The sequence below is a fragment of the Bubalus kerabau genome, chromosome 20, assembly GCF_029407905.1.
Source record: "Bubalus kerabau isolate K-KA32 ecotype Philippines breed swamp buffalo chromosome 20, PCC_UOA_SB_1v2, whole genome shotgun sequence".
Lineage (NCBI taxonomy): Eukaryota > Metazoa > Chordata > Mammalia > Artiodactyla > Bovidae > Bubalus > Bubalus kerabau.
In genome coordinates this window covers 45,250,458-45,736,886 of record NC_073643.1, presented here as the reverse complement: position 1 = coordinate 45,736,886, position 486,429 = coordinate 45,250,458, and the positions used below count along the sequence as shown (strand labels likewise).

General features: G+C 39.4%; 8 protein-coding genes, 1 long non-coding RNA gene and 2 pseudogenes across 19 annotated transcripts; 4 read left to right on the top strand and 7 right to left on the bottom strand.

Moving 5' to 3' along the window:
• Positions 1–6,836: 6,836 nt before the first annotated feature.
• On the bottom strand, positions 6,837–74,978 carry IL17RD (interleukin 17 receptor D). Its single transcript, XM_055557437.1, has 13 exons — positions 74,725–74,978; positions 35,053–35,110; positions 30,192–30,317; positions 25,629–25,747; positions 24,994–25,114; positions 22,990–23,034; positions 22,529–22,680; positions 21,405–21,470; positions 20,790–20,844; positions 20,183–20,293; positions 19,177–19,361; positions 13,625–14,564; positions 6,837–12,887 (listed from the first exon to the last, which is right to left on the bottom strand). Exons 1-13 carry the CDS (start codon positions 74,848–74,850, stop codon positions 12,775–12,777), a joined length of 2,217 nt encoding a protein of 738 aa, XP_055413412.1. The 5' UTR covers positions 74,851–74,978; the 3' UTR covers positions 6,837–12,774.
• LOC129634935 (uncharacterized) lies at positions 70,648–72,366 on the bottom strand. Its single transcript, XR_008706005.1, has 2 exons — positions 71,035–72,366; positions 70,648–70,880 (listed from the first exon to the last, which is right to left on the bottom strand). It is a non-coding gene; the product is annotated as an uncharacterized LOC129634935 (long non-coding RNA).
• A 35,429-nt stretch (positions 74,979–110,407) lies between the features above and the next one.
• HESX1 (HESX homeobox 1) lies at positions 110,408–113,567 on the bottom strand. Of its 2 annotated transcripts, XM_055558260.1 has the most exons (4): positions 112,376–113,540; positions 111,667–111,866; positions 111,276–111,377; positions 110,424–111,185 (listed from the first exon to the last, which is right to left on the bottom strand). In XM_055558260.1, exons 1-4 carry the CDS (start codon positions 112,530–112,532, stop codon positions 111,087–111,089), a joined length of 558 nt encoding a protein of 185 aa, XP_055414235.1. In that variant the 5' UTR covers positions 112,533–113,540; the 3' UTR covers positions 110,424–111,086. The 2 variants fall into 2 exon arrangements, with proteins under 2 accessions (XP_055414236.1, XP_055414235.1); XM_055558261.1 differs by lacking the exon at positions 111,276–111,377 and having other exon boundaries at positions 110,408–111,185; positions 112,376–113,567.
• Positions 113,568–134,176: 20,609 nt separating this feature from the next.
• On the top strand, positions 134,177–168,698 carry APPL1 (adaptor protein, phosphotyrosine interacting with PH domain and leucine zipper 1). Its single transcript, XM_055558253.1, has 22 exons — positions 134,177–134,373; positions 142,113–142,211; positions 143,431–143,490; positions 144,007–144,078; positions 144,984–145,071; positions 146,609–146,650; positions 147,220–147,278; positions 150,378–150,524; positions 151,421–151,503; positions 152,224–152,382; positions 153,007–153,195; positions 155,999–156,041; positions 157,430–157,486; positions 158,918–159,009; positions 159,401–159,583; positions 160,933–160,985; positions 161,583–161,757; positions 161,858–161,894; positions 162,752–162,898; positions 163,473–163,523; positions 163,813–163,902; positions 164,835–168,698. The coding sequence occupies exons 1-22, from the start codon at positions 134,320–134,322 to the stop codon at positions 164,979–164,981; spliced, it is 2,127 nt and encodes a 708-aa protein (XP_055414228.1). The 5' UTR covers positions 134,177–134,319; the 3' UTR covers positions 164,982–168,698.
• On the bottom strand, positions 161,658–187,167 carry ASB14 (ankyrin repeat and SOCS box containing 14). 6 transcript variants are annotated; one of them, XM_055558254.1, is made up of 13 exons: positions 187,047–187,167; positions 186,315–186,456; positions 183,646–183,690; positions 182,832–182,965; positions 182,574–182,732; positions 179,895–180,140; positions 174,949–175,120; positions 173,943–174,486; positions 171,698–171,851; positions 170,599–170,799; positions 169,370–169,632; positions 163,069–164,912; positions 161,658–161,784 (listed from the first exon to the last, which is right to left on the bottom strand). In XM_055558254.1, the coding sequence occupies exons 2-10, from the start codon at positions 186,434–186,436 to the stop codon at positions 170,621–170,623; spliced, it is 1,755 nt and encodes a 584-aa protein (XP_055414229.1). In that variant the 5' UTR covers positions 186,437–186,456; positions 187,047–187,167; the 3' UTR covers positions 161,658–161,784; positions 163,069–164,912; positions 169,370–169,632; positions 170,599–170,620. The 6 variants fall into 6 exon arrangements, with proteins under 6 accessions (XP_055414229.1, XP_055414232.1, XP_055414234.1 ...); XM_055558257.1 differs by having other exon boundaries at positions 169,370–169,441; XM_055558259.1 differs by having other exon boundaries at positions 174,171–174,486.
• An 881-nt stretch (positions 187,168–188,048) lies between these two features.
• On the bottom strand, positions 188,049–375,771 carry DNAH12 (dynein axonemal heavy chain 12). Its single transcript, XM_055557953.1, has 75 exons — positions 374,922–375,771; positions 362,317–362,545; positions 361,467–361,667; positions 353,122–353,203; positions 352,902–352,928; positions 342,685–342,874; positions 341,783–341,855; positions 341,018–341,176; positions 340,619–340,814; positions 338,860–339,048; positions 336,821–336,977; positions 335,066–335,157; positions 331,635–331,813; positions 328,048–328,183; positions 325,912–326,037; positions 324,328–324,462; positions 323,576–323,769; positions 322,613–322,856; positions 316,317–316,502; positions 315,444–315,644; positions 313,196–313,390; positions 311,631–311,752; positions 311,254–311,536; positions 308,354–308,473; positions 307,885–308,041; positions 307,477–307,649; positions 303,321–303,473; positions 302,617–302,856; positions 302,035–302,280; positions 301,582–301,701; positions 295,048–295,157; positions 291,171–291,354; positions 290,898–291,038; positions 279,999–280,082; positions 279,180–279,368; positions 277,219–277,338; positions 275,503–275,691; positions 273,402–273,553; positions 269,891–270,029; positions 268,688–268,854; positions 265,858–266,113; positions 263,341–263,640; positions 262,687–262,865; positions 260,802–260,994; positions 259,080–259,241; positions 254,834–255,028; positions 248,595–248,728; positions 247,231–247,393; positions 246,483–246,563; positions 245,958–246,138; positions 244,632–244,759; positions 242,240–242,329; positions 241,385–241,525; positions 238,146–238,387; positions 236,864–237,011; positions 236,426–236,571; positions 227,354–227,568; positions 226,434–226,626; positions 224,177–224,369; positions 216,203–216,375; positions 214,569–214,709; positions 209,104–209,262; positions 208,791–208,935; positions 206,848–206,998; positions 206,159–206,412; positions 205,821–205,961; positions 203,191–203,328; positions 201,643–201,876; positions 201,171–201,359; positions 199,288–199,391; positions 197,724–197,928; positions 192,604–192,741; positions 192,064–192,155; positions 189,704–189,771; positions 188,049–188,550 (listed from the first exon to the last, which is right to left on the bottom strand). The coding sequence occupies exons 3-75, from the start codon at positions 361,634–361,636 to the stop codon at positions 188,360–188,362; spliced, it is 11,883 nt and encodes a 3,960-aa protein (XP_055413928.1). The 5' UTR covers positions 361,637–361,667; positions 362,317–362,545; positions 374,922–375,771; the 3' UTR covers positions 188,049–188,359.
• On the top strand, positions 259,384–259,634 carry LOC129635216 (40S ribosomal protein S27-like; annotated as a pseudogene).
• Positions 283,488–284,728, top strand: LOC129635495 (tyrosine-protein kinase CSK-like; annotated as a pseudogene).
• Positions 375,772–376,059: 288 nt separating the features above from the next.
• PDE12 (phosphodiesterase 12) lies at positions 376,060–398,970 on the top strand. Of its 3 annotated transcripts, none has more exons than XM_055557955.1 (3): positions 376,060–377,494; positions 378,436–378,514; positions 385,596–385,784. In XM_055557955.1, the coding sequence occupies exons 1-3, from the start codon at positions 376,181–376,183 to the stop codon at positions 385,709–385,711; spliced, it is 1,509 nt and encodes a 502-aa protein (XP_055413930.1). In that variant the 5' UTR covers positions 376,060–376,180; the 3' UTR covers positions 385,712–385,784. The 3 variants fall into 3 exon arrangements, with proteins under 3 accessions (XP_055413930.1, XP_055413931.1, XP_055413929.1); XM_055557956.1 differs by lacking the exon at positions 385,596–385,784 and adding an exon at positions 398,806–398,970 and having other exon boundaries at positions 376,062–377,494; XM_055557954.1 differs by lacking the exon at positions 385,596–385,784 and adding an exon at positions 379,081–381,234 and having other exon boundaries at positions 376,065–377,494.
• ARF4 (ADP ribosylation factor 4) lies at positions 389,247–408,989 on the bottom strand. Of its 2 annotated transcripts, none has more exons than XM_055557957.1 (6): positions 408,581–408,989; positions 400,052–400,132; positions 398,983–399,092; positions 393,664–393,735; positions 392,074–392,199; positions 389,247–390,210 (listed from the first exon to the last, which is right to left on the bottom strand). In XM_055557957.1, exons 1-6 carry the CDS (start codon positions 408,645–408,647, stop codon positions 390,124–390,126), a joined length of 543 nt encoding a protein of 180 aa, XP_055413932.1. In that variant the 5' UTR covers positions 408,648–408,989; the 3' UTR covers positions 389,247–390,123. The 2 variants fall into 2 exon arrangements, with proteins under 2 accessions (XP_055413932.1, XP_055413933.1); XM_055557958.1 differs by lacking the exon at positions 408,581–408,989 and adding an exon at positions 407,811–407,889.
• Positions 408,990–436,132: 27,143 nt separating this feature from the next.
• Positions 436,133–486,193, bottom strand: DENND6A (DENN domain containing 6A). Of its 2 annotated transcripts, none has more exons than XM_055558497.1 (20): positions 485,855–486,193; positions 467,039–467,077; positions 466,900–466,942; positions 459,725–459,837; positions 457,437–457,517; positions 456,258–456,363; positions 455,529–455,608; positions 454,433–454,495; positions 453,584–453,639; positions 450,866–450,988; positions 450,263–450,358; positions 448,155–448,249; positions 443,582–443,647; positions 443,430–443,494; positions 442,768–442,845; positions 440,841–440,894; positions 440,626–440,735; positions 440,321–440,423; positions 438,889–438,963; positions 436,133–438,376 (listed from the first exon to the last, which is right to left on the bottom strand). In XM_055558497.1, exons 1-20 carry the CDS (start codon positions 486,089–486,091, stop codon positions 438,245–438,247), a joined length of 1,815 nt encoding a protein of 604 aa, XP_055414472.1. In that variant the 5' UTR covers positions 486,092–486,193; the 3' UTR covers positions 436,133–438,244. The 2 variants fall into 2 exon arrangements, with proteins under 2 accessions (XP_055414472.1, XP_055414471.1); XM_055558496.1 differs by having other exon boundaries at positions 442,768–442,857; positions 485,855–486,192.
• Positions 486,194–486,429: the final 236 nt, after the last annotated feature.

Sequence of the window (486,429 nt, the reverse complement as noted above, 5' to 3'; positions counted from 1 at the left end):
CTGTGCGATGTAGGGTGACAGGGCTGGAGAGGACAGACGTGGAAGCCCAGAGGTGGGAGAACACAGGGCACACTTCTGGAAGCCCACGGAAAGGAGCCTTGATGGCCAAGGTGACACACTAGACCTTGACCATGGAAAGGTCCGGGCAGAGGTGATGGGACTCCACGGCTGCTGAGTGAGGAATGGATGCAGTGGGTCAAAGTCTCCCGGACACAGCAAAGGCAATGTGCATGTGGACTTTTACTGGGGATGCACTCCTCAATTTCCTTTGTTTTTCAATTCTGGGTGTCCAGAGATCAGAACAGATCCGCAGGAATATGTAGACCAGAAACAAATCTATGTAAACTCACAACAGTTTATATGCAGTGCCCCATCACCTCCCACCTACTCATGCTTTGGCCCTGCTAGGGGGAGGGTAAGGAGCACTTGGCTCCTGGACTCAGATTAGGAAACTGTTGGGGAAGAGGTGATACACCCAAAGGGAGTCCTGTCATGGGGTGTGTGGAGAGAATAAGCAGGAAATGTGGGTCACTATCCATGGAGTTTGAAAACTGGTGGGGAAGCCAGAAGATACTGATGATCAGCCACCTTTTCTCCTTGAAACAGGCAGTTCATGAGGGCTCATTCTTGAATTCAGCTCCATCTCCCCTAACTTTGCAAGACAAGGTAGAATAGGACCAAGGCTGTCACCTAAGTCATCAGTTGGGAAAGCTGGGGTGACTACTGCAGGTCTCCACACGAAAGAATGAGTGAAGAGCTATAACTGGTGCCAGGTAGGGAAGCAGGGGTGAGGGGCTGGGATGAGGCACCAGGCAGCACAGTTGGAGAAAGCCATCTCTTGAGAAGGCACAAGGGCAAGGGCGAGATGGAGACCACCAACCCAGCCATGGAGGACCCACCAGGTACCTTTAACACTCGTCCTGGGAGATCACACATTTAAAACCCACTGATAATACCACTCATATGACCAATGCTGAGAGAAATATTAAGAATAAGATAAAATCCACCCACAATCACCACCACCCAGTAATCAGTTCAGTTGCTCAGTCGTGTCCAACTCTTTACGATCCCATGGACTGCAGCACACCAGGGTTCCTTGTCCATAGCCAACTCCCGGAGCTTGCTCAAACACATATCCATCAAGTCGACGATGCCATCCAACCATCTCATCCTCTGTCATCCCCTTCTCCTCCTGCCTTCAATCCTTCCCAGCATCAGGGTCTTTTACAATGAGTCAGTTCTTCACATCAGGTGGCCAAAGTACTGGAACTTCGGCTTCAGCATAAGTCCTTCCAATGAATATTCAGGACTGACTTCCTTGAGGATTGACTGGTTGGATCCCCTTGCAGTCCAAGGGACTCTCAAGAGTCTTCTCCAACACCACAGTTCAAAAGCATCAATTCTTCCATGCTCAGCTTTCTTTATAGTCCAACTCTCATATCCATACATGACTACTGGAAAAACCATAGCTTTGACTAGACAGACCTTTGTTGGCAAAGTAACGTCTCTGCTTTTTAATACACCGTCTAGGTTGGTCATAGCTTTTCTTCCAAGGAGCAAGAATCTTTTAATTTCATGGCTGCAGTCACCATCTGCAGTGATTTTGGAGCCAAAAATAAAGTCTGTCACTGTTTCCATTGTTTCCCCATCTATTTGCCGTGAAGTGATGGGACCAGATGCCATGATCCTAGTTTTTTGAATGTGTTTTAAGCCAACTTTTTCACTCTCCTCTTTCACTTTCATCAAGAGGCTCTTTAGTTCCTCTTCCCTTTTTGCCATAAGGGTGGTGTCATCTGCATATCTGAGGTTACTAATACCCAGCAACATCTACTGTTATTTTGTGTGCTTTTTTGTTTTCCATTTAACATATTGTGAGCCTTTTCCTTGTGATAAAATACTCTACAACATGACTGTTAAGAGTCGCCTATTGGTCTGTGGTATGAATGTGCCTCTTCTTATCAGCAGTCCTGATTGGTACCTGGTTTGATCCTCACTTCTCAGCATCAGGGATAATGCTTAGTGATGAAAATCTTTGCATAACTAACTTTGATACACAGTTCTGGTTATTTCCTACAGAGAAAATGTTAGAAGTGGATTACTGAAAGGAATATTCAAGTCTTCTACCTTTAGCAATATTCAGATGCCCCCCCACACACACTTTCTTTTGAAAAGTGTGGAGCATCCAGTTGATGAAGCAACACTAACCTTCTCCCCCAGGAGATGGTGACACCTGTGAAGGAAGAAGGTGCTCATCTCAGTGTTCAGACCTAAGCAGTGTTCTGCAAGCAGCTAATACAGTAAAAGACTTCTTTCTCTAAAACCAAGTCCCATCTGCTCTCATAATCTAGGCTTGAGGAAGACCTGAGAAGCAAGACCGGGAGGTGGGGTGGAAAGACAGACAGGTACTTCAGGACAGGAAATGCCTGGGTTCAAATCCAACGTCGCCCTGCCCTGAAGGTGGGACGTTACCTAAGCCATAAACCCTGCTGGGAGTATGGGACGCGCCCAGGTGGTAGCAGGTGTCCAACTCACAGGGGTGACTCTAAGACACAACAGGTCATCACCAGCCCTAAGTCTACAGTCTGGAGACAGGACCCACAGGGAGTGCAAACTTGAGACAATACAAGCCACTTGGCGGGAGGGATGTGGGACACCCCAGTGGCCCTCAGCTCTGGAGATCATGGTAAGCGAATGGGGGTCTCACCCCAATTTGCAAAGCAGGAATGGATGCAGTTTACTCCTCTGGGAGGCCTTCTGAAACTCACTAGCAACTGTTACCACTGACCCTGATGCCAACTGAGACAAATGACGGCTGTGAACACTTGCTGTGCGCCAGGCGCTGGACTACCCGGACTATCCCCTCCATCCGCTTCATCCTCACCACCACACCATAGGCAGGTACGCTGTCATCCCCATCAGAGGAGGAAACTGAGGGCCACAGAGATGAGGTAACATGCCCTGCTGACTGATCAGTGGTAGGGCTGGGGTCTCAAGCTGGTTAAAGCAGCAAAGTCCAAGTCCAGCCCAGGTGGAAGGCATAAGCAAGGGGCACAGCCTGCCCTCAAGGAGCAGATGGACTAGGGAGTAAGAGGGTCTAGCACATAAACACGGGAGCAGGACCTGAATGAGGGTGGACAGTTGTCAAGGAAGGCCTGACGGCAAAGGATGGCTGCAGACTTCGAGAGGGAGAACGAAAAGTCTGGCACAGAGGGTCTGGGACAGGACCACACCAGGGAGGACCCTCAAATTCTGCTTTGGTGGCAGAGAAGAAAGAGAAACACAGAGAAAAAGAGGTTGGCTAGGAGCCAGGTAATAACTTTGGGGTTCACTTCTGGGCTATTGGCAATTTACAAGTAGCCATTTCCTATAGTTGGTCCTAGCCAACTGCCTGCAGAACTGAGTCCTCCAGGAGACAGGGACTCCACTGTGATCACTGAGGCCCTCTGCTACCCAGACCAGGGCTAACAGAGATATCTAGGGGATCACACTTTATCACTGTACATCCCTTGACCTGCCCCAGGTGACCACATCCCCAAAGGCAAGGGGGCCGTATACTGGCTTCTGTGACCATAACTCTGCTTGGGCTCACAGTCAAGCCTCACCTCAGCCCCATTTGGTACTGAGCTATTACTTATTTCCCAGATGTAGAAACAGTCGTGGAGAAGGCAATGGCACCCCACTCCAGTACTCTTGCCTGGAAAATCCCATGGACGGAGGAGCCTGGTGGGCTGCAGTCCATGGGGTCGCTGCGAGTCGGACACGACTGAGCGACTTCACTTTCACTTTTCACTTTCATGCATTGGAGAAGGAAATGGCAACCCACTCCAGTGTTCTTGCCTGGGGAATCCCAGGGACGGCAGAGCCTGGTGGGCTGCCGTCTATGGGGTCGCACAGAGTCGGACACGACTGACGTGACTTAGCAGCAGCAGCAGCAGAAACAGTCGTGATTGGCTCAAGTGACCTGCTAAAGAGTCCCCCCAAAAGTGGCAGACTGAGATCTAAGTTCCGGGTACCTGAAACCAAAGCCCCACTTTAATCATAATGATTAAAAAATTCATCAAGAATGCACAATTATATAACTGTGTGCAGGATCTTCAAGTACCTCAAACTTCAGGTACATAAACCAAAGGCTGCTGCTGCTAAGTCGCTTCAGTCATGTCCGACTCTGTGCGACCCCATAAACCAAAGACAGGTCCTGCTTATTTTTGCCTTCTGTCACCAGTCATGCTTCGGCCTTTCTCTGATGAGTCCTGCCTGGCCTGGCCTTGCCCAGCCTGGTGAGAAACGTCCATGCTTTATCTGGGAGCTGCCACCTGTCCCACTCCCTGGAATGTTTTAACCATTAAGATCAGGAAGAGCAGTCTTCAACCTGAGGACCATTACTTGGTCTCTGCGTCCCCTCCAGCTTCTAAAACTTGGGAAATTCCCCCGACCATGAATTGGCCGTCGGTTAGAGAAACAATCACTGCTTTTGTTCACAGCCAGAGCAGAGTGTGGTAATCCAGCACAGGGACCTTAAAGCAACAAATTCAGAAAAATGTCTGTATCTCTATCAGAGCTGAAAGATGATCAGGGGAAAATGAGCCTGGTAAATGGACGAAGGCAGATCTGAGAACCCAGTCAACTGTTACAGGCTATGTACAGTCAACTTTTAAGAATCCTGCCTTAGTTTGATTTTGTGAGGAGCACCGCCCCCTCCACAAGCCCCGTGCCTTCCTTCCACAACAGTCACATGTAAACCCACCCTCTTCTCTTAGGGAGAGATGATTTAACACATCACCTAACAAAGTTGCTGCGCTTGACCTCCTGGGCTGAAGCTCCTATCTTCTACCCATATCCATAGGGCCCACAAGTAGTCCAAAACCTGCTCTTCCACAGAATAAGATTCACTATTTACCACACGGCTACTGCTGCTGCTAAGTCGCTTCAGTCGTGTCCGACTGTGCGACCCCACAGATGGCAGCCCACCAGGCTCCCCTGTCCCTGGGATTCTCCAGGCAAGAGTACTGGAGTGGGGTGCATTGCCTTCTCCGACCACACGGCTAGCACTTGTCAAGTGTGGCTGTGGGTGCTTTATAAACCCCAGTTCATTTAAGTCTCACAATAACCCAATGTGGCAGGTATCAGTCCCACCTTGCAGATCAAACAACTGAGGCTCAGAACAATTAGGTAGCTTGCCCATAGTCCCATACTGAGAATGAGGTGGAAGCGAGATGGCAGGGATCATGTATATCTTATTCATTACTGCATCTCCAATACATATTTTAGGCTCTCACATAAATATTGTAAAAAGATTTTATTACCTATAAATGTGAAAGATGGTGTAAAAACCCTCTAGAAAGAGGCCAGGGAGCCAAGCCTAGTGATCTTGCATTATTTTTCCTTAATCTCAAAGACCCCATTTGAATTTCATCTCCTTGCAAAAGGCCTTACCCCTTGTTTCTGTCTGTCCTGCCCTTCATTCTATCTCCGCTATTCTTGAACCACTTCTGATTTTGTTCCTCTCAACTGAGAAGACAGGGTAGCGGGTGGGGGAGGAAAATATCTTAAGTCCTTTATTAAGGGCTCACTATGCCCAAGCTCAGTTGTGTCTGATTCTTTGCGACTCCATGGACTGTAGCCTGCCAGGCTCCTCTGTTCATGGGATTCTCCAGGCAAGAATACTGCAGTGGGTTGCCATTTCCTCCTCCAGGGGATCTTCCCAACCCAGGGATCGAACCCATCTCCTGCATTGGCAGGTGGATTTTTTACCACTGTGCCACCAGGGACACCCATGACCGAGACAGTGGAGGTATAATTTACATCTCCTTCCTCATCCACCTGTTTATTGCCTGTAGCCTCTTATTCAACTAAACCTAAATTAAGTGTTTCCTAATTAAAGCCTGCAAAGGGAAGCTGGTCTTTGCTACCTAAAGTTTGCATTTCTAAAACAAAGTAAATAAAACCAGTGGTGAGGTCCCACAGATGTTGGCAACTGTATGAACCCAAAGCAGATATAAAAATGGACTCTTGCTTTCTAATACCATGGTAAAAATTAGGGCTTCTCATGCTGTCCAAAGATTTTCTCACCACTAAAAGGAAAGAGGTATTCACTTACTGCAGCATCCTCCTAATGAAATCCTTTCAATAGAGTCCTTTTAGATCCGTCTCCTTAACCTCTGAACAAGCTGTACTCTCAATATGTGGACTAAGGAGGGAACCAACTCGCCATAACTTGCTACTCAAGGCTTTTTCTTCTTAGAAATTATGTTGAGAGACAGTACAGCCCATTGGTTAGGAATGAGGATGATTCAATCAGATGTACGAATCCCAATGTTGCTGACTTCTTGTTTGTGCCCTCAGCAAAGCTACCCCGTTTCTGGGTGTCAGAATCTCAAAAATGAGGCCCCAAAGTTGACATACACCAGGGATATAACTCAGAGCACATGGCACACAGAAGAGGAGACACCTCACGTCAGAAGAATGAACAGGCACCTTTTTCTTTCTGAATGACAGGAAATTTGTGGCTCCCAAATTTCAGCATCCATCAACTTCTTTTCCAATTTCTTCAAAGAAAGTCCATTGTTCTGAGAGTCATATTTCTCCTTGAGGTAAGTGTCCCTGCCCATTCCAGACACCGAGGAGACAACAGGCATCTGACCGACGGAGGGTGGAATAAACAATCAAGGGCAGCAGGTTCCTTTTCCTGCAAGTATAAGACAGACCAGCCATCCTGGCCTCCTCACCCTGGGTAATCTCTCTCCCTCTCAGAATGAGGGCCCACAGAAAATTGTGCTAGGAACCCCAGCTATTCAGGAAACAGAAAACATGACCTAGAATAATGAGCCACCACAATCTTAAAACAAAACATTTTATTTGATGCAGAGATGCTAGAGTACAAAAACAACATTTTGCAAATGTCACCTGTGGACTACTATCATCTATTTACAGTTATGTACAAATCAAATAAGACAGTAACATCTTCAATGTAAAAATATAGCATGCTGCTACAGTCTGCTGGTCAGTGCTCACTATTCCATCAAACCTCACAAAGGAGAAACTTAAAGATGAAACAAAGACAATGGCAATAACCACTGTTCCACAGGCTTTCCCCCCAGACAAATAGGGAGCTTCTGCAGTGAAAAACAAAACAGTGAAAATAAAAGTCATCTACTCTCTAAATGAATACATTTGGTTTTTACAAAAGCTTTTGCTCTCTCCAGACTCACTACAACTTTTTCTTGAGACAGAAAATAACCACTTATTAAAAATAACATGCTTACACATTAGCGTCATCCAACGGTAATTATCTTTTGGCTAATGACTGGAGCGGCCAACTTTGTCTTTGTCACGTACAAACAGAAGATAGCTTCTTTGAATCTTCTCCACTGAAATTTTCTTTGATAAAAACATCAGATACACAGTCATAATGGTTTGCTTTTGTCAGGCATCTGCTTGTACAAACCACAGTGCTTGGTCGACCTGGAGCCATGGCTCCAGCCCTTTAGAACACGGACATGTTCCTTGCGGAGTCTGTGATCCTCACTGAATTTTGGAGAGGAGTCGAAGAGCAGGAGGGAAGGCAACTGCCCAAAATTCCCAAGAGGGCCTCACTCGCCCTCTTAGCAAATTAGCCCTTAGCAACTGCTATCTTGTCTGTGGCTAAAGTCTGCACCATTTAATAATACTATGAGTCATGAATTAAAGGTGACATATACAGATATATAAAAATAGAATCCAAAATTGGAAGGGAGGGGTGGTTGCCACTCAGATAGTAAGAGCTGGTCTTGAAGGGTATCTTGAAGAAGCTCGGGAATGACATCAGACACATCAAGAATAAGCACCAAGTGTTTGAACACACGAGGGAAAAAAATAACAAACCCACATATGATAGAGGACTACCGCTGAGAAAAAAAATGTAGTAAGCAATCTTCAAAATGAACACAGGTGATATACCACTTTTTAAAAAGCGTCTTTATATTTCTAAACAGTAAAAGAAGCTGGGTACATAAGAATTTCTGTTAATCCCCATCCTGAGCTTGGCTTTCACAAGGCACCAATGTGAATAAGGCACCACATTCTATTTGGGCAACTAAACTGAGTGTGAAGCTGAGAAACAGAAGAGCAGTGAAAATTATTAAGCCCCTGGAAAACAAGAGCTGTGAAGAATGAGTAGGGGTGGGATTATTTATCACCGGAATAAAAATACTAGAGGGATGATTTCACTGTGGTTTTCAAATACATGGAAGGTGAGCAGCTGTTCTTTTTCCACTACACGCTGAACAAAAGGAGGCTGGTTTGAATTTCTATAAGGAAGATGTACAAAGAACTATCTGATCAGCAGGGTAGGTTACAGAAGCTCCTTCACTGAAAATCCAGAATCACATCCACAGCCAAATGACTGAAATAATTCATGCACAACCCTTTCTGTTTGACACTAGATGGGCACCTGCCAGATAATCCAAACTTTCTCTCACCCCCAAAGCTCTGCAATCGGCATGAAAGCTTTTGGCTTACAGTCTGATCGCCTTCTGTTTATTTTAACCCTGAACCTGGAAAGGAGGTGATATAGCAAGGATGACCCAACTCCATGAGGACTCCTGACTGGTATCTCCGTATTCTGTCACAAATCTCCAAAACAGATCAATTCACAAGTTATTTAAAATCGAAGATAGAGCAAATGCCTGGCTCTAGTGGATACTCAGGACTCCTTGCCCTGCTCTCCACAATGTCTGCTTTCCTCATTAGGGCTTGGCCTAAGCTCAGCATTAAAAAAGTGATTTAATTCATCTAAAAAAGTGATTAAGCCACGAGTTAAAACTATAAATAAGGACCTTTAAGGTGTGGAATTTAAATGAAACTGTTTCAAGTGTCACATTTTTTAAGTGAGGAGAAATCTGATTTTGAAATTAACAATTGCTTTGCCTTTTTCTTAAGACATATGAAGTATGAAGAAGCAATCAAAAGATTTCAAATGTATTCACAATCATAGCAAATTTCTTTAGGGAAGCAATGGGTAAAAAAAAAAAAAAAAAAAAGGCAATCTAACTTCTGGCTGCATTTAGCAAGAGTATTTTCTTGTGGCACCAGACATCTGTAATTACCATGGATGCCTTTCTTTTCAAATTTTCTAAAGCAGATGTGGCAAACTGATAGCTAGTGGGCCAAATCAGGTCCACCCATGGGTTTCCTGAATTCAATTAAGAATTTTATTGCCCATACAAAAAAAAATAATCAGATTTTTTTCATGTAAAACTCCCAGATTCTCAGTTTCTCTTGAAAAATGGGACAATCAGGAAACACTGTATGGTCACAACTGGCTGGAGTGGCTGCTCCCTGTAGTACGGCACACGGGTGTCTGCTGGCCACAGTCTCCACCAGGCCCCGCTGTCTCTCTGAGCCTGAGAAGGGTTTGTCACCACACCTTATTTATCACTACACTTGCTACAGGGGGGCCTCCTGAAGGAACAGCATTTGTTAAATAAGAACAGACTCTTTCCCAACAATATCAACTAGAAAAGGCTCATAATCTTCTCATTGCCATTGTCCACCTCTCTCCAATAAAGACAGGGTAATTCCTCTCTCCTTAAGAGAGCCCAATTAGTGTTGAGCTGGTTGCAGACTGCAGAGTTTTCTCTCTTTAGGGAGGAAAGTGTGTCATTTCTTCACCAGGAATTTAAATAAAAAAAAAAAAAAAAAGCTTTTTTCTTCCTTTGCTTCTTTTAAAGGAAAAGACAACTCAACTCTGAACTTCTGATCTGGGAGTATCTCAATTATTGTGTCAACCAAAAACTCTTTGTCTCATGACTTTTATGGCCTCTCTCACATTGGGCTCAAAATACTGTTAACTGGCTAGGTCACTCACTGAAGTCCTGGGACCTGGGCCTGGATGACTTCTGATTATCTAGAGATCAATGTCCCTCAGAGGCCCAGGCCTCAGTCCTCCAAAAGACTCCTGCCCCTGTATGACTGGGCTGGGCCCATCCAGGCAGTCCCTACTGCTTGTAGCTCACCTCAGAGAAGAACACACCTTTGCCTGGGCCTTCACCCACCTGGTCATGCTCTAAGAAAAGCCGACTGTGCCAAATGCTAAGGTGTCATGTGTGTCAGACGTGTAGGGCATCAGTGAGTCAAGATAAACAACTGGCTCCTTCATTTCAACTACCTGCTCTTCCCAGTTAGCTGAAGGAAGCCGGGACCTACCTCTGGTCTCCGGTACAGAGGATACCACCTATCTGAGCTACAGAGCCTTTTACTCTAGGAATGAAGGCCCTTCATTGAGTTTAATCCCATATTCGAATTCTTGGTTCCCCAGCATCTGAAAGCCTGTGACTTTTGAACCTTTATCTGAATTCTGTCCTATCATTTCCACCATCCAGGACCATTCGTGAGTCAAAAGCACCTCTGCATAAAACGTTTTGCATTAATATATATGGCAACCATTCCCACTTCCAGCATGAGATGGGGAGGGTTTAAAAAAAAAAAAAGTGAAAGTAATACGACAACACTAGAAACACTGGACTTCTCAACTACTCAGAGCTGGGCACTCACACTGTCCTTTTCATTACTTGGTACAAAAGTTTGATTTTGCTGAACATCACAATCTTTAGTATTTCAAAGTAAGTACCTAAACCCTAAATCCAAGCTAAAGCATCACTTGATTTTTGGCCAAGCACAGTTTTTCCTTTCCATTTTCACAGTGAGTTTACTTAGCAAGCTCTCTGCCCATGCTCATGGAGCTCAGCTGATGCTTCTTCTCTGGTCTTTCACTCTGTTACTGGGGCCAGTTTCTCAGAGATGCCTCCTTTCACATACAAAGCTGAACATCTATCCTAAGGCAGCTCCTAATGGCACCTCTGGGGCATGCACCATTTCTTGACTTCAGTAAGAAATCATTCTGAAAATGTTCCCAAGTGCATTTTCATACATTAATAAGACTGCCCCATCTCCTTCACAGAATGGATGCCGACAATGGAATGGCAGGACACTCTCGGGTGGCCAGAAACTATGTTCATCTCGGATTCCACAGTGACAGCATGGAACATCCCTCCTCCAACAAGATGCTTGGTCTTACAGGGGAGACAGTTCTGCAGCCCACTTGTCTCTCCCTCAGAGCAGCTGCAGGAAACTCGATGCCAGAGAACAGACGAGCATGTTCATCTCCCAAGAAGCTGCCAGCTGCCTTTACAGAGCAGGCAGTGTGGTATTTGCATCAAAGATACACACAAACCTCTTCTTTCCAGCAAGGGTGCAAGCCTTCGCTTCCCCACCTGCTGGGCGTGAGCCTCGAAGGAAAAGTCCTCCCCTCCCCACTTCCCCACACCCCACCTTAGGATGCTTCTCAATGTCCCCCTCCTCAATATTGGTCCTATTTTGTGAAGGAGTGAAAATCAGGGTCCCTGGTATTGGTGCCAAAATCCAACAGCATTTATGAAAAAGGTAGAAAAAGATATTCACTCCCCCTTAAGGTCATGGAGAGGGAAAAGGAACAACTATTTTCCCTTTGGAAACAAAAATTCTGTAAAAACAGAACATATTACTTCTCCCTTTTAAAGCAAATTCTTTCCTCTTAAGCTCTCAATGCCTATTTTTGGTAGAGTGAAGTATAAGAGACAAATTTTTAATTGGGTAAGTCAAACAAAAAGAAAATGAAACCTTATTCACAGGCTGGGGTTGTGAGGGAAGTACTTTAAGATTCAAGAATTTAATGATTTCAGGTCTCATGTCTTCTCTAGACAATACTTGAAGAGCACATTCATCTTTGTAACAATACCTTCCTTTTCACCTTCTTAAAAAGAGGTTTGTCATTAGGCAAAACAAGTTCAGCAGATTAACTGGCTACCACCTCCACATACTGCTGTTTTGTCAGTGGATTCTCATCCCTAATTTTCTGTTCAGGGCTTTAGACTAGAGGTCAACCAAAACACAAATTACAACTTCGGTGAATACAGCCCAGTTAGGTACCAGTTTCTTAAAAATAAACATTTAGGCACCAACATCTGAGATTCAACAAAGTAAGTATAAGCCAGGGAAACTTGGTGGGCAGACCTGGCCCCTGCATGATGCCTACTCAAGATGTGGCCCCAGTGCCCTCTGCACATTGACCAACCCATCTCAGAAAGAATGGTCTAGATGGTCATTGGCCTGGCCCTGAAGCCCCCTCCTTGGCCAGACATGTCCCCCACTAATATATAAGACTCATTTTTATGAAAAATGACTATATATTCAGTTACCTTCTTGACCTCTGACTCCAGAGCTTTTTTTTTTAAACACCCATGGCATTGTAAATGGCACTGTAAATTCCATACCAACAATGGAAAGAGGCATTATCTTTAACTACATGGATTCCATAGAGACTGGCACTTGACTTCTGCGGCTGTAGTGGCATCAAAAGTGCTTTTTCCACAAAGCATTTCAAATCAAAGCAGCCAATAGCTAACTGGCAAAGTTTGCACAGATAAATTAAGTCTGAATGATCAGTGCGGGTATTTTCCTGTTTCTTCCCTACCTCCCAGAATTGGCTCTAGTCCAAAGTCTGACCTAACATGGCAAGCTGTTGTCAGACATTATGGACATGCCTTTCACAGTTCCACATGGTTTCAGAGAACTGGAGACTCTGCCAATATATTTGGTAGAGAATAGAGAGGCAAGGAGAGCAAGTACTGGCCAGGATTTCGCTCTGAATATCCTTGTAAGAGACCTCAGCTCCAAGTGGGCCACATACCCAGAGAGATGAGCTGGGGAACCAGAGAGAGGCGGCAGCTAAAGTGGCAATGCTTAGACTCTTCCATTCTGTTACAAAGGGGCGACCGTGTGGAGTTCACCAGTGTAGCTGCAGCAACCAGGTTCTGCTTTGCACGCCCCTGAGGCAAGGAGCTTGGAAGGAAGGGCAGGAGGGTCTTCCTCACCTAAGAAAAGAAGAGAGGGCAGAGTGGCATGTTACTCCTGGGTGCTCAGGCCAGAATGAAGTCTGGATCTGGGTTTGCACCATGCACTTTGCACAAGTGAGGCAGGCATCCCCACCGGCTCAAGGCTGGGCATTCTCATCCTGCCACCAGATTCCAGTTCCCTCAGCTGAGGGGCCAGGTTTGCATGCACGGACTCCAAAGGGTTATAGGCACAGTAAAAGCAGCTCCAGACGGCATCCTGTGGGGCCTCCCTGGGGAAGCAGGCCCTTCTACCAGAGCCTGTGTTGAGCTAGAATGGAGAGAATACTATGCTGCATGAACTCCTGGGTCAATACATGTGGCTTTAAAGATATTGGCAAGGTGGGGAGTGGTGAACTCTACAAATCTACAGGTCCACAGACACTCATCCAACACACTTGGGGCCCAATGTGTTTTAGTATCTACACGTTTTCAGTTAGAAAGGCGAGCTAATGCACATACTGTATGTTACATAACATGGTACCAGGCAGCTCACCATAATTTCTTATCAGTATTTCTGTAGCTCACACACCTGACCAGTCCCATTACCTGGGAGGCTACCAATGTAGTTTTGTTACTTCCCATAACATTCGACTGACAAAACTGCAGCAAAATTAGCAAAAAGCTTCTCCTGGATTCTGGAATCCTAAAGCAAGGCTGTAGCCTGCATCAGGAACCCAACCCACCGAACCACCAGCTTCCCGCTCCCCGCGCCTCACCCAGGCCTGAGGAGGACGACACGCTCTCCGTCAGCGAAGACGTCTCCGTCTGATCCGCGGAGAGCCCTTCCATCAGGGGCAGGGACAGCTCAGACGAGGGCACGGACGAGTCATAAATGCCCGAGTCCCGCGGCATGTCCGAGGGCCCAGCAGCTTTCCCCGCATGCAGCAGGGGCCGCAGAACGGCACTGGCGCCCGCGACAACGGGTCCAGCCTCCACGTCTTCGTCAGGCCCGAACTGCAGGCCCTCAGAGTGCGAGTCGGCAGGTGTCCCAGGGCCCGCAGACTCGCCCTTGAGGCTGAATTCATTCTCGGGCCCTGGCTTGCAGAGGACTTCGTTTAAAACCAAGCCCGAGTCAAACTTCTCCAAGACCGGCTCGCGGTAGCGGAGAGGAGGCGGATGCAAGGGAGAGAATTGCTTCTCAAACCAGTCAGGCTCCTCATCGATAAACTGGTGCATGTTGCAAATGGCGACGTACAGGGAGCGGCCCGACTTGCTCCGGAAGTAGTTCCTTCGGCTAACCCGTCCCGGCTGCAACCCCGGCTCTGGCAGACTGCGGTCCTGGGAGTGCAGGTGGGAGCAGAGCTGGGGCAGATGGTCCATGAGTTTGTACTTGGTGCTCAGGTCCAGGACGCCGGGAACGTCTCCTTCACAGGAATAATCGAAGTAGACGGCGATGAACTTGCTGAGCGCCGTGGATGAGCTCTGCTTGGCCTGGCGGAGCTTCTCGGCGATGGCAGACACCGCCACCAGGAAGAGCTCCCCTTTCCCCGAGCCTCGGCCACCTCCTTTGTGCTTGTAGTTCTTCTTGTCCACGAAGTATTTCATGCCTTTGGAACACACCACGATGATGAACTGGGACTCGTGGATCTTCTGGATGACCCATTCTCTCTGCCCTTCCCTGCAGAGGCTGAAGTCTTCCCACAAGTCCAGAGCCACCTGGAAAGAGAACAGGTAACCTCATTCACCTGTACAGCTTGGAGAGTCGAGTGACAAGATGGGCAATGTTACAAGAAGGGCTCATCGTCTGCCCCAAATCTCTGCTATATGCAGGCTCCAGGTCGCCCAACTCCAAGAAACAGCTAACATTCCACGGGTGACCGACCACCAAGCACCAGGCCCTCTGCATCATGTCCTCATTTTCGCATACTGTGGGCTCATTACCACTCCCACCCTACAAGTGAAGACAGAAGTTCAGGGTATCTGACAACCTGCCTTAGTCACACATCACATGTGAGGCCTCCAGTGGACTTAGAGTGTGATGGTGAGCATGGAAAACAGAGGAAATGAGGGAGGCTCTATTTAATGAGTGAGGCCGCCTGGATGGGGGCAGATCCTGAAGAGAGAACTGGAAGGTGGTAATAGAAGGGTGTGGGTGAGGGATCTCAAAGTAGGCTTGGAAATGGAGTTTAGGTCTGGATGCCAGAGTACTGCCCACAGCCCACTCATGCTGCCAGCTGACTCAACAACAGATAGTATGAGTGACAAAGAGGGCCTCCCTGGCTACTCTCGAAGCCCTGAGGTCAGCCTGCTGTTTACCAGGTGATTGGTGCATGGAGAAAAGGGTGATGAGCTGCAGTAACACTGCCATCTGGTTCACTCACTCGTAGAGAATGCCATCTCTCACCATGACTTCTCAGCAATCAACACAGCCCTACCAGGCCTTTAACCCAAGGGGAGGTCTGGGAGGGAGTTGGGAGTGGAGCACTGACAAAGTAAGACCACAGGACATGTGTGGCCCCTCAGAGGGCTTCACTTTCTCAGACCATCTTCATCTGATTCTGCTGCAAAGTCTTTTGGCAATTTCATTTGTAGTTCAGAAATTAATTCCCAATGCCTATGCCCAACTGTGGCAGCCACAGTCTCTTATGGAGGAAAGGGTTCTGAAATGACTTTGACTTCCTTTTTTGCTCCAAGGTATTATTACCAAAGGGAAGAAAATCCCCAACATCTACCTACTTGCTGAAAATAATCCTGAATTGTCTTCAGTTCAGTTCAGTCACTCAGTCGTGTCTGACTCTTTGCAACCCCATGAATTGCAGCACGCCAGGCCTCCCTGTCCATCACCAACTCCCGGAGTTCACTCAGACTCACGTCCATCGAGTCAGTGATGCCATCCAGCCATCTCATCCTCTGTCGTCCCCTTTTCCTCCTGCCCCCAATCCCTCCCAGTAGCAAAGTCTTTTCCAATGAGTCAACTCTTCGCATGAGGTGGCCAAAGTACTGGAGTTTCAGCTTCAGCATCATTCCTTCCAAAGAAATCCCAGGGCTGATCTCCTTTAGAAATTGATCTCCTTGAAGTCCAGGGGACTCTCAAGAGTCTTCTCCAACACCATAGTTCAAAAGCATCAATTCTTCGGCGCTCAGCTTTCTTCACAGTCCAACTCTCACATCCATACATGACCACTGGAAAAACCATAGCCTTGACTAGATGGACCTTTGTTGGCAAAGTAACGTCTCTGCTTTTCAATATGCTATCTAGGTTGGTCATAACTTTCCTTCCAAGGAGTAAGCGTCTTTTAATTTCATGGCTGCAGTCACCATCTGTAGTGATTTTGGAGCCCCAAAAAATAAAGTCTGACACTGTTTTATTTCCCATGAAGTGATGGGACCAGATGCCATGATCTTCGTTATCTGAATGTTGAGCTTTAAGCCAACTTTTTCACTCTCCACTTTCACTTTCATCAAGAGGCTTTTTAGTTCCTCTTCACCTTCTGCCATAAGGGTGGTGTCATCTGCATATCTGAGGTTATTGATATTTCTCCTGGCAATCTTGATTCCAGCTTGTGCTTCTTCCAGCCCAGTGTTTCTCATGATGTACTCTGCATAGAAGTTAAATAAACAGGGTGACAGTATACAGCCTTGATGTACTCCTTTTCCTATTTGGAACCAGTCTGTTGTTCCATGTCCAGTTCTAACTGCTGCTTCCTGACCTGCATATAGGTTTCTCAAGAAGCAGGTCAGGTGGTCTGGTATTCCCATCTCTTTCAGAATTGTCCACAGTTCATTGTGATCCACACAGTCAAAGGTTTTGGCATAGTCAATAAAGCAGAAATAGATGTTTTTCTGGAACTCTCTTGCTTTCTCCATGATCCAGCGGATGTTGGCAATTTGGTCTCTGGTTCCTCTGCCTTTTCTAAAACCAGCTTGAACATCTGGAAGTTCACGGTTCATGTATTGCTGAAGCCTGGCTTGGAGAGTTTTGAGCATTACTTTACTAGCATGTGAGATGAGTGCAATTTGCAGTAGTTTGAGCATTCTTTGGCATTGCCTTTCTTTGGGATTGGAATGAAAACTGACATTTTCCAGTCCTATGGCCACTGCTGAGTTTTCCACATTTGCTGGCATGTTGAGTGCAGTACTTTCACAGCATCATCTTTCAGGAGTTGAAATACCTCACCTGGAATTCCATCACCACCACTAGCTTTGTTTGTAGTGATGCTTTCTAAGGCCCACTTGACTTCACATTCCAGGATGTCTGGCTCTAGGTGAGTGATCACACCATCTTGATTATCTTGGTCATGAAGATCTTTTTTGTACAGTTCTTCTGTGTATTCCTGCCACCTCTTCTTAATATCTTCTGCTTCTGTTAGGTCCATACCATTTCTGTCCTTTATCGAGCCCATCTTTGCATGAAATGTTCCCTTGATATCTCTAATTTTCTTGAAGAGATCTCTAGTCTTTCCCATTCTGTTGTTTTCCTCTATTTCTTTGCATTGATCGCTGAGGAAGTCTTTCTTATCTCTCCTTGCTATTCTTTGGAAATCTGCATTCAAATGCTTATATCTTTCCTTTTCTCCTTTGCTTTTCACTTCTCTTCTTTTCACAGCTATTTGTAAGGCCTCCCCAGACAGCCATTTTGCTTTTTTGCATTTCTTTTCCATGGGGATGGTCTTGATCCCTGTCTCCTGTACAATGTCATGAACCTCAGTCCATAATTCACCAGGCAATCTATCTATCAGATCTAGTCCCTGAAATCTATTTCTCACTTCCACTGTATAATCATAAGGGATTTGATTTAGGTCATACCTGAATGCTCTAGTGGTTTTCCCTAGAAAATTGTCTTACACTTTCCTTAATTCTCGCTAACATTATATGTTCCGAAAGCTAACTGACCAACCACTTAAAAAAATGTTCCTGCCTGACCCAGCAATTCCATTTCCAGTTATCTATCTTTGAAAAATCAACAGAAATAAGGCAAACTGGAACCAGAGATGTTTAACAATTTGAAAAAACTCAATTATGGTGAATCATTAATATGAACCAAGTGTCTACTTAAAACTTCAGTTTACATAGAACTACTAATAGTTTAAAAAGTCACTGAGGGAAGAGAAAGAAAAAAATAATTCCAATCCATCCAAAATGCAAAACTGCATGTATGAGTTCATCTATGCAGAAAAAGACTGGGAGGAAGTGCAGCAACTTTAACTGTGGTTCCTCTTCTCCAAGTTAAGATTACCACTCATTTTAAAATTTGTCATTCTTTTCTAGTTTCCAAATTTTCTATTACACACACCTGTATTTATGTTACACTAGCCCACCTTTCCCCAGGCTGCTCACTCACAAAGTAAAGCAAATGATGGGTTGTCTGTATTTGAAGACTGTGTGGCACTTGCTGGTCTTTCAGGCTGATCAGCCCACCTCTAGAACCTTCATACGTTAGGAAACCCCGCCAGCCTTATACATATGCTTTACTGACACTAGGGGGCAGCCTCTCCACATGGAGAGTCTAAGAAACTCACTGAGCCCTCCATTTCAAAGCACAAATAACTTCCAAGGGTGTCATTTGTTACTGTGGGGCCTCCAGAGTAAGAGAATCTGCTTGCAATGGTAGAAACACAGATTCGTAGGTTCGATCCCTAGGTCAGGAAGATCCCCTGGAAAAGGAAATGACAACACACTCTGGTATTCTTGCCTGGGAAATCCCATGGACAGAGGAGCCTGGCTGGCAGTCTATGGGGTCACAGAGTTAGACACAACTTAGCGAGTAAACAACAACAAAAAACAGAATTATTGTACAGTTCTTGCATCTGTAAGAAACAGAGCGTGTTTTCCGTGAGAGCTTCAAACTTCACTCGAAAATGAACACTATGACATTATAAAAAAGTTACATGTTAATAGCTTAACTCAAAAGAATAGGCAAGAAACCAGAGTAGACCATATGAGCACGTAACATGTTGTTTTCCCTTATTAGCAAAGCTCCCCCAAAGAATTGTCTAAACCCACTTCTTTACTTACCATTTTCTCTTTGACCCTCCAATGCCATGATGACCTCCTCCCACCACCCTCATTGCACACGGCCATCTGCTCCACCATCCATACACCCAACAAGTCTTTAAAGCTTAAAAAACTTCCTGCGAGGTGGGTGCCACTCAAGGCTTTTGAGCAGGAGCGTGTCGGGGTTAGAACTATGTGTCAGCAAACATTTAGTTTCAATGATGGCTATGACAGACTCAAAGAAGAGTGCCACGGCTAACCCCTGGGTTGGAAGCTAGGAGTTTATTAGCACACATCCCACCCAGGATAAAAGAAGAGACTTTAGATTCCTCACCTCACAGCCACAGAAATCCTGGAGGAAGTAGGCAAAGCACTGGACAACGTTCATGTGATTCTGGCCATCTTTACTGGAATAGCAGAGGAAGACCTTGGGCCGAGGCCGGAGCCTCTCCCTGGGGAGTGCTGTGGTGTACGTGGAGGACTCCGAACTCTCTTCATCTAAGTGTGAATATATATTTTCTAAAGGGGACAAGAAGATAGGGTTGGTGCCCATAAGCAACGCTCTGACTAGTTCCCTATGACTCGAGACGTAATGCTGTCTTCAAGAAACAACAGTCGCCGTGTCACCTGGAGTACTCCCAGCTCCCTAACTCTACCAGCCCCTTGGGTCACCTCGGGGAATGGGACAGCTGATTTCTCCAGTGGAGCCAAAAATGGCCAAAATTTGTTCTTCACCAGAAACTGAGCTTGGTTAAGCCAAAAACACTGCAGGGGCCATCCACCCTCCGCTCTGGTCAGCAGTATCTCGAACCAGCTCTTCCAACTGAGTGAAGCTACCTGACCAATGACGCTTCAATAAAGAGCTGACGTTCTTTAAAACTTTCATTGAGGTTTGGGGGAGTTTTTATGTACAACTTACAAAGGTAAAGTGCATAAATCTTAAGAGTACATTTCAGGAAATTTTCATCTAAGTATATACCTCTGTAACCACCGCTCAGACTAAGGATACGTTTCCAAGTGTCCCACAAGTTTCTCTCCTGTCATCAGACTTTTATAAGTGATAAAGCCCTACCTCTTCCCTTACTCACACCTTTGGACTGCTTATATGCTCATGAATTTATCATCCTGAGTTTTAGAAGGGAAGTACACCTGTCCTTTTAGTGGCTCCTGAGGTTAAAAGTCAAGTATTTTAATTCTGGGAACTACAGCAGCCAAGGAACTGACTACAGGAGTTGTGTGGCTTCCCAGTCAACTGCCTGGAGGGACCAAGTGCTCCCAATCTCCCTCTGTTGGCCCCAGTCCTGCCAACTTGGATTGTGGGGGGCACACCACACAAATACCTTGTTGCTTCTTGCGGCACATCACCGTGAAGAGCGTCGCGAATGCCGATATGACGACCAATGGCACGGTGATGGCCACGGCTCTGATGGGCCCAGCCCACGGGGAATGCACTGGGAAGTTTCAAAGGGAAGGCTTTTAGATGTCAGCAGTGTAACAGGTTCAAAGAGAAACATTTTTTTCTTTTTAAAAATAAGCCACATAACAGGTTCCAAGACTCCCTGACCACCTTTCTCTAGTAATGATTCAGTAGTTATAAAAGGATTCACTTTAAAAGGCTGTAGAACACAATTTAACAGCTAGAATCTGCTGAGATCACTGAATACCTTTGAGTGAGAATCTGCCTAAGGAAACCTCCCATCCCACCACTTTGCTTCTGAGGACAATTGACTACTTATTTAATCCCAGTGACACATGTAACACACTGGCTTTGATCTTCCAGGCATCAACATTAGGGTGGAAGCAAAGTCAGATTTGATGGAACATCATGTAAGAGTGAGGAGCTCAAGTATTTTCTTTTCCTAAACCATGAAGTAAGGAAAGTATCAAATACCTTGGTCCACTCTGTAGTCCAGAGGCAACATTTCAAACACACACACAAAATCTCACCTGGTTTTAAGGCATAATGCATCACTTTTCTTGTCGTATTACTGTCATCGACCAGCTGCAAAGCAGAGGATGCTGTGTTATTTTTTTTTCTTAAGTGATAGCATCTCAACAGATTCCATTCATTTTTCCATCTGTGGTCAGTGGGGCAAGGGGAGGGCAGAGCTACTGTTGCCTGTGACCGTTTTCAAGCCGAGATTAGACAGTAACGGTCAGATACATCTCTGCTTTTCCAAGCAAATGAGTATACAGAGGATAGATAAATAGTAAGGCCCTACTGTATAGCACAGGGAACTACATCCAATATCCTGTGACAAATCATAATGGAAAAGAACATAAAATAGGAAATGTATATGTGTGTGCATGTATAACTGAATCACTTTGCTATACAGCAGAAATTAACATAACATTGTAAATCAACTATACTTCAATAAAACTTTTTGAAAAAAACAGAATTCCCTGGTGGTCCAGTGATTAGGACTCAGTGCTTTAACTGGCAAGGCTCTGGGTTCAGTCCCTGGTTAGGGAACTAAGATCCTGCAAGCCACATGGTACAGCAAAAAAAAAAAAAAAATGTTTTTTAATAAAAATAATAGGGCTTTCTTGAGTTGTGTGTACCTCAATTATATAATCCCCAGGAGACACATTTTGAAGAAGGCAGCTGGTTATCTCTGTATTTTGCTCCTGCAAAGAAACAAATAACACTTTAAAACTTTCTTCTCAGTGACGGTCACCAGGACCCCTCTTTTGTTTTGGAACTGAATGAAGGAGACTTCCCACCAGTTTCAATTATGTTTTCAGAAGATGACAATTAGAAAGCAACTGTGCATATCTGAACTTCACTCTGATAAAAGGCCCAGGAGAACCCTCGACCCCTGTCAGAGACTATGCTTGGCTGGTAGTGCCCAGAGCAGCAGTTTTTTATTTGAAGACAAAGCAGCTAGTTAGAAAACCTTTTACTTAATAAACGGGAAAGAATTACCCTCCCCTGTTTGTGCATATTTTATGTGCCATAATTTTGACTTGAGTAGAAGGTCAATGACAGAGGTGAGAGCAGGCAGGAAAACCAAACTCGGCACACGCATCTGTAAGGGTGCTGGTTTCTGCCACCAGGACCAAAAGCCTCTCTTGGTACTCTTGTGGGGTCATCGAGCAGCCTCGTGAACTTCCATGAAATACCGTCCACTCCCTCTGACTATCTCAAATTTAAGGACTTGGTTAACTGAATTTCAAGTTAACCTTGGCCTCTGTATAAATTACGAGCCCCTGACATGCTAGTGACTTGGCTCCCAGATTAGCTGTGAGGGCTTAAGCAGCAGGCCAGGCGACCTCCACGGGCCTCAGGTTCTACATCTCTAAAAGAAGGGTAACAGCAGCTTTGGTTTCATTGAGCTGTAAAGACTCAATGACCACAGAGCTTGCTGACTGGCACACAGTGAGCACCTGATTCAGGTCTGAAATACTTAAGAACTGACAATTACGTCACTGTTTCGGTTCCTTTGGTAAAACTTCACTGGCTACATCAGCACTGGGCCAGATAGGGAAGAGATAATTAGATAATTAGAGAGTGAGGGGTGACTCAGGATGACCCTGAGATGAACTCAGTGATAACATTCTGGAATAGCTACCTACTGCTCACAGACCACAGAGCTTCATGTTCACACTGAACCATCCAAATTCCAGAGGCTCTGGGGTCACTTTAAAACACGCAGTGGTTTCTTTATGCATACCCAGCAGCTTACCTGTTTACAGGTCTTTCGCTTGAAGGGTCCTTCATGCTTGAGCTTGTAATGAAGATAGAAGAAACGGAAGCCAAAGGTGTGGGGCGCATGGTCAAAAGATACCTGCATGTCCGAACCGTGCTGAGTGATGTTGAGGTTCCGAGGCTTCCAGACTAGGGGGAGGAAGGACCAGAGTGAGTACCCTGAGGCCACCCTGACTCCACTTGGGATTGGACAAAGACAGCTCAGTCACTCTGTCACTCTGTCATGTCCAACTCTTTGCAACCAAAGGGCCTGTAGTCCGCTAGCCTCCTCTGTCCATGGGATTATCCCAGTAAGAATACTGGAGTGAGTTGGCATTTCCTCCTCAAGGGAATCTTCCCAACCCAGGGATCAAACCCACTTCTCTGACATTTCCTGCACTGGCAGGCAGATTCTCTACTACTGTGCCACCTGGGAATACCAAGGACAGCTATACTTACAGGGTTTACAAGCCAGGTTGTCCGGCTGCAATAGCAGGTCACACGCTATTAAGAAAGACACATGTTTTTAGTTTTAGGGCAGTTTGACATCTTCCTCATCTAACAATTCAATACAATATAAATATTCAGCACTGAACGTTTCTGGAAAGAATGTAAAACATAGCAACTGCATCGATTCAACAATGCTTTTCAGTATAGCCCAGTTGTATCTTGTGAAAATTTGAATTGTACAATATAAAGATATTAATGCAGCTCATTTTATGCCACTTAAGTGGAAACAATATGAAGTCACCTACTTTTTAAAAGCTTGTCAGGTATTACATAGTTTCAAGGCCATGCCCAAGGGCAGCAGGACTGTGTTCATGTTTCTGTCCTATGGAGGGGCTCTGTTTTAGCTGTAGGCAGAAATAATGCCAGCCCCTACCCAATTGCAGAGTGGTTAGGCATAAGAGAACACTGGAGTGATCCTGGCAACTTTTCTTGAGGTTACTTTAACTTCTGCTGGCTCTCCAACTTAAAATCCTTTTGATGGAGTCTAAAAATGACATCCAGCCATCTACTAAGTAGCAAGCAGTACCAGTGCTGAAAACGAGGAGCTTTGAAATCGGATTTAAATGTGATTAAAGAAAAAAACAAAACACCATGACAGAGGCCCTATATGCCATGCTGCTAACACAGGAGGACCCTCTGGAAAATATGCTTACGATGCCAAGAAAATCAAAGGCTGCATTAAGGTCACGGTGCCCTGAAATGGTGATAAATGCACCTTCTGTCCCGCCTCACCCCCAGAAAGACTCTGATTCTGATGAAGAAAATTAAAGTAGGCTAGTTTTGATTTAGGCAAGCTTTCCATAAAAACATTCTTTGAATCCTCTATCTGGTTGTTACATGTAAGGCACTGAGAGATACTGTAAAATGCACATGGTCTCTGTCCTATGGAATCTTATTTTCATTAAGACAACGAACGTCTCTGCATAGAAAACCACTACCGTGTTAAAAGAAGAAAACCATCAGGGTAAGAACTCTGCAGAGCAGAGTAAGAACTCTAAAGCAGCAATTTGGGCTGTTGAAAGACACAGAACAGGTGGAAAAGGAGAGGCAGGCAGAGAGGGGAACCCTGTACAGCCAGTGCTTGGTTGCAGGGTGAGGACTCCAGAGTCGGGCTCCGTGGCATTCAAATCCCAGCCCCCCAGCAGCCCCTTTAACCTCTCTGTGCGTGGCTCCACCTCTGCTAAGTGGAGATGGCAAGATTAAATCCTTTGTAGGGCTGTTATGGAGGTCAACTGCATTAATACTTGGGAAGTATGTAGAATGGAGTCTGGCACAGAGATGTTAAATAAATAAACTTCCTAGAATGAGGTGACCTCAGGGACACTACTTGATTTTCTTAACCTAATCTTGAAAAAATGACAGGCAGCCACCCACAGAGGCCACCCTCCTGAGGACAGGTACAGAATGGAATCATTTCATGCTTACCCTTCACCTTAAAATAAACTTATACTTTCTTTTCCTCTTCTTAAGTTAAACAATTTTACTACATGGCTGTATTGCAGCACCTTCAACAAAGGTCAACTGTCATGTCTGCTCTATAACAAGCCAGGAACGGGTGTTTCTGGTTAGATGAACAGTTGTTGCTTAGTTGCTCGATTGTATCTGACGCTTTTGTGACCCCATGGACTGAAGCCTGCCAGGTTCCTCTGTCTATGGGATTTCTCAGGCAAGAATACTAGTGTGCATTGTCATTTTCTTCTCCAGAGGATCTTCCTGGCCCAGGGGTCAAACACATGTCTCCTGCATTGGCAGGCAGATTCTTGACCACTGAGTCGCCACAGAAGCCTGGGTCAAATCTTAATTTTAAAAAATGCATTTCTGGATGCTTTTCTCTTCTCCATGCTAGTTTCATACTAGTATTTCATGTACTCTTGAACATATCTCTGTCAAAATGTCTTTAAAAGCAGGAGAAATATCTCCCCGTGGAAAGTAGGCAGGAAAGACCATACTCACTGCGGGTTCTGAAGAAGAAAGGGTGATAATTGCTTTCGTTTTTAATGGAAGGAAAAGGGACGATCTTTACAAAGTAATCTGTTTCAAATTTCATATTCAGGAAAGGTTGAGATTCCATCCCCTAAAAGGGATCAAAAAACATGTGTGATGTCACAGAGAAATCACCCACGCCTCTACCTACGTGCAAGAGTTCCAGTCCATCCTGATGGTCCCCCAGACACAGTTCTAGGGTTGGGGGGGGGTGTCCCAGGGAAGGAAGAAGTCATGTTTCTTTTCCAGACCAAGTTTAGGTTTAGACCCCTAAATGAAAAGGAATATGGACAACACTGTCTGTTTTTCCGACAGTGAAGCCGAGGCTCCAAGCTGGTGGGGTAGAGCCCACATCCTCTCCTGAGGGCACAAAGCCACCTTCCAGGACGGCTGCTCCACTCCAGCTTGTAACCTGAGAGGTGTGTCTGTCTACCACCGGGACGTGCTGGAGGGTTTCTGGGAGTGTGCAGCAGGCTTGCCCACCTGGGCAGGCGGGCTGGAGTCCACAGCCCCTCCTCCTGCAGTTTCGCAGGCTCTCAATAGACCATTCAGTCCCCAGAACAATGGCGCGTCTTCAGGGGTGCATTCCCCTGCATGCGACTTACAGCTCTTTTGAAGCTACTGTTGAGCTGCTTCGGGTCCTTTAGAATCAGTTGTTGGCACTGTCGTCCCTCTGACTTCAGCTCCTCCAGTATGACCCGAAATCCTTTTAGGAATTCGATGCCTGAGCAAAGCAGAATGCTTTTATTAATATGAAAAGAGGACCTAATTACTTTTGAACACACTTTCCTTCCTCTAAGATCACCGTCCTCTCCCCCTATACAACAGAGTAAAAGGCATTCTAAGTCAGGCAGGAATATCTGGGTTTACAGAAAGGAAAAAGGCATACCCTGTATTCCTCTTGTACAGGCCAGGTGATTTTCTGTCCCACCATTACTAATGAATAAATTTCTAATCCTGCCAGCCATTTCACCAACGTCCGTTTGCTTTATGACATTAGGGTTCAAATATTTAGACCCAAGTCACAATTGATCATAAAAATCTGCAGTGGAATATATAATTTCTATGTCATTAAACAAGGTGTATTCAGCTGACAATCATCTCCAGTGCTGACTAGGGACTTGCCCCAAACCATGTTTCAAGTACTTTCCGTTTTAGTCCTATATTTGCTGGCATGTTTCACTGAGCAACGTAGAAAATTCCCAGCAAAGTGTGTGTCTGCACCCAAGGGGGTCCTGGGCTGGAGATTAAATAGCTTAGGAGAATGCCTATGTGATTTACAAAGCCGTTCTTGCTCTAATCATGCCTGAAAGGCAGACACCCAAGAGCTGCCCAGTGTGCGCTCTTGATGCTGCCCTCAGAGGCCCCCGGGACGCCCACAGCGCCACTGAAAGGGACTGGCCCAGCCTCCTGCCACCTGAGCTTCCCCTGCTGCACGTCCAACTAGCTGCTTTCAAAAGGATTAAGCTCTGATGGCCACGGGAGCCGGTGCTAGGGCTTCGTATCCCATGGAGACTGGAGAGGTCCAACTGCAGCTGGAGCTCCCCGAAGCAGGCCTCAATTGGCAAGATATCGATTTCGCATTCTTTCGAAACACCAGACAAGGAGACATTTTCAACCCTTCCCCTTTCCAGGGCAAGAGTAATTGCACAGGATGCAATTAAGCAGGTGGCAAATTATCGATGGCAAAGGCCAAGGAAATCTTTTTCTCTTTCGAATAGGTTCTCCAATCCTGTAATTATTTGATGAAGAGCACATATTTTATGGTGGGAAGGGCAAAGGAGTTACAATTAGAGCTTCACGACTTAAGAGGTTGGAGCATAGAGGGCACAAGTCCGGACCCTGCCGTGTTGTAGTATTTTGAGTACAAAGCTTCCTGCAGGAGTGAGGGCTGGCGGATCCACAGCCAGAGATTCACACATGCTGACCAGATCCAAGGTTTCTGACCAGCAACTATTCAGATCTCACAGGAACTTGTCTTTTGAAATCCTCCCATTCCTCCCCTCCAAATATTTTTGAACAAATCCTTATTATTTATACTAAGATTTAATTCATGCATTGTTGCCAGAACTGTTTAAACAAAAGCCAGGTGATTGATATGACTGTAAGACTGTACCTCTCACAATTACAGACAAATTCATCAGTTGGAGGTGGGAGTGGGTGATTCCAGTTCTTATATTCAAAAAGACTTGCCTGGAAAACCACTATTCCAAGTCTGGGAGTAAATGTAAATCTTATAGTAACTGGTTTATCAAAATATTATAACATCTCATAGTTAGACCATGTTTATAATTTTATAGGGCAGTAAAATAAACGGACTTATTTACTCCTTGTCATTTAACTGATTGAATCCTTCTCACAACCACAAGAGGAAGGTATTGTCCCCACTTTATAGATGAGGAAACAGAGGTGTACAGACACTAGATGACTTGCCCAGAGTCACAGAGGGATGAAATGGCCCAGGTCGGATCAAACCCAGAGTACTCGTAACGCATGTGTTTTTCTATCTCCCAGTTCAGTTCAGTTCAGTCGCTCAGTCGTGTCCAACTCTTTGTCACCCCATGAATCGCAGCACGCCAGGCCTCCCTGTCCATCACCAACTCCCGGAGTTCACTCAGACTCATGTCCATTGAGTCGGTGATGCCATCCAGCCATCTCATCCTCTGTCGTCCCCTTCTCCTCCTGCCCCCAATCCCTCCCAGCATCAGAGTCTTTTCCAGTGAGTCTATCTCCCAAGGAGTCTCCTTAATAGAACCTCATAGAAATTGCTACAATCTATCCAGCCATCCCCACCCACACACTGTCATGCAGGAAAAGCTCATCTTTCTGCCCTCAGGGTTCCCCATGTCAGTTCTCCTCACATCTCTTTCTTTCATTCTAAAGAGGGAGACTGCAATGTGTCAGGCCAACCCTTTAACCATTTTTAGCCTTAGGTTGGAATGACCACTTCTCTTTTATCCACAGAGGATGTTTTTCCTTTTAAATGTTAAGATAATGTTATTTTTGGAAAACCTGTTGCATTCAGACCCAGGGGTATTTACACAGAGAAGTGAGTCAGGCCCACAGGTCTGATCCATTCTCCCTGTCTCTGTACTCACCTTTTCTGAATCTGGTTCCTTTGAGATTTACCACTTTATCTTACTTTTTCCTTGGTCAGACTTTTTTTTTAAATTCTAAGATTGGGTGGCAATATCCTAGGAAACCTGAGGACCGGGATCTGATGATGATAACAACAGATGATGATAACAACAGACACTGTTTTTAAGAGTTCTCTTTAGAAATGTACTCTGTGTGTGTGTTGTCCTTAATTCTTTTTCTACTTTTAACAGGTTTATTGAGGCATAATTGGCATACAATTAGTTTCATTTTACAGAGAACATTTTCATATACTTTGACTTATGTGTATACCCATGAAACTGTCATTAAAACCAAGAACTTACTTATCACCTCCCAATTCTTCCTCATGTCTCTTTATACTCCCCCTCACTTCTGTTCCCAGGCAATAAGGAACCTGCTTTTTGCCCCTAAAGCTTTGTTTGTATTTTATTGAATGTGTCAATGCTTTTTTTTTTTGGTCTTGCTGATTTCACTCAGAAAAACTATCTTGAAATTCATCCACATTGTTAAGTATATCACGATTTCATTCCTTCATTGCTGGGTGGTGTTCCATTGTGTGACCACACCACAGCTGGTGTATCAGTTTATGCACTGGACATTCAGGATGTTTCTAGTTTTGGACAACTGAAAATAAAGCTGCTATGAATGTGTGTGTGGATATATGGTTTCCTTTCTCTTGGGTAAATAGTAGTCAAATGGCTGGATCATGTGGTAATACACATATAACTGTTCAGGAGAAAACAAAAAGTTTTCCCAAAGTAGTTATCCCATTGTACATTTCCACTCAATAATCTTTTGTTTTTGCAATTTTTTTTGATTATGCGTGCTCAATCACTTCAGTCGTGTCCAACTCTCTGTGACCCCATGGACCATGGCCCGCCAGGCTCCTCTGTCCATGGGATTCTCCAGGCAAGAAAACTGGAGTGGGTTGCCATTTCCTTCTCCAATGAGAAAGTATGAAGTGAGTGAAGTGAATGAAGTGAAACTGTTCAGTCTAGGTTGATTTATAATGTTGTATTAGCTTCTGCTGAATAGCAAAGTGAATCAGTTATACATATACATGTATCCACTCTGTTTCTAACTCTTAAATGAGGAGAAAGTCATATGCCTCAGATGGGGAAGCTGAGGCTCAGACATGTTTAAATGTTTCTCCTAAAGGTTGTCTGTGTGTGTGTGAGCACACACTGCCGTGTCTGACTCTTGGCAACCCCGTGGACTGTAGATTGCCAGGCTCTTTTTCACATGGGATTTTTCCAGGCAAGAATACTGGAGTGGGTTGCCATTTCCTTATCCAGGGGAATCTTCCTGACCCAGGGACTGAACCTGTGTCTCTTGCATCTCCCACAGTGGCAGATGGATTCTTTACTACAAGCGCACCTGGGTAGCTCATCCTAGGTGTAAACCCAGGCCCATCTGAACAAATGAGCCCTCTTCATATCCCACACTCAACTACCTCATCCTATCCTGGGCATCATCAATTCATTAAAGAGGACAAGCAGATTCAGCCATAACCTGAATCTGGCCAGATAATGTAGGTTTGTTGTTGTTGTTTTTTCTGTTTGTTTGGCTTTTTTTTTCAGTCCATACAATTTAAGTATAAATTCAGTTCGTTTCCAACATTTAAAAATTGTTGATTCCGTGATTTCTCCTGAAAACTGGGGTTGTCCTGACAACTCACAAAATGTGCCAAGGCTAGGCTGGTGCATCTCGATGTGGCCACAGAAATGCTGGATCCTGAATCCATTACATTCTCGGCTAGGCCACTCATACCCCCACTCCTGCTGAGACACACAAGAAAGACCTCAGTGACATTTACCATTCACACACTATTATTTACAAACCTACATCTCTTTCGATAACAGCCAAGGGAACAAAAGATGAGCCATGAAGCCCAGCATGAAGCAGCAAGAGTTACAATCAAGTAGTGTCTGTGCAGAGGCACACCTAAGCTACACTTGTGTCAAGACCTACTTGGCCCCAGGAGGCCACTGCACTTAGGACCTCTGTATTGGGTACCACCCACCATCGTAGACTCCACTTGGACCACTTACCGAGGGCCCCGGGGGACCAAAGAATGGTGACAGCCACTTGGTCGTGGCAGGCGTACTGACTGATGGTGATGTTCTGGGCGTCGGCGATCATGTGCTTCCCCACCGGATTCAAGTAAGTGGTGCAGTCTAGAGGGTTGGGAGAACCAGGACAGTTAGATTTAAACATTTGTTTCTTTCTTTTTCCAAGTTCATCTTCTCAAATTATACAGAGCATGCTCGGAGTTAGCCAAATCTACTCTGTTTAAAGATGTGTGCTTCAAAGCCCACAGATGACATCAAAGGTTAGCTGTGTGGAAAACTGTTAAGATGCTGCAGCAGGGTTTATGTATAACACTACCACCCCCTCGCTTTTGAGTTAAAGTGGCTGGAGGATTATGTAAGGTCTGGAGTTTGCTGTATCAGACATTCACTTTTTTACTACTCTGACAGTTTACCTAAATCAGTAATAACTTAGGTTAGTTCAAAATTTTTTCCAATGTTACAGAGTGATCGGAAACCAAACAATGACCAAGTAATCTGGGGTTTATTCTTTTTCAGAAGAAGCCTAGAGGGCAAGGTGACTGTGGAAGAGGAACTCTTAGGAGGATGTGAACTCGAGGGGGCGTCATTCACAGCCAGGCTGTTAAAGAATCCAATTAGGACCTGCCAAAGGGACCAAGAGATTTGGTGATAAGCAGAGCACCTTGGATGTTAACTACCAAGACAAAGGTAAAACTTTTGTTCCCAACACTACCTCATCAAAGACACCCACAACACCCACTGAATCCAAACACTCCCATGGTGCTTGAAAAAAAACGAAAACCACTGATTCTTTGATTTTGTCTGAGGACATGACTCATTGCCACCTGCCAGTGCAGCAGCTGTGCCACCTGGTGTTGCTAAGTACACTTTCAAAGTCTGCACGATCCTAAAAAAGCAGCCAGAAGCATCCAGCCAGACCAGGAGGGGACCTCAGAGGATGGCTGCAGGCTGTTTCAGCCACGCGTGCAGGGAGAGCTGCCAGCCTTCACTGCAGACATCAGAATTACGTTGCTTTATCGCTATTTCTTTTCAGTGATTAAGCCTGAAGACTTTAGTATCTGATGCAAAAGGTCTTCCATCAGATTTCAAACCTACTCATTACCCTCTCAGAAGTCAGGGGGCTTTGGGGGTGAAGCATTCAGAAGTATTTTCTAAGAAGCTTGGTGAGTTTGTGGCATTCCCATCCCCCCTCCCCATAAACTACACCACACATTTCCCATTTTTTATGACGAAAAATATTCACAAGATATCTGAAAGTCTCAAAAGAACATAAGAAAAACATAAAAGTCATCCATAACCTCCCACCACACAGAAGTAACTGCTAACGTCTAACGGATACTTTTGCAAGCCTTTTAACGTGCACATGATATTCTTCTAAAGCTTCTTCTAAGGGTTCAACACACACACACTGAAAGCACGCCCCTCCTCTTTGAAACTCCATCTTCCACTCTGCCCTGTATTCTGCTTTTTTGCCTAACTCCTACAGAAGGCACACTCCCTTCTGCAAACTCCATCTGCTTCAGAAACAATCACCTCTACATTTCAGTATTACTTTTGAAAAGATGTTAATGATTAATAAAACCAAATTCTACTTCTGATGAAAACTCACTCTCAAAGTGTTCTACATGTGTTCTCTAGATAGACGAGAACTTTAAAGTAGGGGGAAGAAATGTTGAAACATCTGGTTTAACACACACATTGAACAAACAAGGAAACTGTAGCTACAGTGATCGACTAGGTGGGCTTGCAGTGTCGCTAGTGACCAGCCCAGGGCCAGGACACAACACCCCCTCTGAGGGCTCACACAAAAGGCTCTTGCCATTCTATCTCCAGCACAAAGCTGGACTGAAACATAAGTTCTGAGTCAGAGGTATTAACCTGCAGAAATCCTGGCTGAGACCAGCTTCCCAATAAAAAAAAAAAGGAAAAAAGAAGACGACAAAATCCCACCAAATGTATAAAGTTCAGACATTTTCATTTATTGAGATATATAATGAAAGAAGGGGTCTTCCAGGTGGCACTTGTAAAGAACTCGCCTGCCAATGCAGGAGACATGAGAGACACAAGTTTGATCCCTGGGTCAGGAAGATCCCCTGGAGAAGGGCAAACCACTCCAGTATTCTTGCCTGGAGAATCCCATGGACAGAGAAGTCTGCCAGGCTACAGGTCCCAAAGAGTTGGACACAACTGAAGCAACTTAGCACTGCACAGTACATAATGAAAGAAACCTTTGACTTCAAACAGCTTTAGGAAAAGATTCATGAACAAAAGTAAGTCATGTTTTTTTCTTTCCTCTTTTTTTCATTTCTAATGTCAAAATTGGCATTCTCTGGGTTTCTGCAAATACAATTATGCAAATATAAAGTCTATGAATTAAAAAAATGTATTATTATCTATTCAGGCATTACCCCCTCAGAGCCTGAAGGAGAAACAAGAAATCCAATGTGAAAGGAGGCAAGATCTGAGAGCAAGATCTTAAAGGCAAGACATTTTCTTTCTTTGTAACATTAAATGGAAAAGGAATAGAAAAGTAACATTTCTGTACTTTAATACTTTTGGTGAAAACTTGGTAATTGGTTCTTAGCTATTTCAAACAGAACTAGTAGCCAGTCAACAGAGCAGTAACAGGAATTTCCTTGTGGGAGAAATAAATTATCTTTTTCAATGGAAAACAATAACTAAGTTTTTTTTTGCACAGCCTGGATCCAATTATTAGCAACTCTAACATTTTGGATTCTGGTTACAAAATAATTATGCCCAAATGACATTTGGCCAAAATGCAACCTAGCTTCAGATGTCTCAGGAGTTGAGTTGTGAATTAAATTCTAATTAAATGCCAAAGAATCAGAAAGAATATAATGACCAAGAGACAGACACTGGCATGGGTGCCACGCATCTAGTCCCATGAAGGAAACACTAAGGCACTTTTAAGTTTTATAGGTATGGATTCTCTTTCACAAAACCCCACATTAAATTAGAGATGCAAATAGTTGTTTGCAGCTGACTGGAAAGTTTTGAACTTTGAACGTAATACAAGATCTCACAGGACCAAGAACATATTATTAGAAATTAACTTTCTAATCTAAAGAAAGATCCCTTACACGTGTCTTTACTTAGCTGAGTCAAGTCTCACGGACTTGCAAATCTTTCCTTACCATCATAACATTTACCCAGAACATGCACGCCTCATGGACGTGAAGTATCCGAGTTTCCCATGTTAAGTCCTCATCAGTGAAAGCACCCATGTCAGCAACTGTGGGCATGGACTTGACATCCGTACTTGTATTTAAAATTGTTAGGTTGCACACATAACCTCAAAAACCCTGCTTTAGCCGTGTTGATTCCAAAGGCCCAGTGTGACCTCCAGCCCTTACTCGTGATTCTCCCCAAGAGATGAATCAAACATCAGGAGTCACTAATATGAATCAATCTCCTTCCTGTCAACATTCTTACCTATAAATTATGGCTCGTAAGGCTAAAATTGCTCATAATTCTATATAATTACCTTCTAGGGCATGAAAGCAGATGCTCAGAGGGGGTTCTACATGCTTCATCAGAAAAAAAAAAAAAAACCCAACCTGCCCTCAGGAAACAATTTGGTCAGAAAAAGTCACAATTCCTTGCCAGAAGGGCCCAAAAAGGTGCTTGGGTTCCAGCTCCAGTTGGAATGACTTCTGATAGTAACAGGTATCAGTCACTGAGGGCACACTGAAGGCCACACCCTGAGATAAGCAGTTACAAGCATTACCTCACTTAAGTCTCAAAATGGTGCTGAGGAAGTTAATCATTACTTCACATGATGAGAAAACCGAGGTTTCAAACAGTGGAGTCGTTGGCCATCGTTCACGGCTGATGAGGTGCGGGATGGGGTGAGAACTCAGGCCCCCATCAGAGATGGCTGACTGGAGACGCCCGGGCCCATCTGAGACACAGATTAACTCGGCCCACTCTGTGTTTGTGAAAACTCTTAAGTAAACACCAATATATTTTTTAAATTAATTTATTTATTTTAATTGGAGGATAATTACAGTACTGTGGTGGTTTTTACCATGTATTGACATGAATCAACCCTGGGTGTACATATGTCCCCCGTATCCTGAAACCCCCCTCCCCGCTTCCTCCCCACCCTATCCCTCTGGGTTGTTTCAGAGCACCAGCTTTGAGTGCTCTGCTTCATGCATCGAACTTGCACTGGTCATCTATTTTACATATGGTAATATACAATATATATATTTTTAAATCCGTGCTGGGACCTCCCTTGGTGGTCCAGTGGTTAAGACTTTGTACTCCCAATGCAGGGGGCATAGGTTTAATCCTTGGTCGGGGAACTAAGGTCCCTGAATGCCACACAGCATGCCTCCCCCATCAGAATGCTCAAACTAAAAAAATTCAAATTCCCCACTCCTCTTGGAAACCACATCTGACTGAGCTGGAACGGAGGACCCAGTGCTCCTCTAGGACCAGACACGGGCTGTCCAGTTTACCACCGTCCCTATCACTCTCAAGCATCCTGTGCTTGGGGTGCTTTGCTCATGTGACCCCTGCTGGGCCCAAGGGCATCTGGGTTGTTCCTAAGGATACGGCTATCTCCTGAAGAAAGCAGGGGAGGTCTCCCCACACAGCTTCTCTCAGCACTCTGGAGGACAACCGACCTGTTCAAGCTCTGAAATACTTGGGTGGCTTAGATGAGTCTGAGGTGCTTTGGCTCTGTTGATAAACCTGAGCAAGTTCAGGAAACCCCCCAACTCGAGCACCTGCAGGGTCCCCGATTAAGCACAACCATGCAAGCTTTAGATCACTGAAGGGGCTCTGTTCTTCAGTGGTCAAGTCATTTACTTACTGTCATATCTGAAGGTGATATTGTGCAGCCCGCTGTTTCTGCTGGCCAGCCCCACTCCCTGCGGGAAAACAGGAGAACATGAGGAGCCAATTTGCTTTTCCAGCCCAGATCCCCTTGGAGTCACAACGCACACATGATCGCAGAGACCCAGGGTCATGCCAGTCACCGAGCAACATCCACGCTCTTCATGGCCCCCCGCCCCCAGTCCCCCCCCACCCAACTCCCTCCAGCCCAGGAGGTTCCTAACTGCCAGGCCACGGGGATCAGGGGTACTCACTTCCCCTGAAACAATAGCAGCAGGCTGCTCTGTGTTTGGGGGTTAAATAATAATTCATTAACAGTAAAATTGGGAGAGAGAGCGAGACCATGAGCTGCCAGCTGGAGCCCTTCCAGTTGGATCCACTTTGAGCACTGATTGGTTATAAAATTTGCCTACCAGACACTCTTGTCCAAAAGCCCTATTAAGCCACGACAGATAGGCAATTCCTAAAGTTCGAGGAAACAGGTTTTTCATTCCAAGAGCGGGAATGAGTGTGGGAATAAGCTGTTACTTTTAATGAGAAAATTCTTCACTGCCTCCATACCTATGCTTGGAGCATAGACGGTGGGTCATAAAAGAAAAAGAAAGGACTTTAAAAGGTCTACCTCTGACTCTCAGTGATGTGGCCGCTAGCCATCTGCACTCCTAATAGCAGGGCTAACAGCTCCGCCAGACTTCCCACTTTAATTACAGCATCCACACGGGAGCCCCCGGCATCCTCCTGGTGGCCCCGCCTTTTCCTGACCCACCACTTATCCACCATGGGAAAGATCAGCTAAGACTCTGGTTTAACTGTTTCTGTAACCATCAGCAAGTGCACCATTCAGCATGAATTGCAGGATTCTTCCCCCCACACAAAATGTTAATTCTTAGATGCTAACTGATGGGAAAATATTCTAACCACACAGCTACAATTTCCACCCGACAAGGAGGATGCTGGGGAAAACCATATGCTGGCAGTCTGGTATTTAATGGGCTGTTGTTACACCGAGATGCAATGTGCGGAAGCCTTCTGACGGAGCCTGGGGTCTCAGGCCACAGTCCCAGCACATCCATATGGTGCAGGCATGTTCACTCGGCTTATCCTGAGGCCAGGCACACCCACTGAAACTGTATCCCTGGGCTCAGATAAACACAGACCTTGGGAAAGCACAGCTGTGCAGAAAGGGATGGACACACCTCGTTCTAATTAAAGTGAGGAAGAAATGGTTAACAGAAAATCTAAATCATCATGGCACATTAGCTCCACGATCAGTTGGGGTTCCCCTCCCCTTCTTCCTGGTTCACCTTCCTTTTCCAGCTGTCCTCCTTCCATCCTCCCTTCCACGTATATACAAGATTCCAGAATTCCTCACCTGAGTTGAAACACTTTGCAAAGTGTTAATACCTTACTCAAACCTTAAATGCCTCTATTACTGCTTAGGGATAGGCCCACAGTCTGCAACTGGAGGATGCCCAAGCTACAGATGGCCACAACCAGAGCACCACAACCAGAAGGAGACCAGGAAGAAGAGGATACAGTACCTCCACGACCCCTAGGTCTTAGGACCCCCAAGACACCCAAGCCATACCCTTCGCCTCCCATACAAAACTCCAGGACCAAAATTCACTTGGATTCCCTGGTGGCTCAGATGGTAAAGAATCTGTCTGCAATGCAGGATGCCAGGATTCGATCCCTGGGTTGGGAAGATCCCCTGGAGAAGGGAATGGCAACCCACTCCAGTATTCTTGCCTGGAGAATCCCATGGACAGAGGAGCCCGGTGGGCTATAGTCCATGGGGTCGCAAAGAGTCAGACATGAATGAGCGACTGACACACATCTATTATGAGTCAAACATTAGGCGAGGTACTGTGGTGAATGAAAGTCATTATCCCTACCCTTGAGAGCAAAGTGGTTCATTCATTCAAAGAATGCAAATCACACATAGCACATACAGACAAATCTCAAATCACACCTTGACCCTCCAAGAACTCTCAGTATAGAAGGCATACAAGGTCTATGTAACTATGGTAACAGGGCCATAAATAAGCATTCAGAGTATGAAATGTCACAAACAGTACGTCAGAAAGGATAAATCCAGGGTAAGAACACTGCGTACCAGAAGTTTAAAAGAGGGAAGAATAATTGGGCTAGAATGGAGAGGAAAGGGGAGTCTCAGGAGAGGGAAAGAAAAAAATGTAATCCAGGGGCCAATGAAAGTACTGTAATCCTTCATCCTCTAGCTGGGACCAAGGGCAAACCACTTCACTCCACTGGGTCTGAGTCTCCTCAAATTGTCTTTTGATTAAAAGACAATTCTTTCCTCTGAGATGGGAGTTTGAGGAGGGCCACAAGAAGCCATGCAGAGGAAGCATTTTTCAAAAAGGAAATGCATTCCATTTAATAGCATGCCCTGAGGCGTGTAGGACTCTGATGACCAATCACATCAGCTTTTCATTTTGCTCTTGTTCTCCCTATATTTCTATTGCAATGTGTTTTTAACAGATATTCATTGGGCACTTGCCATGAATGCACTATGGAAAGGAGACCAAGACAGTGAGAGGGGCTATATTCTGCACACAGGAACCAAAATCACTGTAAATCAGGGCTCTGTGATGTAGACGAAGCTGCTCAGAGGCAGGCCTAGGGACCTGGCCTCAAAGGGCAATGAGGCTTGCCTGTAGCATCCGTTCACCACCAACTGAGCATTCCACCTTCATCCAAGCCCCAAACAGCACTCGGCCAAGAACCAGTCCTGGGTCCTGACCTGGGGCAGGTGGCAGGGGGTAGGGCATGGCCTCTGGTCACCAAGGTGACCTCCTGACGTGCAAATCTGCCCTCATTCTGCTCCAAGCCCACCGATGGCTCCCTGCCCCACTTAGACCATTCCTGACGTGGCCCCTGCCTACCCTGTCAATCACTCCCCTCCCCACCTCCCACCTTGTTCTGGGCCTACACGACTGCTCAGTATATGTTCAGGGGACACACATATTCCCTAAAGGCCCTTGCCTTCACCCGGGGCCTGCTCCTCTGTGAGCTTCTCACCTTAGCCTAGTCCCTCTCACAGTGTGTTCCTAACACATCAGCTCGCCTACACACTTTTTTTTTAAATATACTTATTTAATTACTTGTTTGTTTATTTGGCAGGTTCTGGGTCTTAGCTGCAGCATGTAGGATCTTTTAGTTGTGGCACGTGGGATATAGTTCCCTGACCAGGGATCGAACCCAGGCCTGCCGGCATTGGGAGCTTGGAGACTTGGCCACCAGACCACCAGGGAAGTCTCTACCTGTGCACTTCACTTGATGGGAGCACAGTGATCCATCCCCACAATTTGACCAGCATAGCACTTCTCTGAATGCAGAGGCAAGGTGGTCATCCTAATTCCACAGAAGATCAGAGACCAAAAGACCATGTGATCAACCAAGGCTGATCATGTGACCAAGAGACACGGGCTCCTGTGTGCGCTGTAAAGACTTTTCACGCTGGGATGTCGTCAAGTACACAGCTTCTCAGCACATGCCTCAAACAGACACTCCACCAGGCTATCCACAGCTCACACCCAAGTAATGTTCAGCTGCTCCAGAGTCCTAGGACCCACCTGAGAAGCAGTGTGTCCAGGCTGGCCCACAGAGCACTGGTTTTCTTTACAGTTGGTGGTAGACAGAAAAACCACCACCCCTGCAACACGTCCACATACAAGCTCCAGAATCCATGAATGTTACTTTACGTAACAAAGTGAAAGTGAAGTCGCTCAGTCGTGTCCGACTCTTTGCGACCCCATGAACTGTAGCCCACCAGGCTTCTCCATCCATGGAATTTTCCAAGCATGAGTACTGGAGTGGGTTGCCATTTCCTTCTCCAGGGGATCTTCCCTACCCAGGGATCGAACCCGGGTCTCCCACGTTGCAGGCAGACACTTTACCATCTGAGCAACAAAGGGGCAATACAAATAAGTTTCAGGATCTTGAAATGTAGGGGAAAGTAGTCTGAATTATCCAGGTGGGCCTAATAATAATCACAAAGGTCCTTAGGAGAGGGAAATGGGATGGTCAGTTGGAGGTGACATGACAATGGACATAGAAGGCAGAGAGGCAGAGAGATGGTTTCAAGATGATTTAAAGACCTTATACTACTGGTTTGGAAGATGGAGGAAGAAGGGGTTAATCAGCTGAGGAATGCAGTTAGTTCAGCCACTAGATGCTGGAAAAGGCAAGGAATGGATTCTCCCCCCAGAGCCTCCAGATAGAGGCCACCGACACCTTGATTTCAGCCCCAGAAGATTCGTTTTGGAGTTCTGATGTCAAGAGCTATACGATAATACGTTTGTGGTATTTTAAGTCACTAAGTTGGTGGTAACTTTTTAAAATTAATTTTTACTGGCGTATGCATGTGTGAACATACATGCGTGCTCAGGCGTGTCCGAATGCAATCCCATGGACTGTAGTCCACCAGGCTTCTCTATCTATGGAATTTTCCAGGCAAGAATGCTGGAGTGGGTTGTCATTTCCTTCTTCGTATTGGAGTATGGCTGGGTTACGCTGTTGTACAGTGGTAACTTTTTATTACAGCAGCAATTGAAAGCTAATTACTTACATAATTTCAACTGCCACGTGGATGAACTGCATCTCAAGACCACACACACACACACACACACACACACACAGAGTTGTGCTGTCATTCTCCCCTCGGGCTGACCGATCACTCTCACTGCGCCCTCTCCCACCCCCGCTTCAGGCAGATGTGGAACGCTGATCCACGAGCACTGCGACTGTAGATTTTGCCATCCTACACAGACGCTTCTGCGTGGTGACGCTGGGGCTCATCTGGAGTAGAAGAGTGGTTAAGAGAATGGGCTCTGGGACTGCCAGAGCTGTGTGCAGATCTCCTCCCTTTCCAGCTGTGTGACCTTGGGCAAGCTTCTCAACCTTTCTCAGGAATGGTTGTGTCATGATTCCTGAGAAGACTCCTGCCCTAATAAACACAGTGAGAGCTATGCTGTGAGGGGACACATGAAGGAGGCAGGGGATGCCCACAGGAAGTGGCATTTCCAGGTATGACGTTTCCAGCAGCCAGACCTTGGGGGCACAGTGGGAGAAGCGGCAGCCGTGCAGGTCAGAGCAAGGTGGAAGAAGGCACCAACCAGCAGACTGAGGACTGTGTTCTGCTGTTGCTTGCGGTGGGAACTGGGCGACCCAGAGACTCCGTTCCTGCAAATTGCTCAAATGGGGGGAAACTCAAGGCAAAGTGACTAGGTCCGCCCCCACAGTCCAGGGCCGAGGTCACGGTCAGCCCTTGCCTCTGACAATTATTAGCTTTCTGTCATAATGAATGCATGTACAATGGAGCCAGTTATATACCCAGGAACCCAGGAAGTTCTAGCTTGGTGTGACAGAGGAGCCTTAAGGGCTTACAGTCAGGGCCCGCTGTTAGAGAACACAGAGAAGGCCACTCACAAAGCTGGTCAACAGCTTCAGAAGCTATTTCTTCAGGAAACAATTCTGAGCTTTTACCTACTACACCCGTTTTGATATTTAATGAGCTGAAAATTAAGAATACTTGCTTGTTGCCTATTACTTAAAAAAGCCAGCGCTGTGACCTCAGGGTGTCACATTCTTAGTTAATTAACCACCCCCACTTGCTGCACTAACGGCAGCTTTAAATTTGTTCTGATGAGAGCTAAGGAGTAAAGCCGGGGCACCCTAGCTGGGCTGTGATCCCTCTATGCTAAGCAGAGCAAGAAGCAGCAAACGCAAAGAGAATGGAGAAAACAGCTTTTACTCTGGAAGCGGGAGGGGAAGGAACACGCTTAAGTGCTCGAAAGGAATAAAATTCAAAAGGCAAAATCCTACACCATGCTCCACCCAGATGGCAAAAAAAAGGCAAAGGCCTGGACACAAAATTCAGCCATGGGGTGGGATCCCATATAGAGCATCCAGCATTGCCACCAGGGGCCAACAGCTGGCCAGTTTCCTGGGGGGACCTGGGGGACCCTAGGCCTTTGGAAAACACCAACTTTCCAGAGCAACATTCCCATTCCAGCTCCAGAACAGCGTAAGTGCCACTTTGGAAAAACGCATTTTGAAAAGGACCATGCTGATTATAGTGCCCCCTTTCCAACGGAAGACAGGCCAAACAGTAAGGCCTACGTGAGACTGCCTTCAAATCAACTGTGGTGAAGGAACTTTCAGAAAGCCACTGAAGTTTCAGTGAACTGAGATTGGGGGAAAGTTTGAATAAGAGCATTTGTCAGGAAGAACTGAAAGAATGTTTTTTTGGGAGGGCGTGATGTATGGCATGCAGGATCTTAGTTCCCTGACCAGGGATTGAACCTGCACCACCCTGCATTGGGAGCATGAAATCTTAACCACTGGACTGCCAGGGAAGTCCCTGAAAAGATTTTTTTTTTTTTTTTTTTTTTAAGGCACACCAACCAAGTAACTACTTAAAATTATGGGCAACTCAAAACATCCTATTGTACATAACATTTCCTTCACCATGAGTTTACAAGCATGTCAATGAGATTAAAAAGATAGCAGACAGCTTTGTGAAGCTTAAAATGCACAAGGGGAGTGATGTTTTTGCCTGTGACCAGTGGACATCACTGGGGCAAGAGGCAGAACATGGGGTCAATGTAGTTCATGCAGGTTCAGAGGGTTTCATAAATGAAGACAGATCCCACTTACTTCAGTTCAAACCTTTAGTTTAAACAAAAAACAGCAAAGGCAGAGAAGCCCCAGGTGATGTAAGCTGAGGAGAATGCTGGCAAACCCCAAACACAAGGAGAATAAATCACAAAGCCAGCTTGGGCCCGGATCTATCTATCCAAGATATTCACGCCACATTCCCAGGAGCTGTTCTCTCCCACTCCCCATCTACAAGCGACCAACTCCAGACACGCGGGGTGCCAGCCAGCTGTCTGCTTTAGGGAAGTGAGGGCTCGGATGTCTAGTGGGGAACACACAAGCTCTGTGGGGGTAGTGCTGGTGGGTTCCCACCAGCAATTACCACGTCGGCCCAAAAAGACCCGGAGATCGTAAGCTAATTAGAGAGATTTGCTGGAGGAGGTAGGAAATAACTTCTCCACAGCATCGCCTGTGCACCAGACCAAAGCCGTAATCATGATTCATCTCTGACATGTTGCTAATCATTGCACACATGTTCCTAATTTCACGCTCCCCGAAGGAAAGCTGAAGGGACAATTGTTTCTGAGCTCTAACATGGAACCAACCTATGCCAAGTTACCATGTGTCCTGCTTATCAAACTGAAAGCTCTAGTTTTCATCTGAGCGTCTTTTCACTCTTTGGCCCTGCCTCCATGCCCGCCCTTGAAAAAGAAATCCATTCACTAAAGACAAAAGTGAGGGAAGGCATTTATATGCATTATTTCTCATAAATTTTTTTATCTCTCTTTTTTTTGCGATATCATTGACATATAATGCTGTGTAAGTTTAAAGTGTACAAAGTGTTGACTTCATACATTTATGTATTGCAGTATGACAGCAACTTTTCTACATGGTGGTGGCCTAAATGGGATCTAATACATTTTAATATAACCTTCCTTGCTGCAGACTTCATAATTTTCTCTTTACCTTGCCCCTGGAACATGCAAATACAGTAAAAGCCCAGATACACACACACACACGCACACACACACACACACACACACACGTGCACGCTGACTTTTTTCCTCTTGTTTAAAAACAAAACAAAACTCTGCAGCCGCCCTGGTTTTCACAAAGCAAAACCCCAAGTACTTTTTCCAATGAGTCTGTTAAGAATCTGGGCGGTGTGTTCTCTCGTGGCTGATACTCGCAAATAGACAGGATTGTTCCATTTTTCCAATTCTCCGAACGTTAAAAGCAAGCTATAAAACATGCCTCTGGACGAAGAGCCAGGCCTCTCCCCTCCACTTGCACACACCACTCCCATCCACGCAAATGAGAACCGCATGTTAAAGCGCCAGCATCCTTAAGGTAACCGTCAACATATCTGCAGTTTCAAAAGCACACATGGGCAACGCATGGACACACATAACCTGGTTTTCTGTAAATACCAGGTACGAGGGGGAAGCAAACACCAGCCACCCGAGCACACACCCGGCCAATCGGCTACAGGCTCGCTCTCACTTCGCTCGGAAAGGCGATTACAAAGACTTCACTCCAGAAACCCAAGAAAAGTTTCTTCCTGCGAGGGCAAAATAGTGATTAGACAGCAGAGGAAAAAATTAAAGCTATAAACATGATTGTTATGCCTAAGCTCAGAGGAAATGTTCGGATCAAAACAAAACTACTAATAAAAAGCCTTAGGACCACACAGAGAGCGAGGACTGAATTGTGCTGACTTCAAATACAGTTTCCAAGGCCGGGGGACAGAGCCTCCCAATGCTGTATCACATCTGGAATTCTGCTTTTACAGCACAGATGCCTGCAGAAATGGGGGACTGTGGCGTTGCCATGGGGACCCAGCCTCCTCCGGCGAGGCCGGTCCCCTGGATGCCCCACACATGTGCTTCCTTCAAGGTGGATTTCACATCTTCGGAAATTATGGAAGGCTGCCCTCTCAGGTTTTAGTGCTAATTGAAACATCACAGGCTGCTCTATAAAGCAAGGCGACCCCTTTTGTTGGCCTATTATTTCTGTCCACATGGTGGTCTTGGACAGAAAAACCTTAAAATAACAGCGGGAAGCAGCAAGTCAACATTATACCCCTTTTCATAAGTTACTTGTGGCTTTCCCTCCTTCGCAGCCATCAAGCATCCTTTTTAAACTTTCCTGTCTCTGGCTGCAAAAATCCAAGGCAGTCCCCTGTGCTCCGGGCCACCTCCCATCGCCTGCTTTCGGGAGGGACCAGGCTCAGCATCCAGGGCTGCTTGGCCGGTTGCCGGAAATGAGCCACTAAGGCCATCCCAGCAGCGCTCCTGCCATAGCAGGAGGTCTTCACTTTTAACTGCTGATGACCCCTTTGCTGTTAAGGGGAAAGAGTTTCTAGAGCCCCTAGGAGAAGCCTGTGAGAAACACTCCTCACCCCACTTCCCCCAGAAACATTCCTGGGGGAAACCTTCCCCCCCAGAAACAATTCTGGGACATTCCCAGAGCTCTGGAGAGACCACTGAGCACTTTCCAGAGTCATGTTTAGACACAAAGAATTCAGAGACTCCACTTAGAAATGAGGGGGTGCATCTTGGCTTCCTCCTCCTCTGGGAAGCAACCCCCACATACAACTGACCCCTCCGGGGGTGGGCTCAGATATACACACACCCCATAGATGCTGGAAGGTGCTTCCCATCGTCCCTCATCTGCCTCCCTAGGGCCACAACAGGCTCAGAACAGGGGTAAAGACCCTCATCTCTCTTCTCCCTGGGAGCACTCTTCCATCCGTACTGACTAGAATGTCCTGAGCCAAAACTCCAGTGACCTTCCTAATATATATCTGCCTCTTTGCAAGGTCTGGCCTTTCTCAGATTTCATGGAGGAGAGGAAGAGAGTCAGCCCACCCAGAGGTGAAACAATAGTCGCCAAGCCCCACGGGTGGGTTGAGGGGACTCAGGCTTCCTGGTTCCCAGCCCTGTGACCTCCCGATCCAATGCTTTCAACTAGTCTGTTAGATACCACTTCCCAAAGTGTCCCTGAGATGCAGCTGGAGTGTGTGTGTGCATGCCTGCGTGTGCATGTGTGTGTGCTCTCTTGTGCGTGTGCCTGAACCCAGTCACACAGAAAAAAAAGCACCAGGAAGTCAGCAGTGTGGCTCCAGGTGTTAACACTTAGCGCATCCTGCCCAGCCCCCACCAGCTTGAGGCTGGCCTCCTGGGAGCCGGACACAGCAATTAGGCCCTTCCCGGGCCGGGCGCCTTTGTCCCCTTGCTAACATCATTAGTGTCTGACTTCCTGTGCACAACGGGGGCCTCCCAGGGGGCAATCGCCGGCTGACCGGGGCAGGGCATTAGACTTCCTTTGTCAAAGACCCTCAAATGTTAACAAGCATGTGAACAAGCTTCTCCTCCGCCCCCCACCCCAGTTGCTCCTCCAGCCCACCAAACACTCCGGGGGCAATTCTCAACAGTCTTGGTTCTCCCAACTGGGGGGAATCTTAGTTTCTGAGAACAGTATGAAGTCTCCATGTCGATTTCCTAGAGTTGTTTCCCTACAGGTGGGCCACTCGCATTTGCTGAGTACCTGTTACTTGCCCTGCATTACGGAGAAGGCAATGGTACCCCACTCCAGTACTCTTGCCTGGAAAGTCCCATGGACTGGGGAGCCTGGTGGGCTGCAGTCCCGGGCTGCAGTCTATTTTGTCGCTAAGAGTCGGACACGACTGAGCGTCTTCACTTTTACTTTTCACTTTCATGCATTGAAGAAGGAAATGGCAACCCACTCCAGTGTTCTTGCCTGGAGAATCCCAGGGATGAGGAAGCCTGGTGGGCTGCCATCTATGGAGTCACACAGAGTCTGACACGATTGAAGCGACTTAGCAGCAGCCCTGCATTAAGGAGGCTGAAAACGGATAAAGATGACAGTGCTCAGACAACATGAGACAGGGACTGTCCGACCCCCAGCCTGCAGCCTGCCTAAGCACAGGTGTCCCACTCAAGCATGCTCATAGGCTGAAGTGCAAGATGCAAGGATGTGCTGAAGGTGTGAGTAACATCCTGAGGCTTTCAAATACTAATCATATCAGAAGAATGGATAGGAGGGGGGAGTCTGAGTTGTTTGATAGCTTCAAACCACTAAAAACCTCTCATTGACCCTTATCCTTCCCAACAGAGTGCTCCAGCTTTTTATTTGGGGACACAGATGTCTGAGGATTTGGGGAGAGCTGTGGTCCACGTGTATGCATGTGAGTTCTTCAGGAGGATTCCTGAAAGCCACCCAGGCTCTCACCTGCCTGCCTTATCAATAGCTTAACACCAGGTCCACAAGGGGAGCGGTTTAGGGACCCAGGGGGAAAATCTGGCAATTAAAAAAACAAAATTCAAATGAGGGAGGGAGGTGGTTAAATGTAAGATCTCAGTTTTAAGTAAAACTCCAGATTAATGCCTCAGCTGTTATCCTTTGTAGCCAGTATTTGTTCCAACTGAGTAATTGAAGACTTTGTCTAAGGCTCTGGGACTCATGAACTTAAAGTGGGAACGTAAAAGCAACCATTTCTGCTGTTAACCACCTGAACCCACGAAGAGCCTCTATCACTTTTAAGATCACAGGTGACAAGTCCCGTTTGCAGTCAAATCCTTTTTACTGAGTACAAGTTTTTTTTTTAAACATAAACTACTATGTGAATTCTTATTCCTTTCCCCGCCCTTTGGCTGAATAGGAAGGAACACACTCATAGTGTCCAGAAGAAGGAGAGAATGGCTGAGTTTCCCACTTCTGCTCAACTGCTTCTTCCTATCTTTGGTATCTGTTGTCAACACACAAAATTAGGTTAGGTTTGGGACACATTCTCAAATATTTGCCGAAGAACCACTAGGGAGGTTCTTCTCAAACCCCAGTTTCCCAAAATGAAGAATAATCTACAATTTTGACTTCTTACTCCAGACATACCAAAACTTATTCGAGATTCAAAAGTTAGATATCGGTAAAAGCAGAGAAAGGAGACTGTCACCACCAAGATGCCAAGACCCCAACAAGTTGATTCTGATGAACCCTACAAGTTTCAAAGAGTAAATCAGTTCACCTTTGGTTCTGGTTTTTAACTTTTGCCAAACCAATTTCTAAATAGTAGGTGAGCGGAAGGATATATTCAAACACTAATGATCCCTGCAACTTGAAGTCTCCCTACTTCTTGGATGGAAGCCAGTAGTCTGCCCTTAAACTATAAGCAATAAATCCAGAAGGCTCTCTTTCCTAGTTTTCCATTGATACCACATGGAATTCCCATTAAAATACTCCCATGCAAACACACACACAATGACATACCAATTAAATCATTGTGTGATTTAGGCCAGGAAACAATTGTGTTTGCCAAAAACTATTCAACTTTGTTTTAATTTCCTTGAATGGCCAGAATGTCATTCTGAGAAGGAGGGCAAAGCATAAGGTAAAAAATGAGTATCAATGTCTCAGTTGATTTCAGATTTAGATAAATATTCCTTGTCAGTGCAGGAGAGCATGCAGAGTTCCCAGGAATGAGAGTCCCCTGCCCCACCTCCCCAGGGACTCTTGGCACAGATTGGTAAAGAGGTAAATTAGCCAATACGTGTGAGGCGGACAAGGCAAATAGCACGGCACTGACGGAGTGGTGCTGGTGGTGGATCCCTACTCCCCCAAGACGGAGTGAGGCACGCAAATGGCACACACAACCTTCCTCCTTGACCCGCCAACAGAAAGAACTCAATGCACCTTAGCCCCTTCATCAGCTTTCTGTGGAGAAGTGCTTCCAGAATCAAAGCAACATGTTGGAACTAGATTAGAAGCCTGCAGTGGCTTTTTTATCATGAAGTGGGTTTTATCATTAAGTTAGGATGAAACAGACACTTACCAGAAAAAAAAAAAAAGAAGCAGTGATTAGGTATTTTTAAGAAAATAAAAAAGGGAGGTCCGAAGGTTCTGGCTAAAATGATTCAAGCTGAGCATGAGCAGCTGGGTGGACGTGAGGCCAAGCTGTCAGGCTCTGTGGGACGTGGAGCCACATCAGCCATAGGAGCACCGAGGAATCGGGGACACTGAGGAAGTCCCCTCCTCCCCAGGCCGGGTGGGACCAGGTACCAAGTCCTATCGGCTGCTTCCCCAACTGTCCACGAGGGGCGCAACACTCGGTGGTTCTCAAATAGAGAACCCTAGGCGTGGGTTTTCAAGTTTCTGGGAAAATAGTGGGCTTTTCTTTGAAAGGGGCTTTATTACTTTTGTAAATGTAACAAGTTGAAGGCAAAAGAAATTTAAGTACAGGGAAGAATGTGAACATCTTCTCTAGTCAATACTATTGTACTGTATATTGGGTTGGCCAAAAAGTTCATTTGGGTTTTCCATCTTTAGGAAAAACTCAGACAAATACTTCAAAATTGCTAAGAGACTAGATCTTAAACATTCTAATTACAAAAAAAGGATTGATAATTTATGTAATGTGATAGAGGTGTCAGCTAAAGCTATTGTAAATCATACTACAATATAGATGTATCCAATCAACCTAAATGTACACAATGTTATCCCTTAAACGTACACAAAGTTGCAGGTCAATATATGTGTATATCTCAATAAAAAGAAGTGTCCCTAAAACTCCTCCCCTCCGCGTCTCTTTGGAAACTCTTTCAAATGATCTCGGTCGCATGTGTCACAAGGACTCTAACTTAAGTAGGATCCTAATACACACACCATTTATTATGATAAATATCTACTAGCTAATGTAGCAGAGAAGGCAATGGCAACCCACTCCAGTACTCTTGCCTGGAAAATCCCATGGACGGAGGAGCCTGGTAGGCTGCAGTCCAAGGGGCCACGAAGAGTCGGACACAACTGAAGTGACTTAGCAGCAGCAGCAGCAGCTAATGTAGCTCTACTAGCTGATGTAGTTCCTATTGGGAGAGCCATGTGGGTAAAATAGCAAAAAGATCCTAATGAGGTGAGAATTAAGGCCACTGGCAAATTTCTAAGCATTCTGCTGCTAAGTTGCTTCAGTCGTGTCCAACTGTGCGACCCCAGAGACGGCAGCCCACCAGGCTCCCCTGTCCCTGGGATTCTCCAGGCAAGAACACTGGAGTGGGTTGCCATTTCTTTCTCCAATGCATGAAAGTGAAAAGTCAAAGTGAAGTCGCTCAGTCGTGCCCGACTTCTTAGGGACCCCATGGACTGCAGCCTACCAGGCTCCTCCAGCCATGGGATTCTCCAGGCAAGAGTACTGGAGTGGGGTCTAATTAGCCATCACTATTAAAAAGTAGCGGGCCCTTTCACCTGCTCTGAACGCAGCTGTGTATATGGAAAAAGCAACAAGGCAGATTCATCGAGAAGGCAACACACACAGGTTAATATTTCAGTAGGCTGCCTGTTGATGTGGGTACCCTAAATGTTGCTCTGTAGGGTAACCAAATTACTATGATTTACGCTGTATGTTTAAAAGAAAATTACACAAATTTAGGGGATTTTATGATTAGTTGGCTGGTCTCATGTGAATAACAGAACTGTGTAAAATTAAAAGGGAAATGGGCAAATCCAGGAAGCGGCTGACAACAGCTTTATCCTGCATGGTAATCACTTTACAGTGGCTCGGAAACCTCAGAGTGCCAACGCTTCAGAGCCCGGGTGGGTGGGGGAAGGCCACTGTGTGCAGATTCTCCAGGGCAAGCTGAGGAGATAAAATAATTCGCCAATAAAAACTGTATACTCCATTTTGTGATTAGAATCACAACACACATGTAGCATGAAGGAGGAAAAAGGATCTTGCCTCAAAAACTTAGCTGGCGCCCCGGAATTTATCAGCAGATGCCTTGAGGGCTAGAGATACACTTTACACTGGGAGGGTCCTTTTGAGTGATGGAGAACAATGCTCCTCCAGGAGTTTACCATCTGTCTTGGAAAACAAAGCTAAAAGACACTAAATTAGAGGCAGTAATGTTGTATTTACGGAATGAATGTGCTCAGTTATACAACTGAGCTCCAAGTAACAGAAGCCCAGAGACAGGGAAGTGAAGAGGGGAAGGCCCACCAGCCACCAGAGAAGTGTTTTCACAGAGGAGGCAGGTCTCTGGCCGGACCCTGCAGCATGTCGCAATTTCGGGGGGTGGGGAGGGATGTGACAGGGTGGGCATGGGGAGAAGACCCTTCCAAGCAGAGGCAGACAGAGGAGCATGTGGCCACGTGGTGAACACTCGGGAAATGGCCCTGAGTCCTCAGGGATGAGGAGGAGCCTCCCTCACCAGCCAGAACGAACACTGGCAAGCTGGAGTGACCAACCCAACAAACCCATCTCTTTCGAGTTAAACACCCCCAAGTAGCCTGAAAGGATTGGTGCCATAGGGCTGGGATGGAGAGGTGGGCTGGGTTCTGCATGTGGCACAGCCTGGAGTTTGGCAAGACCTAAACAGAGAGGGCCTAATAGACGTGAGCACAGCCTGACGTGGCAGGCGGGACTGCAGGAGAAGGGGCAGGGACCTCCGATCCAGGTCGACGTAGCATCGGGCTAGGCTGGGGGTGGAGAAGAGCAAAAAACAGTAAAACAGCAGCTTCAAAAGATGAACCAAAAGGACCAGAGAGCTGAATCAAAGGGAGGAGTCAGATCCTGGGGCCTGTGGACCGAAGGTGCCACTGACAGAAGAGAAAGGATTAGATCTGGGGTCTCATTCCAGAGTCCTCTTATTTTGAACATGGGCCTGATTTCCTGCCTGATACAGATGGAAGGCATTTTAGGAGGAGGAAGTGGAGTCCAGAGCACCATCAACTTCCAATTTTCACCTATCTTCCCTCCACGGCCAAAAATGTCACTAACTGTTGGAATCAGCGCCATAGACACTCAGGGTGGGAGTCAATATCTGCATTCTCTAATCTTTCCCACTCGCTGCCACCCACCCTGACCGTCCTACCTATACTTGGGATAAACCAGTGCTACGCTCCCAGCAGAGCTCACTAACGACAGAAAGAAGATGACTCAGAAACAAAGGCCCTTTTGTTCGCCTCTACCAACTCTTCAACAAAATTCCTGAAGATCAGAATGACGAAAAACAATCTTTAAAAATCTGACCTTGGCACAAATGGACAGAGACGGTCTGATTCCTCTCACACAAGGTGCCCAGCATAGTCAACTCCACAGAGACAGAAAGTGGAATAAGGGGTTTGCCAGGGGCTGGGTTTAGAGTTTCCATTCAGGAACATGAAACTCTAGACATGAATGGTGGTGATGGCTGTAAAACAATGTGAATCGACTTAATGTCACTTTAAAATGGTTAAAATGGCAAATTTTATGAAATGTATATTTTACCACAATTTTTGAAAAGGGGGGAAAAACAACAACAAAGAAAGGAACTGAAGGATGCTGAGCAGGAAAGGAATTAATAAAACGGTGCTGTAGCCATGTTTGCAGGAAGAATTAGGAAGGGGGACAACTGGAGGTGGGAGAGGCGGCCACTGCAGGCGTCCAGATGTGAGGTGAGAAGGATGGAGATGATGGGGGGACGATGAAAGGACCCGTCTGAGGCGGTTTTAAGGAAAAAAAAAATGGCAGGCCTTTGTGACAAATGTGATAGAGAGGTGATGATGGAATTCAAAGGCAACCTGAGGGCTCCTCTTTTGGGAAACCTGGAAGGTTAGTGATTTTATAGCAATATAGAGAACCCCAGGGAAGGAGTCTTTTCTTTTTATTTTTCTTAAAAAAAGTGAAGGTGAGGTGATGACAGGGAATCTTCAATGTAATACCATATTTTTTTTTTTTTGGAAATACAGGATTATAAGGCAGGAAGTCATGCATGAGTTCAAGCAACAGAATCTTAACGGCAGATGGTCTAATTAAAAGGAGGTACAAAAAAGGACCAAGGGCTAAGAACAGGGCTTTGTGGGATTGGACTCTCCACATTTAGGGCCCATAAGGAGGAAAAGAAGATAGAAAAAGTGGGGTTGGTAAAGTAGAAGAGGAGCCAGGAAAGACCATTAGGTAAAGGAGAATGGAAAAAAAAAAAAGAATGTCAAATAGGTTTCATGTAACAGAATGTCAGGATGGATATTTTCTACATGAAAACCACCTTATTGATTACAAAAATCCCTGAGCAAATAAGTATATTGATGGCTCATTTAAAATAGCTTCTCCATATAAATAAATTACTAGGTCTTTTGTTGCTATTCAGACCCATCCCCTGGTTTTCTAAAAAAGTAGGAAGCATATTATAAATACTACCTAAAGAAAATCTTTTCTTACGTTTGCAAACTTAAAAAGAAAAACAAACGACATTAACACTGGAAAAGGCATTTAAAAGAATCTGGTTCACTGTCAGGGTTTTGTGTGCAGGATCAGAGCTTTGCATTCTGCCAGGAGAGCCATCCAATCTCCCATGTTATTAAGGAGAAGAGCACAGGGGCCCTAAGTCATGACACTCCCCGATTTCTGCTCAGCACTTCACACTTTTGTTGTTGTCTAGTCGCTCAACCAAGACTGACTCTTCTACAACCCCATGGACTGTAGCCTACCAGGCTCCTCTGTCCATCACGGGATTTTCCAGGCAAGAAAACAGGAGTGGGTAGCCATTCCCTTCTCCAGGGGATCTTCCTGATCCAGGGATCAAAGCTACATCTCTGGCAGTAGAAGGTGGATTCTTTACCACTGAACCACCAAGGAAGACTAGTTTATAGTCTGAGCTACTGCTAAAATTAGTTTTAAAAACAACAACAACAACAACAAAAAAAAACACAATCTTTTGGCAGTTTTGAAATGATACTATCTTGGAAATGTAGAGGTAACCAACACTCAGGTCATTTTTTAGCCAAATACCCCTAACTAACTAACCTAATAGCTAGCATTCAGAATAAACAACAATACCCCAGAATTCAACAAGAAATTTAAAAAGTTGGAAAGAAGCTAGAACATTATTGATACAATTCAAAGTTATCAACTTAAATTTCAGTTCAGGCATATTCTTTTTGTCCAAACCTCCTGGAAATGAATTTTTGCACAAAAGCACAAATATTAATTTTCAGACCATCCTCTTTTGGACATTTTTCATCATTAATGGCCATTTGACAGGCAGATATCCATAGTACTGCCAAGCTTAAGTGGATCAGTTTTGGTTTTGTGGCTAACAAGTTTTTCCCCAAAAGTAGGGGACTAAAGCTGAAGTGCGGTCATCTCTGAAATTTGATTCATCTCTGAGAAGAGGCCTGTAGGAAAATTACATCTCTTGAGTTTATTTCCAGATACAAGAGAGGCATATTTTAAGAAAAGTAACTCCTACACTGGTTAAATGCTTATCGATAATGAACATTTATTGGGTAGTAACAGAACTATGAACCTCATAACCACACTACACTCATGTCTTCCAGAAGGTACAGCTTCAATTTGTAAACATACTTTTTAAGGGCAAAAAAAAAAAAAAGAAACTTCCAAGCTACCCAACATAGCAAATACCTATCTCAGTTTTAAAAGTTTCACGCTGTTTTGAAATTCTCCCCATACTTGAAGAACTCCAGGCCAACATCTTGTTGACTGATATTAAAGAAAGATTAGCCTCACTTTCCTCAGCAACAATCACCTTCTAGAAGATTTGCCTAAGAGGAAAACAAACACTATCTGATAAGGGAAAGGTGGATTCCATTGCCAACCTCTGGACTCTCAGACCTGGAGCATTCTACTCTGATTGCTTGTACATGGCATTCACCAAGGGGGCCTGCATGGTAGCAAGAGCAGACAGACCAGGGCTCTAAGCACCCCTGCCCCAACACTGTTATAGTCACAGAAAGCAGAAAACGTCATTTCAGACAGGACACTTGGAGCCCTTACTCCTCACTTCCCAACTCCCACCGAAAAGGGCCAAACATAGACTTTAGCACCTCTCAAAGACTTCAAGAGAGAGCAGAGGAGAGTGTGTCGGCCTGGCTAAGGACCCTCACGTCAGTGCAACTTCTTTCTTCCCAGATTTATTAACAGATGCAAGCCCGGTACTTATAAACAAAGGAGTCGTTTCAGTTTCTGCTTGGAAAGATGGGAGCCAATACGTTCCTTCTGGGAATTCAGGGTAAGAGCTTTACAAAAACAGTGTCCAGATGTGCTTAAAAATTCAGTCTGCTTCTTCCTTTGGGGTGCAGTGGAGGGAGAAACAAAAGGGTGGGAGAGTCGTCTTATGAAAAATTGTAAAGGTTATTAGTTTGGGTTTTGTTTTTTTTTTTGGCTTGCAGACTAACCTGTCCTCTGCTGACAAACCACACAGGAGCACCTGAGGCAAGACCGTTGGGGCTTCCCTCCCTTGAAGGATGCAGGGAGGTATTTCCGGCTGACCACAGCGGGAGCCTGGGGACCTTCTCTAACTTCCAGAATGTCCCGAGTGACAGACAGTTCCACCAGGTGGTGATGAAATAGGAGAAGAGACTCTTCTGAAAGCTGAAGATTCTCAAAATGAAAATCAAGCATTTTTGTATCAAAACCACCACCCTTGGGACAAACCTTCATTTAAAAAACAAAAAAAAATGTCTTCTAACTGAAATGTTTCATCGTCACATCCCAGTTCCAACCTGGACATTTGCTGAGATTTGAAGCTTCCTCAACCCAGTGATTTCATTCCCAGAGTTCTTTCTAACCACAGAGAGATTTAAATAGATAGTCTATTATATAAAGTGTTTCTTGGTTTTCAGAGGGCTTTGGGTCCTGAGAGTGAATGAGTGTTTCAAGTACAACATAAATAAGGGAGACAGAGAGCTAGGCATATATTATGAATAAAAAGATAATCCTAATAATAGTTTACATTATCACAAGCCAAAGTTTATGTGAGCAGCTAAGCTCCCTTTCAAAGCAGAGGGCAGCTGCTGGTACGGCGGAGGAAAATGGTATGTCAAAAATGTGACCTACCTTCAAGTTTGTTTAACTCCGCTGTCAGCCACCGCTTCCTTCCGCCACCTTACAATGCCATGGGGGTGGTGGTGGGATCCTTTCTGAAATGTGTTGTTTGCAAAGGCACGGAACTGTCTGAGCTAGACGGACTTCATCTCCGCTGCTCCTGGACAATCCTGACAGGGCCAAGTGACCCCAGTCAAGTGACCCCAGCAGAGAGGTGGCCCCGGGGTACTCTCCCACTGCCTCCCAGGAGTCAGGGGGACAGGTCCGGGATGAACAGCCTTAGTCCCTGCAGGCTGCCAGCAACCCTATGGAATTAGGCAGGGTGGCGCTTCCATGCAGATGAGCCAAGTCACTAAGATCCTCCTGGCATCACACACTCCAAAATGGGAGAAAAAAAACCCCAAACCCCTTTAACCCATAGCCCTAATGTGTGTAGACTGAGTATCTGTACTCAGTAAGTAATCCAGCCCTATTCACAGGGCACCCAGGATTTGCAGAGCGCACAAAGGGTCTATGGCACCCGACTCCAGTACTCATGCCTGGAAAATCCCATGGACGGAGGAGCTTGGTGGGCTGCAGTCCATGGGGTCGCGAAGAGTTGGGCACGACTGAGCGACTTCACTTTCACTTTTCACTTTCATGCATTGGAGAAGGAAATGGCAACCCACTCCAGTGTTCTTGCCTGGAGAATCCCAGGGACGGGGGAGCCTGGTGGGCTGCCGTCTCTGGGGTCGCACCGAGTCAGACACGACTGAAGCGACTTAGCAGCAGCAGCAAAGAGTCTAAGAGCGACTCAGACGGGGGCCAGGAAGTGACACTCAGGTGGAAGAGCCTGCCTGAGTGAAGACTGGGTGAGGGAGCACCTTTGGGGAGCGGCCAGCTTCACGTTTCCAAATTAGAACAGTGGTGCTTCTCAAATATGTCTGTACTTACAGGGGGCAGGAGGCACATCAGAACAGGAGAAACAGTCCCTATGATTTATCACGTTTTCAGTTTCTATAGGTATGAAGCCTATTTCAAGATGTTTTCACCAAGGACAGAGCTTTCTGCAAGGGTTGAAGCTTCAACCAGCCCAGAGCGGAACAAAGAGAACAAGTTCCCATTAAGGAGCAGATCCTGAGGAGACTGGCCCCTTCCTCCCATGCCTCCCCTCATCCTCAGTCTCACCAGCAAAGCACAGCAACTCACTCAGTGAGGAACCAGCTGGTGGCACTGGGGAGACCCTCAAGAGTGCCTGTGAACCCAAAACACTGGCCATCCTGTCCAGTGCCTTTCTGGCAGAGTACCACAAGTTACAGGCTACAAAAGGGAACCATCAAATCATGGGGTGCTGGTAAAGGTTCAGGGAAAGTGTTCACAACCAAGCTGTATTTCTTGGGGTAAGGGTATTCAGAGGCACAAGCGGCATGTATCATGCACATCTCAGTCCTTTCTGCAGGGGATTAAGACACTGCTCTATCACTGCTGCAGGTGGTTTAAAACCACCCAGCACCTTCCCAGGGCATCCTGTCATCATTCCTGGCTAAGCTCAGAGCTTCCGGAGGGCATGACCCTGGGAGATAAGGCTCTTCGTCAAGAAAGCTTTCTCACTGTCCTCAAGCAGTAGGCCATTCTGGTCTCTGCATGGGTGACCTCTTCCCCAATCTCTCCCCATCTTTTCCTCCCTCCGTCTTCGTCATAGACCCCTGTGGAGATGACCAGCTTCCTAGCAGCCTATCAAGCATTCTTGTCTCCTTGCCTGCCTGTTAGCACTGTCAAGCAGAGTTTCCTTGTCTTGTTCTTTTGAATTGGTAATTTCAGCCTAATGCAAAAAAGGTGGGGGGGGGGGCTTAATGGACATTAAATGCTACTTCTTATTTTTATCATATCCATGGGACCCTCACCAAGGACCCACTAAAGCAACACCACTTCAACCTGGGCAGGTGGCAACCACTCAGGATGACAGCACCTGGATGGAAACCAAGTGGACAGCAATCCCTTGGTGAGGGCATGCATGTGCATGTCACTATTTTCACATCTTCAGCTTTCCTAATGAGACAGCTGGGTATAAAATAAGATACAGAGATGTAATGCACAGCACGGGGAAGAGAACTATTATTTTATAATAACTTTAGACGGACTAAAATCTGTAAAAATACTGAATCACTACGTTGTAGACCTGAAACTAATATAATACTGTAAATCAACTATACTTCAAAAAGAAGGCAATTCAATGCAAATGGGGGTGAGAGGGAAATGGAAAATTAATCTCTCAGCTCTGCAATTACCCACATGCAGACTTTCTGCCAAACAAACTATTTCTTATCTCTGGTCAGTTTTTAGCTGCAGCTGCCCTCTCCCACCCCCGCCACCACTATGCACAGACCCAAATCCTCTCTTCCCCTGACAGTCGATGACAGAGCAGTCCAGGCCTCCGGGACTGTCAACACCCTGATGGAATTCAGGGCTCACGGGGAGTCTGAGGCAGTGCCCTTGTTTATGGACTCAGTGATTGATTGGACCCTAAAAGCTCCTGGTCCAGAAGACTAAGTAGGTTGAAAGCAATCATTAACAGTAGTGTAATGTTTAAAAAACCAAGAGATGCGAGGGGGTCTTTGGGCATGCGGACAAGTATACAGGAAATGTGAAGGATGGAGGCAGGTGGACATACTGAATACTTTCAGGTAAACACCAACAGACACAAATCAACAATGACAGAGGTGTTGATGGGGTGGGCACACTTTGTAGAAATAAAGCAACCTGGATACAAAAAAAAATTGTTTTAGCCCCACCACACAGCTTGTGGGATCTTAGTTCCCTGACCAGGGATCAAACCCATGTGTTTGGCAATGAAAGCACAGAGTCTTAACCACTGGACTGCTGGGGAATTCCCTGTGTATGAATCAAAAAAAAACAAAACCTTTGTGGAGGACAAATGCTACTTTTATTATAGAAAGAGCTGCAAAAATGGCCACAGGCTGGGTGTTTCTTTCTCAAAAGAGATCAAAAACAGACACCCAGGTGCAAGAGGCAAGAATCCAGATGGAAACAGAAGGGACCAACTCAATAAGGAAATGCAATGGGAAGGATAGAAAAATTACACCCTCTGAGTTAAAAGTTCAAGTTATCTCAATAAAAGCAATCCCTAAATTCTTCAGAATAATTCTAGTCTGACCGCCCCATTGTGTAAGTAAAGAAACTGTGAGTCAGAGGGTCACCCACCTTGTCGACAGTCATAGTCAGTTGGCCTGAGAGGCCCTCATCTCGCAGATCACACGGATATGAGACCCTCTAACAGAGTGACTTCTAGCCCAAGATCAGGATGCACAAAAGTTCCAGTAAAACAAGATTCATTTATATTTGATTCACAGGAAATGTGTGATCAATCCAAAATCAACCTGGGAAAAATCTACGTCTGAAGAAAGGTCTGCCAGCCAAATTACTGGGACAGATAGAATTCCCATGAAAATGCTTAGATTCAGCTGTTTTCGTAATAAGCTATTAAGCCCAAAGATTCACTCAATCAATATTCTTATTTTAAAACCCTAATTTACTCACTTCAACATTTTCCCTAATACTTTTACCGAGCAGTATTTCATCCACACAAAGCATTAAAACCTACTCCGAAGGTAAATAAGAAGGTGGAAAGACTCGGTCCCACTCTAGTAAACTCAGAATGAAACGAATACACAGTGCCATTCAAGTAACAAAGTATAAATAAAAATTATAAATGTCAACGTTTTTTAGGATGTGGAAAAACGAGCACACTTATTCACTGAAAGCCATCTGCCACCAATCATTATAAATGTATCTACTACGTGGCCAGGCACAGAGCTAAATGTTTTTAAAACAGTATCTTATTCAAGCCTCAAAACAATCCTGGGAGATAAACTATTATTAACTCATTTTACAGATGAAGAAAATTGCCCAAGGTCACAATAAATGGTAGCAAAAAGCAGAGCTGGGATTTGTGGTCCAAATCTGTCCTCTTCTCAAAACACAAGTCTGCACTGTAAACTGGCTCAGTCGTTACAAAAGGCAAACTGGTAAACGTGTAGTAAGAGCTATAAAACCTCTGCCCCGGTCATTCCACTTTGGGAAACACTATGTGCCAAGGAAACAAACCAAAATGGCAAGGGTGGGAGGGCAGGAAAGCAATCTGCATGCAGGCATGCATAGCAGCTTTATAACAGCAATAACCTGGAAACAGCCCGGGTGCTTCATCTACAGGGGGACAGGAGCAATAAAAGGGGCGGGGGCACACAACACGGAAAGATACGGCCACAAAGAGCGACAGGTCTGTGAACTCCGTGACATCGAAACACGGGAAGATCGTCAGAAAACAAACATAAGTAAAAAACAAAGTGAAATTAGCCATTAAAAAATGCAGTGATCACAACTCTGCATCAAGATGTGTTTATGTATTCAAGAATGGAAGAAGAATCATTTAATGCTCATTATGTGTTTTTTTTTTTTTGCATCAAACTGAAGTTACCAATTAATAAAAGCAACACAAGGGACCTCTGCTCAAAGACGTTATGATCCAGAATGTCCTTCTCTTCCTGATCCAAAGATGTGACATTTTCACATAAAAATAAAGAAATAGCTCTTGTAATTTTAAAGCCCTTTCTTAAAAAAAAAAAAGACCACCCCCTTAGGCTCTCGAGTAAGCCCTCTTTTATGTAAGATTAACAAAACCTCCTTATTTATAAAAACCTGTGGCTCATGAATTTTTTTGTTAGCTATTTAGCCAATTTAAGAACAAATATGTTGACAAATTGGAACATTATTTCTGTCCCCATTTGGTTTGCATTAATAAAAGGTCACACTCTCAGAATCTCACTCTTATAATGCATTTGGAAAAGTAATGCTATTTAAGACAGCATAAATACATGCGGGTGGGGAGATAGGCTTAAGAGTATCTGAACACACACTGAGACGGAAGCCGTGCACCGGGTGCCTAAGGGGGGGAGGTTTGCGCTCAGGCACCTCTTCAGAGGATCTCGTCCCCAAAGAAGAGCAGGATATGCCCATGCAGGTTCTTCACCACACCCTGTCCAGGTTGACATGGGGACCCAGCAAACCCCCCGTGAAGCTAGAAGCACCCCCTAACCCTATCCGCACATCATTCCCCTGAACTCTCCAATGGTTTCCTGTACCTCCCAGCATCTCAGGGAACAGAAAAGCTCAATTAAGGAACATGCTAACTATTGTGTCTTTTTAAGATGAACGAGGTTGGGAAGTTGGGGCAGGAAATGGCCCACAGTCGGCCCAGACTTCTGCACATAAAGGAAGAAAAGCTGATTCCTCCAGTTGGCGAGACTGTTCCCTGCCTGGGCCCACCTCACATCACTGTTCTTTCCAAAGTTCCTTTTTCCTCTGCCCTTACCAACCCCGACAGCTGGCCTGTGTGCCTGTTCTTCCCTCTACCTGGGATGACTTACTGTTGTTCCTCAAGCACGAAGGACCACAGGGCCCTGTGTGCAGCTGGCACAAAGCCAAAGCCCCCCATTATAGCAATGTCTGCCTCCGAAGCAAGCTGCCCAACGGGCAGCCCCTAGCTATGTGCAGGTATTGAAACTTGAGTACAATTCAAAATTCAGTCCCACAACTGTGCTGGCCACACTTCAGCGACCATGGTGAACAGCTGCTGAAATGGACAGTGCAGAGAAGAACGTGTCCATTGTTACACAAAGTCCTACTCGATGGATCTGCCTACCTGCCTCTGCAATTCCAGGTAGCATTCTCCCACAGCTAGAAAACTCGTCACCTGACACCTCGGTGATAGCTCAGTTTCACTGGAGCAGCACTTTTTTTTTTACATGTAAATATGGACGTTTTTGGTGTACAGTTCCAGGAGTTGACACACATATAAATGTATGCATGAGTGAATGCTAAGTTGCTTCAGTTGTGTCCTACTCTTTACGACCCTATGCCATGCTCCTCTGTCCATGGAATTCTCCAGGCAAGAATACTGGAGTGGGTTGCATGCCCTCCTCCAGGGGATCTTCCTGACCTAGGAATCGAACTTCCATCTCTTTTGTCTCTTGCACTGGCAGGCAGGTTCTTTACCGCTAGTGCTGCCCGGGAAGACGTTTCATGCGTTTACACGTGTATAAATATATAAATAGGTGTATAAATGCATACATCAGTGTATCCACCACCAGAGTCAGCACACAGAACAATTCCAACATCTCCCAAAAATCCCCTTGTTCTGCCCCTTTGTAGTCAAACCCTCTATCCACCCCTACCCCAACCCCACAAAAACCCTGGCAATCAGTGATCTGGCAGCTTTTAAAAAAAAACTCAGATTCCTGGCCTTCCCCGGGAAATCCCACTTAAGCAGATCTGGGGTGAGTCCCGGAATCTCCCACCCCCGCCTACCCCCAAGAATGTTCCTCCGTCCGGTGCTTCTGGGGTTCAGCCAGGTTTGGGAACCTCCAGGGTAAATGCCGAATCGTGGTTTAATTCTCTGCAAAGCACTCGCTGGTATCTAGTCTTGCTCTCCTCCCACCCCCATGAGCTGTTCTGCAGCACATGGCTGATGTCCATCTCAGGCTGGGTGCTGGGAAGGCAGGGCAAGTTGGCCTGCTGGGGGCAGGGGGCAGGGTAAGAACTCTATGGCTCTGGTTTCTGGTGGAGAGAGGCCTCTCTGAGTCACGTGGCCTCCCATCCTAATCCCTTCCTGGCTCTTTGTGCCTTGGAATCCTCATCTGGAAAAAAAGGAACCACATCAGAAATAATCCGTCTACCTCCCAAGGCTCAGGGGAAGCAATGATTTACATAACACGTTCAAAGGCGCTAGGCAGCAGGGACCAAAGGTACCTCTCACCCTGGATACATCATCACCACCCAGAGCTGCCTCTGAATGGAACTCTCCTTACCCTGTTTACTTGACGGTGGTAGGGGGATCAAGACTCAAGTTACAATAAAATTGCAGCCTTTGAAAAGAAAGGAAAAAAGTAATCACAAGGCTTTTTTTTTTCCTCCTAAATTCGTGATCCTGAGGGCAAAGTACTAGATTCCATTTTTAAAGAGGAATTCGGAAGAGTCAGCATCATCTCAGAAAACCCCCTCTGCTCGTAAAGTAAACAATTACAAGGAGGGTCAACACTTGACTCGAGCCTTTCTCCCCGGCTTTCTCCTGCCCTGCTGAGGATTCCTGGAAAACACTCTGCAAAGTTTACGATGATCAAAGGAGAAGAATGGCCAACCCAAGAAATGCTATCATTTAAGATCACATGTTTATTTAGCCCCACCAAGCCTAAGAGAGAAGACTGTTTGAAAGGGAGAGAATGCCTGCTTAATCAACTAAAAATGCATTCATTACTATGCTATTCACCGCGGCTTTCCTGAAATCAGACACTTTTGCCCCTAGACCATAAGATTGAAGCGATTTGAAATGAAAATATTTCCTGTCCACTGCTTGCCAGTTTCTAGCCCCAGAGTGATATAACAGATGACATCCAGTACAATAAATGCTTTTATTAACCATAAATTTGAGACTGCTTTAGGGATTTGAAGTGTTGGGTTTCATGCTGAAAAAATGTAATGTTATCCACAGACCATCAGTGAGTAACAAAAACAGAGGCACAGGTTATGCTACTTTGATCAAATTATGACAAAAAAAAAACCCCCACCGTCTTTTTGCATTTTAAATAGTAGTTGCATTCAGGGCGTATCTTCATGGAGCACCACAATAGTTTAATCATATGTCTTAGAGACTGTAATGGAAATTCATCCTGAGTGCAGATTTATAGAACCAGCAGCTTCTATTAAACAGAAAGGAAGTTAAAAAGTGTTATAAGGCTAAGTGAGCTGCGAAATTCAAATACTAAAAAGGGACTCCAAAATCAGAGTTTCCCTACCTCGGCACTGCTGACCTTTTGGGCCATTGTTGGGGAAGGCTGACTTGTGCATTTTGAGATGTTTAATGGCATCCTTGGCCCTTACCCACTAAATGCCAGCAGCAAAACCCCTCCCAGTACAATCAAAAGTGTTGCCAGAGATACCCAATCACCCTCAATTGAAAACTGTTGCTCTAAAGCCTGTTTTGCAAATGCTGCGTGATTTCTCTTTTTCTAAAGAAAACATCAGAGTCCAAAGAGCCTCCGAGCCTCAGCTCCCCGCCCCGGGGCTGCCCTCTACACAGAGATGGTTAGTGATTTCTCAACTGGAAAGCACTCTGCACTTCCTCCCCCACCAAAACCAAAGGGAGCAGAGCCATGGAAACTAGCATTCTCTCTCCCTGAGCAGAGCACACCAGACTCAGCCAGGCGGCCGGCCGCCCTGGCCCCAGGTGCACCTGGCCGCCTCGGTGCCCCGCGTGGACTCTAGCACAGCACCCCAAGCCACCCTTCTCCAGCCTTTTGCTATCAGGCCACAGAGGCGACTGTGGATTCTGTGCCAGAAAAAAAAATGAAAAGCGCGACTGAATCTCTGCAGTCCATTCTCTGGACGCTGAATGTCCCACTATTGCATCTCGGCATGACATTTCACGGCCAGCAGGGGAGGAGGCCTGGTCCTGAAAGCTGAACAAATGCCGGGCACACAGGCCTGCCTGCACTCTCGCCAGCTCCCTGTACTTATGAATAAAAGATGGAGGTTTTGTCTCTGTCGTCTCCCTGGTACCCTGGGAGAATAACAACTTGTTGCTTTTTGACATTTTAACTTACTTTGAGAAATAATCAATATTAATTTTCAGCGTCTTTGGCCCTGAAATCTAGGGTAGGGATAAAAAATAAAAGCATGCCATGAGGTAGAAGATAGTAATTCACGTTAAACAAATAAACTCTCTTAAGGGTCTCAATAAAATAATTCAGGCAATATATACTCACAGAAGGAGAAGGCTGGAAACTGACTTTAAGGACATGTTCTGAGTGGAGTGGCCTTTTCTGGAAATAAAGCTCAATGTTTTCTCAGCACAAAGGAAAGAAGTGGCTGAGTTTGGTGTGAGGGAGCACTCAGCCATGCACTCACCCAGGCCAAAGCGGAAGCTATAATAGGAACTCATTCCTGGTCAGTCGCTGAGGGTGACGACATCTACAACTCTTTGAAACAAGCCCCAGTGGATGGCAAAAACCTTAAGCACTCTTGGGAAGCGACACTCCCAATTTTGAGAGCACAGCTGATTTCAGATCGTCTTCAAGGAAAAAAGTTAAACTACAAGATAGTGCAAAAGACACCTTGACATTTCTTTGGACTCCCAGTAAAGTAAAAGAGAAGTCTTTCTGTATAGCACTGAATTAAACAAACAAACAAACAAAAAGAATGAATAATACAAGACCAAACTGGGTTAAATCATTAGAAAGGTCTCTACGTGCAATAATTTCAAGTAGAAAAACATTTTGCTCTTTGCTAGAACTGCACCTGTGTTTGTTACCTACTGATACCTAAAATTCAACAGCGTCACACTTGAACCTTTAGAGAGACCTTGCGAAATTTTAACTTGACCCTAATCATGAGGAAACAATCAGAAACTCAAATTGTGTGACCGTCTATACCACAAGTGACCCCGACTCTTCAGAATGTATATGTTACAAAAGATCAAAAAAGAGGTGTAGGGACTCCATCAGATGCAAGGAGACTAAAGAGACAGGGTATGTCTACAAGCCATGAATGGCTCTTGTCTGAATCCTGGAATGTGATTCAGAAAGAAATCATGAAGGACACTGGGGGACAACTGAGGAACAGGGGGGCAAAGCACTGGTGATTCTCAGTGGGTGAGAGAAATGGGTGTTCACCCCACTGATCTTTCAACTTTTCTACAGGTTTGAAATTTTCAGAATCCAAAATATGTGGGAGAGAGTACAGTAAAGGGAAGCCCCAGGCACGAGTGACTGCTGGTCTGCATGGGCACTGGGCGGCAACGATTTCACCTTTCAGTTTAGTTTCAGAAAATGTGTGCTCCCAAATATAAAGTCTTAATACAGAATAGGTTCAGAATTGACATAAATTGTTTAAAAACATAGTAATGTGACTTATTATTCACTTAACTGGGTGGTGGGGGGGTATATACACACAGCAGACATATAAGATAATTTAGGTTTCTGCCTTTATAAAAGGCATAAGTCCCTTTAAAATGCCTTTATGCCTTTCCCTAAAACTTGTCTGCAATTTATCATTCTCTTCCTCCTCTTATTAGAATTCCAGTTTTCAGAACTCCCCTGCCTTCCGCCCAAGCTCTCTCCCATTATCTACCCCATCTTTTTTAAATGAGATAAAGGCAATGATTATACTAATCTCCAACTTGAAAACTATGCACTTAAAAGGGGGAGAAAAAAAAGTGTGACCCTTTAAGCAAAAGAAATAAAGCTCAGTACACGGGAAATGTGCTCAACTGAAAAGATGTCAGGATAGCATTTCTGTGTCTTGAGGTTCAAAACGCAGGGAGGAGAACAAAGGGGCAGGCTACGTGTCCAGAGTGGCCCTGAGAGGCCTGGGTGGCGCGCACCTTGGCACGCCGGACACTGGGAGCCCATCGTCCCCGCCCCCCTACAGCGGTCTTCAGGCAGCACAACCAGATGTTACATTTTCCCTGCTTAATTTCGGTAAAACTCCATGACCTCTTTCTCAAATTAAAAAAGGCAATGCTATTTTTTTAAAACCACAGGAGCTATCTTTAGGGAAGCCTTCTAAGGATTTCATTAATTCATAGCCAGCCAACCAGGACTTTTCCCACAGTCTCCCACAAAAAAGCCCGGGAAGTCACTGATTGCTTGGCTGGATCTGAATATGAGCAGAGGTAAGATCAGAAATATCCAGTTCCTCCCACGGGGAGGCAAGGCATGGAAATCAAAGCTGGGCAGAAACTCATTACCACAGCTGGCCGGCAAACCCACAGCCCTGGAAAGAAGGCAAAGAGCATCTTTGATTCTGGATGGACTGGTGGGTGACTTCAGAAAATGAAAGGCATTCACAACCCAAGGGGACCGAAAGAAAATGAGGCTTGATTCTCTGTTAAAACCACCAAGTTTTCACATACCACTAGGGGCTGCTGCCAGGGAGTGAGGGTCATCTCGTTCACATTTTTTCATGAAGTCCAAAACCAGGATGCTTAGTTAGCCCTTAGTCCTTTTTCGTTCGTTTACTTTTTTTTTCCATTCACCGTGCAGCGTAACCTGGACAGTCCAAACACCCCCTCTTCAAGAATCCAACCCTTCCCTAAGTGTGACTGCCATCCAGGACCAGCCCCGGTCCCCGCCTCTCTTGTTCCCTGGGAACCTGTCCTGCAGCCCAGCGGTTGGCCAGTACTGGGGACACGGTGCCAATCATCCGCAGTGTGGATGAAGTCGGGTGTATTTTTATGCGACGTTCAGCACCTAATGCCACATGATGCACCAATGTTAAGAAAACATAAATAAAGCCAATTATACTCCAGTCAAAATAAAATTTAAAAGATAAAAGAAGATCAGAACTTCAGAGGACATTGGCATTATTAATACAATTGTGCTCGCCTTACATGACACCTGCTCAGAGAGGCCACCCAAGATTGCCCGCTCTCATCGCCCCTGGTTTCCTGCAGAGCACTTGGTCACACAGAGGGAGAATCTACTGTGTGCCACTGCTGATCTCCTGCTACAAAACAAATCAGATCAAATCAGCAAAACAGATCAAGGCCCTGCCCTCAGGGAGCAAGGGAAACGCACAGGCAGACCAGAAAATACTGTGTGTTTCATGGTAAAAAAAAAAAAAAAAAAAAATTCTATGGAGAAAACTCAAGTGAAGAAAAATGGTGAGCAACAGAGACTAGTGGTTGCTATTTTAAATACAGTGGTCAGGTTCTGGCAGTTTGTTATCCTATTTGTCTTCCTTACTACAATCTAAGCTCCAGAAACCAGGCCTCGCACATAGAAAGCACCAAATACACACTGAATGAAGGAATGAAGGTCGCTGAGGGTCACCCCATCAAGCTGTTCGACTGCTGGAGAAACCTTCCAAGCATCACCATTCCTGACAGGTGCATATGTGGGTAAAACTCAACACACCCCTTTAGTCCCAGGCTCCGTCTTCAGCCTTCTTGTCCCCACCGCCTCCAAGGAGCCGCCCTCCTCCAGCTTTACTCACATTTTTCTTTCTGCCCAAACTGTCCCTCACCTCTGGGCTCCACTTGCCAGAGGCCTTGCTCAAAAGTCCCCTAAGCGAAGTCTGTCTTCTCTAGCCATCTAATCTCTTCCTCAAAGCCTCCTCTGAACCATCCAAATTAAGTGTCTTCTTCATAAACAGATCCAGATTCCCCTTCTTGACTGAATCACTGCAGAAGGCAGGTTGCGCCCTCACTAAATCTGGAGCCCTGATGGGAGGCCGGCGGTGGAGGGGGAGTGGTCTGATTTCACTTAAAGTAGGCTTCCTGGCAAAGGTGAAAGTCACATGGGGGGAGGCTGGGGGGCCTTTGTGGAGAAGCCTCCCAGGGAAAGGCGACTCTCCTCCAAAGCAGGAGAAACTGAGGCAAAACAAGTAGCCAGAGTTCCTGGGAATCAACCGAGATATGAGCTACAAAGCCAGAGTCTGCAAGGTAGGTGCCAAGCAGCACCTCAAACACAAGCCCCTCATCACCCTGCTTGCCACAGGCAAGGCAAGGCATTTGCCAAGGCAAATGCACAGGTGGAATGTTCTGGGATGCGGAGCAGGAACCCTGGTTCATACTACTCTGGGGGGAGTGCGCCAGGCAGAGCGAGGAGGGGGAGCTCCCTGCATCTCGCTGTCTCTGAGCCCCCAGGCCTCGCAGCCCCGCCTGGGTAGGAAGCCACTGCAGCCAGGCGCCTGGTCCCACTCCTCTCTGTACTTCCCCAGAAAATGTAACCACAGTACTACACCATGGCCTGACACAGAGGAGCTGCTCTTGCCGCCTCACTCCAAATGTCTTTGTGAACTGCAGACAGGGAGCAGTCACAGCAAATCCTATAACCGTGTGGGTGCCTGGGCTCCACCTAGGGCAAATGTGCCCCCTCCAGAGGATAGAGGCGATGTGTGGTCACTCAGCTGGGATCACGCTCAGGCTGACCGCTCGCTCCTGTGTTTCGTCTGGATTGCATTGTATTTTCCTCAGATAAAAGGGAAAGAAACGCTTTTCAGAAGAGAAATCAGAAATCACCTGGACAGAATATAATTATAGAGAACCATATGGCCCGTCTCAGGGAAACGTACCTCTTCTTTCCAAGGAAACCCTCCCTCTATCCCCATCAACCTCCCACTAGCAAGCCAAACAGTCCAGCTCAGAACAGAAGTCTGGGGCCACAGCCAGCATTTTTTTAAAGGGTTACCATTCAATGGGGGGAAAAAATCTACAAAACTGACAAAACAGAACACTTGGAAAAACTCCTGGTTTTTAAGGGAGTAAAGGACTTTCAATTTTGAAAAAAAGCTATATTTAAAGCCTGATCCCTTATGATTTAAAAGGATTCATTTGAAATATTCATTTCATGTGTAAAAGGTAAATTTCCACCTGAACATTTTCATTAATGCTATCAATTTCCAAATTCTCTTTTCAAAGTCATGGCTACAATTTTATAGGCATTTCTGATAAGTTCAAGCAAGCTTCCCTACGATGTAGTAATTTTAATGAAAAGCCTCATGATTAATGTCTATTAAGATCAGCTTTAGAGTGAAGAAACGGACAGAAGAATTACAGTGTATTAAACTTTCCACAGTACCTGCCATCTACTGCCCTTACAACTTTTAATGCACAGGCTTTATGCAAATAAGACATGAGGTTTACTATAAAACAAATGCTTCTTAAAAGTGCATAGTAGAGGTAGTTTTCATTTACCCTATTAAATCAGACAATTTATAGGCCAACTTCCGTTTTAGAAGAGAATTACATGTGTGTTCACATCACATCTTTATTTTGTCATCCACCCTGTTGATTTGTTGAGGACAGCTGGTACTTATTAAGCTCCCCCCTTTAAATGTTGTAGCCTTAATTAGCTACATCCACCTTTCCCCAACATTTCCAAACAAGGAACCAAAGAAAAGGAAAGCTGTTTTTATCATGGATGCTTTGAACAATGGAGTTGCAAATGTTAAAATAATAGTCTTCATTAGAGACTCACTAGTCATTGCCTTTTTAGGCCCCTTCAAAAGAAACAGGGTACGGATGGAGTTTAAATTTCAGTCTTTGTTTACTGTAGGTAATTTTTCAATTGTTCAATTTTTAGTTTCATGCCTGGCGTTATTAATTAAACCTTCTCAAGATACTGCTCGGGAAAGCAGGAGAGACAGTCTCCCCAGATATATTCTTGGTATTAGTTAAGCTATAAACGTCTTACTTGGGTTTCTGAGCACATGAGAACAGACAGAGAGGATCTACAAGCAGAGAATAAGCCAAGTATGGTTTTCTATGAACAAACATCATGCCCTTCCCAGACACTGAAGCGTTCCCAACTCACACAATGAGAAATTCAGTGGATCAAGTCACTTTAACCTGCCTTATGTAGATGAAACACACACTAACTCATTTGGTTACAATTTAGGAGGAGTTCCTTCTAAAAAAAAAAAAAAAAGAATGCATTCATGACTTTAAGTGTGAATGATATCAACAGGCTAAATTTGAGGAAGATAAAGAGCATCTCAAGGAATCCCTCTTAGATTTGGTCTCTTCTTGCCCCAGCTTTAATCTGCAGTAAGACTATCTGTTTAAATAGGATGTGATCACTCCTGGGCTTGTGTCTTTTCAATCAGCCGGTGGCCCTGCCGGGTTAAGAGTGGCAGAGAGGAAGTGGCCTGTGGTTAAACAGACGAAATACCAAGGCATTTTAATAGAGCAAATAGTCTCTTTACTTCCCACAGGGAAGAGCTTCAAAGGCCCCAGGCCCTGGAGGAGACAATGTGTTGTGGGGCCATCAGTCACCTAATCATGTGTCAGGCCCATTCAGAACATCCCAGCAGTGAAGACAAACACTGCCCAGGAGGACACTGCCCCCCACTGCCCAGGCAAGTCAGGCTGCCTGGAGATGGGGCCTGCCGCACCAGCACAGACAGGTCCCTGGGGCCCGCTGAGGTCAGGAAAACTTCCAGATTTGCGGGGGATGTGAAACAGAAATGGTCTTGGCTGCCAGTCTGGGGTGGCTGGACAAAGGTCTGCTCCAAAGACAGACCTGTCCCCCAGCCCAGCCTGTTAAGTTCTAAGGGTACCTGAACCCCTGCTTCATCCCATTTTTTTTTTACAGATCGAGGGTGAGGGGCCCCGAGCTTCCAGAAGCCTAAGAACCCATCCATCAGGGGCAGACACAAGAGGCAGCAAGGAATGAAAGGAACAACTAACTGTTGATGGGATGGCCTCAGCAGCAGCAGACATCTGCTGGGCATGGTATGTGAAAAGTTTAGGGACTGATGAGGGAAAGAGAGTTTGAAAGCTTTAAAAAAAAAAAAACCAATACATTTTAAGCCAAATGAAGCATGAAAAATACTCAACTTAAAATAAAGACTTAAAAAAGCATTAGCAGTTCTTTCCTTCATAAGGAAGCTGTCTGAAAGGTTTGAACGGCTGAGAATATGATTTGGACCCTACTCGACTCTTTCCTGAGACTGTTTTCCAGACAGGCCCAGCTGTTCTGGGGAGGAATCCAGTGGAGGCGTCAGTCCCCTTCACCCCTGGCCCCCTCTTCAGTCCCCAGAACCAGAGGCACCCCCGGAACCACTGGCTCCCCAGGTCCCCTCAGCCAGCCTCACCCCTGCCATTTTCCAGGGCTTGGACAAAGTCTCCACTTTCCATTCTAAAGGTCCAGTGAAGTAATTTAACGTCAAGCTCTGATTTTAAACGTTTACAGTGTGGCTTCTCACCTCCTTCTTGCCATCACAGAAGTTTTCTCTCCTAGAGCAGTGATTCTCACCGCTGAGAGCATCAGAGGAACTTGCTAAAATATCAGTTCCTGGACCCCACCCACCTCATGCCCATTCTGGTCTCACTGGCCTTGAATCTGCATTTTAATGAGCTCCCAAGGCAATCCTGGGAAGGGCTCTGGACTTCACTTTGAGAAATGTCTAGAAGGAAATAGTGCCTCAGCCAGTACTTAGCTGCTGGGCTCATTCACCCAGCTGTACCCTCCCAATCTCCCCCCGCTGCAGCCCCCCCACCCACCCAGTTAATAACTAGCACAATGCCTCAGGCACTGCAGGGGTTCTGGGTCCATTGGACGGATGGGGGAGGGATGGGAAGCGAGGGCTGCTCAAGAAAGATGGACCCCAGCCAGAGGATTCCCAATCAACACAGCAAAGCAGGCTGGAAGAAAGCATCACGCTTCTTTCTTATAAAAATGTTTCTCTGAAAATGTGTCAACCAGGGCTGAGTCATTTTTAACTTAGAGACGCAATGTGTAACATGGACAACACAGGCACAGGACAGGCAGATCAGATGCAGACTTGAGAGCCACGAGCTGCAAGTGAATGAAAACACATCCAATTCAGAATTAAATAAACATGGCTGGGCTCGCGGCCAAGGAGAGTTCTTGGATTGGACTTTTATCAAGAACCTAAATTTTAATCAGCTGCAACTTCTTCTTTTCCAAGTACCACCCTATTTCTTCCTACCTTTTGAGATGAAGTATTTGCCTTAAATGGGAAACTTGCACTTCATTGTAAAGACGATGCCAGCATTCTGGCTTCCTGAATTCCTGAAGAAGCAGACTTTTGGGAGGGGAGGCAGTGGAAATTGAGTTTCAGGGATAACAGACCAGGGAAGGGGTATCCCATTTAGGTAAGAAGGCTAGAAATGTTTCTTCCTCCTCCACTGCAGGAAAAGCCACTGAATAAAAACCTGTGGGAATAGATTTCTAACTCCTTGTTCCATGTATAGGCTTCTTAAAACAATGAGCAAGGCAAGGCGGGGTGGGGGGAACCTCTGTGCAAGTGACTGATATAATTACACATCACAAACACAACCACTCCACTTTCAAGAAGCAAGCAGTTAAGACTGTCAAGGAGGATGCTGGCCCCTCTGGAAGTTTTACAACTTGTTACTTCTTTGAGAAAACTGTATTACTCAAAAAGGGCAACTTTACCTGGCAAGTGCCCTAAGAGACTCTGTTTTTAAAGCAGTTGAGGAAGTGTGCCCACAACTCATTTCTAAAACACTGAGATGGTATCAGCCCCTTAATTGCCCCACTAATAATGGGAGGTTGTGAAATCTGACCACTTAAACCAGGCTGGCTCCTGAGAGCAACCCCAAAGGGAGCGTTACAGCTGCTGAGGGTTAGCTGGCTCCAGTCACCTTGTGAGTCCTGGGAAAACACACATTCTTGCAGGGGCAAGAAGAGTTCCTGGAACACCCGCTCCGTCGAGAGCAGGGGTCAATCGCTCAGTTCCTCTCCAGCACCCAGATCCTGCACCTCCTTCAGGTCTCACTTCTCTGCCCTGCTGTGCCTCTACCCTCCAGGTTCTGTGTGACCTAGACCCACAGGAAGCCTTCACTTGTTTGCATCACACAGCATCAATCCCTACTGTTAGATGTGAGCCTGACCCCAAATAGACGGTAAGCAACCTCAGAACTGAGACCAAGGTCTACGGATTGAACACCCACTGTCAGGTAGGTCACACGGACATGAATCAGACACCCAAGTAGCTGTACATCAGTACTTACTAGGCCAGCCCTCTAACAAAGCAACTTCTGGAAAAATTTACCTAGGGAGGTAGGGGGAGAGGGGGCTTCCTGCAGGAAGTAAGCTGAAGGAAGCTGGAGCTGAGAGGGGAGGGTGAGGTGTAAAGAGAAGGAACACAGGCGGGAACAGCATGTACAAAAGCCTGCTGCGGGGAAGACACTGCAGCCCGCTGCTCTGATCTTCATCCCTCCCCCGCCCCCTTCTTAAAATCTATCACTTAATACAGGATTTAGCAGGAAGACTGCGGGGTCTAATTGGGTTCAGCCAAGATTTACAGTGCACCAGGCCTTGAGCCCACCAACAAGAGGTTAAGTGCCTGGCTAAGGAAACTAGTCTGAAGACACAGATGGGAACACATACTGACAATGCAGTCTGGTGAGAGCCAAAGGCAAGGACCTGCAAGACAACACAAAGCAAGGGGAATAGCATTCAGAGAGGGCCTCCTTGAGGAAACATCACCTGAGCTGAGTCTTGGGCCCACAGGGCTCTCAGGGGAGGAAAAGGCACCCCAGGAGCAGGGAAGAAGCGTGCCCTCGGCAGCATCATAGGCACAGGAGTTAGGGAGCAGGGTGGGAGGGGCAGGTGGAGGCTGGGAAGGTGAGTATGTGAGGCAGGTGGGTGAGCTGGGCTCCGTGCATCCAAGAACAAGTCCAGGAAAGAAGGTACCAGGTATTAGGTTGGGGAGAGCCCAGAATCCAGGAGGTGACCCTGAGACTTCCATACTTATTTACAAAGTAGGTGAAGATGACCTCAAGGGAAGGACTGTGGGACCAAGGTTAAGAGCTGTTGAGAAGGTTACCTCCAGCATGAATGCGAAGCCACTGGAGCGAGGGCCACCATTAAAACCATGTGGGTGCAGGTTAAGGGGAGAACAGATTCTCACTGAGATCACAAAGCCACCAGCTCGGCTCCTTTACGGACCTGCTATACCCACAGCATTAAAACGTCACACAGTTGGTGCATGGACACATGAAGCCACCTGGGCAACTGCAGAAAAACAGCAAATTACACTGATCCACCTATGCCATCTTATGAAAACAGAATAAAACGCCTGTGATGCTGTTTACTCAAACACCAACATACCAGTTTAGAGCTAAAAAATTTAAAGACTGGTAAGTCAATGTGGGGATAGCCTTAAGGAAAACTTTTTAAACCTAAAAACAGGAAAACTTGGTATCTTTTGGGGGGAAAAAAAAAAGAAAGAATAGTGGTATTTTACTAAAATAGGGCAAAGTAGGAAAATATGATGTTTTACTCAAATAAGGAGGTTTTGTTCACTATGGGGTTCGTGAGAAGGTGGATTATAGCTGTCTACACTGCAGCTATTGGGTTTGAAGACATTTCAGCTTACCCAGCTGGTACCTAGTCTTCCTTGCTGTGTTTCTCTGAAGGCAGGGCAAGTGAGGTGAAGGCACCAGCCTGTGCTCCTAAAGGGGTGCCAGTTCTAGGCCGTGACTGCTTGAGGCCCATTCACAGTATCCCACAAGAGGTGGATGAACACTGCTCTAAGAGATCTACCCCCTACTCTTCCCTCAGAGAAGCAGTGCTAGGTAAACTAGGAAATCCTCATTTACTCCCATTTTCCAAGTGAAGAAATCGAGGCTTAAAGCTGCCCAGGAAAAGAGGCAAGGTCATGTTCGTGGCTGTCTGAGTGCAAAGCCAGTGTCCTCTCCACAAAGCTGAAGGCGGTGAGTGCCCACACGCCAGGTTGACCCTGGCTTGGGTGGGAGGGGAGCCGGGGTCAGATGGATACAGTCTCCAAGTCCTCGCGCTCCCCAAGCCCAGGAGCACTGCTCAGGAGCTGGGACGGCAAGTTGCCGAAGCACAACCCACTCCGCATGTCCCATCGCTCAGATAGTTAGGGGCAGACGGCTCCAAACACAGGACGAACGACGGTGCCCCTCTGCTCTCAGACACCTGACCGAGGTGACAATCTCACTCCCTTTGGTCATGAAAAATATCCGCAACTCAAGCGGGGTCGGGGTGTGCGTGGGTGAGAGAGGGTCATCTGAGAGACCATCCGCTAGGCAAAGGGCTGAATGCAAAAGCAAACAGGAATCTTGAGCTGGGGTGAAAGTGGGGTAAGATGGCCTGGCCCAGAAGGAACAAAGCAGTCCCGAGAACGGGGCGCACCCCTGCCCAACATTCAGGGTCCCCTGCCTGGCGGTCCCAGACCTTTGCAGAGCTGAGGACCGGAGGTGCGGGGGAAGACCCCTCCCCAGACTCCCGCTCCAAAGCGCCCCCCATTCGGACAGCGCGGAGGATCCTATCCCGGGGAAGCGCTGCCCTGAGGTCCCGGGCCTGGAACAAAGGGTGGGGCGCCCTCCTCCCGCTCGCCGCCGGGCGCCCCTCTCGCCCGCCCGCCTGGAGCCGGACCCCAGCCAGTGGCCGCGCCTCATTAGCAACACAAAGCCGGGGGTCGGGCGGCCTCTTTCAACCCAGCCGGGGGCAGCCGGACGCGCGCCCCGGGAGGGAGGCAGGAGGGCGGGAGCAGACGGGATCCCAGCCCTGTTGAGCACGCCACGGACGGAGAGCAGGCAAGTCGGCATGGGCTCCACTGCCCGCGAGCACCTGTGCCCCCGAGCTTTGGGGGACAGCGAGAAACTAGCTGTCCTCTCCTTACCCTCCAGCCACAGGTGTCGGCGCCCCGCGCTCTGCTGGAGCCGCCTGCAGCCACGGCCAGCTGCGAACCGTTGAGGCAGGCGTTGACCGTGAAGAAGACCGAGCAGAGCTGCAGCCACGGGGCCATGGCCGTGCGCTCGCCCAGCCGGGCCCTACTCTGCTCCCGGGCCGCTTGCCGCTGGCCAGCCCGGAGTGGGCGGTGGCGCCGGCAGCCGCGGCTAAGCGGTCAGCACCACTGGGCATGCGCGCGGATCCTAGCACCGCCCCTTCCCCCCGGGGCCCGCCTCTAGGCTCGTACTTCAGGTTTTGGCCCCGCCCCGCCCCCCCCCCCCCCCCCCACCGCCCCCAAGTCTGGTTTGGTGACAGCAGACAAGAAATTAAAAGATGCTTGCCCCTTGGAAGAAAAGCTAGGACAAACCTAGACAGCATATTAAAAAGCAGAGACATTACTTTGCCCACAAAATATAGTCAAAGTTATGGGTTTTCCAGTAGTCATGTACGTATGTGAGAGTTGGATCATAAAGAAGGCTGAGCGCGGAAGAATTGATGCTTTTGAACTGTGGTGTTGAAGAAGACTCTTGAGAGTCCCTTGGACAGCAAGGAGATCAAACTAGTCAATCCTAAAGGAGATCAACCCTGAATATTCATTGGAAGGACTGATGCTGAAGCTGAAGCTCCAGTACTTTGGCCACCTGATTAGGACAGCCGACTGACTCAGGAAAAGACCCTGATGCTAGGAAAGATTGAGGGCAGGAGGAAAAGGGGGCGACAGAGGATGAGATGGTTGGATGGCATCAATGACTCAATGGACATGAGTTTGAGCAAACTCCGTGCGATAGTAAAGGGTAGGGAACCCTGGCGTGCTGCTGTCCACGGATCGCAGAGAATTGGACATGACTTAGCGACTGAACAACTCTCCTTTTCGGCCCCACCAGGATCTCTAAGCCATGCCCCTACAGCCAATCTCCAATTCACTTTTGAGGAGCCAACAGCTGCAGTTTTTTCCCCTCACCTGAAAGGTCTTTTTTTTTCTAATCGAAAGATTTTTTTTTTTCTATGTGATACCTGCTCCCTGCAAAACTCAGGAAACCCCCCAAAATATGATAATAATGTTTAAATAATAATTTACAACCACCTCTTGAATCCTCTCAAACACACCTAAAAGCGTATTACTGTTATCCCAGTTTTCAGCATGGAAAAGCTAGGGTCATGAATGTGGCAGTTAGAGAAATCCTGGCTGAGACCTCAGACAAATGACTTTTTCTCTCCCCATTATTGTTCCTTCACCCAAAAAACTGGAAATAACAGAGTAAGTGTCTTATGCCGGGGAAGATTCTACTGGTTAATACAAACAAGTATTCAACAAATGCTACAATCTACTATTAACTGACTCGGATAAAGTCACACAGCTGGTACCTGCCAGACATGAGATTCAAATCCAGATTAGCAAAAACAATATTATTTACCACTACACTTGTCAGACTTTAACTCTTGTGAAGTGGGTAGTACTTCTGCTTGGAAAAGGAAGCTGAGGCTGGGAGAAGTGGAGTAACTAAGATCACCTGACTTCGCCACAAGCCCCCTCCCCCTTTGTCTTGTTTCTGTGCCCTTGAATCCCATCTCTTCACATTTCTCCATTGCCCTGTCTCTCATATATGCCACCGCCCCCTTCTCCACAACAGCTTCCAAAGGCTTTTCTTGCTTCCACTTTTGTCCCGAATACAATGTATTTCTCCACCTTGGATCCAGAGTGAGCCCTAAAAAGGCTCAGACCACTGCCTTCTCCTGATCAAAAATCTTCTGCAGTGGTTTTTATTCAATGGCATTTGGAATAAAATCTGTCCTGACCTCTTCCTCTCCCGTGTCATCTCTTCCTACTCTGCCTTCACTACTTGGCTCCAGCTATAATGATCTCCTCGCTCAACCCCATCTTGGTTTTCCTGTCTCAGTCAACCTTAAAGACTCTCACTTCTGCCAGTCCAACAAGGCAGTCTCCTCTACATGACTCTCTCCTTCTTCCAGGGCCCAGAATCTCCCCAGTCTCCTATATGCCTGGCCTTCATGTGGTGACAGACAGCTCAGCTGCTGCTAACACTGGGTCCCTGTATTTTCCATTGTGGCTCCACCACACCCTGCCCATACCTTGAACTTAAAACTCTGCAGAGGCAGGGTGGGCCCCCCAGCTTTGTAAGCTACCCTCATGGAGACAAGTGGGCTAGCAGAACTCCTAGCAACTGACTTTGGAACCTGGGGGCTGAGCCAGCAACACCTGAACTGGAGGCTGGAAGTGGGAGACAGTGGTTGCCCAAAGAAGAACCTGGTGTTGCCACCAGAGAAAGAAAGGGAGGATGGGTACTGGGTTCCCAAATTACAACATCTACCAGAAGACTCAGGTGCTGAGATTTCCTGTTCATGTGGATCACTGGACAGGGAAATGTCTTATTTTTCATCTCATCGCCAGGATATTTAGCAATTCAGCCAAACCCAGCATCACACTTCTTTGGTCATCCAGAAGAACCAGGATCCACAGAAGGCTAACTCCAGGGTGGCCTTCTCTGAATAGACCTCATGCAGACTGCAAGGAGATCAAACTAGTCAGTCCTTAAGGAAATTAGTCCTGAGTATTCATTGGAAGCACTGATGCTGAAGGTGAAACTCCAATACTTTGGACACCTGATGTGAAGAGCTGACTCATTAGAAAAGACCCTGATGCTGGTTTGAAAGACTGAAGGCAGGAGGAGAAGGGGGAGACAGAGGATGAGATGGTTGGATAGCATCACCAACTTGATGGGCGTAAGTTTGAGCAAGCTCCAGGAGTTAGTGATGGGCAGGGAAGTCTGGTGTGCTGGAGTCCACAGGGTCACAAAGAGTCGGACACGACTGAGCGACTGGACTGAATAGAACTGAACTCCCTGGTAGTCCAGTGGCTAGGACTCTTCCCTTCCAAAGCAGGAGCCCTGCGTTCAATCCCTGGTCAGGGAATTAGATCCCACATGCTGCAAGGGAGAGTTCGCAGTTAAAGTGCTACAGCTAAAGATCCCATAGGCTGCAATGAAGATTGAAGACCCCATGTGCCAAAACTAGGACCCAGTGCACAGCCAAATACTTTTTATTAAATTGCCAAACTGCTCAACATCTCACAGTAGTCTTTAAGGCTTTTCTGGTTGCTAATGAGGTGGACCATGTTCTCAAGTACTTAGAGACCATTTCCATTTCTTTCTTTCTTCCAGAGTTGGACCCCAGAATGAGGATCAGTATTTGGAGCTTATGATAGAGGGAGTCTTATGAAGTGGGGAGTAGGGGAGAAGAGAGCAGTTCTTCCCGAGTTTCACTCACATCACCAATCACCACATGACTGAGTGACTGGGAAAGGGTCTTACATCTTTTCTTGTCTCCACACCCGCTGACTTTTGAGTTCCCTCCTGCCCACAGTTCACTGCCCAATCTGGCAACTGATGCCCTCTGAAAAGATGCTACAGAATTCAGAGAGTGCTCCAACTTTTCTAAAGGAGAACAGAGGACGCAAGAAAGAAAAGGCCTAAGTGTCTACTCTAAAATTTGGTTAGAATGACATCCCTCCAGACCAGGGCCTGAGAGGCCCTTCTGTTTGCTTTCTAGGGAGGCCATAAGCATGCATGTCGGGGGTGGGGGTGGGACAGGAGAACCACATACATCAAAGGGTCAAATTTGGTCAGGAAATAAAGGCAATAAATTGGCATTTGGCAACATCCGCCAGTACTGGTCTTCTTCAGTGATTCTTTTCCTTTCATCCCCTTTTTATTCTGACCCTTTAGAATATTTGTGCGGCTGCAGGAAATGAGTCTCTATAGTAGAAACAGATAAAATGAGGGGGGGCTGGATCCCCTCAAGGCTTCCATGGGCCATCCTTCCTCTAGGACACAGCAGAGCCCAGTTTTGTAGGTGACCAGAGGATGAAGAGCCCTCCTCCCCAACAATACAACAGACGGTCTCCTGGTATCACCCACCACGGCTAGGGCTGCTGTGGCCCAGTCACAGTTTATGCCGCCCCTCCCCCCTCACCATCCCGTCTGCTTCACCTCTCTGCCTCCAGTGCCCTGCACTCTGCCTGACACATCCGTGGGCGAGGAACTGTGGCTGCCTCCATCTCTGCTTGGAAGGAAAGCTGGGGATTAAACAGATTAAATCACCTTAAGCTGTTGATGAAATGCAAATAAATATATTTTCCCAGTATACCTAGAACCTAACCAGATAAGGAAAAAAAAAAAAAAATCCTTAACATGAGGATTGGATTTTGTTAGGAGTCAAATTACCCCTTGAAACATAAGAAAGGATAAAGTGATCATGCAAACAATTTGTATCCTGAGTCATTTTCAGCTGAGAAGGACTAGAAACCATTTTAATAAACGGTGGTTAGAAGTGGAAGGGCCAAAATTCTAACGTATTTTTGGTATTGTGATGTATATGTATGTGCACTAATCCAGGCATTAAAGTAAGGTGTGTGCTCCACCCCGGCAGGCTGCCTCCCGGCAGGCTGAGGCGCAAGTTTCCCTGGGCTTTGGGGAGAGCGGTAGGAGCAGCTCTGGTGCCCTCCTGAGAGTCCCACCAATGCCAGTCCGACTCCGGACAGTCTTGGCTAGAACTGAGTAGTTGTCATCATTTCCACTTCACAGATGGGGAAGCCGAGACTCGGCCAGGAGCTCCCAGACTCATTTGATCCCCAAACTTTGCCTGGGGCGCTGGTCCGCATTCTTCCCAAGCCGGCACTGGCGCCGCTCAGACTGCCCAGAGGCCCGGGGCTGGGACGCGCGGAGGACCCGGAGCAGACGACCCAACCCCGCGCTCCAAAGTCCCCGGACACGCATCCTAAGTGCCGTGGCCACTACAAGGAGTTCACTCCTCCACTGCCACTTCCCCGTTTCTTTTGAAGCGCGGGGAGCCCAGTCTGCACTGTAGCCGCAAGAGGGCGCGCGTGGTGCAGGTTGGAGACGCCCAAACAATCCCGGACGCGTAGCCGCGAGGACGGTATGTTTTAGGGCAAAGCCGCGGTGCAGGTGCAAATACTCGCTGGGTTACGTAAAGCTGGTGCTATGTATGGGTGCAAGTAGAGTTCAGGAGGCGGTAAGAATACAAGGTTAAATATTGGTTTTCAGTAACCATGTGGCTTTGGGCAATTCACTAAACCTCTGGTTGTCACTATTCTTAATGGTCACGTGGGAATGACAAGGATGCAGACGTCAGTTACTCAGTCCTGTCCGACTCTTTGTGACCCCCGTGGACTGCAGCACACCAGGCTTATCTGTCCATCACCAACTCCCAGAGCTTGCTCAGACTCGTGTCCATCGAGTCAGTGATGCTATCCAACCATCTCATCCTTTGTCGGCCCCTTCTCTTCCTGCCTTCAATCTTTCCCAGCATCAGGGTCTTTTACAATGAGTCAGTTCTTCGCATTAGCCGGCTAAAGTATTGGAGCTTCAGCTTCAGCGCTTCCAAAGAATATTCAGGACTGATTTCCTTTAAGATTGACTGGTTTGATCTTCTTGCAGTCCAAGGGAGTCTCAAGAGTCTTCTCCAACACCACAGTTCAAAAGCATCAATTCTTCGGCGCTCAGCTTTCTTTATGGTCCAACCCTCACATCCATACATGACTACTGGAAAAATCATAGCTTTGCCAAGACAGACCTTTGTTGGCAAAGTAATGTCTCTGCTTTTTAATACGTTGTCTAGGTTGGTCACAGCTTTTCTTCCAAGGAGCAAGTATCTTTTACTTTCATGGCTGCAGTCACCAGATGCAATGATTTTGAGCCCAAGAAAATAGAAAGTCTGTCACTGTTTCCATTGTTTCCTCACCTATTTGCCATGAAGTGATGGGACTGAATGCCATGATCTTTGTTTTTTGAATGTTGAGTTTCAAGTCAGCCTTTTCACTCTCCTCTTTCACTTTTATCAACAGGTTCTTCAGTTATTCTTCACTTTCTGCCATAAGGGTGGTGTCATCTGCATATCTGAGGTTATTGATATTTCTCCCAACAATCTTGATTCCAGCTCCAGCCCAGTGTTTCTCTTGATGTACTCTGCAGATAAGTTAAACAAACAGGGTGACAATATACAGCCTTGACGTACTCCTTTCCCAATTTGGAACCAGTCTGTTGTTCCATGTCCTGTTCTAACTGTTGCTTCTAGACCTGCACACAGATTTTTCAAGAGGCAGGTTAAGTGGTCTGGTGTTCCCATCTCTTTTAAGAATTTTCCAGTTTGTTGTGATCCACCCAGTCAAAGGCTTTGGTGTAGTCAATAAAGGAGAAGTAGATGTTTTTCTGGAACTCCCTTGCTTTTTCAATGATCCAACGATGTTGGCAATTTGATCTCTGGTTCCTCTGCCTTTTCGAAAACCAGCTTGAACATCTGGAAGTTCACGGTTCACGTATTGCTGAAACCTGGCTTGGAGAATTTTGAGCATTACTTAAGTAGCATGTGAGATGAGTGCAATTGTGTGGTAGTTTGAACATTCTTTGGCATTGCTTTTCTTTGGGACTGGAATGAAAACTGACCTTTTCCAGTCCTGCGGCCACTGCTGAGTTTCACAAATTTGCTGGGATTATTGAGTGCAGCACTTTCACAGCATCATCTTTCAGGATTTGAAATAGCTCAACTGGAATTCCATCACGTCCACTAGCTTTGTTCGTAATGATGCTTCCTAAGGCTCACTTGACTTCACATTCCAGGATTTCTGGCTCTAGGTGAGTGATCAAACCATCATGGTTATCTGGGTCATGAAGATTTTTTTTGGAATAGTTCTTCTGTGTATTCTTGCCACCTCTTCTTATTATCTTACGCTTCTGTTAGGTCCGTACCATTTCTGTCCTTTATTGTGCCCATCTTTGCATGAAATGTTCCCTTGTATCTCTAATTTTCTTGAAGAGATCTCTAGTCTTTCCCATTCTATTGTTTTCCTCTATTTCCTTGCATTGATCACTGAGGAAGGCTTTCTTATCTCTCCTTGATATTCTTTGGAACTCAGCATTCAGATGGGTATGTCTTTCCTTTTCTCCTTTGCCTTTCGCTTCTCTTTTCTTAGCTATTTGTAAGGCCTCCTCAGATAACCATTTTGCCTTTTTGCATTTCCTTTTCTTGGGGATGGTTTTGATCACTGCCCCCTGTACAATATCATGAACCTCTGCCCATAGTTCTTCAGGCACTCTATCAGATCTAAACCCTTGAATCTATTTGTCACTTCCACTGTATAATCATAAGGGATTTGATTTAGGTCATACCTGAATGGTCTAGTGGTTTTCCCTACTTTCTTCAATTTAAGTCTGAATTTGGCAATAAGGAGTTCATGATTGGAGCCACAGTCAGCTCCTGGTCTTGTTTTTTCTTAACTGTATAGAGCTTCTCCATCTTTGGCTGCAAAGAATATAATCAATCTGATTTCAATGGGTTTTTATAAATCTGGTTTTTTGAAGCAGACTTCAGTGGGTTTTTGTAAATCTGAAGTAAGCCCATGGCTATGAGGGTGCCTGAATGTGTTACTGCTGCAGCAGCTATGGCTGTAGACCAGGAGCTGATGGAGGCAGGCCCAGGGGAAGCTGCAAACCAGAAAGTAGCTAGGGCAGATGGCCACCTCTTGTCTCCTTCCAGAACTCACACCCTGGTTTGACTCTGCATTAGACTGGAAGGCTATGTACCATATCCTGTTTACTATTCATTCATTCAACAAGTGCTCATGGAGTCCCTGCCCCTTGTCAAGCATTATGCCAGAAGCTGGAGACTGGTGTGAACAACACAGACACTGTCCCCAAGACACTGCTCCAGGTGTCATAGAACTGACAAGCAAATATTCCATGGGGGACACTGGCGCTATTAAAATAGTCACATGCCCAGGGAAAATTACAAATAGGTGAGTTGTTTCTAAAGAAGTGATGCCTAAGCTGAGGTTCCAAGTATAAGAGTTACCTGGGCAAAGGTGAGGGAAGAGGAAGAGTATTCTGAGTAGAGAGAACAGCACATGCAAGGGCCCTGGGGCATCAGAGAATGTGGCATCTTCAAGGAACCAAAAGAGGCCAGTGTTGTTGGAGAGCAGGGAGGTATGGGAAGATGACCAGCAGGGATATGCAGATGGAATTTCATGCCCTGTTTTGAACCTGAGAGTACCCAGTAACTTCCAAAAGGTTTAAGGGCAATGGTGGGGCTGTATTTTGAAAAAGTCCCTGTATCCCAAGTGCTGAGTGCAGGGTACTGCCTGGCATGTTTTCACCATTTGACACATACTTGTTGAATGAATGAATAACCAGGATCACGGCTGAAATTCTGGGACTTAATATCTTGCATGCAAAAATAATTAAAACAAAAACAAACTGAAAATATATTAAAGACCTAAATGTAAGGCCAGACATCTCAGAGGAAAACATACACTTAGAAGTCTTTGACATAAATCTCAGAAAGATCTTTTTTGATCCACCTCCTAGAGTAACGAAAATAAAAACAAAAATAAACAAATGGGACCTAATTAAACTTAAAAGTTTATGCACAGCAAAGGAAACCATAAACAAGATGAAAAGACAACCCTCAAAATGGGAGAAAATACTTGCAAATGAAGCAACTGACAAGGGATTAATCTCGAAAATACGTAAATAGCTCATGCAGCTCAATACCAAAAAACAAACAACCCAATCAAAAAATGGGCAGAAGACCCAAGTAGACATTTCTCCAAAGAAGACGTACAGATGACCAAGAGGCACATGAGAAGATGCTTAGCCTCACTAATTATTAGAGAAATGCAAATCAAAATTACAATGAGGTACCACACTACACTGATCAGAATGGCCATTATCAAAAAATCTACAAACAATAAATGCTGGAGAGGATGTGGATAAAAGGGAACCCTCTTACACTGTTGATGGGAATGTAAACTGATACAATCACTCTGGAGAACAGTATGGAAATTCTTTAAAAAACTAAAAATAGAAATACCATATGACCCAGCAATCCCACTCCCGGGTATATAACCTGGAGAAAACAATAATTCCAAAAGAAACATGCACCCCAATGTTCACTGCAGCACTGTTTACAACAGCCAAGATATGGAAACAACCTAAATGTCCAATGACAAAGGAATGGATAAAGAAGATGTGACACAGATATACAGTGGAATATTACTCAGCCATAAAAAGGAAAAAATGTGTGCCATTTGCAGAGACATGGATGGACCTAGGGACTGTCATACAGAGGGAAGTAAGTCAGAAAGAGAAAAATATTATATATTAATGCATATATGTGGAATCTAGAAAAAGGGTACAGATGATCTTATTTGCAAACCAGAAACAGAGACACAGATGTAGAAAACAAACATATGGACACCAAGTGGAGGAAGGAGGTCCAGGGATGAATTAGGAGATGGGGATTGACACATATACACGACTACTATGTTCAGTGTAGATAACTAATAAGAACCTACTGCTAGCAGCAGCAGCAGCTACTTATAACATTTGTAAGACATCAGTTCAGTTCAGTTCAGTCACTCAGTCATGTCCGACTCTTTGCAACCCCATAAATAGCAGCACGTCAGGCCTCCCTGTCCATCACCAACTCCCGGAGTTCACTCAGATTCACGTCCATCGAGTCAGTGATGCCATCCAGCCATCTCATCCTGTCGTCCCCTTCTCCTCCTGCCCCCAATCCTTCCCAGCATCAGCCTTTTCCAATGAGTCAACTCTTCACATGAGGTGGCCAATGTACTCAAGTTTCAGCTTTAGCACATCATTCCTTCCAAAGAAATCCCAGGACTGATCTTCTTTCGAATGGACTGGTTGGATCTCCTTACAGTCCAAGGGACTCTCAAGAGTCTTCTCCACCACCACAGTTCAAAAGCATCAATTCTTTAGTGCTCAGCTTTCTTCACAATCCAACTCTCACATCCATACATGACCACTAGAAAAACCATAGCCTTGACTTGACGGACCTTTGTTGGCAAAGTAATGTCTCTGCTTTTCAATATGCTATCTAGGTTGGTCATAACTTTCCTTCCAAGGAGTAAGCGTCTTTTCATTTCATGGCTGCAGTCACCATCTGCAGTGATTTTGGAGCCCAAAAAAATAAAGTCTAACACTATTTCCACTGTTTCCCCATCTATTTGCCATGAAGTGATGGGACCGGATGCCATGATCTTCGTTTTCTGAATGTTGAGCTTTAAGCCAACTTTTCACTCTCCTCTTTCACTTTCATCAAGAGGCTTTTGAGTTCCTCTTCACTTTCTGCCATAAGGGTGGTGTCATCTGCATATTTGAGGTTATTGATATTTCTCGCGGCAATCTTGATTCCAGCTTGTGCTTCTTCCAGCCCAGCATTTCTCATGATGTACTCTGCATATAAGTTAAATAAGCAGGGTGACAATATACAGCCTTGACGTACTCCTTTTCCTATTTGGAACCAGTCTGTTGTTCCATGTCCAGTTCTAACTGTTGCTTCCTGACCTGCATATAGGTTTGGATTAAGTTAATCTTAAAAAGGCTATGGTTTTTCCAGCGGTCATGTATGGATGTGAGAGTTGGACTGTGAAGAAGGCTGAGCGCCAAAGAATTGATGCTTTTGAACTATGGTGTTGGAGAAGACTCTTGAGAGTCCCTTGGACTGCAAGGAGAACCAACCAGTCCATTCTGAAGGAGATCAGCCCTGGGATTTCTTTGGAGGAAATGATGCTAAAGCTGAAACTCCAGTACTTTGGCCACCTCATGCGAAGAGTTGACTCATTGGAAAAGACTCTGATGCTGGGAGGGATTGGGGGCAGGAGGAGAAGGGGACGATAGAGGATGAGATGGCTGGATGGCATCACCGACTTGATGGACGTGAGTTTGAGTGAACCCCAGGAGTTGGTGATGGACAGGGAGGCCTGGCGTGCTGCAGTTCATGGGGTCGCAAAGAGTTGGACACGACTGAGCGACTGAACTGAACTGAATCTTAAAAAAGCATTCCCCATACATATGGGGAGGGAAGTGGGAGGGGGGTTCAGGATTGGGAACACGTGTACACCTGTGGCGGATTCATGTTGAAATATGGTAAAACCAATACAATATTGTAAAGTAAAAAAAATAAATAAATAAAAATAAAAAGCATTCCAATACACATTGGGTGTTCAGTTGAGTTCAGTCGCTCAGTCGTGTCCGACTCTTTGCGACCCCATGAACTGCAGCACGCCAGGCCTCCCTGTCCATCACCAACTCCTGGAGTCCACCCAAACCCATGTCCATCGAGTCAGTGATGCCATCCAACCATCTCATCTCTGTCGTCCCCTTCTCCTCCTGCCCTCAATCTTTCCCAGCATCAGGGTCTTTTCAAATGAGGCAGCTCTTCACATCAGGTGGCCAAAGTATTGGAGTTTCAGCTTCAACATCAGTCCTTCCAAAGAAATCCCAGGGCTGATCTCCTTCAGAATGGACTGGGTGGATCTCCTTGCAGTCCAAGGGACTCTCAAGAGTCTTCTCCAATACCACAGTTCAAAAGCTTCGGTGCTTTTGAACCGTGCTTTTGAACCAATCCTTCGGTGCTCAGCTTTCTTTATAGTCCAACTCTCACATCTATACATGACCACTGGAAAAACCATAGCCTTGACTAAATGGACTTTTGTTGGCAAAGTAATGTCTCTGCTTTTTAATATGCTGTCTAGGTTGGTCATTGGAAAAGGCAATGGCATCCCACTCTGGTATTCTTGCCTGGAAAAATCCCATGGACGGAGGAGCCTTGTGGGCTGCAGTCCATAGGGTCAAGAAGAGTCAGACATGACTGAGCGACTTCCCTTTCACTTTTCACTTTCATGCATTGGAGAAGGAAATGGCAACCCACTCCAGTGTTCTTGCCTGGAGAATCCCAGGGACAGGGGAGCCTGGTGGGCTGCTGTCTATGGGGTCACACAGAGTCGGACATGACTGAAGCGACTTAGCACGAGCATCAGCAGGTTGGTCATAACTTTCCTTCCAAGGAGTAAGCGTCTTTTCATTTCATGGCTGCAATCACCATCTGCAGTGATTTTGGAGCCCAGAAAAATAAAGTCAGCCACTGTTTCCCCATCTATTTGCCATGAAGGTGATGGGACTGGATGTCATGATCTTAAGTTTTCTGAATGTTGAGTTTTAAGCCAACTTTTCACTCTCCTCTTTTACTTTCATCAAGAGGGTCTTTAGTTCTTCTTCATTTTCTGCCATAAGGGTGGTGTCATCTGCATATCTGAGGTGTAGACAAATACTATTTGATTCTATTTATACAAAATAGTGAAATCCATAGAGTCAGAAAGTTCACTGGTAGGAATTTCCCTGGTGGTACAGTGGAGAAGAATCTGCCCATCAATGCAGGGGACAGGGCCCTGAAAGATTCCACATGCCACAAATCAACTTACACCGCATGCCACAATTACTGAAGACCGTACACCTGGAGTCTATGCTCTGCAACAAGAGAAGTCACCACAATGAGAAGCCAGCGCACTACAACGGAGTAGCCCCACTTGCCACAACTAGAGAAAGCCCGAGACCAGCAATGAAGACCCAGCGTATCCAAAAATAAAGACAGAAACACTGGTAGATGCCAGGGACCAGGGGCGGGGGTGGGAAGGAGGAATGGGAAGTCAGTGCTTAATGCAGACAGTGCTTCAGTTAAGGAAAGTGAAAACCCTGGGGGGTGGATGATGGTGAGAGTTGCACAACAATGTGAATGTACTTAGTGCCCCTGAACTGTACAGTTAAAATATGGTTAAAATAATACATTTTATATTATGTGACTTTTACCACAGTAAAAAAAGAAATTATTTTCTTTTTAAAAAGCCTGGAAAAACATCCAACCCAATTAAAGCTCTAAATCATGCAAATAAAATAAAAGGTATAAATTTTTCTTACTGTCTTTTAAGATTATTTCTACGGTAGAGTCTTTTATTATTTTTAATAAGGTTATTTTGTAGAACAACTTTAGATTTACAGAAAAAATTGATAGGATAGTACAGAGACTTCCCATATATCCTGCCCCTTAGTTCAGTTCAGTTCAATCGCTCAGTCGTGTCCGACTCTTTGCGACCCCATGAATCGCAGCATGCCAGGCCTCCCTGTCCATCACCATCTCCTGGAGTTCACTCAGACTCATGTCCATCGAGTCAGTGATGCCATCCAGCCATCTCATCCTCTGTCGTCCCCTTCTCCTCCTGCCCCCAATCCCTCCCAGCATCAGAGTCTTTTCCAATGAGTCAACTCTTCACATGAGGTGGCCAAAGTACTGGAGTTTCAGCTTTAGCATTCCTTCCAAAGAAATCCCAGGGCTGATCTCCTTCAGAATGGACTGGGTGGATCTCCTTGCAGTCCAAGGGACTCTCAAGAGTCTTCTCCAACACCACAGTTCAAAAGCATCAATTCTTCGGCACTCAGCCTTCTTCACAGTCCAACTCTCACATCCATACATGACCACAGGAAAAACCATAGCCTTGACTAGACGGACCTTTGTTGGCAAAGTAATGTCTCTGCTTTTGAATATGCTATCTAGGTTGGTCGTAACTTTCCTTCCAAGGAGTAAGCGTCTTTTAATTTCATGGCTGCAGTCACCATCTGCAGTGATTTTGGAGGCCATAAAAATAAAGTCTGACACTGTTTCCACTGTTTCCCCATCTATTTCCCATGAAGTGATGGGACCAGATGCCACCTGCCCCTAGTTTCCTTTATTATTAACATATTATTGATACATTAGCATGAGACATTTGTTACAATTAGTGAACCAATACTGATAAAGTATCATTAATGAAAGTCTGTGCTTTGTTCAGATTTCCTTAGCTTTTACCTCTCATCCCTTGTCTGTTCCAGCATTCCATCCAGGATACCACACATTTAGTTGCTTTGTCTCTGGGTCCGCTTGACTGCTGACAGCTTCTCACACTTCCTTGTATTTGATGATCTTGACAATTCTGAAGAGCATCAATTAGCTATTTCGTAGAAGGCCCATCTATTGGGAATTGCCTGCTGTTTTTCTCGAGATTAGACTGAATATTATTTTTCTCTTTAATCAAAATTATACATGTACAAAGTTTAAAACGTCTTATCAGTACTAATAGATGTATAATGAAAAAGCAGTCCTCTGAACTGTCCCTTGCCAATCCCACTCCTGAGAGCATGAATGTGTGCTAAGTCATGTCGTGTCCGACTCTTTGCAGCCCTATAGACTGTAGCCTGCCAGGCTCCTCTATCCATGGGACTTCCCCAGCAAGAATACTGGAGTGGGTTCCCATTCCTATTCCAGGGCATCTTCCCAATCCAGGGACAGAACCCATGTCTCCTGTGTCTTGTGCACTGGCAGGCAGATTCTTTACCACTAGCACCACCTGGGAAGCCCCATAGCACCCTCCACTTCAACAATTTCAGCTGTTTTCTGGCATTTGCTGCCATATTTCTAAATCCTATGCTGATTTTACCTTTTATACATATTGTATATTTTTTTAACTTTTTGTGCATAGACCATTAACAATGTGTAATAGTTTCAAGTCAGCAAAGGGACTCAGCCATACATATACATGTATCCATTCTCCTTCAAAACCCCCTCCCATCCAGGCTGCCACTTAACACTGAGCAGAGCTCCCTGGGCTATAGAGTAGGTCCTTGTTGATTATCCATTTTAAATACAGCAGTGTGTACATGTCCATCCCAAACTCCCTAACTATCCCTTCCCTCCATCCTTCCCCTCCCCCTCACCACCAGCAACCATAACCATAAGTTTACTTTCTAAGTCTGTGAGTCTCTTTCTGTTTTGTAAGTATGATCTTGCCTTTCTTGACAGACCCGTTTCTTGACAGGCTCCTAACTAACTTCCTGCTCTTCATGACACCTGAGAATCCTGCTCTCTTTAAATTCCCTTCCTCTAACTGCCCATTGAGGTGTGAGCTGGATATCTTCCCCCAGCCCTGCCAGATTCACTCTGACCAGGCTCTCTTTTCCAGGGCTTCTGGGTGGGTTGGGCTACTGTGGGGCATAGGTAGGTAACTGGGGGACAGGGAGAGTGAGCAGAGGTGTGTGCGCCCCCAGTTGCCTCTGTGGGGTTGCTTCGGGGGCTGCATCCTTGGCTCCACTCTCAGCACCCTCTGCATTTAGTTCCCCCACCCCCACTCCGGTTTCTGACTACTGCTCCTCCACTCTGCCTTCTTGGGTTTGGCAGGGTAGGGGTAATGGCCCTCCCTTGGAGTCTCTTTTCACTGCTCGGGCAGTCTCTTCTCTGAAATTCTCCTCAAATTATCCCCATTTAAGAGCTGTTTCTTGTGGGGATTACTATTTTAGTTAAATCAATATTCAGTGTGTCTATTATGAAGACCATAGAGAGCATTATTCACCTTTAAGGCAAATAGTGTTTGATGATAGAATTTCCTTTCTTGATACAACTGCCTTGGGGTTTTGTATGGGTACTTACTATTTAGGCTTCCCTGGTGGCTCAGATAGAAAAGAATATGCCTGCAGTGCAGGAGACCAGGGTTCAATCTCTCGGTTGGGACCATCCCCTGAAGAAGGGAATGGCTACCCACTCCAGTATTCTTGCCTGAAGAATTCCATGGACACAGGAGCCTGGCGGGCTACAGTCCATGGGGTTGCAAAGAGTCAGACACAACTGAATGACTAACACTTTCACTTTCACTTAGTATTTACCTAAAGGCATTTGTTTTGTGTAATGCCCCCCTTACTAAATCTTCCCATACAGCTTTCCACACCGGCTGGAACATGAGCTTTTCTCCCAATTCTATTTTATTCCAGGAGTCTTACCCACGGAGTCCCCATGTTCCTGCCCCAGTCAGGCGTGGGTGTTCTCAAGGCCGGTTGCCCAGCTGTCATTTCCTTCCTTCTCTCTCATGCTGGAATCATAGATACTTTTTCTTTCTGGGTTTTCTCACTCATTTTGGTGGACATATCTTTCATTAGCTTCTTGAGAAAAGGTGTGGAGGTATTCTGTGAGACCCTGCACATCTAAAAAACATCTTTGTTAAACATTCAGTTCAGCTCAGTTCAGTCGCTCAGTTGTGTCTGACTCTTTGCGACCCCATGGACCGCAGCACGCCAGGCCTCCCTGTCCATCACCAACTCCCAGAGCTTACCCAAACTCGTGTCCATTGAGTCGGTGATATGATTCAACCATCTCATCCTCTGTCATCCTGTTCTCCTCCTGCCTTCAATCTTTCCCAGCACCAGGGTCTTTTCAAATGAGTCAGATTAATAATTTGGGTATTGAATTTTGTGTTGAAAGTGATTTTCCCCTGGACTATTGAAGGCATTACTCCTCTGTCTTTTGGCTCTTGAGGATGTGGTTTAAGAATTCGATGGCATTTTTTTATACCTGGTCCTTCGAAAGTCATTCTGTCTGTCTCTGAGCAGTAAGTGGCTCTGTTTATCCCCTTTGTCAAGAAGTACCACAGGGGTGAGTCTCTTCATTCACTGTACCCCCTGGCTTCTGGGAAATTCTTTTGAGCATTTATTTTCGTTTTATTTATTTATCTTGGCTATGCCCTGTGGCATGTGGGATCTTAGTTCCCTGACCTGAGATCAAACCTGGGATCTTGGCAGTGAAGCCAAGTCCTAACCACTGGACCTCCGGGGAAGCCCTTTCTGAGTATTTCTTTGCTATCTTCCTCCTTTCCTCTCCCTCTGCTTACTCTCTTTTTGGAAACCCTACAGTTGGAAGATAAGTATGCTAAGTTTACCTTCCAATTTTCTTTTCTCTTTCTTTAATTTAGTTCTCCAACCAGGGATTGAACCTGGGCCCTCAGCAGTGAAAGCACCGAGTCCTAACCGCTAGACTGCCAGGGAATTTCCTTTCCTCCAATCTTCTCATCATTATCAACTATTTCCTATCTCCTAGTCACTGTATTCCATGCTTTTGAACATTTCAACTACATCTTCAAACTCTCATGAATTTTTGTTTCAATTATTGCATTTTTTGATATCCCTTAGCAGTTCTTTCTTATTTAGTGATTGTCCCTTTTTCAGAACATCCTGTTCTTGCTTAAAGAAGGTAATTTCTTCTCTTATCTCACTGAGACATAGCTTTTTCTTCAGTTTCCTCCAAATGTCTTTTTAAAGTTTTTTTGAACTTTTCAAATGGAATCCGCTTTTCCTGGCTTCTCTAAAATCATTTTTAAGGAAATGGACATGTTATGTCAGCAGATTTAAACTGGGCCATCAGCATCTAGAAACAAAGATCCCCAACAGGTCACATACGTCAAGAGGAAAGAGGCCCCCATGAGCCACTCGAATGAAAGATGGTCAATACACATCCTGGAGCAACCACGCCAACTCTTAGTCATTTTACTTCTCAAATTATGGTGCCTAGAATTTTTAACTCCCCATTCACCTTCTACCACCAGATCTGCTGGGGTTTTGTTTTCTTTAGTACCATCTTGAACCTAAATGATATGACTTGTGATATGTATGAATACATTATCAAAACAAGCAGCATTTATATATTCAACTGTTTATTTAGCAAGCATTTACTGAGTGCTGTGTGCAAGGCAGTGGAAAAGAACATGCTCAAGGCTTTGAGGTCCCTGCCCTGCAGGAACTTACTGTCCAGGGCAGTGCCTCACGCTTAGCAGAGCTCACTGAGCCTGATAGCAGCCGCTGTACTCATCAGATCAAGGATGTGAGGCTCAGGGAGGTTTCCTGGTTGGCCCGTGACACGCAGCTATTTGGAGACAATGCTGCATCATGAAATTAAATCTTCCTCTCTCACAGTCTGTTTCAAAACCTGGGTATAAAGAGAAGCTGGAGAAAATAAACCACAAAAGGAGAGTTCAGAGGACAGGAAGCTGTGCTAGAGTTTTCCAGACAAACAGAACCCATACGATACATTTAGAGAGAGAGAGATTGATTTACTGTAGGAACTGGCTCACAAGGTTATGGAAACCGAGAAGTCCCACGCCCTGCCCTTTGTAAGCTGGAATACCAGGAAAACTGGTGGGGTAGTTCAGGATAAGTCTGAAGGCCAGAGAACTATGGCTAACTCCCAAACTGAATCTGAAAGGCTAGGAACCAGAAGAGCCCTTGCTAAATAAAGCACAGGAGATGTGACCTCTCAGCCTAGGCCAAGAGAGAATTCACCTTTCCCAAACTTCCAGTCCTAACTGGGCCCTGAAAAGATTAGCTGATGCCCACACCCTGAGGAGGGCCATCTCTGGTACTCAGTTCACCAATTTGAATGGTAATTTCTTCTGGAGACACCCTCACAGGCACAACCAGTGATGTTTTACCAGCCATCTGGGCCTCTCTTGGTCTAATCGAGCTGACAGAGGAAATGAGCCCTACCCTCTCCCTGCTGCCCCTGGGTTGGGGGGGACACCCCATTTACATTTTAGCAGGGACTTGCTCAGGCAAGTAGCCAGGACCTGGGGCTCGAGGCATCTGGGGAAACAGGAGGGAGGAGGAGGAAGAGACACAATGTGCTCCTTTTACAGGTGTTGGGAACATCTTCTCTGCTCCTCTGAAGTTAACCCCAGTGGAAGAAAATCCCCACGACTGAGTAACTTGCACACCTGGAAGCAGCGGTGGCCACCCAGTGTGTCGGTCTATCTGGTGAGCCCTCCATGGCGTGGGAGGCCCAATCAGCGCTCCTTGGTCGTGAAAAAACACAATGCAGCCTGACTCTCTAGTCTCTCTCCCAACCTAAGTCCCTGGAGCAGGAAATTCTACAGTTAAATGTCACTAGAGATGGAGCAAGAAAGGCATAGATTGCAAAAGCAGCAATAGAGCAAGGTGTTGAGCCAAGTTCATGGGCAAGAGAAGTCAGCCTCTCACCACCAACAAAAAAGCACATAGAGCCCTGGGAGGCCTGCTCACACCCTCCCTGCCAGGGGTCTTCCCCTCCTGTGTGAGCCCCGCCCTGAGGATGCAGGTCAGACAACTAGCCTCTGGCATCCCTGCCCCTTGGTGGAATCTCCTGCAGGTGAGCCCAGGTTGGGGCTCAGGGGAGGAGAAGCGGGAGGGAGAATGGTTCTCTGCAGTGGTCAGACGATGGCTTCCACTGGCCTTCTCCAGTGTATATGCACAGACATGGAAACCTAAGATAAATTCTTTCCTCGCTGCTGGCTGCTGTTATATAATGTTTCACAGTGTCTCCCTGGGACTCTCCAGGCAGTCTCAGTTATTGTCTTAGTGTTGTTCACGACTTTGTTCATGACTTCCAGCTTTGTTCATGACTTCCAAGCTGCTTTCCATAACACTGAGCTACATGTACATTGGCTACTCTTGACATAGCTTGTACCTTTAAAAGTATGCATATATTATCAAGGCTCATGTTGAGAATGGTGTACACTGCCAGACTGGATTCCTTTTTAAAAAAAAAAAAAAACTGGGAACATTAAAAAAAATGTTTCTGAATTAATTTTAGGCTTACAGAAAAGTTGCAGAATTAGTTTAAATAGTACCAGTATACTTGCCACCCAGCTTCCCCTGATGATAACCTCTTGTATAACTAGAGCACAATTATCAAAATCAGATACTTCACATTGATGCAACACTACCTTGTAATCTACAGATGCTAATGGAATTCCACCAATTTTCCTACTAATGTCCCCCTCTTTTAAAAAATAAATTTTTAAAAAATTTTAGATTTATAGAAAATTGAGAAGATATTAGAATTCTCTCATATACCTCACACCCAGTTCCCTTTTTTAAACGTCATATATTAGTGTGATACATTTGCAACCATAAATGAAACCAATATTGGTACACTATTATAAAATAAAGACCAGACAGACTAGAGATGCACACTCAGTGTGACTATTTGTGACCAACTATTTGTGACCCCAATGGACTGTAGCCCACCAGGCTCCTCTGTCCATGGAATTCTCCAGGCAAGGATACTAGAGTAGGTTCCATTTCCTACTCCAGGGAATCTTCTCGACCCAGGGATCAAACCCGAATCTCCTGCGCTGGCAGGTGAATTCTTTACCTCTGTGCCACCTGGGAAGCCCCTTATTATCTATAGCTCATCTGAGCGACTTCACTTTCAGTTTTCACTTTCATGCATTGGAGAAGGAAATGGCAACCCACTCCAGTATTCTTGCCTGGAGAATCCCAGGGACAGAGGAGCCTAGTGGGCTGCCATCTATGGGGTCGCACAGAGTCGGACATGACTGAAGCGACTTAGCAGCAGCAGCAGCATGCTTTATTCAGATTTCTTTTATCTAATGTCCCTTTTCTGTTCAAGGATCCCATCTAAATATCACATTACCTTATATCTAGTTTCATATCCTTCTTAGATGCCTCTTGGCTGTGATAGTTTTTTCAGACTTTCACTTTCCCATTTTTATTTTATATACAAGTTACTGAAGTTAATGTTACAGTTGTCTGTGAAGTTCCCCAGCCAGGGATGGAACCTGAATACCCTGCAGTGGAAGCATGAAATGCTAAGCACTGGATGCCAGGGAAGTTTCCAGTTCAGTCTGAATATACAGTAACTGTATATTCAGTGGAACTGTGACTGAATTTGAATTTAAAGGGTAAATAACATAGCCAGCAATGGATACAAAAACTGTTGGGATTGTGTGTGTCTTCAATTTGTAGACAGCATGAAAGCTTCTTCTATTTTTTTTTTTTTTTTTTTTTTTTGGCCATGTGGTGCAGGCATACGGGATGGGATCTCAGTTCCCCAACCAGGGATCAAACCTGTGACCCCTGCAGTGAAAGTGCAGACTCTTTAACCACTGGACTGCCAGGGAAGTCCCACTTCTTCATTTCTAAGATAAAAAGTTATTTCTTGTTAGGTGAAATTACAGAAAGGTTTTGTTGCATGAGAGTTCAAACATGTGTAAAAAGGAGCATATGAAAGGTGAGCAGACAAAGCGGTGGACTCTGCCAGTTATCAATTTGTTGCTTCTCAAATCTGAAATTCATTTTTCATGACTTGACATGCAGAAATGGAGCTGATTATTTTCTTTCATCAGCTGGCACCATGTTAAACAGTGGAGGGCTACAGAGAGACACTGCAGCAAGAAGAGGAAGGCCTGGTCTGGTGTGTTCCTTCTGGCAGGCGCCTGCGATGTGGGCTGCTTTTCCTAGCACTCAGCTACTAAGGCATAGATGGCTTTTCCAGCTCCCCACTGTGTAGACACCTTCCCCAGTACCAGATTGGAGCAGCTGGGCTCCTGCGGTGCACCGCAGTCAGAAGCTCCAGTGCCCAGCAGCCTCCCCTGGCACCCCTTTTGGGCAGTTTCATAGCAGAATGTCTCCAGTGAGACAGCTCCCTGTGAACTGTATTCCTGGAACCATAATGGATGGGTTTCTAGCAGGTTCTGACAGTGCAGCACTCACCATTCAGTGATGTATAGCTGAGCCCTTTCCTGTATTCGTTAGGGTTCTCTCTTAGGTCTACTTCTCAGCAGCCAATTCTTCATTTCTCCAACCTCTTGCTATAGTTAATAATACTTTATATTAACCTTTCCCTGTTCAAGTAACTGTGTGGTTTCTGTCTCCTAGTTGGACCCAACTGGTCTTCACATAGAATAGTTTCAGATTTGCTAACTCATTCCCTTTTAAGAATCATAGAAAGAAATACTCAGTAATTAAACCATGATCTTTATGTACAGCTCTTTTCATCTTTAGTCTTCCAGTATTCAGTCAAAATATTGTTTTTCAGAGTTACTCATGTTAGGTCTTTTCTTCCCTATTCCTCCCATGGTCATATTATTTACTTGTAATACATTTAGATTCCTTACTGCCAGTGTTTCATTTGGAATTCTCTCCTCATCCTGGTTGATGTGAATTATTCACTTATTCTTGGACTGTATGAACCATGACCCTGGTTCCATAAAAGGGTCTGGGTATACTCCTATAAGGGGTTTCCCGGGTGGCACTAGTGGTGAAGCATCTGTCCACCGATGCAGGAGACCCAAGAGATGTGAGTTCGATCCCTGGGTCGGGAAGATCCCCTGGAGGAGGGCATGGCACCCCACTCCAGTATTCTTGCCTGGAGAAACCCATGGACAGAGGGGCCTGGCGGAATACAGTCCATGGGGTCGCACAGAATCAGACACGACTAAAGTGACTTAGTATGCACCGAAGCATACTTCTGTAAGCGCTGTGGTGCCCTCTACCCGTTTCCATCTCTTCCTTTCCATCCAATTCACATCCACACACCTTCTATAAGCATCCAGTCTTTTCAGCTTCTGATTTAACCTTCTTGGAATTCTTTTACTATATGGGAGTTTACTTTATGGGAGAGAGAGAGGTAGCTCCTTGTCATTTTCCAGAATTTTAGGGGGACTATAGATGAGTCTCAGCCTCCCTAGAGGGCAAAGACTTAGTTTCGTATTCCTCCTGTCTTTGCTTTGTTTGAAGGCTAAGGGGCGCTCATCCCAAAGCTTAATAAAAAGAAGTATTTGCTGAAGCTTACCACTGAAAGTCATGTTGGAGTGCAAATTGGTCATTTTTATTAAAATATATTAATTTCTAGGGACTTCTCTGGTGGTCCTGTGGCTAAGATTCCATGTTCCCAATGCAGGGGATCTGGGGTTCAATCCCTGGTCAGGAACTAGATCCCATATGCCGCAACTAAAGATCCTGCATGCCACAACAAAGACCCAGCACAGTCAAATAAATAAATAAATAAATTTTTTTTTAATGAATTTCTCATTTCTACCACATTGCCATTCCACTTCTCAATATTTAACCTTGGAGGAAAAAATCACATTTGTGCACAGGTAGATGTGTACAGACTTATTTTCTGCAACAGTATTTTTCATGCCAAAAAACCAAATCAGAAACATCCTTAGTATCTATCAATAGAAACTTGGCTAAAAACATACAATGGGGATAGCCAACTTGGCACAGAAAACAATGCAATGGGTTTGTTTGTTTTAACAGAGCATGAGAAGCTTAGAAAAAGCTCTAAGACATACTGATGAGTGAGGGGAGGAACTAATTACAGGAAAATAAATACGGTAGAGTATCATTTATGAAAACCAACAGATAAATGAAACAATACCACATATTTTATGTGGGTACATATATATATCTATATAAATCTGTAAGGAAAAGATTTAGAAGCACGCATTTCAAACTGAAAAAGTGATTTCATTTGGCAGGGGCTGGGATAGAGGGACTGGATATTCAGGGGACAGGATTTCAAAAGGTACTTTCATCTGTACTGTGCTCACTTTTTCAATAATAATGTGTTCATGTCTTATTTGTATAATTAAAAACAAACAAAACACTGACTGCAGTAACTAAATCAGAAAACCCTTGAAAAGGGCCTACAACCTATAGTAGAAACAGACGGCACAATTAAACAGTCAGTATCTGCCCCTCTATAGAAAATTCTGGAAAATGACAAGGAGCTACCTCTCTCTCTCCCATAAAATATAAATTCTTTTCTAAAAGTTGCCTGAAACTAAGGTTTGCTGTCTGCTAATAAAAGCAAGTAAGGTGAGTAATGTAATCACTTAGAATCTACATGCACAGTGAGTACCATATACCCCCCCGACCTGTATTCTATAGTTAACATCTGACCAGACCTGCTCTCACATTACATCACAAAAGTGTAAAATCCCAGAATACCCTGCTGCTTTGATTCTTTTCTCTGCTGAGCTGTAGGATGGATATTCAACCTGAGGAAAGCAACTAATAGCTGAGGACAGAGTCCAGGTATCCCAAGGCCTATGCTTTCTATTTCAACCATTTGATGACTGAGGTGAGAAAGGAGACAGCCTTTCTGTATCAAGGTTGTTAAATGTGTAACTAAAGGTAAAGGGTACACAGGGCTTCCCTGGTGGCTCAGACGGTAAAGAATCCATCCTCCTGCAATGTGGGAGACCTGGGTTCAATCCCTGGCTTGGGAAGAGGCCCTGGAACAGGAAATAGCAACCCACTCCAGTATTCTTGCCTGGAGAATCCCCATGGACAGAGGAGCCTGGCAGGCTACAGTCTATGGGGTCCCAAAGAGTTGGACACCACTGAGCGACTAAGCATACTGCACAGACACAGCACAAAGAGTATATAAAATACCTTCAAGTTTGTATCTATTTTCCTATGGGGAAAAATAAAAATAAAACTAGAGTCTTAGCCTTATTACATTAAAGGGAAAAAAAGATTAAGATGATAATGAGCCAGAAAGCTAAGTCACTAATCAAAGACAGAGACACAAATACAATTAGTGTTTTGGGCAAGTTGCTCTGAGGATTCTTGGCTAATCCTGAGACTTCCAGAGGCTTCGCATGGGGAGCTGCATTTCAGCCGGGACACAGAAAGGCACTTCCTGCCACTGCTTTCTGGTTTTTTGTGTAGCTTGACTTAAGACCGTGCAAAATAAACAATGGAATCTTGCCCAGGCGTCACATTCCCTTCTGGGAGGAAATTACTATACTGGTGTTTCAGCTCCTCTGTTTTGGAGCATATTTTCTGGTATTTTAATTTTTAAATCCCCTAGTCCTTCTCCTGCCTTTTAGGAAAATTGTGTTTTCTAACTTTATAGACTCAAAGCTGTACCTTTTGAAAGCCTCTCTTTGACTTAGAAAATCTGCACAAACAGCACAGAAATCAGGCCAAGAGAGATTCAACTCCCCCATTGAATGTACATCATCTAAGCACCTGGAATCATGCTCTTTATGCACAGGGAAAAGCACATTATAAAGCAGCGTGCATGGTATGATTCTACTTGTGCAAAGGGCATGTTATTCATGTGGAGGATGTCTGGAAGAAGAGGAGTATCTCGGGGTGGTGGGATGGCTGGCAATTAACTTCTCTGTACTCTATGTATGGTTAACAGTTTAAATATTGAGAATATATAATTTTAATACTTAAAAAGAATTTTCATTTTGAGGCAATAAAAATGGAGGGTAGGCAATAAAATAACTGGAATAGAAGAAAACACAAGTAGGAACAACAGGATGCAGTCGGACTGAGGTTCACCCTCAGAATCCTCACAGCCTCAGTTGCTGTTCTGTTCCTTATCCATCCCCTGCCAGACCACCATGCCTTCTGGCCTGCACCCTCCTCCAGGAGCCTTCTGTCTCATCCTCCTGCCTTTTAAAAATCTGTTCTCTATAGAACAGCCATATTCTGTAGAGAACTCTGTTATTTAAGGACATAACAGAGTCATGTCCTTGAGGTGAAAATCTGATCTGTAGTTCCCCCCAGCTTAAAACCTGCAGTGGTCTCCAGTCACACTAGATTAAAAACCCAATCTTGTCACAACCTCAAGGCCCTGACTGTTCTGGCCTTTTGCCCCTTGTCCTTTTGCTCACTTTGTTGACAGTTCCTGGGAGACTCTTTCGTTCCTCAGGGCCTCTGCATTTGCTGGTCCCTAGTCAAGGCTATGGTTTTTCCAGTGGTCATGTATGGATGTGAGAGTTGGACTGTGAAGGAAGCTGAGCACCGAAGAACTGATGCTTTTGAACTGTGGTGTTGGAGAAGACTCCTGAGAGTCTCTTGGACTGCAAGGGGTCCAAACAGTCCATCCTAAAGGAGATCAGTCCTGGGTGTTCATTGGAAGGACTGATGCTAAAGCTGAAACTCCAATACCTTGGCCACCTCATGCGAAGAGTCGACTCATTGGAAAAGACCCTGATGCTGGGAGGGATTGGGGGCAGGAGAAGAAGGAGATGACAGAGGATGAGATGGCTGGATGGCATCACTGACTCGATGGATGTGAGTTTGAGTAGACTCTGGGAGTTGGTGATGGACAGGGAGGCCTGGCATGCTGTGATTCATGGGGTCACAAAGAGTTGGACACGACTGAGCGACTGAACTGAATTGAACTGAACTGAGTCAAGGTTATGGTTTTTCCAGTAGTCATGTATGGATGGGAGAGCTGGACTATAAAGAAAGCTGAGCACCGAAGAATTGATGCTTTTGAACTGTGGTGTTGGAGAAGACTCTTGAGAGTCCCTTGGACTGCAAGGAGATCCAACCAGTCCATCCTAAATGAGGTCAGTCCTGGGTGTTCATTGGAAGGACTTATGTTGAAGCTGAAACTCCAATACTTTGGCCACCTGATGCACAGAGCTGACTCATTTGAAAAGACCCTGATGCTGGGAAAGATTGAAGGCAGAAGGGGACGACAGAGGATGAGATGGTTGGAGGGCATCACTGACTCAATGGACATGAGTCTGAGCAAACTCCGGGAGTTGGTGATGGAAAGGGAAGCCTGGCATGCTGCAGGCCATGGGGTCACAAAGTGTCGGACATGACTGAGCTGAACTGAACTGAAATGATGCTGAGACAACTCTTCCCTAAGCTCCACACATGGTCAAGTCCTGCTCCTCAGGGTCTCTGGGAGTGGGGCCAGAAATTTGCATTTTAAATATGTACTTCACGGAATTGTCATGCACACTTATAGCTTCCCAGGTGGTGGTAGTGGCAAAGAGCCTGCCTGCCAATGGAGGAGACATGAGATGTGGGTTCGACTGGGTTGGGAAGATCCCCTGGAGGATGAAATGGAAACCCGCTCCAGTATCCTAGCCTCTGTATTCTCATTAATTCCACTCTGTTCTTGCCTGGAGAATCCCATGGACAAAGGAGCCTGGCAGGCTACAGGCCATGGAGTCGTAAAGAGTCTGACATGACTGAAGCAACTTTGTATGTATGCACATTCAAAAGTTCTGGCTTTTGATGAGCATTCAAGGGACAGGGAACTGAAGAACAAACTTCTGACATATACCTGGAGTACAGCTAGACTCTCTCTCCCCCTTGTGAGGCCACGAGGGTTGTCTGTGCTCAGATATTCCTCAAGAAGGACCTGGGTGTGTCTACTTGCAGAAGGATGGGACTTTAGGGTCTCGAAGTACCTCCACCTAAAGCTATTACAGCCAGAATTATAGCTAGGAAGATTCTGCAGTGGTGACTATTATTTATTCATCAATTAGTAAATTAAACATAAAGTATCTGCAATAAATTCACTTAAGGTGGGCTTGGCGATGGAGCCAGGAAGAGTTCTGAAGCAAGTCCGTTCAGACACCTGCCTCAGACACTTACTACCTGAAAACTAGAACTAGGACTCTGGAGGGCCCATGAAGGGAAAACCCTCAGAAGGTACTGGGAAAATTAAACAAATGCTTTCTGAGCTTATACTTAGGACAAGTTCCTGAGACAGGCTCAGTATGCGGTGAGGACATCACAGGAAGATGTGTCCAGGTCTGCCCAACTCACCTAAGAGGGCTTACAGCCCCTCAGAGGAGCTTATCATGGTGCAAAGTGGTTAGGGTTGTTTTGTTATTATTTTCAAGGAATTTACCTAGTCCTACCTGGCAGGCACAAACAGAAATCAGAACTTTACAAGGAGGCTGTGGCAGGAAAAGCAATGGAGAGTCATTACTTTGCTGGCCTATTCTCTCTGTGTTCCCTTTGGGGACCCTCTCCCACCCTCCCTGTGGTTCAAGGTGGTCCTGTCTCTCCCTGGGCCTTCTCACCAAAATCTTTGGGGGCAGGCACTCTTTTCACTGGGCCTGCTAACCTGGCCCAAGATGAGCCTTGTGCTGGGAATTCCCTGTTGGTCCAGAAGTTAAGACTCTGTGCTTCCACTGCAGGGGGTGCGGGTTCTATCTCTGGTCAGGGAGCCAAGAGCCCATGTGCTGTGCTAGCACAGTCAAAAATATTTTAAAAAATAATTTAAAAAAAATGAGTCCTGTACTATCTGGATTCATTATGGCACCCAGCAGAGAAAGCCTAGGTGGTGAAGAGAAAGCGTCCTAGTGATATCATACAAGCTTCTAGATCCAGACAGACCTGAAGCTGGATCCACTCCTACTCTTCTCACCATAGGTACTAATCAATCTCCTTAGTGCTTCAGTTAGTTTGAGCTCAGTCTCTTCTCTTCTAATAGAAAGAGGCCTGACTCAGGCACTCACAGGCCTTTGTTTCTTTTGTTATTGTTCCAAGTCTCCAAATAAAAAATGTGCTATTGGCAGAAAACTGTCTTTGTAATGTGATAGTGAAAGCCAATCTCAGAACAAAGATGGGCAATGTTAACAATCCTACAGAGTGAGGGTTTCTGTAAAAACCGGGCCAAGCACAGTCCTCCCATTAGTAGCTCTCCGAGGCTGGTCTCCTGTGCAGGAGTGTCGCTGGCTCTTTTGACCAAATGCTCTGCTCTCCAACTCTCTAACTCAACACCACAGAACTCATCATTTCAGCCTTCCTCCTTTCCATACCTGTAATTCCTTTCCCCAAGAGTGAGAAACCCAGCTCCCATTATCCTCAATATACTTACTTTCTTAAACCTATAACGCACAGAAAATAGCTTCAGAATTGCTAACTCACACAATTACAAAAAGCAAGTGTACTAGTTCATTATTTGCTTATAATTTGTTATCAATAGTCTGAGGGGATGTAGTCAGAACACAGTGTGCAAAAAGTCATAATGGTATACTCAGGCAAGCATAATTCCTGCTCTCATTCCTTCCACTCTGTTCTTATGCTCCCATTCCCTCCAGCCACCCCTACTCTCTGAAGGTAACCACTCTCGTTTCCTGGATTATCCTTCCTGTGTTTCTCTTTTTAAAAATAAGTAGATACATCTGTGTCTTCTTATTTCTTCTTTTCACACTATAAATACTCCCTACAACTTTTCTTTGTTCATATGTATTATTGTATAATAATTAATATTGTATATACATATAATAATATGTATAATATCACTTAATAATATATATCCTGGACATCATTCATCAGATCATAGAGATATTTGATCTTTTTTACAACTGTGTAGTATTCCACTAGGTATGTATACTACATATATTATTCAACCACTCTCCCACATGTGGGCATTTGGGTGGCTTTCAATACTTTGCAATTACAAACACTGCTTCAAAGAATAATCTTATGCATAAGGATTATTATGTTGTTGGAAATTTTTCTTGAGAGTAAATCCCTAGAAGTTGCATAGATGCCTCAAATGTTAAACAAATATGTAGTTTTCTTAGAAGCTGTTAAGAGTTCCCTTTATATGGCTTCTACTAATCTGCACATTTTCCAGCAACATATGAAAGTGCCTACTTCCTCTGGCCTTGCCACCAGAATACTGTGTCAAACTTTAAAATTTTTGCTAATCTGACAAGGAAGAAATTTTATCTCAGCACAATTTCTTAAAAAAATATATATATTTAGTAAAAAAAAAAATTCTGGTATATAATTCCATGAACTTTAATCTATGTATAGATTTGTTTAACCACAGTCAGGATATAGAACACTTCCCAAATTGCCTCATGCTGTCCCTTTTTCGTCACTCTCCTCACTCATAAATTCTAGACATCATTAACCTATTTTCCATACCTGTAGTCATGACTTGTCCACGTCATAAATACATCTTGTCATAAAGAGTCATAGAGTATGTAACCTTTTGAGATTTACTTTTCGCTCTACATGATGTCTTTGAGATTCATCCATGTCATTGTGCTCACCAACAGTTTGTTTTTTGTTGCATCCTAACATATGGATCAGAGAAGGCAATGGCACCCCACTCCAGTACTCTTGCCTGGAGAATTCCATGGATGGAGGAGCCTGGTAGGCTGCAGTCCATGGGGTCGTGAAGAGTCGGACACGACTGACTGACTTCACTTTCACTTTTCACTTTCATGCATTGGAAAAGGAAATGGCAACCCACTCCAGTGTTCTTGCCTGGAGAATCCCAGGGATGGGGGAGCCTGGTGGGCTGCTGTCTATGGGGTCTCACAGAGTCAGACACGACTGAAGCGACTTAGCAGCAGCAGCAATGTATGGATGCATCACAACTGGCTTATCTATTTATCCACTGAAAGACTTGGATTGTTTCCAATTTTTGCTGATTATGAATAAAACTTCTATAAAGAAGTATTTTGTTAGGAAAATACTTAGAAATGGGATAGCTGAACCATATGGTAAACATAATGTTTAAGAAACTGAAACTAAAAAACTCCTAGAAGAAAACAGTTGGTAAGCTCCTTTATACTGGTGTTGACGATGACATGTTGGATTTGCCACCAAAAGCAACAGCAACAAAAGCAAACCTAAGTAAGTAAGAATTCAATTAGAAAAAGCTTCAGCACAGCAAAGGAAACCCTCAACAAAATGAAGACTGCCTACTGAATAGGATAAAATATTTGCAAATCATATATCTGATAAGGGGTTAATATTCAAAATATATAAACAATTCATACAACTCAATATCAAAAAAAATAAAAATAAAATGAACAATCTGATTAAAAAATGGACAGAGGAACTGAGTAGATATTTTCCTAAGAAGATATACAGAAGGCAAAACAAGTAATCATTTAAAAATTTTTATTTTTGCAGTAATAGTGCAAAGAACCAATGTCATCTTTAAAGGTACTTACAGGGGACTTCCTTGGTAGTCCAGTGTTTAAGAATCTGTCTGCCGATTTAGGAGACATGAGTTCAATCCCTGCTCTGGGAAGATTCCACACGCCATGAAGAAATTAAGCCTGTGTACCACAGCTACTGAGCCTGCGCTCTAGAGCCTGTGAGCCACAACTACTGAGCCCACAAGCCACAACAAATGAAGCCCATCCACATGCCCTAGAGCAAGAAAGAACCCACTCCTGCAACAAGAGAAGCCACTGCAACAAGAAGCCCAAGTATGACAACAAGAGAAGGCCGGAATGAAGCAACGAAGCTCATCGCAGCCAAAAACTGACAAAATATTAAAACAAAATTTAAAAAAATAAAGGTACCTCAAAGCTTTGTTATTAAATTTCTGAACACAGTTTGAAGTTTTGAGATAATTCATCAAAAAAGTAAAATTTTCCCTAAACTTCAATTTTCAAACTTATTATAGCGAATACACACACACACACACACACACATACACACACGCAACCATTTTGGATTTCATTTAACTTTGCAGGAATTTTTTGCCTTGTTAAAACAGCTCTAAGATTTTTCTCTAGTCTTCATCTCTTAGTAAGAATCGTTTTCAAACATTTTAAAGCTTTGGTACCCTCTTGAAAAGCTAGAGCACAGTGGGAAAATGATGAAGCAATCAAAGAAGTGTAGATTATGAGAAAAACCTGTTAGCAGACTTATTGTTATTCCTCATAGGATGATTATTACTTGCAAAACTATTATTTGCAGGGATTACTTTGCAAATTGCTAAGAAAAAATGTTTTCATAACACTGGAATTAACAGTAGGTGAGTCAAGTTCCTTGCTGGAGTGCGTAAGTTGCGGGCTAAATATGATCCAGTTCTCACATATTTAGTAATCTTCAAATATTCCAAAGCATGCAGCACTTTCAATTCACTCTCCTCTGCTTTTCCCCACTCCATAATCTCCCTCTCTCTTTTCATCTCCACTTGCCCCCACTCTCACCCAGGCCCTCAATTTCAAAAGCACATACTCTACCTGTAGATAGGTTGATTCCCTCAATCCAGCTGTTTTTTTTTTTTTTAAACCTGTGTCCTGCTTCTATCATCCTAAGTCAAGCTGCAACCCTAATTCTATAGCCAAACATGGCTCACTATTTACCACCATATCAAATTGAACTTCCTTGAGCTTTTTCTGTATCTACACTCAACAGGCAGGACTGGCTACAAAATTTTAGGTGCTCAGTGCAAAATGAAAATGTGGCACCTCTTGGTCAAAGAAGAGCATTAAACCAAAGGCAGGCAGGGCCCTGTGTAACTGCATGGGGTTGCATGCCCATGAAGTTGGCCCCTTCCACCTTAATGAGGACACTGTTCATGCTGTCCAGCTTTTGAGTCTTCTTACATGTTGTTCCCTCACCTGGAACACCCTTCCACCAGCACCCAGCTCCTTCCCACATTAAGCCTTACTCTTTTCCCATTGCATCCATGTTGGGCAACAAGTTGAGGACTAATCTTTAGACATCTCTCTGGTCCTTCCCCTCCCGAAGCCTACAGTAGTCCTAACCATTTACACACATTAATTTTGTCCCTAATTATATACTTCCCTGTGTTATTTTCTATGTCGTTCATTCACCATCTATTGTGGGCCAACTATTTGCCTTGACTGGGCACTCTCTCTCTCCCTCCCTCCCTCCCCAACTGCACTAGGTACTGGGTATACTAAGTCCCCAAACAGTGGAGATCTTGTTTGACTTCTTCATCACTCCAACCCTAGAGATTCACATAGTGGCTCATGGCAGACAGATACTGAACAAATATTTGTTAAATAATCATTGAATAGTCTTTTCTTTCCACCACATGGTGAGTTCCTAGAGACCAAGAACTGTTTTCATTTGTTCTAGACTGTTGATTGAGAACCTACTATGTGCCATGCATTGTTGCAGACATGAAAACACAGTTCCAGACAACTTCATTTATTCTGTATTTCCTAGCACATTATCTCCAGCACATCATTATAACAAGAGCTGACTGTTTTATATGCGCCAGGCATTAGTCTAAGTCTTACCTATTATCTCACTTAATTCCCCCAATGACTCTATGAACTAGGTCCCATTATTATCCCCATTTTATAGATGAGGAAACTGAGGCCTAAAGAGATTGACTAACTGGCCCAAAGTCAAACAGCTGCTGTGGTTTGAAGTCAGATGACCAGACAATATTCCAATTTCTTGACTACATGGCTATGCTGCCTCCAGTGAGTATGTTTTGACTGACTGACTTGATTGAAGGAAGAGAAGGGCTGGTGGCACCACAAATCCATAAATAACCATCAAAGAGGTTGGGCTTTATGAAAAACAACAAATTGTTATACAACTCCTTGACTCCAGCTGTAATAGATGGATTCATTTTTGCAAGCTTATGATACAGTAATAGAACATAAACTATGATATCATTTATTTCATTGAAATCACTCAGTCATAAAGTGCTAACGGAGACAGCCCACTAAGCCACCCATGGAGGCCTGGAGGAAAAGAACACTAAGTTCCTAAATGTTGGTAACTCATAGAGCAATAAACATTTATTGGACTCAGTAAAGCCTGTTGACACCAACAAGCTTACCAAGGCATTAGCAGGGAGAAAGGAAAAGGGTGGGAATGAGAAAACAGGAGGGCGGAAAATGGAAAAGGTGAGTCTAATGGAATGCTGAGAGCCCCCAAGAGCTGCCTTGGCTGCTCTGCTGCTATGGGTTCTTGCCCCAAGAGAAGGCAGAACAGTCAAAATAAGGATTAAATTTAGCCAAAAACACGTGGAGGAACTTTTAGTCCTATGGGGCTCGGTGAAATGGAGTCAGCAAGTCACTATCTGTCACACTTTGATTTGGATTCCACATCGAGTAAGTGGGCTAGCATACTGCAAGTGGACTAAAAACACAAGGCCCAGGTTGATTCTGTGTGCTGTGTCCTCTTGTGTTGTGTTTGGGAGATTTATGCCACTCACATAAGTGTGTGATAAGATGCAAGGGGTGAAAGCAGCTATTAACACTGATTAACTCAAAAGTTGGCCACCAGCACACACAGCCATTGTTTCCACCAGCACTCGTTAGTGATGGGCTTTGGCTGGCTGGCTTCACAAGAGACAAATGCCATTACAGGAGACCAAATAACCTTATTTAAGCAGTCAACAGATAATAGAGACGCTCCAGGTATTAGCCTGACTGCATTAGTTTGATTTGTTACTACTGTTCACCTCGTCCTGGCATTAATGGAGACAAAGGCTTGGAATTACTAGGAGCAGAGTTAAGCTATGGATTAGAGAGAGCCTGCATGTTTTGAGGAAAAGATAATTTTATCTCGGCTTTCATTTCCATTTTCATCTTGCTTGATTATTCCTCAAAGTTAAAGCCTAGTTTTCCTCCCGAATATCATCATATTCTCTCCAATACAATGACAATTATAATTGCTAAAAAAAAATTACCAACACATTATTTCCTCTAACAAGAACAGCCTTTATCTTTTAGGTTTTTGGAAATGATTTTGGGGGAAATATACTAGTTACCGTGTATATTATCTTATCTCTTGGATATTCTCACATATTATGAACTCACTTCATAATATTTTATTATATTCTGTTATTAGATCTGAAAATATAAAAGTATGCACATATTATTTCTTCAATATGACAATTTCTGTATTTTTTTTCTGACTTCTGAATGCTACTTGTTTCAGTTAAAAGTGCATAATTTCTATTATAAATGATTTCAGTTATAAATATGTAACTTCCATTTAACATAGTTTATTTCAGTTATACACAAAATTGAATTTTAAAAGCACATAAATCTGTTATATTAAACTATCACTGAAAAATACTGTTTCTTTCCTCACCAGACTTTTTATAAGTTCATATAAGTAAAAAATAATTTAAATACATTATTAGTTGTTTATCAAGGTTTGTGATGCTGTTTCATTTTTTTCTAAAGTCTGTAGGTTTATAAAGAATCCTCATACTTCTCAGACTTGGGGGTTAGGTTTAATCTTGGATAAATTCTATGTAAACTATGATTACTCTTTGAAAACTCTCAATGTATGAAAAGCTCTAGTTCAAAAATACTTAAAATATTAACATTGTGAAATAGTTATACATAGGACTTGCTAAGCCAAGCAAACAGTAAGAACAAAACAGAACTGTATGTCTGAAACTGCAAGATGTTGGAAAGATGCATTAACTGTGATGACATTTAAAAAATAACAGCAAAGACAACAAATACATATATGAGTATATATATATATGTATACATATACACATGCTTTTATACACAAAAAGGTGTATAAAAATGTTTAATGATGGTTATCTGTGAAGGAGGAGATTTGAGAGAGGTTTAACTCCTATACTGCTTGAATTGTTTACAATATGTAAATATGACTTTAGGGATTAAATTAAATGGCTATTTGAAAAAGCTTACCCACCACATGACCCTTTCCCCTCCAACCCATTCCTGATGACTTCTAGTCCTCCACTTTCACAGGAACCTATGAAGAGCAAAGAAGTACCCGGTGGATAAACTGTGACTAACGTATTTCATAAATAGGGCTCCAAATTGTATATTACCAAATGCAGTTCTTTATGTTAAAAAAAGCGGCTCCACAGTCTGACAGCAGAGACTTCCTTGGAAAACATTTAATGCCTCTCTTCTTCCATTTACTTCTCTGTTGCCCTTCTCTTCCTCCCCGCTCTCCATCCAGCAATAGTGAAACAGGATAAGCACAGCTTACTGCTGACACAGAGTTTACTGGGACACAGAACGGTCTTTCCTCCAAACTGTTCAGTAAATGCTTTTTTAAAAGCTCTAAAATCTGAGTCATGCTACTTTTCCTCATCAGAAAATGCAAACTCCTCTTTCTCATGCAATTTAAAAATGAAAGAAAAAAAAAATATATAAAACCAGGATAGATACAGTAATTCAACAAGAACCTTCTACTCTTGTCCTTACCAGGAGAGAAAAGAAGAGCACGGGAAAGAGAAGGTAAAAGGTAGAAAAGAAAAGGGAAGCAAGAGAGAATTCAATCCAAATAGGTGAAGTTGGAATACAGCTGCCAAGAAACAACGTCAGCGTCCTCCAGCTTATACTAAACAGAACATCCACTCTGGCCTTCCATTAATTAAATGGAAAGCAAATCCCCAGATTCCCAGTAGGGAACTGACAGGAACCATGGCAAATGCAGAGAAAATACAGTTTTTGTCCCAGAAAGTGCCCTGGTTATTTCGTGACAATGTCAGAACACATACAAAAGATAAGACGGTTATCCTACCTCCTCAGTCAACACATTGTTTGTAACAAAACATACAGATGATTAACTGGAAATAGATATAAGCCAGATGATCATTCTCATTTTGATGAATCAAAGTAAAGCATGATATTGAGTGGACTAGAAAAATAACTAAAATTTGCATTTATTTGTAGCTCAATTCTTTTGCACAATCCAATACTAATGGAATGAATAAGACGATTGATGATTTTACATCTCTACTTTGGCATAATAACTTTGCTGAATAAAAAACTTGAAACTAGAGTGTTATAAGAATTTGTATTGATATATGGTAAGAAAATCTCACTGCTTTATGCCAGAAATAGAGAAACAAAAGATTCATGAATAAATCATATGCTATAATATATTAAATATAATCACATTTCAAAATGCAGTTGAAGGGAATTTATTGAAACAAATCACATCTTTGTGCCATTCTTCAGACTATTTGACTTGAATTATTTTGTAAATGGAATCCAGTTGTAGAGTCAATTAGCTATGAGTTTACTGATTTTAATAAACTAATTTATTTGATTAAATTTGCTCACCAAAAATAACTGGCTTTTTCTGCAAATGTTTATTAAAATATAGAGGAAAGGCCTTTATTGTAACTAACAGTGCCCAAGTATAGCAGGTGCCATGTTATAATAGGAATTATTTACAATATATTTTCCAATAAAAATGACAATACTCAGATTAAACACAGAAAACATAACATTTTCAATACTTGATATTTCCATTAATTCTTCATGTTCTGCAACTGGAAGATAATTCCACATGTTTAGTTTTCTATTTATTCCAGGAGGTCTGTGTTGAAATTTTTTTTTGCCATTAGAAACTGTGATTCTCTATGGGACCTTTTCAGCTTTGCACGCCGATTTTGGAACCAGATCTAAAATTAAGGGAAGATAAAAACAGACCTCAGAAATGTTATTATTAACATTTTCATTGCTACAAGTAATAACTAAGTCTGAAAATTTACCTGGATTCTGTCCTCCTCTAGGTTCAATTTTCGAGCTAAGTCTTCTCTGATATCAATGCCAGGATAACAGTTTACTCTAAAGACATTTTCTAACACTTGAATCTAAGAATAAGGAAATAGTTATTTAAAATGTTGATCTTTGGTCTCTCATCATAAAATAGACTTTAATTTGTATAGCAAAATAATTGCATTCAAATCTTGGGCAATTAATCTGTAAGCTTTTTTTTTTAATGACTATCCAGAAACTGTTAAAGGGGAGAGAGAGAGATACAGTCTATTGTTTCATTAATAAGGCTTCTAAACTGAGATCCCAAAGTGGATGGGCTTTTTGCCTAACAGGGCATCAGTTAAAGCCTTTGTATTAAGATTATTGGCTGAAAAAACTTCCCACCTGGTTTTGAGTAAAAGCAGTTCTGGGTCTTCGGCCTCTATACCAACTCAACTCTCTTTTCAAAGAAAGTCTCTCTGAGGGTGCAAAGTAATCTTCGTATTTCCAAACACTTTCTTCCAGCACTGAGTGATCCACAGTTTGAGGTAATGAGATCCCACTGGGAAGAGTTGGGACATGTAGACATAGGTTAACTTCTTTCCCTAGAAAGAGAAAAAAGAAATAACATTTTAGGTGTCCATGTCTATATTCTACAAAGTTGTATATAAGAAGTAACTTCAGAAACTTGCCTCTAACTTTCCTAGTAGAATTCTTCTGGGTTTCACAGGAGACCAAATTCCAAAAAGCAAACAAAAACGAGAGTCCTGTCTTGCTGATAGAGAACACATTCTGGCCTCTGAATGTCATTTATTCTTCAGTGAGAAGATTTAGAATATATGATATGGCAAATAAACCCAGAGCTCTTCTGAAGTAAATGAAGGCTCCTGGCATTTCTCATGGGTGCACTTCATACCTACTTGGATCTAAGGCCAATGTTCTTTTTATTTCCCATAACACTCAGATGGAGGCATTAAAAGTGCTAGATATTTCAATTATGTACTTGGAGTAAAGTTTTTCTGTAAGTCTATGTAATATGAAAAAAAGAAAAAAGGCCAAATTAAACACTGTAAACAAATTAACAAAGAAATTAAAAAATTAAGTTGTGGCGTACCTGAAGAGCCGCAGGTGTCCGCCCAGGGCCTGTGGGGTTTCGTGGATGGAACACAGTCTTTCTTCTGGTCCAGTCCTAAGATACTCTCAATTGAAAAGGGGCAGGGTGAGGGTTTGCTTTCCCCAAGCCGAGCACCTTCCTGAAGACTAGGAGACATCCTTGCGTGGGCTGCACAGAGCAACAGCTCCAAGCCTCCCTGGCTGGCTCTGCCCCACTGTCCGGGGCTGGACCTTCCTGCAGTTCACCTTATTGCTCCGCTGTCAAGGGGGCTGGATTTAGAACGTCACTAATTAAAATCCCGTTTCAGAAAGTTTTAGCATGTCAATGCACACTGGCCCAGCCAGCAGCTCCAGGAGTTAATTGTTTATTTGTTTGCAAGTAATTAGCAACTAATGGCTACACCACGGGGGCCACCTACAGGGACAAAAAGTGTTATCTCTCCTAAACAGAACACAGATTTAACTTTCTCAAAAGAAATGATGCACACAGACTAGGACTCCTCTTTTATTTGAAATCATCAATGTATAAAATCATGCTTTTTATTCTGAAGTTTATACTTTCATGGACTCCAGTTACCTAAACATACAGGCAAGACAGAAGAGCAGTCAAGTAATAAATAATCTAATTTAAGTGAATTTTCTTCCAAAGAAATTGGAAAAATAATAATCTCTTAATGCTATTACAGTAATTCTGATGAAAATGCCCGTTTTTCACATGCATATGTAATAGTGACTGTTGTCAATGAAAACACAATAGTATTTGGAGTGCAGCATACTGGAAAAGGTTGGCAATGTTATTAATACTGAGTGTAATTTTCTTCCAAGTGCCTGGATTAACTAACAAGGAACAGTTGCACCAAGTATTTTAAATAATTAATGAGTTAATTCTCTTCTTTCATCTTTTCTTTTAAATGAGAGAGATACAAGTTAATATGAAGATTCATATATTACTACCTCCAAGCAACTTAAAAGTATGCCTATTCAAACTAAAGGAAGAATTTCTCTCCCATCAGTTGTTTCAAAGAAAAATACATAATTTATCTTTTAAAGAAAAATTTCTGTTGATATTTTGAGAGACTGGATGGTTCTCATGAGGACAAGAAGACTTGTGAAAAATAACCAAGAACAAAATATTTTCATTTCATCATCCTAAGAAAATGTGAAATTAAAAGAGAAATATAGCTGCTAAATGAGAAGATTCTGAAGTGACCACTTCTCACCAAAGTTGTAACACTTTTAGTTCTTGTACTCTCTTGCTCCTCTTCTTTTAATACCTTCCTGATGATAAATTTAAGTGCTCAGTTTTATACAGCATTCAGACAACTACTGGGCTTTCCTTGTGGGAAGAAGAAAAGAAGTGTGTGCTCAAGGAGGAAACAGCCTCTGCAGAATGGAAGTGAACTTTATCAGATTTTGCCTTGTCGTGATGTCACTTCCTATCACGGTGTCATAAATACTAAGCTAAATTCCTCCTTATGTGAGCTCCAATGTGAACAAAGAATTCACACAGAAAACGAAACATGCACACAAGATGGAGTTATAAATATATAAGCAAAGCCATTCTGACAATGAATAAACTAGTAAACATATATTCTCATGGAGGTTTTGCCTACAGTGTCTTGGAAGGTAAACAGTCAATGGTGGGGGCTCCCCAACTCTGGAGCGACCTGGAGAAAGAGATTGCTTCAGGACCTTCCAGATTCTTTCCTTTCCTTTGAAACATTCATTCACTGATTCATCCCACAAATGGAAGAACATCTACTGCGTACCTAAAAAACCAAATAGAATCCTTGCCTTCATGTGCCCATGAAGCTCGTGGTGGTGGCAGAGGTGGGGGGCAGTGAGACAGCCAACAAACAATGACTGTAAATATAAAGATGAGCCAGGAAAGCTGGCTCCTCAGTAAGGGAGGTAGAAGGCGGCCTGACTGAGACCTTCGACCCCACAGACCAGGGCCCTAGAGGCAGTCCCCAATTTCGCTTTATCAACATAGACACTGCAATATTTTTATTTATCCTGAGTTGATTTTATGTGGACTTAATACCATTTTACATCTGGATGAGTATGTATGAATATAAAAGATAGCAAAGAGTTTCTTTAAAAATGTGGAGGCAATGTTTTCTCATATATCGACTCAACAGACTTTTACAGAGCACCTAACATGTGTCAGACACCATTCTAGGATTAGGAATGAACAAAAGCAAGGTAATTTCAGAGAGCGATAAACTTACTGAAAGGAATAAACAAGGTGGTGGTGATGAAACATAACAGGGGTGGAGGTGGGGTGAGAAGAGGGTCTTTAAGTATTGATGGTCAGGGAGGCCTCTCTCAGGAGGTGACATTTTAGCTGAGGATAAGAGAATGCTAGCATGCTAAGATCTTGAGAAAGAGCATTCCAGTCAGAAGGAACAGCAAGTACAAAGGTCTTGCAGCTGAAAGGTATTGGAATATTTGAGGAGGCAAAGGGCAGTTAGCCAGAGAGCGGTGAGTGGTACCAGATGCTAGTGTTTGGAGAGCCAGGCCTGGCTGGATAATGGATGCCTTTATGAAGACCTATAAAGACCGTGGTAAGGAGTTCAAGTGCAAAGCGAACCCAGGGCAGGGTTTTAAGCTGGGACTACTATGACAGTCTGAGTTGTTTTTACTCACAACATTTCTGACACCCAATGTATATGGGCTTTTCCACACCAAGCGATTCTCCAGTTCTCTGTAGACATCAACAGGGTATCTAAAATTCAATTCTGACCCTAACTACCCCACAGGTTAAGGGCTCAGTCCACCAAGACTATAGTTACCACTTGCAAGTCCCAGGTTGCCACTTGTACTTCTGACTAACCGACTGTAAATTCAGAGTTCCCCTTCACAGGTTCAATTATTTGCTAGAACTCACACAATTCAAGAAGGCATGCTGTTCACGTTTACTAGAAAAGATACAATTCAGGAACAGATGGAAGAGATGTGTAGGGCAAGGTGTGGGGGAAGGGGCATAGAGGTTCCATGCCCTCTCTGGGCACCACCCTCCCAGCACTTCAATGTGTTTGCCAACCTGGAAGCTCTCAGAATCCTGATCTTTTTGTAGTGGGTTTTTTATGGAGTTTCATTACATACACAAGATTGATTAATCATCGGCTATTGGTGACCCTCCCCTGAGGCTGGCAGGTGGGGCTGAAAGTTATAAGCCTCTAATCTAGGTTTGGTCTTTTCTGTAACCAGCCCACATCTTGAAGCTATTGAGAAGCCCACCAAGAGTCATGTCATTAGAATAAAAGATGTTCCTATCACTCTTATTACTCAGGAAATTCCAAGAAATTTAGTAGCTGTGTGCCTGGAACCAGGGACAGAGACCAGATATATTTCTATTTATAGCACAGATAGGATTTACAGTTTTAAAATCCCATCCTGGCTGCTACATAGAAAGAGACTGAAGAGTGATCAGTGCAACCAGTGAAATCGAAGATCACCTGAGAGTTGTTTATTCACTACATTCTTACTGAGCATACACTAATGCAAGGCATTGTTCTAGGTATGATGAGAAGAGAGATAACTGTCCAGGGGCAAGAGATGATGGCTAACAGTGGATCTGGGAAGTGGTACAATTCTTTAGGAGGTTGTGGGAGATGAAGTAATTGGATAATTAGTTTCAATTCTTTCATCCCCACAATATATTATATAGCTATCCCCTTGCTGTGGCCTCATCGTGGATACAGTGTACTTTGCACACCTCAGCTTTGGGCTTGTCCATGTGACTTGCTTCAGTCAACGGCAACACACTAGAAGCCTGAAATATGACTGGTTTGCCCTCCTGAGCTTCTGACATCACTGTGTGGTCATCCGTGGGGCAGTTGCTGCCTCTCAGCCTAAGCCCTAGAATGAACACACGTGAAGGAGACCCCACCCCATCCTGCAGCTTGCAGTTAAGCAGGCAAAGCCCAGGCAAACTCAGCCAAACAACCAACTGACCTGCAGTTTCATGGGTGAGAAAAATAAATATTCATTGTTTATTAAGCTACTGAGATTTCTGAGGTTATTTGACATACAGCATTGTGGAGTAAACAGCTCCTTCATGTGGGAACAGAAAAACACATCTTGCTGGTGGATTAGGAGAAATGAAGGAAAGAGAGGCATTAAGGATGACTGTTTTTTTGGCTTGAGCAAATACAGTGTCATTTATTGGGGTGTGGAAGCCTGGACTAGGGGAGGAAAGGTTTGGGGAGAAATGAAGAGTTTCAGTTTGGATTGCAAGTGGGCTACTGGATTTCTGAGTTTGAGCTCAGGGTTGAATCTCTAAGTTTGTGCATCACTAGCACAAATCATATGTATTAAAACCATTAAAAGCCAGAGGTTTGTATAAGATCACCCAGTGAATGACCCTAGACACAAGAAGGATCTTAAGACCAAGTCTGAGATATTTCAATATTTAGAAATTGGAAAAGATGTGCTGGAAAAAGAACTAGAGAAGGAAACAGGTAGTAAGCCAAGGGAAAAATGTGGAGAAATGATAATCAACCCAAGAGAGGAAAAAGGATCAAGGAGAAAGATGGCTACAGCGATATCTAAGTGGTCTCACTGCGTCCATCCTTGATCCCTTATGGTTTTCTATCAACACAGCAGCCAGCAAGAGGGATTATTTAAAAACATATCCGTAAAAAAATAAAAAAAATAAAAACATATCTGTTCATGTCACAACTCTGCTCAAAAAATGGCTTCCCATCTCAGTAAAAGTCAGTCTTTATAGTGTTATATACAGTGTCACATGATCTGCCAGCTCCCCTTCCCGATCTGATCTTATCTTTCATCACATCTCCCATGCTGACTTTGTTCTGGCTACATGAGACCTCTCCTCTTCCTGAAAACACAGGTACAGTTCTGCCTCAGGCCTGTACACTGGCTGTTTTCACTCCCTAGAATGTTCTTCCCTCACATATTCTCACAGTTTACTTACTCTGTTACCTCCTTCAAGTATTTCCTTAAATACAATTTTTTCCAATGAGGCTTACTCTTTCAGTCCCTTAAAAAATTTCAGGAGTCTTGAAGCCCTCTCTCCTCCCTTTTGTCTTACTGTATGTTCATCTTGTTTCCTGTTTATTGCCTGTTTCTTATCTTTAGAATTTTTGTTTGTTCTAGTATCCACAACAGTGCTCAGCTAAAACTAGATGAAATAATAAATCAATGATCAGCTGTGTCAATGCTGCTAAGAGGCTGGGTAAAAAGAAGACAGAAATGTATCCACAGATTTGTTAACAAGGGAGTTACTGTCAACTTTGGCAAGCTGGAAGGGTAGAGAAAAAAAGCCAAATTTGAAGTAAACTGGAGAATGAATGAGATATTTCTGTTATAGCAATACGCTGGGCCATATTCCTTGAAAGACTCTTCCACTACAAAACAATTAGATCTTGTATAAAATATATCTTCAAGTGCAATACTGAGATCTGAACAAGTAAGGGAAATTTTGTTTCCTCACCACACGAAACAGTAAAAACACAACAACCAAGAACTGAACTCAGAACTGGGAGCAGTGATCAGTAGACAAATGATAAATAAGAGGTCACCCACAAGAGCAAAAATCCTTAGCATCACTGAAACCAGGATTCTAACCCTCAGGCTAGTAGTAGGTAGGGGAGTTGAACAGAAGATTCTCACTTGAGGTCACTTTAATATTCAGTTCAGTTCAGTTCAGTCGCTCAGTCGTGTCCGACTCTTTGCAACCCCATGAATCGCAGCACGCCAGGCCTCCCTGTCCATCACCAACTCCCGGAGTTCACCCAGACTCACATCCATCGAGTCAGTGATGCCATCCAGCCATCTCATCCTCTGTCGTCCCCTTCTCCTCCTGCCCCCAATCCCTCCCAGCATCAGAGTCTTTTCCAATGAGTAAACTCTTCACATGAGGTGGCCAAAGTACTGGAGTTTCAGCTTTAGCATCATTCCTTCCAAAGAAATCCCAGGGCTGATCTCCTTCAGAATGGACTGGTTGGATCTCCTTGCAGTCCAAGGGACTCTCAAGAGTCTTCTCCAATACCACAGTTCAAAAGCATCAATTCTTCGGCGCTCAGCCTTCTTCACAGTCCAACTCTCACATCCATACATGACCACAGGAAAAACCATAGCCTTGACTAGACGAACCTTTGTTGGCAAAGTAATATCTCTGCATTTCAATATGCTATCTAGGTTGGACATAACTTTCCTTCCAAGGAGTAAGCGTCTTTTAATTTCATGGCTGCCATTTCAGTCACCATCTGCAGTGATTTTGGAGCCCCCCAAAATAAAGTCTGACACTGTTTCCACTGTTTCCCCATGTATTTCCCATGAAGTGATGGGACCAGATGCCATGATCTTCATTTTCTGAATGTTGAGCTTTAAGCCAACTTTTTCACTCCCCATTTTCACTTTAATATTGGTTCCCGGCAAAAGCAGACCAAACGCTCTCTGGGAGAAAACCTCCCTAATTTAGGTCACAAAATTCCCACAGATTAAAACTAAGCAAATATAATCTCACAATCAAAGAGAAGCAAGCACATGTGAGCAGCCACCATGATAGGTACAGAGGCCAACATGGAGAGGAATTGAAGTTTCCTGTCAACAGTCAACATCAACTTGCCAGCTATGTGAATATGCCACTTGGCAAGTGAATCTTCCAGCTCCATTCAAGCCTTCAGATGACTAAAGCCCCAAATGACATCTGACCACAATCTTAATGGAAATACAAGACAGGTCTGGGTATCCAAGTCACTCCTGAATTCCTGACATAGAGAAACAGTGAGAGGTATTAAATGAACACTACTGTTTTAAACCACCAAGTTTTGGGTGATTTACGCAGCACTAGATAATTTATCTAAAAAGCTCCATCATAAAAAACTGAGAAAGCGGAACCTGTAGGGAGACAAGAACAAAAGATAGAACACAAATTACCAATATTAGGAATAAAGAGGTAATACCACTACAGAGAATACAGACATTAAAAAAAAAAAGAATATAATGAACAACTTTATACCAGTAAATTCAGTAGCTTACATGAAATAGGCAAGAATCTTATTTTGTAAAGTTTAAAAATAAAATAAAATTTAAAAAATAATAATAAAAAATAAAAACTATATGATTACAAAAACTGAAACAACATGAAATGGAAAATATGACTAGCTACATATCTATTAAAGAAACAGAACTGGTATCAAATTCTTTCCCACAGAGAAAACTTCAGGCCAAGATAACTTCACTGGTGAAGTTTATCAAACATTTAAAGAAAATCTTACACAAATACCAATCTTAAACAAACTCTTTCAGAAAATGGAAGAGGAAGGACCCTTCTAAATCTGTTTTATGAGGTCTGAATAACCCTGATAACAAAAAAATTTGTTTTTAATTACAGACAAATCTCTCTCACGAACACTGACACAAAAACTTTAAAATATTAGCAAACTGAAGGTTGACACATATAAAAAGGATAATACACGATGGCTAATTAATGGCCACTATAACATCTTTCCCAATGATTTCAAAATATAAACATCAAAATATACCAATCAATCAAGAAAAGGGTTGTGAAACCTTCCATATAATCAATCCTCAATATCTTTCAACATTTATTTTGAAATAAGAAATAAAAGCCTGACACACTGACACTGAAGAGAAGAGATTATAGGAATTGTAAAATTGGAAGTCTGTATTTTAGACATCTGTATGTACAAGATGAAGTAAAAATGAGATGTTTATGTTTTATTTTGCTCTAGTAACTTGTGAATCAACTCAGGCTTTGCTAACATTTTCTAATTATGTATTTCAACTAAATCTCAAATCATTAACCATCAGGAAAAATGCCCAATGTCTTAGATGTTTTGGCAGAGTTTTCAAAAAACCAGTCATAGCACAATAAGAAAGAAAATCAGCCTGTGAGTATAATAAGAAAGAAAACCAGGCTGTGAGGATAACAAAGAAATGCAATAAGCAAAGCTTCATGACGTTAGCCTCTTACTTATGCGTAAGAATAACACTGTTCTATTTGAGACCCTCAGAATTTTTAAATATGTTTTCTAAAATATATAGAAGACTTTAGATTTTACTGTTAACACCTTCAGTATCTCCTATAAAAATGCCAAAGTAGACATTCAATTAATATTTCTTAAATGAATAAATAAATGGACGGATGGATAGGTGAGACTAGGAGGAGGAGACATTTGTAAATACATGTAAATGTTGTGTGTTTGCTATTGTTGCCATTGCTTCTTAATGTGTAAAAGTATTCCCAGTTTTCTATGAACTACTTATATATCACTCCAGGGTAATCCACAGATTAGACATTATGACATTCTGTAACTATAATTCAATAAAAGTGAGATGGGGGATTCCTTATTTTAAATTGGGGTATAAGAGTTGCACTATAAAGAAAGCTGAGCGCCAAAGAATTGATGCTTTTGAACTGTGGTGTTGGAGAAGACTCTTGAGAGTCCCTTGAACTGCAAGGAGATCCAACCAGTCCATCCTAAAGGAGATCAGTCCTGGGTGTTCATCGGAAGGACTGATGTTGAAGCTGAAACTCTAATACTTTGGCCACCTGATGTGAAGAGCTGACTCATTTGAAAAGACCTGATGCTGGGAAAGATTGAGGGCAGGAGGAGACGGGGATGACAGAGGATGAAATGCTTCGATGGCATCACCATCTCAATGGAGATGAGTTTGAGTAGACTCCAGGAGTTAGTGATGGACAGGGAGGCCTGGTGTGCTGCAGTTCATGGGGTCACAAAGAGTCGGACACGACTGAGCAACTGAACTGAACTAATAGAGGTGTTTTACAATGTTCTGTTAGTTTTTGTAGTACAGAGAAGTGAGTCAGCTGTATGTATGCATATATCCCCTCCCTCCTGAACCTCCTTCCCATCCCTCCCATCACAGAACACCAAGATGAGCTCCCTGTGCTATACAGTAGGCTCCCACTAGCTACCTGTGGGGGATTCATTTAAAATCTGAGCTTACAATTTTAAAATCCTGAGGCACAATTCATGTCTGTGATACTCTGTCATTCCTAAGGCCATTAGCCTTTGCTATTACTTGAAACATATGGTATAATCCTCAGTGGTTACAAGGTTGAAGAATAAGCTTTAGTTGCTTAATCGTGTCCTACTCTTTGCGACGCCATGGACTGTAGCCTGCCAGGCTCCTCTGTCCATGGGATCCTCCAGGCAAGAATACTTGAGTGTGTTGCCCTTCCCTTCTCCAGGGGATCTTCCTGACTCAGGGATCGAACTCAGGTCTCCTGCATTGCAGATGGACTCTTTACCATCTGAGCCACCAGGGAGTTGGGATTATTTCACACATACTTTTGTCTCTCCTGGCAACCATCTCAGTACTCATCAAACATAAGATATTAAATAAAGATTTGTAGAAAAGTTCACTCTATTTATATTTAGAAAACATTTTAGGCTTTTCTCAATCTCAAAAGATTATAGTTTCATATTTGTACATTTTCAAACCAGTCAAAATTGTTTTCTGTACAGTGCCTCTTGTATATATCAAGTTCTTGGTTTTAAAAATTTGATATAAAATTATCTAAAACACTGATGCCTTTTGATTTTAAAAAATTCATTTAATATTTACTATGGTACATGAGTAAAATGATAGTTTCCTTCAATTCTACCCCATTTTTACTGCCCAACCCACTGGCATCCACTATTAACAGTTTAGTGCTCCTTCCTATCTTTTTAGAATGCCTTGACATAAATAGGTAGCTGCACACACACGCTTTTATCCACAGGGAGCCAGACACACATACTGTTCTGCGATGTGGTTCCCCCACACTGACATGACATAAGCACATGCAGCTCCATCCCATGCTTCAACAGCTGCCTGATGCTACAGTAAGTGGAGTAATCACAATTTATTGAACTACTCCCTTGATAACGGCACTTGGGTGTCTCCAATTTTTTAAACTCTAACAATGAATACCTTCTTAGCACATATGCAGGAGTATTTCCATGAAAAAGTTTCTTTGAAGAATATATTATTTTTTTGTCACCCAAAAATAAACCAGAATTTATTATGAAGAAAAAAATAATATGCTTTTTGTGAATTCTGCCTTATTTCATTCCAAGAAATCTTTACCAATGAACGCTCCCACCCAGTATAGTCCCTGTCTTTATGTCCTCCCTAGACTGACATTGAGGACAAGAAAATTCAGGGCTAGGTTAAATTAGACTCAGGATTTCCCTAGACTCAGTAATCAAAAATAAAATAGTTCAGGATTTAAGGCTTCCAGGGGCTCAGGCCTACATGTTAGTGTTACTTAATCTAATCATTGTAGATTAAATTAGAGTTGTCAGTTAACTTGAGAACCTGATTGTCAGTTATAACATTGTTTCTGGAGGATAAATGCCATGGTTTTCTTATCAACTTAAAAACAAACTTTTAAGTCAGAACAAACATTTATTAAACTTCAGCATGTACAGGGATGTACTAGGTAACCAGGAGATGAAATGATTTCTGCCCTCAAGAAACTCATGATTAAGAAGGTAGTAATTAACATTAATTTTGTTAGGTGTCATGATGTGATTATGGTTACATTTACTAAAAGTCCCTCTAAAAGATTCTACTTAAATATTTATAGGTGAAATTTCAGAATGTCTGGGTTTTAGTTTAAAATACTTCAGAAGGGCTTTGCTGGTGGTCCAGGGCTTAAGAGTTTACCTTGCAATGCAGGGGACACTGGTTCGATCCTTGGTCTGGGACAATCGCACATGCTAGAGCAACTAAGCCCATGTGCCACAACTGCTGAAGCCTGCACACCTAGAGCCTGTGCTCTGTCTGCAACCAGAGAAGTGACCGCAATGAGAAACCTGACCACCACAAGGAAGAAAAGCCCCCACTCACCCCAACTGGAGAATGCCCACGCATAGCAATGAAGACCCAGCACAGCCAAAAATAACTAAATAAAATTATTAAATAAATAAAATACTTCAGGAAAACAAGAAAGAAAAGAAAGATAACTGAAGCAAGTATTGTAAAATGTTGGTAAGTGCTGAATTGGAGTGATGGGTATATGTAGATTCATTGTCTCTAATGAATAAAAATATAATATCGTGGGTTCATTATTCTCTCTACTTTTGTAAATATAAGTAGCACAATTATCTTATTCTTCTAGGAACACCAATAAATAAATACAAAATTTTAAAGATGTGTGCACAAGAAGTCGTGCATGGGAGCAAAAAGGGGCCCAAATCAGCTTGAGTGAAACTGAACAGGACTGATGAGTTGTAAGAGCCCAACCCTGGTGTCACACTGCTGCTGCTGCTGCTGCTATGCCGCTTCAGTCGTGTCCGACTCTGTGCAACCCCATAGACAGCAGCCCACCAGGCCTCCCGTCCCTGGGATTCTCCAGGCAAGAACACTGGAGTGGGTCGCCATTTCCTTCTCCAATGCATGAAAGTGAAAAGTGAAAGTGAAGTCGCTCAGTCATGTTCGACTCTAGCGACCCCATGGACTGCAGCCTACCAGGCTCCTCTGTCCATGGAATTTTCTAGGCAAAAGTCCTGGAGTGGGGTGCCATTGCCTTCTCCGGTGTCACACTACCCGGGTCCAAATTCCAGCACTGACTCTTTTCAACTCTGTGACCTTGGCTATGTAACTTAGCCTCTCTGTGCCTCAGTTTCCTCTATAATTAAATGGGGATAATTGAGGATCAAATGAGATTAATACTTGCAAAGTCCTTGAAATAATCCCTGACACATAGTAAATGTTATGTAAATTATTTGCTATCATTTATTACCATTATCAATGTTACTAGAAGGCTTTTCAGATATGTCTTCAGGTAGACATGTTTCAAGAAAACGTCAGAGAAAAGCAACATAATGAAGGCCAATTAGGTGTAGTTATAGGGGTATGTGTGTGTGTCTGTGTGTGTGTCTGTTTGTTGAGGGGAGTAAGAGGGAGAAAGTGACTGTGATTGCCACATTTCTAGTTTCTGTGACCAAATAGATGATATCAGCTGCCTGCCAATGTAGGAGACCCAAGAAATGGGGGTTTAATCTCTAGGTCAGGAAGATCCCCTGGAGAAGGGAATGGCAACTCCAGGATTCTTGCCTAGAGAATCCCATGGATAGAGGAGCCTGGTGGGCCAGAGTCCATAGGATCGCAAAAAGTTGGACACAACTGAAGTGACTTAGCATGCACTCACACATCATTAACAAAAAGAGTAGAGGTGAAAGAGAGTTTACCACTTGAAAATTGTGTTTCTAATCATATAAACAAATGACAAAGTATTTAGCAAACTGAATTACCTCAGAATGAAAATATAGTTCCCCAGACTGAGAAGGCAAAAAACTAATGAAAATTGGCAGCATGCAATTTAAATAATAAAGGTTCTAAAAATACTGTAAGAGAATTTATCTGGATTTGTAAACATTATTGTTATACAGTTCACACATATAACCTAAACAAATGAGCTCATTTTAGTACTAGAAGATAACTGGAAATAACATTTCCATCATCTAGCAACTCAGATATTAGTGGAATTGACTTAAAATAAATATATATTTCTAAATGGTTATAATTTAAAAAGGCAGCTGTCACTTCAGCAGTGTTTTCAGTAGTTCTTCAGTTAGGATTTGTTTCATGTTTCCTTGTGATCTCTGAGGGGATGACACAGAACTGATGCTGTATTCTCATTATTTCCTATCAGGTAGCATATAATTTTGATTAGTCTCATTATTGGTGATTTTAACTTTCAGCATTTGATTAAGATGGTGTCTGCCAGGTTTTCCCACCAGAAAGTTACTCTTTCCCCCTTTATAATGTAGTGGGGTTTTTTTGGTGAGGTTATTTTTAAGCCTATGCAAATACTTTGCAACAAATGTTTTTATTCATTTATTTATATCAATATGAACTCATGGTTTTCTATTTTATTTAAGGAGTTATAATCTCATTACTTACTGTGATGCTGAAATTTCCCCTGATTTGGCTAATGGAAGCCCCCTTCAAGCTGACTTGTGTTCTTTCCATACATGGTTTTTTGATGTGGACCATTTCTAAAGTCTTTGTTGAATCTGCTACAACGTTACTTCCGCTTTATGTTTTGGTTTTTTGGCTGTGAGGCATGTGGGATCTCCTTGACCAGGGATTGAATCCACATCCCCTGCATTGGAAGGGGAAGTCTTAACCACTGGACTGTCAGCGAAGTCCCTCAACACATCATTTTTGAGCACTTTCTACCTCCTAGCACAAGGTGTCTCAAGTATATCTTATTCTTTTCTTGCTCCAGACCTAGAGTCAGCCATTTCTCTGACCAGTCCTATTTCTTTTTAATGAACAATGGTGTTTGGAAGCCAAGATATAGACTCAGATGTGCATCCACTGTTATTGGGGCATCTCTCTCAAAGGCTTTCTCAATGAAAAAGGTAGGAAATAAATGCAAGTATGTGACATATACACACTTTATATCCAGTTTACCCCATACATGTATTGAAACCTGTGAGTTCACATGTGCTGTGCTTAAGTCACTCAGCTGTGTCCGACTCTTTACGACCCCATGGACTATAGCCTGCCAGGCTCCTCTGTCCATGGGGATTCTCCAGACAAGAATGCTGGAGTGGGTTGCCATGCCTTCCTCCAGGGAATCTTCCAACCCAGGGTTCAAATCCAGATCTCTCTTACTGCAGGCATATTCTTTACCATCTGAGCCACCAGGGAAGCCATGCTGCTGCTGCTGCTAAATTGCTTCAGTCATGTCCGACCCTGTGCGACCCCATAGATGGCAGCCCACCAGGCTCCCCTATCCCTGGGATTCTCTAGGCAAGAATATTGGAGTGGGTTATCATTTCCTTCTCCAATGCATGAAAGTGAAAAGTCAAAGTCCCTCAGTCGTGTCCGACTCTTAGCGACCATGGATACCTCTAATTCCAATCTAGCACTGCTGCTGCTGCTGCTAAGTTGCTTCAGTCGTGTCCAACTCTGTGTGACCCCATAGACGGCAGCCCACCAGACTCCTCTGTCCATGGGATTCTCCAGGCAAGAACACTGGGGTGGGTTGCCATTTCCTCCTCCAATGCATGAAAGTGAAAAGTCAAAGTGAAGTCACTCAGTCGTGTCCGACTCCTAGCGACCCTGTGGACTGCAGCCTACCAGGCTCCTCTGTCCATGGGATTTTCCAGGCAAGAGTGCTGGAGTGGGGTGCCATTGCTAGCACTAGAGGGCGCATTCTAACTTTCCCCCTTTCCATACAGTATTTGTAATTCCCTTCTCTGACAATGAGAATCCTGGCTTTTTTTTTTTATCCTTGATATATTTACCTATTGCATGTATCCCCCTATGTAACCCAACTGCCACTGCTACCATCCCTTCCCCACAGAGATGCAGCCAGCTCTCAACCTGCACAAAAGCCCTCACCATGCTTGAACACCAAAACAGCCCTCCCAGCTATCCTCACCCCATGTTTGCTCCAACATCCTATTGCCTGGGGGTTGTCTCTCCACCAAAATGCCATTTTTGCCCATCTTTTGCCCTGACGCACTAAACAGGCTCTGGCACTGCACACCAGGGCGCTCCTTTGTGGGGATGCCCTACCCCGCTTGCCAGACTCCAACACCTCATTCTGGGCCCCTGTGTCTCACCACCCTGCATAGACTCCTACTTTATTTGGTTCCACCTAACGGCTTTAAGGGCTTTCCTAAAGCCCCTAAAGTGGTAAAGAATCTGCCTGCCAATGCAGGACACATAGGAGACACAGGATCGATCCCCGGGTTGGGAAGATCCCCTGGAGGAGGAAATGGCAACCCCCTCCAGTATTCTTGCCTGGACAATCCCATGGACAGAGGAGCCTGGTGGGCTACAGACCATGGGGTCACAAAGAGCTGGATGTGACTGGGCAACTGGGCATGCACACAATGGCTTTAGGGCTGAATTATTTAGAAAGGGAAGAGGAAAAACCATACACTTGTTTTACATGAACTCACTGTCCTCTGTTATTAAGACATTATTTTTGCCCCCATATTATTTTGATCATGACTTAGCTAAATCACTCATATAATTTTTCCTTTAAATCAGTATATTTCATAAAGTACTGAGTTTACTTAAGACAATGTTAATTTGTGCATAATTTATGATATCTCACATCAGTAGTTTAGCTTCTCTAACATTTGTTTCAAATCATAACCTCAATTAAAAGTGTTTTTATCCAAAATCAGGGTAGAAGTCAAAATCCTCACTTAGGCCATTAGGCTGTACAGGATGTTATCTTCTCTTCCTCCTCCCCAACAGATTCCTCCACCCTGGCTCTCCCCTTTCCTGCCACTCTGATCTCTATGCAATCCTTCAAATAGAAAGGCCACTCCTGCCTTAGGGCATAGGGCCTCTACCCTGGTTGTTTCTCTTCCTGAAACACTTTTTCCTCAGATGTACTCATTGCTCACTCCAGTGACTCCTTCACATTTTTGTTCAGATGTCACCTTTTCAATGAAGTCCACTCTGACAAGCTTATTTAAAATTGCAACTGCTCTTCACCTCATTTTCCCTGTTTTCCATAGCACTCCCCACTTTCTAATATACTTTATTTCTTATACTGCATATTATGTTTATATTTCACTGTCTTTCTTCCTACCATTGCCACTAAACTGTAGCTCCACAAGGGCAGAGATTTTTAACATTTTGTTCATTACCTAATATTTATTGAGTGAAGACATCCATTTCCTGAGGCAGTTTAAAATCCCAAAACTAAATTTAGGGCACCATCTAGTGTTTTTGGAAGGACGTGCTGATTTACTGTGAGACTTAACTACATTGCTGGTGGTTTAGTCACTAAGTCGCATCTGACTCTAGTGACCCCACGGACAGTAGCCCGCCAGGCTCCTCTGTCCATGGGATTCTCCAGGCAAGAGTACTGGAGTGGGTTGCCATTTCCTTCTCCAGGGGATCTTCCCAACTCAGCAATCAAACCCAGGTCTCCTGCATTGCAGACAGATTCTTTACCAACTGATCTATGAACAGTACTGGTATACTCAATTCTCAGTAACTCTTTTTACTGCCCTCTGTAGTACTATAAAAAGTTAAAAAACAAAAAGTAAAATGATTTCAATACTTTACCAGTCATGGGACTTACTGGCTTCTCTAACAGCAATCTCTTTTCCAATGACTTGCCTATTGCTCCCGAGAACTTCTGGGGAGTAGTAATGTCATGTAAGTCTATGTCTTTTAAGCTTTGGGAATCTCCCCTCTCCCCACTGCCAAAACACAAAGACCAAAAAACAGAGTAACAGCCTTTGCTGGCTTTGTACCTACACCGTTTCTCCAGAATAACACAATATATATTATTATTTTTTTTTTTTTGGCTGCAAAAGTCTCTAAATCAAAATGATAAAACACTAGCAAGGATAATGGTAATATTTTTTAAAATACTATCCAGATTATCTACAACAATGAGGAGAGTCTTCTGATTTAGAAAATAATGGTTTCTTTAGTTACAATAAAGAAGGGAAAATGAAGAAAATGAAAGCTGCTTTAAAAGCATTAAAACATTTAAAATGAAAAGAATACTTAGCTTATTTTTACTGAAAACTTATTGTGCCCAGCACTATTCTGAAAGCTCATTAAACATCTTCCCGACTCTACCATGTAGGTTCTCTACATTCAGTTCAGTTCAGTTCAGTTCAGTTCAGTCGCTCAGTCGTGTCCGACTCTTTGAGACCCCATGAACTGCGCACTCCAGGCCTCCCTGTCCATCACCAACTCCCGGAGTTCACTCAAACTCACGTCCATCAAGTCGGTGATGCCATCCAGCCATCTCATCCTCTGTCGTTCCCTTCTCCTCCTGCCCCCAATCCCTGCCAGCATCAGAGTCTTTTCCAATGAGTCAACTCTTCGCATGAGGTGGCCAAAGTACTGGAGTTTCAGCTTTAGCATCATTCCTTCCAAAGAAATCCCAGGGCTGATCTCCTTCAGAATGGACTGGTTGGATCTCCTTGCAGCCCAAGGGATTCTCAAGAGTCTTCTCCAACACCACAGTTCAAAAGCATCAATTCTTCGGCGCTCAGCCTTCTTCACAGTCCAACTCTCACATCCATACATGACCACAGGAAAAACCATAGCCTTGACTAGACAGACTTTTGTTGGCAAAGTAATGTCTCTGCTTTTGAATATGCTATCTAGGTTGGTCATAACTCTCCTTCCAAGGAGTAAGCATCTTTTAATTTCATGGCTGCAGTCACCATCTGCAGTGATTTTGGAGCCCCCCAAAATAAAGTCTGACACTGTTTCCACTGTTTCCCCATCTATTTCCAATGAAGTGATGGGACCGGATGCCATGATCTTCATTTTCTGAATATTGAGCTTTAAGCCAACTTTTTCACTCTCCTCTTTCACTTTCATCAAGAGGCTCTTTAGTTCCTCTTCACTTTCTGCCATAAGGGTGGTGTCATCTGCATATCTGAGGTTATTGATATTTCTCCCGGCAATCTTGATTCCAGCTTGTGCTTCTTCCAATCCAACATTTCTCATGATGTACTCTGCATAGAAGTTAAATAAGCAGGGTGACGATATACAGCCTTGACGTACTCCTTTCCTATTTGGAACCAGTCTGTTGTTCTATGTCCAGTTCTAACTGTTGCTTCCTGACCTGCATATAGGTTTCTCAAGAAACAGGTCAGGTGGTCTGGTATTCCCATCTCTTTCAGAATTTTCCAGTTTATTGTGATCCACACAGTCAAAGGCTCTGGCATAGTCAATAAAGCAGAAATAGATGTTTCTCTGGAACTCTCTTGCTTTTTCCATGATCCAGCAGATGTTGGAAATTTGATCTCTGGTTCCTCTGCCTTTTCAAAAACCAGCTTGAACATCTGGAAGTTCACGGTTCACGTATTGCTGAAGCCTGGCTTGGAGAATTTTGAGCATGACTTTACTAGCGTGTGAGATGAGTGCAATTGTGCGGTAGTTTGAGCATTCTCTGGCATTGCCTTTCTTTGGGATTGGAATGAAAACTGACTTTTTCCAGTCCTGTGGCCACTGCTGAATTTTCCAAATTTGCTGGCATATTGAGTGCAGTACTTTCACAGCATCATCTTTCAGGATTTGAAATAGCTCAACTGGAATTCCATCACCTCCACTAGCTTTGTTCGTAGTGATGCTTTCTAAGGCCCACTTGACTTCACATTCCAGGATGTCTGGCTCTAGGTCAGTGATCACACCATCGTGATTATCTGAGTCGTGAAGATCTTTTTTGTACAGTTCTTCTGTGTATTCTTGCCACCTCTTCTTAATACCTTCTGCTCAATAAAGGACATTTCGCTACATTAAGCCCCACTCTTTAGATGACAAAATGGAGACACAGAGAAATTAAGAAACTTTCCTAAAGTCACAAAACTAGTAAAGACTGAAGCCAAGATTCCAAGTCAGCTAGGTTGGCTCCACAGTCCATGTCCACGAGCTCATGCTCATGTTTTTATTCACCTCCCCAAAGAAACAGGAATAATGCTGCTTGGATTCAAGGTTCTCAGATTGGTCAAAAAAATTAGTTTACAATGTCCTCATCTTCCAAAAATGAATCAAGGCGACCATAAAAGAAACAGCCATATACAATTATCCTAGAAATAAAGTTTCATTCTTTTCAGAGTCAAGAAGCAGAAGCTATAGAATTTGCCTTTTTAAGGATTTATGCTTTAGCCATATATATACAATCTAAGCATGCTGTGGCAAACAGCAAAAACAACAATAGTATTAATATTAAGATAGGCCAGAGGGTAGCTTGCATTGGCACAATGAAGAATCTGATAGTCCTGGTTGCCCACCTACCTCTTTTTGCAACACATCCTCAGAACATTTTATTCTACTCCCAACTGCCCAAAGCTTTTCCCACCTCTACCACTGGTTCAAATGTTTTAGAGTAGATGGAAGTGACTCAGGATCCCCAATTACCAATTAATATACTCTTGAATTTTGTTCAACTTAGTTGGACGTAAGAAAAAAACCTGCATTATCTGTTAAAGTGAGTCTCATTAAGGAGTGATTTATTAGGTAACATCTAGAATTATTTGAAGTATACATTATGCTCTTGAAAGGAGTATGAATTACGCCAGAATTTGAGATTGATGGAGTCTTTCAGAGGATATATTTAAGAAGTAGGATTCCCAAGCTCTCTAGATGATTCTGGAAATGGTGCCCCTCTCACCACCCTCAGCTGGAACTAAAGACTCTTTCCTAAATGTTTACTTGACTCTTTAATAGTCTAAAATACACGGTTATTTGGGTAAGGGAAATGGTTATCTTCCATTCTGGAGAGAGATTTTCAACATGTGGTTTGAGGATGAGCCGCTTTGGACTCACCTGCAAGATTCCCAGCTCTACCTCTGACCAATGGCATCAGACTCTTCCGCTGGGCTGAAGATAGTATAGTCTGTATTCTAACAACCTCCCCCAGATGACTTTTATGTGTGCATAAGTTTGGTCACCACTAACCTAGGGGGATCATTTAAAAAAATGAAACACCAGTGTCATTTTGGTTATTGGATCCTTTCCTATAATACCACAGACCAGAACTTCAAGAAGTATCATGTAAAAACCTAATTATAATAATTTTCAGAGACTAATAATTAACAAATCTACTTACCAAACTGTACACCTTTTTGTTGTAAATTATATGTGTGAAACTTCTCAGTGAATTCTTTGGTGGATGTCATTTAATCCTGCCTCACCTTCTATAAAATTAACTAGCTGGCCAAAGTTTTTTTTTACTGTGCTACCCACACGTGAGTCTCTAGGAACCCCTGAGGCATACTCTGAACAAGCCTCATTTCCTCTATAAAAGAAATCGAGTTTGATCAACTGTACAGAACTTAGGCTGATTAAACTTATACTAGCTATCAAAGGAAACTGCAATCTTGCAACTTTAGGCGTGTTTTAAAATAGGAAATACAATTATTTTTCTGGATGAGCAGACTGAACAGTAGCTTAAAGCTACAGAATCCAAGTAGAAAGCCTTTTAAGAATCTTTCTAGTTTTATAATTTGACTGAACTGCCTCTCCACACAACTGAATAGTCAACTTGTTTTTGTTTGTTTTTTAATCAGTTGAACCCAGGAAGAATTCCTTGCCCCTCTCTGATAATATAATAGCCTCTTGAGAACCCTTTACAAAAATACAGTTTAGAAGCATGGAACATACAAAAAAGGAAACCATTTAACTTGATGATAATACCCCACCCAGGTAATTCAGATACCTAAGATAATTTTTCATTGGAATTATTTAGTTTGGCCAAGTTAACAGGCCAAACTTCAGTTACACCGTATAATTACTATTCTTTCTTACACTTTGTTTTCATTTGTCACTTACTCCTGATTCTTATCAATTGTCACTAACTTTCTTTTCCTTCACTTACAATCTAATCACAGTTCAACCAAGAATGTCACTTACTGTGAAAGTCTTCTTAATTCAAAGTCAGGTTGCATGCCACTGTGCTGACAGAGTAGACAAGAAATGTCCAAGGCCAGATTTGTGTTGCTGAGATCTGTACCATGCTGATGCCGGGTACATTCAAGCAGCTGGCAACCAGTAACACTGCAGGAACTGATTCCAAACTACCTTTCAGAAACGAAAGATCTCATATACAGGGTGACTCGCTGATAAACAATTTAAGGGGAGAGCTCTTACTGAAAGTTATTGAAAGCTATGAATAATCCCGTGAAACTACATTGCAAGTCTACTTGGGAAAACTTTTAAAATTTGATTTTTCCTTTAAGAGATCTTGGGAAAATCTAGTATTTTAGTTTAAAGTAAGTAACTTCCATTCCAGTTATTGTATTTGGATTTGTTCCACCGTACCTGGATTCATTCCAATTTATCCGTGGAACTGGGCAACTAATAGTCTTTATTCGGCATTTCTTATATTTCTTGAATGAAAATGGGATGGACTAGTGGGATTAATGGCTAGGTATTTAGAAGACACTAGTAATTCTGCCATTTTCTCTGTATATTCGTCCATGAAGAATCTGGACACAAAGATGGACAAAAGAGACAGGAGTTCTAATCCAGATCAAATTCTAGAAATAGAGCTCACTTTATCTCTCTTATTAAAAAAAAGTTAGATGCTGAAGAAGCTATTTAAATATTCTTCCAAAACTTTAACAGAAATGCTAATCAGTTGCTAACATAATAAATCAGTATACCCTGACTTTAAAAAGATATTTTCACTTATGATTAATAAGAAATATGGAAGTGTGAATTGTGGCATGTCAGTCTCTCAAGGACAGCTAAGAACTGATGAATTGGCAGCAAAGTCGGGTTTTTTAAATGAATATATTGATACCTAAATGCTTAGAAAAAAATCTTTTCGAGTCTACTATCCACGAATTTACCAGAAAGCCAAGTTAACAACACAACTAATCTCGCAGACATCTGAGTTAGCCAGCACCATTTTGCTGGAGAGGGGAGACAGGACGCTGCGGGCAGTTGGGAAGGTTATGATCTGAGGAAACTAAAGGCGCCTGCAGAGAGGCCTCTTTCGTGGTCTCTGACGAAAAATGTTGAGGGAGAAGTAAAACCGCCCCTATTTCCCCAGAACGGTCCTCACTCGAAGCTCTGGTTCCAGGAGACGCACGCTTTGCCGAGGTAAGACGGTCCCCTACGATTTATAGCCAACCGCTTGCGAAGGGTAGGTGTCGAGGTGCGCAAAGAAGGCCGCCTCAGACGCCTTCGCCTCCTCCAGGTCCCTACCTCTCAGCGGAGCGAGGAGCACCGAAGGAAGCTCCGGGGCAGCCCCGCCGCGCTGACGGGCGTCGTCGTGAGCCAATGAGCGCGCAGAGAGGCGGAGCAGGCAGGCCGGCGGGGCGGGATTTCCCGCGCCATCGCGCGGCATCTCGGCGCCCGGCGAGGGCGGCGGAGCCAGCGAGAGAGGGCGGGTCGGGGTCAGCTGCTGCAGGCGGGCGGGTGCGGGGAGCTGTGGGCGGCCGCCTCCTCTCTTGCCGCCGCCCTCCGTTTGCCACGATGCCGGGGATCGACAAGCTGCCCATCGAGGAGACACTGGAGGACAGCCCACAGGTTAGGCGGCGGGAGGCGAGGGAAGAAGCGGGGCTGGCCGACTCCAGGCCTGGCGCCGCCGCGGCCGCAGGTGCCCGCCCTGGCCCAGGTGGGCGCCGCCCCCCAGTATCCCTGCCTGTCGCGGGCGGCGCCCGGAGCTGCCGAGGCCGGGCCGCCCTCCCGAGGCCCGCGTGGGCCTGCGTCGCTGGGCCGAGAGCCGCGCTCGGGGTCTGGGAGTCGGCGGGCGGCGACCGAACCGCCGCCGCCGTGGCTGATGGGCCCGGCGGTCGCTACGCGCGCGGGGCTCCCTTGTATTTGACAAAAGATGCTTTTTAATTGCCGTGATGTGAGGTGATAAATCCAGATCCTGGAATTTTCTTTTCGAAAACCTCTTCAGAGGAAATGCAGGAGGAGAAAAGACCCTGTAGACTTAATGATTTCTGATCAAGCTAGGGAAGGAAATGGACAATTTTGGGGGGGAAATACTGAAAGTCTGTCGGTTAGCCCGTGCGGAAAGCCCTCGGCGAAGCCCGTCACTGATCCTGGAGCCTCCCGGCCGAGTGTCGTGACCCTGAGTGCAGCCGCTGTCACTCGGGCCGTGCATGCCGAGAGGTGGACGGCGCCTTTGCGGCTCCACGACTGCTGCGCCCGGGTTGCAGACTTGGCTCTAGTAAACTCATCAAAATAAAAGCCCCTTGTTTTGTGCATTGGGGATGATGCTGGTGTGGTTGCTCTAGCTTAAGATAGTCTCTTCCTTAAGATAGGAAGACGTAACAGGGACTTATGTTTTCAGTGCTGAAGAATGAAATCAGCTATGTTAAAAAAAAAACATGCTGGTAGGGGCTGGAACTTGGGCTGAGAAACTTCATCCCTGGGCCTGTCTTCTTACACAATAAGGGATTCGAGACGATGTTGCTGTTGGGCTACCACTTAGAATGAAGACAGTTGTCTGAAATGTTCATTTAGAACTACAGTTGCACATATTTCATGTGTCTTAATGGTTTAATATGACTCCAGAAGAACAGGAGGGAGAGGCTAGATCCCACTTTCCTGTATGATTTGTCTGCCATGGATATGGTGCCAGTTTTGATTGCCAAGTTGGAGTTGGGCTCTGATTGTAGAATTGATTGGGCTTTTTTTCATGCTGAAAGTTATCTTCACAGGCCTGATCCCTGCTGGTAATGTACTCTTATCAGCCTATACTGACACAAAGAGAGACCAACTTCTTGGCTTATTTTGACTGCCAGAATAATAGCCAGTTCAAATATTTAATGACTTCTGTAGTATAAAGTTATAAGCTATATTTGTTTCAGTTGTTTCGCAAAAATTTTGTGGGATGTATTGGTCAGGTACAGTTAGTCATTTTACTTTTGTATAAGACTCAACAGCCTGCCTTACCTTTCTTCTCTTACCTGGCCTGTCTTTTATAGCTGCTCATAAAGACTGCTCAGAATGGGTTACACAGTGCCCTTAGCCATGACTTATGAGGAGGGTATAATCTGTTAATTTATCTAATTTCTTGAGTTTTTCACACAGTAAGTTTACAACTTGAGCATTAGTTTTTTGTATTTTCTGTTTTTTACAAGCATGTGCCATATTAGTATTAATTTTTAATGAAATAGCCACATTGATAGTCTTTCAATTTCTAGAAGTAATAAATCTGAACTAGTTAATATTTATTTGGGAAAGTTAATTGGGACAACTGGGATTTAGAAAGGGAAAACATTGGGAAGCAATTCTAGGGGAAAACTTGTGGCAAGAATGAAAGCCCTGGATTTGGGATTTAGGATATAAGGATTTTAGTCTTTACTGCCAGTTGGTACCTTCTACTTTATGGAAAGTCACTTAACTCTCTAAATTTCAGCTGTTATAGATACTGAAAGTTTTAATCTTTGTACTTTATTATAAAAATAATAGTTGTTTGCTTCAGAAAAATTAAAGGTACAGAAAGCACAGAGTTACCTGTCCAGCACTTGGGAGCAAACTCTGTTAATAGTTTGCTTTCTTTTTTGTAGGTTTTTTTCCTTTCTCTTACACCTTTTAATGTGATTGAGATTATATTGTGCATAATGATTTTTATTTGGCTTTAACTACACATGATAACTTAAGTATCTTCACACATTATTACATACTGAATAAACAACTCAAAGGTTGCGTGTTTCCTTCACTGACTTAATATGGTTGTCCTGTTGTTGGACTTTTGTAGTTTTATATAGAAAGCTGAGATTAATGCTTTGGGACATAAATTTTTGTTCTTATCTGGACTGTTTATCTAGCATCAGTTCAGGTCAGTCGCTCAGTCATGTCCCACTCTTTGCGACCCCATGAACCGCAGCACACCAGGCCTCCCTGCCCATCGCCAACTCCCAGAGTTTACTCAAATTCATGTCTATTGAGTCAGTGATGCCATCCAACTATCTCATTTTATGTCATCTTCTCCTCCCACCTTCAGTCTTTCCCAGCATCAGGATCTTTTCAAGTGAGTCAGCTCTCCACATCAGGTGGCCAAAGTATTTGAGTTTCAGCTTCAGCATCAGTCCTTCCAATGAACACCCAGGACTGATCTCCTTTAGGATGGACTGGTTGGCTCTCCTTGCAGTCCAAGGGACTCTCAAGAGCCTTCTCCAACACCACAGTTCAAAAGCGTCAGTTCTTTGGTGCTCAGTTTTCTTTATAGTCCAACTCTCACATCCATACATGACTACTGGAAAAACCATAGCCTTGACTAGATGAAACTTTGTTGGCAAAGTAATATCTCTGCTTTTTAAAATGCTGTCTAGGTTGGTCATAACCTTCCTTCCAAGGAGTAAGCGTCTTTTAATTTCATGGCTGCAGTCACCATCTGCAGTGATTTTGGAGCCCCCAAAAATAAAGTTTTCCACTGTTTCCCCATCTATTTGCCATGAAGTGATGGGACCGGATGCCATGAGCTTAGTTTCCTGAAGGTTGAGCTTTAAGCCAACTTTTTCACTCTCCTCTTTCACTTTCATCAAGAGGCTCTTTCTTGAAGTTCTTCTTCACTTTCTGCCATAAGGGTGGTGTCATCTGCATATCTGAGGTTATTGATATTTCTCCCAGCAATCTTGATTCCAGCTTGTGCTTCCTCCAGCCCAGTGTTTCTCTTGATGTACTCTGCAGATAAATTAAATAAGCGGGGTGACAATATACAGCCTTGACATACTCCTTTCCCAATTTGGAACCAGTCTGTTGTTCCATTTCCAGTTCTAACTTGCTTCCTGACCTGTATGCAGGTTTCTCAAGAGGCAGGTCCGGTGGTCTGGTATTCCCATCTCTTTCAGAATTTTCCACAGTTTATTGTGATCCACACAGTGAAAGGCTTTGGCATAGTCAGTAAAGCAGAAGCACATGTTTTTCTGGAACTCTCTTGCTTTTTCAATGATCCAATGGATGTTGGCAATTTGATCTCTGGTTCCTCTGCCTTTTCTAAATCCAGTTTGAACATCTGAAGTTCACAGTTCATGTACTGTTGAAGCCTGGCTTGGAGAATTTTGAGCATTACTTTGGTAGTGTGTGAGATGAGTGAAATTGTTCAGTAGTTTGAGCATTCTTTGGCATTGCCTTTCTTTGGGACTGGAATGAAAACTGACCTTTTCCAGGCTGAGTTTTCCAAATTTGCTGGCATATTGAGTGCAGCACTTTCACAGCATCATCTTTCAGGATTTGAAATAGCTCACCTGGAATTCCATCACCTCCACTAGCTCTGTTCATAATGATGCTTCCTAAGGCCCACTTGACTTCACATTCCAGGATGTCTGGCTCTCGGTGAGTGATCACACCATCGTGATTATCTGGGTCGTGAAGATCTTTTTTGTACAGTTTTGTGTATTCTTGCTACCTCTTCTTAATATCTTCTGCTTCTGTTAAGTCAAAGTGAAAGTGAAGTCGCTCAATCGTGTCCGACTGTTTGCGACCCCATAGACTGTAGCCTACCAGGCTCCTCTGTCCATGGGATTTTCCAGGCAATAGTACTGGAGTGGATTGCCATTTCCTTCTCCAGGGGATCTTCCCAACCCAGGGCTCGAACCCAGGTCTCCCACATTGTAGACAGACGCTTTACCATCTGAGCCACCAGGGAAGCTTCTGTTAGGTCCATCCCATTTCTGTCCTTTATTGAGCCCATCTTTGCATGAAATGTTCTCTTGGTATCTCTGATTTTCTTGAAGAAATCTTTAGTCTTTCCCATTCTATTGTTTTCCTCTATTTCTTTGCACTGATCACTGAGGAAGGCTTTCTTATCTCTCCTTGCTATTCTTTAGAACTCTGCATTCAAATGGGTATATCTTTCCTTTTCTCCTTTGCTTTTTGCTTCTCTTCTTTTCACAGCTATTTGAAAGGCCTCGTCAGAGAGCCATTTTGCTTTTTTGCATTTCTTTTTCTTGGGGATGGTCTTGACCCCTGTCTCCTGTACAATGTCATTTTACAGGATTTATCTAGAATGGAGTCTGAGAAGATGATAACAGAAAGGAGGAAAACTTTTAAAGCTCCTGATATAGATATATGTATTAGATTATTTAATCATAATCAAATGTGGCCTGCCAACTGCTATATAAAATAGAACTTGGAAGTTGTGAAAGACTACCCTGAGTTATAGTTATTATTTTTAGTTTTGTTGTGTGCGCTAAGTTGCTTCAGTCATGTCCAACTCTTTGCAACCTTATGGACTGTAGCTTGCCAGGCTTCTCTGTGCATGGATTCTCCAGGCAAGAATTCTAGAGTTGGCTGCCATGCCACCTAGGGGTTCTTACCGACCCAGGGATCAAACTTTGGTCTCTTATGTCTCCTACATTGGCAGGCGGGTTCTTTACCACTAGCGCCACCTGGGAAGCCCCTCTTTTTGGTTTTACTTTACAGTAACTAAGTATTAAAATAGAGGTATATTTGCAAATCCAGATAATTGAACAAAAACATTTTTAGGTTTATCTTGCTCAAACTGTACCATTCTGCAAAAGATATCATTTGTTGAAGTAGGAAATCTGAAGCCTATACTAGATACCTTATCCATGTTTACATATTGCTTTTAAGTCAGAAACTTTCTATTTAGTAAGAACAGATATGATCTTTAAAAAATAATTGATTTTATGTGTAGATAAATATCAATGATTCATCCAAGCTAGAACTGGGAAGACAAACTCCAGTCCCAAATGAAGGCTTTTCTCTTTGGCGTAATGTGAAATACTCATAGATTATGAGGCGTACTTTTTTTGATTCACATTTTGATATCTCTTATATTGAGATGCCTCTTATACTTGATGTTGTTTTCCTTGTAAATTGCCTGCAAATGTACACACTTGGTTATTTCTCCTAGTGACATGGCTGCACCAAGTGCAACTTTTCAATGTTCAGCCAACAAATCAATTTAACAACCACTTGAAGGATTATCAGTCTTGTTTTTTGTCTGAAAATATTTCTTTGACAGCTGGTAAAATGAAGCAAGTGTTGCCATCAAAACTTGCTGACTGGATATCAATAGTTTGGAAGAAAATACTGGAGATAAAAGTGGAGCGCTTCTAAGAAATATTTGTCACCTGCTTGTGGCACAGAATAATACTGGATGTGAAAACATGGCTAGTGATGACTCTTATGTCAAAAAAATACAAGAGTTGAAATTATAGGGACTTCCCTGGTGGTCCAGTGGTTGAGACTCTGTACTTTCAATGCAGGGAGCGCAGGTTCAGTTCCTGGTCAGGGAAAAAACATGCAGCATGGTGCAGCCAAAAAAAAAAAAAAAGAGTTGAAATTTTAGAGTTGTATTAATTTAGGCAATTTGTGTTTTCTTTTTTTGTGTTTATATGAGAGTTATATATAAAATTCTGCCAAAGATCTGTTCCCATGAATATAAAGTAAAAACTTCAAAACATAAAATCTCAATTCATAGCTTAATTGCCAACATTATTTTGTTTGTTATACACGCATGCTCAGTTGCTCAGTCATGTCCACCCCATGGCCTTGTGGCCCATCAGGCTCCTCTGTCCATGGAGTTCTCCAGGCAAGAATACTGGAGTAGGTTGCCATTTCCTACTTCAGGGGATCTTCCCGACCTCGGGATCGAACCTGGGTCTCCGGCATTGCAGGCAGGTTCTTTACTGTCTGAGCCACCATAAAACTGGTGCATCTCATAGTGGATGTCATCATAGATTCTATGAAATGGTACCATATTGATTGCGTTTGTGTAAGCTGCTAACTTTAAAGTCATTATACAATTTTGAACTTTTTATTATGAACTTAAAAACACAGGGAAGCTGTTTCAACCCTGTTTGAGGCTAAGAACATCTTTTTAAGTTTACTACATGTTTTTGCATAATGTTTTATTCCTTGAATTAGAATGATAATTTTTGAAGATAAAAAGAAAAACCTAAGTGGCAGATTTTTCTTAGGAATGGAACTACCTAAACGAGATTTCATGACGTTGTCTTTTTTACATATTAAAATAACACTTGGGGAATGGGAGTAGGGCACTAGAGCTAAAAAAAATTCTGTTAGATTTAAATCTCTGAGGCATACTTTGGTTTCTTTTCAGAGTGTATAAATTTTTTTCATTTTTAAATCTCTGGGGCATTGGGAAGTACAGGACTGAGATAAACTGGATTCATATACTGACATGATTTTGTGCTGCCTTTTTTTTTTTAATCATAGTGACTTAGCTGCTGTTTCTGAAAATAGGAAGCTAAGGAAGAAGTTGAGTTTTTAAGAACCAATTTCTAAGGCTAATGTGTAAATTAACTAATTGTACAATAAAAGTAGACCCTGATGCTGGGAAAGATTGAAGGCAGAAGGAGAAGGGGACGACAGAGGATCAGATGGTTGGATGGTATCACCAACTGCATGGACATGAGTTTGGGCAAGTTCTGGAAGTTGGTGATAGACAGGAAAGCCTGGCGTGCTGCAGTCCATTGGGTTGCAAAGAGTTGAACACGACTGAGCGACTGAACTGACTGACAATAAAAGTACAAAGTTGCTGTTTCAGATTTTAAGATGTAATTATCTCAATAATTGTTGAAATTTAATTGTTCGCCTGCCTATGGGATATAAAAAGGTGATCATAGTTTACCTTAATATGCTGTTTCCTTATCTCTCACAGTCTTAACATTTACTGACTGACAAGTTTTTACTCTGAAAGTGCAGGTAATTTTTACATGCCTATGCTCATTGTGCAAAAAAAAAAAAAAAAAAAAAAAAGCCTAACAATATAGAAATGTATAAAGAAGAAGAAAAAGTAACCCCAAAGTCTTCACTCAGAAAAAATCTTGTTAGCAGTTTATAGGCCATGTTGGGGATGGAAAGGGGCACTGTGGTGTGATTTTGGATTGCAGTGGGAAGGAGTTTGATATCAATACAACTAGAAGAGACTGGAAAAAGAGAAATAATCATACTAAATTATCCTGAGAAGAGATATTTAAAATATTTGTACATGTAGTAATGTTAATTTAGTCTTATCTGAGTCTGTAGATTTAGTCTTAGTTTAATTGCAGACTTTCTAATTTATAAAAATAAACCTTTGTTGCTCCTTCTGAGGTTTGTGTGACATAGTTGGAAAATCTCTCTGTTTTAATGAAGTGAAATTGAGAATAAGGAACTCTGACATCTTGGCATTTCTATCAAAAGAGAGAAAATAGATTAAAACTCAGAACTGTTACGAGTTCTAGTATCCTATGATTTTTCCTTCCTTTAGGGGAAAAAAAAAGATTTCCACTTGATTTATATAATGCTTAACATAAACTTATTGCTTTTATTTTATACAGACAAGGTCTTTACTGGGTGTATTTGAAGAAGATGCCACAGCTATTTCCAACTATATGAACCAGTTGTATCAGGCTATGCATCGGATTTATGATGCACAGGTAAAGAACTAAAGGCTGACTCAGTGCATTTATAAAATGAATCTTTAAGCCCATGGGGACAGAAATAGTATGTCTCTTATTTACTGGTATTTAGCCCTGTCTGTGTTGCAGAGTAATAAACATTTGTTGAATAGGTGAATGAAGATTAAGTATTTTGTATTACAGAGCTCACATTTCCATTACTGGTGTTTAGTTTGTAGCACTACAAAAGTGATGAATCATCTGCTCTTCTTCCCCAAACACAGTAAGGACTGTCTTAGTGAAACTCATTGATAGTGATCTTTGCCTAAGATTTGACTAAAAACCCCATATTGTCACCAGTATTTTCTCTAATCATGTTTTTAATCTTATGGGATACTTCCCCTTTTTGAGCAGAGGGCTTGAAAGTAGCTAGCCTCTATCTAGTTAGAAGGTAATAAAGATTAGATATAGCTCCCAGGTAACAGAAGATGAATTTTAAAAGAAGGCAACTAGATTTTGTAGTTGAACAGACAAAAGATTTGAGCTTGTGTTTAGGCACCTTAACTATAAACTTTAACAGCAACCTGGGTCCTATGATAAACTCTCTTTGGGATTAATTAAGAGCACCAGTTTCTTTTTTTTTTCTCCTTAATTTCTCTTCTTTCTGAACTCAAATGTTCATTAGGTACTTTAAAGTTACTGTGATAGTTATTTATTTTGCTTAGTGATAGGTCTCTCAAGAATTTGATTTCTGACTACATAATGTGTAAAAGAAAAACTACATTTGTCATTATACTCATCAGTGAAAAAAGTCTTTAAAAAAAAGTGTTACCTTCATATGGCTGTGTTGCTGTGTTGCTTCATATGACTAGGTCGACCACATTTTGGTTGTATGTTATTAAATGCTTCATGGCCTATTATCAGCATGTGGAGAACAGGGATAATCAGTTAACACTGTAGACTGTCTTAAGATTTTGCTAAATAACCTTATATACAGCTTACTTCTAGCTTTAACTAATTAGTTTTTATTAGCTGGAAAGAAAAAGCACACATCTGAAACAGTGCTAAATTCCTTGATGGTGTCTATTTCATGGTTTGAGGCTCCCTTTAAAGTGCTTTAGTTGTAGTTCCCTTTCCAGTGATTTAAGGGAACATGTCGTACAGTATTTAAGTGATGAATAAAAGTGGTGTAGTATCTTCAATTAAAGTTTTTCTTTATCTGTACTATTGTGTTAATTTGAATGTTCATCTTTTCCAGAATGAATTAAGTGCAGCAACACACCTGACTTCAAAACTTTTAAAAGAATATGAAAAACAGGTACCGTATATGGAAGTTTTAAAAATATGATTTAAAATGTGTAGTGATACAGTATCTATATAGATAAACAGAATTTCTTTTCAGTAATTCTAAGCATTTTAGAACTCATAGAAGGTAATTTTGATATGCCATTGAAATTCCATTATGCACTTATGTCTAATTTTAATGACTTTATGTTAGAGACAGAGGTTATCTGATTTGCCTCTTTTTTCAAATGAAGAAACTGAGGCTTGCTCAAGTTTACACAGCTGGCTAGCAGAGGAACTGGAGCTAATTTTAAATCTCTGAATTCCTAGTGTGGTGTGCATTCCTGTATATCATGTTGATTGGTTACTTAGCAGACAATTAATGTGTACTAATTCTATGAATTACACTATTTTATAAAAATGATGTTTTTAGAGCTTATTCAAAATTTTTGAAGTTTTCTGAAGTTATTTAAAAATGAAAATTATAATGCCACTCACAAAAGACATAGAGCATTGGACCTTTACTTCATCTCTGTTTCTCACTTTTCAGCGTTTTCCACTGGGGGGTGATGATGAAGTTATGAGTTCTACTTTGCAGCAATTTTCAAAAGTAATAGATGAGGTAAATGCTTACTTTATTTTGCTTGGATAAGTGATCTTATAATTAAGTTAGTCAAGTTGTTTAGCATTTATTGGGAACTTTTATTATGATTTTTATGAGTAAATCTCAACTATAAAAGATTACTATTTAAAGAAGGACCTTGTTTCCAAATCTTGGTGACTGTCTTATAAAAATAACACTTTATATGTATGATTAAAACAAATTGTTTTCAAGGAATAAGTGTATAATTGTGCTCTCTTTACTCTCATGTAACATTCAGCCTTTCATTGTGTTGTTTGATGTAGGCAGGGAGAGAAGAGTTAAGCTGTTAACTAATCACAGGACTGCCAGGGAATTCCCTGCCTGTTTTTTAATTGGGTTTTGTTTTAGTACTATATTTAGGAGTTCCTCATTCTAAAGAATACATGTTCCTTATCAGATATGTGACTGGTAAATATTTGCTGCTATTCTGTGGGTTGTTTTTTTTTGTGTTCTTGATAGTATCCTTTGATGCATAAAAGTTAATTCTGATGAAGTCCAGTTTCTATTTTCTGTGGTTGCGTGTGCTTTTGTGTCATATCTTAGTAACCATTGCTAAATCCAAGATTATCACATGTTTTCTTCTGAGAGTTTTAAATGGAATTTTTTTGACTGTCACAAAATTATGTGATGTTAGTGTTCCCTTATGTAAATGTTATCAACATCTTTTTTTTTAACTACGCTTCCACTACAGAGCAAGTGGGATCTTAGTTCCCCAACCAGGTATCAAACCTGTGACCCTTGTAGTGGAAGTGCAGACTCTAAACTGCTGGATGCCATAGAAGTCCCTGTATCAACACCTTCTTACTAGATTTTTTGTAATTTCCATAATGCTGGTTGATTGTCTCTTTTTAGTTATTTGGGTTTTTTGATTTTTCTTTTACCAGCTTAGCTCTTGTCATGCGGTACTTTCAACACAGCTTGCTGATGCCATGATGTTCCCCATTACCCAGTTTAAAGAAAGAGATCTGAAAGGTACTGAACTAAGCTTATGTTTACTTGCATTAGCTGTCAGAAGATCACTGCTTATAAAATGTTTATCACTGTATACCTTACCCATTTCTGACTGTAGCAAGTATCACCTTTACTTCAGTTGTTAAATATTTATAGGGGCTCCTGCTAGATGTTAAGCTATATACTGAGGAGTACTGATATGACTAAGATGCCACTTCCCTTGAAAAAGCTCAGAGAAGGAGATGGGTAAACATAATTATGGTACTCTGTCTCTTGTAATTTGGGATGAGCATGGTGCAGTGAAGGCTGGCTCAGAGGAAGGTATCAGGAAGGCTTCACCACAGATGTGACATGAGCATTGAACAATGAAGAATTTGCCAAGAGAAGAGAGTCATTGTTTGATGAGAGGGACCAGAAAGCACAAAGTTAGGGGTTGTAGAAATACATGGCTTGCTTTGAGAAATTCAGTGTGGCTGCAGTGTTGGATGTGTTGAGGCATGGTGGGAGATACCTCTAGAAATAGATCAGATCATGCCAAAGATGCTGGACTTGAGCTTATAAGTAAAGAGAAGACAATAGAGGTCTTTAAGAAGTGGACCTATTCTAACTGTTTTTGGAGGATGGATTTGATGCTAGGAGAATGGACCCGGAAGTTGTGAGTGTGCACTTAGGTGTGACCAAGGCCTCAGCTGGGACAGTGGCATAGGAGATGAGCTCTGTGGGTGGATTGGAGTGATGGGAGGTATGGGGGCTGGCCCGTCTAACACCTCATGTCTCAGTAGCTTTTGGTGGGTTCCCCCCCCCCATTGCATATTATCAGGTGATAAAATGAGAGCTTTATAGACTTAGCTTTGCTTTCTTACAATTTACAATCTCAGACAGTCATACAGACTTATCTACACAATACATAGATAGAATAAAAATATTGAGCTAATGTATCAGTGATGATAAAGTATTTAATGATACATGGAATAAAGACAGATGTATTTTAGAGATGGAATTAAAATGTCTTGGTAATCTTCAAGAATAATTTTTTCCAAGATCAAGAAACAAGACCTCTTTTCTCAGTCTAAGGGGACTGAATATCAAAATCTTGTCAATAAAATGTTTCTCATTCAGCATTTGAACTTATTAGAGTCACTATCAGAAGATCAGTAAGTTGAATTCTGGTACTAAATCAGGATATTTGTATATTTGAGAATTTGCAGTAGTTTTAAAATTTATTTTTCTGTCATAATTTGTGGCAAGTACAATTTCTGGTGGTGTGCTGCTAAGTCACTTCAGTCGTGTCCGACTCTGTGTGAGCCCATAGACAGCAGCCCATTTTCCAGGCAAGAGTACTGGAGTGGGGTGCCATTGCCTTCTCCATTCTGGTGGTGTAACAGTTGCTAATGAAAGTAAATGTTCCCTAGGGCTAGTTGAAACACAGTAACTTTTTCACTTTAAATGTTGAAGTTTGAAATATTACTTGGAGTTTTAATTGTAGCTTAAATTTCTAAACATAATTTAAGATAGTTCATAAATATGCTAAACTTAAATTATTCTTGAACTTTTCCAGAAATATTGACATTAAAGGAAGTGTTTCAGATTGCTAGTAACGGTAAGCTCTGATTACTTTGTACAGTTATTTCTTACAATGATGCAAATGATGCATTTATCAACACAAACCTGTAGCTAGATTTTATGTAATAATCGAAGAGAAATGAATCTAATTAAAAACTTAAGTGAATATTATTAAATCTATTGTTATTTAAGTTGCACTGTTTGTCCTAGAAGAAAAATTTTAAAGGAAGTTAAATCTTGTGGTTTGTTACCATTATGATACCTGAGAAGGTGGTATATATTTTTCCTTCCTTATTTTCCTGTATATTTCACATTTTCTTTAATGAGTATTTGCTGTTTTTGTACTAAAAATACTTTAAAAAATTTTTTAGTAGACTACTGTTTCCTTGAAATTAAATGTTTTTACCAATTTAATAAATAGAAACATACTTTAGGGTGTTTTTGTGTGGCTGTGAGGAACATAAGGGTTCATTAATCACATAGTAGAGAATTCTTATTTTGCTTCAGTATATCTGTTGAAAGATGCACATGTGAAACCCATTAGAGGACTTATAAGTTTTGCTAAATATTATTGCATTGTTGTTAATAGTCATTTCTGTTTTCCAGATCATGATGCTGCAATTAACAGATATAGCAGATTGTCCAAAAAGAGAGAAAATGACAAGGTTTGGTACATATTCCTCCTTCAGTATCACAGTTAATGGGCTTCCCTGGTGGCTCAGTGGTTAAGAACCTGTGTGCCAATGCAGGAGACGTGGGTTCCATCACTGGGTCAGAAAGATCCCCTGAAAAGGAAATGGCAACCTACTCTGTTATTCTTGCCTGGGAAATCCCATGGACAGAGGAGCCTGGTGGGCTACAGTCCATGGGGTCACAAAGAGTTAGACACAACTTAGTAACTAAACAACAACAACAAATCCTAATTAACAACTGTTTCATTAGATGGTCTACTTTTTCCAGTTTAAAAATGGTTGCCAACAGTAACTTCGTGCATTTTGCTGTATTACCCTTAGTTTATTCTTTCCTGCAGTTATTTTAGAGCCTTTCTGTTAACTGTTAGACACAACTGAAGTGACTTAGCAGTAGCAGTTAACTGTTAATTATCAGATAATTAATAGTTGTCTTTTTAAACAAAATGTTTTTCTGTTGATAGAATTTAATAAGTAAACATAACTATTCCGAAAGTGTAATTGATGCCCAGGTGAAACATCACCCCCTTTCTCTTTGTATTTTGATCACATTGCATTTGTTTTGTTATATATATGTATTCAAAAGTGTGTTCTGAGATACTGTGGTAGAAACATTGAATTGTTACATACTTAACTGAATGAAATTCTGCCATGAGGACCTCCTCCTTTACAGAGAATGTCTATGTTACGTGTGGATGGATGGATGGATGGATGGATGAGTAGGCCTCCACTAGGTATTTGTGAGTGAGGTCTCTGTGCCTGGGAATTGTATCTGCAGCCTCACCTGCATGTGCTGGGGGGGGCACAGTGACCACTCGTGGGAATCCACAGTTGTGCATGATTGACAGCGTAGCAGCCACTGTGACACAGAAAGGGGGTAGTTCTCGCACAAAATCTGTACACAGGCTTGCTTTCTTTGACTACTCGATTTTGTGCAGATATTAATAAAATATGTACATTTTAAGATCTACATTTGTTTGTTATTTTGACACAAAGAAGTAATTAAAGACTCTGAGGATGAATTTTCTTTTACATTGCCTCTGGCTTCACACAGGAAGCCTTTAATAAGTGTGGGTTATCCACTCACTGAAGACAGAAGTGGAGCCTGTTCACACTGTTTCCCCACAGTCACTAATATGTAGTAGGTGCTCAACAAATTTTTCAAGTAAATTAGTGGAAATATTTTTTTAAAATTGCCTGTAACAGCCAGAGGCAATGTAAAATAAAATTCATCCTCAGAGTCTTTAATTACTTCTTTGTGTCAAAATAACAAACAAATGTAGATCTTAAAATGTACATATTTTATTAATATCTGCACAAAATCGAGTAGTCAAAGAAAGCAAGCCTGTGTACTGATTTTGTGCGAGAACTACCCCCTTTCTGTGTCACAGTGGCTGCTACGCTGTCAATCATGCACAACTGTGGATTCCCACGAGTGGTCACTGTGCCCCCCCAGCACATGCAGGTGGCTAGAGCAGCTGCCAGAATACAGGGATCAACACGGGGTTAAGTGCAGTAAAGAAGTCTTAACAAAATGCTGGGAGAGCACAGACAGGGCAGCATATCTTTTGATTGGTAAGTTGGGAAAGGTTATACTTTTAGGAGGTGCCATTTGCACTGAAGATGAGCAGATATCAGTGGTTTGGGGTTAGGGAAGAGGGCATTTCTGGAAGAAAAACAGCCTCTGCAGAAGCACATGGTAGAGCCTGGAGAGTGTAAAAGTTAAGAGCACTGGCTCTGGAGTCACACTACTTGGGGACTAATCTCAGCTCTGTGGCTCATTTGCCCGAGGTCATACACTGGTTGGACTTCCCTGGTGGCTCAGACAGTAAAGCATCTGCCTACGATGCGGGAGACCCGGTTTCAAAATTTCCCTCTCAAAAAACTCAGTAGTGGTGAAGATGAAAGAATGCATACAGATTACCTGACTTTTAGCAATTATTATCATTTTTTGCAATAATTATGATAATGGAAAGGTAATCATTTCAGTGCATCTGGAGCACAGGCTGTACTGGGAGGAGGTATGACTAAACGGCAAGAAAGTAGTTTGGGGCCAGGTTACTATGTTAATGACTGAAATATGTGTTATTGAGAGTAGGCAGCCACCAAAGGATTTTAAATGAGTAACAGCATGCAATTGACTTAAAAAATACTAATGGAAATATGAAGGGGACAAAGCTAGAGGGAATCCAATGAAAAGGTACTGGAATAGTTTGCAAAGGTATTAGAAGAGCCTCAGATAAGGTTGCTATTGAAAGTGGAGAGGAAGGAATACTTTTCAGAGATACTTCGTAAGTAGAATTGACAAGACTTATGGTAGGAGGAGGAACAAAAAATGAGTCCTAAAATTCTTGGATGATGGGATGGATCCAGGAAAAATTAAGAGAGCTAAGTAGAGGAGCAAGTTTTATAGGGAGCGTACTGTCTTCAGTTGTATATGTTTTTAGCACACACACACATAAAGAACCCCCCTGGAGATCTGCTTCGTCTGACAACTGAGAGAATGAGGGGCAGGAGATAAAAGCTGGGGAGTCATTGGTGTATTGGAATATTCTTGGTACTTGATTTGGTATTCTAAGGAAAGCAGGAAAAGAGACAGAATGTATTATGTAACAGGTGCTCAATGAGTATTTGTCATCTGAGTACAACAAGGGACATGGTTTAAGTGTGGGTGAAGGAAAACAAATATAAGAAAAGAGGCACAGTAGGGAGAGAACCAGAGAACTAGGAGGAGAATGGTATGCTGTGAACTCAAAAAGGTCAAAGATTAATGGCTAAGCTAAACCCAGACTGTTGTTTGCTTTTCCTCCAGGCTTTAGTTCAGTCACTATACCATTCTCAGTTATTTGCAGAATTCTGCTTTTAATGTGCATTTTAAAAAGAAAATGGTTGACAGTAAAACAGGAAAACTATCTTATCCAATATTCTGCAGGATTTTTATCTCAGAAAATAAGAAAGCTATGTACGATTGCTGACAATGCACTTTTTTCCTTGGATAGTCTCTTCCCCTTGGCCACCACTAAAGCTAACTTAAAATCAAATAAATAATTGTATTTTTAATCTTTTCACTCAAAGGTGAAGTATGAAGTAACAGAAGATGTCTACACTTCCAGAAAAAAACAACATCAAACCATGATGCATTACTTTTGTGCGTTAAATACTCTTCAGTACAAAAAGAAAATAGCATTGTTGGAACCTCTACTTGGGTATATGCAAGCTCAGGTGAATAATGTACTGTGTTTTGGTTTGTAACTGTCCTAAGAACTTTCTTTTAAGTTTGATTTTTATGTTAAATGTAAAGATATTACAAACTAAGGTCAGAATACTCATTTTTGTCTGGTTTTCGAGCATTTTTTAAAATGTCGTCAGTGTGCTAGCTTAAGGCAGTTAGAAGGGTTTTCCTTGCAAATGAAGATTTCAGATATTTTAGGGTAAATTAAACACACTTACCTTGGATTTAGACCTTGTCCATCTCAGCTGAGTACAGGGAACAGAAAGCTAAAGGAACTCCGGAGCTACTCCTATTGCTCAAGCTTCCAGTCACTCTTGTTTTATAATAAATCTGAAAGAGAATGGACATGCTTGAGTTTGTGTCATGTTCCTTGCATACCTCCTGAGTTAAACTGGATAAACTCCTCAGTATTCCAAGAGTGGTACATCAGGAAGGAGGCTAGAAAATTAAGTTTGAGTAACATAAGACAAAATGGCAGTGCCCTAAAAGGAAGAGTTTATGAAATTTGAATATTCCTTTGAAAATGAGTGCTTATTATTCCTCTGATATAAAATTTACTTACCTTTGTAGTAAACATGAAATATTTATCTGTGTGACTTACTTGAAATGTTTGAAAATACCTTTTCTGATTTTAAAAACTTACTTACCATATGTATGTGTTACTGTATAAGAGGATGCATGGTGAAATTTAAGTGTAGTCTTTTCAGTGACTCTATGCTCAGTAAAAATCACTGTAAACTGCAACCTATTTTTACACAAATGGGAATAGCGCTTTTTACTTACCTGTGTATCTTGGCGATTGTGTATATGATTCACTCTAAGTATTTTGTTTGTGTGTGTATGTTTCTATTGTTAACCTTCCCACTCCCACACCCTCTTGCCCCAGATAAGTTTCTTTAAGATGGGTTCTGAAAATCTCAATGACCAACTGGAAGAATTCTTAACTAATATTGGAACAAGTGTACAGAAGTAAGTATTTTCTTCCTTAAAACTGAAAATGAAGTTATGAGAATAAGCTAACAGCTAAATACCATAATCTAAAAATATTTAGCACTTAATTTCAGATGGGCTGTTTTCCCTGCCATGGGAGTGTTTCTTGAGTGGCTTGTGGATGCTTCTTGGTTTTCTCACCATCTTTTCCACAGCATTTGAACTCTGAATTTCATAACAGTGTCAAATCGGATGGTATTCTTATTGATTTGAAACTAGATTTTGTGTCTGAATATAACAGGCACCTAATAGTAATTATCCATAAATGAATTATCTTCACAGTTATCTGAATTGTAGAGTATGGATGGGAGATTATTAAATAAATCTTGCTTTTCCAAGCCATGAAAGTTTAAAGAGAGAAAAAGCAGTTCTAATCAGCTTCAAAATCCTAGCAGTCATGTGGTTAAACTGTGATATGGAGACAGATGAAAATGATTACTGTTTAAAGGCACAGGACAGAGCAGTTTGAAAATTCCTCCAAAGTGAGTCATTCGGTGTGGATTCACTAGCTTTGGAATTTTGTATTGTTTTCAAAATATCTAAAGTTTCAAAATGTAAAGCTGCTATAAGCATGCTACTTTAATCAGCCACGCTACTGCTGTTCTTTAGGAAAACATACAGAACAAATATACAGATAATTGAGATTGGTGAGGTGTTCTTTGTTGTGGTTGGTAGTAAATAATCTGTTCTCTCTGTTAGTGTTCGCAGGGAAATGGACAGTGATGTAGAGACCATGCAGCAGACAATAGAGGACTTGGAAGTAGCCAGTGACCCTTTATACATGCCTGACCCAGATCCCACAAAATTTCCTGTTCATCGAAACTTAACCCGAAAGGCTGGGTACCTTAATGCTAGGAAGTAAGAAAACTATTGTTATTTTCATATATTGTGTATCAGTTAAGGCAATAACAAGTCAATATAATGTATAATTGATATCTCCAAATTGTTTTGATTTTACTAAATATAGAATCTTTTTACTAATACCACAATTAGTATTTATGTCAACTTTTTGACAAATTAGGTACATGAGTAATTTTCAAAAGTAAAATTCTATTTAGATTTTTATCAAATGATTTAGAATTATTTTAAACAGTAAAACCAATTAGAGTTTAAATAAATGGCATAACAAGTGAATGTTATGATAATTATCATAATTTAAAATATATGTAATCACACCATCAAGTCAAATGTTAGTTTTTACCAGAAGAAAGGATAATGCAAGTTAACCCTCGAAGTAAAATAAATTCTTTTGTTTTGAATTTATTTCCGTGAATGTTGGACTATATTTTATGGAGCATCATTATAATAGCTATAATTTGATCATTTCCGATCTTGTTTTGGAAATATATACATGCACACTCATGCAAGGGGGTCAGCATATATGAATTTATGACTGAAAAACTGATGTTTATGTTTTTTAGGCACCTTGGTGCCTTTTTACCTGGCTTGTTATTAAAGAATAAATGTACTTTCTTCATTTAGTAAAACAGGCTTGGTGTCATCTACCTGGGACAGACAGTTTTACTTCACGCAGGGTGGAAACCTAATGAGTCAGGCCCGTGGGGACGTAGCAGGAGGCCTGGCCATGGACATAGACAACTGCTCAGTAATGGCTGTGGACTGTGAAGACAGGCGGTACTGTTTTCAGATCACTTCTTTTGATGGCAAAAAGTTAGTATATTTCTCTACTATTAAAAAAAAAACTGTCATATCTTAAACTACTGAAATGTAGGATAATTCCTTTGCATTTGGACATTGTGTAGATCTTTTAGAATTATTATGTATTAGGATAATTTTCTTTTTAATTTTGTAGAAATTAGTTGAATTTTCCTTTTTGACTTGCATAAATGATGTCTTAATATTTTGAGGCTGTCAAAGCAAGTTTATGCGGTAAAGACGTGTGATTTCATGTTAAAAGATTGGTCAGCGAAAGTCCAGCATGGTGTCGGGAAGGCAGCACAAGTTAGTATAAAGAGTTTCAACATGGGGTCAGAAAGTTTGAATTCTGGATCCACCAGCTACTTTATAGTCTTAGACAAGTTACCTAACCTCTCTGAGCTTCATTTTTCTACTTGTAAAATGGGGGGAGGGAGGATCTTCATTTCTATTTTATAAATTGTTATGAAGACTAGAAATCTAACATATGTAACGTGCCCAGTGTGTAGTAGGTGCTAACAATAATATTTTAAACTGTTAATCATGTATTTCTGATCATATTAATTATTTAGGCCATTAATGTTTATATGCCATGTTAAAAACTTCTATTACCTTTGCATTAAACAGGAATTCCATATAATAGCTTTTAAAACAAATTTTTGAGAAGCACAGAAAAAATATAAAAGAGAGTATTAAAAAAAGTTATAACCTCACTAACCAGAAGCAACAATTAACTTTTTGGTTATTGCTTTACAGTTTTTATATTTTATTCTAAGTACATTTTTTAAATAGCTAAGAAAATACTGAATGTTTATTTCATGGTCCTTCTGTAAATATAATGGATGTCAATCACTGTGTGCCACTTATGACAGTAGGTGTTGGGAGTCCCTGTGTTCATTTGTCCAAATTACCAAACTGTTAATGTTACTGGATGTATTTACATTTTTATATTTTCAGTTTTCTGCTAATGCTTAACATGATTTCCCATTTCATATTCCCAGTGTGATGCAAAATTAGCAAAAACAATTTTTTTTCCTAACTCTTAAAATATTAACCTCTATAGATGAACCTAGCACCTATAATACAGAGTGAGGTAAGCCAGAAAGAGAAAGACAAATATTGTATATTAATGCATGCATGTGGAATATAGAAAGATGGTACTGGTGAACCTGCAGGGCAGCAATGGCAATGCAACATAGAGAACAGACTTGTGGACACAGTGGGGGAAGGAGAGGGTGGCATGAATTGCGAGAATAGCGTGGGAACACATTCAGCTCAGTTCAGTTCAGTCGCTCAGTCGTGTCTGACTCTTTGCGACCCCATGAACCGCAGCACGCCAGGCTTCCCTGTCCATCACCAAACTCCCAGAGTCCACCCAAACCCATGTCCATTGTGTTGGTGATGCCATCCAGCCATCTTGTCCTCTGTCGTCCCCTTCTCCTCCTGCCCTCAATCTTTCCCAGCATCAGGGTCTTTTCAAATGAGTCAGCTCTTCGCATCAGGTGGCCAAAGTATTGGAGTTTCAGCTTCAACATCAATCCTTCCAATGAACACCCAGGACTGATCTCCTTTAGGATGGACTGGTTGGATCTCCTTGCAGTCCAAGGGACTCTCAAGAGTCTTCCCCAACACCACAGTTCAAAAGCATCAATTCTGTGGCACTCAGCTTTCTTTATAGTCCAACTCTCACATCCATATGTGACTACTGGAAAAATCATAGCCTTGACTAGACGGACCTTTGCTGGCAAAGTAATGTCTCTGCCTTTTAATATGCTGTCTATGTTGGTCACAGCTTTCCTTCCATGGAGCAAGCGTCTTTTAATTTCATGGCTGCACTCACCATCCGCAGTGATTTTGGAGCCCAGAAAAATAAAAGTCAGCCACTGTTTCCCCATCTATTTGCCATGAAGTGATGGGACCGGATGCCATGAGCTTAGTTTTCTGAATGTTGAGCTTTAAGCCAACTTTTTCACTCTCCTCTTTCACTTTCGTCAAGAGGCTCTTTAGTTCTTCTTCACTTTCTGCCATAAGGGTGGTGTCATCTGCATATCTGAGGTTATTGATATTTCTCCCGGCAATCTTGATTCCAGTTTGTGCTTCATCCAGCCCAGCATTTCTCATGATGTACTCTGCATATAAGTTAAATAACATATACATTACCATATGTAAAATAGATAGCCAGTAGGAATTTGTGACACAGGGAGCTCAACCCAGTGCTCTGTGACGATCTAGAGGGATGGGATGGTGGAAGATGGGAGGGAGGTACAGGAGGGAGGGGACATATGTATATCTGAGGCTGATTTATGTTGATACATGGCGGAGGCCAACACAATATTGTACTCTCCAAAAAAAAAGAAGAAAATATAAACCTACATCTCCTTATGTTAGTGATTAATATATTGAAAAGTTTTACTTAACAATATTCAAGGAAAAATAGTAAATAATGAGGTAAAATTAGTGTTTTCTATTAAGATGACTGATTTATATTTGAAATAATATGTGGTCAGTGTCAGAAAGTTGAAATGCATTGTCTTAGTGTCAGTGTCCTTTTCTATAGTCTGCCTTCTGAAAACCAGCACATTTCTTTTTTGGTACATCTTGGCATAGATAGACAAAGTGAAGAGTTGGTAAAATCTAAGTCCTGATACCTCTGGTAGTTAGTCTTCTTGGTTACATGTTTTCTGTTGTGTTTTGTTTTTTGATACTGATTGGTTTTATGTGTATCTTTAAAGGTAAAAATTTCTCATTCATGTTAAAAGTACTTTAGAAAAAAGTTGAGTGTCAGACTTTTGTTTGTTTGTTTGTTTGTTTGTTTCAGGTCTTCAATTTTGCAAGCAGAGAGTAAAAAAGACCATGAAGAGGTAAAATTTTATCTATTCATATTTAATTTCTTTATCATCACCTTAAGCTGTTTTTCTGATGACAAGATATATTGATGTGTTCATTTTAGAAATTTGGGAAATCGTGGCTAATTTTTTCATAAAAGTCAGTTGTCCCTCAAGCAACATTCTTAAGTTTCACATGGAATTTTATAAGTGGACCTATAAGTAGAGAGCTTAGAGATCACTGCTTGCTCTCCTTTTAGAAGCTCAGATTCAGAAATAGCCTTGTGACTGCTGCTTTCTGGCAGGCTGTTAGTATCATGAGGCTAGAGTTGAGTTTATTCCCTTCTCTTACCAACCTTCTGAGACAGTATTTGCTGCATTAAGAACATAGTAGCAGCAGATGTAGCATGGCAGTAAGCAACTAAAGTTTAAAACCTTGGGGAAATGAAAGAAAGAAAAACAAAAATTTGGGAGTGTTTATTCTTCCTCACGACTCTTTTGTTTTTGGCTCCACTTTTACTTGTAGTACACCAAATATGGAAGGTAAGTTACTACTAAGAACTGACAGTTGAAAAACTGTGTCTTGAGAAATCTTCAATGAAAATATACTCTTAAGTTGATAATGAGCCATTTTATCTGGTATTATATAATTGTCTTGGTAGAAGACAATGTTGGAAATTACGTAGAGATCAACTTTTATTTACTTCTTACAGAAAAGAGTAGGTATTAAAACCTGCTTTTGGTCTCTGAGGAATACAGATATATGTCTGCTCTTTGCAGGGTTTTTACCAAACACAATAAATATTAGGTTAGTTTTGTGAGGCTCCTCTGGCACCAGAATCCTTGAGAGTGAAGCAGAGGATGTGGGGCAGCGAGTGTTTTCTGTGTTATTTATAAACCTGAAAGGGAAGTATGTAAAATACATTCACAAGGAATATATTTAGCTCTTAACTTTTTTTACATTGGTATTAATCATGATATCTGAGTTCAGACTGTTTTATTTGCTCGGGATTAGAGGAGGATGTGAGAATCCTGGGGATGGGGGAGCCTGATTGGCTGCCGTCTATGGGGGTTGCACAGAGTCGGACACGACTGAAGCGACTTAGCAGTAGCAGCAGCAGTAGAGGAGGATGTGATATTATAAAGATAAATACAGACTATTAAATTATAATTTAATATGATGGCTATATTTTTAATGAAATAAATGTGGGATTTAAAAATAACAAATCTCTTCAGTGTTCTGTTACACCTTCAAGTATTATACATATATATGCTTTTGTATATAGGAAGGTATCTTATAAGAAAGGCTATATGTTACTTCTACTAAAACTTCTATGTTAGTTAAATATTGAATACTCTCTTTTAGAAGGGAAGCACTGTAGAAAAAAATACTAATCATATTTTTCTATTTTTTTCTCTTGCAGTGGATCTGTACAATAAATAACATATCTAAACAAATATATTTAAGTGAAAACCCAGAGGTAATATTTTTATTTTATGGTATCCAGATCTGGCAAAATTTAGTATTTTGGTGGCTTATATGGCTTTTATTACATTTTCTCAAGTTCTGTAATCTTTTAACTTGCTCCTGAATGTTTTATAATGATCTTATGAATTTAAGAAAATCAGTGCTAACTGTAGAGGAGTCTTTTGCTTTCACTAACTTAATCTCCTGCCAATCTAGATTTTTCTTTCTGTTATGTCCCTTGGAAACAACAAAAAATTAAAATGCAAATTAGATGACTTGTTAATATCTAGGGAATATAAAGTGAATACAGAGTTTGGATTTGAATAATTCAGACTTATTGTACTTTTATCAGAAGTCAAAGTTTTAATATTTTTGACATTATCCAGAATTATTTATATTAATGAGAGAAGAAATATTTAATCACTTTGTGACAGTATGAAGACATGTGTCTTCACACTGTCACAAAGTGATTAAATATTTCTTCTCTCATTAATTTTTGCCTAACTATAAGACACAGAAGTGCAAAAATGTTTTGTGATTATTTTTTCTAGTGTACATACTGTTTTATTTAGCTTGAGTTTTAAATAAGTTTTAAATTATTTAATAAGTTTTAAAATATTTCTTATGGAAACTTTTTTCAAATCTGGCCTAAAAATATCCATATTAACTTTATCAGTAAATACACAGATATTTCTGAGCATAAATACATTCTGTAAAATTATGTAAACTTCAGCATCATAGTCATATACTTAATATTTTTGATTATTTCTTACTCCTTTTAAATTTCTATACTTAGCAAGTTTGAGTGCACATATGCTAGGCACTGTACCAGGTGCTAGCAATACAAACCTTAATCTAAAAAATCTGGGAGTTAAAATTTAAAGAAAAAACAATATTTCCTATTATGTATACTAGTAGAAGGAGAAGGCAATGGCACCCCACTCCAGTACTCTTGCTTGGAAAATCCCGTGGACGGAGGAGCCTGTTAGGCTGCAATCCATGGGGTCGCTAAGAGTTGGACCCAACTGAGCGACTTCACTTTCACTTTTCACTTCCATGCATTGGAGAAGGAAATGGCAACCCACTCCAGTGTTCTTGCCTGGAGAATCCCAGGGACAGGGGAGCCTGGTGGGCTGCCATCTATGGGGTCGCACAGAGTCGGACACGACTGAAGTGACTTAGCATAGCATACTAGTAGAAAAAAATCAGGCTTTTCCCTTAGATTTATAGGAAGAAAGAGGAAACTTAAGTTATAATGTTGTGAAGTTAATTATGTATCTCAATACTAAGGCTAGAAAATGTGGAACTACTTTAGTAACTTTTACAAAAGTACAATTTAAGTTTACAATTTAAGTATAACTTAAGACCACTCTGAGAATTCAGAGTTATATTTAAACTGTTGGTTTTCTTGCTTTACTAATTAGTCCTTTTAAAAAAAAAATAGGAAATTGCTGCACGAGTAAATCAGTCAGCTTTGGAAGCTGTCACTCCTTCCCCATCTTTCCAGCAGAGGCACGAGAGCCTGAGGCCGGCAGGGTGAGTTACCGGACTATGGGTTATTTAAAAAGAACTATATGGGCTATTGAAAGTGTTAGCAAACACTTGGATTTTAGCAGTGCTAGTTACATTAGTACAAAATAGTTCTAGAAAATGTACTTTCAAATTGGTGAATTCACCAGCAAGAGCACTAAATAAATAAGGATTCCAAATTTCCTTAGTGTTTATCCCTAGGTTAAAATGATTTATTTTTCTGAATTTAGTAATTGGAAAGAAATCTTTTGATCAAGTAGCTGTGATTTGGGGTTGTATTTATTAAAATTTGTTCTTCTCATCGCTTTATAAAATTATTTTTTTTTCTCATGGTTTCAGTGTTTAATTTCCAAGAAAAAACTAAATGCAATGCCTTCTTGTTTTCTTCTCTGCTTAGACAATCTCGGCCACCCACAGCTCGAACCAGCAGTTCAGGATCCTTAGGATCTGAGACCACAAATTTGGCTGCCCTCTCTCTAGATTCTCTTGTTGCCCCAGATACCCCAATACAGTTTGACATCATTTCTCCTGTGTGTGAAGATCAGTCTGGCCAGGCAAAAGCCTCTGGCCAGGGAGGCAGGTGGGTGATAGGTCTGTAAAGCTGTAAGGCTTATGAGTCCAGTTCTATAGTTGAGAGCCATCTCTCACATATCTTGTGCATCAGCTATGTTTTTCTTTCTGTAATTACCTAACAGAATTTTGATAGTTGAAAAGGAATCATGAAGGCTTTTCTGTGTTTTTGCCTCAGTTAAATGAGTTCAGATAATTTAGTTTTAGAAATATTCAATTCTGAATGGTTTATCAGATCCACTTCTAAGGTATTTACTCTTAAAATTACAGAATAAAGGTGACAGTCCTGTGACAATACAGTTGATATCATGACAATATTTTAATGTATGAGAGTAATATATATGTGCCATAGGTTTATTGGAAAATGTTATCTTGTGTTAGAATAAGAAATTTCCAGCAAGGTACTAAGACATTGTCATGCTATGAATTATTAATGAATTATCTTTATTTATATAATGATAAATCCTTATCAAAGTAGTTAAAACTTTTCTTTGATTATGGACGAGGGAAATATGGCTTAAGGCAAATCATTTATTAAGTAGGTTGGACACTTAATAAATTGATAATATAGTAACTGGGTGTACATGACTGAGGCAAAGAAAGAATAATTTACATTTGATCATAGGAATATACTTAGCATTTGATATAATAGGTCAGATACATATTTAGGGAGATAAATTTCATGTTATCTGAAAGCCAGTGTTATCTTAGAACCACTTAGCTCTCTGTTTACTTATAAATCCTACTTTGGATTGTACTTTTCTTCCTTTATTGTGGGTGTGTCATGACTCAAGCACAATTAGGGAGGAAGTTGCTTCCATCTCTGGTTAGCTGTTCTTCTTGCATTTTGTTATGGTGCCTTGAGAAATCAGGTCTAATACTAGAAAATGTTCAAATTATTGTAGTTAATTTGCGTCACTTACTTAGAGGACCTAAAAGGTTTTTTTTTCCCCCCACAATCCAAGGAAATTCCTGGCATTTTTCTCATGTAACTAAAGTTGAAGCTAAATCAGCCATTTCTCTGTCCTAGTTTATTTAAATTCAGGAACTTTTGCAACATGGTTTATTATGATGTTGATTTTTGTATGTTTGTGGCTACACATCCTATCTGTCTACATTTTCTGAAATACAGCAACCTTGAGTTCAGCCCATTAGTGTGAGGGTAGGGGCCTTTGTAACAGGTAAGTTGGTCATCAGTAGTGTTCCTTAACAGGAAGGGGTATTGTTGATCTTTTAAAAAATGTGTGTACAAGGTTTTCTGACTGTTAGTTTTTAACTCTGGGTTCAGTGATTGAGATTGCTTCCCTGTGGCTCATGGTGACTGACCACTGGATCATAATTTTTTAAAATACTTTTCAGGCGTACAAATCCATTTGGAGAATCTGGAGGAGGTACAAAGTCTGAAACTGAAGGTAAAATAAGTGTAGTATTCTTATATTTTAGAGATTCTCAGAGCAGTAAACTGCGAGAAGAATGTGTTGTTTACATTTGTTCTGCTGTATATTTTAACGGTATCTTTACTTCACAGTTTTTTCTTTTTACTCATAGTGCACTTAAAGCAACAGAACTTACTCAGACTTAAGATTTCATTATTCACACAAAATTATAGAATATCATACTTTTGACCTCATAGTCAGATTCTCATTGTATAAGATATCCTTTGACCTTCCTAACAGCTGTTTTCTTCTGGGTCTGGAGCATAATTTTTTTTTTTCTTTTTCCCATACTTATTTACTTTGATATAATTTCAAACTAACAGTAAAGCTGTCAGAATAGTAAAAGGAATTCTTTTAACTCAGAATCACCAGTTGCTGAAGCATAATCTTTTGCTGTTGGAATTTGAGATCTTACTTTTTCTGTAACATGAACACTGTAGTTAGGAGTTATTTCTGAGTGCTTCTGCTAGAGTGAATATTTCACTGGAAAACCTAAAGAAGGCATTGTATTTAATTCCCTAGGAAAAGAAATGTGGGATTTAAAATTACATAATGTACCTTGTTTTGTTGTAGAGTCTATTCTTCATCAGTTGTTTATTGTCCGATTCCTTGGTTCTATGGAGGTGAAATCAGATGACAATCCAGATGTTGTTTATGAAACAATGCGCCAAATTTTAGCTGCCCGAGCCATCCATAACATCTTTCGTATGACAGAATCACATTTATTAGTCACTTGTGATTGTTTAAAGTAAGTAGTAATCTGTCCCTCAAAAAACTGTGGGGAAAAATATTTACATAATTTTAGCATAATTAACATTTTCCCCTAAATTTTATTTATTTATTTATAGGTTAATTGATCCACAGACACAAGTTACAAGGCTCACGGTGAGTTCTGCATGTTTAAAGCTTTAAGTGTCTTTGTACATATACACATCTTACATCTGATAATCCTGATTCTGTATATTTGGATATGGAAGCATGAATTATGATTGATTTTTAGGTGGTTATAATTGAGTTTATGGCCATCTCTCCAAAAAAAGTTGTAACATTCCATGTAGTTGAAAGAATCAGTGCAGTCTGGTGTGACATTTAGTATTTATATTTATCCGTCAGTTAGGGAGCATATAGCATACACTAAAGAAGGTAGCTCAGATAGTAAAGCATCTGCCTACAGTGCGGGAGATCTGGATTTGATCCCTGGATCAGGAAGATCCCTGGGTCAGGAAGATCCCTGGGTCAGAAAGATCCCCTGAGAAGGAACTGGCAACCCTCTCCAGTATCCTTGCCTGGAAAATCCCATGGACAGAGGAGCCTAGTGGGCTACACAGTCCATGGGGTCACAAAGAGTTGGACACGACTGAGTGACTAACAAAGAAACTAACAAAGAATTAAAAGGCCAGCATGGTTGAGTTTATTTTATAATTATCTAGTTTGAAATAGCTGCAGGTGTGTGCTTGCTTAATCATTTAATAACAGAGACCATATTTATTACTGAATTTGACTTTGTAAAATGTGTAAATGACTAATGAATTCAGTATTCGACAACCTTTTAATGTTCTTGGCAATCCAAACCAAATGTGAGATTGTTTGTTCTTGGATTACCATTCTGTTAAGAAAAATGATTGACTCTAATGTTCTGTTTATGCTATTTAATAACTAAGTACGTGAGTTTGTCATATATAGAAGTGCTGTTACAATGGTCTGAAAAAATCTCACGTTTGCTTCTGATGTTTTCTGTGCAGTTTCCATTACCCAATGTAGTTCTGTATGCTACACATCAGGAAAATAAGAGGCTTTTTGGATTTGTTCTTCGGACATCAGGAGGGAGAAGTGAAAGCAATTTGTCATCAGTCTGTTACATATTTGAATCAAACAACGAGGGTGAAAAGGTACTTGGCTTTTCAAAATGTGTTTCTATTGTGAAATATGTGTCAAAGTTCTTACTAAGATTTCTGGATAAAACTCCCAAACTTTGTCTAGTCCAACTGAGTTGCTTCACCAAAGCCTATTGTTTTGAAGAGAGCTGAGCTGATGGGTTAGGCTATCTGACTCCACAGACCTGTGTCTTCCTGGCCATTGAGAGCTGTTGCAATCTTCTGGCTTCATTAACTTGTCTTGGGAATCCAAAATATTCCCATAATCAGCCATTTCCAAACATCTCCAGCTTAGAATAGCAGCAGTAGCTGCTTGCTTTGTTCTTTGCGGCTTTACCATCTTAGTGATGAATCTGAGATAATAAGAAGTGAGGGACTTGAAAAATGTGAGAGCCAATGGTAGGAGCTCACAGACTGAAGAAAATACACAGAGGCTTGGTTTTGGGGCTGGAACATTCTTAAATCAACTTTTGTTTGAAAAAGTGTATTATAATGAGTTATGAAACTAGTTATATCAGCCATTTGGATACTTGAAATTATCACTTTGATGTATGAACTGTCTGAGTTTTTCTTAATTTTCCCCCTTTAGATTTGTGATTCTGTTGGATTGGCAAAACAGATAGCATTGCATGCAGAACTGGTAAGAATCTAAGATACTTAATTATCCAAGAATATTAACTCAAGTAATATAAGAGCTTTCATATTAACAAGTAAATAAAAATGATTTTGCTATACAAAGTTAACAATAGATGCTATTGCTGATATATAGCATTTAGAATTTGGATAAATGGCTAACATTAGGATGTAAATTTTTGGTGTGCTTTCTCATATAAATGCAAATAATAATTTGAAAGGTTACAAAGGTAATATTAATTGAAAAGTTAGTTATTGCATATTTAATTCATCAGTTGTATTCATCTATTCTTCAGGATCGCAGGGCATCAGAAAAACAAAAAGAAATAGAGAGAGTAAAAGAGAAGCAACAGAAAGAACTCAGTAAACAAAAACAAATTGAGAAGGTATGCAGTCTTAATGTCTAGATCTTCTCTGACCAGGTATGATGTTTACAGAGAGTTTCCTTAATTCAGCACTGTGACTTTCATATTGGAATTTTCAAGTGAAGTTTCCATTTCCACTCGCTTAGCTACGTCATAAACATGATTCACAGCATAGCAGAAAAGGATGACATCTGTCTTCTTGGCTTCACTGCTCGGCTTGTGGGATCTTAGTTCCCCCACCATGAATGAACCCGGGCGGGCCCTCAGCTGTGAGAGCGCAGAGTCCCAACCACTGGACCACCAGGGAATTCCTGACATCTGTCTTCTGATACAATGTTTACATTATAGTTATATTGACATGTAGTGTGACTTCTTGTTGTTCAGTCGCTAAGTCATGTCCCACTCTCTGCAACCTCACAGACTACAGCATGCCTGGCTTCCCTGTCCTTCACTATCTCCCGGAGTTTGCTCAAACTCATGTCCATTAAGTCAGTGATGCCATCCAACCATCGCATCCTCTGTCACCCTCTTCTAGTGTGACTTGCTATTTAGCAAACAAATATTCCAGTGAAGGTTGGAAGGTTGTCTCCTCAAAGCTGGTTTTTTGAGAGGAGATATGTATGGCTTTCATCAAGGGTAGTTAAAGTATGTATGTCTGTATATACTTTCTCTAGTTTATAGTGAGAGATAATAATGGCCTGAATGTAAGTTGTTAACTGTAAAAATGCAGATGATAAAATGTTGACTTTGATAGGATTTCTGGAATGGTGTCAAAATATACTTCGGCGTTAACATTGGTGTGTGTAGTCTTTGTTTTCAGTAAGTTGCCAGAATTATGCATACATATTTATGACAAAAGTATGGAAGTTGTTCTCAAGTATGTATTTAACTGCTTAGTTTTCCATTTGATTGCATATAAATTAACTCAGTTTCTTTTCTGTCTTTTCCAATAGGACTTAGAAGAACAAAGTCGGTTGATAGCTGCTTCCAGTAGACCAAACCAAGCCAGTAGCGAGGGGCAGTTCGTTGTCCTTAGCAGTAGCCAGTCAGAAGAGAGTGATTTGGGAGAAGAAGGAAAGAAGAGAGAGTCAGAAGCATAAACTTATCCTTGCTTTTTGGTTGATAGTTCTCCCCCCTTGGAATTTGTTGACAATTTCTGTGGTAGAATGGCACAAGGTAACAACAATGTTGAACTATCAAGGAGACTAAAATTTGTATTTGCTTCTTTAACTTCATTTTTTAAACTAATATTGACCTTGATAACTTAGGTTTGCGTTGATTTTTTTTCCCTGAGAAGTAATATACTATGCAGTAACTTTAAATTCCACATGTCTGAAAGAAACCTGTTCATATCCCTGAAGTAGATTGCTGAGGAATTACAGTTGCTCAAGCCTTTTCTTCCTTCCAATTGTGAACTTATTACCTTGCATCGTAATTGGCTATGACCATAAGAAATCATTTATTCTTCAGCTTCAGATATTCATGGATATGCTCCCTCTCTTTCATTAGGAACATTTTGCTGGCAGTGAGGAAGCTTTTGACTGAATAGGTTTAAAATCCTTATATAGAAGATTTTTCAAGTTTGCCAATATTTTAACAATGTGCAATAGGACTTTTACAAAGTAGAGGTTTTAGACTTAAAGTTTCAAATTGTGGCAGGTGGTACTGTAGATTTCAGGGCGTTTTCTTGGATTGCTCGCATTTCTCTGATGGACTATACCTGATGCCAGTGGGAAAGAAGCTTAAGTGTTTTCATTTCAAGATTGCTACAGCCCTTGGCATTTATTATCACATTCTTAGTTCTCAGGTTGGGACTTGAATTATTGCTGCAGAGCAGTAATGGTTAAAATAAGATTTTGGAATTTACTAAAGGGAATTTTTTTTTGTTCAAATAAGTTTTAGATTAGGATTTAACATGTAAAGATTGTTACAGGATAAATACATTGTATTTTCTGCATTGTGTGAAATAATTTTTATTGAAAATCAAGGGACATTTAGAAAGAAGTTCTATAGCAATTATGTTTCCTGCTTAAAGTAAAAATTCCTAGAATTTAGTTTAAAAATGTAATCTTTTAAATTTCAGACCGATACCCACAGTATTTTCATAATTCCATGTTTTTATAAAATACTGATCACCACTTTATATCCGTGTAGGCAAATAATATGTGAGCAGAGAATAATTTGCACTAATTATTGTAAATACTTATCCTCTTTAAATGAGTATAGTAAAAGGTCTAATTCCATGAAAGCCTGAAAAGCAATTGAGTGCTTGGTCGAGGAGAGTCAACCCAGGAAGGATTTTAACCTGGTGCCAAGGTTAAAATGACACTTCTCTACTGCCTAATTCTATGACAGAACTTGATTTTTTTTTTTTAACTCAGATTTTTAACATTGCTGATAGAAATTATGTTCCTGTGTTTCACATGTAAAAGTACATATAGCCACGTTAAATATATTGAATAAAATATTTTACATAGTCATATATTTAAAATTTTCAAGAGATTAGCCACTAATTTTACAAGGAAAAAAGCCTTTTGTTATTTGACATAGTTTTTTTCTTCTTAGTTCTGATTCAGAAATGGCATATAGTTCTCAGCTGTTTCACAATGTATATACACTGTTTTCTGTAGGAATGGAATAGATAATTATATATAGGATTGTGGTGTTTTTTTTAGCCATGTACCAAATGGGAATAATGATTACTTAATAATCATTATTTTGAAGCCTTATGTTACCAAAACATACAGTAAAAAAGTAGAAATTTACGGAATACTTTTTGAAAAGAGTTTATTTTGTCCTTGCTTAAAGGGAACGCTTTCACAGTAGTTTGTGCATCATTCCTTTTTGTATAAATTGAAATATCTTCTGTGATCAGCATTTGGTTAGCCATGGCACATCCTGCTTTTAAGACGTTTTTGAGGATTAGTAAGCTTTTTGTCTCAGTAAGTCTTTTGTTTATACTATAAGGTTGCCACCTCACTTAGTTCAGGTGTAACTTGTCAGCCACCATGCAAGGAAGGTGGTCAGCATCAGGAGACAGGGTTAACCAGGCTGGTGCTTTGCATGGTAGCAAAGCGTTGCCCTTGGTGAGCGCTCTCGGGCAAAATGTAGATGAAAGGTAAAGGTACTGAGACTTAGGCATGCTGGACAAACTTGTGGCTTTTCTTAAGTCATAATCTTGTTAGGAATTTCTACAATAACACACTCATGCCCGTAGGTCAGACCAGAGCGCATTCCAATGCCAATCAGAAGTCATGTGTGGGCTTAACAATGTTAGATGATTCAACTTCTGTTTCATTGCTGTAGAACCATGTGAACTATTCCATTATGGCAGATACTTAAGCATCAACTTTAATAAATTCTATGTTCTGTTTAAAGAAGGCTCCCCATGGATTTTTGGCTTCCCTGGTAGCTTGGACAGTAAAGCGTCTGCCTACAATGCGGGAGACCCGGGTTCGATCCCTGGGTCGGGAAGGTCCTCTGGAGAAGGAAATGGCAACCCACTCCAGAATTCATGCCTGGAAAATCCCATGAACCGAGGAGCCTGGTGGGCTACAGTCCATGGGATCATAAAGAGTCGGACATGACTGAGCGACTTCATTTCATTCATTCAAGTTGATCTTTGTTCCCCTTTGAAATCCCTTCAAGCTTTTGGATGCTCTTGGTGGTAACAGCATTAGATTTTGGGATATCTTTCTCAGATTCAAACTTGCATTTAATGGTTTTTAGACATTAACAAAACGGATTCTTTAAAAGGAAAGAAATTAAGTCTACCTAATTCTGCTAGGCACTCGTGCTTCCTGTGTCAACCGTACTTTTATAACTATGGTAATGAAGTCAATAGATAGCAAACTAATTATTCCTTCCCCCTTGTAAAATTGAGAAAACTTGCCAACAAGGAACTGAAACTGTTATCTTGAACGTAGTCCCCAGTCTAGTTTTTGCCATGACTATAATGATTATAGTCATGTGTTTAATTTCAATTTCCTTGGGTTTAATTTCAAAAGAATTCTCAGATTCCACAGTATAGAGGTTGTAAATTTATGTTACTTTTATGCTTGAGAAAAGGATATTGGGGTGTTTATACCATTCTATGTCACATGTAATCATGTGTGGTAAAGGCATCTGAGTTCTTTTTGAGTTATGTATAGGAACTGCAAGTATTTGAGTTGAATCCTCTTACACATGCTGACAGACTAAGAGCCTATGTTTTGCAAAATCTGTCACCCAAATTAATAAAATTAAAATATTAACATTGACTTTGATAACAGTCTCCGAAGCATTCAAACTGTACTTTAAATATTCAAACACACTGATTGTAGCAAGCAAGTCTTTGACTTTATTTTTAGCAAGTTTGGCTTACTCTTCTTTCATGAGATTTTTTTTTCTTCCATAGTAATTAATACTACATAAAAAATTGAAACTGGAACTATATTATACTTTTTAACTAATCTCTTGTGGCTGTACTCATATGTAATTTACTTAGGTTAATATGAGAACCGGGGAGTAAGTTATAACTAATGTGCAAAACCGCTTTGTATATTTGGTGATTTTGTAATGTAAGTGAATTGGTTAATTCTTATTTCACTGATACTATTAATCGTGTATATGCAATTAAAAATTACGCTACATTTCTCTTTAGAATTAAGTTTGAAGAACCTGACTTTATGTAATGGTGGTATACATGTGGAGTGGAGAACTTATTTTTTCATTATGTCAAAATAAGTATTCCTGATAAGGCTTCAGGAAATATGCTGTTAGGAGATTTTTAATGTATAATAAAGTCCATGATTTTTTATAGTCTTTTTTGTATGAAATATGTGGTATATACTCTGAATTTTATTGCTCCGAGTAATTTCAAATGATGCTTATAAAACAAATGGACTTTTTCTTAATCTTTTATGATACTACTACACATCTAACTCTATTGCAATCCCATAACAACTAAAATGGGGGAAAAATGTCACTCATGGGGAAATAGTATCAAATCTAGTGACTTTTTTCCTGGACTTTTCAGTAATTACCCTAGACATGTTACAGTGTATACTTGCTGTGCTTGGTCCTATTCAAAGGAATTCCTGTAGTTTAAAGGACCAGGTTATTGTGTATGCCAGCTTATGTGGGCTGGGCCTGTAGTTGTAATACTAATGAAAATACATCCGCTGTGCTCTCTGTGGTTCCCTATAACATTCACCAAGTTCTGTTCTACTGGCAGTTTCTGTTTTAATTTGTTTTGAATTTTATGAAATGTATACATTCGTAGGAGGTCCAGGGAGTAGATGAAATTAACTTTAGAATTATATAATTTATCTAGATGCATGTATATCCTAAATATATTTGTATATGAACATACATATAATCTAGCACTCATTTATAAACAGACACCACACTTTGATTAAAAAAATAAAAAAACTATTCATGCCAGCTAGTTTTGCAAATTTTCTATGTGAAAACTATATTATAAAAGTAATTTTAAGTCTGTACTTACTGAAATAGTCTATATAGCCATGAATCCCTACATCAGAAGGAAATCATACTGCTTCAGTTTCCGTAAGAAGGACTGTATTATGCCAAAAAAAAAAAAAAAATGTATGCTAAGACTGAACACATAAACATCAAGCTATAACTGACTGGGCCTGTGGCCTTAATCGTGCCCCTCTGTCCTCTGTGTTGATGTGCCATATGATGTTACACAGGTGCGGCTGAATGAATGTCTTCTCAGTTTCTTTCCTCACTTCCACATCCAGAAACCTGTATTTAAATGCAACACAGAATATACAGAAACAAAATTGTAAACTAATATCTATAACTGCTTTTACCAGTGAGCCACTCCTCTCTGTCTATGGGACTGGACTCAGTGTAGAAATCATAAACCATCATCCATTTGAAAACACTTTTAGTTTTTATTCCAGTGATCACATGAACCAATAAATGGTAACGCCTAGCCAGGGTTTTGTGGAAAGAAGGAATACATGTATCCCATTAATGATGAAACTGCAATTGAAGATTCTCTTTCAGCTGAATTACCTCAGTACTGCACTCTACACATAAACAGACACTAAGCTGGTCTTGGGACTTCTGTACAGGAACAGCTAATTTCTAGGATCATGTACTTGGGTCAATACTTTATTCATTGTAGTCACTAAGGCGTTTTATATATGTATTTCTCTATAAAAAGTATTACTATTAAGAATTATCTTGAATTATTTGGCCACCTCATGCGAAGAGTTGACTCATTGGAAAAGACTCTGATGCTGGGAGGGATTGGGGGCAGGAGGAGAAGGGGACGACAGAGGATGAGATGGCTGGATGGCATCACTGACTCAATGGACGTGAGTCTGAGTGACCTCCGGGAGTTGGTGATGGACAGGGAGGCCTGGCATGCTGCGATTCATGGGGTCGCAAAGAGTCGGACACGACTGAGCGACTGATCTGATCTGATCTGATCAAAGGTAGCATTTATTATTTTGGGCATATAAAAATATGAATTCATACATTTAATGTAAGATCAATATAGCATTAGAACTGATAATCTTAGTTGAAATTTTTACTTTGGGTTTTATTTTTATAAAACTGCCTTTCAGAATGCTAGCCATCTATTGAGAGGCTATGTTCAGAGTGACTCTCTGAAGAACCTAGACTGCATTGAGATTTTAGTCGCCAGGTAAAGTGAGAAATACAAGTCAAATTTTAAGAAAGACATCTGCAGATCTGTACCTTTTCATCCAGAATAGTTTGATTACCAGGTTCCTGTGAAAATTCCTTGTTCATAAAGGTCGTATTCTTTGTAAAGTACATATGCCTTTAGACGATTGGGTAATGGAAGAAATGACATGAAGACGGGGCAGCGCAGACGTAAACGTCCCATACATTTCCGGATCTTGAGGCGGCACAAATGTTTAAGAGAGCGAGGGTTTGCTAAAATGCAAAAGAGGCACATTATCCAAAAGGAATAAGAATTGATTGATTTTTCAGTGATCTTAGCCAATGTATTTTATACTTAAGCCACCAAGATTTTCCTTTGTTGTGACCAAATTGGGAAGTAGCTTTTCACTTCTCATTGCAAATCTTGTAGCTATGGTTTCAGACCACGTCATGTTAGATTCCAAAGACTGGCATCAATTGTAGGTCTGGCCTGTGAGACCTAAAGCTCCTACATCTACATGTATTAACCCCCTGTCCTGCCCCTCGGGGTCAGGCTAAAAACTAAAGACTCTGGGGGGAAATTAGATAAAAGAAATTCTTCTTAGTTTGACTTAGGTGCTACAGTTTTGTTTGAAGGGTCATTTACTATCCTTTAGAGTCTTAGATCTTAGCATTTTCTCATCCCTGTTTTTAGTGCCATTTCATAGTTGGTTTTTTAAAAAAATATTTATTTGCTTGCATTGAGTCTTTTTTGCACCTATCAGGATCTTTATTTTGTTGTAGCACAGTAGTTGCGGTATATCGGCATGTGGGTTCTTTGTTCCCTGACCAGGGATTGAACCCATGTCCCCTGCAATGGCAAGCTGATTCTTAACCACTGGACTATCAGGGAAGCCCCATTTCATAGTTTTTAATTCCTGTCTCTATGGTGTTCCATGGGATCAAAAGAAAATTATTATCTGCCTATATAATAAATAATTATGTAACAGATTTCATCTATTGGGAAATGGTTAATAAGTACACATTAAGTATATACAATAACATTTTTTTGGTAGGAATAGTCTTTTTCTTGGTTTCTTCAGGTCAAGCTTTTAACTGAAGAGAACAATGTTCTGCAAAACAAGAGTTCAATTAGTATTTTTTGGTAAGAATGTTCAAGAAAGAAACTTACTCAAGATAAAATGGATTTCTGACCAGAGGCCCTGTTTTTGGAGCACAGCTTTCAACTTTGAACAGATCCTAACTTGGTCAACATAATCAAGCATCACTCGAACAACCTTCCCAGAGAGATGCTGCAGCCACGACAAAGTTATTACTTCACAGAACTGAGGAAGAAAATCAGAACCATGAAAGTAAATGAAAAACTTACGTATCTGTGTTTTAACATAGTCATCAAAAGAACACTGCACTCAGAGTCAGAAACCAAAGGTTTCAGGTTCTTCGTTTACAAACGAAGGTGTCGAACAAGAAAATATCTCTTGACTCTTAACATTGGGAAAAATGCATACATGCGTGCTAAGTCATTTCAGTTGTGTCCAACTCTTTGCAAACCTATGCACTATAGCCCTCCAGGCTCCTCTGTTCCTGGGTTTCTCCAGGCAAGAATACTGGATTGGGTTGCCATTTGCTCTTCTAGGGGATCATTGGGAAAAATATTTACTACTAACTCTCCTGAACTTTGTAAGATACAATGAGGATTTAAAAGAGACTGTTAGATAATATTTATTACCCCTTTGTTTGCCCACACTGCTGTCTGGAATAAAGATTACATTTCCAGCTTCACTTGCATCTAGATGTGGCCACCTGACTGTCCTAGCCAATGGGATGTCAGTGGAAGTGTGAGCAACTCCCAGAATGTTACAGAAGAGCAAAGCGTGCACTCCTTCCTGCCAGTCATCCTGCTCATTGCAGTGTGGGTGTGGGTTTCTCCTGTGAATCATGGAACTGTCCAGTTAGAACACTATTTACATTTGCCTTTATTTTATGAAAGGGGAATAAGCCATCTTATTAGAGCCACCTTTATTTGGGGTTTTCTATCATTCATAACATAGTCCCACCCTGATACTTGAAGTGTAAGATAGTTTCTACCTTTATGTGATTTACATGTCCTTAGACAAGATAAGCGGAGAAGGCAATGGCACCCCTCTCCAGTACTCTTGCCTGGAAAATCCCATGGACAGAGGAGCCTGGTAGGCTGCAGTCCGTGGGGTCGCTAAGAGTCGGACATGACTGAGCGACTTCACTTTAACTTTTCACTTTCATGCATTGGAGAAGGAAATGGCAACCCACTCCAGTGTTCTTGCCTGGAGAATCCCAGGGACGGTGGAGCCTGATGGGCTGCCGTCTCTGGGGTCGCACAGAGTCGGACATGACTGAAGCGACTTAGCAGCAGCAGACAAGATAAGATGCCCATGTAAGAAGGCAAATAATACTATATGAAAATTCAGGAAGCCATACAAGATGACATATTACCTAAATTAACCAAGTCATTCATTAATTATAACTTAAAAGTAACATACAATATTAAAATATTTGCTTTTTATTTTTCAGAATTGATCCAAAGATTTTTTTCATTATATTTTCAGATTTTAACAATATGAATTCAAGTATTTATAGTACATCTACCTGAGAATAGATCTGTAAGCTGATGAAGGTGGTGAACAAAAGCTTACATTCATGTATTTGTAGGGAAGGCAGATAATCAGTAAAATATTAAAGAATTTCAGAAACTGGTAAAAGTTTATAAAACTTTATAAACTGGTAAAAGTTTATAAAAGCATTAAAGAGAATGATTAGGAAGCAGAACTACCTTAAATAAGATCGGTAGGGAAGGGCCTCTGAAGAGGTAGCACTTGAGATGAGGCCTGAAGGGTGGCAGCTATTTGAAAAATCAGGGGAAAGGCTCAAGTTGGGGAAAACAGAAGTGACCAGTTAGGCAGGGGGAAAGTAGGAGACTGGTGTGATGAAAGCAAAGAGAAAAATGTCTCAAGAAGAGGGAAGTCAGCAACATTTACTGGGATTCTTTTTTCACCAGAAAGTAACAGAAAAGAAAATCATTAATCAAATGGTTTAGAGTCAAAAACCTAGAGTACAGGGAACCCAGAAACATTCTAGCTAGATAACTCACTTCTTCAAAGCAAAAGCATAACTGCGATCATGTAAGGCTGCAATCATTCTTCACAACCTTGTGCAGATGTTGCTTCATTTGTGAAATCCCCCGAGTAGAGTTAAATCACTTTTTCCTCCAAACTGTTTCTGTACTTTTTTCATCTTTCTGTCATCAGGTTTATCATATATTTATCATATTAAAATCTTTCCAACCAGAGCTTCTGGGAAGAATGGAATTTTATCTGTTGCTGTAGTTCAGGGCCACCAATAGTAACGACACGGGTGACAGCTGCTGTGGTGGTACTTACCATTGTATCTTTGATAACTGTAGACGTCCAGCCTTCAAAAGCATAGAAAGGATGAGCTTTGTCTCCATGAGGACAATCAAAGCATCGCTCTGTGTCATACCCGTAATTCAGCAGCATCCTGAGCATGACTTCGTCTTTCAGTGTGTATTGCAGTGCCGATGGGAAATGTAAAGGGTTGACTCTGCAGAAGTAATTAACGTTCGCCCCGTGCCGTAGCAGCAGACTTACCAGCTCGTAATTGCCCATCCTGAGGGCTATCTGGAGGCAGTTAACTGGGTCTTGATTAGGCAAAGCTCCAGCACTCAGAAGCAGCTTAACTGAAGAGACGTCACCATTTGATACAGCGAAATACAGAGCCGACTTCCTGTGGTCATCGTAGTGTTTGCGGATTCTCTGATCGAGCATGAAATTCACATCAAATCCCGCCTGGATGAGAAGTTCCAGACATTTGGGGTGTGCTCCTGCTGCTGCACAGTGAATTGGACTGATGCCACTCCGCTTAATGGCAGCAAAATCAGTAACGGGAACCAAAATCTTCAGAGCTCTGAGACAGAATTTCAAAGTGCACTAAAATTTTTTTGTTAAGATGCAGCATTGACCTGTTTGTACTTGCTTTATACTAGCACTGGGTGGTATCAGTATCAGGTAATATTTAGACACCCCAACCAAAAAAAAAAACAAAAAAAACAAGGCATAGTTCCTGCATGCAAAATCTCTGATACCAGGTAAAGTTACAGGTCTAAATAAAAAGTTCAGAATTATCCCAGTGAGACACAAGGCTCCCTGCATTGCCAAGTGACCTGATAATAAGATAGTTTTATGTCTCTTCAGTGGCTACAGAGGATATCTGAATTTACCAATTCCTAGCTGGTCAAGAGTTTCTTAATTTAAAAAGGGGTGTTGAAGTTGGAGGATCAGAGATGAAGAATATCAAGTTCCCAGAAACCACCCCCCCCAATCCCATAGCTATTACTATTTCTATTAGCAATAGTGTGGTTGAACTTACAACAAGTGACCTCTGTCAGCTGCTACATGAATGGGCAGGTGACCTGAATTCTTAGGGACGTTGGCATCAGCTCCATACTCTAGCAAGAGAGTCACAGAGTCTGGATTTCCTCCGCTAGCAGCTTCAAGTAAGATGGAAGAAGAGTCAGAGGCCTGACCAAGAGCATTAGCTCCTAAGAGGAAAAAGAATGATGGTATGCAAAGAGTCTTTTCACTGTATTGCTTAAGTATTCTCAAGTATAAATACACGTGTTGGCTTTCAGAGTAATTTTATAAGCTACATGTTTCTAACTTAAGAATCCCAGGAGAAATAATTTTATAGGTTTTATTTTCAGACCTGCATACAAATGCTTGCTTACCTCATAACACACATATAAGATGGCACTAACCATCCTGTTGAACTATGTCACCATGAATCTAATGAAGATCTTATGGTGGAAAGGGATATTTGTTCTGTTTTAATTTGTTTCTAGGAGACTGTGCATACTAAGAGACACTAGCTGTTCTTAGTTGAAGTTGGAGACTGCTGATAGTTAAAAGGGTATATAGTACAGTACCCTGTAAGTTAAGTGCTCTGTGAATGGTGTGGGGAATAAGAGTATAGACACAGGCTGTCTTCTTGAAGATCTCAGGGCTGGGGCTGTAAGTGGGACTAGGATGTGAAGGAAGGAGAGATGAATTTTGGGTCAGTTTTGGAAGGCCTCTGAGTAAAATGGGCTTTCAACAAAGAGTAGCATTCGAATGGACAAAAGAAAAGGAGGACACTCTGGTCCCCTTCACAGCTCATGTAAAAAAAAACCATGGTGACTTTAATTTAGTGTGGACTCCATAATCATTAGAATATAAAGTGGCTGCTCCAGAACCCCAGTTCTAGAATGCTTTAAGAAGTGTCTAATAAGTCCCCATGTAATGAGTACTCACTATGCACTAGTTCCTTTATGTATACAGTAATTTCTAAACTTCACAACAACCCTAGGAGGTAGATGCTAACATCTTCATTTTAAAGATGAAGACACTCAGCTTCATTGAGATTAAATTACTTCACCAGAGATGCACAACTAGTCAGCAAGATAGTCAGGATTCATGTCAGGTGGACCAGACCCGGGGCCTATATCTATGATGATGCTGTGTTACCAGTCTAGCAATGCAGGGTGGTAAGCTAATGTGATTTGGAATGAGACAGTTGTGGGGTCAAAGCCTGGCTCTGTTATTTAGTAGCCATGTGCAAATGACTGTAAAGGGGCTTACCTAAGGGAGACGCCCCCTCACTGAGGTCAACCCATACTGGTTTGTTTGTTTGTTTAAGGTTAAGGATTTAAAATCTGTTGCTTCTCTTGTTTCTTTATATTTTAATCAATGATCTACACAAAAGGTTGCAGATGAAGGATCCAGTGTTTACTTTGTTTTTCCAGCTAATGACCTGAGCCATCTCTGACAGCACTCATAACATTTTACTTGAAATGTTTTATGGCCATTGATTGGGAACTAGCCTCTCCTTATATGATAGGAAGGATTTAGGTAAGTCTAAAAAGCAGAAGCTGAAGTTGAACAGTTCTGTGAAGACCTACAAGACCTTGACTGGAATGCAAAAGTAGGAAGTCAAGAAACACCTGGAGTAACAGGCAAATTTGGCCTTGGAATACGGAATGAAGCAAGGCAAAGACTAATAGAGTTTTGCCAAGAAAATGCACTGGTCATAGCAAACACCCTCTTCCAACAACACAAGAGAAGACTCTACACATGGACATCACCAGATGGTCAACACCGAAATCAGATTGATTATATTCTTTGCAGCCAAAGATGGAGAAGCTCTATACAATCAGCAAAAACAAGACCTGACTGGCTCAGATCATGAACTCCTTATTGCCAAATTTAGACTGAAATTGAAGAAAGTAGGGAAAACCACTAGACCATTCAGGTATGACCTAAATCAAATCCCTTATGATTATACAGTGGAAGTGAGAAATAGATTTACAGGACTAGATCTGATAGATAGAGTGCCTGATGAACTATGGAATGAGGTTCGTGACATTGTACAGGAGACAGGGATCAAGACCATCCCCATGGAAAAGAAACGCAAAAAAGCAAAATGGCTGTCTGAGGAGGCCTTAGAAATAGCTGTGAAAAGAAAAGAAGCGAAAAGCAAAGGAGAAAAGGAAAGATATAAGCATCTGAATGCAGAGTTCCAAAGAATAGCAAGAAGAGATAAGAAAGCCTTCCTCAGCAATCAATGCAAAGAAATAGAGGAAAACAACAGAATGGGAAAGACTAGAGATCTCTTCAAGAAAATCAGAGATAGCAAGGGAACATTTCATGTGAAGATGGGCTCAATAAAGGACAGAAATGGTATGGACCTAACAGAAGCAGAAGATATTAAGAAGAAGTGACAAGAATACACAGAAGAACTGTACAAAAAAGATCTTCACAACTCAGATAATCACGATGGTGTGATCACTGACCTAGAGCCAGACATCCTGGAATGTGAAGTCAAGTGGGCCTTAGAAAGCATCACTGTGAATAAAGCTAGTGGAGGTGATGGAATTCCAGTTGAGCTATTTCAAATCCTGAAAGATGATGCTGTGAAAGTGCTGCACTCAATATGCCAGCAAATTTGGAAAACTCAGCAGTGGCCACAGGACTGGAAAAGGTCAGTTTTCATTCCAATCCCAAAGAAAGGCAATGCCAAAGAATGCTCAAACTACCGCACAATTGCACTCATCTCACATGCTAGTAAAGTAATGCTCAAAATTCTCCAAGCCAGGCTTCAGCTACATATGAATCATGAACTTCCTGATGTTCAAGCTGGTTTTTGAAAGGGCAGAGGAACCAGAGATCAAATTGCCAACATCCGCTGGATCATGGAAAAAGCAAGAGAGTTCCAGAGAAACATCTATTTCTGCTTTATTGACTATGCCAAAGCCTTTGACTGTGTGGATCACAATAAACTATGGAAAATTCTTCAAGAGATGGGAATACCAGACCACTTGACCTGCCTCTTGAGAAACCTATATGCAGGTCAGGAAGCAACAGTTGGGACTGGACATGGAACAACAGACTGGTTCCAAATAGGAAAAGGAGTACGTCAAGGCTGTATATTGTCACCCTGCTTATTTAAATTATATGCAGAGTACATCATGAGAAATGCTGGGCTGGAAGAAGCACAAGCTGGAATCAAGATTGCCGGGAGAAATATCAATAACCTCAGATATGCAGATGACACCACCCTTATGGCAGAAAGTGAAAAGTAACTAAAGAGCCTCTTGATGAAAGTGAAAGTGGAGACTGAAAAAGTTGTCTTAAAGCTCAACATTCAGAAAACTAAGATCATGGCATCTGGTCCCATCACTTCATGGCAAATAGATGGGGAAACAGTGTATGACTTTATTTTTTGGGCTCCAAAATCACTGCACATGGTGACTGCAGCCATGAAATTAAAAGACGCTTACTCCTTGGAAGGAAAGTTATGACCAACCTAGACAGCATATTCAAAAGCAGAGACATTACTTTGCCAACAAAGGTCCATCTAGTCAAGGCTATGGTTTTTCCAGTGGTCATGTATGGATGTGAGAGTTGGACTGTGAAGAAAGCTGAGCGCCGAAGAATTGATGCTTTTGAACTGTGGTATTGGAGAAGACTCTTGAGTGTCCCTTGGACTGCAAGGAGATCCAACCAGTCCATTCTGAAGGAGATCAGCCCTGGGATTTCTTTGGAGGGTATGATGCTGAAGCTGAAACTCCAGTACTTTGGCCACCTCATGCGAAGAGTTGACTCCTTGGAAAAGACTCTGATGCTGGCAGGGATTGGGGGCAAGAGGAGAAGGGGACAACAGAGGATGAGATGGCTGGATGGCATCACTGACTCGATGGACGTGAGTCTGAGTGAACTCCGGGAGTTGGTGATGGACAGGGAGGCCTGGCGTGCTGCGATTCATGGGATCACAAAGAGTCGGACACGACTGAGTGGCTGAACTGAACTGAAAAAGCAGAAAGTTGTTCTGTGCAGTCTAGAAAATTGGAAACCAGGACCATCTGTTGTTAGAGAAAGAAATAAGGCTTCTGGACACAAATGGGGAGGAGAATAAAGAAGATAATTCTAATATTGGAACTTAATGAAATCTTGGGAAAGATTTGCTTCTTTGAACAAAAGCTTTAGATAATAAACTGCTTCGTCTCACAGTGTCATCAATGGGGGGGTCTCCTCAAAGACAGTAAATGCCAAAGTTCTCTGAGCCAGGGTCTCTGCGAGTTAAACCAAGATCTAAGATGTCCATAGCTACAGCACCGGTGGCAGGAGACAATGTGTTGAAGGGAAGTCGTGCAACCGGTACCATTGTCGAGCCTCACTTTTCTCAAGGGTAAAATGAGAATAATGCCTGCCTCACAGGGTTTGCGGAAGATTGTCTGAGATAAAATAAGCAGCTTAATACCTGGTGTTGAGAAAGTAGTCAACATATGTAAGTTGCCTTCTTTCCCCTTCACTCAGTTTGTTTATTACTAGAGAGAACTAGGACTCAAAAAGAAAAAATCAGGAAGAATTTCCTAATAATTCATCTGGTAACAAATTGGACTGCCTCATCACTTAGCTCAAGCAGAGAAAACATATAAAGGATTTTGTGAAGTCTTTCATTCTATGAATCTAAAAAAGAACAGTCACACACAAAAATTAAACAGAAAGCAACCATCCTCTTAACATGGTCAGGGAACATTAAGTAGAAGAGTAAACTGCAGCCTAGAAATTTCAGGGAATCTACTTCAGAGCAAGTAAGAAGTATTCAATCCCTATATTAGGTTTTTTTCAGTAGCTAATGTATTAACATGTACTTTCATGAAATATTAAGCTTAAATGAAATGTTAACTTCTATTACTTTGAAGCTCTCAGTGAAGAGGAGAACACTTTGGCCATGTTACCCTTTAGTAAAAGTGTGCTGACTGTATAGAAAAATCTTGCCTTTCTGCAGTAAGAGTTCCATGATTTCAGTGTGTCCGCTTTGGGCAGCAAGAGCAAGAGGAGTGAATCCGTAGGAGCTCTGTGGGTCAGGGTATGCCCCGGAAGCCAGCAGGAGTGCCACTATGTCCCGTCTGCCCAGCTTGGCTGCTTCGTGGAGCGCTGTCCTCTTGTTGGAACACAACAGATTGACATTGGCTCCATGGCTGATCAGCAAGGAGGCCATATCATAGGAGTCCTGTAGAACAGCTGGGAAATTGGAAGTGAGGGAGGCGTCATGTTCAACAGGAAATTCAGGCCAGAGTATCTGATCAGCTAGTTTCCCTCAGGCTTCTTAAGGAGTTCTTCCTACCTGCCCTCCATGTGCCAACAATTTGTGCTTAGGAAAAAAATAAGGCACATATTAAGTAATATTAATAGTGTTTTAATCAATATGGGCTACTTGCTTTTAAGTCATGACCAATTATTCATTGTCTATTGGCTACTTATGGGCTGAAAAACAAGGTTTTCATATATCATCTTTATGTTCTCAAGAAAATAGGAACTTAAGTATCCAGTACAGCCCCAGGAATGTTTGTAGTTGCTTTACATAAAGAAAAACAAAAAAAGCTATAATTAGGAAATAATTTTTAACCTCACACTTTGTAAACCAAATTCTCTAACTGGTATTTATGCATTTATGCTGTTAATTCACATTTGGATGATAATCTTTAGTCCTTTAAGATTCTAGAATTTAATTTATCCATTCACTAATTGTTGGCACCAACTGTGTCTGAGGAATCTTGATAGGTGTCAGACACTGAATCAGGATGAATCCTGCTCACCACCATTTATAATGTGCCATATAAAGAGCTGCTGCTAAGTCGCTTCAGTCGTGTCCAACTCTGTGCGACCCCGTAGACAGCAGCCTACCAGGCTCTCCCATCCCTGGGATTCTCCAGGCAAGAGCACTGGAGTGGGTTGCCATTTCCTTCTCCGATGCATGAAAGTGAAAAGTGAAAGTGAAGTCGCTCAGTCGCATCCGACTCTTAGCAACCATGGACTGCAGCCCACCAGGTTCCTCCGTCCATGGGATTTTCCAGGCAAGAGTACTGGAGTGGGGTGCCATTGCCTTCTCCGATATATAGAGCTATAATTGCTCTAAGACTAGAAATATGGCGTACCCAAGGGTATTGAGTCTTTTTTAAATCATGGAGTTGGCACTTTGTGCCCTTTCATTCTAGAAACACATGTCCTTTGTTTTAGGAAGTCGCTCTCTTGACCTGTTTCATTGATGGCATACTGCCACCTTGTGTGCTCTTTCTACTATTTCTGTTATTCACATGTTGCCCTTCTTCAAAGGTCATCCTAGTTCTCTTAGTTATTTTTCTTTCCTATTTTTCATTTCTTTTCTTCAGTTATGTGAGATAAAGCTTACATAACTTTATCTTACAGCATTTTTTAAAATTTCTACCATATTTTTAATTTTCAAGAATGTTATTTGTTCTTTTTTTAGTAGTATCCTGATATTTTATTAACTTTCATTGATTTTTCTGAGAAAATTAATGATAACTTTCCCTTACATTTTATTTTCCCTAAATAATCTGTTTCTTCCAAGTTGTTTATCTTTGCTTGTTGGAGACCTTTCTCAGATAGTCCTTGGATATCTGCTCATGATTAAGAATTGGAAACTAAAAATCTGACTGGAAATTCTAAACACTGACTTAACTGAAGGTTGATATGCCTGGGCCATTTGTTGGGCAACCTCCAATTTCACTATTTTTAGTTCTTTCTCCTTGAGCTAATCAGAGAAGCCTTCTCTTGGAGGGTGAAGTTCTAGCTGCCAGCTTTCTAGAATTTGGTGGAGGAGAGCTGGGGGATCTCAACTGGTGTTTGCTTAATTCCTCCAGTGTTTCAAATCCAGTATTCCTGCCCTTGCCTAATAATCTCCAGTCCTGAGAACCTTTGCTTACACTATTCAGAGAATAAACCTCCAAAATTTTGCTGGGGTGGGGGATGAATCTGACCCAGCAGGGTAGATTGGGAGAAGTAATCTAGATACCTGAGTACTGGTTTCTTAGTAGTTTTCAATCAAACTTTCTATTTTAGCTGCTGTTCTTCATCCCTGTGTTCCAGGAGTTAACTATAGCCAACAGTTTTCAGGCCTTTTGATACAACTGCCCTGGTTTTTGGCTTTCCCCACTCCAATTTAAGATTTGGCTTTCTTGTCACTTATTAATCATTGATCTATCTGCTCTTCTGATTTTTAAAAATCATGTTACTCTTGTCTCCTCTTCCAGTCTTCCCATTCTTCTGTATCTTAACCCTTTAAAACATTTAATGAACTGTACTTCTCCTGAAGACTCAGGAGGCAGCAAAATTAGTCATTCATATTTAATCTGCCGACTTTACCCAAACACTGGCTGCTTCTTCCTACTCTGCTCCTCTTCTATATTTCTTATGCCAAGATTAACTTGTTCAACTGGGGTATCAGGCAAACAACCAGCTCATAACTGGGCAGACACTTTGCCTCACCTCGCAAGCCAGTCTATACAAAGCTTCTTGGGAGTCAGATACCACATGTGGTCAGCTGGGACTAGTGACAGTGCTGCAACTATGCACCCAAAGACTGCCTGTGAAGCCCCTGGGTCTAGAGGAGACACAGGCCACAGACTGTTCTCCAGAGCCAAGGTGTTACTTTACCTGTAAGAAGAGGTGAATTGCCTTCAACATTCTTGGTATTTGGATTGCAGCCATTGAGAAGGAGAAAACTCACGTTTTCTAAGAGGCAATTACTGACAGCCAAAAACAGTGGCGTCTCACCATTGTGGGTGGTTTGCTCCCACACACTGAGTTTTGAGGCTGAAATAAATCCAATTAGACCACAGAGATTAAAATATGAAAATAAATTTTAAACGTATTTCTCAGAAGCATCAAAGAAGAGTTGTAAAGGGAGTTTACCTTTCAGGGTGATTTCCAAAATGTTCTTATTTAATTGTACTGCAGCCTTATGGAGAGGAAGCCAGCCTTTCTCATCTGCTTCATCAAAAGCTGAATGGTACTTGGTCAACTGTGACAATACATCTTCCTTACCTATTAGTATGTCAAATGAGGACATATTCACATTTGGCACACGTACAAGGCAGCCCATACCGCTTCTGAATTCCATCATCAAGGTTAGTGCATGAGAGAATGAAATTCTGGCACCGCCTTTTATGAAAGACAAATGTAAATCGCATAGGGCAAATCAGGGCTTCCCTGGTGGCTCAGACAATAAAGAATTCGCCTGCAATGCAGGAAATCTGTGTTCGATCCCTGGGTACAGAAGATCCCCTGAAGAAGGAAATGCCAACCCACCCCAGTATTCTTGCCTGGAAAATTCCATGGACAGAGGAGCCTGGCAGTCTATAGTCCATGGGGTCACAAAAGGTCAGACATGACTAGGCAACTAACACACACGCAGGGAGATAAGCAGTAAGATCTTTCATCTAGCATTCCATATCACCTGGGTCTGTGAATACCTGTCATCTTATTACATACAGAAAACAGTTCTGTTCACCAAGGAGCCCAGGAGCTCTTTGCTAAGTTGTGCTGAAGTAGTTTCTCTCAGGAAAGCCCATACCAGACTCCTGACAACCAGCGGTGGACTCCACAGTGTTCGGCATTTGGGAGACCCTGTTTCTAGGCTCCTGAACTCAGAGGGAACATGCTGCTAGTTGTCACCATCACATCTTACCACAAGTTGAAGGGGATAGAATAAGAAGAGTACTTAACTGTCTCTATTGTTTCAACTATCTTCTTATAGTAAGCACTCAAAAAGCTGCAGGGGAAAAAAATACATGTGAAATTCCAAAACTGAGGAAAAAAGGATATAAAGCAAAAGGAAAGGGTAAAGGCAATAGTAGTTAACCAGGAGTAAACTTATAATGAGGCCATAACTGAGGCATAATAGAAATACGTCAAAACGTAGTATAAACCCTTTATGTGCTCCAAAGAAACTCCTCTCTCATATGTCTTCCTCATCAGTTTCTTTAGGGCAAGAACTGTGAGAACCCAGATCACAGTTGGCCCTCAATCGATACTTGCTGAACTGAATCAAAGCTGTCTAGGACAGAAATGTCATATTATCACATTAAAATTTAAATCACCACTCTATAGTGTCACTGAGTTTAGCAAAAATTATTTTTTTAAAAAAGTAAATAATCGTGGTGTAAGATTTAAAAAAAATATTCATGGTCAGAACCTGTGCTCAAAAAACACTATTAGCAGTTTTTTAAGTAATATTTTTATTAAAATATTTACAGTTTTAAAGAACAGTTTATGGATTCATTTTGATATTTGGCAAAACTAATGCAATTATGTAAAGTTTAAAAATAAAATAAAATTAAAAAATAAAGAAAGAAAGAACAGTTTATGGATCTTACATTATTTTTTAAATCTAGTAAATAACAATTATCACCTTTCCATTTTTCTTTTGATTATTCAATGAATCTAGCTTGAAGAAAATAAATTCCCTTAGACAATCTGTCCTGCTTACAATCTGGTCAACCAAATTCTCTTAAACATTTAAAACTGTACTTATTGATTTAGCATTGTATTAGTTTTCTATAACAGCTGTGTGAAATTACCACACACTGAGTGGCTTAAAACAAGACAAATTTATTATGTTCTGCAGTTCAGGAGTACAGAATGGGTCTTACTGGACCAAGGTCAATGTGTTTGTAGTGTAGTGTTCCTTCTGAAGGCTCTACGGAAGAATCCACTTCTTCGCATTTTCCAGCTTCTAGAGGCCACCCGCATTTCTTAGTTCATTGACCCCTTCTTCCATCATCAAAGCTAACAATGTTGGGCCATGTCCTTCTACCCAGATATCTCTCAGGATCTCTTTCTTCTGCTTCTCTCTTCCACATTTAAAGACCCTTGTGATTACATTGGGCCTGTCTGGATAACCTAGGATAATCTCCCTATCATCAGCAATCTTAATTCCATCTGCAAACTTAATTCTCCATTGCCATATAAGGTTACATAGTCATAAATTCTGGGGATTAGGACTGGACATCTTTCTGTTGGGGGGGAGCGCTTTATTCCTCCTGTCTCAAGTATATGCTTGTTTCCTAATTCCTTCAAGTACCTGATCAAATCAGTAAACTTTGCTAAGTATCATACAATTCTTTCAAATCTAATAACTGAAATGTATAACTATAGTCAATTTTAATTTCTTTGAAACATTTCAATACTCTTAATTAAAATCTCTTTTACCTTTCAATGTAAAATCATGACTTCAAAGTTAATCACAAGGTTAATACAACAGGTAATCCAATGAAATCCAATTTCTTTACAAAACTTTTAACTATTTAAAGATTATTTTAAAGATTGTTTCTAAATTTAACACAAAAGTGTAGGAATAGTGTGATAAAGAACAAAGACTCTGAAGCCAGGCTGTCTGGCTCTTTACTTACTAGCTCTGTGACTTTGGGTTAGTCGCTTAATTTCTCTATGCCTCAGTTTCTTCACCTCTAAGTGGGGATAATAATAGTACCTACCACATAGAGAGGTAATGAGAATTAAAATTTAAATGAGTTAATATTTATGAAATGCTCAAAAGTGTGGCACACAATCACTCCAAGTGAGTGTTACTTTAAAAAATAAAAAAACCCAACTGTAGGTTTGATAAACTTCAACATCTCTACATTTAATTTTAAAATCTCTTGGAGTTAAAACACATTTATCCCATTTTACCTCCAGCAGGCAAATAGAGGTCACCATCCCAAGCAAACGGTTTATCACCCCTGATAACTACTCGGGGGCTTGAAACTGCTGACCAGCCAGACAGCATTTGACTAGGTGTGCTTGGCTGCAGATACCCAAAGGCAATATCCAGGGCAATTCTCCAGTTGTGGCCATCACATCTTACCACAAGTTGGAAGGGATAGAATAAGAAGAGGGGTCCATGGAGTCCTTTTCTAGTGCTGTCATATCAGAACTCTGAATCTGTACCCTTCCCAAGGGGTAGTCTCTTCTGGGTTTAAGTTCACACAATTATTCCTTCTGATTTGAATCAAGACTTTACCCTATCCCACCCACCCCACTAAGACTGACAACAACTTGTGGTGTCTTGGTGGATTTATACATTTCCTTGATGCATTAGGGTTTTCTAGCCCTTCAAATTCTCCTCTGTTTCTCCTTTTTGATTTCCAGTCTGCCTCTCCTCACCCGTATTTGTAACTAACCTCCTCCAACTATTTTCTTTACTGCCTAATTAAATTCTGAATTATTTTCTAATTTCTCCTGTCTGGTCAGACATCGTCTCGTAGATACTATTTAAACGATAGCTCCTTGAGTTCTGACTCTCTCTTCTGTTTTTGTCATAACACTATCATCATGCTTATGACAAAGTCTCAACTGTTGAATACCTATAATGCATTGCCAAAGAGATACCATTACCTCTCATCCTCAGGTGACTGCTGTGCAGTTCCTGGCTTGTGACTATCCTGTAAACTCTGTTGAATGATGAGCTGCGTGTCAAAGTCATCATCGATGTCTTCATCACTGGTGTAATTATCCATGTGGAATGCAGACAGATTTACTTTAAAGTCAAAATGAATTAAAAATATTTTTCCAGTTGTGGAAACAGATTATCAACCAATAAAAATTATAAATGAAATTCAGAAAACTAAATCATAGGATTGATAAATGAAAAATTGCAAAATTTAGAACACAAAATATTCATTTACAATTTTTTCGAAAACTCCAAAGAGTTTTCTGAACTGCCACAGATTCAACATAAATTAGAAATTTTCCATGAGTAACCATCTACTTAAAAGCTTACTCAGGAAACACAAGTTTTCACATAAAACTTAAGTCAGTACCATTGTAACTATGAAAATGTTCATACTGATCTATTTTAAACTTAGCTTATGCGTTTTTCTCAGTGATTATAGCATTCACTCAAAAGAATATCATTCCTACATGCAGTGAGTATTATGCTAAAAGTATTTTAGTAAATATTAAAAATAAACATGTTATAGGAATAAATGTGCTCTCATAATATAACATTTAACTGCAATAGTGGGGGAAAGCCCCTGTATATTTTATTAGGCAATATCTCAATGGCTTTAAAAGAACACTTCAGGTTTAACATAGAATAGGTTTGATCACATACCAAAGACGTTTTACCTTTTGTGATATCCTCTAGGACAGCACTGAAGTTTTCACTGTTAAGGATTAGCACATCAGAATTTTCATTTATATTTAGGATCTCCACTCCCCAGTAGTGACTATTCCATTAATAGCTTTACTATAAATACTTGATCATAAGACAGTCTGGCACATTCCCCTTGTTTTTTACATGTGGTTTAATTCTGTTTGGAAACATGGTCTCTTTACTTCACTGCTGTATTCAAGAAATTTAAAAGATGAAACATTTCATTCCTGGAATAAAATGCTTTACCAGGAGGTTGATCGTGTGAGGTGAACTCTTCCTCTGAGGACTCATGCACATAGCCATGGCAAACCAGAACCAATTTTTCATGTAAGAGAGGCCAAACATTTTGCTCTGACTAAATTATCAAAAATGACTGTCCCTATGGTCCTGATTCACTGGGAAGCTGCACCTACATTTTCTTTGAATTACAGAGCTGCAGCCTAAAATATCCAGGGAATCCTAAAGAAGGAATTAACTCCACACAAGATAATAAAATTTTGACTATAATTTTGTTTTGTTGAAATGTTTAAAAATGGATAATGTACACTAGTATTATGAACACATACTAAATAATAAGAATAATAACTATTAAAAATAACACAGAGCCCACCTAGCATTTCCAATTAAATGTGAAGCAAATGCCAAGAAGCATGATACCACCTCCAGTGTGCAGCATCTCCCTCCAGCCGTCTTACCGCCTTTGCGCATCAGCCTCAGTGCTTTGAGTTTCCTTTCCTTGTCACAGGGGTACTGAGAAATATGGATCTGATGTTTTAAGAGTAAGACAGAAGGGGTTTAGTTCTGAACTTGTTTCAGCATTTTCCTTATTTACAATTTACGTATTTTAAATGTTTGTGTATAATCACAATAGTTGAGTAGAAAGTAAAATATTACTGAAGCTGATGAAATGACTTAACACTTGTGAAAAAGATAATTTTTGATATTAGTTAAAATTTTATTCAGCTAGTCTTCCCAAATCTGTTTTTCACATACATATCGAACTAAAAAAAGGAACTAAATAAAAGTTTCAAAGATTTTCCATATGACTCCAATACATATTTCATGTTTTTCTTCACAGTTGTCTGTGGTCTCAAGAATCCATCTGGAGGGCTGTACTCTAATCCACAGTGGTATATCACGGACGAGAACAATGTAGACTATTCACAAAGATCACCTAAAAGAATTACACCAAGATACTTGGGTTTTATAATGTATATATATTTTCAAGTAAGCAAAGGCAATATTTTTTGTAACTTCTTTCAGATGTTTTATTAAGTTGTCCAATTTAGTCATCTAATTGACAAAGCAAAGCAACCCCACGTTTGATCCAGTGTTGAGTAGGTTGGTCTGTTTTCAACAACATTGCAATTACAAAGTTAGTAGAATGTCCTGTGGTGGAAAGAGTTCCTTTACGTTCACTTGTCTTGTAAAGAGGACAGACATAGGCATTCGACTTCACGATCTTAGACTTTACAGCTTGAAAAAAAAGGAAATAGTCATTTGATAAAGGAAAAACAGTCACTGTACTAAAAGAACAACTATTTATCTTGTAATAAAATGACCAGTACTAAATCTCAGATCATGATTATGATATTTGAATATTTGAAAGTTGTTTTGGCTTTTCTTTTTTTATAGTTGGCATATAATTATGGTTATGAAACAAGGTAAGTGATTTCAATATGGTACGTGATTTTAAAGACCTGATCACTTAGTCCTCTTGATCACTCAAGAGGACTTAGGAGATAAGAAGGAGAAACAAAACACAGCATAGGTGATGGGGGAGACGCAAAAAGAGAAACACAGTTGCTTAGAGTTCTAATATAAGAAATCCATAAATTAGAAGAAATTGAAGTTACTATTAGTTTTCACCAGGTTATTACTCAGAAATATACACTAACTCACAAAAAGAATCTCTACACAATCCTTGCAAAGCCAGATATGAGATATTAGGAATCTTTCTAAACTGAGGCCACATCATAGTTATAAATGAACTACTTTAGAAATCAAAACACTTAATAGGTTGAATGGTAAATGGGTGATTTGTAAATGTTTTCATTTACAGTTATTTGAAAATTTTAAAAAAATAGAGAGGAAGGACAAAAGAATGAACCTCAATTGTTCACATTTTGTGGGAAAATGATGATGGCAAAAAGGAGGAAGCAAGTAGGTTTTACAAGGGGGCAAAGCTGGTCTCCACCCCTAGTGGCTTAGGTCACCTGGCTGATTCCTAGGCGTAGGAGTTTCTTATAGCCAGAAGACTCTAGTCAATAACTGGAGACTATGTGTCAAACCTGTTTGTGTCTCTAAGATGTGTACAAAGGCACTTCAGAATCAAAATATTGATGGGAAGCTCTAGACTTGGAAAAAGGAGAAGTGAAGGGGAGGGCCAAAGAAAATGTTATATCCCATGTGATAAGAGCAAAAAGAGGTGAAATAATAGTCATAAAATAATAAAAATGCAACACAAAAAGGGGGAATAATATATTTCCAATATAAACATTAAATCAGTATTTACTATAATTGAACAAATTCTAATAGGTCTGAGCAGAGACTTATTTGGAAAGCAGTTAAAAATATCTATCATTATGCTCCATACAACTCTACAAAGTTTTGTTAGAAATATATTTACTTGGTTTTATCCATATGATGGGCATCAGGTCAAACAGAAGTTTGGGGTACTGTTCAGCAAGCAATCCACTGTGAAGAGAAATTGATAGATGTTTATTAGAAGTAAAACGAAATCTGCATCTTAGAAATTGTGACTTAGAAATTGGCTTTTAATACAAGAGAGGACCAGAGATATGCAGGGAAAAAAATGTCAAAACAAAACCAAGTAAAAGGCAATGAAGAATTGATAAAAACAGAAGAAAATTATGGAAAGGTAATGTGTTAAATAGTGGACAAATATCAATTACTGCCACTTTAAAAGTAATGTCCATGAGGCAGACACTCTGCTGTTATATTTGACCTTCACAATAGTCTTGGCCCCATTCCAATTCCTATTTCACAAATGAAGAGTGGAGACTCAGAGAGGCTGAGTGCTTTTCTCACAGTAACAGAGTTCTTAAGTGCCAGTGTCAGGATTCAAACAGAGCTTTCTATGTAGAAAATGTAGTTTATCGTTCCTATGTTACATTGCATATTTGTTTGCTTATAAGATGGAAGGAAGAAAGAAATGAAAAGATGAATACATATATAGGAAAAAGTAAGTTAAGAGAAACATCATGAGAATGAAGAAAATGAAGAGAAATAATCACATGAGCTATGTGCAGCTAACTCTCCTCATATCCCAGTCTTAGAAGCATCTCTGTAGAACCACCTTCATGTGCCTTTTTTTTTAAATTTATTTTAATTGGAGGCTAATTACTTTAAAATATTGTAGTAGGTTTTGCCATACATTGACAGGGATCAGCCATGGGTTTACATGTGTTCCGCATCCTGAACCCCCTTCCCACCTCCGTCCCCACCCTGTCCCTCAGGGTCATCCCAGTGCACCAGCAATGACACCCTGTCTCATGCCTCAAACCTGAACTGGCGATCTGTTTCACATATGATAATACACGTGCTTCAGTGCTATTCTCTCAGATCATCCCACACTCGCCTTCTCCCACAGAGTCCAAAACACTGTCCAATACATCTGTGTCTCTTTTGCTATCTCGCAGATAGGGTTATCGTTACCATCTTTCTAAATTCCATATATATGTTAGTATACTGTATTGATGTTTTTCTTTCTGGCTTACTTCGCTCTGTATAATAGGCTCCAGTGTTATCCACCTCATTAGAACTGATTCAAATGTATTCTTTTTTATGGCTGAGTAATATTCCATTGTGTATATGTACCACAGCTTTCTTATCCATTCGCCTGCTGATGGACATCTAGGTGGCTTCCATGTCCTGGCTATTATAAACAGTGCTGCGATGAACACTGGGGTACACGTGTCTCTTTCAATTCTGGTTTTCTGGGTGTGTGTGCCCAGCAGTGGGATTGCTGGGTCATAAGGCAGTTCTATTTCCAGTTTTTTCAGGAATCTCCACACTGTTCTCCATAGTGGCTGTACTAGTTTGCATTCCCACCAACAGTGTAAGAGGGTTCCCTTTTCTCCACACCCTCTCCAGCATTTATTGTTTGTAGATTTTTGGATAGCAGCCATTCTGACTGGAGTGAGACAGTACCTCATTGTGGTTTTGATTTGCATTTCTCTGATAATGAGTGATGTTGACTTCATGCTCCTTCTTAAGCAACTTTCCCTGCCTTGACTTTTAACCCTTCCTTGATAGGAAAGTCTAACCCTGACTCTGGAAATAGAAGATTATGCTAAGTAATAGATTGTTAAAGAGCAGAGCTCCAAGGGAAATAATCTTTCTTTCTTATCTGTCTACATAGACACACACACACACACACATGCACAAATCTAAGCATTGATTAGTTTCCTATGCTGGAAATTCAGTATTTATTTATTTTGGCTGTGCTACATGTCTTGTGGGATCTTAGTTCCTCAACCAGGGATTGAACCTGGGCCACTGCAGTGAAAGTGCCAAGTTCTAACCAGTGGACAGCCAGGGCATTCCCTCAGTATTTATTCTAAATATTTATTTATTATGTCATCAAAATATAAGAAAAAGTTTTCCATTCACCATTAGAAATGGGAACTGTACTATAACTGTAAACTATTTAAAAGTGAGGTGCTCCTACACATTAAAAAACAGAAGTTAACTCATAAAACAGAAGAAGGAAAATAATTCAACTTTTCTACTGGTAAGTCCATTGAAATATTAACTCAAAATTGTTCAGAACTTAAAATTACTTACTAACTGCTGCAGCCTGCCTGAATAATGATTTATGGCAAGAATTCTAATATTATTACTTGTCATATTCTCTAGGAGAAGCCTTTTGGCTGTGGAGGATAGCAGGGGTGAATGGCAGCAGACAGCTTATCTCACCTATGATTCAGCTACAACTAAAGAGTCTTTGCAGTTGAAACTACTGACCTTGTTCTATCCCAGCGGGCTCCATCAAGATATAATCCATGGATATAAACACCATCTTCCGGTGCTTCCTTAGAGGTATCAGAAGGAATAACCTGAAGGCAGAAACAAAAGCTAGTAGAGATTTCCTCCCTAAGTAAATGTCTCATAAAGAAAGTATTACCTAAATTTTCAGAACACATTCAGAGAAACTTGTCCATATAATAGCTTCTTAAACTATACTTTTTTCTCAGTGAAATGTAATTTTAAAATAATACAGTTCTTTTTAAAGTATTTTATCTGGTTTTACTGTACATCATATTGATTTCTGCTAAAATAGAAAAGCAGTGTTGGATTATTTGAACTGAATATTGAGATGTATAAAAATTCCCTTATGGAGACAGCAAGGCAAATACTATATACTTTCTTCATAAATACAAAGAATGGAAAGAAGAAGAATTATTTGCAATGGGCAATACAAATATGAATTCTTCATGTCCTCCTTGCTTAAATACATGCCTTTGAAGTAATGATATGCTCTGGAGTTTAAGGAGTTTACTGTACCTCAAATTCATATCCCAGTAAGTCAATAGGGATGGTATATTTTCGGGCATAATTCTGCATTGCTCCAGTTAAAAAGGCTTGGGTAAAAAAGAAGCCTGAGAGCCAAAACACACAAGGTTTTCCTGAATTATACCAGTCCTATAAAGGAAAAACAAACATTATGTTCCTTTTACTTATTCGAGAATTACCTGACATACAATTACTGATTCTGGTTTCTGTGTATGCTGCCCACACTTTCCATCATGGAACTCTCTTTCCTGACACCAAACATACAACCTTTATTGGACCTCCTACCTTTCATCCCTTCTAGTTACTCTTCTTGGGAAATTCAAACTAAATTTAACACTAACCTGAATAAAACAAATGTTATTTGTTGTGAAAGATTAAAATCTTCTGTAAAAAGACAAATGTAAATTATTTGAGGGCTTACTATATTATTTAATCCCACTCAAAAGCTTTTTTTTTCTTTTTTTTTTTAATTTTATTTTTAAACTTTACATAATTGTATTAGTTTTGCCAAATATCAAAATGAATCCGCCACAGGTATACATGTGTTCCCCATCCTGAACCCTCCTCCCTCCTCCCTCCCCATTCCATCCCTCTGGGTCGTCCCAGTGCACCAGCCCCAAGCATCCAGGATCGTGCATCGAACCTGGACTGGCAACTCGTTTCATACATGATATTTTACATGTTTCAATGCCATTCTCCCAAATCTTCCCACCCTCTCCCTCTCTCTCAGAGTCCATAAGACTGTTCTATACATCAGTGTCTCTTTTGCTGTCTCGTACACAGGGTTATTGTTACCATCTTTCTAAATTCCATATATATGCGTTAGTATACTGTATTGGTGTTTTTCTTTCTGGCTTACTTCACTCTGTATAATAGGCTCCAGTTTCATCCACCTCATTAGAACTGATTCAAACGTATTCTTTTTAATGGCTGAGTAATACTCCATTGTGTATATGTACCACAGCTTTCTTATCCATTCATCTGCTGATGGACATCTAGGTTGCTTCCATGTCCTGGCTATTATAAACAGTGCTGCGATGAACATTAAAAGCAACCATCTTTAGAAATCCTATATATTGTCTAACTACAGCCCTCATGTATTGGTTCCAATTCCTTGATTCTCTTAACCTCCCTGCCTCCACACCACGATTCTGGCTCCACTTTAGGTATACTGGTCTTCTTTCCCAATCATGTGTACCTCTTTTTGTTTCTTCCCTTTCTCTGCTCAATACATCTGTAATGATGCTGCCAGAGTACACCTCTCCATGCATGGTTTGGATGGCTCAACATCTCATATAATACTTCAGTGATCTACTACTACCCTACCAAAGTAAAGCCTAAAACACCTCAAGTCTCCCATTCAAGATACTTCATAAGCTGGTCCCAAATTGTATTTATATATCTATCCCTTTTAGTTCCCCTTTAAACATCTGACATTCTGATCAAATGGTGGCCTCTTCTCTGCAGTTGGTAAACGTCTGTTATTTTTTCTGTTCATCTTAAAGTGGCATGACTCGTATATCCCTCTATGGGATGGATCCTCCTAACATTTAAACTGAAACACCACTCTGGTGGTGGAGCTCTACCTTCTGGAGTGGACATGTGATTCATGCCAAGCTGATCATACTCCAGTCATAGTGACTGATTCGGGAATGGACATGTAACCCAATCAAAGCCAGAGATGTACAGACTCTTGCTGGGACTTCTGAGGAAAAAGATTCACTCTAAACAGTTTTATGGATATGAGGCCAGAGCTTCTATTGCTATCCTGCTGCCATCAAACAAGAACATAGAGTGGAGTTAACCCACAGAGACTGAAGCCAAGCGATGAAGGGCAAGATGCCAGGATCAGGTAACTGCATTTGCACCCCAGGTAAAAAGCTGCCTGGAGTCACTTTACTCCCTGGATTTTTCAGTTACATGAGGGAATGAATTTAATTTTTGCTTTCATCAAAAATTTTACTAAATAATCAATCCTAAATGATATACTGTCTTTCATCCTACAGGTGTCTGTCTCTAAGCCCTCTTCCTTTATTTGCAGTGTTCAAAACCATTCATCCTTTAGACCAGCTCACATGCTACAAACCAACTGCTTTCTTATGTTAAAAAAACTCTCTCCCTTTTTTGAATTCCCAGAGCATTTTACATGTTGGTCTTTTATGACACATCCCTTACTATACTGAATTACACAGGTTATCATCTGAGGGCTATTGGCAAACTGAAGGCAACCTGGCAACCCTGTCTAACAACAAGATGCTTTTGACAAAGTGAGTCTCAATTCACATTTGAATGAACAGATGAATCAATAAAATGAACTTTGTCTCTGAGTGAGCAGCACACTATGGGAAGGAGTCAGCTTTGCTTCCTGGGAAGAAGAGAACAAACCACTGCTGGAGATGTTGCAACTGTACAAGCTGCCAGATCAAGAAGAGGTAAAGAAAGAGATGGAGCTCAGTAAGGGTACAAGCCAGGCAGAACGAGCACCATGCAGAGAAAGCTGTAAGAACCCAGAAAGCAAGTATACAGAACATTCCCTTGCTCACTTCAGGTCTTCATTTAGCCAAGAATGTCATGAATGTCTGGGTCAGCTACTTACATAACCATAAAATCTCTGAATTAGCTATCATTTACTGTTTAGTGTATGCCAGGAGCTAGGTGATTTACATGCATCACCTCATTTAGTTCCTAATTCAGTGAGTTAGGTATTATTCCTCCTATTTTGCCAATAAGGAAATCAGGGTGCAAAAAGATGAGTATCTTCTTCAAAGTCACATACATACTAAATGTTGGATCCTGGATTTAATCTGAGATTCCAGCCAGTGTGCAAAAAACTTTAAAAAAAAAAAAAGGCACAGGCTGGAGGAAAGGAAGATAAGCAGGGTGAACGGTGAGAGAGAAATGAGAAAAGGGGGGGGGGGGGAAACTCCAGACCACTCATTTGTTTAATTTGTTAATTCTAAGAATCATTAGGAGGTGAAAAGACAGTGTCTTCAATAATTGTTACTAGGAAAACTGGATAGCCACATGTAAAAGAATGAGATTAGAACATTCTCTAACACCATACAAAAAAAATAAACTCAATATGCATTAAAGACCTATATGTAAGACCACACAGTATAAAACTCCTAGAGGAAAACACAGGCAGAACACGCTTGCACATAAATCGCAGCATATTTTTTCGAATCTGTCTCCGAAAGTAAAAGAAATAAAAGCAAAAATAAACAAATGGGACCTAATTAAACTTAAAAGTTTTTGCATATCAAAAGAAACTATCAATAAAATGAAAAGACAACCTATTGAATGGGAGAAAATATTTGCAATTGATACGACCAATGGGAGATTAGTACCCAACATATATAAGTAGTTCATACACCTCAACATCAAACAAACAGCCCAATTAAAGCATGGGCAGAAGAACTGAACAGACATTTTTCCTAACAGCAGATGCAGATGGTCAACAGGTACATGAAAAGATGCTCAACATCACTAATCATCACAGAAATGCAAATTCAAAACCACAATGAGATACCACCCTGCACCTGTCAGAACGGCTATCACCAAAATGAACATAAATAACAAATGTTGGCGAAGATGTGAAGAAAAGGGAACCCTTGTACACAGTTGATGGGAATGTAAATTGATGCAGGCAGTATGGAAAACAGTATGGAGGTTTCTCAAATAACTAAAAAAGAGAACTAACATATGACCCAGAAACTCCACTCTAGGATATATATTGGGGGAAAAAAACACACTAATTTGAAAAGATTCATGCACCTCAATGTTCATAGCAGCATTATGTACGATTGCTAATATGTGGAAGCAGCCTAAGTGCCCAACAATAGATAAAGAAGACCGGGTATACACATACAATGGAATGCTACTTGGCCGTTAAAAAGAATAAAATTTTGCCATTTGAAGCAACAAAGATGGACTTGAAACATGTTATGCTAAGTGAAATAAGTCAGACAAAGAAAGACAAATACTGTATGATGTCACTTATATATGTAATCTAAAAAATACAACAAACTAAGTAAATATAGCAGAAAAAAAAAAGAAGCAGACTCACAAAAATAGAGAACTAGTGGTTGCCAGTTGGAGGGACAGGCAGCAGTATAGGGATGGATGACTGGGAAGCACAAACTATTGGGTGCTAAGACTGGCTCAAGGATATTGGTACAACATGGAGAATAAAGCCAACATTTGGTAATAACTGTAAATGGAAAGTAACCTTTAAAATTTTTATAAAAAGAAACAAAAATAGTCCAGTGAAAAATTGATCAAGGAGATGAATAGCAATTCACAGGAGAAGATATGAATACAAATGGCAAGTACACATACAAAAAGAAGCACAGACTCACTAAAAATCAAAGAAACTCAACTTGAAACAATAAGATATGACTGACCTATCAGATTGGCAAAAATTAAAAAGGGATGTTTATGAGAAAGCCTCTCTATCCACATCTTCACAAATATGGCTGTTTTATTATTAGCTTCTGTAGTAAAACTAATAGAGCTTTCATGTAATAAAGGGGCAACTGAAAACTGAAAGATCATATATATGAATTTCCAAAATGTATTCTGGGGGCTCTCCCCACCAACTAGCCCCATGTAAGCATCAACCATAGGGTGGGGAGAAGCAGAGGAGCTGTGGAGGAAAACACTGTGCTGCCTACATATCCTTTACCTGTGAGTTTGGGAGGTGAAGGGTTTAGAGATTTCAAAGCACTCACCTTTTCCCTGGCTTTATGAGATAAGAGATAAGATGCACTGATTTCTATATAATGGCCAATTACTGATTAATCCAAGCCTCAGGCTCTTTTTGTGATTTGCTGTCAGCATCAAAATCATAAGACCAAGTTGTGGTCACAGAAACCACAAACAGAATCTTCAGAAATATAACTGTCAAGTATTACTTGAGTTTGGGTAACATTTTAATAACTTTCAAATACGTGTACTTCTCAATATTCTAAAATTTCGGTTAGATTACCATGAAACTACTTATCCATTTCATCTAACTCAGAGACATTCAAGTGACCACGGGCAATTTCTAGTATCTCTTCAGTCAAGCAGAAAAATGAAATAGTATGTATAAATTATATATAACTTTTAACCTGTAAAAAGTTCAACCGGGCTAGAAAATCTGTGATGTAACTTCCTAGGGGTTTAAGACTTGGGTATGAGCGTTGTGCCCATATTTCCGGAACCTTTCCAACAAGCAGACTGCCAGACAGTGCCTCCAACGCAGAATCCATCACGACCACACCCCTAATAGCTTTTTCAAGGTCCCGTAGAGTGTTGCGTATAGTTTTAATTAAGCTGCAAGGAAAGCAATTGTGTCATCATCATATATATGATAATAAATATCAATATACAGTCTATCCAGAAGAAATAGCAGGATATCATTCACGGTTTTATGGGAGTATTTCCCAAAATTTGGTCACCTCCCACTTCATAATGTAAGGTAATTTTAGGTGATACTTGGATGAACATTTTTCATTTTAATTATTACATATGCATTTTAAATATAGAAAATAATATAACTTGCACATCAAAATTGCTTTCTGGGTATTATTGCTTAAGACCAGGCTAATTTAAACAGAGAATTATTTAAGGAAAAATATCAGGTAAATAATGTTACAGGTGACATGCAAATATGGGAAAAGTTATAAAGGGACAATGCAATGGTTGAAACTTTGGAAACACTGCATAAAAATCTAAAGTGTATATTCATTCATACCCTTACAAGTACTTTGCTTCTCACTTAGGCCCCAAATTCTAAGAACATTATAAATATACCTCAAGTGAGGGTTTTAGGCTATAAGCCTAAACAACTGAGAGACAATATGTTATTATGTACAAACACATATGGTCTTTGTATCGTTGTTGCTGTTTAGTTGCTCAATCGTGTCTGATTCTTTGTGATCTCACGGACTGTAGCCTACCCCAGGCTCTTCTGTCCATGGCATCTGCCAAGGAAGAATACTGGAGTGGGTTGCCATTTTCTTCTCCAGGGGGTCTTCCTGACCTAGGGTTCAAAACCCATGTCTCCTACATTGGCAGGCAGATTCTTTACAACTGAGCCACCAGGCAAGTCTAGATGTATAAGATGTATAAGTCTTTGTATAAGAGATACTAAATTCATTAAGGCATCATAGGGTTTTAATATGTCTTATTTTAAAAAGTCTGGAAAGTTAAACTTGGAAACACTACAAAATTCATAATCAAAACAATTCTCCATTCCTTAAGCCAGTATTGAGCTTTAGAAAATTCAATTTAAAAATTCAAAGCAAATAATCTGCTTGCTATTTTAGGGTACCTAACCAATCTAGATTAGACTTAGGAAGAAAGTGGGCAGAAAAATGACTAAATATGTATCTACACATAGGCTTAGATAAAGGGCATTCCAGCTTTATTTCCTGAGGAGAAGAGCAATGGATGGATGAAAAATTACGATTAATGAATATTTTTAACCAGATCTCTTTTTTCATCATCATTTTTACATTAGAAAAGGTATGCTCCCTTCTGGGGCAGCATGCAACTCTAAAAAAGGAGACAAATTCTAACAAAATGGCAAGTTTTGATAATTTTTTCTTAAAATTTTGATTCAATACTGGTGTATCTTTTTATCAACTTTGGCTGATAGCTTTCTGAATCACTGGGTGTAGAGCTCCTTACTTGTTAAATCTTTCCATTTCTTGCACTAACACAGTATTCATGCTCTCTTCATATCTCACAGGATACTTGAGCAGTGCTGATTCAATGTCAAAGTCACTTGGTAGCTAAGAGAATAAAATTTGAAGATCACATATTACTCTCAAAATGAACAGTGTCATTCGGCTATAATATCAATAATAGTTAACATTAGGCATTTACTATGTGCCAAGAATTATGTTAAGTGCTTTCCAAATATTATGTAATCCTTGCCATACAGTTTCAGGTGGCCATTATTATCTCCATTTTATAGATGAGAACATTTAAGTACAGAGAGGTGAAATAAATGCCTAAAGGTACACAATTCAGAAGCAATCTGTTTAAATCCATAGATCTCTAACACTAAGGCCCATGCTCTTTCCTATAGGATATAGCACTGAGTAGAAGATATATATTTCTAAAAAGCTGTGTAATTTTCTTTTGTAAATTGGATTTTATTTTCCATTAATAAAACTGATATATCATTTCACAACTGTTTTATATTTATTTCAACAAATTATCAACAGGCTCAAAATAGCTTTGTTTACACCACTACCAAATAATTAATGTGTAAGTGTAGCAAGGTTCCAGAGCTTAGGGAGAAAGAAAGTCACTGAGTATCTGATTTTAATGAGGCATCTCAGAGATGGTTGAGAAGAAGTGATAACAAGGACTTTGGGGGTATGAGCAAGCCCCTTGACACTGGCGTTTGCACTCTTAGAGGAATTTCCCTACGAGAAATTTCCCTATGAGGAAGGTGCCAAACTAAAATGTTGAGCACCCAGAGTGTCCCCACGTGATGGCCCTTGGTGGTGCAAAAGAATTCTAAGTCACACGAGGCAGCATCATTCAAAGTATGACGCCAGTGGTTGGTCAGCACAACCATCTACCCCAATTAAGTCCCACATGCCACGGCCAGGTAACTTCTTACCGGGGTCTTGTAAGAGCCACCATTTGGGGAGGACAAGAACCTTTCCCCAGAGACATAAATCACACAAGCAGGAGGGTCTGGGGTGAGAAGTAGCAGTCCACAGGTAGAGGCGGGAGAAGGCTAGTGTGCTTTCACACTAGGGCAGCAGGCAATGATGCTCACTACTTGTCTCCAGTGGCTACAGCCAGACTGAAGCTTCTAGGTCCGAGTCGGCTCTCCTTAAGGAGTGGTGTAAGGCAAGGACACAGACTGGGAGAGGAGACTAGGTGCCAAGGCAGATGGAGCAGGGTCAGGCTGTGCTCTGTCAGAGTGCCTGATGCTGAAACACGGGGATAATTATAGTGCTCATCCTGGAGAGGAGCTATGAAGATCTCTGCTTGGGGCTATAAAGTCCTCTTAGTAGTTCCTTATTCAATGTAAGGCAGAAAAAAGTGAGGAAAGAGAGCACCATTCCATTCTCCCAGGGCTAAGTACACTGGAATGCAGTATGGGGGGAGAAGCTGTAGCTGCTAATTTAGTGCTGCTCTTACCTCCCTGTGCCTCCTCACTTCTGAAGGTATAGATTAACCAGCATTCCATTCTTGAACCAGCAAGTTCAGACAGTTTCCCCCATTTAAAAAAAGAGTAGGTCCACCATTTTTATTTAGAAATGATAAGAAATCATATATTCAGTAGCTCCACAACTCTAGTTACTAGGAACTTTATATTTGCCAGGCATTATGCAAAGCGCTTCAAATTAATGATACCCTGAATGTTCACAAGAACCTTACACAGGTGGCACTATCATCACCACTTTTCTAGTTTGGAAACTAATGTTCAGAAAAGCAAAGTATCTCACTCAGGCATAATGTTGCTACCTGGAGTTTTCAGATTGACATTTCAGTCCCCTTTTGATTTATGTTATATTCCAAGAAACACATTTTAAGCTAAATATTACCTTGTTGAGAATATCTTTGGTAATTTCTAGTAGAATCTGGTCAGTGCTTCCTGAGGATCCTGTTTGTTTGGAGCCTCCTTGGGTGAGAAGCAATGACTCAAAGAGGACTTTCGTTTGTTGAAGATCTTTGGAGATATCAACATTTTCATGTAATCCAAATATCTCAGGGTGTTGAGTAAAAGGAAGTTTCTACCAGAAAATAAATTCAACAAGCATTACAGTTTAATTGGGTACGTTAATTCATAAGGTAGACATGTGCAGACTGAAAAGGGTTAAAAATCAACTAAACATCAAACAACAGAGGGATCAAACTTTTCCAAGTCTCAGTAACTACGAGAAACAAAAACACTGTATTGAAAGCTGATTGTACCTAAGACTTGTCTAATTCTATACATTACGGGGGACTACTTCACTATTTGCTTTTAAGAAAATCACACTTGACTCTAACCCTATTTTCAGTGACATCAGTTACCTTAATGAATTCAATGTATTCATTATAAGTGCCTTTGGGAGGGGCAAAATAGTTTCCGCTAGGAGAAAACTTATAATGAGAGTTTTCGATTATGTGTGGGTTATAAAAGTCAGCCAGCATGGTTAAGAGGAGACGTCTGTCCCAGTCATCTGTCACTCTTCCTCCGTAGTTACACTCCCCAGTCAGGTAAGAGATCGCTTCAAATGGAATTGTATCATATTCATTGATAAATAGCTGAAACAAAGCAAAAATGAAATGAGAAAAACCATAGTGTATTTCACTTCATTTCCATTTCAACATGGCTTTAAATACCTATCAATCAATCAATCAATCAATCACTGATCAATCTATACAAATGGAAGTGGGGCTGGAAGAACGATCATCAGGGTTGTTTTAAAGCCTCGCGTTGTTAAGACCTTTATCACAGCAAAGAGGCAGAATATACAGTATCCTGTGGTTCTCTAGTTGGATTGATATGGTTGGTAAAACATGACAGAAATGATGGGAAAGTACTGGAGTTGGACAGACTAGAAGTTCAAATCCTACCTCAATGGGTAAATTCACTTCTTAGCTTTGGTTTTCTTCAAAACAGGGATAATACCCACCATACAGTGTTGCAGTGAGGATTAGAATTCATGCAGATAATGTAAGTAATGTGCCTAGTTCAAAGTCTGAGTGGGCAGGAACTCATAGTGGACATTTGCTCTTCTGTTTGTTTGTTGGAGGATACTGACCATCTCACATGTCTCATGTTTCACTGCAAGTCTACAGAAACTGAAAACAACCGATCACTCACTTCCTCAGTCCCCTTTGGCTAAAGCCTAGGCCTGTGACCTGGGCTTGGAATCTCAGATGTAGCCGTGCTGGACTGAACTGGAGTTTAGTGTGCAAAGAAGCAGGGACAGCAAAGATCTTTTTTGATGACATCAGAGAATGTGCAGCAGATGAAAGTCTCAGTGGCACCTATGAGAGCTGCAGTGTCTAATATTTAACAGGGGTAGAAGGAATGCTCTCACCAGATATGGTACGATTCTAGATATGACGCTGCATGCCATGGCTGTCCAGCCATCTTGGTGATTCTGCGACCTACACAATATTCTTTCAATAGACTCCTTTTCTACTGTTCTTGTTGACTGATAGAGGTAAATTGTAGATTTGACTGAGAGGAAGCTAAGAGGAGAGTATAGCGAGGACCTATACAAAGCCAACACTGAGGAGGGCACTGCTAAAAGAAAGAACTAGGGTCTTTGATAGCAACACTTTTGTTGAAAAACCCACTCCAGAGTCTGTCGTTCCTCTGCAACTCTTTTTCACGTGAGATAAAAAGTTTCATTATGGATTAAGCCAGTTTGAATCAAGGTTCCCATTATTTGCGGCAGAAAAACTCAGATGGAAAAATATCCTTTGTAAGCTAAAATTATAATTATTACTGCCATCCCGCCAACTATTCGTGTTGTTGGGAGAAATCAATGTTATTCTAAGCAAAGGGAATTGCCTAGGGCCTGGTACACAGTAATCCCCCATCAATATTAGTCTTTCTAATTTTACCTGTAGTTGTCGAATACTGATGCGTAAGTCGGATTCATTAAATCCATATGGAATATTCCACCCAAGAGGACCAAATTTCTTTCGCTCCTGCACAAGGGCATGAAAAAAGCAAACTCCAAACAGCAACTTCTCCCAAGCCTTTAAGACAAAAATATGCAACAAGAGAAAATTCTGATCAGATTTCCATTATTAAAATGAGGGGGACTGATGACCTTTCATTGTGAGATTCTATGATCATATATCTCTACAAACTTTTATTTAGAAAGACTATCTAAAACAATGCTCACTATAAAAAATATTAATCTCACGATTTCTACATCTTGTACAAACACGTATGCATTGCCCTTAGTCTGCATTTGTACACTGACAGTTTGGAAGGCTGTGGATAGAGGCCTAAGCAGACCTCACTGCTGTGTCCACACAGCAAATGGCTCCCACACTGCCTCAGCACCCCCTACATCAGCCACAGATACAAACCCTGCTTAAACAGACTCCATGTTTTAAGAACCTACTATGGATCTCACCACAGCTGGCTGGGTTCAAGGCCTCCAAAGGCAACAGAGCGTCTGCTTGGAGCCATTCACCAGAGGGGACAGAGAAAAGAATGAACAAGGCCTCAAATTACCAGTGGCTTGTAATCTGGCAGGAAAACTAGCCAGGCGGGCAAGGATCACACAGAATCTGATCAGGACTGTGGCACTGAAAAGAATGAGTAATTGTGCCTTCAGGGAACAGTCTGAGGGGAATAAGCCAGAGGGTCAACAGTGGGCACTTTATATTAAAACAAACAAACAAAAATCTTAGATCTTATGACTTAACAAAACCCTCCAAAGCTAGAGAAACTGCAATAACATTGTACATTATTAAAATGCAATAGTGCTGGAGAGGCATGCCAAGATGGCAGAATACGAAGATCCTGAACTCATCTCCTTCCTTGACACACCAAAGTTACCACTGCTTACAGAGCAGCTATCTATGAGAACAACCTGAGGAATAGCAGAAAAGATTTTCCACAACTGAAGACATAAAGAAGCAATCGTAAGATGGGAAGGAGGACCATACCACCTTCTCCACTCTACTAAGTCCTCTTTCCAGCTAGAACCACAAATATCCTCCCTTTGTCCCAGAGTTACAAACAAAATTATTGCTCAGAACTGGGGTCACACAGAAAGCATCATCAAGCAGAAAGAAATGAGCTGGCTTCCAAAGAATTCGACCCTTTATCTGCAATATCATCCTTTTTCCGGTTCAAATAGGCAAATATGATAAATATCATAGTATGCATTGTATGTAAAGGGAGAGAATGGTTTTCTCTTAGTACTGATGCTTGCTTCCATGTAGGGAAACATCAATTAACGTAACACTCCTGGATTTTCTATGTTCTTAAACTCACTGGTAGAGAGAGGAGTACCTATCTAATGGGTAAATTTGGGAAAAGTTAAGCAAATAAGATTTGCTCAGCTTTTCCCATTTCTTTCTTAGATGTGAGCTTCCTGCTGGGAAGGAAGTTTTCCTCTGTTCCTCTAGGTAGATAAATCTGCTTCATTCTGGGTTCTGTAATATTAAGTTCATTTGTTCACAGATATAAGCCAAATCTTCCAATGTAGTCTGTATCAGTAATTAAGGTTATAATTTGGTTCCCATATATTTATACTTTTTTCCTGTTTCTTAACTGGTAAGAATTTGGGTAGAGAAGAGGAGTGCTATTTATTGGAACTGCTACTGTCCTCAATACCATGTGCAAAACTGTTCTACAAACAGATACACTGAAGAAGATAAATAAAAGAAGGCTGAGCAAGAGAGTTCCAGAAAAACATCTACTTCTGCTTTATTGACTACACCAAAGCCTGTGATTGTGTGGATCACAAAAAAAATGTGGAAAATTCTTAAAGAGATGGGAACACCAGATCACCTTATGTGCCTCCTGAGAAATCTGTATGCAGGTCAAGAAGCAACAGTTAGAACTGGACATGGAACAAGAGACTGGTTCCAAATTGGGAAAGGAGTACATCAAGGCTGTATATTGTCACCCTGCTTATTTAACTTACTTGCAGAGTACATTATGTGAAATGCTGAAATGCTGGGCTGGAAGAAGCACAAGCTGGAATCAAGATTGCTGGGAGAAATATCAATAACCTCAGATATGCAGATGACACCACATCAATATCTGAGGTTATTGATATTTCTCGTGGCAATCTTGATTCCAGCTTGTGCTTCTTCCAGCCCAGCATTTCTCATGATGTACTCTGCATATAAGTTAAATAAGCAGGGTGACAATATACAGCCTTGACGTACTCCTTTTCCTATTTGGAACCAGTCTGTTGTTCCATGTCCAGTTCTAACTGTTGCTTCCTGACCTGCATACAGGTTTCTCAAGAGGCAGGTCAGCTGGTCTGGTATTCCCATCTCTTTCAGAATTTTCCATAGTTTATTCACTCAACAAATATTTATTTGAATATCTACTACACGCAAAGCAGAACATAAACTATTGGGAATAAAATGGTGAACAAGATAGGTACAATTTCTGTCTTCTTAGGAAATGCGTAAAGTTTAGTATTAAATAAAATATTTATGTTCTCATATTTTTCACAGTAAAACACATTTTAAAAGTTCCAGAGGCTGAATATTACCAGTTCCTTTCCTTCGCATCCACTGAAAAACTCAGGATCAGAAACTGGATCAGTGAGGTAAGACTGGAGGAGATTTAGCCGAAGACCAGTAGGAGGTTCATTAGTCATTTTGACTCCATTCTGTAGAATTGTTACTGGGAACTGAGACAAAACAAACAAAGAGCATTACTCTAGATAACCAACTCAAGTCTTAAAAATGCATACAGTAGTGGATTAAATGTAGGTATAAGAGAGGACTCCAGAAATATTTTTAAAACCTCGTAATGTTAAGCATTTAAGATATACAGTGTAATAGTTAACCAAATAAATGTACTAAAATCCATAAGAAATAAACATACTTTTGGAGATGGGTAACTTGTGAGCCAAAGCCTAAAGGATGAGTTACAGACTTCAGGAGAAAAATCTTCACATATTTTTTCTAACATGGGCATCCAGGAGACAGCGAGGTGACAGTTCTGTAGGCAAACCCAAGTTCCTTCCTCTATTGCTGCTTTAATCATTTTTGTTGCAATGGGTCCTTGTCCCTGTCCCAGTGAAATAGCTTGAAATTTATTTCCAGACATAGCTTTATCATTTGCAAATTTTAGCAGGCCTAAGAGGGCATAAAAATAAATGGTTTCACTGCTTATTCTAAAATTATAAAATATGCTTTATGTTTCAGTATATACAAGTATTTGTGAAAAATTCTAGTTATTACTTTTCCTTATAAATACCAAATTTACTAAGTGATTTATAATCATCCAGGAAATAGATACTGAACAAGACGATTTATTTATAATTTCTTCAAGTTGGCAGTAGGCTTCCCTGGTGGCTCAGTTGTAAAGAGTCCACCTGCCAACACAGGAGACACAGGTTTGATCCCTGGGTCAGAAGATCCCCTGGAGAAGGAACTTGCAATCCACTCCAGTATTCTTTCCTGGAAAAATTCCATGGACATAGAAGCCTGGCAGGCTATAGTACATTGGGTCACAAAAGGTTCGAACACAACTTAGTGACGAAACAACAAAAGTTGATAGTATATGCTTACTGGCCATGGGATCTGCTCCTGGAGACAACACAAAAATTAAGGGAATGGTGCAATTTGAATCCAAATAACTCTTTGTCAAATCAAATGGTGGAGGCTCTACAAACTTTTTCCCTAGTTTGTCAGTTACATAATTAGTTATAGCTGGAGTTATCTGTTGAAGAGAGAAAAAATACAATCTTTAGAGTAATTTTTACTTCACAAAACAACTTTTTTCCTGAAAACTGACAAAGAGCAAACTCTGAGTCTAATGGACAAGAAAAACATGCAGTATATGATAGACAAAGTACTAGTTTTCCTAATATACAAAAAGTACCTATAAAGTAATGGACAAGACTAACAATCCAAGAGAAAATGGGCAAAGATAAACAGTTTATAGAAAATGAAATAGAAATGGATCTTAAACATGTGAAAGGATGTTCAATCTCATTCAGTATAGCAGAGACTGCAAACTGTCCCATTCTGTGTCTCCTATTGGTAACAGAACCCCAAGTTTTCCCAGCCTTTCATGCAGCAAGATGTGGCCAAGGGACTAAGTTTTGGTCAGAGAAATACAAATAGAAATTATATATGGAGCTTCCAGATTCTATTTTTATAAGGAAACTGTTTGCTTTCAACACTCTCTTCTCCTGTTCAACAGAAGTGGTGTTTATGAGCTAGCTTCAATCTCACTGACAAGGACCAAACTTCAGGAGACTTCTCTAGCATGAGAAAAGAAACTTGAGTCCCTGGATGATTTTAAGAATCTCTGTACCCTGCCAGCTTTCAAGCATTTGCTCAGGGCTCTTAGGAAAGATGGAGATTAACTTCTATTTCATTTAAGCTACTGTATTTTAGGTCTCTTTGTTACAGAAGCTTAGTCTATACCCTAATACTTAAGAATAAGAAAAATACAGATTATAATTAGTTGCTGAGTTGTGTCTGACTCTTTGCAACCCCACAGATTGTAACCCGTCAGGCTCCTCTGTCCATGGGATTCTTCAGGCAAGAATACTAGAGTGGGTAGCCATTCCCTTCTCCAAGAGATCTTCCTAACTCCAGGGGATCTTCCTAACCCAGCACTCCCACACTGCAGGAAAGATTCTTTACCATCTGAGCCATCCTTATCAGATGGTTAAATAAATGGGACATCAATAGCCTCTGTGTACTCATCCCTAGATTGTTTATTTTTCACAGTAGGCTAAAACCTGTTAGCTCAAAAGTCCATTGGCACTAAATTCAATACATATTCAATTGTTTTAAACATAGCCTAAATAAGCAGATTTTTAGCCATTTAGAGCCTGTCTACTTTGCGGCAGACAAAGGATGAGATGCTTGGATGGCATCACTGACTCAATGGACATGAGTTTGAGCAAACTCAGGGAGACAGTGAAGGACAGGGAAGCCTGGTGTGCTGCAGTTCACAGGGTCACGAAGGGTCGGACATGACAGCGAATGAACAACAATAGCAGATTCGACACTACAAAAGAAGAAATCATCACATTTAAAGACAACAATAGAAACTGTCCAACTGAGGCAAAGTGATACAAAAAATTTTAAAGTAATTAACAGAATATCAGACAACTGTGGTATAATATCAAGTAGTATGCATGCTAAGTTACTTCTCATGTCAGACTCTGTATGACCCTATGGACTATAGGCCCCCAGGCTCCTCTGTCCATGGGGATTCTCCAGGCAAGAAAACTGGAGTGGGTTGCCATGCCCTCCTCATCAAGCAGTGTAATGTATATTTAATTGAAATCATGGGCATAAAATATTTGAAGAAATAATAGCCAAAGTTTTTCTCGAGTTGAAGAAAACTATAAACCTACAGATCCAAGGACCTCAGTGAACCCATCTGAGCATCTGAAATGAAGGTTAAAGTACCAAATAATAGTAACTTTAAACCTAGTGTTTTATAAATGGCAGATTATCTGGGTTCCAAATAGAACCCATCTGTTTTTTACCTTATCAGGTCTTAAGCACCGAAGAATGATTATTTTCTGTAGTTCATTTAGCCTTGTATCCATTGGTGCTGGAAATTTAGCATTGTGTGGCTCCTTACTGTCATAGATCTCCCGCCATTCAGATACATTGTCATAAAAATGATCCCTAACGGAAAGAAAAGCTTAACAATTATCCTTTCACTGAGAAAAACTGAAAGAGATCATTGAATGAGGAGATGAATCAAGACAGTTTTATAACTGTTTTTTAAAGAGCACTAGATTACAGATTTACCCATCACCATTCAGTGCTAAGTCATCATGTTTAAACAAGTACCTGAGTCCTCTGAAGGCAGGAAATTCACTTGCACGACAAATTTCCTCCCAGCTTTTATCCTGCAGCCAAGTTGGATCAGGATTTTTCTCAGCACTCTTAAGACTTACTCCTCCAGTTAAAAGAAACATCAGTTCTTGGTAATCAATCTCTTTCTTTGCCCTGTGTTCCCAAAATAAGGACTGTTGTAAATTGTTTTAACATTAAATGAAGTCAATTTCTGCTTCTATAGCATGGATAAAACAATCAGAATTGACTTATACTACTGCTATTAACAACTAGAAAAACCAGAAAAAAAAATCAAAGAAACAATTATTTTTAGAAATTGTAATAGCCAATGAAGGACTGTGGTACCTGAAAAAAAAGGGAGACAAGGTGATCCCTATGATTGCCTCAGCTATCTGCCTGGAGACACTTTTCAGACTATAAAACAGGGGAGGGGGGAAATCAAAATCAGAAACTAGGAGTATTGTGGAGTTGAAGAGAAAGAGGTCAGAGTTAAGGAAGGCTGAGGTGACTGGAATTTGTGGGCAGAGTACCAGAGGTGGGAGAAGGCAATGGCACCCCACTCCAGTACTCTTGCCTGGAAAATCCCATGGGCGGAGGAGCCTGGTAGGCTGCAGTCCATGGGGTTGCTAAGAGTCGGACACGACTGAGCTACTTCACTTTCATTTTTCACTTTCATGCATTAGAGAAGGAAATGGCAACGCACTCCAGTGTTCTTGCCTGGAGAATCCCTGGGACGGGGGAGCCTGGTGAGCTACCATCTATGGGGTCGCACAGAGTCGGACACGACTGAAGTGACGTAGCGTAGCAGCAGCAGTACCAGAGGGAGGGAGATTCATGGAAAAGGAGCTCCAGAAATCTGCATACATATCCTCTTGATTCTTTTATTAAATTCCAAGTTATGTATGTGGATGGTAAAACTCTATGAACCCAGGCAAAGAATATCTGGGGAGCTGTAAACTAAGTAGCTATCAAAACTCACACAGGACTTATGATATGAGTTATTGCCAACTAGACTTGAATCTTGATTGAACACCAGGACAGTTCAGTGGTGACACTGGAGGGATTATACTTTAGTAGTAGAGCTAAACTAGCTGTAGAATAAAGTCTATTCTAAAACTGCTGTAAGAAAGTGTAAAAAGAAAAAGGCTTGTAAAGGTCAAATGATTCAGTATAATTTAAACACATGCAAAGTAAAGTCTAGAGCAGAATAAAATCTAGAGCTCTTAAAGAAATAATAATAATAATAAAACCCAGCATTTACCAAAGTAAAATTCACAGCATCCATAACCAGGAGAAAAATCAGTATGTAGATACAGACATAGGAGTGGTACAGATGATATAACAAGCTGACGAGAATGCTAAAAGAACTATTATAAATACGCTGAAGGAGTGAAAGCGAAACATGAACATAATGAAGAGAGAAGTGGGCAATACAAAGAAACTAATCAATGAAACTTCCAGAGATAAAAAATTAAAATCTGAAAGAAAAATTCACTGAATTTTTCTCAGGTTTATAAAACCTGAAAGTATCCATTACCAGATGGTGACTGCAGCCATGAAATTAAAAGACGCTTACTCCTTGGAAGGAAAGTTATGACCAACCTAGATAGCATATTCAAAAGCAGAGACATTACTTTGCCAACAAAGGTTCATCTAGTCAAGGCTATGGTTTTTCCTGTGGTCATGTATGGATGTGAGAGTTGGACTGTGAAGAAGGCTGAGCGCCAAAGAATGGATGCTTTTGAAGTGTGGTGTTGGAGAAGACTCTTGAGAGTCCCTTGGACTGCAAGGAGATCCAACCAGTCCATTCTGAAGGAGATCAGCCCTGGGATTTCTTTGGAAGGAATGATGCTAAAGCTGAAACTCCAGTACTTTGGCCACCTCATGCGAAGAGTTGACTCACTGGAAAAGACTCTGATGCTGGGAGGGATTGGGGGCAAGAGGAGAAGGGGACGACAGAGGATGAGATGGCTGGATGGTATCACTGACTCGATGGACGTGAGTCTCAGTGAACTCCGGGAGTTGGTGATGGACAGGGAGGCCTGGCGTGCTGCGATTCATGGGGTCGCAAAGAGTTGGACATGACTGAGCGACTGATCTGATCTGATCCATTACCGGAAGACTTATACTATAAGAAATGTTAAAGGAAGCTTCAAGGAGACAGAAATTTGAATCAACAAAAAAGAATAAAGAGCATCAGGAATGGTTAACTAGAAGATAAACATAAAAAGTATTTTCCTATAATTTGTCTCTTTAAAAAATAATTAACTATTTAGAGCAAAAGAGCAATGTGCTGCAGGCTTTATAACATATGTACAAGTGAAATATAAAACAATAAAAGAAAAGCTACAAGGGAGAGATGAGAGTATATTGTTTTAAGGTCTTATATATATATAATATATATATATACATACACACACACACATATATATATATATACTTTTCTCTCTCCCCTTATACCTTTTACCTTATACCTGTCATATATATATGCAAATCAAAAGATATACTATAACCCTAACAAATCACTAAAATAATAAAACATAAAATTATAGCTAATAAATGAACAAAGGAGATAAACTGGAATCACAAAAATACTCAAAGAAAAACAGAAAACGAGGAAATGCAATAAAGAACAGATTGGCAAAACAGAAAATAAAATCATAAGATGGTAGATTTAAATATAACTCTATTATCTCATTAAATATATATAGTCTAAATGATTTTATTAAAGTCAGTGATTATCAGATTGGATAAGTAAGCCCCTACTACATGCTATCTACAAATATAGTTTAAATATAAAACAAATAGGTTAAAAGTATGGAAAAATATATATGATGCTAACAGTACTCAAAAGAAAGCCGGAGGGGCTACAATAATATCATAGAAAGTAGATTTCAGAGCAATGGTATTACCAGGGATTTTAAAAGGTCAAATAGATTTATCAGATGAATATAACAGTCCTAATCATTTACACATCTAATAACAAAACGTCAAAACACAAAGTAGTATTGATGGAACTGCAGTAGAAATCTCTGCAGAGATTCCAAATCTCTCTCAATAATTGAACAAATAGAAAAGCAACAAGAATATAGAAGATATATGGACCATCTTAACCTTCTTGACTTTTTTAGAACATTCTACCCAAGAACAGCAAAATTACACAGTCTCTTCAAGAGCACATAGAACATTGACAAAGATAGATCATATTCTGGGCCATCTAATATCGCATTCATAAAAAATCTGGAATAGGAATCACTATGGAGACAGAAAGCAGATGAGTGTTACTGGGGCTGGTAGTAGGAGCAAGAATTGACTAAATTGCCACAAGGAAACTTCTGGGGATGATAGAAGTATCCTAAAACTGGATTTTGGTGATGGCTGCACAATTGTATAAGTGTACAAAAAATCATCTACCTGTATTCTTACAATGGGGAGACTGCATGATATGTCAATTATATCTAATAAAGCTGAAAAAACAAAAGGGTATCTCTATTGAGTAACTTTCATCTACATTAATAGAAAAAGGTGCAAAAGAACATTAACAGTGTATTCCCTTTGTGTAAGAAAGGAAAATAAGAAAACCATATACAAATTATATAGACAGATATTTAGATACAGATATATACATACCCTTCACAAAAATTTATTTGAAATGGATCACAGACCTAAATGTAAAATGCAAATCTATGAAATTCCTAGAACATAGGAAGAAATCTAGGAGGCTTTAGGTATGGCAATAACTTTCTAGATACAATACAAAAGGCATGATCCATGAAAGAAAGAATTAATAAGATGGACTTCATTAAACTTTACAACATTTGCTCTGCGAAAGACACTGTCAAAAGCATGAGAAAGCAAGCCACACGCTGGGAGAAAATATTTCCCAAAGATGTATCTGATAAAGGACTGTCATCCAACTCAACAATAAAAAATGAACAATCAAACTGATTAATAAATGGACAAAAGCCCTTACAGATAACTCACCAAAAAGATATAAAGATAGCAAATAAGCAAACCTCATTATCATATATCATTAGTGAAAATGATAATGATATATCATCATCATTGAATTGAAAATTAAAACAAGACAACACTCCACATCTATTAGAATGGTGAAATCCAGAACACTGACAAGACCAAATGCTAGCAAGGCTGTGAAGCAACAGGAAATCTCATTCACTGCTGACAGAATGCAATGGATTATGAGATGTACACTATATGCTTGTTGGGTCTCTTCTGGGACCTGTTATGTAAAATGGGTTTAAACTCCACTTAGGACCCATTTTCAAAGTAATTCTCACAGAGAAAATATGAATCAAGAAGGAAAATCTTTTAATAATTTAATGGTCCCATAAGTAAGAAAGTAAATTACTCCTCCAGCACTTTATTCTGCTCAATATGTGCTGGCTTCTGAGTTCCTGCTTCTTCCAGAATGTGGGTCAGTATCAACATTTAGGACCCCAAGAACCACAAGCCAAGATTCCTAAAAAGCTGAGGTGCCACATGGAATATCTTGGAAGACAGTCTCTTACAAAACTAAATATAGCAAATTCCCATCTGCTATCTATTTTACACATGGAAATGTAAGTTTCCATGTTACTCTCTCCACATTCATGGAACTCAAACAGGGGCTCTATATCAACCTAGAGGGCTAGGATGGGGAGAGAAATGGGAGGGAGGTTAAAGAAGGGGGGACATATGTATACCTATGACTGATTCATACTGATGTTTGAGAGAAAAGAACACAATTCTGTGAAATAATTACCCTTCAATTAAAAAATAATTTTAAAAAACTTAATATACTTATTCACGATCCAGCAATCACACTTAGTATTTAACTAAATAAGCTAAAACATACATATATCCAAAAACCTGCACATAAATGGTTTCAGCAGTTTTATTCACACTTTTCAAAACTTGTAAGCAACCAAGATGTCCTTCAGTAGGTGAACAGATAAACTGTAGTATATGCAGACAATGAAATGTTCCTCAGTGCTAAAAAGAAATGAATCATCAAGCCATGAAAAGACACAGAGAAGCTTAAATGCATATTAAGTGAAAGAAGCCAACCTAAAAACCCTATTTTTTTTTCTTTTGGCCGTGCCACACACCACACGGTGGTATCTTAGTTCTCTGACCAGGCCCAGCAGTGAAAGTGCCAAGTCCTAACCACTGGAATGCCAGGGAATTCCCTGAAAAAAAACTATTTCCTGATATGAATGGTAGTTACACAGATTTTTGCTTTGTAGGAATTTACTAGACTGTTGAACATTTTTTGAGTTCTTTTGTATAACCCAAATTTTAAAAGTCGAACATAAAAACACCAACACTACTAGAGAGAAATGAACAAAATTCACGACTGAAAAACAGAGTAAAAAAACATGATATCCTTCTGTGAGAAGCCACTGATTAGGTTTTCAGGGTAGGTTTTTAAAATAAAGAAAAAGCAAGTAACTTACAAAAGGAGGTTGGCACACAATAAAAAGGAAAACAATAGCTTGTCCTTCTCGAACAGTGATCGGCATATATTACAATATAAGTTGTATGTAAAGTGGTCATTTAAATATCTTAGGCGCTTTTCCAAAATTTTGGATTTGTTACTGAAAGGTTAAAAAAAAGGAAAATATATTGAGTCAAGTAAATCTAAGAAAAAATAAGTTTCACATGAATTAACATACAAGTTTTATTTTATCAAAATAACCACTGTTAAAAACATGAAACTACACACACACACACACACACACACACACTCATGAGTGCATATTAAAAAATGGTGAAATCTGAATAAGCTCTCTGGATTGTACCAATATAAATGTTCTGGTTGTGATACTGTACTCTAGTTATAGAAGAAGTTATCGTTGGAAGGGAACCCGCATGCACTATTGGTGGAAATGTAAATTGATACAGCCATTATGAAAAACAGCACAGAGGTTTCTCAAGAAAATTAAAAATAAAACTACCATACAATCCAGCAATTCCACTTCTGAGTATTTACCCCTAAAAAACTCCAAAAAACACAAACTCAAAAGATATGTGTACCCTATGTTTACTACAGCATTATTGTTTTTCTAACTGAAGTATAGTTGAAGTACAGCACAGTAATTCAGATACATACACTTCTAAAAGTGTTTCCAAAGTGGATGCACTATATTACGAGGGTTCCATTCACATCCTCGTCAACTTGCTATTGACATTTATGTCAATTCTTCAGCTTGAATATCCTCCATCATGTAGGGTGAGTTAATCCAAATTCCAAATCCCAGCTGGGAAAGCTTAGGGATTTCAATCACTCAGGAAAGACTGTTCTACCAAGAGCCCATGTAGAACACATACACTAGGCTCAAATCATATTTTTCCTACTTAACAAGTTACTTAATACCAGACATTGTTAAAAATACTTTACAAATATTATCTTCTAATTCTCAAAAGAACTCTTAAGGGCAGGTACTATTATTATCCCTATTTTACAGATAAGGAAAATTGAGGCAATTACAGAAAAGTTAACTGTCTTGCCTATATTCATGTAGCTATTTAACTGAAATTAAACTTCAGTTAAACTGAAATTTAATCCCTTGGAAGAACTGAAATTTAATCCCTTACTCCAGTCTAATTCCAAGATCTGTGTACATTCATTAATTGGTTAAAGTGAAAACATCTAGCAAATGATTAGAAATGTGGAGCTGAAACTTAGGGACCTCAAGGCTGGAGGAAGATAAACTGGAGTTGCTAGCAAAGATAGGTTATTGCCTTAGAAAATATTTAAAAGAAAGGTGGGGAAAGGACTAAAGCTAATCCCTCTATGCTTAAATCTTGAGTAGGAGTGAAATAAAACTTAGAATAGAAGAGAGGTCTGCTTGCTTGCTTTCTCCTTCTTCCTTTCCTTCCTTGCTCCCTCCCTTCCTCCCTTTCTTCCTCCCTTCCTTCCCATCCTTCCTTCCTTCACTTCTTCCTTCATTCCTTCACTTTCCCATATTTTGTAATCATCAATAATGAATATGTATTATATAAATAATAAGAAAAGTTATATATTTTAAATAGAAAGGATGGTGAAAATACAACCTAGGGAGAATGAATGATGCTAGAGAATGTTTACCTGTCATGAATAGAGTTGATATAAAGGTTCACAAACCAGATGAGAGAGTACTGGTACATGGGATCGATGTTAGCCAGGTCTGCAATGCTAAAGAATAACACTGACGAATGTTTAGCAATAGGTCTATAACCTTCTCGAGACTCTGCTATTTTGAGTTCTGTTTTTTCTGCAATCTGGAAGAAGAGAAAAATCAAGATGAAGAAATAGGAGATGTGTTTTAATTATATATATATTTCATACAATGAAATTTATATTAAAAATATCCCCTAAGTTAATGACAAAATTATAGGGGCATGGATTACATGAAAGGGCTTTATTATACAAACATCTATAAAGAAAGAAAGGGAAAGAAAGGAAGTAAAGAACTAGGGAGACAGGGAAGAGAACGAAGAGAGAGTGGAAAGAAGGAAGGTAAAAGAAAGAAAAATATCTTTACAGATCAAAGGTTTAACTACCCATCAATTATCTCTTTCTTATTTGAGGAAGACAAAGCTGTCAATCTTTGCTTATTCTTTGCCTTAATCTGACATGTATCTACTATTGTCACTCACCCTCTTTCAAACCTAGACAGCATACTAAAAAGCAGACATCACTTTGCCAACAAAGTTCCGTATAGTCAAAGCTATGATTTTTCTAGTAATCACATAAGTGTGAGAGAGGTGGACCGTAAAGAAGGCTGAGTGCGGAAGAACTGATACTTTCAAATTGTGGTGCTGGAGAAGATTCTTGAGAGTCCCTTGGACAGCGAGGAGATCAAATCTGTCAATCCTAAAGGAAATCAACCCTGAATCATTGGAAGGACTGATGCTGAAGCTGAAGCACCAGTGCTTAGGCCATCTGATGTGAAGAGCTGACTCATTAGAAAAGACCCTGATGCTGTGAAAGATTGAGGACAGGAGAAGAAGAGGGTGACAGAGGATGAGATGGTTGAATGGTATCGCCAACTCAATGGACATGAGTTTGAGCAAACTCAGGGAGATAGGGAAGGACAGGGAAGCATGGTGTGCTACAGTCTATGTGGTTGCAAAGAGTCCAACATGACTTAGTGACTGAACACCCTCTTTTAATAGGTCAGAGACAGAGGGAGAAGGAGAGAGAAAGTGTGTGTATGTGTATGGTTTAAGGCACCAACATGTTACCAGAACCCAGCACAAAGTCTAGCAAAGCAAGAATTTGGAAGTATTTGTTGGCTGTTTATTTGTTGTTCTTGTTACATTAAGAACATCTTTTTTTTTTTTCCAGTGAGATTCTCATAATTTTAACTTTTTTCTAATAGGGGTATAGATAGATATTCAACCTCCAAAAGAAAAAAAAATTTCTTAAAAAAAAACAACAGTCATTCCAATGACAACTCAGTATGCTAGGGTGATATTCTATAGGAAAAACGTATAGAGCACTTTTCCAACCCACTCTCCCTTCTTTGGACATGCTGTCCACAAACTCTGCTGAATAAGTTGCCTATGTAGCCACATTTATACTGAATGATCCTGTTTTAAGTTGATTCAAACAGGTGGTAGGGACAAAACCAGACCCAATATTAGCTAATACATTTTCCCTCCAGAGAATTAGATTTTCAGGAGCATCAAAAACTGAAATCAGGTGGTGCTCAGCCTTAGAGCTAAAAGGTAATGGTATCAGAGTTGGTTTCTATATGCAAGATAAAAGTACAAAGTAACAGTACAGAAGTTTTACAGAAAAGAACTTGGTCTCCAGATGGAGCAGAAGGAAGCATGTATGAGGACCACACAACCTTAGAGAAAAGGAGAGACAAACAGCATAGAAATTTAACTCTTTCCCTTCATTCCTGAGGCCTACATGTACTTCCTACACTGGGGAAAATAAAATATCCCCAATTTGAGTGGGTTTGTGTTCCTTACAAGCAAACTTTCCCCCAAATTACAGTATAACTACAATTAAAAGTAAGTTTTGAAGCTCCATCTTGACTATAAGTAAAACAAAGTTATCAACAATGGAAATGAATGACACCTTTACAAAAGAAAGTATGATCTTAGTATTCTCATTTAAATCTTCTGTTATTTAACCCTTAATTTTTCAGCCAAGTACTATTTACCACTTCAGTAATCAATGCAAAGAAATGATTACTTATCAGTCATCAATGCAAAAAAAATGATTACTTTTCAGTGATCAGTGCAAAAAAATAGAGGAAAACAACAGAATGGGAGAGACTAGAGATCTCTTCAAGAAAATTAGAGATACCAAAGGAACATTTCATGCAAAGATGGGCACAATAAAGGACAGAAATGGGATGGACCTAACAGAAGCAGAAGATACTAAGGAGAGGTGGCAAGAACTATACAAAAAAGAACTTCATGATCCAGATAACCACAATGGTGTGATCACTCGCCTAGAGCCAGTCATCCTGGAGTCTGATTTCAAGTGGACTTTAGAAAGCATCACTACAAACAAAGCTAGTGGAGGTCATGGAATTCCAGGTGAGCTATTTCAAGTCCTGAAAGATGATACTGTTAAAGTGTTGCACTTAATACGCCAGCAAATTTGGAAAACTCAACAGTGGCCATAGGATTGGAAGAGGTTAGTTTTCATTCCAATTCCAAAGAAAGGCAATGCCAAACAATGTTCAAACTACTGCACAATTGCACTCATCTCACACGCTAGCAAAGTAATGCTCAAAATTCTCCAAGCCAGGCTTCAACGGTATGTGAATTAAGAACTTCCAGATGCTCAAGCTGGATTTAGAAAAGACAAAGGAACCAGAGATCAAAATGCCATCTGTTGGATCATCAAAAAAGCAAGAGAGTTCCAGAAAGACATCTCCTTGACTATGCCAAAGCCTTTGATTGTGTGGATAACAACAAAATGCAGAAAATTCCTAAAGAGATGGGAATACCAGACTGCCTGACCTACCTCTTGAGAAATCTGTACACAGGTCAGGAAGTAACAGTTAGAAATGGACGTGGAACAACAGACTGGTTCCAAATAGGGAAAGGAGTACATCAAGGCCATATACTGTCACCCTGCTTATTTAACTTATATGCAGAGTACATCATGTGAAATGCGGGACTGGATGAAGCACAAGCTGGAATCAAGACTGCCAGAAGACATATCAATAACCTCAGATATGCAGATGACACCACCCTTATGGCAGAAAGTGAAGAGGAACTAAAGAGCCTCTTGATGAAAGTGGAAGAGGAGAGTGAAAAGACGGCTTAAAATTCAAATGAGCTGACTCATTTGAAAAGACCCCTGATGGGGGAAAGATTGAGGACAGGAGGAAAAGGGGACAACAGAGGATGAGATGGTTAGATGGCATCACTGACTCAATGGACATGAGTTTGGGTAGGCTCTGGGAGTTGGTGTTGGACAGGGAGGTCTGGCTTGCTGCAGCTTGTGGGGTCGCAAAGAGTCAGACACAACTGAGTGACTGAACTGAAAACTCAACATTTAAAAAACAAAGATCATGGCATTCAGTCCCATCATTTCATGGCAAATAGATGGGGAAACAGTGGAAACAGTGAGAGACTTTATTTTCTTGGGCTCCAAAATCACTGCATATGGTGACTGCAGCCATGAAATTAAAAGATGCTTGTGGAGAAAGAAATCAAAGAGGACACTAATAGATGGAGAAATATACCATGTTCATGGATTGGAAGAATCAATATAGTGAAAATGAGTATACTACCCAAAGCAATTTATAGATTCAATGCAATCCCTATCAAGCTACCAACGGTATTCTTCACAGAGCTAGAACAAATAATTTCACAATTTGTATGGAAATACAAAAAACCTCGAATAGCCAAAGCGATCTTGAGAAAGAAGAATGGAACTGGAGGAATCAACCTATCTGACTTCAGGCTCTACTACAAAGCCACAGTCATCAAGACAGTATGGTACTGGCACAAAGCCAGAAATATAGATCAATGGAACAAAATAGAAAGCCCAGAGATAAGTCCACGCACATATAGACACCTTATCTTTGACAAAGGAGGCAAGAATATACAATGGATTAAAGACAACCTCTTTAACAAGTGGTGCTGGGAAAACTGGTCAACCACTTGTAAAAGAATGAAACTAGAGCACTTTCTAACACCATACACAAAAATAAACTCAAAATGGATTAAAGATCTAAACGTAAGACCAGAAACTATAAAACTCCTAGAGGAGAACATAGGCAAAACACTCTCTGACATACATCACAGCAGGATCCTCTATGACCCACCTCCCAGAATATTGGAAATAAAAGCAAAAATAAACAAATGGGACCTAATTAAACTTAAAAGCTTCTGCACAACAAAGGAAACTATAAGCAAGGTGAAAAGACAGCCTTCAGAATGGGAGAAAATAATAGCAAATGAGGCAACTGACAAACAACTAATCTCAAAAATATACAAGCAACTCCTACAGCTCAATTCCAGAAAAATAAATGACCTAATCAAAAAATGGGCCAAAGAACTAAATAGACATTTCTCCAAAGAAGACATACAGATGGCTAACAAACACATGAAAAGATGCTCAACATCACTCATTATCAGAGAAATGCAAATCAAAACCACTATGAGGTACCATTTCACACCAGTCAGAATGGCTGCGATCCAAAAGTCTACAAGCAATAAATGCTGGAGAGGGTGTGGAGAAAAGGGAACCCTCTTACACTGTTGGTGGGAATGCAAACTAGTACAGCCACTATGGAGAACAGTGTGGAGATTCCTTAAAAAACTGGAAATAGAACTGCCTTATGATCCAGCAATCCCACTGCTGGGCATACACACTGAGGAAACCAGAAGGGAAAGAGACACGTGTACCCCAATGTTCATCGCAGCACTGTTTATAATAGCCAGGACATGGAAGCAACCTAGATGTCCATCAGCAGATGAATGGATAAGAAAGCTGTGGTACATATACACAATGGAGAATTACTCAGCCATTAAAAAGAATACATTTGAATCAGTACTAATGAGGTGGATGAAACTGGAGCCTATTATACAGAGTGAAGTAAGCCAGAAAGAAAAACACCAATACAGTATACTAACGCATATATATGGAATTTAGAAAGATGGTAACAATAACCCTGTATACGAGACAGCAAAAGAGACACTGATGTATAGAACAGTCTTATGGACTCTGTGGGAGAGGGAGAGGGTGGGATGATATGGGAGAATGGCATTGAAATACGTATAATATCATGTATGAAATGGGTCGCCAGTCCAGGTTTGATGCACGATACTGGATGCTTGGGGCTGGTGCACTGGGACGACCCAGAGGGATGGTATGGGGAGGGAGGAGGGAGGAGGGTTCAGGATGGGGAACACATGTATACCTGTGGGGGATTCATTTCGATATTTGGCAAAACCAATACAATATTGTAAAGTTTAAAATAAAATAATATTAAAAAAAATAAAAGATGCTTGCTCCTTGGAAGGGAAGTTATGACCAACCTAGACAGCATATTAAAAAATAGAGACATTACTCTGCCAACAAAGGTCTGTCTAGTCAAAGCTATGGTTTTTCCAGTACTTATGTATGGATGTGAGAGGTGGACTATAAACGAAGCTGAGCACCGAAGAATTGATGCTTTTGAACTGTGGTGTTGGAGAAGACTCTTAAGGGTCCCTTGGACTGCAAGGAGATCCAACCTGTCCATCCTAAAGGAAATCAGTCCTGAATATTTATTGGAAGGACTGATGCTGAAGCTAAAACTCCAATACTTTGGTCACCTGATGGGAAGAACTGACTCACTGGAAAAGACCCTGAGGCTGGGAAAGACTGAAGGCGGGAGGAGAAGGGTACAACAGAGGATGAGATGGCTGGATGGCATCTCCGACTCAATGGACACGAGTTTGAGTAAACTCCGGGAGTTGGCGACAGACAGGGAGGCCTGGCATGCTGCAGTCCATGAGGTGGCAAAGAGTCGGACGTGACTGAGCTACTGAACTGAACTGAACTGAACCAAACCATTTACCATTCAGTTCAGTTCAGTTCAGTTTGCTTACTGTTAATGGTAAATGTTAATTTACATTACATTTACCATTAACAGTAAGCAAAAACATTTAGCAAATATTGTTATTTTTAAAGAGTAAATAATAATTTAACTCAGGTTCCAAGGCTTGCTCTATAGTATATTTATAAATAGCATTACATTTACATATACTTGAACCCTTAGTATGAACACATTGAGATTTTTTATTAATTATTATTAATTACCTAAAATCAAAGAATTTGTTATTTTCTAACAAATAAACATTGTGAGCATATGATGTTAAAAAATTGAAGTGTGAAATTCACTAGGAGGAGAATTTATTATCTGTAAAAATTTCCTGATATTTATATATATTATATATTTATATAGTAATATTTATATATTTTATATTTATATATATTATACTTCCCTAGAATCCACTAGACTGTATTTCAGTCATGACGACTTTTGTGGGGGGAAACCTCTGGAACCTACAGAACAAATCCTTAAAGTTTCACTTGTGTTTGTTTAATCTTACGGTTTGGGATAAAAAGGAAGGTGGGTTTTAGACTATGTGCAAAGACTTGCTGTGAAGATGTGTTTTCTGACGTTGAGTGGGTGGAATAGAAGTCATGGCCAGATACAGAGCAAGTTTTGAATCAAAATATATAGAGATTTCTAAATTATGTTTGTAAAGATCAATGAGACCCAGTCAAAAAGACATGATTAAATTTCTCTCTCTTTGTAAGATAAAGTATTTGAACAAATAAATATTGATATCTACTTTCCTCTTTTCTTTTCCTCTTTCCTCTTTTGATATCTACTTTTCCTCTTTATTTTCAATAGAAAATAAGCTGATAAATGCTTCCTGTCTTTTCTTTCACTTTGAAAAAACATGTGGTGAGAGGAAAGTGAGGAATGGGTTCTATTCTAATAGACAGTAATTGGGAAGGTAGACATTATCGAATATCTCAGCCATGGACCCTAGATGAGAGGCTACTCTGAGACACTACTCCTTTTGGCTCTCTTGAAATGAAAAACACAAGCACAAAACAAAACAGTACACCCAAAGAGAGTCATTTCCATCACATTCACATAAAACTAAACCCATCCCAAAGGGAAGTCCTCTATCCCAAAACTGGGGTGTGTGAGGTAGGGTGCAAACAGAAGGATGCTGAGCAGTTAGTGAAATTTCTACTTAGGATTCTTTTTATTTTTTAATTATCCCAATACTAAAGATACGTTTAGTTCATTGGGTGGGCTAAAGAGGATAGAAGGGTCTGAAAATCATTAAAGTAAGCCTATTGAAGTCAATCTGTATTATCATTTCATTGTGTAAACTTGGGGCTTAACTATTTTTTCTGGACCCTGCTTTTCTCAACTATGAAATGCTAAAATGACTAATAGCTAAGGCCCCTTTAACCTGTAACACTAGGATTATATTTTTTTTAAGACAATATAAAAATACCATTTGAAAAAAATTTTTAAATACCATTTGGCTGCGTTAGATTAATTTGCAACAAGTATGCTGTTGTGTGAGTCTTCCTTCCTCCACCTGCTGCTCCCAACTCTCATACCTCCTCCCTCTCAGACAGATGACGAGGCAACACCAGAAGAACATCCTCATTAGCTCCTAGAACCACTTACTGCCCAAATAACCAGCAATAACCTCATGCATCTTAAGTTCCAACCAGGAACAGAGGCAAGCCAAGTTCTCAAACTGAAGTTTTAGTTGAGGAGTCAATCAAAACTTGAATGAACCTGACTCGCTTACCCTACCTATGGAACAACAAAAATTATACTAAAACTTTTTTCACTCCAAATTTATTTCTTCTATTTATAGGTACCACATAGATGACACAGGTTTTGAATGATTCAACAGTAAGAGATATTCTTATGAGTTTAAAACTAGTTTATATGCTGTGGTATTTTATGAATTATTTTCCTCTTCCCATAAGCCTACTACAGCACTTTACTTAGGAAGAGGGAGAAAACTGGACTCCAAAGAATCAAAAAAATTTCTAGGATTCTTTTTTTACCTGTTGTTTCTTGGTTATCTCATTGGACATCAATTTAGCAGAGTCTAAGATTTTAATCGCACTTTCATCTTCTAAAATGTTTCCTTCTGAAGATGATAATGTTTCTAAAATTTTTTTCTCTATATCTTTCAGCTGTTTCTTATTAGCTGCAGACTGAAGAATAAGAGCATTTCGTTCCTCTTCTAACTCTGGTCTAAAAAGATAGAAACATTTGATCTAAATTCGTAGTATTTTATCTAAATATTAGACATCACCATTTTGTAGGCATTTAAATATAACAATTTTGTAGACACGTAACACAAATTAAGATGATTAACCTCTTTAACTTAAGGAAAAAACATTTCCATGAAAATGATAATTTGAGAAATTCAAGCAAAAAAAAAAAGCATTAATTATAAATATGTAAAATGCAGCAATAATATATACTATGTTAAGTCTAAAAATATGTTAAGTTTACCCATATGGCTTAGCTCATTGTGTGAGAATAAGAACTGGAAAAGACACTCAGAATATGAAACGTCTATTCCTTGGCTTAATCATATTCAGTCTCATTTTCATCATCTCTTCTATAATAGCAGACACAGAAAAGATGACTTATCATACAACTGGCTCAAAGTAAAAGATAGAATTGGCACTTAATACCTTAACAAAGATGGTATGAAACTTCAAATAACATAATTCATGTTATAGAATATGTTATGACATAGTTCTGTCTTAGATATTATGCAAGTGGGATAAATACTGAAAATAACTAAAGTACCTCATGGTACATATTTTCACTTATAAATTGATTTCATTTAATTGACTACTTGATAATGTTATATTAAGCTTCAAGCTGAGTCAAAGATTTCCTTCAGGAAGCAATTCCTTTTTTTTTAATAGTTATTTATTTGGCTGTGCTAGGTCTTAGTTGTGGCATGTGGGATCTAGTTCCCTGACCAGGGATAAAAGATGGGCCTGCATTGGGAGCTTACAGTCTTAGCCACTTTAAAGGAAATCCCAGGAAGCAATTCTTTACTAGTAGCCCTTCCAGGGATGATAATATTTTTTCTCATTAAAAAAAAAAAATAACACACACTAGTAATGGAAAAATACATAAAGAAAATAATGAGTTATCCATAATCTTACTACTCCTAAGGATTATCACTATTAATATTCTGGTGTATTCTTTCTCAATCTTTTTTTCTTATATATGGATATCCATTCATGTGTTAACTTTGAAAAACAAATTATCCCTATCATATATAGTTTTGTATCCTACTTTTTCATTCTTGTCCTAAGTATTTTCTTATACATTAATATTCTGTATATGTCTTTGAACACATTTCTGATTTTGTCCAAAGCACATTTCAAGAAACGAAATTTTTTGTTTCAAACAATCAGATACAAGTCAAAAGTCATGGCACATCACCTAAATCCTATTACCCATACTAAAAGCCCAATATATCATGGTTGGCTTATAACTTAATTTGTTATAGAATGATTGTTTTAAAGAATTCTGTATTTATTTAATTTATAATGACAAAGGAGATCAAACCAGTCCATCCTAAAGGAAATCAATCCTGAATATTCACTGGAAGGACTGATGCTGAAGCTAAAGCTCCAGTACTTTGGCCACCAGATGTGAAGAGCCAACTCATTAGAAAAGACCCTGGTGCTGGGAAAGACTGAAGGCAAAGGAGAAGAGGGCAGCAGAGAATGAGTTAGTTAGATAGCATCACTGACTCAGTGGACATGAATCTGAGCAAACTCCAGGAGATAGTGAAGGACAGGCAAGCCTGGCGTGCTGCAGTTCACGGGATCGCGAAGAATGGGACACAACTTAGCGAATGAACAACAATAAAATTTAGACAAAGTTTCAGAATAATCACATAACAAAAGTATTCAGTTCAGTTCAGTCGCTCAGTCCTGTCCGACTCTTTGCGACCCCATGGACTGCAGCACGCCAGGCCTCCCTGTCCATCACCAACTCCTGGAGTTTACTCAAACTCATGTCCATTGAGTCAGAGACACCATCCAGCCATCTCATCCTCTGTTGTCCCCTTCTCCTCCCGCCTTCAATCTTTCCCAGCATCAGGGCTTTTCCAAGGAGTCAGTTCTTCACATCAGGTGGCCAAAGTTGCCATGATGATCATCTTTGCCATGATCAACAAAGATGCCATGATCTTAGTTTTCTGAATGTTGAGCCTCAAGCCAACTTTATGGCCTACAAATATTCTTTTCTAGACTATCTAAAAGTATCTAAGAAAATACATACCTCTCCTTTGCAACAACAATACCAAGTAATTGATCTTCAAGTCCTTCTGGAGTTATCATGAAATTGAGCAAAGATACCTTTGTAGCCAGCTCTGGCATATAATGTGGATTTCTCAACTTTGTGGTGATATAAAACTTGAAATCAAAGGAATACTCAATAATGACCTCACCGAGTCTGATGCAATCAATGCCACCTGTATTTCAGAGAAAAATGCATAATAAATAAGCCAAAGTTACATAGCCTTTCCCCTTCTGTTAAAACCCATCCTAGGTTATAAGTAAAATGTCATAAAGTAATTTCAAATAGAATACAAGTGTTGCAAAAGCCAAAGACACAGAGGCAACTAAGCAATTATATAGCATGAATCATTAATTCTGGGGTAATATAAGATGTCTTTTCTGGTTGTCATGGAGCCTTCTAAATTAAGATTCCTTTTTATCTTACTTCCTCTATTAATTTTCAATAATGGTTCCAAAATTATTTATATATGACTAAAGCTCTTAAAAGTACTAGAGTTTGACAGAGAAAAAATTTTATAAGCAGAAAGATATACAAGGTGGACAATGTTTACCTAAAGTCAACTCTGGTCCACATTAACCATTGCTATTCATAGTAATGGACTTTGTGTGGCCCTTGGTCATAAGATAAAGAAATTTCAGGCTGGATTCAACTTAAGTGTGTTCTCTAGAGAACAACAATCTAAATAACAGTGACTAAGGCAATCAAAGGAAGGCAAGGTATTTATTTTAGAATATCTGATACTTGTTCAAATTTCCTTTCATGCATAACAATGACACAGAAGTTTTGCATTATTAAGATTATTATTAAAATTATGTAGTAGTTTTCTTCCCTCAAAGATAAGCCTCAAAGATAATCCAATCATCTTTCAGTTTTAGCAACTAATATCAATTGACTTCTACCTTGTTTAAAAGTTTGTCTAAGTAGTAAAGGTTCCAATGATGGATCCAGTTCTTCACCAACATTTTCTAATAGAAGTGGAGTTCCAAATTGAATACAGTTTTCCAGTGTTCTCATATAGTCTGCATCTGATAGCTTAATAACACTAAGTTGATTTTCTTTCTCAGAGTTTTTGATCCACTTATTGGCTTGACCCTGGGGGTCAATCATTAAAGGCCTAAAATATAATAAGAAAAATTTTCAGGGGACTAAATAGATGTTGAGATTTATCTAAAATTATATAATTTAAATAATAAATATTCACATACATTATCAGGATAAATCTTCACAAAAGTTCTGTGAGGAAAAGGAAAAAGGAGTTTCATTCTCATTTATTTTTGAAATGAAGAAATTAAGTACTTTGCCCAAGGTTTTAAGGTTAAGAAACTAGTTTAATGTCAGAAGTAGGATCTTATGAATATGTAAGCTGTGCTCTTTCCAATGTAACACATGGTCTTCATAGTAATTATAACACATATCATCTGTTAACATAATATGAAAAATAATCCTATGTATCAGATAAGAATTTAAAATAAAAGATCTACTGGCCTATAATGGATTTCCTTAAGTTATGAGTAGAACCATAAACTAAGTTTCCAAGTTTAGTCTCATATACATTTGAGATCTATTTAGGAAATTTTTTCTATGTAAGTATGTTAAAAGACTTTGTGTTCAAGAACATACAATTCGTAGTTTCAGAGAATCAATATATGAGGTGCTTTCCTCTTCCTCCATGATGATACTGACTGTCCTGAGTTCCTTTTGTATTCGGTACAATGCATTAAATTATTTTTTAAAATATTAATATTAACACAGAAAGGGGAATTTTCACTTCATGTTACTTTGGCTTTCCCAGACATTCTCCTTCTATTTCAACAATTTCTAGGGATAAAAATCCCCTTTCCCTTAGTCTAAAAATAAGCTCTTTAACCAACTAATCCCAGATAACTCTGTTCTTTTATTTTCTTTCCTTTCCAAAAGACAAAACAATTTAACAACAGCTGTATGGTTGTCTTCTTTCTCCACTCAAATTGTGCTGAAATCCTATTGAAAACACAAGAAGCCCAGATACCAGTTAAAATTTACTTTGCTATCACAGCAAACAGATGAAAAGTGTTCTGGAAATGAGAAAGTTATTTTGCACACAACTGTTTAAAAGTTGGTAGTAGTTAGACTAGATGCTTTTAGTACCTTTCAAAGTCCTGTTTAAAGGAACATTTTTTCCCCTCCATTTTAAAAAAATTTTTTAGTTTTATTATTTATTTATTTTTTAAAAATTAGGCTAATTACTTTACAATACTGTAGTGATTTTTGCCATACATTGACATAACTTTATTATTGGAAAAAAATATGGTATTTGTTCATTCCCCTACAAAAAGTAATAATTTCTGTAAATTAAGTTTTTCTAACGCTTATGTTCGACTCAATGGACATGAGTTTGAGTGGACTCTGGGAGTGGTGACGGACAGGGAGGCCTGGTGTGCTGCAGTCCATGGGGTCGCAAAAAGTCAGACACGACTGAGTGACTGAACTGAGGTGACTGAATGCTTATATTGGTAATACCTAAGTCAATCAATTTTCTCAGTAATGCAATACTTAGAGATCTTATTTTTCTAAAAGAAATCCAACTCCTACTTAATACAATTTTATGTGAGTATTACAAATACAATTGGAAAGCTGAGTTGTGTCTATCCGAAAAATAAGGCCATGCAGGGTTTTGTGTTCCATGTGTACCTGACTGTAGGTATGAGAGTAATACTCATCTACGTTTGAGATCCAAAAGCAGGACAGTCTAAAGAAAAAATCATTATTGATTTGTACTTCTAACAGCGGTAGTAATTTTGGGGAAAACATAGCTTTGCTGTTAAGTAGCCAGTGTTGTATTAGTGAACAATAATTAAGCAGAAACAGTAAGTATTTTCATTGTGATTAGAAAGTAAGCAAAGTCAGGATTTGAGATATAGATACTAAAATGAGGTATTTGAAGAAAATATTTTTAAAAACTAACAGTTACTGAGCACTTATCACATGCAGTAAAATAAAAGAATAAACAATTTTTAAACTCTGCTACAGTAAGGGCTTCCCTGGTGGCTCAGACGGTAAAGCATCTGCCTGCAATGCGGGAGACCCGGGTTCAATCCCTGGGTCGGGAAGATCTCCTGGAGAAGGCAATGGCACCCCACTCCAGTACTCTTGCTTGGAAAATCCCATGGGCAGAGGAGCCTGGTAGGCTGCAGTCCATGGGGTCGCGAAGAGTCGGACACGACTAAGCGACTTCACTTTAACTTTTCACTTTCATGCATTGGAGAAAGAAATGGCAACCCACTCCAGTGTTCTTGCCTGGAGAATCCCAGGGACGGGGGAGCCTGGTGGGCTGCCATCTATGGGGTCGCACAGAGTCGGACACGACTGACGTGACTTAGCTTAGCTTAGCTTCAGTAGTTAGGACTTGGAGTTTCACTGTCATGACCTAGGTTAAATTCATGGTTGGGGAACTGAGTGACTGCAAGCCATGCAGTGCAGCCAAAAAAAAAAAAAAAAAAACTCAAAAGTCCTAAAATGGGGAAAAAAAAACGAACATAAACATAAAAGACATTTTCTTATATTTAATCAGTCTACTATAATTACTGTCTAAAGTAAAAATAGTAACAATGTGTTATGGGATTCATGGCATGAAAAATAAAATAAATAATAACAGCACAATAAATAGGGGAAAGACATTTGAACTACACTGTTGAAAGTTCTTATACTACATGTGTAGTAATATATTGTTATTTGAAAATATTACAGTTTATAACATACATCTTTAATTTCTGTGTTTGAGTGTTTCCTGCAAGGTACAGATAAGTAATGGCCTGCTGCAGGGGCAAGGGCTCTGGGTGCAGCAGACCTGGGTATGGCATAAGCCCTCTTGGAGGGGGTCACTATTGGCCCCACCATAGAGCCACCAGAACTTACACAAGACTGGGGAAACAGACTCTTGGAAGGCACAAACAAAACCTTTGTGCACCAGGACCCAGGAGAAAAGAGCAGTGACCCCACAAGAGACTGACCCAGACTCGCTCGTGAGTGTCCAGGAGTCTCCAGGTGGAGGCATGGGTCGGCAGTGGCCTGCTGCAAGCTCAGGGGCACTGAGTGCAGCAGTGCATGCATGGGACCTTTTGAAGGAGGCTGCCATTATCTTCATTACCCCTACCATAGTTTGGCCCCAGATGGGAAAACAATGGGAACAGTGAAAGACTTTAATTTTTTTTTTTTTTGATGAACTGATATATTTTTTTTTCTTTTTTTTTTAATTTTATTTTGTTTTTAAACTTTACAAAATTGTATTAGTTTTGCCAAATATCGAAATGAATCCGCCACAGGTATACATGTGTTCCCCATCCTGAACCCTCCTCCCTCCTCCCTCCCCATACCATCCCTCTGGGTCGTCCCAGTGCACCAGCCCCAAGCATCCAGTATCGTGCATCGAACCTGGACTGGTGACTCGTTTCATACATGATATTATACATGTTTCAATGCCATTCTCCCAAATCTTCCCACCCTCTCCCTCTCCCACAGAGTCCATAAGACTGTTCTATACATCAGTGTCTCTTTTGCTGTCTCGTATACAGGGTTATTGTTACCATCTTTCTAAATTCCATATATATGCATTAGTATACTGTATTGGTGTTTTTCTTTCTGGCTTACTTCACTCTGTATAATAGGCTCCAGTTTCATCCACCTCATTAGAACTGATTCAAATGTATTCTTTTTAATGGCTGAGTAATACTCCATTGTGTATATGTACCACAGCTTTCTTATCCATTCATCTGCTGATGGACATCTAGGTTGCTTCCATGTCCTGGCTATTATAAACAGTGCTGCGATGAACATTGGGGTACATGTGTCTCTTTCCCTTCTGGTTTCCTCAGTGTGTATGCCCAGCAGTGGGATTGCTGGATCATAAGGCAGTTCTATTTCCAGTTTTTTAAGGAATCTCCACACTGTTCTCCATAGTGGCTGTACTAGTTTGCATTCCCACCAACAGTGTAAGAGGGTTCCCTTTTCTCCACACCCTCTCTAGCATTTATTGCTTGTAGACTTTTGGATCGCAGCCATTCTGACTGGTGTGAAATGGTACCTCATAGACTTTATTATTTTGGGCTCCAAAATCACTGCAGATGGTGACTGCAGCCATGAAATTAAAAGATGCTTGCTCCTTGGAAAAAAAGCTATGACCAACCTAGACAGCATATTATAAAGCAGAGACATTACTTTGCCAACAAAGGTCCCCTCTAGTCAAACCTGTTTTTCCAGTAGTCATGTATGGATGTGAGAGTTGGACTATAAAGAAAGCTGAATGCCCAAGAATTGATGCTTTTGAACTATGTTGTTGGAGAAGACTCTTGAGAGTTCCTAGGACAGCAAGGAGATCCACCCAGTCCATCCTAAAGGAAATCAGTCCTGAATATTCATTGGAAGAACTGATGCTGAAGCTGAAACTCCAATATTTGGGCCACCTGATGTGAAGAACTGACTCGTTGGAAAAGACCCTGATGCTGGGAAAGATTGAAAGCAGGAGAAGGGCACAGCAGAGGATGAGATAGTTGGATGGCATCACTGACTCAATGGACATGAGTTTGAGTAAGCTCCAGGAGTTGGTGATTAACAGGGAAGCCTGGCATGCTACAGTCCATGGGGTCGCAAAGAGTCGGACACAAGTGAGCAACTGAACTGAACTGATTATAAACTCTAGAGCAAACATTAAAAGTAAGGAATGTATAACCAGTATGCAAGTAGTGGAGATAAAATGGAATCATAAAAAACTCAATTAATCCAAAGCCAGGTGAAAAAAAGAAGATAAAAGGAAAAAATAACAGATGAGACAAACAGAAAAGAACTAGCAAGATGGCAGATTTAAATCTAAATGTATCAATAATTCCATTTAAGTACAAATAATCAAAATACTTTGATTACAAGTGAGAATTATGTCAATTATAATCTCTATTTTAAAGAATAGGGTGAAAAAAGTCATGTGATCCCTCCCATTTAAAAGCTTCAAATGGGTATTCCCTAGTGGCTCAGTGGTAAAGAATCCACTTGCCAGCACTGGAGACACAGGTGAGAATCCCGAAAGATCCCACATGCCATTGAGCAACTAAGCTTGTGGGCCACAACTAGCCAGCCTGTGCTCTAGAGCTGGGAACTGCAACTACTGAAGCCCTTGAGCCCTACAGCCTGTGCTCCACAGCTACAGAGCAGCCTCCACTCGCCCCACCTAGAGAAAAAATGGTGCAGCCATGAAGACCCAGTACAACCAAAAATAAATACATAAAAGCTTCAGATGGTTGGCAGTATTCTGCATCTTGATTGTCACAGGGATCATATGACCACAGGCTTTAGTCAAACTTCATGCTGCTGCTGCTGCTGCTAAGCCACGTCAGCTGTGTCCGACTCTGTGCGACCCCATAGACGGCAGCCCATCAGGCTTCCCCGTCCCTGGGATTTTCCAGGCAAGAACACTGGAGTGGGTTGACATTTCCTTCTCCAATGCATGAAAGTGAAAAGTGAAAGTGAAGTCGCTCAGTCGTGTCGACTCTTCGCGACCCCATGGACTGCAGCCTTCCAGGCTCCTCCGTCCATGGGATTTTTCAGGCAAGAGTACTGGAGTGAGTCAAACTTCATAAAAGTGCCCTAAAAAGGTTGAATTTTATTGCATATATTATATGCAATAAGCCTCAATAAGCCCGACATAAAATTCAAGAAAAAATAGAGGAAAAAAAAGACATTTTCAGACCAGTGCACAAGAAAGACTAAAGGACAAAGACAGCATTACAAATCAGTGAGGAAAGGAAGGATAACTCAATAAACACTGCTGGGGTAAATGGTTATCATTATAAAATAATTAAAATTAGATCCTTACCTTTCATCACATCCAAAGATACAATGAATGTAATAGGGTCCTAATTGTTAAACTGCTTTCCCAGTTTATGACTCTTCAGACGGTTAAGAAACTGCTTGCAATGCAGGAGACCCAGGTTCAATCCTTGGGTCAGGAAGATCTGGAGAAGAAAATAGCCACCCACTCCAGTATTCTTGCCTGGAGAATTCAGGACAGAGGAGCCTGGTGGGCTACAGTCCATGCAGTCACAAAGAGTTGGACATAACTGAGTAACACTTTCACTTTTTCTTTGTCTCACTTTTATGCTCCTGACCTATACCCATGTGTTTAACCATAATGGCTCGGCCCCCAGCCATAGGTGATAAGACTAGGCTGGATATTTGTCCTATGCCAGACTAACCAGATTTTTCTCTCATGGGATTTGCAGTTGTACTTAATGATTTGGGTTTTTGTATATTATTCAACAGATATGTTTTGTGAACTTAGGAACTAAGGCTTCATTAAGGAATGGCCATGTGTACAGAAGAACAGAGTCAGCAAATAATTAGAGACAGATTAATGAAGCAGTGGAGAAAAACAAGGAAGGTAGGTCCTACAGCCTGAGAGAGACAGTAAGAGACGGGGAGAGAGAGAATGATTGAGAGAGATACCAATTTTCACATTACAAGAGTCTGGTAGCCCAGCTTTTCTCTGAGGTACATCTAAGATGGGCTTCCCTGGTGGCACAGACAGTAAAGAATCTGCCTGAAATGCAGCAGGCAAAGGTTCAATTCCTGGGTTGAGAAGATTCTCTGGAAGGGGAAATGGCAACCCACTCCAGTATTCTTCCCTGGATAATTCCATGGACAGAGGAACCTGGAGGGCTACAGTCCATACAGTCACAAAGAGTAAAACACGACTGAGCAAGTAACACTTTCACACACACTTTTCACACTTAAGATACTCAAAAGTGAGTAACCAAAAGAGTGAACATAAGTTACATTACTGGATTCTGCCGTCAGGAGGTAGGGGGAGGAGATTAAGCCTCTGTCATCACTCAGCCTAATGTCAAGAATGATGATGGCCATAGATGACCACTTTGGTCCCAACTGACAAGAAGTGAAGTCTGGTCTATAAGGATGGAGACTTATCCTTCAAAATTGACACAATCCATGACCTGTTGATCAGCCAGCCCAAAAATATCAGGTACAAAGTAGTGACACCACTGAAAGATTACTTTATTAGAAGAGTTATCTTTCTGCCAGAAAATGACAGATTGTTTTCTTCAATTTACATACAACTCTGAAACTTCTGGTTCCTCTGGATTTCCATTAAGCCTAATAGACATTCTGCTAACATTTTAAACTGCTATTTTCAAAATCAAAATGGCACCAAATGCATAAAAAAGAGTTCTAAAACAAAATTAATACTTAGGGTCTAATATTCTGTTAATTAGAACATTCCCTGCTCCATAAGAGAACACATTTTTGGGAATAGCTAATTATACTTCCTCAGATTATAATGCTTCTGCTGCTAAGTCACTTCAGTTGTGTCCAACTCTTTGCAACACATGGACTGTAGTCTGCCAGGCTCCTCTGTCCGTGGAATTTTCCAGGCGAGAATACTGGATTGGGTTGCCATGCCCTCCTCCAGGGGAACCCACTACCCAGGGATCGAACCCACATCTCTTATGTCTCTTGCATTGGCAGGCAGATTCTTTACCACTGAGCTACCAGGGATTTTACCAATTGCCTAGACATTTCAACCTAAGGATGTTCACTCTCAAGTAAAAAATACTATCAATATAAAGGAGACTTAGATGTCTTGAAGTATCTAGTAAGGTTTCCAAAGAATATAAACAAACAATACCTCAAACTTTCAGAATATAAGATTTCTTTGTATCTTTACCATATCTTATATTCCAAAAGAAGACTGAAACTTCCATTACAGTTTTAAAGGTAGTAAATGTGATATCCTATTTCACATTTCACTTAACATAGTAAGTAAGAATTAGGATTTGGAAGTTAAGTTGTCTGGGTTCAAATTCTGATTACACCATTTATTAGCTCAGTTATCTCACTAAATTTCAAACTACTAATTTATTCTGGGCCTCAGTTGTCTCATTTATAAAATGGAATAATAAGAAGAAGAACTCACTCATAGGAATTTGTGAGAATATAAGGTATTAAAATAGTATCTCATGAATATAAGAACTCAGTATTATCCATCATAGTTTGTTTGACATAAGGTCAAGAAAAGACTTTTATATTAGATGGCAATATGACTAGATAACTATTTACAAGAAAATATCTTTCAGATGAGAATAATTTCCCAAGTTTCCAAAAGTAATATAAATAAAAAGATAATAAAAACCATCTGCAAAGCTCATACAGTTATCACACTATGATAGCAGCTATAAAAGATTTACATGAAATTGCATAAATTACTGTTACAGTATCATGAAAATGAGTAGATACCTAGCTAAAATCAATACACTGAATAGCTAAGAACTGCAAACAGCCCAAGTGTCCAACAACAGGAAAATACATAAACAATTACAGAGTCATGTAACTGAATAATACTCAGCAACAAAAATTAGTAAGATCATGCTGTGTGGAAAAAGCCTTACACAAAAGACAGCATACAGTACGATTCCATTTATATGAATTTCTAGAATAGGCAAAACTAACCTGTGATGGAAAATAATCAGAATAATAATTTCCTATGCAGTGAACGAGGGGATTTACTGGGATGGGACAAAAAAAACTGTGTTATACCCTGACTCAAACCCTGAGGTTTGAGCTGCACAAGTGCATACTTTTGTTAGAACTCACAAGTTTGTGTATTTTTGTGTATTTGTATTAAATTGTATATATTTCATCATATGTAAATTTTACCTCAAAAGAAAAAAAATATTGAACTTTACTTAATGATATGCATGCTGAAGTATATGGGAGGAAGTACGTCCATGTCTACAACATATGTAGAAATACATAAAAAAGGATGAGTTGATGGATGGATAGAAGGATGGACAAGAATAATGAAATGTTAACTGCAGGATCTAGGAGGTAGTAGCTATATGGGTGCTTACTCTGAAATCCTTTCAATTTTTCTCTATGTTCGAAAAGTTTCAAATAAAATAATTGAAAAATAAACACTTTATCTTCCTTACCAGCGCCTGGAGTTGTTAACAATCACTCCATTGTCTACGGAGAAGGTATCGGTAGGCAATCCAGCAATATTCCAGGCTCTGATTGTTACTGGATCACCCAGGGTCTTACTCAGTGAGAACTCCTCTGAACATGGGATTTTTTTCTCCTGTTAGAAATACACAGATTTATTTTTGACATTTTCTCTTATCTTGTTGATTAAAATATTTTTAATTAATATATTATTTGTTGTTAGACAGTATTTAATAATTCTTAACAACTGAAAAAACTGAATGAAAAGTTAGACTATGGAAATATTTTACTGATCAAATAAGAAGAAAAAAAACTTGATATTTTCAGTCATTTCCTTCTCTATTTTTATCATCCTCTCCCCCCAAATACCCCAACATATATTTTAAATGTTCTAAAAATAAACTCTTAAGAAAATATAAAACCATTACCTTGCACAACATGCTCCAGTCTTCTGTACATGTTTGTCGAAAGCCAGAAGTGAAAGCACCAAGGTAGGCTATTACTCCTGCTGATATTAAGACATCACCAGTCAAATTTTCATATACTATCTGAAGGTCATCTGCAGCTTGAGACCATCTGGGAGACCAATCAAAGGCAAAATAGCCTCACCAAAGAGAATGATTTAAGGCAGTAATGAAACAGCCAGGGGTTTCTAGTCTAAATTCTATAACAAAATGCCATGAAAAGTTGGGCACTTGCTTATCTATAAAATGAGGAGGTTAGGTCCCTTCTAGCTCTAATGTGCTATAATATACATTTATGTTTTATAAACAATAATTCACTATTCATTATTAGAATATTATGCATTTCTTATAGGACTTGTTCTTTCAGGATAGGAAAACAGAAACAAACAAAAAAAATCACCAGAATTTTGTCTAATAATTTTATTCAGGATGATTTGGCCCAGTGGCCCTGCTATTTGTTTCTGAAAAACACAGGAACATTTGTAATTCATTACCAAAAATTACATTTAAGTTGTATAGCAGTTGGCATACTATAGCTAAGGTTGGTATCTTTTTCCATTTAATGAAACTTTTACCATAAAAAGTGCATTTCAAAACCATCTAATCTGCACTATGAAGTATTGTCAAAAGTATGTTACTTTATCATGCTATTCATTCAACAAATACAATTAATAGCTATGATAGTTGGCTGACTAGTATAAATAGATAGAATAAAGCTAACTGGCTTTGTTACATCAAGTCAGTTATTTAAAATAAATTTAACAAAATAAACCATATATTCACTACTCCCTTCCAAACACTTTATTACAAAACATTTGAACACAAAATTGGAAAGAACTGCACAGTGATCATCCACATACTCACCACTAAGATTAAAACTTATCTTAAGCCTTATTTGCCTCTTTCTCTCTCTCTCTTTTAACATTTGAAAGCAAGTTGCAAACACCATCCTTGACACTGAAATTCTGTTAGGAGAAGCCTAGCCAGGTGCTTTATAGAAAGTCCCATATTCTCAACCAGCCATTTAAAAATCAGTAATCAAAATAAACAACTCACTCCAGTATTCTTGCCTGGAAAAATACCATGGACAGAGAAGCCTGGCAGGCTACAGTCCATGAGGTCACAAAGAGTCAGATACGACTGAAGTGACTGAGCATGGCGTGGCATGGCAATCATAATACCCAAAGAGAGCTGCACAGTCAAGCCAGACATCTTAAAACATTGTTAAAATGAGTAGAAATCTGACCTTGATTTTTCTCCACCTAGTCCTCCAATTAGTTTTGAGGCTCTTTCAAGTTTCTTAGCACAAAGTTCCACCTGGTCTTCTAAACGAGCTTTCTCCTCAGTTTTCTCAAGAAATATTCTTTCTAAATTTTCCAAATGATGTTCTACTTCTGCTAGTTCTTCTCTCTTCTGATTCAAAAGCTCCATTGTCTCAGCTAAGGACTTCTGAGCTTCTGTTAAGCGGGCTTTCTTAGGAGCCACTACCTGTTTGGAAACAGTACACGCAGCTATAACATGTACTATATATGACACTGACAATCAACATAATCCTTTATTGATATTGTGAATTTAAATGGTTATTTATGATTATAAATACATTTATGACTTATAAAAATAAACCATGCAAATTTTAAATGCCTTAAATCTTATATTTTCATATGCAAATAAAGTAAAATATATTTTATCTTATAAAACATATAAAATCATCCTGGACCAGCAAACTTCATCTATAAATAGGCAAGTTACTCTAATAATATGTCACAATATGTAGCACAACAGCATAATATGTAGCAAAACATCTCAATACAATCAGGAGTTGCCTTTGAACTGTCCCAAAACAGAAAAACATGCAACAGAAATGACAAACGCTTAAAAATACATGAATGTGCTGCTTTTTTTTTTTTTTTGGCATTTCCAAGCTTTTGATTTCCTTCCCAGTCAGTTGAGGATTACATTTGCCTTGAGGAGATTAAGACAGTAGCAGTAATATAAAGAGAAAAAAGACTTGGTATTTAGCTTCACTATCAAAATTGAATTTTCCTCAACAAATTCTGAAAAGTGATGCTTTGTTGAGAGAAAAACGATTTCCTAAAGTTTTTATTTTATTATGCTCATAAGTATAGAAGAATGGGTATGGCCAACTTGGTTAGAGTATACTATAAGACACCAGTATAAGGAACTTACAAAATGACCAAAGAGAGTATATGTCCATTTGAAAGAAGGGAGACCTAAGTCTACTGACACATTGCCAGGAGTGAGCTGAAGGCTAAGAGGAAGACTGAAGCAAAGAATCAGACACAATTGACCTGCTTTCTCTCCTCAGGGCAGAAATCCTGAAGGGAGAATGTGTTAAACAGAAATTAGGAAGTTTTTCTTCCTACTTTGGACTTTAGAGAAGAGTTTGCTGGATATCTCCCTTCAACCTTTCCATAACAACACGAGGCAGGTACATTGGAATTAAAATAGTGTGGAGGTACAGGGCTTACTCCTTGAAAGGAAAGTTTTGACCAACCTAGATAGCATATTAAAAAGCAGAGACATTACTTTGCCAACAAAGGTTCGTCTAGTCAAGGCTATGGTTTTTCCAGTGGTCATGCATGGATGTGAGAGTTGGACTGTGAAGAAAGCTGAGAGCCGAAGAATTGATGCTTTTGAACTGTGCAGTCCCTTGGACTGTAAGGAGATCCAACCAGTCCATCCTAAAGGAGATCGGTCCTGGGTGTTCATTGGAAGGACTGATGCTGAGGCTGAAACTCCAATACTTTGGCCGCCTCATGCGAAGAGTTGACTCATTGGAAAAGACCCTGATGCTGAGAGGGATTAGGGGCAGGAGGAGAAGGGGACGACAGAGGATGAGATGGCTGGATGGCATCACCGACTCAATGGACATGAGTCTGAGTAGACTCCTGGAGTTGGTGATGGACAGGGAGGCCTGGCGTGCTGCAATTTATGCGGTCACAAAGAGTCGGACACAACTGAGTGACTGAACTGAACTGAACAGGGTGGGAAGTCAGAAAAGAACATGAATACCTTAGATTCTCTGCTTTATAGAAAGAATCCAGAATATTCCACCTGTCTTGTGGGACATGCAGAAACAGGCTGAGTTGACAGCCTGCAGACCTGTTGGGATTACTATGGGGAGGGACAAGATGTTCAAATGGAAGAACATTCAGATAGAATTAATTTTATTTATACCAGGTGTATACTGGTCTACTCCTCTGAAATGAACAAAATCCATACCTCTCTACAAGCACGTATGCCTCATTAGGAATATCTTTTCAATTGTTACAGCCTGATTACTCATTCTGTACTCTAAGGTTTTTCTAAACACATAATATCATGTATTTCCATGGGCATTTTTATTTATATTTTCTGCTCCCCTTGGTAGAATTTTGCAAGTTACAGAGGGCAAGGCCAGTGCTTCCTTGGTCCTTTGCTAGTTAAATTTGCAAAGTGCTCTTTTTTAAAATTTATTTATTTTTAATTGAAGGATAATTGTTTTATAATATTGGGTTCTGCCATATATCAATATGAATCAGCCATAGGTATACATATGTCCCCTCTCTCTTGAAGCTTTCTCCTACCCCATACAAAATGCTCTTAACTATTATCTGCTCTCCTGTAATTTGGCCCCAGGGAGTCTCCAAAAAAACTCCCTATCACTGCTTGAGTCCATCCTTCTCCTCTTAACCCAACTGGAATTTCTTACTTCTGACCTCTGCATCAAGATTTTCATCTGCCACTTGGCCTTTGATGTTTTGGATTTTTCTTTGCTTCTGCTGTCTCCCATAAAACTTAATTCTCTTTTGCCCCAGGTCCCTGTAACTATAGGTCAGTCTGGCCAGTTCTGTTGATCTCCCTGCTCTCATGTATACTGGTCCCAACAGGTTATGTCACATGTAAGCATTCTCTTCATCCACTAGACACTCAATTAACATCTGATTATGCTGTCCATGGGGTGGCAAAGAGTCGGACAAGACTGAGTGACTGAACTGAACTGATTATGCTGGAGCAGGACAAATTCTCTGTGGGGTCACTTTTAGAAACTTCTGAACTAGTAAATAAGGGCATAGATCTTTTATTATGAACAAATTTATTTCAATTTTCCTTTCTTCACCAAATATTTGTTAAAACAGTGAATTCAAAATACCACTTTTTTTTTCAGTTGAAGAAAGAACTTCAATCCTAAAATGACAGATTAAAAATCACAAACATTTTTATTAAATATGAGGGGAAATGAGTTAGGCTGAACTCAACAGAAGCTAACCTTAGAGTTTTCAAAGGCATTGGTTGGTTTAGTCCCTAAGTTGTGTCCTACTCTTATGACCCCATGGATGGTAGTCTGCTAGGCTCCTCTGCCCAAGGGATTCTCCAGGAAAGAATACTGGAGCAGGTTGCCATTTCCTTCTGCATTTCAAAGGCATAGATTTTAATTTATGGGAATATTTCTATAGAAAATGGATGTGCTGATCCTCAAAATACCTTTGCAACTCTGTCATACACTTCCATAGCCATGATCCACTTACACAGACCCTCAGCTGCAGAGGAAGCTTTAGCAACCTTAGGAGGATCAAATTCAGGGTTTGTTAAGTATTCACCACGAATCTTCTGCATAACAGTCACCTGGGAAACAAAGATTTAGATCTTAAAATTTCAACATATACCACACAATCATTAGATGAAAAATTGATCATATATAGCTTAAAAAAGAGTATATATGTATACCTGTGGTGGATTCATTTTGATATTTGGCAAAACTAATACAATTATGTAAAGTTTAAAAATAAAATTAAATTAAATTAAAAAAAAAAAGAGTATATAAAACATTTATGTTGTCTTTAAAAGCCAAAGTCAGTACTTTGAGATATTTTTAAAATAAGCATAATTGCAGCAAATTTACTACAGGTAGACAAGATATGTCTTCTAAAAAAATTAAAAGACCTTTGCAGTTTGGGAAAACATGTGTAAACAAGGAAAAAGAACAACTAAACACAAATAAATAGAAGTTTGGACGAAAAAGTATATACTTTTAATCTCAGAAATTTGTGTATCCAATTTGTTAAGAAATAAACTATTTTAAGAAGACACTTTGAGAACTCTTGCATGTCAGTAATACACTAAAACAGTTAATTTATTCAATGACTTTGGATGGTCTGAAAGAGAAGTGGTTTTATGCATTATGAGAATTCATAATATAGTCATTAATAAATATTCCTTTGCTATTTTAATTCTACTGACACTCTTTTTGCTTACATTTTATATAATATTGAAAAATGTTAAAGATTTTATATATCTTGGCAAAATTACATTTAGAGAAAAAAATCCAATGAAACTCACCGGAATATTGTCCTTGTCATATTCTCTCAAATCTCTTAAGAAATTCATATCTCCCAGAAGTTTTTTGCTGGGTCCCCAGTAATCTAATATCTATAAATAAAATTTACAGAAACATTATATGGACAGTTAAATATGTTTGATATAAAACTTTTCTTCTTGAGATTTAAGGTATACTAATCCAGAGAAACTATACACTGAACTTTCAAAATATCTACTTATATGTCCTTGGAAACGAAATAAAGAGACTCCTGTCTCTGAGAACAAGGTAAGTATACCAAATATTTAAAATATGCATATTAATTTACATATTGAGCTTATTATTAAAAATTAAATATTGAGAGTTTCCCTGGTGGTCCAGTGGTTAAGAGTCCATCTTGCAATGCAGAGAACAGGGGTTAGATCTCTGGTTCGGGAGGATCCCACATGCCACAGAACAACTAAGACCATGTACCACGTCACAAGTACTGAGCCTGCGCTCTGAAGCCCTTGTTCCACAACAAGAAAAGCCACTGCAATGAGAAGCCTGTGCACCACAACTAGAGAAAAGCTGTGCATAGCAACAAAGACCCAGCACAGTCCAAAAAATAAGTAAATTTTTTAAAAGTTTAATAAAAAAAACACACCGACAGGCAAAAAATATGATCATTTCTTTTTAGAAAACTAAGAAAAGCAGCTGGTACAAATACCATCAAAATTTCATGTAAGAAAAATACTTTTATTATTTCAACTTTTATTTTCCTTTAATCTTGACTTTCAAATCATAAAGGTAGTGCTATAAACTGAAAGTCTGTGTCCTCTCCCCAAATTCCTCTGCTAAAACCTACTTCCCAGTATAACAGTATTTGGGGGTGGGGTCTTAGGAACGTGATTAAGGAATGGATGTAATCAGTGCCCTTATACAATAGAGGGCAGGGAGCTCCCTCCCATTCCACTATGAGAGCACCACAAGCAGACAGTATTCTGTAAGCCAGGACTTGAACCCTCACCAGACACTGAACCTACTGCAGGCTTGATTTTGGACTTACCAGCCTCTAGAAGTGTGAGAAATAAATGTTTGTTGTTCATAAGCAATTTGTTAGAGTAGTCCAAATGGACTAGGACGGGTAGCAAACATTTTTCTTACAGAAAATCCCCTCACTTACCTAGATTTTCCCAAGTGGAATACAGAAAAGAAAGCGGTAAGACAAAGATTATACACTGCTCAGTCAGTTATAAGATAAAGCACATGGTGCTCACGCTCATAAAATAAAAAATGTTAAATAACTAGCTGAACATTCTTTTTCTTAATTTCAGAAGCTTGATAGGGGTGTGTGAGTGTGGTGTGTGTGAGAATAACATGATAAGGTAAGAGCCTATTTTTTATCTTTATTATCTCAAGGGAGGACAGAATGGGCCCCCCACAAAAATCCCAATTCTCCAATTCAAGGATTCAAACCTAGGTATTGTAAAAACTTGAAAAGAAAAAGAAAAAAACCCTGAAAAGATAATAAGTCTATAAATTTAGTTTAGGATAGATGTTATACCTTTCTTTTTTAGGGATATACCTTTGAATAACAATTGCAATAATAACAGCTAACGTTTACTAATAAATGTGTAGCATTTATTATCACAGACAGCTTACTGTGTGAAAGGCCTTATACGTTAAGAGCTTGGTATGTAGTAACTAACCCAATCCTCACGTTAACTTTGTGATGAAAGTACTATGACAATGCTCCTTTTACAGAGTTCCACAGAGGCTAAGCATCTTCCCCACGGTCACACTGCTGGGAGGGTCAGGATTTCTGAATACAGACATTCTGGCTCCCAAGCACATAGTTTTAATGACATCACAGTACTAGTTACCTCAGCAGAATTTCTTGAATGCTTGGAAACAACACCTGTATAACCATGTCACATTCTTGAGGCTCTTAGCAAGAAAATCACAGCTATCTCCCTGTTCATTCAACCCCACCCCAATAGAGTGGCGAATCCTGCATAGCCAGAAAAGGAGGTGGAAACCACTGGGACTACATTTCCCTGATACTATACTGCCCTCGGGCTTCTGTGGTGGCTCAGAAGGTAAAGAATCCACCAGCAATGTGGGAGACCTGGGTTCAATCCCTGGGTTGGGAAGATCCCCTGGGGGAGGGAGAAGCAACCCACTCCAGTATTCTTACCTGGAGAATCCCCACGGACAGAGGAACCTGGTGGTCTATAGTCCATGGGGTTGCAAAGAGTCGGACATGATTGAGTGACTCAACACAGCACAGCATACTGCCTTCACTTTACCCTGGAGTACATATACAATGTGTCTTCCTTGGACTGGGTACTATTGACATTTAATTTGATAATAGTTGTTGTAAAGTGTTCTGGACATTCATAAATGTGATATAAATCTGTGTCTAGTTATTACCTTGCCTCCAGTTCCTGAAGGATCCGAAATTTTTTCTGGTTTTATATCTTTCATAACACAAACAGCAGCCATAACTAGTTTAACACCAGATGGAGGATTCTTCATTGACTTCACAATCGTAATGTCAGCTGGCTAAATCAAAAGAAAACAGGATGCCTTTAGGACAGCCTATTTGTAAATAATGACAGTTATTTTATAATGTTGGAGAGTAATAACAGCACTGATTTTCATCTGAAACTACAATTGTTTTTTGCTCTGTGTGGTTATAAAAAAGGTAACAAAAAATTGAAGCACAGTAAATTAATGTTTCCCAAGTGTTTGAGAGTTCACAGATCCTTATGAGAATATGATGTCAACTAAGAACATTTCTAATAAAATATTTTTGCACACATACACAAAATTTGTATACAACGATATACCAAGCCCAAACATGGAATCCATCTTAAAAACCCTAATTTAGATAAAGGCTTAATTCCACATTTGCTTACATATTAGTTTTACCCACCAAAAATGAAAGAAGAGGTAGTTTCCAACTCCAAGTTTATTTTCTAAAAAGGCATATATTGTTATGACAGACACAATAGATCCATTTATTTACTATCCTCTCCAATATCCTCTGACTTCCCTTGCAATTGCTGGAAAGCTAACAATAGAGCTTAGCTTCCTACACAGCTGGAGCTGCAGGAGGTCATTAGGTTCTGCCATCAGATCACTTCAGTGATCCTGCAAGATGCTGAACTACTGACAGGTTGAGCTTACCATTTTGTCAGGTATTTTACATGAAAGTCAGGGCACTGATTAGGAAAAAAGGCATAGAGTGGGGACTGGATATCCTGAACTCCCATACTACACTTGGCCTCCCTAGCTAATACAAGCTCATCTCTCTGATCTGTTTGGTGAGATTATTCTGGTTTTGCCTAAAGATGCTGTAAAGAGAAATAAGCAACAGTCTAATGCAGACAGGTGCAACCCACATCTACACTGGGAATGATCTTTAGGTTTTTCTATACATGCATGACCAGAAGGCTGTAGAGAGGTGACTCCATATTCTATTTAATAAATGCCTCCTGGCTCATGTACAGAACCACTTTGGCCTCTTGGAGATTGTTCCATTCCCACTGGAATATCCTGAATGAAAATTATAAATAAATATACAAAAGCAAAAACATAAGATAACAATATATCAAAGAGGAATTGTTAAGAGTCAAATTTAATTTGACTGGATGATAACAATATAATAGCACCCAATGAAAATGATCAACATGGAATTAACCAAGTCTGTTATACAGTTACAGTCACTGATAAAACACAAGCTCATTCCAACACTTGCCTTTAGTGTATCCAGGGCAGACAGGGCTGCTTCCAAGGCTGGAATTGCCTCAGCTAGATCACTTTCACATTCATTCTTCAGAGTTTGGGCTTCCTCAGCTTTTCCACTGGCTATCTCTTCATCAAATTTCACAAACTTCCTTTTTGCTTCCACTTGTGCAGATTCTATCTCGATAAGCTAAGCAAAAGAGAGAAAAAAATAAGGACATCTTAAACATGCTTAAACATCCTATTGTTTTCTCTATCCTAGAGACAAAAGAATATTTGAAAAGTAGGACACCAAACATATAATTTTAAAGGATAAAATGAGGAGAAATGTAAATATATGTGACCTAATTTAGTGATGGGCTTCTCATCTTTCTTCAAAAACAACAGAACCCACAAGGAACCCAGTCAATCAACTGAAAAGAGTAACGTCCCAAAGATCTTGTCGCAAATGAATTAAGGCTTATTATCAAAGCTGAATTTATGTATTTCAATTGTCTTTTGTCATCAATTTTTAAAAAATTCAGGACACTTTACCTGCATCATATTTGCATTTTCAACTTTTGCTTCCTCTAATTTGGGCTGCAATTGGACAAGCTCTGTTTTCATTTCACCAACCTAAATAGACAATTTGTCATTAGTTTTCATAACTACAATAGCTATAGAAGCCAAGCAGAGAAAACTGAAACTTAAAATCAGGACCAGAAAAGCTTAACTTTTTTCCCAGTTCTTTACATGATAAACAAAGCCATGAGAGTGTGGCCAGTTTTCTTCACAAAAGACTTTATCTTTCTTGAGTATGACAGGGCAATGGAAGAATGCAGTTGTCATGGAAGAAAAGTCAGATAGAAAAATGGTAGCAGCTCTGGGTATCCCTATTATATTATGTGTATGGTGTACAATTCATTCAGACCACCCACTCTACTGCTTATGTTGAAATAATGCTAGTAAGTATTACTTGACTCATTTGAAAAAAAGTCTTATATTTAACCAGTTATTATAATAAAAAGTCAACCCTGACACTGTACTTTCTCCAAATGCCAAAAACTTAAGAATAAAACTGGATGTATTTGAGTCTGCGCAGTCTGAATGAACTTCTCTAAAATTCTAAAATTCACTTTACTCATCTGTAATATGAGGATCATAAAAGCGTCTACCTTATGGAGTTATCATGAGGAATAATTAGAGGAATGCAAATGAAGTACATAACATAGTACCTGTATTCTCAATAAATTGTATCTCTTATATTTCTTATATTTCCACTTGAGCAGCTCCTCAAATTTACCTGAGACTCAGCAAAAGCTAATTTGTCAAGTCCATTCACATAGCGCTGTTTTGCTTCCATTATAGCTTGTCGTCTCTTAGTCAACAGTTGTCGAAATGAGGCAATGAGTTCAAGGTAAGAAGTAGCAGTAACATAGTTATGTCGTCCTAACTCTTGCAAGAACCTAAAAGAGAGGCAGACAGCATTACTATAAATAATGGGTTTTACAAAGTAAGAAGTAAATTCAACATAGCATTAACAACAAATGTTTAAGAATAAAGGTTGATTTTATTCAGAAGCTGCTGAGTACTTAACTTTACACAGAACCACATCCTAATTTCTAGTCTGCAAAATATTAGTATCAAATAGCAATGATGTAGTAAAAAAGCACAAATCAACAAAGATTTGTCTCAAGAGAGAACTATAGCAAGAACAATAGAGGCCTTTTTATATGTTTCATATGCCAGGAGGGTCTAATCCTGTAGCAGACCCAAGATACTGTACACAAGGAAAGAGGACTACAGATAGGACAGCAAGAAAAAGTCGTCATTCCTTGCACGCGTGTCACATGTTGGTTAAATGGAGCTCGGCCAGAAATATAAGACTACTACTCATACACATAAAAACAATGGATGCAATGATGTTTCATGCTGAGTATGTAGACTAGAGCCCGCTTCGTGGTGTTCCTGCCCAAGCCAAACATGCTAGCTGGCTGTAAAACTCTGGATAGGCAATATACAATGAGCACATATGACATAAAGATGAATAGATGTAAAACTGGTACTTTTAAGGTATCCACAGCCTACCAACCATCTTCCTTCTTGTCTAAGAACTTCCAACTAGTGCCCCAGCAGCAATGCTTGTTCTATGAAACCTGCCACACTATACACAGCAGTTCAGGCCAGGACTGGGCACTAGACACAAAGAAAGCTAAATCACATTTTGGAATGAACTCGGACTAGAAAGCTGAAAAGAGCTAATCAGCTAGAATTGCAAGAAGAAAACTTGAGAATTGAGAAGCTGACAGTTTTCCTCCATATACACTGGAAAGCAGAAAAATTCAGCCTGAAAGAGAAAAGATTAGAAAGCAGATGCCACAGAGAAACAGGAATAAGAAATAGAGAAAAAGAATTTCTGGGTTTCTGGTGGCTTCCTAACTCCTGCTTCTAGTGATTTCTAAGATCCAGCTATATTCTTTCCCTTAAGATACCCTGCTCTTTGTTAAACCTAGATCAAGTAGCTTTCTAACTTAAAAGCCATAACTAATTAAATGATTAAAGAGAATTATAAGACTTAGAAATCCTACTAAAATTTGCAGTTTCTCCTAAAAGAGATGCTTTAACATATAAGGCATTACTGTCATTTTAAAATTTATTAATATTAACCTTTCTGAAAGTTCCATAATGGAAGTGTGAAAGTGTTTGCAGATTGGAACTATCTCTCGTCGTTCAACGTCAGTGAGCTCCAGTGTTTCTAAGAATTTCACAGCTACACGTTCAAGAGCATCTTCAGGCCATGGCTAAATATACGAAAAAGAAAAACAAGTGAAATTTAAAATGATTAGTCACACTCAAATTATATAAATTGTCTTCCTATGAGAGAAGAACTTGGGGTTGAGAAAATTAAAATCTTAGTAGGGAAAATAGAATTAGAGGGACTAAGGTCACAGGTAAATCTATGAAAGATATAAGTATTTTATACATTAAAATTAAAGATAACTCAATATAGGAAAGATCAATAATACTTTACATATCAAAGATATATCGTACCATTTTCCTATCCCTTCCACTTGGATGTCTAGTAGGCATCCCAAATTTAGTATGACAATGGTACAGGCTACTTTGTTGCCCTCTTAATACCTATCAGCCCCCTTTCCTTAAGACTCCAATTTTATTCTAGATAGCAATATCCCCAGCTATAATACTACATTTCCTGGACTCCTTTGCAATTTAGAGTGGATAATGACATGTGAGCATCTATTGGGTGGGGACATCAGAGAAAGCTCTCTAGAGAGTTACACAGAGCTGGCATGGGTCTTTGTGCCCTACTTTCTATTATTCTACTTCTTGCCTGGAACACAGATGTGAAAGTTGGAGTTCTAGCAGCTACATTACACCATATGATGACTCTGAAGATGGGAACTACATGCTGAGGATAATAAAGAAGAAAGAATTTGGATTTTGGAGCCCCAAAAAATAAAGTCTGACACTGTTTCCACTGTTTCCCCATCTATTTCCCATGAAGTGATGGGACCAGATGCCATGATCTTTTTTTCTGATTGTTGAGCTTTAAGCCAACTTTTTCACTCTCCTCTTTCACTTTCATCAAGAGGCTTTTGAGTTCCTCTTCACTTTCTGCCATAAGGGTGGTGTCATCTGCATATCTGAGGTTATTGATATTTCTCCCGGCAATCTTGATTCCAGCTTGTGTTTCTTCCAGCCCAGCGTTTCTCATGATGTACTCTGCATATAAGTTAAATAAACAGGGTGACAATATACAGCCTTGATGTACTCCTTTTCCTATTTGGAACCAGTCTGTTGTTTCATGTCCAGTTCTAATTGTTGCTTCCTGACCTGCATATAGGTTTCTCAAGAGGCAGGTCAGGTGGTCTGGTATTCCCATCTCTTTCAGAATTGTCCACAGTTTATTGTGATCCACACAGTCAAAGGCTTTGGCATAGTCAATAAAGCAGAAATAGATGCTTTTCTGGAACTCTCTTGCTTTATCCATGATCCAGCGGATGTTGCAATTTGGTCTCTGGTTCCTCTGCCTTTTCTAAAACCAGCTTGAACATCAGGAAGTTCACGATTCACATATTGCTGAAGCCTGGCTTGGAGAATTTTGAGCATTACTTCACTAGCATGTGAGATGAGTGCAATTGTGCGGTAGTTTGAGCATTCTTTGGCATTGCCTTTCTTTGGGATTGGAATGAAAACTGACCTTTTCCAGTCCTGTGGCCACTGCTGAGTTTTCCAAATTTGCTGGCATAGTGAGTGCAGCACTTTCACAGCATCATCTTTCAGGATTTGGAATAGCTCAACTGGAATTCCATCACCTCCACTAGCTTTGTTCGTAGTGATGCTTTCTAAGGCCCACTTGACTTCACATTCCAGGCTGTCTGGCTCTAGGTCAGTGATCACACCACCATGATTATCTGGGTCGTGAAGATATTTTTTGTATAGTTCTTCTGTGTATTCTTGCCACCTCTTCTTAATATCTTCTGCTTCTGTTAGGTCCATACCATTTCTATCCTTTATTGAGCCCATCTTTGCATGAAATGTTCCCTTGGTATCTCTAATTTTCTTGAAGAGATCTCTAGTCTTTCCCATTCTGTTTGGCCCTCTACTCTAGTAAAATTCAAGCTTTTTGATCAAATACTCCATTAACTATTATAAAAAAGTGTTAAGCACCCATTACCAGTATATACATATTTATTAATTATATTCATATGGTATTACTGTACTAATATATTTTTAAACCCAAAAAAGGCCTTTAAAGATTTGTTATTAACATAAACGAATTTTTGTAAAATGTCAAGATAAGCACCATTTTTTGATCATGTAACTCTTTTTATTCTGAAAAGCTTCTCCCCAAAGCTCCCTGGCAGACTTTAAATCCAGATCCACTGGTAAGAAACACGTCACGAAAAGGCTCATGTGTAAAACAGTCAACAATAAGAGGAGTGAGAGCACCAATGCTGACTTAGGCCAACCAGGAATGAATCCCTATTAGACTTTGCCTACTTGGGTAGCAATTTCTGAAACAAAATCAGAATTCTGTCAGCAAAGATGAAGTGGGTAGAAAATGGCTGTTGAGAGGTAACCATGACATCATAAACTAACACTGCAAGTCATGACACACCCTGGGAATAACCTTTATTATTTAAACAGTTGATACAAATCCATATTCCAAGTGAAAGTGAAGTCACCCAGTCATGTCCAAATCTTTGCAACCCCATGGACTATAGCCTGCCAGGCTCCTCCATCCATGGAATTTTCCAGGCAAGGATACTGAAGTGGGTTGCCATTTCTTCTCCAGGGGATGTTCCTGACACAGGGATTTAAGGCAGGTCTCCCACGCTGCAAGTAGATCTGAGCCACCAGGGTTTTAACCAATGTCTCACCAGATCTTGTTAAACTGTCATTGTTTTTGGTCTTAAAATGTAGCTGACACAGAGCTTGAGCTAGCTCTTGCTAGTTTTATGACACTTTTTTACTGTCCACTTATAACTGCATTGTCCATCTTCAATTTTCAGTTCATTGCAAGAATCCCTGAGGGTCCCTTGCATACTATCTATGACATCTGTCCATCTGACATACAAACTGAGTGGGAAAGTGAAAGTAAAAGTGCAAGCTGCTCAGTTGTGTCCAGCTCTTTGTAACTCCATGGACTATAGACCGCCAGGCTTCTCTGTCCACAGAATTCTCCAGGCAAGAACTGGAATGGGTTGCCATTCCCTTCTCCAGGGGATCTTCCCAACCCAGGGATCAAACCTGGGTGTCCTGCATTGCAGGCAGATTATTTACAACCTGAACCACCAGAGAAGCAATGTCAATTCACATGAGATATTTCATACACAAGTGAGTATTTCAGTAAATTCTACTCTTATCTTCTGAACTGTTTCAGCACCTCTGGTAAGTTTACACCCTATTTTGGAGAACAGAAATCTATCCAAAAAGTCAGTGACTTCTCGACTATGTGACACATAGTAGTTCACACTCACTTCCATCCTTAAAAGACTCAGGCCTCAAAAAATGCCATCAGTGCCCCGACACAGTTTCTGTATCCCCACTGTTTCACTGTAAAAATCTCGGTTCCTCTCGTTATCCATTTAACTTCCCTTATCTATTTGCACCTCCTAGTTCTTTCTTTCTTAAATTTCCCCCAATAAGTATGAATCACATATAATAGAACAGAAAGTCTCATGGTTGTAAAAAACATATTCAGAAATAGAATTGTACTTATAAGATCTCACAAAAGAAAAACTTTTAACTGGATAGGCTTTGTTTGTTTGGTTTTGGTTTGGGGCTACTTAATGAAAGCAATATTAAGATACAGTTTGCATAAAGGAAAACTGTTTCACATGACTTTTATTGTTGTATAAATTCTAAAACACCCACTAGCTGAAACACACTATAGTCTTCAAAAGGGAAGAATTACTGTTTTTCAAACATGCAATTGATAAAGATGAAAGAGAACAAAACGCATTAGTATTAGAAAATTAGTTTTAAAAGAAACTATCCAGGGTCAAGCTATAGTCCACAAGACATTCAGTTCAGTTCAGTTGCTCAGTCGTGTCCGACTCTTTGCGACCCCATGAATCGCAGCACGCCAGGCCTCCCTGTCCATCACCAACTCCTGGAGTTCTCTCAAACTCACATCCATCGAGTCGGTGATGCCATCCAGCCATCTCATCCTCTGTCGTCCACTTTTCCTCCTACCCCCAATCCCTCCAGCATCAGTCTTTTCCAATGAGTCAACTCTTCACATGATGTGGCCAAAGTACTGGAGTTTCAGCTTTAGCATCATTCCTTCCAAAGAACACCCAGGTCTGACTCCTTTAGAATGGACTGGTTGGATCTCCCTAAAGTCCAAGGGACTCTCAAGAGTCTTCTCCAACACCACAGTTCAAAAGCATCATTACTTTGGCACTCAGCTTTCTTCACAGTCCAACTCTTGCATCCATACATGACCACTGGAAAAACCATAGCCTTGACTAGACAGACCTTTGTTGGCAAAGTAATGTGTCTGCTTTTGAATATGTTATCTAGGTTGGTCATAACTTTACTAGGCATAAAACAAATAAATAGAAGGCACCATGAGCTACCCTTCTCAAAAACATAAATACTGAATGGTTTTACTCAGGCAGTGATGATTTACCCTGTTTAAATGAGGTGATAGCCTGTATCATTCGCTGCTGGCATTACTGAAACTGTCACCCAGCTAGTCTTCCTGTCTCTTGTTTTGCCCAATTCCAAATCATCCACCATAAAGCTTCCAAGAGTTCTGGGTTATTCCTAAAATGTAGATTAGCTATATACATGTTAATAGCCTTGAAATGTCTTTGGTATAAAACCAAATTCCTAGACACATTTACACATTCATTTATAGCCTGGCACCCACTCAAAGCTCCAACTTAACTCCTGTTGCCCTCACTGCCAGTCAGCCACACCAAACTATTTAACTATTTGCCCAAATGAGCCACACTTTCCCCACTGTTGTACCTCTGCATGTGCTATCCTCTTATGATGGTTAATTTTATGTGTGCCTATATATTTGGTCCAACATTATTCTAGTTGTTTCTGTGAGGTGCATTTTGGATGGGTTCAACATTTAAATGAATAGACTGAATAAAGCAGATTGCTCTCCCTAATGTAAGTGGGCCTCATCCAATCAGTTGAAGGCCTGAATAGAACAAAAAGGCTGAACCTCCCTCAAATAAAGGAAAATTCCTCCTGCATGATGGCCTTCAAGTGAGGACATTAGTTTTTTTCCTGACTTTGAATTCAAGCAGAACACCTTTTCCTAGGTCTCAAGCCTGCTGGCTTTCAAACTGGAATGACACCATCAGCTCTCACGGGTCTCCAGCTTGCCAACTGCAAATCTTGAAAATCATCAGCCTTCATAAAGATGTGAGCCAATTCCTTATAATAAATATATGTATAAATAGATAAAGATATATCTATCTCTAAATATATCTATACATATACTTATGGATGTGCATATATATATATATGTATACATGTACATATATATATATATATATACAGGAGAAGGTGATGGCACCCCACTCCAGTACTCTTGCCTGGAGAATCCCATGGACAGAAGAGCCTGGTAGGCTGCAGTCCATGGGGTCGCTAAGAGTCAGACATGATTGAGCAACTTCACTTTCACTTTTCACTTTCATGCATTGGAGAAGGAAATGGCAACCCACTCCAGTGTTCTTGCCTGGGACTGGGGAGCCTGGTGGGCTACCGTCTATGGGGTCACACAGAGTCGGACATGACTGAAGCGACTTAGCAGTAGCAGCATACATGTACATACATACATACATATATATATATGTATATAAAAGATACATTCTACTGGTTCCTTATAGAACCCTCCTCTATGTAATGGATTCATTATCATGCTTCAGAGAGACACTGTCTTAATAAGCACACCTTTGCACGTCGAGACTATGGCTCATTTATGTAACTGACTGCTCATTTGCTAGCTGTCTTTTTTGTCTTCCAGTCTAGTATATGAGATCATTTTGGGGATGATGGAGTCTTCCAAGTCCCTGGTGCTGCCATTAGAGTGAGTAACCAAAAAGCACTTGATACATGCATATTAATAGAAGTTGAGTAAGATTTTTGTAAGAGTCCAAAAGATTTAATTATCCCTGATGGCCCAGATGGTAAAGAATCTGCCTGCAATGCACCAACACCCAGGTTTGATTCCTGGGTTGGGAAGAGCCCCTGGAAAAGGGAATGGCAACCCACTCCAGTATTCTTGCCTGGAGAATCACATGTACAGAGGAGCCTGGTGGGATACCACCCATGGGGTTGCAAAGAGTCAGATATAACTGAGCAATTAACACACACACACACACACACACACACACACACTGCAAATTACAAACCTGAAACCAGTCAATGGTACAGCAATTGATGAGGGATGGGAACTGCCTCAAGCGATTTCGGAAGGCATCTCCAATGGGGCTAAAGGCCACTACAACATGAAGATTTTCTTTGCAGCGATTCACAAAGAAAGCAAACAGGGCTAAGGGACTGAGTTCACCATGTTTATTGCCAGCCTGAGCCACAGGACGAACACCCTAGGGAATACCAGAAAAAGCCTCGTAAATAGAAACACGTAAGCTGATAAAAAGATTAGTAGATATTAAAATATTATGAATTTGTATTACTCCTCTTATAAATATCTTAAAATTTTTGTTTTTATATCAATATAATGGCTTTGATATAGTCTGCACTTAGAAGACTACTTTCAATTCCATAATTCTATAGTTTAAAAATAAGTACCTGTCAAAGATTTAACTTATAAAAATAGTCACAAAAAGTTCACCAAGATAAACATACGGGACACTATATAATTCAACACTGGTTTTAAGAGGAAAAAATTGAAACAACTAAAGCATCCAGTTAAAAACATTATAAAACATCCATACACTGTAATTTTAAACAACTGTTAAAGATAATGAGATGCATCAACATGTGCTATGGCAAGATAGGCAAGAAAAAATAAATGCAAGGTCAAATTGTGCAAGAGTATGCATAATATGATCCTTTTTGTTAAATTAAAAAATACATAGGTGCATATGTGTAAACATACACTTTTTTTATGGAAGCAAACACAAAGAACTATTAACAGTGGTTCCTTTGGGTGAGATGGACTTAAAGGAGAATGAAAGAGGGGATTTCATGTTTATTTTGTATATTCTTCTTGGCTTATATCATTTTTTTCATTTTGGACATTCTTCCGCTGTTTGAACTATCTGACTTTATTCTTATAATGTTTGTATTTTTTGAAATGATAATAGAGTTTGGTAATGAGATTATTTCACTCAGTCATGTATGACTCTTTGTGACCCCATGGACTGTGCCTGCCAGGTTCCTCTGTCTGTGGAATTCTCCAGAGGAGAATACTGGAGTGGGTAACCTTTCCCTTCTCCAGGGGATCTTCCCAACCCAGGTATTGAACCCAATGCATATCCTTCATTGGTAGGTGGACTCTTTACCAATTCTTCAGCCACCAGTGAAGCCCAATGAGATTATACATTACTTCTAATTTTTTTCCTTATGTTGGATTGACCAAACGTTCTTTCAGGCTTTTCCATAACAGTGTACAAAAAACCCAAATGAACTTTTTGGCCAACCTATTAATATCTCTATATGAAAAAGGCTTCTTATGTGAGGTCTGGCATAATGGCTTTAGAATCAAACTTCTTGAATTCAAATTCCAGCCTGCAGCTGATTATCTATGTGACCTTGAGGCAAGTTACTGAATCTCTCTGTTACTTAGTTTCCTTATCCATAAAATGGGGGCAAGAGCACTTATCAATATATCAAGGGGTTGTTGAGTGATCAAAGAGTTATTACATGTGAACACTTAAAACAGTTCTTGTCTCATAGGTAAGTACTTTTCAGCTTTTTAATATCCTAACTTTCTCCTTCAAAGTAGAAAAGGTTTCATACTCAATAAATTATCTTATAAACAGATTTTTACAAGAAAATAAAATTGTAAAAGGTAGATTTACATTTTTTTCAATAGCAAATTTAGGAAGTGATCACAATGATCATACAATTTCCAATGTGATGATAGTGAATTTATTTCTAGATGACCTCTTTACTCTAGATATGTGACAGATATAGATCTATGGGAAACTGTAAATCAACTTTGTTTATTCATCCTGACAGTAATTCTCAGATTAAGATTATTATGATCAGTGTCAATCTGTGAAATTATGTTCAGGTTGTCTACCTCCATTAACTCTTGAGTTAACAGGGGGACATTCAGATGTAGAAAGCTACATGGTATATACAGCTACATGGTTGTAACTGTAGAAAAAGAGTTCAAGAAAGGGCCAAGATATTGATATAAATATAGGCATTATTTACACAGAAATAATAGTTAACGTGATCTTCCCTTATGGCTCACTGGTAAAGAGTCCACATGCTGATGCAGGAGATGTGGGCTCAACCTCTGGGTCAGGAAGATCTCCTGAAGGATGAAATGACAACCCACTCCAGTATTCTTGCCTGGGAAATCCCATGGACAGAGGAGCCTGGTAGGCTACAGTTTATGGGGTCACAAAGAGTTGGACACGACTCAGCAACTAAACAACAACAATAACAAAGGTCAATGCTTCTAGAGTAGAAGTAGGGAGTAACATCTACATGCATATAGAAATACTAATACATTGGGAGCACAACTGATTCTGGGAGCAAGAAAAAGAGTAGATATTGAAGGAGATAGGAAACAAACTGAGGGAACTTTCACAGCAGTCAAAGAAAAACATATTTTAAAAGAGGAATGATGAGTTATTTCAGAGATGAATGATAATTTTAAAAGAGAACTGAGAAAATATCACTAAATATGGTAAATAAGTCACTGCAAAATTGAGACAAACTTTGCAGCAATTTAATTCTGCAAGGAGTGTGAACAGAACAGTGGAAAAGTAGCCTGGAAATGGAAGGCTGAAGCTACAATTGTAATGCTGACATCAGAGACTGTGCTGAGTCTATAAGAGGTGAACAGTAGGCAGGACCAGGCCCAAGCTCTATAGATCAGTTATCAGTGATCTGTGTCAGATGGATGAAGCAAAGTCCAAGACCTGGTCTTCAAAGTGCAGGGTATGCAAAGAAATTAATATAACTTATCTTATATATCTTTTATATTTTTAAATATTGGTATAAAGCAAGCAAAAAAAATAAAATAAAAGGATGCACTTTGGTACATGTGAGTTCTGACCATGGCTATTTCCTTGTGGATAAATTGATATGGTGTTCCTAGGTTTGGATGGAATATGAAGGAAATAAGTTCTTCAGGCTATTCTTGGATCATACCATAAAATAGTAAAGCCATGAAAAAGCTTTGTAGCAAAGTGATGAGAGGAAAAAGATAAACAACCACTAAAGTGAGCGGAAAAGCCTTGCAAAGTTTAGAAAATCCCATTCCCCAAAGGGTCTCATTCCCTGGAAAGGAGTGTAGGGAATATGTTTTTCCTATGGATTAGGAGAATCACCATTCTTAGGAACTTTTAGCCACAACCTTGATGCTACCCAGATACAAATAGAGAACTTGGAATTTTTTTTTTCCTTTCTTCTTCCCCCTCCAGGCCATGAATTGGTGGTGCATCACATTTACTAAGGGCTTTCTAAGTGCCTGACATTCCATAACTACCTTATTTCATTTGATGATGCTGTACAGGAGGAACTATTTTGTGTATATAATACTTTCATTCCATAGATGAGAAAAGCAGGGTGCTTGAATTACCAAAGGGGGTCCATTTTACTCCAGATGCTATCACTGGAGGCTGGAATGAAGCATGCTGGTATGAGTGATGTATTCTGTGGGTAAAAGTAGTTATGATAACAGGAAAGGGGAAACTACTAGCTGAAATCTTCTATGGGAAGATCTGAGAAATGGTGGTTGAAGGTCAGGACATCTGAAGTAGGGGTGCATCAAAAATGTATTTCTTTCTTTGTCAGCTAAATCACAAAGCATGATTCCCAGATGTACCAGAATCAGTACAAGTAGTTTTATTAAACTGAAAATTTTACTAACTAGCGGCAAACTATAAAAGTGAATCAAGTAGTGTTTTAAAGCTATATTTTCTCATATCACTGTAACCATAAGACATTATTTTATTTTTTGACATATACACACTACTCTGTACAATGAGAACCTACTGTATAGCACAGGGAACTCTACTCCATGCTCTGAGATGACTTACATGAGAAGGAAATTCAAAAAAGAGGGAATATATGTATATGTATGGCTGATTGACTTTGCTGTACAGCAGAAACTGACACAGCAGTGTAAAGCACCTATTCTCCAGGTAAGGAAAAAAGACATGATTTTAAATCTCTAACCATTCATAAAACATGCTAAATAAGATCACAAATGGATGAAACACTGTCATCATTATGGAAAAAGCTGGGTTAAAATAATTAAAATTCTGTCTCATAACTATACTTCTACAGTTATAACTATTTAAAATTCACCAAAAAAAGTATTAAAATAAAATATACATTAAGTTTTTGATTACCAAAATTCTCTGCACAAGCCATATTTATACTGAAGAACAGAAAAGTTTCAAGGTAACATTTCTGAGTTGGGAGAAGCACTCCCTTGAAAGCATTTACCTCCATCACTTCTTGTTTTTCATCTGCTGCAAAAATATTAGGTACTTCTCCAGTATTCAGCACACTGTCGATATCCTCTAGAAAAGCTTCCTCTTTAATCTGAGTGTCCGTGATTAGAAAGACTGTCTTCTGGCCCTTCATGCCCACATTCCTTAAAAGGGCCTTAAAATAAAAATGTACTTAGAATCAGAATCTGGTGGAAATCTGTTTTGTTTTGTTTTGTTTTTTTGCTTTCCTTCCCCTTTACTTTCTTTTGATAACAACATCTTGCCCTTTCTGGTGGTGACAACCTCCTCACGAGAACATGCGTCTCGCAAAGGATCTTCTTCATCCCTCTCCAGAAAAGAAGAGGAAACACAAGAAGAAGCACCTGGTGCAGAGCCCCAATTCCTATTTCATGGATGCAAAATGCCCCGGTTGCTATAAGATCACCACCATCTTTAGCCATGCACAACAGTAGTTTTGTGTGTTTGCTGCTCTACTGTCCTCTGCCACCCTACAGGAGGAAAAGCAAGGCTTACAGAAGGATGCTCTTTCAAACGGAAGCAGCACTAAAAGTACCCTGTATCAAGATGAACGGGAAACCATCTCAAAAAATATGTTTTGGATTAAAAAAAAAACCTCAATTTTAGAGTAGTACCTCTCCCACTGGGGCTTCCCTTGTGGCTCAGCTGGTAAAGAATCCACCTGCAATGCAGGAGACCTGGGTTCGATCCCTGGGTTGGGAAGATCCCCTGGAGAAGGGAACAGCTACCCACTCCAGTATTCTGGCCTGGAGAGTACCATGGACTACAGTCCATGGGGTCACAAAGATTCAGACATGACTAAGCAACTTTCACTTTCACTTCTCCCATTCTGGTGGCACTGTCGATCTGGGCCTCCATTTTACCCATCCCTCCAGTGGGAGACTCCAACTGGCCAGTTTTCCAAGCCCCAAGGCACAGTCATTGATTCAGAGGTGGGCTTATGATTTAAGAGGGCCCATTCACAGTCTCACTTCAGGAACTAAGATGGATCTGAAAAGACAAAGAATCTGTCCATCTAAGAATGGAGATATAAAAGCCAGTTCTCCACACTCACTTTTAAGATGTAGACTTATTTAGTACATGAAGGTCAGAAAAAGTTTAAAAAGTCCAGCAAAGTCTCTCGTTTTTTTCCACTTTGGGTCATCTCTCTTCCAGGGCCAGCAGAACCACAGGCCCGTGTGTATGAAGCCCCAGGTATGCCCTCCACTATTCTATTGGTTACTGGAAGAGCAGCACATCTCTAAAGAAACTATGAAGATTTGACAACTTTGATGACATCATCATCACCACTGAGGTTTATATCTAACAGTCTACTGAAAAAACACATTTGTCTGAAATAAGGCCTTTCTGAACTAGATTAAAGATAGAATCAGCAGCAGCATGGTAAGAACGCAGTGGATAAGACTTAAGTTATAAATCCCACTCTGCTGTGCATACCTGTTCTCAACTTCAGTTTCCCTATCAGTAAAACACAGAGACAACCATACCTGCTACACTGAATTGTCATACTTGTAGAAAGAAAGCACATATGTAAAGCACTTCAAACAGTGCTCAGCACATGCAGTAACTGCCTAGGGATAGTATTATTATCACCATTGCATTCAGCACACAGCTAGCTATACAGGTTGGCTCTCTCTTTACAGATAAAAGAATGCACAGATGTTATTTTAGACACTAGATTTCCTCATGATTTTACCTTCAGGTCCTCTCTCCACTCATTCATACCATAACTCTTTGAAATTTCTGGTTGGAAAATCTGCATTTTTGCCATAGATGTAGCCAGACGAGTTAAAGATTGACGACCACTTCCTCCAAGTCCGACAAGCAAAGCATTTCCACCAGACTGCTTCAGAATCCGACATATTCGTGATAAATGTTCCAATACATACCTATGATATATAGATATTATTATACTTCAAAATATGAATATAAATGTTTATTAAGAGTTGACTCATTGGAAAAGACTCTGATGCTGGGAGGGATTGGGGGCAGGAGGAGAAGGGGACGACAGAGGATGAGATGGCTGGATGGCATCACTGACTCGATGGACGTGAGTCTGAGTGAACTCTGGGAGTTGGTGATGGACAGGGAGGTCTGGCGTGCTGCGATTCATGGGGTCACAAAGAGTTGGACACGACTGAGCGACTGATCTGATCTGATTGCTTTACTTTCCTAGAAGGATGGACTTTGCTGTCCCATATGTTACTATCTCAATTTTAAAGAGGTAATCATGAATAAGTGTGATATTTCAAATGCAGTTACAATTCGACCATTTGATGTAATGGAAGACTATTTGAAGTACAAATTCAGGAAATGTAATATATGTAAGTTACAAAAATAAAATGAAATTGTTAACTATTTGTACTGGAGTATATTATTTTTATTTAAAAGATTTCTTCAGAAATTCCCTGGTGGTCCACTAGTTAGGACTCTGGACTTTCACTGCCAAGGGCCAGGGTTCAATCCCTGGTCAGAGAGCTAAGATATCATAAGCATGATAAAAGAAAAAGAAAAAGTGTATTCAACATTTTAATACTAGGATTTCTATGTGAGAACTAGAAAGTCAGTTATATACAAAATAATACATTCAGGAAAGGTATCCACACTAGTAATCAGGGAAATTAAAACTAAAGACACAGTGTGATACTGACAAAACTAACCAAATCTGGCAATCCTAAGTGTTGGCAAGGGTGAGAAACAATGGGAGTTCTTAAAAACAATGATCATTTCTGAAGAGACTTTGGCAAAACTTTGTAAAGTAGAAGATGCTAACATATCATGATATAATAATTCCACTTCTAAGAATATAGCTTAGAGAAATCCTTACACATGTAACCAAGGAGACATGAATATTCAAACCTTTTTCATAATTACAAAAACTAGAAGTTACCTAGTTTACAGTACTTAGTATCTGAAACAGAAGTCTATCTCAGAAGAATGATTCCACTGTGTTAAAATTATACAGTGGAATGCAATACAGTAGTAAAACTTTGTTTTTTGTGAATTTCATGCTCTGGAATAAACCAACTTGCAAAGGAATATGCACAGTATGATACCACTTATATGATTTTTAAACATGCAAAATAAGACTGCCTGTATGTTTAGGAACATACATGTGGGCATGCTCAGTCACTAACTGTCCGACTCTTTGTGACTCCATGGGCTGTAGCCTACCAGGCTCCTCTGTCCATGGGATTCCCCAGGCAAGAATACTGGAGAGGGTTGCCATTTCCTCCTCCAGGGGACCTTCCCAACCCAGGGATTGAACTTGTGCTTCCTGCATTGGTAGGTGGATTCTTTACCACTGAGCAACCTGGGAAGCCTTAGGAACACACACATGTAGTAAAAATCTAAAGAAACACATGAGTTTCTTTTTACCCCTGCAAGGAACAATGGGAATGCAGTGAGGGAGGGTTGGCTACACAAGAGATTTCAAATAAATTGCTAGATATTTCAAATAAATTAATTTAAATAAATATTCAAATAAATTCAAATTTAAAAAATCTTTTTTTACGTTCTAAACATTTCACAATAAAATTTTACAAACAGGAATTTTATGCATCAACACCAAATACAGGTACCTAAAAATGACAAGATTCATTCTTGTTTTGTGAGTTTCATTATACTCATCTAAACATTGGTCCACAACATCACTAAAATGATGAATATTTGGAATTTCAATATAAACTCTGTCATCTCCTTCAAGGTCAGGATTCAAATAGTCACCAAACATGAGATTTCTTAGCTCCTCTTCAGATATCTATAAAATGGAAATCAATGAATTACAAAAGTTAAAATTTTTTATAAAATAAACAATTCTTTTAAACATCCGGGTAATAACTAATATAGTTGTATAATTAACACCCGAAACTACATTATACCCTGAGGAAATGAAAAGAGCCTTTCTTCTGTCATAGAAGTTTCCCCCTCCCCCTACCACTGGAAGCTGGAAAAGTCATTCTAAGCACCCACTTAGTGAGTAGTTACTAAGGGACAGTCACCATGCTAAGCACCTTATATCTACTATTATCATTCAATCCCTAACATATAACTTCTATGTTATATATATAACTATTCTGAAATCAAATCTTCTCAAGCTAAATATCGATCTATGAGGAAAGTTAAAAAAAATATGATCATAAAGGAGTAACAGCATTCTTTTAAAGATAAGTTGACTGTAATAATTCCCGCTATTAGACTGTTTTAACTTGTTTTTAAACACTAAATATACTCACTGGTGCATTCCCTTTCCTCAAATGGGAAAAGATACTATCAAATGATTCTTTAAAATGGTCCTTTACAACATTTTTGGTTAAAGTGAACAGCCAGAATCGGTCACTGTCGTTAATGAGGCGATCATAAAACACTCGGAGAACCTCATGCACAAACAGACGGATCATCGTGTGCTTGCCCTCCACAGCATCTCTTTCAATGAGCAAACAGCCCTGGATGACACGTGAAAAATCCCGCAAGTTGAAAGTGTAATGAGATTTTGTGGGAGTGGGCAAAAGATTTTCCATGGATTGTTTATATATCTGAATATGAAAAAATCAACAAAGCAAAAAGTCAAATGCTTATAATCAGCAAAGCCAACAACACTGTACTATAAAGTCAACAACAATATAATATGCTGTAACAAAGAGTATATTATATAAAATATTTTATTTATCCTATCAGAGTATATTGGCTTGGAAAATTGTATAGCTCTGAGTCTAGCATGGCATATATCTATTTTGCTTTACAGAACTTGACCAGGAATTATTAAGTTGAGGGAACTTAATATCATCTGATTCCATCCATGCCCAAAAAGTGACAATGGTTTTATTTCCCAGTAATTATAGTTATTCCACTTAAAGGTGAATGACCTGGGATTAAACAGTGAACAAAAACTTCAATAGAAAGTGAAATCAGACAATGTATTCTGAAGCATTTGAAATGAAGATGATGAAACAATTTTCTTTGACCACCACTGACATCAAATCAACATATTCTCTCCCTTCCCTTCTCTCTCTTGTTTTCTCTCTCCCTTCTCTTCCTTCTATCTTAATTGGCTATAATATCAAAATGAAGTATATTTTTACTACATGCTGAATCATTAAGCTTATTCTCTTGAAGAAAGATAAATTAAACCTTTGATAATATAGAAAAAGATCCAAATAAATTTTTAATTTATAAATTTATTTAATTTATATCTTCTCTAATTCATCTGCCCCTAATCTCCACACACAATAGGTATTATCAAGTGTATCAAAGACAGAAAAAAAAAAAAACCCAGAGTATCCTTTCTGTATTCTATTCTGCCTAACCAACTCCCTTTTCTTTGCAGGATATATAAATACATAATAAAAATATCATATTTTATAAATAGAAATACAAATATATTTTATAAAGAGAAGCACTTTTCTGTATCAGAATAAGTATAGTAATTACAACAGGCTATCTCTTTGCTATTTTAGTTTCTCTATTTTAACAACACACTATTCCACCAGAACAGGGGCAAAAGAACTTTAGAAAGACCCAATGCTTTTGGAACTGATGGAATGATTCTCGGGGGCTTTTTGCTTCTGGTTGCAGTGATCTCAACCTCCAGAAAGCCTAGTTCAATGAGATTATCACTGCTGCTGCTGCTGCTAAGTCACTTTAGTCGTGTCCGATTCTGTGCGACCCTATGGACAGCAGCCCACCAGGCTCCCCTGTCCCTGGGATTCTCCAGGCAAGAACACTGGAGTGGGTTGCCATTTCCTTCTCCAAAGCATGAACGTGAAAAGTGAAAGTGAAGTTGCTCAGTCGTGTCCGACTCTTACTAAACTACCTTAAATACATTTTTCCCCCCTTTTACCATCGGCTATGAGGCTGGCTCTGGTCTCTGAGCAGAGGCAGGTAACACACATTGAGTACATTAAGGGCTACTCTTTGGCCATAGGACAGTCTTGTTTTCTAGTCCCACCCTTGTGTCCCACCTTTTTTTTTCACTTCCACAGCTAAGTTATGCAGTCTGGCAAAAATAAGATAGTCATAAACTGCTTAAGTTTCTTTTTCTTTTTTTTTTTTTTTACATAAACATGAAGAAAGAGAGAGAGAGAAGGGAAATTTAACTAGAGTAGGAACCCACAGAGAAGGCAATGGCACCCCACTCCAGTACTCTTGCCTGGAAAATCCCATGGATGGAGGAGCCTGGTAGGCTGCAGTCCATGGGGTCGCTGAGGGTCGGACATGACTGAGCGACTTCACTTTCACTTTTCACTTTCATGCATTGGAGAAGGAAATGGCAACCCACTCCAGTGTTCTTGCCTGGAGAATCCCAGGGACGGGGGAGCCTGGTGGGCTGCCGTCTATGGGGTCGCACAGAGTTGGACACGACTGAAGTGACTTAGCAGTAGCAGCAGCAGAGTAGGAACCCAACAATTAAGACAACACCTACAACGTGGCAGATACTGGTTCTGGATGATTTCCTTATAACAACCTTTGTGAAATAGATATTAGCTCCCATTTTAGTGATTAAAAAACTACGGTTAAGTTGCTTGCACAAGGCTAGATAGCTAACAAATAGCAGTCAAGACTCAAATCCAGCTAGATTCCCCAATTTCAAAGCCTACAATCTTCCTGTTTTCAAACCTTCCTCACAGCTTCTCTGACAGTGAAGACAAAAAGTAGATGGCTATGGGGGGAAAAGAAGAAAAAAATACAAAAACCGAAGGATCAAATGCAGATATATGTAATATTAAAGACTTTGTTCTGCATTCTTTGCTCACCTCCATGGTCCCACTGACAATCTGGTTCCCAACTAAAAAGTATTCAGGAGGAAAGTCATGAGTCCTAAGGTAGAATGCTACAATTGATGAGAAGATTCGGACCATAGTTTCATCACTGAAAGTATTAATGGTGCAGATGTTGAAATGCCGAATAAAACGGGGAGTAACTGGATTTCTTCCACCACCTGGAGGGCCCATGGCAGCAATCAGCTGTATGTCAACCAATGCGATTTTACTTGTGTCCTTCAGGTCATACCTTGAAAGCACATAAAAATCCCAAAACAGTCAGTAATAAAGCCAACAAGATGGACTGAAAAGTAGAGCTCCTTTGAAACTTTATCTGATTTTAGCTTTTCTAAAAGGAAGAAGATTAGATATTACTTGGAGTAAAAGAGAAGTTTTTTTTTAAGGATTCTTATAATTTTTACTTCTTTTTTTTATTGAGGTATAATTTCCGTGTACTACATAATGATTTGATACTTGCATATATTGCAAGATGTTCACCACAATAAGTTCAGTTAACATCTGTCACCAGATACAGCTACAAATTTTTTTTTCTTGTGATAACTTTCAGGATTCATCCTCTGAGCTATTTTCAAATATGTGATAGTTTTATTAAACTATAGTCAACATGATGTACATTGCAGCCCCCTGACTTACTTGACCCCCTTTACCTATTTTGCTCTGCCCCACCTCAGGCAACCAATAATCTGTGGAGAAAACTTGTTTTAAAGCAGCACTCTGCTTTTCCTTTCACTGACACTGATAATGCTGTCCAGATTCTGGGTGTCTAGAATGTCCCTTACTCTTGTTCTTGCCTTTCTTTTTTCCAATTCTTCTTTCCATTTAACTCTCTGCTTTGTGTCTTACACTCCAAATCCAGAAGTATGGATGAGAGATCAATCTTGGTTATAGGCAAGATGACTATATGTCCCACTTTGTCTTAGAAAATTCTGGTTTGTGCCTGTCTTGTAGTAACTATTAACAGCTTGCCTTTTCTCTCAGAAATGTCCTTATTTAGACAAAAAGCTACTTACTTACTCTACTTAAAGCTAAGTTCTGATTTCTTTTTCTCATCTCAAATCTTACCTTCAGAGCACAGAAGGATATATAAAGATAACCTATACATTCTTGTTACATAAAAAGATACCCATTAGGGAATATAAAAAAGGGTATAAAAATGACTCAGTTTAGTTCGAACTGCTCAGAATGAAAAGGTGCCTATTTCAAATAGATCATAAAGTCCTTTAACATTGAAGTTCTTGCAACAAAGGGGGGTGATGGTGGGAGAAATCTATACAGCCAGTCTTTAGTCTAAAAGCACCATAGAAAGTATGAAAATATGACCTGGTTTTTGGCAACTCTAATAACTGTCAATAAGGGACTGGTTAAATAAATTATATAAGATTCACAAAACTAAATAATATCAAAAGCCAATAAAATAAATGAGATAGACAAATAATATGGATACTTGTGTGTGTGTGTTAGTTGCTCAGTTGTGTCTGACTCTTTGTGACCCCAAAAAGCATAGGCCCGGAGAAGGCAATGGCACCCCACTCCAGTACTCTTGCCTGGAAAATCCGATGGACGGAGGAGCCTGGTGGGCTGTAGTCCATGGGGTTGCTAAGAGTCGGACACGACTGAGTGACTTCACTTTCACGTTTCACTTTGATGCATTGGAGAAGGAAATGGCAACCCACTCCAGTGTTCTTGCCTGGAGAATCCCAGGGACGGGGGAGCCTGGTGGGCTGCCATCTATGGGGTTGCACAGAGTCGGACATGACTGAAGCAACTTAGCAGCAGTAGCAGCAGCAAAGCATAGGCCGCCAGGCTCCTCTGTCCGTGGAATTCTCCAGGCAAGAATGCTGGAGTGGGTTGCCATTTCCTTCTTCAGGGGATCTTCCCAACCCAGGGATTGAACCCGGGTCTCCTGCATTGCAGGCAGATGCTTTACCATCTGAGCTACTAGGGAAGCCCAATAATATGGATAGGTGAATGAAACATATAAATAATATAATTAAATATGTTAAGTGCAAATAAGTTATAAAACATTATGTGCAACATGGGTCTTTTTTAAAATAAAAATATATTTATATAGAAAAATAACCTTGGAAGAATAGAGAATACACTATTAACAGTGGTTATCACCTGAAAGCAAGATTCCAGGATATGCAATAACAAAAAAATATATAATCCCAAAATATGATTTAGTTTCATAAGTAATCTATCTTTGCCTTGAGATAAAAATCATAGCATATTAGGGATTAGGGAAATATTTTAATAAGAGGAAATGCAGAATTATTAATCCTAACTAAAATATACAATGTCATATGTGTTAGAAACTAATCATATTATTGTAAAATAAGGTGGAAGGAGTGGAAGAGTTATTCATGAAATTGCTGTCAAAATCAAGCCATCTCAAAGATATGGTAGTCCCAAATAATCATAGATAATATAAGGAATTTAAAATGGTGGAAACATAGGGTGCTGGTTATGGTTACTTAGGTTAGAGTCTATCCATAAATTTTCAGTGCTGGGTGATAGTAAAAGATATAATTGGTAAGTTATTTTTAATAACTGAAAGTAGTCGCTTAAAAGGGCAAAAACTAATATATTATTAAATAAAAATATTTGTGGATTATTCTTCCATGATATAAAAAAGTATAGGAAGGTATTCCAAAATTTTCCATATAAGAAAATCTGAACAACCATTTTCTCCCATTAAGTAATTTGCAAAAATGTATTATTTTGATGTGAAAAAATAAAAACAGAAAAAGAGAACAAGAAGTTACTTCAATATGGCTACTTAAGACTTCAGGTAAATACTTACCAATTCCCACAGTCAAAAAATTGTCGTAATAATTCAATAGGAGGTTGAGCTCCATATTTCTCCAGTGCAGGCATATTCATGTCATCTATAAAAATTATACACTTCTTTCCCATAGGTGGTCCAAAAACTCCTTTGCGTCTTTTATCCAGTCTAGCCATAATAATGTTCTAAAACATAAAGAAGAAAGTGTAGTATATTTAAAGCCATATTTAACACCAGAAAAAAATTAACAGTCTAATTATGTAAGGTAATAATGTCAAGCATTACCATGTTATTCATTTAAATTTATTCATTAGGGTTATACAAAACTTCATATTCAACATCATACAAAGAGCGTATATTGAAACCCTTTTATGTTCTCAGAATTGTTATGTACACACCTATTTATATATTTACATGGTACACACACACACACACACACACAACTTTTTCCGCAACAGATACCCCAACATATCTATTAACTTTAACTTAATATTTAAAAGCACTAATCTATACTTGTAGTATTTTGAAATTAGAGAATTATATAAGCTTATAACAAAGAAAATGAGCACCACAGGTCAGAAGAGAATGGATAGATATAATTCTAGGAATGGAAGATAAAAATGGCAATTAGAAAAGATCTCATGCAGTACTTCCATCTTGGCACCTCTAGGAGTAAAAGGTAGGTCACACAATAAAAAGTCCATGGTTTGAAAGCTCTTTCACTGACAGAACTTCAGTAAGCAGTAAATGCCTCTAAGGACCATCTGGGAGAGTACTGAAAGAACAAGTTAAAAACCTCTCTCTCTACCTCCCTCCCTCCCTCCCTTTTCTTATACTTTATACTTCTCCAGTTAAGAAATCAACTGTTGCTTCTTGGGCTTGCAGAGAAAAAAAGCTGACAAAGCTCAACAATTCAGTATTAATGCAAAAATGTTCTCTTGAAATCTGTCCTTAAAGTTTAATTTTTAAAAATTACTTTAAAGCCAAAAATAAAATGTTTGAAGTTTTATTTAAATTCATAGAAGATTTACTAAAATATAGTTTTATTATTCACCTTGCTGTACACCTGAAATTAACACAATACCATTAATCAACTACACACCAATAAAAAATTTTAAAACTAGCAAGCTGTTTATACAGAAAAAAATACAGTTTTAAATGCTAATCAAATAAGTAAAAAAATTAAAAATGATAGATCCATATTTCTAACTTTTAACTAACCTGAACCTGGTTGGCACTGGTCCGTGCAGAGAAATTAACATAAAAAGGAAAGTACAGGTCCTTTTCCAAATGATTCATCAGCTTATCCTTCACATACACTGATTTTCCTGTACCGGTTGGACCCACAAAAAGTAGTGGCCTTAATGAAACAATGAACATATCATCAGAAGGAGAAAAAGTCAGAATACAGTTCAACTAGAGAAGGCTGGAGTTAGTTGAAAACATAAATAATAATCAAATCATCTTCACCAAAAAACTCCCATTTTAATTTATCATTGTCATTTCATAAAAGACTGATAAAAGTAACAACTAGCACACATTTTTGCTTACTTTCAAAATGTAAATAGTAATACACTATTATTTGGACAGAAGTAACATTGTTATATGCTAAAACAAGTAGTCACATGCTTAACTTTTCAGAAAAAAAATAAAGCCAGCGTTTGTCTCCTCAGAAAGTGCTATATTTGTACTTTTTAGATAGAGATACAGGTGAGTGTGGAATATTAGGATGATGACAAAGAGAGAGGTTGAAGCTGTTGTGCGGTTATCTCAATACCACAAGGTTTCTTTCTGTAAGAAAGTAAATGGCAATGAATTCTAAAAAGTAACAGCTGTATCTACCCATCAATAGTATTTTTAAATCAAGTCACTGTTACTAACCGAAAATACCCATCTAAAAGCAACCTCTAAGGAATTCTCTAATAGCTTCAAGTAGGGTTTCTCATTTTTGAGTAGTCTGAACTAATTTAAAGGGAAAAAACTCCTGAGTTTATGTTCACAGAAACCTGGAGAATTCCAGTTTGAGAAACACTGAAGTAAAAATTAAATACTATCACTTTACGTGATAACTTGGCACCACGCACTACATAGAGACAAACACAAAGCCTGGCATTAAAACTGAACAGCAGTATTCAGTATACAAAAAGTAATCTGTATGACCCAAATTATGATAATATTAATTTTAAAAATTATCATTGAAGTATAAACATGAAATCAATACTACAAACAAAACACAGATCACTTAGAATTATAGTGATACCTGAGAATTCATCTACACTTTTCAGTCTGAGTAACACTCATCTTCTGAAAAACTACTCATTAAAATAATTTACGAAATAAAAAACCTTTCTTAACTTAGGGTCCGTGAGCCAAACTGAAGAAATTCTTACAGTATTCAGAACTTGGAGGACATAAAGGCTGTATCTTTACTTTCACTACCCTTTATGAAAATAGAGCAACTTATAATAGTACCTGTGTGCTTGTCATAAACAGACATCATAGATGTCATACGAAATATAATTGTTGCTACTGCTGCTAAGTCACTTCAGTCGTGTCCGACTCTGTGTGACCCCACAGACAGCAGCCCACCAGGCTCCTCCCTCCATGGGATTTTTCAGGCAAGAGTACTGGAGTGGGTTGCCACTGCCTTCTCTGAATATAATTGTTAGATATCTCAAAAATACCACTTATGCCTATTACTTCTTCAAAATTATGATCATCATCAGACTCACTGCTAGATCTTATTATTTAACATGTTAATAAAGAAGCACACATATTACTACTGGAGCTCAAATTTTTCAAAACGTTAATAAATGTATTTTAATATGTGGTTTCCTTTGTAATCCTATGTTTTTACTTATTCATTTGAAAGCATTATTCTGACAAATGGTTCATGGAACAAAAGAATTCCTATACTAGGAACTCCTGAGAATTGACAAATACCTAACATGCCTAAAGTGAAAGTGAAAGTCACTCAGTTGTGTCCAGCTCTTTGTGACCCCTATACAGTCCATGGAATTCTCCAGGCCAGAATACTGGAGTGGGTAGCCTATCCCTTCTCCAGCAGATCTTCCTGACCCAGGAATCAAACTGGGGTCTCCACATTATAGGTGGATTCTTTACCAGCTGAGCTACCAGGGAAGCCCAACATGTCTAAGGAAGACTTTAATCAGTTCAGTTCAGTTGCTCAGTCGTATCTGACTCTTTGTGACCCCATGGACTGCAGCACATCAGGCTTCCCTGTCCATCACCAACTCCTGGAGCTTGCTCAAACTCATGTCCATTGAGTCGGTGATGCTCTCCAACCACCTCATCCTCTGTCATCCACTTGTCCTCCTGCCTTCAATCTTTCCCAGCATAAGGGTCTTTTCAAATGAGTCAGTACTTCACATCAGGTAGCCAAAGTATTGGACGTTCAAGCTCCAGCACCAATTCTTCCAATGAATATTCAGGACTGATTTCCTTTAAGATTGACTGGTTTGATCTCCTTGCTGTCCAAGGGACTCTCACGAGTCTTCTCTAACACCACAGTTCAAAAGCATCTATTCTTTGGTGCTGTTAAGATTTTAATATTAGCCTCTAAATGCAAAAATGCAACCATGGGACAAATATGGACAAAATAATGTTCCTCCCTATTTCATTCCTAAAGTTGACAGTTGGTCCATAAAGAAGACTGAGTGCCAAAGAATCGATGCTTTCAAATTATGGTTCAAGGGACTGCAAGTTGACAGACAGGTCAACCTGAAGGAAATCAACCCTGAATAGTCATTGGAAGGACTGTTGATAAAACTGAACCTCCAATATTTTGGCCACCTGATGCGAAGAGATGACTCATTGAAAAAGACCCTGATGCTGGAAAAGATTAAAGGCAAAAGGAGGAGGAGGAAGCAGAAGATGAGATGGTTAGATAGCATCACTGATTCAATGGACATGAATTTGAGCAAACTCCGGAAGACAGTGGAAGACAGAGGACCTTGGGTGGTATAGTTCATGGGTCGCCAAGCATTGGACACAACTTAGCAACTGAACAACTATGCTCCCTAATAAACTATTTCTCTCTTTTTTTTTAATAACACAAGATAAAACTGTCACAAAATTCACTCAGAAACACGTTCTTCATCAAAAACAAACCATGACATTCATGTATATTATGTAAGCTTGTCTAACTTAAACATAATTATAAAACTAATGATAAATTGTGCTAATGTTTTAAGAGAAAAATAACTATGAAAGTGTTATTAAGAAAATTGATATGGATATGCCTATGGTATGTGCTAGGCTGTTCATCTTTTTTGATGGGCTCTTCTGAGTTAAGTCTGAGTCTTTTATGTTCATCTTAAATGATGAAGAACTGGCACAGGATGTATTTGAATAATGCCAAATGAGAGAATCATTGTTAGTCTGATTCCTAAGGAGTATGGTGAGCCTGTGAGTAAAATGTCTAGATTTTTAACAGTAACATTGTAACTAACTTTTAGTCCACTATTACAAATAAGAGAAATAAAAGATAGCTTATGAGGCAACAAAGTAGGATGGCAAAGATTTGGAGTGGGCGACAGGAAGTCTGGATTTCAGGTTTACTAAGAGTATCAGATGTCACTATGGAAATGTTAGTGGGTGGCTCAGTGGCTCGGTTATCTGAAAATGGATTCTGAAGTTCACTTTAAAAATTCTATGATCCTATAAGAAAGGTACTGCAATATTTAAAATGCATGTTATAACAGTTTCTTACTTTGCATAGGTAATACTCAAATCCATTAGAAATGTATATCTAATTGTATCCATGGTAGGGACTATGATATCTTGAATCTTGACACGTCTATTTCCTAAACTAGTACTTTTAATTAGTTCATTCCAGTGGATCCAGCGACCTCGGTTTTTCAACTATAAGAGAACATAAATTTTAAAATATTATAACCATGCACTTGCTATCTAACAGGCTGTTTTTAACATAGTTATCATATATGCTTTTTAAAACTGTATTTAGTCTTTTCCTCCTTTTTGTTGTGAAATATTAGATTCATCCAAAATAATGTATACAATGTATTTAATTCTGACTGACAAGCACCCATGAATCCACCATCCAATGTAAGAAATACTCATTTAGTTTTAGTTATCCTTTTCAACGATAACCTGATAAACTTAATGAAACCTAGTTATCACAAATTCAACATATATAAAATTTCAGATATTTTTGCCTCTATGCCCTCTTAACACTCTAATTTTTCCAAAATGCCTTGAAGATGTCCTTGTGCATATATCAAGAATTTATTTGACAGCCACTCTGATGGGGCTGAAGTTACAATTAATAGGGCTTTGGCTTGATGTTTTCATATTTTAAAGCAAATGAACAATAATCTCAAGAGAAACAAAATATAAAATAAACTCATTATATTTGTTTCTCTAAAATTATTCTGTTTGGCATATTGATCCAGGCTGATATTCAGCCAGGACATATTAGAAAGGCTGAACCATTTGACACATTATTGAACCTCTTCTGAACCATGGGCTGAATGAAGATCTGCTGTCTTAACACCCTGAGTGATCCTGATTAGGGAATCCACCCTCCCCCACTCAAATATCTTCCTCTCCAGGTTGTCCTGCACTTCCCTGGAGATCCTAAATGTCTCTCACTGACTTTTCACCTTTCATCAAGCAACAAAAGAGTTAACACCTGGCAAAGAAGGAGATCTCTTGGGCCCTGCTCCAGGGCTATGGCGAGCATCTAAGAATTTTTAAATATTTTCTAACAAATTGTATATGTATATGGTTTGTGTCTGGATTATGGTAATTTTGCAAGTTTGGGTGAATGATTCTTTAGTAATTCATGTTCTTAATTTCTGAGGTTTTATCTTTTATTTTTATCAAAGCTATATGTGTACATATTTTAGAGTCCAAGTTTACAAGGTTAAGGAAAAAGATCAGTTTCCCACTCATTTTCTCCTCTCCAACAGCAACTTACCTTTGCCTCTTTCAGCTAGATATTTTGATATTTACCTTCAACTCTATTTTTCTTTTTTTACCTTCAACTCTTAAAGAATATGCTTGGGTTATCATCTCTTGATTTTTTAGTTTTAGACGTTATTTTACTGACTTCTCAGTGTGACTATGTGAATGAAACTATCCTTCTGGTCTTATTCTTAAAATTCTGTGTTAGCAGGGTTTTCGAGAGACCTTTCTGCACTGGCAATCAGGAGAGTTGGGTTCAAGTCCTGGCTGTGCTAGCCAGTAGCCTTTCTAGGTTTGCTTTTTCATCTACAGACTTTGAGATTCAGGTAAAATTGTAATAAGGCTCTATCCAGACCTTATGGCTTTGTGAAGTAAAATCTGCATGAATCAATGATTATGTAAATGCTTGCTGTTTAAAAGAATATTTTTGTGAATTCTTTTTTAAATTAGAGAAAACAGATTTAACATAAATCTGAAATTATAAAATATTCTTCAAGCAAGTGGATCTATACTGTCCACAAGTTATCAGTTGGTGTGTTAGTTGCTCAGTCGTGTCCAACTCTTTGCAACCCCATGTACTGTAGCCCGCCACGCTCCTCTGTCCATGGGATTTTCTAGGCAAGAATACTGGAGTGGATTGCCATTTCCTTCTCCAGGGGATCTTCCCAACCCAGGAATCGAACGCAGGTCTCCTGCATTGCAGGCAGATTCTTTACTCTCTGAGCCACTGGGGAAGCCCAGAAGTTACAGGAGGAGAAACCAAAGAGAAGGGACTAAAAGCTAACCACAGGAGTCAGAGAACTCTAGGATGGGAACCCAGTTTTGACCACTGATCTAAGACTTTGTGTTCTATGGTTTATCATAACAAGCATCTTACATCATACCTCATACATGTAGTCATAGACTAGGCCTTTTTCATCAAAGTTGCATTCCCATTTACCCACAGAATCAGGTATTGGGTTGTTTTCATCTTTTCCCATTATGACTATTCGTATGTAAACATCAAAAACAATGCGACCATCTGTATCACAGCTTCCTCCAATGGACCAAATTAAAGAAAATATAAAGCAGGCCTGTTGGTTTAAAAAGGAGAAAGTTTAATTTAATTTAAACTAATTATTTAAAAGAGATTTTTAACAGATTAAAACTTAATATATTGAGTTCTAGTTAACCTTCTTGGAAAAGATCAGATTTACAAATAATGTGGAATGGAGCACATCTCAGTCACATAAAAAATCATTACTCTGGCAATATGTGTCTAAATTTAAAATGCTCATGCCAAATAACCTAGGGGTTTCTCTTTTAGTGGGTTTATCTTCAAATATATTCTTGCTGGTTAAAATGATAAATGTACAAGAATATTTACTTCAGCACTGTTTGTGGTAGCAAAATATCTGAAGCAACTCCAATAGAGATCAACTTAACTGGAATAAGCTACATACACTGGAACATGTATAGCTGTTTAGGGAAAAAAAGGTACCACAATACTAACATGGAAAGATCTCCAAAATACATAGTGAGAAAAAATGCAAATCAGTATGCATAGTATGTTAACACGTATAAAATAGTGTGTGTGTGTTAGTCGCAGTTGTGTCTGACTCTTTGTGACCCTATGGACTGTAGCCCACCAGGCTCCTCTGTTCATGGAATTCTCCAGGCAAGAATACTGGAGTGGATAGCCATTCCCTTCTCTAGGGGGTCTTCCTAACCTAGGGATCGAACCTGGGTCTCTTGCATTGCAGGCAGACTATTTACCATCTGAGCCACTGTAAAAGAGGACATGTACCGAATGTCTCTAGCAGGCTACATGAGGCACTGCTAACGGTGGCTGCTGGAGGGTGGCTGGGGGACTGGTGTGGATGGAAAACCTACTTTTGTCTTGATTTTTGCTCTAGGTACATGCCTTATCTAGATAGAAAAGTCTATCAAATACGTTTTAAGAGAAAATTTTCTGTGGCAACAAAGTAAAGGGAAAACAATGAGAGGGAACTGCTATTATCATAGGGTAGAAGAGTAGATGGATTACATAGAGGAAGTTAAGAAATCTGAGAATAGGTGGTGGACAGGAAAGTAGCATAGGCCAGGGGAGAGAATAGAACACCTCTTTCGTTTGGCTCCCTGAGAGCCTGATTCTCTGCCATTCTCTGCTCTCTAGACATTAACTAACCTGGACCACTGACTCCTTCCTACCTACATGCTCTCTGGATTCGGCCTGCAGTGCGCCACCCAGCTGGTTGGAGGCCTGCTCCTAGTCTTTTGTCGTCACTTTGTTATAGCTTACACTCTAGCTTAACATTGAGACAAGATCAATTCACCCAAAGTCCATATGGGTTTAACATTAAGTCACTCTATTGTTTATCAAATTATGATCTTTCATAAATAATAGGGCATTTTGATTTATTCTGACATATTCTACTTTCTCTAAATTGTCTTATAAATTAGAATACCAGATCAGGGCAACTTTAATGTCTTCTGGTATTCTTTTGGGGCTTATCAAAAAATAGCTCTGGGTCTTGTAATGTCTTTCTCAAGACAAGCAACATTTGCCAGAGGCACCTTTTATTCTATAACTTAAAAAACACAATAAATATAAAACCAACCATAATCCAAACACGAATATGCTTGCTGGTAGGATCGTTCTCCACCACGTTACAGAGCAGTACTTCAAAGAGGCGTGTGAGAGAGACAACCACATTGCTATCGCTTGTTGGAATCAGTTCCTTCAAAGTGAAAAGAATAAGATACTTTACTTTCATCTTATATACATAATAAAAGAAAATAAGTGTTTCACTTTAAAAAACATGCTTTTCACAGTCTCTATAAAAGTTAAAGAATTTAAATTGCAGCCATGATAAAAAAAAGCCTCTCAAATATTTTAGTCTAGCATAATACATTATACAGTTGTGTGAAACATATTCTGAATTCTCTGAGAAATGAAAATTAGTAAGAGAATAAACAGTGCTCTAGAGATAGTAGAAATGAAGTTTATAACAGTTATTTATTCATCTATTTATTCCACAAACATTTATCAAAAATACAGTCTCCCTGTATATTAAGCTAGGAGATATGAAAATAAAACAAATTATCTCTGCAAAGAAGTGATACTGAAATTAAAGACAACATACTAATGGTCCAGAGGTATATGAAAAGTCAGTTAACCTCACTAATCAATAAGGAAATGCAAATCAAAACCACAATGATATATCACCTCACACCTGTTAGGATGGATATTATAAAAAAGATAAAAGATAACTAGAGTTGGTGAGAATGTGGAGAAAAACAACCCTTGCACACTGGCTGTGGGAAGGTAAACTAGTCGAGTCATTATTAGTGCAAAGGTATGGAGGGGCCTCAAAAAACTAAAAATAGAACTACCGTATGATCCAGCAACCCCTCTTCTAGGTATACACTCAAAGGAAATAAAATAAGTACCTCAAGGAGATATCTGTGCTCCCATATTCACTGAAGCATTATTCACAACAGCCAAGATATGGAAACACCTAACTGTCCACTGGTGGATGAATGGATAAAGATATTGTGGTAGATATATAATGGAATAATATCCATTCTTAAAAAAGAAAATCCTGCCATTTGCAACAACATAGACAAAACTTGAGGACATTATGCTAAGAGAAATAAGCCAGATACAGAAAGGAAAAAACTGCATTATCTCACTTATATGCATGATCTAAAAGTTGAATACATAAAAAGAAGCAGAGTAAAACAGAGGTTACAAGTGGGGAGGAGGTGGAAGAAATGGGGAGATGGGCGAACAGTACAAAGTTACAGTTATGCAGGATGAATAAGTCTAAGAGATCTAACATACAGCATGATAACTACAGTTAGTAATACTGTACAATATGTATCAATACTGAAGATTTGCTATGAGAGCAGATTTAGCTGCTCTCATCACACACACATACACACACAAATGTGTTAACTATTTGGGGAGGTATGGTAATTATCCTGACTGTGATAATCATTTCACTCTCCAGGCAAGAATATTGGAGTGGGTAGCCATTCCTTTCTCCAGGGGATCTTCCCAATCCAGGAATCAAACCAGGGTCTCCTGCATTACAGGCGGATTCTTTACCAGCTGAGCTACCAGGGAAGCCCATTCATTTCACTACATGTATGTATATCAAATCATCTTGTACACTTTAAGCATACATATTAAAATTAAAAACACATAAATGCTGGATAAACGCATGCACATGAATACAGACACATACACACACAGAGACACATGAGTACAAGGATAACTAGGGAAATGTAAATAAGATCAGTAGATGTTATCAATGTCAATATCCTTGTTGTGATATTATAATACAGTCTTGCAAAATGTTGCCATGGGGGAAAATCAGGTGAAGTGTATGTGGGATCTCTCTGTATTATTTCTTACAACTGCATATGAATCATGGATGTTCATAATTTTTTTAAAAAGTGGATATTATATGTCTAAGTAGAAAAGATTTCTTTATCCTACCATCCTGACTTTAAACTTAGTCAAGTTGAAGGGAAAGTAAAGAAATTAGAGTAGATAAGAGAATTATAATGTTACCTTGCATTTTTTCTTACGGAGCTTTAAAGTGGGCTTTATTAACCAGTCAAAAAGTCCTCTCAGAAGAGCTTGGTGATCTGGTTCCTGTAGAGGTCCTTTCAGTGAATTCAACCATGAAGACACAAGTGGTTTCCATCCCAACTGTGAGGGCTCCAAATAAATCATGCCACAGCGGCTTACAGTGGCAGGCTAGAGGAAAACAGACAAGTTTTCATTTTCCAATCTGGAAGTTATTAAAGAATTCTTTGCATCACTTATAAGGTCCTTCATGATCTGGCTCCTGTCTTCCTCTATAGCATCACATACACTAGATGAAACTCTCTGCAGTTACAGATCCCCAGATATGTCATGGCTCCAAGTCTTTTCAAGACATCTTGTCATGATTTGGAGTGCCAAGCCCCAACCAATCTCCACAGAGAAGTCTTACCCCTCAAAACCAGATCAAATGCTCAAACATTGTCCCACGTCCTCTTCCTCTACCCATTCCCTCACTTGGGCACTTGCCCCCTCCTTATTCTTAGAGCACTAACACGTACCTCTATATCAGGATATATATATATATATATTATATATTAGCATGCTTCTCATCCTCTCTAAATGAGCATACACTGTCTTATTCATCTTTGTATTTTTTGTGCCTAACTCACTTTCTGACACATAATAAAAACAATTTATTCCTGAAACTAACACAACACTGCAAATCAACTACACTCCAATAATTTTTTAAGATTTAATAAAGAAACAAACAATACAGAACAAAAGACTTATGACTCAGTGAACAAATAAATAAACTACTATTATAATAAATTATGAACTTACTGAAGCCTGGGAAAGGTCCATTGTTTCAAAGATGAGGCTCATTTGAGGGGACATCTGAATGATTTCTCCACTCATAAGGCAAAGCTGAAGGCAATGATTTTTCAAAAGTTTATTTTAAAAAATCTAAAACTTCTCAGATAGAAGTTTATTCTACTTATTCAAGTACCTCCTAGGATATAACCCTAGGAGGAAGTCTTAGGATGGAAGTCTTAGGATGGAAGCCAGAAAAATCTTAAATCTAAATTCTAAGTCTAGCTCTGTCTTCTCTCATATAAGGAGGGGAGACGGGAACTATATGATATATTGAAAAAACTATAAAATCCTATACTAATGTCAGTTTTTGTTATTAAAAATTACATGAAATACTATAGATTTTATAGTTGTAAGACTTTTTTATTAATAAAAAGAAACAGAAAAAATAGAGAATACTATGAATATTCATATACTCATCTTGTAGAGTTAACCAATGGTAACATTTTGCCATATTTGCTTTGTCTTTTTAAAAAGTATTTTAAAGATCATTACAAATATCATGGCATTTCACATCCAAATAAGTCAATATTAATCTTTTAAAATAAGGACTTTCTTGTATAACCACAATAACATTATCACATCTAACACAATTACCAATGATTCCTTAATATCATCTAATACTTAGCCAATACTCAAATATTCTCAGTTGTGTCAGGAATGTCTTTTCAACTGATTTATTCAGACCAAAATTGAATCAAGGACCGTGCATTGGATTTGCACTCTCCTCTGGGTCTCTTTATAGAGAGACCTTGGCTTCCACGTTTATAATTGTCATTAACTTTTAATAATGTCTCCTATCTATACAGCTCTCTCACTCGTTGACTCCTACTAAATTTGCTCTTTATTTTCAGAGATTTTCATTCCCCTGTTGTTTTCACTTCTTTCATTAGGTAGCTTCTGTTCTATGGTCCAGCATTTCTAGCATCCTCCTGTCAATATATTTAAAGACTTTCTGTATTTCCAGTCTAGCAACCTGAACTACACCTATATCTGGGCCTAATCATATCAGAAGGAACTAGGGCCATAGGCCCTGAGAGAATTAAACCTATACTAAATCATCCCCTACCTATGACTTTAAGACAATTCAGAGGATTTTAGGGAATCACAGGTTACTGTTGCATTTGGATTCAGGGTTATGGGGAACTTTCCCGGCCTTTGTATAAGCTTTCTATGCAGGTCAGGAAGCAACAGTTAGAACTGGACATGGAACAACAGACTGGTTCCAAATAGGAAAAGGAGTTCGTCAAGGCTGTATATTGTCACCCTGTTTTATTTAACTTATATGCAGAGTACATCATGAGAAATGCTGGACTGGAAGAAACACAAACTGGAATCAAGATTGCTGGGAGAAATATCAATAACCTCAGATATGCAGATGACACCACCCTTATGGCAGAAAGTGAAGAGGAACTCAAAAGCCTCTTGATGAAAGTGAAAGTGGAGAGTGAAAAAGTGGGCTTAAAGCTCAACATTCAGAAAACGAAGATCATGGCATCCAGTCCCACCACTTCATGGGAAGTAGATGGGGAAACAGTTGAAACAGTGTCAGACTTTATTTTTCTGGGCTCCAAAATCACTACAGATGGTGACTGCAGCCATGAAATTAAAAGATGCTTATTCCTTGGAAGGAAAGTTATGACCAACCTAGATAGCATATTCAAAAGCAGAGATATTACTTTGCCAACAAAGGTTCATCTAGTCAAGGCTATGGTTTTTCCTGTGGTCATGTATGGATGCGAGAGTTGGACTGTGAAGAAGGCTGAGCGCCAAAGAATTGATGCTTTTGAACTGTGGTGTTGGAGAAGACTCTTGAGAGTCCCTTGGACTGCAAGGAGCTCCAACCAGTCCATTCTGAAGGAGATCAGCCCTGGAATTTCTTTGGAAGGAATGATGCTAAAGCTGAAACTCCAGTACTTTGGCCACCTCATGCGAAGAGTTGACTCGTTGGAAAAGACTCTGATGTTGGGAGGGATTGGGGGCAGGAGGAGAAGGGGACGACAGAGGATGAGATGGCTGGATGGCATCACTGACTCGATGGACGTGAGTCTGAGTGACTCCGAGAGTTGGTGATGGACAGGGAGGCCTGGCATGCTGCGATTCATGGGGTCGCAAAGAGTCGGACACGACTGAGCAACTGATCTGATCTGATCTGGTAGCTTCCCTAGTGGCTCAGATGGTAAAGCGTCTGTCTGCAATGCAGGAGACCCAGGTTTGATCCCTGGGTTGGGAAGATTCCCCTGGAGAAGAAAATGGCAGCCCACTCCAGTATTCTTGCCTGGACAATCCCATGGACTGCGGAGCCTGGTAGGCTACCGTCTATGGGGTCGCAAAGAGTCGGACACGACTGAGCGACTTCACTTCACTTCTGGGTCTCTTTTAATCTAAAACATTCCTCTTTAATCAAATATGTAAAAAACTGAATTTATCAAAACTGTGTCTTTTCTGCCAAATAACTATCTTATTCATTATTATTAAAGCTATTCTATTTTCTCAGTCTCCTTGGCTTCCACGTTTGTAATTGTCATTAACTTTTAATAATGTCTCCCATCTATACAGCTCTCTCATTCGTTGACTCCTACTAAATTTGCTCTTTATTTTCAGAGATTTTCATTCCCCTGTTGTTTTCACTTCATTCATTAGGTAGCTTCTGTTCTATGGTCAGCATTTCTAGCATTCTCCTGTCAATATATTTAAAGACTTTATGTATTTCCAGTCTAGCAACTTGAACTACACCTACATCTAAAGTGCTTAGATTGGTAGAGAAAATCTCACAGAGGCAGACCTCAGCACTAAACTTAGAATTCATGGTCTTAAGTCTATCAGGTTCTCCATAACACCCAGATATGCTTCTTCGTTTTCCTAGGCAGCTCTCTTTTCCATTTTCCTTGGTGGCTAATTTAAATCTTCCCCTTTCTCCAGTGTACAAAGAACCACGGTCTACCGCTTCACAAAGAAAAAAATAAATCGTCCAAAGGATTTGTCAAATCTTCCAAGACGTCGGCAATTCAGGTTGCCGCGGTGTCGGGGCCACACCCGGGCTTCCTGTCTATGGCCGCCGGGCCCCTTGGCCCTCATCTAGATGCCGGGGGCAGCCCTAGGCTGCCAGCGCGATGTCCCCAAGTCGAACCACTGTGGTTTGCGGCCCAACTACATTGTTTACTAACCCGAACTCCCTCCCAACCCCCGTCCCCACCCCCGCACCTCTCTTCCCTCCTCCACCGGGGCACAGAGCCATCCCCCTGCCTCTGTCTGGCTGTCTCTCCTCCCCTTTCTTTCGCACACAGACTTCTTTGTACCTCAGCCCCCAGGACCCCTGCGCCCCTCCCCACATTATGGACTGTTCTGCAGGCCACTGATGCTGCCCGCAATGAGGGGGCCGGGACGGCAGTGCTCTTATGGTACCAAGTGACAGGTCCACCTTCCTGTGACTGGGGGAACGCCAGATCTAATGAGAAGATGTCAGCAACTCAGGTTGCCTGGCCCTCCCATACAGACTATATTGCCAAGTACAACTTTCACCGCGCTACCAAGAAAGACCCTCCCTTAGGCAAAGAAGACGTGCTCACCAAGTGGCTGTCACCAAGGACCCCAATTGGTACAAAGCCAAAAACAAGGTGAGCCACAAGGGCATCGCCCCAGACAACCACGTCCAGAAGCTGGAGGGCGTGAAGGCAGAGGCATGGAACTCAGCTTCACGGCCTGGTTCCACGGCCAGACAGTGCGGAGCAGGCAGAGGAGCCACTGTGCCCACCAGACAGGCCTGTCCTGGTGCGGGAGGCCACCGGCTAGCCCCAGGCATGCCACCGCATCCTGGACCAAGCCAGCAAGCTCAGCACCCACGAGGACCTCAGGCAGCTGGAGGAGCACTGCACCTCAGATCAGAGGGACAGGCCAGACGTCACGGAGGGCACTGAGGCGCTAAACAGGAAGGGCCTGAAGCTGGTGCAGACCACTGGGAACCGAGAGTTTGGAGGCGTGATGCTGGGCAACTACCGAGGGAACGAACAAGGTCGCCGTTAAGAATGACGCTCCTGTCCGGGCCTTCCGGGCTGAAGCCTGGGTCCTGACGCAACTTCAGCGTACACCGGGTGCAGCTCCTGGGCCTGACCGGAGAGGAGGAAGGCGGGTCTACATCGTCGCCGAGAACACGGCTGAGGGGTCCTGGGGGACTACCTGTGAGGGCTCGGTCGGTACTGGGAGGAGACTATCTCCTCGAGTTCTTCGTAGACGGCAGCGAGGCCGTGGGACACCTGGAGGTGCTGGTGTCCAAGGGACCACGTGGCCCAGGTCAGCGGCTCCGGCCTCACCGAGGCGGCCTCCAGCACCCAGGACACCCGCAAGCTGCCGGTCCAGAGGGAGGCCCCTGAGGCCCTGACAGAGAGGAAGTTCTCCACCGAGTCCGACGTGTGGCGTTTAGAGATCCTTCTCTGGGAAAAATCTACTCTTCCGGCCGAGTGTCTTACCCAAGAATCCATCCCTGAAGGACGTCGCCCCGCGGCTGGAAAGGGCTACCAGACTGACAGACGCCCCCGACGGCCGCCTGCCTGTCCATACGAGGCCATGATGCACTGCGGGCACCCGGACGCCCTCGCACAGCCATCCTTCCCGCATTTCTGAGAGCAGCGGGAGCGCATCAAAGCCACGAGCTGCACCTGGGACTGCCGGCCTCTGCTGGGGCCCAGACCTGTGGGGGCTGAACCCAGACAGACCGCACAGCCAGTGCCCCCACTCGCTGGGCCCAAACCCTAACTGAACCCAGCAGCAGGCCAGTGGGCCTCTTGCCTCTGGCCCCCGGAGAACTCGCCGAGGCCCCGCACCTTCTCTCAGGGACCCACTGGTGGGGCTTTGGGAGCCAGGCCCCGGGGCCAAGAAGGGAGGAGGCTGAGGCGCAGTGGGCAGACGCCCTAGCCCTACCGTGGTGAGGCTCCCCCTGGCCTCCCATCTCTCGCCTTCTTACCGTTTTATTCCTTTTTGTTCTTTTGAGATTTTTTTCCCCCGTGTTTTTATTATTTTTCAAGATAAGGAGAAAGAAAGTACCCAGCAAATGGGCGTTTTACTTAAAGTATGAGCCTTATTTTTCCTCCTCTGCCTACGAGGGTTGGGGAGACTAGGCCCCTGTTTACGGATCCATCATCCCAGCCTCATTCCTTGCCCCACGTTCTGTGTCCAGGTCGCCTCTATAGCACCATGTCTGCCCTTGACCAGGTGCACTGTTGGCATGCACCACATGCAAACGGTTTGTTAGGGGCTTGGAGTTCCTGCCACCCACCCACTGCCTTGAGATGGAATCCTAATAAATCACTCCACGAGGACATCGAGAAAAAAATAATTTGCCTTCAAAATTTCCACTATTAAAGCCACACATTCACCTTTCTTGCTCCCCTCTCATCTGATATGAAACAATCCTTCCACCAGGCTCTGAATCCTTCAGTTCAGTTCAGTCACTCAGTCGTGTCTGACTTTGCAACCCCATGGACTGCAGCACACCAGGCCTCCCTGTCCATCACCAACTCCTGGAGTTTATGCAAACTCATGTCCATTGAGTAGGTGATGCCACCAAACCATCTCATCCTCTGTTGTCTCCTTCTCCTGCTGCCTTCAATCTTTCCCAGCATCAGGATCTTTTCAAATGAGTCAGCTCTTCGCATCAGGTGGCCAAAGTATTGGCGTTTCAGCTTCAACATCAATCTTTCTGATGAACACCCAGGACTGATCTCCTTTAGGATGGACTGCTTGAATCTCCTTGCAGTCCAAGAGACTCTCAAGAGTCTTCTCCAACACCACAATTCAAAAGCATCAATTCTTCAGCACTTAGCTTTCTTTATAGTCCAACTCTCACATCCATACATGACCACAGGAAAAACCATAGCCTTGACTAGACGGACCTTTGTTGGCAAAGTAATGTCTCTGCTTTTTAATATACCGTCTAGGTTGGTCATAACTTTCCTTCCAAGGAGTAAATGTCTTTTAATTTCATGGCTGCAGTCACCATCTGCAGTGATTCTGGAGCCCAAAAAATAAAGTCAGCCACTGTTTCCACTGTTTCTCCATCTATTTGCCATGAAGTGATGGGACTGGATGCTATGATCTTAGTCTTCTGAATGTTGAGCTTTAAGCCAACTTTTTCACTCTCTTCTTTGACTTTCATCAAGAGGCTTTTTAGTTCCTCTTCACTTTCTGCCATAAGGGTGGTGTCATCTGCATATCTGAGGTTATTGATATTTCTGCCAGCAATCTTGATTCCAGCTTGTGCTGCCTCCAGTCCAGCGTTCCTCATGATGTACTCTGCATACAAGTTAAATAAGCAAGGTGACAATATACAGCCTTGACATACTCCTTTTCCGATTTGGAACCGGTCTGTTGCTCCATGTCTAGTTCTAACTGTTGCTTCCTGACCTGTATACAATTTCTCAAGAGGCAGGTCAGGTGGTCTGCTATTCCCATCTCTTGAAGAATTTTCCACAGTTTATTGTGATCCACACAGTCAAAGGCCTTGGCATAGTCAATAAAGCAGAAATAGATGCTCTTCTGGAAGTCTCTTGCTTTTTCAATGCTCCAGCCGATGTTGGCAATTTGATCTCTGGTTCCTCTGTCTTTTTTAAAACCAGCTTGAACATCTGGAAGTTCACAGTTCACATATTGCTAAAGCCTGGCTTGGAGAATTTTGAGCATGACTTTACTAGCGTGTGAGATGAGTGCAATTGTGTGGTAGTTTGAGCATTCTTTGGCATTGCCTTTCTTTGGGATTGGAATGAAAACTGACCTTTTCCAGTCCTGTGGCCACTGCTGAGTTTTCCAAATTTGCTGGCATATTGAGTGCAGCACTTTCACAGCATCATCTTTCAGGATTTGAAATAGCTCAACTGGAATTCCATCACCTCCACTAGCTTTGTTCGTAGTGATGCTTCCTAAGGCGCACTTGACTTCACACTCCAGGATGTCTGGCTCTAGGTGAGTGATCACACCATCGTGATTATCTGGGTTGTGAAGATCTTTTTTGTACAGTTCTTCTGTGTATTCTTGCTACCTCTTCTTAATATCTTCTGCTTCTGTTAGGTCCATACCATTTCTGTCCTTTATTAAGCCCATTTTTGCATGAAATGTTCCCTTGGTATCTCTAATTTTCTTGAAGCGATCTCTAGTCTTTCCCATTTTATTGTTTTCCTCTATTTCTTTGTACTGATCTCTGAGGAAGGCTTTCTTATCTCTCCTTGCTATTCTTTGCAACTCTGCTTTCAAATGGGTATATCTTTCCTTTTCTCCTTTGCTTTTTGCTTCTCTTCTTTTCACAGCTAATTGTAAGGCCTCCTCAGACAGCCATTTTACTTTTTTGCATTTCTTTTTCTTGGGGATGGTCTTGATCCCTGTCTCCTGTACAATGTCACGAACCTCTGTCCATAGTTCATCAGGCACTCTGTCTATCAGATCTAGTCCCTTAAATCTATTTCTCACTTCCACTGTATAATCATAAGGGATTTGATTTAGGTCATACCTGAATGGTGTAGTAGTTTTCCCTACTTTCTTCAATTTAAGTCTGAATTTGGCAATAAGGAGTTCACGATCTGAGCCACAGTCAGCTCCCAGTCTTATTGTTGCTGACTGTATAGAGCTTCTCCATCTTTGACTGCAAAGAATATAATCAATCTGATTTCGATGTTGACCATCTGGTGATGTCCATGTGTAGAATCTCTTGTGTTGTTGGAAGAGTGTGTTTTCTATGACCAGTGCATTCTCTTGGCAAAACTCTATTAACCTTTGCCCTGCTTCATTCTGTACTCGAAAGCCAAATTTGCCTGTTACTCCAGGTGTTTCTTGACTTCCTACTTTTGCATTCCATTCTCCCATAATGAAAAGGACATTTTTTGGGTGTTAGTTCCAAAAGGTCTTGCAGGTCTTCATAGAACCATTCAACTTCAGCTTCTTCAGCATTACTGGTTGGGGCATAGACTTGGATTACTGTGATACTGAATGGTTTGCCTTGGAAATGAACAGAGATCATTCTGTCGTTTTTGAGATTGCATCCAAGTACTGCATTTCGGACTGTTTTGTTGACTATGATGGCTAGTCCATTTCTTCTAAGAGATTCTTGCCCACAGTAGTAGAAATAATGGTCATCTGAGTTAAATTCACCCATTTAGTTCATTGATTCCTAAAATGTCGACGTTCACTCTTGCTATCTCCTGTTTGACCACTTCCCATTTGCCTTGATTCACGGACCTAACATTCCAGGTTCCTATGCAATATTGCTCTTTACAGCATTGGACTTTACTTCTATCACCAGTCACATCCACAACCGGGTGTTGTTTTTGCTTTGGCACTGTCTCTTCATTCTTTCTGGAGTTATTTCTCCACTGATCTCCAGTAGCATATTGAGAACCTACTGACCTGGGGAGTTCATCTTTCAGTGTCCTATCTTTTTCCCTTTTCATTCTGTTCATGCGGTTCTCAAGGCAAGAATACTGAAGTGGTTTACCATTCCCTTCTCCAGTGGACCACATTTTGTCAGAACTCTCCACCATGACCCGTCCATCTTGGGTGGCCCTACATGGCATGGCTTAGTTTCATTGAGTTAGACAAGTGTGATCAGATTGGCTAGTTGTCTGTGATTATGGTTTCAGTCTGTCTGCCCTCTGACGCCCTCTCTCAGTGCCTACCGTCTTACTGGGGTTTCTCTTACCTTAGACTCGACTTAACTGATTAACCCTCTCTTCTGAATCACCACTATTTCTTGTCTGTTTGCTTTCCCCCTTAGTCCAATCAATACGACTGAATAATAAACAAATGACTAACCACCTATAATAACGTACTGGAGTATATGTTTGAATGTTAATTAAACTAGTTTGCTTACTTAGTAGTATAATTATTTCATTTAGATATAAAAATAAATTGTGGTATATTGATACAGTAGAATACTAATACAGATATTAAAAGAATAATAAAGAAAGAAAATGGAACTACAGTATTAATATCATAGGCTGTTGTATTGACCAAAAGAAAGAAAACATTATATGGTATGATTCTATTTACATGAAGTTCAAGAACTGGCAAAACTAGGTTATCACAGCACAAGTTAGAATAACGATTGTGCCTTTGGGAAGATGTACAGATTGCATAGGGACTTAAGTGAACATTGTAGGGAGCAATAAATTTAAGGTATTTTTATTTATATTATGGTCATCTGGGTGTGCGCGTATGTAAAAAAATCATAGATTCTAAACTTTGGTATTCATTTTATACATTATATATGTTATCTCTCAGTTAAAATAAATATAAGACTTCCATTTTCTTATTATTTTTAAATCTCACAGGTTCTAAGGTTATGTACCACATATAAACACTGAAGCAGTCTATGTTTTCAAAAAAGAAGGGTTTTTGTTTTCTTCTAAAATATTAAACTGACTCGATGGATGTGAGTCTGAGTGAACTCCGGGAGTTAGTGATGGACAGGGAGGCCTGGTGTGCTGCGATTCATGGGGTCACAAAGAGTCGGACACGACTGAGCGACTGAACTGAACTGAACTGAAAACATTAAAGTTCTATAAGAAGCCTTAAGACTATAGTCACATAACGTATTATCACCCATTACTTTACCATGCCTTCCTGCTAATGCAGTAGTTTTAATATACTTGTATTCTAATTAAAAAAAAAAAACTAAGCAAAGAATTTACCACAGCATAGTTTTCATTGAAAAGATGCTCAACATCACTCATTATCAGAGAAATGCAAATCAAAACCACAATGAGGTACCATTTCACACCAGTCAGAATGGCTGCGATCCAAAACTCTACAAGCAATAAATGCTGGAGAGGGCGTGGAGAAAAGGGAACCCTCTTCCACTGTTGGTGGGAATGCAAACTAGTACAGCCACTATGGAGAACAGTGTGGAGATTCCTTAAAAAACTGGAAATAGAACTGCCTTATGATCCAGCAATCCCACTGCTGGGCATACACACTGAGGAAACCAGAAGGGAAAGAGACACGTGTACCCCAATGTTCATCGCAGCACTGTTTATAATAGCCAGGACATGGAAGCAACCTAGATGTCCATCAGCAGATGAATGGATAAGAAAGCTGTGGTACATATACACAATGGAGTTATTACTCAGCCATTAAAAAGAATACATTTGAATCAGTTCTAATGAGGTGGATGAAACTGGAGCCTATTATACAGAGTGAAGTAAGCCAGAAAGAAAAACACCAATACAGTATACTAACGCATATATATGGAATTTAGAAAGATGCTAACAATAACCCTGTGTACGAGACAGCAAAAGAGACACTGATGTATAGAACAGTCTTATGGACTCTGTGGGAGAGGGAGAGGGTGGGAAGATTTGGGAGAATGGCATTGAAACATGTAAAATATCATGTATGAAATGAGTTGCCAGTCCAGGTTTGATGTACGATACTGGATGCTTGGGGCTGGTGCACTGGGACGACCCAGAGGGATGGAATGGGGAGGGAGGAGGGAGGAGGGTTCAGGATGGGGAACACATGTATACCTGTGGCGGATTCATTTGGATATTTGGCAAAACTAATACAATTATGTAAAGTTTAAAAATAAAATAAAATTTAAAAAAATATATCCAAAAAAAAAAAAGATAACTTATAAACTTTTTCAATTTGCTGCATCCTTCATTTTAAAATTTTGGGATTTAGTTGTTGAACATATAACATGCTTAACCATGTCTGTATCTGCTTTGTTTTTTCTAATTGTGGTAAAAAAAAAAAAAAAAAAAAAAAAAACACATAAATTACCATGTTAACCATTTTAGGTTTACCGCTCAGTAGCCTGACATGACTTAACAGCAGCATTAAGTATACTCACACTGTGCATCTGTTTCACTTTTAATCGTGATGGCTTACCTTTTTATTATCGTCCAGTACTGTGTTCATGCTCTCTATCCACAAAGTGTCAATGGGACCATCAAATACAACCCATTTCCGGTCAGGTGTTTCTGATAAGGCAAATTCTCTAAAAGTGTTAGCCACAATACCATCAGTCCACTGAGGAGGAAAAAAGGAAGAGTTGGAAAGCTTCCCTTAAAAACTATAAAGTGATAACATAAAAATGTTTCAAATTTCTTGGCTTAATGTGCATTGTCAGTAAGAGTAGAGAATGTTTCTACTGTGGATTACCTCATGGGACACTGAGTCAAATTGTCCAAAAAGTTGGCCCATAGTAATGGATTTGGGGTTTACAGTCCTATAAATGACTTTTTCTTCCTCTCCACAGCCACGTTCATTCATAAGAGTTAGAGTATCAGCCAGCATATGCAGAACTTTTGTTTTACCAGCAAAAGGCTCTCCTACTAACATAAAACTATGAAGGAAAAGAAGTCATTATATCAGAAATAATGTAAGTTAAATTATTTACCTATATATTTGTATATAAATTTTCACCCTATGATAATTACTACATATAATTTTTGAAATTATATTACTTTGTCTCAAATATAAGGTGGTTACATTTAACTGATCTCTAAATCAAGTTCTCAATACTAATACCTTTATCTACAAAAGAGAATAAAAATTTTCCAAATGAAAATGGAAACAACTGCATACTTATGAAAAAAAATTTAATGACTTGAGGTTTCCTAAGCAGGAAGATGGAGAGGATTCACTTTTCCTCATTTTCACTTGCTACAGTGCTCTTTGCCAAATACCTCTGAATCTCCTCTCTGCTGGCACATAGTAGGCTTCCTTGCTCTCTTTTAGGACTACTAGGTGACTAAGGTGTAATAAATGGAAATGATGAGTGTTACTTGGTAGAGAAGAGATAATTGCCCATAAGGGACCCTACAGAGCTCTCTCTTTTCCCTCTAGCAATCTGTGACCCACAATGTTGAGACGGTGGCTGCTCCAACATCCTGGGAACTGAATAATTATGATGAGCAGAACCTCCCTGTTAAATTATACTGAAAACAGTATGATAGAGAAATACACCTTTGTTCTCAAGTCACTAAGATTTGGGTACAGATTGTTTCTCTGTAGTCCATCCTTACTGATAGAAATTGGTACGTAGAAGGGAGAAAGGTATTCTTGCCATGATAAAAAAAAGAGAGAGAGAGACTAAAATAAGGGGCACTGGCTTAGAGGCTAAGTTGTGGGTGGCAAATTAACTGTTAACAGAGGCTAACGACTGGGAATTAATGCTATGCTGTGGAAAATTCTGAAAGAGATAGGCATACCAGACTACCTGACCTGCCTCTTGAGAAACCTGTATGCAGGTAAGGAAGCAACAGTTAGAACTGGACATGGAACAACAGACTGGTTCCAAATAGGAAAGGAGTACATCAAGGCTGTATATTGTCACCCTGCTTATTTAACTTGTATGCAGACCACATCATGAGAAAGGCTGGACTGGAGGCAGCACAAGCTGGAATCAAGATTGCTGGCAGAAATATCAATAACCTCAGATATGCAGATGAAACCACACTTATGGCAGAAAGTGAAGAAGAACTAAAGAGCTTCTTGATGAAAGTAAAAGAGGAGAGTGAAAAAGTTGGCTTAAAGCTCAACATTCAAAAAACTAAGATCATGGCATCCAGTCCCATCACTTCATGGCAAATAGATGGGGAAACAGTGGAAACAGTGGTTGACTTTATTTTTTGGGCTCCAGAATCACCGCAGATGGTGACTACAGCCATGAAATTAAAAGACGCTTACTCCTTGGAAGGAAAGTTATGACTAACCTAGACAGCATATTCAAAAGCAGAGACATTACTTTGTCAACAAAGGTCTGTCTAGTCAAGGCTATAGTTTTTCCAGTAGTCATGTATGGATGTGAGAGTTGGACTATAAAGAACGCTGAGCACCGAAGAATTGATGCTTTTGAACTGTGGTGTTGGAGACGACTCTTGAGAGTCCCTTGGACTTCAGGGAGATCCAACCAGTCCATCCTAAAAGAGATCAGTCCTGGGTGTTCATTGGAAGGACTGATGTTGAAGCTGAAACTCCAATACTTTGGCCACCTTATGCAAAGAGCTGACTCATTTGAAAAGACCCTGATGCTGGGAAAGATTGAGGGCAGGAGGAGAAGGGGACGACAGAGGATGAGATGGTTGGATGGCATTACCGACTCAATGGACATGAAGTTGCGTAAACTCCGGGAGTTGGTGATGGACAGGGAGGCCTGGCGTGCTGCAGTTCATGGGGTCGCAAAGAGTCGGACAAGACTGAGCGACTGAACTGAACTGAACGATCAAACATTTGGTAAATTTATCCCCTGAGATAATCTGGGAGATAGATAAATAAATCTGTTGAAATTGTGGTTTTAGGGGGAAAAGATAGTAAACAGAAAATTATTAGTATATATTGGCAGCTGAGGGATGCATTTAACAAGGAACTACAAAAGGAAATGAGCTCAGGAAAATATGGCCAGTTTGCAAGCTGGTATGAAAGTAGAGAAAAGCTGAGAAAGAGAGACTTGAGAGACTGAATGAGGTGATTTATTCTCATCTGCAACTAGTAAAAGATAAGTTGAGAAAATCTTTGAACAACAAAGATCAACTTAGCCTAGTATCAAAGACCAAATCAAGAGCAGGGCCATTGTATCACTTCATTATAAGATATGAAAGGTTAATATGGTTCCCAGCAATCATTTCCGGATGGTGAAATAATTTAGGGAAAACAGATTAAGGATGTGGGCCCACCAACTAAGTCAGATAGGTTCGAGGATACTACAAGGATGTTTAGAAAGGTATGACTTAATAAGGACCACTCTGGTGGCTCCTGGCACACCTGGAATCAAATGGAAAAAAAAGCTTATTAAGTTTCTGAGAGAGTTGACTGACAAAGAAACCATGAGTCTAGGCTAAAACACAATTTGAATGTTTAAGATGTAAAAAAGACTCTTAGTTACTGAATGCATGAGGGTTGACTGTACTAATTCCCTCTATTTTTACATATGTGAAAATTTATATAATACAAAGAGCTTTTTAAAAAAATCTGCCTTTAAAAAATCATGACCTTTGATCTTTGACCTTTCTATGGGTAGAGAGCAGGCTGAAAACATTTTTCAGCTCTCTAGGAAATTTTCTCTATTAACCACTTCACATGTGACCAGGGAAGAAAATGGAGATGGGAGACCCCTCACAAGGTTGAACCAAAGTCCACAGAAGACAGGTTCCCAGAAAACCCCTCTTGGGGAGCAAAGCCAAACAGAAGTATACCCAGGTTTTATGGGGATCTCAGTTTATACAATTGGTAGGGGAGGCTGTCTCAGGAGGAAAAAAAAAAATATATATATATATATATGTAATTATGGATACAAAATGGCCAGAGCCACTTAGTGATACTCTTTACAATAAATTATGTATAAAATGATTCTGATTCCCTGGAAGGGCCTTCAGTACAAACTACTGAAGTACTTTCACAGTCAGTCTATCTCTGGAATTAGGGTCCAACATGCCTTGCTGAATTTCAGAACTGCTACTGCCAAGTATTGGCTTTGTCTGTTCAGTTTCTGAATGTGAGTATTTGCTGTGGTAATCATGTTCTGGTAAACCCACTATTATAATACTGGATGTGTGCAGGGCAGATAACTTGTTTTTCTATTTTTAGATCTCTGGAGCAAGAGGAACAGCTTCCAAATCTGATATAGAGACTATGACACATCATCTAGAGATTCTAGACTTTGAGTCTGGTTCATTGATTGGAACTTTCAGGTTGCCTCCCTGGGAAAGTAAAAGTGTATTTAATATTCATGAAGTAGAACAAATAACATATTTGATGATCAAAGGGGAAAATTGTGGAGGGTCATTAGTGCTACATCACTGACTGAATGAGCACTCCTTTCCAATCTTTTTAAGACATGTGGCATGAGAGAGAAATACAGGGTTGTTTTTAAGTTACTGGAATGGAGATTGGCTGGGGTAGAGTGGGGGTAGAGGGTTGCTCCCTACTGCACCTAGCAAAATTTGCTGACTCTTTTGGTTTACAAATTTTAGTTGTTTTAATAGTTTAACTTAAAAAATAACAGCTAACTATGGCATCTAACTATCTATAATCTTACCCGTGTCTAACGATCATCATCTCATATGTCTGAATCATTTTTTCAAGAAAAAATTTAACAGGCTGAAGATTATGTACTTTGCAGGCTTCATGAGCACATTCCAAAAATTCCTAAAAGAAAAGAAAAATGGAATGCATTTCTACAAAATGCTATTATAAGTCATATCATTCATGTCTTATAAATATAGATTTTTCATTTAGAAATAATAAAATTGTATCTTCTTATATTTGTAAACTATTTCTTAAACCTTTTTTTTTTTTTTACTTAAGAAAGGAAAAAGTAGAATTAAAATACTTTAAAAAATTAGTGTTCCCCATTATAAGTTATCAATGATCATGGCATCATAGCATTGGGTGTATGCTTCATGAAAACAACTTGTCTTATTAGTTTTTCCAGAATTTCACTTTTGATTAGGATATAGAAGGACATGCCAAACAATCCTTCACACTATGGTAAATAGAAACACACAGAGGTTACAAAAATTATAAAACTTGTAAACACACAGGAGCATTTTAGATACACATTAAGTCTAAAGGAACTAAATTTCAGAAATGGCAAACCATTCCAATATTCCTGCCTAGAAAATTCCACTGACAGAGAAGCCTGGTGGGCTACAGTCCAAGGGGTTGCAAAGAGTTGGCCACGACTGAGCAGCTGAGCACTGAGCACAAGTCTAAAGGAACTAAATTTCAGAAAGGGATGAGCCTTTCACACAGACCAGCTGCTAGTTTTACTTCTAGAAGCAAGTACAGACAGGTAGGCATTGGACTGACCTGCTATACTGCAGAGGGAGTTTGCTGAAGTAAGGAGAAATTGACAGATATTTTAATGATCATGTAGGCTCCTGCGACGTATAAATCTGGAGGAGCTTCAAATATAAAGCTGGTTTTTCCACTGCCTATGCTTTTGCTGAGTGTGAACTGACACAAGAAATCAAGGTCTTAGCTTGATTTAGCTACAAACCCCCCACAGAAAGAGATTTTCTTAGTCTTCGGATGTTTTTATCCCAAAATGCTGCTAGAGGAAGGATCCTATCATAGACTAGGACAATTCTCACTCTAAAGACATTTGAAATCAGAGATAGACTAATGATCAATACTTGTGCAACAAGACTCTGGCTCAGGTCAACTCTTGGTTGAAAAGATCAGCAGCTCAACCTAGCTATCTTACAAAGGAAAAAAACATGGTTTTCCTACCGGAAAATACTACCAGTTCACCCTCTTACTTTCTACTCAATTTTCAACAGTCATAAGAAAAAATAGCTGTTGATGGGGGAAAAAAACATAGTAAATAAAATAACTCACAGATGACTCAGGTGTCGTAATTAGCTGACAAAAAAATAAAATGACTTTTATAAATGTATAAAAGAACATAGACAATATTACAAAAATAAATGAAAAGATGAAGAATTTAAGCAAAGAAATGAGACCTTTTAATAAAGTCAAGCTGAAAAAATAAAATTGATAAAATTAATGGTCCATTGGAGAGGCTTATTGGTAGACTGAACAAAGGCAAAGAAAGGATCATGAATCTTAAAGATAAGTCAATAAAAGTATACAAACTAAAGCACAGATAATAAAAGCAATGAAAAAACAGAAATAGATCATAAGAGACATGTGAGACAATATAAAATAGTCAAAAATATTAATTCATGTAACTAGAGCCCCAGGGGAGAGAAAATTGGGTAGAAGAAATACTTTAAAAGACAATAAGAATTTTCTGGAGAAAGAAATACACACATAGCAGAAGTGCAGCAAATACCAAGCAGGATAAGTACAAAATGAACAAAACTTGGCACAGAGTCAAGAACGGAAACAGAGAAAACATTTAAAACAACCAAAGGAGAAAGAACACAGTACATTCAGCAGACACAAATAAGAAAAAATAGTGGACGTCTAACCATAACAATTCCCCTGGGACCTGGACCAACCCTAGACCTGAGCAGAGTCCGCTCCCAAAGCAGGACTGGAGTGGGATTGAGGCTGCTCAGGAGGACGTGCCAGCAAATGAGCCCCGCTTCCATCAGAACTTGGCGGGGGGTGCCCTCTGAATGAAACCACCACCGCAGGATGCAGGTGGGGCCTTTTCACCTAAGCGGAGCCTCAAGCCCCCAAAGGACGTGGAGAGGCATGCCTGGAAGAGCTCTGAGAGGCGTAGGGCTCCAGGGCTCCCGGGGGTCTCTGGTCCCTGATTACAGCCAGCTTGCTTACAGTCGCCCCACCAACTGACACTCAGGACCCTCGGTATAACACTTTTGCAGGGCTTGGGGTTTGACTGAGGTGGTCGGGAAGAGGCGAAGGGGTAGAGGAAGAGGGTCAGAGGTAAAGAGACACAAGGCCTTGGGCACCTTCCACTCTCCTTGACAACCCAGGAAGGATGGCCCAGTGAACAAAGTGGGGCATGAAGAAGTGCTGCCGCCTTGTGGACATTTTCTGGAACTGCAATGAGACGACATGGCTGCAGAGTACTTCAGGTTCACAGGATTGGGGATGCAGATGACCTCCCCCACCAAGAAAGGTCCTAATGAGGCACCTAATGAAAACCTAACTCAAAACAGAGCTGACCCTCCACATGCATATTTCAACAGCCACATTTTATTCACACTCTTTGTCACAGAGAAAAATCACCTGAAATGAAAATGCTCAGGATCTCTAAGGAGGAGAAAGACCCCAAGACAAAGACACCCAGGCATCCTCTGGCAGCAATCATTACAAAGTCAACACTTAGAAAAAGGCTCCCCGGGTCTTGGGAGTGGAGTTGGGAAAGAATAGGGAACTCTCCAATGCTGAGGTGGGACTGTAAACTGGCAACAGTCACTCTGGAGAAAAGTGTGGATGTTTATTTAAGAAAAGAAAAACGGAGCTACCACAAGATCGTGTATCTCTTCCCGGAAGGATACCCAGAGAAAAACATCCTTGCAAAAGTCACAGGCACTGTAATGGTCGTTGTCTGCATTATTTACAATAGCCAAGGCAGAGAAACGACCCAAGTGTCTGAGGACAGATGAACAGAGAAAGAAAGCATGCCACCCATACTCAGTGGACAGTCACTCAGCCCAGAAACACAATGAAAATCATGCTGTTTTAAGCAACTCAATGGACCAGAAGAGGCTCACACCAAGTCCGGTGAGGCAGACAGAACACAAGTATGACTGATTTCACTTACAGGTGATATCTAAAACATGATCGAAACCCATTAGTGTCCCACACAAAAATCAGGCTCACAGGCTTACACATGAAACATACCATTGCCAAGGCATAGATGGGGAGGTTGGCAGGGGGAAGCAGGGAGCAGGATCAATGAGGAGGCCCCAAACTACTGGAAATGCACATAAAAATATATCATAGCCAAAGACCCACAGAAGGGCCCAGGAAATTTGACTCAACACTCTGCAATACTATCATGGGATGAGAATCTGAAAATTATAGGTACAGGCCTATGTAGAAGTGAATCAAGGAGGTGAAGGACTCAAAGAGAACGATGCATGTCAACTCCACTGCAACAGACCATTCAAACAAACAAAACAGTCATAAGAGCAAAAAATGTCGATTCTATTCTCCTGGACCTGAGTCACCCAGGCTGGTTTCTTAGACCTGAGTAGACTCGGCTCCCAAAGCAGGAGTGGTGTGAGTTTGAGGCTGCTCAGGAGGTCGTGCCAGCAAATGATCCCCACTTCTACCAAAAGTGCCGGGTCCCCTCTGAATAAAACCACTGCTTCGGCATGCAGGTGGGCCCTTTTCAGGTAAGCCAAGACTCAGGCCTCCAAAGGACAGTGGAGCAGCATGCCAGGAAGATCTCTCAGAACCTTCGACCTCCAGAGCTCCTCGTGGTGTGGTCCCAGGTAAAGCCGGTTTGTTTAGAGTCATCCTACCTACTGACCCTAGTACTCTTGGCAAAATGCTTTTTCAGGGCTTGGGCTTTGGCTGAGAGGGGTGGGAGGAGGCGAATAGGTAAGGAAGAGGGGCAGAGGTAAAGAGACACAAGCCCTTGAGTCTTTGTTCTCCACCCCACCCCCGCTCCGTTCTCATTTACCATCAGGAACATGACTTTGTCTAAAAGGCTCAGCCTATTTTCCAGATTGGGAATGGGGAAGTACTCCCATCTTGTGGCCGTTTCTCATAACAGCAACTTGATTCCCTGTTGCTATCATAGTTAACATCCACAAGATTTGCATTGCTGCAAAGAAATAATACCTGCCCCTGAAGAAATGTCCTCACGAAGTTCATGGATAAAGAATTTTTGAATGGTCTGGCTTTCAAGAAGAAAATTCAAGAGGTATATTTTATTTATACTGTTGTTATGAAAAAAGCCAATGAAAAACCAATTATTAGACAATTGCAAATTAAAATCTGCAACGAGTTATCAACTGACTCCATTTAGAACGGCCATCAGAAAGTTTCCAAACAGCAAATGCTGAAGAGGGCACGGAGAATATGCAACCTTTGTACACTGCTGGAAGGAATGCAAATTGGTAGTGCTGTGAAGTACAGTATTTTGGTTCCTTCAAGAAGGAAAAACAAAGGTATCATTTGATCTGGCAATCCCACTTCTGGGAGAATACCCTGAGAAAACCATAGTTCAAAAAGGTACACACACCCCAAAACTCACTGCAGCATTATGTAGAATAACCAAGACACCAAAGCATCTTAAATGTCTACCAAACTCTAAATGGATAAAGATGTGGTCCATATATTTAATGGAATATTATTTGGCCTTAAAAAAGAATGAAATCATGTCATTGCCCCAAGATGGAAGGATATAGAGATGGTCACACTAGGTGAAGGAGAATGGCAAATATCAGACAGAGAATGGCAAATATCATGTGATAGCTCTTTTATGTGGATCCTTCAAAAAAAATGCATGATAGAAATGAACTTCTTTGCAAAATAACAACAGAGTCACAGACTTGGAAAGTAGACTTGTGGTTTCAAGGGGCAAGTGAGAGAGACATGTGGAGGTGAAGGATCATTTAGGATTTGTGATTAACTTTAGACACTACTTTACATAAAATAGATGAGCAAGAGGGACCAACTAATATGTAGACAGGGATCTCTCCTCAATATTCTGTAATAAAGTATATGGGAAATGACTCTGAAAAAGAATGGATATACATATCCATATATAACTGAATCACTTAGCTGTACATATGCATGCTAAGTTGCTTCAGTTGCATCAGACTCCTTGCGACCCTATGGACTGTAGTCTGCCAGGCTCCTCTATCCATGGGATTCTCCAGGCAAGAACACTGGAGTGGGTTGCCATTTCCTTCTCCAGGGGACCTTCCAGACCCAGGAATCGAACCTGCATCTCCTGTGTCTCCTGCATTGGCAGGGGGGTTCTTTGCCGCTAGCAGCACGTGGAAAGCCCTAGCTGTAGACCTGAACCTAACACAACAGTGTAAATCAACTATACTCCAGTATAAAATTAAATTACGGAAGAAAAAAGTCTGAGTCAGTCTTGTTTGTGTTAAGCCTCTATTTCTGTGTTGCCCCCAAAAGATTTGGAGCTACATCTTCTCATGGACTCCCTCTTTCAAACTCCGTTTCTTCCTCTCACCATCTTCTTCAGCTTTTGTCCCCCCACCTTACCCTGTCAAAATAGAAACCCCCAAATCAGTTACCCCAGTAGGATGCCATGCCCTTCTCCAGGGAAATTTTAGTACTTTATGTTATATGATACCTGGGTTAACAAGCACCATTGCTTTCCCCAGTGGTGCTCCAATAAGGTGCAAAGTTAGCCCCCACTTTTGCCCAACCAGGCTTTTATCCTCTCCAGGAGGTAACTGATGGGAACAGAGGGAACACTGGAGTACATGCTCCCTTCTCACTGGGGGACCTAGAAACCTACAAGGAGAAATCTGGCAGTTTCTCAGAGAACCCTGAAAAACAAAGAGACACATTTTTCAGGTTGAGACTGACATTCTGTTAATCGCTCAGTCGTGTCCAATTCTTCACAAACCCATGGACTGTAACCCTATAGGTTCCTCTGTCCATAGAATTCTCCAGGCAAGAATACTGGAGTGGGGAGCCATTCCCTTCTCCAGGGAATCTTCCTGACCCAGGGATCGAACCCGGGTCTCCTGCATTGCCGGCAGATTCTTTACAATCTGAGCCACCAGGGAAGTATATTTAGTAGTAAATATCATAAATCACAAGATAAGAATACAGGAAATAAAATGTGTTTCTTTTATAGTAACATTATCTTTGACCCGAAACTTGTTAATCCTGGTATCATAATAAAGTACTAAAATTTCCCTGGAGAAGGGCATGGCATCCTACTCTAGTACTGTTGCCTGGGAAATCCCATGGACAGAGGAGCATGGCAGGCTATAGCCCATGGGGTTGCAAAGAGTCAGACATGACCGAACAACTTAGCACACACACTAAAATTTACTCTTCCTTATTACTCAGAGCAGCCAAAATAGAGGTTTATATTCCTAATAGAATAATTCACTCATTTAATAAAACTCGAAAAACTACTGAGTCACCAGATGAATTTATTTGAAGAACAAGTCACTCTCAGAGGTTTACTTACATGATAGTCAGCTTCAGGAAGTTTAACACCAGGAAATAAGTCACTAGTTATTCCATTAAATAAGGGTATATCATGTGATAAAAACTTTGGTTCATTTACATCTTTAATTGATCGAAGAAGCTAAAAATCAATCAAAAAGTGCAATACAGATTAATTGCCAGTATCGGCCCTCCTCTTGCCCCCACCTCACAAAACAAAGTCAAAGTTTGTTTTATATTATTTCATGGAATCCCTATACTAAAAAGCCAATACTACACTTATCAAACAGAAAGATCCTTGGATTCCTATAAATTATAATGAAAACCAGAACCTCAAAACTGTCATTTCAACCCCACATAAAAAGGCTCAAAGCTATAACTCTTATCTGCCTATCTATAGTTCACAATCAACCTTGCTAAAAAAAAAAATTATCTTTTAATGGAAACTTTCACAACATATATATTTAATACTTACAAGGATATCTTCATTTTCATTTGGAAATTTTAGTTTTAGGTTTCCAGCAGCTATTAAAACTGCTTTTACTGCTCGCATTCCATAGTCATAATGAAACTGTGATGAGAGCTGCTCCGAGCAGAGCCTGTAGGTCATTACTATCTTCACAGACAGAGGTTTTGCATTCAGAAATCCGTAGGAGTAGAGGGAGATTTCTGCTATGAGGGCATAGTTTGGAACCATCATAGCCACTGTTCTGAAAAGCACCTGAAGCATAAAACAAGTGAAATATTTTATTTACATAAAGGAAACAGGTTTTAAAGCTGAGCATAAGCACCCAAAGACAATGGGCTGATATTCAAGTTTACTCCCCAGCGCAGCACCTTTTCACTAACTCTTTAATTTGTTCAGCAGCATTTTAGCAGTTTTAGGTACTCTCATATTCTAATATTTTTTTAGACATTAAAAAAAGTCTTTACAGGTTTACCTTACAGCAAATGGAAAAGGTAAAAGGGAGATTACAAATACATGTGAGAAAAGTGTACCATTTTGAGTAGATTATGCTGATTACCAAATTCACACTCTTCAAAAAATATATATTACCTTAAGATTATCTGGTAATTCAGAACGTCCTGCATAGCCAGGATTCATGGTAATAGCCACGAAACAGTTTGGATTGAGCTTAAGTTCTGTCCCTTCAAAAGTAAACACTTCCAGCTTCTGTTGAATGGCTCTCTGAATGCAAAGGATCTGTTGAGCTACCACTGACAGCACTTCCAACTCAATTCGATTAAATTCATCAAAGCAAGCCCAAGCACCAGAAGAAGCCAATCCTTTAAAAAACTAAGGACAAGGAAAACGATGATTTTCGTAGGAAAGGGCATCTTTTGTTAAAACAAATATTTAACCTTTTAAGTCAAAATTGAAGTGTGTGTGTTAGTTGCTCAGTTATGCCCGACTCTTTGTGAGTCGACTATACTGTCCATGGAGTACTCCAGGCAAGAACACAGCACAGCATTGCCGTTTCCATCCCCAGGGGATCGTCCCGACCCAGGGATCGAACTCCGGTCTCCCACATTTCAGGAAGATTCTTTACCGTGTGAGAAACCTGCAAAGCTTTTAAGTCAAAATTGTAAGCTAAGCTCAATAAAAACCCCAAAGGGATAAAAACAACAGCTTTACCCATTAAAAAAAAAGAGCTCAAATAATGCATAAACCACAATCAGTGTTTTAAATATGAATTTGCTTCAGCTTATCCAGTTAGCCCTAACTATAAACTACTGGTAATATTTAATATGTAACTTTACCTTTCCCATCGCTAGATAATCGAGCCCATCTGAACAGTTGAATACCACGCACTGTACAGCAAGAGCTTTAGCCAAGTCCTTGGTGGTTTCCGTTTTTCCTGTGCCTGCTGGCCCTTCTGGAGCACCTCCAAGGTTTAAATAGAAGGCACCTATCTGAAAAGAAAAATAAATGTGAAAAGAAATCCATGCTTAACTGAAAACAAACAAAAACTCTATAATAGGACCATTGCTTATATTAATAAAATGGACTCAGTCTTATTTGTAGCTTCAGAGACAGTAATGCAATTACATACATCATTGATTTTTAGAACTCATTTCTGTAGCTGCAACAAGAAAAAGTGGTTTAAAGGATCTAAAAGAAGTTAAAATGTATGAAAATCTCCTTATCGTCTAATACTTCATATGTATTCCATTTGCCTTTTTAAAAACAAAGAGAATCCAGCCTTGAAGTGTTAACATTTGACCAGAAATGTTTAATTAAAAGTGGTTATGGAGGGCTTCCCTGGTGGCTCAACAGTAAAGAATCTGCCTGCTAATGCAGGAGGCACAGGGCTGATTCCTGATCTGGCAAAAGTCCGCATGTTTCAGGCAAGTAAGCCCACGCACCACAACTACAGCCTGTGTTCTAGAGCTCAGGAGCCTCAGCTTCCGAAGCCTGAGTGCCCTCAAGCCTCTTCTCTGCAACAAGAGAAGCCAACGCCAGTGGGAAGCTCGTGCACCGCAACTAGAGAGTAGCCCCCGCTTGCCACAACTAGAGAAAAAGCCTGTGCAGCACACCAAAAATAAAGAAATAAACATTAAAAATAACATGTCACTTAAAAAAAAAAAGTGCTTACAGAAATGTTTGTAGAGACCAGTTATGACAATCTTGATAGCTAGCTGCAAAGAGAGAACACACAAAAAACTGAGGGTAATACATGGAGGCCCGTTAGTGGGAAAATAAAGAGATGCCCTACTATATACTTTCGTCTATGATTCACCCTGGCTGTCGCATTCCACTCTTGGTATGTTCTTCATTTTCTCCATCCCCATAGCACCGCTCTGTATTCTCTTACCAGTAGTATCACCTTCATTGTGAAACCAGTTACCAGTTATTCACTGATGCATGGCAAACTGTGACCTGTGTTTGCCTACTGGACTCCACTTTTATTGTTTTTATATAAGCTGGCATATCCTCCAAGCGTAGCCTGGGCACTGGGGTGGTTGCCCAAGTTGTCTTTTACAGATTTGGAGTCTTCTGTGTCAAATCAAGCTTGAGCTGATTAAGAGGGTTAAGACCACCGATCCTCCATCTGCACAGGGGCAAGTGTCAGCTCAGTGACCTTTTGATGTCAGAGGCCAAAAACTCCACCCTCAAAGCAAGCTAACTCCACTCCTTTCTGGGCTTTGCTGAGAAGCTGCTGCTAAGTCACTTCAGTCGTGTCTGACTCTGTGCGACCCCATAGATGGCAGCCCACCAGGCTCCCCCGTCCCTGGGATTCTCCAGGCAAGAACACTGGAGTGGGTTGCCATTTCCTTCTCCAATGCATGAAAGTGAAAAGTGAAAGTGAAGTCGCTCAGTCGTGTCCAACTCTGTGCGACCCCATAGACGGCAGCCTACCAGGCTCCTCCATCCATGGGATTTTCCAGGCAAGAGTACTGGAGTGGGGTGCCATTGCCTTCTGAGAAGAAGCAAATGTAAAAAAAGCCTGTGGCCTGGCTGCATGAGAGCAGAGTGACAACAGCCTCCCCATGCTTCCCATACTTCAGCTTTATCCCATGAATACCCTGAGCCCTTCGCCTTCAAGGAGGGAGCTCTAACTTGTTTTCCTGTCTCCTTGCTTGGCTGCTCTGTTGAATAAACACTTTCTCTGCTGCAAACCTCAGCATTTCAGCGTTTGGCTTGCTGTGATGAGTTAGGCAAATGAACGTAGTTCAATAACACTTACATTACAGTTAACTAAGTACATTTTTCCCCCTCTCAATTAGTTTTTAAGTTCCTTAAGAGTAACATCAGCAGTATCTGAATTCTTTCTGAGTCTGCACAGAGACTATAACAATGGCTGGAAATTTTTAGAAGCATACAAGTTACAGTCAACTCTAACTATGAAGTTTGTTTCATGAAAAACTCTATGAGAGTTTGTGAAACTTAACTGCTTTTAGATGAAATAGGGTTAAAGGGCCAAGACTGTACATATGGCAGGCCAGGGAGTATACAGGAACTCAATAGAGAGTTCTCGATAGAAGGAATAGACCTTCTACTTAATTTTTCTGTGAACCTAAAACTACTCTAAGAAACTAAAAATTTTTAAAACATTTTTAAAAATAATGAATAAACCTATGAAAACCTTAAATATTTTCACCTTTAATAAAATCAAATAACAGAGATAGCTTATTAAATACATGCAATATCGATGATACTTTACCCATCATAAATTTGTAGTAAATGCTATATTGTTAATGTCCATTAATGTGACTACTAGAAACCTCAGTCTCTCCTTTCTTTATAAAAATTTCCAAAAAATGCTTATAAATGTGTTCTCTTTATTATGGATATTAACTACAGTAGGAGATTTTTCCAGTGTTTAGTGTTTTATACAAGTATTTAATGTGATTTTGACTTTATACCTCAAAGTTGCTAGGGTCCACCTTACAAATATTCACAGCTCACTTCAGTGAGCTCTGAGATAGCACACAGCAGCTTGAGATTCATTTACTCAACAAATCCTAGGGAGTAACTTACGTATTTGTCTATCACTAGAGTAGAGGACAAGACAGACACGGTCTGGCCTTCAGGCAGCTTCTTGAGAAAGAGGATTTGATGAAATATTTTATCATAGATGCACTACAATTTTACTCAGATTCTCTTACTGGTCATTGCTTCCATCCTTCCGATTGCTGTGGGTGTCATCTACAAATAGCTCACAACTGTCCTGTCTCCTGAGATTTGCCCTCAGTCAGGAGCTCCCTCATTCACAAACATCTGAATGCTTATTCACACCCCTAGCCTCAGGAGGGACCCATAGCCAGTGACAATGAAGGGATAGAAAAGTTAGACCTCTTTGCCTTAAAGTGAAGTATGTCTGTGATGCCATTCATGCTCCAAAGCTCCCCGTGAGATCAGGTTAGGCCGTACATCCACAGAAACCACATCCTTGCTTAGCTTCCCCCTCTGCTTTCTCCATTTTCTTACAGGCTTTTACTGAGAACATTCCCCAGACAATCAGTTGCCCAATAATCCCTGTTTTATCTCTGCTTACAGACAACTCAAAGATACTTTAACTTACTTAGTACAAGTGGATTGATGTGTTTTTTTTAATGGAAGGATAATTGCTTTATAATATTTTGTTGGTTTCTGCCATACACCAACATGAATCAGCCATAGGTTTACATATATCCCTTCCCTCCTGAGCCTCCCTCCCACCTCCCACCCCATCCTGCCCCTCTAGGTTGTTTCTTGCCAGATTTAGCAAATAAAAATACAGGATGCCCAGTTACATTTGAAAATCAGATAAACAATGGATAATTGTTAGTATAAGTATGTCCATGTAATAATTAGGACATACTTCTACTAACAAATTTTTCATTGTTGATTTGAAATTCAAATTAACCTGAAAGTCTTGTATTTTATCTGACAACACTATTCCCAGACGTGTTTTGTTTGTTTGTTTTGTAGTCATGGCTTTATCTTCCATAGCTTCCCAACAAGGGCAGCCCTCAGCATCACCTGCTTACACTTCAGCTCTCCCTCTCCCATTCAACACTAACTTGGAGTTCTAAGGCTCAAATGTACTTCCTTCATCTTGTCATCTCTCCCAGAACTCCACTGAAAAAACTGATGTCATTTTCTGAAGCTCTGGCTTTTTCTTTAAATCTCCAGTACCTTACTTTTTCTAATTATCCCCAAAGGGAGTGGCTCGTGATTTTCAAACATTAGAATTCAAACACACTCATATTCTACTAAAGCACTCAGAAGTAAATATTCATTATTATAACTTCACATAAAGGGAATTTGGGATTAGAAAAGGAAGCTATCCTTCGTTTGACTATAGCTATAGTCAACTATACAGATAAGAGAATGAAATGAGGATAGCCATGTTAAATTTGGACAAGAAAACATGACACCAAATCAAATAGTAATCTTTAATGTGTAAATTAAAATAATTTAAACACATACCAATGTTCTGTAACATCTGTCAGTTAGAGGAGTAATGACAAGTCGAGGTGAGTTACCAAGATATTCATAAGCATATTTTACATTGCAATTAATGATACGAACTCGAGCGTTGTCATATTCCCAATAATAACGAAGCTGAGCAAGCCACTGGAAATCTGTATCATGTGAGACGCCTGGAAGGAATAAAGTAAAACAAGACACATAATCCTGAAATGGAAATAATTTGAAAACTAGATATTTTATCATTGTTTACAAAAGTATTAACATTAAAATAATTCACATTTTCTAATTTATAGAAAAAATCATATAAAATAAATTCTGCTGAGACAGAAAAAGACATATAGTACAAGTTCTTGTTTCTAGAAACTATCAATATTTTATCTTCAATATTAAAAAGAAGTCACATACCCATATCAATCATGTCCATGACCACATCTCTAGCATGGACATCGATAGTAACCAAAGCCCCCAGAGTAATCCTGGTCTGCTTTGATAGTTTTCCTCTTACCAACTCCACAATATCATTTAGTTGATTCTGAAGTTCCTTATAGTACTTCTTTAATCCCTACAAAATAAAAAAGCAATTAAATTAACATTAGCCAAATTGTGCATTTTATACATTCACTCTTTAACAAAATGATTCTGAACTTCACAATGTAGTTCAGTATAAAAATGAATTCTAGAACAGAATAACTTTTGTCTATGCATAATAAAAATTAAGAACAAATTTTTAAATAATTGTGCGATTTTCATGCTACGTGTAGAAAGTGGGGGAAGATTGCCCTTGAAAATGATAAATAAGCTAACTAAAAAAAAAAAATATATATATATATATATATAGCATGCAGAAAAGAATGTTACTTAAAATATGCTTTACCTCTGTTCCACCACTTATAACTTCCTGTGTCTCAGAGGTCCAGAACATTTGAGAAACACAAAGTACCACCTGGCCAGGCCACTCTCGAACCCAGTCTCTTCTTGCAGATTCTGGATAAGCCTGAATAATTAAAGTGTATTTCTAAGTTTAAAAGGTGACAAGAGGAAAAAAGCTTAATGATTAACAATAAGTAAGTACAATATTGGTTACATTTGTAGGCTAGAATATATTCATGAAAAATTTTAGATGACTATTTAAAAGATCTGAAATTTTTTTACAAGCTATATTTTTAAAATATTTGTTTATTGATAAAAGAATAGAAAGATGAGCACCCATATTTCAATAATCAGTTATCTCTGGAAGAATATGATTGTTGATTCTTTGGAAAGCTATTTTCCATAGGATTTTTATGTTTCTTTGCTGTGGGGAGTTGTCAATTTTCTGCATAATATACACATTACTTCTATTATAATGAGATATGAGGGTTTATTAAAGTTAAAAAATAAATCAGTCTAGCAATTTACATATATTGATGCCAAGATTTAACTGAAAAGAAGACTACACCATCTTGTAGCTAGACTGACTTAGTAGCTAGAACCCTTGTATTATTTCTAAAAACTTGTATGACCAGTGTATATAATTTGAACAATTACATATTTGTCCAGTTATACACAATTGAACAATCTATGCTATGAGTTCAAAGTATACTTTCATTTCTTCTAAAATTTTTTATGTTCAAAATGCATTTAAATGGATTTATTGAAGAGGTAGCCTTTTTAAAAATAATTTGTTGCCACCTGGTGCTCTGTGATGACCTAGAGCAGTGGGATGGGAGGAGTGGAGAGAGGCTCAAGAGGAAGGAGATATAAATATAATTATGACTGATTCATGTTGTCGTACAGCACAAACCAACACATTTTAAGGCAATTTTCCACCAATTAAAAAATAAAAATAAATAAAAATTTTAAAATAACTTGTTGCTAAAGTAAATGATAATAGAACTAAATTAAAAGCTGAAAAAAAACAAATGCAAAGTATAAAGTTGATACTAATGGAATTTATATCTATATGTATACACATATTTATCTATTTATTGGCTGTGTTGCATAGCTTGTGGGATCTTAGTTCCTTGACTAAGGATTGAACCCAGGGCATGGCAGTGAAAGCACCAAGTCCTAACCTCTGGACCACCAGGGAATTCCCTGGAAACTATATTTTTAATACAATGACACCATCTTGGATACAAGAATATTAAGCACAAGGATGAAAGTGAAAGTGAAGTCGCTCAGTTGTGTCCGATTCTTTGTGACCCCATGGACTACACAGACCATGGAATTCTCCAGGCCAGAATTCTGGAGTGGGTTGCCATTTCCTCCTCCAGGGGATCTTCCCAACCAAGGGATTGAACCCAGGTCTCCTGCACTGCAGCAGATTCTTTACCAGCTGAGCCACAAAGGAAGCATAAGGATATAAATATTAATTATTAAAATTCATTTTTAGTAATATTTATGGAAAAAGTGAAAGTGTTAGTAGCTCAGTCTTGTCTGACTCTTTGTGATACCATGGACTGTAGCCCGCCAGGCTTCTCTCTCCATGGAATTCTCCAACCAAGAATATTGGAGTGGGTAGTCATGCCCTTCTTCAGGGAATCTTCCCAACCCAGAGATTGAACCAGGTCATTCTTTACTGTCTGAGCCACACTAGGACAGTCCATGACATTTTTAAAATATCAAACATTTATAATATTTATAAATATTTATGAATAAATGCAAATAACAAACTAACCTAGGTTTCAAAGAAGGCTAAGTTTCAAAGAATGGATGAGCCATTGCTAGGTACACAGAAGGTAAATTTCTATATGGATTAAGGAAATATTTTCACGGATAATGTTGATTCTTTCCTTTGTGCTTTGGAACCACAGATGGAAAATGGAGAGAAAAAGTCAAGATTTATCTGAACTTTGAAACTGAACAGAATAGACACTGCAAGATGATTCTCATAGGGCTCTTGGTGAAGGAAAAAGGAAAAAGGAGTCTTACTCAAAGTGAGTTGCTGGATATAAGGCTGCAATGCCTTTTTTTTTTTTAAACATATATTTATTTGGCTGAGCCAGGACTTAAGTTGCAGCATGTAAGACTGCATGTGGGATCTAGTTCCCTGACCAGGGATTAAACCCAGGGCCCCTGCACTAGGAGCTCAGAGTCTTAGCCATTGACCCACAAGGGAAGACTGCAATGCCTTTTAAAATGATATTTTTACTATACAACTGTTCCTTTGTGGCCCTAGAGGAAGAAATATACTGAAATTTATTATCATTCAAGATCAGGTTTATTGAATTAGCCTAAGTGAGATACATGTAGTGCCTACGTGTTATATTTCTCTCAAATATTATAGATCCTCCTTTAATGTTTATCTCATTATGAGTTTTTAAGTAATTGTTTGAGTGTAAACAGCAATAAGTAAACCATATCACACATTTAACACCCATGTCTGAGATTCTTTCTGACCCCATGGCCTTCATACAGGATACCCTAGATGGTCTTCCATTTGCTCTCTATTTGGTTAATTCCTACTTACCCTTTGGGTCTTGGTTTCAATTTTACTTTCTCTAAGAGCCTATCGCTAGCAACCTACCTTCCTCACTCCAAATTAGATACACCTTATTATTCTTTCTTACAGCACCTTTTTTTTTTTTAGGAGTACCTAATCGCACATTATTATAAATTCTTACTACCATTATTACTTTAATAATAATGTTAGGAATGGAGTAAAAAAAATAATAAATGGCTTAAAAGAGTAAGACCCTTAAGTGTTAATTTACTGGTACTCATTCAAAAACCTCCTTAAAAAAAAAGGCATTTACAGAATATAGGATATACATTAAATTCTAGGAAACATACCAGCCTGGCTGCCGCAATCACATCATGAATACTTCGAAGCATCAAATCTTCTACTTGAATGAGCCACTTTTCCACGGCACCTCGAGCTGCAGATGTGGAAATTAGTGCAATCAGCTCCACTCGCTCACCTTCAGAGCTATACATGGCCTTAATATCCAAATTGGGAAGGAACTCCAATTTGGCGATGCCTTCAAAGCATTTTTTCAAGTGAGGCTGAACTCTAAGTGGATCTTTGGTCTCTGACAGAATCTCTAGCATTTCATCATTAGATAAGAAGAAAAAACTAGGGAAAACCATACAAATACAAAAGCTTTAGTTATAATTCATTGCACCTCAGAAAATGCTTTAATGATAGCACAATTGATTATTCATCATACCGAGGGAAGAAAAGTCGTTTTTTTTCAAGATATGCGTTAAGGCCTTTCATAATTTTCTCCAAAAGTTCATTGCAGTTCTGCAGTTTTTCCAGTAAACCTGTTAAAGAAGTAGCAGCAAGAACCTAAAAGAGACCCATTCATTCAGGTCAGAACTTAAATACCAGATATAATGATAAGATCTCAACATTAACTTATACATCAAAAATGTTAAGATGTCAAAAGACTTATGAAAATTGTCAGGAGGTTTTTCGTAATGTAAAACTAAATAAATCATAAGTATTCTTACCCAAAGTTGTTAGTTGTGAGAAATTATTATTGTCATACATATTTTCATTTTTCCTGTATTCTTTTGAATGATAGGGGAAGAATATGCTAGTTTTGTTTGTGATTTAATTTTTATATTTACAACTGTCAACTATAAACAGTCTATTTTTACACTTTTAAAAGGTTCAATAAATTAAAAGAAGAAAACCATCTCATGGCACATGAAAATGTCAGTGTCCATAAACAGTTACATTATTGTATGGACACATCCATTCAGTTACATATTGTCTTTGGCCACTTTCTTGCTACAATAGAAGAATTGAGTAGTTATAAAAAACACAGTAGGTCTCATAAAGCCTAAAGTATTTACCATGCAGCCTTTTGCAGAAAAAAAAAACTTCTGATTTCAGTTCTCTAAGAAATACTGTCTTAAAAAGGTTCTAAAATCAACACATAAGGGAAGTCTTTCAAACATAAATTTTAGTACTATTGATTCTCAACAGTCCAGCACAGCTACTTTTTCATCCAGCACTGAAATAGATTGTTATTTATTAAGTTGAGTACCAGATTTTTTTTAAGTGCATATATATCTACGTGTATGAAAAATACATGGCCTGCCTTTCAACATTAAAATTACAATCAACAGGGTGCTATACTCACTAGGAGAGACACAGAGCAAGTGAGACCAGCTTCGAGAACTGCTGACTCTTTTTCCCATCACCCCAAGCATACAGAGTCGCCGAGTAGAATGTCAGGTGAGTCACCTGCATGACTCATATTCATTCATATTCATTCTCTCTCTCTCTTTCCCTCTCTCTCCCCCACCCTCTGGCTTCCTTCATTTTATTTTACTATTTATTTTTTTCTAAATATTTATTTTCATTTCTTTATTTGGCTGTACTGGGTCTTAGTTGTGGTGTGTGGGATCTAGTTCCCTGACCTGGGATCGAACTCAGGCCCCCTGCATTGGAAGTATGGAGTCCTAGCCACTGGACCACCAGGGAAGTCCCCTTCACTGTTTACTTTACAAGAGGAAGAATGGAGTATACATTCTAGAAGCCAAGTAAGTTAAATGCATATTTGAAGCAGGTCCACTATACATATTAAAGGGTTATGAATAGTGTATCTTAAGAACTGAAAAGTAAAATTATTTATGCTTCCTTTTATTTCCCTGAGCTTTCCAGTTTGTATACAATGAGTAGCTTTTATTTTTGTAGTTGGAAAAAAAGTGAAATGCTTTTTGTAATAGCCAGAAATAAAGGTTTCCCCTTTATTTGAAAGAGAGAAAACAAATGCTTCACCTTTGGATCTTTCGCACAAAACTTCATGATATCCCTCCAGTGTCTGTCTACTGTCTGAAACTGACGCCCTTCTTCTGGCATCTGTTGCATGATATCCTCAGAGCAAAAAATGGGCTCCAAGTATAGCCAGTGAGCTTGTACCTTTAACCATTCATCAATCGTTTCTTGTATTCGAATCAAACGGTCCTCCCACGCCTTAATGGAAAGCATATTATACTGAATTCCAGTTACTAAAAGGAACCCTATAAATTATTAACAAAGGCTATGGATTTTAAATTCACTGTTATTTTTGAATCAGCGCAAAACAGCTCAAAGTCACTTGTGGGTGTCTCACACTGGCTTTGAAAAACTAGGAGATCTGAGGTTTTCCTAAATCATTGAAACTCACAACTGTAAATGACTATAGTTATTTAGACCAATTTCCTAATCCCTGGGTGAAGTGTCTCAAGTTTAAAAAGCATCCAGGAATATATCCTGCCCCACACCAGTGGTTATCAACCTAGGGGCTATTTTGCCCTCACCTCAAAGACATTTCACAGTGTCTGGAGGCATTTTCATTTGTCACAGCTAGTGGGGTGAGGGTTCTACTTATATCAAGTGGACAAAGGTCATGCTATGCTATGCTATGCTAAGTCACTTCAGTCGTGTTCGACTCTGTGCGACCCCATAGACAGCAGCCCATCAGGCTCCCCCGTCCCTGGGATTCTCCAGGCAAGAACACTGGAGTGGGTTGCCATTTCCTTCTCCAATGCATGAAAGTGAAAAGTGAAACTGAAGTCGCTCAGTCGTGTCCGACCCTCAGCGACCCCATGGACTGCAGCCCTCCAGGCTCCTCCATCCATGGGATTTTCCAGGCAAGGGTACTGGAGTGGGGTGCCATTGCCTTTTCCGGGACAAAGGTCATGGATGCTGCTAAATACAGGACAACTCCCACAACAAAGAATTACTTATGCCAAAATGTCATTAGTGCCACATTGAGAAATGTCAACACAATTTGCTCTACATCAACATAATTTGGAGGGGGGAATCTTATTACCACACATCTCCAACAATCCATTAGATATTTCATTAGCCAAGGATCATGTATATAATCTCTCTTTGATTCTTAAATCTATGGCCTGAGATACTATATATCAAGAGACTGGCCTCACATTTTTGTTTGAAAACCTCTAAGAGAGCTTTCAAATTTGTCTTAGAAATTCTCCTTTGTCAAAGAGGAAGTACTTGCAAAAGACATCTTATCAGGAAAGGGTTCAGTCAGCCTGACTCAAGGCCAGATGTGCAGAGTTATGTCCTTTTAGAAGAACATAACTCTTTGTCTTCTGCAAATATTCAAAGCTGATGGACAGGGAGGCCTGGTGTGCTGCGATTCATGGGGTCGCAAAGAGTCGGACACAACTGAGCAACTGAACTGGAACTGGAACTGGAAGGTGCCCCATAACAACATTATGCCTAAATTAAAACCAGACTGCTTTATTTTTAATTTCAGCTTTGTCATTTTTAGCTGTGTGAACTTGGGTAAATTTTCTATCCTTTAGTTTCCTTATCTATGAATACTGATAATAATGTGCCTATCCTGGTTGTCTGCTCTGAGGATTAAATGAGTTAATAAACGTAAAGCTCCTAGAGTAGTATCTGGCACATATTTAGAAGTCAATAAATACTAGGGAGAAAATCCAGTTGTTGTTGACCTTTTACCACTTTATATAGTCTCCAGTTAGAATATTGATACTAAAGCTCCAGTTATTATAATTTATTTATTTACAGTAAATAATCTGTATTTACTCACATCAAGTATAAGGTCATGACATTAAATAATCTTACAGTCTCAAATATCACTTGTTTTCTTAAGTGGAAAATAATTCATTAATTATTCTAAACAGTTCTCAAGCTAGTTCTCAAATATAAAGTACAGTATATGAACTTCACTACAAGTTACAAGAATATACTATGAAACAGGGCCTAGGCTATCTAAAGTTAGATTAAATAATACCAACTGTTTTTCTTCCAAATCTATCACTGTCATTGGAGAAGATTTTTCTTAATAAAGCATCATTTGTTCTTTTCAAAATCATTAGAGTTAAAGTCTCATCTGTTCTATATATTTTCACATTAATTTTAAGGTAGATATCAGTTCCTATATTCCAACAAAGCTATCCAACAAACTTACTTATTCCCACAAGAGTAAATATGTAATAAATTTCAATCTTTATAAATGATCAGGAGTTGATTATCATATTTAACAAACCTTGATCTCCTTTTCAAATGGTTTGATGAATGGTGAGCCTCTCATTGTCTGAGTTTTTATAATTTGATCATCAAGGAGAGCCTGAATCTCATCTACTGAAGAAAGAATACAGACTCCAGTATCACGATATAAACTTATATGAAAAGCAATATCATCCCAAGTTCCCATCATCGTTTGCATGGCTTTCTCTAATGAAAATTCCTAAACAGAATAAAAAAGAAAGAATGGGATGATGAATAAGGAATCTTATTTCCTATATGTATGGACTTTCCCTACTGAATTTAGTAAGCATTTGGTGCATTTTTGTAGGATATTCTGCAACTGCCTTTAAGTTAGAAAAGGTTTTAAACAACTATACAATTCCTATGGTGAATGACAATGTAGTTTTAAAAAATTCACTTGTTTTCAAAGCTGTCAGTATCAAAACAGACAACAGTATGAAAGACCTGCTAGATTTTCCCTGGGGTGCCTTTTTGCAGTCTACAGCCTGAAGATGTTTTCAGTGTATTCAAGAAGACTACAGGGCCATACTTACTCTGCCTAGAATACATACACATCACATGCCACATACACAGGCATCATTTCCAGTCTTAATGGAAAAAAATACATCTCAAAACTAGCATATCACCCATGCATATCAGAGTGTGGCAGAATTAAGAAGAGGTCAAAGGAACCATTTCTGCTCTGGATTCAGGACAAGGGAATCATACAGAAGTACAAACTTTGTTGGGGGGGGAAATACAAGTGGCCTTCTACCACTTTTCCCCAGGTTCGCCCACTGCTATCCCGAACTATACATTCAACCACAACTAAAACTATGATTTAATTAACAAACTCATCAAATAAGGTATTTTAGTAGATCTGCATATTTACCTTGCTTGCACCTGCACTTATCACTTCAAATTTGTCCAAGTATGGTGCAAGGTTTAATTTTAAAACTTTCCTCAGTGTAGTTCCAGAGTCTGGAGTTAAGTCATAGCCTACAATTTCTGATAACTGCTTCCAATGACGTGCTCTCATTCCTGGATTACAAAGGATAGAGACAGTAGGGATGTAATCCTATGATGAAAATGGAAAAAATAATGAGTCACTCACTTGACTTTCATACTCATACACTTGAAATTATGTAATATATTTAATGAGCCCATTTAATATTTAATGACTTAGATTCAGGAGGGGAGAGAAACTAACAAAATTATTCTAAAGTTCATCTGCACAAATAAACATGTAGAAATAACCAAGAAAACTAAAAGAGTGAAAAAAGGAGGGGTGGTGGAAAATGTTCTATAAGATATTAAAGTATATGCTACAACTACAATAATTAAAACTGTCACAGTATTATAGAAATACAAAGTCATGTTTATTCTATAATTATATGGAGAAAATGGCAACCCACTCCAGTGTTCTTGCCTGGAGAATCCCAGGGACGGCAGAGCCTGGTGGGCTGCCGTCTATGGGGTCACACAGAGTCGGACATGACTGGAGCGACTTAGCAGCAGCAGCAGCAGCATATAGTATAACATAATATATAGCTATATACACACATACATAGCATAAACAGGAAGAAAGCCTGCACCAAAATACCAAAATATAACCATCTGGAAATAAAAAAATACTCAACAAGAATACTTAATTCATCGCTTTTGATACTGATATTAAAACATCTCCTTTACAATCAGGAACAACATAAGCACACCCATAATATTTCTAATCAACGCTGTATTGAGTCTCCAGCCACTGAGGTAATATAAATAAATAAAAGCTATGGAGGAGGGGTGGGATCAAGATGGCAGTGTAGGAAGACCCTGAACTCACCTCCTCTGATGGGCAAAAAAGAACAACAATGAAATAGGTGGAAGGGGTGGAGATGCAATCTAGTCAGAAACCAAACCCTGAGGTCAGTGACATACAAATGAAAAGAACGTTACAACTGCAGAGTTCCTCTCCAAGGAGCACGGGGTCTAAGACCCACTCTGGCCTCCCCTACCTAGAGGTCTTGCACTGGGAAGACAAGACTCCAGAATGTTTGGCTTTGAAAGCCAGTTGGGCTTCCATTCAGGAGAGACAGAGGGTTACAGGAAACAAAGACTACGCCCTTAAAGGGTACAGGCAGAAGCTCACATGGTCCAAGTTCCAGCAAAGAGGCAGAAGTCTGACAGGCACCCGTGTCAGACCCACTGGCTGATTTTGGAGAGCCTATCAGAGAGGCAGGAGGCCTCTGGGACGCACCCTGGGGACAGAGATGCTGGTGGCAGCCATTGTGAGGATCACCAGCAAGTACCATTTAGGAATTCTCCCTCTGGCCTGTTAGTGCTGGGGGCTTGCCCTGGCCATTGGAGGGCCCACAGTCAAACACAGAGAGAGGCTGCCCCACCCACAGTGAGCCTGAAGCAGCACTGCCCAGCCGCACGCCAGCCTCACCAGGAGACTGCCATGCCCACCAGGGCACTGACAGCAACTGCATGAGTCACAGCATTGCAGCCAGACAGGCCAAGGCCAGCCCCACTTATACCCTCAACAGTTAGCCCTTGCACAACATAAGGAAGTATGTGGTATGAATAGGGGACACCCCTGGAGCAGACAGGTCTAGTGCCAGAACTAGTGTGCTGCTGGGCCATACACGTTGTCTCCTATATAAGGTCACTTCTCCAAGATCAAGAGACCTAACAGTCCTATTCAATATACAAACGTGACCACAAGGAATTAGGCAAAATGAGGAGACAAGAGGAATATGTTTCCAACAAAGGAACAAGACAAAACCTCAGAAGAACTATATTAAATGCAAACAAGCAATCTACCCAATATAGAGTTCAAGGTAATATACAGATGCTCAGTGAACTCAGAAGAAGAATGGACAAACACAGAATTTCAACTAAGAGTTAGAAAATATAAAGAAGAACCAGTGAAGAATATATTATATTAACTGAAATGAAAAATATGCTAGAAAGTATCAATAGTAGATAGGATAATACAGAAGGACAGATCAGGGATTTGGAAGACGGAGTAGCAGACATCACCCAAGCTAAGCAGGAAAAAAGAAAAAAAAGGATTTTAAAAAACAACGATAGTTTAAGAGACTTCTGAGACATCAAGTGTACTCACTTTCATGTTATAGGGGCTCTGGAAGGAGAAAATTGAGAGAAAGACTTCTTTGAGGAAATATTAGCTGAAAACTTCCCTACCTAGAGAAGGAAATAAATACCCTCCTCTAGGAAGCATAGAGAATATCAAACAAGATGAACCCAAACAGGTCCACACCAAGACACATTATAATTAAAAGAATCTTAAAAGCAGCAAGAGAAAAAAAAAAAGCAGCAAGAGAAAAGCAACTAGTTATGTATTGTACAAGGGAACTCCCATAAGACCTTAAGCAGACTTTTCAACAGGAACTCTGCAGAAGGAAGTAGAACAATATATTCAAAATGATGAAAGGAAAAAACTACAACCAAGAAAACTTTACCTGGCAAGGTTATTTTTCAGATTTATCTTTGTCTCTGAAGAAGAGACAAAGACTTTCACAGACAAGCAAAAAGCTAAAAGAGTTTATCACCACCAAACAGATCTTACAACCAACGTTAAAAGAAATAACAAGCATAAATAAACAAAACTGTAAAAGGAAAAATCTTACTGGTAAAGGCAAACCTGGAGAAAAACTAGTTAATTAACCACTCATAAAGCTAGGAGGAAAGTTAAAAGACAAAAGCAGTAAAAATCATCTCTATCTGCAATAGCAGTTAAGGCAAAATTTAACAGATGTAAAAAAGATAAAACATTTGGGGAGGTTAGTGAAAATGTAAGGTATTCAAACTTAAGAAATCATCCATTTAAAATAGACATCTATAATAGGTTGTTATAAATGAACCTCCTGGTAACTACAAACCAAAACCATGTAACAGTTACCACAAAAAGAGAGGGTCAATGCATCACTGAAAACCCCAAACAGGAAATTTTAAAATACCATGAGACAAATGAAAATGAAAACATAATTTTCCAAAATCTATGGGACATAGTAAAAGCAGTTTTAAGAGGAAATTTTACAGCAAACAAGTCCACCTCAGGAAATAAGAAAATTCTCAGTCTAACCTTGACCTGAAGGAACTAGGAAAAGAAGAACAAACAAAACCCAAAGATAGTAGAAGGAAGGAAATAAGACCAGAGTGGAAATAAATAAAATAGAAACTAAAAATAAAAAAGAAAAAGATTAATGAAGCTAAGAGCTAGTTATTTTAAAAGATAAAATTGATAAACCTTTAACCAGACTCATTAAGAAAAAAAAAAGAGAGCCCAAATAAAGAAAATCAGAAATGAAAGAGAGGTTACAACTGACACCACAGAAATACAAAGGATCATAAGAAGCTACTGCAAACAATTACACACTATAAAATAGACAACCTAGAAAAAGTTAATAAAAATTCCTAGAAATGTAAAATCTTTCAAAACTGAATAAGGAAGAAATAGAAAATATGAACAGACTATCAGTAACGAAATTGCATTAGTAATAAAAAATGCCTAACAAAGAAAAGCCCAGGCCAGATGGCTTCACAGGTGAATTCCACCAAACAATTAAAGAAGGGTTAACACTTTTCCTGAAACTATTCCAAAAAATTGCAGAGAAAGGAATGCTTCCAAATTTATTCTACAAGACCAGTTACCACCTGGATACCAAAACCAAAGAAAACACACAAAAAGAAAATTACAGGCAAACATCACTGATGAACATAGATGCAAAAATCCTCAACAAAATACGAACAAACTAAATTCAACAATTAATTAAAAGAATCATATATCATGATCAAGTGAGATTTATCCCAAGGATACATGGATGATTCAATATCTGCAAAGTAATCAATTGTAACCACATTAAAGAATAAAAATCATATGACCATCTCAATAGATACAGAAAAAGCTTTTGACAAAATTCAATATCCATTTATAATAATAAAAAAAAACTCTCAACAAAGTGACTATAGAGGGATCATACTTCAATATATTAAAGGCCATATATGACAAGCCCACAGCTATCATCAAACTCAATGGTGAAGAGCTGAAAACATTTCCTCTAAGTTCAGGAACAAGACAAAGTTTCTTACTCTAACCATTTTTATTCAATATAGTATTAGAAGTCCTAGTGACAACAGGGAGCACGAGTTTGATTCCTGGTTGAAGAACTAAGATCACATGTGCCCCAGACAAAAATAAAGAAAGAAAACAGCAGGGAAAAAAATTATTGATACTACTAGTGGTATGGGACAGTTTATCTTCCATCTCAAGATGACTTTCAGAGATTATGTTGGTGCACTGCTATGAAGACAGGAATAATGGATGTTGCTGATAAGAAAGGAAAAGAGGGGTATCATCTGGATAAATTTAAAACATAACCAAAGGCTTAAATGCTAACAGTAAACTATAACTAAATCTCTAACTGAAGAAAAAAGAAAGAAAATAAAAATTACTAATATTTGGAATGAAAAAGGAGTTACTCCTAAAGATTCCACAAACATTAAAAGATAATAAATAAATGTTATGAGCAACTTTATGGCAATAAATTTAACAGTTTTCAAAAATGGAAGATTTCCTTGAAAATTACAATTTACTAAAACTGACATAAAATTAACACAAAACCTGAATATTCCTATATCTATTTTGAAAAAATAAAACTGCTTTCAAAATCCTTCCCATAAAGTTCCAAGTCAATGGTATCACTGGCAAATGTTTCTCTAAAATATTTTTAAAAGAGATAATAACAATTTCATTCAAATCTCTTTTGGAAAATAGAATTTCCCATTTGTTTCATAAGGTCAACATAATCCTGATAACAAAATTTGACAAAGATATTACGGGAAAATTAAGACCAACATCTATCCTGAATATAATCTCAAAAATCCTCAATAAAATATTAACATACAAAATCTAGTCTTCCTAGTCCTGTTTCCAAAACTATTTATGTCCTATAAATCAGTAAGAAAAAGACCAACCATTAAATAAAAAAATAGACAATGATAAGACCAAATAGTTCATAAGCAAAGAAATACAAAATATTCTTAAATATATTAATTTATGCTTAACACTTTATGTAATAAGAAAAATGAAATTCTACTAGTAGATTTCCAAAAACCCAAGAATGATGACACTCTGTTGTCAAGGTTGGTGTAAATATATATTGGTAAAACCCATACAGAAGGTAATTCAACTATAGATTTGAACCTGAAATTTACTCTTTGGCAATTTACCTTGCAGTTCCCACTTCATACTTAGAAATTTTTACACTAATATATAATATTTATAGGTGTAAAAAATAATGAAAAAACTCTATATACAACAAGAAAAGATTTCTAAGATAAATTAACCAAAACAATGGGGAAAATAATACATACAGTATGTTAATTTTATGTAAAAAGATAGGAGGTTTAGAAAATATATCATATTGTTATATGTGTTAAAAAAAAACTCTTAAGTATACAAAAGAAAGTAATAACATAGCAAGGAGATTGCTCAGGTGTATCTTTTTAATATTTTTAAGCCATGTATATTTATTAAATATTAAAAATATTTTTTTCAGGCAGCTCACAGAATCTCTGAGAGTGCTAGACATGGACTGGAACAGTGCTGAAAATCCCGTGACAGTTTGCACTCTGAACATGCTGACAGTGGAAACGTGGCTCTACCACTCGTATGAACCACTGCCTTGGGAAGGTGGATGCATTATCTACTGCCACAAAAACCGTTACTATCCTCTCTTTATCAATGAGGTGACTGAGACATGAGAGGTTAAATATCTTACACAAGGGGCATATTGCCATTACTAAGCACAGAATTGTGATATAAACCTAGGTAGTATGACTTCAAAGCTTTCTCAGGTAACTGGGAGTCTGTGCTGCTGCTCATAGTATAGGCTAACTTGTTTATTCAGTAATTTTTTTATCCTCTTCATATCAGTGTACCTGGTCATTATAGTCTTTTCTATTTGTCAAGCATGTTCTCGCATGTTCTGTGAAGGGACTGATTATGAGGACTTCCTCAGGACAGAATTAAGTATGTATTAAGAAATAGATCAAGTTTTCTGGAGTCGGCTTTGGTTTTGCTTTCCAGTTTTTCTGTTTCTCTCCATTAGTACTTGCTGCAAACAGTTCCAGCAGGGCTTTCTAAAATGTCATTACATGTGTGCGTACCTTAAAAACTTTTATCTGCTCCATTACTGTAGTGCACATAGTAATGGTAGGATTCTCTTTTGGTTCCTCTTCAAGTTTCTCTTCTTCCAGAGATCGTCTTTTTGCTGCTTTTCTTTTTTCTTGTAATTCCTTCTTTTGCTTTGTTTGGAAAAATTTCAGAGTCTTAAAAATTTCCCGGGAAAATTCCTCTACATCAGTTTCCATGGCTTCCCCATTAAGGTCCAAAAACCCTCCATCCATCCACCTGAAAGAAAAAATAATATTAAACTCAGAGACTTTTGGTGTGTTAAGAGGCCTTAGGCTAGGTCCTTCATTTTGTGTGTTTTTTTTTAATATAAATTTATTTATTTTAATTGGAGGCTAATTACTTTACAATATTGTATTGGTTTTGCCATACATCAACATGAATCCGCCACGGGTATACACATGTTCCCCATCCTGAACCCCCCTCCCACCTCCCTCCCTGTACCATCCCTCTGGGTCATCCCAGTGCACCAGCCCCAAGCATCCTGAGCAAGAGCAGTTAACTAACCGTTTTTCTCAGTCACACAGAGCTAATGACAGAGATAATACTAAATCCACCACTTAAGCTATGCTGCATGTGCTAAAATATGAATCAGATTGTCAATGGACAATTAATGGTACCCAAATAAAATGTTGATTTGACTCTATACTTCTAATTTTTGGTGTTAAGCATGAGTCAAATCAACTAACTGCATTAAAAATGGAATCAAATCTGGAAAACCCAAATGAGACTTAATTAGATATTATATTAATAAGGTTAGGTGGTACCCTAGAAACATTTGACACTTCTCCTATATGATATTTGGTCTTTCTATCAAATGGACTGGTAAGTCCTACTTTTAAACACTTAGCCAACAACAACAGCAATAAAAATCAATGTATGTTTTATAAATCTTTTTATATCTTTGCTGAACTGTTTATTATATTACCAGAAATTACCGTTTTTCTGTTCGTTGCCACTTCAAAACTAAATTAAAAAACTTCTGATAGGGCTCAATGTTAACTTTTAATTTATCCAGTTCAGGATATTTTGTCAGTTCCCATTTGAAAAGTTCCTCTTCTTTATTAATAAACTGAACTGCTTCTTCAGATTCCTGAATACGTTTTTGTAGTTGTCTTACATCTGTCACATACTGAAAGCAAAGCATTTTTCATTTCAAGAAGTACCCAAGCAATGTTATAAAAATAAGATTAAACAATACTTCATAGGCTATGTCCTTGCATATGTATATAGCGGCTTTATATATCAACTGGACAGCAATATTATGACAGAAAGCAAAAAATGGCTATGTCTACTTAACAAAAAGAAAACTAACCCACAAAAAAGGTTACATAATTAGCAGCAGTTCCAGGCCCCTTTTTGCCTTAGTAAGCACATGCTTTTCTATATTATACAAACATGCCTGCTAGTGTGCTAAGTTGCCTCAGTCTTGTTTCACTCTTAGCGACTCTGTGGACTGTGCCCTGCCAGGCTCCTCTGTCCATGAGATTCTCCAGACAAGTAGACTGGAGTGGGTTGCCATGCCCTCCTCCAGAGGATCTTCCTGACCCAGGGATCAAACCCACATCTCTTCTGTCTCCTGCACTGGCAGGCAGGTTCTTTGCCACTGGAGCCACCTGGGAAGCCCTATACAGACATGTCCTATACTCATCTACCAGCCTGCCACAGCTACTGTCTATGTTTTTCAGACCTGTTGCATGCGGTCCAACTCTGCAAATTCTGCAAACTCTTCCATGCGCCGTGATTCCTTTTCTACTTCCAAAATCAGTTTCTCTCTCTTTGCTATTAGTTCATTTTCTTTTCTATGTTTAGCATTCTCAATGAGCTTTAAAAGAAAACAATTAAATCATGTTAATTATTTTGCTACAAAGCAAAGAATGATCAAATGAGAAATCTGAATGCTCTGTACAGCAACAAAACACATCAGCAAAGTAAAAGTAAAATGTTGTACAAAAATAAAACATTGACTGATATGAAAGGAAAAGAATAATAAATTACACAGAAAAAATTTTCTGTATCTCCAAAGTGACCATAATAATTCTTATTTTAAGTAGATATTTTAACTGTTTAACAGATTCTGGGAAAATAATAAAACCTACCATATATCGAGCATTTCTTATGTCAAGAATTATTAAACACTTTACCTACATTACCACAAGTATTATATCCTCATTTCAGAGATGAAGAAATTTAAGCGTATAGAGAGATTCAGAGGCATGTCCAATGTCACAAGATCATGAAAGTCAAAATCTGGATTAGAACTCGGGCTTATCTGACTGAAGTCTATGCTTTCCATTACTATACTATCTCACTTCCCAGTTTAGGGAAAGCTAGCTTAAATTAGGACTTTTACAAAATTTGAACTATATTCAGTATTAATATAAAATCCTGAATCTGCAACTTCCTCCTGAGAAAGTTGCTTAACTTCTCTGAGACACATTTTTCTCAGCTATGAAATGGGGGAAATAGAAGCACCTGGGATTTTTGTCAGTATTAAATGATTTAATAAATGGAGAGTACTGAGCACAGTGCTTATGATTATTAGTCTTTTAGTAATTTCCTTTTTGTTAAATTTATTTATTTTGGCTATGTTGGGTCCTCACTGTGGCTCGAGGGATCTTCGCTGGGGCATGCAAACTTCTAAGTTGTAGCTTGAGAACTCTTAGTTATGGCCAGGGATCAAACTGCAGTCCCCTGCATTGGGAGCATGAAGCCTAGCCACTGGATGACCAGGAACCCCCCCTATTATTAATTTGATAATAGTTCTAACTTTTTAATGTCAGTCCCACTTTTTAAAACCTTGTGGATTAAGCCTGTCTTAAGCCTGCAGGGCCATAAATGTTGCTAATCCCAAACTCATACTGACACATGAAGTTACTTTTTAAAAGTAGATGGCAAGGGACTACTCCCCTGGTGGCACAGTGGATGGGAATTTACCTGCCAGGAGATGGGGGTTTGATCCCCAGTCTGGGAAGATTCTGCACACCTCAGAGCAACTAATCCTGTGCCACAACGACTGAAGCCTGTGAGCCCTACAGACTGTGCTCCACAACAAGAGAAGCCACCCAGGGAGAAGCCACCACAACTAGAAAGCAGCCCCCACTCTCTGCAACTAGAGAAAGCCCACATGTAGCCAAAAATAATTAAACAAATATAGCAGTGTGTAACGTCAAAAAAAAAAAAAAACAGTAGATGGCAAGTATGTATGAAAATTAAATGAACATTGAACTTAAAATATCAGAATACAAAAATATATAAGGAAAAATATATTTACCTCATCATTTTCATCAAAGATGGGATTAATTTTCCAGGGCCACATAAGGACAGCTGAATTTAAAGCTAAGTCTTCTGGAGGAAATAGAAATACATCTAAAAAGTAACTCATCCGGCGTTTGGATTCCTACAGAAGAAACTCCAGATATGTTAAACCATGTAGAATGGAAGTGAAAGTCACTCAGTCATGTCCAACTCATTGAGACCCCATGGACTATACAGTCCATGGAATTCTCTAGGCCAGAATACTGGAGTGGGTAGCCATTCCCTTCTCCAGGGGATCTTCCCAACCCAGGGATGGAACCCAGGTCTCCTGCACTGCAGGTCGATTCTTTACCAGCTGAGCCACAAGGGAAGCCCTAAAGCATTATGAAAAAGAGAAACAACAATTTCTAATACTTTTTCAAATTTCAATCTGACTCAGATTATTAACTGATATTTCATATCACCCAAATCACATGGGTATTTCAATAACTATAGGATTATTTATCTGGCTTCATAGCACACAATTAAAGACTTTTATAGTAAGAGCAGTTAATTTGCTCCCTGGTGGCTCAGATGGTAAAGAATCTGCCTGAAATGCAGGAGATCCAGATTTGATCCCTGGATTGGGAAGATCCCTGAAAAAGGGAATGGCAACTCACTGCAGTATTCTTGCCTAGAGAATACAATGGACAGAGGAGCTTGGCAAGCTACCATCCTTGGGGTCACAAAGAGTCGGACACGAATGGAGGACTAACACACACACAAACACATACCAAAATTCAAGCTTTTTAATAGTTTTCACTTGCAATTGACTTAAGATAAAAGTTCTTGATTATCCATGTATATGGCTGAAAATGGTGATCAAACATGCATTTTTCCAGCAACTCTGTTGTTTTTTTTAAAAGGATTTTACAGTTTTATTCTTATATATTTAATTTTTTAATCTTTGGTGGCAAAGATTTTAACATCTTTTATTTTGTTTTACATCTTCAATAACAGTACCACTTCTTTTGCCTACCATTGAAAGTGAAAGTGAAGTCGCTCAATCGTGTCCGATTCTTTGCGACCCCATGGACTGTAGGATACCAGGCTCCTCTGTCCGTAGGATTTTCCAGGCAATAGTACTGGAGTGGATTGCCATTTCCTTCTCCAGGGGATCTTCCCCACCCAGGGATTGAACCCGGGTCTCCCGCATTGTAGACAGACGCTTTACTGTCTGAGTCACCAGGGAAGTCCTACCATTAGCATATAACAATTGTCCAGAAAGAGTTTAGAAGTGACTGGCAAAAAAAAAAAAAAAATCTTTAAAATCAATAGATTTACCTGAATAAGACATTAAATATCTTTACCCCTTATAACCTGCATTGATCTGTATGCAGTGCTGTAATTTTTAAGAACTGAAATACAGATTCAAAGGCTAATTTAAGAGTTTTTGTTTGAGATACACATAGGATGTATATGTATATAATATATATAATGTTCAGAATGCATTATATATGTATTATATTGCACATAGAAATTAACCCAATAAAACCTGATTCATATAACTAGCTGTATTAATAGATTAAAGGAGAAAATGCACAAGATCATACCAATAGATGCAAAAAATAAAATTCAACATCCAATCATAATAATGTTTTTAAATTAATTTTTATTGGAGTATAGTTGATTTATAATGTGTTAGTCTCCTGTGTATAGCAAGTCTCTATACCACTGGATCACCAGGGAGGCCCCCTGCATCTCATATTTTTAAACAAAAATTAGAGTATAATATAGGTGAATAGGTATATAACCTTGTGTAGGGGAAGGCACGAGCATATGTACTACTAAATGTAGAAACTATAAAAGAAAATATCTTTTAAACCTTTGTTAAGGATGCACATATGGAGGAACTAAAGGAAAAAAATGATTACTGTAGAAACCAGGTTGACACCTCTAGGAGGTGGAGAAAGGGAAGTAATTATGGTCAGAAAGTCATATACAAAGGATTTCTAGGGTGCTGGCAATATCCTATTTCTTCACCTGGGTGGTGGCAACATAGGTGTTCACTTTATAACTGTGTTTAACCATATGTGTTATTCATTTTCAATATGTGTACCATATTTCACAATGAAAAAAAATTTTTTTAATATGTAGATTAAAAAATTCTTACCTTGATCCGTGAAACCAACTCCTGAATTCCTACAGTTCGGGCTTTTTCTACATAAGATATAAGCTCCATCATTTCCTCTGTTGTCTCAGGAACTTTTAATGCATGCTCTTTAACTGCTTCAAATTCACTGCAAATACTGACATAATACCTTGCTTTATTATAGGTACAGTAATTAATGCTATATTATGCTCAATTATGATTACTATAAAATAGGCACTGTGATCCTAAAAATAATCAGTTAGGCATCTTAAAATATTTAAGTATAACTTAACTGACACAACTCAGGATACACCATAGATTTATAAAATCTATAAAATTAAGGCAACATTTTCAGTGTAAAATAGAGCAAGCACGCTTTGGATGGATCAGGCGGCTCTATATCTAAATCCTGCCTCAGCTGCTACTAGCTTTGAATATTTGTGAATTAAATGAAGTTATTAAATTCATCTTGTGGGATTGTTGTAATACAATAATGAATAATGAATGCAAAAGAGCCCAGTGCATAGTACACTCTCAATTACTGGTAACTATGGTGTTAGTATAATCATCAGCTTAATTATTACTAGTAGTAGTAATGTCCCTTGTGAAACATGGCAACTGAAAAGATCAAATCTCTGCATACATTTTTAAAATTCATGATTCTTTCAGAAAGTCTACGTATGTATGAATCTATTAATAGATACCCTATACCTATACCCATTATTTAACTAAGATATATTTCATAGAATTTTTTCTCTATGCTTTGCAGTATCAGTATTGTCATGCCATTGCTAGAAATATCAGAAAAACTCCTTGCAAAAACAAAGTACAAAAGAGGTAAGTGATTTTTAAAATAAATTTTAGTTCATGCAGGTATTTCATTTATACTATGTAATTATACTTATTCATTCATTTAATAAATAATTGAATACCTGCAGTGTGCTAAGCAAAGTTCTAAGCATTGGAGATATAACACCAAATAGATCAAGTCCCTATCATCATAAAGCTTACATTCAAGTTGATGAGAGAGACAAAAAATACATAAATACATAACACAATGTTAGATAGTAAAAAGTTCTATGAAGAAAAAAAATCAGTAAAGGGATAAAGAATAATGGAGTATAGAAAAGGAACCAGTATTTTATTTAAAGTGACCAGGAATGATCTCTCAAGAGAGGTGATAATTCAAAATGAGAGAAAGAAAAAGAAGAGTCATACAAATATCAGGGGAAAAGCTTCCAAGGAAGAAAAATAACAAGGATAAAAGCCTGAGGTAGCAAAAAGCTTCAAATAGTTTGGGAATGGCAAGCAGAGCAGTGTGAATGCAAAAAAGAGGATAGAACATGAAGTTGTAGAGATGAACAGAAATCAGATCACGTAGGGCTTGACAGTATTTTTTTAAAGCTTTTTTGTTGTTGTTGTGAATCATTTTTTAAGTCTTTATTGACTTTGTTACAATATTACTTCTGCTTCACTTTTTGGTTTTTTGGCCATGAGGCATGTAGGATCTTAGCTCCCTCACCAAGAATCCAACCTACACCCCCTGCATGAGAAGGCAAATTCTTAACCATTGGATCGCCACGGAAGTTCAATGGTTAATTTTCGATTATCAATATTTTAAGAGTGGCTTCCCTGGTGGTCTAGTTGTTGGGAGTCCACCTGCCAATGCAGACGACACGAGTTCGATCCCTGGTCCAGGAAGATCCCACATGCCAGGTGGCAACTAAGACAATGTGCCACAACTACTGAGCCTGAGCTCTAGAGCCTGTGCTCTGCAACAAGAGAAGCTACCACAGTAAGAAGCCCGCTCCCTGCAAAGAAGAGTAGTACACACTTGCTGCAATTTAGAAAGCCTGTGCACAGCAACAAAGACTCAGCACAGCCAAAAATAAACATTAATAAATAAATCTTTAAAATTATTTAGAAAAATAGTTTTTTAGAAGGATATATTAATGTTGATAATGCAAAAAATAAGCAGATGATTCTACTGTGGGTGCTTTCTTCTTACTAGAGCAGAATCTGAGTCCCTTTGGAGCAACAATACAATTAAAATAAAAGGAGGTAGAAGTTCCATGGCAGTCCAATGGCTAGGACTGCATGCTTCCACTGCAGGAGGCACAGGCTTGATCCCTGGTCAGGGAACTAAGATCCCCCATGCTCTGTGGCACGGCCAAAAGCAAAACAAAACAGAAAAGGAAAGAGGGCAAATAAGATTAGAGAGAGCAAGTTTGCCCAAGCAGATACTAAACCAAACTGTGAAGTAAGAGAATTGCTGGAGAAGGAAATGGCAACCCACTCCAGTATTCTTGCCTGGAAGAATTCCATGGACAGAGGAGGCTGGCGGGCTGCAGTCCATGGGATTACATGACTGAGCATGTGTGCATGAGGGTGGAGGGTGACAGGTTGGTAGCAATAAACAGGTAGAACTAAAAAAAAAAAAAAAAGAAAATTGCTCTTTATTATTAATTTATTTAATAAATTATGCTTAACATAGTGGTACACATTTCCTCCTTTTAAAGAAAACTATTTATTTATTTATTTGGCTACACCAGGTCTTAGTCGTGGCACGCGGGATCTTTCATTTGTGGCACGTGGGATCTAGTACCCTGACCAGGGATCGAACCTGGGCCCCCTGCATTGGGAATAGAGAGTCTTAGCAACTGGACCACCAGGGAAGTTCCCATTTCCTTCTTTTGATGTTACCTAATTCACATAAGGAACTTAGGAAGAAACCAAAGCATGAACGAGGCAGAGGAAAATGGACAACTTTTCAACTGCTCTTCTGCCATGAGTTTATAATAAGACAGTTGCTTGTTGAAAGTAGTAGAATTTTCCAGAAAAGTGACCAATATTACAAAAGTAAACACCAAAAAGTCGTGTCAAACATAAATCATTTTTAAAATTAACTATGGTATTGTCATTGCCACTACTCAATGGGATTGTTGAAAGGAAGTGTCTAATACTTTACCATATCATTATGTAATAAAATTTTGTACAAAATATGGCTAACCAATACTTTATGACAGTCATATTTTTTTATTGACTTGAAAATATTTATTGATGTGATGTGATAGCTCCCTTTCTTGGGTACCTATTCTCTGCCAAGCATGGTGCTAAATCCTTTACAAATGTTATCTGTGATCCAAACATCAGTTCTGCAAGGCAAGGTATTATTTTTCATAACTGGCACAGCAGGAAATTGAGGCTCAGGGAAATTTAGTAACTCGCCTAGAGTCATTTCATGTCATTTTCATGGTAGAGCCAGGATTCAAATCCAAGTCTCTCTGATTTCAAAGCATATAATTTTCTCATATTGCTTCTGGGAAAATAAACAGCTAACGTTTCTTGAGTACCATGTTCTAGGCACTGTGCTAAGTGCTTTATATAAATATTAGCTTTAATCCTTATTGAAGTTGGAGAAAAAACATTGTAAGCACTTATATTTTAATCTTATATTTTTAAACAAGAATTGCTATTAGCAAACTATCTGGTTGGCCAAAAATTCATTTGGGTTTTCCTGCAAGAAGACCAGTGGAATTTTTTATTTTTTGACAACCCAATATCTCTTTTACTCTAAAATTCTGAGTTTGGCAACTGATTCTACTTACTTTTCATTCTCTTTCCTATGTTTTGAAGCTATATCATTTAGCAACATGTTTGCAAAGGTTCTTGCTTTGTTTGTTAGGCCTGTCTTCAAATCTTCACAATCCAAACGCACCATAGGGAAATGAACCCACTGAGGCAAAAGCATTATTTCTGAAGCAAGATTGAAAAATTTTCCTATAAACTTTAAAAAAGGATTTAAAACAAAAATGGTTAGAATTTTCAAAGTAATCTCTGATTTGACAGTACAGTATTATGGTGAAATTCTTAATTATATCCTATAAGTATAAATCCATTTATATTTGCTAAGGGATTAAATTTCTTTCCATTGTTGCACCAACTTTTTCCCCCCTGTCCTTTCATTAAGGAATTTACCAATTTAACAGTAAACATCCAATACAACTGAGTGACTAACACATTATTTTAAAAACAAAGATTTAATTTTAAACCACTGAAAATGGTCATAAGAGTATACAGAAAATGAACAAACATATATTGGTGAAACTTTATGAAAATTTAGAAGGAAAAGTGAGAATCTGTGGTATTTAAACATGGATTTCTCCCTCCCACCCTGCTGCCAGCTCAGAATGTGGAAACTCCACTCCAGACAAGTACAGTCAAGAACAGAGGGCTCCCTCACCACCCAGGTTTCAGTTGGCTGGCTTAACTAGTTTTGTTAAAGCTAGGTTCTTGGTTAATGTAATTGGAAGGTGGGAACTCCCTTGTACCACACAAATACCACTCATGGAAGGGAGGGTCAATCTTGGTCATGGTACCACTGAGAATACTGAGACACCAATCACACTTGCCCTCGCTGGGAAGGTGGCAGCTCCATAGCAGAAAAGAGACAAGGCTAACCTCAGGTTAGTACTCTCTACTCCACTGAGTCTGGGCTTCCCAGATGGCACTAGTGGTAAAGAACCTGCCTCCAATACAGGAGACACCGGAAATGCGAGTTTAGTTCCCTGGGTTGGGAAGATGCCCTGGAGAACATCATGGCAACCCACTCCAATATTCTTGCCTGGAAAATCCCATGGACAGAGGAGCCTGGCAGACTACAGTCCACAGGGTCTCAAAGAGTCAGACATGACTGAAGTGACTTAGAATGCACACACTCCATTAAGTGCTCGACTTCTTCAGTGGGATTGTCACTGAGAGAAGCCTATCACTATCCCCATTCCCAGCTCCAAGGCCTTGGCTCAGACATTTTGCCTGGAAGGGAAGGAGAAGCATGTCATAAAATAGATACCTCCTAATCTTTTCCCAAAGGAATTGACTTCAGTTGCAATAGAACATGGAAAAATTCAAGCCTAACTGTGCCCTCAAAAACAGTGGAGGTTGTGGCAAGGAGCAACTTTGAGGAAGGTTCAGTGATTTGGTGAAGATTCTGGCTAAATCATAGACCAGCTAGTTTGAGAGAAAGAGCCAGGGAAGGAGACTGTTGGTATGATCCCTCCTGGGATAGAATAACCATCAAACACTGACTCTGGCAACTGCTTTTTCAAGGGAGTCTGAATTTGATTACAGTAGAGCAAGTTATACCTCTATGGAATTGTTGAAAACAATACAGCAATTAACCAGCAGTATGTGAAGACTAACAGCTACGTATAGCCAGAGAAAGAGAGAATAAAGACATTTGAAACCATAGCCTTTCCAGGATGACTTTCGGCATACCCAACACTGTGGCTCCCTGAGGAGCAACACTCGGTACTTCAGAGGGTGTGGGGAGCAAAACAGACTTCACTAAAATAATCTGCCCAGTCTCTAAACAAATAAACAAGCTAATAAAAATAGCAAACTGGAAGAGAGACCAGTGCCTGGAGTTGCTACAATATATTACCTAAAATGTCCGGATTCCAACAGAAAATTATGAGACATACAAAGAAACAAGAAAGCAGGACCCATACATTGGTAAAACAAAACAAAATAAAAAAACACAGTCAGGGACTTCCCTAGCATTCCAGTGGTTAAGACCTGAGTTTCCAATGTAGAGGCCATGAAAGATTCCCACAGGATGGTTGAAGATCCCGTGTGCCACAGCTAAGACCCAAAGCAGCCAAATAAATAAATAAAAATAAATATTTTTTAAAATATTAATGGAATTTTTCACAGAACTAGAACACAATTATTCTAAAATTTGTACAGAAACACAAAATACCCTAGATATTGTATTCCTAACTACCTATTCTTCAGCTGTACCTGTGTACTTAGTCACTCAGTTGTGTCCAACTCTTTCCCAACCCATGAAATGTAGCCCCACCAGGCTCCTCTGTTCATTCTTCAGCCATTTGGGGTTTATTCAACGTTCTCTGAACACCTCTAAATACTTTTGGCCCTGTCTTATGTTACATTGGAGAGGGCAATGGCACCCCACTCCAGTACTCTTGCCTGGAAAATCCTATGGACGGAGGAGCCTGGTAGGCTTCAGTCCATGGGGTCGCTAAGAGTCAGACACGACCGAGCGACTTCACTTTCACTTTTCACTTTCATGCATTGGAGAAGGAAATGGCAACCCACTCCAGTGTTCTTACCTGGAGAATCCCAGGAACGGGGGAGCCTGGTGGGCTGCCGTCTATGTGGTCGCACAGAGTCGGACACGACTGAAGCGACTTAGCAGTAGCAGTAGCAGTAGCAGTATGTTACATTTCCCCTCTTCTTCACCTATAAACTATTTCAAAGCCCAGCCCACTTTTCACTTTTTCTAGAAATCTTCATCAATTTATTGACGCAAAAGTAGCCATTCCTTCTTCTAAGGTTCCATACCACTTTGTCCCTATCTCCATTCTAGTACTAATTTCAATATATTACAGTTGGGCTTCCCTGGTAGCGCAGTTGGTAAAGAATCCTCCTGCAATATAGGAGACCCCAGTTCAATTACTGGATCGAGAAGATCCCCTGGAGAAGGGATAGGCTACCCACTACAATATTCTTGGGCTTCCCTTGTGGCTCATCTCATAAAGAATCCACCTGCAATGAGGGGAGACCTGGGTTCAATCTCTGAATTGGGAAGATCCCCTGGAGAAGGGAAAGGCTACCCACTCTGGTATTCTGGATTGGAGAATTCCATGGACTGTATAGTCCATGGGGTGGCAGAGTCGGACACGACTAAGCAACTTTCACTTTCACAGTTGTTATTTCTATGTCTGGTTTCCATGTTCAATATAAGCTCTTGAGGATAATGTTTATATATTATTTATTTTTGCATAACCAAAATATTGCTATATGTCTGAATGTGATGAAAAGCATTTTTGTTGAATCAATGAATGAGCTAAATGAATAAGGGAATTATTAGATGAACATATGAGTTTACTAGAATGATGTTTTGAATAAGAAATCCTATTAACTCAGACCGATGCATTTATTTTTTAGAATAAAAAATCTTAACTTTAAAAATAAATTCAAAAAAGCATTAATGAAAAACAGAATTAACACATACCTTTGTGTATTCATCAAAAGTATGATCCTCTGCCTGAAAAGTCTCTATCAGCTTAACAGCAGTCCCATCAATGAGCCAACTGTACTTTTCAACTGAAAATTAATAATCTAATTTAAATCTCAATTATACTCTTTTAAAAAGATAAAGTGCTTTTTATATAGTCATAGACTAGAGCAGCCTATTTAATTAAATATTATTAATAGACTAACAACATACATTAACATGAATAGATGTAATAACATAAAATAAAACTAACAAGCCAACCAGATTAAAAGTAGACTTTTAAAATAAAAATAATAGTTTATATAAAATAACTTAGAGGTACAGATAAAACTTCCTTGGTGACTCAGACAATAAAGAATCTGCCTGTAATATGGGAGACCTGGGTTCGATCCTTGGGTTGGGAAGATCCCTTGGAGAAGGGTATGACTACCTACTCCAGTATTCTTGCCTGGAGAATTCCACAGACAAAGAAGCCTGAGCCTGGTGGGCTCAGTCCAGGGGGTCACAAAGAGTCGCACACAACTGAGTGAATAACATTTTCAACACTACTCTGAACTAATAATGCTTTTAAGGGCTTCCCAGATGGTGCAGTAGTTAAGAATCTGCCTGCCAATGCAGGAGATGCAGGTTCAATCCCTGGGTCAGGAAGATTCCCTGGAGTAAAAAATGGCAACCCACTTCATTTTTCTTGCCTGGAGCATTCCATGGACAGAGGAGCCTGGAGAGCTACAGTTCATGGGCTTGCAAAGAGTCGGATATGACTGAGTGACTAACACTTTCACAGATCAGATCAGATCAGTCGCTCAGTCGTGTCTGACTCTTTGAGACCCCATGAATCGCAGCACGCCAGGCCTCCCTGTCCATCACCAACTCCCGGAGTTCACTCAGACTCATGTCCATCGAGTCAGTGATGCCATCCAGCCATCTCATCCTCTGTCCTCCCCTTCTCCTCCTGCCCCCAATCCCTCCCAGCATCAGAGTCTTTTCCAATGAGTCAACTCTTCGCATGAGGTGGCCAAAGTACTGGAGTTTCAGCTTTAGCATCATTCCTTTCAAAGAAATCCCAGGGCTGATCTCCTTCAGAATGAACTGGTTGGATCTCCTTGCAGTCCAAGGGACTCTCAAGAGTCTTCTCCAACACCACAGTACAAAAGCATCAATTCTTCGGTGCTCAGCCTTCTTCACAGTCCAACTCTCACATCCATACATGACCACAGGAAAAACCATAGCCTTGACTAGACGAACCTTTGTTGGCAAAGTAATGTCTCTGCTTTTGAATATGCTGTCTAGGTTGGTCATAACTTTCCTTCCAAGGAGTAAGCGTCTTTTCACAGATAAGCCAGTTAATAAAAAGTTCTGGTTAACAGAATGTCAAATAACAACTATTTATCCTGACACCATAACATACTGACCCCATAACATACTTGAAGAGATGATTAAGCTGAAATTGTTAGAAATTACCTTGCTTTTGCCCTTGATTTAACTTTCTGTTTATATCAACATTCTTTCTCTCTATGTTTTGACTTTATGACCCTGCTCCAGTTAATAGTCACCCTTTGGACTGAATAACAGAATTCAAGTTTCTTGGGTTTGATCCATGACTCTGTCAGAAACCATGCCTATGCTCACTTCTTGCTCTCTCTGGTCTGTCATAACAGATCCAGACAACCAAATATCTGACAAAATTCTAGTAAAAATAAAATGGATTTTTTTATCACAAAAAAAGAGATATAATATTTGTGTCATATATACCGTATGTCTCATAATGTTTTCTTGCGCCTTCTAAGTTACGATGCACCGCCACCTTCAGCTTATCAAGAGCCCACTGTAACACATGTTCAGGAAGTTCTGTGTCAAGATTCACAGGTGTTGAAGTTCCTGATAGCCAAGAGGGTACTGTTTGGACATTCTAACAGATATAAAAATGATAATTTATGAAATAAATATCTGTACAGTTGATCTATATGTAGATCTTATATTATACTTAAATTAATTTCAGGTTTCAATGGTCCAGGAAAAGATAACTTGATGCAAAATAATGATTTAAAATATAAAACCTTAGTTGACTTAGTTTTTTATCATTCAACAAATCTCTGTAAGGAATTATAATGTTGAAGTGATTATATTAGAAAGCTCTAGAAAGAACACACATCACTTGGATCTTGTCCTTAAGAAGTTCACAACTCAATAGGGAACATGAAACACATAAAATATCAATTTGTAAATATGTATATATTCATACTACAACATAAAAATTAATATATTTATTAATTCATAACTACAATAAAAGTTCTAAAAAGAAAAATATCATCTCAAGCCAGGAAACTTTCTCAAAGAGAAAGCACTTTTAACTTACAAAAATTTGGAGGATTAAAAGAAAACAACAAGTTATGTACATATACATTTTATAGAGCTTATATTCAACTAAAAAGTTTTAAGAAGAGCCACATGACATCACCTTTATGGAAGAAAGCAAAGAAGAACTAAAAAGCCTCTTGATGAAAGTGAAAGAAGAGAGTGAAAAAGCTGGCTTAAAACTCAATATTCAAAAAACTAAGATCATGGCATCCGGTCCCATCACTTCATGGCAAATATATGGGGAAACAATGGAAACAGTGACAGACTTTACTGTTTGGGGCTCCAAAATCACTGCAGATGGTGACTACAGCCATGAAATTAAAAGACACTTGCTCCTTGGAAGAAAAGCTATGACCAACCTGTGAAGTTGCTCAGTCGTGTCTGTCTCTTTGCAACCCCATGGACTGTAGCCTACCAGGTTCCACCATCCATGGGATTTTCCAGGCAAGAATACTGGAGTGGGTTGCCATTTCCTTCTCCAGGAGATCTTCCTGACCCAGGGATTGAACCTGGGTCTCCCGCATTGTAGGCAGACACTTTACCGTCTGAGCCACCACCTAGACAGCACATTAAAAAGCAGAGACATTACTTTGCCAACAAAGGTCCATCTAGTCAAAGGTATGGTTTTTCCAGTAGTCATGTATGAATGTAAGAGTTAGACTATAAAGAAAGCTGAGCGCCGAAGAATTGATGCTTTTGAACTGAAGTGTTGAAGAAGACTCTTGAGAGTCCCTTGGACTGCAAGGAGATCCAACCAGTCACTTCTAAAGGAAATCAGTCCTGAATATTCATTGGAAGCACTGATGCTGAAGCTGAAGCTCCAATACTTTGGCCACCTGATGCGAAGAACTGACTCATTGGAAAAGACCCTGATACTGGGGAAGATTGAAGGCAGGAGGAGAAGGGGACAATAAAGGATGAGATGGTTGGATGGCATCATCGACTCGATGGACATGAGTTTGAGCAAGCTCTGGTAGTTGGTGATGGACAGGGAAGTCTGGTGTGCTGCAGTCCACCAGGTTGCAAAAAGTTGGACACGACTGAGCAACTGAACTAAACTGAAAGAAATCTGATGAGTAGAGTCACAGATGTAGGAAAAAAGCTTTTGGCTACTAGAGGGTAAGGGGGTGGAGGGATAAACTAAGAGGTTGGGATTGACATATACACACTAATACAAATATGTATGTGTATGCATACATTTATATATAATAGATAACTAATGAGGACCTCTCTATAGCACAGGGAACTCTACTCAGTACTCTGTAATGATACACATGGAGAAAGAATCTTAAAAAAAAAAAAAAGTGGATATACGTACATGTATAACTGATTCATTTTTCTGTACATTTGAAACTAACAACATTGTAAATCAACTATACTCCAATAAAATATTTTTTTAAAAAGAAACCCAATGAATAAGGATAAAGACTTACCTGCAGAGCTTCAGCTATTCGCTCAACCAAACCAAAGACAACATCTTCCAAATCTTGAAAAGTAGGATAAAATTCCATTTTATCATCATCAAAAGTCAATTCCATCTTAAATATGGGCAGCCTTTGTTGATCTTCTGGGTCAAAGAGCTTTACAAATCCTTCTACAGTTCTCTTTAAGAGATCTTTTAGCTGCATGATACCATAAGTTATTACTAGTTTAGAAAGTACAAACCTTTAACTAAAAGTTTAAATCAGTGAACTATTGCCGATAATTAATTCATTTTACCAATCCATTTAGTCCTGAAAATTATCTTCATTCAGCACAATATGTTCTTAATACAGTTTAAAATAGAACGATATATGCAAACTTTAATTTTTCTATAGAATATCAACAGTCTTAAAATGGCAACTTAGAATCTTCCACATTCTTCAGTAATTTTGTCCCTGGTACAAAAAAAGTTCCAGAAGACCCAAGAGCATGGTAAAGCCTGAGGGGTGGAGGGGCCTAAAACACAGTTTGGGGGCTGTCACGAGGTGATGGGCTTCCCTTGTGGCTCAGCTTCTAGAGAATCCGTCTGCAATGCAGGAGACCTGGGTTCCATCCCTGGGTTGGGAAGATCCCCTGCAGAAGGGAAAAGCTACCCACTCCAGTATTCTGGCCTGGAGAATTCCATGGACTATATAGTCCATGGGGTCACAAAGAATCAGACACGACTGAACAACTTTCACTTTTCACTTTTACTTTCGTGAGGTATGGATTTGGGGCAAGTGAGAGTGATGTACTAATGCTAGGTCCTACAATTACAAGATCTAATTATTAAACATTCAAGAATTCTGTGAACCAGATACTAAACTCTTGGATGCCTGAAAATCACCATGGTAGGAATATTTATACCATGGAAATTGGCAAACACTACAAATCAGGAGTTCTTCTCCTGGAGCATCAGATTTCCAGCATACCATTACTTGAGAGTGAAGCCACTGGAACTTAGAAATGTGCACTATAAGTTACTAAAGGATGAATAATACTTTCTTATATATAACCAATTATTAGAAATGTAAACAAAGTAGACAAACATAGATTTAAATAACCTTCACAACATTTTTCAACTCTTAACTTCTTATCATATAATCATTGTCCTCTTAAGAGGATAAAGGTAAAAAGGAAATCATGTATATTCATTACAGTGTTACATATCAGATTCATATATATATATGTGTACACATATATATATATGCCTTTAAAAAGGCAAAATTTATGGAATCTTTGGAGATCTTTACAAAAAGGAAAACTTTTTATTAAAAACTATTTTTCTAGGGTTATATTTTTACAATAGTAAAAATTCAAGGAGCCAATAAAATAATTGTATAAAATTCATATCCTCTGTCATTTAAAAATGATCAATAACATTTCAAATCAAGATTTTACTAAGAACAAAATGATAATAAATTAACCTAGAATTTCATAAGTTCAAAAATACATTCTCTAGGATAATCCTTTTATTAATTTACTTTAATAAAGCTATAGATAATTAGCTTATAGCCTTTAAGCATGAGTCTGGTAATCACTCATAATATTGACACATACTTCTAGAGTTACCTCTCATTTTACACTGCTTCCAGAAATGAAGTACTGTTCAGTTAAACTAGTAAAAGTCTCTCTTACTTTATTTCAAAATAATTATATAGCACTATACCTCATAAAATGCTAAATTAACTTTAATAACATTATCATTTAAAATATACAAAATCTATTTACCTGATTTGACATAAGTGTGGAAACGCAGTTATAAAATGCATCCAGTTTCTCAGGTTTAATGCCTTCTAGTGCCTCCTTCTTGGTAAAGAGATTTATAACCTTTGGATACCAAGTGTTCATTATCTTCTCTTCTGCCTTTCTAGCTTGTATTGATAAATCATTTCTTAGTGATTCACAATCAATAGGGCCTTTACCTCTATTTATGAGAAAAAAAATGATTTAAAACAAACAAACTGGTCATGATACAAAATGAGTGAAGCAAGTAAGATAAGCTAAAAACTTTTTAAATGTGAAAACTCCTAAATATTTATCAGTTATAAAACTTATATAGTCAAAAATATAGACTCAAGCAGAAGACATTCAAATTTTAAATGTTAATTAATAAATATGGGATTTTACCTAATTCCAGTTAAGTCTAGCAAAACTGTATTGGCAAATGTTGTATAACCAAGGTCCAGTAACATTTTCATGGTTGGATGAACAATGTGCAAATTAGCTAATATTTGGTTTCTTGTCTGCAGATAGTTAGAATGCCAAGGCTTAGAATAATCCAGGCCTCTGGAAAAACAAAACACTGAATCAAACAGGATTCAAATGACACATTCTAAATTTTAGTAAGTAATACTTATGGCATAGAATTAGTATCAAAGTGAGAAGACAGGATTGAGAAGAGAGAAATGGGGTCAGCAATGGGAAACTTAGTAGATAAGCATGTAACAAAAATACATCAAGGTCTTGAGAGTTCATTCTCTTCAGAGAGAATAAAGAGATCATTGGTGCCTAAGGAAGGCTGATGGGCCATGCATGAGTTCCTTAACTTCCACTGTGCTCTGGCTCAGTCACCCTACATAAACAAACTTGGTCCTTAGAATTGGGGAGAAGAGAGGGAGAAATCTGTCTGGCATACTCCAAAGTTTACTTATGAAAGACCAAGTTGAGTTATACATCTATAAAGGTTCTCATAAGTGTATAATCAACAACTAGGTAAGTCCAATGTAGAGGATACATTTAGGGGAGGAAAAAAACAGTATTACAATTCTTTTACATGTTTTCAAAACACTTTTGAGCTTCATAATTTTAGCCTTGAATGCAAGATCGATCAGTTTATTTTCAGTCTGTTATCAAAACCTAGATGCAGTACTGTTTTTTAAAAGATTTACTCACACAGGGGATTCAGGTATAGGGCCACCTTCATCTTCAACCCAATTAATATCAGGTCTCATGAGAACACTTCTCACTAAAAAAAAAAGAAAAACAGTATTTTATAGATAGATAAATACTTCTTGAAAATCTTTGCAAGACCTACTGAAATCAAAGTTTCAACTTTTGATAATGAGTAGTATAGTTTAATATACATCAAAATGAGTATAAGAAAAAAGTCCCTTGTTTGAAACAAAATTAAGCTTTTGGTACTGTTTTGGCCCTACTTTGAAAGTGAATTTAAATACAGTAAAGCTTTAATAAGTCCTCAACTATTTTCATCTTATCTATACCAAGGTCACTGGCATAATAACTTAAAAAATTAATCCAATTAAAAATTTCAAAGGTTATTTCTCAAATAAATCTCCCCAAACACACTAATACTTTCTTACAATCCTATAAGTAGCATAACTACGACCATAAAGACAAAGTAAAAAGTTAAAAAACTATTAGTTAATAAGCACATTTAAAATCACACGCAAAAAAGTGAAGTCGCTCAGTCATGTCCAACTCTTTGCGACCCCACGGATGGTAGTCTACCAGGCTCCACCGTCCATGGGATTTTCCAGGCAAGAATACTGGAGTGGGCTGCCATTTCCTTCTCCAGGGGATCTTTCCAATCCAGGGATCAAATCCTGGTCTTGTGCACTGCAGACAGACGCTTTACTGTCTGAGCCACAAGGGAACACAAAAAGTGCCCTTAAAAATGGTGCCCATAAATTACAAAGATTTGATTAGATTATAGGCTCAAAATTAAAACTCTAAAAATACATTCAGCTAAACATATGTTTATTATACATATTTCTGCTTTTGATTGGGATAGGCAGGGGAACAAGTAAGCTTGGTGTGTGTTAAATGCTACTTACCCAAATATCTCTTCATGCTTTTTTCAAAATCACGTGACACCTCGTTTATGAGACTTTGAACAAGTTCTTCTTGTTCTTTCCCTTCCTTCAAAGACTCAGGTACCAGCATTAACATGTGATCCAGCCATTCTTGCTGAACAGGTACTATCGGACTACTCTCTACACATTGCTTCAAATAAATATAGTTGAACTGAGAATATAATAAGAAAAAAATAAATGTTCTAAATGGCATACCCTTTCAATGATATATGTGCAAATGTAGCACTTCGGAATAAAAATATTATAAAAAATAACATGCTTTTAGAATAAAAATATTTTACCCCAAAGTACGACCTACAAAGAAGCTATTTTATATATTTATTTATGATGAGTTCTCTCCAAACTAATGTTTTTAGTATATTCTTCACTTTTCAAGGCAAAACAATGATCCTTTGTCTAACTTACTATTCCTTCATTTAACAAATATTCATTAATTCAACAAATATAAAGGTATTCTTCCAAATTTGCTCAGGAAATAGTAGTAAACAAAGCCCCAATCTCTTGGAGATAATATTCTGGTACAATAGCATCATAATATAATTTCATAAATTCTCCCATAACAAAGAGTTGTCTGACAAAAACAGACATAAACAAATGGAAAGATAGTACCTGAGCTTGGTAAAGATGTTTTAACATCACAAAAATTTTAATTTGTTTCCCAATTTAATGAAATACCAATAAAAGTATCTACACATTTTTAAGGAACTGGACAAGTTGAGCCTAAAGTTCAAGTAGAAAAATAAACATGTGAGAATAGCCAAGAAATCCCTGAGAAAGGAAAATTTACAAAGAAGAACTTGTCTTAGGAGACATTAAAATATACTGTAAAGTCTGCCTAATGAGAATAGTGTGATATAGGTACATGAATAGACCACTGGAAAAAAAAAAAAGTCCAGAAATAGATACAACACATTAGGAAAATGTAGCATATAATAAATGTAGCACCCCAAATCACTGAAGCAAAGATGATTTTAATAAATATTTCTGGAACAACTGATCAGCCATTTGGAAAAAGATTAATTTAACAGATATCTTCCAACATACAGAAGAATAAATTCCACATAGATTAGGGATTAACTGAAATGATAAAACTATACAAGGCCTAGAAAAAATTGATAAAATTCTTCTACATTTGAGTGTACAGGAAAACTTCATAACTATGATTCAAATTCCAGGTATAGAAAAGAAAAAAATAAGTTAAAAATTCTGACTGCATAAAATTAAAATGCTTTCATGGCAAAAACCCATCATAATAAAAGAGGTCAAAAGATAGCTGACAATCTGGGAGAAAATATTTGCAACATATATCTCAAATAAAATGGAAAGAATGCTTAAAAATTTAGGAGATGAGTAAAACTTGAGGACATTATGCTAAATGAAATAAGCCAATGACAAAAAATACCTTATGATTTCAGTTATATGAGATATTTAGAGTAGTCAAATACATAAAACAAAAAATAGAATGGTACTTGGCAGGGACTAGGGGGAGAAGGAGTGTTTAATGAGTGTAGAGTTTCAGTTTTGCAAGATGAAAATATTCTGGAGATTGGTTGCACAACAGTGTGAAAATACTTAATACCACGGAACAGTATACTTTAAAATAGTTAAGATGGTAAATTTTATGTTATGTGTACTTTATTACAATTTTTTAAAGTTTTAAATAAAAGTTAGGGTAAAATACATAGAAAAATGAACAGGAAAATATGAACCACAATTTCACAATAAATATATTAACAAAAATGGCTCTTAACCATACGAAAAGGTGTTTGATCTTCATAATTAGAGAAAGCAAATTTAAACTACATTGAGATACCATTTGTCACCTTTCAGACTGACAAAAAGTAAAAAATATGACCCCTATATTCTGTGGTAAGACCATGGTGAATCAAGCACTCTCACAAGCTGCAAGTAGGAACACAAACCGGCACAAACCTTCTTGAGAGGAATTTTGCAGTTTCTATCTAAACTACATATTGATCCAGAAGTCCCACTTCTAGAAATCGAAAATACACATCCAACAATATGAAAACACACTTACACAAGGTTATTCATTGCAACAGAATGCTAGAAATATTTGAGAGCGGCTGAATAAATAACACACTGGTGTGTTCTGTGCAGCAATAAAAATGAATGAGGAAATCAAGTCAGCACATCTTAAGCCTTAAACTTACACAATGTTACGTGTCGATTACATCTCAATAAATCTGGGAGAAAATGTAGATCTCTATAAATGTATCAGATCAGATCAGGCGCTCAGTCGTGTCCGACTCTTTGCGACCCCATGAATTGCAGCACGCCAGGCTTCCCTGTCCCTCACCAACTACCGGAGTTCACTGAGACTCACGTCCATCGAGTCGGTGATGCCATCCAGCCATCTCATCCTCTGTCATCCCCTTCTCCTCTTGCCCCCAATCCCTCCCAGCATCAGAGTCTTTTCCAATGAGTCAACTCTTCGCATGAGGTGGCCAAAGTACTGGAGTTTCAGCTTTAGCATCATTCCTTCCAAAGAAATCCCAGGGCTGATCTCCTTCAGAATGGACTGGTTGGATCTCCTTGCAGTCCAAGGGACTCTCAAGAGTCTTCTCCAACACCACAATTCAAAAGCATCAATTCTTCAGCACTCAGCCTTCTTCACAGTCCAACTCTCGCATCCATACATGACCACAGGAAAAACCATAGCCTGGACTAGATGAACCTTTGTTGGCAAAGTAATGTCTCTGCTTTTGAATATGCTATCTAGGTTGATCATAACTTTCCTTCCAAGGAGTAAGCGTCTTTTAATTTCATGGCTGCAGTCACTATCTGTAGTGATTTTGGAGCCCAGAAAAATAAAGTCTGACACTGTTTCCACTGTTTCCCCATCTATTTCCCATGAAGTGGTGGGACTGGATGCCATGATCTTTGTTTTCTGAATGTTGAGCTTTAAGCCAACTTTTTCACTCTCCTCTTTCACTTTCATCAAGAGGCTTTTGAGTTCCTCTTCACTTTCTGCCATAAGGGTGGTGTCATCTGCATATCTGAGGTTATGGATATTTCTCCTGGCAATCTTGATTCCAGCTTGTGTTTCTTCCAGTCCAGCGTTTCTCATGATGTACTCTGCATGTAAGTTAAATAAACAGGGTGAGAATATACAGCCTTGACGAACTCCTTATCCTATTTGAAACCAGTCTGTTGTTCCATGTCCAGTTCTAACTGTTGCTTCCTGACCTGCATACAAATTTCTCAAGAGGCAGATCAGGTGGTCTGGTATTCCCATCTCTTTCAGAATTTTCCACAGTTTATTGTGATCCACACAGTCAAAGGCTTTGGCATAGTCAATAAAGCAGAAATAGATGTTTTTCTGGAACTCTCTTGCTTTTTCCATGATCCATCGGATGTTGGCAATTTGATCTCTGGTTCCTCTGCCTTTTCTAAAATCAGCTTGAACATGAGGAAGTTCACGGTTCACATATTGCTGAAGCCTGGCTTGGAGAATTTCAAGCATTACTTTACTAGCGTGTGAGATGAGTGCAATTGTGAGGTAGTTTGAGCATTCTTTGGCATTGCCTTTCTTTGGGATTGGAATGAAATCCATATCTATAAATGTATATGGGGGATTTCTGGGGTGTACTGTGAAGTTAAAATGCAAAAGAATATAGTATGATGCATTTTGTGTAAGATAAAAAGGAAAATGAGAACATTTATCTGTTTCTTCATGAAATATTAAATACAGAAAGGATAAACCAGAAATCAACATCATCAGTTATTTTAAAGGAAGTAGGTTGTAACAGAGAGAAAGTACTGGGGGGGAGGAACAGGGTAGAAGGATGAAGGATGTGTCATTGACTATAGATTTGGATGCAGTTCTGACTTTAAAATATGCTATTGTTTCACATGCTCAAAAACATGAATAAAGAAAATTAGTAAGGATGAGAGGAAAAAGCCTAAATTAAAAAGAAACAAATGAACCTAAGTGGATTTCAAATTAAAAACATAGCCACATTGAAAGGAGTACAGAACTAATCAAACTAATTTTTGAACACAGTATTTTGATATATGCCTTCAAGCTAAGTACATAAAACTATAGACAAATATTGAACTACAGTGAGTAGATTTCTCACACGAGTTAGCAATTTAAAAACTGTTTACCTGTGTTATAGAATTTAGTAAAATAAGTAAATATATTATGGTTCATAAAATTCATGTTTCTGGATGTGAGAAAAGGGAGTAACAAACATGCAAAGAGGGAAGGCTAGAACTCTGTGATTTTGAATTGGAATAGGAGGCATCAGCATAAACTCAAGGCTTTCAAGATAGATGACAGAAGGAAGGATGGATGGGTAGATAGGTAGATAATTTCCTGGCTCTTTCTATTGAAGGAACCAATAAGCAACTACATCTCAGTTACGTAGTTTACACTTATGCCCCAATTTCTAAATGCCATTCTCTACTAAAAAAGATTCAGGAATCCTTGGAGAAATGACGATTTCAGGATTAGAACAGGAAAAGTACCATTTAAGGCTGGAACATCTTATTGTGTTGATGGGATAAGCTAAAAAGAACATAAGAGGCAACTTGATGTGCTCCCAGTGGCCAAATATGGGGCAGCTGAACATCGAAATAGACCACAATAACAACACATTAAATTCAATAGCTAAAATAAGACTCCATAGCGCACACATGCTAAGTTGCTTCAGTTGTGTCCAACTCTTTTCGACCCTTTGGACTGTAGCCCACAAGGCTCCTCTATCCATGGAATTCTCCAGGCAAGAATACTGGAGTGGGTAGTCATTCCCTTATCCAGGAGATCTTCCCAACCCAAGTATTGCACCCACGTCTCTTACATCCCCTGCATTGGCAGGCAGGTTCTTTACCATTAGCTCCACCTGGGAAACCATAGCCCAGATGCTGCTGCTGCTGCTAAGTCGCTTCAGTCGTGTTCGACTCTGTGCGACCCCATAGACGGCAGCCCACCAGGCTCCCCCGTCCCTGGGATTCTCCAGGCAAGAATACTGGAGTGGGTTGCCATTTCCTTCTCCAATGCATGAAAGTGAAAAGTGAAAGTGAAGTCGCTCAGTCGTGTCCAACTCTTAGCGACCCCATGGACTGCAGCCTACCAGGCTCCTCCGTCCATGGGATTTTCCAGGCAAGAGTACTGGAGTGGGTTGCCATTGCCTTCTCCGATAGCCCAGATACTGATATATAAATGAATGAGTGAAGAAAGAAAAAAGACCAAGTTCTTCCTTAATACAAAATTCCAACTAAAAAATATACAAAGAATGGTGAGAAAATTACTATCTGGCAACCACCATAGTAATCATTGTTGCAGGCAAGAATGTTACTATTATGAGAACAAGTGAATATACAGGAGAATACTTTGTACTCTTTTTACAATTTTTTATAAGTCTGAAATAATTTCAAAATAATAAGTTTTTAAGGAATGGCCTGGTTGGACATTTTTTCATCTAATTTCAAGTATTTTTCAATTAGTTGCTTGCTCAAAAATTTTTCTAGAGGATTATTTCCTATGTCTATTCCACTAATATGCTGCTTGATCTTAAAAGTCTTGTGGTGGTCCCCAATCTCTTAACAGACTGACTCTGTCTAGTTATGAACCTGATCTTCTCCTCACTCTTTCTCTTTCCTCTCTCCCTAGGTGACTTTACCTAGTCTCATGACCATAAATAAAAACTGTATATGTTGATGTGTTCTAAATCTTTATCTCTAGAACTCAGTTCTTTCTGAAATACTCAGAATAGCCAAAAGACATCCCTTGATCTCCTAGTTTCTAATCAGATTAGAAAACAGATCAGAAACTCAGTTTTCAAATATATATTTGATGCTTACAACTGGAATATACATTCTTCCTTCAGCAAAGAGATATCTGATTTTTCTAAGTTTCACCACGTGCTTCAAAGTTTCTTTTGAAAACTTCCTACTTTAGGTGCCCACTGTAGTCTCTTCATACTTCTGTCACAATACCTGTTGTATTTAATTGAACATAATTATTTACATTTTTTAATTCAACAAGCATTAATTGAGTATCCACTATTGGTACTCAATAACATAGTTGTTAAAGACACAAAGATGTTCAAACAGAAGTAATTCCTGGCCTCAAAACTAGAAAATAGATCACTGAAATACATAAAAAGATCAAGGGAATACCTAAAACAATGTGCTAAGTAAAATAACAAAAATAAGCAGTGTATTAACATAATAGGAGCAAATAAGAAGTCATCTATCCAAACCCATTGGAATAGGGTAGACTTCCTGGGGATGATAACTGAGCTGAAGTAGATACAGCCAGGTAAAAGGAAGCATGGATGGTGAGAGGATGTGCCAGGCAAAAGCAGTGTGGTGAGAAATGATATATTTCCTCAAGGATGAATAAGCCAGTCCATGTTGATGAAGCATAAGATATGATAGAGAAAGTGGCAAGAGGAGAGGCAAGAGAATAGGTAGGAGTCACATTACAGAAAGCTTTGCATGCACATTAAGATTTAATTCTATGGTTATGGGAAGCCACTGATGGTTGCTATAGTCAAGGCAAAAGATGAAGGCCCAATCTAAGGCTAGGGCAAGAAGAGGACTAATTGGAAAAATATTCGTAGCATTCAGGGACTAACTATATGGCAGGTGGGCAGTGGGAAAGGGGGAAAAAGAAGTTAAGACACTGGTGCTTCAGTCATGAGTGACTGGATAAATAATGATCATTAGAATAAAGAATAAAGAGGAATAGAAGTTTTACAGAAGAAACTGATAAGTTCATTTTTTCCGACATGTTGAATTTGAGGTATTTGTGCATCAAAATCTATGGGAGTCATCAAAATATGAAAGGTACTTGAAATAAGAAGAGAATCATCCAGGAAGATTCAAGGAAAGAATAGCAAGCCACAGTCAGACAAGGAAGAGAAATCCATGAAGATGACAGGGAAACAATATTTAGAGAACCAGAAAAATAAGTATAAGGGCATTTAAAAGAAACGAATATTCAGCAGTGTTAAAAGTCAGCTAGAATTGTCACTATTTCTTTTTTAGCCATTCTAACAGATACGTAGCGATTAGCTTATCATAATTTTAATTTACATTTCCCAAATAGTTAATGATATTGAGCATTTGGTGTGCTTATTTGCCATCCATATATCCTCTTTGGTAGAATGTCTATCCATGTCTTTTACTCATTTTCTAATTGGATTATTTTTATACTGTTGCGTTTTGAGAGTTCTTAAATATTTTAAATTCAAATCCTTTGTTGGATATGTGATTTGTCAAAAAGTTATTGCAGTATGTAGCATGTTTTTTCATCTTCTTAACAAAGTCTTTCACGTAGAATAGTTTTTAATTTTGATGACGTATATTGTTGTTGTTTTAGTCACTAAGTCGCGTTCTACTTTGCAACGCCATGGATTGTAGCCCGCCAGGTTCCTCTGTCCATGGAATTCTCCAGGCAAGAATACTGGAGTGGGTTGCCATTTTCTTCTCCATGATGACATATAATTTAGTGGTTTTTCCATGGATTGTGCTATTTAAAAATGAGATGTAGTTGATTTACAATATATATTAATTTCAGATGTACAACATAATGATTAAAAATTTTTATAGATTACACTCCATTTAAAGTTTTTATAAAATATTAGCAATATTCCCTGTGCTGTACAATGTATCCTTATAGCTTTTTTATATACAGTAGTTTGTACCTCTTAATCCTCTACCCATCTTGCTCCTCCTCCCTTTCCTCTCCCCATTGGCAACCACTAGTTCATTCTCTATATCTGTGAGTCTGTTTCTGTTTTGTTATGTTCCTTCGTTTGTTTTATTTTTTTAGATTACACATATAAGTGAAAATACACTATATTTATCTTTCTCTGCTTGACTCATTTCACTTAGTGTTGTAAATGGAAATTTTTCATTCTTTTACATGGCTATCGTAAATAATACTATTGTGAACATTAGAGTGCATTTATCTTTTTGACTTAGTGTTTTTGTTTTCTTAGGATGTATACCCAGAAATGGAATTGCTGGGTCATATGGTAGTTCTATTTTTAGTTTTTTGGAGAACCGCCACAGTTTCCCATAGTGGCCACACAAATTTATGTTCCCACCAGCAGTGTACAAATGCTCCCTTTTCTCTACATCCTCACCAACACTGGTTGTTTGTGGTCTTTTTAATGATAGCCATTCTGACAGGTATGACGTGATATCTCACTGTGGTTTTCATTTATATTTCTCTGATGAGTGAACAAATATTGAGCATGTTTTCATGTGCCTATTGGCCATCTGTATGTCTTCTTTGGAAAAACGTCTATTCAGGTCTTCTGCCCATTTTTTAATCAGGTCTTTAAAAATAATTATTTATTTGGTGGCATCAGGTCTTAGTTGTGGCGTGCGGGCTTAGTTGCCCCACTGCATGCGGGCTCTTAGTTCTCAGCCCAGGGACTGAACTCGTGTTCCCTGCATTGGAAAGCAGATTCTTAACCACTGGACCAGCAGGGAAGTGCCAGGCTGTTTATTTTTTTGATATCGAGTTGTATGAGCTGTTTATATGCATTATCAGTCACATAATTTGCAAATATTTTCTCCCATTCAGTAGGAATATTTTCATTTTGTTGATGGTTTTGCTGTGCAAAATTTTTAAGTTTAACTAGGACCTATTTGTTTATTTTTGCTTTTGCTTTCTTTGCCTTAAGAGACAGATCCTAAAAAATATTGCTGTTATTTATATGAATGAGTGTTCTGCCTATATTATCTTCTAGGAGTTTTATGGTTTCCAGTCTTACATTTAGGTCCTTAATATGAATTGTGCTTTTGATGTCATATCTAAGAATTCTTTGCCTATTCCTAGATATTCTTCTAAAAGTTTTTTTAATAGTTTTGTTTTACATTTAAATCTATGATCAAATTTTAGTTAATTTTTGTTCAAGGTGCAAAGTTTAGGCTGAGGTTTGAAGGTTTTTGTTGTTTATTTCTTTCCTTGTTTTCTTTTTTAATGAGTGTCCAGTTGCTCCACTCCATTTGTTGAAAAGATTATCCTTTTTCCATTGAACTGATTTTTTGCTCTTCTGTCAGAAACAACTGTTTATAGCTGTGTGGGTCTATTTCTGAGTCATCTATTCTGTTACATTGATAACAAGTATTCAATTATGTAAAAATAAAAGGTTTTTAAAAGTTACCTGGAGGTCTAGAGAGAGAAATATTGGAAAAACATCCTTTCGGTTTGGCAACTAGTGGTCATTAGTGAAATTAGTGATGAAGTGGTGAAGTTCCTAGAAGCCAGATTGCCAAGAGCAGTGGCTTTAAGCGTGAATGATTATTTTATACCCAGCTACCTACTTTGGATTGTAAGACACTAAAGGCAAAAACTGTAAATGAAAAAATGAGGATGTTAAACACATACACCCAAAAATAACTTGCCATTCACCCAGCCTCACATTAAATATTTATAAATGTTTTGGAGTTGTTTTTACTAGGGTTCTTACACCTAGTAAAGGGACAAATCCACAACCAAAGTCTCTAGAAAAGTTGGGAGGCAGAGGGAGGAGAAGAAAACTTTAAGACAGAAAAACTTGAAATAGCTAAAATGAGGTTCTTCCAAAGATATGCAGTTGGTAGGAAGGTACCCTTAGTCCTCTATCCTGAGAGGAATATTTAAGGGATTTAGGAAGCCTGTAGCCCCATTTGGGAATATACTTCATATATTTCTCTTTTGTGTTACCAGCTCCATAACTTTCCATATCCTATACTGCTAAATAAATTTTACATGCTATCATCTTTGCAACAAGCACGTCACGGTTCCCCTTTGTCACCCATGCACTCAGTGTCTTTTTTTTTTTTTTTAAAATTTCTATCATCTAGCATGTGACTAGCACACAACAGATTCTAAATAAGCAGTCATCATTACATCAATATCAGCACAATAAAAACAGAAATGCATTTCCTTTATAACTACCACTTTGAATATTTTTTTCTTTGGGATAAGAACAGAAAATATTTACAATTAATCCTCAAATAATGAATGGCAACAAGAATGTAACTTGTAAAACCTGCATTGTCATCATGACACGCTTGTTCCCTTAGGCAGAGGAAATAATCTGCTTCTAAATTTCTTCTCTAGGATGGAATATAGCAGGTGGTCTTAGAAGGAACTACTTTGTAACAGTTTGAACATTTTCAAAACAAGAAATATAAAAAATTCAACTCACTGCTTTCTTTTTAATTTCACTGGTCATCTGTCAAAAGCAAACAAATAAGATATAATTAAATCAAGAAAGTTTTAAAGTAATTTTACTATTTTTAATAAAAGCATAAATAGTTTTAAATATATGCATTATTCTTTAAAAATACTACTTATATTGAGATTGACTTAAAACAATAGTTAAAATAGTATATCATTAGTTTTTTAAAGAGAAAATATAAACCTACAGTTGGAGGATAATCTGGCTCTGGTGATGAAGGTGTTCTTTTACCCAGTGTTCTGTCTAAATTCCTTTTGGCTCCTTCAATTCTGAAATTTACAGTTAGAAAAATGTATGACTCTCTTGAATATAACATTAAGATATATTAAAACATTATTATTTGAATATTTTTTCAATTATACTTACGAGATATTCAACGGTTCTTTATCTTACTTAATTTTCTATAACAAATAAATCTCAATTACCATTATCAATGAGTCCTTAATTTTCATATTATTCATGTGTAATATAAAAGGAGACTATAAATAATAGCCCATAATTTTCAATTAGGAGAAGGCAATGGCAGCCCACTCCAGTACTCTTGCCTGGCAAATCCCATGGACCGAGGAGCCTGGTAGGCTGCAGTTCATTGGGTCGCTAAGAGTCAGACACGACTGAGCGACTTCAACAACATCACAATTTTTAAGTTAATCTGATATGGGCCCTTATATGTGTTATCTCTATTCAAACGTCACCCTGTCAGAGATTTCCCTTACCCTTTATACTAAGTAGCACGTCCTTCACTATCCATCCATTTTATCCTTACTTTCCTTGCTTCGTACTACTTAGCACCATTTGACATATTATGTGTTGTAAACCATTTTATTCATTGCCTTATCCTCGATACCCAGAATAGTATCTGGCACATTATCAGTCAGTTCAGCCACTCAGTCATGTCCGACTCTTTGCGATCCCATGGACTGCAATACGCCAGGCCTCCCTGTGCCATCACCAACTCCTGGAGTTTACTCAAACTCATGTCCATTGAGTCGGTGATGCCATCCAACCATCTCATCCTCTGTCATCCCCTTCTCCTCCCGCCTTCAATCTTTCCCAGCATCAGGGTCTTTTCAAATGAGTCAGTTCTTCGCATCATGTGGTCAAAGTACTGGAGTTTCAGCTTCAGCATCAGTCCTTTCAATGAATATTCAGGACCGATTTCCTTTAGATTTGACTGGTTGGATCTCCTTGCAGTCCAAGGGACTCTCAAGAGTCTTCTCCAATACCACAGTTCAAAAGTATCAATTCTTCAGTGCTCAGCTTTCTTCACAGTCCAACTCTCACATCCATACATGACTACTGGAAAAACCATAGCTTTGACTAGACAGACCTTTGTTGGCAAAGTAATGTTTCTGCTTTTTAATATGCTGTCTAGGTTAGTCATAACTTTTCTTCCAAGGAGCAAGCGTCTTTTAATTTCATGGCTGCAGTCACCATCTGCAATGATTTTGGAGCCTAAAAAAATAGTCTGTCACTGTTTTCCCATCTATTTGTCATGAAGTGATGGGACCAGATGCCATGATCTTAGTTTTCTGAATGTTGAGCTTTAAGCCAACTTTTTCACTCTCCTCTTTCACTTTCATCAAGAGGCTCTTTAGTTCTTCTTTGCTTTCTGCCATAAGGGTGGTCTCATCTGCATATCCGAAATTATTGATATTTCTCCTGGCAACCTTGATTCCAGCTTGTGCTTCATCCAGCCCACTGTTTCTCATGATGTACTCTGCATACGTTAAATAAGCAGGGTAACAATATACAGCCTTGACGTACTCATTTCCCTATTTGGAATCAGTCTGTTGTTTCATGTCCAGTTCTAACTGTTGCTTCCTGACCTCCATACAGATTCCTCAAGGGGCAGGTCTGGTGTTCCCATCTCTTGAAGAATTTTCCAGTTTGTTGTGATCCACAAAGTCAAAGGCTTTGGTAGAGTCAATAAAACAGAAGTAGATGCTTTTCTGGAACTCTCTTGCTTTTTCAATGATTCAACGGATGTTGGCAATTTGATCTCTGATTCCTCTGCTTTTTCTAAATCCAGCTTGAATTTCTGGAAGTTCATGGTTCATGTATTGCTGAAGCCTCGCTTGGAGAATTTTGAGCATTATTTTGCTAGCATGTGAGGTAAGTGCAATTGTGCAGTAGTTTGAACATTCTTTGGCTTTGTCTTTCTTTGGGATTGGAATGAAAACTGACTTTTTCCAGTCTGGTGGCCACTGCTGAGTTTTCCAAATTTTCTGGCATATTGAGTGCAACACTTTCACAGCATCATCTTTTAGGATTTGAAATAGCTCAACTGGAATTCCATCACCTCCACTAGCTTTGTTTGGAGTGATGCTTTCTAAGGCCCACTTGACTTCGCATTCCAGGATGTCTGGTTCTAAGTGAGTGATCATACCATCATGATTATCTGGGTCATGAAGATCTTTTTTGTATAGTTCTTCTGTGTATTCTTACCACCTCTTCTTAATATCTTCTGCTTCTGTTAGGTCCATACCATTTCTTCATTGTGCCCATCTCTGCATGGAACGTTCCCTTTGTACCTCTAATTTTCTTGAAGAGAGCTCTATCTTTCCCATTCTATTGTTTTCCTCTATTTCTTTGCACTGATCACTGAGGAAGGCTTTCTTATCTCTCCTTGCTATTCTTTGGAACTCTGCATTCAAATGGGTATATCTTTCCTTATCTCCTTTGCCCTTTGCTTCTCTTTTCACAGCTATTTGTAAGCCCACCTCAGACAACCATTTTGCCTTTTTGCATTTCTTTTTCTTGGAGATGGTCTTGATCCCTGGCACATAATAGGTTCTCAATAAATAGTTTTGAATGTAACAATTTATTATCCATAAAATATAACTTCTTTAAATGAAATTATATTATCATATAATCCATTCATCTGTCATCAAATAAATACTTACTGAATGTTTATATATGCAAGATATCCTACTAGGCTTTATTAAAATATTGCAGTGAGAAATTTCAAGGAATTTATAAACTGAAAGAGTGGAAGGATAAGATCAGGACGCCATATAAAAAGTATGGGCGGGGGAGGTATGAGACACTGATGGTTCAGAGGAGGGACAAGTTCACTCTACCAGAAGGCATCTATGAGGGCTATGTGAACAAGTTAGCATCTGCTATAAGCTTGAAATGAAGAAGAGGGTCATAGGTGATGCAGTTTTCTTGGGCAGATAGATCTGAACAAAAAAGACCCTAAGAAACAGGGAGACAAGGCATCAATCAAAGGCAAAAACTGAGAATAAGGAGTTGTCCAATCTGCCCAGAAGTTATGGAACAGATGGAGATGAGGAGTTTGCAGAAGCGGATTGGAATATCTAGCTAAGAGTATCAAATAGCAAGCTTTTTAATTTAGTAGACAATGGGGAGTTACTGAGATTTTTTTTAAAGCATCCGAACATATTTAGGAAGACAAATTTATCAGTTTATAAAGGCTAAATACACTAGAAGAGAGGGCCAAAGCAGAAATTATACAAGGAAAAGAAAAAAGACCCAAGAAAGAAGACTGGAGGATGCCAAGCATGACAGGAATGATGAAGAACAATTGAAGGAGGCAAAGCAGTCATGGTCAGAGGCAAAAGGAGATCTGGAAACTGAAGGAAAGGACGACCACCAGAACCACATAAGCCTAAACTAGTAAACGCCATAGATAAATATCTGTTCTGCTCACTGCTCTATCCATACCACTTAGTGTCCATCAAGGTCAATAAATATCTGTAGAACGGATGATCACAATAGTGGATTTGGGAAAGATTCTGCATAGTTCAGTACCTTATTTGCTGTGTGAATACTCTCAAAAATATCAATCTGTACCCCAGGATGACTGAGGGGAGATGATACTCATCATTTTCTGAGGTAGCCCAACTTATTGCCATATTCTTAGAAACAAATTTCTTATATTGAGCTGTATGCTTTTAACTTCTATACTCTGGAGCTATATACACACACACACACACACACACAAATCACATTCCTCTTCTATATTACCCCTCTCCAAAACTTAGTGATACTTATTCAGTTCCGTTGACCATTCCTGTCAATAAGTTACCATTTATGATGATTTTATCACATCCTAGGCATTGGCTTCATTGACTATGCTAAAGCCATTAACTGTGTGGATCACAACTAACTTAAAGAGAAAATTCTTAAAGAGATGGGAATACTAGACCACCTTACCTGCCTCCTGAGAAACCTGTATACAGGTCAAGAAGCAACAGTTAGAACCGGACATGGAACAAAGGACTGGGAAAGGAGTTCAAAACTGGGAAAGGAGTACATCAGGGCTGTATATCATCACCCTAATTATTTAACTTATATACAGAGTATATCATGTGAAATGCCAGGCTGGATAATCACAAGCTGGAACCAAGACTTCTGGGAGAAATATCAACAACCTCAGATATGCAGATGATACTACTCTCATGGCAGAAAGTGAAGAGGAACTAAAGAGCCTCTTGATGAGGGTGAAAGACGTGAGTGAAAAAGATGGCTTAAAATTCAACACATTAAGAAAACTAATATCATGGCATCCAGTCCCATCGCTTCGTGGCAAATAGATGGGGAAAAAGTAGAAACAGTGGCAGATTTCATTTTCTTGGGCTCCAAAATCACTGCAGACAGTGACTGCAGCCATGAAATTAAAAGACACTTGCTCCTTGGAAGAAAAGCTATGACAAACCTAGACAGCATATTAAAAAGCAGAGGCATCACTTTAACGACAGAGGTCTGTATAGTCAAAGCTATGGTTTTTCCAGTAGTCATGTATGGATGTGACAGTTGGACCATAAAGAAGACTGTGTGCTGAAGAATTGATGCTTTAGAATTTTGGTGCTGGAGAAGACTCCTGAGAGTTCCTTGGACAGAAAGGAGTTCAAACCAGTCAATCCTAAATGCAATTAACCCTGATTATTCATTGGAAGGGCTGATGCTGAAGCTGAAGCTCCAATAATTTGGCCACCTGATGTGAAGAGCCAACTCACTGGAAAAGACTCTGATGCTGGGAAAGATTGAAGGCAAAAGGAGAAGAGGGTGGCAGAGGATGAGATGGTTAAATAGCATCACCAACTCATGAATTTGAGCAAACTCAGAGACAGTGAAGGACAGGGAAGCCTGGCATGCTGCAGTCCATGGGGCCACAAAAAGTTGGACACAACCTAGCGACTGAACAGCAACAATAGGCCCTGACTTAAGATCTTTATAAGAGTGGATCTCATTTAACTCTCATAGAAACCCTACAAGACAACCACTATATTCCCATCTTACAGATAGGAGGAATAAGATAAGTAAAGTTACGTGACTTGCCAAATTTACATTGCTAATAAGCTGCAGAGATGGAATATGAATTCAGGCCTGTCTAATGCCAGAGTCTATACTCTTTCCCATTAAACAAGTCAGTTCCCTTCAAATTAGGCAGTTTCAAGACTTCTCACTCTCCTCAGTAGCTATAATGGTTTATCAGTGTCCCTCTTAAAATATAAGCCAAGAATTCCAGATGTTGCTTGACCAGTGCAGAATGAAAAATTTTCTCTTCCACATTCTAGATATTCTTCATTTATTAAAACAGTATAAGACTGAATTAGATTTCTTGAGTAGCTTCATTTCCCTGTTGAGTCTTAATGAAGCCTGACTAAATGAAATTCCAAAGGCTTTCTCATATGGAATAGAAAACATACTTGGAATATCTTTCTTCCTATTTTCTTTGTTAATTGTCAAGCCAGGCCAGACTTCCCTTTATCTGTCACTATCTCCCTAAGCAGCCTTGCTCTCAGTAATCAATACTTTCAAGGACTTTGCCTTATCCTTTGGTATGCCAGTTGGCACTAGCTACCTTGCACTGTAACAATCCCAACATAAACATGTCTAACTTCCTTGAGCTCTTTCTATATAAATACCACTGTTTAATATAGCAATAATTTTCTGGAGTGTGCTTTCTCCTTCTGCTATAAATAATCAATTAAAAAAAGAGCTGAGAAGAATATAAGAAGGAGCCTTTTCACTCCCTGTTTTTCCTTTTTGTGTTAACAATCAAAAGCAGATAAATAAAACTGGATAATTTCAAAGGACTGTGTGAGAGACTACATGTGGTAAAGAAGAGAAAGGTTGGTCTGAATCAAGAGGTAGGCAGTGGCCAAGGAAGAAGTGGCTCATCCCTGGAAATCTGGAAAGCTACAGAATAATTTTCTATTTTTGCTCAGTCAAGTGTTTCCAGGACCTGCTCCCAGCAGGGGGCCCAGTTCTGCCCAGGACTCCTTATATCCCACTTTATTCCTGGAACTCTATCCACAGACCTCACCTGATTCTACTCTTCCCCAGGTCCCTGATACTCTAGTGGCATTGACTATTTGTCAGTTCCTAAAACACACTGAAAGCATTCCCATTTCAGGGCTTTCATGCTTGCTATCCCCTTTGCTGGAGTGGTGTTCCCGTGTTTATTTAAATGAGAAGCTTCTTACTCTTTAAATCTCTAAATATAATGTCCACAAGACTTACCTGCAATGTTCCTAGAAACACTTTCTCTATCCCACTGTTTTATTTCTTCACAGTATGTATCACCATCTAAAGGATTAATATAATCTTTTTATTTTTCATTTTTATTGTGTTTACTATCTGCCTCCTCCCACCAGAATATAAGCTTCTGAAAAGACTACAGTCCTTTATGTTGTGTTCTCTATGGTCTTTCTAGTAACAAGCACAGTGTCTGTGAAACAGTAGATACTTAATATCTGTTAAACAGATGTAAGAGAAATATGTATTATAGAAAGGGTTAAAGCTACACAAAAGGGATTAGGATAAGGATTTCCAGAGAAGGTGATTCAAAACCTAAGCCTTGAATAAACAGTATAAGTATTCAGGCAGAAAAATAATCTCCAGTGAATAAAATGTGAGGAAACAACTGTGAAATTCCTTTTTCACTAAATGTAAAAAATATAATATATTCATGGAACTTCAAGTAGTTCAATATGACACTCTTGAGATTATTTGACATTCTTGAGGTTCTGGAACAAGAACAACATGTAACTCCTAAGGAACTCCTTTTTTCTCTAGTCTAAGTCTACTGAAACATTGATCAGAGTCTTAGAAATGAAAGGGGTAAAGGTATCTAACAATATCTATACTACCATTAATATACCTTATATATTTGGATTTAAATATGATTAGAAGATTGACTAATAAAAATGTAATTCTAAAGAAGTTATATGATTAATGGCAGTGATGGTTTAGTTGCTAAGTTGTGTTCAACTTTTGTACCATGGACTGTAGCCCACTCTTGCACCATGGACTGTAACCTACCAGGCTCCTCTGTCCATGGGATTTTCCTGGCAAGAATACTGGAGTGAGTTGCCATGCCCTTCTCCAGGGGATCTTCCAGACCCAGGGATCAAACTCGAGTCTTCTGTGTCTCCTATGCTGCAGGCAGATTCTTTATCTGTTGAGCCATTGGGGAAGCCCCTAACTTATTTTAACTAGCAACAAAATGATCATAACAATATAACAGAGAGAAAAACGTAGTCAGTTGTGAAAATATATATAAAGGAGGCAGACCAAAAAGGGAAAGAGAATGCAGAAGGATAAGCAGAAATCCACCAGAGAGAAATTCCCTGTTTATAGTTCAGTGTTAAATTCAAATCTGACAGGTGAGCTCAATGTCTTTCTCTATTTATTCCCAGAGCCCAGCAGAGTCAGGTACCTAGGGAAATCCCAGTAAATGCTGAATTGACTGAACCATCCTTATCACAGCCTTTGGTAGCTGGTGCCTACATTACCTGTGTTTTTCTGTTCATTTGTTTTTTGGCTTCAGTAGTTTTGGTGAGCGGGCTTAGTACTTGTGGCACACAGGCCTAGTTGCCCTGCAACACGGGAAATCTTCCCAGACTAGGGATCAAGCCCATGTCGCCTGCATTGGCAGGCGAATTCTCAACCACTGGAAGACCAGGGAAGTCCGTAAATTAGTTTTAATTTCCACTAAATTGGAAGGGAAAGGGCAGGATGTTAGACTCTATTTTCTTCTGTATAGAAAAAAATTTTAAGTACAAGTAGTTTCAACATTTTTTACTAAGTATTTGCTCAAGGACTATGCTATTTGTAGAGGTGCAGTTACTTGCTTTTACTTTCAGGGACCAGTATGGTTATCATATATCATAAGGAGGAATAGTGTGGTGTTCAAAGTATGTGAACTCTAGGAATAGACTGTCTGGGTCCAAATCCAAGTTGTGAGAACTTCGGGCAAGTTACTTCTCTGCACCTCGGTTCACTCATCTACAAATAGCAGTAACAACAGTACCCATCTTATAGGGCTGTTGTGAGAAGTATACGTAAAACAATAAAAACAATGCTTAGAATAAACACTGTAAGCACTGTACAACATTTATTCTCATTACTATTACTTTTTCAATTGTTTTCCTAATTGAATTTGAAGATGGTATTTTGCTCATGAACAACCGAAATAGATAAGACGTTTTATGTGTGGAAACACTGATTATTTCATTTAAATTCCAAACAAGGATTATTTACTAATATGCTACTTACACTAACTGATTAATTGTCTTCTGCTGCTCCTTGGATCGTCTGTAACTCAGCAACTTACTTTGTGCTGGTGTGTCAACACCTATGTCTTCAGGGGGACGAACAATGGGAGGTAACTTCAAGTTCAGGGCCTCTTTTTCTGCTGCAATGGCAGCTTTGTTTGGATCTGACATCTTGGTCCCCTAAAGATTAAAATACTCTGTACTGTGAAGAGAAAAAGTCCATAAAGCCATTATTGTAAAAGCTAGTCTCAATATATTTATAACGTATCTTACATATCAATATCAAAAGTTCTCGGTCTCTTTATATCTTCCTCCCAAGAATGGTAGTTGAGATAAATGGACAGGGATTCCTGTTAGAGTCCCACCATTCACTGCTGTAAAGAAATGAAGCTGTCACTTGCCTGTGAGTGAGGGCTTCCTCATGGATGAAATTATGGAACTGGATTAGATGCTCTCTAAATACCCTTACAGTTCTGAAATTTTGAATTCAAATTTTCCCTAAAATGCAAATCACAACATAATCCAGCTGTCGAGGTATAATCCCTTTCCCCCAAAAGCTGATATTTTACATCGCTAATATTTTTAAACATCAGTATTTTATCTTAGCTTTTCCAGCTTCCTAGAAAGCAACACTATGATCAAGCAAAACATAGGCATACTAAATGGCTAAGAAATCTGAAATGTCATATAAGTACTGAACAATGAACTGTAATAGCAACTGCATTTGCCGCGGATGCCCACAAAACTCGGGGAATCGTGCCTCGAAAAAGAGACGATTTGGGCGGGTATCCAATTCAAAATTTCCTGCCCTGGGAGAGGGGTGAAGGGAAGAGTTGAGGACAAGAAAGTACCTGTCTGATTGCTTTCACTTCTTTCCGGCTGCTCGGATAAGAGGGAAACGTTCAGAGAACTTCTCCAGTGGTGAAAGGAAAAAAGAAAACGATGGGGAAACATCCGGAACCCCACAGGTTCCTGCCGAGCTGGGCGGTCGCCACGTAAAAACAAAGTTGTCGCCATGGAAACCGTCGCGGTCGCAGCTGGATAGAACGGTAAATGTTGCCCGGAGAGGCAGTTGCTGAGCTGCGACAGATTAGGATTATCATAACAATAATATTCATTACTCAAGTAAATGGAGGGTGGGTGAATGAGGACGGTGGAATTGCTAGAAACAGATTCATGTAAAACACTGTCAGGGCAGATCAAGTCTTCAAGTGTCCCCTAGCGACTTCCCTGTAAATATTATAACTAATCAAGAATTTATCTTGTTTCTCTACTTGCTATTTGTTTCGACTGCGCATTTCCTTCAGGAAATTCTTGGCAGAAAAAGTTAAGTGTGTACATTCTTTGAATACGCTTGGAGAAAGAAACTTGAAACGTTGCTGTTTGAGACTGCACAATGGATACTCCATCCAAGTGATGATGGCCTACACAAATACCATGTGCATAAATAAAATCAGCAGATGAATAAAATCTAGTGGTGCATTGATGGCATAGTCATTCAATAAATATTTGAGCATCTTCTATGTGCCAGTGAGCATGTAAAGAATTTTTTTTAAATGAGAGTACAGCCTATCCTGGCACACAATAGTTCCTCTAAAAAACATCATTTGAGTCAGTGAATGAACAAACTGAAATTCCTCAGACCTTGTAAAAGCAGCCCATCTTTTTGTAGAAAACAAAACACTTGGGGTTTTTTTTTTTTGTCACAGTCTTTTTAAAAATTTTATAATATAGTTGATTTACAATGTGGTGTTAGTTTCAAGTGTACAGCAAACTGATTCAGTTATATATCTGTATATATTCTTTTTTTAGATATTTTTCCATTATAGTTTATTAAAAGATAACGAGTACAGTTTCCTGTGCTATACAGTAGGTCCTTGTTGGTTCTCTATTTTATATATAGTAAATGTGAATATTTTAATCAAACTCCTAATTCATCCTCCCACTTTACCTTTTGGTAAGCATAAGTTTGTTTTCTGTATCTGTGAGTCTATTTATATTTTGCTAAGTTCATTTGTGTCATCTTTCAGATTCCACATACAAGCACTATCATATGATATATGTATTTTTTTTTTTTTTTTACAAAAACCTGGTTAATTTCATGCTGTTTTTTAGTTGGGAAAGACTTTTTTTTTTATCAGTATTGGTTTTACATTCATTCTTAATTTGGCTGCTCAGGATCTTAGTTGCGGCATGCAGGATTTTTAGTTGCAGCATACGGGATCTAGTTCTCTGACCAGGGTTCAAACCCACTCCCCTTGCATTGGGAGCACAGAGTCTTAGCCACCGGACCATCAAGGAAGTCCCCTCTGTGATGGTTTTTAAACATGTCAATCTGGTTAGGGTAAACTACAAGGACTGAAAGGAGGACAGTAGCTTTTTATATTCTGCACACACCTTCGTCCAGTTATTCAAGCACTAATCTACTGCTGTGATGAAGAGATTTTCCAGATGTAATTCAAGTCCCTGATGTTACACTACGGAGATTATGACGGCTTCACTCAATCAGTGGAAGTACTTTTAAAAGTTTTAGACATGCCCTGAGTTAGACTCCAAACAGCAGCTTGGTCTACCATCACTCTCCCCTCTCTGGCTCTCCCCTTCCTGACAGCCTATCCCTACAGATCTTGGACTTGATTCACGAGCCCCCAAAGTTGCATAAGCCAGTTAGTTTCCTGTAATAAACCACATATATAAACATACAAATACTAGATATGTATAAGGCATATATATAATCTACTTGTTCTGCCTTCCTCATTCAGTTCAGTTCATTTCAGTCGCTCAGTGGTGTCCGACTCTTTGTGACCCCATGAATCGCAGCACGCCAGGCCTCCCTGTCCATCACCAACTCCGAGAGTTCACTCAGACTCACGTCCAACAAGTCAGTGATACCATCCAGCCATCTCATCCTCTGTCGTCCCCTTCTCCTCCTGCCCCCAATCCCTCCCAGCATCAGAGTCTTTTCCAATGAGTCAACTCTTCGCATGAGGTGGCCAAAGTACTGGAGTTTCAGCTTTAGCATCATTCCTTCCAAAGAAATCCCAGGGCTGATCTCCTTCAGAATAGACTGGTTGGATCTCCTTGCAGTCCAAGGGACTCTCAAGTCTTCTCCAACACCACAGTTCAAAAGCATCAATTCTTCGGTGCTCAGCTCTCTTCACAGTCCAACTCTCACATCCATACATGACCACTGGAAAAACCATAGCCTTGACTAGACGGACCTTTGTTGGCAAAGTAATGTCTCTGCTTTTGAATATGCTATCTAGGTTGGTTATAACTTTCCTTCCAAGGAGTAAGCGTCTTTTAATTTCATGGCTGCAGTCACTATCTGCAGTGATTTTGGAGCCCAAAACAATAAAGTATGACACTGTTTCCCCATCTATTTCCCATGAAGTGATGGGACCGGATGCCATGATCTTCGTTTTCTGAATGTTGAGTTTTAAGCCAACTTTTTCACTCTCCTCTTTCACCTTCATCAAGAGGCTTTTGAGTTCCTCTTCACTTTCTGCCATAAGGGTGGTGTCATCTGCATATCTGAGGTTATTGATATTTCTCTCAGCAATCTTGATTCCAGCTTGTGTATCTTCTAATCCAGCGTTTCTCATGATGTACTCTGCATAGAAGTTAAATAAGCAGGATGACAATATACAGCCTTGACGTACTCCTTTTCTGATTTGGAACCGGTCTGTTGCTCCATGTCCAGTTCTAACTGTTGCTTCCTGACTTGCATACAAATTTCTCAAGAGGCAGGTCAGGTGGTGTGGTATTCCCATCTCTTGAAGAATTTTCCACAGTTTCTTGTGATCCACACAGTCAAAGGCTTTGGCATAGTCAATAAAGCAGAAATAGATGTTTTTCTGGAACTCTCTTGCTTTTTCCATGATCCATCGGATGTTGGCAATTTGATCTCTGGTTCCTCTGCCTTTTCTAAAACCAGCTTGAACATGAGGAAGTTCATGGTTCACATATTGTTGAAGCCTGGCTTGGAGAATTTTGAGCATGACTTTACTAGCGTGTGAGATGAGTGCAATTGTGCAGTAGTTTGAGCATTCTTTGGCATTGCCTTTCTTTGGGATTGGAATGAAAACTGACCTTTTCCAGTCCTGTGGCCACTGCTGAGTTTTCCACATTTGCTGGCATATTGAGTGCAGCACTTTCACAGCATCATCTTTCAGGATTTGAAATAGCTCAACTGGAATTCCATCACCTCCACTAGCTTTGTTCATAGTGATGCTTTCTATAGCCCATTTGACTTCACATTCCAGGATGTCTGGGTCTAGGTGAGTGATCACACCATCGTGATTATCTGGGTTGTAAAGATCTTTTTTGTACAGTTCTTCTGTATATTCTTGCCACCCCTTTTAATATCTTCTGCTTCTGTTAGGTCTGTACCATTTCTGTCTTTTATTGAGCCCATCTTTGCATGAAATGTTCCCTTGGTATCTCTAATTTTCTTGAAGAGATCTCTAGTCTTTCCCATTCTGTTGTTTTCCTCTATTTCTTTGCACTGATTGCTGAGGAAGGCTTTCTTATCTCTCCTTGCTATTCTTTGCAATTCTGCATTCAGATGCTTATATCTTTCCTTTTCTCCTTTGCTTTTCACTTCTCTTCTTTTCACAGCTATTTGTAAGGCCTCCTCAGACAGCCATTTTGCTTTTTTGCATTTCTTTTCCATGAGGATGGTCTTGATCCCTGTCTCCTGTACAATGTCACAAACCTCAGTCCATAGTTCATCAGGCACTCTATCTATCAGATCTAGGCCCTTAAATCTATTTCTCACTTCCACTGTATAATCATAAGGGATTTGATTTAGGTCATACCTGAATGGTCTAGTGGTTTTCCCCACTTTCTTCAATTTAAGTCTGAATTTGGCAATAAGGAGTTCATGATCTGAGCCACAGTCAGCTCCTGGTCTTGTTTTTGTTGACTGTATAGAGCTTCTCCATCTTTGGCTGCAAAGAATATAATGAATCTGATTTCGGTGTTGACCATCTGGTGATGTCCATGTATAGAGTCTTCTCTTGTGTTGCCTTGAGAACCCCATGAACAATATGAAAAGGCAAAATGATAGGATACTGAAAGAGGAACTCCCCAGGTCAATAGATGCCCAATATGCTACTGGAGATCAGTGGAGAAATAACTCCAGAAAGAATGAAGGAATGGAGCCAAAGCAAAAACAATACCCAGTTGTGGATGTGACTGGTGATAGAAGCAAGGTCCAATGCTGTAAAGAGCAATATTGCATAGGAACCTGGAATATTAGGTCCATGAATCAAGACAAATTGGAAGTGGTCAAACAAGAGATGGCAAGAGTGAACGTTGACACTCTAGGAATCAGCAAACTAAAATGGACTGGAATGGGTGAATTTAACTCAGATGACCATTACATCTACTACTGTGGGCAGGAATCCCTTAGAAGAAATGGAGTAGCCATCATAGTCGACAAAAGAGTCTGAAATGCAGTACTTGGATGCAATCTCAAAAACGACAGAATGATCTCTGTTTGTTTCCAAGGCAAACCATTCAATATCACGGTAATCCAGGTCTATGCCCCAACCAGTAACGCTGAAGAAGCTGAAGTTGAACGGTTCTATGAAGACCTACAAGACCTTTTAGAACTAACACCCAAAAAAGATGTCCTTTTCATTATAGGGGACTGGTATGCAAAAGTAGGAAGTCAAGAAACACCTAGCTGCTGCTGCTGCTAAGTCGCTTCAGTCGTGTCCGACTCTGTGCAACCCCATAGACAGCAGCCCACCAGGCTCCTCTGTCCATGGGATTCTCCAGGCAAGAACACTGGAGTGGGCTGCCATTTCCTCCTCCAATGCATGAAAGTGAAAAGTCAAAGTGAAGTCACTCAGTCGTGTCAGACTCCTAGTGACCCCATGGACTACAGCCCACCAGGCTCCTCCGTCCATGGGATTTTCCAGGCAAGAGTACTGGAGTGGGGTGGGGAAAGGGGAGGACAAGAATATAAATTTCAAACGACTGCAAAACTCATCCTTCTTTTAGAAAAAAGGCTTGTTTTCCTCACTGTAAGCCAGGGGAAAAGAGTATGGCTTATTATCAGACACTCAATAAACATTCTAGAAACACCTAGAGTAACAGGCAAATTTGGCCTTGGAATATGAATGAAGCAGGGCAAAGACTAATAGAGTTTTGCCTCCCTCATTAAATCTTGACTAATACAATGCATATCTTTTTTCAAACAGCTTCTTATAGGTATAATTTAAATACTATAAAATTCACCATTTTAAAGTATATAATTCAATGGGTACTTTAGTGTATTTATAGTTGGGCAACCATTAACAGGATCCAGTTCTAGAACATTTCTGTCACTGCAAAAAGTTCCCTGCAGCTCATATGCAGTCAATCCTCACTCCCACCTCTAGTCCTAGGCAATTCTATAGGTTTACAATTTCTGAAAAATTTCATATATATGGAATCTTATATTATGTGGTCTTTTGTGTCTGGCTTTTCTCACTTAATGATGTGCTTGAGGTTCATCCATACATAGTATGTGACAGAAATTCACTCCTTTTTATTGCTGAATAGTCTTCCATTACCTGGAGGAGGAAAATGGCAACCCACTCCAGAATTCTTGCCTGGGAAATCCCATGGACATGGGAGCCTAGTGGGCTAAATAGTCCATGGAGTCAAAAAAGAATTGGACACAACTTAGCAACTAGCCAAACAACAACAGTCTTGCATTAAATAAAGATATCACATTTGGTTTATTCATTCAGAAGCTGACAGACATTTGGATGGTTTCCTCTTTAGGGCTACTATGAATAATCCTCCCATGAACATTTGTGAACAAATCTTTGGATGAACATACACTTTTATTTCTCATTGGTAGGAATTGCTGGGATAAATAATAAGCCTATTTGATCTTTTAAGAAAATGTCAAACTGTTTTCCAAAGTGGCTGAAAGATTTTACTTATCAAAAAAAAAAAAAAACAATACAATGATTCTAATTCCTCCACATTCCTTGTGAACATTTGATATTGTCTGTCTATTTTACTACAAGTATTGGAATGGGCATACAGTGGTATCTTATTATGGCTTTAATTTACATTTCCCTAAACACAAATAATGTTGAATGTCTTTTCGTGTGCTTATTATCCATTAACATATTTTTTATGAAATTTCTACTTAAATCTTTGTCCATTTTTAAGTTGGACTATTTAGCTTTTCATCATGAAGCTGTAAGAGTTCTTTATATTCTGGATACACATTATCAGATAATTTACAAATATATTCTCTTGGTCTGTAGATTGTCTTTTCATTTTCTTAATCATGTCTTTTGAAGAGTAAAATTTTTTCATTTGTATAAAGTCAAACAAGGTATTTTTTCTTTAATAGATTATGATTTTAAGGTTGTTATCTATGAAAGAGAGGTAAGATCATGAAGATTTTCTGTGTTCTCTACTTTTTGGTTTTACACTTAGGTCTATGATACATTTAGAGTCAATTTCTGTATGTGGTAAGAGATGCAGATTCAAGTTTATTTTTTTGCATATAGATATACAGTTGTTCGAGTACCCTTTGTTGAAAACGCTGTCCTTTTCTCACTGAATCACCTTGACGTCTTTATTGAAAAATCAATTTACTGTAATAAAAAGGTTTATTTCTGGACAATCAATTCTGTTCCTTTGATCTGTGTGTCTATCTTTATTCCAGTACTACAGTGTCTTGGAAAAACGGTTATACAGTTGACTCTTAAACAAGACAGTTTTGAACTATCCAGTTATATACAGATTTTTTTCACTAAATGTAAGTTACAGTACTATGCACGATTGTCAGTTGGCTGAATCAGCAGATGCTAAACATTGGATCTGGAGAACCGACTATAAAGTTATACATGGATTTTCATCTGTAATGGGGTAAGGAGGGGGACTGATGCCCTTAATTCCACATGTTGTTCAGGGGTCAACTATAGTTTTAAATTTGAGTAGTGTTAGTCTTCCAACTTTGTTCTTCTTTTATAAAAAGTAGTTATTTGTAAAGTTTAAAAATAAAATAAAAATTTTAAAAAAAGTAGTAATTTGGACTATTCTAGATACTTTGTATTTCCATTTAAAATTTAAGATCAGCCTATCAATTTTTGCAAAAGATACATCTGGAATTTTATTACATATTTTGCTTTGAAAGAAAGGAAAAACTATGTTTATTATCTAAACATATTTAATTTGCAGCTTAAAATGCTTCCTTTAAAGGCTCTATTTCTGAGTCTAGGGGTTAGAAATATTATTTATAACCAGATAATTATATTTCACAAAACCTTAATTATTTAAAAGCACCAGTGTAATGACACTAAAATGTGATTCTCTAATACTATACAAAAATTCTTAATAGAAATGTTGACGATACTAAGAGAACACATGAGACTGAAGTACTATGCTTTAAACTATGTACTGTTCATTTCAAAATTTAAAATGGGTGTGCAGGAAAAAGAAAAGAATCTATATGCTGAAGAGTTCTTTATGGAGCTAAACTGTGTTATGTTTTACATAAGTTCTTTGATTTTTCCCTTCGAAATAAGTTTTTCTTTACTATTATATTAAGATTAATTATATTAGGGGCTCCCTGGTGGCTCAGACAATAAAGAATCTGTCTGCAACATGGAAGACCCAGGTTTGATCCCTGGGTGGGAAGATCCCCTGGGGAAGGGAATGACTGCTGCTGATGCTGCTGCTAAGTCGCTTCAGTCGTGTCCAACTCTGTGGGACCCCATGGACTGCAGCCCACCAGGCTCCTCCATCCATGGGATTTTCCAGGCAAGAGTACTGGAGTGGGGTGCCATTGCCCTCTCCAAAGGGAATGACTACCCATCCTAATATTCTTGCCTGGAGAATTCCATGAACAGAGGAGTCTGGCGGACTATAGTCTGTGGGGTCTCAAAGAGTCAGGCACAACCGAGTGACTATCACTTTCACTTTTACTATACTTACATTAATTGATATAGCTGCATCTCAATTTTCAAACTGAAAAAAATGATACAGCTGTATTATGTATTATACATACTATGCTGTATATTATATTATATATATATTGTATATTATATTATATTGTATATATATATTATATTGTATATTATATAATATAATCATTATAAGTTACAATAAATATTTTAAAATTAAAAAATAGCATTGGTAGATAATCACGATGGTGTGATCACTCACCTAGACCCAGACATCCTGGAATGTGAAGTCAAGTGGGCCTTAGAAAGCATCACTACGAACAAAGCTAGTGGAGGTGACAGAATTCCAGTTGAGCTATTCCAAATCCTGAAAGATGATGCTGTGAAAGTGCTGCACTCAATATGCCAGCAAATGTGGAAAACTCAGCAGTGGCCACAGGACTGGAAAAGGTCAGTTTTCATTCCAATCCCAAAGAAAGGCAATGCCAAAGAATGCTCAAACTACTGCACAATTGCACTCATCTCACACGCTAGTAAAGTCATGCTCAAAATTCTCCAAGCCAGGCTTCAACAATATGTGAACCATGAACTTCCTCATGTTCAAGCTGGTTTTAGAAAAGGCAGAGGAACCAGAGATCAAATTGCCAACATCCGATGGATCATGGAAAAAGCAAAAGAGTTCCAGAAAAACATCTATTTCTGCTTTATAGACTATGCCAAAGCCTTTGACTGTGTGGATCACAAGAAACTGTGGAAAATTCTGAAAGAGATGGGAATACCAGACCACCTGACCTACCTCTTGAGAAACCTATATGCAAGTCAGGAAGCAACAGTTAGAACTGGACATGGAACAACAGACTGGTTCCAAATAGGAAAAGGAGTACGTCAAGGCTGTATATTGTCACCCTGCTTATTTAACTTCTATGCAGAGTACATCATGAGAAATGCTGGATTAGAAGATACACAAGCTGGAATCAAGATTGCTGGGAGAAATATCAATAACCTCAGATATGCAGATGACACCACCCTTATGGCAGAAAGTGAAGAGGAACTCAAAAGCCTCTTGATGAAAGTGAAAGTGGAGAGTGAAAAAGTGGGCTTAAGGCTCAACATTCAGAAAACGAAGATCATGGCATCCGGTCCCATCACTTCATGGGAAATAGATGGGGAAACAGTGGAAACAGTGTCAGACTTTATTTTTCTGAGCTCCAAAATCAATGCAGATGGTGAATGCAGCCATGAAATTAAAAGACGCTTACTCTTTGGAAGGAAAGTTATGACAAACCTAGATAGCACATTCAAAAGCAGAGACATTACTTTGCCAACAAAGGTTCGTCTAGTCAAGGCTATGGTTTTTCCTGTGGTCATGTATGGATGCGAGAGTTGGACTGTGAAGAAGGCTTAGAGCCGAGGAATTGATGCTTTTGAAGTGTGGTGTTGGAGAAGAGTCTTGACAGTCCCTTGGACTGCAAGGAGATCCAACCAGTCCATTCTGAAGGAGATCAGCCCTGGGATTTCTTTGGAAGGAATGATGCTAAAGCTGAAACTCCAGTACTTTGGCCACCTCATGCAAAGAGTTGACTCACTGGAAAAGACTCTGACGCTGGGAGGGATTGGGGGCAGGAGGAGAAGGGGACGACAGAGGATGAGATGGCTGGATGGCATCACTGACTTGATGGACGTGAGTCTGAGTGAACTCCGGGAGTTGGTGATGGACAGGGAGGCCTGGCGTGCTTCGATTCATGGGGTCGCAAAGAGTCGGACACGACTGAGCGACTGATCTGATCTGATCTGAAAATGATGCAGCCACTCTGGAAAACAGTACAGAAATAAAAGTTACTCAAAATATTAAAAGAACTACCGATTCAGCATTCCACTTCCAGTTATGCTGCTAAGTCACTTCAGTCGTGTCCGACTCTGTGCGACCCCATAGACGGCAGTCCACCAGGCTCCCCCGTCCCTGGGATTCTCCAGGCAAGAACACTGGAGTGGGTTGCCATTTCCTGCTCCAATGCATGAAAAGTGAAAAGTGAAAGTGAAGTCGCTCAGTCGTGTCCGACTCTATGCAACCCCATAGACAGCAGCCCACCAGGCTCCTCTGTCCATGGGATTCTCCAGGCAAGAGTACTGGAGTGGGTTGCCACTACCGGAAACAAAATCAATATCCTAAAAAGGTATCTGCATGTTTATCATCTAGTGCAGCATTATTTGGGCTGACCAGGTGGCGCTAGTAGTAAAGAACCCACCTGCCAATGGAGGAGACTTAAGAGACTCGGGTTCAATCCCTAGGTCAGGAAGATCCCCTGGAGGACGGTGTAGCAACCCACTCCAGTATTCTCGCCTGGGGAATTCCCATGGACAGAGGAGTCAGGCAAGCTATAGTCCATAGAGTTGAAAAGAGTTGTACATGACTTAATCAACTTAGCATGCATGCCCGCAGCATTATTCACGATAGCCAACACATGCAAACAACCTAAATGTTAAGTGTCCATTAACGGATGAGTGGGTAAAGGAAATGCAAGATATGTATATATGATATGCAAGATATGTATATATGATACTGATGTATAGATATATTTAACAGATACATAATGGAATATTTTTCAACCATAAAAAAGGAAATCCTGCCATTGTGACAACAAAGGATAGACTTCGAGGGCATTATGCTGAGAGAAATAAGTCAAAGACAAATACTGTATGATTTCAATTATATGTGGAATCTAAAAAAATTTGATTCGCAGATACAGAGAACAGATGGAGGGGGCTGGATGAAGAAAATGTGTGATCAAAAAGGTAAAAAGTTCCAGTTGTAAGATAAGCAAGTTCTGGAATGGAATGGACTGTACAGCATGGTGACTACACTATACGTGAAAATTATAAAAGAATAGACCTTAAAAGTTCTCATTACAAGAAAAAAATTGTAACTACTGAGGTAATGAATGTTAATTAAACTTACTGTGGTAATCATTCAGCAATATATACATATGTCAAATCATTATGTTGTACATCGTGGACTAATACCATCTTATATATCAATTATATCTCAATAAAACTCAAAAAAATTTAAAAGAAACAAATAGAAATTGATCTGTTAGAAAGCAAATAGAAACTATTAAATTTTGAATATATAAGAAAATAAATTACCCTGTAGTGATTATCACCAAGTACCACTCAAAATTTCTGAGTGCTATCACTCAAAACTACAGTTTCATGTTGACCTCAAATTTATAAAAAATAGAAGTATATTAATGATCTATGCCAATTTATTAACTGAAGGTAATTACCAGAAACTGTCTTCACATGCTAATCTCTGCAGATATATTTATAAGTAACAAAAATAATTCCATCAACCATAGCTTTTGATTAGTAAAAGTTAGCTTGTGTTTCTTGGTATGAATTGAGAATGTATGAATAAAATGTTATTTTTTACACTTCTTTTGGTATCAGGGAAAACAAAGTATTGGTTCAGTCTTCCAATCTCAAATTTCAATTATGTAATTATAACTGTGCTACCATTTAGCCTCATAAAAATTTAGCTTCAAACACACCACTTATTATTTTCAAGTCTTTTGAGTTCAAATTAAACTTTCTATGTGAATTTGAGACACTTAGAGGAAACTTGCAGAAACTTTCTCTTGAAAGAAATAACAGCAGATAATGAAAAGCAAAGATACTGAACGATGGGTATACTACTTTTGTGTAAAAAAAGTGGGGGAAAGGGTATAAATTCGTAAATGTTTGCATATGTATAGGAGTCAGAGTGAGAATATTACCATTTTTCACTGCAGATATGTTTTCACTCTATGAAAAAAAAATTTTTTTTAACTCAAAAGCCAAAAAAACCCCTGAAAGTATGACAGTTCAAAGTATCTGTCTCAAACTGGGATTAAGGCTACAGAGTTAAAGTAGATCAGATTACTCTAAAGAAAGTCACATTTTCTAATAGGGTTTTTGTTTCGGGGTTATTTTTGTTGTTGTTTTTGGCGCACCTCACAGCTTGCAAGACCTTAGTTCCCCCACCAGGGACTGAATTCAGGCCCTCAGCAGTTAAGGACTTCCCTGGTGGTTCAGACGGTAAAGCATCTGTCTACGATGCGGGTTCAATCTCTGGGTCGGGAAGATCTCCTGGAGAAGGAAATGGCAACCCACTCCAGTATTCTTGCCTGGAAAATCCCATGGACGGAGAAGCCTGGTAGGCTACAGTGCATGGGGTCGCAAAAAGTCGGACATGACTGAGCGACTTCACTTTCACTTCCAACAGTTAAAGTGTGGACTCCTAACCACTGGACTGCCAGGGAATTCCCATATTTTCTAACAGGGCTCTTATCTTTCTTAAATAGACTTGACATTCTTTAAACATCTTTCTTTAAGATTGACTGAGTTCTGCAAAGTTGTATGAACAAAAATGCCAGTTCAAAGTTTATATTTGCTAATGTGGGTGCTACGAACTGGAGTACTGAGACTTTCTTCAGGCAGTCAGCTGATATAATGTAATGACTTTTATCCCTTCAGTGTAGCCCCACATTACATACCATCAGGTATCCAGTCACCTCGGCAAATGCTTGCTGCCTTGGGAAAGGGGAGGACAAGAATATAAATTTCAAACGACTGCAAAATTCATCCTTCTTTTAGAAAAAAAAAAGGCTTGTTTTTCCTCACGGTAAGCCAGGGGGAAAGAGTATGGCTTATTATTAGACACTCAATAAACATTCTAGTTGTAGGAGACGGCAAAGTAGATGCAAACAAATCCTTTGCCGTGACGAGAGAATTCTCCATTTCTTCTTTGAAACTTTATGAGTTGGTTTTTTTCCTTCAGTTAATCACTTAATTATATTTAACACAAAATTTGTCCCTTGAAATACTTTTTTCATGTGGTTTTCAAAGAAACTGCATTTCTCATTTCCTTTTACTCATTGGCTGTTCTGTCTCTTGTCATTCATTCAGCCACGTCTGTTTGACCTCGAGCACGTAACTTGATCTCTTTGGACCTCATATTTGTATGTTTTCAGCATAGTCACTGCTCCCTAATTGGGAGCTATTATAAGGAAATGGCAACCCACTCCAGTACTCTTGCCTAGAAAATTCCATGGATGGAGGAGCCTGGTGGGCTACAGTCCATGGGGTCACAAAGAGCTCGGACACGACTGAGCGACTTCACGATATATCGTTCGTAGTTACTTCTACAAAAGCTCTGCTTCGCGCGTCGGCGCTGGCTCGGCCAAAGGTGAACCCACCACACCTCAGAGGAAGGTGAGCAACGTTGGGAATGCTGCTGAGAACTAAGAAACACTTTCCACACCTGCACAAAGGCTGGCAATCTGGGTAGAGTTCCCTACGCCCTAGCACAAGGCAGCACCAGAAGGCAAGCGCTTAAAACCCAGGGACCACGTCTATCTCCTTCGAAGAAGCGAAACCCGTGACATCACCCCCATCACTTCCGGTTTGAGCTCGTCTTCTCTTCTGCCCGCCAACTGCACTTTCGTTAAAATCCTGGAGTCTAATATTTCCTTCTAGAACCTCTATATTTTCTTCTCTTTTTCCAGCCTTATGACTCTTGTTAAAGATAAAATTAAGCCATATGGATTCGAAAAAAGCGTGGCTATGGAGAAAAGGAGTAGGTGAGCTGCCTGGCGAAAGTGCGTGGCGGTAGCTCAGTGCACTTTCTCTTCGCCGACCGGAAGTTGAGGGACTGAATGGATCCCGGAACCGGCGGCTGCGGCGTCTCTGTCTCTACTTGACACTTGGCGGTTGCTTAGCCCCAGGTCTTGACAGCTACTGGGCCACCAAGTTCATGTGGAGGCTCCCAGGCGTCCGCGCCGCGCTTCGTGGGGTCCGCACGGCGGTGGAGCGGCGCAGTCGGACCGAGGCGGCGTCTGAAACCTCGGTGGGCGCGATGGAGCGCGCTGTGGTGCGCTGTGTGCCTTCCGAGCCTAAGCTAAGCCTGTCATTCGCGCTGGCCGACGGCAGCCACAAGAACATGCAGCGCGACCAGAGCGAGCCGCTGGGTCGGGCTCTCAGCCGGATCGCTACCAACGCCCTTAAAGGCCACGCTAAAGTAGCTGCCGCCAAGAAGAGCAGGAAGAACAGGCCAAACGCAGGCAGTGGCATGGCCTGTGCTGGGCCTGGGCCTGGGCCTGAGCCGGCTGCAGCCTGCGAGCCCGTGGTGAAGCTGTACTACCGGGAGGAGGCAGTAGCTGAAGACGTGCTCAATGTAGACGCCTGGCAGGACGGTGCGGTGCTGCAGATTGGTGATGTCAAGTACAAGGTGGAGCGTAACCCACCCACCTTCACCGAGCTACAGTTGCCGCGCTACATCATGGCCGGCTTCCCGGTATGCCCCAAGCTTAGCGTCGAATTTGGGGATCCCACCGGCTCCCTCTTTCGCTGGTACAAGGAAACCAAACCCAGAGCGGCGGAGTCTGAGGGCGGAGGGCCCTCGTCATCGTCTCCCTCTTCGCCCTCTCCTGGTTGGACCGAGACGGGTGTAGAGGAGCGCGTCTACACCCCGTCTAATGCCGACATCGGGCTACGGCTCAAACTTCATTGCACTCCGGGTAATGGGCAGCGCTTCGGGCCAAGCCGGGAGTTGGAAAGTGTGTGTCCAGTGGAGGCTGGGCCCGGCACCTGCACCTTTGACCACCGGCATCTCTACACAAAGAAGGTGACGGACGACGCTCTCATCCGCACAGTCTCCTACAACATTCTGGCTGACACATACGCCCAGACTGAGTTCTCGCGGACGGTCCTGTACCCATACTGTGCCCCTTACGCTCTGGAACTCGACTACCGCCAAAACCTTATCCAAAAGGAGCTCACGGGCTACAACGCTGACCTCATCTGTTTGCAGGAAGTTGACCGCTGCGTGTTTACAGACAGCTTGGTGCCGGCCCTCGAGGCCTTTGGGCTGGAGGGCGTGTTTCGAATCAAGCAGCATGAAGGCCTGGCCACTTTCTACCGAAAGTCCAAGTTCAGCCTCCTTAGCCAGCATGACATTGCTTTCCATGAAGCCCTGCAGTCCGACCCACTTCACAAAGAACTGCTGGAGAAACTAGCTTTGTATCCATCAGCGCAAGAAAGGGTGCTCCAGAGGTCTTCTGTCGTTCAGGTAAAGTGACTTCGCCAGTCTCTACATACTCGTTCTGGAAGGGGTGCCAGGGGTGGGGGTGCTTATAGTAAAGATGAAACTAGACCAGACTCTACTGAAAAGTATTTGCTCTTGAATCTTAAGCACGTCATTTAGCCTTCATTCATTCATTGAGCAAATACTGAGTACCTGAAATGCGCCCTGCACGCTTCAGGTTACCTTGAAAAAAGACGTGCTTACGATTTCGTGTATTTAGCTAAATAAGAAAATTTAGTAGCTAATATTTTCTTATTACTTACCAGATACTGGTGACACATTTTGAAGAACTTCAAATTTAAGTCTCCAGCATGTTTTACGAAGTGCTCCATAAATATTTGGCTCATAGCAATCCTGCTGTTCCCGTTTTATAGATGTTACTCTAAAACTCTGTCCATTTTTTAGGTAACTAATTTTGTTCATATTAAAAAAAATTAGCTTCCATTTTGAGCACCTACTGTGTATCATGCACCTCTGAGTAAGCTCCTTTAATTCACACAATTAAATTTTCTCTTTGAAGTGGATGATATTGCTTCTTTTTCACTCATGATGAAGCTGGTTTAGGAAAAAGAAATGTCACTTTCCAGGTCACACTGCTATAAATGGTACAGTGGGTATTCAAAGCTACTTCTGCCTGACTCCTCTGCCTACACTTAACACTTAAAACACCGTCTCCAACCTTAGTGTTACCATCTGAACTGTATTCTCTACCTCTATATGTTAGGTTGTTATTAAAATATTATGCTGAATCCCATTCATGTATATTCCAAAATTTAAAAATTAAGTTGCATAATTTCTATCATACTTCATCAGCAGGGAAGGTTTTGGAATAAAATGTCAGTTCATCATATAGTCTTAGATTTAAAAAAAATTTTTTTTCAGAACGGGAAATAGAAACTGAAGTCAGCATTTTCTGTTTATCTTAGGTTTCTGTTCTTCAGTCTACAAAGGACTCTTCTAAAAAGATATGTGTTGCTAATACCCATCTCTACTGGCACCCCAAAGGTAGGTTTTGTTGATTTTCACAAGTGGCTTAAACGTGGTCCTTAAAGTTGGTAAAAGCGGTTTTACACAAATACATTTTTTGTTTTGTCAAAATATAGTTTATAACACAGTGCCGTACAATTTAAGGTATATGGCATAATGACTTATGTGTATTGCAAAATGATTATCACAATAAGTTAACATCCATAATCTCATATAAACACCCCCCAAAAATTTTTTTCTTTGTGATGAGAACTTCTGGGATTTACTCCCTTCAGTTCAGTTCAATTCAGTCGCTCAGTCATGTCCGACTCTTTGCGACCCCATGAATTGCAGCACACCAGGCCTCCCTGTCCATCACCAACTCCTGGAGTTCACCCAGATACAGCTCTATTAACTATAGCCATCATGTTGTGTATTAATTACCCAATTAATCTTGAAACTTGAAATTTTATGTTTAACCACCTTCCTCCAGTTCCTCCCCACACATACAAATAAATATCCTGAATGTTATCCAGATACTCTAATTTGTGGGTTTTTAATTTTTTTTAAAGGCAGGTTAACATTAATGTTTTTTATATTCCTAGGTGGGTACATTCGTCTCATTCAAATGGCAGTAGCCTTGGCTCACATTAGACATGTCTCTTGTGATCTGTATCCCGGCATACCAGTTATATTTTGTGGGGACTTTAATAGTACCCCATCCACAGGAATGTATCACTTTGTCATCAATGGCAGCATTGCAGAGGATCATGAAGACTGGACTTCCAATGGGGAAGAGGAACGATGCAACATGTCTCTTAGCCATTTCTTCAAACTGAAAAGTGCTTGTGGTGAACCTGCTTACACAAATTACGTTGGTGGCTTTCATGGATGTCTGGATTATATTTTCATTGACTTACATGCTTTAGAGGTTGAACAAGTGATTCCATTACCTAGTCATGAAGAAGTTACCACCCACCAAGCCTTACCTAGTGTTTCCCATCCCTCTGACCACATAGCACTTGTATGTGATTTAAAATGGAAATAGATTTGTATCTAATAGAATTTAAATCTGCTTTAGTAGGAGATTTAATATGAATCAGAGTTTATGTATAACTTTCAAAGAGGACAATTAGACACTAAGGTAAAATATTCTTATCTGTTAGTTATGCTCTAGTGTCTTCATTACATGACTGTCATAATGTTTGCATAATACAGTTTCTCTACCCTTTTTTTCTATACTTGGAGGAAAAACAAAAATATTTATGACTGGCAGGAAGAACACTGTGTACATTTTATAAGTGCTTTTTTTTTTGCTAATTAAGAATTTTGTAAAGAAAAAAAACCTGAATGATCTTGTAATTTTTCTATAACACACTTAAAATTAAATGATGCATATGTACTTAGGGGGAGAGCACATACAAGTTGGAAGTGAGAGGACTTAAGTTCTAACACAAGGAAGGAATAACATTAGGGCCTGTCTCTACCTCAGTTTAGATGGCAATTTCATACAACTTCAGAGCTTTAACAAAAAAGTACACCATTACCAATTCCTATTGGTTTTCATCTTTTATTTTTCAATTAACATAAGGTATTTTCACTGTCTTATTTTTAGGATTTAATTTTTAGTGTATGGCATAAATGGACATATTTATGGTCCCATCCTTACTGCAGCTCATCTTAACTTTTAGGATGCAAGCACAATTTAGTATTCAAAGTGAACAGTAACATTGTCAACTTGATCCTATTGTCTGTAACACTCTTGCCCAAGGAAAATGTTCATAAATCAACAGGGTATTTGTCCCTGTAGTATTAGGTATTAGGAGAATAGCACAATGCATTACTTTTGAAAAACTGCCTACTGATATGGGCTTGAAATAGTGGATGAACCACGGAGTATTTCTGTGCTGCAAGTATTTTTGAAATTGTTGGTTTTTCTAAATAGGAGAAAGGGAGACTAGTAATGGGGTTTCTGAGCATCTCTGGAGTAAACTTATAGACTTGAACATTATATTATAGCTTGAGTTATAGGAAAACATTGTATATGTAATTTATACACTAAAATTTTTTAAAAATATGAAGCCAAATTCTTGAAAATTACAAATTATAGTTTTACTGATTAGGTCTAGCTGATTAGTAACTAAGGTTTTCTAAGTCAGTTATCACCATACTTTATTTGTAATGCTTTAGCTGCAGCCTCATGTTCAGGATAACCATAATGTCATCTTGTATTTTTGCATTTAACTTCTAGCTTAGATAGCTAGAGCTCACTTCAGCCAGAGCTCTGATTTTCCAGTCATGAAGCCCTTTGTTCCATCTTCTTTAATCTCTAAGCCTGGTAAGAACTTTCCTCTTTGGATGAAGTAGTCTGCATTTATTTTCATATTCTGCTCACTATCCAGTGTATTGTTTACTCTTAGTAATTTTGAAAATGAGAGGGTTTTACCTGCACTTCAGATTGAACCTTGAAGTGCTTAAAAGTACTTGAAGCAAAAAAAAGGTGGCAGTTTTTTGGGATCTAAAAGCTATAAATGAAAAATTGAAGCTACCAAATTGTGCCTTCCTAAATAGCATTTTAAAAGCATTTTAACATCAGTTTACAGATACAAAATATATTGAAGCCAGAATCTGATTCTCTTGCAATTTTTTTTTCCATTTAAAATCTGGTTTTGATTTCATTTCATATATATTGACACTTTGACAGTAAGCTGAGAAAACAAAAAGCTGAGAAACAAAGTGTAATATGACTTCCTCGTGCCCATGAGAAAAACATACAAGTCCTGTATTATTAATAACACTACAGCTAGCTATATTGAACTCTGGTCACAAAAATTCTACATACGTGTTAAACATCCACATCCTGATTCTTAAAATTTGGTATTTGCTGACTAGACAATGATCACACAGGCATTTCAGAATATTAGAATATAGAGTATTATTTTGAAGTGCCATATACTCTGGTCAAGTCCCTAGTACACAGCTAAGTTCATACAGTTAGTCCAAAGTTGTGCTGTCACTGTTGTGTCCCACTCTGACCCCCATGGACTGTAGCCCACCAGGCTCCTCTGTCCATGGAATTTTCCAGGCACAAATACTGGATTGGATTGCCATTTCCTTTTCCAGGGTATCTTATTGGCCCAGGGATCAAACCTGCATCTCCTTCATTGGCAGGTGGGTTCTTTACCACTGTGCCACCTGGGAAGCCCAAAGTTAGGGAACACTAAGAAAACTGGCTCAGACAGTAAAGCATCTGCCTACAATGCGGGAGACCCGGTTTCAGTCCCTGGGTGGGGAAGATCCCCTGGAGAAGGAAATGGCACCCCACTCCAGTACTCTTGCCTGGAAAATCCCATGGACAGAGGAGCGTTGTAGGCTACAGTCCATGGGGTCGCAAAGAGTCAGACACGACTGAGCAACTTCACTTTCACTTTCATGAAAACTATAAATAGCATACCAAAATGTCCTTGTATGTGAGATAGAATAAAGTGTTATTTCAGAAATTTTAAAGTGGTTAAAAGCCATCTCTGTGATTGAATTTTTCTATTACATTTGAGTTTTTGCAACCCACTCCAGTACTCTTGCCTGGAAAATCCCATGGACGGAGGAGCCTGGTAGGTGCAGTCCATGGGGTCGCTAGGAGTTGGACACGACTGAGCGACTTCACTTTCACTTTTCACTTTCATGCACTGGAGAAGGAAATGGCAACCCATTCCAGTGTTCTTGGCTGGAGAATCCCAGGGATGGGGGAGCCTGGTGGGCTGCTGTCTATGGGGTCGCACAGAGTCGGACACGATTAATGCAACTTAGCCGCAGCAGAAGCAGTATATGTAATTAAATATGGAAAGTTGAGCGATTCTGGTGAATCAGATTGTACTATGTAACCAGCAATATACAATGTACTAGCAAGAACTTGTTTTTGCTATAGGAATTAATGTTTTGAAATTTTATATTATTGATTACAAACTATAATACTTAAGAACACTATAGAATACATTATTCCTGTTAAATGAATTCTTAAACAGTTGCCACTCAGACATACAAACCGGTAGTTTATAATTCATTAGCGAACAAACCATTTCTGACTATCACGTGATGTTCTTTAAATTCTATAAACTAAAATCAGTTGTTACAATTTTCAAGAATTTTACTCATCAGTGATTTTTTTGAGTCATCAAAATGTAGTTGCAGCTCAAGGTGGATCTCTGAGGAATATAACTCAAGGTAGAGAAGTCTAAAGAATGCTACTGTGGGGAAATCTCCCTGGGAGAAATGGATAGCTTTAGACCTCATATTTTCCAGCTATGAAATGCAGGCAGAAATTCCTTACAAACTAGTCTGAGACAAAACCAAACCCATATATAATGAAGGATAGAACTGCACTATTAGTTTATTGTCAAGACCCACATGACAACTGAACAGGGAAAATCTTTTCTCTAAAATAAGAGCCAACTAGTTTTCCAAACGTAATACAAAATTTAAATCCCCACGTTTGAACATGGGGATTTGCTGGTGGTCCAGTGGTTAGGATTCTGGGTTTTCACTGCTTGAGGGCCTGGGCTCTAACCCTGGTCAGGGAACTAAAATCTTACAAGCCAGACAACAAAAGAAAAAAATTAAAAGTTTTGAAAAACTTTTAACATTTTGCTCAATGTAATACTAAGGAAATGCAATTTAGATTCCATTTTGGAAAGGGAAACAATATTAAGAGGATTAACTGATTTTGGTAATATTCAAATTCTGTTGTCCCACTTTATGAGAAAGTACATGCTTTTAACATTGAAGGTTTAAGAGCTGTTATTAACTTCGATGATTTTTTAGGCACTAACTTCAGAATAACAATACTACATTCTGAGATACCAAAACATTTTTTAAACAGGTGAAATTCATGTACGACTAACCATTTTAAAGTATATAATTCCATTGCATTGAGTACACTCATGATGTTGTATGGCTACCATCTGTTAACTACTTTCAAAACATTTTCATCGCCCCCAAAAGAAATTCCATACCCATTAATTTACTCTTACCTTCCAACCCCCGGCCTAATCTGCTTTCTGCCTCACTGGACTTCCCTATTCTGGATATTTCATATAAATGGAATCATATGCTACATGACTTTTTGTCTGGCTTCTTTCAGTTAGCCTGTGTTCCTCCATGTTGTATGCATCAACATTTCATTCCTTTGTATAGCGGAATAATATTTCATTGTATGGGTACACCATATTTTGTCTGTACAAGTGGACATTTTGGTTGTTTCTACATTTTGGCTATTGTGAATAAGGCTTATAAACATTTGTGTACAAGTTTTGTTTCAACAGCTATTTCAGTTCTTTGGGTTATATTCCTACGAGTAGACTGCTGGTCCATATGGCGGTTCTACTTAGAAACTTTGAGAAAATGCCAAAATGATTTCCAGAGCAGCTGCAACGTTTTTTACATTCCCACCAGCAATACACAAATTTCAGTTTCTCCACATTCCTATCAACCTACTTCACTTTTTAGTCATGCAAATGGATGTGAATTGGTATCTCTACCACTTTTAACTTTAGTCTAATGATGATGTTTCAGTCATAAACTAATCACAAGTGTATTACCCAATCTAATTTTTTCCCAGAGGACTCATCTTGAACTTTTTACGTACAAGCTTGGGTCAAGCAAGCAAGATCAATCTCATTATTTCTTTGGAAGAAATTTGGAAAAACATTAAAAAAAAAAAAAAAAGTCTGGAGTATACATAAATTAGAAAAAAGAAGCCTAAGATGACCAAAAAAAAAATTCACTTGAAAAATGTGAGTCTACTTCAGTAAGTTCAGAGAATGAACTTACTTTCTCATGTTGTCGTTTAAATGGTTTAGCCATGCTCCACTATTACCTACTGCTGTTTAAATCCCAGTTTTGGTTCACAGTAGTAGATAGCAATAATGTCTAAATATCAATTCCTGAGAAACTGGGATGGCCATTGCTAAATGTAATTTACCAAGTTTATAATATATAATCATTAAAAAACTCATTAAAAAATCTCGTTTTGAAAAGAAAACCTTAAATTCAAGGTAAGCTTTAAACACACAATTAAAAAAACAAGACACTGAGCTAATATGACACTGAAAATTATATGCAAAAAACTATTTTGCAAGTTGGCCATCTTCAGTGTACTGAATATTGAAGCCAGATGATAAAATAGTATTTTACATATAAATAATAATCTTTAAAATGTAGGCCTTAAAAATACTAAACCTTTCAGCTTATTGGCTGATGTTACCCTCAAAATAAGAGCAACTGCCAGCTGAATTCATTCTATGAAACTCTAGGTCATTCAAAATTGATGTTAACATTGTGTTAAGCTTTTACTCACAATTTTCAGTTTGCTTAAGAAACTTCACTAGAAAATAAGCTGAATCACTAATCTCCATCTTCTGCCAATTTTGTGTTGATTGTAGGTCAAAGGTTTTATATAATGTAATCCATTCTTTGCCCAGATGTTACACTAGTGTTGTATATTTCCCTAAGGTACTTAATTATTTCTAGTTGGCATTTTTGCTGGTTTCATTTGTATTCTTTTATAACTGAACATGGTTCAATAGGGAATTACTGCTGCTGCTGCTAAGTCGCTTCAGTCGTGTCCAACTCTGTGCAACCCCACAGACAGCAGCCCATCAGGCTCCCCCGTCCCTGGGATTCTCCAGGCAAGAACACTGGAGTGGGTTGCCATTTCCTTCTCCAATGCATGAAAGGGAAAAGTGAAAGGGAAGTCGCTCAGCTGTGTCCAACTCTTCGCGACCCCATGGACTGGAGCCTATCAGGCTCCTCGGTCCATGGGATTTTCCAGGCAAGAGTACTGGAGTGGGGTGCCATTGCCTTCTCCACAATAGGGAATTGGATAGGCTTTATTTAGTTGGCTTTCTTGTACTGAATGACGAAGGCAAAGAATATTTCTGCTAAAGCTGTAGAATTTTTAAGTACTGTAAATAATGTAATTATGTTACCCCTTTTCATATCATTACATACCTAAGGAAATCTGGCTTTTTGCATCCTGGCTTGGGTCCCTTTTTTTCATCCTAAACGAAAAGAATCCCACAATGCTTTGCTCTTCCAATACAAAAATGATCTTTTTCTCTTGAAGGGTTTTTCGTCACTGCACGTCAAGTCAATGGACAAGGACTGGCTACAAAAAGAAACCCCATACTCATCAGCCGACACTCCCAATCCCCATCCCCTCCAGTCCTGGCAAGCACTTAGCTTTCTGTCTCTTCGGATTTGCCTATGCTATACGTTCCACATAGATGAAATAAGGTGTCTTTTTTTAACTGGCTTCACTTATTTTTAAGGTTCTTTCAAGTTGTAATATTTATCAGTACTTCACTACTTTTTATGAGGAATAATATTCTTGGAATGGACATAACCACATTTAATCTATTCATCAGCTGATGGATATTTGGATTGCTTCTATATCTTGGCTTCTGAGTAATACTGTACATTTGTATTCAAGTTTCTGAATGGACATGTTTTCATTTCTCTTGGACATATATCTAGAAGTGGATCTGCTGGATCATACGAAGAGTTTTAACATTTTGAAGAACTGTCAGACTGCTATCCAAAGCAGTTGCAACATTTTGTATTTTCACCAGCAATGCAAGAGGATTTCAATTTTTCCACATCATCACTGGTATTAACAGCTATTCTAGTGAGTGGCATGTTATTGTGATTATGATTTGCATTTCACTAATGGCTAATAATGTTGAGCATCATTCTTTACTGGCCATTTTTTTGTCTTTGGAGCCCATTTTCAAGAATTGATTTTCTACTGTTGATCATCCTTCTTTAAAAAAAAAAATTGGTATCTCACCTCTCAAGGCCTATACAGAAGGCAAACCTTGCTCAGTCTGTGCTTAATATATCCCTGTTAGTAGAATAGCACTCAACTCAGCTTAAAGAGAAATACTGCCATCAAGGTACCTGGTCAGTTCCTGAGAGCTAGCTCCCAGCCTGCAAATGGCAGTGCTAAGCCCCACGACACCAGTCCATTCTAACAGAAAAAGCATACCACGAGAACAGCACAGAAATCCCTGACAAGAAGGTACCTGCCTCCACTGTCCTTTTAAAAAACACAGGCAAGGACTTCCCTGGTGACTCAGTAGTAAAGAATTCTGCCAATGCAGGAGACAGGAGTTTGTTTGATCCCTGATCCAGGAAGATCCCACATGCTGCAGAGCCAACTAAGCCCTACACCTCAGTACCCCAACTATTGAGTCTGTGCTCTAGAGCCCAGGAGCCACAACTACTGACGCCTGTGCACCCCTAGAGCCCACGCTGCACAAGAGAAGCCACCACAACTGGAGAGCAGTCCCAGCAATGAAGACCCAGTACAGGCAAAAAAACCCCACACAGGCATCAACTAACTCATACAGCTGGCTTATTTTTTACATAGAGTTCAGATTATTGCTTCTGCTACTGATTTCTCACAATCTTTGTTACTAGAATATAGCATTTTATATAGTTTGTGGAAGTAACTAAGATAAAGGGGTATTTGTCCAAAAGTAACACAGTGAGAAACAAAAGCAGCCAAGTAACTTTCCACTATAGTAACTTCTGTACCTAAATACAATGTCACAATGTATATGCTAGAAGAAATTTATCAAATAAATGTCTGAGCTTAATTCTCAGGAGTAAATTTTAACACCAAGTCCTAATCAACTATTAATGTTCATATTAATGTAGACTTTACAGAAATCAAAGTGTGGTCATTACTTCCCAGCAAGTACCTGGAAATAATTACTACATATGAGATAATTCTGTATATACATACACTAAAGAAAATGAAGTCTCAGTAAATGAGACACTGATAATCTGGAAAATTAAAATGTTCACTAAATTATTTTCCATGAAGAATACATAAATAAGGGGGGAAATCCATGGAAATAATTCTGCAACAAAATAACAATATTACCACAGAAAAGCAAGTGAATGACAGGTTAAGATAAAAGACAATGGGGAATATTATGGACAGAAAATGGTTCTATCCTCAACTAATGCAGCTAGCCAGCTTTTAAAGGAACCACAATTCCTCTTCAGTTTCTCTGTTAACATACTTAACAATTACTAGACAGAATACTCTATAGTCTATGGGTATATCAACTGTTCTATATAAGATGAGGGTCACAAAGACCTCTTTTTGATTAATCAACACTAAGTTTAAAATCTATATAAACAGTAAGCACTGAATATAGGTACTGATCATGTCAGTAAACCACGACAGTGAAAAGTGATTTTGTAAGTCTGCATTGTTTTCAAAAAATGTTAGCACAGTGAAAGGCATTTTAGGGATTCTTTCAATTTACATTTCTTCCCAATTATTTACTCACTTCTATGTGGGAAAAAACACTTCTCAATTTAATTTAAAAACAAAACCAAGAAACTACCACCAAGACTGAAGAAAAACAGTATTTCTTGGGGTAAAAATACGCCAAGTTGGCAACTTAATGTTTTCTTTGAAAAACAAAAAGGGGACTTCCCTGATGGTCCAGTGGTTAAGACTCCACACTTCCAACGCAGGGGGTGCAGGTTCAGACTGGCCCTGTTCAGGGAACTATGATCCCACATGCTAAGCAGCACAGTCAAAAAGTAAAATAAATAAGAATAAGCAATCATGCAAATCTTTATAAAGCCCATTTAGTGAAAACTAGGCAATTTTACATTCCTAGTGCAGTCATTTCCAACAATGGTGTAGTAAGAGTTGCCATATGCTGAAAGTAAGATTATATGGATTCTCTTTATTCTGTCTTCAGAGTTCATGAAAGCAACCTTGACTTAACTTGGTTTAGTTTTTTTAAATTAATACAACAGTGTTAATTTAACTATGATCCCATCACTGAACCTACTGTAGTTTTGCATCTCCTAGTCGAGCCCCATAAAACCACTCACACTATTTACCCTATCCAAGTTTTATTCAAGAAATAAGACCTTTCTTATTCAGAGGGAAGAAGTTAGAGAAGTTAAACTTAAATAACCCAAGTTTAACATACATTTTTCTCCCAGCAACCCATTTGACAACTTTTTAAATTTTCTTTCACTTTGTCCAGTTTTTTTTTTTTACAATTCAAAAATACACATTATTTTACAAGCATGTATTTGGTTTTGAAAGTAAGATTCCAATACATAAATTTATCTAAGCCATTAATAATCATATAAATGCAAGGTCTATAAAATATATAAATTATAGTCAAAAACCAAGTTACTCATTGGGTTACCAAGTTGAGTTCTTAGTAACTTCACAGATTAAGTTCATGAGGTACATACCTTATGGCAAAGAATTAGTCACTTTCTGCAGAAGTTCTGAAATTTGTGACACTAAAAAAGAAAAGTGCTTGTCAACTTTGTTCTCCTACATAGGGGAGCAGCATCACTAACAACCTATGTATTACGCCATGCAAACAACACTTGGATGTTTTTTAACTAATGTGAGCTGTGAAACAAATGCGTGCATATATACTTTGGGGGGTAGTTCATTTTATTACAGCTTTTTACTCTTGATCTGACTTTAGAAATGTACAGCATCAAAATGGTATTTTATCAAAGAACACTAAATTTTTGAAGCTGCTCCCCACTCTGTTATACACATGATTAGCAACCCGTATTTTACTTCCAATTCAAACAATAAACTCAGTGGGATCTGTATGACTGTTCACAGTATGTAATAAATGCAAATCAACTCTGCTAAATAAGAAAAATCCATTTCAAACATCTTCAAGACTCAGGAAAAACAAACACCATTAAATGATTTTATCATTTTATTAGGAATAATTCCAAATGGGTTATGAAGAAAACTTATTCATTGAGTTTGATGAGTTTTTCAAAAACTCTTAATGAAGATATGTTCACCAATAAACAATAAAACATCAGCAGAACTATCATATACTGGGCAAAGAGTCAGGCTGATACCAAAAGCAACATGCAACATAAAAAAGATACAATATAAAGGAAGACAATCTGCTGAGGATTAAAAATCATCTCCATATGCACTCTTTTCATCTAGCACAGAACTAATTATCAAATCCAAACCATACCAAGGTAAACTTGGCTGATGGAAGCCGGAAGTCAATAACAATGGGGGGAAAAATAGAAGTTCCTCAGTGCAAGATCTGAATAGTGTTTTGGAGCATTTCCCTGGCTGGTACAAGCAGTATTAAAAAATCTTTTTGGCAAGGGGGGAAAATAAATACAAATGGAATGCTACATTTTTTTAAATCAGCAGACTGTCCCAGGAATGATAAAGGTATCATTAAAGTAGCAAGGGGTAACTTTAAAACATTATTTCTTGTGGGCTCAAAAAAAAAAAAAACATTCAAAATGGTTTTATTTAAAAGGTGTCACATTAGCTAAGTCCAGGCATTTAGGCTTAAGGGAAGTAAAATTAAGAGAGGACACTGTTTTTTCCCAAGTTAAGGAGAATCTCTTTAAAACCAAGCATATTGCTAAATGGCAACATTACACTTGGTAAACAATAATTGGCAACAAAATAAGTTTAAACGCAGTAATATTCTGCCCAAACCAGTCCCAGATACTGTTTAATAACCAAGATGCAAACTAATTTTGTTGTAACAAGCCTAGACCAATTCTATCAAACATGTCCTTGGTTAGATATCCAGCTTCGTTTAACGTTTTGAAAGCTCATTTGACAGCCAGTCAAGTCCCTCATACAGACCGGTTCCTTGTGTAGCACAAGTGGCTTGAACATACCACTGTAAAGAAAGGACAACAAGAAAATGTTTGATTAATATAATCAATGTTTAAAATTTCTTATTCAGAAAATTATTTTCCAGGGAAATTAGTAGGTACCATAAATATATAGAAAAAAAGGAATAAAATATATAAAGTCATAGGAACTAAAGTTGTAAGTTAAAGTATTACTATATCTCACAAATGACTAATTTTATATCCAATAAAATATAAAAAGCATATAACTGCTGAGGATTAAAAATCATAAATCATCTACATATGCACTCTTTACATCTAGCACAGAACTAATTAGCTATCATATCCAAACCCACCAAGGTAAGCTAGGCTGATGGAAGCTAGGAATCAATAATGGGCAGAGGAAAAGAAGTTCTGCTACTCATTCATTACATTTAACCAACTACTACATTATCTGAATGTTCACAGGAAGATTTGTATTAATAACTAATAATACCCAGTTGGTCCTTGTTTCTCATAAAACTAAGTTCAGAGTAGAGGAAGCAAAATTTTCACAGAGTAGGGCTTGGTGATATTTCAGAGGCAAGCTTTTCAAAGAATTTCACTGTCTTTAGTCTCATGCACCCCAAAAGTTCCACTCTTTAAAATGTCTACGAATGTTATCTTCAGTAACTATATCAAATGCCATGAAAATTTACAAATACCAAGAAAAAGACCTAGAAAGTAATTTAATTATCTTTATGGGATGATTTATTAATTTTCTTTATTGACCAGTTTTATTTTGCTTAAAATAAAGACCTTCTTTTAATGTTGCAAAGTCACTTCAAGTCTACCATATGCTGCCAATTATTACTTGAACACCAAAGACCCTAATAACCTAAAAGGCTGGGAAAAAGCATGAATTCATATCTCCTCAGCATGGAACAGAGAAGGCAGTGGCAGCCCATTCCAGTGCTCTTGCCTGGAAAATCCCATGGACAGAGGAGCCTGGAAGGCTGCAGTCCATGGGGTCGCTAAGGGTCAGACACAACTGAGCGACTTCACTTTCACTTTTCACTTTTATGCATTGGAGAAGGAAATGGCAACCCACTCCAGTGTTCTTGTTTGGAGAATCCCAGGGACAGGGGAGCCTGGTGGGCTGCCGTCTACGGGGTCGCACAGAGTCAGACACGACTGAAGCGCCTTAGCAGCAGCAGCAGCAGCATGAAAAACTGGCATCGTTTCGTCTGTCTTATTTAAATTAGCCTGGGGCATGTTAAACAGTGAATACAGTTATTGTCATACCACAGTACTTGCCTTGTTGACAAGTTAATGAAAAACTATTGTAAAGCACAAACTACAAAAACAGTTTGTGATATTTTTATATATAAAATAGTATATTGTATTTTGCTAATACTTAGATAACTGATCTAAAATCATAAGCTATTGGAGAGAAAATAGTATTTTTTATAATTCAAAACTCAAAACTTGTTTAAATCATAGTTATAGTCCCTGCACAAGTTTAGTGCTACCATGAAAACAGTAACAAGTAGTATTTAAAATATAGCTGATAAATATTGGAGTTTTAAAAAGAAAACCTAACCACAAAATATGTACTGCAGAGTTATATAAAAGATAGGTTTGAAATAAAGCCTAAAAGAGCTCATTTTTATATAAGCAAGAGTCTCTTACAGGTTTTTTTTTGGCTGCACTGCAAGGCATGAGGGATCTTAGTTTCCCCAACCAGGGCTTGAACCCATGCTCCCTGCAGTGAAGAGTGGTGTCTTAACCACTGGACTGCCAGGGAAGTCCCTGTAGCTTTTAAAAAGATGTGCTCACTACCTGTTTCAAAGAGGACAAGTAAGTTATAAATGTTTAAACTAAATACTAGCTTAAAAATTATCCTAATAATTGAAACTCCAAATACTTACTGTTCTGTTACGAAGGGACTGAAGACCTAATTTATCTGTCATTTCACTAATGGCCATAGCATTCGGCAAGTCCTGTTTGTTTGCAAAAAGCAGCAACACTGCATCTCGCAACTCATCTTCCTGAAGCTAAAAATAAAAACTAAGACTTTAACAACTATTAAATCAAAATTCAATTATTGTACAAACTAGGTAAAACACTGTCTTCCTACATATATACATCATTTATTCAACATTACATACATTATCAAACATTGCCCAATAATCATACACCTACAAGTAAAACAAAACTATTCTCTTAAGTAAATCATCCTATACTTTGTTAAGGTAAATAATTCATGCAGTCTTGACAGTCACCCACAGAGGATCAGGACTGGCAACGACAAGAAACACACATAGGAATAAACATTTATGGGAGAACTTTATGGTATTTAATTGTAAACTCATAGGAATAAACATTTATGGGAGAACTTTATGGTATTTAATTGTAAACTTATTTACATGGTGAATCTTTCTGGACTTTTATACCTTCTAGTCAGCTGGATCAAACAGTGGGAAAATAATATAGTGATTAGGGCATAGTAGTATCATGAAAAATACAAGAGTAATACCAAAAGCTGAAGCTGGTAGGAATCAAATACCGATATGAGACAAAACTCGGAAACTTATGCTAAGTACAAAGTGACAGAACCTTTTAAAAGGTTAACAAAAGACCATATGCATATATACGGGGGAGTGTGGAGTGGAGGGAAGGTATGGGGGACGAATGCTAATGTTTATAGGATTTCTTTTGGAGGTGATGAAAATGTTCTAAAATTCAACTGTGGTAATGATTATACAATTTTTTATACTAGAAACCATTGACTTCTATATATCAAATGAGTGAAGTTATGGTATGTGAATTATATCAATAAAACTTTACCAAAAAAAGATGCGGAAAAAAAAAAAGGAAGAGTAGAAGGGGTAATATTTAACTGAGACATAAAAAGCACCAGTTACACATATACCAGCACTAGGGTTTTATACTTCACTCAACATTCTTAGGAGCAATGAATGATAGTATTTCAGTAACTATTTCACAGCTGTAAGTCTGAAACCATGGCAAAGTTCCTCAACAATCGCCTCCCCAGGATTTTTAACAATATGAATATATGAAAATATTAATCTAATATATGGCAAGGCCAAAATGCCACCATCAACCAAAATGCTATATCCTTTAGGTGGAATTTTTTATCATGGTTGATATTACAAAACATTTTGAAGTTATATATTATAGGTACGGTATAGAGAAAACTGAACCCAATGACCTTGGGAACAAGGATTCCAAGGTCACAAACACTTCAAAATGGGAGACTGACCCACAGAGCATTCTACACACTGGGCTTTCCTCCCAACTTGCTGAAGCAGTCACTCATTCATGTGTATAAATTTTCATGTGCAGTCTTAAGTACCTGTGAATATAGTTCCTCAAGTTCTTTCTAAGCTCACTAATGTAATCAGATTACAGTAAAAATGTACTGACCACTAACAGCACCACTGTCACCCAGAAAATAACGTTATCTTGTAAATGATAAATTAAAAAAAAATTCTCACCATTTTCTGCAGCTCTTCTGCTCCTTCCTGAATTCTTTCACGATCATTGCTATCTACCACAAAAATAAGACCCTGAAGAAAAATTGTTTAAATAAATTATAAGTCACATTTAAAACACAAAATAAACATGAAACCTAAATATACAGGCAGCAAGACCATATCAAGAGTTAAGTGCTAGGAAGAAAGTTTTCTTATTTAAAAAAAAACAAAAAGAAAAGACAGAGCAATAAAAACTAAAAACAGATTTGAACACTATTTGTGATTTTTAACTTATCAATGCTATTTCCAAAAAAAACAAACCCTTACTCTTTTTCCAACCACACTAAAGAATAAACTTTATCCCTTTCCCCTGCCCTTGCAAGTTTAAGTACAGGTTAAGAGTAACAAAATGGCCACAAAGTGGGCACGGAAGTATAAAGGAAGGACAATCCAATTTAGATCAAAGGACAATCCTAAAGATTCAATTTACTAACTGAATTAGCTTACTCGAAGGCATGCACAAAATGAAACTAAAAAAAGAGGAAGGAGGGCACTTCAGTAGTTTTTATATGGTTCATATAAAAAGAAAGTCTTACTCTAGAATGCTGCCTGCCAGTTCCAGAATCAGGGCAGGAAAGTTTTAAGCCAACTATATCAAGAAAAATTCAAGAATGACTTGATCAAATAAGAAATTCTTAACAAAAAGGAAGACAGTAACCATTCTTAAAAGATAGTCATATATTAGAATTTTATACTACAAAAGAATTAGAATTTTATACTAACTGGGAAGGAATTAGCTGAATTAAGATTCTTCCAAAAACTTTCAAATGGTAAAGTATACAATTTTAGGTTAGAGAGAGACAGGGCAGATTTGTTAAAATCTATCCCCACTGTATCAAGTATTATCATTCTCCCCCCAACCTGACCCAAGTATTTTTAATCTTCTGTCACTTTATCACAAACTGTCTTGTGCTATTATTTGTGTAAGTCATCACATTAAATCCACTGAGGGATTAATCCTCTCGGTATTATCATAAAGCTTGCTAAGTACCATGCCAATAAGTATTTCAGGCTACGGACATTAAATGACACATACCTTCTTTTGGTCTAGAAAACTTCAAGCCCATTTCCTTTATCCCTGCAGGAAATCATTTTAAACACCCTACCCTTTGAAAAAAATTTTGGTGCTTTGAGAGCCAGTATATCATAGTGGGTAGATTTTATTTTCTTGGGCTCCAAAATCTCTGTGTTGACTGCAGCCAAAAATTAAGATGCTTGCTCTTTGGAAGAAAAGCTATGACAAACCTAGACAGCATATTAAAAACCAGCAACATCACTTTAGCCGATGAAGGTCCATATATGGTCAAAGCTATGGGTTTTTCCAGTAGTCATGTACGGATGTGAGAGGTGAACCACAAAGAGGCTGAGGACCGAAGAATTGATGCTTTTGAAGTGTGGTGTTGGAGAAGACTCTTGAGAGTCCCCTGGACTGAAGGAGATCTAACCAGACAATCCTAAAGGAAACCAATCCTGAATATTCACTGGAATGACTGATGCTAAAGCTGAAGCTATAGCTCCAATTCTTTGGCCATCTGATGTGAGGAGCTGACTCAGTGGAAAAGGCCCTAATGCTGAGAAAGATTGAGGACAGGAGGAAAAGGGGGCAACAGAAAATGAGATGGTTGGATGGCATCATAGACTCAATGGACCTAAGTCTGAGCAAACTACAGGAGATAGTGAAGGACAGGGAAGCCTGGTGTGCTGCAGTCCATGGGGTCACAAAGACATGGACACGGCTTAGCAACTCAAACAACAATGGCATAGTGGAAAAATAACAAATTCAAATCTAAGCACTGGTTATTAATTATATAAATTACCTAGTCTTTGAACATGCCTCCTATTCTGTAAAATAAAATACTAACAACTTTTTAAGCCTATTAAAGATTAAACATAATCACAGAGGTATAAAAAAATCTAATACTTGTATTTGGCATATCACAGGCATTTAGTAACTGTCTCCTTTTCCTCCTATCCCGAAAGTTAGTCCATTTTAGAACCTACTTCTCTAGAAGAGGTAATGCCTCTAAAACGGATCTAATTTTATCTGGACTACTAACAATCTATTTTTATTGTTTAAAATGCAAATAACACTGTCAGTCCCAACATAACCTTGAGAGGGAAGGTTATTTTAGAAATAAGTTTAAGTTATTCACTTCCTGAGACAGCATAGAATCAAGAAGGTAGAAAAGTTAGGATTCTAAAAATGGCTAGTCTAAGAAAAGACTACTTAAAAAGCCAAATATTTATTTATTTGTTTAGAATAGGAAAATAATTTCAATTATACAAAGAAGAGGAATTTATTGCAATAAACAATGTGTCATGGACTGTTAATATAAGTTAGAGAAAGTATGGTTAAATGGAATAATTAGCTTCTAAAAGAACTTATCATGAATGTTGCAAAAGATAGCTTTAAAAGGATAGTAAAGCTTTCTCCAGCAGCCCTGAGGTCCCTGGGAAGAACTACTTGAACTTTCAATTCTAGGGTGGTCCAGAGAGGCCAGGAATGAGTCTAATTACAAGCTAAAAGAAAATTAAATAGCAGTCTAAACAAGTCAAGGAATACGACCAGGATTACCTTTGGTCGAGAGTTAAAGGCTTAAAAACATGGAAACAATCTCTACGTCCATCAACAGATGAAAGGATTAAAGAAGATGTAGCACATATATACAAGAGAATATTCCTCAGCTGTAAAAAAGAATAAAATAATACCATTTGCAGCAACATGGATGGACCTACAGGTCATCATATTAAGTGAAGAAAGTCAAGAAAAATAAAGACAAATACCATATGACACCACTTACATGTGGAATCTAAAATAGAACATAAACAAACTTATCTACAAAACAGAAACAGTCTCATAGACATAGAGAACAGACTTGTGGTTGATAGATGGGGGTGATGAGGGGGGACTGGGAGCCTGGAATTAACAGATGCAAACCAGTATATATAGGATGGATAAACAAGGTCTTATTGTATAGCACAAGTAACTATATTCAATGCCTCGTGGCAAACCATAATGGAAAAGAACATGTAAAAGAATATATGTCTATATAAGTAAGTCACTTTGCTGTACAGCAGAAATTAAAACACTATAAATCAATTATACTTCAATAAAATTATAAAAATTAAATTAGAAAGAACTAAAGGTTTAGGATTACCGGTTTTACATCATACTAAATTTATTTCAAAAGTGTGTTCTCTAAAAAACGCCTATGACTTACTTTAAAACAATCCAAAAGGCAGAATATATAATAAAGGAGTATCTATTAAACAATACTGTCCATATCCTAATAACTGAAGTTGAGTGACAGATATGTGGGAGTATTATGCTATTCTTTACATTTGTATATATTTGAAAACTTCCACAACAAAGTTTTAAAATATAACTCATGTTAAAACATTTTCTAACCACAGCTATGTTAATGAATAGGCCTCCCTGTGGCTCAGATGGTAAAGAATCAGCGTGCAATGCGGGAGAACCAGGTTTGATCCCTGGGTCACAAAGATTCCCCTTGGAGAAGGGCCTGGCAACCCACTCCAGTATTCTTATTTGGAGAAGCTCATGGACAGAGGAGCCTGGTAGGCTATAGTGCCTGGTGTCAGAAAGAGTCAGACACAACTGGGGGACTGATACTTTCACTTTCATGTTAATGAACAGAAACACTTTTATTTTTTAATAAAAGTATGTCACTTACTTAACATGACATGCTACTTAAACCTGATTGTTTCAGCCACTCACCTAGAGTATTCACTGCTACCTGGTGGCAATAAACCTCACTTGTATACAATGTTATAAGAAGTGCAATCAAGAATGACATTTGCACATCTTAAACATAGGAAGTGCTCGTAACATCACACATTACTGTTTTTTACAAACCTTAATCAACTCCAGTAGTAAACAAAAACTAATAAGAAACCCCTCATGTGGTAGAAATCACCAGAGTTGGGACCTACTTAACTGAAAATGTAAAACAAGAACCAGCTCTCCAGTCTTAATTAAGTCATTCCAAGCTTCAGTTTCCTCAAATGTAAGAGTTAGACTACCACAGTGGTTCTTAAGAGGGAGCAATTTTGTCTCCAGGAAATATTTTGCAATACGTGGAGACATTTTTGGTTGTTGCAACTGGACTGGGTAGAGGAGACTATGACTGGGTAGATTACAACTAGTGGATAAAGGCCAATGATGCTGCCAACCACTCTACAATGAATGCAAAGGAGAGCCCTCTCCATACTCATTAACAAAGAACTAACCATCCTGAAATGTCAAAAATGCTACTGCTGAAAAACCCAGTAATGGAGCCTAAGGTCCCAAACCAGCAGCATTAGCACCATCACGTGAGAATATGCTAGGAATGAAGAATCTCAAGCCTTACTCAGCCAGGTCCCACTGAACTGACCTGTATTTTAACAAATACCCAGGAGATTCATATGCAGGTTAAAGTTTGAGAAACACTACTGATGTCTAGGTTATGTTGCCAGAGATTCTGATTCAAGTGGTCAGGTATTATGCTCAGGTTTTTGAGGCTTTTAATACTCTCCAGGTGACTTTAATATGCAGTCAAATTGGAGAATTCCTGCTCCATAGGATCACTAAAGTCTCTTCCGTGTCACTATTACACATACTACATGATAATACAAAAATACTTCACAAATCAACAGAGAAGCTCTAACTTAATATATTTTTTCTTCATGTATCTTAATAAACTCCACTGAGTTAAATGAAAGTGAAAGTGAAGTCGTTCAGTCGCGTCCGACTCTTCGAGACCCCATGAACTACAGCTCACCAGGCCCTCCGTCCATGGGATTTTCCAGGCAAGAGTACTGGAGTGCGGTGCCATTGCCTTCTCCGTGAACAGCGACTAGGCATATCATATTTACTTGGAGCTGCTGTACTTGGTGAAGCCTTAGTGCCCTCACTGCAGTACATTCATTAAAAACTACAATGACAGAAAGCTGTACTTTTAGAAGATCTTACTTCTAAGATTCTACACTAAGAATGAAACCAACAGAACTACTGATAAGACATCTAATTCAATCTTGAGAGCCATCCCAATTCACCTTCCAAAATATTACTATGATAATTATTTAACTTTTCTACCCTAGGTAATTTAGTCTACAAAGGCACGAAGGAGAGAGTCCACTGACGAACACGGAAGTACTGATAAGAAGAATGCCAACTCACAGAGTGAACACGAATATCCAAGTAAACAGTATTTATTAAACTTTATAACATGAAACATATAAAGAGAAGTTATAAAATGTATAGCATTCCTTACTTACCTGGGTATTTTGAAAGTAATGCCTCCAAAGAGGCCTAATTTTATCTTGACCACCAACATCCCATACTGTGAAACAAATGTTCTTATATTCTACTGTTTCCACATTAAAACCTACATAGAAAAAAAAAAAAGACCATTATGCACAATGTCATTCAGAAAACAACCCCTTTGACTGTGGAATTCCCTCAGAATTGGTTTTCGTTTTTTTTTTTAAGTCCTAATACAGCATATTAAAAACCAAAGACATTACTTTGCCAACAAAGGTCCATCTAGTCAAGGCTATGGTTTTTCCTGTGGTCATGTATGGATGTGAGAGTTGGACTGTGAAGAAAGCTGAGCGCCGAAGAATTGATTCTTTTGCGCTGTGGTGTTGGAGAAGACTCTTGAGAGTCCCTTGGACTGCAAGGAGATCCAACCAGTCCATTCTGAAGATCAGCCCTGGGATTTCTTTGGAAGGAATGATGCTAAAGCTGAAACTCCAGTACTTTGGCCACCTCATGAGAAGAGCTGACTCATTGGAAAAAACTCTTGATGCTGGGAGGGATTGGGGGCAGGAGGAGAAGGGGACGACAGAGGATGAGATGGCTGGATGGCATCACCGACTTGATGGACATGAGTCTGAGTGAACTCCGGGAGTTGGTGATGGACAGGGAGGCCTGGCTTGCTTCGATTCATTGGGTCGCAAAGAGTCGGACATGACTGAGCGACTGAACTGACTGAATACATAATCAACAAAGGTAAAAACCCAAGACAGATACAATGATGCATGTATGTTATTAATGGTACATTTGTCCAAACCCACATAATGTACCAAACCTTAAGTATATGGACTTCGGATGATTATGATGTGTTAATGTATGTTTATTAATTGATAAAATAAGTGATATTGATGATGGAGAGGGCTATGCATGTGCAGGGGAAGAGGACATATGGGAAATCTCTGTAGTTTCCTTTCAATTTTTCTGTGAACCAAAAACTACTCTTAAAAAAAGTCAAAATTAAACTGTATTCTATTTCACTTTATAATACATTATTGTGATATAAATAAAAGTCACTATAAACCTTCTTACCAATGGTAGGAATGGTGGTGACTATCTCCCCTAACTTCAGTTTATACAGAATGGTCGTCTTGCCAGCAGCGTCCAATCCAACTAGAAAAAGACATTACAGATTTTAAATCTAGACCAAAAGGACACACCAAGATACAATTTTAAAACAAATTTTTAGTTTGAAAGCAAAAGTTGACTGGTCAAGGCACTAATGAATTAGAAATGAAATCACCTCATTTCTAGCTCACGAAGACTTCACTTCCTAAAAAAGCCATTTCCATTTTCCTTTCTAGACCTAGAGAGATAGCATGGGGTCACTTAAGGAAAAGAGGTCAGAGAAATTAGCTATAAAATAAAGGGACCTGATCAAGTAATCTAAGATCTCTTTCAAGTCCTCATTAATTCTATGAAATACTTCCATTTTAAAAAACACAAATTAGAAATGGGATTAGAGAACACATAAGAACAAATTAAGAGCAATCTTTAAGATTGACAAAGTCAATTCCCTTTAATATAACAAGAAAATTTTAAGTAAAGGTCTTAATGTTAGAGGAAAAACTGTATATAACTATGCCTTTCTTAAATTATAAAGATGAGGCCAACTTTACCCATATCTTAATCCATTTCAACATCAAATATGCAGAAGTGATACAAAAGACTGGTTAATCTCGGTTGTGAAAACTGCCCTGTCATACTCATCTCCCATGTAAGTAATGCCTAAATTCTTAAAATTCCTTTGAGGCAGGTGGATATAAGTAGGGAGGAATGTACTTGTTCTGAGAAAAGCATGAATCTTTGAAAATCTGCACATACTACATTATTTGCTAAAGCCTTCAAAAATGGAAGGTCAATACCTAATAACCTCATTGAATGGATTATTCATCTAAGGAATCACATTTGGTCGCCTACATGAACACTATCACAGATTTTAAAATCAATTCAACTAAGTATTGACTTAAGCAAGGATATTTACTTCAGAGCATGACTTAACAAAGGAAACCCATGCTGTTAAAAAAAAAAAAACTGAAATCACCTCACTTATCTAATTTACATTCCTGTGCAAGTAGTTTAACTTTTATCAGTTAGTCCAAAATGAAATCAAAGACTAGAGTAGTATTCAAATTCCTTCTACCTATATAACAATCCTATCTGCTCTGCTCTGTATCCTACAATGGGGAGGGCTTTAAGATCTCCTTGGAATTGCAAGGCAATTATACTCCCCCAAAATTAATATAATATTTTATTATTTTATTAATAAAATATAATAAAATTTTAAAAAGAAAAAAGGGCTAGAGGAAAGTATGAGAAGGTATGTCATCAAATAGAGATATGAAAACTATTAAAAACAATCAAACAGAAACTCTGGAGTTTAAAAGTACAATATCGAAATGGAAAAACACCACTAGAAGAGTTCAACAGCATATCTGAGCTGGTAGAAAAAGGAATCAATGAGCTTTGAGATAGGTCAACTGAGACTATTCACACTGAGGAAAAGGAAAAAAAAATAAGGAAGTAAACGGAGTATCAGAGACAAGAGCGACACCATCAGGGATACCAAAACATGCATAATGAGAGCCCCAGAAAAGGAAAAAGACAGAAAGAATATCTGAAGAAACAGTGACTGAAAACTTCCCAAAGTTAATAAAAAAACACTAATCTACACACCCCAAAAGCCAAAAAAACTCGAAGTAGGATGAACTGCAAAAAAAATTAACATTAGATTGTAAACAAAGTGCTGAAAGCTAGATAAAGAAAGAATCTTGAAAGCAGCAAGAGAGAAAATGATTCATCATGTACAGAAGACTCTCAATAAGATTAAATGCTGATTTCTCATGAGAAACTATGGAAGCCAGAAGGCAGCAGGATGTTATATTCAAAGTAATGGAAGAAAGAACATCCATCAAGAATCCTACGTCCAGCAAAACTATCCTTCAAAAATGAGAAAGTAAGACGTTTCCAAATAAAAACAAAGAAAATTTGTTACTAGCAAACCTATCCTAGAAAAAAATACTAAACGGAGTTTCAAACTTAAGTGAAAGGACTCTAGATGATAATGTGAATCCATATGGAGAAATAAAGAGCACTGGTAGAAGATAAAAAAAAGAAAGGGTTTGAACTGGAGTCTCCTGAATTGCAGATAGATTCTTTACCATCTGAGCCACCAGGGAAGCCAGGTAAAAGATAACTACATATTAAATAAAAGGCAGTTTAAAAAACAATCTCCATGGAGACGCAGGCATTTTATGCTGTCTTACTCCTTACCTCTAATCACTGTTTCCCACTTCTTCATACTGAAACTGTTTATTCTGTCCAAAATATTATGACACTTAAAGTGGAGCCACACTCTAAGCCCTCACTTATGGACGTAAGAAAAACAAACCTTTAACAGGAACTGCTTTATTCTCACCTAGGGATGGATCGAACCCTAGGGATGGATCGAACCCATGTTACTCCGCAGAGCAAGTGTGGAGTCTTAACCACTGGACTACCAGGGAAGCCCCTGTTCTATTTCTTAACTATGGAACAGTAGCAAACATATCAGAAAACGTTAACTTTAAAAGATACACAAGGAAACAAAAGCAGCTACGTTAGTTTAGCATTTTCAATAAAAATACAGAGGACGAAGGGGTGAACAACAGGATCTTTTCATTGTTGGAAAAAGCTTTAAGTATCTTGAGTCTAAATCCTCTTCAGGCAGTTTCTATCAAATTTTAAAATAAAGCAAAATTCACCTTTAGCTAAGTCCAAATACCATTAGCCCAAGTCAGAAGAACTGCAACTGAAATGCTGATTAGAAAAAACACTTGTGGGAAGACTCCCTGATGGTCCAGTGGTTAAGAATCCACCTCCCAACCCAGGGGACAGGGGTTTGATCCCTGGTCCAGGAACTAAGATCCAACATGCCCAAGGGCAACTAAAATCATGCACCACAACTACTGAGCCCATGTTCTGCAACAAGAAGCCACTGCAATGTGCACCACAACTAGAGAGTAGCCCTCACTCACAACTAGAGAAAGCCCATGGGCAGCAGTGAATACCCAGCACAGCCAAAAATTAATTAATAAAAAAAAATTTTTTTTAATTTATGTTTAGTTTGGAGAACTCATGTACATACCTGTCCTCACTGGAGGTCCAACTGGACCTCAAATCTTAGTTTAAAAACAATGTTAGTCCAAAAATATTGACAAGGAATGAAAGAAATCCAGGACAAATAATGATTACATAACTACTTTAGGTTATACAAAACCATTCAGGTAATTAAACTTTTCTTTAAATGACAATTTATACCTGTTTGTGTGCATAATTAATATCTTTCTACTCTATACAGAGTATAGAACTTTTTTACACAATAAACATGTATTGATTTCATTAAAAAGAAAATATTTCCCAAGTAATGTCTTTCCTTTACTAAAAACTGTTGGGACTAGTGAAAACTCATCAGGATGATTGCTTAAGAGACTTAATATTTTATATGTTTATTTTAATTGAAAAAAGAGGAAAGCATTTACAAAAATAGTGCATCCATAAAGTTTTTTTAAGCATCCGTAAGCTATTTTTAAAATTTTAAGACAAGAGTTAAGTGGCTCACAGCCACATACAAGACTCTAAAATCAAAAAGATTATCTTTTTTGAATTGTATCTAAAATAAGTGTGTATAAATGCAAGCCATAAGTTTTGAGGTATTTTTATCATGAAGTTTAAGATGCACAAATTAATGTATATCATCACTCATTATATACTTCTATATTCAAAGAAATGTTGGTATCACAATTCTGTGCCACTTTAGTTATTTCTGAAGTATTATTTTCTTAATGTTGCAATATTTGGCAATGAGATTTCTCCACGAAATGAAGCTATAACCAATCCTCAACTAGCCAAGATAAGACTCTAATCTGTACAGGCCAGTAATGTCCTCCCCTTCCCTCTCACCCTCATAAACAAGTCACTGTTTTGAAAGATATACTGGAATTACTTGTTCTCCTTGACTGGACCTACACTTCGACGGAACAGTCAAAAAGCAGCAAAACTGTCCCCCAAATCTTTTGGCAATCATTAGAAATACTTTAAGTTAAAGAAAATAGATTGCAATTACCTCAACTTGGGAAAAAACCAAATGCAAAAAAAAAAAAGGCTGAAAAGAAGTATATTTTCAGTAAGTAAAGTTTCAGTTAGGATATTTTTCTTCATGTTTTTCTTTCAGATTTTCTACAAGGAAGCTTAAAATAAACTTCATAATAATTTTTAAATAATTAAAAATCAAGTCCTTATTGTGATCCAAACACAATACCAGGTGACTGCATACATTTTGTAATTTAACCCTCACAATAACTCTCCATTTTTGAAATTCAGAAATGTTCTCAGAGTCACAGGAGTAGTAAAACAGATTTTAAAACACAAGATCTTTTCGAAAAACTAGATCCATACATAGCTGCAGGAACGTGAAAAGGTGTAGCTGCTTTTGAAAAAGTTTATCAGTTCCTCAATATGTAAAACATAATTAAGAATGACCCAACAGTCCCATTCCTAGCTAATTTACCCACAAGAATTAAAAATATATGCCTCCACAAAAACTGCATGAATGTTCATAGTAGCATAATTTATAAGAACCAAAATGTGAAAACTACATTTCCATCAACTGATGAATGATAAACAAGCTGTGGAATATATCCATACAATGGAATTATTATTGGGCCATAAAAAGGAATGGAGTACTGATACAGGCTATAATGTGTCAGTATAATGAACCTTGGAAACATGTTCAGTGAAAGAAGGCAGACACTAAAGTCCACATATATCCTGAACAAACAAGACCACAGCAACAGAGAGCAGAAAAATGGTTTGTTGCAAGACGGAGCGGTGAGGAGCAGGAGTGACTGCTAAAGTGGTGGCTTCTTTCTGGGCTGATGAAATGTTTTAGAATTAACACAGTGGTAGAAGTTCCCTGGTGGCCTAACGGTTAGGATTTGCGGCTTTCACTGCAATGGTCCAGGTTAGATCCCGTCTCAGAGAAATAAGATCCCACAGCCACCAAAAAAAAAGGTGGTGTTAATAGTTATACAAATTTGTGAATATACTAAAAATCACTGAATTACACACTTTAAATCAATGAGTATTATGTGAACTACATCTCAATTTTTTTTTTAATTAAAAACAATCTTAGGTCTGATGCCAGAGTACTCATATATCAACATTCTTCCTTCAGGTTTGCTTGGTGGACCCAGAGTACATTAATATTTTATCTAATTTCTCAGAGGTTCAGTTATCAAAACTGACACTGACGCGAACAGGTGTATAGGAAAATTATAATGAGCTTGGGTTTTGCTTCTACCCAACAGCTCAGGGATGTCAGCACTTTGATTACTGTGCTATTAATTAGTAGCAAATTATCAGTCTCTGATAGAAATACCTTATAATAATACATGAGGGTGCACCTAAGGGTGGCTTCATCAACATCTAATGGCATAAAGCTAAGGATTTTTGCTTCTTCTATCATTTCCCTCCATCATACAACTAAGCAGAAGACCTCCCCCTTTTTTAAAGGCTGGCAATTATGGTTTCAGTTAATGACCTAAGGAAAAAGTCGTAATAAACTAAGTCAAAAAGAACACAAGGCTATATACCACAACTACAATTCTGGAGAAACAAAAACTTCCTCTTAAAAGCTAAGAGTAAGTATAACAAATGTAGTGGAATTATAAAATATCAATTATTCTTTTTCACATCTTCTAAATTTAACAAAAAGGACCTTATTTTTAGAATCAAGACCAAAAGTTTTAAGTTACATAGTAAATATATGGTCCAAAAAAGCCAGTCACATGTAAAATAACACAAATCTACACTGGATTAGCAATTTTTTGAAAGCCAACACTTTTTCAGCTTCTCAACAGGCAACTACTTGCAACTTTAAAGAGAGAAGAATTAATAACTCCTCTACATAACATGTTGTTTTCAAACACAAACAACATTTAGAGAGTCATTTACCAAAATTACATCTCATCACAAATTAAAATATGGAGATCATACTGAAAACAGGATAATAAAGGAACTACGTGAAAAATCTAAGGTGGTAACTGACTTTGAATTTAAGCTCAATAATAATCATTCCCATGTGATTTTCCCTTTGGAGAAAAATTAAATAATTTCTATCAATCTATAGTTTGATGTTACATTCAACACACTGTGTTATTTTAAATTTTTTAATTAGTTAACATAAAGTGCAACTTCAAACATCTTTTAAAATTACTTTAGCTTTCAGGAAAGCATGTGTACGAATAAAATGTAAAACTCCACAGAAATTTGGCAAACCAGATTCATTAGCTATCTGCTATCTTTCAACAATACTTTAAAATGGTAAAATCTGAAAAAGTCACTGACTCAAGGAAGCATGAATTTTATCTAAGCCATATAAAGGAAAAGGAAGAACATATGCCTGTCAGAGAACATTAATAATGGAAAAATAATCTTTAATTGGTAATTCTAAACTTGGATGGGGCAGACACATTAAGATTATTTATGCTATCACTCATAAAGCTAGATATAAAAATCTAAGAGTGATCAAACTTCCGAATCACCTATTTCACTATCCATACACATACTCCCCATATGGTTAATGCTTCATTTGATGAGTTACCATAAAAGGTGACCTTGTGATTTCACTATATTTAATCAAGGAAACCTAATTATCCTGAATTAAAATCCAAAACAAGAATAGCAAACCTAATAGAAAATTTAACATGAAATGATTTAAATAATTTCAAATCATGACTTCTATTCCCTGCACAAATGCACAAAGTTATTTTTCTTCTTCCACTTTCTTTCATTTCTGGCGAGTAAGGGGGAGAAATGCTCCCCTAATACATATCAATATTTGAAAGTGCTTAGACCATACATAATTCTACCTTTCTTTTCTGAAACTTCCAGCCATTACAAAAGACTAAAGAAAAGAAAAACAACAAGTTACAAGAAATCTTAAGTAAAGTATTTTATACTACATTTCAAATATAACACACTACATTTTCCAAGAACAGAAACACACACTAGGTAATCTCTTTAAAGAACACGCTGGAAATTCATTTATGACAGTCCAAAGGTCTCCCATTGACTTCAAATACTTCGGACTGTCGATTTTCAGGTACCTTTAAAGCTCAAACATTATGCTTACTTACCCTCCTAAAAATAATTCTTTTTTATAACTGAAATCTGATAACTTTGAAAGAGAAAACAATTTCATTTATCTCTGAAAATGAATTATCAACAATTGTTTCAGGGACTGTGAGTAAGCTGGAATTAGAGTTAAGTGAAAAAAGAACCAAATGTGCATATCCTTAACCGTTGTGTATCTTGAACCTTGCTTCCGGGAACTTTCAAATAAAACCTCCCCCTAACTCCACTTCTCTAGAAAACAAGCTAACGAACCAACAAAACTCAATGTTTAAATTAAGCGAGGCTCCTCATAGCATTTTTTAGGTTCACAGACCTAAGTTGTGATGTAAAAACTACTCACAGTACCATCGGGGAGACGCTGCTTACATCACTCAAGTGACAAGCCCCTGCTCCCTCAGCAGAGCAAAACACCGACCCTAAAGAGCAATTTTTTAAAAGCCCACCTTCCGTAAGATTTTTTTTAAACACTCGTGTAATTACTACTTAACAAAGTCTCCCTAAAATTATGCGTCATGATGTTCACTTACTGAAAACTTGTCACCAGCTTAAAAAAAAAGTTTCTAAGCCTTCTCCCCCACCCCATTAAACTTTAGCCAGCTGAATAAAAAATACGTACTTTGAAAACTCTCTGGTAAACCAAATATATTTAGCCCTTGAGACTGGCCAAAAGAAACATTCATGATAATCTCAAGTTTTCAAGGACATTAATAAGGAAAAAAATAGGTATGTATATATATGAGGCGGAATCCAGAGCGAAGCGAAGTTTAGCGAAGAGACAGCGCGCTGAGGATTCCGGACTCCACGGAAAGCTAGGTGCTCCCGGGCCACCGCACTGGGCCTGGCCACTTCCTGCCCGGGCCGGCTCAGGGCAGTCGGCGACTGCTCGCTCACACAGCGTTGGGAGTGTGCAGAGTGTGTACACGGGGCGGAAAGGGGGAGGAGGAAGGCTGGAGTCGCCGGGCCTCCCCCTCCCTCCCGACCGCTGCCCACACCCGGGAAGAAGGGAGCCAGATCGCTCTCTCAGAATGGGCCTCGCCAGCCTCTTCCGGGCTCGGAAGATCCGAGAGTTCGCTACCCTCACATCTCCGCCCAATTGTGTCGGGCTTTCAATAAGACAAGCAGAAAAACGCCAAACTCAGAAGGAGAAAACCTTGCCCGCGGCCCACTTCCAACCTCTTCAACACATCTGCGGCGACCGCCCACCCTTCACCCCATTGTTTCCCATTAGGAATTCCTCCCGACCCCCAGCTCGCCGCCCCTCCCCCACCACAGCGGACCGGGGGGAAAAAAAAAAAACAACCAAAAAACAGGCCCCGAGGCCACCCCGAGCTTAGAGATCCGTCCGCCCCACCCGGGCCTGGTCTCCTTTCTCAGGCCCTTACTCACCCATCAAAATGCGCATCTGCTTCTTGCCGAAGAGGCGGGAGAAGAGGGAGGAGATGGTGAGGCCCATGGCGGTAGTGGCACTTGCAATGGGCAGGAGCAAAAGGGGTTTGGGGCGTCCCCGGGCCTTCTCCTTTTACGCTCCCAGAAAACTCAGCGAGTAAAGAGCTGCTGAGGAAGAAAGACGGCTGCGGGGACGGTTCGCTAGCCGGCGTGTCCGAAAAAGCTCCCGGACAGCGGGATGAGGACCTGCTCCACGACTGGCGGGGCAGCTCCGGCTCCGGCGTTAAATCTTCGGCTGTGCCACGTCACGAGGCAGCCGCGGCAACTACGGCAGCGGTCCGGCCCCTCCAACGCGGACAGATTCGCGTCACCGCCGCCCCATCCCCCTGCGCTTCCGGCGCTTCCCGAACCACTGCGCCTGCGCAGGACAGAGATTGGCCCATCTTCGCTGACGTGCGCCTTTGGCCGGCGTAGCCCCCCGGACGTGGCTCCTGGAGCTGGGCGAGGCCAGTTAGCCTCCGTGTACTGGACGACGGACACAGTCCCACAATGCCTTGCTTTGTCACGTCCAATCAGACTCAAGGAGAGACGTTTCGGCCCAGAGAAATGCGTCCGGGAGGTTGTATTCCTTCCTGCCCGTAAAGGCGGGCTGTGCAGTTTGGGTTAGTTAGTGAACATCGTTCTTCCGCGCGTGTCGGCGATTTCCTGGTTTCCGAAGGTACACGTTTCACCCGGCGAATCAGACACTTGCCCTAATGGAGACTTGAAGACAAACCTTGCTTTCTCAGGAGATAAGTTGTTCAAAACCCAGTGCGCAGAGAACGAGGCTGTAGCAACCCTTGTTTATGAAGCTGGCCTAAACACTTCGAACCCGCCAACGCCAGGTCATAGTAAAGATCCCTAATCGTCTGTCAAGACAAAGAGCTCCAAGACATTTACATCCTCTCTTGCAGGTTTTTAAGAGAAGCCAACGGGGAAGGCTTATTTTTCTTCTCTCCAAAAAGGAGCATGGAAGATTTATTCCCGATGTTCAAGTGGAAAGCCTCAGTTCAAAAATATTTATGATCTTAATGTTTTCTTGTCTACAAAATTAAGTATATATATCTTGTTAAAAATGTAAAGTTCCTCACAATCTTCTCCACCTCGCATGTATTTCCGCCATACCATTGGTGCAATTTAGGATTAGCCGCACCCCACTCCCCACCTCGACGCTTATGCTGGCTAAGACATGCTCACCCACCTTTCAGATCTGTTTAACCCCTTGGAAAATACATTCTTGACCTCCTGACTAGATAAATGACTCAAACCATCTGCTCTTCATAGTTATGATTTCACTTTTGATATTACTATTGGTAACCCTCTTCCCCTCTCCCACTTGTGTAAAAACTCTAGAGGAACTGGACCCTAGTCTGTTTTTATATAACTTTATAATCACTCAAATATAGTTGAATGAGGGACAACTGAACAAATTATGGTATATCCATACTATTTCTGAGAATACTCTCCGGATTTAGAATGATGTACAACTATAAATTCTAATGAAAAGATCTCCAAAGTACAGTTACTGTGAAACGCCAAATAATTACTAAGTACAGTAAAGTGGTATCTGCTCTGCTGCTCAGTCAATGTGTGACTCTCTGAGGCCCTATGTACTGTGACCTGCTAGTTTCCTCCGTCCGTGGAATTTTCCAGGCAAGGATACGGGGAGTGGGTTGCCATTCCCTACTCCAGGGGATCTTCTCCACCTAGGGATGAAACCGGAGTCTCTTGCATCTCCTGCATTGGCAGGTGGATCCTTTACCACTAGCACTACCTAGGAAGCCCCACAGTAAAGTAACATAAAAATGCGTGAGCGTGTGTGTGTGTGTAAATGCAGAACAATAACTTTGAAAAAGAATCTGCAGTAATGACATTTAGTGGTTACCTGTCTAACCTGTGTGGAGGGAGGAGGGCACCTTCCTAGAGAGTGAGGGAACCAACTTTCGGGGTGACAGTTAAAAGAGAGTTTTATCTCAACTTTAAAAATTCACTTTATTGAGATATAATTTACATGCAACACAATTCTAAGTGTACAATTCTATTAATTTTAACAAGTGCATACAGTACTGTAGCCAACACCATAATCATGATATTAATTGTTTACATTACCCCCCAAAGTTCTCATACTCATTTGTAGTCATCCTCTTCCCTCACTTCAAGCCACTGGCCAACCACTGATGCTGTCATAACAGACTGCCCTTTCCAAAATTTCATGTAAATTTTACAGAGTAATACGGAACGGTCAAACTCTTGTGTATGAACTCTTTCTCCTAGCATAATGATTTTGAGATTAATCCATGTTACAGCATGTACCAATACTTTGTTCTTTTTAATTGCCAAGTACTATTCCATCGTGGATATACTAGTCTCTTTATCCATTCATCAACTGATAACCCATTTGGGTTGTTCTGAAGTTTTGGACTTTTATGAATAAAACTGAACATTTGAATACAACTATCTGTGAATCTGTATTAATTTATTTTTGTAAGATGAATTTATTCATGCACCATTTAGATAATTTTTTCAAAAAACTTGAATTTGATGAATAAGTTCATCATTGCTTAAAATTTATTCTTCCAGATTTTACTCTATGAAATACTAACTTTTCTATATAAATGTTAATGGGATTTTACACTGCTAAGCAACTTCTTTTTCTATTTAATAATATACTGTGACCATTTTAAAATATCAGTATTTATAGATTTAACTCATTCTTTTTAAGGGTTTCATTTCATTTTATGCATGTAAGATAACTTATAACTAACCTACCAAATTGTAAAGCTTCCAGTAATTTATGGTACCAAAATTTCCCTCGTTTCCAAATGATACTCGTAAGATGTTCATTATTCACTACAGCATTATAATGCAAAAAACTGGAAACATCAACTTTTTAAAAGAAGTATTTTTTTGGCACATGGTTTGTGGGATCTTAATTCCCTAACCAGGGATTAAACCCACACCATGAGAGCAGAGTCCTAACCACTGGACTGCCAGGGACTTCCCAAAATACTTATATACCCCTTTCTTTCTTTTCCTCTGGTCACAAGTCCAGCTATTCCAATTTTTCTATTGCAGCTGCAATTTTATAAATTTACAACAATGATAAATTAATAGTTATTAGACACATTACCAGGATATTTAATTTCTTTTCCTAATTGTGCTGTCCTAGGTGGTTCTGTATTGGAGAAGGAAGTGGCAACCCACTCTAATGTTCTTGCCTGGAGAATCCCAGGGACGGGGGAGCCTGGGGAGCTGCCGTCTATGGGGTCACACAGAGTCAGACACGACTGAAGCGACTTAGCAGCAGCAGGTAGTTCTGTAGTTGTTTATTCCAGCTGGTGCATTCTGCAGGATGGGGCTGAATAAGAAAAACCTGCAAAGTTTCACAACGGGTAAGCTTTATGTTGTTGAAGACCTACTGAGTAAAACTCCATCTGGTAGAACTACCCTTTAGAAACTCATATTTTAGGAGTGACCCTGGGCAATCAAAACCAAAAACTTCTTCCAGTGGATATGGTAAAGCCACTTCATAGATTACAGTGGGTTTATTCGGTTCCTCCTGTTTAAATTCTTAAATGTTCCAATAATAAATTCTTAAACAAGGTGAAAATAAATGTGATTAAATATACATTTGAAGAAAACAAGGGAAATGCAAAGGGAAAGCAATTGATTTTAATATAATCAGATTTTTAAACTCTTTAAAAGCAATTTAATAGACATGCTTATTAATTTCTAGTGTGCAACAAAATACTATTTAATTTTTTAATAACTGAAAGTCTATGCAATTACCTAAGAGATCCACATATTTGCCTAGAATTTAACTTAAAAGGAATTATAGACTGTCTTCAAGAAGGAAACTTCCTCTTCACTGGAAAGACATGTAAAGCATTGCTTAGCAGTTGAAGAACTAAAAATTGCATTTTGGAAGATTGCTAGATTAAAAAAAAAATTTGTATCCTTTAAGTAGCTTTTATGGGCTTCCCTTGTGGCTCACCTGGTAAAGAATCTCCTGTAATGCAGGAGACCTGGGTTCAAATCCCTGGGTCAGGAAGATCCCTGGAGGAAGAAATGGCAACCCACTCAAGTATTCTTGCCTGGGAAATCCCATGCACAGAGGAGCCTGGCGGGTCCATGGGGTTGCAAAGAGCTGGACAGCACTCAGTGACTAAGCATGTCTGTCTGCTTTGAGGTTTATAGAGAATTCCTTAAAACAGTGTTCACCTGGGACTTCCCTGGCAATCCAGTGTTAAGACTGCCAATGCAGGTGCTGCAGGTTTGATTCCTGAACAGGACACTAAGATCCCAGATGCCTTGTTATCAAAAAATCAAAACATAAAAAACAGAAGCAATATTGTAATATATATTTTTAAATTTATATATATATATAAAATTAAACAATGTTCACCTGATTCCACCAGTCTTCTTAAATTGATTTTCTAAACTTCTCAAGACAAATGAAATGGGTCTCCTTCCTCATAACTTCTTCCAAAATGTAATCCATATTTTGTTTAGTTAAGCAAGACAGCTGAAGAGAACTCTGATTTCCATCACTAGCCTCTAAAACATTAGCCAGAACATCAAATGAAGATGTCAGAGTAGATTTTTCAGATTTCCACTTAAGATTTGCTGCACATCAAGAAGCCAATGGATATTACAAAACAGGATGTTAATGGTCCACTGAAATGTCTCCATTGTAAAGATAAGGCTAATCAGGGTCAGAGAAGTTAAGTAACCTGCCCAAGGTATCACAGCTAATAACTGGGACAAGAAATCATTTTTTCTCATGTCAACACCCTTACCCACTGTACTACTGCCTTATTTTTAAAAGTGAGAAAGTTGAGCCCCAGAGGGAAAACTTGCTGTCATTTACTGATCACTTACCATGTACCAAGTGCTATATACTTCATTTAAAATCCTAACAACTTTGAGGATTGTATTATAAGGTTGCTCCAACTCTAAAGCTTATTCTTCTAAACAGCACACTACACCAAGTATTGCTTTCCTCATCTTTTTTTTTTTTTTTTTTTAGAATGAGAGCTTTCCGGTCTCACATGTGTTTATGTTTTAGTCTGTTAGATTTAATCATGTAATTATTTTTGCTGATTTATGTCCCACTAGAACACAAGCTTAAGGAAACCATTTCACCTCCTCTGAAATTTTCAAAGAGTATGTATTCTATAAATAGTGCTAATATTCTAATATTTAATTGCAACAGTGAATGTTACTGAGCACTTATTATAGCTAAGCATTGTAACATGCATTATCCCATTTAATCCTCTCAACAATTTAATCCATGTCACTCACTTTGTTCAACAATGACTCAGCTCTAAAAAAAAAACTCAGCTCTGGTTCTAGTACACCTGTTAGTCATACAATAATATAATTTTTGGCCTTCATTTCTCAACCTCTATAAACTCCATTTTGATCTCATTCTCTGATTATAATCCATCACTTATCTTGTTAAAAGTTTTTGTCCTCTGAATATTATTTGTCTGCAATAATGGAAAAATATCCATGCTTCTACAAAGAATCATGTCCATCACCTACTTTCTCTTCCAAAAGGGGAACAGTATGTGAACTCCCAGAATCTTTGGATAGTTTGGCCAAACACATCACCTCAATGCCTTTTAGTCTATTAAGTCTTCTTTAAAAAAATTTTTTTTTAATTTATTCCATTTATATGTGGTGGGAGGCTCTGTTTATTTGAATCTATACCCTCATCTTACCTAGGAGTCAGTGTTTTTTTTTTTTAATTTTGGTAGACACTGCTGACTTGGAAGAATATAAAGTCCACCTGACTTTAGTCAACATTCGCCTACTTCTCCAATTTAAAACAATTCTCCTGCTTTATTTGCTTCTTAAAAGGAAGTGCAGTCGCTCAGTCGTGTCTTATTCTTTGCAACCCCATCCATGGGGATTCTCCAGGCAAGAATACTGGAGTGAGTTGCCGTTCTCTTCTCCAGAAAATCTTTCTAAGCAAGGGTCAAACCCAGGTCTCCCGCATTGCAGACTCTTTACCATCTGAGCCAAGGGAAGCCCCTGCTTCTTCAAGGTGATACCCATTGTATAGATAAGTCAAGTTCATTTAAAGTTTCTTACTGGAAACTTTAAAAACAGGGAATGCCAAGAACTTGACTAGCTTCCTTTGAAGTATTTATTGCAGTCACATTCCTGACTTCCTGAAGAACTAGTACTCTGGTTTTCTAGAAACTTTAAAGCTGAGTGATTTTATGGCAGGACTGTATCTTGAGACTCTTTCAGGAAGGGAGACCCCTTCAGGGCCCAATAAAGGCCCCTCTCAGGCCCTTGAAAGGGTCCCCCTTCCTACAACAAGACCACTAATTCTACTAAAATTTGTATTCACCATCTAACATTTATAAAAGTTTCACTCAGTCCTGTTTCACTCTTTGCAAGCTTCTCTGTCTATGGAATTCTCCAGGCAGGAATACTAGAGGGGTTAGTTGTTCTCTTCTGCGGGGGATTTTCCTGACCCATGGATGAAACTCTGATCTCCAGCATCGCAGACAAATTCTTTACCGCCTGAGCCATCAGGGAAGCCCAAAGAAGAAGCAAAAAGGTCAAAATGGAATCATTTGTGTACTTGCAGACCCCACATTCCACTACAGCAAACTTAAGACTGAATTGCAATTTCAACCCCTCCCAGAAATGTGACCTTTAAAAAAACCAATCTAAAATTTACTCATCAACAATAGTGAGGTAATCTGCATGATAAAGACCCCTGCCAGTCCTTTTCTTCCCCAAAAGAAGGTGGCCTAAAATTACCCTTTCTTTTCTTTTGCTAACACCTTCTTGTCTCACCCTCCTTCTGCCTATAAAAATCTTCCATTTTGTACAGCCCTTCAGACTGTCCTTCTGTTTACCAGTTGGGATGCTGCCAGACTCAAGTCATGGAATAGTCAATTAGATCTTTTACAAAACTCAGTTGAATTTTAGTTTTTTTAACAGATGGTGGCAAGGCTGGATCCAAAGTGAACTTCCAAAGACAGTAAGAAACAGAAGTGCAGCTCTCCAACTCTGAGTTCGTGGTCTTTCTTGCCCTTTCCAGTGACATCAGTCAGTTCCTCTCCATTGAGCTGCACTCTGTTTTTTGCGTTCCAACTCCAGATCTCATTAGCTTTCCTTTACAGAACAGGTCAAGTTGGTAGAGGCTTCTGCCCTAGGCCAACCAAGCCTGTCACCTTTCAGACCAAATTTCCCCAGGAAAACCCCAGCCCATAGATCCTTCCCCCAACTCAACACTGGGGACTTCTGGTGGCAGCTGAGTTTTCCAGTTATTTGGAATCAATTCATAGCCCCCATTCCTTGAGGTCTGTTTGTCCGTTGCTTTCCCCAGTCGAGACTTCCAAGGGAATTTTTGCTGGTTACTGGCCAGAGTTGGATTCGGTCCAGTGGAAGGCCTCAAATAGCTGTTACAAAAAGGCTGGTTGCCAGTGGGAGTCTTGGAAGTACTCAGAAGCTGATTAGCTGGGCTGTGAAAAACCCAAACACTGGGCTAAATGAAATGTGCTCCTTTATAGCCAAAGAAAAGACCCTGATGCTGGGAAAGATTGAGGGCAGGAGGAGAAGGGGACGACAGAGGATGAGATGCTTGGATGGCATCACCGACTCAATGGACATGGGTTTGGGTGGACTCCGGGAGTTGGTGATGGACAGGGAGGCCTGGTGTGCTGCGGTTCATGGGGTCACAAGGAGTTGGACACAACTGAATGACTGAACTGAATTGACAGCCAAAGAGTTGAGTGAGCCACCTTCCAGGACATTTGCTTATTCTATGTTTAAGAACTATGCTCCTGGAAGGTGCAGATATTTACCAAAATTTTACTAAAAATAACCTATAATCGCAATGACCATTATGAGGAATGTTCCAAATACATAAAATCATTTTAAAAGTACACAGAGCGACTCAGCGACTCTCTCTCTCCCCCTGAGTCGGCCCCTGTGCCTACCAACACATATATTCTTTTTCCTCTTAATAAACACTTTACTTGCTTCACTACAAAAAAAAAAAAGAGATAAAACACTGAAAAGTATGCATTCCCATATCAAATAAACAGAATAGAATACCTATTTTAATTAGTATGAAGAAGACTCCAAAAGATTTAGAAATTCCAAAATAGCCTCATTGAAATATTTGTTGCAAAAGGCTAGTGCAAAATTAAACACCAAAGGTATCTAAAAACAACACCTAGGCCACACCCATTATAACCTCGTAGGGCTTCGTCATCAAAACACTGGCCCCAAAATTTTCTATTGTAATCAACCAGAACACTGGGAAAAACTGTCCTCAAAAGCCCTATGTAAATTCTTCAGGATCAATTTAAATGGCCCCATATGGGTCCCTTTCAGAACTCTTATTAAAGAGTTCTGGTTGATGAACTCTTATTAAAGAACTTTAATAAGATGAAACTCTTATTAAAGAACTTCTGGCAAACTGGTATGTATTTTCTCAAACAGCTGAGGGGAAACAAAATTAAAATTGATGAGGTTATTCAATACCACCAGAAATATTTGTCCTAGATGAAGGCTGACAATATACTTGAAAGGACTTGATAACTTTAGGATTAAAAATTTGGCCAAATGGGAGAAGCTGATGTTCGGGGCCTGCTAGGCATTTTATTTGGCCTTCTCTTCTAAGGTAACTGTACATAAAGGGAAAAAGCCATTCCAACTATAGGTGAATGGGTGTGTCAGTCCTTCCTGCTAATCCTAAAACCACCCCTAATTCATCTTAAAATGCTTGTAGACATTGTGACCGGAGAAGGCAATGGCACCCCACTCCAGTACTCTTGCCTGGAAAATCCCATGGATGGAGGAGCCTGGTAGGCTGCAGTCCATGGGGTTGCTAAGAGTCGCACACGATTGAGCAACTTCACTTTCACTTTTCACTTTCCTGCATTGGAGAAGGAAATGACTCCAGTGTTCTTGCCTGGAGAATCCCAGGGACGGGGGAGCCTGGTGGGCTGCCGTCTATGGGGTCGCAGAGTCAGACACGACTGAAGTGACTTAGCAGCAGCAGACATTGTGACATTGAAAACAGAATTGTCCTACAGATAGGCCCAAACTCCATCTTGTAGGATACTTTAGATACTTTGTCTTTGTGATACAGATTTTAGGTCCCATTTTTTTCTAGGACCTAAAAACCATACTTCATGATGCAAATGTCAGGAAGGTAATTCTCATCAAAAGGGAGAAAGGTCATTTTACAAAAACTTGTAAGTGACTTTTACACAAATACTAGTAACTATGAGGTCTCTGTGACCATGGGCATTTATGTTTATACATGCCATAAATGTGTGACCATTCTCTATGTCTGGATGGTATTATTAAAATTAATTTGTAAAGTGCTCTATTTGACTATTTGATTGGCTTAAAAATAAGTGTGTATATATGTATGTATATATACCTATGTATCAGTTCATTTCAGTTCAGTCGCTCAGTCATGTCCGACTCTTTGCGACCCCATGAATCACAGCATGTCCGCCCTCCCTGTCCATCACCATCTCTCGGAGTTCACTCAAACTCATGTCCATTGAGTCAGTGATGCCATCCAGCCATCTCATTCTCTGTTGTTCCCTTCTCCTCCTGCCCCCAATCCCTCCCAGCATCAGGGTCTTTTCCAATGAGTCAACTCTTTGCATGAAGTGGCCAAAGTACTGGAGTTTCAGCTTCAGCATCAGTCCTTCCAATAATAACATATAATTTACATATAGCTAAAATAAAGATTGTATAATCTAAAACTCAGAAATATATTAATAAAAACTAACCCCAGGTTCTTTCTAGGTTTGTGTAAATCTAAGATAAATAAAAGCTAGTTTAAATTCACTGGTGTAATTAACACAGGCATGTTTGTAGAGTTAGCAGCATCAAGTATAAAATTTTTTATTTTACCTGGATTAACTGATCAGGTAGGTTCATGTTGTAGCTGTTAAAAATTTTGTCAACAGGAAAGTAATTGAAGACTGTTGGGAGCAAGTAATAGATGTTAAGATTAAAAGGTTTTAGGTGAAGTCTTTATCAGTAATTATATTTTGCTGCTGCTGCTGCTAAGTCGCTTCAGTCGTGTCCGACTCTGTGTGACCCCATAGATGGCAGCCCACCAGGCTTCCCTGTCCCTGGGATTCTCCAGGCAAGAACACTGGAGTGTGTTGCCATTTCCTTCTCCAACGTATGAAAGTGAAAAGTGAAAGTGAAGTTGCTCAATTGTGTCTGACTCTTATCGACCCCATGGACTGCAGCCCACCAGGCTCCTCCGTCCATGCAATTTTCCAGGCAAGAGTACTGGAGTGGGGTGCCATTGCCTTGTCCGAATTATATTTTAGGTGTCCTTAAAATATTTTCCCAAATCTCTTTGGTAACTAGAAACTTTAAGGATTTTATAGGTTAAATAATAGAGGTTTACTGAATATCTGGATCATTTCCAAAAGGAGTAAAATACTGATACTTTAATTACAAAATACAGGTTCATCTACTTTTGGCTTCCTACTACAGAAAAACTAAAGAAAAAGCAGCAAGTGATTCGAGAAATTTAAGTTTTCAAGGGTTAAAAATTATAATTAATGCATGTAATTAAGACAACTAGAAGAGTTCAGCTCTATATGTAAGGACATTATGATGTATTTTTGTTTAAGGAGAAGTTTGAGGAATAAAGATGCATCTTTGTTGAAGGAAATGAGAGTAATTTTGTCTAAATTAGAACTTTTGATTATTTCAGAAGAGAGTAAGGGAGAATCTTCCCTTGTATAAACTAATTGGCTAAAACTGAACTATACAGGTTTTTAAATTATGCTCAATATTAGTAGTATACTTACATAAAACTAAAACTTGATTTCCTTTCATCTGATAAAAGGATGTTTTATTATTACTTTGGCCAAATAGATAATTAAGTATTGTTTCACAATGATCTGTGGTTCTAGTTAGTCGTGTCCAAACTTTTGTTAACCTGACAGCTTCTCCAAATCAAATGCTATATAAACTCCTTTTAATCTCATTAATTTGAGATTTCTCAGGGAGCCCCTGAAAAAGCTCCTATAATTTATTCTCTCACCTCATAGAAAGGGAGATATTATACTAATTCGGGCTTACATGAAATGTTAAATTAAATAGTTAAGTAAGTAACATTAAGCCTTCTTTATGTTATATCTATATAGATATGTTATAGTTCAGTCGCTCAGTCGTGTCCGAATCTTTGTGACCCCATGGACTGCAGCACACCAAGCTTCCATGTCTGTCACGAACTCCTGGAGCTTGCTCAAACTCATGTCCATCGAGTCAGTGATGCCATCCAACCATCTCACCCTGTTGTCCCCTTCTCCTCCTGCCTTCAATCTTACCCAGCATCAGTGTCTTTTCCAATGAGTCAGTTTTTCCCATCAAGTGGCCAAAGTATTGGAATTTCAGCTTCAGCATCTGTCCTTCTAATGAATATTCAGGACTGATTTCCTTTAGGATGGACTGGTTGGATCTCCTTGCAGTCCAAGGAACTCTCAAGAGTCTTCTCTAAAACCACACTTCAAAAGCATCAATTCTTCAGTGCTCAGCTTTCTTTATAGTCCAACTCTCACATCCATACATGACTACTGGGAAAACCATAGCTTTGACTAGATGGACCTTTGTTGGCAAACTGATGTCTCTGTTTTTTAATATGCTGTCTAGGTTGGTCATAAATTTTCTTCCAAGGAGCAAACGTTTTAATTTCATGGTTGTAGTCACCATCTGCAGTGATTTTGGAGCCCCAAAAAATAAAGTCTCTCACTGTTTCCATTGTTTCCCCATCTACTGAAGTATTCCAGAAATTGAATGAAACTCCTGGAAAGTCTGATTATGTCCTGGCATGATTCTATCTGCCCAAAAAATTGAGGCTCACACTAAAAGGACTGAACTTGAGTATCAGGGAAATGCCCTCACTGCAAAGGCAGGAGCAACAGTGTCTGTCAAGATTGTGGCACACGTGGATGAGGGCCATTCTACTTCGGCATTAACAAGGGAGGCCAGTGATAGGGCCATAAAACCTTGATTACCGTTCTGGACTGTATCCTGTCAACATGGGTAATGTTATGAAGTACATTTTCTAAAATCTACTGCTTTTATGGCTGTGTTAGAATTCATGGAATCCTATGGAAGAGAGGAGGGGAAAATAACAGGTTTTATTTTCTTGAAGAGCAAAGGAAATTAAAAGAAAAATAATCTATTCTCCTTGTAAAAGGACACAACTACCAAGATTTTCACTGGAATGTCACATTTGAGAGAAATATACATAGTCTTATATAATCAGAGAGCCTCAAGAAACTGCTTGGGCAAGCTGTTATTTTACTAACAAGGTTCTGGCAAAACAATCTTAAAAAAAAAAAACTTACATGGTCACTGTTTCTTGCTGCACGTGTATAAATAATCAGGCTGAGGTTAATATAAATTTAGCTTTACTGTAATTACCTATAGTAAAAAATGGGGGTAATTATAGAGAGAAAAATTATGTTTGTTCCTTTATAGACAGGAGACTCTGATTTTGCTAACAGTCTTTGAGGTGTTATACAGCTATAGGCTGGACTCCTCTGGCCTATAGTATTGCCTATGGTCTTGCTGACTGTTCATAACACCATCTTTGGGAAACACAAACTCACTCCACATGAGATAATCAAGGTCAGACCAATGTCTAATGGTATACCACCTGCTGCTGATTGTTTGTAGTCTCCCACTAGTATGACCAGCTATTGTGTGACTCTGGAGCCTATTACCAACAGGTTAAAGAAGCGCTCCCTGATTTCCGATTTAGGGAAACCTTACTGGTCATGGTCTGGAGCCCAGTGACCGGAAAAATTCTGGAGACATCATCAGAAGAAAACCGCCCTCAAGTCCCATTGAAAGCGAACTTATCAAGTGCTTCTGGCCGGCCACTCTGCTGCAAAACTAGAAGGCAGTGAACCTTGTATATCTATATCATATGGCTAAAGGAGGCTCCAACTGACTTCTGGTCCTATACAATCCCTGAAGACCTCCAAATCAGGTTGACAAGGATGACATCGTGGTGACAAGTGGACATCGATGACAAGTGAACATCAGTGTAGACTGCTTCCATCCAAGATGCCAGACTGAGCAAGACTTCCCATTTCAGCTGAACTCAAAACCTTTCTTCTCGTTCCTTTATCCTGGCAATGACTTGGAAAGATAATTCCATCAGCCACAACTTCTGGGCCATTGCTAAGGAAGGTAATCTTTAGAATTTATAAAACCTTTTTATTTCAGGCTAGGGGGGGAAAATTAATTGACTCCTGGCTTTAAAAAGGCAAATGAAACAACTCTTGCAGATGAATCTATTTACAATGCCACCTTGGTGACAGGATTTATTTTTTGGGTGATTATCATCTCCTTGGGCTATGAAGGCCTAGGTGGCTGGTGCACAGCTGGGAAGTGATACTTAGTAATCTAACTATGACTCTAACTGTTCTTGAAAGGGCCTAACAGGAGGCACTTATGATTCAGGATTTGCTTCCTTTGGCAGGTCTCTACTTCCCTGGTTAGGAATAAATACAAATGAGGCTATGAGCAGGAACCTCTCCTTAACTTTTGAAAGTACTGCAAGAAATCCACTGCTAAGCAGTAGCTTCCCAGTAAAGATCTCTGGACTCTGGTGGAAGTTGTTCTCAATAATAGAGTAGCCCTAAATTATCCTCTTGCCAAGTTAGGATGCATTTGCGCTGTGGCCAACACCACCTCTTGTACGTGAATTAACACTTCCAACGGAGTTGAAATTAAGTGACATATCATTAAACAAGCCACCTGGTTTAAAATTACTCTGAATGGGGTCTTTCTTTGATTGGTTTGGGTCTTAGAGACCATAGCTTCAAAGTGCACTCCAAACACTGGAAATTGTCCTACTTACCATAATGATAATAATCCCCACTGGTGCTTTGTATCCTCTCAAAAGTTTTAATGCATATTTGCAGCTACTAACCGCCATGTGAAATATCTCCCTGAGATGACAACAACAGAAAAGAAGCAAAGACAGTAACCAATTTAAGGATTATGAAAAGTGAAAGTGAAGTCGCTCAGTCATGCCTGACTCTCTGCAACCCCATGGACAGTAGCCTGCACCAAGCTCCTCCGTCCATGGGATTTTCCAGGCAAGAGTACTGGAGTGGGTTGCCATTTCCTTCTCCAGGCAATCTTCCCACCCAGGGATCTAACCCAGGTCTCCCACATTGTAGACAGACGCTTTACCATCTGAGCCACCAGGAAAAGTCCAAGCATTATGAACCATGACCTGTGAAATGTCACAGGGCTTAAGCAAAAATGTCATGACCCATGGATGCAGAGCAGTAGCTGAGAGGTGCACTAACACCTTAATTTTTTTTTTTTTTAATCACATCTCAGTTATTCTGAGAGTATGATCAAAAGGGGGTAATTGTTAAAGAAGCAAACACAAAATGGAGTCATCTGCTTCCCCTTACCCACTACAGCAAACCAGGACTTAATTGTTGTTTCAACTTCTCTCAGGAATGATGTTTTGTTTAACAATAGTTAAAGACGTGAAGGGACTTCCCATGTGGCTGAGTGGCTAAAGAATCTGCCTGTAATGCAAGAGACACAAGAGATGTGGGTTTGATGCGGGTTTGATCCCTGGTTCGGGAAGATCCCCTGGAGGAGGGCATGGCAAACCACTCCAGTATTCTTGCCTGCAGAATCCCATGGACAGAGGAGCCTGGCGAGCTACAGTCCATAGGGTTGCAAAGAGCTGGAAACAACTGAAGTGACCAAGCACAGCACAGCACAAAGACATGAAAGCTGAATGTCTAAGACTGCTATGTACCATAATATCATGAAGATCATTTTTTATTTCACAAAACCTTCAGCTCCGTCTATCCTGATTGTATAAATATTCCAAATGTATTGCAATTACATGCTACAAAACAGAAATTAATTTACTCAAAAAGATTTTTCTTCCAAATATTAGATTTACTGACTCATGTAATTCTATCTTCATGGTAAATGATGGTTGATAGTGAATTAATTATCTAACATTAAATTCAAATATATGCATGGTTCTTAAACGTTAACATGCATCAGGATTCACCGGAAGGACGGTTAAAACCAGACTGTTGGAACTCTCACTTGTAATCAAGATCAAGTAACAAAGACCAGATTTACTCTCTCACCTAAAACAAAAAAGACAACATTTATGAAACAAGGATTTTCAAGATACTGGACACCGAACAATGAAAGGAAAATAATTCCTGAAAGACAGAAAACAAAGTCTGAATCTGAGACTGCCCCAGTTTACTGCCTTGTTGAGTGTTTCCGGGCCACACACAGCACAGAAAGGGGAACAGAGGAGTAGGCTGGTAAACTCCTGAAGCTAAAAGTCTGAGGAAACCAAACTTTAAGGCAGAGAGGAAAGAGCACAGAAAAAAACCTTGTACACAAAGAGATCTGCAGAGGGCTCCCCAAAGAACTCATATGCATATAAGCCAAATACCCAAAGCCAAAGAGGTGACTCATCAAATGATTAAAGAAAACACTCCCTGTTCCCATCAGCCAGATTAAAAAACACACACACAATTCATGGGATGGTGAGTAGAGCACTCAAGGTCTCTCAGTAGTGAAGAAGAATTAGTTCTATACTGAACACTACTTCAAACCTACCTAACAAGTCATAAAAGACCTGAAAGGACCAATTGTTTCCAAATAGCTTAACTGCATGTGTACTCAGTTGAATCTGACTCTGATACCATGGACCATAGCCCACCAGGCTCTGTCCCTGGGGTTTTCCAGGCAAGAATACTGGGGTGAATTGGTATTTCCTACTCGAGGATCTTCCCGACCCAGGGATCGAATCTGCGTCTCCTGTATCTCCTGCATTGATAGATGGATTTTTCACTACTGAGCCACCTGGGAAGCTTAACTGCATCCTAGAGCAAAGCTCAAAAAATTCATAAGAACACAAAAATATCGACATCCAACAAAGTAAAATTCTGGCATCTAACCTAAGATTATTCAGCATACAAAAAAGCAGAGAAACATGACCCATAATAATGAGGCAGTTCATCAGAATGAACTCAACTAACAGAGATGTTATCTTAAGTACAGAAACAGAAGACAAAAGAAAGACATAAATCAAGCTTCCAGAAATCAAAACTACAACATCCGAGATGAAAAATATACTAGATAGAGTTAACAGCAGGTTTTCAGTTCAGTTCAGTCGCTCAGTCGTGTCTGACTCTTTGCAACCCCTTGAACTGAAGCACGCCAGGCCTCCCTGTCCATCACCAACTCCCAGAGTCCACCCAAACCCATGTCCATTGAGTCGTGATGCCATCCAACCATCTCATCCTCTGTCGTCCCCTTCTCCTCCTGCCCTCAATCTTTACCAGCATCAGGGTCTTTTCAAATGAGTCAGCTCTTTGCATCAGGTGGCCAAAGTATTGGAGTTTCAGCCTCAGCATCAGTCCTTCCAATGAACACCCAGGACTGATCTCCTTTAGAATGGACTGGTTGGATCTCCTTGCAGTCCAAGGGACTCTCAAGAGTCTTCTCCAACACCACAGTTCAAAAGCATCAATTCTTCTGTGCTCAACTCTCACATCCATACATGACCACTGGAAAAACCATAGCCTTGACTAGACAGACCTTTGTTGACAAAGTAATGTCTCTGCTTTTTAATATGCTGTCGAGGTTGGTCATAACTTTCCTTCCAAGGAGTAAGCGTCTTTTAATTTCATGGCTGCAGTCAGCATCTGCAATGATTTTGGAGCCCAGAAAAATAAAGTCAGCCACTGTTTCCACTGTTTCCCCATCTATTTACCATGAAGTGATGGGCCCGGATGCCAGACAATATAAAAGAGAAAACTAACTTAAAGGCATAGAAATATGAAAGTATCCAAAATGAAACACAGAGAAAGAAGAGTAAAACAAAACATAAGCATCAGTGAACTATGATAACCTCAAACAGACTAATACATGAATAACTGAAGTTCCTGAAAGATGGGAAGGGACAGAAAAAATACTTGAAGAAATAGTGGCCAAAAGTTTTCCACATTTGATTACAACTATAAAACCACATGAGCCATGCTATGTAGGGCCACCCAAGATGGACAGATCATGGTGGAGAGTTCTGACAATATGTGGTCCACTGGAGAAGGAAATGGCAAACCACTTCAGTATTCTTGCCTCGAGAATCCCATGAACAATATGAAAAGGCAAAAAGATGACACCATAAGATGAGCTCCCCAGGTCGGTAGGTGTCCAGTAGGCTACTAGGGAAGAGTGGAGAAATAGCTCCAGAAAGAAGGAAGAGGCTGGTCCAAAGTAGAAATGACTCTTGGTTGTGGATACGTCTACTGGTGAAAGTAAAGTCCAATGCTGTAAAGAATAATACTGCATAGGAACCTGGAATGTTAGGTCCATGGATCAAGATAAATTGGATGTGGTCAAGCAGGAGATGGCAAAAGTGAACATCAACATCTTAGTTCATAGCAATCAATGAACTAAAATGGACAGAAATGGGCAAATTTAATTCAGATGACCATTATATCTAGTACTGTGGGCAAGAGTCCCTTAGAAGAAATGGAGTAGCCCTCAGAGTCAACAAGAGTCCGAAATGCAGTACTTGGATGCAATCTCAAAACAACAGAATGATCTCAGTTTGCTTCCAAGGCAAACCATTCAACAAACAGATGGGGGAAAAATGGAAACAGTAACAGTAACAGATTTTATTTTATTGTGCTCCAAAATCACTGTGGATAGTGACTGCAGCCAAGAAATTAAAAGACACTTGCTCCTTGGAGGGAAAGCTATGACAAACCTAGACAGCATATTAAAAAGCAGAGACATCACTTTGCTGACAAAGGTCTGTCTAGTCAAAGCTATGCTTTTTCCAGTAGTCATGCACAGATATGATAGTTGGACAACAGAGAAGACTGAGCACTAAAGAATTGATGTTTTTGACTTGTAGTGCTGGAAAAGACTTGAGAATCCCTTGGACAGCAAGGAGATCCAACCAGTCAATGCTAAAGGAAATCAACCCTAAATATTCACTGGAAGGACTGATGCTGAAGCTGACGCTCCAATACTTTGGACACCTGATGTGAAGAGCCAACTCTCTGGAAAAAGACTCTGATGCTGGGAAAGACTGAGCGCAAGAAAAGGGGGCGACAGAGGATGAGACAGTTGAATGGCATCACTGCTCAATGGACATGAATTTGAGCAAACTCTAGCAGACAGTGAAGGAAAGAGAAGCCTGACGTACTACAGTTCATGGGATTGAAAATAGTCCGACACAGCTTAGTGACTGAACAACAACAAATAAAACCACATATTCAGGAAGTTCCATTGATCCTGCATAAGAAGTCTGAATAAAACTACATCAAAGCAAAAGCAGCCAAGGAAAAAGACTTATTAACTACATAGAAACAAAGATAAAGATGATATATTTCTCAGGACATCCTTGGCAGTCCACTGATTAAGACTCTGAGCTTCCAGGACTTCTCTAGTGGTACAGTAGATAAGAAGCTGCCTGCCAATGCAGGGACATGGGTTCAATACCTGGTCTGAGAAGATTATATATGCTATGGAATAATTATGCTACTGAGCTTGTGAGCTGCAACTACTGAAGCCTGAGTGCTTAGAGCCTGTGCTCCACAAGAAAAGCCAACACAATGAGAAGCCTGTGCACAGCAATAAAGAGTAGCCCACACTTACCACAACAAGAGAAAGCCCACACAAAGCAACGAAGACCCGATGCAGCCAAATAAATAAATAAATGAAAAAGACTGAGCTTCCAATGTAGAGAGTGGGGATTTGATTTCTGGTCAGGGAACTAAGATCCCACATTCTACACGGTGCAGACAAAATTTTTTAATTAATTAAAAAAATTTAAAAGATGACATATTTCTCACTGGAGATAATGCAAGCAGGAAGACAGTAGAGAAACATTTTAAAATAATGGAAGGGAAAAAAGGACAACCTAGAAATCTGTATCGAGCAAAAAAAAAAAAAAATCATTACAAAAGATGGTAAAATAAATATATTTTCAGATATAAATCTGCACTACAAGGAATGTTAAAGAAAGTTCTTCAGGCAAAAGGAAAATGATACCATAAATATCTACAAAAAAAGGCCTACACAAATATATACCATAAATATCTACACAAGGCATAAAGAGCACCAGAAAAGGTTAAGTGTAACAGCATATACATAAGAACGTTTTGTCTTACTATTAACACTTAAAAAAAAAAAGAACTATTTAAAAAAAAATAACAATAAGGCATTGGGGTATTTGTAACATGTACAAAAATAAAATTCATGAAGAGTAATATCACAAAGGCTGGAAAGAGCCAAACAGAAGTATACTATTACAATAGTCTTATCCTATATGTGACGTAGCGTAATATCACTTGAGGGGAGACTCATAAGTTACAAATGCATACTGTAAACATTTTTTTTTGGCTTTGCAGGATCTTTGTTGCTGCGCTCAGGGTTTCTCTAGTTGCTGTGAGTACAGACCCCTTTTCATTGTGTTGTGGGAGCTTCTCGTTGTGGAGGCTTCTCTTGCTGCAGAGCATGGGCTATAGGATTCACGGGCTTCAGCAGTTGCAGCTTGCAGGCTCAGGAGTTGTGACTCGTGGGCTCTAAAGCACAGGCTCATTAGTTATGGCACATGGGGTTAGTTGCTTCAAGACAGGTGGGATCTTCCCTGACCACAGATTAAACCCATTACCTCTGCATTGGCAGGCACATTCTTGACCACTGGACCACCAGGGAAGCCCCAATAGTATAAATCTTAAAGCAACTACACTGAAATAAAAATAAAAAGAGTTATATCTAATAATCCCACAAAAAAGATAAAATGAGGTAATAAGTAGTCCATTAATTCAAAAGCCATTTCCTTCTCCAATGCATGAAAGTGAAAAGTGAAAGTGAAGTCGCTCAGTCGTGTCCGACTCTAGCGACCCCATGGACTGCAGCCCACCAGGCTCCTCCGTCCACGGGACTTTCCAGGCAAAAGTACTGGAGTGGGGTGCCATTGCCTTCTCTGTAATTCAAAAGAAGAAAAAAAGGAGAACAAGAGCAGATAAGACAAATAGAAAACAAATAGCAAGATAATAGATTCAAATGTAACCATAGCAATAATTAATAATTGTAAATGCTATAATTATACCAACTAAAAAAATAAAATTTGTGAAATTGGATGAAACAGCAAGAACTAGGGAATTCTCTGGCAGTCCAGGGTTTAGGACCTGGTGCTTTCACTACAGTTGCCCCAGGTTTAATCCCTGGTCAGGTAACTAAGATTCCACAAGGTGTGCAACATGGCCAGGAAAAAAAAAAACCAAGAGCTATATTTACCTACAAAAGTATTTTAAATATAAAAACACAGGTAGGTTAAAAGTATGGAAAAGATATATCATGCTAACATTAGTCATAAGAAACCTGGAATTCTATTAATATCAGACTAGACATGTGAGCAGAGTATACACAAATCTAACAATTATGATCAAGATCTTTCTATAGCCTTCTCTTAATAATTGACAGAACAAGAAGGCAGAAAATCAACAACATGAACTACACTATCAACAAACTTGACCTAACTGACATTTATATAACACTCCACCCAAGAACAGCAACATACACATTGTTCTCAAGTGTACCTGGAACATTTACAAAGATAAACTGTATTCTGGGCCATAAAACAAACCTTAAATTTTCATATCATACCAAGTATATTCTCAGACCACATTAAATGACATCTGAAACGAAGAAGAAAGAGATTTTCAAAAGATTTATAAATATGTAAATGAAGGAAATAACACAAATAGGCCTTCCCTGATGGTCCAGTTGCTGAGACTCCATGCTCCGAATGCAGGGGGCCCAGGTTCCATCATCCCTGGTAATGGAACTAAATCCCACACGACGCATCTAAGAACTTACACGTCACAACTAAAAAAGATTCTGTGTGCTAGAACTAAGACCTGGCACAGCCAAATAAATAGTTCTTTAAAAAAGGAAATATAATAATGCTTCTAAATAACCCGTGGAAGTCCTAAAGAAAATTATAAGGTATTTTGAACTGAATGAACATAAATACAGAACATAACCAGAATTTATGGGATGCCATTAAAGCAGTACTTAGGGGAAAATGTATAGCACTAAAAACCTATGTTAGAGAAAAGGTCTCAGATCAGTGACCTCAGCTTCTACTTTGAGAAACTGAAAAAAAGAAGAGCAAATTAAAACCAAAGTGAGAAGAAGAAAGGAAAGACAAAAGTAAGAATCAATGAAATGGAAAACAGAAAAACAGAGAAAATCAATATAACCAAAATCGACTTTTAAAGAAGATGAATAAAATTAATAAGCCTCCAATATCAGGAATGAGAAAGTTTACATCATTACAGTTTCTACAGATATTAAAAGACTAACAAGGAAATACTATGAACAATTTTACACCCATAAATACCACCACTTAGATGAAAAGGACGCAGCTCTTGAAAGACACAGAAAACCAGTGCATACTCAAGAAATAGATAATGTTAATAGCTTTGTATCTATTTTTTAAAAATTGAAACTGTAAACACCCTCTCACAAACCATCCTTTAATGAAGAAATGATACCATCTTGACACAAACTCAACTCATTCTAAGGCATGATACCAAAACCAGACAGACATTACAAGAAGACTATAATCCAATACCCATCATGAACACAGATGCAAAAACTTTAAAGAAAAATTTAGCAAATCAAATCCAAAACTGTATTAAAAGGATAACATATCAAGGCCAATTGGGGCTGAATCCCAGAAATACAGTTGGTTTAACATTCAAAAGTCATTCTGTGTTAACATATAAATCATATTCACAAACTGAAGACAAAACCAAGTGAAATGATATGATCACCTTGATAGTTCAGAAAAAGCATTTAACAAAATATAAAGTCCATTCCTGATAAAAATTCAGCAAACTAGGAACAGAAGACTTCATCAACTTCATAAAGGACATCTACAAAAAACCTACAGCTAATATCACACCTAATAATAAAAGTCTGAATGCTTTCTTTTGAGATTAGGAATAAGAAAGATGTCTAGTCTCATAAACATTACTCAACATTCTACTGGAGGTTCCAGTCAGTGTGTCAGGCAAGAATACTAAACAGAAGCCATTCAGATGGGAAAGGGGAAGTAAACCATTCTTTATTCACAGACAGCATGATCTCCTATGTTAAGAATATGATGGAGGGCTTCCATGGTGGTTCAATGGTAAAGAATCCACCTGCTAATGCTGGAGATACGGGTTTGATCCCTGATCCGGGAAGATACCACATGCCTCAGAGCAACTAAGCCCATGTGCCACAGCTATTGAGCCGGTGCTCTAAAGCCTGGTAGCTGCAACTACCGAGCCCACGCGTCCCAGAGCCCACGCTCTGCAACGAGAAACCACCGCAGCAAGCCCACACACCACACCTAGATAGCAGCTCCCACTAGCAGCAACCAGAGAAAAGCCTGTGCAGCAATGAAGACCCAGCACAACCAAAAATAAATAAAAATTTGAAGAAAGAATATGATGGACCATGCCAAAATAAAGCTACTAGAATTAATGAGTTTAGTAAGGTTGTGAGATATAACATCAATATACAAGTATATGTTAGAATTCTGAGCTGGGACTTTTTAGGGAAAGGTTAAAAATTGAATTTTATAAAATGACATCATTTACAACAATATCAAAAATACAACAGGCTTATGGTTAAGTCTGACAGGAGATGTGAAAGATTTGTACCTTGAAAACAACAAAACATTGCTAAGAAATTAGAGAAGACACAAATAAATGGAGACATGTATTTTGTCCATAGATCAGAGGACATTAAGAATTTACCCAGAGATTTAATACAATCCCTATCAAAATTCCAGCAGGAATTTGTGTAGAAATTCATAAATTTCTGCTTCTTCAAAAGACACTGTTGTGAAAATGAAAAAAAAGTCAAAAGCTGTAGAAAAATTTTATAGGCCACATATATGAAAAGTAACTTCTATCAAGAATTTTGAGAGAACTCTCAAAATTCAACCACTAGAAATTAAACAACTCAGTCTTCAAAAAGAGCAAAGATTCTTAACAGATACTTTATCGAAGAACAGATATAGATGACTAATGGAAAGCACATGGAAAGATGTTCAACAGCACAGGTCTTTAGGGAAATGAAACTTACAATCCCAATAAAACAACAGTATAAGTCATTAGAATTGCTAAATCTAAAAGTACTGGGCATACCAGGTGTTGAGTAGGATGTGCAAAAACTGGAACTCTTATATACAATTGGTGGAAACAAATTAGTACAACCACTCTAGAAAACAGTTTGGCAATTTCTTGAAAAGTTAAACATGCACCCACGATTGATTCAGCTTCCAAGGTATTTACCCAAGAGAAAAGGATATATATGTCCATACAAAGACTTGTCTTTGAGTGTTCACAGGAGTTTAACTTGTCAGAGATAAAAACTAGAAAGAACCCAAATGTCCACCAATAGCTGAGTGGATAAGAATTTTGTATTACAGTCATAAAATGGAATACTACTTAACAATAAAAACAAAACAATCACCTATTGAAACATGTAATATGAGTGAATCTCAATTATGATGAGAGAGGGAAGTGAGATCACTCTGCGCACTGCGAGCCACTTTTCCTGCCACAGCCGCTCACTCCCCTCCCTTGTCAGGAGGGCCTGTGAGTGGATCACTGTCTGCAGTAGTGATGAAACAGCTGAAGATGCTGATAGATCAGAGCCTCAGCAGCTTGGCAGCCTCGGGGCCCTTGACCTTACTTATCCCTAGGCATAACTTCCAAAGAAGTGCCAGTTCAGGGACATTCACACAGCAGGCAAATTTACTGGGGCTGGGGCTGCCACAGTTGGGGTGGCTGGGATTAGGACTTTGTTTGGGAGCCTCATCATTGGTTATTCCAGGAACTCTTCCCTGATGCAATAGCTCTTCTTCTATGCTATTCTGGGAGGCCATGGGACTTCTTTTTCCTGGTGACAGTCTTTTCCATCTTCTTGGACATGCTAAGGAGTCCTCTCTTTCTCCCACGTCTAATCTGACCTGTATAATCCTTTTCCTACACATCCCCAGCGAGCCTGGGGAAAGGGGCTGATTCAGGGTTTAACAGAGGGGAGACAAATAAATAGTATCTTAAGATGTTAGGGAAAAAAAAAGCCAGATCAAAAAAAGAGGTATAGACCATGTGTAAAACGCTAGAAAACACACACCAATCTACAGTGACAGAGCACAGATCAGTGATTGTTTGGGAAGGGAGACAGGATGGAGTGCAAAGAAGCATAAGGAAATCTGAGGTGGGGGTGAACAGATATGTTCCCATCATCATTGTGCTGATGGTTCTATGGGTGTATTCAAATGTCAAAACATCAAATTGTACACTGTGTTTAGTTTACTGTACATCAATTATACCTCAATAAAGCTGTTTAAAAAATTTTTTTCTGGGTTCTATCACCAGAGCCTTTGGCTGTAAAATATTTACCCATTTCGTTCAATCAAAATCAATCATTTCATAGGTAACTAATGAGAATCTACCATATAGCACAGGAAACTCTACTTAATACTATGCTGTGACCTAAATGGGAAGGAAACCCAAAAAAGAGGATGTTTGTATATGTACAGCTGATTCACTATGCTGTACAGTAGAAACTGACAACATTGTAAAGCACCATACTCCAATAAAAACTAATACCAAAAAAATCAATCATTTCAATAGCTTCCTTCACTCACTTAATAGAAATATGGTAACTCCAGAATATAAAGTTACTATTTTTCAAAAGCATCTCAATATAGAAGCAATTTATACTACAAAGTATTCATCCTGGTGGATATGGAAAAATATAAGAAACAGTAAAAAAGATAAGGGACTCATGAAGTTTAGCTTTCTAATGGCTAAGCAGAAATGGTATGATGACTAAGACAAGAACATACAATGAAGAAAAGACAGTCTTCTTCAGTAAGTGGTGCTGGGGAAACCAGACAGTTACATGTGAAAGAATGAAATTAGAACATTCTCTAACATCACACACAAAAATAAAATCATAATGGATTAAAGATATAAGACCAGATACTTTAAACTCTTAGAGGAAAATATCTGATGTAAATCACAGCAAGATTTTTTTTAATCCACCTCCTAGAGTAATGAAGATTAAAAAAATAAATAAATGAGACTTAATTAAATTTAAGAGCTTTTGTACAGCAAAGGAAATCATAAACAAAATGAAAAGACAACCCACAGAATGGGAGAAAATATTTGCAAAGAAGCAACTGACAAGGGATTAATCTCCAAAATACACAAATGGCTCACGCAGCTCACTATCAAAAAAGCAAACAACCAAATCAAAAAATCGGTAGATGACCTAAGTAGACATTTGTCCAAAGACATAGAGATGGCCCAAAAAGCACATGAAAAGATGTTCAACATCACTAATTATTAGAGAAATGCAAATCAAAATTACAATGAGCTATCACTTCACACTGGTCAGAATGGCCATCATCAAAAAGTCTACAAACAATAAATTCTGAAGAGGGTGTGGAGAAAAGGGAACTCTCTTACACGGTTGGTAGAATGTAAATTGATACAACCACTATGGAGAACAGTATGGAGCTTTCTTACACTAGAAATACAGCTACCATATGATCCTGCAATACAATGCCTGGGCATATACCCAGAGAGAACTATAATTCTGAAAGATACATGGACCCCAAGAGTCATTACAGCACTATTTAAAATAGCCAGGATATGGAAGCAACCTAAATGTCCACTGATGGATGAATGCATAAAGAAGATGTGGGACATACCTTCTTTCAAAGATTACTGGAATATTACTCAGCCATAAAAACGAATGATATAATGCCATTTGCAGCAACATGGATGGACCTAGAAACTGTCATACTGAGTGAAGTTAGAGAAAGACAAATATCATATGATATCACTTACATGTGGAATCTAAAAAAAGATGGTACAAATGAACTTATTTACAAAACAGAAATAGAGTCACAGATATAAGAAACAAACTTGTGGTTACTAAAGGAGAAAGGGGAGGGGAGGGATGAATTGGGAGACTGGGATTGAATATACACAATACTATATATAAAACAGATAACCAATAAGAACCTACTGTACAGCACAGGGAACGCTACTCAATATTCTGTAATGCCCTATATAGGAAAGCAATCTGTAAAAGAGTGGATATGTATATATGTATAACTAATACACTTTGCTGTACAGCAGAAACTAACACAATACTATAAATCAACTACACTCCAATAAAAAGTAATTTAAAAAAATACACAAAAGAACCCAAGCCTAGTGATGACATTAGCAAAATGGAATGAGATCTAAGATAATTAGACAACATTAATCTTAATTTGAAGAACGGCATAGCAGCATGGTATTCAACTAATGGGTAAGAGAAAGGCTGGTGTTCAAAAGTCCAGAAATAACACGAAAGACTAGGACATAGCAGAATTCTACTGCCATCTTTTTTTTTTCTTATTTGTGCCTCATTAGACAGGCAGTATTATAACTGCAAAATAAAAGTCATAAACTTATTTCATTTAGTCAACCATCAACCTTAAGCTCATCTTACTAAAAACTAGTTAGATGCAGGATAAATTTTAGGAATCATGATTCTGTATCTTGTGTCAAACTCTATTTCAAACAAACAAAAAGAATAATTGGAAAAAAAATTCTTGGAGCTCTATTAACAAATGCTAATTTCTATTGATATTATAATAAATACCATAATTCAACCAAGTTGTAGGTGGCATATGTGAAGAGCTAAATTATTTGTGATAATTTAGTCATTACTATGAATTAACATGGTTTTTCTTCTTGAACTATCTGTTTTTAAATGACTAATATTAGAAAGTTAAATTTTTTCCCCTAAAGTTATGCTTGAAGAAAGTAAAATTCAGGTGTATAAAAACAAGTGAGGTAAGTTATGAGCAAATGAGAAAAAAAGGACACATTTCAACGGGCATTTCTTTTAAATATACCAACATATTTTAGTCTACTTTGAAGGATGTTACCTAGTAACTTCAAGAAGGAGGAACATCTAATATATTTTATTAAAAAATAAAATCCAAAGAATAGTATTATCTACTAGCTACTTGCAAAAAAGAGGAAGAAATGAAATTTGAGATGTAAGGTTAAAAAAGAAAAGGCAGCAAATGGAGAATCTAACAATACCTAGATTATTAAGCTAAATTTTTTTTTTATCAGAACACTTCACAAAAATCAATACACTAGTAGGAAAGATATGAAATCACTTAATTCTGTGATCTGTTAATAAAATGGAGCATTCACCTGTTCATAATAAAGTAAGCAGAAAAAGGTTTTCATTTGAATTCAGAAAAATAAGTTAGAAAGTAAAAGGAATCCCATAATGCAAAAGTTCCATTTACCCTGCATTTTTTTCAAGCACTCCAATCTTACTCAAAAATAATACAAAATATCCAACGGCTTTAAAATCCAAGGCCTTTAATTAGGTTTTCAGTAATGACCATAAATGCCTTCTCAAAACCCCTTTCACTGAAAGCAGAAGGCAACAGGCATTACACAACACCCTGAAAGCAGTGATTCCTTCTGACGCTGGTGAGGTGAAGATAAACATTAAATGGCAGGTTCTAGATCTTAACAAGGTCTCTTCAGAAAAAAAAAAAAAAGACAACTTTAAAAATCACAAAAAAATTAAGTTATCACTCAGTCTTTGTCAGGTTCCCAATGCAGTTTTAAGTTATTTTTACAAGTACATAATTTGAAATTAATAGATAAACCCAGTAAGTAAGATATGGTTTTCAGTATGTGTTAGGTTTTCTGTTAAGTATAGTAAATATGTAGATACAATTATTATGCTCACTGGCATCCTTTGCTACTCTTTAGCTGTGCAAAATAAACTTGAAATGATACATCCTGTAGTGGTATAATTTAAAAGATCCTTGATATGACACTAACCACTTTCAAACTCTGGTCACAAACTGCATATAAATTGTAGGATTATTAAAATACGCCTTTTTGAAAAATAATAAGATGACCATTTATATCTAAATAAGGTTTCCCAGGAAGATATTAAATACTTTAGTATATAAAAGTTGCTGCCCCTTTTCCATGAGGACAACTGTTGCTTCACAAAATAACTCATGTGATCCAAGGCAAATGACTTCTTTCAAATGCAGTATTCTTTCCATGACTTTGAGGTATGCTTCGAGAGACCTACATCCATGAGAAAACGGCACATTTGGATAGAAGACCACAGTTACATACACCAAGGACCCATTCTTAGGCTGGGACTGCCCTTAAGAGTTATATTAATAGAGACTAAGAGATAGCTCCTGAAGCCATTTCTTCTACAACCTACAACCAAATTTGGATATGTAAAGGGTAATTCACATATGTGCTATGTCATGGATGCCTATTTTAAATAGTGGCTTCTTCAGGACACTCCTATTCAAACACCAACGGAAAGAACCTTATTCTACCAAACCACAATCATCTATTTTTGGCAAGGTAGTACACTGTAAACAAAACAGAAGCAAACAAAAACAACAACAAAACTAGCTTAGATACAACAGTGATTCAGGCAAAAGTTCCCATGTCAACAGCAGGGAAGGTAATCTGAGAAATATTAATTTGGGGGGGCGGGGAAACCCTACCAAATAATGCTAAAAATCAATCTTAGAATCACTCAAATGACTATCACACAAAAGGTATAAAAATGCCTTTAAAAAAGGAACAGTTCAGTTTATAAAAATAGCTGATTATGAGGTTTGTAATTAGAATGTCTTTGAAAGACATCCAAGCCAATTAACTCAGGCTCAATTAGTAAAGGGTAAGAGAAATAAACTTTTCCATAATTAATATTAGATGCCTTCTTCTCTTCAGTGAAACTAAGATTAAATTTGAAAATGGTATAGAAAATAATGAAATGAAACCTATCTGACAGTTTAAAAAAACACCAATGCCACTAATAATAAACACAATAGGAGGCAAAAAATATATTTTTAAGCAATGATTACTCAAAAAATGCCTTATAAAAAACTACATATTATAATAAAGTTAAGAAAAAGCTTCAAGACTAGCAGCTGGGCTTCTGTGAAACATGTAGGACCACGGAAGGCACTACAAAAGCATTAATCACCTCTAACTACAGTCTGACAGTTCAGTCTTTTCCTTCTTCTTAAGAAGACAGCCAGTGTGAATGTTATTTTTATATCCCCCTGAGTTTTAACATGATTGGGCAAAGAAGCACCAATTTAAAAAATACCTGCAATGCCAGCACTGCAGTTTGGAATCACTTAAACTGATGGCCCCACAGGTCTCTTATAAGAGCACTTTAGAACATGATTAAAAATATAAAAATGCCTTTCGGTGTTTCAGTATTAAAGTGGAACCACCACAGGTATCTGTTTTTAAAAATAATGCACTAAAAATGTCTGTTTATACAGTATAGTCTTTCAACCCTGTAGCGAGCATTCACCGCTATTTTCCACTCCGAGACAGCTTGGGCATCTGGTTGAAATGTCAGTATGCTTCATGGTGTACAATCCTTTTGGCTGGAAAATCTTGGCAAATATCATGTCATGCTTGTTTTGAGCAATATGCCTTGCAGGTCCTCTGGCAATGCTAAGATAATTGCATCTATGTGTGTCCGTAACTTTTCCATAGTGTCAGGTTTCACAGGTAAATGCTCTCGGTCAGCCTGTAACTATATAAGGAACATTTGGGAAGCATTTAAGTTATCTTTTGTGTCTGGATTAACACAGTATATTCTCTAAATAAACAGTCAAAGATTTGATTAATGGTCAAAGATTTGAAAACTTCAGACTGAGACCAGAATGAACTGAAGCTATTCTTTAAAAAAGCAAAGAACATGACACATTAACAGTACAATTGTTGAGTTAAAAAAAAAAAACTTCTATGCAATACTAACATAGATAATACCAGCACAGACCATGTGGTATTAAATATGTCAGAATGTTTTCTGTAAAGCTCATTAGATTCCATGTAAATAACTAAATATATATATATATATATATATATATATATATGGCTTCATTATGATCTGCTTGAGTGACAAGTATTTTCAGTCCAGTGACCATCAACCGACCAATCATAGGTCCTCTCATTTAAAAATTTACTTCTGTGATACATCACAGACTACCACCTCAAATGAGAGCAAAATAACCTCACGGATCTTTGGCCGTTTTGGCTACATACCAGCTTATTTTTTAGCTTCAATACAAGGTCCACTGTTTCTACTTCTGTGTGTTTCTGGGTCCAGAGAAGTAAGTCCTAGAAGAATAAACAAATCCCAAATGAATAAATACTCAAAATAATATTGAAATCATGCTCTTTTAATAGGCAAAACTACTGGAAAGGAAAGACAAGAAGAGGGTTTTTAACCCAGACACAGCGTTACAGTTTAAGAATAATTCTGTACATGAGACAGTGAGAATCAGATACTTTTTGATGTTAGCCAGAATGATTGGAAGTAAATATTGTGTAAGAAATGTAATGTAAGAAATTCCTTTCTGAAGTGCTCCTTTTAGATCAATCAAGAAAAACAAATTTGGAACTTAAGATACAATACTAACCCACACCCGTAAGTAGTGAGTAATTTATAAGGAACATGAACTAACATCAAGATAATTGTGAATATATTCCTGGATATAAACTTCGTATCTTCAAATAATCTCTTCCTGGGCTTATCTGTGGTTATCTTCATGGTATTCTTTTTCTGAAAGTCACTGGGAGTTTATGATTAGAAAGTTAAAACTGAGGTTAACCCACCTGAAGCTAAACACACTTTGAGACTATCCTTTGTATATTTAACAAAAATTTATTTTATTTGTCTGTAGGATCTTTTATTGCAGGGCACTTGTGGAGCACAGGCTCAGTTGCTCTGCAGCATGTGGGATCTTAGTTCCATGACCAGGAATCAAACCCATGTCTCCTGCACTGCAAGGCGAATTTTTAACTACTGGACCATCTGGGAAGTCCCTATCCTTTATATTTTTAAAAGTAGCTTAACTTAAAATAGTCTTCTGACAATTTATAGAATGTGGAAAAGTCCAAATACAGGAAAAATGTATTAATAATAACTGGGAAAGGTGAATAAGGCATGGTGGAAAAGATATCAAGTTAGACTGCTTGGATTTGAATCCTAACTTCATCCAGTGGTATGCTATTTAACAACCGGTTCTCCAGGAAAAGTCTCTTAGGTTGTAGCTTTGCCAGTTTCTGTGGTGTAAGTGTTCCTCTGTAGCTGATTTCAAGCTACCATTCTGAGATCCCTGAATACGGAAATAGGAAGAGATGCACACAAGTAGCTCTTGTGAGCCAGTGCAAGTGGGCTCGAGCACACTGCTGGTTTCACTACTTAGCAGTGATGTGATCTGAAGCAAATCACTTAATTTGTAATCCTCAAATGTACCCTAAAGCAGATCATAACATACCAACTTCAGTGAACTGTGAAGAGTAAAAGACTTTATCCACTTAGAGCATCTGCACAGTCCCGGCACATCACACATGATCTAGAACAGTTAGCTATTACTATTTATAAAGTAGTGGATAAAAATAGAACATTCCAGTCCCTATGGAGTTATCTTCAATAGCTGTTAATCATCACACAAACACGCTGTTTTCTAACCTCTTCACAAAGAGCTTCTAGATGGAGTGCCTCCAGTTTCTGGGTCATTTCCTTCCTCCGGGTCTTGAACCAACCATCAAAATTTGGAGATTTTAGAAAATGCCTATAAAAATAAATTAAAAAAAAAACAAAGTTTGATATGACTTAACTTCCTTTCCTCAATACCTTTTCTACCTATAGCTAGGAAAACTATATGAAACAATGAATTCTTTTTTAAAGAATATACTTAAGTCCAGTTTTTTGTTTCATGTTTAAATAAAGCTCTAGAGATGGATGAAATAGGAAAAAAAAAAAAAGGGACTAACCGGTAAAGTCCAATCCAGTCGCCTTTTATTCTAGAGGTCAGCTGAGGTCCTGTTTTCTCAAGTGTTTTCATAAATTCTTCTGGAAGAAACTGTCTTAATTGGGGTGGACTCTAGAAAACAGGACATACTGAATTTAAAAATTAAAAATGGATATAGTCACAGAAGTTAATTGTAGTTAGAGAACTGATATAGAATTTAATGGAATATAGTTATACCTTCCATGGAGAAATGCTTTTCTGCAAAGGCATCAAGCTCGCCACATATCTTTCCTAATTCCAAGGAAAAAAAGTTAGTCAAGGTTAGCTTTTCTTGCCCAGAGATGTTTTCAAAAATGTTTAAACTGACCTGCTTAAAAAAAGTGGGCATGGGACTTCCATGGTGGTCCAGTGGCTAAGACTCTGCACTCCAGTGCAGGGGACCCGGGTTCAATCCCTAACCAAATCAGGGAACTAGACCCCACACGCTGCAACTAAAGATCCTGAATGCAACTAAGACCCTGCCAAATAAACAAATGAGTATTTTTAACATTTTATTTAATTTTGGCTTCGTTGCTGTTTGTGGACTTTCTCCAGCTGTGATGTGCAGGCTCTTCATTGTGGTGGTTTCTCTTGTTGCAGAGCACAAGCTCTAGAGCACATGGGCTTCAGCAGTTGTGGTTCTCAGGCTCCAGAGCATGGGCTTAGCAGCCCTGCAGCATGTAGGATCTTCCCAGACCAGAAATTGAACCCAGTGTCCTCTGCATTGCAAAGTGGATTTTTAACCACTGGACCACCAGGGAAGACCGAAGGAAAAAAAAAAAAAGTGGACGCTTCCTAGTTTTTTATCATATGCTCTTTCAATGGAGATCAACAACACCATCACTCCTCTCAATAGATACACTAACTTTAGACTCATTTGAGAAGTCAGACTTTTAATAAAAATTTAACTAAATCTAAGATAATCCAAGGAACTACTTATTATTATCTTTTTTTTTTTTTAAGTCTTAATTGAACTTGTTACAATATTGCTTCTATTTTATGTTTTAGCTTTTTGGCCAAGAGGCATGTGGGGTATTAGCTACCGGATCAGGGACTGAACCTGTACCCCCCGCACTGGAAGGTGAAGGCTTATACTACAGTGGACCCCCAGGGAAGTCCCAGAAGTATCTATTTTTAATGATAATAATTAACCTTATCAAGTAACTGTGTGCCAGGAAGTTTACTCAGCATTTTACATGCATGATCTCTTTTAATATTTGCAACCATCCCTTATGGTAGGTATTACTGGGAAACTGAGCATTGAAAGGCTAAATAACCTGCCCAAGTTCATACAAATTGAACTTGAATTCAGGTCTACTTGATTTTAGCCCATGCTCTTAATTAAGCATTACAGTCAAGTTCACTTGCCTAAATAAGCAGATTGAAATAGAACAATATAACCTGACATCTGTAGACCAAGAGAGAACATTTCTTCCCAAAGTATAATAGCAAAGATTTCCAGGTTTCCCTTCTACAATATTCTTAGATAGATTACATTAGCAACTATATGAGTCTCTCTCTGATGCAGTCTCCGGACCAGGACCACATCATGTTATTACTTTATACTGTGAGGCATCTTTTAGTAATTTAACATGATGCTCCATTGAATTTCACTGAATAACCATATCACCTAGTCATTTATTTCATAAATATTTATTGAATGAGTGCTACTATATGACAGACTGAGGAAAAGATAATGAACAGGACACATAAGGAACTATATTATAGAACTACATGCTAACAGATATATCAAATTATGCTCAAGAAAATAGTATCAGAGAAAGAAGTTCCAGTAGAACATTTTAATCTGCAAAATGCAATAATTATATAACATTTCATAATGATTATCTTTTAAGATTCACAACCCTGAGAAGTATTTAGCAAAAGTATAATTAGTCACATTTTACACATCAAGAAATTGAGAGTCAAGGAGAGGAAGTGACTCACCAAAATTACACAATTAATTACCAGAACCAAGAGTCTGGGTGTCTTGCAAAGAATTCTATTTTAACCACTACACACATAAGCAACCAAAACAATTTAAGATAAGGTTTTGGTGGATGGAAAAAACATCATGTGCTCTTCAACAAGTCATTAAATTAAGCAAATACATATGCTAACTTACTAATGGAATGATGAAACTTTGTGTCAGTTCCAAAAAATAGCGTCGGAGGATAACACTTTGAGCTTCAGAAGGACGCTTCTGTTGAACACCCTTAAGAGAGGGAAAAATGAGAACCTAGACTCTCGTGTCAGAGAATAGAAAATAATGAATGATTATAGAAGCTTAGCTGATATAAAAATTTATGGACTTTTATTTGATATGAAAAAAACCTAGAACTTCATCTTGAAGTAATTTAATGTGAAACTCACTATGCAATATCCTATTAAAAAATCCTTAGAACAGAATATAAGATATTCATTCCATCCTTTAAAATATTAGCTCACAATGACTATCTTTATTTCATACTTGCTATATTAATACTATGTATTTTCCAAAAAAATGCTAACTACCCCAGTTATGAGGTACTAAGCTACCTCATAGTACAGTCCATAACTTTTTCACTATAATTCCTAAGTTTTCAGGAAGACTGGCACTAGTTGGTAGCTGAAGCCCCCTTATTTCTAGCCCATAATTGGTGCTACATTAGTCTCCTGATTTTTATGAGGCATTCATTCAGAAGAGAGACCTCTTTTCACGTGATTGCACATAAAGCACATATTGCCTTACTGGATATTGCATACCTGAGTAAGAACATTTAAATTAATACATGAGCAAGTAATCACCTTCTGTAATTGTTTTATGATATCTTCGTCTCTATTTAGATATGGCTTATAAGAAGTATAAACTCCTAAGAAGTAAAGAAAAGAAAAGAAGGTAAGCAGTAGGACCCATTTACCCATATAGTATATATTTAAAAATTAGTAAAAGTCAATACCAGGTTTAGAATCCAGAGTCTTTAGGTTCTTCAGTTTTTTCACTTTAACCTGCTTAGGTATTTCACCTGAAGGAAACATCATAAAGATTCTTGTAGTTATTTGAATTTCGCATATCACAAAACTGGAATGTTCTAAGATTGATATAATCCACTGGCTGTTATTTAACACTTATTAGTCAGGGATGTTGCAGCTAAGGCGTTCTTGTTAACATCGATTGATATGTAAGAGTTTATTCCTAGTACTTTGAAACTGGATAAAAGCAACACTGGGTTATAACAACATTACAGAAGCAATCTGTGTAAATTATATAAAATGGATATTTGATTTCATTAATACTGATCATTACTTTAAAATTTCCCTTTTCATCACTCAAGCTTTAAAATCTTTTGTGCTAAGTATATGGAACATGACTAAAATAGCATTTTGAATATGATGTCAAATATAATACCATTTAAGAGTAAACAGAATTGAAAGCAACTCCTAAATTAATATGCAGTTGTAGTATTCAAAGTTTTTTTTTTTTTTTTCCTGGTACGGCCCCCAATTCTGCTTTTGCAGTGTAGAAACACTGCCACCAGGTGGCGACAGTGGAAGGCACAACCACAAACCTGAGCCACAAGTGGACTCGTCTACATTGAGGTGAAATGTTTTACCTTTCATGAAATCCTCAAACCCAATTTCTAGTTAGAAATTCAGTTTATAATTTGATCCAATATTCAGTAGTAGAATTACTTTCTCTTTGAGGAATACCTGTTAAGTACCATTATCCTAGCATTATGTTTCTTCATTTAATAGGATTTGGGTGAATTAACACTAGGTACAATCCATAAGGAGTAATCCCTTTATAACAGGAGGAATGATTTTTCTGCAGGATTAAAACTATACACACACACACACACACCTTTCTGATAAAGCTACAAGCTTCTGGGCCCAGGAGAGCAAAATCTCAGTTTCACTATGCCCTCCCAGCTAACTGGACAGAACATACTTTTTCTGCAGTTTTACTGATCCACTTAGATAGTCTTGAATTTTCAAAGTCAGGATTCCAAGCAGACCTGTTAAGCTTTATAACTTGTGGAGAAATTTGCAGTGGTCTTGGTCTCAAGATCAATGGGCAGAAAGGAAAAATATCCCAAGAAATATACCCAATACTCATAAATTAAAAGATAAATGGAATTTTCATGAATGTGATATCAAAACCAAAGACAATGAAGGAAAATATTGACAAGCTGGACTTCATCACAGTTTAAAAGGTTTTGTGCATCAAAGGATACTATCAAGAGAGTGAAAAGACAACCCACAGAACAGGAAAATGTATTTACTTTTCTTTGTATCAATAATAATAATAATAATAAAGGACTATATACCAAATGGGATTTATTTAAGGAACGTAAGGTTAGTTTCACATTAAAAAAATCAATTAATTCAATATACTTTATTAAAAGGACAAAAACCACATGATGATCTCCACAGATATAGAAAAGCATTTAACACCAATTCATTATACTCATTCTCAACAGAGTAGGAACAGAAGGGCACTTCCTCAACTTGATGAAGGACATCTATGAAAAACCTACACCTAACATCATAATTACACCTGTATATTGAAAACTACAAAATGTTGCTGAGAAAAATTAGAGAATATCTAAACAACAGAGAGACAGTCTAAGTTTCTGGACTGAAAAACTCAGTATCTTTAAGATGGCACTTCTCCCCCAAGTTGATTACATATTCCCCATTGTAACCAAATATATTCCTATCAAAATTCCAGTTACCTTTTTTGTTTTCTGCCCAATGTGCAGAAATTGACAAGGTTATCCTAAAATGTATATGGAAATGTAAATAGCCAAAATAGACCCAGAGGAGACAAAACTATTTTGAGAAAGAATAGGAAAGGTGGAAGATTTATATCTCCTGATGTCAAAACTTACTATAAAATTACAGTAATCAAGACATACTGGTATAAAAATAAGATCAATGAAACAGAAACAGGATCCCAGAAATAAACCTTATGTTTATGGCCAATCAATTTTCAAAAAGAGGTATCAATGCAATTCAATGGATAAAGAACAGTCTTTTCAACAAATGATGCTAAGACAACTTGATATCAATGCGCAAAAAAAAGATGATGTTATACCCTGAACCCCACATCATACACAAAAATTAACTTGGAGTGGTTCCTAAATACAAGCGCTAACAATACCATTTTTAGAAGAAAACATAGAAGAAAATCTTTGTGATTTTAGGCTAGGCACAAGTTCTTAGATAAGTCCTTAGATAAACATCAAAGGTCAATTCATAAAAGAAATAAAGAAAACTGATAAACTAGACTTCATCAAAATTAAGTACTTTTGCACTTCCAAAGACATCTTTGAGAAAACAAAACAAGAAGTCAAATACTGTGAGAAAACATCTGCAAATCATGTATCTGAGAAAAACCTGTGTCCAAAATACATAAAGACCTCTTACAACTAAAGAAGACAAGGAACCTAATTTTTAAATGGACAAAAGATTTAAATCAACATTTCACAAATAAGATATACAGATGACTAATAAGTAGACGGAAAGATACTCAACATCAGTAGTCACTAGGAAAAAGCAAATTAAAGCCATCATTTCAAACCCACTAGAAAGAAAAAACAGAAGAGATAATATCAAATGTTGGCAGGGATGTGACATGAAGAGACAGAAACCCTCATACACTGTTGGTTAAGAATGTAAAATGGTGGGCCACCGCAGAAAACAGTTTGGCATTTTCTTAAAAAGTTAAGCAGGCTCATCAGTTCATGCCACTTTACCAATGATCTTTTCAAAAGCTTCTAATAATAATACTTACATCCCCAACAGATAGCCTTTTCTCATTGAAAAAGGACAATAAACAGTAGTCTGCTACTGCTGCTAAGTCACTTCAGTCGTGTCCGACTCTGTGTGACCCCATAGACAGCAGCCCACCAGGCTCCCCCGTCCCTGGGATTCTCCAGGCAAGAACACTGGAGTGGACTGCCATTTCCTTCTCCAATGCATGAAAGTGTAAAGTGAAAGTGAAGTCGCTCAGTCGTGTCCAGCTCTCTGCGACCCCATGGACTGCAGCCCACCAGGCTCCTCCATCCATGGGATTTTCCAGGCAAGAGTACTGGAGTGCCATTGCCTTCTCCAAAACAGTAGTCTACTATGTTACAATTAATCAAATGGTATAGATTAATAGGACTAAAATAATAAAGTAAATATCAAGATTAAATTATGATAAAAACCAACTTTCCATATCTTCTCATAGATAAGACTCTGGTCACTGCTGTGCTCTGAATTATCAGGCAGAACACTAATGAAATGTCAAAGGATCATGACACTGACATTTCCAGAGTGCCATGAATTAAGTACTGTGTTTAATTCTCCCAGCAGACAAAGAATCCAAGGTTTAAAGCTCACACAGAACTGACTGTCAAGGTCAAGTCCTTTGCCCTTTCCCCTATTTCTTAAGGCTTCTAAGGATTTCAGTCTAAGATTGAGTCTAATATTTGTAAATAACAGGATTTAAAATGTTATTTCCTGACTCTAATATGTCTATCAGATTTATTTATATTCCAGGAAGGATATTTTATAAAATAAATAAATAATGTATTAAATATAATACCCATGAATACCAAAAGAAAAGTCTTTATAAGTAACATATCATAAAATCATTAAAAGAATATTTTGGACAGTTCACATCTCAATTATTTGCATAGAAAATTCAAGAATGTCCAGTGAGAAAATGTCAGAGGTACCACTAAACTGTTATTTAGGTTAACAAAATTGCCAATGGTTAGAATTTATTTACTCATTTAATAAACATTCATTAAACATGAATGGAAAGGCACCATGGAAAGGTGGTGGTGGTTTAGCTGCTCAGTCGTGTCCGACTCTTGCTACCCCGTGGACTGTAGCCCGCCAGGCTCCTCTGTCCATGGGATTCTCCAGGCAAGAATGCTGGAGTGGGTTGCCATTGGCTTCACCAGGGGATCTTCCCGACCCAGGAATCAAATCCCGGTCTCCTGCATTGCAGGCAGATTCTTTATTGATGGAGCTATAAGCGAAGCCCACAGAAAGGTACTACATGTCTTTTTTTTTTTTCAGTGAAAGCACAGCCTGTGGCCACTTCTTTAATCAGTATCAGTACCAGAAAAATGTTTAATTCGTGTTTTCAATTCATAGTTGAGAATTTTGTGTTAAACTGAGTAACTTGAACTTTCTTTAAGGTTTTATTCAAGCAGTGTTGGGAAAATCTTGTTTAATTGGGCTTATATTAATATATATATAAAAAGTAGCTCAAATTTTTGAGGTTTCAGTTTGTTATAATTAATTCATATAACACTGTAGGTGCATTTTTGGTAGGAGGACATGATGGCTTACACATTTAAGAACCTGTATATTTTAACTGGAAGTCATGCTCTCCTTCAAAGGCTTTATTCCAGTTGCCTCAAAGAAGTTTACCACCAACATAACTAAAAAGTAACCAAGCAATGAAAACAAACAGGAAGAAACAAACCTGCTCATCCACATTACACACTAAAACAAGAACACCAAGAACTTTACCTGCAGGTTTAAGGTCTCCTATTCGAATAATGTGTGGCCAGTGCTGGAGTGTTTTTGCAAAAAAAGGGTTGGTTACTCCTAATATGACTGAGGGCCTACATAAAAACAGAACAAAACCAAAGTCACCAAAAAACACATGTCCCATCAGTTTACAATTTATTTTGAGTGAACAATAGATAATCTTTTCCTTCACTGGTACTACGTACCAACTACATGCCAGGCACTATTTTTGGCATGAGGTATATAAAGATGAAAAGACACGGTCTTTCTTAAACCACACAGGAAAAAGGGTATACATACCCAATTATAATATCAGAAATTAGAATATAGTGAAGGTGATATAAAATGTACAAGAATTACAAAGGAGAAACTATGTCTGCCAGCGAACTAAAGGACAGATTCACTGAAACAATGACATGTGTACAGAGATATGAAAGATGAATAGGAGTTTTGTTTTGAAGTATAATTGATATATAATAGTATATAAGTTATGACAGGAATTTTTTGTCAAGGGTATAAAAAAAAAAGTGATACATGAGAATGAATAGTATGTGCAAAGACATGAAGTGAGATCATGGTCTACTTGTAAAACTACATATAGTTCAGCACTCTTAAAGCACAAAGCTGGAAGCGTGAACAGTCTGAAATGAAAGCAGATGGGCAGATGCTAGCCAGATCACCAAGTACCAACTTTACATGCTAGGAAATTTAGATGTTATCTTACAGGCAAACAGAAGCTACTAGAGAACCAAGTAGAAGAATGTTACATAAATAAAAATGTACTTACTAGAAAGATCACTTGGGTGGGGGATTTGGAAGATGCTCTATAAAAAGGGGAAGAAGTTTGGGGAAAAGAAACAGCAGATATGAAACAGACTAGAAATAGTAAGGCTAGGAAAAGAGCTTTGGAAAAAGATAACAAATTTATGAGAGATATTTTAGGATGTTGAACTGGCAGAATTTGGGTAAACTTTATGTGGAGCATATTAAAAAGGAGAAATTTATGACAATTCAGGTTTTTGATAACAAAGTAAAAAGAATTACCATTCCTGAAAATAGGAAGAGGCATGGAACTAGGGGAAAAAATGAGGAGACAAAAAAGAAATCAGTTTGATCATGTTTAGTTTTGGGTGCCATTAAGACATCCAGGTGGCAACACAGTAAAAAACAACAAAAACAAAAACTTGGATAGAGGTCGAGACCTTGCAAAGATTTGAACTAGGAAGACAAACTTCAGTCATCATTATGTAGGTGTTAACAGAGACCGTGGGTACAGATAAGACTGTTCAGAAAGAATTATCGGTCTGAAATCAGAACCCAGAACACAATACTGGAGAACACCAGCATTTAAGGGGTTGGCAGAGGAAGAGAAGTCTGCAGAGAAGACTGAGTGCACCACCAGAGAGTCAGGTGAGATGGCATCAAAGATTAAAGTGTTTTCAAGGTCAATGGATTCAATGCCATGAGAAAAGGGAAGGCAGGAAAAAACAGGGCAATAATGTATCCACAGGTTCAAGGCAGTGAGAAGGGTCTTCTTAACTTCAGCAAAAACAACTTCAGCAGAGATGAAGAAATCAACTTGCAATGAATTGAGCTAGGAAACCAAGAAGTGGAGATAGTAAATGGAAATTTTTATTGTTATTCTAGAAACTAGGCTATGAAAAAAAGGTGAGCAATAAAGCAAGAGCTAAGAGGGAAAGGCAAGATATTTTTTTTCCCCTTTTATAGACTGAGAAGAATTTTTATATGTTTGTATGGTGATTCAATGAGGAAGGGGAAGGAAAAGGAAGTTACAGAGCAAGAAAAGATAACTGATACTGTAAGAGGTCGTGAAGTAAAGAACAAAGATACAACTAAAACTACAGTTGGGTAGCTAGCCATTAATAACAATTATGGCTTCCACCAGTAAAGCAGATCATTTACAGAAAATAAGATACTGACTCTTGAAATGTGAAATTATTACCAGCTGCTCCTCAAAAGTACCTTTACAAAATCAATCTTGCAATAAGTTCAAATTTTAAACTTTTAAATTATTACCAAAAATAATTCTAAATGCTTTGGTTATAAAGGTTAATATTTAGTCAATAAAAGTTATTTTGTTTACTCACGGGGCTTGAGTACGGGTAGTATATTCTTTGAATTCACTATCATGAATAGTGAAATAAGGTCGGAAATCACTGAAGTACTTTAATGGAGAAATACAGCTGTGGAGCAAGAAACACATGTAAAACAAAGGACAGAAATTAAAGGCCCTACACAGTAACTATAAAACCTCTATACACAGAATTTATCCCACTGAGATCATTATCTGTTTCAATAAATGGTAAGACTGTTTCAGGACAATGGCGATATGTAATTACCGAGTGGCTAAAATACAGAAAACACACTGGATTTAAGAGAAGTTTGAGTGAAACTCTGACTCTGTCATTCATTAACTACATGCCTTTTACTAGACACTGACTGTTCGCACTACTGATATCTATCAGGTGCCAACTTTATGTGAGTGTATGAGCATGCCTATTATTCAGAAAAAAAACAAAACATGGCTCCAGCCCTAATGGAGCCTGAATTAATTTTCTCATCAATAAACGGTGCTATAATGAGGACTACCTTCTCACAGGGTTATTGTGTAGATCGATGCAATGAGTGTGCAAACAATCACAGATGGTAAAGTGTTGTAACTATCACCACCAGGAACCAAATATACTCACTTCACAAGTGCCAATACAGTCTCTGAAGACTCTGATGGTGACGGTGCCATGACCACAAGGGGCTCTCCCAACAGCACCAGCTCCCAAAGCATCTGACTATGAAGGAAAACTGGGCAGAAACACCTGGAAGGTGTTTACACAGAAGAGACAGTCTTACTTATCCACTCAAGGTTTAAGTTCCTATATAGTGATTCTAAAAACTTCATATTGATACAATTCTTATAGCTATATATACCTTGAACTGATATACAAATCCATTTACACAGAATATGGTGATGCATAGAGATATAAGTTCCTTTTATCCACATAAAATATATAGTGATTTTATTCCAATTTTTACAAAATTAAATGTAAATTAAATGTAAATTTTAATGTAAATTTTATTTAATTTTACAAAATTTAATGTAAATATTTACAATATTAATGTAATATGCTGACACACAGAATGGCTAACAATAAAAGCATACAAGATAATTATTAAATTACTATACCATACGGTACGAACTGAACTGACGGTACATCTAGTTTATCAATACTGCTTTGTTACATTTGAATTTCTTAAGTATGTTGAAGGAAACAAGAAAAAATTAATTTTCTAAAGGATATTTACTAGATGTACTTAATTTCAATGTTAATGCTTTCATCATTAAAGGATGGATGAAAAGAAATCACAATGGAGTGGGGTTCTCATGCCAAACAACAGAATGATTTCCTAGGAAGATCCTCTCCCTACAGAAATGCTGCATATTTTTATAGTAGCCCTGGAATTAGACAGAAGCATACAGGAACAAAACTCTGGTACGTTACCTAGCCTAAGTTACATCTCCTCCTAGCCAGGTCAAAATTTTTCCTAGTAGATTAGAGGAAAACTATTTATCTATTTATAAAAATCACAACTGATCTACCTAGTTGAAAACATATACACACAAGAAAGAAAAAGAAAGAAAAAAAAAACACACAAGTAACTCTTAAGTATAAAAATATGAAACAAATTTGTGAGCTGGAAGTTAGGGAAAGTTAATTTTAACTACTCAAAGGCAAGAAAAGATACGTGAAGGAAGAGCAAAAAAAAAAAAAAACCACAAAAATAAAAACAATACAAAAGGGAAAAGAATAACTTATCGATGGAGAAGGCTGGGGAACACCAAACTAATGAAATGATCAAAGTGAGCATTATCAGTAAGAAGGCAAGTTTTGGTTATCTCCCGACCAAAGACAGAGAGCCTGAATCTAATCACAGGTAAACCCCAGACAAACCTAAGCTGAGGGATTTCCTGTAAAATAACTGTCCTGTAATCCACAAGAATGTCAGGGCATGAAAGGAAGACTGAGGAAATGTTCCAGACTAAGAGACACTGAAAACACATGACAACTGAATGCAACAGACAACTCTGAACGAGATATTATTGTGACAAATGGCGACATTTGAATGTGATCTCAGTAGTAGATGGTATTATCATTATTAATTTTCCAATGTTTATGGCTGCACTGAGTCCTTATTTGTAGAAAATAGACACTAAAGTATTAAGGGATGATCGGGGCATCAGGTCTCCAACTGACTATAAATTGGTTCTAGGAAAAAAAAGTCTTCTGTACTGTACTGACCACTTTCCTGTAAATCTGTGATTGTTTCCAAATTTTATATAGATGCATAAATTTTATATAAGTAAATACATAAAATTTTGAAATAATCATGAGCTTACAGAAAAGTAGAATATATATAATTTATAATTTTTAAATATATAATGTAGATAATTATATATATAATTTTTAAACAATAATTTATATATAAAATTTTAAAATAAGCAAAGGAAAAATGGAAAAGACCTATATGAAAAACATCTGACCAACTAACTTTAATCGCAGGATGCCCTTAAGGCATCAAAGTTGCAAACTAGTTTTCTCTGAAGTATAGTAATATGTTATTCAGTTCAGTCGCTCAGTTGTGTCCAACTCTTTGCGACCCCATAAACTGCAGCACACCAGGCCTCCCTGTCCATCACCAACTCCCGGAGTCCATCCAAACCCATGTCCATCGAGTTGGTGATGCCATCCAACCACCTCATCCTCTGTTGTCCCCTTCTCCTCCTGCCCTCAATATGTTATTAGTAAGGGCACAAACAGATAGGAAGTACAGTTACAAGATGAAGCAGTCTATGAAAGCTCTGTGTTGTACTAGTAATATCTGTTATACAAAGTAGTTTTTATTGAGAGGGAGATAAGTATTAAATATTCAAGAGAGGAAACCTTTAATAGACACCAGTGGTACACATTAAGTTAACTGCAGTGTTAATTACTACAATGAGGGCTTTGTAGGGAAATGACAGAGCTAAATGTCTAAAGTGCTACTTTCTTTAGCACCACTTTCATATTCCCATTCTGGAGAATCACGCTTTATGCTCCCAATCTACCTGCAAGTCCCCCAAAAAAGGCATCCCTGGAAAAAAAATATCATTTACTGTTCTCACACCCAACCAAACAAAAAAAAATTTGTTTCTACCATGTAATACTCTTTCCATACACAAATTTCCTTAGGAGTCAAAGAAAATGATGTGCAGTCAGGAATGAATCATTGATTTACAACATGTGAAACATAATGACTATTTTTTTCCAATTTTTCCCACATTTGATATAGGAACATTCATTTTCTAAAGAAATTAATAACAATATCATAAAGCAAATGAGACAAGGAAGTTAACAAAATTTTTTATTCTTTACCTGAAAAGATCCACTTCATGAACAGTAGGTAAAATAACAGATATATGAGCATCTCCCTAGGAGATAAAAAAGACAAATAGACAAGATGTCACTGAAATGTACAGAAACTGGTTTTTAAAATCTAACTCATGATCAGTAAGCCATGTTGCCCTCTCTGTCTTTTAGGATTCTCTTCCTCCAGAAGCAGCCACAAAGAGAATGGGTGTTATCAGTCTCCCCTAACACAGCAGAAGGTCAAGGATGACACAGATTCCACAGATAAAGCATTAATCCAGTAGTCAGATGTCAGATTAATTCTCAACTGTATGAAATACTTCCATAATACTAGTTGAGATATACAACAGGCAAAATTAGTCTTCCTATTGCTCTCCATTTTTATTTAATTCAAAGAACAAGGGAGTGCTAATACACCAGTTAAATAATTTCAAATGAAAAATTCATCCCCACCCACAAACAAATGTAACTGTAGGGAAAATGAAAGGCAATCATAACTGCAGAATCCTTTGGATTAAGTTTCCCCAAACAGAAGTCTGTTGACCATTCTTCTAAGATCAGAGGTTTTGTTAGAATCAAACCTTGTTTAATCTTTTTCAAAAGATAGCTTTTTCCTTTTCCTCACAATTACAGTATAAATTCTGAGTTCTCCAGTGTCTACCAGAGAAAGAACAACAACAACAAAAACGAAGCAACATTAGGAAGTTTATTATCAATTCATTAAAAATTATTTAATGGGATATTTCAGTGATATTCAGAAATGTAACATAAATCTAAGAAATTCTAAATTTGCTAGTTGAAAATTTCTGCTAGAGACTATATATGCTGGATTATTCTACCACAGTACCATACTACCTGCTGAGTTAACTGCACTATTTGAGTTGTCCCAGGCTTGTCGTGACATGTGGGAATCCGGACCTGAAAGAGAAGAAAATAACTCTGGGTACAAAAGAATGACCTTTTTTAATACAGTAATTTGTGAGTGACACTACAAGGAGGGATCAGAAGCACTCAGTCTATCCTGAAGCTGAAAGGTATACTCAGCAATGCCTAAAAAGCCGTGAAAGCAAAACACTTTTGTAAGATTCTAAATAAAAGTTGTATTTATTTTCAGTCACAGCAGAAGGTAAGTGAATCGAGGTCTCCACATTCCCACACACAGAGAAATCACTAACCCACTGAGAAGCGAACGTGCTGAAAACCAGAAAAGGACATCAACTACATACCGTTCCTGCTTATTGTTCCAGTCTTTGCTTCATTAATATACACACACCCAAACACACCCTCTCAGGCTTGCCAAACTACGGGATATATCTCACAGGGAACCATGAGAACTCTTAACCCAGAGCAACTTTTGATTATTTAGGAGGGGGAGAAAAACAGAACAGAAACGAGGACATCTGAAGAGAGAACATCGCCAAAAATAAGCCCAACTTGAAAATGAATGGCAAAAGCACTTAGAGCAAATTTACACAAACCCTAAGAACAAAATGTTGACTCATTATATTAAAAACAAAAACCACACAGCTTAATAGAGAACAATACCCAGATGCTATTAAAAAGATTTCATAAGACTGAGAATCAATGGCTTTCCTAATTTCTTTTAAAGTTTACTAACTCATACTCAATTCTACACGTGCTCTGCAATACCATCCATCCCTGGAGGACCATGAAGCTGTACAATTCTAGGAGGTGGCATTCACATTCACAAGTATTATTTAAGAATAACACCACCATCCTCACACTCTACAGGATGAACACAGGACTGGTGCCCTGTGGAGTTGTGTGACAAATAGTTTTGTGGTACCTCTGTAATTCCTTACACCAATGACAAAGAAGTGAAAGCAGCAACGCGACTGAACGTTATTAGGGAGTTAAAAAGCAAAATGCGTGCGTGAACTTCCTACAGTTCTTTAAAAAAAGAGACAAATGAAATACAAGCTATCATTACCTTCATTACTACCCCCATAATAGGCAGGTATAATGTTTTCCCTGGCACTGGTGCAGGCCATCGATCAACATCATTACAAGCTGAAAATATAGTAAAATATATCTTTAGTATAAATGGAAATACTAAAATATTAACAATGGAACATTAGAAATTAGAACTCTACTTTTTGCTTTCTATATGGCAGAAAAAATACACTTGGAAGGATGGAAGATAAATGGCAAAAGAACTGAAATAACTTTTATTTCACAAGATACACACCAATGTTCTAGGATACAAACTGGCTAACACATGCTTTGAAATGAATAGGTTTTAACAGAAGTTTTCATTTAAAAATAAAATAAAATTTAAAAAAATAAATAAATAAATAAATAAAAGAAGTTTTCTTATTTATTACTACTAAAATCAGCTACAAAAGCACACAACCTAGCAGACGTCTTCTTTCTGTATCAAGTGACATAGGATTTCTATTTAATAGTACTCTAAGTATCAGAACTGGCAACTCAATATTTGTTCATTATTATCCAAAAAATAAGCATCATCTGTATTTCAAAAGGAGATAATAAAAGATAGGGTCTGTGTTGTTTGTAGGTAAATATGCCAGAAGCGTAGTTTGATATCTCTCCATCAGATAGCCCTCAAAATTCTTAACTGATCTTTTTTCACTTATTTCCAGTAAAAATTTTAAAACTCCTTTATAGAGGAACATAACTCATACAATGTTTAACTTACCTGCTTCCAAATAAGGTTCATTCTTCTCAAAATATTCTGGTGCTATCTGCTTGAGCACAGTGTGAAAAAAATGAATATAAGGAAGCTTGCTGATTAAAACCAAGGACTGCAAGGGAAAAAAAAAACAACAGTGTTTAATTTCCTTATGACTATAATTTAAGTTTGTCATTTCTTATGTAATCAATTACTAACAAGCCAAATTCAGCAAAAAGTGTGGATTTGAAAATGAAAAGGCTTTGACAGTAGATGGTTAAAAGGAATATAAAACTAGAATGGCAGAACACTGAAATTTAACCTTATTACTACATTTTAAGAGCATAAAGACATAGTCACAGATTTTCCTGCTCTCCAGGAAAAAGAATTTCCTATAAACAAATAAGTATCATGGATAATTTCAAAGCCTAGCTACTATTTTTGTCAGCAAAGCAATATTAGGAATTAGCCAGATAAACTCTTCCTAATAAAGAAAATGCAAATGATGATGCTTTTTCAAACTAAAACCTATGGCTGTTATATTTTAGGGTTCAGTGGCTTTAGCCACATTCTTAAAAATTGTCACTTTATAGTCTGTGATCACTTCAGATATAGATTATGCTGATTTTTTAAAAAATCTGTTTTTCTTGAAAACGACTTTTCCCCTTTCCATCAATACACGGCCAGGGCGTGTTCTAGTCACAGTGGGGACCAGTGTGTCCCTCCCTGTCAGCTGGGATAAAACTGGAACTAACTTATATATATATATTTAGAAACAAAAAAATTATACATTTAGAGTGGGAGCAGTAATGCCTAAGAGGTTGGTCAAGCATATTTAGTGGCTCTTCAAAAAAACATACTGCAGACTTCTATTCGTTGTAACTATATCACAATCTGTTCATTCTTTCCCTTACTCTAAAATGTGAAAATTAAACAGATTGTTCTGAGTTTTGAAAGTTTCATACAGTAACTGTAACTTACTGCCAGGAATCTAGCACATAGATAGCAGAAAGGCAAAATTCAATAGCAGTTAAAAATTTAAGGGCAGATGTCTACAATCTAAAAAAAAAAAAAAAAAAAAGATAAAATATGAATTCCAGTATGTTTAAAGATGAAATATGAAACTTTAAAGACTGTTCGGTCTAATAATTTCTATTCTTCTAACCACGATGTAAAAATGTTTCCACTAATGTATATGAAAATTACCTTTTGAAAATAGCCTCTTTTTAGAGTTTTATCCCGAACTTGTCGAAAATACACATATCCATAAAAATAGGCAGGATCTTTCTATGAAAGAAGTGACAAATTAAAAACATACATATATATCAACTCTTTACTATTAATGGTAAGTTCCTTTATAAACTCAAACTGAGATATGAAGTATACACAAAAAGTTAGTTATACTTTTCCACCAATGTAAACAACAATCATGATAATAACTGCCAGATAGAAACCTGCTAACTTGCCCAAAGATGAAATAATTATAGCTTAATGTACAAAGCTAACCTTCTATAACTTAATGTTTTTATTCTTTATTTATATCTGTGGTAGTTAACGGAAATTGAAAATAATCAAATTCTGTTTTCCCCAATGGTACACTTAATGTTTTAAAAATCTGCCTACAATTTTTGAGGTATTCTAATACAAAATTTCAAGAGAGAAATTAAAAGGAGTTAAATGTTAATCTGAGTCCTACATATACTGTTATACTTTTCACCCAATAATAATGAAACACTGGAATGCTTATCAACATACAATTTGAAAGGCAATTACATTCCAAAAAAACTTGCAAAATTTTTACATCCTAATGGAATAAACTCTGGCCCAGTTCCTTGTTATTCTTTAAACAAATATTTATTGACCACCTACTTTGAATAACGCATTGTGTTAGAGAAGATAAAATGATGCGTAAGACATAGTTCCTTAAGAAGATGACAAACTAAGAGAGAGAAGAAAAGTACAAAAATGACTATTATGTAAAAGGAGGGCAGGTACCATGAAAAAAGCACAAAGTAGTATTTTTTCCCCTCTGCCAAGGGGGAAGAGATTACCTGTCTATGGTGATCAGTAAAGATTTCACAGAGGCAGATGTTTTTGAATTAGGTACTGAAGAATAGATATGACTTAAACAAAGACATTTCAGGTTTAGAGGGTCAAGAGTTTGAGCAAAACCATGCAGAGACAAAAAAATACAAGCTACCTCAGGGAAAAGCTATAGTTCAATTTAGCTAAAATATGACACATGTATAGAAAGAAGATTAAGCTAGAAATTCAAACGGTAAAGTTTTATCTTGGAAGGCCTAAAAAGTGAGAACCAGGAAACAGTACTATCATTAGCTCTTTATTCATTAAGCAATAGGTAATCGTTTTAGATTTGTTTTATGTAATATATTATGTACACTTTAGCTAGGAACACTGTATAAAATATATTGCACTGAGAAAGACAGGAGATGGGTGTCTTTGGGCGAATTTTGTAATCCTCAGTAGCCCTCAAGTTTGCAAAAGGAACTCTCTCAGAACAATATAGGGAGGATTAATAAGATGTGTGTGCTCAGTCACTTCTGACTCTGTGACCCCACGGACTGCAGCACCCTCTGCTCCTTGGTACATGGGATTGTCCCAGCAAAAATACTGGAGTGGGTTGCCATTTCCTCACCTAGGAGATGTTTCTGACCTGAGGATCAAACGTACATCTCCTGCATTGGCAGGTGGATTCTTTACCTCTGAGCCATCTGGAAATCTCATTAGTAAGATAATATATGCTTATTGATACAATGCCAAGAACACAAACAAGCTATTAGCAGCTGAAAGAATATGTTAGTAGTGATAGCCAAGGTCATGGAAAGGATGAGATGGTTATAAGAGACATTTTAAAGGACTTTAAAGACTTTTTTTTAAAGGCTTTGCTTACTGGAAGATTAGGGTCATTGGTAGATCACGGAAGGTAAGCTGTAAATACTTATTTGAGGGAAAAGATGTCAAGTTCTTACTGGCTGTGCTAGTAGGACATCCAGATAGAATGATTCTTCATGCAGTTAGTGTGAACTACTGTACCAAACAGAAATTCTGGAACCATTTGAATTATAGCATTGTTTTTAGCAGACAAAACTGTAAACCAAAGCTCATTTAAAAATCAAAGAGACAACAGTAATTGTACTGTAAAGCCGGTAGGGATTACCATAGGGAATCTTGAACTCTGGGTGATATTCACCCTGCTTCCACATTTAACAAAGAGCTATTAACAAGAAAGAAAATTACCTCAACATTCTAATTTCTATTATTCACAATGGCATTATAATATGTTTTAAGAATAATAACTTTAAAAAGTCTCTTTCACTCACATACTAAATCCTAATGAATCAGACTCACTTGGGAAATCCAGCAGTATAACACGGTAAGAAAACAAAAGCACAGTTTTTCTGAATGCTATAAGAGGTAACTCGGTCCTAAAGTTTCCTCTCACATGGACATTATTCTATTACTACTTTTCCAACCTTTAAGTAAACTGGTAAATCTTTGTCAAATTGATCCAGGAGACAATGCAGTGACACCCTCCTCCCAGAAGACTGTCGAAATCTAAAACAAAACTGGGTATCTCCAAGACAACCTAATGAAAACAAAAATGAAAGAAATTAAGGACAGCACAGTATAACATTAATTATCCAGTTTCACTATATTTTAGAGCTAAAGAGGTCCTATCAATTATTGAAACCCATTTTATCATGTTTTAGAGAAGAAAAAGGAGGAGACCCTGACAGATTCGGTGACTTGCTCAAAGCCATCTTTTCTAGTTAGAGGCAAAGTCATTAGTAAAACAAACATCTTATGTCCCTCTACTGTTTTTCCTATTCCGTTTTCTCCATGTAATTAAAACTTTTTGAAAACTGTGTGCGTGTAATGTTGATTCACAAACATAATAATGGGCAAAAGAAACTAAATACAAAAGAACACAAATTGTTCAAATCCATTTATATAGTTTTTTCTTTTTTAAAGCAGGCAAACTATAGTGTTTAGGAATGTACAGTTGGATGATAAAACTGTAAGGAAAAGCAAGAAACTTAATACTGTAAGAATCAGTATAGTGATTTGCAAAGCTACATGCATCCCAGTGTTCACAGCAGCATTATTTACAATTGCCAAGGTATGGAAGCAATCTAAGTGTCCATCAACAGATGAACAGATAAAGATGATGTGACACACACACGCACATATACACAATAGAATATTAGCCAGAATAAAAGAATGAGCTTTTTCCATTTGCAGCAACATGGATGGACTTCGAGGGCTTTCTGATAAGTGAAATAAGTCAGATAGAGAAAGACATACACTGTATGATATCATTTCTATGTAGAAGGGAAAAAAATAAAAAAAACTGTAAACAAAACTAACAAAATAAAGCAGACTTGCAGATACAGAGAACTAAAGGTTGGTTACCAGTGAGGGGTGGGGGGAATAGAGGGAGTGGGAAGGTGGGGGGTATAAACTACTGGATGTGAGAGACGCTATAATGATTATTGTACATTAAAGGGAATACAGTCAATATTTTACAATAACTGTAAATGGAGTATAAATTATTAAAATTACATTACAATGTTTTAATAAAAAGAAAAAAGAATCAAGGATAGTGGTTACCTTAGGAGAGGGGGAAGGAAATAGTGTTTGGGAAGGGACATGAGACAACTTTTGTGGCACTGGCAAAGTTCGATTTCTTGATCTTGTGTGAGTTTTATATTTCACAATGAGAATTAAAAAAAAAAAAGATATAGCAGACTCAGGAAGAGCTCAAGTAATAGACTTCCCATTTTAATCATTTCAATTATAAATAAAGGTTTAAAACTTTAATCATTTTAGCAAACCTCTTAAAACATTACTTTGTCAGGCAATAATTACAAAAACTGTAAATGCTCTACAAAGTAAAAGACACAATAAGCAGTTTGTCACTCAGATTCTTCCTAGTTACTGTATTTAGAACTAATAAGATTAAATACAGAATGTGCTCAAGAGTGTCTTACTATTATTACACACAGCAGTACTTCTATTATTAGTATATTAGTATTACACACAGAAGTACTTCTATTTCTTTAGCACATGAAGTTCTCAAAAAAGAAGAGAAAGTGAAAGCTGCTCAGTCATGTCCGACTCATTGCAACCCCAGGGACTATAAAGTCCATGCAATTCTCCAGACCAGAATACTGGAGTGACTAGCCTTTCCTTCTCCAAGGGATCTTCCCAACCCAGGGATCGAACCCATGTTTCCTGCATTGCAGGTTGATTCTTTACCAGCTGAACTACAAGGAAAGCTCAAGAATACTGGAGTGGGTAGCCTATCCCTTCTCCAGCAGATCTTGCCAACCCAGGAATCGAACCAGGGTCTCTGCATTGCAGGCAGATTCTTTACCAGCTGAGCTATCAGGGAAGCCCAGCTTGATATTACGTTTAAGTTTTTTAAAAAGCAACTCAGTTTATATACCTACATGCAATTACAGAAACTAGTATTTCTTTGGTGGAGAAGGGAAAAAACAAAGAGGACTGGAGAGTGAGTCAATTCAGTTTTTTTTTACTTGTTACAGCTAACGGTTTAAAATAAGGAAAACACATGAGACCAGAAATAATGGAAAATACTCCTAGCATTGTTTTAGTCCAATGGATTTATACACAGATGGTTCAGTTTTTCTCTTTAGAAGACAGAAAGATCCACTGAGAAGTACACACTATTTTCTCTGAGACACTTAGCAAGATACAGCAGAGAAAATGCAATGGATTTTAAGAAAGAGAAGTATAGGTTCTGAAGGGATGCTGAGCTTTATGGAAAGAAAGTAATTAAGTTCCCACAGGCCTTCATCCCTACCCACCCAGCTCCATTCCAAATCATGGGCATGCTGTAAGAATTTTCCAGTGACCAGCTCTACCTGCAAGTTGTACAGAACTGGTCAGGAAGCTAGATCACCAGGTCACAAAGGCTTTAGCCACAAAGGCTTTAGCCAATGTCTTTGTGAACTGAGGTAAATGGTTCCCATTTCATATTTCAGAAGTCTGTCCCTTCACACACAAAAGGTTACTAAAGGAATATCAACCTCTTACCTGGGCAGACCTTTGCTCTCTATCTTGACTTCACTATTAATGGGGCAGGAAAAGAGGCATTACGGATGGGCAACCAGGTTGTTTATATTTGCCTTTAAGAAAACGATACCTGTGGAGGGTGGGGCAATCCTGATACCCTACAACCTCATCAAAAATAAATCTACCTTGTTAGTATGACCCATCCAGTTTGCCTATTTTTAATAATAGAGTGAACCCTTACATAAGAAATATGATTACACATGAATGATGGTTAAGTATGACTGTGAACATGAAGGAAAAGTTACAATCTGAGAAAAAAGGAGTCACGATCAATGGGAACTAGTCCCAGGTCCATCAATAACTAGCCTTCTACAGGTTACTTAGCCTAAGTGACTTGTCAACAAAAGTAAGAGGCATCCTAACATGATCTCAAAAGTCACTTTTGGCAGTTATGTTCAATAATTCTAAAATAAAGTTCTACAACCAACCTAGGATTCTACTGAATTCCAAGCATCTTACCCAATATACTAAGAAAACGGAAGATCTATAAAGATCCAAAAAGACCTAAAAGTCGTGCAATGTGTGCCACAGCTTTCTGATTATTAACAAAAAATGGGAAAAAGTAAACGGAAATTACTTTTTCTTTATTAAAATCAAGGAATAAAGAATTTATACAAATTTTAAGATTAAATGGCAGCTCTCCAAAGAAAATATACCTTTACATGGCTTCTTGATTAAGAACAACAAAAACCCTTTCCTTGATAAAGTAGCAGGTAATAAGGAAATGGCAGATTTGCTCAGCAAACCCCCAAAGCCTGAGGAAAATTCTACTTTAATTAATCTAACATAATCTTTACTAGCCTCGAAAACAGAATGAATAATCCGACATTCTTTACACCAAGAAAGTTCCTGTAGTCTTCCTCCAACATCCTTTCCCAAACAACTAAGTTGTTAGGAGCGAAATCAAACAGAATTCCAGGTCAAAACTTTGTCGTTATTTTGTCTGCTTCAGAAGTGGTTCCACCCACCCCCAGCTCAATACATGAATTGAGTGCCCATTTCAATGAGTGCTCCCTCTGTGGTAGGCACTGTCAGGAACATTTTGGATACATTAACTCATCTGGTCTTCACGTTTCTCAGGTAAGTTCCCACTGTTAGTCCTGTTTGTGAGGAGGAATCCGAGGCACAGAAAAATTACATAATCATCCGAAGAAATAAATCTGCTAAATGGTAGAGTAAGAAGAACCTGAGAAGTCTGAATCTGGAGCTGATACTCTTGAGCATTATTATATCATACTGGTTCTTTCAAGTACAAATGGACCTCAAAACACCACTTCCACTAATGTGAAATATCCAGAACAGGTAAATCCATTGAGACAGAAAGCAGACAGGTGGTTGCCTGGGGCTGGGTGAGGGGAAGGGAAGAGAAGGACAATGGAGCATGAAGCGGGTGATAAATATTTTCTAAAACTGACTGAGGTAATAACAGTTGCACAACTCTGTGACTGTACTAAAAATCACTGAATTGTACATTTTATAAGAGTGAACTGTATCTCATAAATCTTTTTTTTATGGTACTTCACTGCCAACTGGAGCAAATCAAAAGTTTCTCTTCTCCTCTCAAAAAACAAAAAATCCTTCTAAAAAGTACCCCTCTGACTGAAGAGTTGCTGAACTCACTGGTTTCTGGGCCAGTCCTGTCAATTTCAGCAACTCCCATACAAACGCCATGCGGTATGCCACAAACGGCTCTCCTCCTATTGATCAAGGGCACAGATGATTTTATCTTCTACATCTGCCAATGAAACCAAGCCTGCAAAGCTACAGGTAAACAGAAGACACTTTCCCACATCAAAAATATTACTTGAGATTTGAGGGAAAAAAACTTACATATTTTTTTCTAAAGGGAAGAGACAACTTCAGAGTATTTTTATTTCAGCAGAAAACAGCTATAGAGCAGATCAGAGTAAGACTAATAAAAGAAAACATGAGACTTTAAGCATGAGCTCCATTCCTGGCCTCCAACTCTATGTAGTTACTCTCCCTGTGATGAGAGTTGGACATGCTGAGAAACAGGAGTTTAGAGCAGAGCTTCTCAAAGTGTAGTCCACAGACTGACTCTTGTTACAATACATGACAAAATAAAAACTCAAATTGAGAGTACACATTTAGAAACCCTTACAGCAATTTGATATTCCCATGACAAATCCAGACTTTCATTTGGTTTTTCCCCTTTTCATGGTTCTAAAAGTTCATGTACATAGCATTCTGTAAAAGCACTGGTCCACAACAGATTGGAAATTTTTTAAAAATCCAAACTGTCCTTCAACACAGATGAGTGTGAGAATGTGAGGAGCACTGTTTTCACTACTGAGAAGTGTAAAATACATGACGACATCCCAGCTGTTTACAGAGGAAAAAAAAAATCTGTTGAGACAAATACTATCTGTACATCTAATCCATCCACAATAAGGATTACTCTTTCCCTTGGATTCATCTTTACTTGAAACTCTCTACTAATGCTGAGTTTTCCCTCTGGTCAGGTTTAGAACATGGTGATTATAGTCCGTGGCTATCCATCACAGCCTAAGGATCAGGAATGCATATATCCAAATGATATTATAGTAAATAATGAGAAAAATAGCTGACAAATATTTATCAGAGAGAAACCATCCTTTAAACATAGGTTCCTAAAGATAAAAGCCATTCAAATGGAACAAAAGACTGAAATCTAAAAATAAAAAAAACAAAACTTTTTTCTAAAGTCACAGTATCTTAGGTGTGTGTGTTGGTAGTGGGGGAAGGAAGTGGACTGCCAAATCCTCCCACTGAGAATCCCCAATTCTTCTTTATCTGTATAACTTAACATAGACTCTAAATGCTGTTTTGCTTTTTTTTAAAGTGTGCACCATGGAAACTAAAGCTAGATTATGATTCTCTCCTAGAGATTGCTCTACTCCACCTTCTGCAACAATACAGCTATCTTGGGAAAAATCAAATCCATTCCAAAGTTGGCATGGTACTGATTTCAATTTCCATTTAATGAACGCACAAGTGAAACAAACTATTTGGACAATCACAATTGAGAACAGCGATCTCAAATATATACAAAATGCAGAGTCTCTTGTTGTCTAGATTAACATTCATCTGTTAAGATGGCAAGGTCGATTTTACTTTTAAGCACCAACCATATTTTGAATAAAAAGAAGCACACTTCATTTGATGTGCAGCCTATAAAAAAGGCATTACAAAACATACGTGGGTCATTCAAATGCCTAAAATACTGAACACATTCTTCTTTTTGGCCCCATGGAGTCCTAACCACTGGACCGCCAGAGAATTCCCTGAACAAATTCTCATTTTCACAGATTTACACTTGAGTTTATGTTCCAATAAGAAAATGACTCATATAGAGACTACAAAACTAGAAAAGACTATCCAATTAACTTCTTAGTTTTGATGCGCATGTAGAGAGGTGAAAGAGAGCCATGAAAACCAGCCATGATCTGAAAGAGAAGAGTGTGCAGTGTAATCCACTGGGATTCCAATCACATAAAGTCTGTTTATCCTGTAATCCATACAACTCAGCTGACCTTGAGTCATGGAAGTCCAATCCAACACTCACTAAATCAGAACTACATGTGTGCGCTTTAACATCCTTTCATTAACAGGCAAAACATGCAAAAAGAGTCTGTTAATCCAGGCCACAACAAAAGTCCTCCTGGGATTTCTCAAAGCCATCTTGTTTTTACTAAATTATTTTTTCCTTACATATTTCATGAAAGCTGAGTTCAAAATGTATAGAGAAAATCTCTAGAAACATTTATAAGGAAAAGAGAAAATGCTTTAAAAAACTAAAATGTCAAGTCTCCCAAATCAGATTATCTAAACTAAATTAACAGGATATTAGAAGTAACCACAAAAGGAAAAGGAATCTGAAGTGCCTTTGAGTCACAGTATTCTAACTGTGTGGTCTAAGAAGTTGTGTTCTGGTCACTCTAAGCCTGAAAAACTATTTTGAAGTGAAACACAAAAGGCAACCTGAAAGATTTCAACAATTAGGGTCACACAAAGAGAGAGTTTGAAAGAGACCAGCAAAATCAAGTTTAATAATAGCAAACACTTATAAAATACTTTCTATAGTCAAGCACTATTCCGAATGCTTTATATATACTAATATATATAACTATATATATATACTATATATAAACTTTTGCAAATAACTGATAGCCAGGCTTTATAACCATGTTCACCCTGATATTTTTTAAATCCCTACTTTTACAGAGTTCTTGGAACTAAAAGAAACTACTTCCTATAAATCCTCAAACATAACAATGTTGCTGATTTTCAGGCTTATTATTTCAACAGTTTATTGCTCCATGCTATTTTACCTCATTACAAGACAATAGTTACTTTAAAAGTTGAACAACTAACACCAACATAAGATGTGACTAGACATGATAAACTAGGTATCAAAATCACTAATCCATTAGGCTGAAAATGACTTTGCATTCTACTATGCTATTTTAATTAATTTTCACATATTAAGAACAAAATCAGTATTCTCAATATAAAAATTCAACAGAAACACCACATGAAAAATAGTTACCTGAATTTGAATCTGGAAAAGACAAATAGCAAATATTGGTTTTCTGAAAAAGAAAACAAAAACTATATATGCTGACACATACACACCAATAAAAACAGAAATACAACAGTAAACAACCTAGAGCAATGTATTCACTTACTTCTTTATCAGTAAGTCTGGAATGCTGAGGATAGATTACCTGGAAGAAAAAGAGAGTAAATTTTGTTAGACAAATATATGAAGTATATATTACAAACATTAGTAGGGACTTCTAAACACTAGTCAGCTATTATCAAATCGTTTTATGAAACAGTTCACAGTGAAAACAATGAAACACAGGAGAAGCTGGGAGAATTGAGTAGGGTTTACATTTGGCAAAAAAAAAAAAAAAAGTTTTAAACCAAAGTTATCTCTAAAACGTCGGTGAAATTTTGAGTTATCAAGAATAATTTACCTGTGGAGAAAAGGGAACCCTTCTACACTGATGATGGGAATGTAAATTGAAACAGCCACTATGGAGAACAGCATGAAGATTCATTAAAAAATTAAAAATAGAAATACCGTATGACCCAGCAATCCCACTCCTGGGCATACACCCAGAGAAAACCATAATTTGAAAAGATACATGCATCCAAATGCACTATTTATAATAGCCAGGACACGGAAGCAATTTAACTGTCCATTAACAGAGGAATGGATAAAGAAGTGGTGTGTATATACAAAGGAATATTACTCAGCCATTAAAAAAATGCCCTTTGCAGCAAAACAGATAGATCTAGAGATTGTCATACTAAATAAGTCAGACTGAGAAAGGCAGATATCAAATGGCATTGCTTATATGTGGAATGTAAAAAAGAAAGGTACAAATGAACTTATATTACAAAAGAGAAGCAGAGTCATAGATAAAGAACACAAATGTATGTTTACCAGGAATGGCAGGGGGCAGGGATTAACTGGGATATTGGGACTGATACATACACACTACTGCATGTAAAATGGATTTAACTAATAAGGACTATGGGCTTCCCTGGCAGCTCAGATGGTAAAGAATCTGCCCACAGTGTAAGAGATCTGGGTTCAATACTTGGGTTGGGAAGATCCCCTGGGGAAGGGAACAGCTACCCACTCCAGCATTTTTGATAAATATATATATAAAATTGTTCCATCTTTTTCATATCTACCTGATCATTACCCTGATAGCTTAGTTGGTAAAGAATCCACCTGCAACGCAGGAGACCTTGGTTTGATTCCTGGGTTGGTAAGATCCTCTGGAGAAGTGATAGGCTACCTACTCCAGTATTCTTGGGCTTCCCTTGTGGCTCAGCTGGTAAAGAATCCGCTTGCAATGAAGGAGACCTGGGTTTCATCCCTGGGTTGGGAAGATCCCCTGGAGAAGGGAAAGGCTACCCACTCCAGTATTCTGGCCTGGAGAATTCCATGGATTGAATAGTCCATGGGGTCACAAAGAGTCGGACACAACTGAGCAACTTTCACTTCACTTTCACTTTCAATAAGGAACAGCATAGGAAACTCTACTCAGCTCTCTGTAATGGCCTATATGAGAAAAAAATGTAAAAAAGAGTGGATATATGATTCACTTTACTGTATACCTTAAACTAGCGTAGCATTATAAGTCAGCTAAACTCCAGTAAAAAGTTTTAAAAAATTTACCAATTGAATTGCCAGCAATTCAAAGTTTATGAAGTCTTTTTTTTGTAGCCTAAAATCTAAAGAGATCTTGATCTACCAGCTGGTAGCTACTTCAAGAAATAATTTTCATTCTTTTACAAGTGGTTGACCAGTTTTCCCAGCACCACTTGTTAAAGAGATTGTCTTTAATCCATTGTATATTCTTGCCTCCTTTGTCAAAGATAAGGTGTCCATGTGAGCGTGGATTTATCTCTGGGCTTTCTATTTTGTTCCATTGATCTATATTTCTGTCTTTGTGCCAGTACCATACTGTCTTGATGACTGTGGCTTTGTAGTAGAGCCTGAAGTCAGGTAGGTTGATTCCTCCAGTTCCATTCTTCTTTCTCAAGATAGCTTTGGCTATTCGAGGTTTTTTGTATTTCCATACAAATTGTGAAATTATTTGTTCTAGCTCTGTGAAGAATATCGTTGGTAGCTTGATAGGGATTGCATTGAATCTATAAATTGCTTTGGGTAGTATACTCATTTTCACTATATTGATTCTTCCAATCCATGAACATGGTATATTTCTCCATCTATTAGTGTCCTCTTTGATTTTTTTCACCAGTGTTTTATAGTTTTCTATATATAGGTCTTTAGTTTCTTTAGGTAGATATATTCCTAAGTATTTTATTCTTTCCGTTGCAATGGTGAATGGAATTGTTTCCTTAATTTCTCTTTCTGTTTTCTCATTATTAGTGTATAGGAATGCAAGGGATTTCTGTGTGTTGATTTTATATCCTGTGAACACTTTCTAACACCATACACAAAAATAAACTCAAAATGGATTAAAGATCTAAACATAAGACCAGAAACTATACAACTCCTAGAGGAGAATATAGGCAAAACACTCTCTGACATACATCACAGCAGGATCCTCTATGACCCACCTCCCAGAATATTGGAAATAAAAGCAAAAATAAACAAATGGGACCTAATTAAACTTAAAGGCTTCTGCACAACAAAGGAAACTATTAGCAAGGTGAAAAGACAGCCTTCAGAATGGGAGAAAATAATAGCAAATGAAGCAACTGACAAACAACTAATCTCAAAAATATACAAGCAACTCCTACAGCTCAATTCCAGAAAAATAAATGACCCAATCAAAAAATGGGCCAAAGAACTAAATAGACATTTCTCCAAAGAAGACATACAGATGGCTAACAAACACATGAAAAGATGCTCAACATCACTCATTATCAGAGAAATGCAAATCAAAACCACAATGAGGTACCATTTCACGCCAGTCAGAATGGCTGCGATCCAAGAGTCTACAAGCAATAAATGCTGGAGAGGGTGTGGAGAAAAGGGAACCCTCATACACTGTTGGTGGGAATGCAAACTAGTACAGCCACTATGGAGAACAGTGTGGAGATTCCTTAAAAAACTGGAAATAGAACTGCCTTATGATCCAGCAATCCCACTGCTGGGCATACACACTAAGAAAACCAGAAGGGAAAGAGACACGTGTACCCCAATGTTCATCGCAGCACTGTTTATAATAGCCAGGACATGGAAGCAACCTAGATGTCCATCAGCAGATGAATAGATAAGAAAGCTATGGTACATATACACAATGGAGTATTACTCAGCCATTAAAAAGAATACATTTGAATCAGTTCTAATGAGGTGGATGAAACTGGAGCCTATTATACAGAGTGAAGTAAGCCAGAAAGAAAAACACCAATACAGTATACTAATGCATATATATGGAATTTAGAAGGATGGTAACAATAACCCTGTATACAAGACAGCAAAAGAGACACTGATGTATAGAACAGTCTTATGGACTCTGTGGGAGAGGGAGAGGGTGGGAAGATCTGGGAGAATGACATTGAAACATGTATAATATCATGTATGAAACGAGTCACCAGTCCAGGTTCGATGCACGATACTGGATGCTTGGGGCTGGTGCACTGGGACGACTCAGAGGGATGGTATGGGGAGGGAGGAGGGAGGAGGGTTCAGGATGGGGAGCACATGTATACCCGTGGTGGATTCATTTGAATATTTGGCAAAACCAATACAATATTGTAAAGTTTAAAAATAAAATAAAATTAAAAAAAAATAAAATTAAAAAAAATTTTCATTTGATTCCAAGAAATACAAATCATTACTTATTAAAAGTAAAACGAAAAGGAAAAAAATAATTACCTGCAGTTTAAGAAATATCAGAGGCCATCTTCCTGCCATAAAGCCTATCCCAATTTCTCCAATCCCTTTAAATAATCAGAACACTTTCCTAGACAGCTCCATTTAGTGCCTGCAGTGACCACAGCCACCTTCTGAGGGAAACTCCTGCCTCAGAGCCCCCACAAAGGAAGCAAGATGAGGCTACAACAAGCACTGGCAAACACCAGACCTAAGGGCACCACCCACTCTATACATCAATCAATCAACTGCCCAGATGTGGCTGGGTATGAAAATTCTGCCCAAATACCAGTGCCCAAGTTGGGCCAGTACAGATTCTCTGGAATGTGAAGAAGAGAGGGGTACTCTGAGGAGCAGGTTAGCTAGTGGCTGATAATCAAAAGGTGAAAAAAATCACACAAAATGTAGCTGAACTGTTTTAATACTGGCTTGCTAATGTGGAGATCCATGGCTTCTCAATTCTGGAAGAATCCACGAGTTCTTCTATTCCGCAGTTGTCCAAGAGTCTGAAAATCTTACATTTCTAGAAATAACATATAGTAATAGCACATAATGGGGCTTCTCTCATAGCTCAGCCGGTAAAGAATCTGCCTGCAATACAGGAGACCCAGGTTCAATTCTTGGGTTGGGAAGATCCCCTGGAAAAGGAAATGGCAACCCACTCCAGTATTCTTGCCTGAAGAATCCCATGGACAGAGAAGCCTAACAGGCTACAGTCCATAGGGTTGCAAGAGTCGGACATAACTTAGTGACTACAGAAAGAGAGAGAAAGATAGCACATGATAAACCATATTAAAGTGGTTTTACATATTTATTTCATTTATTTAGTTCTCACAATAATAGACAAGGCTAGTAAAATGGTATCACCATTTTACATATAAGAAAACTAAGGTAAAATAAACAGATGAGAATTAACCTTTTCTGAGCATCTTTTAGAGTTTCTAGTTTTCATAACCGGAGAAGGCGATGGCATCCAACTCCAGTACTCTTGCCTGGAAAATCCCATGGACAGAGGAGCCTGGTAGGCCGCAGTCTATGGGGTCGCTAAGAGTCAGACACGACTGAGCGACTTCCCTTTCACCTTTCACTTTCATGCATTGGAGAAGGAAATGGCAACCCACTCCAGTGTTCTTGCCTGGAGAATCCCAGGGACAGGGGAGCCTGGTGGGCTGACGTCTATGGGGTCGCACAGAGTCAGACACGACTGAAGCGACTTAGCAGCAGCAGCAGCAGTTTTCATAACAACTCTGTCAATTCTTCTCATTTTTACAGAAAAGGGCACAAGTACACATTAGTTACATAACTCTCCTAAAATTTTTTCATTTAGTAGGTGCCAGAGCCAGGCCTTGAACTTAGGTCTGTCTGATATCAAAGTACACAAGGCACCACTCCTCATCCCACCCATAGTGGCACTCATTAACATGCAACCGCAACCCTCTTCCCCCACAGCCAGGATGTGACATACACTCCTTCTCAATTCAGGAGTATGGGGTGGATCTACAGAGCTGATACGTCACATGAAAACACCCATTCTATTCCTGGAATAGAGAATGACACCAATTGAATATTTGCTCTGTTTTGCTTTGTATCCCATGTTGTGACCAAGCTGACTTAACCTCTGTCTCCACAACTCATGAAGGTAAGAAACTGGTCTGTTTTGTTCAACTCTCTTCACACCTAGAACTGTTTCTGGTGCATAGTAGACACTAAAGAAATATTTCTCCAATCAGTGGATATACTCTCACATTAGTTCTATTTGACAACTCAGTATTTAGTAAAATGTTGTCTTCTTTAAGTGTACATAGATCTCCCTTGCTTCACCTTGAGATCATTTTCCTTGTTACCTTTAAAGGAAAAATGGCAAACTTATAATCTATTTAGCCATATTTATGAAAATCTCATTACATGTAAATTACACTAGAGTTTGCTGGTCTAAAACATATTGACAAGTTTAGTGGTCTGTAACAACTCAATCTTAGGCTCTAAAATCACTTTTATGTGATTCCCCTTCAAATTTTTATTTCCTCAAATTAAAACATCAATTGAAAAGCAAATATACAAAGTTAAATTTTTTGGTATTACATGAAGACATCAACCATGGTTCCTTTGGATTTTGGTTTCTTAAGTTTCAAAATATTAGCATGATAATATAAAAAACAATATTGCTATGTTTTACCCACATATAGCAGTACCTTAAATATATATATATAAAACATGTATATATGTGTATGGATGTATATATTTAAGGGGCTTATATATGCTATATATATTTATTAATAAGTAACTTTTTTTAAAGATATGAAAACTGCATAATCTATCAAAGTCTGCCTTTTATGGGATTCCCTGGTGGCCCAGTATTAGAACTCCACCCTTCCACTTCAGGGGACCTGGGTTCAACCCCCGATCAGGGAAGTTGGATCCCAGAAGCCGCACAGCAAGGGCAAAATATAAATAAATAAATAAAAAGTCCACCTTTTAAAAATTATGATTGTACTAGACTGTCAAATAGTATCTAGAATTTCATTTTACTGTATTCTGTTAGAATTACTCAGTGTCTTATTTTGGAACAAATATGATATTGTAAAAGAAACAATGCATATTTATATGCTATAAATATAAATGGCCACACTGTACTTAAGATCAGAAAAATTCATACTTAACTTTAAAAACCTCAACTCCCTATTTAAAAAACAAAAGAAAGAAAAGTAACCACCACCAAGTATTTAGAAGTGCACAAATTGCCACCATTACTAGAATTGTTTTTTATGTACATACTTTATTTTGCTTTTTAAAAAAAAGCTTAAATAATAAGTTTGTGCTTAGTCACTCAGTTGTGTCTCTTTTGTGACCCCATGGACTGTAGTCCACCAGGCTCCTCTGTCCATGGGCATTCTCCAGGCAAGAATACTGGAGTGGGTTGCCATGCCCTCCTCCAGGAAAATATAAGTTTGGGCAATGACTATTGGTTTGGTCAGTTAGCTCCTGATACCTACATGGGAATTAACCAACTGTAGATTGGCTCCAGTACCTGGAGATGCCTCTCACTTGAAGTTTTCTCACTCCATAGCTCAAGTAAAGGTATCTCTGTCCCCCCAGCCACTGGCATTCCTAGGAGGCATCAAAGGGAGATAGAGAGAATCAACTAATGTCAGTCTGGTTTTGTTACATATGTTAAGATCTCCCATGTTACAACAAAAAGGGGAAAGAGAGGTGGTCAGTTAATAACCCAAGAGAAAATTAAGTTTTATTTGATATAATTATTAAGGCCTAAATATGATAACAGGCTGGATGAAGCTCAAGCTGGAATCAAGATTGCCAGGAGAAATATCAATAACCTCAGATATGCAGATGACACCACCTTTATGGCAGAAAGCAAAGAGGAACTGAGGAGCCTCTTGATGAAGGTGAAAGAGGAAAGTGAAAAAGCTGGCCTAAAACTCAACATTCAAAAAACTAAGATCATGGCATCTAGTACCATCACTCCATGGCAAATAGATGAGGAAACAATGGAAACAGTGACAGACTTTATTTTCTTGGGCTCCAAAATCACTGCAGATGGTGACTGCAGCCATGAAATTAAAAGATGCTTGCTTCTTGGAAGAAAAGTTATGGCAAATCTAGACAGTGTATTAAAAAGCAGAGACATCACTTTGCTGACAAAGGTCCATCTAGTCAAAGCTATGATTTTTTCAGTAGTCATGTATAGATTTGAGAATTGGACCATGAAGAAGGCTGAGCAGCAAAGAACTGATGCTTTTGAACTGTGGTGTTGGAGAAGATTCTTGAGAGCCCTTGGACTGCAAGGAGATCAAACCAGTCAATCCTAAAGGAAATCAACCCTGAGAATTCACTGGAAAGACTGATGCTGAAGTTGAAGTTCCAATACTTGGATCACCTGATGCAAAGAGCTGACTCATTGGAAAAGACCCTGATGCTGGGAAAGGTTGAGGGCTGGAAGAGAAGGGGGTGACAAAAGATGAGATGGTTGGATGGCATCACTGACTCAATGGACATGATTTGAGCAAACTCTGGGAGACAGTGAGGGACAGAGAAGCCTGGAATGCTGCAGTCCATGGGGTCACAAAGAGTTGGACACGACTGAGCAACTGAACAGCAACAAAATATGATCACATATTTCACATCATGATGTGACAGAAAAAAAATATGCCTAAGAAAAATATTAATATATCTGCTGGAAAATAGTATTACAAAATGTTTTAAATGGGTGTATTCAAAGGTACATCTCTCTGCTACTTGCCCTTATATACCTACCATTCCCACCTCAGTATGAAAATAATCATGGTCCCAGGAGGAGGAAAATTAGGAATACTAGCTAACTTACAGCCAGTATCACTGGGACATGGAAAAATTTTATTCCTGCCATGCACCCAAGTTGTGTGCAAATGGGTGTCAACCTGATGTATGTGACTACGTGTTTGTCTCTACTGCATGACCCTGACTGGTATTCCAGACCTGAAAGAGACTGCATTTGCCCAGAAACACTTGCCTTGATCTCCTACAGAAACATCAACTTGTATATAAACATCATCATGACCTTAAGGAGAGCATGAATTCGAAACACAATGAGAATTATGTCTTCAATGAACAAACAATAAATTGTATTGCAAATGGAAATTGTTTACAGGCAAAAAAACAAGCCTACATTTTTCAACAGGTATTATCTTATGTAATTAACTGGCTGAAAAATATTTTAGGATATAGTAAATACAATATGATATCTCTTTTAAGAGACTTTTAAATATGAAAAATAAAGCAATGACATCCAGTAGCCATAAGTACACTAAAAACCCAAATGTCGATTGCTAAGTATCATTCTTCAGTAAAAAGAATCAGGGCTCCTTGGAGAGGTAGCTGATAACACGGCTGGGGCAGGAAAAATATAAGATGAGCCTAGAGCATCTTGTGGTGCCAGAAAGAAAAGAAGTGTTTAAAAAGGGGAGGCATGATTTTCTGGACACAGAAACCAATCTGAAAGAAAAAAAAAAAGGTACCAATGCTCAAAACTGGAAAAATCTGACCAAAAACATAAACAACAGTAGTAACCCAAATAATAAAATAAGTATCCTTGAGTCCATATTGATAGAGAAGATGGAGAGACAGATGGATGGGTGGATGGATGCAAATCATAAATCTGACAAGGGCCTAGGCTACAGGATCCATAAAGAGTTCTTATATTTCAACAATAAAAAGTCAAATAACCCAACATTTAAATGGGCGAAGGATTTCATTAGACATTTCTCCAAAAAAGATATACCAAAGGCCAATAAGTGCATGAAAAGACACTAGATGTCATTACTCATTAGAAAAGTACAGATAACATTACAGTAAGACACCACCTCATACTTCTACAATGGCTGTAATCGAAAGGACAGACGAAGTGGTGGCAAGGATATGGAGAAATTAGAACCCTCATACATTATTGATGAAAACAGAAAAAATGAAGTCATATTGGGAAACCATTTAATAGTTTCTCATAAAATTAAACATGGAATTACTGTATGTGTCAGCAATTTTATTTGTAGGTGTATAGATTCAAGAGAAGTGAAAACATACATTCACACAAAAACCTGTATATGAATGTTTATAGCAGCACTATTCATTATAGCCAAAAAGTGGAAACAATCTAAATTTTCATTAAATGATGAATAAATTTAAAAAATGTGATATATCCAAATAATGGTATAAAACTCAACCATAGAAAGGAACGAAGTACCAATACATTCTACAACAAGGATGAACCTTGAATACATACTGAGTGAAAGAAGCCAGACACAAAAGGCCACATGTTCTATGATTCCATTCATATGAAATATACAGAAAAAGAGAATCCAAAGAGGCAAAGCAGATAGTGGTTGCCAGGGGCAGAAGGGAAAGGGAAATGGGTCATGACTGAAAGTGGATCTAAGGGAAATTTGAGGGCAATAATAATATTGCTTCTTGATCTCTACTGTAGTGATATGGCACATTGACTTAATGAAAATTCACCAAAATACAGACTTAGGATTTGTACACTTTTTTATATGTTACACTTCAATGAAAATGTTTACTGATTTTAAAAAGTGGAAAAAATGGCCAGAAATCATAGTATCCTCAAGTCTAAAATTTCTGCTTGCTGAAGATCTGATGTAAATTATGCTACTAGAAAACCAGATAGTTTGAACATGGAATGGACAGTAAAGCACTTCTCTCAAAAAAAGAGTAAAATTTATCATGTGTAAAATAGGTTGTTAGTGGGAAGCTGTTATAGGAGAAGGGAAGGGAGGCCCAAGAGGGAAGGAGCACATATAGATATATTTTATATATATATATATAATTATGACTGATTTGTGTTGTTGTATTGTTCTATGGCAGAAACCAACACAACAGCGTAAAGCAATTTTCTTCCAATTTAAAAAAAAATTTTTTTAAAGAGTAAAGTTTAGATACAGTTTTCCATATTTCACATCAATCATCATAGCAAGTATAAAACATAAAATACTGGTGAAAGAACTAACTTGACAGTAGAACTTCCCAGATTATATGCAGATTATATAATTTAATAACTGAATCAGGGACTGAAAAATGAAAGTGAAAGTGAAAATGTTAGTCACTTAGTCATGTCCAACTGTAGCCCACCAGTCTCCTTCGTCCATGGAATTTTCCAGACAAGAATACTGGAGTGGACTGCCATTTCCTTCTCCAGGGGATCTTCCTGACCCAAGAATTGAACCTGGATCTCCTGCACTGCAGGCAGACTCTTTACCATCTGAGCTACCAGGGTAGGAATCGGAGATTACGACCACCAAAGAAGCCCTTGTAGAATCTGGGAGCCTAAGAAGCTCAAGGGGTCACTAAGGTTTTAAATCTCAAATAATAGAGCTACATCAAGTTACCATGAACTGCTACTATTTCACAACGAAATTTAAAGGCCATTATTGGTCGTGGTGGTTTAGTTGTGTTTGACTCTGGCAACACTATGGACTATAGCTTGTGTCCATGGGATTTCCTAGGCAAGAAGGCAATATCCTTCTCCAGGGCATCTTTCTGACCCAGAGATGGAATCCAGATCTCCTACACTGCATGCATATTCTTTACTGACTGAGCCACCAGGGAAGTCAAAGGCCATTATTAATACCTTGCATATCCTATCCTAACCTTCACTGTGGCATGGCCTACCTTCCACGCTAGACTCTAATCTCAATGAAGGAAGAGATGATCAAGGCTTTATCTCCAGAACATACCAATGTTTGGATATGGCAGTTGTCCAATAAATATCTGAATAGATGGCTCAATGAGACAGTATAACATGCAATTACACACACCCATTTCGATTAAAACAGTGAACATGCTGAGGATCAAACACTGAGGCTGTAAGTCACCAGAAGAGAGAAAGAAACAAAGAACAGCTTTCACATAACTGCCTTTATCCTTCTCAGAAAATAAACAGAAACTTTCCTAAGATACAGAAAACTGTGATGACTACTCTAGGTTCTACTTTGCTAGGGGATAAGGAGGAATACATAAGCAGTGACTTAAAAAAAAACAAAAACAAAAACAGAAGGGAAAGAAAGGAGAGTCAGTTCTGCTAAATGCTCTTTCAAAATCGGTCTAAGTTTACCCAAGAGCAGAGCTTTATCTTCAATTTGTTAGGGGGAAAAAAAAAGGTTGGGGGAGGATCAATAATCAAATGATTATAAACTATCCTGCTTTTTATAATTTCAGTTCAGTTCAGTTCAGTCGCTCAGTCGTGTCCGACTCTTTGCAACCCCATGAATCGCAGCACGCCAGGCCTCCCTGTCCATCATCAACTCCTGGAGTTCACTAAGACTCATGTCCATCAAGTCGGTGATGCCATCCAGCCATCTCATCCTCTGTCGTCCCCTTCTCCTCCTGCCCCCAATCCCTCCCAGCATCAGAGTCTTTTCCAATGAGTCAGCCCTTCGCATGAGGTGGCCAAAGTACTGGAGTTTCAGCTTTAGCATCATTCCTTCCAAAGAAATCCCAGGGCTGATCTCCTTCAGAATGGACTGGTTGGATCTCCTTGCAGTCCAAGGGACTCTCAAGAGTCTTCTCCAACACCACAGTTCAAAACCATCAATTCTTCAGCGCTCAGCCTTCTTCACAGTCCAACTCTTGCATCCATACATGACCATAGGAAAAAACCATAGCCTTGATTAGATGGACCTTTGTTGGCCAAGTAATGTCTCTGCTTTTGAATATGCTATCTAGGTTGGTCATAACTTTCCTTCCAAGGAGTAAGCGTCTTTTAATTTCATGGCTGCAGTCACTATCTGCAGTGATTTTGGAGCCCCAAAATATAAAGTCTGACACTGTTTCCACATCTATTTGCCATGAAGTGATGGGACCAGATGCCATGATCTTCGTTTTCTGAATGTTGAGCTTTAAGCCCACTTTTTCACTCTCCTCTTTCACCTTCATCAAGAAGCTTTTGAGTTCCTCTTCACTTTCTGCCATAAGGGTGGTGTCATCTGCATATCTGAGGTTATGGATATTTCTCCCGGCAATCTTGATTCCAGCTTGTGCTTCTTCCAGCCCAGCGTTTCTCATGATGTATTCTGCATAGAAGTTAAATAAGCAGGGTGACAATATGCAGCCTTGACATACTCCTTTTCCTATTTGGAACCAGTCTGTTGTTTCATGTCCAGTTCTAACTGTTGCTTCCTGACCTGCATACAGATTTCTCAAGAGGCAGGTCAGGTGGTCTGGTATTCCCATCTCTTTCAGAATTTTCCACAGTTTATTGTGATCCACATAGTCAAAGGCTTTGGCATAGTCAATAAAGCAGAAATAGATGCTTTTCTGGAACTCTCTTGCTTTTTCCATGATCCAGTGGATGTTGGCAATTTGATCTCTGGTTCCTCTGCCTTTTCTAAAACCAGCTTGAACATCAGGGAATTCACGGTTCACGTATTGCTGAAGCCTGGCTTGGAGAATTTTGAGCATGACTTTACTAGTGTGTGAGATGAGTGCAATTGTGCGGTGGTTTGAGCATTCTTTGGCATTGCCTTTCTTTGGGATTGGAATGAAAACGGACCTTTGCTAGTCCTGTGGCCACTGCTGAGTTATCCACATTTGCTGGCATATTGAGTGCAGCACTTTCACAGCATCATCTTTCAGGATTTGAAATAGCTCAACTGGAATTCCATCACCTCCACTAGCTTTGTTCGCAGTGATGCTTTCTAAGGCCCACTTGACTTCACATTCCAGAATGTCTGGCTGTAGGTCAGTGATCACACCATCGTGACTGTCTGGGTCGTGAAGATCTTTTTTGTACAGTTCTTCTGTGTATTCTTGCCACCTCTTCTTAATATCTAATTTAACTGACCTGAAATTCTCTTCATCAAAGAGGTGAAATACAAACTATATGTACATAGAAATAGGTTATGTCATAGATAATCAGCAAAGTGAAACCTACAAAACTTGATTCCCAGAAAGTGCTTTAAATACTTGTGACTTACACAAGGTTAGCTTGGATGATCCACATCCAAAGCTGTGTATTTTTAAAATAAATTTAAGGCAAAACAATAGGAGTGACAGAATAGCCAAGATAGTCCCACACTGATTATTGAATGTATGAGGACGCTAATTATAAAAAGCAGCTAACATACTGGGCATGCATTAAATGACAGACATTAATTTTTACATGCTTTTATCTCACTTAGTACCTCCAGTAACATTTGCAGGATATTATTTTCCCATTTTATAGTTGAGGAAAATGAGACTCAGAGAACTGAAGAAACTGATCAAAAATCTGTTAGCATATGTTCAACACCCCAAGCTTGTGTTCTTTGCACTAGATTGAAATTCTGTCCAACAAGTTGATAGGTCATGGCCTTCAAGAGGGGGAAAGCCACCAATGATTTCTCAACTATTATAAAATCGCAGGCTGGAGAGGTTCAAGAAAGTGAAAGCGAAAGTGAAAGTGAAGTCGTCTCTGACTCTTTGCGACCCCATGGACTGTAGCCTACCAGGCTCCTCCCTCCATGGGATTCTCCAGGCAAGAGTACTGGAGTGGGTTGCCATTTCCTTCTCCAGGGGATCTTCCTGACCCAGGGATTGAACCCAGGTCTCCCGCATTCCAGGCAGATGCTTTAACCTCTGAACCACCAGGGACGTTATCTCCTATGATGTTCTACATGTTCTGTGAGTTCACGTGATTTGCATATGAGCGTGTATGTGTGCTCAGTCGCTCAGTCGTGTCCGACTCTTTGTGACCCCGTGGACTACAGCCCACCAGGCGCCTGTGTCCATGGGATTTTCCAGACAAGAATACTGGAGTGGGTTGCCGTTTCCTTCTCAAGAGGATCTTCCTAACCCAGGGATTTAAAGGCTCTCAAAAATGAAGACCATCTCTAAGGAAGAGTGTACAGGTGGCAAACAACTCTTCACAATGTGAAGAAAAATAGAAATTACTAAATATCTCAATTAGGGGAAATGGTTAAATAAGTGGTAGTCCATAAAATTATATTTATGAAGAATTTTTAATGCTATGGCAAATTGTTTATGAGAATCCTTATCAATAAGGCAGACTCTTAAAGCAGACCTGTTTGGGAGATTGCTGCCCAGACCATGCTTTCGAGTGTCCCTTCCCTTTGCTGGGTTGAACCTAAGTGGCCACTACGGAAACCCTGTCTCCTTACCACAGCTGACTAAAAAAAGGGAGCATCTGACCCATACTGAACCAATCAGATACTCTAGTATTTGAACTGAGCTTCTGCCTGACACCAGAATACAAAAGTAGAAGCTTGGCTAAAATCAGTACGATAGAAACCAAAAGTCAGGTGAAATGGGGGAGCAGAAATTGAGATCCTTGCAGAGGAAACCAGCCTCAGCACAAAGAATGGAAGAGACAGGCAAAGAGAAGCAGAGACAAAAGACCACACAGCTCCATAGAGACAAAGGCAAAAGCCTGGGGCTTTCCAAATCCCATGAGGTTCAACCCTGCTTCCTGCAACTGGGTTCCCAAAGACTCCTTACAATCAATTTCTCTTTACTTAAATTTGAGAGGATTGCTGCTCTTAATATTCAAATTTGTCCTTGACAGATACAAAATTATGTAAAGAAAAAAAAAGGCACTAACAAAAATGCCAAATATCAATCTCTTAGTATAATTATGAGTGATGCTTTCTACTATTTATAATTTCCTTTCTTGCCAGATTTTCAACAATGAGCATATTATTACTCAATCAGGGGAGAAAAAAAAAACATGGAATAAATGAGGCAATTCTAAATTCAGATAATGAAGGCTTTACCATATAATCAGGTAATTTCACAGAGCTGGAAGTGACATAGAGTATATAAAATCCAGAAGATTTCAAACCTTGTTTCACAGGACGCATGGTGTCACAGTGGTGATGCTAGGGCCATCTCAGGGGACGAGAAAGAAGCTGAGCACACCTCCTGCAGTCAACACCTTTTGTGGTCTCTTCCCAGCTCAAAAGAGCCCCTTCATTGTTCCCTTCTAGGTCAGGGTTGCCAAGGGACATTTTATGCAACACAGACCACTCCTCCAACAACTTAGGTCTTCAGCTGATTGTAGCACAGTGAGAATCTGCCCCAAACCAGGCCTGAGTATCGTCCTCTGGTGTTTGGGATGGCAATGACATTTACTCTCTTCATTAAAGTGGCTGAAAAGGGCAACTTAGCCATAAAGATCACAGAAGCAGAGAAGTCAGTTTGCAATGGAGCATAAAGCGTAAACAAAATCCATAAACACGAGCATAAAGAGGAGGCTTTCCTGGTTTTGGATTCTAGCCATTTTCTCTAAGTTTGTACCTTGGACATCTTGAAGTACCTCTGTGGCCTGAGCAAGTGTGCCTTTTTTCCCTAAGCGATAGTTTCTGTTGTCCAAAACTGAATATATACACACAGGCCCCATTTCAACGAGATTAGCCACTAAGGTACATCTGACTTTTTTCTTTTACACAGAGAAAGCTCCCCAATTTAAAACAAAACAAAACCGATTCTAGTATTTCAACTTCATTTTTCTGGTGAGAAAACTAAGGTTTAAAGGCCTCATCTCCACAAAGCTAAACTTAGGGGGTTCTCTTCATTGAAAAAGAGATTTTCAGTGCTTCCCAAACACAGACTTACATAGATCTTACTGAATCCAAGGCACTTGGATGCTTCATCAACATTGTTATTTAACCCTCACAACAATGCCATGATAAAGGCACTGTTGACCTGTCACAGGGGAGCGTAAGGCTCAGGAAAGCTAAGCAACATGCCCTGAGTCACACTGATTCAAGCCTACGAAGTCCAGCTTTAGAATCTAAGTTCTTGATCAATACTCAACTTAAGCAGGGCTTTAAGCTTAAGTAAGTGGCATTGTTTAGGCATTTGTTTAAAATTTGCAAATGGTACTTTCTGTCATGGCAGAACAGACATGTTAAGTCTCTCTCAAACTTAAGACTCAGTAACTGCATTTCTGATAACAGGACTGAGGTGGAGGATATACTGTCCAAACTTAGTTTTTAAGTTATTTTTCAATTAACTTCTCTTCTGAATCCCCATAGTTGTTCATTATAGGAAGTAGGGCTGAGGCTATTAATCCATTTACCCAACACAATTCCATACTTACCTTTTTTGCCCCATTACAGCCACCCCTCCTGTCCATTTCTGGCCTTGATATGGTGGTAATGGGGCTTCCCAGGTGGCACTAGTGGTAAAGAACCCACGTGCCAATGCAGGAGGCATAGAGACAGGTTCGATCTCTGGGTCGGGAAGATCCCCTGGAGGAGGGCACAAACATTCACTCCAATATTCTTGCCTGGAGAATCCCAGACAGATGAGCCTGGCACGCTACAGTCCATAGGGCTGCAAAGAGTCAGACACTGACTAAAACAATTTAGCATGCATGCATGGCCATAATGGAAAATGAAATATATACTTCTACTATCTTGTTATATTGTTAATTTATACTTTTTTTCTTCATTTTAAAAGTGGCAATATTCTACACTTCTCGGGAAAAGAAAATTAAATTGTGTTACCTCTAAATGTATTTTTCTTGGAATCCTTTATTAGGGAACCTTCCCCACCCTCACCCTACACTTTCTAAAATCAGCGATTCTTAATCTGAGGACAAAGGCTCAAGAGGTCCATAAATGCTCCTTAGACAGTTAGTAGAAGCATATACAAAATTTGTATTACTATTTTCCTAATGGCGAGAGCTCATGAAGTTTGTAACTTATTTGCATCTTGGACCTTCAAAAAAAAAAAAAACCCACAGACCTAAAGAAATAGGAAATGAAATTCAAAATAGTCTAAATAGTCTCAGGGATTCACATTTTTTGAGTACCTCAATACTTGCTGCTGCTGCTGCTAAATCACTTCAGTCATGGCCGACTCTGTGTGACCCCATAGGCAGCAGCCCACCAGGCTCCTCAGTCCCTGGGACTCTCCAGGCAAGAATACTGGAGTGGGTTGCCATTTCCTTCTCCAATGCATGAAAGTGAAAGTGAAGTCACTCAGTCGTGTCCGACTCTTAGTGACCCCATGGACTGCAGCCTACCGGGCTCCTCTGTCCGTGGGATGTTCCGGCAAGAGTACTGGAGTGGGTTGCTATTGCCTTCTCCCAATACTTGCTAAGTATTGTTTATTTGGTCAGAAAAAACACAGAAGTGTTATAAAGAATGCCCAAATGGTGAGTCTGAATGGATTTCTTTTAACTATTTAAAAATGTAATCTACTACAGCATGTTTTCTGACTAAACTGTATTCTACTATATACATAGCTTCAGGTTAACATGTCAATGTAAATGATAGATGATTTACAAATCTCTTCTTTATAGTCTTGGGAACTGTTGTTTTCATCTTAAAGTGCTATTTATGTACTATCAGTTTTTTATTGAACAGTGTAATGCGCCAAGCACTACATTTAGCCCTATCCTCTAGTGTGATTAATTCTTGATTCTCTTCTAAATTTAGTCTTAATCTACAAATATGTTGTAGTACATTCTTCATATACGTATGCCAAGAAACCAGGATAATACCTAGATCTTACAATGGCTGAGCAGGTAAAGAATCTGCCTCCGACACAGGAGACACAGGAGACGTGGGTTTGATCCCTGAGTCAGGAGATTCCCCTGCAGAAGGAAATGGCAACCACTCCAGTATTCTTGCATAAAAAATCCTATGGCCAGAGGAGTCTGGCAAGCTACAGTCTAAAGGTTGGCAGAGTCAGACACAGCTGAGCAACTAAGCACAAGCACGCAATGTGTATCGAGCTGCATAAAATAACACACAAGACAGGCTGACTACACACTCCACATTAAGAAATACATCCCTGGGCAATTTTCATAGACAACACATGCCACTGAAGTCAGAATGAGAGGATTCATTACAATCTGTCATTGCCACCAAAACAAAGATATCTTCTAAGCATCAGTCGTTCTTTTCTTGGATGCACAAAGACAAGCAATCCCTTATGCTACAAAAGGGGCCCTAAATAATGTCAAGAGTAGTTAAGATTACAATGCCTTTTAACAAGGCGCTATAAAGACTGAAAACTCGACAAATTCACAAGCGAACGATTTTCCTTCTGATTGTCTTGGTAGTAGCTTTCAGGTCGTTTCAGAAGCAACATCAAGAAGTAACAGAAATGAGGAACAAAGGCAGGAAAGGGCGAAAACCTCTGCTGAGATAAGCATTATGGCTCAGGCTGAGTGGAATGCTCTAAGAGTCTCTGCAAATGACCAAAACAATCTGAGTCTAAAAAAAAAAAAGTTGGTTGTGTGAGGTTTGGCTACTATATTATAGTTCACCATATGTCAGGGACATTGTTCGCTTTTTGAAAAAGTCCCAAACATCCTGCCTGTGGTCTTCTCCGGGTGCCGCTAACCATTCTAGTTCTTCCTGTGACACCGGATTAAAGGAAAATGAAAACACGACCATCATCAGCAAGTATTTAGGAGGGGCCTAAAGAGAACTTTTCACCCTTAGCCACAGCCCACGATCCTCCCACGGGAACTGCCTCTGGACCGCAGCCCGGCTGACAGCGGAGGGGCTGCCGGCCACGCCCGGATGCGCAGCGGCCGGGGTCCAGCCCGGCCGGCCGGCGGGTCACACGCTCTGTCGGGGCCGCCCCGGCGCGGGGACAAAGTGCGGCCGGGCCTCACCTCCACGGCTTGGCCCAGCTCCAGATCGAAGCCCACCACACACACGCAGTGCAGCCAGGCTGAAAAGCCGTCCCAGCGCAGCAGGCCCCGGCTGCGGCCCTCGTCCTCTTCATCGTCCTCTGGCGTGGCTCCCGCCACCACCACTGCCGGCGCCTCGCGCTCCTTGTCCGCCGCCACCGCCTCGTCCAACGGCCCTCGGGAGCCGGGCCCCGAGCCTGCCAGGCCCCGCAGAGCCATCCGCCGCCCCCTGGCCGTTCGCGCCGCCTCCACGGAGGACCGCGCCGCAGAGCGCGCTGGGCTCCGCGCAGGCGCAGCCGCAGCTGTCGCAGCCGCGGGGGACGGGCCGGGCTGGGGAGGGGCCGCAGCGCACGTGATCCTGGGAGTCCGGCTCTGCGCGCGTAGTCTGGTCCCGCCCCCCGAACTTGGCGATGTCGCGCAAGCACTTGACTGAAACTGTCAAGCCGGCTCTAGCCTCCTTGCTTTAAAGCTCGTGAAGCCTGAAGCAGTGTATCCTGAAACCCTTCTTCGCAGTCCAGCGACTAGGGAAACAATTATTCTTGGAATGACACCGTTCG

Coding starts and splice junctions, on each gene's coding strand:
- DENND6A (XM_055558496.1), bottom strand. CDS start 486,091: ATGGCTCTGCGGGGCCTGGCAGGCTCGGGGCCCGGCTCCCGAGGGCCG. Junction 466,943..467,038: donor CCAGACTTACTGATAAAGAA/GTAAGTGAATAC, acceptor TTTCTTTTTCAG/AAAACCAATATTTGCTATTT. Junction 438,964..440,320: donor TAGAAGCTCTTTGTGAAGAG/GTTAGAAAACAG, acceptor TTATTCTTCTAG/GACTTACTTCTCTGGACCCA.
- ASB14 (XM_055558254.1), bottom strand. CDS start 186,436: ATGGATAATTACACCAGTGATGAAGACATCGATGATGACTTTGACACG. Junction 182,733..182,831: donor TTTGGAAATCACCCTGAAAG/GTAAACTCCCTT, acceptor GATTTATTTCAG/CCTCAAAACTCAGTGTGTGG. Junction 180,141..182,573: donor CAATTCACCTCTTCTTACAG/GTAAAGTAACAC, acceptor CCAATTTCCCAG/CTGTTCTACAGGACTCCTAT.
- IL17RD (XM_055557437.1), bottom strand. CDS start 74,850: ATGGCCCCGTGGCTGCAGCTCTGCTCGGTCTTCTTCACGGTCAACGCC. Junction 30,318..35,052: donor TATCACCTTCAGATATGACA/GTAAGTAAATGA, acceptor CCAACCCTCTAG/ACTGCACCACTTACTTGAAT. Junction 19,362..20,182: donor GTGCCGCAAGAAGCAACAAG/GTATTTGTGTGG, acceptor TGTCCCCTTTAG/AAAATATATATTCACACTTA.
- DNAH12 (XM_055557953.1), bottom strand. CDS start 361,636: ATGTCAGATCCAAACAAAGCTGCCATTGCAGCAGAAAAAGAGGCCCTG. Junction 302,857..303,320: donor ATTATCTAGCGATGGGAAAG/GTAAAGTTACAT, acceptor CCTTGTCCTTAG/TTTTTTAAAGGATTGGCTTC. Junction 209,263..214,568: donor TTGTGTGCCAACCTCCTTTT/GTAAGTTACTTG, acceptor TTGGGAACACAG/GGCAAAGAAAGAGATTGATT.
- APPL1 (XM_055558253.1), top strand. CDS start 134,320: ATGCCGGGGATCGACAAGCTGCCCATCGAGGAGACACTGGAGGACAGC. Junction 151,504..152,223: donor ATTGGAACAAGTGTACAGAA/GTAAGTATTTTC, acceptor TCTCTCTGTTAG/TGTTCGCAGGGAAATGGACA. Junction 162,899..163,472: donor CAAACAACGAGGGTGAAAAG/GTACTTGGCTTT, acceptor TTCCCCCTTTAG/ATTTGTGATTCTGTTGGATT.
- PDE12 (XM_055557954.1), top strand. CDS start 376,181: ATGTGGAGGCTCCCAGGCGTCCGCGCCGCGCTTCGTGGGGTCCGCACG. Junction 377,495..378,435: donor AGAGGTCTTCTGTCGTTCAG/GTAAAGTGACTT, acceptor TGTTTATCTTAG/GTTTCTGTTCTTCAGTCTAC. Junction 378,515..379,080: donor TCTCTACTGGCACCCCAAAG/GTAGGTTTTGTT, acceptor TTATATTCCTAG/GTGGGTACATTCGTCTCATT.
- HESX1 (XM_055558260.1), bottom strand. CDS start 112,532: ATGTCTCCTAGTCTTCAGGAAGGTGCTCGGCTTGGGGAAAGCAAACCC. Junction 111,378..111,666: donor CTGCTTTTACTCAAAACCAG/GTGGGAAGTTTT, acceptor CCTTATTCTTAG/ATTCAAGTGTTAGAAAATGT. Junction 111,186..111,275: donor TAGAGGAGGACAGAATCCAG/GTAAATTTTCAG, acceptor CCTTAATTTTAG/ATCTGGTTCCAAAATCGGCG.
- ARF4 (XM_055557957.1), bottom strand. CDS start 408,647: ATGGGCCTCACCATCTCCTCCCTCTTCTCCCGCCTCTTCGGCAAGAAG. Junction 399,093..400,051: donor CACCACCATTCCTACCATTG/GTAAGAAGGTTT, acceptor TTTTCTATGTAG/GTTTTAATGTGGAAACAGTA. Junction 392,200..393,663: donor CAGAAGAGCTGCAGAAAATG/GTGAGAATTTTT, acceptor TTTTATTTTTAG/CTTCAGGAAGATGAGTTGCG.